We start from the raw sequence: 576,716 nt of genomic DNA, 5'->3' as shown, positions 1-576,716 counted from the left end.
TTGGTTAAAGGAAAAAAAGCTCACTGTTTATTTTCGGGTATTATGGAAGCTGGAATAAACAATGTTTAAAGAAATACACCATGGCTACCGGTAAATCACACTGTCTACGTTTTAAAAGCTTGTAATGTGCATTGTTCCAGCTTGTTGAGAGATATGAGAATCTCTCTTGGAAGAACATGGAAACAAGCCTAAAATACAGCCAGCTCGGCATGCAAAACCTCGGGGGCAGAGCACGGGCAGCAGCAAAAGGGAAGGCAGCGTCTCCCAGACCTGGGCTGGGTCACGCACCAAACGCAGGCAGGGTCTCCACTGTTTGAGGATACACTAATTAAGTAGCTTGTTTACTGCTAGCCAGGGAACGTCTCTTCTCCTCAGAGCTTTGGACTGAGTGTCACCCCAGCTGGGCTCCAGTCTCGCTGCGTTACCACTTGCTGGATGAGGCACCCCAACTCTCCAAGCCTGGCTGGTTCCCTGCTGTGCCGAGGGCTCTGGAAGGGCTCTCCTTGGCTGTGAGCCGGGACCGTGTTCCGGACCGTCACTGCAGCTTCGGCTGCCGGCTCTAATGCAACGATGGGAAATATACACTCTTGATCTATGCTTATTTGTAAATATTTTATTTTTTTGCAGGTCACTAACTGCCCTGTTTGACTTCTTTGAAAAAATATTTTTCTTGCCTTCCTTCCTCACATAAAAATCTTATTCTAGACCCTGGCTTCTAATATCCTGGCTATTAGGTTATCAGCACTGATATGCTTAAAAATACATAGAAAAAGGCAAAATAAATGTTCATCTATTTGCTTATGTCCTCATCCATGCACACTCATTCTGCTAACTCTGATGCAGTATTTATAGAAGCTATTTTCTTCTTTTTATATCACATTAAATGACGAGTGCTCAGAGCAAAACAAAGACCTGTGCTGGTCTGGGAGGAAGGTGGTGCATGAGCAGCCAGGGATTGACCCTCTTAATGTCATGCTGCTATTGATGATCTGCTTAAGTGCTGCTTCTTTCTTTATAAGGATGTAGGCTGGGGCAAGGCAGTAACGTGAAAGACTGCCACGGAGTGTGACTCAGGGGATAAGTATGTAACTAAAAGCAAGCTTGCTGCATCGCAGCTATGGTCAGCGTTACACCCGCCAGGAATTTCTTCTGGCAGCTCTGCCAGGTTGTGAAAGAAATATTTTGGAAAGTTTCTGTTCCCCAGCTTTCCCTCTCCTCTGATCAGAAATCCCATTGCATAAATGTAACAGTTTTATGGAGGGGCTTCTGTAGTTGCTTTCCCTCTTGGTCTTTTCAGGAGTGCCGTTTTCTAGTTTTTGTTAAAATTTTAATGAAGGGTGAATTAATACAGTGTATAACGTTTTCCAGTTACAAGTCATGTTAGAATTTCTGCTAGTCTAATTACATTTAAATTAAGTAAAAACCTGGACGTAAGAGCAGCTCTTCCTGTCTTCAAACTACATTTACTCTTGTGACATTTAATAAAGGTCCTACGTATCCAGAATTAAGAACAACTTCAATTCGGCAACCAGATCTGTGGAGTCGGTGCTGCTCTGCTGGAAATTCCATACCACTTTGGGCTTAATTAAAATCTGCGTGCTTTTATTAATAAGCTACGACAATTGCAAATGTAGAGAATAAACCAGAACGTAGTTCTTTTCCAGCACTCTTCTCTCTCCTTTCTGCACGCTCTGCTGTCTGCACGGCTCATGCGGGTCATCCGAAGGTACTTCTTGCATCATCATTGCCGAAACGGTGCAGCTCGCCTTTCAACACCTAGGGAAATGGAGAGTGGGCACTGCAAAAGGGTTCCAGTTACCTGGATTTATGGATCATTGCAGCTACAGAGATGGAATGGTGTGATTTTAGCCACTAACCTTGAAATCTTACTCTTAACTGAAGCCCTGTTAAATTAAAAGTGAAATATTTCTTTACAAAATCCAAAATAGACCAAGTTGCAATGGCAAATATAGAAAGAGAAGTACACTTTTCTGAAAATCAAATTTAATAGCTTGTCCTTCTTATCCTCTCTTCTCTATGTGCAGCTGACAGGCTGTAGGTAGCTAACGCGTCCGTGCTGTAAGGAAATGCCCTCGCTCGCTCCCCAGGCTGCAGGGCTTCCTCCCTCTTCCCTGCCTGGTGGATTGCTCCGCGGCTCACTCAAAAATTGAATCTTCTCTCCCCTCCGCTTTGCCTCGTGTATTGCTGATCCTTAGCTAATTTAGGAGGCAATTTCAAAGTTTTCCTTCTGGATGATTCAGGGCCCCTACTTTTTTGGAGATGCTTAATCCCCTTTGGTAGACTTGGCACCAAAATCCCCTGTACTTAATGAGACTATTTAAAAATCAATGACCATTGAGAAGTGATACACTTCCTTGGTAAGACAGTGTCCAAATCTGCACTGAACCTATAAATGTGTCATACTTTATATAAGCCTATAATGGAGATTAATGCTTGTGGCTTATTATTGGCTCTTGATAGACACTATGCTTGATAGCAGTCAACTGTTTTAGGATTATAATATATTTGGGGTGTTTGACTTCATGTCCTACCTATTGGAGATACTCTGATAGTCTCTCAAACAGTTAAAAATCTTGATACTTGCATCAGTAAGCTGATGTTTCAGCTTCAGTTTAGTAAGGCAGCTCACACACCTCAGACAGCTAATTTGTCAGGCTGCCTGTACCTCCAGGAGTGAAATGCTTTAAAAATTATCTTTCTGACCATAACAGTTGGGATCATTATATTTTTCACTGAAAGCTGAGTGAATAGAGTGTAATACCACCATAGAGGAAGGAGTCTGCAGCCGATCAGAATCTAGGCATTCTTGAATACTTGCAAATTCAAAATACAATTTTTTTTAAGTCCCATAAAATTTGCATTTTAATTTGTTTCCTTATGGAATGTTTTATTGTTGCAGATATGAAATTCAAAGGTATGCCTGTCCTCTTATCAAAGAATCCCACTGTGAGTATTACAGTTTTGAAGGTACCGTTGTGGTTACAATGAGACTCAGGACTCAACCCTAAAACTCTTTTTCTTCCTCTGCGACCACGCTGCTGCTCTGTGACTTGAAATGAATCAGTTTGTCCAACAATAAAAACATATAATTATTATTGTATGTCTTACAGAGGACTTATGAGACTTAATTTATACTAGTACAGCATTTGTGATCTTTGGATGAAAGGTGCTTATGACATCTAAGTGCAATGTGTTATTAAATCTTCACATCTTGTTGCAAACCTCTCCCAAATAGAGTGCTCCAGTCAAGCCTTCACTGTGCGTGCCTGACCACCTTAACTTTAGCTAATACTCACACTAGTTTGCTTCAAGAAGAATAAGCCCTAACACATGGATGCTATTAACTTGTTAATTCTGGGGACCTCCAGCCTCCTTTGTTTTACTTGCATCCTTGTGAGAAAAATATAGCAAAACCAACAGAAAGTGAAGAAGGCAGAAGAGCTTGAAAATTAGTCCTGAAGTTGTTGTCGGCTTTGCGTTTTTGGTACTCTCAACCTGCACTATTAATGCATTGCCCAGCTGAGTATGGTTTTAACAGGGCACTGCATAGGGTGTCACATCTAATTCCGAGAGCGACAGGCTGAGGAAGCACGCTGCAAGTAAGGAGCAAGCTGAGGAGCAGATGTGCCTTGGATACTATGATAGCCTGGTGGTTTATTCTGCTGTTTACCAGCAACAAAAATATGTGGTGTCTGAATAGGAATATGTTGTATACTAAAACTTTCCCTTTTCAACTGAGCAGGTATGTCTGCTGTTTCTCTACAATTAAGAACATGCCTTTAGCACTGTTAGACAATCAATCAAAAGCCAGAGTTTTTAGGGTTTAGGCCTGGTGGTCCCTAAGCTTTAAGTCTAGGATGATCTCAGCAACATTTTGAAATATAAATACAACTAAGAATGAAAACCAGTGCAGGGCAATTTTTGTCTGAACTAAAATAATAATACAGAGCTGAAAAAGGAGTCTAGAGATATGTAAACAGAGTCTCTCCAGCTTTTCGGACCATGTTTGTGCAGAGCCGTATTTTGTTCACCGGTGCATGTCTTTAATTGGAGGGAGCTGCATTGCCTCAGGTTGCGCTGGAGCTGTGAGATATTTTGTGCCTCCGAATACTCCATTCCTCCTGTCGAGCACTTGTATGTGTCAGTGGCCTTGATCCCTTCTCACTCACGCCAGCGAGTTCCTGTGCCCTGAGGCCAAGGCTTAGCTCTGCCTGCCCTTGTGCAGAAAGCAGGAGGGCTATGCCTACCCTGAAACTCCAATCCCTCTGAAAACCTGCACCAGGACCGCAGCAATGCAGTATTTCGGTTACTTATCACAGGATGATGACTTCTACATTACACGCTCTGTGCCTACGATGGTTGTAAATTATCAGTTTTGCCCTTTTAAAATCATATTTTACATCTGCTAAGTCACCACATTAGACAGCAAGCACAATATTGGACTGATGTCTGAACTAAAAAATAAGTAAAGGACTTTAGACATGTAAATTTGACATAAAGACCATTGCTGTGGTCCAAGTCTTGAAGCGTCAACATGTCACTAGACTGCATCTCATTCTGCTGACGGTATTTGTTAAAAGTTGCCGCTGTTCGTGTGGGGAGTTGAGATGATCGCTGCTGTTTATTCTCAAAATGCAGCTATCTTTGTTGGGTTCAGATATTGCAAAAGGTTAATGAGATATTATGTCACACGTGGCCAGAAATTGCCTGAAGTTTGCAGGCAGACGGTTAGTAATGCAGTGTGACAAGCTGCTCTTGTTCTCCAGCTACATCAGCACTCCTAAAGGACAGCAGGCTACACAGAAGATTACTCTCAAAATTATAAAGTACATTAGTTTTGGAGATGGCAAACTGAAGTTTGTTTTTTTTTTTTTTTAAAATAATATCCATTCTGGAAACATAATGAATTTAAGAACAGGATTATTTCCGACTTGCATCTCTAAGCTGTTGCTCTTCTACTCAGCACCCGTTTTCAGATTTCCAGAGTGAGTTGATGTGCCTTTTACCACATAATGGTTCTGAAACTGTTTATGAAACTGTTTATGCTACATAAGCAAGCAAGCTGTATCTGCTTTGTATGGTTGATAGAGCAAATGACAATTTTCAAATGGAAAATACCATTTACTCTAGAGAGGAATATTTGCGCCCTCAGAAACATTTGGATTTTTCTATCATTTTCAAATTACAAAGACAAGAAGACTTAGGTTTGATAAAGAAAATTACTGAGGTGCCCCTGATCTGCTGTCCGTACTTCGACATAAGTGATATTTTTGTTTGCTGTAGCAGGTCAGCTTTAAATTACAGCTAACATAGCATGAAATTCCTGTGGAGCATGAGGAATAGGAAAAAACCCCAAAACATTAGCTTGTGGATTGCTTTCTGGTGCTTTTTTAGCCTTGTAGCCCAAGGCACAGCAAAAGTCACTACTTCTACTTGTGACAGCGAAGCCTTAAGGTTACTCAGGCATTCATGCTCGTGACACCACAGCTCCACGCTCACCGGACCGGCCATGCCATACCAGAGCCGCAGGGGTACCCACCTCTCCAAAAATCTTGTTTGGAGGGTGGGAGTAAATTTACCAGTCCGATCTGGAGCAAGAGCCTGGGAAGGGGCTTTGGTATTTTCTCGTGGATTGATGTAAAGCACTGGGTATGATGCTGGGAGAGTTTGAGGCAGAAAAGCCCGACAGCGGCTGCAGTTAAGGACGCAGACTAGGGCAGCTCTGGGGGCTGTCGGTGGGCTGCGTGTTGGCTGCAGGAGGTGGGAGAAGGCTGCCGGTGCCCGCAGCACAGGCTGCTCCCCGCTTCGCTGCCCACGAAAGCAGGGCGCTGCGTCTACGCCGGCTTCACGGGCAGCGGAGGAAGCCTGCAGCCTGGTTCAGGAGTTTTGGTGTGCTACAGAAAGGGGTTTACGTGCAGCTATTTTTGGGCAGATTGTCTTCAAATGGTCTCACAAGGTATTTGTAGCTTTTACTTAAATTGTCTAAGTGTTGCCAGCTGCGTTGCCTGTATTTATTCAGTGACTGAAAAGACTGTAATAGCAACTGAACACTGTAATTGGTCCTCGCAATCTGGATTTTTTTTCTGATATTAGCAAAACTACTATTCACGTCTACCTTCTAGCATGCCAGCAGCTTCTACTTTTTCTGGTTGTCTGTTTTTCTAAAACTCAAAACGAGATCCTGGTTATAAGCCATTATTAAAGAACTCTGTCGTATAGAGTATGCCATCTGGGTCAAATTTGCTTCCTATGTATACGTACTGCATCTCCCACTACTGCACGCTATAGGAATCACAGTTCTGTGAAATTGATATGCTAAAAAGTATTTCAGCTGAGTAGATCTGAAAGAATAATTTTACCTGTAATATTTAATACAGAAAGATGTTTAAGTGATCCCAGTTAAACTGCTGCTAGACAAACAGACAAGTGGGAAGGGTATGTACAGTAAAGCGATTAAAAACCAGAATGCCACAATGCATCACCTCAGCTGCCTTTTCCTAAGGGTGTTTATGGTACCCAAAGCCTGAAGCGAGGAGCGTGTGAGGACAGCACGAGAGGATAATAAAGAAGAGTGGGGAAGATGTTATGTCATTCAATAACCACTGTATTTTTGAGTATAGGAACTGTGTGAAGATGGCTGGCACTGTTGTTCACACAGCCAGGAGCAGAAGCTGACTAGAACGCTGCTTCCATGAGCCTCATAGGTAAGAGAGAAAGTGGCCACTCAGGTGGGCAAATATGTATTTTATCTTCTAATTTCTGAATTTCTCAACTCGAAAGAGACTGTGTCTCTCCAGCTGCTTTAAACTCCAATGTCTTGCCCTGAAAATCATTTTGGGTTGTCCTTGGCTTTGGGTCAGCTGCAGTTCACTCACACGGCAATAGCTGGTCTAGTGCCACAGCAGTCAGCCTCTTTAAATGATACTATAGATCCATCTCCTTGCATTGCTCAAAGAAATGCCTCAACAGCAGTCATCTTAAAGGCCGTGACGTTTCAGCACGGCACAATGAACAAATTGTCTTTTCATTGTTTCCTTTCTAACCTAGATATAGGCTACTTGCTTTGTTGTCACATACATGCTTCTACATCACTTCCCTGTAAAGCTTTTAACCAGAAATGACTCCATGGACTGTGCTAGTTGGAAGAAATTTGGAAATGGATTCCCATCCTGGAAAAATAGTCCAGATTCCAAGAAACACACTATTCTCAACTGGAAAATATTCTGCAAAGCTGCCATTTTCTATGAAAAGTCTTACTTTTACAACAAAAGTACTACTACTCCATGGGAATATAATTCACAGAAATATTTCCAACAAGCTCCACTCCATGGACTTTCTTACTTACATCTTTTAAAATGAAGAAGCTGTTTTCAAGTCAGCAGTGGGTGTGAAACTGCCCATCCAGTGATGAAAGAGTATACTGCCACCAATACTTTTTATTGTTAAAAATATTGTAATAATGTAGTTTAATAACTTTTTGATTATGATAAAATGTTTTTAAAAAACTTTATTCCTTCTTGTAAGAGAGGTAGCGGTTGATCACCTCTATAGTTAACAATGGTGCAGTTATTTCTCCCTTTATAAACACCCTATACTCTGCCAAGGAAATATTGCCTTCAATTTTAGGAATGTTTTATTGCTTTCCAAGTTTTCATATCAGTTAAGAGATTTCATTTTCAAAGATTCTCGCTCTGGAGGAATGCCCCTTTGAGGATTTCCTCACAGAAAGAGGTGCCTGCTTTGAGGATTTTCATTTTAAAAAAAAAACAGTCACATTTCTGGGGTGTCCTCTTTGAAGACATTTTTCTGTAACACTTAAAAGATTTCCATTTTGAATATCTTTCACCACCACAGACAGCATCCATTTGAAAACAGTTTTCCTCTATGATATTCTTTTTGATAATTTATACAGTCTTGTTGGAGTCCATAAAATAATCCCTATTAAAACAGCCCAGGAACAGAATGCTGTTCCTTCATAAGGCGCAAAAGGGTTTGGAAGAACTTCTGTAGGACGGGATGCTGTAAGAGCACAGTTTTGGAAAAATTGTACAAAAATAATTCTATTTTCTAACATCAAAGAGTAAAGTGGAAAGGTGAGCTCATCTGTCACTTACATGACCTTTTAAAAATTACTGTGAGACACTTTTTACTCCTTTTAAATTATTTGAGTTCAGAGTTCAAGTTCTGGTATTCCTGAAATCAATAGCAGAAGTCCCATTTCAGTCCAGCTGTGCAAAGAACATTCTTTGAAATTGCTGTGAGTTTTTTTTCTTTGTTTGAGAATGTATTGCTTTAATTTACCATGTTATTGGGGATTTGGAGTCTTTTCCTTGACAGTGTTGAGGTTTTTTTTAAAAATGTATGTTTTCTTCATTTCTTTTTTGTCACCTTTTTAGTAATCACAATTACGTCTGTAAAACTAGGCAACCTCAGACCTTGTACAAGACTGGGCTCATTGTGTATTTTACATCAAGTCTTCTGTCCAATGCTGGTCTGTGAGTTAGAGGGTGAGTCAAAATACATCTAAGCAGCCCCTTAAGCTTACATATAAGCCTAGTTTGTGGATATTTACTCAGGCTGTGGCTTAAACCTCTGGCCTGATCTCGCTCCTTTCTGCAGGGCGCATAGCAGGAAGGGCTCTCAGACTGCAAATAAGCCGCTGGAGGCAGGAGGGTTGGGGTCTTGGGGCTCTCCTCTGATAGAAACAACTGTGAGTCTGTCTAGATAGCTCCAGTACAAAGTCAAACCAGATGAGTTTAGATCACCCGCAGCAGCGGATTTGCTTGATTTTGCACTGGAACAGAAGAAAAGTCCCCCCTGCCAAAGCAGGCGTATCGGATGGGGAGGTTAATCACTGCCACCTCTCCACCTACCTGCTGAGACATTATGCCAGACTGGGCACTGATTTGCACAAAGCAACAGCTTGCCAAGGAGTCAGTGGGCTAAATGCTTGAGCTCGGTTATAGAAGAGTGCCGTTAGCCAAAATTCAGGTATCCACTTCAGCTCAAAAATAAAAATCATCCTGAAGTCCCTAAATTTATACTTTGTCAGATCCTCAAATGGAGAACCTTTGTTACCTGCAATACTGAGTGGCAAAAGCTATTGTAATAATGAGGGAGTCTCTAAGAATTAAAGCCAGTCTTTTCTGATTGTCGGTCTTTTATGTAACCCACATGTAAATATAAACTTTAATTAATGATTTAAAAAATATTGTGCTTGGAGATTTTTTTAATGGGTTGCATGACTGTTGGGTAGGTGGGACAGCTATGCTGTCTACAATGGAAAGACCTCGGCTGGTAAAAGCACACATCATTAAGGGAGCAGCCCTCATCATATTACAGTCAGGTGAAAACCCGTTTCTCACAATCAATTAAATTACTAACATACTTAGAGAGCAATCACAGCTTCGGTGTTGGAATATTTCACTTGTGTCTTGTAGAGTGCCAGGCCAGCACTTAGACACCTGTTTGTGACAACAGAAGGCTCTACATTTTTTTAGGTCAAGAAGCAGGGAACTTCCTACCTTTTGTCTTATAACCTCAACAGACATCTTTGTGTTCAGAAAAAAATTTTCTTCATTTCACTTCTTTTCCATGACAGAATACAGCGCACTCTTCCCAGAGCTGCAGCCCTGGCTGTACACGACCCACAACATGATCTTTGCTCCACTACCAATCAGCTGTGGCAAAAACCAAGAAAACGCTATAGTATGAAAGATGTTTGCATTCACCACTGGCATATAATGCTTGTATTAAAAAGTAAAACTGATCTCCAGCCCTGAAGAAAATAAATGCACGCGTATTTAATCACAGTGGTAGAAAAAGGTGAATTTGCTCTGGAAAATAAATTTCCAGGTGGATATAGTACAAGCAAGAGAGGGAAAGTAGGCAGGCAAATAATAATCTAGCTGTCAGGAATGGACCTTTGGAGCCATACGAATGTTTACTGAAGTACAGTATGTGGTATGTCACATGTCTTGGTGTTTGAGATGGTAGAGAGCAGTAACACTCCCAGCCTGCCCAAGATAAGCTGTCTTTCTAGCAAGGATGCTACAAATAACGTGCTGGAGAGCAGCCTGTGGGATTCAGACCAGCAAGACGAGTTCTGACCTGAACTTGAAAAAGAGACGTTTATTTAGGGCACTGTGCTTGTAGGAGCTACTCGATAGCTTCAAAACTTAGTTCAATAAAACAAACTAAATGAACACAGACTGCTGGGAAGAAATGTTGATTAAGGATATTGTTTACAGGAGCACAAAAAGATGAATAGCTAGTAATAAACATTGGGACTTTGCTCAAAGGCATCTGGGGAATTTATGAAGTTGATAAGAACTGGCTTAAGATAGAATAATGTGGTTTAATATAACAAAGACTGGTAAACTGAATGATCAACCTTTCCCATAATATCCAGAGGATCTGTTGTACTAAGCAACACCATTCAATGACACTACTGTTAATAATATGAGGAAGCTAAAGAGACAGGGTTATTTAGTTTGGCGATAGGGATAAATGAAGAGTTGTTATGGTGTAAGTGCATCTCAGCAAAAAGTATCATGTTCTCTGAAGAAGTCACTACGTTTGAGTTTTAGCATAGTCTGATCGAAACAACATGACATAATTTTAAAAAAAAAAAACATGTTGAAATTGTGTACCCGGAGCTCTTGAGAGAAACTAAGCTGATACAGGATTAACAGGTACATTCTTTGCTATATTAATAACTTTATTTATTAATACTAGAATATTAAAAGATATTAAATGAGGGGCAAGAAAAAATGGTCTATTTTTTACAGTAGAGGGAGGTCACTGGTAGTGTACCACAGGGACCTGCGCTGTTCAGCATATTCTTAAATGATCTGGAAAAAAGAGTGATTATCGAGGCGACCAAGTTTGCTGATGATGCTGAATTATTCATGGTAATAAAAACAAAAGCTGACTGTGAAGAATTGTGGAAAGCTCTCATGATACTGTGTGACTGAATGATAAAATGGCAAGTTAAATTCTGTGCTGAAAAATGGAAGTAATATGCAAGGGAGAAAACAAGCCTAATGCTACATGCAAAATCCAGGAATCTAAATGAATGTGCTTGAGTTGTGGAGGGGTCTGTGAAAGCATCAGCTCATGGCTCAGCAGCATTCAAACATGCAAATGAGATAGATTGGTATTACCAGGAAAAAAAAAAAAAAAAGAAAATAAACCCAGAATTAAACCAGAAAGCATTTATTATGCACTTATATAAAGCCATTGGATTTGTAACTTGAACAATGAGGACCATTATGGTCTTCTAGAATAGGACTAGGAAAGGTGTAGAAAAAGGCAAAACAAATTATTGAAAATATGGAATGACTTCTAATACAGGAGACATTAAATTTACTAGGACTCTTGAAATATAACTGAAGATGATATGATGAACGTACATGCATTCATGAATGGCATGGTTAGATGAACAGGAAAAATTATCCATCTTTTTTGTTAATAAAAGAACTGATGGACATTGAAGGAAATTATCAGGCAGTGGGCTTGAAACAAATAAAAGAAAATATTTTTCACACAATGATTTCTTAAATTGCATAACTTGTTGCCCTAGAATGCTGCAGTTGTCAAAAAGCGCTCAGGCAAATTCTTGGACAAGATATTCTCTGCGAGTGTGGATGGTATTTTTTATCCCAGCAACTCCAGGGACTCGATTTGGGACAACCTACTGCAGAAAATATCTTTGTGTGCTTCCTAATTCCTCCAATCTTTCACTAAGCATACACCACTAACTGCTCATACTGCTGCTGAGCTTCACAGACTATTATTTACTAGCTGTTCTTGAAATAAAAAGGAAACAACCAATGAAAGTGAAACATCTAACTATATCGATGATCAAAGGAAATAATTTTGGAAAACAAAGTATTATTGCAGCAATAAGATTACTAGGATTTTAAAAGTGCAGAGCTTTTGTACAGCTAATAATAATACCTACACTTAAAATTTGGTTAGAACAAAATGGATAGAGGATGTAAGCTCTCGTTTCATAGTATAACAACTGAATGTGGAGGGTTTTGCTAGAGGTGTTTTACTGAATGGTTGCCTGTTACTGGACATTTTAGCCACCTTCTGAAACATCTGATGCAGGACTTCAGCAGAAATTTGTCAGGTCCTAAGGACAAGGGGCTGGTTTTGGCAACAGTTTTTTTCTGACCTTCTAAAACATGAGAAAGACGAAGCAAAGACATACTTCACCAACAGAGAAAACAGATGACCAAGTCATTGTTTACATTATCACAATGTCCAAAATATGGTAGACATTTCACAAGGCATCCAAAAGCATACTAAAAATAATCTAATAGTATAAAAAGGCAAAGCTGTATGAAGAGGAAAGTGGAATACCATGCTGAACAAACAAATGAGCAAGAGGATGCTATGGCATTTTATTAGTAATACGCTGATTGTTGTTATCTTTTTTCCCCTTCTAAAATTAAATCCTGATTAATTATCACTTTTGTTGACGGTTTCAGGGGGACCAGAGTTTTGCTCTATAAAGTCACATCCGTTATTTCACCAAGATTTGCAAACTCGGTTCCAGTGTCTTTTCTGCTCTAAACACGCAACACACGCTCCTCAGTCTCCCTTATATGGAAGAGCATCTAACTCAGAGTATAAACCGAATGAGTATTAGCTCACTTCATCAGATGGATTCTGGTAGGTGTCATGAAAGAAGGAGAAAACAGAAATATTACAAGAGAGATGAGAAACGCAGGTTCGAAGATGGCATTACTACAAAGGCAAAGGAGGTAAGCTAGACAAGCAGTGAGATAGATAAGTCAGATGGAAAGATGGACTTTCTACTAATTGCGAAGAAGTAGAAGGGTCAGTACTTCTACCAATACAAAACTGGACAAGATGTATTTAGTTTTCTAAGGGGGGAAAGACAAAAAATCCCCAATACAATGTGGCAACAAACAGGAGAGAAGGCATTGGCAAATGAGGGAAACCAACTATAAGCCCAGCCTCCAATGGTGCAAAGCCTCCTAAACATGCCAGAGTCTACAGGAATGATATATATGGAATAAATATTTTAAAATGCACTGGATTTACAGAGATCGTTATAAGCAATTCTAAGTCTCTGAAGTCCTTGATGTTACTTTCAAGCATTTCTTTAACACATGCAATCGGTAAAGAATGCTACAACCAGACACTTTTTTAAAAAAAACATAGTAAAGTTGAAAGCAAAAAAGTAAAGAATAGCATTTGGCATGATGAACTTTATATATAGTCTAAGCAAATGAAATGTTTATAAGATTGTATAAGAATGAGACTAATAAATCATTTAGTCTAGTGGTCAGTGATGGGTGACAAAGTTGCTGAAAGAGAAGGTAGTTGCAGATACCCAAATGATATTGGCATTTAGGAGAAGCAATATTAGTTATTTTCCACCTAGTAAATTGATTGCTGCAGAGAACCAGGATGACTTTTCCAGAACAGAGCAACAAAAAATCAGGGTAGAATGAGAATTTGCATGTGCTCCTAATGGTTAAGTTAGTTACTGGGCTACTTATGGGGTCAGTTAGAGGAGAGGGAGACAGGGGTAGTAAAGCATAGTGAAAATTTTCTAGTTATGAAGACAGGCATAGTTTTTTGGCTCTTAAATTCTTCATCAGGCTTCATTGCAATAGTTCCAGTGACAGACTCTAAAACAATTACACTAACCTGAAAAGTCAAAGTGTCATCAAGTAATGGGCTACCTCCTCAAAAAGTATTTTTGAAACCAGTATTGCCAGATCAAAATACAGAAAATACAGAAGATGTTTTGATTACTTTTTAATATCCTTCTGGGTTTGGGATCTTATAGGAACATTTGGATCACATTTTCAAATTTTTCTTCATAGGTATGAAACTTTTAGTTTTTGTTTGAATGCAATCCAGGATTGTCCCATAAACAGTTCTTTCTAGATTTGTGATCAAATATTGAGACCTGGCAAAAAATAATGGGGGGAAAAACATATTTCCTAATGGCCATGTAGAGCAATGTCCTGGTTTCATCTGGGGTAGAATTAATTTTCTTCCTAGCAGTTGGTATAGTGCTGTTTTGGATTTAGGATGAGAATAATGTTGATAACACGCTGATGGTTTAGTTGTTGCCAAGCCATCAAGGACTTTTCAGCTTCTCATACTGGCCTGCCAACAGGAAGGCAGGGGTTGCCCAAGAAGCTGGGAGGGGACGCAGCCAGGACAGCTGACCCAAACTGGTTAAGGGGATATTCCACACCATGTGATGTTATGCTCAGTATATAACTGGGGGTTGGCGGGGAGGTGGCACAGCTCAGGAACTAGCTGAGCATCGGCTCCGGGTGGTAAGCAATTGTGTTGTGCATCACTTGTTTTGTACATTCTATTATTGTCTTTTTTTTCCCTGTCCTATTAAACTGTCTTTATCTCAACCAATGAGTTTTTTTCCTTTTTCGGTTCTCTCCCCCATCCCACTGGGCAGGGGAGCGCGAGCGAACAGCTGTGTGGTTGTTTTAGCTGCTGGCTGGGTTAGACCACGACAAGCAGTTTGTAGCCTGACGTGGTAGTTTAGAGAGAACCATGGCTACACCAGTTTCTGTGAAGAAACAGCCTAACTCACTGCAATAGTTAATTTGTGTGTTCATCTTAATTATTTTTTGAAATACTATTAGTGGTCAGCTATAGAGTCAATGGGTTGTTCCCTTATAAACGACCAGGTAGCTGAAGGCAGGGAGCGGTGAGGACAGGGCTCCCTGTCACGTTGGGCCCTCTGAGGGGCCGGGCCTGGCGCGGCCTCTCTCAACGTTTTCCATGGCGAGAAGGGACAGGCTCCCGGCGCTGGGAAGTGCTGGCACCAAGCGCGGGAAGCCTCTCCGCGCAACAAGTGCGGTCCGGCGGGCGAGCTCCGGCCCCGGGCGGGGCGGCAGAGACGGCCGATGGACAGAGGAGTCCCCGGAGTGGGCCTGTCCCCAGCGGCCTCGGGTGCTCTCCCGAGCAGGACCGTAAGCCGAGCTCCTCTGAGGCGACCTCTCTCCCTCGCACACACGCACGGTCTCGAAGCGGTGCGGTGGGCAGGAGAAGCGGGAGCCCCCCGCCCCACGGCGGGTCCCAGGGCTGAGGAACCCACGGCCGCCCCCGCCGCGCCCCGCTTCCCGCCGCAGGCGGGGCAGGCTCGCGCCGTCTCACGAGCCGGCTCGACCCGGACGGCTGATCGCAAAACTTCAGCGGCGCCGACGGCGCATGCCCAGGCGGCTGGCGCATGCTCTGTAGCGGCGAGGGACGAAGAGTGGAATCCGGCACTCGGCAACGTTCGGCGGTTTTCGTGCAGGCCAGGCCGCCATTTTCTCACAGCCTCCCCGTACGCGTTGACTGCGTGGCTGTCTGTCCCGCTTGTCCGCGCTTTGTCCTGCTCGGCGATGGACGGGTGAGTAATGACTGAGGCGGTGGGGCCGAAAGCACTGCCGCAGTTGTGCCGCCGGTAAGCGGTGGGACCTGTCCCGGTGCCGGGGGCTCGCTCCCCGCCGTGGCAGGCTGTCGGCAGGCGTGAGTCTTCGAGGGTGTGGGGAGCGGCCGCTGCCCCGGCGGCGGTGGGGACAGGCGGGCCTCCCTCCCGCCGCGGGACAGGTGAAGCCTGAGGCCCACTACGGGGTGGGGGAAATAGGGGGCTCAGCCTCTCCGTAGCGCGGGACCCTCGGTAGGGTGTTCCGTTTAAATTGCTGAGGGCTTTGGGCCGCCCCCTACTTAGTGTAGTGCCCGAGACGCTGCATCTCGCTGTACAGAGAGACCGCGAACAACTGCCCCCCATTTACTGTCCCCTTCGGAGCCTCCTGTCCTGTCATTTTCCCCCGCCTTTGCGTTCTCCCCCCAGCCGTGGGGTGAGGAGGGACGCTCTGTAGGGCTCGGGTTTGTTTTGGAGCTGGCTGGAGGGGAGGAGCAACATGAGCAGGAGCCAGATGTCGAGCTCTTTTGTTTTCAGAAACTGCCTAATAAGCCCTCTGGCTTCCTTCCCCTCCCCAGGTAGAAAGATGCCTTTGTGTATGCTGGAGCCTGGCTGTAAAAGCCAAAGAAGGGAAGGTTTTGAAGGAGTCAGCCGTACGGGACAGCGAGGGCCCTCGGTCCTGGCCGGGAGCTGGGGCGGGCAGTCACTGTACACAAGGCCTTCTTTCTGTTGGACCTGGAACATGAGGCTGGTGGTTGTAGCCTTCGTCCCTGTAAATACAACAGCTTCCAGCTTCCAAATTTCCTATTAAGTTGTTTACTGTGCTTCAAACAGAGAAGCAATCTCTTTGGTATGCTTTAAGCATATAACCTTTCAACTATGAGACTTTCAAAGGCTTTTTATGGTTAGCTGTGATTATAACGTTGGGAGTTACAAATCCTGTCTGAGAAGTCTTGTCATTAATGAGTATTATGTTGTGGAATGCTTTCACATATTAATGTTTTGCTTTCATTTCTTTTTGGTGTGGACTTAGGTTTCTTTTGGGATTGTGTTACACACTCTGAGTTATGATGTCACAACCTCTAAGAAAAAGCTACACCTTGACATACCTGTTGCAGAGTTTTGTATAGGTGTACCAGATTAAATTTCATATAGGTGTACCTGCCAATGCATTCCTGTTTTCAAGTTAGTTTCAAAAAATTTGTTAATTGCTTTCAGCTGTAAGAAAGCCTATGTTGCTGAACTAGCTGTCTAGTTAATAGGGGTGTGTGGGAAAAGTTCTGTACTTAAATTCTTTTACTTTCACCCTGTGATCTCATGTAGTCCAGAATCCAAAATTTCCTAAATAAATTTCCTGGCCGTGCTGCTTTGGAGTGATGTTTACCTGTTTGGACTCTTTTGGAGAAGCCTATAAGCTGGCAGAGCTCAGTGGCTTTTGTAGGTTTCTTTCATACTTCCCCTTAGTCCTGCTGTGTTCTTTGAACATATTTGCTTGATTGGGGAAGTTGTTGGCTATTTCAATTCCTTATTATTTTGGCATTGCGATACATTGAAAAGTTGGTTTTATGAGGATAAATTGGTTGACTTGTGTTCTTGTTTTTTTTTCTTTTTTTACAGCATTGTCACTGATGTTGCAGTTGGTGTGAAGGTAGGATGTACACTTAGCAAATAAGGGGGCAAATTGTTGATACAAAATGAACTACTCTGAGCATCAGTAATTGCAAGTTGTAAGATTTTAACTAGTCATTGTCAGCTGGTATTTAGTCAGCAGTATATGCTTTATTAACCAAAAATCCCTAGAGGTAAATTGGAGGCTCTACACAAAAGACTTTTCTAGGCACTGAACTGTAAACAATGGTTCTGGATTAATATAGTGGTGTCAGCTTCTTATTTTAAAGCTTAATTTTGCAGATATTTTCAAAACAACACTTTCTTATTGTTGCATGGTGACTGTAAAAGGCATGTTTTCTTCTTCCCCCCTCCCCATCCTTTTTTTCAAAACAGTTACACTGAAGTTAAAAAAGAAGTGACTATAATAGGACACAAAAATACGGGAGGTAGAATTTGTTATGTAGACAGAGAAGTGGGTGTTTGCTTTGCTTTTACTTCTTATTTCTCAAGTTCAGTTATGAATTTATCATAGTTGTTATAACAAGGAAAGATCTTCCAAATGGTTTTTAATTTACTATTTATCTCACTTTTGTATTCAGATCTGTTGCAGGAGTTAGATCAGTACTTCATAAAAGCAGACTGAGAATGAGAATGCAAACATATGTGGGACAAGGGAACTTCAGGTTATGTTAACGAATGCATGCAAGCAATTCTATTTAAGTGGTAGAAATGTAGAAGTTTTCTAGTGCATACAGTTAAGTCTCCACATTTGTCCAGGGACTTTGTAGCTATACTACGTCGCTGCCTTTTCACCTGAAGCTGATCTATGTTAACTGCTTGGTAAGCCAGGTTTTGTCTGTAAAGCTCTTTGGCTCAGATTCAGTATTGGTCCTGCTGGATTTGGACTAGTTATTATATAATACAGCTAGCCTGTAGACACAGCAGCTATTCTGTCAGATGTACCTGTATTATATTTCTGAGCAAGCTTGCTTCTGGAGGAGCTGTAAGAAGTCATTTTACAGATTCTGGACCCATCTCACTCTCTGAAGTATTTCTGTGGAGTTAATCCCAATCAGAAATACTAACTGGTATGATTGTTTCTCTGTTGCTTGGGAGGACAAAGTGTTAACTGATTAAAACTTTAGGAATGAATTTAATAGTTTGGAGGAATACCTAAGGAATTTCAAGTCTTTCAGAAGTAAACTGCCCCACATGAATAGCTTTGGGCCAAAACAATTTATAAATTACCCTCAATCATGTCTAATGAAGAAGCAATTTCAGGTAGCTCTTGTATTACTTTAACCTTAAACTGACATTCTCACTTCAGGAGAAGTAAATGGATTCAGTATCCCTTTCATTCCTGACTATGAGTGACTTAGCTCAAATTCTTACAAGATTCTTTCATTAGATATGTTGTAAGCGTGTAATGCGATTTTGGAACCATATTTTCAGATACTAGCCAGATAATGAAATAAAGACTCCAGATGACATAACTGCTTCTTTCTGTTGATTGTAGAAGTTATATTGTGAATATAATGTAAGAAAGAAGGCAAGACAAGTGTATCAGAGGTAGTGGTTAGAATAAATATGAGGAAAGGCACAGAAGTGTCAAAAAAGTGTGCTCTTTGCATTGTTAAAATGGACTTGTTCTCTGAATTTTAAAAGGAAACCATTTGTGCATGGAAGTAGTGGGAATAAATGAAAAGGATTACAGTTTTTTGAAGAAAGCTGTTAAATATGGGAGGAGTAAACTGGACTGTATTCTGAAGCTTCTGTAATTATCTCAAGATACTAATAACGGAAAATGAAATTTCTCGCTAATTGATATATGCAGTTTGGGTAGCAGTCTAATGCTAGCTTTAGTCATGTTTTGTGGAAGGCCATGTGAAACATTGGCCTTTATGTTCTCTGGTGACTGTCCATTGCTCTTGATGAACTGATGTTTTAAAGTTGAGGAATGCTTTACCTATAGGTGGTATATAAACAACGTGGAATATTCATTTGGCCTTTCCTTAGCTGTTATCTTTTCTTTGGGGTGCTTTGAGAATGTGTAGGGAGCAAGTTTTGAGTCCAAGGAGTTGCATCAGCAGTTTTAGTGCTCTTTTGACGCTGCTTTATTGTGACTGGATAGCTGCTGGAAGTGGACAGGGATTTACCTGTGTGAAGTCAATTTACGAGGGTATTTGTTTGACCTGATACTTTCTTGAGGTTTTTGTACCTACTGTATATATGCTGATCATACAGCATGTTTGTGATACATTCAATCATACTTGGAGAAAGGGATTGTGACATAGGACCGGGATTGTTACATATGATCCTTTTGTTAGGAAAACTTCCTTTATTTTATCATCATCAGTCATGTCAATACAAATTTGAAAATTACATTGTCTGTCTGGTTTCTCTCTTAAACAGAAAAGTGAACAGGTTAGTTATATTTTTAAACCCATTTGTAAAAGAGTAATAGTAGAAGTTAACTACTGTAGTCTGGGAATTGCCTTTGAATTAAAAAAGGGCTTTTGAGACTGCATGTGGGCAAGGCAAGTATAAAGTGAAAGGAATGCTTGCTTATAATGTTTTATTAACAGTTTTGTAGTCTCATAGTTACCTGCTAATGAGACTGCTAAATTTGAAGCTATTACCATTTATTTATGCTGTACGCTTTGATTTGATTTAAAACATTTTTGTTCATCAAACTGTCGAATGTTCAATCTTTATTTTATTTATGTGTTGAGTCACTGGAAATTAACACTAAAAGCTGTGGAAAACATGAAACTCAAAATGGAGGTGAAAAAAAATGACAAATACTATTTGAAAACTTGATTTACATAGAGTAAATGTGGGGATTTGCGCAACTCAAAATATGCAGTGGGAGCATGCTTCCCAGCTAAGATCTGTCAGAGGAGCAGTGTGCTTTAATTGCTGAAAGCATTAGAACACATCAAAACCCAGTCATCTTGTTAAGTACATATGAAATAATTCACATTCGATTTGGTCTGTAAGGTCTTGTCTTGCTTACCTAGAATTCATGAAGACAAGGAAGTGTCACTCCGCACACAGTTCACCCCTTATGTTACAATTTACAAAATAATACAAAAACAATGAGCTTTAGCTCTGTGTCTGATGTTATTTTGTGAACTCCCATTGTATATAAGCAGTTTGTGTGAAGTATTTTTGAATAGAACAGAGCTATATATTCCAATAATGATAGTATATTACATAGTCCATTGTTTTTTAAAATTTTCAGTTTCTTGAAGAAATTCTATACATTTTAAATGTATAGAATTTCTTCATGCATAGTTTCAAAAATTGCCATATTATATAAAAGTTTGGTTTTTTTAAAAAAAGGTACATCTCAGTTGCTCTGTTTTTATTACGTGAGATCTGTAGTCACTAAATATGAAATGGCCTGCTAGTTAGCTTCTAGTCTCAAAGTTCTCATTGCTCATTGGCTATATAGGTTTAAGTATCAGAATCTAATAACTGTAGTTGGAATTTCTGTTGTGTTCTCTTTACAGTTATGATGCTTTAATCTGGATAAGTAAACTGATTTGGCAACTTGGAATGATAGAGCCTTTTTCAGCTCTTGCAGTGAATTTGTGAAGTATATAATGTATCTTTTCTCTGGAGTAATTAATAGAATCTTCAGAGGGGTATGAAATGTGATGTAAAGAATATACATCACAGAGGTGTAGGGAATAACTTAGGTGAACTTTTGATGCATATTGAAGATGATAGTTCTCTCTTACTGTATTTCAGTGTGTGCCACTTCATACTAATGTATCATCATCTTTCTCCAGCATGGCACAAGTAGCTGTGCAGTAAATGGAGCCTGAACAATTGTGTGACTCATTTTCTGTTTGCGCATTGCACATTTCAGAATGGCTGAGGTGTACTTCTACCTGATGGGAGAAAAGAAGCAGTCGTTCCTTCATGGATTCGTTATTTGGTACATAGCATTTGGGAATTTGTGATGCTATTGACACTGCTTTGGGCTACACTGGCCAAAAACTGAGCTTCGGCTGCCAAGCGTGGACAGTGCCAGTTATACCTAGGAGGGAAAACTCATATATTCCTGTAAACATAGTTTTGTAGTGTTTAAAGATGTGGGAATGGCCTTTTTCCCCAAAAGTCAGGGCATCAGCCTTTGCAGTACAATTAAGAGGGAATTCTTGGTGTGTATTTACTTGCTTATGTTAGGGTTGGGTAGCAGATGCTAAGAAGCACTGTCCTCGTACTTTCTAATAGTTTTCCAAACAGTAATGTGTCAAAGTCCTCCTTTTTCCTGGTTGCTGAAATTTAACATGGGGGACTATAATAGTATAGGGGAAGGGCTGTAGCTAAAACCAGAAGAGGTGTGAGCTGGTGGGGGGGGTGGGGGGTAGTAGTTTTTGCTACTAATCACAGAGTTTCCTTGTGGTGGAAACAAGTAATGTGCATATATTGTGACTTTTTATTTGAACTGTATACAGTATAATGAAAATATGTGTAGAAGAAAATCAGAAATTCTAGCAAGTTGTCAGAAGATAAGTTTATGCTAAAGTTAAGAAAGGAAAAATGTATTTAAATAGCTTTTTCAGTTTCTTCTTTTTCTGAAATTATTTTGCCTTCACTGTTGTCATTCTAGATACTTAAATAAAAGGAAGGGAGTGGTAGGATAAAAAACTGTTCGACTCAGACAAATGCCATGTGATGGTCTGATTTATTGTATTTAAAATATTAGAATGATAGTTTTGAGCTATCTTTGCATGTCTAATATAATTACTAGTAGATTTCTAGTAGATTAGACAAAGTCTGCTAAGGGCAGTGATATGAGAAAAAAGGGTGGTTGTGTGTTTTAATTTTGTGTTAGCTAGGATAATGTTTTTAAATCAACTTTTGTGTTCAATAATAGCAACAGTAGACAGCAAAAAATGTGCAGAACATTCTGCAGTGAATTAAGAGTGAAGTGTGATCATGTTCAGAAGTTTAGAACTGGCATCTTGATTTGTCTTTTCAGCAGTGGTATGGGGAACATGCACCTGGTGACAAAAAATAACTTCTTACAATGAAAGGAATCTGCTCTCTTTTTAACAGTAACTTCTGTAAATTGACCCTGCTTGAAATTACTTTCATATTTATTCCCAGAACAGTCTACTCCAATGCTTTTTTCTTTGGGACTTGGGTTTCTTTTCATTAATGGTCATTCCGCCACTGTAATATACATGGAAAAATAAGGAGAGCTGAAAATGGAGAGAAAGGAAAAATGTTGAAAATCAGTTTGTGCTCTGTAGCAAGTAGGCAACAATGTAAGGAGAGCTTAGTACACCTATTTGGTATGTTTTGATGTCTGTCACTAATTGGAAAACACCTATTTTTCATTCGTAACAGAATGCCTATATTTGCATTTAATTTAGGGGATTGTAGGAAGAGAAATGTGATCACCTGCACCATCTGAAAAACATGAGCCAGTACCATAATGAAAATACCTTTTCCATTTCTTAGAGCTTTGGGCCACGTTTTCACGAGCAAATCAAGCTGCATTCCAGTTCTCTCTATCACTGTAGTACTTGTGCAACAAACGTTTGGGTAGCCACTTCACAAACCTCTCTTGGAAATGTGACCAGGATAAAGCTAAACTGACACAACAGTGAGTTTTATCTTGTTAGTTTTGTACCGAAGTGTGTGGTTGCATAAATGCTTGTAGCAATATAGAAAATTGGGGAAGACAGAATTAGGATCAAGTTGCTGGGGCCGGGGAGAAGGTAGGACTGTTGCTTTTGATGGTAGTTGACTCAAGTGAGGTTGTGGTTTTGCAAGCTGTTAACAGGACTGTGATGCTTGATTTAGGGGTTTGGAGTTTTTTATAGCTGCGAGTACATACAGCTGTATTTAGCTTCTCATAAAATCAGTTTTTCTATGAATGTGTAACGTGAATATTGAGTTACAGACAAAACAACACTAGCGCTTTATTATTGCGAAATAGAGAATCAAGTAGAAAATACCTCCCTTGTGAATCCTTTTTTGAGATGTAGAAACTGCTACTGAAAGACCAAATCTGTACATCTAGGTGCCATCGTTATCTAACCAGAAAGCTAAGAACACATCCAGGTGGTAGCTCTAGTGAGTTGTTCTCACCAATTCTAATTTACTACCAGTTATGTATGGCTGCTTGGGGTACTTTCTCTCCTGGTAAAAGTGGAGTAGAAAGTCTGAAATACTGTAATAAATTTTCTTACTTGTGTACTTCCTCCTGGATGTTTGATGCGTCAGCTGGAATTGGACTAGGCTCTGGCCTGCAGTCTTTCATTACAATTGAAAGTTTGAAGGTTTCCAAGTGAGGCTGGGTGGCATGATTTAAGTGGAAATTTGGTTCTTGACTGTTCAGTTTTCTGATTTAATAGTCCGTTTTGATCTTCAGATGCTTTGAGAAATGTAGCTCATTTCCACATTGTATGTTGAGAACCTGGAGGCTTTTCAGAGGAATTGAGACTTGTCTCAGTCTTAAAGACTTTTCAGATTCCCTTGATCGCATGCTCTCAATTTCTACAAACTGTGTGTTTTCATAAATTGGGTACATGGCATATACCATGCACGTAGTTGCAAGAAAAAAGACTAAAAGCTTAATTTTCTCCTAGATCCTTCCTTACTGAAAAAATATGAGTGTAAAAATGGTGAAGTTAGTTGTTAGGATACATAAACAGTATATGGTTGGCTAAGGACTGCATGAAAAAGAATTGAAGTGGGGAAAAAAGAGAATACAGAGAATGAGTATGAAAAGGTAGTCATATTGTATGCAGCTAACTTCGTACTGAACTTAAAAGCAAGTAATAAGTGAGTTATTAAGCAGCCATGTAATTCATGGCCTTATTTGATAAGATTTCATGCTAATATAGTTTAAATAGTGTAGTCTTAAAAAAAGTTGACATAGATGTACTCCTTGTATGTAAGGTTCTGATGAAGTGATAGAAGTGATAACAAGCTTATAGTTTAAACTGTATGCTTTGTAAAAAACCTATGAACCTGCATGGAATTTCTTTTGGGTTGTTTATTTGGACGTGGCTTGTCTATTTGGACTTGGCTTGTCCTGTCCTGACTGAGTCTTCTGTGATCCTATACATATGAGAGGCGTAACAGTCTATTAATTAGGTAATTTGGATTATGTGTTTTGACAGTAGTGCATATAGTCAGAGCACAAGGCAGGTCAAGCATTTCTTCACTAAAGAGTATATGAGGTTTCATTAAAAATGTATCCTGTTAAAAATGAAGCATTCATTAAATTATGATCCATTGCATGTAAACTGAATGAAGTTTATAAATGCTGTGTTTGGGGATTTAAAGCTTGTTGTTTAAAGATGTTTCCAACATCCAGTCCCCAAAGTTAATTCAGACATTGAATATTGAAGAAGTGTGTTTACAAGTGTGTATCTATTAAGAGGGGAATGTTTGCTGTCTAGTTTGGAATTCTCACATGCTTTTATTCCTCTCCCATACCGTCAGGTTTCTGGCTTTTTCTTTTAAATTGTTCCCAGATGTTGTTAGAAACGAAGTGTTTTACAATGCTCTTAGATTTCTTTAAATCATGAAATCTGTCTCCTGGCTTGTCATACCCCTTGGGAAATTCATGCCTGTAGGCTGTGAATGACTGTGGTAAATGTGCAGTGCAGCTAAAGTTATCCTTTTCTCTTTCATCTAGGGGAGGAGGGGGGATAGAGGGAAGTGGTGGGGGCAAAAGCATCCTGTTCTTGAGAGAGGTTCATAATATCAGCAAATTCGAATACCGCAAATGAGAGAATTTATCAGAAAATGTATTTTTCAGTATCTTTGAGTGTATACTTTATCTTTTCTAGTGGGAATTTAATAAATTATTTTAGATGATGCTGTTGACTTTTTTAACAAAGTGCAGTTTTGCCATTTGTTTACTGTTTCTAGTGTTTTTGTAGTGTTGTGCATCTACACATGCTTCTAGTAAGCCTTTTGTGATACACTCAATACATTATGGTAGGTTCAGCCATAACTTAGGATCAGAGTCTCCATTGGGAAAAGAGGTGATAATGTTTCTCTTTCATAAACAGTTGTCAAAAAGTACTTTGCTTAAAAGACTAAACCTCTTTGGTAACTCTCAAGCCAAAGTTGTTACTCTTGATTTTTTATTTATTTATTTATTTTTACCTTGGATGTAATAAAATCTGAGGAATGTTTGAAATATTTAAAGCCCTGACTGGAATGTGAGGAAAATAGCTGACAAAGACTTCTACCAAGACTTCTAAATAGTGTATTTTTGGTAAGCCTGGAAGGATAGTATGACTGTAATGACTTCCTGAAATTACATAGCTACTTAATATAACCTGTGATAGTATGAAGCTTTATAGTAGTCTGTTATGGGGAGGAGAAAAAATCTGAAATCCTGCTATGTAAATCCAGCTTGTGTAGTGAGGGATTTTGAGTTAGCTATGACTGTTAAAGTAAGGAGCTGGGAGATTAATTTGCTAAGCTAGGGGCTTTTTATTTCTCGTTGTATAATTGATTTTGTAAACTGTAGAAGAGTATGTACAATAAGTGTATTCACTTACAGAAATTAACTGAAATATCAAAGTGGTATCTTCAATTTACAGTTTATAAATTTTTTTCTATGCATAATTTTTAAGTTTCTCTGAAATAGGTATTAAAAATCTGAGCTTCATCTTTTCTGAATGTGATCTGACATGTGAGTTTTACATAATTCCATTGGTTGAGTAAACCATAAGTGAACGTGGTGTTTTCACACCATGGATGGCAATGTCCTTATAGGGGCAAGGGTGTAATAACATGGCCTTCATTGAAAGGACACTGTTGGCTTTCCGATGAGTTTAAGGTTCACTCACTGCAAGAAGTTAGTTTGGCAATTCCCTTGTTTATTTTGTATAGTAGTATTTTGGCAGATGCTGGTTTCATGAAGAAATGTTCTAGATATCTCTGATCTGGATCGTTAGTGGTTTAGCTTTTATGGAGATTAATGTAGATTAATGTTCTTCTTGACATTGGTAGGAATAGAAATAGGCATTGAAAACTTGTGCTGTTGAGGACTAGCTGTCAGAAGATGACCTATTAATAGTATAATAGCAGTTTGTACTTCTTTTGTCCTTCATGATCTCCTTCCCTCATGCTAAAATGGATATTCAGTCTCTACCATGTTGCTATTATAGGAACTTTTCTTTGCGGTCTATGACAGAATAAAAATCATTGTGGTGTTTTTTGTTTGTTACTTTAACTTAGATTTGGACATTTCTGTGATCTGTGTGTTTGTGATCTTCAGTCTTGTTATACAATCTCAAACTTGCTTTGATTCTTTAGAACACAGCAGTTTGCAGAGATGGAGAAAAGAGTTAAGTGAACATTGCTCTTGGATCTTCTATTCTTAATTGAATCTGATTCGCTATGTTCTTCAAAGATCTGAGCTTGGTTTCCTTATCTCTGAAACACTTGATAGAATTTACCTAAATTAGTTTAAAGGTTCCTTTGCTTTGCATGATTTGACTAGCAGGACTGGTGTACTTGACAATAACACTAGCAAATGTTCAAGATACTTGGGAAATGGGTTGTAATTCTGAAATTTGTGTGTGAGTGGATTGATGAAGAGCTTTGCCGTTGGAGCAAGACGCCAGTCCTTTTTGGCCTAGCACCCTCTAAAAGAAGATGCACATAAAACCAAAGCCAAGCACCCCAAACCACAAATTGAATAAGCTCTTATCTCTACTGAATAAATGTAAGTAAAATCAGTATTTTTGTTTATGCTGTAATTCAGAAGGTGCTTTTGTCGCATAGTAGTGCTGGTCTATGTAAGAGTACACATTGGCTTACTTGAAATGCTTATATTAAATTGCTTTAGTAGACAACTGTCATCTTTAGAGAATCCTTTTGAAGTAAGTAATAATTTCCAGGTAGTTACTGCTTTTGATTTTGTAATTTAACCTCTTTGTGTCTAAGTACATCATATGTCTTTTGCTGCATAGCTGATTTTAAAGTTACATGTTGAATTAAGTGCAGAGGTGTCTAGGCTGCTTAAGGACTGATAAGGAAGAATAACCATGTATATCTGATAAGGTGATTACTCACATGGTAAGAGATACCTTTGTCTTTTACCAAAAGCTTGGCAGGTATGTATGGGAGTGAGTTAGCAGAGATTTGCTATATGTTTGTGATTTCATAGTGAACTAGAAGAACGTTCCACATGCAAACCTGTATGTCTGAATCAGACTTGTGAACACTGATTTGTGAGAATAAAACAAATGTTGTAGAATTTGATACATACCAATACAAGGAATTCAAACTTGTTCTTCTGAAGCAAAACTGTTAAAACTTTTAAGTGTAATGACACAATCTTGTGATTGACTCTGAATGTATTTATGAAATGCAAAAACGGTATGTTTCAAAATGCAGAGAACACTAACTGTTCATGAAACACAAATACAGTAACTGAATATCCACTCTATTGAGTAATTTGTGCTCCTAGATTTTTCTGCTATGGATTAAGAAATTAGCAGCTTTTTGAAAGCCTGATTTACTAGGAACGAGCAGTTGCTGATGTAGGTAACTTTTTGACGCTTAAGACAACTCAAATTTGAGATACTTCAGGATTATAAAGTTCCTGCAGATTTTGGAAAGAGCATTCATTTGGTACTAGGGATGCTTCAGCTGTTTATGTAGTAACTGCTGTACCATTGCAAATTAATGCCTGGCATATTAAGGAAAACAAACATTGCTGCTGAACTATCTTGAAATGCCTGACTACAAACTGATACAGTCTCTGCTGCTGCCTCTGCCTATTCACAGTTGAGCTGTCCACGCTACAGACAAGGGCTTCCAAGCAAGGCTAGGTGGATAGCTGTGAGCAGAAATAACTGCAGTCATCACTGAGTGAGCTAATACTGCTAGTAATATTGAACTTTGCAATATTTTACCCAAGTAAATATTGTGTTAGAAAAACAAAACATTACAGAGAAAGAAGGAATGTTTATATTTCAACTTATACTGAGTGCTTGTGTTAGTGTATTATATTTACGCTAGAAAGCAATGTAGTTTGAATAACAGTTTCCATAACTTCTCTAACTTGTTGCTCAGTTTTGTCCAGCTAAATTTTTCATCAGTTATATCTGATTAGAGATCTGTTGTTACATTGAGAAGCACAAGAAGTGATCCTTCTCATGGTCCTACTTATTCTTGGTATTAGGCATTAGTCAATTTTAAAGGAAATCTGTTGTTGATTTGATAGCAGTCAACAAAGCTGTGCCTATGTACCCTTAAGAGCTTAGAGTATTCAGTAGACTGTATAAAGATTCTTCAGAGCTGATGTTGAAAACTAGGTAAACTTTAATGGCTCTTCGTGTGCATATACGTATATACTATTTTTAAGAGCTTCTGGATTTCAGGTGTGGATTAAACAAACTTTATCATACTGTTCTGTGTGTGGATACACATACAGTGCACTGTGATAAAATGGTAAAGGTTTGCTTTTTATGCATCTTGCAACAATGGTGCCTAGAAGGGTGATATCCTCAGGTTAAGGTAGTATGCAGTATTGAGGTGCCCTATAAAATATATTCACTAACTGTTCTTGAGATTCTATTACAGTGTCCACAACAGAATTTAAAATACTTGTTTTTATAAAGATGGGTAGTAACTGTTTTCTTTCTTAATTTTCATTTTAGCAGTGGCCTGGATTAGTGTTAATGGTGCTGGTGAAATACTTTTGAAATGGGGAAAAAACCAATAAGAAATTAAAGATAATCTTCAAAGAATGTCAGCTTTATTCCCTTTTAAAAACATTTTAAATGAAAGATCACTGGAATATTTGGGGTTTTTTTGAGAGATGAAGTCTTGGGGGATGGAGGGAGTTGGAGGGTAAAAGAAGAAAAAAAAAAGCATGAAAAGAAGCAAAAGCCTCTTCACCTATGTCAGATGCCCATCTTGAAAATAATTCGAGAGGAAAAGATTATCTTGCACATTTTCATTATAAACCCTCCTCTGATTTTTGCAGCGCACTTTTGAGTCATCTTCAAAAAGACCATTTAATTTATATTTGTCATTTTTTAAGAATTACAATAAAGATGTAATTCCCTGCCCTGAGTTGTGTTTTGCAGGACAGATGGATGTCCCCAAAAAAGAAAATTGATCATTTCCTATGATGACAAGTCTTTTTTTTTTTTTTTTTTAAATAAGGGAGTTAAAATTGAGCTAAGCTTCATATTTCTATTTGTATAGATTCCCCTTGCAGTTTCAGCTAGATATAAGAATTTAATATATATGTATATTAAAATAAGTTAATTTAAATGTTATTGAAATAGACTAAATATAATTATAATAGTATCTTAATTTGAAATGCTGGACAAAATTATTGTTCAGCAGTTCTCATTGTGTGTGGAGGTGGCTACGTTTCAGTGGTGGGTGAAACAACTGTGCTTAAGCTGCTCTTATTTCAAGGATTTCCATGTAAATATACTGCTTTACTTAGGCTTTAAGTTGTTGCACTTATCTGAAAAGAGGAAGTCTGCCAAATCTGAACAGGTTTGGTTATGCTTTCTTAAGTTCTAAAGGTTTTCCCTGTCAAACTGAGATTTTTAATATCATCTTTAAAAATCACAAAATAGAGGAAAAAAAAATCTCTTACTGTCTCTTTCTTTTTAGAGAGGATCTGACGAACTTCTTTCAGGCAGTGTACTCAATAGCCCGAACTCTAACATGAGCAGCATGGTAGTTACTGGTAAGTGATGCCCTTTCAAAGGAGAAATCTATCATTTATATTTGGACTCATTTCCTGTTTACAAGGGGAGAACACTGAAATGAGAATCCGTTGTGTTATAGAGGGATAAACTGTTGGAATGCATTAGACTGTAGTGACCTTGTATATACTCACAAACCTTGGGTATCCGAGAATAATCCCATAAAACAAAAGGCAACTTTCAGATGTCTGTATGCTAAATTGTTGGTGGGTAACGAGATGAAAAATTACACTCATCTTCTACAGCTAGCTGCCTTCACAGTAAGGAATCACAGCTACCAAGCAAAGGTAAACAGGTTAACAACTCCTGTATGAATGACATCAGCTTTTTCCACACATAGACATCTGCAAGTGTGGGCATTACAAAGAAGAACACTGCCAGTTTCATAATATAGTATGGATTCAGGAAAACAGAGTTTTGCTCTGTTCTGGTGTAGACTGCTAAAGCAGGAAACTTCACTTTTTGCTACTTCAGTCTGAGATTGCAGCTGTGGAATCTCAGAATGTCAGTGCAAAGTGAGCATGGTTGTTCTTTAATCAAATTTCTGGTGATGCTAGATAGAAAGGCTTTTCATGAATTGGCACATACTAAAATGCCTTCTATTGCAGTTAACGCTTCTGTATGTTGAATGTGCATTGAGTTCCCTTGGAGGGCTCACTTCAGAGGTCTTGCTTTTTCTCCCTTCCCCTTCCCCCCCCGCCCCCTTGCATTTTTTTCTTTCCTCAGAGATGTGGAGGAATTGGTTTATGGCATCACAGTGTTGCTGGGCTTTCCAAATAGTTGCCTGGTTCACTACTTTAATGTGCTTGATGAATTTTTCCATATTTATGTGCTGAGCAGTATAGTGGCTGATATTAGTCACAGACTCTTTCCTTTTATTCTAGTAATACAGATTGGGATTCAGGGTGGAATTTCATGTTATGTTTAGAGTGCTGTGGTAGCAGCTGTTGCCAGAATGGGTAGTTCTATGCTTTCTCTTCCTAAGTCCCTTGCACAAGCAGGAAAAAAAACCCAACAACTCCCCATCTTTTTGCTCCACTCTTTATGTTGGACTGCTCGTACACTTGCAGAATAAGCTAGTCCAGCATTAAACTGTACTGCCAAAAAGTGTAGTTTTCTGTTGGAGCAGCTTACTGCTCAGTCATGTGGCTACACAGTTGCTAGATCCAGTGCAACATGGGGTGGAGGAATGTGGCAGCAGAAGACAGGACAACCGCTTCTATTGGCAGTTCTACAAGCAAAGGTGAGGACATGATACTTCTTCGGAACAGATAAAAAAAAAAATGCAGTGTAGTGCATTCATAGCCATTTTAGAACCCCAGAAGATTTGTTTGTCTCCCCTGCTGCTTCTTTCTTCTGGTTCCAAAAGACGTCCCTCCTCTTGTTTTCATTTGCTTGACCTCCTCTGCAGTTCTGGATATTAGCACTTCAGCAGTTTGCTTTACTTAAAGGAGAAACTAGAATGAAAAGGAGTTTGGGTTGTGTGTGTGAGGATTTGGATTTGGGTAGTGGGAGGAATAGGGAGAGCACCATTACCAGGACTAAGTCCTGAATATTACCAAAGTTTCCATATATTTTCAGAGAAACTTTTAGTTCAGGAGAACTTAATGCAAGTTAATTTATCAGAGGGGAAAAAAAATTAAAAGCTAAAGGGGAAAAAACCTGAAATAAGAATTACTGTAATTTTTCTTCTGAAAACTCAAAATTATAGAAGCTTTTAAAGTTCTTAAAATGAAAAAGAGTGCTTTCTTTCCATTAGGTGGACTTGGGAGTTTGATGTATTTAACGAATACAGATTCTCTTCCTCACCTTGTTTTTGTTTCCCTGCCTTTTAAGGTGATTTAGGGTGGTTTGGTTTTTCTTGTTTTGTTTTGGGGTTTTTGTTATCAAAATAAGCCTTTTTGTTAGCAAATAAGCATTTGTGAAAGAGTTTTCAAATTAATTGTTTCTTTACATTTTATACAAGTAAGACCTCTTGATATGTCTGTAGGCATCCAGAACCATAAATGACTTCTCAGAAACGGTCTTGGTAACAAACAACAGTGGTCTGAGTAATGGCCTGATTCCTGTAGTATCAGTTGCCTGTTATAAAAGTTTTCATATTAATTGTGTAATATATATGGGAGATCAGTGGAAAAATAATCCCAAACAAAAAAAAAACCCCAATCTGAATGCAGTATTATAATTCAAGCCATTCTCTATAGAGGTCAGTGGGAAGGGGACTAGTTTGATTTGGGGTTTTTTGTTTGTTTTCATGCAATTTCTTGGGATTGTGTTCAAATTTCTATTCTGCCTGCCTGCCTTTGTTAAATAGCATTAAAAAAACCAACCCCGTAGAGTAGGCTAAATCCACAGTTCAGTGTTATTTCTGAATATATCTTCCCATAGCTGTCTTGTTTATTGTGAGCCTGGAAGTACTTTTTCCATCCAGACTTGCAGAGTTTATAGCTTCAGATCGTAGACTCGAAGGTACTTAGATCTGAAACGGAAACCCGTATGTTAATTTTTCAGTACCCATCTCCTGAAGCCAGATGAGTTCAAGTATTTGTTGTGTCCAAATTAATGTCCTCCTTTTGCTTCAGTTCTGTTGTTAATTTTCTCTTCAGAAGAATTTAAAACTTCCGTGAACGTATTTTTTTTTTTATTATTTTTGTTGTAGCCATGGCGTGGTAGCAATGAATCTACAGATTCTCTTAAACCCTAGAAAATCTGAAATCATTAAGTTCTCTAGAAGGAGACACGTTGTAGCAATCAGCCTACTCTAACTCTTAAAACTAACACTCATTCTTGCCCTTTCATTCTTAGAGTTTGGAAGTGTCATGATTTTATGAGACCTGGTCATTGTTTTCTGTAGTACAAAGAAACCTATTCTGGTTTTGACCTTGATATTTTCAACATCTGATGCCATCGTATTTTTCCAAATAGATACGTAGATGAACAGAAGAAAGAGATGGTTTGTCTTTGTAAGACTGTGTGCCTTATTGGTAAAAGTATACACAATCAAAAAACCAGTTGTCACTATCAGTGCCCTAGCAGGCCTAAACTTAGAGCAAAAAGTTATGAATCCAGCCTCATTTCTTTCTAAATCTCTGCTATAGAAATATTAATCTAAACCAAATTGCCTAAGCTGTCAAAAAAATGACCTTTTCATGGAAATTTGGTGGTTTTGGTAGAACTGGGGGCTGTGTCTTTAGGGGTAAGACCAAAGATGAGGTTTTTAAAAGTGATCATCCTACCTTTTTATTGCGTAACAATTCCATTAGGTTTTTCTTTTTTATTCAGCTGCCATTCAGTTAGAATACTGTAGTACTTTAATGCTTTTATGAATACTCTTGGTCTAATTGTCTTTCTTAGGAAAAGACATGAAAGATGCATGCTTTCTCTGCCCTACAGGGAGTCTTCCATATGAATCCCTCCCTATTTTTCCATGAAAAAAACTCGCAAAATTGTCAGACATTTGGTTTGCATTTTTACTGATTATTTGAACTACTGGTAATTTCATAAATAATACGGAATAAAGGAAAATGCGTGCATGTTGGACTGTTGTCCAGGGGACATTGCTCAAAATACAAGGCCTGATCCTTCAGCATTTTGTAAACAGCTTTGTCATCAGTATCCATCTTCAGGTCTGTATAGATGAAAGGAAATTGACAGTGTGTTATATTAACATTTGCTATGTCAGGTTACTATCTGAAGTACTTGGTGTGTCTTTTGTAAAAGAACAGCCTTAAAAGAAAGTTAGACTTGGATAATTGAGGATGACTTCCATGTAAATTATTTTACCGCTTAATTCTGAACCCTTGTATTTTTTGTTTTGGATGTCATTGGATTACTGTCCTTATTGTTATGGAATTTCATTTCAGTTAAGCATTTATATTTAGATATACAAGATTGTTTTCCTGAATTAGTTTGAGTAGTATGGCAGAACATAATTCTGTAAGCATTGAGGGAAGAATCCCATCTACTAGAAAGGGAAGACAGCTTGTAAGGTTCCAGGTCAGCATATATTTAGGCTTTTCTAAGATGTTCTCCTTTTGATGTTAGATGTTTAAGTTTCTGACCTTTTAGTACCAGCTGACATTGATATGTTGAAGTTGCATTGTCAGAACCACAGGCCTTTCATTACTGCTTGAAGTGCTACTAGTGTTTTCCTTCAGCTTTTCTGAAAATATTGTCAAAGTCCATTCTCGTTTTCTATCATAATCTTGCTTGGTTCTGATCTCTTTGGAGAGCGTAACCCTCTCAAAGATCTGTGAATTCATTTTTTTTGTGTTGATGCACAGCAGACAATGACTAGATAAGCAGTTTAGGCAAACTAAAACATGATTTGGTAACAGGATTCTGAAAAAACAGCTGAAGGCAGGATATTTTAAAAATATTTTTGACTCTGGACATTTTTAAAGACAGTAGTTATGCACATTGTAAATGATTGTGCATAACTTTTTTCTGTATGTTCAGTAAATATGCAACTGCAGTTGCTTATTCTGCAGCTTTTGAATCTAAGAAAAAAAGGTCCTTTCTCTTTAAGTGCTATAAAAGGCGTTTCCTCTGTGATGGATTACTTTTATGCCGAACTTCATGTGAGGCTTTTTTCTTTTCAGGTAGAGGACTGCTTACTGGAAGTGTTAGGAACAGTTATATGTACAAAAATGCTCATGCCATGAACTGTATTGCTGAAATCTACACCCCCAAAAAAATTTAAGGGATGTAGATAAAAAGGGAAAGATGTTGATGAAAGTTTTATGAAAATTGGCTTATCAAAGACAAGGGATTGAAGCAGAAGAATTGGCACATTTTTACTATAGCTGCCACCAATTTAATTGTTCACATTTGTGTGTTTAAGTTCAGTCAGTAAAAACATTTCAAAAATCATTTTGGAACTGAGCTCACCAAAGTCCTGGAGCTTTAAACGATACTATTAATCTTGATCTTGTTTTTTACTTCATTAGCAGGGAATGCTAGCAGTGACTTTGGTAGGTAATTCATTGTATTAACAGAATACTTAGCACTGAGGCTTACAAGCTAATAATATTTCAAGTGCTGTGTTTAACTTGGGGAATAAACATAGATGTGCTGTTTTTGATGGCACATTAAGTAAAATTGGTTATTAGTTAACATTAATGATGCCTAAACATAGGTAATTTACTTCTGAAGTTTGCAAATTGATTACAATTAATAGTAATTGGAAAAATTTGAAGGAGTACAGCACATGTGATTGGAAAGTATAATAATTTAATAATAGACTATAATTTACATTTTTCTACAGATTTGCATGGGCATGTGAATGTGGATGAACTCACTTTTAATGCTCTGAGTGCCTGAACAATATATCTTTTTGTAAATTAAGGAACTTAACAAAAAAACCAGACTAAACCAAAAACCCAGTCAAACAAAGAGGGGGGAAAAAAACCCAAAACTAAAAAACCCCTCAGGGTGGGAGAAATAAAATGTGGCCATTATTATTAATTTAGTTAATTTCTGTCTGCATCACTGTGCCATGGTAATTCATTTTTGTTCCCCTTCAGTTGCATTTCACTCTAGCTGTAGTATTTTTACATATTTTAAGGGCCAAAGCGAAGTGCATTATTTTTAGACTGTGCAACGCTGAACAGCCACTATACCATATTGTAAGTGTGCTACCATAGTTACTTTGAAAACTTACTCATTGCACAGCAGCTTTTGAAACAGAGGTGCAGCCTGTGTGCATATGTGCCAGGTCATGTCCTTAGTTAAAAACTATGTAGTTAATTTTTTATTTGCTTGACCATGTTTACTTGGTTAAGTTCACATTCCTGACAGGCAGTATTGTTTTTACTGTAAGGTAGTTTTATTATTGATTGGTCAATATTTTCCTTTGCCCATGGCCCATGTTGTGTTGGGTTTGCGTGGCAGGGTTTTGGTGGCGGGGGGGGCTACAGGGGTGGCTTCTGTGAGAAGCTGCTAGAAGCTCCCCCTGTGTCTGATAGAGCCAATGCCAGCCGGCTCTAAGACGGGCCCGCCGCTGGCCAAGGCCAAGCCAATCAGCGCCTCTGTGGTAACATATTTAAGAAGAAGAAAAACACTTAGAGAGCTTTTGCAGCCGGAGAGAGGAGTGAGAAGATGTAAGAAACTCTGCAGACACCAAGGTCAGTGCAGATGGAGGGGGAGGAGGAGCTCCAGGCGCCGGAGCAGAGATCCCCCTGCAGCCCGTGGTGAAGGCCATGGTGAAGCAGGCTGTCCCCCTGCAGCCCATGGAGGAAGGATGAGGGGGTGTAGCGATTCCACCTGCAGCCCGTGGAGGACCCCATGCCGGAGCAGGTGGAGGCACCTGAAGGAGGCTGTGGCCCGTGGGAAACCCACGCTGGAGCAAGTTCCTGGCCGGACCGGTGGACCCGTGAAGAGGGGAGCCCACGCCAGGGCAGGTTTGCTGGCAGGACTTGTGACCCCGTGGGGGACCCCACGCTGGAGCAGTTTGCTCCTGAAGGTCTGCACCCCGTGAGAGGGACTCCATGCTGGAGCAGGGGAACGATGAGAGGAGTCCTCCCCCTGAGGATGAAGAAGCGGCAGAAACACCGTGTGATGAACTGACCGTAACCCCCATTCCCCGTCCCCCTGTGCCGCTGAGGGGGGGAAGGTTGAAGCCGGGAGTGAAGTTGAGCCCGGGAAGATGGGAGGGGTGGGGGGAAGTGTTTTAAGAGTTGATTTTATTTTCTCATTCCTCTACTCTGTTTTGCCTAGTAATAAATTAGATGAATTCCCTCTCTAAGTTTGGTCTGTTTTGCTTGTGACAACAATTAGTGAGTGATCTCTCCCTGTCCTTATCTCGACCCACAAGCATTTCGTTATGCCTTTTCTCCCGTGTCTAGTGAATGAGGGGAGTGAGAGAGCGGCTCTGGTGGGCACCTGGCCTCCAGCCAGGGTCAACCCACCACACGTCCATGGTAAAAATCTACCTGTTGCTACTGGTTAATGCTTTAGTTCAAGTGGTAAGACTTCCACGATATGGTGGTGGCGTAGCAAGGCAAGGATAAAATAGTATAAAATACTTTGAAGTACAAAATCTTGCAGAACACACTCCCCCCTCCAAGCCCCAAAACAACAGCAAAAAACCCCCACCAACCAAACAAGCGTAATTAACATTGAACATACAGCCTTTAATTTTAAGGTTAATAAATGCAGACTTTGGAGAACTTCACATTCTTCATGATTTTATTTTATTTGGATGTAGTATCTCCTTTTTTGTTCTTTCTCTTAAACTTTTTAAATTCCAGATTTTAGCTTGAACTTTCGAACATGTCTGTATTAAAGCAAAGGTCCTATTTTTCTTGTTTTGGGAACCCGTTGGAACCTGGGGAAAAGCTTGTTACTGGATCAGACTAAAGGTCTCCCCTTCCTACGCTCTGTGACTGTGTGTGTGTGTGTACGTACAAGGAAAGGACTTCAGAAACGAAAACACAGTGGTCTCTGTTAGACCCTCCCAATTTGTGGTTGTCTGGTTTCCTTAGCTGGTTGTCTTATGCAGATGATTGTGTTCAGTAGCCACTGCAATATTTAAGCTTTCTATCTGGTGATAATCCACAATTGTAAACTAGGTATCTCATAATTCCATTGTCTTTCTCCTGGTCAGATATTTCCTGCGTGGATATGTGTCCTATGTTCTACTTGTGGTACATTAAATAGCTAATATGAAACAAGAAGTACTCTGTACATTAGCAACAACAATGAGTAATACTGTTAGTAAGCTTCTTTAATGTATAAACTGATTGTATTGGAAGATGAAATAAGTGTTTCAGGAAAGCCAAAGTGTTTACATATTTTTTTTTTAGCTGGTTGTTGGTGTGTACTGAGAGTTGTGAAACAGAGATTGACTCCCGCAGAAAAGATCTTTATTAATTATTTTACTACTGCAGCTATGCAAGGATTTATAATCAGTGTCTTGTGATGATTTTTTACCTTTTTCCTCTTCTTTCCAGGAAATAATAGATGAAAGCAACTTCTTATTGTATGCAAAATTTTTGCCCATAGTTACATTTCTATATTAGCAGTTTGTGTGAATATGAAAGATGGTTATTCTGAAGGAAAATTACACATCTAAAATAAAGGCTTCTTATATTTTCAAGGTAAATTACGGTTTTTGGCCATAGAACACTTTAGGTCGTATTTATGTATTTCTCAAAAGAAAATTGTGTGCAGAGAAAAATTCCTTAGGATGAAATCTTATTAAAATATGTTTTCAAAAATAGTTATCAGCAGGAAGTTATTCACTGTTTGCTAGGAGTTGTGCTGAACTTCTGAACTTTAAGATCAGTTTTTCTGCAAGAACTGCTTGAGAGCATTGAATCTTCAGAGCTTGAACAATTGAATGCCATAGACTTACAGTACATCTTGTGTACGCTGCACTTCATTCTGTTGCTCATATATATAGCTTTCGATTTCTGTGTTTAATAAAATAGGAGTTTCTAACTAAAAATGCCAGGGACCCATGTTGTTTAGATAATGGCCATTTATAGACTTTGTCAACTCTTAAGTATTTATTTTCAACAACTTGATTTATGCTAAATTGAAGGAACTCTGCGCAACAGGGATGTGGCTTATATATCAATTATGTTTAGACTGTCATATCTTATTTAGATGGGAGAATAATGCTTTGAATGCTATTTGTAGAGATGAGATTTTGTTTAGAAATAGACAACTGATGTCATACAGAAACTGGATTTTTCTTCTCCTTGGTGGAGTGCCAAAGAGGGCTTACGCCAGTGTAGTGGCTGTTGCAGAACAGGACTTTTTTTGGTAGTCTGAATCGAATATAATGAATATTCAGAGTTAGACTTCTGATTTTTTTAATTGTATTTTTTTTAAACTATGTATTTAAGGCTGTAACTTGATTAGTAAATGAACTAGTACTAACACTGTGTTTTAGTCATGCTGTTCTCATGGTGAGATTTTTTTAATAATTTTTCCCCCAATGTAGATATTGTAGCATTATGCTCTTCAGTGTATCTTTATATTTGTTAAAGTGTTAGTGGCAAGAAGTTTGACTTGATCAGGCTTTTCAAGTCTAGCGAAAGCCAAACTACCTGATGAAATAGCTACTTGCCAATAAGCTTCCAGTTTAATAGGGGTTCCTCAGCAGTAATTATTAGTTGGCTTGTGAGATTTCCCCCTCCAACATCCCCTTGATGCCCCTTGCTCCCCCCGCCCCCCCCCAGTTGTCTGCAATTTTATCTTTCTCCTGCTGTATAGGGAAGCATCTTTCCAGTTATCTCAATTGACTCCATTTCTACGGCAAGACAGTGTTCTTCAAGTACCTTGCTCTTCTTGACTTACCTTTTAACCTTTATGGACACTGATTATGCCGATACAATTTGTTAGAGAATGTTGTTGTTGTTTTAACAGTAGTTGAATTCACCTTTCAGTGGCTCTGAACAAGTTGTGTTCCCACATTTTAAACATTGTGGTTTTCTATTCCCAAGTGCAGTTTAATGATGTGTCTCGAGTTGAGAAGTACCATTTAAAATGGCAAATAAGAGACTAAAGTTAGGGGAGAAAGGTTTCATACAGTGCCAAAACCTGTTAATAATTGTTCTAAAATCTAAATTTCATTTGTTCCACAAATAACCAATATTGTGTTAATTTCTTCTGTCTTCTTAAAATCCAGTGTTAAATGTTTTGGGGTAAATTTCACTTCAAGAAGGTGGCGTTCATTTTTTATGAATGTTATCAGTTCAGCTTTCATTGTACAATTGCCAATAAGTAATGAACAGCTTTTGTCATGGATGCTTGCCCAACTGCTGAAAACTTTCTGTGAACGTTTACACAGCATTGGGAATGCATGTTGTCAGTCCCCTCATCCTGTGTTTTGTGTCTGTGTCTTCCCCTCTTCCTATTTTTCTGATTTGTCATGCATTCTTTAGTGCATAATTCTGTATCTTTTTGTGTCTATTATTTTACTGTATTTATCTGCTTTTTCACTTAAACATTTTAGCACAGGCGTGTGTCATAAAGAATAGTCTAGTAGATGTTTAGTTTAAGATAGTTTAAAAAACAAAACTGTGTGAGAGACTTGTATACCCAAGTTAAAGCTGTTAACTACTCTTTAGGAAAAGATATATAGATATACTACAACAAAATACCTATTTTAAATTTATTCTTTAAACCTGCAGCAAAAGTTGAAAAACTGTCTAAAATGCAAACATTACATAGCGATGCTAATAGATGGAAAAACAATTTATTCAGGTAATACAAAAATTGTTAAAGAAGTATTTCTTTACAAATGCATATGTATGAGTGATTTTATACTGACCAGTGATACTTTTACTAGTAACACTGGGACTGACTAAAGCCTAATCCAAATACAAGCTTTAGTTTAAAAAAAAAATAAAAAATTCATGGACATTATGCTGTGGAAAAGTTAATGTCAAAGTTATATGTTGAAAACCGCAGAAAAGACAAAACAGCTCTGTAAGTACTGATGTGAGGATTCATGGTATGAACTTTTCTGTTGATGTAATAAAAACAGGTTTCTTACCAGTTTCCAAAAATCTTTTAGTTTAAAAACTTTCTTTTTGCTTTCTCATTTCTTATTGTTAATGTTTCATATTTAATTTTTGGAACCTATAATAAATTAAAATTATTTAGAAAGCTTAAGTATGAAGGGCATTAGAAATCTAGTTTCAGTATCACTGTGATTCTTTTATTCTTTGCAAGTCTCTTTGTAATACATGGTTAAGCCTGTCACACTTTACAATGTTTTCCTTTAGTATTTTGTAGAGATTTAAACTGAGAACTAGGGAAGACTGTTGTGTAGTGAGCCTCAGGTGAAAAATAAAAGTACTTTTTCATAAACTTTAGCTGTCTGTTGCTTTGAGGAAAAAGTGCTATATTGTATAATTTTGAACAGGTGAAATCTGGGTACCTGGAAGACCCAGTCTCAACATGTTTTCCAAAATGATACAGGTTAGAACCTTGTGTAGACTAAGGATGGACTCAGTCCTAGTTTAGTGTGTATTTTTGAAATGTTACTCTTCTGTGTTCCATCAAAGTTCATCCTTCTGTGCAGCAGACCAAAATAAAATACATACTGTTGCATGGATTTGACCCTTTCTAGCATTGTCGATTGGAGATACTGCTAGCTGAATAATTTTTAAAAAGCTTAGTCCTGGAATTACTTTTTTTGGGGGGGGTGGGGAGGGAAGGGAGGGAGAGGGAGGAAGTTAAGCTATGATCTGCCTCTAAGGCATACTATTTTTAACTAAGAAAGTATCTTGAATTTTAGATTTAGCTAAATCTGAAGATACATAGTGGAAGGTAAAAACATTCAAATTAGAATGAAGATGTTTAGCTGTTAGAAGAAGCTATAAGGATGTGATGGAAACAGTTCCTGATATATAGATTGATCCTTTTTCCATCAACTCTTGTAATGGAAAGTATGGAGAATGACCTTATTCTTGAAAAAGTAAAAAGTATCTTCATAGGTTTGGCCAGAGACGAGTTTGCCAATTTTCCTAATAGCATTGAAAAGGTAGTTAAATGTCATACTGGGTTTGGCTTTTCACATCCAAATCTGGAGTGTGGATGTTATGACTTGTAAAAATAAGAGTCCATTTCATTATGTGTTTTTAATCTTGAGTACATTGGCCTGGTTTAGGCAAGCTGAATTAAGAACTTGAATTCTTGATTATGATTTAAGCATACCCTTAGCAAAACTTTCTGCGCTCCAGTTGGTCATAAATGAAGGCAATGTTTTTATGCAGGGGATCAGATTGGGTGTAAATGATTTTCCTGGCACAAATTCAGAATTATATTCTGTAGTTACAGCTGAGTGATAATTCAGGACTTTGTTATTCTCTTCCCTCTGGAAATCGCAGCCATCAACTTTCTTACAAAGATGAGACTTTTAGAGGATTTAACATATATTTTATTGTTTCTACTCTTTTAGTGAACAAATAAAAGCAGTCTTGTTCATAATTAATTTTCTTAAATCCTCTTCGGTATAAGCCCTCAACCCATGAATTTGAACCCTAATAATTACAAATATTTTTCTACTAGTTACAATTTGTGTGGTTTTTGGAAATAGTAAGTAGCTATTGAACTGCTCTTCTAACATGAAATCAGAGGTTGAATAGCTCACACACTGGCTTGTATGTTTTATAGCCAGAAGTAGAAAAAAGGAAATCTTAACATTTAGTTCTCTCATATCGAAATGCATTCTGATTTCTAGCATTGATTGATTAATATCCATGTGTCTTATGACAGCATTGTTCTTTAGCTCTTGTCTCTTTGTGATGTTTACTTCACTGACATATTTGTAGACAGTGGTTGTATGACCTTTTAACTAAAGTAAATATTTTTTTTTTCTGCCCTTCTTTCCAAAGCAAGACTACTTCTATCCAACTAGCTAGCTCTTTATTGCAAGAAGAAGGAACTCAAGCTGGAATTTTGCTGGAATTCTGTACAATATTCTGAATAGTGTCTTTCTGGTGCTTTGTGCAATGATATCAATGCTTCCCTGCTTCTGCTAGGAAAATCTCATCTTTCTTTTTTTCTCCCCAGTTTATTTTTCCTTCTCTATGGATGAGCCCGTAGTTCATAATGGACATTTTTGTGCTTGGTCCTTAAATTCTGAGGTTGTGGATTTCATCAGACTCTTGTGATGTCAGTCCTCTGGGTCATCCCCTTTCTCCAGTGTGATCCTTCTCAGCATTAATAATACTTCCTGTCTCGCTTTGATAGTTTCCTACTTTTTGTGTCTGGTTCCTTAGTGCAAACAATCCTTAAAACTTTCCTTTAGGAGCTCTTCTAGTAACTGTTCACCACCATTTTTCTCTCTTAAAAAAAAAAATTCTAGGTAACTTCTCATTGGGTTTTTTATGTACTTTAGAGTTCTTATGCAAGCTCGTCTGAGTCATAATTAATATTCTTATGTGATATTGTATGAGATACTTCATTGAAAGTGAGATGAAAAGTATTTGCTGTAGTTTTTGTCTTTTTTACAAAATGAGTTATCACAGAGGGCTATTTGAGTTAGTCTTGAACAGTCCACCTTTCATGAAACTACATAACATTTGTCTATTCAGAATTTGTTCTGAACCCTTGAATTTTATTTAGATCAAAGAAAGAGATGGCTTACTTGAAAATTATCTCATATTTATAATTAAAAGCATCTTAAATAAAGCCCTAATAATATCAGTAAACCTTTCAAATAGAGTCTGAATATGTCTTTCAGCCAATGGTAATGACAACAAGAAATTCAAAGGTGACGATAAAATGGATGGGGCTCCTTCTCGTGTTCTTCATATCAGGAAATTACCTGGGGAAGTGACAGAAACTGAAGTTATTGCTTTAGGTTTACCATTTGGTAAAGTAACCAACATCCTGATGCTGAAAGGGAAAAATCAGGTAATTTATTACTTTCAATTTTTTAGTATGTTTACTGTCTAATTTCAAAATACGCTGTTAAAATGCTATTGAAATGTCATATAACAGTAAGTATTTAAAAAAAAAAAAGGCCTTTGTTCCTTCAGGGTTTTTTTTATGAATTTATACGGTCTTTTAGTAAATCATTTTTGGAAACAGGGGTTGGTTTCCAGCTATGTCAAGCAAAAAGTTAGGTGTAAGATAAATATTTAGTCCTACATCTTCACAGGTGAATTTTTGGAGATGAAGTAGCTTAGCAAATACAGTTGGTATGTAGATAATGACATCTTCTGAAGACTTCTATTTGTTGAAATGTGTTATCAAACCCTTTAAGTGTTTTTAGATGCTGCTAATATGAAGATTATCTGCTTTGTCAATACTAAAAACTAACTGTTCAATTGCAGGCATTTTTGGAACTTGCTACAGAAGAAGCAGCTATCACTATGGTTAATTACTACTCTGCTGTGACGCCTCATCTTCGTAACCAACCTATCTATATCCAGTATTCCAATCATAAAGAACTAAAGACTGATAACACACTTAACCAGGTATATTTACTGTGATGTAGTATTACAAATGCAGACAGTAAAAAATGAGGCATGGCATGTATTCTTGGCTCATGTGGCATATGTTTTTGTCCACATTCTAACACTATTGTAGTCTTACCTATGATCATTCCATTTTGTGACATCGAAGGGGATTTGCTTCCTGTGTGATCTTTCCATTACAATGAATTTTCTTAATGTTTCCTTAAAGTAAAAAGAAAAAGATTCTTGACTGTCTCTTACCTTTAATTTTTTTCATAAGTTTTTATCTTAGTTTAGAGACTGTAGGATGAAAAAATGAACTTTCTTATTCTGACACCTGAGATCCTAATGCCAATTTGGATTTCCCTAGTGATAATGATTAATGGCAATGCCTACGTTTCAGTGCTTTGAATGATCGATCTGGTAGCAGTGGTAACCTCAGCTTATGTGATCTGCTGTTCCTGGAGGGGAATACCTTAATGATCACTATAGAGACAAATATACTTAATAACAAAAAAAATGCTTTGCTCTTGCCTCTGCAGAACCTATTTCAAATTTTAGTAGAACAGGAAAATTAGCAAAAGTAATACGGTGACCATTTCACAAAAATTAGAGGGTTAAAAGAGACTTCAGCTTGCCACAAGTCAGATGATTATTGTAAGGTTAATTTCTTATGTTTTCTTTTTGATGGTACAAAAGATAGTTGTAAATATCAAGTTAGATTCTGTTACTTGTGTCCTGTCTTGGGTAAGGTATGTAAATCATAAAATTATAGCTGTTACCTTTAAAAACCATTTCAGGGTAATCTATTGAAAGATATCTTGGTTCAGTTCAAGTATAGTGTTGATTTTCCTGTTGATCTTTCTAAACATTCCAGTTCCTTAGAATCTTTTGATAGTTTGTCTGCTAAAGGTACTTTTTAAAAATTGAGGATTTTTTTTCCCCAAAAAAATGCCACTTGAAAAGTAAATACCTTCATTTACTTTTTGAAAAGAGAGAATAGAAGATTAATTCTGTCTGCACATATAATGGATGGACATACTCATTTAAGAAGCTTTCTCTTACATTGTCCTCTGGCTTCTGTGGTGATACTGTTTTTGTACTTCACATGCCCATTTTTTCAACGTATAGGATGTGCTGACTTTTTAGCAGCTTTTATGCCACCATATGCATTAATACCCAATTTTAACATATTCCCACACTTTCAAGTCTCTATTTCTTTAATTTAGAGCTGAATAATATAAATAGGTATGTGGCAGTAAGTATTCTGTAACTAGTATCTCAAATTCATTTTGAAATTGTCTTTTTCTGGATGTTCAAGCAGGAAGGTATTAGTTTTATAGCTTTTATTCTTATTCATCAATTTTAAGTCCTGTATTCCTTCATGTATTCACATTAACTTTAGTGGAATGAAATATGATATATAAGCATAGATGGATAGTGCTAACAAGGGCTGTATGTTAAAATTTACTTCACAACTTTTGGTTCTTTGGGTTATAGAGTCTAAACTTTTCCAGTCACTTTAAGGAGTGAGTTTTAACTGGTTGGTGCTTCAGTGCTTAGAGAAGGAATAGGAAGTAATTATGCAACTCAGCCAAATATCTGGCCAGCTTGAAAGTTGTGTATTTCATACATTAGGGAAAAAAAAAGAACATGTTGTCAAAAGATGTTTTTGCAGAGTTACAGTAATTAATGTTAAACGTAGAGGTAAATTTTGTTTTCCCAAGTAGTGTTCACCAGGTTTTTGGTTTTTTTTTTTCCCCCTCCCCCACTTTCCTTACTCATTGATTCGTTTCAGTATGAGGAGTATCATGTAAGTTGAGACATGAAATTGTGTAGTAGTTCTAATACTTTTAAAATACGCAGTATGCGTTAATATGGTGGTTATTATTTTTACCTGGCATGCTCACTTGTCTCTGTTTTGTATTGTTTTGCTTCATAAGACTACTGTAATGAAAATATTAAATGGAAACCCTTTTTTCTGCACTTTTTCTTTCTCAGAAAAAGACATCTAATCTTTCTGATACTGTCAGTTTTGGCAGTGGAAGTAGTTACATAGATGTGTGTTCTTGTGATGTCATTATGTGGTTACCTTTGAATTTCTAAAACCCTGCTTGTGTTTAAAAACCAAAAAATCCCTACACATGGAGAGGATTTTGTTTTTCTTTTTATGAAAGAGGCTGGATAACAGACACTGGTTTGTTTACCTCTCTGCGGATACTACTTTCTGACACTTAAAGTCTTGTGTAGTATTTCATTGGGTTAAAAATGAGAAGTTAGGATGGGATAATGCTACACTAACACTTCCAGTCAGAGCCTTCTACATAATTAAGATGGCAGTGCAAAGTTAACTGTAGTATGATCTCTTGAAAAATAGGATAAATACTTCTGGTTTCTGTAGGCTTGGGTTTTTTTGTTTGGTGTTTTTTGTTTGTTTGCTTCTTTAAAGGAAAGAAAAAAGTCTTTAAAGAGTCTTGAAACCTACAAAATCCTCTTTTTTTTATCCTTACTAGTAGAACAATAAGTTGGCTACTAGGAAGATTGATATTGGTGCCCTTTGAAGCACCTCCTTAGTGTGGCATAAGGATTAATTGATGCTTTCATTTTTATTGTCTCTTCTCACAGAGTTGGACTGCATTGCACTTCTGTTGTGTTATGTCTGTAGCTCTGAGTTTTAAATAAGTGGACTATTTTATGTTTCTGAAGTTAACTGTGTGAATATTGCTAATTAATTTCTAGCTATCATCTTGAAATATTAAAAAAAACTGTCTTGTGTCTTTTTTTTTTTTTTTAAAGCGGGCCCAAGCTGTTCTTCAGGCAGTGACTGCTGTGCAGGCAACAAATGCTCCCATTAGCGGGACCACAGTTAGTGAGAGTGCAGTGACTCCTGCTCAGAGTCCAGTACTTAGAATAATTATTGACAATATGTACTACCCAGTAACCCTGGATGTTCTTCATCAGGTAAGACAAATGTCATTTTAACTTGAGCAATGATTGGGAGGAACATGTGTGTAAAACTTTACAATGTTTTTGGCAGATATTCTCTAAATTTGGTGCTGTGTTGAAGATAATCACATTCACAAAGAATAACCAGTTTCAAGCTTTACTGCAGTATGGTGATCCAGTAAACGCACAGCAAGCAAAACTAGTAAGTATAGTTCTCTTTTAAGGCTGGAGACCTTCCTGTACTCTTAAGTGTTCGTAAAATGTTAATATAACAGGGTACTCACCATAATAATGTGTCATACTCCTCCACCACTTGTACGAATTTTTTGAGATCAGAAAAGTAAATGGGAGTTATTATATAATGTTGTTATATTGTGTAAAATCAGTGTTTAAAGATACTATGTTTAAGGATACTATATCTAAAGAATTGTATACATCTATAATTATTAACAAATATTTTAATAAGACTGCACAAAGATGAAATAATATGCAAGACTGCAATAGTGAAAATGTCAACCAGAAGTAAAATGTAGGATGTAATGTTGATGCTTAATTAATTCACTGTAAGCAACAAATTTAGTAAACCCATTGGATTATTGTTAGTAGATACTTTCAAAACAAACGTGATTTTTGGATTGGATATAGGTTTGTGAAAGTAATTATAGTATCCTAAAAACAGTTGGATAATGATGTGTTGCAGAATGTTCTAATTCAGCCTTGATTTGTGTTTGGAAAGTTATTTTTCAGTAATAGATGTTAATGTTGCTTTTAAAGTGCATTTTTGAAGCAAATATGATGTTGAGTGATACATTTTTTTACTTCATTTTTTGAGTTTTACACATACTATCAGAAGATTTAATGGAAAGATGGCATCTGTAAATTGGATTGTAGTGATTCGAAAATTATCAGTGTAATTCTAGGAATATATTATAAAGAAGTGACAAATTAACAAAAGGATGAGGTATGTAAAAGTATGAAAGGAACCTAAGAATCTCTTGCTGTTGTTGACTTTTGACAAACTGATACTAGCTTGTGGGATACTGTATTGGTCATTAAAAAGAAAAAAGCGCATGTATTTGTTTCTGCAGTTTTGCATGTTTTGATTAGGGTAGCTCTTCACTGGTGATAGCTAATGACTAAGCTGTGAATGACTAAGCTTCGTTGAGTAACAGTGACTCCTGCATGTACAGTCATTGTCAGAGTGATCTTGGAGCCTATCTTAGTGGCAGATTGAAATGGTCTTAGGTTTATAGTTTCATATTTTAATCTATACATAAATAGACAAAATGATAAGAGTAATACCAACTGCAAGTATTGAAGAATGCTAAATTTGAAGGAAGGTTTGCTTTCCCCACTACTCTCCCAAGCTAAATAGATTAAAATAAGTACAGTTCTTATGTTTGAGCTACTGTGTTAAAACATGAAGTGCCACCAAAACAAAAATACCTAAGGGAAAGAAGCAGTCAGATGACAGGAAGAAACCCTCCAGTTTAAATACATCTGGAAATACAGTAGAAGCAAGAAGATGTGGTGGCTACACTTAAGTTGCATGGACTTCAAAATTAAAAGCATGGTAAAAGAGTAAAGAAATTTTTCAATTTGTTTTCCATCCATTGTTGCTGTAGAAGATAATGGGGAGATTTAATTTTCCACTGGCACTCTTAACAGGAAATCAGAATGTGGCCTTAATAGAAATTGAAGACTTATTAAGGAAGTTAAAGAGCAATTTGAAAAACTCAAGTGATTTAAGTACCAAGGAGAGATGTTATTCATTTGAAGGTTCTGAGAAAATAGCGACACTGACAAGAATGTACAATACGAAGCGTCTAGCCCTATGGGAACACTTTTGCTATTCGAATGAGCAAGTAGTGAAAAATTGCATACCTCCTCCACTTGCTTTGTGAGAAACTTATTTCCTATAAAAGTAGATTATGGCTATGCTGATTCATGTTTGATCACCACCCTCGGATTGGATCATTATGGTTCGTTATACCGACAAGTTAAAGTGAAGATGACAAACTTCAGGTTCTGTGCAATGCAGCAGTCTTGCCATGGGTTGAAGAGAAGTCCTGAGAATGTGCAACAATAGAGCACAGTGAACTACTGTGCTTCTCCTAATGAAAGGGAAAGTGATGTCCTCGAGATGTCTGTATGCATAAGGAGATATTCTAAGCATCAAAAGTAGCTCATTTTCATAGTAAATAATCATTACCCACAGCATAAGCAGCAAACTTCAAATATTTGAATATCAGTAATCTGGTATACCATAGAAAGATTAGAATGCCAGTGTTTCCATCTGAACAGCTGGTTAATCCCGAGTGTTGACTGCGTAAATGCACTAAAAGTCCTCTTGCCAGATCTTGGATATTGACAGAGTTATTAATGCCTTGTCTATGGAGGATTAACTGTGACTCGTACGTAGCGCTTGACAGTCATCTTGGCCTAATGTGGGTTAAAAATATCACAAGTCTAACTGAGAATTTCTACTGTAGTTGGCCAGTTGGTCCTTACTTGGCCCATAGGTGATTCAGAGTATGTCTACAGAGGTTTTGTTGAAGTTCGACTGAAATTCAGGATGTCTTCTTTCCAGTTGTTTTGAGTGACAGCAGGGTGGCCCTGCACTGGTAGCAGTCTGTAAAAGATCTCTGCTAGGCTACATTACCCTAAAATCTGTAATAGGAACTTCAGGCAGTTGTTGTCAGAATGGAAAGCAAGGACATTTCCAGATAAGATCTTTAGCTTCAGGGCAATTATCCATGATTTATTGCATTAAGAATTTTTGGGCATCTTGAATCCTAAAGAGCACAATTTCTGCTTGGAAATGATAAGTAGTGTTCAGGTAAACAGAAGAGTGCTGGATTGTATCTATTGTATCAGAAAAACCAGGAAGTGCAGCAACAGTGTTTGTTTCCTGGATTTTCCAGTTTTGTAGAAAAGAATAAGATAGGCAACTGGTCCTACACCTTATTCAAAAACAAGATTTTTTTTTTAATAGAATGTGGTTTAGATACTTTTTAGCCACAGAAACTTCTCATATCCAAGATACTTGTCTCTAAAAAAATTAATTTCATTCAAATGCATATCTGTAGGATGCACTTGGGACACATCTCTCCCAGGAGATATTTACTATTTACTGTTACGCCCTTGAAAAAATATTTAGTTTCTCCTGCTTTGTGTGCTTTGGGAAGAGAGAGAAAGTAGGGATTAAATTTCTGTCTTTTTTTTCTCCTTATGAATTTGGAGAGACAGCAGTGGTTTTGTTGTGTTTGCCCCTCCACTCTGATTTGATTTTTCTTTATCAGACCTTGGTAAATGCTTTCAAGCTATCCTCATGCTGCAAGAGATCTGTTTCCTGTCTTGGATCATCTTCGGTGCCTACAGTGCTTGACAAAGAACAGCAGATACACTGTTGTGGCTTGAAGCCATGTGTCTCCAGAAATACCTGCTAGCTAAATCTCTGGGCTCTATTTCTGAACTGGGAAATGAGGATATCAAAACATCAAATCAGTTTCTGTCTTCCGAACGGTGTTCTTGTCTGTCTTCTAGGTACTGTATGTGAATTAGTTAAAGAATATCGTAAGTGGCATATCTCTTCCTGATTTTAGAGGGCTACCTTGACCGTGTCCTGTAGGGATCACTCCACAGATCGTGGTCTATACAGGCCTTGGGAGAAGCTCATCAAAGCATAATTCCTATGAACATAGCACTTCTCAAGGAACTCTTCTTTCACAAGGATTTTCAGGTATCTTGAACCCTGAAAGTAAAAAGAGAGCAGTAAATTCTATCCGTTACATCAGAAAGCCCTCCATTCAGGTGAGGAAGGCCTGAGAGAAGAAATGATTCTGGGAATGATCTTCCTCCACTTCGGAGCCTACAGATAGATGTCTTACCTGCATGAAGAAGCTGCATCGGAGAGCTGCATCGATCATTCAGGATGTTACAACATTTTGTAACTTCGTAGAGTACTTTTGCTATCTGAGATCACCTTTACTGCTGTTACCACTTCTCTCAACATCCACGATCACATTGGGAAAGCAGAGAGCCAAGTATCATGATAGATACTTACAAATTCTTACTGTGCTTTTGCAGAAAAGCTTGTGTGTGGTTGATTACATCATCATCAGGAGAAAATATTTACTTTTTTCTTTTTTTCTATTGGAACAGTCTTGTGTCTCACCTGTTAATCTATGGGATCTTTTCTCAGTCAGCAGTTTTCATCTCTTCATCCTCCTGGTTGCTATGAGCAAAAAGAGAGTGGTTTGACATTATTTTTAAGAAATGAGGGCATATTGTGTTTTGTGGTGCAGACCTCCATTTTGTTGATATTCCCTGTATTGGTTATTTTTGCTGTCTGTGACAGTCACAGCTCTCTGTTCTGGACCCTTATGACTTCCCAGGCTGTTTCTGCTATTTTCTGTGTTGTTAGGCCTTGCTTGCTTATTCTTGCCTTCAGTGAAAGGTGCTGCCTTGAGACATGAACAGATTTTGGATTCTTTGTGAATGTAACTCTGGCTGTTAAGACCCTTTTAAAATATTTTGAATGTTTCTACGGTAGTAGTGGTCTAGGAATACTAGCTTCTTTACAGCCAACTCTGCTATTTTGGAACTTTAACTGGTATTGGGGATTGTGATTTTCTTTGTTTCTGGTTTGCTCCCTTTCTTAACTGCCATAGATGATGTAGAGCCATGTAGCATGCTTCGCTATTAGGACGCATCGTTTGTTTGTTTGTTTGGGGTGGGTTTTTTTGGGTTTGTTGTTTTGTTTAAGGTTTTTTTGGTGTGGTGGCTTTTTTCATCTCCCAAAAGCAATCTAAGTGGCTGTAGAGAAACTTGTCGGATGATAGTGTGTTTGCACGGTGGAGTTACGATCATTGTGTTAGTTCAGGCATGTGCCCCTTTCCTTGGATTATGCGTCAGTCTGAATTGAGAAAGGGAGTTTTGTTTCTTCTTTTACCACTGTTTTCTATTGGTCTTCTCTGTATTCTGTGAGCCATCTTGTCTGTGTGCTCCTAAATACCACAACATATTTTTTCAGGAATCTGTCTGCTGACAAGCTCCTGGCAGGAGATGAACCACTCATCAGAATCATTTTCCCCCTTGGGAAAGTACCCGAGAGGAGGGTACTTTTTAGGAACCAGAGGGAGGGAGGGGCCTCAAAATGATTCAGTATCATTATGTTTTTAGTATGGCATATTGACATAAGTTTTGATACTTCTGTCCTTGAGTCTTAAGTAGTGAGTTTGCTGGCACAGGCAAGATAAAGAATGATACTCACATTTGTACAAGGGTCCCACAATACTTGATGTCCTTGATTTGGCATGTATGTGGTGTTTACTGTGTCACATGGAATGTATGTATTGATAAATGCTGAAAGAAAGAGATATTTCTTAGCAGTAACCAGAGTTTTTTGAGATGACGTCTGTATGTATTCACTAACAGTATGGCTACTGTCTTCTCATTTTTTTCCGGACGTCTGAGACAAGCAAGTTTAGAGTGTTTGTTGCATGTTGTGTTATTGCCATATAAGAAGGAGCTCAGGCCACATACGTTTCTAGTTGTGACTTTACATGTGAATAGTTAATCTTGAAAAACCCTAGTTGCTGGTAATCTTTCTTGCATTGTTGTTGGAGGTGTATGATGCTGCTGGTAGAGGTGGGTGGGGTGAGGTTTTTTTGGGTTCGGTTTGTTGCAAGGAGCCTTTCCCAGAGTGTGACTACAGTGCTCATTAAGAGTGCATCTCCTTCCTTTCCTGGTTCAAGATGTTCTTTCAGACTGTCTGCGTCCCAACTACAAGGGATTTCTCTTGCGCAGTATTCTTTTGTATGTACTTTTGTTCTCTTTGAATTTGTCAGAAGAAGGAGGTTTTGCTGTTGTGGTGTTAGTTTTAGTTACTTATGTGGCTCCCTTTAATATTGACTACTCTGGAAACTACAAACACAGGTATATTTTGGTTTGCTACTTTTTAAGACTAAAAGATTTTCATCAACTTAGCCATCTACCAGCCGTAAATCAGTGTGTCTACGGACTCCACACAGAGATACAATACGAATCTTGATTGTACTTTGAAGACTTAGAGCTTTGTGTTATGGTCCTGTGATTTGGACAAAGCTAAAGGATACTGCCTTTTGGTCTCATTTATACCTAGTTTTCTTCATTATGTGAATGGGTATTTCCTTGATGGCAATGGTATTGTCTTTGACAATAAGTAAGCTCTGGCTGCATAAACTGGATCTACCTATAATCCATATCTTAGTGGATTTTAGAAGGTAAGAATCTTCTAAAAGTGGTGACCGATTCTCGGCATATACTTTTTTAGATGTAAGTGAGGAGTTTCAGATTCTGCTTTACCACTGTGTATAAAAAAGCTAGCAAATTCTGTATTCTATAATGGTGACGTCCACCCCCACCCCCCCCAGCGAAACAGAACTAATCCTCAACTTGTATTCTGTGAGTCAGGACAGTAGATTTTGCTTGCTAATATTGTATAAAACATTGTTGAAGCTGAGTTTCAAGCACAGGAGTTTCTCTTTAATTTCATAGTTTTTGTTGTGTGATGTCTAGATTGTCAGGTTTCTATATCAGCATTTTATTTTCTAGTAATGCTGACTTACTCTTGTACATTGACTGCTAATGGTGGTAAAATGGTGGTAATTCTTTTAAGTGATTTCACAAGCCCTGGAGATGTCAGCTGTGATAATACATTTTGTAGGAAGGGACAGCCTTGCTGGCCCAGACCTAGCAGGGGGGTGTCTGCAGGATGTTCCATTTCCAGATGCCTCACTGTATGAAAATAGCTATCTTGCTTCCTTACCCAGCAGGCACACGAGGTTCGTGCAGTGCTTGGCTCAAAATAGTAAGTTCTACCAGAACTTGAATGTGTTGGAAAGTGCATTGCAGATGTAACCGAGCTAGCTGTGCAAGAGTTAGCTCAGGTCTAGAAGTGTTACATGTCAGTCCAGCATTAGTCAAAAGAAACAAAAGATCTGATTTTTCTATTTGAAAGTGTGATTTTTTTTTTAATTGTTTTTTACCACATGTATATAAGGTAGTTTTATATTTGACACGATGACTTGATTGAATGGATTAATTTTTAAGATGAGCTGGATCTTCATTTCCTAGCATTTCTTAAGAATATTAAAGTTTCCATTTTTTTAATAGCTCATATTTAGCTGTTAGTGCTTCAAGTGAAATGAAGGTGTGCCCAAAACGTAAATGGAATAAAATCCAGGTGTATCAGTTTGCCTGATACATAATGAAGGTGAACAAAACATATATAACTAGGCCTTTTTAGAGAGTGTTTTCATAGAGTTCTAAGTGATGTCATGTTAACAGTTCATGTGAATTTTACTGTTCATTGGCATCCTTTCAGAAGTATCAATTCATTGTGAAAATAGCATTTTTTAAAAAAAAAAAAAAGCATTAGTAACGTTCGGTGAGCAGATAAAGTTGCTTTGCTTTCAATTTTGGCACTCATTACCTTTAATGGGACAAGGTAAACATGCAGGAACAGTGTAAATATTCTGCTTTAACAGATAACTGTCCAACATGGTATTCAAGTTTAGATTTTTAAATTTTTTTTTTCTCAGATCAGTTTTCAATGTAAAAGACTACTTGTGTGGATTTTTTTTATTCTGTGAGAAACTTATTTGGCATTATGTCTGAATTAAAGCTGTACTATGGAATACAGGTTAACTAACTTTTATTCAACAGACTAACTTCTAAGTTTGAATTAAGATGTCTCTTGCCACTTTGCATAAACAGTTTCTGGGTAAGAAGTAAACATCAAGCTTCCTGGAATCATGTTAAGAGAGGTTAATGCATTTTGATCTTAATTGGTTTTAAGCTAGATGGTAAGACAGATAAATGCTGACCTCGTGGGGATTTTTTTTGTTTGGTTTTGTTTTTTTTTTTAAAAAGTTGTGCAACCAACCTGTATTATGCATTTTTTAAATAAATTGACTCCCTTTTCCAGGCCTTAGATGGTCAAAATATTTATAATGCTTGCTGTACCCTACGGATTGATTTTTCCAAATTGGTGAATTTGAATGTCAAGTACAACAACGATAAAAGCAGGGACTACACTCGTCCTGATCTTCCGTCTGGGGATGGACAGCCAGCGCTGGACCCAGCTATTGCTGCAGCATTTGCAAAGGAGACCTCTCTTCTAGGTATGATTCTGATGTTGTTCTTTCATATGGCAAAGTCCCTTGATGAGAATTTTTAATAATCCTTCTAAGTATTAAAGAGCTTAAATTGCAATAACCTCCAAAGGCCCACTCAGGGTTCAGTCTATATTGTGATCTGAATTGTAGTAACACAATTATATTGTCATTAGAAGTGCTGCATAAATGAATGAGAGAATGCATGACAAAATGAGAAATGCACAAAGTATAAGGAAAAGTCAAGTTAGTTCTATGTTTATTCCCAAATCTGTCCTCTCTTCTTTCATATGTTCCCATCAGCTGCTACTGCCTACTTTGCCCACCCTCCCACCCAAGTTTCTAACAGAGACGTAACATGATTTGTATGTTTCATTCATGTTAATGCTTATTTGTAGTATCAGATTATGAAATTAACATTTTGTTGGTTTCCTTCAATGAGGAAAGATTATGCTCTTAAAAAAGATTTCATGCTTTGTTTTTTGTACAGGACGGGCCACTTGAAGTAGGTCAGACTTAATGTAGTAAAGAGGGATCTCTGCTCTCTGTGTGTTACAGAAGTTAGAAGGTGCTTTAGTGAATGATTTGAGCTCAGGAAAAGGGTAAATATCAGTTAGGGTTACTGAATGCTGCGCTATATCATATTACTTGAAGGATATATTTTGTATCTAATTATAAATTCCCCACACACCCACCTCCCACAGATTTTGGAGTGCTTGCCTTCACATTCTCCAGTATGATTTGCAAAATGCTGTATCACTTGTAGCTATAGCAGAAGTTTTGGAAAGTGAAAAATACCATAAGAATCTAAAGTCTCTGAAGAACCTGTAGCTAAAGTTTACTTTCTTTTTTCCCTCTTTTAACTTCCCATCACTTAAAAATTGAAATCTCTCATTTCATGGATTGATAGGGAAGATAGATGAGTGCTTGTGAAGAAGTTTGACACCATAGAGATGAGGGCAGTAGAAATGCAGTTAGTAATTCTTTTGTCAGCACAGTGTGACTAGAATGTAGACATGGGCCTGCATTATGAGTAGTAAGGAAACAAAGTAAAAAAGGTGCTTATTAATACGAGAGCAATTATATTAGGTGTTGTAAGGCAGGGAGTTAGGAGAGGAGAGAGTTAAATATTCATGATTTATAAAACTGTGCCAAATGCAGCATTACGTATGTAACTGACATTTTCTTGAATCCTGACAAGTTGATTTCCAGCTTCCGACGTACTGGCATATTTGTTTGTATATAATGCTTATAGTATGCATCAAATTAACAGGTTTAATTTGCTTAGCATAGTGGAATCACACTCTGAGGATGCTTGGATCATTGCATCACTTTGGGTACATTTAATGGTTGGGATTATTATACTTGTTATAGTTATCCAAGTGACAATGGCTTTAGCAGACTTTATGTTCTAGTGTTTTAGGCTTGGAAGTCACTTAGATGCTTTTGTAATTTTTGTCTACAAAACTACATAAGTTTTCTAACCTTTTGATTTTAATCAGACTCGTTCTTTTGTGTATATTAAAGGTTTTTGCTAGTAAAATTATGAAGATGACAGTCATATTAACTCATTAAATGTTTTAATTCTCACTCTCTGGATGGACCTCTTTAAATGCACAGTTTTTCCAAGCAGCAGGAAAATAAAAGTTACACAACATGAGTAACTTTCATTGCAGCTGTGAAACATTTTCAGAGTATGAGTGAAGTCAGTCATGTTTATTTTAGTAAGTAGTGGGGATTATATATAGCATGGTTGGTTTTTTTCCTCTGTAAAAACATTCATTGTATTGAAAGAGACTTAAGGGAGCTGGGTCCATTTTCTAACTGCTCATGGCCAGTTGGGCGAGCTTGGTATATTGCAATTGCATCATCTGTCAAATGGGGATGACTATGCAGTGATCTCTTTGTTTTGTTTGGGGTTTGTGGGTTTTTTGGTGTGGGGTTGCCTTTTTTTCCCCCCATTTGCCTTTTTTTTTTAAACAGAATTCAAGCTCTACAGCTGAAAGCCTTTACAAAAAGGCTCCATAGTACTGTTGGTGCCTTAGCCATTTGGATAGTTGTCAAAATGGGAACGGTGCTTGTTTGAATATGGAAGAACAAGGTTGTCATTCTGGGCTGTCTTACTGTGCAAAAAGGCACAAAGTATCAGTGACATAAATAAGAAAGGACAAAGGATAGAAAAAACGTAAAAGACTAAATGGATGCTTGTGCATGCAATTTATAGCTGAATTTTTATTCAGATACTCGAAGAAGGGTCGGAACACTTAAAAGTTCAGAGTTATAAGATGGAGGCTGGCAAACTATAATGTGTGAAATATGGCAGAGTGATAGCAGCAACCTTCCTCCTGCTTCTTTCTTTTCTCTTAATATTTTATTTAATTTTATTTGCTTTAGAATTCTTATTTCTGTAATGTCGATATATTCAGAGCATACTCAGTCAGAGTGTCTGCCATGCACTATTCACAGGTGGTTCCCAAAGGGCATCTTTCTCCCTGAAAGAGTAGAGCTCTGTGTTGAGTTCAATGTGATGTTCTTCAGGTTCTTTTGCATGCTCAAAAAGAATACCATAAGTTGAACCTGTGGCATTTTTGTTGAAATTCTTGCTGTAGCTGTTCTATCTATATAATGAGATCACTAACAGACAATGTGGTTAGGCCTCAGTTCTGACTTTTGCTTACATTATGCTCTTACATGCTGGATAGTTGTACTACTTGGGTGCCTTTTTGTTGTTGTTTTTATAACAGTATACTGTAATTTATGTGTCAGATGTGAGGTTTAGGTTTAACATAATTTTGTGCGTTGAGTTTTAGTGACAAGATGTGAGTCTTGTTAGTCTTAATGTTGAAATCTGCATTAATACTAAACCATTACATATCTCAATTTCCTTCTGGATGGAATTAACCCTCCTCTTCAGTAAATGTAACTTTATGATGTAGTATAGTAACACTTGCAGCTTCATAAGCTGTTATGCAGAGTTTTTAAAAGAACCTACTATCTGCCCCAAACCTATTTAGGGTAAGTATAAGAAGCAGGCCAGTAACAAATAGAAAAGATGGTGGTTACTTGACATAAAGCCACAAAAAGGGTTCATAACAGGTCTAGGGACTAAATCCAGTTCTCAGTCACAGTTATGCATACCTGCATTAAGATGCCTACTCCTACTGCCTATGGTTTTCACCATGTATTTTTAGTCTAGTTCTAATATGGCTCTCACTAAAATGGCATTAGTGATTTGCATTTCAGAAGTCATGCAAAAGATACACTGAGGGGCAGTAAATAATGTTAACATGCTGTGTTTAAACTTCATTGAGGAGAAAGACCTAAAAAGGCTAGGAAAAAGGGTATATAATATTTGTATGTTTTACATTCATAATATCCTGAAAAAGCAAAAATCTGTTATCTGTAATTGTTGGAAGCTAAAATAAAGCTAGTGACAAAGCTTTCTAATACTGGTTTATCATGCTGACAAAGTAGCTAACACTTCTAAATAATTTCAGCTAAGTCCTCAAATCTTAAACAGGGTGCTGCATGGTAGCTATTAATCATAATACCAGTTCTTATTTTTATTTATTAAAAAAATTAGACTTGCTTAAATCAGAATGGCAAATCAAGGTGCATCGGAGACCTACAGAACAAGAATTGTGTTTTCTGTGGGTTTGTAATTTGGCCTTTCCAAGAAATGAGATCTATGTGTGCTATGTAATCGGTTAGAAACGTATCAATCAAGTAGATGATCCTTGCCTGTGTGCATCATTACTCATTCATCTACTACATCCTCAGCTGTGATGAAACTAACGTGTCAGAAATCTTTGAGACTGTAAATTGGACATCTTTTCAATGAGTCTTGTTATCTTTTGAAAGAAGGAGAAAATCACTAATGGACAGAATAGGTTGGTTTCAAATGAATTTTCGGAAGCAGATGGTTGATTTCTTTTTCTTTTTGGTTTTTTTTTTGCCTCACATATGAAAAGATATACACATTCTCCTTCCCTTCCCCCCTAAAAAAGTTACAGGAGATCTTACAGAAAAAAAACCTTTGAATAAACAACAACTGTAATATACTGAACCACAACAAACAAAAGATTTTAAATAAGAACTACTTATAATTGCAAATACTAATATGTAATAATGCTTTAACTCCAGTTTAGATATTTGTGTAATATCATAGCTGGAAATATGTTGTTGTGGTTAGGGCACCCACAGCTTTATGCCTTGCTGTCATCACTGCCTTTCTTTATTAGCACTTTCCACTAATGCTCCTTCTTAAGATTCTTACTAAATTAATTGCTTTCAAAGGATAATATTTGAAAATATTTTTGTATGAATGGTGTTGAATTAATCTTTGTTTTTAATTTCTTCAGTGGGACCAAAGAATGTCATGCTATGAAGAATTTTGCCTTGTAGAGTATGAATTACTCAGATGTGCTCTGCCCAACTATGGAAAGAGCCATAAAAACTTCACTAGTCATCTTTAGATTCCTTTATTCTTAAAAATGCTGGACCAGCTTAGAGCTTCTAAGGTTATGGAGAGGTGCTTAGACACTCTGGAAGATTTTAAATGCTCTAGTATCTTGGCATTCTCTAATACCTAAATGATTGCTATTGACCTAGTATAAAATCTGTCACATTTCATGTGGGCATCTGTCATCCTTCACATTTCTATCTGTGTGACCTCTACAGTAGCTGAGTGTAAATAAACGTGATGTTCAGCATCTGCAATGCAAAGCACTCAAAAGTACATTTCCAAAATGATTTTTTTAGAACACAACTGAATTTTTTAAAATTGTTTGAGGAGTTTAACTTGATATTCACAGGTTTCCCTGTGTCTTACAGCCTGACATTGGGAATAAACTTATTTTCTTCTTCCGCAGGGGTACTTTCTTTAACTGCATCCTTTATTAATTGTTTTTTCTTGAAAGTAAAGCTATATTCTTCAGCCTTAACCCAAGAGCAAAACGTGTCATATTTATGCTGGATTTCCGTCTTGCTGTTAATATACATAAGTATATAGTATTACACTTTCACACAAAATGGATTTTGAGAAACAAAATTGCTGTGCTTGGCCTAGCAGTGGTCCATCTAATTTCATATCCTTTCTCTGACAGTTAGTGTTACTTCTGTCTTCTCTGATGGAAGACCTAGCACAGCCCTCGTAACGGATGATCATACAGTAGCATACCTAGGGGGGAGTGCTTTCCTAACCCCTCGGTAGCTCGTGCTTGGCTTACCTGATCAAGCATATTATATGTCACTGTTGCCTATTTAATGTAACTGGCAATTGTTTCCATAGACCATATTTCATACAATCTCAAATCCTGTTTTTGCAGGATGAAAGGAAGACGAGATAGGGATTTTCCCTTCTTTTTATTACAGTCAGTCCCACAAATACAACATATATACAATATAATGGTCATATTTGTTGCCTTTTGATTCAAGTAGATTTTCCTTCATCCAATCATGAGAGATGACTAGAATTATCATTACTCAGAACTTTCTATTCCTCTGGTTTGACCCCTGAATACAAACATTTTTAATCTTTTAAAGTTTATCAGAAAGCATTCCATGTCTTTAATTTCCTTTATTAGAATACTTCCTGATTTTATTCTGTATGTGCTTTGACCAGAAATGACCAGAAAATATTCTTCAGTGCTTAATCAGTAATACTATTAAGCACTATCGCAAAGTAGTGATGGATGTCCTGTTCCCTTTGAGGGGTCAGCAAAATCTCTCTTTTTTTTTTCTTCTTAAATTACTTGGTTTTCAAAAATTTGTGTAATAAAACACAAAGAATTGGAATGAAACTATAAGTCTTTTCTAGGAAAACAAAGAATAAATGAAAAAAAAGTAAGCTTGCTTACTCCCCCTCCTTCTGTCCCCCTTTGTGTTCCCTTTTGATACTAAATCCAGGATTATTCTTTTTTTTTTTTTTTTTTAAATTAATGGTTGAATATATTTACTATTATCTGCTTAATATTTGGGCATTGACTGAAATGGAAGAATTTCTTTTATGACTTCCTTTAAAATAAAACTTAATGTGGGAAGGAAAGTAGTCTTAGGTATATAGCATAAAGGTTATATTTAGACTATCTGACATACTGGAAGATGGGTCAAAAAGTTGTGTTAGCTTAGCGTGATCATATAAACATTAGAAATTTTGCAAAAATACTGAAGTCTGAGAACCCAGTTGCAGTAAAAGAAAATAAAATACTGAAGTTGTATTTCTTTATTGTTTTTTTACACACTTTGCTATGTCAGTGTCCTTTTACTGAACTCTGTAAAATGTGTAAATAAAATTTTGATCAAATACAATAAAGCTCTTATATAAACTATGTATAGTACCTAGTTACCCTAGTGACTTGACCAGGGAAAACCAGCAGATTTCTATAGGATGTGAGTTTCCTTGGAAGAAGAATAATAAAAGCACAGCTGAAGGTTTAGCTAATGGTAATGTGTTTCTTCAGGGAATTGGATTACAAAAGCCACAGAGCATAATCAGTGGTGGTAGCTTGAATCTTGAATTGAGAAGGTTACCTCCTCACCTGATTTATGCTAAGGCTGTGAGAGATACATAGGCCTTTTCACATGGCCAACTCCAGTGTTGTATATTTACTCTGAAGCATCACGTTGAAGGGAGGAATGCCTCTCAGAGGGTGATAGAAAATAAGGATGTCATGATGCAGAGAGCACAATTAATGTTTCTTCTTACTGATCAGCATTTACTTTCGACCCTTTTGATATACTAGATACTGGAAGCATTTTAGAGTACAATGGAAACAGTTTTGGTGCACAAGAATGTTTATTTGAAAAAGGTACTTTTTACACCTCCTCACTTCTTTGAAGACTTGATCTGAATCAAAAAAATATTTCACATTTCTTTTCCTTATGTTAATTTAACCACCCATTTCACAACCCTTTGGATGACTAACGGTGGAATGGTCTGCTTTGTAGAGGTTGTATGCAACACTTTTACTGATATAGGTATGTTTTTAAACGACTTGTGTGTGTTTCGTAAAATATGCTTTATTTTAAAATTAGGGCTTCCTGTTGCAGCTGTTCCAGGAGCACTGAGTCCTTTGGCTATTCCAAATGCTGCTGCTGCAGCTGCGGCTGCTGCTGCTGGCCGTGTGGGAATGCCTGGAGTTTCAGCTGGTGGCAATACAGTCCTCCTGGTTAGCAATTTAAATGAAGAGGTCAGTGAAACAATTATTTTACTTCCCCCCCGCCCCCCCTCCTTTAGTCACACTTCATTTGTCAGTATTTTATAATTTCTTTGCATTTGGCCTCTTACATTCGGATTTTAAGCTCAAAGTATTTTTGCTGGTTTGTTTTGTTTTTTTTTAATAATCCCCCAAGGTTAATTTTAAAGCCATTATTGTTAAATACTTTTGTTTTCCCAGGTAGCTAACAACTTAAAATGTCCTTTGATAGTCAGCTACCTATTTTTTCTAAGAAAAATGTGGTAACTACTGCATGTTCGACATTTGAATTGAAAGCTTTATTTTTACAAAATAGCAACTAAGCTTTCTTTTGCAATTATCATAATCATGTAAACTAGAATTTCTGTTTTGTTTCTTCTAATTGTTTGCTGTTTCATTTCATGCTTATATCTCACATTTTAAGGTCTTAATTTATGTGAACTACTCTAACACATTTTTCTTTGAAGGTTCTCCCAAAGATCTTGACCCGGCACTCTTCCAGTCTCTCTTAGTAATTTTTTTTCTTTGCAGTTACTCATTTGTCTTTTAAAAATAATAATAAAAAAAATAGTGGCAAAGCATTTTCACCTTAACTGTACCTTTCTTGCTAACTCTGAAATGTAAAGGGGTTCATTTAGTTTTGCATTTTTACTGTCCTGTACATTTATTTTGATGGCTGTGAAAGCTGGTATGAAATGTGGGAAGTTTGTATCAGTCTAGCTGTTCCATTTTTAACTGGCCTCTGTCACTGTAAATCATTGAGCTTTTTTTATCATCTGGTACTATTTTGTCATCCACAGTCTTGCATGTTAAAATGTTTTAGATCAGAGTGCCATTTTGAAAGATTTTTGCCTGCATTTCATAACCAGCCATGCTTACGCAGTTAAAGTTCGAAGTTTAAAATTTCTATTGCATGCTTTTTTTTAATTTATTTTCATGTTGAGATGAAATGCTGTAGTTTATTCTTGATATGAATGTACTTTACCCATATTTGTCTTGGGTGACTACATTTTACTCAGTTTTTCTTGTACAGTACATAAACCAACCATTTTCTGACCAAATTCCTGCATTTCCTATGTACTGACCTATATTTTATTTTTTTTTTGTTCCCCACTTCCTTATTTTTTTTCTTCTGCATTGCTGTATTCCCTTCCCCATTTCATCCTTTTCCCTTTGTGTTCAACTTCCCTCTCCTTGTCTTTACCCAAATTCCCATGCCCTTCCCTGTCTTACCCTTCTCCTCGTCTTTGTCTACGTTCCCTGTCTTCATTCCCTATGTTCATGCTTCTGTGCTTGAACAAAATGTTCCTCGGACCAACTTGCCCCAATTAACCGCCTTGAAACCATGATCCATGACCACCTCACCATTCTGCGGGAACCACCCTTCGTTATGGATGATCTGTTCATCTCCGCTCTTCCTCGACTCTTCTCTCTTCTTGTCTTACGCTGCTTGCTCTTCTCTCCTTCTAAAGATGGTTACGCCCCAAAGTCTGTTTACCCTCTTCGGTATGTTATTGTTAGCACTATACTTTTATTATTGATTTAATTTTGGTTTTTTTGTTTTGGTTTGTTTTGGTTTTTTTTTGTTTCACCTTAATTCTTATTTGTAGCTAGCACTTTGGCTTAAAGTTGAATAGTAAATCTTTTGCTGTTTTTCTTTTGCTGTTTAAAACTCTCCATAGACACAAATTTTCTTTTAATGCATGCTAATATATTTTGCATGGTCTTTAATTTAATATCATTCACATAGCTTTGAGGGTTTATCAGAAATTATTCTTTTCAAAATTCACTATTCAAAATCTTTATCTCCTTTATTCATTTGTGAGAGTGTTGAGTTTGAGTGAGTGATCTTGTTGCTGTCTGAATGTTCCATTGATATGTCAAAATATATTATGTAGGTGACTGGCTTTAAAATGAACTTTCTCTTTTGGGTTACCTTTGACTTTGAAAAGGTGTTTATGGTGATGTGCAGCGTGTGAAGATTTTATACAATAAGAAAGACAGTGCTCTTATACAGATGGCTGATGGAAACCAGTCACAGCTGGGTAAGATTAGTTTTCTGTTTTTATTCCCATTAGACTAAGTACTTGGAATTATGGCGTGTAAAATCAGGTGAACTAAGCATGTTTACCTTTTTCAGTTTGTCTTGTACCCTGGTTACCCACAAGATCCAGAATCTTCCTGCATCTACTTGTATTCCAGAAGGTCTGCACAATGTCCTAAAGGAATTCAACAGCTGAATCACATGTGATGATCTTTAAATAAAATAAAATACTCATGTGGATTCTGCAGACCTAGTTCTTGATTCCAGTCTTTTAGCACGTTGACCCTTTGATTTGCTTGGGGTTTTTTCCCTCGTTTGCAGGGTTATGTGTGATGTACCACAAGCTATTGAAAAGTAACACCAAATTGAGTAAACATCTTGTCTTTTTCAGCCATGAGCCATCTTAATGGACAAAAAATGTATGGAAAGATTATTCGAGTTACCCTTTCTAAACATCAAACAGTACAACTACCTCGAGAGGGACTTGATGACCAAGGGCTGACTAAAGATTTTGGTAATTCACCTCTGCATCGCTTCAAGAAGCCTGGTTCAAAAAACTTTCAAAATATATTCCCTCCTTCTGCAACACTTCATCTGTCCAATATTCCGTAAGTGTTGGCTGTCAGTAAGCCAGTAGTACTAATGTGAATCACAGCGTGCTGACTTGACTAATTATTTCTTGCTTATGCTTGTATTCTTTCTGTCTGTAGACCATCAGTAGCAGAAGAGGATCTACGCACATTGTTTGCTAACACTGGAGGCACTGTGAAAGCATTTAAATTTTTTCAGTAAGTAACTTTCCTGTACATAGCTTTAACAAAAGAGTGCCTAAGCACGTTTTTGCGGGACGTCTTAAGGAGAAGTGCTGAAGGATAGCAAACAGTAGGAGCACCCCCTGTAGTGTTCGAGTTCCTAATGCCATTATTTTGTTTCAGAAGAGATCACAAGATGGCACTTCTTCAGATGTCAACAGTAGAAGAAGCTATTCAGGCTTTGATTGATCTTCACAATTACAATCTTGGAGAAAATCACCATCTGAGAGTTTCTTTCTCTAAGTCAACTATTTAAAAAGGCAGATTGCAAATGAGGGTGTATTGCATTGTTTGGTGTTGTCACCTATTGACTGTTCAGGAAAGTGGGGACCAGAGTTTGTCTTCTGTTGGGTTTTTTTATTTTTTATTTCATGCTGTTATCATTCCTTGGTTGTTTTAAAAAAATAAAAAATAAAAAAAATTTAAAAAGCAGTGATACTAACTGCTGTTGTTCAACCGTTGTTTAGATAAACCATCGTTTTGTTTAGAAGATTTCAAGTTAAACCACAGTTTTTCAACTTAGTTGACGTACGTGCCTTAAAAAGGAAAACTAGTACTGCTGGAATTGCATAACTAGTAGAAAGGAAATTTGGTTGTCTGGGGCACATTGTTACATGATAATTTAAATATGTTTAGGCAGGAGTGTGTAAAAAGGTTAAGCTTTTGTTTCTCCTGCTTGATAGATTTCTTTATCTGCTGGCTTGTCATTTGTTTTTTCTTTTTAATTGGATAAGATGCATTATGCTGAGAGAGTAAAATGATGCTATTTGATTTCTGCTACTTTTTGCTTTGTGCTTTTTTTTTAAAAAAAAGGCCTTTTGTGTTCCATGGTTCTGGTCTAGATTCAGTTATGAATGTAGGCATTAGTTAAAATTAACAAGGTACAGAATATTAATTTCTAAAAGGACAAAAAGTGACTTCCGTGACTTTGAGCCCTACATGAAAAGCATTGTGGAATCTTAACCTTTTTGTACACACTCTTGTGGGATGTATCATATAAATGTCAGCACTAAGTAATGTCTTGTTTGTGGCTGAATATTTTTCGTAGATGTTTTTGAAGTTGACATGACTTATGTGCATTTCAATATATATTGCCATCTTTAGTTTGTAATTAAGATATGGAATATGGTTGTGGATTTCTGAGCATGTACAGACTGGTCAAGCTAGTTCAGGAAATGGTGCATGTGTTTTTCAATGATGAAGAAAGTTTGCTGCAAATGCTTGCAGGAAATTTTGTGGCAGTTTTCTAAAACTGACAACCAGGTGGGACCAAAGTTTATGTGCCTTTAGTCTTAATTTACCTTGCATTGTAATATTCAGTTTTAATAAATCTCTTCAAAATATTTTGTATTTAGAAATTGATCTGACTTTGCTATAAACATGGCTCAGAATCTACAGATCCAGTTAATTTGAAAGCAGTTCTCTGTCAGTCTGAACTGTTACCTTGATTCTGTTTAAATGACCAATACTTTTTGAAATTGATGTACTTAGTTTCAAGATTCATAGATTCTGTTATCTATGTAGAGAAAAAAAAGGTCATGTATATTTTCTATTAGTTGAGTTTTTACATCTTTAGAATTGTAAAATTCAGTATAGTTTGAAAGTGGCACAATTAAAAATTAATTTTCTAACAAAGTTGGGAGGTTTGACGGTTGTTTAATTTCATTTTGTGTGTACTCTGCTTACCTCTGTAGCATGCTCAATAAACACTTCTGTAGCTCTGTATTCACCTTTTCTGTCTTTCTCTGCTGCTTTCTATCTCTCCTCTTCTTTGTTTTTCACTTCTACTGTGCTTCTGAATTCATGTTTATTCTCTGCCAGGGTGGGAAAAGCATAATATTAAAAAATACAATTTATGGCTTTTACCATAAATCTGATGCTGTGAAAAACACCAGCTCTTTACATTCAGAAAGATAGTGACCCCTTTGCAGGTATATGTGCATATTAAACATTTCCCACCCTGTTATAACTTACTGCTTTAAAGACATAACTTTTATTGTAGTTTGTTAGCTCTCTCTTTCTATCTTTTTAGTTTTTAAGCAGATTTATGCACTAATAGATCTCTCAGGTTTGCCATGCTCTCTTGCTGCAGTTTCATCTCTCATTTTTTTTGTGTCTGCTAAAGATTTTCTACTAATCATACAGTATACTCATGGGTTAAAGTAACAAAGTTTTGAAGATTAGATTAGTGGACCATACATATTCCAGACCAGGATGTTTCACCTGCTCAGAGACATGGGTTCAAATGAATGTAAAACCAGTTTGGGCACTTTAATAGTGTTTCTTCATATTACTTGGAACTGATTGTTATGGGGTTTTTTCCCCTCAAATTAGAAATAGGATTAAAACTTTTACACAGTCCCCTTTTAAGAGTAACTGTATGATCCTAAAGCATTACATTGATATAAACTGTCAGTGTTGAATTTGAAGCATTTTTCTGTCACTCCTCTAGTACGACTGCTGTGGATTTATTGATGTCAGATTACTTTGTGACCTGATGTCTGTTCTTTGGGTTCGCTTTCAAATCAATAAATAGCTATCAGCTTTTTAAAGGTCATGGTATAACATAGGGGGCTTGCATTAAATAAAATGCATTAGGTTCTTACCTGTTTTATCAGAAATACACCCAAGAAGGTATATTCCAGGTATCACAGTGATCACCCAGTCTGAAAGACTAGTAGGATCAGATTCATCCACACTGAAACCTGAGAATCAACATCTTTTTACAACTCAGGTGCCCAGATGCATTCGTGTCACTATCTCCCAGTTGACTTAACAGTAGTTAAGGGTCTGACTGAGCTGATTTTTTTAAAAAATTTTTCATATATATAGTATGGTTGTCCCATATTTTTAAAAGTAAAACTGTGTCAGATTTCTTTTTGCATATCAGAATGTGCTTGCATGTTTCAAACAGAAATGTGAATTGAAATTTACCATTCCATGGGTTCAGCTTGTGCCGAACTATTTCCAGTCTAAAACATCTGTATCAGATAGCATACAGTGATTGCCATATGTATACTTTTGAAATAACTTTCAACATCTGCAGTGCTTGAGTGTTTACAAATACAGGGGTTTTGTAAAACTGTATCTTGTTCATCTCTTGCCAGGCTTATTTCCTTAAAAAGAAGTTTCTATACTACTTTTCTCATTTTGAAAAGTTCTGTGGCAAAAGCCTCAAGGGAGAGAATATGTATTGAATTTGATTTGTTACAAATTCAGTAACTTTTATTATGAGATTATATTTGTATCAGCCAAAATTAAAAGTAATAGTAGTCATAATTGACGTGGAAGGGTTTTTTATTAACTCAATGAAGAAAATCACTGTTCAGTTATTGATGCTTAGTCTTTAAAGTGGTATCTCTTCAGAAAATACAGGTTTAATGTCCTAACTGTTAGAACTTTCAAAAACTTGTTTTTCTTGAGATGGTACTGCATTTTGTATAGTAATTTGTACATTTTTGTTGTTATAAAATGTAAATAAGTTCCGGTTGTATTTTTAGCTCTTCAGAATGTGAAAATGCAAAGCATCATTTTTATTAAAATTTTACTAAAAATAAGGTTTATGAATAACTTCTTACACTCCATGGAATGTGAGTTTTCAGATTATGTGAGTAGAACTTTACCATGGGCATGTTGATACTCCAAATTCAGTTTCAGATTTTGAAAATAATTCCAGTATTTTGACAGAAGGTGGTTGCTGATTTTTTTTTTCCTTTGTGAATTGTTAGATTTTTCTCTAATGGAGCAATGAAATTGGTTGGAGAAGTCCAAAAATGGTTCTTTGATCAGGTGGTGTCCACTGGCAAATACGTTATGTAAATGAAGTAAACCAATTTCATACCCTCGTTTACTCCAGATAATCTGTCTAATTCTGTGTTTAGATAATAAAAGTAGCTCTGTTGAAACACCAGAAAAAAAGATAGGAATTATGTCTTTCTCTGCAAACAGGTATATAAATTCACTAGTCTATCTCAGGAAATGGTTTTCCCAGTATTAGATATTTTATAGTGAGAAAGGCTTCTTAAAAATATTTGATTGTTAGGTATGGATGAGGTGGAATTATGTATCTATTAGTCCGTATTTTATTCCAGAGACTGAGACAACCTAAAGTTCGGAGTTTTCCTGAGGTGAACAAGTTTTCTTCTAAATTATTTGGCAAAATGTCCCATCTCCTGCAGTCCTGACCTGTGTAGAAAGGGCTATGTAAGTTGTGAATGCGGTCAAGATTGTATGTGAAGATTTTTCGTTTGAAGGTTTTCCCAGGTGTTGGCCATGCAACATCTGCAGTATTTCTTGCCTTCCTGGTCTCTGGGGGAGTAGCTGCAGCCTGCTAGTGCAGTTCTCATCTGCACAGGGGATAAGGAGAGAGACTGATTTTTCTGAAGCAGTGGGATCTGGCATGCTATTTTCTACTTAATGGGCCTTGGTAAGGTTAATCAATGGACTGCAGTTACCTAACTGTAGGGAATGATAATCTATTATAAATTATTCTGTTAGTCCACAAATAGCTTGCTAGAACCAGTGACGAGGTTCCTGCCTTCCTGAGGATTTATATGCCACAATAATGAAGCTTTAGAGAATTTAACTTGTTTTTTCTTTTAATGGAAGAGTTTATTTAGAATTACTTAATCTGAGTGTCTTGAGCCTTGAAAATCTCTATGGTGCACCTACACACGTGCATTTGGTCTCTTCAGGATGGTTAATAAAAGGAGATTGGTGAGTTCCTGCTTCACCTTAAAAAAAGTCATTTCTACTGCATGATACGCCTTTGTTGTAATTTTCTGAGTTTACTGAACTTTCCCCTGATCAACAAACCAACTTGGGAAGAGGATTGTCTTGCTTTGGTTTTCTCCCTTCAAAGTTTACAGCATGTAATGTCTAAATGTATTCTTTCTGGGTTAGTTCTCCACGCAGGCCACAAAGGAAAAGCAAAGAACTTTTCTTCCTCAGGAAAATGTGAATTAAATGTGAATTGACTTAAATATCTCAAAAGAAAATTAGCTCAAAATAGCACTCCTATTATTGAAGGGTTCTGCATGTTTTATGAGTTTTAGCCTAGTTTTATATAGAAATGAGGCTGGCATAATTGCCCGGTCTCCGTGTGAATGTCCTGTTCCTTCAATAACCGCTGTCTCCTCCCTGTCACTCCTGTACCCTTTGGCTGGCCTCCTGTCAGACAGAGGGCATGGAGGTCTCAAATACTAAGGTGTTACTGTTCCTATGTGCATGATTAGTTGGCTTGCTAGGTCAAAGCCCTTACTTCCAGTGCTATGGGAAAGAGAAGGAAAAAACCTGCCATCTTCGCTATGTTTTGGCAGGAATTACCTCAATGGCATGCACGTGGTTCTCTAACAGCCTGCAGATGTGCCTGGGGATACTGGGGGGAGTGCATGAGAAATGGGAGGGAAGGGATGTTTTGCAGCAGGAGCAGTATTGGATGGAGGAGCATTGAGGGAGTTTCAGTAGGTTTCTTAAAGTTTTCATGTGTAAATAACCCTTATCAATTGTTGGTAAGGGGAGAGTTACTGGTTGAATTATTTTCTGGGATTGTTTACAAACAAGTCTGGTCAAAATCAGTACAGCTGATGAGGTAAATGTGATCCCTTTTCACTTCTGCTCAACAGTTTCTGAGGTGTCGGAGCTTAGCAATTGCGTGCAGACTGCTGTAGAACCTGGTTTTTCCAGGATGAGTGCTGATCATCCCTGGAAGCCAGCGAGGCTGAAAGCCTGAAGCCTCTAGCCCTAGGATAGGCTGCGTGTCAGGGTAGTTCAGGATGATTGACACTGATGGCTTGCCAAAGAGCTAGATAAAGCGAGATAGCAGGATCTAGTAAGAGATTTGTTAGAAGAGCCATCAGAAGTGACACATGTTGAGGAACTGACTTTTTTGATGAAAAAATATCTACTGTAAAATTTCTGGCCATCTGTATTTCATGGAATGGTGCTCCAGTATCCTTTGGGCTGACCATCCCCTTTAGTACCATAAAGCCCTGGGCTTACCTCTTGCAGCATCTTTTGAAGATTTCAGTTGCGTAGCCGAAAAGCTGGACTGGTCTGCTCTTTGCTGAAGCAGGAGAGGTTTCTTGGCAGCTGCACCTGACAAGCACCAGTGATTTGCTGCACATGGTGGGACACCAGCCTTGCTGCTGCCTTAAAGCATTGACAGGCCTCAGCTAGTCAATAGCCACAGTGCTGTGCCAACAAAATACTCTCTTCAGCTTGCTGGGCTTTGTTGTCTGAACATTAACCTTCAGGTACTGACTTTAAGGTAATTCGGTGCGTTTTTTGTGAACTAGGGTTATGTTTCAAAGTGCGAGGGCTTTTTCTTTCTTTTCCTCTGTCTTTCGAGAGAGGGAGAGAGATATTTTCCTGTTGATGTTTATAGAAAATAGACCAGAGGTCACCTCTGCTTCCCAGTTCTCAAGAAAATTCTGGTAAACCTTAACCATTTTGGGCAGAGCTTTGTCTAACCTGTTCTTTAAACTCTGAAGACAGAAGTCGCACAACTTCTGTAATCAGTCTGCATCAGTGCTTTGCTATGCTTACTGTTAGACCATGGCGGGGGGAAATCTTGACCTACATCTCTTGCTGTAATTTAAGCCCACTTTGGTTTTTAGAAAGTGATTCTTTTCAAATTCCTCTGTTACATGTAGCTAAACCTCATCTTTCTTGGAAGGTATTTGTGTAGTTACTTCAGAATATATGGTTAATAGTAGATGACCTTTTCTTATAGGTAGCTCTTCACTCATGATAGTCCTTAAAAATGAAAGCGTTTGTGGTGCCATCTTGTTACAGAGGTGGGCATACTTTGCATGAATTGCTCTTTTAATTACAAAAGGAGACTGAGAATGGTAACACCAAGCACTTCTGCATGGCTGTGGATGAACTCTAAGTAGCTTTTTTCCTCCAGGTAGTATACCTTGTTTGAGCAAGTCTGCAGCCCACTTTGGTCCACCAAGGGAGGTGTCCTCAGCTATGGCAGTGGGAGAATTACCAAACCATCCATTATCACTAGTAAGTAACTGGAGTTAGTCAGTAAAATTGAAGTCTATAGAATAACAATATTCTCACTAACAGATCAATATTGACATTTATTTGCAGTTTTCTCATGGATACCTGGAAATGGTTAAAGTAATTACCTTTTCAAAGCAAACACATTAAAGTATTGGAACTTCTTTCACAGGAATGTATATTGTTGGTTTGTATAAGCTATGTGATCTTTAAGCTTTATGCAGGTTTTCTGAATGGGTTGCTGTAAGGAAAGGGATTCAACATTTCATTTCTGATTTCAGCTCTTGCAAGTTGTGAACCAGTTAAAAACTTGCATTTTTGCTAATCTGAAAGAATACACCCCTTGACATCCATCCTTTAAGTCCACAGTAGCTTCCTCACTTTCTGAAGAAGGGAATTCCATAAATTGGGTCATCTTTCAAGGTGATTTGAAACAACATATACAACATATTACTCCATAGCTGAAGAAAAGTTATAGAGATTTTCTTCCTACCTTGGAGTAGCTCTCCAGCTGTCTTACACACCTAGAACTGCTTGGTAAGCTTCCAGAGAGATTTACTGGAAAATAAATATATTGTGCTTGGTGTACTTGAACAGTATGATAAAGCCTGAACTTTTCTCAGTGAGACATCACACTTGGAGCAAAACCTGATTATCTAGTGCAGCTGATAGGTTTCTAGGGATCCAAGACTTGCAGATTCAGTGGCTTCTAGGACTCTTCTCCAGTGTTTCTGAGATCCTTCCATGGCCATAGCAAGTTGCATCCATGACTTCAGAACTTTCAGTGCATACGCTGTAAACTGAAATTAGGGCTGTACGCACTTCAGGCTCTGGATTAAGATACTGAGTAGCCCTAGAAAAATCTGGGAGCCCTCCAGTCTGTTTTGAGGCAGTTCACTCATTGGAAATCCTTGGATCTTGTTAAGTCAAATTAATTTCAGCTACTAGAATCCTGAGCAACCAATGTTGTTATACTAAGACAGAAGCTCTTCAAATGCTTCACATTGTTTGAAATGTTTTAGAAACTTAAACAATGTTACACTCTGAATCATTCTTTTATAATAATAATAATAAAATCTTATGTTATACTTGTCAGTCCCCTAATTTGTAATTTTTTCGGTACATCTGTCAGTAAATGTTCTTACATTTATGTTAGTAGAGCTCAATAATAGTCAGTGTAGAACTCAATGAACTTTCAGTAGGATTAGCACTTGGAACAATGGGCACTAATTTTCTGTGCTGGAAAAACTGAGTCTAGACTTCTGCCATTTAGGAGGTTGTATCTAGGCAACTGCTAGCTGAATGCCGAGATTTTCTCTTTCGCAGATATCTCCCCTGCCAAAACCATGTTTCTAGGGAGAAGAAAAAGTTCATCCAGATGTAGTGACTGAGTATGCAAGGGATAGGAAACAGAGAAAATGATGTAAATATTGAATCGCTATGCAAGAACTTCAGCTCTCCAGAGATGAGATGGTACCTGGGAGCTTGCTCTGCACGCACCAGGTGAATGGAGACCATACCTGCAGGGCAAGTGGTCGTAGAGCCGTACGCTTTCTCAGCCAGTTTCAGCCTATGTTCCTGCATCCCTTTTTTAAGAATTCTTTTTGCTGCTTTTTCAATTTCAAAAATGAATTTGCAATTTTTTAAACTGCATTAGTCGTGCTCCTCCCTTTCTTGGCTAAGTGATCTTCTGCCAGCTCTGATGCCTGTCTTCAACTGGACAATTCAACTTGCTAAATTGACAGCCTCCCTACAAAAACCCCCAACCTTCTCCCTTCTCCTCTCTCCTTTTTTTGATAATTTTTTTTTTGCCCTTTAGTGGACTGAAGCCGATCACTGAATGGTTAGAGAAGTGCCCGAGTAGCCGGAGCATACTCCTAGGAGGAAGGGGAAGACAACGCTGCCTGCTTCAACAGAAGTCAAATATCAGCTAAAATGTAATGAAATCTCAGCTTTAAAACACTTTATGCTGATATAATTGTTCCAGCCCCGGAGGCTGAACTGCCGTGGATTTTAGATATAGGTGGAAATACTGAGTAGCTCTGGGACTTAAGCTAATCCACACTGTGATGTTCATTGACCTAAATGCCCATATGAACCTCTTTAGGTTCTAGACACTAATAATTACTAGAATACTGTATATTATACAGAGATATAAATTAACATAATAAACACATCGCTTTAAAACAGCATCTTATGAAATAGTTTGCCACATGCTGCCAAATTAGTGGATTATATCAGCTTCGTGGGCTATGCTGCATATTTTGCTTAAGTAAAGTTATTTAAATTCTTAATGTGTTTTTTCTTCAATGAGGCAGGAAAAAATATTTGTAATCATGGATTAATAATGATGGTCTCTGGGATGTTGATTATTCTGCATGGTGGTTTGTGGTTTTGTTTTTTTTTTTTTGGGGGGGGGGGGTGTTGTTTGGCATTTTTTCCCTACCTTTAGCCTATCTTGCCGCTTTTGTTGTGTTTCTGCCATTGCTGCGCTAGGTGCAACTAGAATTCTCCAGACACAACTTTTTTTAAAGTCTCTGGTTGTCATCTCAGTGGGATTTTCCTGTTGTTCTGTTTCCAGAGATGCTTTTTTGAAACAATGTGTTAGTTCCTTGTTAATCGTGATGTGAATGAAGTTTGCTTTTACCCAATGAAGTTGGGCTGACATTTATACCTTAAGTTTGGGCTGACATTTATACCTTAAGTTTCTTGAGGCAAAGGCTCTTTTTTACTTTGAGGTGTCAGTCATGTTGTAAAAGCCATAATAATTCTCAAAGAAACATTTCTGATTTTTGCACCTCACTGTAGTATAAGAGGAGAAAGGCAAGAAAACGGTGCTTCATGAGCCAGGCTCTTACTGGTTTATGGTGACAGATAATGGTAATATTTACTACTTATGAGCCATGCACATAAATCTACATATTTATGTAGTAATGAATAAAGTAAAATATTGTGGCATTTCTAGTTGGAACGTAATTGCCATGTATATTAACACAGATCTGGGATATGGATGTCAAAGAAAGTGAGCCAAAAATAAAGCTGTTTTACCAAATTGATTCAGTATTATGAGAGTATTTTAAGAAGCTGTAATAAGGGAGGTTCTCAAGAAATAGACTAAAATTTCTGTTTATAGCTAATGACAAAGTAAAGGTGGTAACTGGTGTCATACTTACAGCTGATTACATGCTGCAAAGTTAACTGTAGCCTAGTTCCTGCACTAAATTTCGGAAGTCTATTAATAGCTCTGCTCTTTAGAGTTGAAGCAGGCTGAACATTAAATTAAAAGAAAGGAAAAGTTCTGCTAGACTCAGTTTACATCTTGTCTGAAATTCTGCGCCTCTTTCCCCCTTTACTCTTTCTCATCTCCTTTCCCATTGTGCCAGCTAGCTCAGGCTAGATACGCTAAACCGTGAATAAAAGGAATGTTTTTCTTTACCACAACACCTGCCTGTTGTCGCCCCAACTTTAGACCGTTTACACTGTTTACACTCTGCTTGCTTCTGAAAGCTGCTCTCCTGATCTGATCTCCATCCAGCGCTGCTTCCCCGTCCCTTATTCCCCTGGGTCTGCAGCCTCCTTGTCCGCTGCTCACCATCTTTGCGCTGTGAATGATCCCCTCGCTCTGCTCATTGGTGAAGGCATAATGGTCCTGTGGCAACCCTGGCTTCCAAATTCTGTTGTTGGCCATCTGCAGGGGTAAGCGTTGGGTAAAGTTCCAGAAAGCGTTTGTCTTCCCCAGCCGGAACTGACCTGGGGAGGGCTGAGTAGATCTAAACCTGAACCCAGAGAGCGCTGCCTTCTGGTGTGCCGTCTTCATCCTTCACGTCCTGTGTACGGAGTGCCGGCCCCAGGAGGCCTCAGCTGTGTCAGGAGTCGTGCCGTGGGAGACTTGAGCAAGAGGAACGCCGCAAGAGGTAGTGGTGAGGAACCCAGGTAATGGGGACGGTCTGAATGCTGAAAAGGGGGGTGGGAAGGTTTGGGGTTATGCTTTATATGGATGTACATACAGCATGAAGAGAGACTTAAATTTTGCTGGATAATGTTGCAATAGCGGTAGCAACACTTCAAAAAACACACTCCAAAGCTTTCCATTTTATTGATGTGCAAAGCCAAATGAGTTTTTTTGGGGGCTCTGACCCCCCCACATCTGCCTGGGCCTGTTTCTCATTGGATATGGCAGAATTACTAGTTTGGTTTTTTTAGATGACAACAATCTACTGACATACTAAAGGAAGGGCTAGCAATGAGAAAGGATCAGTTGACGGGAGAGAGGGTGGTGGCCAGTGTCAAAGAGGCAGGATGTATGTGCTGCTCCCAGGGTTTTCTGAAAACGGTTTATTTCAGCATGTTCACTAATGACCTTGAAGGAGAGGTTAATTTGATATTGATCAGATTAACAAATGAAAAAAACTGGTAAATAAAAGCAATTAATTAAAAACAGTGAGGAGGACAGTAGCTTGTTGAATGAATGTGAGAGGAGCTTTAATATAAGGAAGAACAAGATGCTACAGAACTGCTAATGCTCCTGAAGTTATGGACTAACTTGTGACTCCTTATTACTTGCTAGAGAGAACTTCAGTTCCTTCTGGAGGGGCTCTCTGTGCTTCAGCATTTGATGCTTTTCGCCCTGAACTAACCACTGAAGCATAACAGAAAATAAGGTCGTAAAATCATAGAATGGTTTGGGTTGGAAGGGACCTTACCTGCCAGGGTTTCTAGCTGGATTGCAGGTACCCAGACGTCTTTTACAGACTTGTATTTAACTGGGGGGAAGGGAGCTCTGGAGCTGTCATGTATCACTTGCCAGACTTGTTTGAGATTCCCCTACCTACCAGGGAAGTATTAAAGAGATGGGTTGTAGCAAGATAAGGATGACAAAACTGGAAACATGGAACTCCAGAGACCACGCTGACACGTAGCTGGCATGGAGGCTTGCCTGCAATTTCTCTGAGACACCTCTGGGTCCTGGAAACCAAGGGCTCAGCTCCACAGCAGTTCTTGGCAGTGCTGTCTTCTAGGCATGGCCTCTTTGGACCTCTGTTTAGTCCTGGAAGCCAAAAGGATACTTTCCACCTATGTTTTAGGTGAATACACAAGTCTCAGTCCTAACATGGCCCAGGAAAGGGAGGAGATTTTGAGCTCACTGTATCTGTATGACGTTAAAATGCTATAATATTGTGTCACGTTCTAGGTTATTGAAAGTGATAGAAGGGGGTTAGGATTTAACAGGTCTGTTTCTGAGATTTGGCTGGAAATGTGGGGGTCAGACACATGAGTATCCCTATGTTTAATATTAGTGTTAGTCTTTCTTCTCTCTGGCCTTCCCGGCAAATATTCTGCCTTGTTGCTGAAGATCCTCAATGTGAGGGCAGGATGTGGGGCGCCTATGCATTCTCATTTCCTTGACTCATGCAAGTCCCGATTCATTCCTAAGGAACACATCTCTCCAGAGATGCTGACAGGTCACGAGAGTAAACCTAGCAGCGCACCCAATGTGCTCCCAACATCCTCCCAGTCCACAACCCCCTTCTCTTCCAAGACAAACCCTGTAGTCTGTTCTTTAAGGCACGCTCTGCTCTGGGAGGTGCTGGGGTTCACGGGAAGTTTCACAATCCAAACAGGAGGAAGCTCCAGTTTGTGCACTGACATCTGAGCGGAGGCTTTAGGCAAATGCTTTCTCCTGCTGTTGCTTCTTTTTGTGCCCTTTACACGTAACGAATGACCGGCGAGAAGACGTGAGAGAATCAGCAAGTGAAGCCAGACCATTAGCTTTCATGCAGTGAGCAGAGGGAGAAAACTAAGAGCTGTTAACTGCCTGCCTCGCTGTGCCCCTCACAGTCCGTCCTCATCCCACGGCTCCACTGAAAGGCCTTTCAAGCTTCCGATTTAGAAATAACATTAGCAGGGGAAAAAAGCCCCACCACGTTCTACTCCGTACATCGCGGTTGTATCGTACTTTCCCAGGTGCCTGTTTTGTTTTTAAGAAAAATGATAATAGAAACACTAGTGGGGAAAGACAGAGCACAAGCAATTCCCACTTTTCCCTTTGAAGCGAGCGGTTTAAAAATGGGCCTATTTTGTTAGAATTCAGGGTAAGTGCTTTTCAATAGATGAGATATACTTTTGCTCAGTTCCAATGGACTCCACCAAATCAACCTCCCACTCAATTCAATTAATTCCCTCCCCCCTGTGTGTGAGGAGCAAGGATTGGATATAAAAACACTGAATGTAAGATTAAAATGTCTACAGAGATGATCAGAAGGGAGTCTATTTTAATAACCCTCTCAGATTGCTGTGCATGAGATGTGGAAGTAGGAGGTTTAATCTCAGTGCAGTGCCTTTACAATTATAATCAGAATTGAGCAGAGTATTGGTCAATAGGAAATGTGCTCCTCAGGGTAGGGAGAGTACTGTAACAAGAATTAAGTCTCAGGATGTTAGCGAAGGAAACCATCTGAAAAGAATAATCAGCTGCACTGGTACGGACCTCAGGTTCACAGGAAGAATTGTTCAAAACTAAACAAAAACCCATAGCAAGAAGCAGCAGAAAATTCACAGAGACTTAGATCGTCATTGTGCGAGGAGGAAAGAAACGTCGGTTCCAAGTGCATGATGCTTTGGTGAATTTTTGCTTTGAGATATTTACAGCTGGTACCAAGGTAAAAGGAAGAAGTTAATCTGTCTTTCGTATGGGCAAGATTGGTTCCTATAAATCAGCGCAGGGTACACGAAAGCTGTCATTAATTTTAGGCAGCTCATGGGTTCTGGAAACATATAAGGGTGCTAATTGAAAATATCATTCTGCAGACTTTTTGCCGCCTTCATCTCCCAGGCTAAAAGTTTGCTGAATTTTTCCTCTTTTGTCACATAATGCATGTCTAGTGTCTTTTAAATTAACTTTGGGCTGCTGGTGGCAGAGTTATTACCTAGAAGCCAAGCTTAAGACCTGTTAGTATAAAGTTTTCGATTGTTTGCTCTTTTTTTCCTGCTCATGTCTATCATGTGCATTATTTGGAATAAGATTAAATGTGATGAGCAGGAGTTCACTGCTCCTACTTAATACAAGTGCTTTGTGATGAGAATCTTACAGTATCTTTTAAAACTCTTGAAGACTGATGTAAGGTATAACTTTATAAGGTGCTCTAATTCTTTGCTCTACAGATGTCGCTGGCTTAAGACACAATCTCACAAATTCAAACTCAATTATCGTTTCTGAAGTCATCAGAGAGAACTGGAAAATTCAGTGGAAGAGGAGTATTTGCAGTTTTATTTTTTATTTAAATGTTTAAGATTAAAACAGAGACCAAACTCCAAGATAAGGCCTATAACCTCTATATGCTCTTAACCTTGTAATGAATGATAGAGGCTCTGCAGGTACAATCTTGCGGAATCCTTGAACAGCCTAAATACGTGATTAAGGGTGTATGTATACAAGGTGTGAAAAAGAGGAAAATTGTGGGTGCCCATTTCTTTATTTACAAGCTCCTGCTAAGACGTGCATTCTGCTGCTTGTATCTTTTGCGACCCTCTCAGCAGGGTCTATACTCAAAGGAAAGATGTCAATGATGTAGTTGACAATGACAAAAGGTGCTTGGATTTATTCCTCATATTCAAAAGAGAGGAAATGATATTAGCAAAAGTCACTTGACAAAACAAAATTTACTTGAATTACAGTGCATATTCATGAAAATATGTTTACGTTTCTGCAGGTTTTGACCATCTATAGTATTTAGCACTTCAAATTTTCACATAAATATTAACAATTCAGGATGCTCTTCATGCCAAGGCAATTTTCTGTGGGGGTAAGCTATTGCCTTAATGCCTTTCTAAAGCTGAAGGTTTATTAATATCAGTCATTAATCAGAATTGCTAGTCCTCCATGATTTAAATTGTGCAGTACAGATGCCCATTTCATATGCAGAAGCAGTGAGTGTGGAGTTTAGTCAGTGTTTCCTAAAGTCAAACCTTAGTCACACGACAAGATACTCAAAATTAGCACTTCAATTAAAAACAGAATCTTGTTTCAAAGAGCTGACAGTCTTCTCAATATATGTATAAATACATATCACTGCTTCTGAATAATGAAATCGCTCATTGGGCCTAAGGAAGCGGGATCAGGGCTCGTCTTTGAAAGCCGCCTCTGCTGGAGAGCAGTCTTGTAAGGCCAACAGCAACCAGGTAGCCCTGTCAGTCGTACCACGTCAGGATTGCCTAGGTAATGATGTCAGAAATATCAGATGGGGGCACAGGAACCAGCAAAACTGGCACTAGTGGGGGGAAAAGTCAGTAGTGGCAGGATGTTTATTTTGTGGGAAGGAAGGACAGAGAAAATGGGGTCAAATAATGGGAAAAGGTATGGTAAGGTATGCGGAAGTCCTCCATCTTACTGCAGGCTACAGGAATCACCTCCAAATATGAGCTGCAAGATGTAGCCCAAAACTTGTGAAGCTGGACGCAGTATGAATATTATGGAGTGAAAGTAATCTAATTACTTGAGATCTCAGATGTAGATGATACTAGTTTTGCTTAAAAATTGCACCGAGCCTCTGGAATTCTTGAACAAGTGATTAAAGAATTACCATATTATATGGATTTTTTTTCATTTGCTTTCAGTGCAAAGGTGTATGGTGCCGCTGTGTCTCAAGCAATAAATAAGCAGATGTCAGCAACATAGCCTGACTGTGCTCGATGTTGCTCGAGCTGCTGCTGCTTCCCCAGAGCCTGAAGCTGCAGCAAGTATCACAGTGCCTACCAGGGCCAAAGCACCAGCCTGAAACACCAGTGAGGGGCTCTGTGGGGTGGCAGGGGGCAGAAGTGCCACAGGTCTCACCCAGGTGTCCACCAGAGCTAATCTACCCTCTCAGTAATGAAGGTTTCCCCTCCTCAGACAAGAGAGCAGACCTGGCCGGCGCTCCCAGAGGGAGAAAGGGCCTGAGCTATGCTTTCGCTCTGACTGTCCCAGGTGGATTATCTGGATGATTGCAGGATCATTTGGTGGCTCTTTCTCATAAGGCACCTTTTGAACCCCGACTGCCTTAATCTAGTCCTGAATAGAAGTTAATTTGGAGCTATTCAGAGCTAATTTAGAGAGATTTACTGAGCTCTCTTCAAAGGAACAGTCTTTTAGGATTCCATTTCTAAATTGTGATTTTTTCTTTTTACTGTGATTTCCAGGCTCTGCTTCAGGGAAAAATGTCTTGGTTGCTATCGCAGCACTTCACATGGTGGTTACTTGGTATCTTTTAAGCAGTGCTCGGTTCTTCTGCAAACACCGATGCTGCCTTTGCACAGCAGAGGGACGACCTACACGTGGCACGTCTGTGTGACTCTTCACCCCGCTAGTATAGGCAAAGACACCAACAGGAGCTAGCAGTGCGCTCCTGGATTGCAGCAAACACCTCATCTTGTGTGGTTTTCCCCAGGAATCTTACAGTCACCATTCTTGTTACGTACATCTTGCCGTTTGTTGTCTTCCCACCAAGCAAGCTCCTGAGGCACAGCGATGCTGTTCGGACAGACCCCTGGCTACCTTCCACCCGGGCCTGCAGCTTTCTGATGAGCGCATGGGTTACAAACAGCATGTTCCTAGGAGGATGGCATGAGAGGGCTTACCTAGGGAGGGAACAAGATACTCTTTAAAAAAACCCAGTATTTCCCATAACAAACCTAAGAGCAACTGGCACTGAGTTTTCTGGAACGGTTTTGATGCATCTTAATTGCCAGCTGTCTGAGGACTTTAGATTCACCTCATTCAAAGCTTCAGGCTTTCGTGTCTTGAGGCTGCCAGATGCGCCAGATGCTGAAGAACGAGCAGCAAACGTATTTGAGGCCATGCAAGCACTGCAAGATGGGCACCTGGTCTGTAAGTTGTCCCTCCAGCCTGTGATTTCTTTTGTGAGTATAGGGCTTTGGGCAAAGTAGTGTATATCCGTGGAGTTCAGAGCGAGGACTGTATTGCATGAGTTGTGGGGCAGCGTGGAAACAGGGAGAGGTGAGCATCCCCTGTGCTACTACCTGGCTACAAGGCAGGAAAGGTTACCCAAATACCCTTGGGGGCATTGAGGGGACTACTGTTCTGGGGGATTAATGTGTTTTCTTGCTGGTGCATCAGTGCTTTTTGACTGAAATGACTCTAAAGTAATAATTCTTTATACTAATACAGGGTGAGAACAGAAAGCACGCGGCAGTGAGCCTGGAGTGAGCCAGCGACAGGGCTTCCACCCTGTAGTTTGAGGAGCAGCACCAGGACACCCTGGTGAGCGCTCACCAGGCTGCTTCAGCAGCAAGATCAACACGCAGCTCAGCCCAGGGCAACGACCTTGCACAGAGCTCTTGTCCACTCCAACCGAATTTTATCTACCACCTGTTCAAACGTGGCATGACCTATTGCTGGCATGATTTGCGCTGATCTTTAAGATATTTTAATTCGTATTTAGTGTGATGAAGAAGTAGGACCTTCGTGGTCATACCTGGCTATGCCCATGTAGCCCAGTCCAAGGTCTGACCCTGAATCCCAACTGAACAGGACGCGTGCTGCCGAGGCCAGCGAGAGAGGAGCGCTTGCAGGCTTGTCTCGGCTCGTAGGAGGAGGGAGCAAGGCCAAGAGAGCACAGCAGTGCTCTCAGGTACATCACGCTGGTGCCTCTCCAGTTTGGGGAGCGCTGCGAAAGCTGTGGGGTGGCACGTGTCTGATTGAGTTTGGGTAGAGGCTTCAACACCAAGTTTCTGACTGCAAAAAGGGTTTAATTGCACTTGGTAGAGGAGCGTGCAGAAATACAAGATTTAGGCCTTTTCAAAAGCTGGTCCAAACCTGTAGTGCAGGCAGGGTACATGTGTGGCTCCGGGCTGGGGTTTGCTGTGCCAGAAAGCTAGATGGCTGGTTCTCCCAGGGTATTTTTAACTCCTTCCTTACTTGCAGCAGTGTCCGGTGGGTATCAGATTCAGTCTGGGTCTGAATTTGGCAGCATTCACGGTGAGCGGTTCGGCTGTAAATACTGTACAAAACGTGAGGCTGAGGTTATCCTGACCCCATGCACTTGGGCACGCTTTCTTCCTTGAGTTCAGTATTTTCCCGGGGTGTCAGGTGGGAGCTTGATGCTTGTTCTCAGAACTTTCTAAAAAAGCGTGATTGGTTAAGAAGTTAACTTGGACTGAGATATTTTCTTTCTCTGTTACTTCTTCCAACCAGATAACTAAATTGATTAAAAAGCTGTTTTTAAAATACTGGATGACTCAGGGTTTTGTAGTTTCTTTTACAAGAAAAACGTGCTGAATAAAAAGGAGCCTAAGGTTTCCAGTAGAGAGATGGGCCTGTAATCTTTGTGTCTATGTGTGGGAAGTACTTGAAAATTGCCTCCTACGGACAGATTAGTGACTTGGTGGTAGAGGGAAGTTTCTTAAAAATTATGCTTTGCATAAACTTTAAATTGCAGAAAACATCTACTTCCCCGTGAACTTCATTATTTAGGTACTATCTGAACCAAATGTCAGGCTGACACCTCACAAATTGTTTGCTACTGATTCTCCTATTACTTTACAGATGTTCCAAAAGTTTTCACACCAGCTTCTCCATAAAATACCTAAAGATGAGGGCAGGTTTCATTCTGTAGCATCATTGTTTTGGCAGGTATGCAGAAAGTTGAGTGGGCTGATCACGTGCTTCCCATCTGTCAGCTCATCACTGTTAATGGGCGCTTGAAGGAAAATTGCATTTATTTCACACAGCACTGGATGTTGAAAGTTCATATGTCAGGAAAAGATGGACATGGAAAGAACAGAAAGTGTTTCATAACAGACTTTTTTTCTACAAAAGACATCCCTGTGCTGCCCTGTTGGGAGTAGTTGTCTTTTGTGCAGATATGATCTTGGCTTAATTTGGACTTGCTGATGCTCATGACGCTCAGCCTGGGCCTGCCTACCCTGAGACATTGAAGTGCAGAGCAGGATTTTTTCCAGCAGTGTTGGAAGTCCACCTAAAGGCTGACAGAGTGCTACAGTGCGCATCTTCTCCTGATTTCCTGGAACTAGGGCTCGCTCCCGAGTACCAGCTATTGACACCTCTCTCTCACCCGCTGTGTGTATTCCTGGTTCTTATCCACGGAGTTGTGCTGCAAGGTACAGCAGTTGCATGGGAGCAGCTCCATATATCCACCACGTATGCAGGTTCCTCTGAATGCCGGTTGGACCCTACAGCTCTGTTGAGTTCAGTGACTAAGCACAAGCTTTCCTGGCTTTCCTTGTCTGAAACCCATTCTAACAACCCAGTCAGATTGCCCGCATCGGTGGTTTCCTGGGCTGCAATCTATCCCAGATGACAAATAGGGAAAGCTGCGCTTACACTGGATTAGAGGCATCCCGGGGTGTTTCAAACAGCTCGGTACTTACAGGTTTTGGTATGGCCTGTTACAGCATGACAGTAGCATGACTGAGTCATTAAAATGTCCAGCTTGCCATTCGTAGTGCACCACTCAAATAAAACTTGTCTTCCTATTGATTTTTAACAGCAGCTAGGCAAACTGTCGTGTGATTCATCTCTCCTAAATTTAGCTGCCTAGATATTAGACAACTCATCCGAACCAGTCCTCTAGCGTAGTCTCAAAATTAGTCATCAGAGATAAGCAGCTCAACAGGACAGTCTGACCTGTGTCAAGGCAGGTTTCTAGCAGAGATGGGGGGTTAGGTCATCTCTGGAGGTAACTGTTTTTCTCCACTGATTCTGACTTGATTTAGTGACTTTTGACAGCAAGGTGAGGGAAGCTCTGTGATTTGCTCTGTTTTCAAAAAGTATCTTTTCCACTTCAGTTTTCAATATTCTTCTTTTAATAATGAAGACATGTCTTTGTGTTTGAAGCACCAAACTGGATTTGCTGACTTTTTTTTTTATTACTTCCTCTTATTTTCTTACTGTTTCTTCTGTTTGTGAATTAGAATAATTTCCAAGGTTGGATGAAGAAGAGGAGAGAGATATTCTATATTCTTTATTTAAACACATTTTTCCAGTAATCGATAGCATAGAGCTATGGGTTTCAATGTTTTCTCCTTAAAACCATAGATCAAACAGTATTGTGAAGCCATACATCTTCCCTGTCAAACATTTAATTTATTGTGCTGTTCATTTACAGCATGAGACTAGAGAACCATTGGTTGACAAAAGAGGATGGATGGCTTTTTTATTGAGTTCTTACACAGCTGGCAGAAGATAGCAAATGGGGGAAGGAAATGTGCAACACTCATTTCCAAACTTCTAATAAATAGTGGATGGTTCACAAGGGGTTTATGCTAACTGAAAGAACTATTGCATTGCATTTCCAAGGGATCGGTGGTTGACAATCATTTGTCTCGTTCGCTGTGGTTAAACTGAGCATCAGGAAGCAGGTTAGGAACGGATCATGCTGTTTATTTGTGTACGTCCAATAACGTGAGCTGTCGTGTACCACTGTAAGTTTCTTCCTAACTCAAGGCTGTTGCTTCATCCCTCTGAAGTTCAAGCAATATTAGCATTCGAACAGTTCTTGTTTGGTATTATTTATCCCGTTATGCTCCAGAGCTCCTTTTCAAGTTAGTAGTAGCCCTGTCAGCTGAGTTTGTGCACAGGATGGCCATGCTGTGGGCGGCGCTTTGGAGCCCGGATGCTGCTGTCGCTGCCGCCTCAGAAGTTCTTGGTTAGGAGGCAGTGGGCATCCCTCAGCCTCCACTCCCGTAATCTCTCTTCCTCTGATCGTTTTGACTAGAAAAATACAGATGCTTATCGGTTTGAACTAAATTTTGTACTTTGAGTATTTTTCTGGTTTTTACGGTATCAAGTTGTAGGTTTCATCTTCAGCGTTGGGGACCTTTGCAACTCTGCTCCTCTGCTTTTGCCTCTCATATCCAGCCCACCTTTCCCTCTGTCCATAATGATGTTGCTTCTGTTTGGTAATTTTACCCATCTGTAAACTTCATGGTCCTGCTGAGTGTCCCATAAGCATGGACACCACCTTGATTAAATTTGTTTGCAAGGTCATTTGCACTATCAGCATTCAAGACATACTCTTACCATGATTCCTAGGGGACAAAATGGACAATTATCACAATTATTACTGGATTAGGAAAGGACCGTTCTTAGCTGGAGAGGAAGGAAGAAAAAGGTAATGATTTGTCTATTTTACCTAATTTCTGCTCCTTTTGTTGTTAAGAGATGAAAATGTAATTTGAAAAACAAAAAAAATTGAGAAGACTTCTTTATTATTTCTCAACTGGGAATGCTTTGTCACTGTGATACTTTCCCTTAAGGGAAGTTCTGCTATAACATTTAAAATACATAATTTTTAGTGATCTCTTGACCACAGGTTATCAGTGAGTATAAGCCGTGCAATCTGAACTTCAAACCGTTTTGTTATCCAGTAGCAGTAGGTCTTGTATCCTCTCTGTCAATCGCTAGAGGGGGATGAATCCTATTTAGCCATAGCAATTAAAGAGATTGTGGTTGGTTTCAAGTTAGACATCCTGATGGATTGGTTAGAATAAAGATCTGCATTCTACAGCTTTCTAATGTTCCCGAGTTCCTCGTGCTTCACTTTCTCTTCAATTAATCTTTTATTTAGGTGCATTTATTGACGGTAATATTACAGTTTACACACACATGCAAACAATGTGTAAACAACTGAATAACTATTAGCAAAGAGGGTTGCAGAAGCCATTATGCTAATAGAAGTGTTTCTGCTAAACAGAAGGTGAACAAATGCATTATATAATAATTCTCTTCAGAATTTTAAATGGTGTGTATATATATGAAGGAAATGCAAGGAAAGTGATATCTGAGCTTTTTTAAATGAAGTGAAATTTCTGCTTGGCCACATTTTAATAAACAGAAACAGCCTAAGCCACATTTCTTTTATCTGCACAAAATAAATGGCATTTCAATCAATAAACCCAATAGTGAAGAGTAAGCGGCAGTAAGTATGTAACTGCAAATGTCAAATATAGTAAGCGTTTAGAAATACATTGCAAAACTGGGATTGGTACGCTTGTTTATTTTGTAGGCAAAATATACTTGTATGGTAATCAACACCGACCATGAAAATAACATGCAGAATTAATAATGTGATTGATTTTTTGAAGTGAAGAATGCTTTTATATCATGACCTTATTATCCAGCAATCAGCCTGGTAAAATATTACAAACGGGCTCGTAGATGGGACAGCACAAGTCAAAATAATTACCTTTACTCCAATTATGTTCAGAGAAGTTCCTGTGTAGAATCCGTAGAAGAAAGGAAAAGGAATAGGTGGGTGGGATATGCTCTAACAGAACTCCCCAAACTTGCCTTTGACCTGCACATCAGCCTACCTCACAGGAAAAGCACTGCCCAGACTTTGCTATCTGAAAGCTTTTCAATACCTTATTTTAAAAAAGGGAGAGGGCTATGCAACTTTTAAGAATTAACACTTAAAAAGATGTGCCCATATACATCCCTATGTGGAACACTTGTGTCACCTTGTCTTAAGAAGCTATTTTATGCAAACCCTGTTAGTGTTTTCCAGCACAGATTTTCTGTCTTACAAACTTGATGAACCCTTGCGTATAAATACAGTTGTAGATACCAATCTCCTGACTTTCAGCCAGAGATAACCTTTCAGTTTGTGGAGATGGTCTCAGAAAATATTTTCACCCTTATTCTCCACAGTCAGAAAAACTTACCCAACTCGTCCCTTCTACGTCGCTTTCTCAACAAAACCGCTTATGAAGTTCTTCTCATGCAACAGTAATTCTGGCCCAAGCTAGCAGCTTATCAGTCTCCAGTGAAGCAAAGTTTGAGGTGTGGAGTCAAACTATCCTAATCTGGGACAGTGCTTGTCCACCACACTTACTGCAGTGTTAGCTGAATTTGTCTGAGGACTTTGTCAGCGTAGCCTAAGGGGAAGCCCGGCAGCACCGGGGCAGACGAGAGCAGTGTGCCAGCAGTCATAAGTTCCCATTCCTGCGTGTCAGCAGCCCTCGTGCTCCTCTGTGATGGGCCAGATGGTTTGACTGTAAAATATGACCGATCTTGAGCAGGTGCAGAAACCATTTATGCCCTTTAGTCTACACCAGACCAGACCCATTTGGCTCACCCATAGGGCTGTGGACAGCTCTTATCACAGAGTGTTAATGAGCATTCCTGGTAACCTCCAATTAGTCGTCTAGTTAGGAAGTCTCTAAAGGGGCTTGATGATCTGCACTGGCTCCTTCTGAGGACTATGTCTGCAGGCTCTAAGTCATTGATAGGCATCATGCAAGCTTAAGCTTCAAAGGAGTGATTGTAACACCCGTAGGTATGCTGGACCTACCATTGCATTCTGAGAGTCTTGTGCTGTTCCGCATTTTAAGACAGTGCCTTCAACATCTTCAGAGGGAAATTAAAAAAAAAAAAAGCACACCCCAGTTACTTCACACAAGCACATTTCCAATTTTTCCCCATTCTTTTCAAAGAACTGTGTTGAGATAAAAAAATATATGGTTGAGAAAAGATCCATTAGAATTAAACTGCAATCATTGTAAACTACTGTCAAACTTCAAGTATTTGTGCTTTCCCTTTCCTATTCCTTTTATTTTCTCGATAAATAATGTACTTGTTCAGTAAGTGAAACAGACTGCTTCAGTAGCCCATCACGTATTTTATTTTTGCTAAACTTTGGTTGTGCTTTTCATATCGTGCCAAAAAAAAAAAAAAAAATCTGTTCTGTCAGACCGTTTTTCATTTAAACTTATTGCAAATTATTTGAAAGATTTTGTTTGTCCCAAGCGCATCTTAGGTTCAGTGCAATAGTTACCACTGAGTCCTTGATGGCACAGGGAGATAAACCATAGGATGACTAGATACTCAACACTGGTTTCTGCAATTCCTGGTGTATCCTTCCCCCCATAACCTTTTACGCAGGTTTACATGCATTCTCATAATTTTTTCACAAGGTAATATAAAACCACTTCCCCGCTCTTTTAAATGTCAAAGATGTACACCAGGGGAAACACAGGAAAAGGTTTTGTTAAAAATAGCCTCAGCGGCGTTGAGGCAACTGATGTTTTATTATGTTGCCTGGTGAACTCACCCTAGAGCAAATCATGCAGGAAGATGAATATGTTTTGAAGGCCTTTGAGAACAATGATTATTCTTCAAATGTATCCTAACTGCAGAAACGTGCCTAAAAAATGTTTGATGATTTACACAGAGAAAACTTATAAAACGTTCATTATCTTTTAGCAAAGTTTCATTTCTTGTCTTATGTGTGAGCCAAAAACCCTACCTTTGTGTTTCCACCTATCTAAATATTTCACAGACTCTCCTGCTGTACCCTTGCTGGTTTGATTTCCAATCTCCAGTTGGCACTTGGAGCCAGATTTTCATGATGTTCAAGAACGTAAACGTTGCTTTCGTGTCATAGCCACCTCCATGTGTAGGCGATGAAGCACGTCTGTGTCCATACACTAGATACTGTGCCCACCACTTAAATTTTAGCACATCATTGTAATGGAGTCTTAAGCACAGCAATCAAAATAATGCCTCTTAGACATTTTACAGCTGAGCCTTAATCACGCAAAACAAGGTATCTTTTTCATTATTAAATATCCACTAGGATCTTTTTCCATAAGTCGACATATTTCTCCCTCCTCAAGCAATAAAAAAATAGTAAGAAAATAATAGTTTCTGAAAGTAAAACAAATACTAGAGTTTGCTACATGTGTGTTAAGCTTGCGTTAAATTTTAAAGCTTGGTTGATTACATGTAGAATATTCACTTTTTGTTTAAGTGTTCTTAAAGTTTAAAAGAGCGAGATGAGTTGTACTTTTTTTCCCATTGCTGTCTTTTTGGTGCATCTTCACACAGGGATGTGTTTGCCTCTTGGGAAGTTGGCAGTGTAAGTGGCTGACAAATTAGCTAATAAATCTAAGGTTAATAGGGCTGTAGACAGCAAAGTACATAGGCGTAGGAAGGATCACCAGCCACAGAATGCTGCACATCTAGAAGCTGTCAATACGGAGTATGAAAAATGCAAAGGACAAAGCAAAAGTAGGAGAAGTTCCAGCTCATTTTTCTGCTTGCTGAAGCAATCTCTCACATCAGCATATCCCGATCCTCTAGGGAAGACATGTATTTAGGGCTTGATCTTGCTTCTACTCGTGCCAGAACAAAGTCTCCTTTTTAACCCAAAGTGGACAGGATCAGGTCACTAATGACTGTCCCCCCAAAAATAAAACCAGGAAAAGTAACAATCCTTCAGATTATACTAAAATGGCACATCTGTGTAAGAAGTAGCATGCTCTACTACTTGTGTAAAAATTAGTTTGAATTTATTTAGAGGTATTTAGAGATGGGTATTAGAGCTTTAAAGCTGATTATTCTAGTTCTCTTAATTAATGGACCAAATGCCTGATACAGCTGCTGTGCACTCATGGTATTGAGGACAATCTCCATCCGGGGAAAAAAAAAAATCTTTTGAAGAAATTTTCTGTTTAGTAAATTAAATCCCTTGAAGTAGCTTGTGGCCAGAAATTTGAGTAAGTCAGCATGGTGCTCTTGAATTCAAGAGAGCCACACTGATGGCTGTCGCCTGTGGTTGTCATTGAATAATGCAATGAAATTGTGTTAATGCATGAACGCAAGTATGAAATAGGAAAGGGTGAAAAGATGTTACACTCCACCAAAACTGTTCAAAGAAATAACGATTGCTAAAGAGTTGCATCTTCGATATCCTCTCAATTTGTCTGAAGCCACCATAAAAATAGCTGACTGGAGACTGAAAGGTGTGCACATCCCGGTACTGCCAGGGAAACCTTCCCTGCACTAGGAAGACTGCCAGGCTGCTCTGCTGGTTTCTTTGAAGGCATGATGCCCTGAAGGCTCCATTCTCCCCTCTTCCTTCCCTGTGAGACTTCTCAGATGCTTTTTGATCACAGAAAGACCTTGCCAAGGGGCCATCATTTCAAGGGAGCCAGGATGCCCCATGCCAGCTGGTCTGGAGTAACCGCCCGCCTCTGGGCTCTGCCCAGGTGCTGTGGACACCATCCCGTCTCATGGCCTCACAGTGGCTGCAGAGCAGCAGCAGTTGCTGCAGGCAGCTGCTTACAGCCAGGGAACGCTTTCCACGTGGCACGGAGAAGCAGGCAGCAGGGACAGCGGGGACTGAGGCTGCCAAAAGGTAAGTCCAGTGAGCAGCCCCTCTTGGAAGGGGGAGTCGGCCGGGAGCTGCACCTGGGTGGTTCATGCAGGGCTGTTGCCTGCCATGGCCGTGCCACCACAAAGCATGTTTTCTGTGCGTTTGTGTTGCAGGATTGAATTAGTGCCCCGAGTCTTGAATTTTGGTTTGTTCTTGTTTGTTTGTGGGTTTTTTTACTAAGATTGAAGGTAAAGTACTGGTTTTGTTGAGAATGAGACGAAAGGGAAAAGACAAAGCTATTAAACACATAGGGCCACACGTTCGTCTACGAAAGTCTTGGTTATTTGGAAGGGTGATTTGAAGGAGGTGTTCATGGGAAGCGTCATGTAAGCACATTGTTCAGTATTGCACGAGTAATTCCCCGGCTATAAACGGAATTAAGTGCCGGACTGGGGTCTGACAGCAACTCCCAACTCGTAATGTTACTTGAAACAACACTCTTACCCAAAACTGAGCTTCCCTGATGGACGTTGTGTCATCTTCTAAAAGGGGTTTCTGCTATAAATATACACCGCTCACAGGAAGACAGAGCCGGGGTGTCAGCGTGTTTCTCAGGCACCCCAGTGGGCACTAACCGAGGTGACTGTGCTGCTTTATTCCCTAAAGGTTCCAGTTCCGTGACAGGATTAAGATTTGCCCACGTCACTAATCTGATTTGTACTGGCACCTGAGATGTCCTTTATCCTGCCTGGACTCTTCACTAGGTTGTCACATGACAAGAAGTAATCGTGCCCATCGTTGCTGATTCAGAAGAGTACGTACACGCACACGCTGACGCAACAAGCCCTGCACTGGATTTAGTGGGGTGTGAAGCGGAATGCTCTGGCCCCATTGGTATTCTGTTGTGTTGTGGTGGTTTGGGGTTTTTTTTTAACCTGAACGTTAAGTGTTTTGACAGCACAGGTGTTGGATATGCAAATAGTGCAACTTCTGATATTTCTCAATATTAGTAAAAGAAATACATACTCTAAGGGGAAAGTGCCGGTTGCCGGGCCCTGGAGTGTTTAACGGCAAAGAGAAGCTACTATAGTTGTCTTTTTTTTATCCTGAAACTCTTTCAGTAAGCATCGAATATGGACCACTGTCAGAGGAGGGACCTTTGGTCTGACATAGCATGCTTTCTTTTGCTTTCAAAACAAACAAACAAATACATTTACATTAAACCTTTAAATTTGCAAAGACTTTATTTCCAGTATTATATTGACAATTGAAAGATATTTTTCATTTATGCTAAAATTATGCTGTCTTATTTCATACTCATTTTCTGCAATGAAGTTATGATTCTTGTGCCTGCGACCACAAAATCAGCTGCCGGAGAAATAAATTTGATGCCGTGGATTCAATCCAGGACTTCAGAGCAGGATCAAGTGCAAGGAGAAGTTAAGTGGCTTTCTAAAAGAGAAAGATCTATTAGAAAAATCCATTTGTTTTTGTCAGCTTTATTTGAACAGACAGTTTCCGTGTCAAAATCTCCACTTAATTGGAGTATACGTGTTTAAGTTTTGCAATGATTTTGTGCTCCTGGGGCTTATCCATGTTCCACTGAAATCAGCTGAAAGGGTCCTATTAGTTTCAGTAGACTTCATTTCTGGCCTCTGCCAAAAATCTTCATGTTTGGAGATACTAAACTGAAAAGTGGTTATCGAAAGTCGAAGGGTTTGATGTGTAACTCACTTTCAAAGGATCCAGAGTGTGCTGCGTTCTGTGCTTTTGCTTGCTTTCATTCAGCAGAAGGTGAGTGAATCTCTTCCTAGAGCACTTAGAGCAAGATTTTTAAATCACGGGATGGTTGAATGCCGAGGCATCAGAATTCTTAGTTGCCCAAATATCTGAAAATCTGGCCTTCCTCTGAATTTCCTACCTAAACTTAGCACACGTTTAACCATTGTACTTGCAAATGAGAAAAATGTATTCTGCAATAAGCTTTGTCTGGACGGCAAATTAAAAACGTTTAAGGAATATAATTCTCTAATTTTCACACTTACAGTCAGCCGGCTGTGGTTCCATCAATGAGCTGTTTACCTCTCAGGCTTTGCTGTCTGTACGTTGGATACGTAGCTCAGGCTAGGCGCCTGCGCGGAGAAGCAGGCAGCTCTGCGCAGGGCAGGGGGTCAAGGCTGATGCGCCGAGTCATGGGCTCGGAGGTGCCATTGACTACGGCAGGACTTTTAGAAACCAGCTGAGATCAGTTTACAGATGGGTAAAGTCAGGTAAATTGTATACTACGTTCAGCAAACAAGAAATGTGATTGGGAGCCTTTCTCTCTGACCTACAGGAAAAGATGCGCTAATAAGCGGCAGTCAATCCATCAGCCAGAGAATGGTTGTATTTTCACTGAAACTGGGTTTGATGCTTAAAGGGGAGATGGATAATTAAGACTTCATCTTCCAAAATATTAAATATTGATTTGTAGACGTTTAGCAGCAGGCATAAAGCTCTCCTGAGAACTGGCAGCAACTGTCTAAAAGATTATAAAAGATTTTACTTCTCCATGTAGAACTTAGCATTTATTTTTTTATTTAAAATTTATGAAATGAGAGTAAAATAAATCAGGAGGTAACTTCTAGTCCTCTGAGCACGTGTTAGTTCTGCTCCATGTGGCCATTCAGACTCAAAATGGATATATGATTTTTTTTAAGGTTTGTATTGGCTTTTGGTTTATTGAAGTGTCAGGAGGTTTATAAGCTCTTCAACTCCAATTTTGATTGTTTTATCCAACTACTGTCACTTCTTATCAGTATTAAAGGCAGAAACCAAAGCATGGGACCCATGGGAAGCAGCGTTTCAAATGTACACCACCGCTCTTTTTTGTCACTGTTCCGAACTGCGCCTCTGCTCCTGACAGTAAACCCACAACGAGATAAGGAGGTGAGTTTCATACTTCGTTAATTCATTTGTGAATTAAACAAAGGCATTTTTAACTAGAGTGTATTTCTTTCCACCTGCCTAGTCCTTTCTTTGAGAGTTGTGAAAATGGCGAAAGTACAGCAGACGCCACGTAGGGTGGCTTTGCTCGAGGCAGCCCCCTCGTCTCTCCAGCCTGTTGCTAATTCTGCGTCGGGAACCTGCACGATTATGTTTGGTCAGACAGGTGGAAAAAAAAGTATTCCAGCTTAGCTACGTCTTGCAGATGTTTCTCCCCAAGAGAAAGTAACCCAGATTTGTTAACTGGACTCGAGAACTTAGTGTTGCCAAAACCCCAAGCGTGGCACTTGTTGGTGTGAGTAACGTTTCCCGATGTTCAGCCACCGGAGTGCTGCTCGGCACGGGCCCCCCAGGACACCGCTGCCGTGCCGAGGAGGCGGGTGTGAAGTGGTTTGGAAAACCCTGCCTCTGCAGAAAGAACATGCCTCAGACTAAAGGGAAAGGAGGAGTTAATTCTCACTAGGTCGTGGCTGGGTGGGTATTATGAGGTTTTACAGGTGGGGTCTTTCCCTATCACAGCTCTGCTACGAAAATGGCAATATCTTTGCTGAGTAAAATTGCAGTATTTTTAACTATATGCTCGTGGCTCCATGGTCCAATCTGTGGAATAATAGCCAGTCTTGTAAATCAAGGGCTTTATTCATGGTAAAGCATTTGTGCAGCAACCTTTCCTTCCTTTCCTTCCTTTCCTTCCTTTCCTTCCTTTCCTTCCTTTCCTTCCTTTCCTTCCTTTCCTTCCTTTCCTTCCTTTCCTTCCTTTCCTTCCTTTCCTTCCTTTCCTTCCTTTCCTTCCTTTCCTTCCTTTCCTTCCTTTCCTTCCTTTCCTTCCTTTCCTTCCTTTCCTTCCTTTCCTTCCTTTCCTTCCTTTCCTTCCTTTCCTTCCTTTCCTTCCTTTCCTTCCTTTCCTTCCTTTCCTTCCTTTCCTTCCTTTCCTTCCTTTCCTTCCTTTCCTTCCTTTCCTTCCTTTCCTTCCTTTCCTTCCTTTCCTTCCTTTCCTTCCTTTTAGAAACTGACATGAATTTTCACAGTCCGTTTTATTTGGGTTAACAAGTGTATTGAATTTAAGAGAGATGACATTTTCTGTGCTTTATTTGCAATAGTTTCAAGTTGATCAAATCCATTTCAAACTGTTTCCCAGTTTATGCAGACTCACTTTAAATAAGTGTAAGCAAAATATGTTCATTTTACCACTGGATCAGCTTATTAGGTTTTAAAAGTGCATTTCCACTATACCATCAACAGCAGTAAAGGAAACCAGGGAGGAGCAGTGACAGAAAATCTATTTGACAGAGTTAATAGTTTCTTTGCACGTACGTGTACATAGGCGTGTGGGTTTATATGGGTAAAGTAACGGTGATGGCACTGATAGAGGAGACACGTTTCAGCATTATGACAAATCATAAAAGATGACACACTTTCAAAAAAGATGATGTTTATTGGAGACTTGATTATTTCCTACCTTCATAAATGGAAAATTGACTGAGATGAGAGAATCCAGGAAGTTAGGGTCCAAATTGAAACACTAAGTCATGTCTATGTGGTAAGTAAAAAGTTATTAAAAATAAAAGTCACCAGGTTTAGAGGGGGTAAAAGAGAGAGGCAATACAATTAGCAGTCAATACTTAAATCTTACTTTAAACACTACCGTTGCCAAAAGGAGGTATTTCATAACAAAGATGTTGCAGTGGCACAAGGAGGGGAAAAAGACACCAAGGTGAAGCAGGCAAATCTGTACTCTTCAACGTTTCTAAGCAGGTATATATAAAGATATTTTTGAATCCTTGGGGTTTTATTATATTCCTTACCTTCTTGACCATTTCAGCTGGGCTGTAGACCCAGGAGGGACATACATTTTATGTTATTTTCGTTTTGACATTTTTATTGTTAAATGTTGTGCACCGAGTTAAATTTTTTTGTGCTCAAGTTTAGATACTTGAATCCTGAATTCCTTTTACTCGTCCTGTCATCTGTCATTGATGTAACTGACTTCTGTGACAGTGTTGACAGGATTTATCTAAGAGTTTGCTGGACGGCACATTTTATAAAATCAAATATAAATAAAAAGGTCCATCATCTGAAGGATATGGGATTGGAAGTCAATGGGTGTTGATGGTGCTTAGTTTCACAAAAAGCTATTCAAGAACTCGCACAATCACCTCTTACAGATTTATCACTTTTTATATATGACCATGTTCATATTCCCTTCAGGTTGGGGAGCGAAATGTTGGTTTTCTTTTTTTCTTTCCTAAGACCTGCTAGATAATCAAATATGTACCTGCATTTCTTTCTGACATTTCAGAAATACTAAATATTGTATTCTGGTGATAATGCTGTCTGAAGAAGGAAGGAGATGGCCCATTTAATAATGTATACTTCATTTACAGTTTGGAACGTTAGCCAACTACTTGTGATGATACTTCTTCCAGTCATAATACTGATATATGCAGAGTTCTAACTACATTTTTAAATAGAAAAACAACTGAATGATACATTCAAAATAATTCATGGAGAGGAAATAGATGTATTTCAGCATGGGAGAATATTTATGCATTATTTAACAGCAATAATGTTTGAATTCATACATTATGCAAATGCCATTATAATCAGGAAAATGAAAGAACTTGGACTGCTGCAACATCTTTAAATCTACCATTAGGTACTTATTTGTGCATATCATTTAATACTGCACAATGTTACAGTATGTCACTTGAAGAGAGAAGTTATCAGAGACTAACAGGTTATAAAAAAGTAAAGCTGATGAATTCCTGATTGCTACCTTGATGCTAATGTCTATAAATTTATCAGCAAACAAGAGTAAAGGCTTTAATCGTAATTTACATAAACTCCTCTTGTGGAGATAAGTTACTGGGGTTTTACACACAGTTCACATTCTGTGTTGTGATCCTGATCCATATCCACCCCCACACAGCAGACCGGCACACAGCGTGGGCTGGTGCTGCCAAATTGTATTTTCTTAATGTATCAGCAGCTATGTTCCAAAACCATCAAAAGCAGCAAGCCTGACCATATAAAACCAAAGCTGCTTCTGTCTCCTCTTATCTTCAAGACAAAATATATATTAAAAAAACAGTCAGAAAGCCTGCAATTTGGTGAAGCTCATTAACAGACCTTCCCTCTTATGAATTGGATCTGTTTATATCTCTGCCTAACTAAATTCATAAACCCACATACATGTACGTGCGCACCTCACTGCAGTACTTTTGTGCCACGCTTCCTTTGTAATGCCTGCGGTTTTGCAGCCGTTGCGAGCATGCATCGGTGTGGGAACAGGAGCCAGGGCAGCGCAGCCGCGTCCCAGGGGGCTGCTCAGGAGCTGCCGGGTGCGGGGGTATCGGGCCTCAGAGCTACGCCCAGGAGGCTTTGGCAGAGCTGGCCCCCGGCTGTTGGGCTCGTGAGAAGGGCAGGTTTCTGCCCCAGTGTTGGGTGCCTCCTGGTCTCTCCCTGTCACTCGTGCTTTTTGTTTCCTTTGTCTTTCTGTTTTCATCAATGGTTTCTCTTCCCCCCTGTTTTAAATAGCTCCTCCATTTCTTTCTTTTACTCCATTCAGCCAGGCTTTCTACCAACTACATGGTCCTTACAGCTTTTCCTCTTCAGTACTTCACCCATTAATGAATTTCTCCTCCAAACGATATATGAAGTCATCTGTAACATGTAGTGCTCCCATGTTAGGAAACAGAAACAGAGCTAGTCAGACCTATGTTCTCTAACGTGTCTGGGGTCTTCTCTCCTATCTCCTTATCTCCTGAGGGTTCAGCTGTGTTCAGCTTACTCTTCAGAGCAGCGATCTTGTGTTGGACCCACAAGACTGTCCTCTCCACGGCATCAGTCATCAGTGCACAGGACGGCCAGCACTCACCCTGCCCTCGCCATCCCAGCCGGCAGAGCCAAGAGGGGTGCGAGACGTGAAGCGACGCGTGTAGGCTCTGCTTTCGCTTCTGTCGTTCACCCCTCTGAGGTGAAACCCAAGGAGTTCGCTTGCTGCCCACCTGCACGCGACCCCTCTGGACCTGGGTTTGGATGGGCTTGCTCTGGCTGGGCTTTGGCATCTCAGGACCTCTTAGGTCTGCACATGTGAAAAGTAAAAATTCACAGGGTGCAGGAAGAACAGAGTAGGTGGGTCCTCCTTATTTCATGGAGAATGCTGGAGCTTTTGGGTCTGGCAATGGAAGTTATGATGATTTAAAAAAAACCAAACAAACAAAAAACCAAAAGCCTGTAATTTTATGGTCTGTTCCTTATGGGAATGAGAACTTGAGAAGTAGCAGCGCTGATTATCTTGTGCTTTTCAGTCTCCCACCTTTGATAAATATATCCTGGAGAGAATGCCCATGGATGATTTTGCCAAATTGCATCTGATTTTTTCCTACCAAACTTAATGCATGCTTAATGTATTGGCAGGAAAGATGAAAAACAAAGGAGCTTCCTACTCAGTGACGGACTCTGCCAGGTCCTTTCTTCCCTGGCTGATTTTTAGGTCAGCATTTGGGAATACAAAACCATCAGTAGTCACAGAGGTGCAGAGTGATGAAAGAAGAGCTAGATTTTTCCCCTTGTAGTCCATCAGTGAACAAAATTTCTTCCAAATGCTTCATATTGTAAAACTCTTCATTTTTATTAACTAATCTCTCTGTTAATGATAAAAATGAGAGGAATTAGAAGTGAAGAACAACTGTACCAAGAATGCAACCCATTTTTCTTAACCCATTAAACAAAGCTGGCCCATCACTTGTGAAGAAGTGATTTACAGAAATGGACAGCAGAGGGAAATTTTCACTCTAATTTCCATGTGTACTTATTGTATGGCAAGCAAAAAGAATTTGCATGCAGATGCCTTCAATCCGGCATGTCTCATAAACACTGTATTCCCATAATAGCTCAGGAATTCAGAACAGATCTTCTTGCAACTGGGTGGCATTTGGACACATTTTGGGTACTCACCAATTTGAATCCAGTCCACAGCCTGGATTTTTTACTGTGTTAGAGTCTTCCAGAAATGATTACTTTTTATGGCAGAGTGGATGCAATGCTGTTTGCTCCTCCATCATAACGATTGTGCCAGGGCTTCTGCTATAAAATTGCTATTGCTAACAAGAAAACACAATTCAACCAATATATTGTGCTCCTGGCTAAGAACTGGCATGCAGGAATTCATCCTGGAAATTTTTATTTGCAGCAAATGATACTAATTTCTCAGAGTGCAAAATAATGCATGAACTCCCTTTTGTTGAATATTAACTAATTTTTATGGCATTGTAGCAATCAGTTATTGTAAAGCTGGTTGGGAAAAGAGAGAGGGACAGTAGGATGCGGCGGGCACCAAGGGTGCAATACCAACATGTACCCACTCCAGTGCCAACTGGACATCACCAGCTGATGACAAAGAGGAGACAGGGCTGTAGAAACTGGAGTCAATATGTCGTGCAATGGTAAATGAATTAACGAGGTATTAACTTTGGAGCGGTTATACTAATGTCTTTAATGCAGACCTCCCCGTTTTACACAGCTTTGACAGTGACGGGTGAGTGCCGGCCGTGCAAGAAGAAAGCGGAAGCTGGTTATCGCTGCGATCCCTTGATGGCGCTGCTGGAGCGACGGCTGTGGTGTTTGTGCATAGGTGAGCCGAGGCTTAAGTTAGTCTCGCCGGATTTGCACATCCGCAGCGCCTGAACGCAGCGGGAAAGCCTCGCCTTAGCTAAGACGACATATTCTCACATCACTCCAACGCTTCCTCCTGGCTGGTGTGCTCCTTTCGGGCAAGCAGATGGTAGTGCACTTTGTAGAAGCTGTCCGGCGTGTCTGTGCTTTCCTTCTGATTACAGCTCCTGAGATGAAATTTCAGAAAGAGCCAAATCCGGCCGGGCCTCTGTACGATTAACAAGGACACCATCCCCACCAGAGAGGCACAAGAGCTGCGGCAACCGCTCAGCAGAGGTGCTCGGAGAGACCGAGAGAGTCAATGGTATGGTTAACCCTGAAGCTGTCACGCTGTGCAAATCGTCTCTTCTGCTTAACGCAACCCTGCTGTTTTGGCAGCGTGGGCAAACTCCGGCTGGAGGGAGCGCCGGCTTGGCTAAGAGAATACGACCCCCTTCTGCAAAGTTATGAGAAATTAAGATGAGAGCTTTAGATTTCTGTAGACTTAGAAGAGGGTCTTCTAAATGATGACGATAAAGTCTACACAGCCAAAAATGACAAAGTAACTTCTTTGGGATTTTGTTTAATGGTTCAGCAGAATGCCTGCATGTGGAAAAGTATCTCCACGTTATCTCCTTTTCTCAGCTCATCCTTCTTTGGAGAAAGACTATTGTTGTTCTTACTCTTAAGAGTTTCTGATTGCACTCAGGACATGCTGCAAAATCCACTGAAGTCAACAGAAAAATTCCCTGAGAGCCCAAACCCCAGATTTCTGTGGTTTTCCCCATTCACGATCATCCAGTATCTGTCCTCAGCGTGCCAGGATCTGTCCAGGATACTCGCTTTTCAAAACAGAAAAACTAACTCCAACAGAAAAACTGGCACTGACTTCAAAAGGATTACCCCAGTCAGCTATGTTCTGGCAACCCTTGCTTACAGCGCAGTTTTAACATATGTTAAATTTTATGCTGATAGTTTGCATATTCTTATACTAAATAAATATGTACGGTTTTGTACACTGTGATGTAATGGCAATTTACATCCCATATGACCATCTGACATTGTTTCTCCTAGGAATATATAATGGATACATCTCCTCAGCATCATGAGAAAAATACTATTTCATCCTAACAGAATATTTTAATTTCAGATAGTCAAAATGGTGTGTCTTTATCATAAGGTTGCCTGCAGTTGGTGGTATGGCTTTCGTTAAGTTTGCCAATTCTTTTGGGTTTTAATTGGAAACACTTCAGCTACATTTCCCTAAAACATGCAAATGCTGAGGCTCCCACAAACGGTATTATTAAGATGGTTTCTTAATTGATTTTTCTTTGGGAGCAATTTGTTTCTCTTCCAGTTTGTGGCAAACACTGGCATTTGTCACTTCTTCCGGTAACTGAAGCTTTCTGCTTTAATAAATGCACATGTTAGATGCTATTCTCTTTCTCTGCTTGATAGGTGTATAGTGTCAGGCAGAAGAAGGTCACAATGATGTTAAATTTGCTGCTAAGCAAAGGATCAGAGTGTAAATGAAATCTTGAAAGCTGGGAAATGAGAATGTGCAAGTGTAAATAATGTATTAATTATTGACAGCTAAGGGACCGAAGAGTCCTATTTAGTAATGACATCTTCATTGTCACACTGCCTGACACTATCTCAGGTATTTTTATTTTAATAACAGGTTTTCCCCCCAAGATAGTAAGTATTTCAATTTACCAGTGTAATTTTATTGATATTTTTCATTTTCTTCGGCTTTTCTTTATCTTACTGCAGTCTAGGTGCTTGCTTCAGGAGGGGACGGGGGAGATGCGAATCCTCTTATTTTATCGTGGCAAGTGATATTACTATGGTACAAAATAGATTTCTTCTGATAATAAAAGAGCACAATACTGAGGTGCAAAAGGAGATTCCACCTCATCGGTTATTTATGGAGGCTAAGATATAGTTTAGGAAAAGACGTGTGATAGCTGAGGGCTCAGTTTTGCCAACAGGCCTTCCCAGCAATGCCTAGTGCTTAACGTAAGCCAGAAGCTGAACCGATGGCACCACGGCTTTCCTGAGTGAAACACTGGGTAGGTTAAGGAAAGATGTTTCTCAGGTAAAAGGCTTTTTAATATCCTGTACTTTCCAAGCGTCGCACAAAGTCTAGGAGTAGTAGTAAATTCTTTAATATTGAAATGATTTTTGTTACAAACTAGTGCAGAAAAAAATTCCCATGATCCAAAACAGGTCTTAGTAGAACAGCTGTTTGCGTAAGGCTGCTAGATGTAAATAGCTGGGAGCTTTCAAATCTCACGATTTAAAAAGAAAAAAAACCAAACAAAAACCACTCACCACCCCCCCCCCCCCCCCCAAAGATACCTCCTGAGTTTTGTTTGCCATATGAGTGAAGAACTTTTCTCCTCCTGAGGTTTTAACCGGTGGAGGAGATCTGCTCTGTTGCTCCCCAAGCCCCCCAGCCTGCCCCGCACCGACCCCCGGGCCGTGCACCCCTCTGCCAGTCGCCCATCAGCCCCCGGCCCTGCTTCAGCCCCGGTGGCTCTTCCCGTCAGCAGCGGATGCCGTCCCTTCCGTAGGCCGAACACACGGCAGCCTGGGGAGGCTCCCAAGGCGCTCGGGGAGAGCGGTGGCCGCTCCTTCCCTCCCAGAACCCCGGTGCAATGTCCCTGGAGGCGCTACTGAGCGCTGGCCATTAAAGAAAAAGGGGTGACTGCGTCCGACGCTCTCCAGCCCGGTGAGAGTTGTCTCGTCTTTGTCCCGCGTAGCAGCTTTCAGTCGAATCCTGCTTCCCCTGAAAAATGCAGGTTCTGGTCTGTGGAATTGCTTAGCAAATTTCTGTCAGCGTTAGTGAATTGATAGACTTGATAAATACTGCTCTGTGGGGAGCTGGAAAAAGTGAAAATACTCATTTCACTGTTTTCAAAACATCGTTGTGATTGATTACATCGGAAAGACCTTCCGTCTGAAGAAGTTTGATTTCTTTGATTAACAAATATTCATGTTTTTACATAAGCTAAAATTAATGAAACAATTCACCTGAAATTAATTTTCCACTTCTCAGTTGAGCAAAGCCTCGCCGTGTTTTCGGCCAGCAGCGCGCCGTTGGTCCTGGGAGCAGGAGGTGCCCATGCCGGGGTGAGCCCATGCCGGGGTGAGCCCGCTCCGGGGTGCTGCCGGCCGCGCTCCTGCCCCACGCTGCCACCGTCTCTGCGGGGAAAAGGGCCGATGCGTGTTACAGGGGTGTTCCCAACCGCACCGCCTGCTTTCGAGCTGTTATTTACAGGTGCTGATACCACCGGGGGAAAATGCGGCTCGCTTTTCAAGCCCGTTGTTATTTACAGAACGAGTGTCTCAAACGTTAAAAAATGCCATATGTGATGCTGAATATAGAGCCCTTCTTCCTCTGCCCAAGAATATAACTTTATCAAAATGAAATTTCCTGCTCATTTGAGCCAGTCTCCATAGCAACAGTACAGTACACCTGTGATGTACGGGCATAGGCCGTTACAACCTCCGAACTAGGCAGAATGAGCCGTGCCCCATCCCCCTGTCAAAGGGAGAAGTACCTTTCCCATGTACCCACGGCACGTATTTCTATATGCTGCGTATGTGGTCTGTATATACAATCATTTTATTCAGAATTATCCTACTTACATTTGGTAAATAAATACAAATATGCTACTTACATGAAGTTATACACTTGCAGAAATTCAATATATTCTTGTCCTGAGGGAAGACTTTCTAATGCAAACGTTACACAAAAATAAAAGCTCGTGCTTACATTTGCTTCTGTAAGAATTTTCTAATTCAAAAAATTCATAAAATGCCTCACTCTCAGATATCTGTCAACCTGTTAATAGTACATCATTAAAAAAAGAATAAAGCGACTGCACACTGAATTATTTAAATATTGTTTTAATAGTAAACTGGAAATAATTATGCACCTTTGGCTATCCAATATTGCAAATAGGCTGTTGCTGTTCCCTCCATAACTTTTAGTGAAATTGAACTCACCAATAAGAAACAAATGGTTGTATTTTAAAGTAAACCTGAAATTATTTCCCCAGGTGATTCATAAGGTAGATCATTACAGGGAAACATTTTCTTATGCGAAGAAAAAATAGCTTACTAATGCAATGGAAATTATATTTTAAGCTTCCTACATTTATTAGCTTATTTTAAGAAGAGGCAAACTTCAAAGAAGGATTTTATTTGAAATACATGCGGTATAAAAATCTACATAATGATGGGCATTGCTCTCAGATATCCTATATAGGACTAAACATAGAGATGAACTGCCTGTTTCTGTCTTCTGACGTTTGCGCGTTCTTGTCTTTGCCTTCAGATCTGCCCTCTCTTCCCCTCTTAACTCAGTATTTCCCATTACCGAACGCAGGGCGAGCTACGGGCGAAAGCAGTGAAATGTGATAGATGATACGTGCATCTTTTCAGGGCTGATTGCGGCAGGCTGCCTGAATTTTTAACACCGCTCCTTGATACAGTGGGCTTGAGGGGTTTTTTTTCCTCTTTTATTATAAACCTCACTTCAACGCCAGTCAAAACGGGGCTTCTGCGCTCGGAGCAAAATTCCTCGTCCTTGTTCAGCAAACGGGTGGAGAAGGTCGTGGCTCTGTCGCAGGGCACAGGGAAGCCGGGGCCTGGCCGCTCGCCCGCGGGCGGGCTGCAGTCTGCGCCGCGACAGCAACGGCACCTGGGCGAACAGGGAGGGGAACCGATTTTTTTACTCGCAGTTTAAGGACAGGAGACAACTATGTCCGATTTTTTGGGGGGAGTTTTGTTACAGCTATTTATTTTATTTTATTCAAGCGTGGTTGTTTTCAGATTTTCTGCTAGGAAATATCTGCCTTGTGTAAGCTGCTAATGCTCTGCTCCAGGCAGAACACAGTGCTTGGAGCTTATGAAGGCTGATTTCAGGGAAAGTAGCAGCGTTATTGATTTTCATTGGGCTTATTAGGATCAGCGTAACATGCACTTTTGCTATACTAGATTGTATTTGGCTTTCATCATGAAATCTCATTATGCTAAAAAGAAATGGAAACAAGTTATGCAAGTAAAAGATTTTGCAGAGTACTGTAATGAAATTACTCTGCTTCTGTGAAAACACACTTTGGATGTAGGTCGTTCAAATCCTGAATGCTGCTGGTCAAACTCTGTTCTCAATTGCTTTTGAAAATTAAGAATAATTTTTCCAATCTTAGTGGAATTCTTTCAGATTTATGCTAACATAACTGAAGGTGTAGCCTGCTCCTTGAAATAGTCACGCTGCCTGAATCCTCATGTTGAAACGGTGATTGACTCGGAGAAGTCCCGGTTTTTGCTTGCAGCTGGGATGGAATACGTTACGACGTTCTGAAGGTGCGAATTGCATGTGGCCATGGGCGCGCTCCTCCTAGACCCCCAGCCAGCAGGAGGAACGAACAGTAAGCGCGTTTCCACCCTTTTCGCTCTGGCGGGACATCAGCTGGTTGTGATTTGCCTACTGGAAACAGCGGAGAACGCACGAGCTGGCAGCACAGCGTATCTCCGCAGCGCGGCGTCAGAAGCATAAAATCCTCCCTCCTGAAGCTCGGAGGGGGTCCGGCTGCCGCCCCAGCTTCCCTCTTCTGCGCCCAGTTCACCACCAATGCTCCCGTGTCCAGACCCCGACTGCTCCCCAGTAGTGCTTAGCTGCGGGACTTTCTCCCGCTCTGCCGGCAGGGCGGAAGGAAAGCGGAAGGAAAGCTGTTGGTGTGATTCCCTGGACTCTTTGGGGAGAGCAGAACTCCTCCGCTGCGGGTGTCCCGATGCCCCTGAAACCGTGTGCCCGCGGCTGGGGACGGCAGCGACGCCCCCCTGCCCGCAGCGGGGTGGCAGCCAGCCGGGGCCACGTCTCCGTGGGGCCAGACCTCATTCTGGGCTTGTCAGGCAAGTTCACAGGGTTGAGGAAGGGGTGGTTTGGGGTTTTTTTGTTGTCTCACTTTTTTAGCACTTGAAATGGGCAGTAAGGAAAACGTTTCCCCAAGATCTCTGCTCACTCTGTAAGAACGGATCAAGACTCTTGAGCCGTCAGGGAAAAAAAATATCCTCCTCTGACATGTTTTGATGGTGCCTCTTAGAATTGCACATATTTCCTAACGATCAAGGTGCTTTTATTTTCGTAGATGTTTTACATTTGGTGAAAACAACGTTCTTTTGTGAAAAAAAAATTAATTTTGAAGAAATATGAGAAGTGACTCTCAGGCTTCCTTTCCTAACACATCTGTGTATTTCAGATCATAGACGACCAGCTATGTAAGGTACCAAAATCAGCAGAAAGCACCCGTTTAATAACCAACCTACAGAATAGATGCTAAGAAGCATGAATTCAAGATACAATGCTGTAACTGCAAAGTTACTTGGGGAGTACAAATTTTGCGTTATTGACAGGCTGTGATTGAATGACATTGCCTAGTCAGCTCTTGGGCAGTCTTGAGTCACTCCCTCTTGATTCAATGACACTGTGCTCTTCTGCTTGGAACTGCGTACCATTTTGGTGGGGTTTTATGGAGAAACTTTGGTATCATAAATGGACTGATCATGTCCTAGACTCAAAAGGTTTTTTTCCAGAATTTCTCAAACCCCAACAGCAAAATCCTAAAGGGGAAGATCCCCTGAATATACATGTGACTGTCTTATTTATTTGTGAAAAGGCGTCTCAAACTGCTGAACACACAGCTTTATGGAAAAGAGCGCTCCTGTGTTGCTGACAATTAGTACACTTTTCACTTGCGAAATGGTGCTTTCTGCTAATGCTACAGTATAGTAATCAAAAGCACCTAATCCAGCTGATTAAAAATTCCCTGTTGGGCTTAGCTGACCAAATGAATACAATTAGTAAGACATTTCAAGTAGAGAATTTCCTGCAAATACTGATATTCGCAGACTTTAAATTAAAATTATGAGAACTACACATCAAATGCAGAGAGGTCTCGTTCCCTGGTGCATGTCACTGAGACCTATTGCTGACATGCGGCAGGAGAGATTTTATTCCATAAGTGCAGGTAAGCTTTTTCCCTTGGATCTCAGCTTTAGAATCAAATTAATTGAGTGATGAAAGCATTTTCTTTTTCACCTCCTACCAAAGAAACCTAGCAAAAAAGCGCCCTGAAATAAGTTCGCTCATGTAGGCAACGGTAACAGGTGCTATGGGTTGTTGTGGGGTTTTTGTTTGTTTAATATTAATCTAAAATAATTTTAATAGCATCTTAATAGCCTTATTTTATGTCTCTTATTTTGATTTTAAAAATCGGTGCATTCCCCTTAGTGCAGTTAATAGGGTCAGTCTGTGAGCCTGTGCTGGTTACCATGCCTTCAGTCATGTGGAATCCAAACAGCCATTATAATTTGTTTCTAAACAGATCAAGAGCTATTTACCATCTCAATGTTTTGTGCACAGCTGGGTGTCTGGCAAACATCCAATATCCATTAACATTTAAAAATTAGTCCCATAATGCATCTTTTCCATGGCTTGAGGAGTATACACACTGACACATGTTGGGAACCAATTATATTTGCACCACCATTAGTCTGGCTGCATTCAACTTCCCAGTAAATGAGGGCTAATTTAGTTTCCAGAATGGTGTATCTTAAATTCATGCAATGACCTTAGAGAAAGCAGAGTATCTGAAGATTTAAAGAGGAAGGAAATGTTCAGAAAGAGTAACGCTTCCTTTTTTTCTGCCTAAAACATAAGAGTACGTTATTATATGACTGTTCCCAGCATCCATGCCTGGCCCTGAAAACCAGATTCCTCTAATTCAATACTTCTAAAATTCATGAGCAGAGTTTAGTTGGGAAGAAATCAGACTAATACGGTAAACTAGCACACCCTCCTTGCTCAGATCAAACCTGCTAATAGACCTTTTTATAATAGCAATTTAAGACCTGCCTGTAGCAGGTCTAACTCTTTAGGTTCCCAACCGGTTTTCAGTGTTCTATTTTCGCACCAGCAGGAAAATAAGAAATACAGATTTCACAGTAAGTGCCGTCTACGCTGCTTGTGAAATATATTCTAACAATGCCGTGCAAGTGAAATGACCTTCACAACTGGCCGTTTGGCAAAGAGGTTTAATGAAAACAGAGAAACACAAAAATATTTTCCGAGAAGGATAGTTTGCCAAACCTCTGCTGCCGTGAGAAATTCCTTCAATAATATCAGAGGTGAAATGGGGTGTCTGGCTTGGCGGACGAGTAAGTGAGAAGAGGGGTTTTTAACACCTTTCCTTGCAGCGTGTCAGTGCAGCTCTCGGTAATCGGGTTCTAGACTGATTGGTTCCTGCTCCTGATGATGACTCTGCTGCAAGACGCTGTACAAAGCTTTTCCTAGCTCACTTAGCCTGTGTCATGCCGCTTAATAAAGCTGAATTGCCTCTACAAACAGAACACTCTTCTGCAGCCTTTTCGAATTCAGAGATGGTTAAACTCCACCATTTTCCCTTAACATTCATCCAAACCAGTTAGACGCTCAGGAAGGCAGGAACGTTCTAAATGGGCATAAAGCAATGCAGCGGCGCGAGCCTCCGGGTGAAGAGTCTGCCTCCTCCTCCAGCGGTGAGCATCTGCAGCGACTCTGTCCTCCTGGCGCAGCTGTCTGACGGGACTAGCTGTAGGATTCTGTCTGGGGTGAGGCTGCAGGTTTGTAAGCAAGTTTAGGAAAGTTTGATGTGTATAAATATTTATTTATAAATTTTAAAATGCAGTATTTAATATGTATAAACATGTTCTCCTGCTACATCCGTATAGTTCAGAGCTGGCCTTTGTCAAGTATTTCTTTATTGCATCAGCACTCTTTTTCCTTTTACTCTTTGTGCAAGAAAGTAGCTTTTCAGTCATACGGCTTATTCCTTGAAGATGCTCTTTTGAACAAGTTCACTGTACAGTCAATATTTACAGATGCCATTTATACTACGTTTCTCTCAAAATACACGGCTCTTTATCGCTTTCAGTGAAATCCATGCTTGTAGTCCCTAACAATAATACATTTTCATGCATCAGTGGCAATGCAAGGCTTCATTTAGACTATTGATTAACATTCTGTATTAGGACTTGTTAGTGTTTTATACCTTCTTATTGTTTGGTGATTTCAAGAATTGACCTTTGCAGATTTACAGTACGTAAGCAATTAGCCAGTAATAGATTAAATTAATAAAGAAGATTCCTATCAAATTTTGAGGCTTCACAAATCTATCATGTTACGGTACTGTCCATTTCTTTCCTTCTGTTACGCACAGCTGCTGTTAGGAGCCGAAGTCCATGTGTGGTGAATCCTGCTGAAGACACGAGTTAGATGCAGGAAGAAGATGCTGCACGGCGTGTTTACGACTTGCTGGGTAGGTGGGTAGGGATGAGAACTGGCAGGAAGGTTGCAATGTTTTCTTTCTCTGTCTTGACAGTCTCTTTTGTTTTTCAGATGTGGATTTAACAAAAAACTAGAGCTAATTTTAATTTTTAATTAAAGTCAATAGTTTATGTTCATGCCAAAGTATTTAGTATGAAGAAGAATAAAAGAATAGAGAGAGAAACTTGAAAGAGAAATGCATTTCTTCAGCTTAATTATTTAGTTTCCAACCAAGAAACAGCTCTGCAGAGTTCGATTATCCTTCAGGGATATCTTAGAAGAAATTAGCAATTAGCTTGATTTTCTGTTGAATATGTAGCTTGTGACTCAGTATGTGATCTATTAAACAGATGATCATTCCTTTTAAGCTATGTCCTGGTACACACGAGCCTGAGGCTGAAGGCGAAAGTCAGTGGCGTAATCCAGCCCATCGCCATGAGACGCAGCTTTTCTGACTTGCCACGCAACAGTCAATGGGAATTTTAGGTCTTCTGAGGAGTATAAGAGTAAGAGAAAGGTGATGCTCTCCTGTTAAAAGGTAACCTGGGATACTGCTTAACACTCTCCACGGCTTTAAGCATGCTTTCCCTTAGAAGTGGAGTCTAAAAGCGGGGTAAAGTTTCTCTGGTGGGAAGAAAAATCTCTCCTTGCAGCAGTTCCTGTAGGAGAGCAGTGACCACTCTGCCCCGGCAGCCGCGAGACACCTGCTAGGTTGGTAAGGGAGATAGCAGCTTGGGAGACAACTCGGGCAACTCAGGGTGTGAAAGGCTGTGCAGAGAGGCTAGAGAGGGTACGGTGCAGCTCGCTCTGCTAGCTGTCGGCCTTCCACGGCGAGCTCTGGCCCTCGCAGGATCATTGCTGGGGCCACCGCGCCGATACGCAGAGTCCTGGCACAGGGGGCACTGGGCACGCTGGTTAAGAAGCAAAGCAGGAACTGGAAGGGTGATTTTTAAAAAGAGCTGTCCGATAAGTACATCTTCTAAATACCACCACTGGTGCAAACTCGTCCCCAAGCGCCACTGCCCCGCTTCCAGACTGCTGCTGGATTGCAAACGCCCGGACCACAGAGCGGGGTTTGTATGTCTGCTGGCACGTCTGTGCACAGCTGGGGGGGACACGTAACTTCACAACGTGTCCAAATTTCACATAGGAAAAGCAGAATGCACAGGTTTACAGGTCATGTGTGAGGGGGTTTTTGGTGGGGTTTTTTTGTTGTTGTTGTTGTTGTTGGTTTGGTTTGGGGTTTTTTGTGTGGGTTTTTTACTATTGTGACATTTAAATTTTACCGCAGGGAGAAAATGGAGTGTTTGAGCTTAAAAATGAACTTTAAGTGACTTGCATGAGGATGAAGCGTGCAAAAGTACTGCCAAAATTCCTGCACAGCTCACTCCCACTTTGAGCACCTCAGTCTGTCACACGGTGCTCATCCAGATACACACTGAGCTGATGCTCAACCCTTGATGGGCCTAAATTAGTAGGCACTTGTATTTCCAGCATTGAAGCTCCCATGGTATCTGGAATCTTGCTTCTGGTCTTGTTTAGAAGTGCCTGAGTCCTGTCAGGACTGAGCAATGTGGTACCTAACTTGTACCTTCGTCTGCAACGTGAACCGAATGCTTTAATATTCCATGACAGCGAAATCTGGGTCTCATCCCTTCAAGGCCAGAGTGCTCTAAATCCTTCCCACATCTTCCCAGCATACTAATGTAAGCGAGGAGCAAACCTGAACTTTGCTCACTCTCCCAGAATTGTGGGGGGATGTTGAATAATCCCGCTCTTGCTGTTTTGAAACTAATTTCAAGACCTCATTAAAGAGATGAGATCTTCCTGAGCCCTGCACCCCAGTGAGGCTGTTGCTGGCGTGGGCTCCCAGTGGCACAGCCCCTCTGCTCCTGGCACGGTTTGCACCATCCCGTGCACCGCGGCTTGGCCTCCTTTGCCCCGGTCCCATAGGAACGCCCTCCTTTAAGTCCCCTTTCGCTTCTGCTGCAAGGTAAGTTGGCCCTGCTGGGTTCCAGCTGTCTGTCAAACGGGACACAAGTCGTCTTCCACGAATGACAGTTAAAGTTACTGTTTATCTATGTAAGAAAAAAATATAAGAAATGCTTTTCCATCTCTTCCTGTATTTCTTTGCACTGATCGTGCATCGTTGAGAACTGCTGGTGCGAAATAGGTTGTCCTCCTTAAAGTTAACTGTAGCACTGGACACCTACTCACTGCTTACATACAGCCCAGCAAAAACCTCTGGTGTTACTTCCAGGGCTAGCTGCAGTCCAGAAGCAAATTAGGTATTTTCTTGTGGCCCGGAGCCCGGGCTAATAAACTCTGCAAACCTAAGCTAGCTTTTCATACAGATGGTATGTGGCTTCCTGCAATTGTGTTCCCATTTGTATTGAAAATTACGCTGGATCTGGCATCGCTGGAGCTCTGCCAGGGCTAAGAGGTCCATCCAGGCCCACGCTGACTCCTGAAGATCTCCTCAGCTCCTTCCTGCATTGCTGTTCCCGGTGCTGAGCAGCGCTTGGGGCAGTTCCCTTCCTGAGCAGCATCGCCTCCCGGCGCTCAAGGGTCCTCCTCCAGCATTTGGTTCTGGATTTTGCCTCACAAAAGTCACTGGGGGGCAAAAGGCACATCACCACCATGTCATTTCCATGGTCTTTTGAAAACTGAACGAAATGCCTGTAACGGGTTGGGGGGGTTTCTGCTTCTCCTCTGTTTACTGAGGATGTATGAACTGGAAGGCTGTGGCTGGCACCAGCGCTGATGCAGCTTTGGTACTACTTTTTGGCTTCAATTTTTTGAAGGAAGCCGGCAATAAGGGTGGAGTTTGGAGAGGTTCTCTGCGCTTCAGTGAAGCACACCTTGCAAAATGATGAACACCTCCTGAAAAGGTTGTGCAATTACTGATTGTATTTTTTTGTTGTTGTTTTCCAGCGAGGCTGCATCTGCTGTCAGAGAACTGCTTCAGTCCGTCCTCCCCCAGCTGTGACTCAAGAGACACCAGAAAATGAACAAATTTGCCCTGAGCGTGATTTTACTCCTTTTTGGCTCAGCTCCGTTAATGGATTAAACTGTGGTTCATTAAGCAGTGGCTACTGTGGAAGTTACAGCGATGTTTTGGGAGAGGCTGCCTCGCAGACAGCAGCACAGCGCGGCGCACGTGGAGCTGCCGCCCGACTGCACCCCGGGGTCCTGCGAGAGCTGGCATCCCAAAACTCCTGTGCTGTCAGGTGTGTGTTTGTTCAGCCTCTTGCTTTCAAACTGAAATCAGTGAGTGGGAAAGGCTCAGCCTCCTTTTTATTGATTTATTTTTCCTGTTGTTGTGTTTGTTCCTGAGTAGCACTGCCTGTGATAAAGCAGTGCCAAGTTTGGCTTCTGTACTTCGTCACGGAGGGAAAGCGTAAAGGACAGAGAGTGTGCTGAGCCTCGCCGAGGGGAAGCACACCTCGTTCTGCCTTTGCAAGCCCCCTTTGCTGGGTGTGTGGTTAGATCCCTCTCTCCTGTGGTGCTCGAAATGGTGTTTTTCTGTTTCATCTTCCTCAAAACAGGAATGTAAGGCAAGGTTCTTACAGAGCAGGGTGTGTTTGTGTGTGCTCTGCGTGTGCACGTGCGTGTGCTGCCTGCGTGTGCCCAGTTAAAAGGAGAAGGCTGGAGCTGCAGGACCAAACCAGGAGGGTCTCCTTCAAGCGTCAGTACCAGCACCCAAGTGCAGCGTGGATGCTCTACGCCTGGCTGGGAGGTCAGGCTCGGTGGCGCTGAGGTCCTACAGCTCCTTGCTCTTCTCTTCCTCGCTCTGGGCTAAATGAGCTCTGGACTCAAGAGCAATTTTAGAAATGATCTTCTGAGGATCAGAAAAGTTGTGACTTTCCATATCTTAATCTCAGTTGAAACCAGTTAGCAGTTTTCTAGCGAAAACTGAAACTTTTTTAAATCAGGAAAAAGCTGGGAGGCAACTGAACGCATGATGAAAGGCAGCGATGGGGAAAGAAAAAACCCTCTGAGCAGAGGCAGGAGCTGCCCTGGCGTGGGGTGTCGATGGGACAGGCGTAGCCAGCCCGGGGTGGTGGGCTGGGAGCGGGGCTGGGAGCATCCCCAGCCCACCTGTGGGGCACAGAGAGGGCATCCCCGCGGACAAGCCCTCCAAAGTGCTGCGGACAAGGCAGCGAGCGATGGGGCTTCACGAGAGGTTTGAAGTACACAAAGTGCATTGCTTTGGAAAGTCTCGCTTTTACGTCTTAAACAAGGAATTAAATTAGCATGTAAGCAAAGTATTTCCCTTTGTTTATGCTGAAATGTTACAGTGGAAACGTTCTGACTCAGAGAAGCTAAAGTACTCATTTTTCTTAAACGCTTTTGTAGAGAAATAAAACCATAGCTTATTTCCTGTTGTATGTCTGAGAGGCTGTACGAGAGAGTCCTCTTGAAGGACAGGAAGAATTTAAAGAAATAGGAGCTCTGTCTGTTCAGAATGATTCGAGCTTAAAGATAGGATACCACTGACATTTTCACTTCAAGTGTCACTTCATCGATATTTCTGACATTTTGGAGCAGCAGAGTGAAAAAATACACGGATCTCTTCAATCCATTGAAAAATATCTTCCTGGTGTTTTGCCAGAGTGCTGGAAGACATCCCAAGGAAGTATCTATATGTATATATGCAAAAACATATCTAGATATTAAACTTTATGAGAGACCAAGTTCTGGGGGAAACAATATGACAAGCACAACTGCTGTAAATGGTACAAATCCATTAAAGATTTGTGTAGTAGGAGCTGCTTTTGTGTTGAATAAAGGTTCACAAAAGCTAAGGTTGCCTCCGGATACAGAACTAACCCAAGAGTTTGGATTTAGCACTGACTGGACCTGTCATATTTCCCCTTAATGAGGCTCAGCTCTGAAGAAAAGGAGGAAAAGAAAACGGTGGGTGTGATAAGCTGTACAATGCAGTAATTGGACCAAGCTGAGACACTGGTGGCCTTTAGGAGCAGCAGAAGAAACTTGTAAGCAGGATGGCATATGCAAATTGTTTTTCTCTATAGAATTCCCTCAATACAACTGTTATCTTTCTTCAAGATAGGACAGGCAGAAAAATCAGTTTGTGGATTCTGGGAGTGTTACGTGTTTTACTTCTCAACCTGGTAGGACGTAGGTGGTTACACCTTTGTCCAGAAGACGACCTTTCCATGCCTAGAAAATTTCTTGTGAGCCTTTGGTCTCCATCTTCAGTGTTGCTCAGTGGCTCTAAGGAGATTTGGAGGCTCAGGGGTTTGGAGCGAAATACCTACAGGAGGAGTTAGGTGACAGCTACACAGGTGTAATCCAGGTGAATCCAGAGCAATCAGGTGGATCCAGACCTCAGTGCAACATTTGAAGCAGAAATATTCTCTCTGGGTGTTTCCCAGCTCTTATCAAGAGTTTATGGAGAACATCTCCAGCTGTAATAGAAGCCCATATAATTGTGCAAATCCAAATTTTAATGATGCTGATGATTAATTTTTCTGATGTGGCTTAAGACACCACATTATCCTTGATTTTAGTTTGATTGGATTTCAGGAATAAATTTCATGTGTGAAAATAGGATAAATTTAATTTATAAACATAAGCGTTTGGGATAGACTGCTCTAATCCAGCCAACCTGCAACTCTTTCCTGGGTTAACTGCAATGCAGACCAGACACAAATGAGTAAAAATGCAGAAGATGAGTGTCCTGTTCTGTTCATTTTTTCTTGTAGACAAAATAACCTTCCTTAAAGGTTTGAATTTGGCATTCACTTTTCTACTCACAATGCGCTTCTAAGGCTGTACCCTGCCTCTCGGCCATAGGACCCTTTCAGAGGTCACCATCCAAAAGGCTGCAAGCTGGCCAACACAGGGTCACTTTATTAACACCGTTTGGGAAAGAAAAAAAAGTGCTCACATTTTGGACTAGTAAAATAGCAGTTTACTAGTCATCTACTGGAAAGTAGTTTTTAGTAATAAACGCAGTGTTATACTCGTTTAGTGTGTCTATGATATTGTGGGAGGAAATTTGGGATGGGTCAAATTACACCTATGCAGAAAATAACTCATAAGCAGATTGCCAGGGGCTGTAATACTTGCAGTTCGTAGTAAGAAATAGTAAGAAAGACCTCACCAACTTTTCCTCAAGTCTGGGGCAAAACGAATCAAGTCGGCTCTGTCAGGAGGCCCCCGGAGCTTCTACCGGGACCGGCTATCTCATTTGCTATTTCTTACCGGTAGTTTTATAGATTGCAGAGGTTGCACCACGATCTTTTGGCCCTCTGTGCACTAAGTACTTTAAACACATCACAGAAAAAAGTCTCAAAGCACTGACAGTGTCATTCTTTTCTTTTTCATTCACAAACTAAATATAATATTTTCCACTGGATAAAAATGATTGACGTTTCTCAAGTTGCCACCAGCAAAATTCTTGAATCCCCAAATACTTAAAAATAATTAAGTTATCCTTACACAATTTCTTCAGGGATCATAGTGGTACTACTGCTGAAGCTCAGTTTCCTAAGGAAATTCAATCTATACACTCATGCTACGGATCTGCTAACTCACTGCTTTTCCTCTTTTGAACTTTTCAACTATACCAAGCAATTTCAAACAAATCTGACAGTACAATACCTCAAGGGTATCAGATTACCACAGGCTCTGTGGCGATGTGCAGTGCCATCGCTTAGGGACAGCGGGTTTTACACTCGCCATGCGGCAGGGGGGATGCAGGAGGGGACCGGCGATGGTGCAGGAGGGGATGGTGATGCAGGAGCTCCAGCACCAGGACGGGCTCTGGCTGATGCGCCAGCTGTGCAGGTGCCGTGGCACCCCGGGGTCCGGTGTGAGCTCAGTGCACTTCTCCTGCCGCTCCGGAACGGCTTGTTCATTGCCTGTTTTCCAAAGAGACCGCAGTGACTTCCGGAAGAACAGACCGTGCCCACCACTTGATGCTGGCGTGCCCTCGGGGTTTGTCTGGATACGCGTGAGCTTGCCCCAGGAAGGAGTCCAGGCACGCTTGTTCTTCTGCAGTGTCTTCTCAGGTGGCTCATGATGTGTTTGTAAAGACCCACGGTACTGAAGTCATACGCAGCACTTCAATAGTGTTTTCAAATTCTTTTGGGGAAGAAAGAATACATTTATTATAATGTCAACTGGAAGTGTCCAGAAAGGACAGCTGGTTCAGATTAGGCCTTTTATAAGCTCTGGGTTTTTATAACTGTCTCAGTTCAGTTGTGATTTGTTCTAACTAGGTGCAGTGACGCCATGCCCAATGCCTGTAGTTAGTTAAGAATAGTGCTCTGTTATGGCTTAGGTCATTAGTGAGAAATAGCCATATTGGCCCAAAACAAGATATCCCAAGGGAACTGTTGTGACACCAGCTATACTTGTGTGTGACTGCCTTGTCCAGATGTGGTAAACTCCTCTGGTATATGGAATTTATGTTTTTTATATATATGTTTATACTTATGTGTTTGTGTGGAAAGAAAAATGTGGATGCAAATCTCCACATTATATTATACTAGTATAGTATTACTTCTGTACCTAATTAAACATTTTTTAAAAAAAGTTTTTGCCAATTAAAAAATTCCAAGAACCTCTGCTTTAAAAAAGGAGAAAAAAAAAAATCCTACAGGCTGTACCTTCTTTGAGAGAACACCTGGGACAGAGGTCCCTCAGTTTCCATTGTGGTGCCCAGCCCTGATACTCAACGCTGTGAACAGGAGGGATGGCACTCTGTCCCCCTCACACGCTTCACGTTGCTCCTGCCTCTTTGCTTTTTCAGAAGCACGTCTTTTCTGTGTAGGTAGGGATGACATGCCATCTGTCGGGGAGATTAGCATCCCCGAGCCAGAGCCCTGCAATGCTCCTAGACACTATAGGGTATGTATTACCAGAATGTAGCGACTTGTATTTGCATTTCACACATTTAGCTTTGCTTCACACATCCCTCTCTCTCAGACATGATAAAGGGAAGGGAACGCTGTATTTCTTGTCAGTGTGGATGGATGGCACCCCTAGAAGAGTATGCATTTGAAGCAATATGTTCTGCATCACTGACGTAAGCTAAGATGCTGTTAAGGCCGGGCAGGTTTGTTTTCCTATTCAGCACTAGCGAGCGGGGCACTCAGGGACTTGGTGTCCTTGAATTTAAAGAAGATTGAAACATTGCATTGTTCAGAATAAAGGGAACAAGGATGGGAGCGGAATGATGCTGCAGCAGATGGTAAACACTTGATTGCAAGAGCTGAATGGGCTTGGCCTACATTTTGAATCTCACCACGGTCTCTTTTATTTCACCCGTTTGTATGCCTTGACTCTGCCGTCAGTTCCAGGTTTGCTCCTGTTGTTTCTCCCACATTTTTCGTCAGGTCTGCAATGCTGATTGTGCATCTTGGCAGAAGAACAGTCCATGCCCAAGGATTTATGAATGAGGGATGCCAGGGTAGTGATGTATACAAGATCATTTCTTCCTGTTTGTGTTTTGTCCTTTTACGATTGAAAATTGTCCTCACGAGATTCACTTGGTAGTCTCTAAACCCGTCGTTTTACACCTCGTGGCAAGGGTCTAGTGGTCAGGGCGCAGAAATGTTTCTGAATTTCTAAAAGGAAAATTTTATCAGTAGCAAGCCCTGTCCTCTCCCCTGTCCTACCCACCAAGCAAGTCCATCACTCCCTCCTCATTTCCCGTTCCAGCTGGGGAAGATGTCAGGGTGGCGAACGCTAAGCACTGAGCTCATCTGCATCTTGCCAGGGCCGCTTCTCTGGTTTATTTACTGCTTTTGTTGGAATAGCTAATAAACAGGGAGTGAATGAGGGGGGCAACCCCTGCAGAGAAAGCCGTAGTAGTTCCCAGTGTAATTCCTTTAAATATCCAGATTTTTTCAAATCTGTCAGTGGACACCAAGGCACATGTAAAATCATAGTTAAAGCTAAGATGGGAGAAGAAAAATGCTGGTGTTTTCTAACTGATATTTGACAGCAACAACCAATTTTAATTCAATGGAGATCTAAGTTCCTTGCTGGAGCCGAAGGAAAGAAATGGAGACAGATTCCATGCAATGCATTTGTAATAGAGAAAAGAAATTTTTTGACGTATTCACAGCGCTTGTTAAATGGTTTGCTCCTGCAAAAAAGTCTCTAGAACTGCAAATTATAGTCGTATTTACAGATGCTTGAAGGGACTTTTGAATCTTGTCTCCTGCACATTGGGTGGATGATTAGAACAGCAGCAATCACGATCTACTCATTCTTTCATTCCTTATATACAAACCAAAACATTTTTTGTCAATTTATTCAATACCTTATAGTTGATCCCCAAGGTATCTGGTAGAGACATCCTTGATTATGATCATCCTTTAGAATGGCATCTTAAAAATATATAAACTAAGATATGTTATTGTATGATGCATACAAATACATAAAACACAGAGTGTAAAGGGTGCTGTCTCCACTCTTTGAAAACAATAGCATTTCCCAAAACATCTTTTAATTTCAATCAACAAGTTCTGTAGGATGAGTTTACAGCTACACTTCCATCAATAATTCCTACAAATATTTCCCTGGTAACCACTGCCACAATCGCCCAAGACATTTGGCTGCAGTACATGCAGAATTTTGGAAAAAATTTGAAATAGTTCAGTATGGAAACTCATGTATCAACTGCCCTCTGAAAGCACCACAGTATTTGCATTTGCCAAAGCTGGAGAAACTTCAGGATATGGTTATGCCCCCGCTGGTGCATTGAAGGAGGCGTAACTTCAGGCAATGGATGGGTGGGATTTGGTCTGTGGATTCGATCTCCGGCCGTGCTTGTGCTCTGGACATACCTTGCTTATGGCTGTTTGGAGAGGTGTTCAAGTCTGCGTCAGACTGTACGAGGCTGAGCAGGCCTGAGGCATGGACCCGTGTGTGTGAGTGCCACCTTCTTCCCCGGAACATGCCCACCAAAACCAGAGACAACTGTCTAATATGTGACATTTCCTATTGCGCCCGTTAATGCTCACCTGTAAATTTGACTGGGGCAGGGGAGGAATCGAGAGAGAGTTTGAGATCCAGCTAATGCATGTGAATATCTTCCTAATCCAACAACTAGAGACACAAAGATGCGCAGATGGGTTATACATGAAGGAGTGGGGCTGCCACCCTTGGAACTAACCCTGGACAAAACGCTTACCCAAACGTGGGGAAAGGAGGGCAGGGGGCCGTCCTGAGGAGAGGTCTAGTGAGGTGGCACTGGTAGGTGGCACTGCGCAAGCGACCGCTGCCCCAGCTCTGAGCATTAGCCCCACTGCACAAATTGCTCGGTTGCACTTCTTGGTGCTCTGGATTATGTATGTCCTTCCGACTCCCCATGCTGCAGCGAGTAATGCGCGTTAAATTCAGCAGCAACCCCCAGTGCAGAGTGCTTGTAAGAGCTGTGCAGTGCTCAGGGACCAGCAGGAGAGCAGGGTTAGGGAGAGACAGGGTTGAAGCACTCCTTCCATAGGTGATGTTAGAAATATCAGATCTATAGCTTAAGATAAGACGTTGTCCCAAAGAGACAAGAGCTTTTCCTCCTCCCATTGCTCTGCCAGGCAGACTTCCAAAAGCCTCAGCTTTGTTTCACTCTACATGTTCATTACTACTTTTTAATGACTGAATTCTCACTCAACCATGAAATAATTTAGGGGAAAACTGCATTAGTAAGCAGACTTGCTAAATTCATAATTAAGGTATTTTCAAATATTATGGATGGAAATTAACTTACTGTGCTGTCTGTGGAAACAGTGCAGAAAACAGCAGGTTGTCTTGTGGAATATTTATGAAATACTTGCTGGTATTGGTGGAGGACGTAGACAAATCCGTGGTGATGCAGCAGTGAGGGTGTTGGTATTTGCGTAGCCTGGGAACGTTTATTCCCACAGTTCAAAGAGAGATCAGCCGACCATTGTTTCCTCTCCCGCCTGCAGTGAGTGAACAGGGTGCCGTTCCGGTGGAGGGGCGATGCCCCACCGACAGCTGCTGGGGAACGGGGTGAAGCCATCTCTGCGCGGGCACTGCCCGCTGCAGGCAGAGGTCTCGGCACAGCACCTCCGCGGCAGGGAAGAAGGCAGGTGGCACGGGAGTTTCACTATAAAATTGTTGTTATTTGAGGAGATGTCTGAAAAATCACAATTTCCCTGCAGGCCCGTCGGGGAGGGATTGTGCAGGCTGTGGACCCGGGGTGGCGCAGGCAGCCCTGCCTTGGCAGCATCACCCCGCCTTTGGCAGCATCACCCCAGCTTCGGCAGCATCACCCTGGCTTTGGCAGCATCACCCCGCCTTCGGCAGCATCACCCTGCCTTGGCAGCATCACCCCGGCTATGGCAGCATCACCCCGCCGGTGGTGCCCCCCCCCCCCCCCGCGGGAGCAGCCCCACAGGGCTCGAGCCCTCGCCTCGGCGGCGCTGGAGCCGGGGTCGGTTACGCGGTGCTGGCGATGGCATTCCCCTGAACCCATGGGGCTTTCTTTTTCCTGTTTAACTGTATTTCCCCTTAATTGTGTCCAAGAGTGTCTTTTTTAAGAGGAAACCGGCAGCAAGTGTGTTAGAAGGTCCCTGGAGGATCTTAGTGACAATATCAAATGTCCTCCTGTTCCTCTGCAGCCCAAACGTCGGGGGCAGCTCACCTCAGCCTCTGCCAGGGAAACTGGGAGCGGGGCTGGGCAGGACATGGGCACGGAAAAGGTTGTTTTGGTGAAACTAAATTGTTTCACAGAAATGACGGGCTTTTGATGTATTTATGTTGGATCAAGACATGAAAAACCTCATTTAAAATGTTTTGCTTGAGATATTTTTGTTTCAGATAAGGAAATGAAAAATTTCACTTCTGCGTGTTTATTTAAAAATTACTTCTCAATTTAATATTGACTACTGTCATCTTAGGAATGGGAAATAATTTAAGCATTTATTTTCAGCTTTTAATTTAGAAGTAATTATGAGCTCAACCTGCTGAAAATGAATGGAGACACTGATCTAGAAGAACAGCGATTTTCGGTAAGTTAGTTTTAAGAGGCAGCCATCCTCACTGATTTAACAAGTGACATAAAAGAATAGGAAAATTTCAGCATTTCTATTGTGCGATGATTCCGGTAGATGATGCAGTGAACTGAATATCCCACAGCTGACCTGGTAGGATGGAATGTAAAATAATTAAAAAGATAAGATTCAAAATGAAAAATCTGAAATTGTGATTGAGATAATTTTGGTAATTTTTTTCCAGATTTCCTGGATTTTCGGAGAAAACCTTTTTTTTTTTTTTAATTGGAACAAACACAAACTTCCTGCAATTCTGTATTGCAACAGGCTGGCAGTGTGACCGGGTGGTTTGGCTGAGATTAACCCGAAATGAGCACGAGCATTTGAAAGCACAGGAGAGAAAAGACGAGGCAGAGTAGAGGTCCTGCTTCTGAGGCGGAAGGATGGCGCGGCCCCCCAGCTGCAGGCCGCTTGGCAGAGGCTGAGCAGTCACGGCCCCGATGGCACCCACACCAACCCTCCCGGAGCTGGACTGGGCACCAGCCTCCGGCAGGATTTGCAGCTCCTGCAACTGGAAGTCTGTGCACCCTGCGTGTGTGTGGGGGGGGGGCGGGGGGGGCCATGGGGACCCCGGCGGGGAGTCACAAATCTCACTAGCGAGGACTGACGCCTGCAGCGTGAGGCGGTCGGCTCTCACGTCTCCTGCTGCATCAGGCTATGACAGCGGAGTGGAGCAGGCAAACAGGAGGTGTGTTTTAGGAGCATGCTTTTCAGATGTCACTGGGGAAAAGTTTTGCATCCTTCCTTCACGTGAGGCTATGCTGAACCTAGCAGGGTTAAACTTAATCACAAAAGGGGTCCACACTGGTAGAGAAGATGTTGACGACCTGTCACTGAGACGTGGTGTCAGGATGCGAAAGTTAGGACTGGAGATGGCGTGCTGTGTGACTACAGGCACCAACCGGTGCCACACCGCTGCTGTGTTTTCACAAGGAAAGCTGCTGTCAGCCTTGTCCTTGGAGGATGCGACGCTAGCTCTGGGGGTGGGATCAGGCATTCGGCTACCCGCCCCCCCCCCCCCCCCCCCCCCCCCCCCATTTTTATGGTTGTGCCTCTGATGGGCTGGCTTGTGGGGAGTGCTAGAGTTAACCGCTAACATCGTTTTATGAACAGTACATGTGGTAAATGAGATTATCTATAATGAGATTAGCCTGGGCCAGGCTAAACCACTGATGAGTTCATCCTGGTCTGAGGCAATCCTAAAGCAATGGTAGCACCAGAGAGGGTCTGAAGCCGTGCTGGCTGTGCCGGCGAGCTGGGGCCCTCCGAGAGGCGGTGGCTTGTCCTTGGATGGAAGGACAGCCGCTGCTGGTAACGGGTGGCTGTGGATAATGCACCTCGCTGTAGGCGTAAAGAAAGCTTCAAAGAATCATCTCTGGTGAAAACTGAGTACGGCTACAGCTGGAAATATTTGTGCGGTGCACTGTGACGTGCCGAACAACGGGAGGTTTGTCACCAGCCGCTCCCGGTGCGCACGCAGCGGGGAGCTTTGTGTCCCGCCGGTGCTGGCAGCCCGCGGTGAGCAGCATGAGCCGGGCAGGGCCTGCGGAGCCCCTCCTGCCATGCCACGGGAGTCGGGCACCGACCAGCACGCTGGGGCTGGGGACAGCTGCTACGGCCTGCCACCCAGCAAGGTGGCAGCGGCTGGAGGCCCATGCAAAGTGTGCTGTCGGGGGGCAGGGGAGGGAACCGATGCAGCCTTAAATAAACGTAACTGGAACAGGACACCTGACAGCGTGTGTCTGTGCCGTCCTTGAACAAGCAGACTTTTTATCGGGGCTGGATTAAGTTAGTTCTGAGTTTAAGTAAATGTGCCCAGAAAAAAGAGCAACCTGGTAGCAGAGTTGAAGTCCTTGGTTTCAGAGAAAGAGTCCCGTGCGTCCGCTCTGTTTTCTCGGTGTGTTGCACACATCTCCTCTAGAGCAGCCTCCCGTAGAAAACAGCACTGAAAGTCATAAACCCAAAGAGGGGTTTAGGAGAGAGGGCCTAAGCCTCCGCAGGGGAGAGCTGCGGTATTCCCACCGGAGGCACGGCACCGCTGGGGAGAGCTGGACACACGCTGTGCGGCCCGGCCTCAGACACACTTGTGTTTGCTGATGGAGTTTAAATCACTGATTCTGATGTCCCAGACACTTAAACCAGCCATTCGATCTCTGTGGTCTTATGGTAGTGTAAATTAAATGAAAATCTGTCCATGTAGTGCTGTTGCAGTGAAGATCTGATCTGGTGGTGGTTTCATGCCAGCTCAGTGTTATCCATCCAGCCTTCCCAGTAGTCACCACTGGGAATACGCCTCCCTTAGCCCCAAGTCCCTGCTACAGTAACGCACAAGGCAAATGGAGAATTATCGACATTTTAGCAAACATCATTTATATTCCTGCCACTGCCATTTGCTGGTTTTGGACCCTTTATTTCCTTGGTGAAATCTCACTATCATCCATCAACTTTTTGATACTCAAAATCTAAATCAATTTGGTAATTTTTTTTCAATCAAATACTAAATGGTTATTCTACTTCCAGTAATTAGTCTTTTTAACACACTTAAATTATCTTTTTAACAGAAGAAAATATGACCTAAAAGTCTTTGAAGCCAACCTACTCCTTTTTTCCCTTGTTGCTTTTTGATAAACACTATGTCTGCAGTGCCAGACCAAAATCATGCTGCTTAAACTTGATAAAGTACTGCATCAACAACAAAAAAGGAAAATAAGACAGAGAAAAAGAATGGAAAGAAAAAAAAAATCATAGTACCCCAGAAAGGCTTTTCTTTTCCATCTCATATTACGCAGTGTGCAAAAGTATCCAATTTGAAAACTTGACTCAGAGCAAACTGCTAGCGAGAGCACCGGCATAAAGGCAGATACAAACCTGCTCGCACACTCAGATTAAGCGAGCTTCTTGCCAGCCCTCCCCCACCTCCCAGCATATTACAGATTGGAGAATTAAGCAAGCGGCGTCCCGCAGCGTGCGGGCATGAGTCACGCCAGACACGCGGTGAGGGACGATATTCATCCCAGAGACGTGCAGGGCTGGCGAGGCCTCGCCAGGGTCACCCCCCCGACTCCCGGCGTCGCCCGGGGCCCCGCTCAGCTCTACCCGCACTCTGCCCGGGGACCGGAGGGCATCGTGCGCTTGAATGGTGCCAGAAATATAGACGAACTAGGTAGAACAGTTCTGTGTATTAAATTGTCTCGGTGCAAATTGAGAGTGAGCGTATGAAGAGGAAGATTGGTTTTTGCTCTATTTCTGTTTCTCAGAAACCCTATTAGTGATCTCCCACTTCAGCACTTCACTTGTTGGTTAGTCCCCATTCTCCAAATGCCACTATGTCACAGAGGGAACATCAGCCCAGAAATAATTAGTATGGCAATTTGGCGCTCACTCTGCAAATTGCATCTAGCAGTTGCATGCAAAATTGTCTGTAGAAATCATCTGGCTCTTACCAAGAGTTAGTTTAATAATGGAGCTTGTTTTGTTACTGCCGCTATTATGCTGAAGTCTGTGGTTAAGATTTGTTTTCCCCTCTTGCTGATGGAAACATCTTCTAGCAAAAGGGAGAGAAACGAAGCCTTTTTTGTCACGCTGTGCTTTGCTAGAGTGAGGAGTCCTGATTTAATGTCTGTCCGGAATGTATGTGTTCACTGATGTAGAGTCTCTGGGGAGACCCGCCCAACTGCTGTATTTCATGCATATAGTAAACTATTGGAGTTCTTCCTCTTATCACTAATTAATTATGAATTGGTGCAGAGAAAACAGTAAGATGTCCCACCTCTTAGGTGACTGCTGAGCCCGAGCTGAACTATGATTCTTCCTGGTAGAGAGGAGGAAAGGCACCAGGAAAGACGACACTCCCTCCACTCCCGAAGAAGAACCAGCTCTTCACTGCAGTGAGACACATTGCCCTCAACTTGAATTTGACTCATCTCCATCCTTAATGGATGTTCTCAGGACACTCACGAGAGTAAATGCAGACTATATTTTTCTTTCTGCCAACAAACCCCCAACTAGGACCTGAGGAAGCTTCTTCAGCAAAAGTGGGGTTTGCCCCAGCAGGCAGCGTCCTCTGAAAACGCCCCAGCCCAGCGTGTCAGCATCGCCCCAGCAGCAGTATTGTGCCTAGCTTTCAACCACCTTGCTAAGGGACCTAGCAATCAGCCTTTCCTCTGGCAGCAGGAGGTTCAGCAGCAGACCTTGTAGGTGGGATTTAAAGATAATAAATAATCATAATACATAACGATAATAGATAATAATAGATAACCACCAAACTACTGTCAAAGGAAACTACAACATCCTTATAATATGGACACTACAGGATTTCTGAAGCTGTTTTCAAAATAGGTCCAAAGAATACATCCAGCAGCGCAGGGCCTCTGCGAAAAGAAGACAGGCAGACAGTGTGCTAGCTGGAGAACAGTAAACAAAAAGGAATGGGGTGGTTCGTGTGTGCGCGCGTGCACACTCGTGCCTCTTGGGCTTTACGCACACACGGGAGTTATTAGAGGACAGCGGGCACTGCACATCAGCTGGTTCTCCACAGCTGTACACACGCACAGGGTTAGCAAATGCAGGTTAGTCCGGACATCTTCCCTTGACTTTTCGTGCAGCTCAGCTGGGGGGCAGTAGGCTTAGTACCTGTGACTATGCCGTCGGTGACACCGCTGATACGCTTTATGAACATGTGGAAGAATGCAGAGCTTTAAACACACACTGTGAGTATGTCTTCACATGGCGGGGTCTTCAGCTGTGTGCTCTTTGGCCACTGCTTACACTTCATGTGTTGCTTTCTTCCCATGGATTAAAAGAAATTAAGCCTGCTGTCGTGCCAGCCGTGTGGCCGAGGAGCCGGGTGGGGAGGGACAGAGGAAGGTGTGACGGTGCCAGTGCTTGCTTGAACTGCAGTGCGATTAACCAAACACCTGATGCTTGTGCATCAGGGCACCTTATGGCGTTTTTAATGGTACTAAGTTATGAGCACTCATGGAATGGGGTGTTGCTCTAATTGTCATACTTTACTTCTGGCAGCCTTTAACTCCCATCAGATTAGTAGCTCCTATAATGATTATGATTGCCAAATTAAGCCATCTGTAAACACTAAAACTTGCAAGCTCTTACCAAATTCATAGCTGTCATGTTTGGGAAATAAGTTCTGTATCTTTTCAGCTGACTGCCAGGAGAAATGCTTAGGTGGTCAGCGTGTGCCCTGATCCCTTCCTCCAGGAGCATCCTCTCTCCGTGCTATTGCAGCCAGAGTCTTCTCCACCCGGCCACCGCGGTCCTTGGCATTAGCACTCTCAATGGCCTTGGCACGCCACGTTACACTTGTGCCTGAGCCTTTCTGTAAACATGTTTTGGCACATACTATAAAGAAGTCGCTTGACAACACAGTCATTTGAACCCAAAAGGCTAAAGCGGAAGTGACAGCGTAGCTTTGCCGCTGTTACTGCCGGCTTGTTATGTTTGTTCTACATGCGCTGTTATGGCATCAAAGTGCTATTTTTCAATCAACAAGTGAAATGAAGAAAGAATCCTTCTTTGTTGATTTCTTCTTTTGTTGTCTGTGCAGCAAACTCTGGATTACTACAGCCCAGTCTAGTGAGTGGTGAGTGCAGAAAATGTTGAAGCCCTCAGCTGAGCTACCATGCAGCCAGGGCAGGCAGAGGTCTGCCAGCCCCCCTGGACCAGAGCAGGTAGCACCATGGGGCTCCTGCCCTGCCGCGCGGGGCTGGGGTGGGCTCGGGCTGCAGAGCGCCAGTTAGCTACCCTGAGTGGCAGTGCAGCAGTCGTGGCTCTGACACGAGTCACAAATGAGTAAAAGCCCTGCCAGCAGTGAGGCAGTCCCCCTTGCAACACGTGTATTTAACAATTCAAGCGCAAAGGAGGGACTCGTGCCTGAAAAGCAGGCTGTGTTCTGTGACAGAAGCCAAAGGCTGGGCTCACTGGGTGCTGCTCATCCTTACTCCTTGCAGCAAGCGTGGAAGACGCGACACGGGCTGCTCAGCGCGGTGTCACCATGCAAAGTCCCTCTCTGTCACTGCCTGCAACCTTTGGCTGCGTGCTAGGTGCACTGCAGCAATGATCGAGCTCCCCAGCTGAGCTCCAGCATCAGCCAGCCTTGATCTAGACAGAGTCCCTGCCACGCAGCGTGGCCTGTTGCTCAGCACTACACGCAACTAACCACGCAAACAAAAGGTACAGGGTCAGAGCTGCTGGGTTGCTCACACATAGCAGCACTGTTACGTGCCTCCAGGCTGCTCCTCAGGAGGGACGATGTGTGGGGGCAGAACTGCCGAGCAGAGGAAGGAGAAAAACCAACGCCACAACAGCCTGTTGGAGTCATCTCCCTGGTTTCTGCCGGTTTTAAAGGATCAGCTAGCTCATGTTGTGGGCATCCCTGTGAGAAAGCCAGGTCAGCGAAAGCTGGAATATATGCTAAGGGCTTTAAGTGGCGAGACGTCTGCTTGCCATCGCCACCGGGGAGTGGCTGGGTGAGCAGCGCAGCGCGTGCTGCGAGATGGGCTGGGGCTTGGCTTGAGTGGTGAGCACTGCTGGTGAGGGTTAGCAGGACGGACGGAGCCATTGAGCTAGCCTGCCCCGACACAACTGAGGGCTTTGACATTGTGTGAGGTGACCTTGATTTTGATTTGGAGCATGCAGTAATGAGCAAGCGGTGTGACAAAAGCATAAAGCTGACAGAAGGCACAGGCGTCTGTAAAGAAATAGGATGTGCAAGGTCAGGAAAGGTGTGTGGGGCGAAGTGATGTTTCAGAGACAGCAAGCACGCCAGGCTGACTCATGAGCTGAACTGTGCAATAATCACAGGTAATTATTGCACACCACCAGGAGCAGGATTTGCATACACACCATGCTGGACCACGGAGCCCATTCGGGCTCTGGCACGCTCTGCTCACAGCTCGGAGCAGACAGGCAGAGAGATGAGGAGCCATTTCCAAAAAGACCCAATATTCTGGTTATTTCTAGATCCAGCTTCCAGACATGACATTGAGCCGTGTCTTGCAACAGTGACGAGACGCAGAGCTACTGTCATCAGAGGAATGAAGGACAGAGAAGTGCCTGTATTGACCCCCTCAAAATATGGCAGTGCTACAGAAATGTGCTTCTGAGTCCATCACTTATAAGCCAATATATTTTTCACTGGCATGAAAACCATGGAAGGCCTGAAAAAAATAACAAAACCCTGTAGGGCAGGAGCTCTCTGGCCATGCAGGCTGTGGCTTACCAGCGGAGGGGCGAGGTAACACACCTGCCCGGGTCCTCTGCCACAGAGGGAGCCTCATTGTCCTGGGGGCCCGTTTGAGGCTGTGTCCTTGCAGTAGGACAATAACCTTAGCACCTCGCTGCTGGTGCCGCTAAGGCCCTTGTGTGACTTGGGTGTATTGTCACCTTATCCTCCCTTGATCTTGTCCAGCTACACAGCTGGGTTGGTGCTGATGGCAGTGAAAGCATATGTTGGTACACAAAGGCATGGCACAGATGCATTAGATCCCAAAGTGGTTATCTGAATCCAGGGAAAAGCACAGATTTTCTGTGTGCCTTTGAATAGACCAGGTCTTGAAAGAGGAGCAGATCTACAAGTCTTGCGGTTGAAGGGCAGGTAGATAACCTCATGCATTGGGTAGGGGCTCCTAGGATCCCCCACCAGTCACTCTTCATACCCCATAACATGGCTGCAAAAACCCCAGGTGTACAGATGGCTCTTGCTGAGGATCTTAGGGGGCATCCACCAGTACCCCTAACACTGTTTATCTCCCTCAGCTAGGCTTTAAGCTATATCTGCTACAGACAAAAGTGTTTGGAGAAAGACAGCCTTTTATCAGTGTCTTACACAACTTGCTTGGAAACAGAAACTTAACCATGAGCAATAATTAGCATCTGTCTAGACTTATACATGAAATGTGCAATATATAAAGTGCATATATATATATATATAGACGCACACAGTGTATTGTAGATAAGTACATATAAGGCACGGTTTGTATGCCTAAGATTTCACGCAGCAAAATACCATTTCAGCTTGAGTAATATGAAGTCATACTCTTTTGGCTATAATATAGGCGTTTTCAATCTATTTTTAGCTCCGTCTGGCTAATTCAGTAGCGCTTGGGTAACAGTAATACTTTCCCTTCTCTTCTTATGACGCTAATTTTATTCTGGTACCCAGACTCTCTCTGGCAGTAGCTCTGCCTCCTGTTTCATCTGTCCTGATGGCCGTTGGAGAGTTAAAATACACTGTGACTAATATCACAGTACCTGAGCATGTGTGCTGCTATTTGAGTAGGAAAAAAGGAAATGCTACCAAGTCAGAGGTACTGTGAGGAGATAACCAATGCTAAATGATTTACTTTTAAGACCTCAGATCCATATTACAGGTAACTGGGATTAAGCCAGGCATCCAAGAAGAAAAATATCTCTCCCTCTGAATTTAGTGGCTCGAAGCAGGTATGCTCTCATCGTGACCTGGAGGTTACTGCTTTCATTCATTACCGAAGGGCAGCTGCAGACTGCACTGGAATACGGTATTCCAACATTTATGTAACACCAGGGAGAAAATGTCAGTAGTAATACAAACATTTGGATTGCAGCGTACCACCACAAATCCTAAGGCTGTCAGCAAAATAGTTAACAGGCTCAGAGATTCCTGCTGCACCGTGCGCACGGCGTTCCTGCGATACCTAGTTAATAGCCGTAAGCCAGGCAATGGTTTGCATCATGCATTAAATTACTTCAGGCTCAAACAATTAGCCGGTTCTCACAATTAGGAAGGTAGCGGGGGAAGCGCCCGGGAAGGCGCCTCGGCTCCCGCCGGCCGGGCCTGGAGAAACGCTGCCCTCTGCTGCGGGAAAGGCGAGCGGCCGCCGCCTCCCGGGGCTGCAGCCGCGCCGGAGCCCGGCCCGCGGACCCGCTCTCGCAGGGGAAGCCCCGCGCACCGGGAAGCCTCTTCCCGCCGACCCCGCCGCTGCTCCTTCTCACAGGCGACCTGGGCGCTCGGGTGTGCGAGCCCGCCCGGCGCCGGCAGAGCCGCGTCCGTACCCGGGCCTGCGCCCGGAGGCGCCCGCGCTGGGCGAGCCCGCACCCCGCTCTGCCGGGCCGGCCCCGGCTGCGCCGCACTGCGCTGCGCCCGCCAGCACGGCAGCAGCTGCGGATGCGGCTGGAAGCAACGAATCTCAGAGCGCGGCTCGCTCTTTTTTTTTTTTTTTTTTAATGCCTGCTGTTTACGTCTTTAACAGCCCTCACATACTCATTTGGGTATTTGGCTTAGGAGTCACCGGAATTATACGAGGTCTGCACTAGGTGATGAAATAATATCCACTTTGGTATGGGCACAGCTTATTGTTCAAGTGTTAATCAACCTTAGAATAGTCCTCAGGAGAGAGGGAAGCAAGTTTTTAACCTTCGTTTTACAGAACGTAAAGGGAGGTTAACAGAGGACAAGGACTTGCTTTCCCGAGGTTCACAGCTGCAGCCGATGCGATGGCAGATGAGGCCGTGCTGCTGCTCTGGGATCAGTGACGGGGTCCCTCAGCCACAAAGGTACGGCCTTACCTGGGGGGAGGGACCCAGGTATTCTGTGCGCCATGGGAATGGGGACAGGAAGGCAAGGCCCTGCTTTGTTTGAAACACAATTATTCTGAACTGTTATTTTTTCCTCCTTTTTGGACAAGAGGAGTTCCAATGAGTTGCAGCTAAGGGTCCCACCCCCAGACAAAAATCACTCCATCTTATTTGTTGAATGTCTTAAGTACCCAACTGCCATTTTTGAAGCGTGTCAAGTTCTAGTAAAGGATAGAAAAAGGTTGTCAAGGTTGAACCCTCCCCCCCCCAAACATAGTCATGTATATAAATTATTGTACCAGTCTAAACCTCTGTGTGTGGGGAAAAAGTGTTTAGCTGCAATGTTTTTGAAAGCTACGAACTCTCTGTTAATCATTACAGGATATCTTCTGGCTAAAGTTACACCAGATGACAAGTTGCCCAAAATGACACCATTGATTCAAAAGCTTAATGTTAATGTAACAATTGCTAGTCCAAACTCCTCACCTACACCATCGTGCTATGTAATGGTAACATTAACTTAGTCCTGTATTACTGGGCAGCTGGGAGGATGCTGTCCATAGGCAAAGAGAGACAAAGGCAGGAGGAGAGCATGGCACCAGCGCGATCTGCAATGTGCACAGAGCCTTTGTGCTTCGGCTTTCGTGTCCAGGGCCAGTTGTGGTCTCTCACCTTGCCAGTTACATAACTTTCTCCTTCTGGGTCTTCGGGCATTTCTTACACAATGAGTTGCCCAGGAAGAAGCACTTAAAATTTAATTCAGGTAAGGAAGGCAGCACACGTGAATGATATAGACTCTACTAACCCTTGTAGATGATATGATTTATACATTCACTCAAACAGCAATGAATGAGCAGTCTTATAGCAGGCAATATGCTATTGTGCTGTTACTTCTATGCCTTGTCTTTTTAATGAAAGGGTTTATACCTTCAAAGTTAATTAACTCATTTCTCAAAATCATTTACACATCTGCTCTGTTTCCAGTAAAACTTCAGTTTCACATTACTAACTTCAGAGTTGTATTAAAAAAAAGAAAAAAACTCCAACATCAGATATGCTACTTCATTTGCAATGACTTCGCATGTGGAATTGCTGATAATGATGAATTTCATGGGCTGAAATTTGGCCCATGACTTTGCACCAGTAGCTGCTTTGGAAGGACAGTCAGATAAATATTAGCCAAGAGCCTGTGTTGTACTCACTGTCACGTCGCTGGTGCAAAGCAAGACTAAAGCCAGCAGACCCAGTCTCGGGGTATCGCTGGCGCCCACCTGGCAGTAGCTAGTTAGAGCTGAGGGGTCTCCCATTCCTGACTGCACCCTACCTGCCGTCGTAGCCTCTGCAGCCACCTGGCACCAGTAGATTATGAAGTGCTTCTCCAGCTGACCATGGGGCCCGTTTTGGTTACTGCTGGCCAAAACCTGAGACTGCCAAGGGCTGCGCTAGGTGTTGTGTGGGTCTTGGCCAAGCCCCGCTGCATCCCAGTCCTCCGCAGAGCTGGAGGGGAGGGAGCGAGCGCAAGGGCAGCTCCAGGAAATGGCAGCGCTTGCGAAGAGCCATGCCAGCAGGGCCAACGCCACCCCTGCCCGTGCCACATGCAAGGAGTAGTCCCGCTTCCTTCTGCCGATGGGCGGACTTCTTATTTTAATTAAGCTATTAGTTCAATAACCATTACGGCACATGGGCACGGCTTGGGAAACGTTAAAACCAGGCTAAACAAAGAGCGTAGTACTCCATCTGCTTTTGACCCCACATTTCAGTAACACGACTGTTTGGGCAGCATACATAGCTGAGTACTGTTAGTATTTACAGTAGAACACATCATGCCAAGTTTAGCCTACAAGCTGATCATGGGCGCGAGGTTTCGTTATTTTAAGTAAAAGTGATTTATTCTTTTCTGATGCAAAGAACACCGCTTCTCTGCACTGAACGCTGCCTGTGAAGTCTGCTTTTCCACTTAAGGGATGCTGAACAGAAGCTAGCCAATGAAATGAGGGTACATTTAATTACAAAAAATATAACGTTCTTCAAAAACAACAGCTCGCTCTCGCTCCAACAAGGAAAAATACAAATAAAAACCCTTTGGCAATGCTGAGGAAATATCTGGGGCTGAGGTGAAAGGGACACAGCTTGACGAATATGCTGAAAGCTGAATGTGGATTACCCGTGAGTGCAAAAATGAATAAATGTGGTTTATTCCATTATATTAATGAAATGGTTAATTCGGTTGCTATAGCAACAAAGAACAGCCGTGCTAAAAAGCTAAAGGGCTATACATAATGCCTGATACAAGGTCTCTCTAATTCTAAAGCTGATTTTCTTAGCTACAATAGAAGTGATGTGTGTTTTCAATATCATCTTAAGCTTTTGCATCAAATCCTCAAGCTAATCCAATAAATAGGCTAGTAGCATAAAATAGCATATAGGTTTGCACCTCATAAAACTTATGAAAGGGGTTTACCTATGCACAATCACAAGAAAAGATCCACAGAGTGCAGCGTGGGGCTCTTTATGTAGGCTGTTCCGCATGCGATGGTGAACCAGCAAATGTGTTACAATGGGAAGTTCCTACAATTACGAAGCAGGTGACTGCACGGGAAAACACTGCAGCGCTAGCCCAGACGCCAGGACATCATTGTGCCTACCACTGTGGTAGCTATGTCACCTTATGCAAATTAGACTTTATATTCTTTTCACTTGCATTTTGCATTATTTTGTTGAAAATTAAAATTTCTGAAGACTTCAGTAAGGAATCTTGCAGTGCTTGCTTTTGTTTTAACAGCAAAAAGTCACGCAAAGGGTGACCCATGGTCTTGCCAGCAGCGCAGCGGACAGACTATGATTGTTCAAGTCTCTGCCCAAGGAAAGGAAAGGAAAGCAGCGTGCCTGGTCTGCCCTCAGAGGGGCCTGGGCAGCCTCTGCACAACCGGTGCCCCCCCGGAAAGGGGCTGCCAGGGAGGGCACCAGCCCCAGTGCTGCTGTCAGGCTGGAGCCCTGCGCCACAGCACCCGATCATGTCCACTGGCTTTGGCTGCCTTTTCTTAGAGTGAGATTTGTCAAAGTTCACATCACTCAGTTTCCCTAAAATAAATGAAGGAGAATATAGCACACCCATAGGAGAAACAGAAGGCGCTCACTTCCCTCACTGAACTCAGATTTACAAAATTCGGCGTTGTGCACCTACACAAAGTGGGTGACTCTTTCTGCAGGCCATCTGATTTGCATGATCGCAGGAGTTCAATTCCAAGAAACATTATTTCTCAACAATTGAATATGAAGATTTTGGTGACTAGGCTTAAACCTGTCTCCAATAAGCAGCAGGAAAAGCTGTGATGATAAGTAGTCTCTAGACTAAACAGGTGAGAAAAATGTCCTTTCGGACGACGATTAGCTCTGGGTGGTGGTGTGTGACTCTCAACAGCAGTTACCAGCGTGAGCTGCCCGCTGGAGGCACCTCTGCCTTGGCTGAAATGCACCAAAAGAGCTCTCGCTGTTGAAGGCAGTAATACTGAGGAGTAACTTTAACTGAAACACAGTGTTGAAGAAGTAAAATGTTTGGTCTTTAAAAAGACAAGGCAGGTCAATGGCTGCCACTTAGTCAACTCGTATGAAAATAATTTATTAAGATTCTCCTGAACATTACATAGCACCTCAAAAACGGGCGAGCAACAGCTTGAAACTATTTGCTGCCCTGGTCTTAAGGATCCTGGTTGCCAAATCTGTGGCAAGGCCCATGCTAGACAGCCAGACGAGTGCTGCCTAACCTCCACATCTGGAGGCGAGAAGGCAATGCTGTAGCCATCCCTGCAGAGGAAGCCCCCCGCCACGTAAGATGCCGAGGCAGCTCTCTCATTGCAGTGCTCATCGCAATGCTGCGTGTACGCAAGAAGGTTGGCATTTCTGCAGCACCACAAGAAACCCCAATGAGTTCAGTTATGTTAGCATTTGGCAAAGCGCAGATAAACTGAAGAGCTGCAGTTTTCAGCTGCTGAGCCACAGCAGGAAGGACTTTCTTGTTCCAGTGCTCAGTCCAAGTTAATTCACATAGCTTGCTCAGCCCCGGTGTCTGAGAGCATCCAGGTAGGCATATCAAAGTAAAGTGGAACAACTCGCTGCTCTTTTGCAGAAAATGAACAATTGCATTTCCCTGTGGTAACTTTAGTTCGCTTAAACTAGAAAAGGAGTGTGTGTGTATGTGTGCACGTGTTTACTGTTAACATTTGAGATTGTTTAGGGCTTTATTTGTGTGGAGGCGATATGTGTCCACTTGCCGAGCTGCCCTCCAGCTTCACTGCTGGTAGTGACGAGAGGCTGTGCTCCTGCATCACAAAAAAGTCACAATGGGCAGATTCAGACCTCCAAGAAAGGAGGGATAAAAGCAGGGTCTCTGCTCCTGGGCAAGGCCAGGGTGGATGTTTGCACAAGACCCAGCAGACCAACCTGAGGAAGAGTTATTAAAAACTAATCTCCCGGAGAAATAACTGGAGAGCTTACAGTTCCTCAGAAAAGAAAAGAAATGGCAACAGCAAAGACGAGGAGACCCAGATGGCCCATAAGCAGACTAATTATATGAAAGACCCAGAAGCAACTCTGAAGTTACCAATCCAGCTGCCGAGAGAGTCTGCCAGGGTGCCAGATGTTGCCAATGAAAACCTATCTTCCACAGTTCATCAAAGAAGTGGAGCAGCCTAGTGAACTGAAACCTTTGCCAATAAAATAAATATTTTATCCAAAAAATTATTTTCTACTAGGAAACATGTTGAAAAATATAAAAATTTAACAACATGCCCAACCCCATGTTACAGTAGATAAATAATGAAACACACATACAGAATATGTTGGCAGGATCTTCTTACTGATAGGAAGTATCTATGCTTAACATTATATTTCTAAGGCTACAGTCTGGGATTGTGTTAGACAAAGTGGTTTTATGAGGTATGGGGTTGATGGCACTAAGTTGGGGTTCAGATAGTTTGCCTTGAATCTAGCAATCACTTTTGCCACCCTGGGATAAAAGGCTCGAAGACAACAAAGCTGGAGGAGCCAAAGGTAGCGGTAATACCTGCTGGAAGGTGGGAGACGGCAGAAATGACATCGAGCCACTCTGCGGCTGCCAAGTCACCTCTGCTGGAGGCCATGCGGTGGAAAGCCCTGTGTCCCCCAAGACACAGCAAAGAGGGGCAGCGATTCTAGACAGGCAACTTGCATTTTGCTCCTGCCAGATTTTATGAACTAAGCAAATGGGTGCCTGCAAAGCAGGCTTGCTCTAGCAATTGGTAAAGCATCAGAGCGAGGAGCAGTATACAGGTACGTTGGCTTCAACAGTGGGGATACGGGCTACCCATCAGATTCATGCACAAAGGCAAGTTCTAATTTTGCTAAGAGATCAAATTAATATTTCATTTAAAATCAGGAAATTATGTATTTTAAAAATCCTGGGTAATTTTTCAAATGTGGCTATTAACGTTGCCAGTCCAGTGCCTTGGAAATGCTAGGTCTGTTCAGCCTAGAGGCCAAAACCCAAACTGCCTGTATAGTCTGTTAGCAAGGCAAAACATCTCTTTTTCCAATGAACATGTATGAGTGCACTGGGATTCACACAAGCGGATTTGGCAGCTTTTTCAAGTATTTCTTGGACTGCAGAGCATATACTGAACATGGGGAGTTTTTCTGTTCAGGAATATGATGTGAATAAGAATGTGCTACTGGAGGATGAGCTATGGCATTTCTATCATAAATTAATTTGTCAATGTAGTTTATAATCTTTTATAATAGCAATCAATAGGACAACATGTCTAAAAACTGTGAGGGCTAGGCTTGCAGGATCTTGCCCAGCATGTCTTTAATAATACATAATTCTTTAAATGTGCAACTAAATCACTGAAATATATGAGCTTAATTTGGAACCTTTTACACTTTGAAAATTCATATCCCTTTTTTAATAACTGGCTACAGCATTTGCAGAATAGACCAGATTTTTCTGATTCGGTTCCTTGGCTCTTGAAAGCGCTGAATGAAATGGATTCCCCAGGATGGATGTGAAAACCTATAAAACCCAGGAATATGTCCTTTGTGGCTCTCCCTCCTGCCTGTTTACACCTCGCCTTACCCTGATGACTTAAAGACAATCCTGCAGGAGACCTGAACATGGCTGTTTCTCTGAGTTCCTGCAACACACAGATTTATAGCCGACTGTCAGAATTGGAAAGTATTCACATCCATTTGGGAACGCATTTCCTGAAACTGTTAACGGACTTGATAGAACAAGAGTGGGGGAGAGGGCGGGTAGTGAGGGAGAAACCTGCATAATATAACCCGTTACTCCTTCTTCGGTAAACAATTTACAGTCTTGATTATAATCTTGATTCACGAAGAATGTCTCTAGTCCTCCAAAGATTACTTTATAGCTACCTGGGAATACTGGATATCCATCGACTACTGAATATCCTAGGAAAAGCTCTAATTTTGCTGCTACATTTATGCTGTACATGTGCTTAGCTACTTAAATTAGGTCTCCTGGTATTGTCCTGTATTTAAAAGAAGCCACACTACTGGATGTGATGCCTTCAGGATAGTAATGTAATCAGGTCTGACCATGCACCAACAAAAGCCCTGGCGAAGCCGGCCAGCTCAGTCGCAGGTGACGCACCGCCTCTCACCCTCAGGGTTCCTGGTAGGTAGGATACAAAATCAGAAGTACGTGGTAACAGCCTGGGAGAAGAGAGCTACTTTTCCTTGCATCTGCTAACTGAGAACATAAAATGTTACCTGCAGACGATCTGATTTTGATGTTTTTTTCTGCCCCATTCAAGGGCATGCTGCCTGTCAGCCAGCTCCTTGGAAAAGGCAGAAGCGGTACATGCAGAGACTCTCCAAACTTTGCCCCTAACGTTCACAAACCAGCTTGTTCTTCCTGTGAGTCCTCTGTAGCTCACATAAGATAAAAAACTACCAGAAGACCAAGAGCTTTAAAGAAGTTTTAGGCAAGTATCTTCTAAGCAGTACGACTATCTGTTCCTGTTTTCATCTGAGTGTGAAAAATCCACAACGATGAAGAGAAAAAATAAAGTATGAAGAGAAAGCTATTAGCGGAGACCCTGGGCTTGGGCCTGCCAAGGGATCTCATCAGGCAAGCCCAAAGTGTCAGCAAAACCCCGTTGTTGGAGCGAGGATACTAAATGAAATGACACTTCGAAGCGTTAAGAGTGACACAGTGTGTACATATGTGTGCACACAAGTGTGTGCGTGTGTCCGTGTGGGGAAGGGATGCAAAAGGAAGACAAGTCCAAGGCAGACGAAGAGGTGCCGGAGAGGGGCAAAGAGCATGCTACATTCTGCACTGTAGGCAATTAATGGAATAATGTACACATGAATTACCTCATTAATGATTCCTGGAGTGAATCTTAGAGATCATGAAGCGCCACCTGACAAGCCTCTACAAGAAAAATCTGTTTAGTAAATAAAAAACCTCACACAAACAAACCCAAGTTGGTTTCAACGTTTATTTATAATTTGGTGCACAATTCATAAACCAAGAAACAAATGTCAGGGTATATTTTTAATCAAAGCTTTTGCTGATCACAATATAGGGTATAAGACATTGAATTGATAGATCATTTGTTATTATGAAACTTAAAGGCTTTATATTCTTAAATGGAGTAAAGCGGACAGCAATACATTCATATTAGAAAGTTCCTACTGTGAATGAAAAACGGATTAAAATGGAGACGTTGTTTAGCAAAATAGACAACTCTATATTTCTTTCTGGTTGTGAAATTATTATAACCATGCATAACCAATAAGTATGAAAAATTGGCACTGGGGAAAATCATCTTTCCAGTTTGCCCTATGTGTTTGTGCTTGGCAAACGCCATCTGCAGGGTGTGTATTCCATTTGCACGTAATCAGATCTCTGACCTGTAACGTGTACATTCTGGAGCATTAATTGGCACAATTAAAAAGTTATTTAGAGGATGAGCTTGGATCAAAAAAATGTTGTCACATCTCAGAATCCTGAAATGCAACCTGGACTTCATAATACGCCAGTTTAACCATTTTTAGAGAGATGTTATGGGTGTTCACTGGGGCCGGGGGGGGGAAGTAACGATCAAGCTACCCATGCAACACAGAAATTTGAAGAGTCCAGCATGGTCACTGCACAGCAAATTTATTCTATAAAGTGACTAGTGTGAGAAAGAATTAGAAAGGATTATAAAAAATACACTACCATATGCTGTAGTAGTTGAAAGTGATTAATCCAGTTCTTAAATCCTATTTTAAACTCCCTTTCATTTCTTCCCATAGAAAAATAGAAGCCACATTGCTTCGTTTGAATGCTATGTAGTTAATTACATCTTCTAAGAAACTCTTTTAAAACTAAATGTAATGTTTAATTACAAAGTGCCTCCTTGAAAACAGTTAGCTTGTACATTGATTTGTGGTTCATTAAAAATGCTTTCTTAATTGTATTTACATCCAGAAAATACAAAGAGATTAAAGAGTCTATAGAGAAATTTTGAAATTACGGCATGAATTGTAAGGAGAAAGTTACACTTCAAATAGTGGACAACTGACAGCCACAACTGACTAATTGCTGCCTTTCTGTAATTTCAAAACTTAATTGTTGTAAAAATAATAATTGGAAGACAGAGTGTTCATTGTAACGGCTATCAATACTACATTTTTTTTACGAGTAGATTTTCAAGGACTAATTAGAAAGCAAATCAATTGCATCAAACAAGTGTAAAGTTCACATTAGCTGTCGGACCGATCACCTCAACACACGGGGTTCACGGCTAAGGGCAGCCCGCGCTTTGGTTCGTAGGGTGTTGTCCTGGAAACCATGCGGATGCAGTCGATAACAGGGCAGACGCTGAGACACAGGGTGCAGCCTGTACAGCTGTCAGTAACCGTGGGCAGGTGGGTTTCGGGATCAAACTGGATAGCCTGCGAACAGGAATAAACATTATTGATGTCACTCACGGAAAAGGTCAAAATTGCTCCCATTTTAGTGTCTGCATTTCCTGTGCTACAGCACTTGGAGACATCTTGGTGTGATTCTACGCTGCAGCTATAGCAACTGTTCAACTGGCAGGGAACAAAACAACCCCTCCTCCTGACACTTTAAAATTAGAAATATGGGCCAAACGATAGCTTGGCAAAAGCTCCTGGGTCACAAGGGCTGGGTACAAAAGGAGGAGTTTGGCCCATGATGTTTAAACTCCCAGACGGCTATTTCTCCTTCACGTGAAAGAAATATTTTGTAAGACAGCAATTTGCCGGGGTTATTGGTTCAGAGGAGACACCAGAACACACCTGTATGGCTTCAGCACAACGCTGATCACAATGCGTTCTTTTGACTTTTATTTTCAGCACAGCATAAACAATCTAATTTAATAAATACTAGAGGAAAATACAGCACGCTGTGCCTTGTGTGATTATTTTCCTTTGCAAATCTTCAAAAGGGATATCTGAGTTTTGGGCAGGCAGAGCTTGCTTTATTTCTCACGTTTCCATGCAGTGAATCCTCATTACCAATTAGTGTGATAAGTGTATTTGAATGTGAAATAACAATTGCAGTCTCAATGAAATAAGCTCCTGGTATATAATGGAAATGGCAATTAAAAACAAAAACAAAAGCATCACACAACTGCAAAAGCTTCAATATCTAAGAAGCAAGCCTAGAAAAGTAAAAAAATTAAAAAATCCACTGAATACCAACTTTTAAGAGTTTTAGGAGGGAAAAATCAGGCCTCAAAGCTGAACTCTCGTTTATCTGCAAACAAGTGGTGCCTTAGCAAACCTCCCTCACCACCCTCAGCGACTGGGGGAGCCAGGGAGGAGATGGGAGGTACTGGGTGCTGCTGCAGGTTGGCTCCAAAGGCAGATTTGGAGCTAGGAAAGCACAGAAGTTGCTGTAGCAACCAGCAAGGGCACAAAGTAGGTACTAACTGCCCTGAATCTACAAGTTTTAGTTTAGCTTGAGCACAAAGAGAGCTTTGGTTTGTCAGCATTTAAGAAGGACTCCTTCTTCTCTCCCTGACAACAATACACATCTTGAAAGGGAGTTCAAAGAGGGAGAGGAAGTCAGCACTACAGTGCTAACTTTAAATTAAGGAAAGCTTTTCTGTTGGAGTCATATAAGGTGATAGCTCTGTAGGGCAGCATGGATATTCTGGAAACAAAGAGAAGCATAAAGCAGATGCTGTTCTGAAGGGGTGTGTGTGATTTCTTTGCAATTATGAATTTCTTTGCAATTCTTTGCAATTAATTTCTTTCAATTTCCTTAATTAATTAAGGAAAAAATATATTTTTGTGCTTAGAAAACCTCCTGCTGTTTTAAACTTCAGTTATTTTGGTGCTGGGTTGTTTTTTTTTTTTTTTTCCCAGCTACAGAAAAACAAGTTTTACCAAATATAAACACAGTCTTTTGCTCTCCAAGGGCTATATCCTCCCCTTTACTGGGAAATCTGATCGAAGGAGAAGAGGTGAAGATTGCAGTGTCAAGAAGATATTTAGACAGTTAAAAGGCTACTGTAGTAATCCAATCTGGTATAAATGCAGCATTAATTTTCTCACGTCAGTGGAAAAAAATATATCTACCTTTGCTCTGACACACTTGTTTTAATTGCAGGAGTTGATTTTAAATGGGAAGACTTCTTTCTTTGACTGTATGTAGTTAAATTCATCAGAACTCCTATTGATTAGACTGAATTAAGGATAAAATAAGGAAATGGTGTTCAGAGAAAACTTGTTCCTCAGTTAAAGTATTTGTTTCTGACAAACTATTCTCAGACTGGGATGAATGGAAGTATTAATGCAGAAATTACTGCTTACTGCATATGGGATTCCATAGAGGTTATGCTAGACTGTCTTTTGGTTTTCTAAGAGAACATGAGTCTCCCTGTACTGCCCTTTTTACTGCAGACCAGTCCATCAGTTCCAGTGGACACAGCAAGGAATGGCATGTAGAAATGCTGATACATTTAATAAAAGTTATATTACTGTACTGAGCAGAAATCAGAGACATACTTTGCTGCAAACAGGAGCCTCAGCTCAAAACTGTGCTATTTTCTGGTCGCAATGATTTCTGCAAACTTCAACTTGCTGCTCTAAACCCTGGCAGCTATCCTGGAGAAAGGATTTGTACCTCAACCAAGATCAAAACAAAAACCCACCTGCCTGAAACCTGAATTAGTTCAAGTTCAGTTACACTTATGGAACAAGGACTAGCTTTCTTAAAAAACCATTTGGCAGTAAGAACGGCTCTTGTTTTCCCGCATCCCCTTGGTTGGAAGGGATGCATTCTTCCCTTTCTCCCTGATGTACTTGAAAACGATCAAAGAACTACATTTACTGCCATTCGACTTGGGTCTCCTTCACCTTCTTCCTCTTAAAAAGAATCCTGCTTCCCTCTTGCAGTAAGGGAGAGCCTGGGAGAGTGACCTAGAGTGAGCTAGCGAGATGCAGTACACTCCGCACAGCCCTCCAGAAGAAGCCATGCTGGGTGGTGTTCTCGCCGCCGTGCAAACAGCTCAGGCAGGGCTTGTGTGGCATAGCCTGGGAGCATGCTGGGGTTTGAATCCAATATTTTAGACATCTGCTTTTACCACCTGCTCATTAACAGAAGGTGGATTCTTTCTCCCCAGCAGCAGAAAGATAACTCATTGTGCCTTTCTGCTAATTACAGCTGTGCTCTTACCTGGTAGCCAGAATCATTACAGGTCATGTAACATTTGCCACAGTTGATACACATTTCCTCGTCAATCAGAGCCACAACTTGCTCTGTGTTGCAGAGCTCACCATATGTTCCAATATACTGCAGTGCTTTTCCAATTACATCCTAGGGAAAAAAAAATTATCGACTCATTTAGAAGATACCTAAGCAGTTTCTATTATCGCACAGGAGCACTCTCCACTGTTTTAACATGGAAGATTTGGCCATGCATTGTGATGATGTTGAGGATTTTTCTTATAAGTTTTCAAGTTGCTGACCTTCATACATCCTGTAAAATATGAAGAATACTCCACACAGACACATTCTGAATGTAGGCAGTACTAGAAGTATATATTTGCATACAAACACATTCTACAAATAGGTTACACATTTCGTACTTGATTTTGAATGTGCTATTGTTTTGCCATTATTGTGTGAAACTTCAAGGAGCAACATGGAGCACAAACCAGGAGTGACGTGCTACAAGCAATCAGATCATCCTTGGTCATTTCTCATTAGCACAGACTTAAGAACTCACAGCAAGAAAAGAAAGAGGCATGATCAAATAAACTGACAGAGAACAATGACTGCTTTTCTCTCTTTAGTAAGATGTGCAAATGACATGATCATCAGTTTATTGCAAATATTGTACAGAAGTAAGCTGTGGTCTAATCCTGCAAGTCTTGATTCAGTTCTGTTAATGTCACAGGGAGGAATTTGTGGCATCAACATTACACATCGGTGCTGCAAAAGTAAAGGTGTGTGGCAGGACAGCGTATGGGTACACACCGCAAGGGGAAGTCGTGCCCTCTATAAGAAGTTGTTGGGGACCTGCCTGATACAAACCACTTCCACTTTACATCAAGGGAAACTTCACAGTTCAGTGGCAGTTCAGGTTCACTGAGTCAATGGTAGAGATGGGACAAGTCCCAAGTCCTTTGGACTACAGCTATCCCTCAGTTAAATTAGTTTAACTTGTAGAAGTATAGCACAGATGATGAACATGACTGTATTTTAAAAGATTGAATCTGTGGCACTGTATTGGTTGCCTGGCTATTTCGTGAGTTTACTAAGCATGCTTCTACAACAGTTGCCATGTTGCAAAACAAGGTCAATTTTATGTGCAAGATTCTACACTGTTAAGATAAAGTTGGGCTCAGTAAATGAAGGTTATGTGATGCAACAATACATTCTACTTTTGCTTTAAAAATGGCTATAACTGTTAAGTATTAGAGAAATCTCATTGAATGATAGGAGAGCAGAACTGGCTTCAAAAGTCATTCTACTGTAATAAACCAAGAAGTCATTATGATTTTGATTTTGGAATTTGATCCAAGTCAATTGAAAAATGCTCAAGATCAAGCCAAATATGAGACATGGACAAGTGTGCTCAGAATTATAAGCTTCAAAGTGTTTACCTTTGGTCTTGCATCGCCAAGAAACATGATAAGGATTTCTTTTTGTGTTCTGTTTCTCAATATTTTTTGAAGAAGCAATAGTTACCTTATTCCTGTCAGTCAAAAAAATTATTCTGAACTGATTAGCAACCATTTTAAGTGTGTAGTAGTATGCTATGTTTAACCTGTATAATTTATAATTGCATACAATGCTCTATATATTGTTTTCAATTCTCTTTGCAGAAGAACCAGATTACAGTAACTTAAATTTTCATCGCATATCTTATTTTGGGCAGCCTTACTTTCAAACAAACTACACATCCCTCATTATTCCTATGCCACATCAGAACAATAGGGTAATACGGCTTTATCCATGTTAGCGCTAAAGGAAAGCTCTGCTACATGAATTAAATGCAAAAATGGGTCCAAACTTGTCTTCCTGACTCTGCTGACAACTTGCAACAACAGGTCTACTTCCAGAACGAATGACTTCCATTCATATCAGTGAAGTTTTAACTTTGAGGACTACCTGGCCTTCAGCACTTAAATTACAATAGTATCTTTATGCAATGAGACAAATTTCTTTGTCTGCTGGATGCAGCGGTAGGATCTACGAAGTTGCTCTCAATAACTGTGGAGGTAGGAAATTCAACCGTATCCTAAGCCCAGGAAGGAGGACAGGGAAATTGTACTGTTTTCTTGTTCCAAAAACACTCAAATATTTTCTCTCTGCCAAACCCCTAAGTTGCTGACATGTCAAATACCTTGGTTGCATTCATTCAATGCTAAAAGCCTTCCAGTTCTTCTCAGCCACATGTAGAGAACATTAATGCTCTTCCAGCATAAAACAGCTATGGCATATTGCTAAAGGCAGCATGATGCGTGTGGACAGCTGACTGTAAGTGAGCAAGTTATCACAGCTTAATGAGTTAGCACTCATCAATAGATCTGTGCAAGCTGATTATGTGCCTGGTCCAAATTCACTGCAAATTTGAAGTAAAATCTGTTTACTTAAACCACTGTAAAAGGTCAATTAACTAGTATGAAAGTGTTTCAGCTAATACTTTTTACTTTGGTATTGCAAAGGACTAGACTTGAACACACAGCCCTTTACTGTGCCTCCACTGATGAGCTACAGTAATTAATTCAATCAAATGCAATCTCTTAGGAACTGCTCACACCCCTATATTTTCTTTTCCATGTCTTACTCGGACACGTTCATGGATTTACTGGGAATTGCTCAGCAGTTTTCAGGTTGCTACAATTCTAAGGTTTCTGCAGTCTTCTGTATCAGTTGAAAAATTGTGGTTGTAGAATTCAGCTGCAGCTTGTTACAAGTCTCAGGTAGGCTTGTCTGTATCATACCTGCTACAAGTTTCAAAATAAATGTGTCTGTGTGTGATCTACTGCCCCCAGCAATACTAAGTATCCTATAAGCCTCTCTTTAGCATGTATAGCCCCTAAACATTCCGCTGCATGTTGCAAATGCACGCGTTGTCTGCGAGTACTGGCCTGTGTACTGAAGGATTTGAAGAAATGATGTAAAACATGTGCAACATACAATGAAGTAGCTTTCCGCTGCCTGCTCATGTTGTAAAAGTATCAACATAGGGAGATTCCTGAAAGTGAAGGGCTTTTTAATCTAACAAAAGCAGACATTTAAACAGCACAGGTAATTAACAATTTTCTCAGGGAGGGTCTGAATTCACATTTGTATTCTTTAAACATCATTTGGATGTTAACAAAACCCACAAAGCTCAAGCAGGTTGCAGAGATGGGCTACTCAAATAATCATGGGATGGAGGGCCTTGCTTACGAGAGAAGACAAAAAGAGCCTAACAAGATGTTTGGCCTAGGAAGATGAAGGCAGAGCAGGAATACGACGTCTCTTTATATATACGTTAGGGAGGGAAAAGAGCAATTTAAGTTAAATGACAATGTTGGCACAAGAACACATGATTATAAGCCAGCCATGAATAAATTTAAAGCTGGAAATTAGAAAAAGCATTTTAAATGGGAAAGGAGTAAGGTGGTTAATGGCCTTCCAGAGAAGCAGCTGGGGGACAGGAGGGAGACAGTCCAAGGTTTAGGATAGCGTTAGATAGCTCAGAAAATGGTTGCTTAGAAGGACATGATCAAATTATATTTTTCCAGCTATAAACTTACAAAGGGAGTAACAAAAACAATGCATATGGCATGGTGATTTCTGAATTTGTAACCAAGTCTCACTTCTCACAGCTCACAAAATACACTTTTGGGGACTTAGAATCCCAAACAGGGAGGATGATGGCATTTTAGAGGCCTGAAAGTTATTTCAAAAGACTGTGTCAATGATTTACTGCTCATTTACACTCCTGGGTGCTGTGTCTTTTAATCACTTCTTTCTTTCAAGCAAAAACTGTATCTTTATTCATTTGAAAAGTTTCAAGACTTTATTGACTAAAAAAAGCAATGGTACTTAAAAGATGTTTTGCAGGTGCACTCTTTTACAGCATCTCAAGCTACCTCAGAGCTTCTTGTTTCCATCAAATCATAAACGTTTGGAACAAAATAAACAGTGCAGCAAGGAATAATCACCTTTCACTGTTTAAAGTGCAGTTTCACTCCAAAAAGCAACTGTCTAAAATGGCACTATGGGATTCTACACTTGGTATATCTCAATGGCCTCCAGATCAAATCTGCACTGTTTACAGTATAATGGGTTTTTTTGCCAACTGCCAGACCTGCAAACAGAAGCCAGGTTTTGAAAGTCAAGCTGTGTTCTTTCTGGCTTACGCATTACCAGCAGCAATAAAAAAAAAAAAAAAAAAAAGGCACAAAAAAGCTGGAAGTAAAATTTTTTCCTAAGTTACACCTTTCAGTCTCAGGGATCTAGAGTGCTCCTTTTGATAACTGCTGTACTGTCCCACTCTTCCCGGCAAAATCGTACTGAGCAAACTGGGAGAGGAATTTAGTCCTGCAACTGGAACTGGCAGGGAATTCAGTTGCTATGGAGAGAATCAGAGCAGAATCCATTAGTTTTATGTTACTAATGAGTACAGAAAAAGAATTCATTTTGTCACTAAGCTAGGCAGATGTGGTTTTGAGTATACACAAGGAGCAGATCTGTTTAGTAGACTATTATTTTTACAATGGTATTTTTATTACTATAGTTGCATTTTTAATGTTAATATATCAAACATTTTATGGTGATTAGCTTTTCATTAGCCTCCATATTAGTAAACCTATATTTGTAAATACAATTCATGGTTCAGGTATGGCTCCTTGTAGACCTGCTGTGTAGATCTTCATGCAGACCACACTGTAAAAGACCACACTGTGCTCTAGAGATGATGAACATCGCAGGCCTCTAATTAGAAAGTCATATGCAGTGCAGGTACTGCATCTCATATAGCAAGTTCAAAGGGAACATGCATGCTTGTTCTCTTACTGCACTTCTTGAGTCACCATAAAGCAAATTGCATGTCATACCATGTTCAGGAGAAAGGTTCACTGACTAGGAACTTCGTGCACTTGAAGCTGACAGCTTTAGATCACCAGAAGTAGAGGTCTGCCTGTTGTGAACAGTGTGTCCTAAGGACAGGCCTCTATCTCAGTCTTCAGGTCTCCGAGGGATCATTGACCATGATACAAATGCTGAAGTTGATTCACCACCAAGTAATATAAAAAACTCCTACTAACAAAGGATCTGACATTTATACAGCAAAGTTGTATGCTTGATCCCAAGTACTCTCTGTTCATTATTATTTACGGGGTGTTTGGGCAGTTCTCAGGATTCAATAGGTTGTGAAAGAACAAGGGGCTCACTAGGACACAGAGAGAGCATAGAAAGGGGATGAAACATTGCAAAGAAAGTAAATGACTCTCTGTACGAGTGTTTATCTCCATTAGGGAGACACCTGATGAAAAGAAGAAATGTGAGAAAAAAGAAAAAAAAATGGATTAAAGAAGAAAAAATCACCAGAATTGGAGGGTACACGACCAAGGTCAATTTACAGTAAAATGGCTAACAAAAATATGTAATGTCATTTAAACTAACTTTACATTGAAAGATTACAGATGCTTTGCCAATAGTTAAAAAGGTTATTAAATGTCCTCTGGGATTTAGGGACCTCTAAGCCTTGTTTCAGTAAAGCAAGTAAAATAGTTGCAGTACTAGCTAAAGAGGGACTTACAAAATAACTGTAATACCCTTTACTACATAATTCAATATGGCTTTTGTAATGAAAATTATGCCTTATGAATCTATCACAATTCTCTATGAAGACTGTGAGGTAATAAATAAATAAAAAATTGGTAAATTTTATGTTTCAATAGGCTTCTGACACGGGCCTCTGACACAACAGAGTTCTGAAATTAAGTGGCCATGAAGTGGGATTATAAATTAGCTAAAGAAAGAAAAAATAAAGAGCTGGAATACAATGATTGATGTTCAGAAAAGGCAAAATATTAACAGAGCAAAGTGTATAAATTTTCTGCTTTAGATATGATGCTGTTTAATACGCTTGTACGTGTCTCAGGAAAAGATTTGAACCAGAAGACTATAGAATTGATACAGATTTTAGTTTAAACTAAATTAAAGAAAATCCAAGGAACTTCATAGGTATTTTATTAAACTAGATGAACAACTACTATCGCGGTGAAAAATGCAGTTTAACAAACAGCATATCAAAATAAGTAACTTTCGCTATTCTTGTCAACAGACACAGTCTAGATAAAAGGAAGCTGCAAGAGAAAACACGGTAGGAGACACCATGGACAGCTCACAAAACCTTCTGCCTGGTGTGCTGTCCTGACAAAACACAAGCAAATTAGCAAGATGTTAAGATAGAAAATAGCACCGTAATTACTGTAATGCTGCTGTTATATTAATCAGCCATGATCTGGAATACACAGTCATTCCAGTTTTACACACAGTAGGACAGTGCTCTTCCTCTTACGGGCTGCTGGTGCAACGGCAGCCTTGCAGAGGGATCTAGCTAGACAGATTGGAGCATTGGGCCATGATTAATGGGATGAAATTTAACAAGTCCAAATGCCAGATTCTGCGCCTAGGACGGAGTAACACTGGGCACAAGTATAAATTGGGAGAGGAGGCTGGGGAGCAGCCCTGCAGAAAGGGATCTGGGGGTGCTGTTTGACAGCAGACTCGGTATGAGTGAGCAGTGTGCCGTGGCAGCCAAGAGAGCAAACCCCATCCTGGGGGGCATCAAACACAGCATGACCCGCTGGTCAAAAGAGGTGATTATCCCACTGTATTCAGCATTGCTGCAGCCTCACCTTGAGTACTGTGTGCAGTTTGGGGCCCCACAATTTAAGAAGGATGTTAAGGTACTCGAGTGCATCCAGAGGAGGACAACAAAGCTGATGAAAGGCCTGGAAGGCATGTCCTATGAGGAGCAGCTGAGGTCTCTGGGCTTGTCTAGTTTGGAGAAAAGGAGACCGAGGGGTGACCTCATTGCTCTCTACAGCTTCCTGTGGAGGGGAAGTGGAGATGGAGACGCTGATCTCTTCTCCCTGGGATCCAGTGATAGGATGCATGGGAATGGTTCAACGCTGTGCCAGGGGAGGTTCAAACTGGACATTAGGAAGCATTTCTTTACCAAGAGGGTGGTCAAACACTGGAACGGGCTTCCTAGAGAGGTGGCCAATGTCCCATGCCTGTCAGTGTCTGAGACACATTTGGACAATGCCCTTAATAACATGCTTTAACCTTTGGCCAGCCCTGAAGCAGTCAGGCAGTTGGACTAGATGATTGTTGTAGGTCCCTTTCAACTGAAATTCAGTTCAATTCAATTCAATTCAATTCAATTCTGTTCTGTGCTATTCCCTTCCCTTCCCTTCCCAGTTGAGGCTGTCCTTATACAGTCAGAGCAGGGAGGAAAAGAGGAGGTTTGGACTCTAGGATTTCTCCTCATATCTGAAGACTAACCTAAATTTGCTTGAACTGTGACATGTAATGAGAATATTCTCTGAGGTACTGTGACAGAGAAGGGATCATCATGGGCTACTGCAGGAGAGATTATTGCTGTGATTCATGTTGGAGCAAAGACTTGGGAGAAGCAGACTTAGAGTCCCATAAATTACGGGAGACACGTGCATAGTTCCACCTGCAACATGCAACAGCTCAATGTTTATGATAAAGATTACAATATGGTCTTTTCCAGGCAGGCAAGTGCAAGCTAAAACTACTCATGTTGAACCACCCAGATACATGCCAGGAAGGATCCAAATGGTACACCGATATGGCATAGTAGTGTTGTGCCTAGATCAATAGAGGGGAGGTTTAGATTGGATATTAGAAAAAAATTCTTCACCAAAAGGGTTGTCAAGCATTGGAACAGACTTCCCAGGGAAGTGGTTGAGTCACCATCCCTGGAGGTATTTAAAAGACGCATAGATGTGGTGTTTAGGGACATGGTTTAGTGGTTGGACTTGGCAGTGCTAGGTTAACAGTTGGACTTGATTATCCTAAAGGTCTTTCCCAACCAAAACGAATCTATGATTCTATTTATCTCACCTCTCAAGAGGATGTGGCTAGATGTCTCCCAAGGTGCTGGCTTCCAGCTGGGTGCTTACAGCATCAGGATAAAAAGACTTGCATATATGTATGTGCAAAAGACCATGTAAACATATCTGTACACACAAGGGTGAAAAATAGCTCAAACACAAGGAATTTAAGCTTGAGGATCTCTATGGATATTTTTCCAACAAGTGGAACAACGTGTCATGTCCGAGCTAAGCTGACAAACAGAGCTACACCAGAATGTTTAAACTATCAAACAGAGCAATCTCTACAGCATGACTTGTGGAGTAAAAAAGGAAGAAATAAAATCACTAGGTAAATGGTGACTGAATATTATGGTATAGGCCTTGAAGGACAAAGAAATAAATTATTAAGAAAAAAAACACAAGAATGTATAAGGAAAGAAATTAAAGTAATAAGGAGGCAACCTGAGGTAGGCAAATACATGTGTGGGAGCTGTACAAAAATGCAACTGAAAAGAAAAGATCCAGGGTACATATCCACATACAGCAGAAATTCTGATATTATAGACAAACGAGAAAAGAAGAAACAACTCTGCTGAATATCAAAGTATGTAGTTTCAATTAATATTGAAAATTAGAGAAAATAAAGAGAAAAGCCATGGGAAAAAACATCCAAAAATTAAATTAGATTTTGGATAGTCACAGAGGGTTTTTAAATCTATAAAAAAAGGCATTTTGGCAGCCTGTGGAATTTAAACAAATGTTGGAATTTACATATCACCAACCCAACAGTGGATTAGACAGATGAGGGAGTTCTGGGCAGGCATCAGGAAATTTGCAGCAACCCTCCAAAAATACAACCAGCCAAAGCAGGGGTCATAGCTCTTTCAAGGACAGCTCTCTCTCAGGTCCTATCAGCTTTCAAGCATACCTCTTTACTGCTCCAGAGAACTACAGTTAGGCTGGGACTAGCTATAGGAGCTGACCATTCCCACCCCTGATATCCTCATCTGAACTAACAGAATGTATTCTCTCCTCTGCCTAGAGGGTCAGCCAAGACAGAACTGCTTGGAGGTGGTCTGGGATTTGTAATTCTAAATGAGAATACTTCTTGGACAGTTACAAATAAATCTCTCAAGTCCAAGCTCCTCTGCCTCTCTCAGGAATGGAGAATTCCTGATCAGGGAAGGGCATCAGATAAGTTTTTCATTAAGCTTCATTCATTCAGCTTCCTTAATGAATATTCTGAATCTTCCTGGCAGATTTTCTCCACAATATAATAATAGATGGATCTATTAATAATAAACTTTATTAAAACCTCCCTTCATAGTGGCAAGTTCCCTACTTCAAGTAAAACCGAGGTATTTTCCTATTTCTTAGTGGGCATGTGTCGTTGTTTTTCTCATTATGGTTAAGACATTCCCTTCTAAAGACATGAACCGATTGAAAGACTGTCAAGAATCAGCTTTGGTGGTTTCTACCTTCTTCTAATTGCTTCAGTCTTTTACAGTCTTGTTTAAAGGAAGGTGTGAGAAAGACGCTAACCTGATTTCTCTGGCTGAGAAGCTCCTCACAGACACCACACAAAAGTATCCAATGTCTTTATAAACAAAAGTTTTTGTTTTGGGGAATTCATTTTCCTCTTCCCTGCAGTAGGGCCTCTTCTTTTTAATCTATCTCCTGCTACTTGGTTCTCTTTTGCTTTTGTAGTTGGAGTTAGGCTTGATAAATTATTGACCTCAACTTTTTATTTATGGTTTTGTTTTTTTTTTTCCCCAAGTCTTTATGTCTGTTTTTCCCTCTTGCTAAACTTTTTCCGTCGTTCAGTTTATTTGCTTTGGGATGGTATCAGGTTTTTTTGTTTTTCTGCTGTTTTCAGAAGCAAGCTATCTCATCGAAAATGCAGTTATTGGCTGTTGCTTCTTCTTTCTCTTTTTCCCTACATCAATACTCTCCCTGCAAAGAAAACAGAACCATAAAACCTCTGAAGTCAAGTAGGCTTTGAAAATGCTCATCATGGTGGGAAAAAAAGGAGTAGATTGCTGTTCTTCAGAACTTTTTGTATACATAAAGAAGGGAACCTCAGCACAAGAGGAGGGGAGCGATTTTCAATAGCATGCCATAAACCAGAATAAGCAGTCCAAAAAACTGAGAGAGGTCTACAGACGTAGCAAACTATTTAACTTAACCAGGAAGATGACTTGAAATTTCTCCTTGGCTGCTTTTGCAGTTCTACCAGCTTGGAATACTGCATGTATTAGTAAACTGCAAATTCCCTTGGTAATTATATGTATTTTGAGCCACTGCTCGTATTGTATTTTATGTTTGACCTTATTTTTGTAAGAATTCTTACAGGTCTGATCATACAGGGAAAGTTACCTATCTGTAGATATCTGATATTCTCACATAAATGAGGAAGACAGTCAACATGCTCAACAGATACAATTTTCACACTACTTTATAAAAGGGCCTACATGAGAATCCTGATTTTAAAAAAAAAATAATTTTTGCCTGCTTCTTTTTCCTATTCGGACATGAAGTTTAAGTAAGGTCTAAAGTGAACACCTAGAATAATTAGCTTCTGACGTTTCATTTTATTGACATTTATCGGCTACCTAAAGGAAGGGAAAAGCTCCAATGTATGGATTATGCAGTAGATGGGGTCACAGGCTTTATTTTCACCTTGGCATTTACTCATTGTAGACAGTGGATCAGCTACTTAGACAAACATTCTCCAGCTTTAAAAGTTCAGTCTGAAAACCTATGACACGACTTTCATACATACTGAACGCCAACCTTTTCCATTGATCCTGCATGAGAGATGGAAGTATTTAGCACATCGCAAGTAATGAAAAGGTATCATGCAAAACTGAGCTCATACTGTAGCATTCAAACTGAAAGAAATTGTTAACAGTTCTACTTTGTTCTTCAAGGCATTACCCATGCGTTGTTCTACAATTACTGTTCCATTGCCTGTATATCTTCATTTTGAAAAACGACATTAGGGAAATACCTATACACGTACACCACAAATCATTTCCCATCGATTTTGGTTAAAAGCTAGAAAGTGTGCATAAATAGTTGTCTTTGATGCCCTCCAACAAGCTTAAAAGCAGTAATAACCAACTCAAACTGCTAGAAATGACTGTGCATGTCAACTGCCTGATGGCTGATCATTTCTTATGCGTAAGCATGTATTTTTGTTACCTTGATTGCTGGAATGGGCTTCTTCGGAACGAAATGCTTTTTCTCGGGAAGCACAGCAGCCATGCTCTGTTCCTTCAGTTTAATCTTGTTCTCAGCTATTATCTTTTTGCGTTGTTCCAGGTAAGGCCCAAAACTGGGTAGTTTCTAAAACAAAACACAGGAAACATGATTATGCTTAATGAGCAGGTGCAGCAAAAAGATGAGTCCAATCCCAGGGCAAGATCTTAAGTCCTTGCTGAGTGCAACTTGCTGCTTATTCAGGAACTTGAAATTGAAATCAGTGAGACTGTACCAGTGAATAAAAATCAAATATGAACTTCAGGATCTGACTTGAAAATATATATTGAATATTAAAATATTAATATACCACAGTAGAAAAATAGCTGAATTGCAGGTCAGCATCCAACAGTCTTATATTTCCCCATTGCATACTTGCTTACATATAAAAATGTATCATGTTAAATAATTCAAATGTGTAACTTTATTTCTATAGTATGTGGAAAGGTATCATAAAACTATCAGTTTACTTAGAAGGGTTCCACCAGTGTTTATTTGTATGGATATCTGAATCTATCTATCTATATATATATTAAAGCTTACAAACACGTATTTTGCATTCTGATAACAGAAGGCTCTCTTGACCCATCAAAGTAAGGCTAACAAACACCAGATGAACTGAAACACATTCTAATCTCCTAATTTACCTCTATGTCCCACTTGCAATCTTTTCTGCAACATTTAATACTTGAACCCAATTAACTCTACAAACTCTACAAACCCAACAAACTCTAGAGGAAGATTTCACTGAATTGCAAAACTCATGTCTCACCCAAGAACATGAAAGTGGTGGTTCAGATTTCATAAAACACCCAGCTTCCAGAAAGAAAAGGTTCCTTTGCTTACCTGGCAGAGATATGGACAACCGCAGTGTGCCACAATCAGATTTAAGTGAATGAAAACCGGTAGAAAACATGGATTTTTGCTTGATGCAAAAGACCATGCCCTTCCTCCCCTGAAACTAGTTCCTTATTCTGCAAAAGTATTTTATCCACCTAACTAAACCCTGTTCAGAAGCTACTGCAGTACTGCAGAAACTAGCAGGTAGTAACAGGGGATACATAGCCTCAGCAGTTGCTAGCATTAATTCACGCTAATAATACAACCTCAAAGAGCATATCGAACAAGGTACAGTACTGCTGTGCTTATCAATTTTTTAAGAGAGAATTCAATGTGAATTTTAAAACTAGAATTATTTAAAAATTTAAAATTATTATTTTTTAAAATGAAGTAAATCCAGAAGAGGTTATCCTGCTCTTCTGCTAATCCTTAGGAGAAAAATTCTTCAATGAGTTCTGTCAGTCATGATACCCAATCTTGGGACCTCAGGCTTCTTGTTATGACAAATAAAAGCTTTCTTGGCTGCTAGGTTTTTGGGACTCTGAGCATACAGCCAGAGGGTGAGGTCCTTGAAATGCTTCCCTGCTTCCGAGACCTGGGTTGTGGTGTCAACACGTTTTTAACTTCAAGTCAGAACAAGACTTGCAGTCTCATGGTGCTCTCCAGAGAGATGCCCTCCTGCGGGCTGGGACTGAGCCCCACTCTGGGACAAAGCCTCAATCTAGGCAAATGCAAGACCAGAACTGTGGGGGATGTTGCAGACCCATCTGCCCCAAATCTAGATGCGGCCGCAGGTTGCCCATCGGCAAAGGGCTCTTGTTTTGTCTGTTCAATGGGAACTTGGTTCCTGAATGTCATGTCCAAGGGCTTCCATACAGACATCAAACAAACTTCCCTTTCAGTCCAGTTGCCATACATGATCTTGGATCTTGGAAAGGAAATGTTCCAGGATGTCTTAAAATAAGGCTTTAAATACTACTGAAAACAGCAGTAAGGTAGTGGCCTAACATACCAAAATCAAATAAGACATCAAAACCAGAATTATTTTAAACAGGAAAATGAGTAGAAGGAAGAATTTGTCTAATTTAAATCTAATCAATAGGCTCTAAAGCACACACATAGAGACTTAATTCTTTATATAACTTTTAGAAAGCTTAAGACTTTTGGCAACAACCTAAAAAAATATAAATTTTGATAAAAAGTGTTCTTGTACGTCTGCTAGGCTGCATCAATTAGAAATACATTTTGGTTACGAATAAGTAGTAGCTGTGTCACTGACAAACTATTTTCTCTCCATAATTTATGTGCTGATGCCAACAACTTTGGGCTTGAGAGGGCAGGAGACCTGATGATAAAGCATTTTTGGACTCTTCCCTGTCTGGCCAGGAATTGAACTGCTGACTTTCAGAGTAGGTGGCAAAGCTAATTTTGCTGAGGTTTTAACTGAAGTAGTAGAGAGAGGAGACAGTTGTTCATGGCTTGACTGAGTGAAGATCATCTTTGGGAAGTATAGCTAAATCTTTGCAGAATAAATCCTTTACTTTTCTGTTCTCTTAATGTATGCTCAATCTCCTAATTCCTACAGACAGAAATACTGAGTGTATTGAAATGAAATAGGTGATCTAAGGAAAAGTGTGGAAAAAGAATTTATTTTTTGTGTATAGGTGAAGAGCAAATTACAAAGGTAATTAGGTCATTTTCTAAATTGTGAGATGGAAGTATTTAGATATTTACATCTAATACAGCTGCTAACTGGAATGTTCAGCAGACATTTTGAAAAGTGTACAATGCCATCAGTACCATAATTCAGATGTTTTGTAATGACATGCATGCAGTTAAGTTAAACTGTATAATCTGTACCTTTAAAAAAATAAGTGAAATTATGTTTAATCTAGAAAACTAACATCCAACCTTACTCTTTGCTGTGCATTGCTGTTTTTCCATCAAGAAATTGATTAATTGGAATTTAAAATAAGTAAGGAAACATCTAGGTCTTAGTCCAGGTTTGGGCACACACAACAAAGCTTCCACCAACTTAACAGAAGGTGACTGTGTGCACATGCAAATGGTCTGGATTTTTTGTGTTTGGAGTCTGGTAGTTCACAAGCAGCCAAGCCAAAGCTCATCAAACAACACTGAGAACCACCAATCTTTTCTATAACCATGAGACTGCTTATCATTCAGAGTTGTGTTCAGAGTCATTTTGGAGACAAAGACCATATGAAATGGCAAACAATATTTTAATTAAGTGAATTACTGGATATAGCAAAAGTGGAAACATGTTGAAATAACTGCTGAAGAGACAGACATTTAAGAGAGTTTAAAATTAAATCACCTCTAATCATTGTAGGGGATATCTTCCTAAGCACATGGGGGATTTAATAGCACAATTCCCAATGAAAGCACAAGCACGGAACTTGGAGACTTTAACTCTCTTTGCTTTTGAAATCTTTCTACAGTATGTTTTGTTTTGTTTGTTTGTTGTTTTTTTTTTAATTTCCCGATATTCCAATGTCACTAAACTCACCATACACTGATATCTTTGTCATATCAACATCTGCCTAGAAAAAAAACAATTAATATGAATATGTGGATCATAGCAAGTGTTTAGAAAATCGCAACAAGCAGAGTAATTAGATAATTCTTGTCTACTTATATATCCGTATCAGTGATGTCTATAGCTGCATTATTTGTATCCATCTGTCTCTATATAGCCATAATTCAATGTGTTTCTATTGGAGGGATAACATCAAGAATGGAGCCAAAATAAATATATTAAGTGGTATTATTTCAGTGTTTATAATTGCATTATCACAAAATTGGAAGCTTGAAATATTGTGCTGGTGTATTTTACAGGAAAAAAAGGAAAAATCCAAATCCTTCCCCCCTCCAAGACTTCAAAATCTGCCTTTTAACTGATGAACTGTATAAATCTCCAGCAATGTTGTGATTTTTGTTTCAGTAGTTTCTCCAGGGATTCATCATTGATGAATTTGTTCTCACCAGAAAAGCTAAATCTTACTCATTTAAAGATAGCAGTATCTTCCACTAAAACTGTCTCTATCCAGATATAAAAAAGCATTACCCTCCCAATAGAAAACTGACAACATAATGAATCAACAATGAAACCTTAAGCCGGGAGAGCTTTAAGGTGAATAAGTCTGTTTTGATTATAATTTATTCATGGATCAATCTAAGGGTAATTGAGCATATTATGAACTAAAAAAGGTGCTTGTTTCCTAATGGTAAAAAGTAGAGACAATCCTCCACTTCAGATCGCTGCAATTTTTATGGGCACACGAGCAAGTAGCCTAGCTGTGGAACAGGCTAGGGAACAGGGCAGTGCGACATGCGTCAGGAGACCCAGACTTTATTTCTAACTTTGAAACTGATCTGCTCCTTATTCTGGGAAAGTTCACGTATGTCTCCATGATGTAGTCATGGGTTGCTTACTGGGGAGCTGTCTCCTACTAAGGGGCTGGATGCTATTTGCTGTTAGAAGACACAGATTTCAGCTGGCACAGCTAGGTATCATCATAAAAAAAATAAACAGTCTCCGACAGTACTCCAGTGGATCCAAAGTATATCCTGCTGGTATGTACTGATGAGATGGGGCATCAAAAAGAACACTGGAAAATAGTAATTTTCATAAAAATTATTTTCAGGAACAGTGGTCACAAGGTAAAGGAAGAACTTCTAGGCATCACTGGCTTATGGAAATTTGGAGTAGCAGTATCATTTAGCTACGAGGCAACATGTTTCAAAAATACTATTTTCCTCATGTGTGAAGAATTTCCCATATTGAATGTAATGTCATTATCCAATTTCTTTTATACTTGAGTGCTGTCTCCAGTCTGAGGTATGAAGATGTGTATGCATTCATTCTCTAAATTCCTCTTGTGCACTTTCAACACGTAAACAGTTTTATGTGACACAGTGATGTCCCTCATGAATCTGGAAATGGAACTGAAGCCAAATTGTGTTATTTCACATACCTTACATTTTTTTTTAAGTGTAGAAGTTTCTGCTTGCACCTAGCAAAACTAGATGAGAACAAGAATGAAGACTGAAAAATGTTTGACAAACTGAACTGCTGAAAGAGAGTTCAAATTGCTTTACTGAAATATTCTATACTGGTTGCAGTAGAGATGCACCAAACAAAGGCCCACATATTCTGTAGCTATGCAAATGGATGGATAATTGTCACACCAATGTAGTGGCAAACACTAGTGTGTTTTAGAAATCAAACAAGAGGTGGCTCTTAATCTTCCTTCTCTGTGGTTTGTTTTTCTGAATAGATCTTTCTCTGAAATTACTTAACCAACAGCTTTTCCTTAGAGAAGGAGAGACGAAAGGAGGAGAAAATACAAATTTTCTATCTGATTGGAAAGGACAAAGGTGGCCAACTACCTTCACAGAATCGCAGAGTGGTTGAGATGGGAAGGGACATCTTGAGACCATCCAGTCCAATCCCCCTAGGGTCAGCTACAGCAGGTTTCACCAGTTTGTCTATGAGGATGTTATGGGAGACAGTGCTGAAAGCGTTGCTGAAGACAACACCTACTGCTCTCCTCTCATCTACCAAGCCAGTCATCTCATTGTAGTCAGCTGTCGAGTTGGTCAAATGTGGTTTTCTCTTCATAAATCCATGCTGACTACTCCCTTCCCATGAAGAACAGTTGATCTGTAGTTGGTTTAGCTATCCTCCCCAAATACCACTCTCTTCTGTAAACATAGAGAAAAGCTGGGCTTCATCCCTTTTCTGCCTTGGCAGGACTACATCAGTGGAGGTTTCTTGTTGGCTTCAGAGAACTGAGGAGACAAGCAACTGGCCAGGTAAAAGCTAAGTGTGAAACAGCTTGGGAGGCTACACAGCCAAGTGACTACCTCAGACACAGTTACAGCTATGAAGATTGCAGACAAGAATGAAGAGCTTTGAAGAGGGTAACAGATGAAGCAGGACCCCTGAAAGTGGGAGTGTGGTACAGAAAGGCAATCAGATAAGGGAACCATTAACATTTAAGCAAGGTAGACAGCTGCCCTCACCCAGGAGCTATAAGAATTTAAATCAGGTTTGTATGGGTCATTTTAGATGCCCTCAGCACAAAGGTTTTAGTAATGTTTGACCCCCATTTGTTCCTGTGGAAAACTTCTATATTTCATATATAAAGTTTTCCAGAAAGCAGTTTCAATTTTAATGATTTTTCCAGTTGCTTCTCAATCCTTCAAGTTTATTTTTTCTAAAGTCTAATGTGCTCAAAATGGCTGCATTTATCTAGAATCCTTATTACACGCTGCACATACATGTGGCCTTGACCACACTTTACAGTGCACAACAGTTTCCATTCAGTGGTCTGCCTCCACCCCCTTGAAACTTTCCAACAAAACAAAAAAAAGATTACTAAGGACTCCTGAAGTGGTATCTGCTTTCTTCCTTGTTCTCAGAGAATACAATGAAACATGACTCCAACATTTCCAGGGAGGAAGAAAACACAAAGTCCCAGTACCAAAGAACAGCAACAGTAACAACAACAAAATCTTGTCACAATGTCAAGGTAGCTTGTGCTCCTTCTGGGGAAAGAAACACAACCCAACAATAAAGCCAAAAGCTGAATTCTGTTCCTCTGAAGGTGGCAAATAACACCCATATTCATATCCATAGATATATGGAGAGAATATTTAGCACAAGCTTTCCCCACTAATCAGGTAAGCTGCTTATCTAATGAAAACTAAGTATGTATGGCCACAGAGACAGTGAAGCTGCTAATTCTTATTCTTTCAGATATTCTTACTCCTTCAAAGACATTCAAAGCTAACTTCTCTTAAATAACTGCTCTTCTCTGTGTCAGTCTGGCAATGCTACCGCACAGACCCTTCCCAGGCACTGCATGGTAAGGGCCCGAGGCATTGCAGGAGTCATCCAGATGGCAGAAGGGTTCACGTCAAGCCCTCCAGCAGGGAATCCTGCGAGAGTCCTCCCCAGGGCATGTGGGCAGGCGACGTGCCATCGAGAGGACAGGATACTTCACTCCATCCGTTTCCACCTGATAGTGAAATTCTTGGGCCAACACCAGTTGTTACAGCCCCCAGAGCGGCTGTAGTGATATTGGCAAGAAGCCAGAGAGAATTTGTCGCTTGCATTATGGGGGTTCACATATTCTCACGGCTCTGTTTCTTAGCGTGAGACATTACTGGCATCACTGCCTTTAATGATGTGGAAATGCCTTCAAAATAAAGGACAGAACAATTCTTCAGGGAAAAAATGAACTCTGCCTTTCAGTTATGATTTTTTTTCTTGGAACTTTTATTTGCTTTGTAAACAGCACTGTCTCAGTAATCTGTAATTACTGCACATATACTTGTTCCCGTAACCTCTGGTCCCCACACTGTGTGTGTATATACCATTGCATTTAGTTACTCAACTATTCTGCCTGCTTTTTAGACCATGATTATTTAAAGCGGGTGAGCTAACCCCCAGCCCTGCAGTAATTCTGAGACTAAACAGAACATTAATGTGTGTTCTAGGAAAACATATTGCTGTGACCTCACCATGAGATATATAGTACCATGGTTGAGCGTGCAGATAAAACTGTTATTTTAAATAACAATTATTTCTTCTTTCACCATTTTTCTAAGGCTGCCAAAATTTTCCCTACTAGCTCAAAATCACGAACAAATTATTCTTCATGTTCTATCTCAAATGTTTGGGGTTTAGCAGCTTATATATACGAAGTGAAGGAAAAGATTTTAGGATTATAGGCTTACTATAGTGCAGCAAAAACTCACATTCTACAAATGTACTGAAGTCATGAAATATTCATCAATAAAACAAAAAGGAGTTAATATTTGAAGCAAGCTTAGACATTTACAATCAAAAGCCAGGATGACATAGATGATAAAGAAAATGTTACCTTCTGGGGTGAAGAAAAGAAGATACTGATAGACATTACTGTGCTACTTCATGAACATCTTCCAGTCTGCCACTTAATAGACAACAACATCTTCTCTAAACAGAAGAGACTTGAATTCATCAGGGATTCCTGTAGTACAGTATGTGCTTAACTTAAGTACCTGCTTTCTGTGATTTCCATAGATTACCATATTCATGACACTGTGGAGTGAAAGCATTCTTCTCACTCTCTAACCAGAACATGCAAAAGAAATTAAAACATTGGCAGGCACTTTGTCTCCAGTTTGTTGGACATGTGAGGAAAGGACTTTCCACCCATTTATGCAGATGAAATTCTGTCAGCTAAGCAGCAGCGTAACAAAGATGTCAGCAGAATGGCTATTAACAAGTATCTGTCAGGCGAGCAAATATAACTGTATTCAAATGCGTTTAGGAAACGTGGATCAGTATCGGTTGAGCCTTAGTATTGGAAAAAACTTCATGCAGACAAGATTTTGTACTTTTACTGGCATAGAACTAAAAATACATCAGTCCGGTATTCACATTTTCATGTGTGTCTATATACCATAGCATATATATATCCATACATTCAGCTTATGCGTTTATCATATCAATGTTGTAAATTACCTGATCACAGGAAAAAAATGCCATTGCTAGATACTTTTACCCACCTCCTCCTCCAAGCTGGATGGTAACTGAGCTTTTCAGAACAAGCCTAAAATCATCTATTTCTTTGGATTTAACCATCCTCTTCTGGGGCTGCATGTACTGAGGAGATTGAGCTCTAGCGGTACCTAATGACTGTCTGTTTTCTAGGTCCTTTCAAAAAAGTTTCAGAGGTGCTAGCTAGACTATTAAAAGGGAAAAATAAAACTTTTCTTACAACTATAAGAAAGCATGAATATCCTTGCTGCTATGGCTCCATTAGCGGTTACCAATCGACCTGTCAATCATAGATGCTGCTGACCCAGCAAGGTGAGTGGAGCCATATTAAGCTGAATTTGCTAATTCCACTTGTGCTAAATGAGCTGGGCCAGGTACCAGGAGCAGCCTAGGCCTGTTTCTAGAACTGTGAAGCTCCGTGAAGTTGCATTCAAACTGCCTACATGACCCATGTGAACCTGTTGAAAAGCTCCTTGAGCAACCTGACACTACCACGCAGCCCGAGGGCAAATACACCTGTGGGCAGGACGAGGTGAAATGCACGCTATCTACATCCTCCTTAGATCTCCCACACTCCCTTCCAGCATCTCCCTGGTGGAAATACAGCTCTAGACACCCTGCAGTACTTGGACACATAAAGCCTATGCATACACCAGGGCCATATAAAAATATATAGTCTAAACAGTCATGTCCATCAAATTTCCAGGGGAATGGCAGACTAGGCAGAGAGGGCAACCAGAAACCACCTCTTCCAGCCTCTGGAAAAAACCAAGACTTTGAAAGCCACTTTACGAGGCTTTGAGTACATTCAGCAAAATAACCACTGCTGCCACTGTGTGCAAAGAAAAGTGCATTTTTCACCATTGCTATATGTGTTTTAGCTGCAAATTTACCTATCAGATACTTTTTGCTAACAGTTAAACCTTGCACAAGTGATAAGAACATACACTTTTTCCATCTACTGTAACCTTTGCAGATTTTTGTTTTGGTTTTGTATTGATTTTTGTTTATCCTGCCTTTTTGTTTTTATGTATTTTTTGCATGGAAGCTCCATATTTATTACTGACTTGCCTATACTGTAAACAGCATATAATTTCAATGTATCTAGAAATAAACTCTGGTTTCCCCTGGTAGATTACACATCGCATAACTATACATATATTATTGCACTAATAGATTACTGAAATGCAAACCACTGCTAATAATTCCTAAGCAAACCTTCTTCCACTTCAGATTCATTGTAATCCATCTCTTATGGCAGATGAACTACAGTACTTATCCTCCTTCTGCACAGACTACAATGCGTTCCCTCATTCATCTCTCACACACAGTAATCCTTCCATCTCTACTTCACACAATCCTAATTTAAATGTAAAGTATTCAGTGCAGACAAATGAGCTCTAGTCAACTCTTGCAGTTATGACCAAGGAGCCTACCATTGCCTTTTAGAGCCTTCAAACTCAATAATACAATGATTTTTATCATCACCTCAATAATCTAAACTCACTAAATTTCATGCTAAGAGTCATAATACAGCTAGTTCTGGCATTAATAGTAAGTGCTTCCACCCCTAGATAGTCAAAACTCCCACTTCAGTTGGTGAGAGGTAGAATGAGAAAGTGCTGAATGCTCTCCTATGAAAAGTTTGGGTATTCTGGTTTGATTAAGGCCTTCCAACAGTTTTGAAAATGTGACAAATCAACTCATAACACATGACATCGTTAAAAAAAAATTATGAGAATATAGCCAGATGGTAAAATTTGAATGGTCCACTGAAAGAAAGTGATGATGAAGAATTTTGATCATTTGAAGTTATTAAAACTTTTAAACAGATCTGAAAAGAAATAAGTAATTGCTAAACTATTTAAAATGAATATTATATCAAACTTATCTTATTCATAAAATATCAATAACGCATTTCAAAAGTGATACCTTCACTAAACTGATATAAATGCTTCTTATAACACCATCAAGCAGTGAGGAGATGTCAACGCGTAGGTACCAAAGTAATAGAGACTATATATAAACCTAATGTAGACAAACAGAAAAGTGCTCATTAGAATCAACTGAGTCCCCCACAGTGCCTCATGCACATATTTATCTGTCTTTATAACAGCTAAAGTATAATATCTAAAGTATCATTATATTCTGAAAATGACATTACAATGGTCATATATTCTAAAATGCTAATTTGATTAGATTTTTACTCAAGTCAATCAGAAGAAGAAATTGATTTTTAAAAAACTAAGGTGCAAATAATTAGAAATACAGATCACAGGCATGTATCACTGTATTTTTAAAAACTATCTTGTTTTAAATTACTATAATGGCTTTAAAATGAGTTCTGATCATCTGGTTACTACAAAACTTCACTGATTTGTATGCATGGTTAGGCTTGTGAGTCTATGCATTCAGCTTGCCCTCTGCTATTAAATATAACCACAATCACATATTGCTTCAACAGGCCATCCGCTTTTTCATGTGCTCCTTGCAGATAAACCACAGAGATACATAAACCTTTCCTTTACATATCACTTCGCACTGCGTACTCTTTGGGATTGGCATGGCACAACAAACTACATAATATGTACTTGCAAAGAAACTCCTGTCCTGATCCTACAAGCTTCTACGCGTGGCTGACGTTTAAACATGCAAGTAGTTACAGTGACCAAGGTTAAGCCTCCCTGCAGTGATCGGGGGAACAGGGACCACGTCTCACCGGCTGACCACAACCAACCCACTCTTCTTGGACATGCACACACAGTTCCACCTGACTTCATCACAGGAGTTACAGGTGCCCAATGAAAGATAAAACAGAGCATTCAGTGTGCACCTCTTTTGCGCTGTTTCAAAAAACTGTCACGTCTTCAGCTGTTCTGCACCCAGATAGTTCCAGATAACATACCTGTTCATGGAGGAGCGATCACGCAAGCCCTACAGAGCTTCACTACTCAAAACCTGCCATATTTAAAAAAATCTCATCCCCATTTAAATTGTAAAAACAAAGTAATTTTTATTTCTTGACATAATTCATCTTGTTAAAGGTATGCCAGATATTTATAGTGATTCAGTCTACAGCTCAAACCCAATCATCTATAGCCATTTTGACCATAAGACAAAAAGGGACACAAAATTTTCTCCTTAGTGCAGTTTCTCTACATTAATGCTATCTACAACACCGCTGCTGCTATAAAGGTCACAGATGACATAATTTATATTATTATAGATAATCCATGTCATCTGTCTGCCTGCCTTTTTTTCTCCATATTTTATAGAGGTGCTGTGTATTCTGATGGCTAAAGCTCCTAGGAGAGTTTCAGTCTGAGTGGTTTACAAAGGCAGGAGCAGTCACCACACAGGAGAGATTTGCTGCTTCTCCTCAGGAAAGCTGGGACCATTTTCTGCCTCCAGAGAAGATGCAGTGAGTGGTCCTGCATGAGCAGTAAGTCTGTTCCCAAATATCCACTTTTTCTGTGTGCAGATGACTTTGACGAGTCATGACACCACAGCAGGACAAACTGCTTCCTATCAGGTGTGTGCCTGGAGCAGGGTGGGCAGGGAGACAAGGCAGAGTAGCAAAATGCAGCTTAGCTACATGGCTTCATGGATAGCCCTGGCACGCAGGCAGCTCACAGCTGGGATGTATTTAAGCAGCACTTGATTTTGCTGGAGGTGGAGCAAGGTTGCCCTCCCGTGCCCCATGGTTGCTGGAAATGCTTGGTGCGGAGCTGGAGCGCTCGCTGACCAGACAGGGGGAAGGAGAAGGGGCAAGGCTGTGGTGGGGAGCAGTAGAGTGATGAATGGCAGGGCTCTCCCAGGCATCAGCAGCACCCTCTCAAATCCCCCACTCCCCTCTGCTGCCTCAGGCTGCTCCTTACTCTGACAGTAACTTGACTGACGGAGCGGCTCGTGCCCCTCAGCAACCATTCCAGGCTATCTGCAGGCTTAGACAAACATTCTTCTGTGCTCAGACCTCAGAAATGAGAGACTGCACCTCACCCCAGCTTTTAATCCTTCTTCCAGATGGATTATTTTCTTTCAATTTTCAACTTCTTTCTTTTCACTTTTTTGAAGCAGAGTTTTCTGAATTTCCTAGGCATCGATGTGTTCATGCAGGAGTAAGCAAGCTCACTGTGGTGACATCCCTCAGTTACATTTAGCTGAGATGGCATTATTAAACACAAATATAACTGCTCTCCATCCTTAACCTGGGAAAGAGCACATACAAAACTGAGTAATTCTTACTCAAAAAAAAAAAAATATTCCAACTTGGAATTTTTCTTGGCAACTTGGGTTAGAGGGATCACTCTGTCACTTTCAGTACTGCCCAAAATGGAACTTGCAAGCAGCATAAAGCTTGGGTGGGCATTTTCTGCAAAGAGACTGCCTGTGACACAGCTGCTGCAGTGGTGTGGAGTTTGACAAGTCAGCAACAAATTTTGTCAATGGTGTGTTCAGCAGCTTGTGTTCTTCTGTCCCACTGACCCAAGCCCTGGTGAAGAAAGTGCCTCCTTATCCACATCTTTGCCTCCTGCTCATATGACACAGACATTTGGGGTGAGACTAGAAAATAACACTCACCCAACTCCTACTTTAGACATATTACAGGATCTCTTCAATGTAGGTGGCTTGCACTCAAGTTCATGATTTATCTTGAAGAAAAGGTTTATCTTAGCAAAGTGCCGGGTCATATTTCTTGGTGGTTGTTAGCCTGCCGATCATAACGTTGCCCTTTGATTTCTTTCATTTTTGTTATTCCTTTCCCCATTGCCAGCTGTAATGCTTCCTGAGGCAGCAGACACTGAGGTATACACGTATCCTGACATCAGTACAGCACCAGGCTACTGTGAGTGCTTTCTGTGAGACATTTTTCCACTGGAGGATGTCTTCCTCTTTGCTTTTTTTTTTAAAAAAAAAAAGCAATTTCAGTTCTTGACTCAGTTTTGCCATTCGATTTGCTGCAAGGCAATGGTAGCGATAGCAGTGATGAGAAGTGGACTAGACTTTTATTCCCAGGTTATTTGCATGACTGAACAAGAAATAGCCCAGGCTCCACTGTCTCCAAATGCAGTTTGGTAGTGGGGCTGCCAGAGTACCACAGAAGTCTGACAAATATAGCAAAGGTTAGGTTCTGAGATTTGTTGTTTGAAGTCATCTCCTTTGCTCTACTTCTCCTCAAAGTCTATTAAGAATGCAATGAGTTTTTGTCTCTCCTTTCTGTTAGGCCTATGTTTCTCCAGGGGTAATGCAACTACCTGCACAGCTCAATGCTCCCCAGTACACAGTCATACTTCTGAATGGAGGATTCTGTTCCAGAAGAGCTTTGACAGATGCCCAATGACATATCTGCTCAGTGATCTGGGTGCTGTAACTGGAACACGTATTGTACAGCTCCACTTACCCATGGGGTTGCAGTACTCCAGGAGAGGATGGGACTTCTCCCTGCTCATACAGCCAACATGAAAGATTGCTGGGCATGAGCTGACACTAAATTTTTGCCTGTTCAAATACTCCTTTGAGGTTCTTTTGTAGCCCCTGCCTCAAACTGACAAATACTCAGCTTAAATAATACTTACATTGAATCTCCTCATTTTCTCTATTTCTATTATTTTGAGAATCTGACATACTTGTTCAGTCTTTGTACACGGCAGCCTGGATAAGAAGTCAGGGGTTTACATCTCAAGCTCTTTCCAGATGTCGAGCAATGTGCATCACTGCAGGTTTAGCAGCATTCCCTTGTGGTTACTGAGGGGCTGCTAGTTCTGGCTTCATAAAATGCTTTCTAATAATTGATGGTCAGTTAATATTCATATAGTGTCCTGCCCTTAAAACATAAGGATCAAAGTTTTCACTTGCACACATTACTCCAGTATGTCTCAGCTGGGCTGTTCCTACACTCTGCTGGTGGATGTAGAAGGTTTTTTGGAGGAGCTGTATTCTACGTATGCCTCACACAAACAGTAATGCCTCCCCTGCCCTTCCTTGTGCGATATAATGATCTCAGCATTTACATGCTGCAATGCTGCACCACGGGATAATTTGCACAGCTCCTTTATATATGAGAAGACTCCAGTGAATTACAGCAGCTGTATTCATAGCGTGATTTTGTTTAGTAATCACCTCATGAGACTGTACAGATCTGAAAAGCGTGGAAAAGTACTGTGAGATGGTTTATGAATCCCACTAATCTTCAAACTAACTTACCCATTTTCAGGTGTGGGTCTATCCTGCATGGTTTTTACTTTTTAGGAGCTGGGTAATAGCCTTTGGGAGGTCAGCAATTATCCCAGTGCTCCAGGAGTCAAATGCAATTTCATCTCATTTTATTTCATTTTAGATTTATTGCCTTGGTCATTTCAAGCAGATAGATGAGAATGTAATGATCAGCTACAGCTTTTGCTGTTCTGTTTCTGCATCTATACAGCTATGACAGTGATCCCAGCTAGCCCCATTAGTTCTTGCTGAAACTGCTGGCATTCTTCTACCACTGGTTTGATCTCAAATTGCCTTTTCTTCCACCTGTATCTGCCCTAATGGATGCTCAAAAGGTATTGAGAAATTACTTTCTTTAATTCTTATATCCAACACATTTGCAAATATATGAGTATTGCATCAGAAACCAAAACTACTTTTACTTTTTTAAGATGGAAAGCATATTACCACCTGCAGGTCTGTATAATGCCTTGTTAAATTGCTAAAAGACTATGCCTATGTACAGCTTCCCATCTTCTCTACAGCTGGCTCGCTGCCCGTCTGACCTGTGGCTCTGGGAAACCTCAACAATGAGACTGATGCCCTTCTTACTTTCACTTGCCTTATTGCTTTTTTCTCGGAGTGCAGAGGACATTCTATTAGGCAAGTGCTCTCCCGGCTGCATCGCTGTATCCATTACCAGCTCTTGTCTGCCTAGAAGACATCCCAGACCTTTAAAACACTATGTAGATACTTTGCTACAGGGGTCTTACTATCTATTTGAGCTAAGTTTTCTGACTTTTTGCATGTAACTTTTATGAATTGTTTGCACCAGTTTAGTCACGTTTCGTTCACTCACTTGATTTAATTAAAAGCAGAGTATTTGTGCGTTATCTATATTTCCTGGTATTTTAATTTGTTCAAGTTTTCTTGGTAATTTACATTGTCCTGCTGGTATTTTGATTGTTCTATTGTGTAATACTGTGCTGCACATTTTTGTCAGTACTTTTAGATTCTCGCAAAATGCCAACAAAGTCTCTGTTATCTAGCATTTACTAACGTTCAACTGTCCAGCTGGCAATCATTCTCTTCTCTGCTTTTGTGCTGCTGCTCGTAGTTTAAAGTTCATGCTTGTGCAAATGGCACCAAAAGTTTATTTTTGCTCTTGTGTAGTGCATCAAAGCCAGATATGTGAAAATTACATTTTCCAAGTCAGTTTATTTTCCTGATGTGGTGCATTTTTTCTTTTTGCTATTGTAAGCAAGCTTTGGCAAAACAATTTTCTTGCCAATGCAAAGAATCCCATATGCGAGACAATTACCAGTAGATTTTTCTTCTCTGCTTTGTGCTAATGCATTGATGTTTGCGCAAAATTTTTCCTTGTCTATGCAAACATTTTCTTTTCTGAGTGGTTAACAGCTTCTGTCTTTTCTCCACTGGTGGTTGGCCTCGGCTTGCTCGCTAATCGTGCACATTAGCTCTGCATTGCTGTAATGCTGCCACATGAGCTCTCCAGGTGCTTCTACATCAGTGTTTTAGTTTGGATCAGGAGTACACCTTTGAAGAGAACCTCTTGATTATCCCCACATGCTGCATTTTGGTTCTTATGGCAGAGCAGTCTCAGAGAGCACAAACTGGACTTGATTTTGGATGAAGTGAACCTGAATGTGTGCTCCAGGATTGCACCTAAAATGAGCTTCAGCTGCTAATGGGCATTTAGCCCATGAGACCAGACTAGAACTAGAACACAGTAAAAAACCCTGGAATGCATATTGCGTGGACACTGATCTGCAGCATCAACCATTTCATTCTGCAACTCCATTCCTATTTGGCCTATTTGTCTGCACTACTTCTTAATGTAAACATAGCTTCTGAGTATTCTCATTTGAATCACTGCAACTCTGTCCCACCTATAAACTGAATTCACCCATTAGGATGCAATGAACTCATGGGTTAGCTGTTTTATAACATTCGGAAAGACAGTGAGCTATCATTTTTTTAGACTGTCCATACTTGGATAATACATATATACATATATACTAGTTACACCATTAAAAATATGTATATTAGTCATACTTTTATATTATATTACATTACATTCCATTATATTTTGGACAGAAGACATTTTTGGAGATTTTCTAAAAACTCTCACTGTTCTTCTTTATTTTGGAGCCTCAGGCTGAGAGAGCTCTTTTTCCCCAGTGCAATTTTCACTAACATCCAATATAGCTCATTTTTATGTCCATCTGTCCATCTTTCATGCCCACTCACATACTACCATAATCATTGCTTTCTCTCTTTTTTTTTTTTTTTGAGTCTTTTGCAAGACACTCAGTCTACATCCACAGCAGTAAATCAGTGTTTGGGAATATTCCCAGGCACAAGGATGTTGTCATCTATCCTAACAAAGTGTTACAACGTTTTCTTGCCCACTTTTGGCCTGTGTTGACTATCAGTGTCCCAGGCAATTCCTGGAGAGGCTTTGGAAGTCGGCATGCTCCAGGAGTCATTCCCAGCCGGCAGCCTGCCTGCAGCCAACCTGCTTCGGAGACTAACAGCTTCTGATCGTCGGCACAGGCTGCTTGGTGCCAGCTGGCCTAAGCACCTAGGAATATTACCGGGCACATTTAATTTGAAAGTACAGACATATCTCTCCTTTCTGAAGTTAGGTGCCTACAGGAATCTAGTCACTTCTGATGTCAGTGCCCAGGCAGAATGAAGAAAAACAGTGTAACATCCTACTAGTTTCAATAAATGCTATTCTCTGTCATCAGGGACTTTCTGGAACTAGAGTCACAAAGCTTAATGCATTACCTTAAAAAGTATGTCCTAGTGTGGAGTTATTTATCACAGATATGACCGCATTTTTTAACATTTAAGGACATCTCTTTTGGGTTTTGTTTGTTTGTTTTAAATAGAAGTACAAATACAGCTTTAAAAAGTCAAAAAAATAAACAATGTTCCAGCATGAGCCAAAGTATGAACTGTAGCTTCAACCTAGTCTTAAAGAAAGCTCTTGCACCAGGTATGTCCTTAAAATAAATTATTTCTCCCTTCTAAAGATACTTTGAACCACACAGGATTCCTTTCACACTCTGCAAAATGCTACTGTAATCTTAATTAGGAAGTGAAGCAACCTCAGGATGCTATAAAGTTTTCTTTTTGACATTTTGACTGGTACCAGTGACACTGATACTGACACTGGTACAGACAGATCATAAAATCATAATATTTTGATTTAATTCTCCTTTCTAAGTGAAATAGCTTAAAAAAGTTACTGTTGATGATTACTTCCACAGGAACTCAGCTTATTTAATAGAATTTGCTATCAATTGTTTTTTCCTTAGGAAAACTTTGCTTCAAAGTCCTTAACTTTCCCCAACAGAAATGAGTAGCTTTGGGAGTCCACTGACTCCTTTTCATAACAATGAAACTGCTCTGAGATATGCCAAATACTTGGCAGGTCCTAATGACAATACTGGGAGTATGGATCATAGAATCACATCTGAAGACTAGCTCAGACACCTAGTTCTTCTCTTCAAGAATGAGAAATACCTCGAGAATTCTGGTTATAATGTCTTACTTTTTTTTGGAAATAATACAAATTGAATATGCACAGAATCACTCTAGGCAACAGAACTGGGAACTAATTTTAATTTCCTTTCAGTATTTAATTAGGTTTCTTGAGCCTGCTTCTCAGTGTCTCTGTTTCTGTTCCAGAAGACAAAAGAAATGAGATAAAATGGACATTTGTTTCATATTGTTGTCTTCCCTTGCAAAGGTTTTAAGCCACCTTCATCATTAAAATATCCCAGCAGTGTCTGTTAACTAATCAACTCCACCTATCTTGCACAGCTCACCTGGTCTCTCATTCTTGTTCTTTGTGTATGGGACAGGCTGCTTTGTTTTGGAAAAATTTTAGTAATTTCCTTCCTGTAAAAACAAAAGCAGACAGTACCATAGATACACTTCTGCACAGAGAAGGCAAAGTTGGAAAAGCATCTTTTACTCTCAGGGTGAAAGGCAAAGGCACTAACTGAGTCTTAGGTCCTGTGGGAGCTTGTTCCACAGTTGTGGACATGCCCCTAAGCCAACTCAGTCACCTTACACAGCGGTATTATAAAAAGAGCATTTCTGAAAATCCAGCAAGCACAAGGAGTGATAGTCTTCCCCTGGGCTTTAAGCTAGCACGTAAGATACAAAGGATCTTTGGTACTGATGGTGCTGAAGAAAAGAGCCAAGAGCTGGTTTGCTATTTTGTGCTGGGACAACCTACTTAGGGCTTCCACACCACCAACATTCCTCATTGCCAGCACACACAGGGACCCAGGGAGAAAAAAAGAAAAATAAAAAGTGGGGGTCATACAGGAGGTCAGTGCTTCATCTGAGATGGAAGATGGATCTTCCTTCAGCATGTGCTGAACCTTATAGCTGAACTGCTGTATCAGAAAATGCTGGGAATCCAGCCTAGAAAATGGAGGGACGACAGTCTGGTGTGCTTGCAGCAACTTCGGTTTCTGAGCAGACATGCCGCAGCATTTTCTGCAAGCTGAAGTTTTCCAGAAGATAATTACAACTGCTGCTACTTCATACTTTACTTTTTTTTACCTCTCAGTAGAAGGTAAATCACAGTAATAATAAATCCTTCTATATAAATGCAAAGCAGAGCTAAAAATGAAATTGATGTCGCAATTTTAATTTACCACTTTCATTGTTGTTAATTTATACACAAGCTGTGTGCCATAAGTTTCCCCTGGAAAATAGTCTAATTCCTTTCAAGCATCTCCCATGAAAACCAGATACAGACACTCTGAGTTTCATGCTGTATTCTTTGTATGTCTTAAAAGGCTGCTTATTTTTTGTAAGTTGGGGAAAAGAACATACCCCTGTAGCGAGACAAAGCAAGGCAGGTTTCAACCTTTATCTGAAGTTTCTGATTGCTGTGATAAGGGGTGAAGAATGATTTAAGATACCATCAGCTATAATAGATCACAGTAAAATTTACAGTAGCGTTTTTTATAGTTTTACTGTTCTTATGAATATAAAAGCCATCAGGGGCACAAACAAATTTGAACTTTTTGGCTGAGCTCACTTCACAACTAGCAGCTTGGTTCCAGTGCAGATCACTAAGCTACACCTTATCGTTCAAAAATTCCTCCAGAACTTAAGCCCAGACAAACACCACAACATAAAATTTTCATGGCCAGCCTGCCTCTTTCACAGCACACGTTACACGCAGTGGTCAGGATGGGGCCATGAGGGTTACCAGGCTTCACCGCAGCAGGGTTCATGGTTCGGGGCAGCTTGTACAAAGCATCCCCCAGGCCTGGACTCACAGGGCGAGATGGGCAGGGGGTGGCAGCAGGGTGAGGGAAGGCAAGCCAGGAACAGCTGCTGCAGAGCCATTGCAGGAGAGAAAGCCTTGAAATATTTTGAACTTCTTTGCAACTATTTCTGAGAGACTCTTTCCATGGGAAAAGTTCAAATGTCTAGTAGTCCAGCTGATTTTGGAGGGCAACCCCTCCACCCCTCCCAAATTGGAATGAAAACTTTGAACTGCAGAAATTTCTGTCTGGGAGAATGTAGGTAAGCTATGCTACTCAAGTCAGCAGACTTTCCTATTATCCATCTTCACCTTTGAGATGACCGTTTGGTATATTATTCACTTCTAAACAGGAAAAAGAGGGCAGCACTATTGAGAGCCATCGTGTTGTTTTCTCTGCCGGGTTTCCAGAGAAAGGGGCCACATTTTGGGTTGAAACTGATTTCAGATTAAACAAAGCATCTGTAATTTGGTCACCACCATTATTGTACTATTCCTTTCATTGTAATGCTACTTAATTACTTAACATTTCAATTTGGATGAGTAAAAAGTTTCATCTCTGAACTAGAAATATTTCCTTAAAACCAAGGAAAACATTTTCAAAAGATAAACATCAGAAAGCAGTTTTGTACTGATTGAGCTAAAACTAGTTTTCAGCAACATACTGAAATTATTTAAGTGTTTAAGCAAATGTTTACAAGTACTGTTAAAATAAAAATTCTTAATTTTCTTAACTCTAAAAAAGAATTCTATCCCTTCATGCCTGTAAAAGCCAAGTAGAACCCAAATGCAATAAACTCATCCCAGCCTAATATTTTAATTCAGTTGTTCAATAATTTCTATTTCTTTGCATTATTTTTACTTTATTATACTTTTATAATACCCTCAAATATATCTATAAAACTTTACAGCCCTTTTCCAACAGCATATGGTGTATTTTGTGAAGAGAAGCATGTTTATGAGCTGCAAAACAGGAAGAAAATTGAAGTACCCTTATGGGACTGAGGCAGGGACAGTTGACAATGGTTATGACCTGAGATTTTGATGTATCCACCACTACTTATCTAATTCCTAAGTCTCCAAGTTTTCATTGCAATTACATTATAGAATTATCTTGTGGTGGGCTGAGAACACTGTACAATCTCTCAGTGCTTGAAACTGAAACCAGGTTATGTTGTGACACAGTCCCTTTCACAGCAGCAACTAAGTATATCCTAGCTAAATGAACAAAGCTAGCCTTGAATGAATTTAAAATTAATTTTAACTGAAGTAACATTTATTCCACTAGAGATGTGCAAGCAAATATTCAGTGTACTAGGTACTGTTCAAGAACCGTATCCTGATCCAGTTCCACTCTCTAAATGAACATCAGTCAGTTGGGATAGGATCTAACAGTGGAGGCTTACTTGTCTTTGAGCTAGATGGGCTTAAATGTGGTTGGTCACAGCTCTGAGTTCTGGGTTTCTAAAACGAACTTTCAGGAACAATCTCTGTGGCTGACACTATTTTTCGAGAGAGTGACCACACAAGGTGGTCACATCAGCTATGGGATTCAAACTTCTGGAGTCCTCTAGTCTTTCCTGCACCCCTGACTCCAGCAAGAGGGAATCTTGCTGGAGTTTCAGGACACATCTGCAGAACAGCTGAGAAACACTAACGTAAAAAACCACTCCTTGCACATGCATGCACATACACATGGCTGCACATAGGTTTTTTTCCTTTCAAAAAGCTCAAAAGCATTGGATGACATTTTGGACAAATGCTTCAACCTCTTCAGTCTGACCTCCTCATTCCTAGGAGAAGTAAGCCTGGCCAGTATTTCACTTAGACTCTTTGCTCCCTCTGGAGAAGGAATGGTCTCCCTGGTTGAGAGAGCATATGCTTTTAGAAACAGCCTTCTGCATCATTTTTTGACTGTGTTTCTGCTTGTCAAGCTTTCAGTGTCTGAACCACACCAAGCTTCTGGGCAGGAAAAGGTTCATCTGCCCCAACTACAGGTCTCTAGTGCCATGCTCCAAGATCCAGACCTGCACAGATGCCTCAGATACCTGTAGGGTCCTAAACTATATCTAGAGGCAAATAAATCCCACTCTGAGTGTGTAACGTTCAACTATTCCGATGTCCTGATATCTGACCTCAAGGCTTACGGTCAGGGACTTCACTCCTTGTGCTGGAGACTCCTAAGGGCAGTTCAGCCACTCAGATACCATAAACTGAGACCTCTCTCTGTGGATGAACTGGGGATGGTGTTTGGAGAGTTAAGTTGGATGCTTACAATAGACTGTGTTAAGACTCCACTGCAAAATAAATGCTCAATTCTGTACTAAAAATTATATTCCCAACGTGTGCTTAATTATGAACCAGTATTCATACAGTCAAAATAGTGGCCGTGACTTCACACAGACATCACCTCCCAAACTGCCATTTAGGAACTAGATGACTGAAGACACAGACTGGGTGGGAAGGAAATGTTGGTTTTTTTTTTACATGGAGGCGGACTTTCAAGCTTTTCAGACTGCACGTTCATTACTCAAATGTTATAAATACTTTTGCAAAAAATTCACACTATGTAGACAAAAATACCTCGGTGATAAACAACAGAGAAAAAAATTAAAAAAGAAAAAAAGTCCTATGGAAAAATGTAAACACTAAGTTTCTCCTCCATCTGCTTTATCCTGGTAATTAAGTCCAAAATCCACCAGCAGGCACAGAAGCCCACCCACAGACCAGGCACTGAAGGTCAAAAACCAAGCTATGACAAAATTGCTAACAAAATGGCTGCAGTCTATCAAATGAATGATTATGACTTTGTTTTGAAGACAGAGAGCAGAGTTCTGGAGCATGAGGCATTTATCAGCCCTGCTCTGTACCACCCAAACCAGCAGCTCTGAGAGACCATGCTCACTCCTTCTGGGTGCTCTTTTATAAATGTTGATTACAAAAGGCACACTCATGCTACAGTCGCCAAAGGATTTCTTGTTGCTCCTGCTTTAATGGGTAAGTTTAGAGGTTTCAGAATATAATTTATGCTAATATAAATGGCATGTGAGTTGTTTACAGCTTAGTGATACATTTTTAGTAAAAAAGAAAATGTAGATATATTTGTGCTTATAGAGCTTTGTGGGTTTACAATGAGCCTTCTGGTTTTCAATTTACAAATGGAAATTTTTGAAATGGACATGCAAAATGTCAGGAGTGCTCAGCATTTGAAAGAGGGCTCAGTAAAGGCAGTGAAAATCTGCTGGAGAGTCTGGATTAGACTTTCGGTCTGGAATTGGGAAAGATGCCTTTTGGCATCTATTTAATAATTTAAACGAGAACACAACTATTCAGAAAATAGTAAGTAATGATTAGCACCTAGGATATAATACTCTATGCCGTAATGATGTGTAGTATAAATAAACAAAATTATACTCCATACATTCTAGAATTCAACTACTTTTAACTCAACTGCAAGGTCTTGTCTTGAACGATCTAAAAAAAGGTACTATTTCAGTGATACGCTTCTGGGTTTCTCATGAGTCCAGACATACTGTATAAAACAACAAGGTATTTTATAGCTTTTATGTATGAATAAATCAGCAACTTGGAAGAAATACAACATAGTAATAGAAAAAAATGCATTAATTATTCCAAGCAGTCAAACAGGAAAGAGACAACATGATTAATGAAAGAAAAGATATATGGTATGACATATCCTGACCAATATATGGGTTATACAGTGACTGACTTACACTGGATAGTTCCAAATGTGGCAATCAAAAACAGAGCTGTGGCATAAAAAATGAAAGGGAGCTATTTCATTAAAACTTGTCTGCTGAGTTGAATGAAGGGCAAACAAGGTCTTACCTATGTGAGGATTGGACCCACCTTCTTAATAACAGCTAGGGTAGGTGTTCGTAAAAATCAACCATCAGAGTACCCAAGTGCAATCAGCCTGAATGAGATCCCAAGAAATCAATAAAATTCTTGCCAGGCCCCTTCAAACTATTACAAAGCCCCCATGTGCTGCGGAGCAGCAGATTACAGGCTGGCTGTAATTGTTCCCTGGAACAACCCAAACACAGTTCCTGGGCCTTAATGAATTCTGTACAGCATGAGTAGGTCAGCAAAGTGCAGAAATCTCTTTTCTCAACTCCTACGTGCAGAAATGGGGTGCCCAACAGCTCCGTTCAGTTACTGGGAGCAGTTGCCCTGTGCCAATGTATGACTAATGGGCAATGAAACAGACAGACATTTTTAATCCATTTGTCCATAAAAACTCAGGAAGTACTGCTCTGACTGCTGAAGCATCCATGTGGTTGGATCACAACCACAAAAGATTACAGAAAAACCTTCAAGGGTTTTTTATAGCAATAAAAATAAAATAGGTGCGAAAGGACATCATCATGTTCCTTAAGTATGAAGTTAATCTTTAAGCAAAAAGACATTTCAATTGCATATTATTAGATACTGTTAGATCCAGTGGCTCATATTGACTCACTACCTGAACACTTTGTTAGGATGCAGTGGCTTCCAAGGATAACCCCTAGCATGCAGCTGAAATGCTGGAAAGGGCCATAGGCGAGCTTGTGCAAATCAGCCAGGAAGTCTACAAGTCCAGCACCTACTCATGGCAATCCAAAATTTCTCCCAGCAGTACTTCTGTTAGACTTTATGCATTCAAGTTTCAAAAGTCCTCCCTACCTTTAATCTCAGCAACCCAGCATGAAACCTCCATCATTTCTACAAAAAAGCTTTCCTTCCAATCAGGATAATTTATCTTCTGCTTTTCCTGAACACTTTTTTTTTCCAATTCAACTCATCAGTCTTGGTTGAGTTCTCACTCTACATCATAAAATCCCCCTCTCTCAATTGATTGCAAACTTCAAATATTTGTAGACCACTGAGTTCTCCACCTCTTGTGTTTACACGCATCATTTAGGCAGGACATATGGACACTTAAGAGTTTTAGCTTCTTTTGCCTTTCCTCATAAATCACTCCGAGATTTCTCGTACATCTGTGCATGTCACTACATTTAGGGCTGTCCTTAAGGGCCAAATCCATTCCTAAGAGAATTAAGAGATGTTGTAATCAAAATTTCTCTCAAAACTAGCACAAGAAAAACATAATTCTCGGAAAACAGTCTGAAAATGAATACTCTAGTCTGCTATGACCAATACCACAGACTTTGTTCTGCACTTTCCTTGCATGGAGCACTGTGGCCCACAGAGCACCTTGCTATCCAAGTAAACAGCTTGCTTAGATGAGAAGCTCAAAGGGACAATGATTCCTTCGGAAGCTAAAAGCCCAAGTCTTTACATGCACACCAGTAACTATGTCTGTGACTAATACCATAAACAAAATGGGAACACATAAATAAAAGTAGGTTTTGCTAATAATAGCTACCTGTAGGTACAGAAGAGACATTTCTGATTGCATTGATGTTTCTAAGCCATCTGGATGTCTGTAGGATATAGCCTGCAACTCCGTAAGACTACATCTCATATAATAATAAGCATTTTACCAGTGCTTAGAAATACACAATATTGTTAATAAATTACTTCTCTCACTAGGGGTAGATTCTAGAGGAAGAATTTAATATCATCAGGTTCTCAGTCTAGTAATTATAGCTTACATTTTGAAAGGCACAACCTTTCTTTCACAGATGCAATTTCCATCAAAATCTTCACTTACAAAATCAGGGAGAAGAGTTTTGCACACATAAATTAATTGCCGACACATTTTCTAGTGTTTGAACTATAGACAATTAGCTATCAATCACTACTGACCATGGCTTTACTCAGTGAGGGCACAAAGAATAAGGCTCTGCAACTAATACCGATCCCGCGAATACTGCAGTGTCCTAAACATCCCCGAACTCCATGAGTTTCACCTGACAAAGAAAAATCTCTTTGGTAGTAAAAGCTGGTAGAGAACTGAAGGCTGGAGAAAGAGGGGGGAGATGGAGAGGAAGAGACAGACACTGATTTGCTCTCAATGAATATGAAAAAGCTGATCTCTGCCATTGAGGAAAATTCTTGCACCAGCAAGTGCTGACTGATTGCGATGAGGAATGCTTTATCACCGAGATCCAGACACCTTTTCATATGGTGATTATTATTCCTGTCATGACCCTCTGGTCATCAAGCCACAGTGTCTTTTGTCACGAAACAACTATCCAATAAGGAATAATCTAGGAATAAGCCTGTAGCATAATATCTTCTACTTGCTTATACACACAGCGGGAGGAGGAAAATCTTCCTATGAGTTATTACCTGCTCTAATCCACTTTGGAAAATAGCAGTATTTCCCTAATTTTGTGAAGCATGCAAACATGTTTTTCACAAACCACAGCTGCCTGAATAGCTCATCCCAGAGCTGAAAGCAAATCTAAAAGCTCTCTCAGGTAGTAACAAATAGTCCAACATCACCATCAAATCCATGGCAGCACAGAAATTGTCAAATATTCCCATTAAAACTTGATAAGGACATGCAATGGCTGAATTGCGTGCCAGCTTGCCTCTACGTTTAATTTCATATTGTCTTCTATAAGGCTGGTCTGGCCTAATTCCTGATACTATTCTTGGAGCAACAGCTCTGCCAAACAGAGGTAACGCATGTACAAAGCCGCAACAAACAGCACATACCACCTAGCTCTGTTTTAGTTCCTATACAATAAAACAATGCTAAATTCTTCAGAATAGAGACATTTTGTATTAACACCACCATTGTCCACATTAATATTATCCAGCTACAAAAATCTGTAGAACTCATTTAACCTTCCATGCATTGTTTCTCTGGCTTTTCTAATTCGGCTGCCTGAGAAAGGGGCTACCGCTCCGCAGTTGCAGGCAGCACGCACTGCGCTGAAAGCATCCGGGGGAGAAGGGCTGGGAACCCCCACTCTGGGAGCAGACATGAGAAGCCATGTCTGGCCATGGAGGCCAGTTCTTTTTACGTCTTTTCTGTCCTTATTGCTTATGTAGATCACCTGACACAAGGGCTGTTTTGAATGGTTTTATCCAACTAGCAAGCTAACTCTAAGTAACAAATACAACAATACATATACAACTGTACAGAATAAAAAATTAATGGTGTTAGAGAAGGATGATGCACAGAGACATTATGTGTGACACTGGGGAGGAAGTGGGGGTAAGTGCGCATGGTTAATATGAAAAGATGTCAAAAAAAATGAAGCATAATAATAGTGCAATTTATCCTTGCTAAACGTACTGCACTGTGCTATAATTAAATATGAAAACCTAAATTTATCTCTATGTTCGGCTGTCATTAACTTAACAGGGAGTGCACATGTTCTAATCTAATGGCTGATTTTTTTCTCCATGTGCAGCATATTAAAATGTATATTAGCCTCAAGGTGCATAAACACAAAATAATAGACCAAAGGTTTTGGCCTGTGGAGAAAAAAATCCATGCTCAAAGGCCGTCAAGTAGCTGGTGATGCAGGGGAGACACTCACTTAGCCTCATTAAGCCAAAGCTCTCTTTTGCTTGTCTTTTGTTCTGCATGACAGCAGCCTCTTTGTTGTATAATAATTCATTCCAAGTTCGTTCCAAGCTACCGAAACTGGTGAACTGTGGCCATTTTAATGAGCAGTATTGGTGGTATGCATAATCTGGAAGCCACGTGGACCAAGCAATCACAGAGCACTGCAGCCAGCAAAATGAGATACTGTCGAAATCACAAATTTGTCAAGTTGTTTTTGGACAGGGTATTATAATAAGCACTAAAATATGCATCTTATTACTCTGCATCTGCCAGTCAAAGATCACTGTAATGAATGCATGCTGCAGGGTATGACCAGGCCATTTCCCTAAGTAAAACAAACTGCAGAGTACAAAAAAAGAATTATGTATTTTTGGCAGTGCCTGGATTTTTTTTTTTAAATCCTTTTGCATCAGCAGTTGGATTTTCCTGGCTTGATGTCCGTTGCCAGCAGTGAACGCACTAAAACCACCACAGCCAAGGAGTTAACGTGAATACATTGTTTCTTAATAGGCACATTTACTGGCTGTGAATATGAAACTTTAAACTCAGTGCTCGAAACAAATTTAGCATACAGTACGTATAAAACCCACAAAGATTAAACTACTTTAAATTCACTTTAATAATCCTAGTTCCTTTTGTTTTATCCATTTCTACTGCAAATGGCTTCACCGTAAGGGAAGATACATTTTATGTAACAACCTGCAGTCTCCGTGAGAAACAGCACTGTAGATAATCACAACATAAACTTCCATAATAGACCAGTTAGGGAAAAAAAATAATGTTAGAGAGGTCCTTTTTCCTGCAAATTGGTCAGGCCAGGGATTGCTCATAATTGCTTTTGGCTTGCAAATGCTGGGAGGTTAACCAATGGCAGCAAAGCTGGCAAGCGTGAATTGCGCAGCGGGGTGCAGAGGTCTGCTCTGCTGGCGCTCCCCAAAACGCTACTGGTGATGCTGCACTGAGAGACCATTAGGCTCCCACCTGGAGCCATGCCTGTGGAGACCTTTCTTCACATCAGGGGAGGAGGTGAAAGACTGAAAGAGGGAAGCAGGAGGAAAGGACTTACTTCCTTGGCCGCCTGCAGATGCTGGTTTGGATGTATTTTGGCAGAGCCTTATTTTCGGTCAACCCAACAAGCATATGCTGCAACAGTCCCTGATGCACAGTTCCCATAATATCATAAACCAAGAGGTTTCTTGATCAATACAGGCTTACCCTTAAGAGGCTTTGCCTGGCTGAGAGCTATAGTTCAGGTGCAAGCCTTAGCTAATGGGAAAAAGGAGAAGCTCGTCTTCCCAAACCACAAGGAGCGCTTCCAAAAATGAAGGGTGAAAACCTCTACTCAGTGAAGGCAGTCAAAGGCCTTGAAGAATCTGAAAGCAGCCAAAACCTGGTGCATGCACTGCGATAGTGTTCTTGCATGGCTGGGAGTTCACATTTTACTTCTTTATTTAATAGAAGAGCTAATTTAACATTGCGTATGAAATCTCAGTGGTATAGCAAGGTTTTTTCTCTGCCGTACAAAAGGCTATTTAGATTTGACTGCAGTCAAGTTAGAATTTAGCAGGTTTGCACTGTTCAGAAGACTCAGCTTTTAGTACCCATAGATACTTGAATAAAGTGTGTGTGTTAGTCTTAATGGGAAATCCATGCATTTAGAAAATCAGCAGCTTGCTTGTTAAATTAAGGGTGATGAGAATTTTCACTGAAGTTCATACGCTGTGCACGTTCAGGATCATTCTCTCTCATCTGTCTGCTGGAGGAAACCACCTTCTATAAATGTGTTTTTATCAGATATGGTTTTAAAGTTTTCAGTACAGCACAACCTTAACAGCTGAGGAGGATCCACTATGAAAACTATTTTTTTTGGAGGGTTTGGATATTTCTGGAATCAAGATGCTTAAAGTATTACATTTTTGTCTTTTTAATTTTTTAAGCTTTAGACATGATCAAATAAATGTCAGTTTTTGCAAAACTCCTGGTGCTGAAAGCAAAGCATAAGAATTCCATGTATATTTATCTCTTCCTATAAAACCACACCTACCAACTGAATACACCGCCATATTTTTAATGTTTAGCTACCTGGCATGTATAGAGGCCACTGCATTAAGCATGATTTTTATAGCTGACATTAGGTGGAAGTTTATACAGAAAAACACTAAACCATTTCTGTGACCGCCAGCTGACACCAGTGCATTTCTGGGACATAATCACTTCAGCTCTCTGGAGTAAGATCAGTGAGCAACTAATAAAAGAGTCCTGTAATAAACAGACAAGGTGAGACAGTGACTATACACAGGAGATCAGATTGTACCTCTGGGGAATACTGTACCTTATCCAGATACCTGGTGAGAACAGAGTTATCTTTATTGCTCCTGGTCATGTATCTTCCTGAGAAACTCCGGAACATTATTTTAAAACTTAATTCTCTTAGTTTTGAATTATAAGGATACTACCTGTGCTCTCCCTTTCTCTTATGCAGCCACCCTAATAACTTTGGGTTGTAAGAGCATGCTCTACATCTCAACTGTCTACCTCGCATCATGCACTTGATCTCAGTCCTAAATTCATGCTGAGGTAAGTGTGCTTTTACAAAAGTTCTTCCTCAAGGGAGTCAGTGAGAAGCAGTGTGGTGTCATCATTACCTTGCCATTCTCTCATCTCAGCGTCGAGATTTGCAAGCTGAGATTATAGCTGAGACAAGCTGACAAGTTTTATTCCATGCATTTAATGGAAAGGTGATTCAGAGGTGGTATTAATGACAGTCATCTGTGTCAAAGCTTCAAATGTCAGGTCCTCCCACAGAAAAAAACCCAACTAAATAAGCCATCAGAAAAGCAATGAGGAAGGAAGCCCAGAAGACTGGCTTTGTCCACCTTTGTGAGTCTGACGCAGCATCTGTGCTAGGACTGTCTTTGGAGTGGTTATGGATAAGGCTACAACAACAGGAAAGAATGAATAAAATTGGTGGAGCTACGGAAAACAGTATGAACCGGTGACTGGGAGCCATGACTGAGGTTAGCATTTCTAAGCAGGAATCTCACTGCTATTACAGGCAGTGTAGTACCACAGGTCACATCTTGGACAATGGCAAGTATTGACTGCAGCAGCAACTGCTGCGTTAGCAAAAGGGAAAAAGCTAGCACTATTGAAAAGACTATCAGAAAATACCTACTAGATGGCTCAAAGATGATAAATTTACAGTCTACATGCCAAAAAATACATTCTGCAACAGTGAAAAACATAAAAAAAGCACTCAAGTTTCCAAAATATTTTCCAGTGCTATGATACTTCTCATATGTTCAGGGCTATAAATTACCAGATGAAAGTATTAGTTTCATTAATGCAGAAGCATGAACAGGTACTAATCAACATGATTCTCTTTTTCAGCCAAAAGTTGATATGTTTGCTATTAAACTGCTTATTATGTTACACTTTTTAACACAGTATTTTTAGCATTCTTTCTGTTTAGGAACGAAATTATTGTGATAAATGTAACAACTGACAGTGATAACTGTTTAGTTTGTGATTTATCTGGTGACTGCATGGCAAGACAGCTTCAGTTTGATGTCAGGTGTACCATTTAGAAGAAAGTATCTATCTTTTACTTTACTCTGGTCACCAAATACTACAATATTTCATGACAAAACTCTACTGTGTCACTCTCCTGTGGCAACACTCTGCACTCAGCATCTGTTTGATGCTGAAACCAGGACAAAAAATGAATTATCAAGAGAATAGTGCACTGCTATCTAAAAATATGGACATTAACATTCAATATTGCACTGTGAATCAAAACAGATACGCTTATGAACATATTTAGCTGGGAATAGGACTGGTCCTAACTCTGTAGTATATTCAAAATTGTGAGAGGCTCAATGAATTTGTATACAATCAGAAGGCAAACGGATCTTGATGCTGTCAGAAATAATTCTTGTCCATCAGTTCCTTCTCATTAAATTGTCAATTGCCTGAACTTCTTAACCCCGTGTTCTATATGAAAATGAATAGGAATTTTGTAACAAAATGGAGGATGATTTCTTTATATTTGTACATATACTGCACCAAAACACATCAAAATTAGTATCTTCACTTTTTTTTTTGAACGCAAAAGTTCATCAGGATTTGCTGTTTAGCTTCTCACGGGGTCTTACTGAAGAAAGTGCATTTCATCTCACAGTAATACCAAGACAAACTTGGACAGCTCCTTATAAGTTTTTAAAATCATAATGCAGGATTTTGGCTGTCACATTTTACTCCATGTATAACATATACATTCCTACACATTACTATTATCTATGAGAACATATACATCGCATCTAGAGGCCATCTTCTCTTCTCCAAATAGAGAGTAAGGACATGCTTTTTAGTGAATTTATTTTAGAAAGAGAATCAGAAGCGTGTGTTATGACTTGCATAAGCAAGCTCGATATTTGTGTTTGAATCTAGATGAAACTGCAGTACTTAACTAAATTTACTAGGCACAAGTACATGAAATCCAATATTGATAATAATTTATGAAGGTAAGAATACTGATTCCTATAATACTGCAAACTTAGTTTATGATAACATAATTAGTTACACTAATAACACTGCTTAGGCACAGTCTTGCTAATTATGATATTATAAATATTAATGATATCAAGCCTTTGTATTTGATTGCCCCTAGTAGGATCATTTATCATGGTATTTCCTTTTACTCGTGTTGTATTATTTTTCTTCCTTTTCCCTTGAATGTTCATTCCTGGACAAACAGCCATCCTGAGCTTATGCCTAAAATATATCACTATGTTATCAATGATGCAGCCTGGTTAGCTTTATATGTTATTATTTAGTAGCAATGATCCAATGATATAATTCAGTGCTAAGGGCAATCAAATACACAATCAGTTATATTCTGTATGCCTTGTTCCTTTTACATGTCTAACAGAGCCAGCCAGACAAGATTACATAGGGCTTTGTTTTTCATTCTTTTTCATGTGACCTGTTTCAAGTTAAGATTCCTTTGAATTATTAAATGCTTCCTTAAAGCATCTTTTCACACTACCTTTTTAAAGTTAATTATTGATGTAGTGACAAGTGGAAAAGACTAAGAATTAATTTTTTTTTCCTCATACAAAAGGACATGAGAAACATCTTTGACAATGGTTGTCTGTTTAGTAAAATACAAAGGTAATACAAAGATAGAACACTGAATGCAGCTTTAAAGAAGAATTACAACAAATCTCTGTTACAAGTGTTGAAAACGCTGTGTATGTTTCTACAGGTGTTAAAGGAAGGAAGTTTAGATATAACCCTTTGAGCCTGGTTTAACTGCTTAACATAAGTAGATGAAAATGAAACTGCTTATATCTTGTTTTATTTTTAAGCAGAGTATTATCCAGAGCTTTAGGAATAGGATTGTCTTTTCTCCTGGAAGGTAATGTTATAATTTTCAGAGCTCCACAGAGAACAAGAACAATACTGGAGTCTCTAATCTCCTGCTAAATCCAACTCCAGTCATCAGCAACGATAAGCAGAGATTTGGAGGCGTTTGACACTCCAAATCCTATTCTTTTGTAATTCTTTACCTTCTACAACATTTTCAATAGTGTTATATCAGATTTTTAGAAGGATAATCAATAGGCATGATGTATAACTGAAATCAGTCTTCAAAGTCATCCCCTCTAGTAATCAGAAACAAAAGCTCAGCCTCCCTGCTGGGCAGGTATTTTGCTTAGAGCAGTAGGCAGCAGGGCATCAGTAGGAAGCCAGTTACACCTCCCTGCTTCTCAGCATGGATCAACCGGTGCCCTGGTGCGGGGGTGAGCAGTACTGGGGCATCTGCAACCCATTGCATCTGGCAAAAATCTCCAAAGATGCTTTTGTAGCAGGGAACTACTAGAGCAGAGAGGAAAGACAGTGCAGAGGTTAGGATTTCAGAGACACCATAGTTTACATTCCTGCTCCACCACAGACTTTCTAGGTTTAAATGATCTTGCAGAATCTATGAAATTATTCGGTGTCACTGTTCCTCACCTGGAACTTCCCTGCCTTGCAGAGGGTTTGGGAGTCAGCACACATGAAATACCATGAGATGCTTAGGTATGATGATCAAAGGGTCACTCCTACCTGATCTAGTGTTCCAACTAACTGCTGGTTTGTGACAAGCTGTCTCAGCTGCTCAGGTCCAGTGCTAGGGGGCTTTCGTGTCTCCTGAATGTTGCACCCTAGCTGGAACACACAGGAACTTCTGCCACATTATCAGTATCAAACTGAATCAAGTTGAGTTTCATTAAAACAAGCAATTCCAGAACTTGTTCCAATGCATTTGTAATTTTATATCCCACACTTTTTTTAAAGGCATGATGTTATGAATCAAGTGGAGAGATTGTATTTATAGTAAAAAAGTTATTCCATATCAAGTCATTTCAAGTTTGTCTTATTAAGCTGCCTTCAGATATTTGTTAATACTCAGAAGGGAAAACACTTGATGACTAATTGTGACAGCAGCAGTGGTTAACTAAGGTAAGTAGCAGAAACTGCATACAATGACTATGGAATTGCATTCAAAGCCAAGACATAGTGTCATTATACAGGAATGGCAATGAAACAACATACCTTTCCCATCAGATCAGCAATTCCAGGTACTGGTTTTCCTTTCTGATGGCGCATGGTTGCAGGACTCTGTCCATTCCAGTCTTCAAGTTCCTCAATACTTTTCAGGTAAAGAAGAGCTTGCAGTCCAGTGCAGTAGTCACCAATAACAGTGAAATCTTGATTCTGGATTGCACTGCACACCTACAAAATGTAAGTTGGTTATCAGCAACATCCTGGCAGAGGAGCATATGGAACTAGCAAGCTCTTTGGACTTACTGATTATCAGATGACCCTTCCTGCAACTTCACTGGGAAAGAACTACAAGAATTCAGGCTATTAAAAAAAAGGACTCAATAACACCAGTTATGCCTAGGTTTCCTAACGGCAGCCCATGGACCAGACCTGAAGGCTGTTCAGAAGTAAGCCTACAAGCCCAGCCCCAAGTGTGCCTTCTGGGGCACTGGTGCTGAGCATGCCGAGCAGACTGGCAAACCAGCAGCTATGCTCAGACCTTTGCCTGCAGACAGATAGTGGTATTCCCCAGCCTGCTCTGTTCAGGAAGAACAGACATAGCCAGTTAGGGCCCAGTCAAGCAAATCACAGAACCACAGACCTGCTGAGGTTGCAAGGCATCTCTAGAGGCATCCCCCAGCTCAGAGAAGGGTCAGCTAGAAGAGGCTACTCAAGACTGTATCCAGTCAGGGTTTGAATATCTCCACAGACAGACACTACACAACCTCTCTGGGGAACCTGGTCCAGTGTTCAATCTCCCTTGCAGCTTTTTCTTATATTTAAATGGAATTTCCTGTGTTCCAGTTTGTGCCCATTGCCTCTTGTCCTTTCACTGGATGCCGCTGAGAAGAATCTGGCTCCAATGAAAGTGTGTCAGCAAACAGCACCCATTAAGCTGACCTGTTAGTAAGGGTGAGCATTGCCAGGCACAGAACAGAACAGTCCCCTTCTGCTAATCACCATTCGCCATTCAGTGGGACTGGGAGGCCAGGCCACTTTATTACAGATACTTTAAAAACACAGATAGCAATACAGCTTTATAAACATATAGAGTAATGATCCCTGAGCTGCAGAGCTTAACACGTAAACACAAAGCTACCGACAGCAGAGAATAGTCTGACAATTTACACGGATTCTTCTGGATCACTTTGTGGATATCGACTCAGATTTAAACCCACCGAGATTCCCAACCAAGCTGACAAGTGAATAAAAACCCCCGACTCTTCCCTGAACACCTTCTCATTAGCTAAACTCTAATCATTCATCAGTGACGAGCTGCAGGGTTGGTTGAGTACCATTAATTGTCAGTCCCCGGAAATGCTGTGAAATTCCAGATGTGTCAGTGTTTTCTGCCTCTGATTCAGCTTTTGCTCTAAAAGCTATAAAGAATGCTCCTGATAATACCTACACTTACATACAGACATAATGAACACAACAATGAAATAGCCACCTATTTTAGCACATGAATGTGTGCATGTGCACAAACACATTCACACTCTTTGGACATGAAAACACACCTTGGATCATAATTGACATTGACACTTAAAAAATGCAGAAAATATGTAATTGTTTTTCACTTTCAGAAATGAGAATACAACTTGCAATTCTGAAGACAGGTATGCGTCACATTGTAAAATACCATACAATACAGCTGTACAAGGGAAAAATAAGGGCAAACTATAAAATAAGCACAAGAACATTTTCTATGCAGCGCATTTACATTACACAAAATCTGTTTCTCTGGAGAAAGTGTGGGCATTAATTAGGTCTGTTATGCCTTCCACAGACTTCAAGACTTTTTTTTTTTCCAGAGCAATTATAGAGAAAATCATAATAATTTCCTGTACAGATTATTTAACTGCAAAACTCAACTGATGCTTATTTAAACCTTTTTGTTCACCAAGGAATTATCTATTTTTTTTTTAGTGCATGGGTAACACTTTATTAGCTATTCTTAAAAATACTAAAACTGTAAAAAAATAGAGTTAAAAGCCGTGTCATGTCACTTGAAACAAGTTCAGGCACTGTTGTCAAAATTCTGAAATATTTTGACAGGATGTATACACATGAGATACACTGGAGGATACCTGTAATAACCTTATAAATAAAGAGGCTTTTACTGTTTTCCATCTTGTGGTGCAGTGTTATGAACTGCAATAATATAAAAATGTGCAGAAGATGATATCACACTAAAAGCTAACATTTGATCCCTGTGAGTCTATGTGCAGTGCACTGTTTGCCTTCCCTGTAAAGCCAAGCAGGTTCCAGAACTGAAGACAAAATGCAATTTTTAAAGAAAAATGTAAATCTCTGCACTAAAGAAAAATGTTATCTGAAATGGAAAGACTTAGAAACAGAATTAGCAAGCAGTTTCAGACGATCCTCCTCTTCTGTAGGGGCCTTACAACTATGGTGCCCAATGGTGCAGATAATTAACCAAAGACATGCCTTTCACTGATTTCACTTTGATAAAAGCAAGTGCTTATGTTTATGGGCCTTTCCTAGAACAAGAAAGCTTCAAACATTAACACATACAAACCCAACAGAAATAGTTTTGCCATGTTTTTGGCAAATTCCAAAATATTCTGAGCTTCAAAGTTTCTTATGTCGTGCATATCGGATGGTGAGATTTGAGTTTTAGGCTTACAGTATCGTCCCTGAGTTAGTGTAGAAGCCTTTGCTGCATTTTAAAAGGTGGTGATCAAAGTCAAGATAAAAGGTCACTCTGACCCATCAACCATGACAATTTCTACACCACAGAGAGAGGTTTTTAGCATCATACCTGGCTGCCTCTGAATCACCAGTTTAAATGACACTGTGCCCTCTTTTCAGCACAAGAGAAGTGGCAGGGCAATAGACCAGGTGAGACTCAAACTCACGCATCCGGAAAAATCGCAGAAGAACTGAACCAACCTGTCTCCACACATCATTAATGCCCCTGCTTCACTCCTGCTGCTTGCGCTGGGAACAGGCATGCTTCCCCTCCCTTGCAAAGCTAAACATTGAGACCCCTCTTCTGCTGGTATCTTATTTTATGAGTGTGAAGAGCAGGAAGAGCAGTCCAGCTATGGTCATATTTAAAATGGAACTACTTTTGTTTGCTACCATCTCTCATTTAATATCTTATTAAACCACCTCAACCGGAGATAAAGGCGAGCAGGGTGCTGCTGTAATGGCAGTTGTCCATGCCTTGCACGCTGATTGGAGCAGCAGCATGAAGCTGAACTGCAAGCAGCCCTGCCCGCTCAGCTCCTCACCTCAACATCACACTTTTACCAACCAAACATAACGAAATGTGCTTCTCTTCAGACTCTGAAGCAAAAGCCTGAACAACAATGTAACTTCACAACTGAGAACACACACATGGTCACATTGTGCCAGAGCAGCAGGCTGTATCCTGTGGCCAACAGAAGCCGCTTATGGATGAGTATAAGACACAGAGCAAGTGTGCTCACAAGGTTTATCAGCCCAGGTTCTGGCAAGCAGTAGTGCTGGCACTTCGCATGGCAGAGATGGCACCTGTTTAATATCCCTTGACCCTAAATAATCCAAGGGAATCTATGAGTAAATTAACATTCAACTGTTCACTGACCCAGGCTTTCACCTGAAACATTTAGGTAGAAAGTAGCTTTTTCTTCTTTAGAAGATGAGATAGGTCCTGTCAGCAACCTATAGGACAGAGTGAGGTCCAGATCTCAATGAAGCTGTTAGCTGTCCTGCTGACAAGTGCTGTCCTGCTGTCTTACTTCTGTTTGTCTCTGGCTTTGGACTAGAACTTGGGCTAGAAGAGAAAGGTGTTACATTTTTCCTGCCTAGAAAGGTAACATATATTATTCATATTGCACTAATGTACAGGAAGATAATTTTGCACAAGCTTGGTTTTACTGCATTGCCTGGCTCTGCCTTGGCAGTAGAACTGCTGCAATTTCATTTTTAACATCTGATCTCCTCCCCTTTTCCCCAGATCCAGACTCCAATGTTTGCCCCTTATGTCCCAAAAGAGACAAGCAGGCCATCATGCTATGTATGATCAATTATATCATGCTCTCAGTATTCTGAAATCTAAAACTGTTCAGTATAAGTTGCAATTGCAGGTTACGATTCTAATCTATACAGACATGTCTGACATACTGAAAGACACAATGCCTGCTTTGCTGCTGGTAAATCAAACACACACCAAATGATCTCATTGGGGAATGGGGATGTGAAATGAATCACAGGGTAAGGCTCTAAGTAAAACTGTTCTGCAAAATACAATGATGGGAGAGGCATGCAAAGGTCCCTGCTGATGTCTTGCATAAGAAATGACCTGTCTGCTCTATTACTAAACAAACATAAATACTGAGTCTAACTTTGTCAAAGGATCTAGAGTCATTACAAATCTTACTTGAGGAACTGGACTAAATTGTCAGGAGATTATTGTTGTGTAAAAAGAATTTTACAGGTTACATGATTGCTATTAATCATTCACATCAATCTGAAACTTTTAATTTACATATTTTGAAGAAAAAGTTCATTATTGGTGACAGGTACTACCACATCAGTTATAAAACACTGTAAATGCCTTTGCTTTTAGCAGAATCATTACACAACAAAGAGATGCCAGTTTCTGAAGTCTTTACTGAGGCAAATCCCCTGCACTGTTTACTGAGAGCTCTGTCTGTGTAAGACCTTTTAGGTTTTGTCCATAGTCTATGTTTCTAGGAGCAACAGGAAAAATATCCAGTCATTGCATTTTATTTTTGTTTTGTTCTCTACAAAAATGGATGTGGTTCCTGTCCAAACTTCGGCATATTCTGGGGGACTGTGTGGAAGACCTGTGCCATCCATGCAGAACCTGGACAAAGTGGCTGAGGCATTTCCAGCCAGTCACCCTCTACAGCAATTCCTATTCAGTGTTGTCCTTGCATTTTCCCACTGGGGGATGTTGCAGAGGAGAACATATTTTCTGTAACATGAGAAAGAGGAAACAATGCACTCCTCTTCAGGCATTACTCTGTCTACTCTCTCTTACCCCATGACCTTCAGTTTTTACATAAACTCATTATTACATGGTGAAATCCCAGCTGGACAGATGGTGGTGGGGAAGATGGTGCAAAAAATGGACCCCAGCCCCCACCTACATTCTTTCTATTCCATCAACAGCAGGGATTTCAGCAGAGGCAGCAGAGAAGATGCAGATCTAGACATGTTTATATCAGTTCTTCCCTACACTACTTTCAACTAACAAGAGGTAGTGTGTCTGTAATCTCATATACTGCTAGTTCACTGCAAAAGGCTGGAGCAGGTCAGAGAATCTAGCCTGTTTAATAACGTGTTGCTTCACAAGAAGTGTAAGTATTCTTGGTGTGACTACATCTGTGAGAACAAGAATGCTGCAATGTCTGGCAGCAGTCGTGCTTCTATTCAAAATTGTCTCAAAGCACTATTAAAACCCTTTACCAACAATGAATTTGTGGTAGGAGACAATAGCTTAGAGAAAAAATTAATTTTTACACCCCTCTGAAATATATGTTTCTCTCTTCAGCATATAGGTGTAAAATAATTGTCATTTTTTGTGAAAAGAGAAGTAACAGTAAGGAGGCAGATGCGTGGCAGTGATACATGGTATAGAAGTAAGAAGATTGATGGGTATATATTTGTATATACAGACACAAATAACATAGCTTGACTGTTCTACCATATTAGTTTCCATTTGTTGTAGCTGTACAACATCAAAGCAGTGATGTCCCCATATATTGCATTTAGTGGTAATGTAATGGACTACCAAAAAAAAAAAAAAAAAATCAAAGTGAGAGTTTCTAAGTAGTTTCCTGGCAATTGAGACAGCAGGCTCTTTCATCTGTGCTGTAACTGTGGCAGTGCATTGATTTAAACTCCTTCTGAGATCTCAAATGCTTTTATATTCTTAGGTCTCACTGGCTGCTTTCTTTTTGCTTTTTTTCCCCTTCAAATGATAAAATTCTAGCATTTAGCAGAATGCCATCTTGCTTCCCCAGAAGACAAGAGACTTAATTCAGCTTTGGTTCTAAACTGCATAGGATCTCTAAATAAAATAGCTCTCAAAATGCCATCCGATTAGGAAATTGGCCTTTGACTTCACAGTTTCTAATATTCTTACCGTAGCAAGGGGATAAACAACTATTATTCCTCTGAGATACCTGTGAGAGGTTTTACAATGGATTAACAATTTTGCTTTTCCATTAATTTGGTTGACTTCCTTTGAAATATTTTTACTGATATGTCCAAATGGTAAGCAAAGATTTACTGTTTTGATTTTATATTTTCAATTTTAGCATTATTTATCATCTTTTTATAGAAGCTTTCTTTTTCTATTAAAAATTCTTCCTGATAAGTATTGAAGACATAAATCCACCTTCCTGTTAGAGAAACATTTATGAATTACTCTAAGCTGGTTTTCAATGTATAGTTGAAGCTACTGTTTTCTTGATTAGTGTCTCTCGATTAAGATTCTGGTAGAAAAAGACTGAAGTTGTAAATGAATGCAAGGTGCTTCAGGAAGGATTCTATTTGTGCCCATCTGGCACAAATTCATCTGAGTATCCACATGAACCAACAGCCTTAAGAAAATTAATTTTATTGTAGTGGGTAAGAGCATGATTTTAATCTGGGTAAGGCATACATACAATTTAAAATTTACTCTCAAAAGCAACTAGCAAAAATTGACTCAACTAAAGGGAGATCCTTCTGGGCCATGCAATCTATACGCTGCACAGCTCTTGCCTATGGAAATGAAAATGTATGTTTTCTAGCTCCTGTACAACAATTTAGATGTGCCCAGATCTAGAAAGTAAAAAGCAGTACACACAGCATTGGTTGTCTGGCATAGTACTCAGAGCTGTGATGTGAGAGCAAGCAGACAAATAAAATTCCCTCTGAGAGGGGTTTCTGTACTTACAATCTTCAGGATACCAATGTCTATGGAAAGGCTGCCTGTATAACGATGGCTCCTCCTCCTCATGTCTCGTTGAACACTGACTTACCAGTACATTAAACGTGTAGCCTAAATTATCCTTTCTATCAGAAATTATTACTTTTGCTAGAAAGCTGTAGGATTAAGAACATTAGGAGAAGTGGACTATCAGACAATGTGGCGCACTCTCTGGAAAAAAATAAGATCCTTTGTTTTAAAGAACAAATTTGTAAGTAAGAAAAAGCTTCCCAAATATTGATACAGTACAGATGGAATGATTTGATTCATTCACATTAGCTGCTTAAATGACTCCAGAGATACAGGTTAGCAGATGGGATGTTACTTAACAAGGCTTCAGATACTGGATCAAGATGCAAAACTGATTTGGATGATAGCTGATAGCCTTTTTAAAACACTAGAATTGTGCTAATATACAGGAATTAATGAACTACTATTTGTTCCAAAGTCTAGTACAGCTTTCAGAAAGCAGTTGGAAGGACTCAAATACTACATCTATGAATTGTCTGAATTGGGGGAGAAAACCCACATAATCTTTTTTACTGAGTCCTAGACTCGAAGTCGTAATGAGCTAAGGGCTTACTAGTGGCACTTGAGGGGCAACACACAGAAGAAAGATTCAAAGATGCTAACAACTCCAGGCCCTGCAGAGTAGGCAATCATTCACACAGGACTTAAGAAATCTATATAAAAAAAATGACTGTATGGTCTGATGTCATGTGGGTGTCAGTAATGAAGTATTTCAGTTATTTTGTTATACCTCAAGTGAGTTCATCAGACAAGCTTGAGGTAAAGTGTCATTCTAATCAGAAGTACAGGCTAATGTCAGTAAGCAATGGAGCTCAAAATGAGTTAAAAGGAGAAGGTCTCCACCCCACGCCAGACAAGCTCCTAAGAGCCCTATCTCCTGTACAGCTTGGATCCTCTCTACAACGGGACAACATAAAGCTGATGTGGTGTTGAGCAGAGCTGAGCTGACATTTAGGGAGCATCGAGGCAGGAACCACAGGTAGGAAATAAGGATGTAGTAGATGGGCAGCAAGAAGAGTCACATAGCTTGTGTTGAAGCCACAGCACCCTCCTGAAACAGGCTGTAATGAAAAGCCTCCCCAGCACCACGGTGACGGTCACTCCCACTGGCACAGAGGCCCCACAGTACCTGATTTTTGGGGGTGAAAGATAGACCTTTTCATGTATTGCACTCCAGGAACCTTGGCCAACTGTGAGTGGCAACGATGAAGGAGGAGAAAAAAAGTCTAGAATCCATTAGCCGCTTATCAGACAAGGGCACGGCAGGGGATAAGAGCACTGTAAGGGATCCTTTAGGAATGTTATCCGATGCATTAATTTCTAGCCTACTCAAATGTGTTTTTCCTCCCCTTAAGTTCTTCTCTGCCAATTAATGTATCTTTGATCTAAATAGCTAAACTGGGTGTTTGGGAGTGGGAAACTAGTACTTATCAAGGGACCCTGAATGATGCAATTTTGTATCCCGTGTCTTTGAGAGGGGAAATGCAGAAGAAATCAAGAATTTTCAGAAGGCTCCCTGAGGTAATTGTTGTTTTTTTTTCTCTGTCAACCACCCCTAGAGGAATGGTTATATTTCCTTATCTCACTAAAGCATTCTGTCAGTTCTTGGAACTACAAAGTGGACCTTTATGCAGTAGGTGGGCACACACACTGATAAAAGTGCTGATCGTGATCATCTTTCCTAAGAAAACAAATATGATTCCACATGCCTTGAGCATTGAGGAGTGTGGGAAACAGCCTCATAATCAGCCATCTATAGCAAATTGTATCATTGTACTGTAGATCTACAAAATGAAAGATAAATTTTGAAAGCAGATGAGCTAACTCCCCTGTGTAAACAGTCCAATCACATATAAAGGCTCTATAACTATCTTTAAATATATGTTGAATATCACTTCATATTTTATTTATTACCACCCAAAGGTCTCGCCTCTCTCTTCTAAGTACTGCTGTGGAAAATGAAATCCTTCAGTTCTCCCAGTGGTGGTACAGCATCAGCAGCTGTGCCAGGTGGATGTAGATTCACTCAACCTATTTCCATGAGCTGTATCCTCCAGCCCCTCCAAAGATACTTCTAAAGCAGGTATCGGTTAAGTCACTCAGTTCTGGTGGTTTGATATTAAAAGTCATCAAGTAACATAACACGTTTAGTCAGAAGTTAGCAGTGTTTTTAAGATTTTGTTTTCTGAGAGCTAACCAACAGGAACGCCATCCTCTCTGGACTGGAGTTGGTCTGTTATTCCATTTTTGGAAAGGCATATTTGTCAGAAGTGAGCGTGGTTCTAGGAAAGCATGCTTTTCAGAAAAGAACTGTGTTCTGAAAAACGTGTGGAAAAGAGTTTCAGAATTACCAATATGTGCTGTTTGACAACAGGGAAGGCAATGGCTCCATTTAACTTGAAAATGTCTGGTTTGCAATCCAAGTTAATTGGATTGAAAAGGTCAAAACTAAAATATGTTGCAAAGTGATTGAAACAAAGATTTGATTCACCCAAATAATATTTTTTTCTTTAAATGTGTTAATTCCACACATTTTTAGAATTTTGATCATCAGTTTAAACTGGAAAACTTTTCCATCCTTAAACTTCCCTGTGACAGAATAACTATTTTCTGATCATTGGCAATACTCAGGTTCGTTAATACATAGCAGATCCAGGGTAAAGCTTCAGCGTTCTTCATCCCAGGACACTGAATCAGACACAGCAGAGACTTGAACCCAGATCTATTTTGATTAAATGAAATTTGTCAATTAAAAGCAGCTTCCTCAAAGAGGTTTTCAACAAACTCTAATGAGAACCGTCTACTGAGGGACATCCTCCTGTGACCAGAATTTTGAAAGCTGCAGACCTCTCAAAATCAAACAGAAAAGCAATTTTTCCATTTTAGAACCTCAGTTCAGTCCTGCAATGATTAACCCCTCATCCTTGTGAGTATTTTCCTCTAGTACTCTCACATTTTATTTCAGCTAAAATTACTTTCATCCGTTATCAGCTTGCCTGTACGAATTTGTGCAGCAGCTGCTGTGTCCATTGAAGAGTGAGATTCATATGAATAAAATAGTTCTGACCCTCTGAGTCCTTTGTGTCTGAGATAAAAACCCACTTCCACATTTCCTTAGGGATTGTTTTACCTATCTCTGTCCAAATAATAAATATCAGCAAGAAAAGCAGCGACATAACTCAGATATCGAAGGAAGTTAAACCCTTTCTCAAATGTACTGCCAGCTTCAGAAAAATGGTTTCTCTGTTTGTGTCTCTCATTCAAATTGTAGGATAAGAGGACCTCTCACCAACCAGATCAAGCTGTGTCAGGGGGCTGGTGCTGTAGCAGGAAAAAACTTCAAAAAGGCATCAGGGCTCATATTCCCAGATTGCTCTCTCCTGCCTGGGCAGAAAGAAGATTTGTCTATCACTGGATCATCAGATCGGTCTCCAAACTCCAGCTAGCCCCGTACCAAGCCTGAGCCGAGCTGCACACTCCTGTGCCGGCGTGGGTTCTAGGACTGTGCCTTCTGTGAGCTCAGCCTCCTCCACTGCTTGGTCTCCCTTTCTTCCTTTCACTGCCTCTCACTGAAAGATCAACGGAGCTGCTACGATACAAAAAGGAAAATTTCTTACATGCGTATTTTCTTTGCATGACCAATAATGTTTCCGAGAAAAACTTCTCTGACAGCAGAGCTTTGCAATCCTGAATGTTTTATGTTTTCCCTTTTTGGAAAACAAGTCCCCTGCAGTTACAATACATATAATTTAAAACAAAACACAGAAAATTCCCAAAGTAATTACTGGAGATGCCAGTAACGAGAAAGAAACTCAGCATTTTCCACTGTGCTTATCTTTCCTTCTATTTACATTTTCAATATCCAACAAGGAGCTGGGTACATTTTCAGATTCACTTTCCAGTCACTTCCACACTGGCACACAAGGGGAACTCTGGCTACAACAGAGCTAGCTTCATGTCTGAAAGCAACCTGAGCCGAGTAAAACAACTTGCCCACAATTTCTTCAACACTTAACTGCGCCTCTTCTGAAGAGTCATCTCCATGTCGCTTTTACTTTGTAAACTTTTAAACAAAATTCACTTGATGCCAATTCACACCATGTGGTTTTATCTACAGAGCGGACAGCTCTGTGCCTGTTCATATACAGTAGTGGCAGCATGACTCCACGAGTAGTGTGAATCCACATTAACAACAGGTGCGGCAGTACTGCGTTTTCAAATATTGTGTACCCTTGGGAGAGATGGACAAAGCACATTGCCAAAGCAATTATTCTTCACATCTCCTCAACCCTTAAAGTCCCTGTGTCACTGGACGCAGGGAAGCAAGGTAGACACCTGCGCAGAAGGGGAAAATGAAGCAGGCTCAGTGTCCTCTGTCTGCAGAGGCTGGGAGTGACTGGTATAGGACAGCATTTGAGCTGACACCCAATTGAGACCTAATTGTTATTAAATAATTATTACCATTCAGTGATAGTTAAACCTACTGTGCATGAGAATCCATTATAAGAATGACAAATAGCAATTGTTATGGAATGAGCTTGAATTCATTCTTATGAATTTATGAAATAACAATCCTATCTATGCAGACCTCATTTACTAGCTGGTAAAATGAGCAGAAATAAAGGAAAGCTAATAGATAAATCCCCTAAGCAGCTCCAAATAAAATGTAAAACTACCACAAAACTGCACAAAATAAAAGGCATTATTAGCTTAGAGCTTAGTCCGTAACTTTACAATGTGCTGATTTGAATATTGCAACTTTTCATTAAAAGTGGCAAGATAATAAAAGTAAAAATCAATAATGAAAACCTGTTCTAATTTGATTTTTTCCCCAACTATAACAAAAAAAACTTTCTAGGTTGTTTTTGTTTGACAAATTTTGATTTCCATTAAAAGGAATTCTCACAGAAAATTCTCACTATCAATTAGCAATTTCCATCCCAAGCACCTGTAATGGAGCAAGCGTGGCAGTCCTCTAATGACTTTTCTTTATTAGCAAAGACAGACAGTTGAGAACAGGTTGAGTTTCTGTAATTAGCACTGAGCTATGAAAAAAGCAGAAAATAATGAAATGTTTATCAGAAGTGATCGCTTGAGTATGTCTGTCCCAACTTCTCTCTCGTTCACATTCGTTTTGCTTTTGATTTTAGATCTACATGTTCAAACAGCCCTTTGTTCCCTCCTTTGTTTCTGCACGTACTGTAAATTTCAGCTCTGCAGAGAAGGGCCGCTCCATTCAGCGCTGTGTCCATTGAAGACTTTTTTAAGCACGCGGCTCTGTGAGCAGCAGAGCTAATGATAACTGGCTTCCAGCAGCTCTGTGTCTCCTGGTTGGGTTCTCTGTCGTCTAATAAGGTGTGACTGCCAATTAAAGCCTTTCCTGTGGCTGACACAGTCCTACCAGAACTGTCCCATGTGGATTCTCAGAGGTCTAATAAAGGTGAGCCCATAGTGCACTCATGCTTACAGTGAAGGAATGCAGGTACGTTCTCTCCTCTGTCTGACTTTTTTGTTTTCTCCAAAGTTGTTATAGCAAAATACTTTCTATTTTCTGGCAAATTTCAGTGAAAATGACCCCAAAGCTCAAATGTGACTGAGGATACTCAAAAGGACATACAAACACACATACCAAGTTTCTTTGGGAATATGGACTAAAACCTGCTATTTCTTCATGAGACTACATTTATCTCAATCAAAGGACTTACATCAGAAAAGTGGTTTTGCCTTAAGTGGTATTTTTTTTCCTTAAAATTGTTGGTGGATGTGAAGAGCCATCCCTTGAATCTTGTCTGACACCATTTGGGTGGCCTGCCACTGTGTCCAGCAATCTATTCTTCACTCATCAATTTAATTGGTAGCTCCAACTTAACTTCTCTGTATCATGGACAGCTTTGTACAGAAAGGTTTTTTTCCTCTACCCCCTGAGCCACAGCCTGCGTCAGAAACTTCACAGTGTCTGGTTGGTGCCAAAGTTTGCCTGTTCTCGAGCTTATCTGCCCATGGAGCACTCTCAGACTGGCACAAAGCAAAGCCTTCAGCCTCTGTTTCCTCCATGTGCTGCTGTAAGGACAGGCTGGGGGCAGAGGAACAGTGGGCTCTTGGTGAGTGCATGCAGGAGAAACCCAGCCTTGCTCTGCCACATCAATGGCACCCTGTGGTTGTTTAAGACTTGCAGCCACCCACCTGACATCATTCTCCTCACGCAAAGCCAAGATGAGACACAAGGAAAGACTGAACCCTTCCTCTGCATTCAAAATCACTGCTATTAATTTGTCCTGGTTTCAGGACATAATTGCAAGACAAAATAAATTTTTTCCAAGTGTCATCAGTATAAACTTCCCCAGGAATTGTAAAACACAGGGCCCGCTCCATCACTGCCCTGCTCTGTCACTCCCATGGTTTCAATCTCTTTTAGTTTTTCACTCTCCATACCATTAAGTGGCATAAACAATAATTCCTGGATGACAATTTTTTGGCCTCATCTAGTCCTCACTTAACTCAAGTATCAGTGACTTGAACAGACAGTGAGATGGGCTTAAAAGGACACCGATGAAGTGCATGGAGAACCAGCTCTCTACTTTGCAGTTCTGTAGCCATAAAAAACATAAAGAAATCGCATCAGGGACCTTAATGAAAATTAAAAAAAAAAAATGGGGAAAAAATATGATAAATTATTGCAGCATACATTTATTTCATGTTTTTATGGGGGTTTGGGGGTTTTTTTGGGGGTTTTTTGTGGGGGTTTTTTCAGATTGGGGTGGAGAAAATGGTAGCATCTAAATCTTAAGACATGACATAATATTTATTAAATGTTGTTTTTTTCTTTTCCCTGTCATTTCAGTGATTATATTTTCAGAGCCTTGCTTTTATTTTCTGACACCCAGGACATTTTATACAACGTAGAAGGCTTCCTCACAGGGTTTCACATTTGCACAAATACAATAACAATGCTCTCTCATAGTTCGAGTCCCACTATTTTATGATGGAAAAGCTTGTTTATTCACACACAAAGGGCCATCCTGCTGTTATAAAAATCCCTCAGCTAAATGCTTCAGTAAAAAGCCTGCTGAAGAAAAAATAATAATCAAACTGTCCTGAATCCCTTGAGACTCTGGCTCTGAAGAGGTACCAACAAGAATGCTCCTTGAAAACGTTACAAAAAACACAAGTAGTCTCAAAACCAACTGTGTTCTGTGTTGGAGGGAGATTTTATCTTGCAGAGGCAAAAACCATCACTATTGCTTTCCTATCATGGGCTGTTGTACTTCCAGAATGGTTTTCTTCTTCCTCAGATCCCTCTGAGGTCTCACACACAAGTGGTGTGGGGCAGGAGAGAAGGGCATGGGACAGATCCAGCACCCTGGTGGCTCTGCCTCTGCGGTGGGGTATATTCCCACCTTATTGCCTTGCCTGAGAGATGAGGCAGCAGGTGTGTGTGGGCTGAATGTGACATGGTGAGGACAAGAGCACAGTGCCCATAGGAACAGGACTGCAAGGTACTATATCCCGTCCAGGGCAAGTGGGAGATGGAGATGGGTGAAAGTGGGTCTGAAACAGGGCTTGGGGCAAAGGTACAGGCTGCCCTGCTGAGAAGCAGCTTTATATGGGTGGATTTTAAATGGTTGCTGGAGAGCCTTACAGGCATCCATGTTGGAGCAGGGGACACGTGTGACCTCCATACTTTGTAAGAAAATACATTTGTTTGAAAAGGAACCCATATTCTTTGCACGTCAATGACCAATATTCAAGATTAACAAAAGTATTCCATACCAGAATATAATGTTAAGAAACTCAACCATGAAACAAGTATACTTCAGAAAATATCCCTTTGTTCTACCTTTTTTTTTGTTACATCTGCTAGAAATAATGACTACAGAATCTCTTTCAACAAAAGGTCATTTATGTCAATGGACAGAACACAGAGGATCAGATCACCTGCGGTAATTGCAAATTAATGCTCTACTGCTAATGCATTAACTACACAATATTGATCTACAATTGAATCATACAGGCTACTGTGAAGTGATTTTTACTTTAATATTTTTACGCTTTTATTGCTTTTTCCATAATGCATTTTCTCTTTCCCCTGGAATTTTCTGTAATTGTTTCCATTTTTAATTTCCTACAGAGAGATGACTTTGAAAAATGTATGTCTCCTTCAAAGCCTTGCAAAAATCTAACAACCATCAATGTGACATGGTAAATTACATACATGATGCAAAAGATGCAAAAAAATCCGATATACATCTTGTTTTGACAAATTGAGGCTTTAAAAAAAGCTTACTTAAATTAAAAAAAAAATACTTCAGCCTCACTGGAAGCCTACAGTAATGAACTGTACCTCAGAAAGATGCAGCTAGACATTTCTGGAGTTTTGGTATGCATTGACTGCAGGATTATCTCCATAAATAAACTTGTTATTTATTTTTTTTTTTTTATTTTATGCCTGTACTGAAAAGGGATTGGTGTATTTGGGTATGTTACGAAAAAGTATAGTGCTAGGGAATCAGCTGAAGAATGATTGAAATGTTTCAGCATTTTAAATGAAAAATTAAAAAACAAGTGGGGTCTTTTTGCAACTGTTTCTGAAGTCCATAAGTGGAAGAAAATTAAAATTGCTGTATAAAATTTTAATCCCAGCTACTACTGACTACAATGATCCAGTTTGTTTTCTATACCTGCTGTAAAACTTTCTTACACATTAACTTTTGCCAGTAATGACACTAAGATCTTGCCCTCCATCTTCTAAAGGAGGGGACACAACACACTTTGAATACTGAAACTCTCCTCTAACTATTCTCTAATATGCCAGCTTAATACCACTTCAGGTGGTTAGAGCGTGTATCAAAATATGGCTTACCACCTAACTCCTGACTTGCATTCCTGTGTACGATGATATCATAAATGGAAAAATAAATCCCCACATTTTAAAAATAAAAGCAATTGGAAAAAAAACAATAGACAACTGATTGTAGGTGAAATAGCTGCAGAGGAAAACCTGATCTTGCTTTTAATGGAGGTACATTTATTATTCATAAACCTCTTCTCTAAGACATATGCCACATTGCAATTAAATCAACTCACACAAAGCCTTCGTATTATCTTAGCCCATGAATGTCACCCTCTCATGGCAGAGAAGACACAGGACTACTGCCTAGGCAAAACAAAGGGAAGCCCAATGGCCACGCAATGGCTGCTCTCCGAGGCTCTCTAGCTGGGCTCTGTGGGTGAATCAATACAACCTGTGCTGCCTACTGGTATCAGACTGCGTGTAATGCTGGATGAACTGACATTCCCTACCCTTTTAAAATACTGCTACCGCGGAAACATCCACATGCTATCCTGTGTAACAGGGCAGCGATAGCAGTGGCAGTACCCACTCCCAGGTTTTGAGACCACTGATCATTTGGCACCGGTCGCTCCAGCGCTGCCAATGCCCAGGCTGCTTGCTTTCTGCCTCTGCATCAGTCATAAGGTGTCCTTGTGGTTTTGGAAATGTGAAATATTGTGTCAGTCCGACTGTCCATTCATCACCATTTCCAACAGTGTCCAAAGCAGATGCTTAAGATAAAGCTATGGGACACATATGTAATTCCCCTAGCACAGCCCCAGCTTCTACCTCTTTACTTAACTTGACAACTTGTTATGTAGTGAATCTTAATATACTGAATCATTCAGTAGATTACTTTATTTGATGCTATGTCCACATTCTGTACTCGATCCGTACCTTGATACTGAGAAAGCAGAAATGAACTGTCAAAGCTGTTAGAATAAGCAACACAAGTTTTGACTGCTGAAGAAGGAGCAACTCAGGCATTTGATACCAAGACATGTGAGAGAAAGATCGGCATTCAGGGAAAAGTACATTAGCCGGCTATTCGTATGACCTTGCTAAGAAGGAAAACAACGGCAATGATTCTCATAAACCTCATCAGGTTCCAAAGATGACCTATGAGGATGAGACTGTCGTTTTCAGTCTATCACAATGTATCTTGCCCGAGCAGCAAATAAAAGTTTCAGTCTAGTCCCCGTCAAGTGTATTTCCTGTAAGACTGTCTACAGAGTTTACTTGTTTCCCTCTCCCTTCCATTTGCCTTTTCCTGAGGGAAAGACTTACGGCCTGTACTCACAATCTTGCATGAAGTTTACTAAAGGCTTATTTTAAAATAAATGTAATTGAACTAGTTCAGACCCTTACCTATGCAGCAGCTTTAGAATCCATTTATTTCAGATTAGTTTAAATGACTTCCCTACTTTAGTGAAACAGAAATAAGCCACTCAAACTGAAGGATAGGTTTGATCCAGAGGAGTTTAATATCAGGTCTAGAGATGATTTAAGTTAAACTGGTGAAGCCTAAGGACAAGAAAAGTGTTTTTTTCACCATCTCTGGGAAAAATCTGTTGAAAAGAGAAAGTATTCTGTAAAGGGCAGAAGACCAGTATAGATGCAAGTCATTTCTGAAAGCCAGTTCCAGAGAACTTGATTATTACTAAAAACAAAACAATAATTAATGTTTTGTAAATCCAATATTCTCTCTTGAGCACTGACTGGGATGTCTGCATTAAATTATATTTCAGAATTTCCCATTACCATTGGGGTAAACCAACAAAAAAGAAAAGAAATAATAAAAATAAACAGCTACACAGTTTATATAAAGGAAAACTGTATAAATGACATTAAAACACTTCACTTTTAGTCATTCAGAAACAGATACAGCAGACATAGAATAGGAAATCATTCTCCTCTGTGTAGTTCAGATCACGTAACATTGTTACAGACAAAGCCATCAAAACTGCAGCTGCATTAGCAATAACAAATAAAATGCATCTATAGCACTAAAAACATTCCTTTGCCAATCCTACTTTTCTTGTAGACAAATGCTGTTCTGTAATTTGTACTGTTATTTAATATTTATATGGAAGAAGCTGTCAGACCATTGTGTAAGAAAGGTAGATCTTTTGTCTGTCCATGGCAAAAGAAGAGTTTGAAGTATTCTAATATAAACTAAAAAAATAAAATAGGAAATGGTATTAATAAATCCAAAGAACATACAAAGTCTATAAAAAAGCAGTAGCCTTCTGCTTCAGCCACCAGAGATGCTAACTTTGATGTGCATTAAAAATCCCAACCAAACCTATTTGGCCTATTTTTATTTTATTTTTTTTTCTGAAACGTAGCAAACAAATGACTAATCTCAGCAGTCACCATAGCTGTGCAGAAAGGATGGTCACACTGAATCTAATTTTAATGTCAAAGTGAATTGTGGGAATGAAACCACTCCAGTCATCCCATGGAGTGACACAAAGCCGATATCCACAGGATCCATAGCTGCTGTTGTCTATGATGGGAACTACAGATAAAGGGGATGAGTATGTACCAGAACGTAACAATATATAATGGAATAATATAACATCACCACCACCTGCTTCTTATCAGCCATTCTAACCTATATGCTGCAATGCCTAGTAGAGCAGGTAAGGGTCTGATTTCCAGCCAATTTCCCAGTGCCCATAATAACAGGCCACCAAGGCTTCCTTCCATGACAGGACTAACCAACCATGCCAGTCTGGCCAGGACCTCAAAACAACCTATGAGGCAATGTAAACAGCCTCAAACACTACTGACACCTCACTCCGATGCAATGGGTTGCAAAGCCAGTGCCATATGCAGGAGGTACAGCTCTGCACCTCCTGTTCCAAAAAACATGCTTAAGGGACACAGATGTCTGGATAAACAAGAGTTACTTTAAACTGGCTCCCAGTGGGACCAAAGCAGTGCTCTTTGAAATCCCTCTCCCCTTTAAAAAGCTCTTTGCAGAAAACATAAACTGAGAATAAAGAAAGATCAGATAGCTCAAGCTTAACTCTCTGTCAACCTTGTTTGTATGACAAGCGCGAGATGTTTAAAGTTTAAATCCTATAGGTCACAGAAAAAAAGCAATAACATACTCATGGCTAGCCTCTTCCCAGATTGGTATTGTGACACCCAACATCTTCTTTTGGCAACTACTCCTCCACCATCTGAAATGAATGTCTCTTAGCAAGAACACTGAAGCTAAAAACATGAAAATTCCTTTCAATGGTAAAAACCCCGACTATCCTAATGTTTGAAAGGAAGATAGGTTATGGGTTTAATTACAGTAATTTAATTTTAAAGTTTTAAAGAAAGAAAAGGTACCTGTAGAACAGAAGCCCCGCTGTGCAGAAACTGGAGCCCACTTTCAGCAGAATCGATGCCTCCAGTTGCCAAGATGGGAAATCCTGGGAGAGCACGGGCTATGGCAGACACTGCGCGGAGGGCGATGGGCCTAATAGCATTTCCTACAAAAACCCAGAACATTTTGTTAGCAATGTCAGAACACACCCTGAGGTAATTTACACATCCCTCACGGTAGGAACATCAGGATCTAATATCTAATTCTGAGATGCAGAGGTTATATTCATTTATAAATGGATACCAAGTGGGTTTCAAGTGGTATCAATACTTATAAAGTATTATGAATTTGGCTGAAATAAAGAAAATTGCAGAAACATTTGGATGAACATTGCAAAGTTGGCTTAAACATTTTAGCTGAGGCTCAAAACAAAGACTAACAATGTCTGAGACAGAAAACAATACTTTACCAATCAGTACACTGTAGACAAAGAGATCTATGTTTCTACATAAAGAATCAGGTTGATTTTTTGAGCATAGATGTTGTCCACGTAACAGGGAACATCTTGTTTATTTATGTCTGACTAAAAATTGTTTAAAAGTGCCATTTCATTGCACTTGACATTTCATATATTATTTAATTTGTTTCCCCTTTGGATGTTTGTAGATTCGGATAATCCTTTAAGTAAGCCCCCTTTAACTATTAACATGATAGTCAGAGGCTCAAAAGAATAAAATACATTCATTTATGGTTGTACCTCCAAGATTGGAGCTTGCATTTTCAAATGGTATATAGAGCTTGAGTCAGACAACTCCCTGCTACATTTAGAGGAATTATGATTAAAGTCTCAATACACTGTATCTGCAATGCACCTGCTTTGGCTACATCTTATTGATGGTATGCAGGTATTTAAAATATGCATACAGATGCTGCTCATTAAATGATGGATAGTATAGACAGCTGAGACTTTCAGTTATTTATTTTTTTAGGTTAGTTGGGATTTCTTTAGATAACTCCCATATTCTTAAAATTGCTACTTTATTTAGAGAACCTTTATGAAAATTTTATGTTATCATTGGACAGCAACACCACAGTGTAAGGAAGGGACACTGCTCCCAGAGGAACTGACTGGCTGTCAACCTACCTAAGGAAGTGCTAGTACTCTTTTTTTTTTTTTTTTTTGGTATTGTATTAGGTAACTTGGGGAAATACCATGACATGAAATACTTCTGAACACTCTCCATGGGTATTTTTATAACGTTTAAAGCTTTGACTTTCTGCAAGAGCAAAACCAGCAAATAACCAGAAGGGAAGAAAGAAATAAAACCAATGCAATAAACAAAGCAAAATGAAGAAGAAATCACAATTAGGAAGTGTGGGGAAAGAGCCCATGCGGAAACAGTAGTCACTGCATCGCCACACCTCTGCTTAGATGCCTGACCAACATCCTCATCTCCTTCAGACAAAACTTCTTCAACCCAAAGAAGCTGTGCTGTCATTCTTTCTCTGCCCTTTCAGAGACAGAAGTACTGCAGTCTGCTGGCTGCATTTTTAATCTAAAAAAGTCTTCAATAAAGGATAAGTTGCTTTTTTCAATCAGCCCTGTCTCACTGAGCCCAGCACCTACCTCTCCTTCCAGTGTCCCCATCAGTGCTTCCTCACAGGCAGAGTTTATTGGTGTCCATGAAGGACCTACTGTTGGTTCAGGATTCTGCTCTCTAGAAAGAGCCTCTGCTTTGCTTGTGCATCAGCTAAGACCTCCCTGGTCTCGCTGGAAGGGTCAATGAGGAGAATGATCCCACACAAGTTCAGGTCATAAAACCTGTCATGAATAGGACAGCCGCACTGTTACTTTGTCAAGGAGCTGTTTTTATAAGGTAATTTTCCATTACAGAAAACTGAAATTTGGTTTGTCTTAACCATTAAAAATACTCTGTCTTCAGCTCACATTGCCTTTTGCAACAGACCACTGCCCCTCACTGTAACCCTGACAGACAACACCGAATTCACGGAGGTCCTGGACCATCAGTATTAAACACATTCACACCCAGAAGCCCAGCAGTCTCTATTGACACCTGCTCTGGATTCAGCACAAAATTATCTTCTTGGGCAATGACAACTTCTGCTGCCTCAGGACAGACACACTCTCATTGTATACTTAATGCACCTCCTCCTTCTTCAATAGCTGATCTCTGCACCTGAGCGAAAAGCAGAAGACTCACTATCTGATCAGACAGACTCTTCCACCTGCCATCAAGACACACCAGATGTTCTTCCATGCCCATGTTAGGGAACAGTTCTGCTCACAGGCTTTACACAGATACTTCTTGCTATTTTAACAGAGACTACGTAGAGATATCATATTTTCAGCACATAAACTTTCATTTGCATAAAGGGACAGCCTAACCCAAGATGCACTATCAGTGTGTTTTGGTGAAAACTGGAGCCTGGTTCATAAAAATTAGAAATTTCATCAAAACTGCCTTTAAGAATCTGAGATCACACCAGGCCAGTTCACAGAAAGGAGCTGGAGCTGAACAGCAACTTTCCATGGGACACTAATGACTATTTGCCCTCATTTGAGCTAGATCGATAGTAAAGCGTTTGAAAGGAACAGAATGATTCTCTGAAAGAGGATGACTGCTAGTGTCCAAAGAGCAAATATTATGACAGAATTGATGGTCCAGTCTTAGAGAAAGATTTGAGACAAAAGAAAAAATGGAATCATGCTGTTTGCTTTCACAGACTTGTTTATAAAGCCTTTCAGAAGGCCTACATGCCAAGACACACACTACGCAGCCAAAACCATTGAAAATAATCTCATTGAAAAAACACTAGTTCATGAAATTCTTCAAATATTCAGTGTTTGAAATTGAGGCTACAGGTAACCATCAGACTTTTATATTGCTTTCAGGCACTGACACAGCTGCTCCAGAATCTCACTGTGATGAGGTAGTTATATTTTAGAAAGGTGAAAGAATACAGATGCTGGTAACTCTGAAATCGTGGCTAAAGGGAAATTTCTTCCCAATCTGCATGAATTAAAACCTGACATCTGCCTTGAGGCATGAAGGTTTATATTCTTTTAACCCCAATGTAACTCTGAAAGTTTGCATTCAATAGGTTTTTAAGCTTATAGACACTTGACCTTAATGATATCTTGTAGCAAAGATCTCCACAAGAAAATATTTCCAGAATATAATTGTTCCTTTCTTCAGTCTGATTAAATTAGCCACCTTCTCACTTAAATGACTGTCTCTGTACAATGGTCAGTAGAGGAAAAGGAGCAAATGACAGTTTATTTAAGGTTTCAGCACAATAAGTAATCAGAAAGGCCTTCATTCAGCCCAAAGAAATCAAGGATATGACTTGATGAAGCCTAGCAGAGATGGCAACGAGACTTAGAATTTATCATGGAACATAGGTACTTTTTAGTACTAGCTGCACTTGATATTTATAATATGAATTACTTACATTTGGTGATTAGTAAATTAGTGACAAATTGGTACGATCGCAAAAGTATTCCATTCATCTATAATTCTCCCAAATGAATCTAAAAACATTTCAGGAGTGCTTCTCATGAGAGTAAATAAATGGCTCTAATGACAATCAGAGGTTTGACTGAGGTGTCACTATTCATCCCAGCATTTTTTTCTTTAGTCAGCAGAATACAGAACAAGAACATCAGAAGATGCAGCCATTCTCCTGTGCATTTCTTGATCAACAGTTCAGAAGCTTCCCCTTCTGTAATAAAAGCTGCTGGTCTTGAACGCAACGTGATTTACTTGTGATAGAGATCCTACTGCCTAATGAAATGGTGAAACAACCTTCCAGATTAAAGCCAAAAAAAGGAAAGAATATAAACAATAGTGATGCCAAGCTATTAAAAAAGGCAAATAATAATAAAAAACCAAACACAAATGAGCATAGAATTTAACCTAGAATCTCTGTTTTCTTGCATTTTCATATGAGCACCACAGGAAGGTAATAAATTCCATTACAGAGATTTCTGGGGAGAAGGAGTTTTTAAAAGGTTGAAATAAAGGAGATTTAATGCCAAATTTTAAAAGCGCTGTAAGTAGTAGTGGGAATTTGCAGAATGTTGCCTGATAAATCCAATGGTATTTAAGAAGCTGAGGTCCAAGTCCGGCATGCATTTGAAAGACAGCTCACATGTGAAAAAATTAGCATCTACCAAATGCTTTGACATGCTGGGACCTCTAATTCCACTAGTTAAGCACCCATAGCTGGGGAAACTGCTGATGTGGTACTCTCTTGATAGTAGCATTACAGCTGCTACCAGATGCTAGATGTGGCTTTCATTTACCTTGCTGTAAAATAATGAGATTTAATATACAAAGTCCATTTACCCAGACCTCAAGCAGGGGAGTGAGATTTGAAAATGAAAGACAGAAAAATACCTGGTGGAGATGACATGTTACTCTATATTGAAAACTACTCTTTCAAGTCTGTCATTAATTATGGAACAAATACTTGCTATTATATAAAGATTTAAACAATGAAATATACGATGCAAAAGTCCCTGACTTTTTTCTTGCCTTAAAGCAAAGACTTTTGGTTTTCTTCTTCTTCTTCCCCCTCCCCCCGGTGTGTGTGACTATCAGGGACTGCAGTCAAGGAAATCCAATAAGCGAAATACAACATGAAGGAGAAGTGGAACATACATCAGTCAAATGCCTCTCCCTGATCAGCACAGGTAGGCAGAGCTGCCCTTGTCCTCTGAGGATAGCAGAATGATATTATACCTACTTATTTGTTTGATTTTTTTTTTTCCTTAGGAAGTAAAAAACTCTTTACCAATGCCAGAAGACACATGTTTTATTATGACTTCACAAATTCTTGGAGTCCCCAGAGGACTCGATCTTGTCAAGCACCAAAAGTGTTCACTAGGTTGAGGCTTGAGAGCCAAACTTAATGCCTTCTTCAAGGAGAAGCCTGGTGTTAAGCTTCAAGCAACACAGCAGCTTTGGAAGTTGCTCGCAGAAACGATTTAGATCTTCTCGATCCTAGTGATCCACCAATGGGGGAAAAAAACAGTCTCAGAAGTCTTGAATACTGGGCTATATTCTCACTTACAATATATTGCATCAACATGCTAGCTTAAAGTCTAACACATATTTGCAGCAGCTCTAAATGGGCCTTTCGGTAAAGATGATCCAGGTCCATTAAAAAACAGCCAACAGAACTGAGGTGAATCAATTCAGACTGATAACACTGAGCCTAAATCTTGAAACAGTCCAAATGATCTTTATCAAACTGTCTATCAACAAAAGAAACAGATTTAAAAGGAAAGCAAACTCTCATAACTTTGGTTAGTAGATGACTTAAAAGCAAATTTTTGTATCTATGGTTACTAGATGGAATAAAAATGAATTTGGGTCATAATTCTCCCCATTCTGTGCATTGTAAAGTAAAATTAATTTTTAATTTGCATTATATTATATTACACTGCAGTCCTTTATAAATTTAGTATCAGATATAAACCACAGAGCTTAAATATTACAAAGAAAAAATAGCTGATACCTTATTTTTTAATAATAAATTACTGACAAAATCTGTGCTGCTAAAAAAAATAAACCCCCAAAATCTAAGCAACATCACCTCACCCTCCCTCCCTCTGTAAATACATTCTCGGAAGACAGCTGGCATTGTTATCTCCCTGACTGTTAAAATTAATAAAGCTAATGACAAAAGAAGCCAATGACAGGAAATACCAGACTTGGGTGAAAAAGCATTACATAAGGCAATTGGTCTGGGAAAGTTCAGGCATTGTAGATGATCAATCCAACACTGCAGGAAGTAACCAGATAAGAAAGTTTGGGGATTAGGAAAAAACCCACAGAAAACATAATTCTTTAAGACATTTTCTGTATATATATAATGTGTACGCTGCCTAGTACTGGTGATCAAAGTACTTTAGATATATATAAACTGCATCTGCAAACAGTCCACGGAAATGTGCAGGTTACACACAATTCATTTGCATTGCATTCCTTCTGATTGCAATTATTCTATATGTTCTTTCTCTCTCCCACCTGTAGGTGGCCACCATAAGCTACACTTATCAAATAACTCATTAGCAGGGTTTTCAATACTGTCATATCCAGATAATTAGCAATTTATTTAAATAACCAATTTCTGTGGAAATAATTGCCATGGAATGCCCTGAACCTACTTTTTATAAACTATAATAAAAGTGTTAAGATAATCCCTGACATTTGCAAATGCCATTAGTTCACCTTTCCTTTTGATAGTGCTATGGCATTATGTTTAAACAATTACCCGATAACGCAGCAGTTTAATGAAACAGTGTAGCAGACACATCCTTCAAAATGGCCAGAGAATGCATTTATATGCAGAAGAAAACCCAATGAATCGACATGTTTAGAGAGAAAGACTATCCACAGCTGTTATGAGGTCCCCAAATGGGGGACACAACATTCAGCACACTAAAAAATATAGGAAGTGCCCAAAGACAAAGTTCAAGATGGACCTTGCCATAGCTTTAATGGTGCACAGCCCAACACTTCTGAGGGTCCAGAGAAGACTCTTTTCACTGCTCCCTATCTATTTCACAGCCTGGTCAGTCCTTCGGTCCATTACTGCTCACACATTAATAGCCATTTGCCAAAATCACTAACAACAACATACTATTTACTCAGGCTCTGGCTATTTCTAATCAAAACTTTTCATTATTCATTTATCAAATGGAGCATTCAAGGGAATATTAATTTTATGAGACATCTCTACAACAGTCAGCCTACATCTTCAAAGCAATGGCGACCTAATGTTTCATTTTATCCATAATTTGTGAAAGGTGATGCACCATCACTACCAAATCAATGGCAAAAGTTCTGCTGACTATGATAAAGTTAAGGCTTTAGCGTAAAGTTAATGATTCTGCAGATTTGAAACAATTTCTATCTCACTCTGCCACCACTGACTCTTGAAATCATATTGACTGACTACATTCTACTCATTTTTGTTAGCATATTGTGACTATCTATGATATTTATGGCTTGATAAACTGATGGTGTGTTAATATTTTCTCTGATAATTATTTCCCTCATCCTTTTTATTTCAAAGCTTACTTCTCATTTCATTCTATTTGTGATACCTACGGGTTTGAGTCCAAACTGTGACTAGAAAAAAAGTAGTAATCAGTTTGCTTCATGCTCCCTTCAAAAAAAGATTGTACTCAAATAGGAAAAAAAAAAAAAAAAAAAAAGTGGAACTTTCACAAGCACAGAGAAAAATCAGTGTCCTTTTTAGGATTTATTTTTACCATTTTTGAATTGATACTAGTGATTATTTATGCTCTTTCAGCTGAAAGTTCATAAAATCACCAGAGTTCTCATTCAATAAATGTTTAGCAGTCATCAGAGACTTCTCTCAATTAAAAAGGTTGGAATCAGAGAAAGAGTGAGGGAAAAAGTGAATTTTTCTTATCTGTACATATTATTTGTCCAAGAAGACCTGGGGGAATTTTCACTCATATTGAACTTCAATAGGAAAAATCAAGAGGACAGATACAAATTGTTTTGCGATTGCTGCAAGAGCTGGTTAAACATTTTCTAACAAAGCCATTCTCTCACTGAAAACTACAGATCCACTAAAAATTGATACTTCTGGTGATCTGCATGAAACCTAGCAAAGCATTTTCTGTTGCAATTTATCAGATGTTCATTATTTAATTTAATTCATGCTTTCTACTTTGGCTTTATTTGAAGCTGGAAATTGTCTCACACTGTGCTTTACACATTCTTTGGTTGGCTTGGTATGCCATTTCTTTTTCCTGACTGCTTCACTACTGCTCCTCATCATGACGTTGAGTCCGAGTCACCTGGTTTGGTGTGGAGGAGCTGAGGCACAGCGTGCTGCTGAAGGAGGTCCAGCATCTTTTGCACTGCACTCCTCCACTGGGCCAGGAAAAAACTTGGTTTTTACTGGTAGTGCTAATAAAACAAAACAAGTAAGGATACCACAGTAATGATAAAACAACAAAAGCAGTGGTAATAACAGAGGTATGGTCCCAAAATAACACAAGGAAAAAGAGATGAATTAGAGCAGCATAAAAGCCAAACGAGAGTCCATCTAAGAAATATTGCCCACAGTTACAAGACTGTTGCAGCCATCACAGAGGGACAGTTGAGTTCCTGCCAAATTCTGCTGGGCAATCCTTTCCCCCAAAGATGCGAGTACTTCATTTTAACACACAGTAGGTCTCGCTGCCTGTTTATTTCGGTGCAGAGACAGATGCGTTTAACTCAAAGTCTAGAAGAGTGTTTGTGGCTATTTACCCAGAAGCTTACAGATTTGTTCAAAGGCAGCCTTGCCTCTGTCAGCCTCAGAGGCAGCGCTACCTTTGTTTGAGCTGGTTTTAACCTCCTTAACAACAACAACTACCATGGTCAACATGACCCTGGTGCCAGAAAGCGGGACGTGCATGTGTGCCTACATGTATGCACTTTAGCGCGTACATCATTCTAATCATACTAAGGCAATTCAGTGTATTTAGGGACACACTGGAAGAGCGGTGATTGGCTGCTGTGCAGGGTGCTGAGGCTCCTACAGTGCCTTTAAAAATACAAACATTACTGAAAAATGCAGTACAACAACTTTTCAGGTTATTTACAAAACCTGAAGCATACATTGTACAGTTTAATAATCACTTGTCTAAGTCCATTACAGAAAGGGAAGCAGAGCTTATGGAAATACAGCAAACTAAGGAAACCAGTTCAAGATATCCAGAAAGCTCACATGAAGTATTTCATTCTGCCTTTATATAACTCAAGATCATTCTTATCCTATTTTGAGGTTTGTCTATTTTATTTTGTGTCTCTCTCTATTTTATCTATCTCATCCAGTTGCTACTATTTAGTAATAGACCATTTTATGTACGGATATATATATATATCTATTTATAGATACATAAAACATATTAAAAATACGATGGCATGATCACAAATTTTTTCGTGAAACAAATGACTCAATTTTAGCAGAAAACACTGTATTTGCTTGTGCAATAGTGTGTGTGTCTACACACACATCTACCGTATTATTATTACATATCCATATAATCTGCGTGAATATATATACTCACACACTCAGTAGATATATTTCCATATTCACATATACATAAAACAGTGGATGACACGTCCCCTGATAAAACCTGTTATTTCAACACTTCAAGTGAAAAGTGTTAAAATAAATGGCTCATCACATACAATGTGTTAAAATAAATGTTTATTTCAACACTATGTGTATCATAGCCATTTATTTCAACACTTCCCGTTTCTCAAGACTCACACAACCAAGAGTAGAACTGATAGCTATACCTAAGGTAGTTGAAGCACACAGCCCTACTCATCTGCTTGCCATAGGATGAGTAGGAAGTTCTTTGACACTTTTTTTCCTCCCAGCAATAAATGGAAACTACCTACCTTGACTGTTCATGGGGATCTGCATGTGTCTGTAAGCTGGTGGGCTGCATCATCATTGGGAAAGAAGAAGGGCCATACCAGAGTCTGTTGAGATACTTGGAAAGCAAGCTGCTGCTACCAGGGTAGGGTTGGGAAAAGCAGCAAAGTATGGGGGCTCTCATTTTGCAATTTTGGAGCTTGACAAAGGGAGCTGGGCAGACAGAGACTCATGTAAATAAGAGTAAAAACTAGAGCTGTTCATACCGAAGGCTGGATCAGATGTGACTTTTGCAGGACCAGTTATAATCTGGTGATCAAATTACGAGTTAGGAGAGAACAGCTGGGTTCCCACTCTATCCTGCTGAAAATAGTTTCTTGGGAAGATTCTTCAGCTCCCAAGACTTGCCTTATTTATTTTAATATAGAACCTAAAGGATCTTTGGAGCAGAAGCTTTCCAACTTTAGGTGGTCTCTAAAGTATGAATATAGCCATTGGGAGCTTCATATTGGTGTGTTTACATTAGTGTCAGCATCTGAACTTGCTCCTACAAGCTGAGCTTGGACATTACATTATATGCCAGTGTTAAACTAGCATCAGTTTCTTTCTCTGCCTTATTTTGGGAGGAAAGAAGCTCCCATTCTCTGGTAGATCCCACTGGAACCAGAGGGCACTATGCCTTTATTGATCAGTCTCTAAGGGACAGAGGCAGGATGAGGATGAAGAAATTTAAATAATACACAAAATATGCACAAAACCTCCACAAACTATGAGTCCCCTCTGAGCAATATTTACCACTAACTTGCCTGAAATGTTTTCTTACAGCTTTCCTCCTTTGAAAAACTCTCAAAGCATGATGAGAGATTGCCCAGGCCCTAGCAAGACAGTGTGGCCTTAAGAAGATAAACACTTGGTGGGGGGTTCTCTTTTCTTTTTCTTGCACTTTTTCTTTCCTGAAATTGCAGATATGTGTGCTGGTTTGGACAGAGCAAAAACCCACAAATTAAACTAATGAAATGTTAGCAAAGACTTTGCAACAAGCACACCCTGTCAGAAGACTGTTTTGCACCCAGACAATGAAAAATTGAGACCACAGTTTCATCAGCCCACAAATAAATTCACTGCCTCGAGCCAAGCCACTGCACAGTGCTAGTTGCCTATATTCAAACATCTCTCTTCCTGTAAAGTTATCTTCCCCCAGTGTCACCTTTGGCAGATAAAACACTATAATCATTTTGTAGCAGAATAGTGTACAACGCAATGAAAGTTCTCCAGAAAAAAAAATAATAAAAAAAAATGTTTTCACCCTTTCACTTTCTTCAGATGTGATTAGTTCCAGAAAGAGGAGGTATCATCACTCCTTTGAAGGCACTGTAGGCTATAAGATTGGTCCTCAGAAGTTGGCAACATGTAATAAAAGTCCTTTATTCCTAAACATCAAGCAGTTTCAAGAATGGCAGTTTCTCACAGAATGCTAATAATGGAAATATGCAGCTAATAACTACTGTAGACATTAAAACACTGTATGACAGATGTGCAGTGCTCGTTACACAAGAACACTTTCTTATAATTATGGTTTGATAACTAGGTACATAAGTTTCTAAATATTTAGTTCCTTCCACTTTGGTATTTTTGTAATGAAATTCACATGAGAATACTTAGTTTTCTATAAAAGAAAAGGATCCCCCCACTCCAACATAGAGATGATACCTTGGCTTTAGCTGAGACCTTGGCTGCGCATGGATGACGATTTTAAAGAAAGGCTTTTTCTTCTGTTCCTTCTTTTTAATAACCTTCAGAATTACAAGAAGTTTCATGCCATTTCTTTAGCCGAGAGTGTATGGCAAGCTGAGGAGTTAATGCCTTAATGGAGAGCAAAATAATAGCATGTCCATGCTGTGTAAACTATTTGTGGCATAAAGGAAGCACAGACCTTCTTTGTGGAGGCCTTTACTAGCTCTGGATATATTATTGAGGGCTAGTAATTAAAACATGGTTATATCAGTCCTTGTGACCAGCCACACAACTCAAGGCTGATTTCAAGATGAAATTATACACCTGTATCATAACTCTGCTTTCTGCATTAATAAAAAATAACAGCATTAATAGGCTTAAATACTCATTTGTTTGATGCATTCAGAGCAACATAAGGGGATGCGAGGGAATTTAGTGCGTTGCTCTGTCAGATCATTTTAATTGTTATCCAATGAGGGCAGCTCAGAGGGTGAGTGAGGGACTTAATTTATGTACTTACTCATCCCCTCTGCTCCCACTGAAGAAAAATGGTAGCAACACAACTCCTAAACTGCATTCACTGGTCTTCAGTGATCAAAGTAAAGGCCAATTAACAGAGAGCCAAGGGCTCACAAAGTGTTTGTTGATTTTAAGATACTGATCAGAACACACACTGCTGCTGCTAAACACATACCAGCAATATTTGGCACTTACGCAGTGCCTTCTAGGAGAGGATACCCAAATGCGATACAAAGGCATAATATTTTTATCTCACAGAAGAGAAAGGGTGCAAGGGGAGGCCTGGAAATCTCTGTGTGGAGAGCAATTCCACCTGAGCAGAGAGGCAGCAGTCAGCCCTCTTGGTCACAAATTCCTTGTTCCTTCTCCCAGGATGTCATATTGCCCTTTTCTTTAAAACAGTTGGTAATTTAAAGGATACCTTTTTAGAAGTATGCTTTGTAAATCAACTCAAGCAGTCTCCTCTTCGAAGTAAATTACACAGGAATGTCCTGGGCACCTTATTCTGTGCATTTTCATGGATGAATTTTTACGCCCATTCAAACCACAGCCTCAAGCACGGGAATACGGCTGTTCACAGACACATACAGAACTGCTGCTGACTGTTACTGTCACCCATAAAGGAACTACGTTCCCCTTCCTTCCTGTTTTTCTCTATTCTAAAATAAAACATATCTGAAAGTACTGATTCACTCTGGGGGCAGTATCTTTGGGCAAAACTGGGTTGCTTCCTTGTTCTTCTTGGTCATGCAGAATCATTAGGAATTCTGAAGGTTATTTTAAGCAATCAATGTACATATGAAAATGAAGAGATCCCATTTGCATGAGCTATTGCTGACATAATACTGTGTGTGGAAAGCTCAAAGAGGAAGACTCACAAAAGCATAAATGTTCCATGTGAAACTCTAACACATCTGTTCAGCACTGAAAAGCCAGCATTTAAGTCCAAAGCGCTAGAGAGCCGAGACAAGTGCATTTTTGGAATCAAAACAAATGCTGGTAATTTAAGAAAATACTGTGAAGCACACAAAGACTGTACAATGCCATATGTTGCACAATGCATCTGGTAATCAATTTAGTGTATATGCCAAATTTACTAAAGCCCAAATAGGCTTAAGTTCTTTATTCAGAAATTCAAAAAGTAAACTACAAGCATTATAAACATGGTGCACTTACAATTAGAATGAAAGTGGATTTTTCTTTTTACTTACAGAACACAAATAAAAATTAATCTCCTAAATTATATCCCATAATGAACACATGTCCAAGCTTCACTTTTGATCAACAGCTTTCACAGACTCACAGTTTTAGGACATGGTGTGTTCTACAGCATAAAAGATAAATGTGATTTTAAAATTATTTTACATTCAGTGTTTATTTCTATTTTGAAGGTTTGAAATCATGAAGGTTTTATGCTGTCATTTGTGATTCTATACACAATACGTTACTGAAGATGTCATCACCGATGTACAAGCAACCTTGCATGTATTGTGGTCCTAAATCAAATATGAATCCCCAGTTACAGTATTAAAAATACAGTAGAAATACCTAATTGAAGTGGACAGTATCACCTATAAAGCCAAAATAAATGGTGTAGGATAATAGTTTTCAGACTTGGGTTACAGTGTCAATGCAGAGACTTGAGCTGTGTTAACTCACCAAGCTTGATCTTGCTTGCCAGAGCATGCTTGTCAATATTTAGCGCCCAGGGAGCATGTCACGAGTCTTTACAAAAACTAGCTTAAATACAAAATACTATAGCAGCTGCTGTGATCCTTTTTGTAACACTGAGATTAAATTGCTGAAATTTGTTTTGAGCTTTTTAAACCAGAAGATGTGTGCCATATACCTACTGTAACAAGAATATGAGAAACAGCATTAAGGGATTGCAATGCTGTTATTAGGGTTTATTAAAATACAGAAAAACACCAGATGCTTTACATTAACCGATTGGAAGATATTTTAATGTCAAGCATACAAATATCACTTTCTCCTGTGATATTAGATTAGAAAATGGACTGGGCTAAAATAAGATACATCTGTGTTTTCAAAAAAAGAAGACTAACCTGCACCAGGAAAAAAATTAATTTTTTAATTGCCCAACCACCAGAATTTCATCACAAAAATGTAGGCACACACTATCTTGGGCATTTGACAGAGGTACCTAAATTAGGAACATACTAACCTCAAATTTCTGATGCGGTCAATGGAGCGAGAAAGGAACCCACCTCTGAGAATGCCCGTCTCCTTACAGTGACGAGGTAGAAGTTTAAGTCCCCTAGTGAAGTGCCTGAAGGTCAGCGGGATAACCCTTGGCTGTACTTGGTTAGCAGCTCTGCTCACAGCTGCCCGTGAGGTCCCTGACAACGAGTACACATCACCGGCTGTATCTTAGCAAGTTCTTGCCCTCTCTGGGGACAGCCCAGAAGCACGCTCAGACACAGAGGTGTCCTGGTAGTAACGGCAGCTCAGGAATGCAATGCAGGTAGCGTAAGCAGAAGAGAGCACCACTACTGCCTGTCTTCTCTGCCCAGCAAACTTTTGGCTCAGTGGATCTTATTTATGAGAAACGGAGAAAAATAGCAAAGGATGTTGGAGACAGTCCTGGAAGAAGCTAAAGTTTGGAAAAGAGATTGTAAGAGTGACAATTTTCTTTTATTTTTTAAGACCCTTTTATCACCCCACACTATCTGACTTTAACAGTAAGCTGGGGGTGTTCTCAGAGCTGTAAAATAGTGAGCCTGAAAGAAAGAAAAATAAAGACATCAGAGAGAAATTGGTGTCCCAGCCCCATGCAGGAGGGAACTCCTTCCTAAAATTCCCCTCAACAAGATGGAGCAAGACTTGAGGTGACTTCTCTCCTCTGGCAGGATTTACCTCCTCTCTGGATTCCTGCCAAGAACCGATCCTCTAATGTGTTTTTATGAACCACAAAGATGCAAGCAATCTCTTCATTATTTCAATAAACCAGACTGTACCATGTAGCAGGCTTTTTCAAAGTATTTCTTAGGGAAGGTAAGTTGCCACCAGATCCTCCTTGGAGGTCTGAATTCTTCAAATCTCACCTTCAATAGGTTCTGAAAAAGCTGCTCAATTTATAAGAAAATCAACGAATTCTTAAAAGCCTTGCCTGGCAATACCTTGTCTGCAAGTGCTCCTGATGCACAGAATTTATCAGGACCTAGAATAAGGAGATTTCTCTGAGTACTCCCTATTAGAATCTAAACAGGTCTTGAGTGGGCAGATATCCAAAAATCAGTGAAAATACTGCCAAAGCTGGTGCATTCAATAGGCAGACAGCTGAGATGGCATTAACGGTGTAACTGACAGCGAGTAAGATAAGCTCACCCCAGCCAAAACACGGACTGGAGTAATCATACATTTTTTTGAAAACCAATAGGTCACTCAACAGGGCCACAAAACATATATAAATGGCCAGACACAACTGTAACACAATTAACCATGTCCACATTGGCATGCCTGCTTGCAAAAACCCCCACAGCTTTCTCCTCATTTTGAGCTACCTGTAACAAAGTTCTTCACAGCATCAGCCTTACCTCAGTGCCGAGTCAGGTGTGGTACCATACATTTTATGGACAGATCTCATGTCATTAAAAACACCCTCTCTACCTATATGTCACAGCTGTGCAATGGATTTCTCATTCTGAAACAGTGGGACACTGTGCTCAACAGTTCTCACTTGGCTCTCACTTAACCCAAATAACGGTGGCTCAATCCTTCACTATGAGTGTCTTTGGGGATTTAAACAGGGCTTAGTAAAGATGGTTATACAGCGCATGTTAATAGGGAAGACATTTGCAATTACCTGGCAATGCAGAAACTGCAAATTGATCATAAATTGGAAACCAAATTACTACAGCAGGTTTCCTAAAAGATTTTGTAGGATACGTTTGTATATCACGTGTGTGAGCAGGATATCTGTATAGCTCATTGTATACAATGGTGTGCTTGCATGAAAAGGCACATTAAAATGCAGATCCCTTAGCTGACTACTATATATTAGTCACATTCTTTTGAAAGGTAAAAAAAATGTTCTGATGGTTTTGAAATACTTCTATAAATGCTTCTGGCAATAACTCATCAGAGATGACATGATGTCCAGTGAAATACAAACCTAGGATCTATCCAGTTAAACAAATCTGCTATATTTTGTGTTCTGTATTTTATATGTGAAGTTGGCATTAGGATTTATTCATCACTCAAGTAGGATACTAAAAAATACAGAATGTTAGCAGGATTTAGGTGAATAAAGATGTATTCACTGTGTTCATCATAAATCATAGCTAACCCAGTGGTAGAACTTTCAAAGGCTACATGGAAGCAAGACAGCAGCAATAACTGCGTATATTTCTAGTGCTGCTGGATGTAAAGCAATGTCCTAGGTTTAAAGTTGTTCCAAGGATTTTTTTTTTTCCCCTAAACCCCCGTATCTGATTGTCAAAATATCCTGCAACTGGATTAACCTCAGCAAGCACAGTTTCATGTAACTGTGAAACCTTCTCTTCTAGGCACCTTCTGATCCATTTCTAAAACACATCAATCCGGTGTTTTGTAGGTAGTGAGAATGGTGGAAGCCCCAACACCCTCATAGAGATGCTTAAGCCACTGAGGCTACTGAAGCAGGTGGAGGAGCTAGCACGCAATACAGAAGTTGGGGTGTACTGTCAGCAATGGTAGTATCCCCAGACTGATGGCAGAAGACAGTAGCCAGTTGGCCTATCCTGCAAGCACAGCTGTCCCACAAAGAGAAGGAAGAACGGAAGAACAGGAGGAAGCTCCATGCCAACAAATATTAAATAAGAAGTAATTTTTCTATTTATTTGTTAGCTCATATTTTGATGTTAAATGTATTGCCTTTTTTTTTTAAATAAATGTAAAAACATGTTTATTCTTCAGATAGGATGAGAATATGTCCTCCACTGAATACAGATGGGCTCTACAACCAGTATATGCCACTTGGTGACTAGAGAAAATCAATATGCAAAGTAAGATATGGAAAAAAAATGAACATGCTTAAGACACACCAGGTCAGTACTCAGGGGTTTTAACCTCTGCTGATACAATTGTTAATCAGAATTGTTTACAAACTCTGCCAGATTCTTGGGGTTTTTTTGAGAATTACAATTAGAACTTCTGCTCTGTGAGTGACAGGTACAGTTTATAATCTCCACAGAAGACAGTTGCCTCATTGATCACCCTCAAGTACCACCTGTATCACAAACCCTGCTGTTGATTTGGGTATGGAATAACAAGTCAGCAGAAAAGATAATTATGGGCCCTGCACGATCAACAGCAGGGAGGGAGTAACACTGACATGCATTCACATGGATTTGGACCCTGCTTGCTTTGTCAGGTCTTTCCTCTGCCTCCTATATTGAAGCTCCCTAAACTCTCATAACCCGTATTCAAGTTTGAATCCATTACGCATGTACAGTCCAACAAAGCTTTGCAGACCTCCAGGCCAATTCGAACACTACCACCTGAAATTATGTTCTTTGTGCTCCAGCCCATGACCATAAGCTTAACCACTTAGAATTACTGCTTCTGTACAAAATGCATTTCTGCATCACCTGCAACACTAAGACCAGAAAGCTAGGCCCAACTCTAACTTGCGTGACTGCCGGAGACCGGTCTGCAAGCTAGATCAACCTTTCTACGCAGGCACTGAGCAGCCGCTGGGACATCGTAAGGCACACAGTGCTCGCTGTTTAGACACACTTTTGTAGTGAGTGGTAGCCTTTCAATGGAATGAAAGACTGGAGAATTATACTGGATGCCACCACAGTCTAGGCACTGTTCAAGCTGCACTTGGAAGTCAAATGACATTTTGACTTCATTGTGATTACCTGGGGAGAAAGGTGAGCAAGATCAGATTCAAAGAGCTGCTGTGACTTAATGGAAAACAAACCTAGCAGTAAACTTCACCAGGGCTTTTCTTGATTTTTATTATTTTAATTAATGTCTATTTGAAATTCTTGATAGCATTTTTATTCCTGTCTTAGAATAAACTGAAAAGTACTTAAATGACAAGTATTTTTCAAATAAATAATTCATAAGATACTTAAAGTGGTTATATTTAAATGACCTCCAAAATGAATTCTAGTTTTTTATGATAGAAATACATCAGTTTTCAACAAGATAATCTCCAAAACACATGACACAAAAGTATTCTGAGAGATGTTTTTAGTGAGTGTTTGCTTAAAATTGGAAGAGGTGATCATAAGAGAAAGAGTTGCCTCCTCCCCTAGACCTGACAGACATGGAAAGACAATCAACTCGTGCTGACAAAGACAACACCAACGGGTTCAATCTTGCTGATATTACTGGAAGGAGAAATTTTCTGTTCCTGACTGACTTACAGCTCGTCATCAGGTCATAGTTTGCATGTGGTACATTCACCTCTACCCATTACTGTAACCAAGTTTAAATACAAGCCCCTGCTCCACCAGCCTGCTTTAAAATGCTTTGACATTTCTTTTACTTTCTCTGTTCATTTCCATTCTTTGTTAATCAGATTATGTCTCCAAATTGCTAACTATAAGAGCACCCTTTACTTAATCGTGTTAATCCATACCATTATATGAACCAATATCCCATTTTATCTACCTGCGCCCAGATTAAAACCGCACGTTCTTTCACCCATGCTTGGACAAGCTGGGCCACAGTCATCATCTCTTATTTTTCCTGTATTATGTCTGAGTAGAATTTATGATTTTATCTGAATCACCTTCTGACATTCGCCTTTGGTAGCCATCAGTAAGACTTGATAGCTTAACAGCTATCGGTTTGTTCAGAAAATCACTCATCTGGGAAATGAATTATTTCAACTGAACATAATCTATATGAGCTTTGATGTAAACAGCAAATGCAGAGTGTTCAACGACAGCAGTTTAGCTATTAATCTAATTACAGGCTAGTAAAACAGGAGAATATAGCCGATTGCATTTCTAAAGGCCTGTACAGACCAGCAACAGTTAATGATGTTTTGATGGTTTTCTAGGAGTTTGGAACAAATACTTGGCTTTTTAGTCTGAGAGCAATGCTGGACATTTCTGTCTGATGCTTGGGGGATTCAGCCAACTAACAGATACATTTGGTGAAGAATCTCATTCTAGTCATGCCCTCCCTTCCTAATTTCCCTTTTCACTGTTTTGTCGTCTTTGCCTGTTCCTCAGGGAACCGAGTGATTGATAGCCTAATCCAATGACTGTATTACAGCTGCCTCAACTTGGACTCTTTTCCTTATCATTAGCAGTTAGCCTATGGTTAAATTCACAGCTCACTGCTTGGTACAGCCCCTGAGATTTAAGGGTCTGGCCTTTAGAAAATATTTAACATAAAATTGAAATCTTGACATACTGAGAATTCAGTTCTCCGCAAGGCTTCTTTAATTAATCCAATGTACTGTACCATTGTTCTATATGAGGCTGTGACATGGTGAACTGTTAGTGAAGCTCACAGAGATGTGTAATTCTAAATTAAACACTCACTCACATGTACCTACACTGCATTTGTTTCCCAAGTACATGCGCATGAATGTGAAAATTTAAATTCAATCCGTAACAATAATAAAACACAAACCAATTACGCTTCAAGAGTAAAGACTTTTCATTCATTTCAGGCTCAGAATGAGCTTTTTTCAAAGTAACAGGAGGAGAAAACACAGCTTTGTTCAAATGCTGTGTGTAAAGGCTTGCTTCATTTTTTTTCCAGGACTCATTTAATCTTTTGGTGAACGAAATCAATTATGATCATTTTTAATCAAGTACAAACGGCACCTGTGCTAAAAGTGTAAAGCATTTTCTTTGTGGGGAAGAAATTGGCTAAAAAATATTAAAAGTGGAAAAAATATGCTTAGTTGTCTGACCTTATCTGGAGAATAATACTTATTTTTAAATAGCTATGGGAAGGATGTAGACCTTGATCTATGCTGTAAACCTTTGCCCTACTTCCAGTCAGTCGATGAGCTGCAAGCTTCTATGAAAATGGCAGCTGAGTCCCAGATGAAAAATTATGCATCTCATAAACTGCTATTCTGCTGAAATGTCAAGCTATGGCAGGGCTGTACCTCAAACTCAGCACTTGGCATTTTCCTTCTGTCTGCTTTGTTGCCATGAAGCAAACATGAACAGTGAGGATTTGTGTAGGGCAGGTAGCAGGCGAGCTCCCTGTCAAAAATCTATTATTAGGGCTCTGATCTCTGCTGCACAGACCAGTGACGGCAGAACACTAAGAGAAATCAGACTGCTGCAAGGACACCGCAGAAAACACTCTTTGTGAATCCTGACATAATATATGCAAATAAGGGCTTTTAATGGCTGAGCTACATTTAACAGAAATAATAAAACAAAATTAAAATTGTACTATGGCATATATTTGTTTTTCACTCCTATCCACACTGTTTTATAAATATATGTTAACGTAAATAGTCTTTAACTCTCGGTAAATATTTATACTAAACAGAAGTGCCAACGCATACATAAATTTTGTTTTGTTTCTAATGATGGGCAGCTTTTCATTCATTTCTGTTGACCAAAATCCACACTGCACAGTCACTGAGAGAACTGTGATTAGGAAAGTTAATATTCTTAGGTATGGGGTTTTTTTCCACTTTTCTTTTAATGATGTGTCATGAATTTAAAATTAAAAGGCAGCCCTTATTATTATAACTTCAACTTTTCCTCCTTCAATATAAGTCATACATTTCAGATTAGAATATATGCCCCTATTAATAATGTCAATTATTCATATAATGTATACATTTTATTTAATGAAATAACACCTGCAAAGCATTCCCTTAGAGGTCAAAATTGCTGTCTGACAGTGGTTTTTTGTAAAACAGACAGCTCCACTAACTTAGTTCAAAAGAAACTAAAATTAACTGCCTCTGCTGGTTTCCAACAATAATACAGTCCCACATTTAATGACTGAACCTGCTATCTAGGTATGTTCCTTCTGACATCGCTTTTGGTCAGCTATGAAGTTATAACACACAACTCTCTGAATCTCTCTTGTTCTAGAAAACATACAAACATACGTACTCGAAAATGCTATACAATATATTTGTGCAAATAATGCCAATATACTACAGAATGTAATAACTGGACAAAGCAATAACAGCACATAGACATGAGGTGTTTGAACTACTACTGTAAAATACTGCAATATTTTTGCAAAAAGCATTAAAAGAATACATAGTGAGTGCACCGTAGAGAGATTTGCTTTTAACCTAAGTTTTTTGCTAAGTCCAGTGTATGGTTTTATAAATTTATCCCCTAAGGATCTGGCTTCGAGACAAAAAACAAAGAAACAAACAGATGACAAAGAACAAAAAACCATGGAAATTCAAATAGAAGCTCTGCTCTATTTTGCCTGCAACAGATATCCTATTGTGCTGCAATGTGATGTGTTTTATAAAACACATCTGGAATATGGAAGCACAGTATGAAAGCTCATGAAAAAGCTTTTTTTTTTTTTAAATTTTAAAATACATTTAAAGGAAACAAAACTTAAGGAAGCATGTAGCTGCTGACGGTATATTAACATTTCTCTGGGAAATCTGGCATCTTATTCTAGTACCTATAAAATATGCATTTTCAAAATAAGTTAGACTTATACAGACTAAAACATCTCTTTCAGAGCCAGAGGTCGTTGTCCCTTGTGAGGATAAAAACCCCCAGCATTAGCTTATTTTCAAGAAACGAATACTCTGCATTGCACACGTATAGGAAGAACTCAGGGTAAAATCTCACATATTCTGTATTCTCAAACTTGAAATACTGCTGGATCAATTCTAAAAGCTCCTTAATGGAAATCAAACTATGTGTCTAATCCTGCAAACACATATGATAGTTATACAGTTTGGGAAGTCACATCTTAATTTTAGTATTTTTCTTCCATCATAAGGGCTTATTTCCTTAACCATGTTTTGGAGGCTTCATTAGGACATTTCCACTTTTTGAGTAATGGGCAGTTCCCGAAAACTTATTAAAAATGGATGAAGACTGGGATCCTCTAAGCACAATGTCCTCTCACGTAACAGTGCCACAGAAATCCGTAGGGCTACCAGAGCCCTTGGGCTTAGCTGAGGCTCCATGGTGCCAATTAGAAATGAATTTTCTTTAGAAAACAACAATTTGTCAAAATTAAAGTGAAATTTTTCCTGTAAATATTTTTTGCACCAGGATAGAGGTAGAAGGTGAAGAAAAAACAGAGAGATTTTAGTGTTCAATAGTTGGAGAGTAAACTTTGAATCCAGGGGACCCAGCTGGGACCTGGGCTCACACCTGGGGTTTAAACCTGGCTCTCCCAAGTCAGGCTCATGTGCAGGTCAGCAGGTTGTGCCAGTATGAGTGTGAATCCCATGAGAGCTGTTTCACTTTGTATTAATAATTCAATATTTGCAGGGAAGTGGAGAAAGAAAGACTAATCCTACAGTCTAGTGGTCAAACATCCACCTGGGATACTGGGATCCTTCTCTCTCAAAACCACCCAAACAGGAGGGTAGGAAGGAGGAAACTGCGGTGCCTCTTACAGCTTTGCAATTTTCAGCTCATCACATTAGATCAAAACAGGAAGGTCACTGCCCGAGCACTGGCTGGGGAGAAAACACTGTGACAACTCAAAGCTAAATGGGGTTTTTTAAAGTACTCTCATTAAGTCCCTCCTCCTTTGAAAGATTTTTTTTAAAAATGGTTTAAAAAACCAGAGACATAAGTCTGTTCTCAAACCACCTCAGGATCCAGCAACGATGACAATAAACTTTTATTATTATTATTTTTATGCATGTTAGACAAACCATAGGAAACTACCTGTCATTTAGTAATTTAAAAGGAATTTAAAAGAAATTCCCTTTTCATTGTCTCTCTTTTCTAGAAAAATGAATGACAATCCTCCTGCATATAGCTGCTTCCACAGGAGGCAGACAAGAAGAGGAAGGAAGAGGAGGCCAAGGGGAAGTCATATATGGAAAACATTTCTTCAGCACATGACCGCGTAGGAGCACAGTTTTGAGCAGTGGAGGACAGGGAAGACTAAGTCAGAATGTCAGGCTGCTGCCAAGGCCAGGCCAGGCCAGGCCATTAAAACACTTTCATTATGTGCTCTTCGATGGAAGCCTTCATCAAACTCAGAGGAGTGAGTTCACACTCACCTGCAGAAGGCAGCCCGCATGCGTGGACGTAGCAAATCTATAAATACTGAAGAACAGCTGTTCTTTAAGAGAACGACTTCCTTGTGACGTGGTCTGTTCCCCGCCACGGGGCGCAGAGCTTCCGCGGCATCGCTGCCAGCCGCCGGCCCCCTCAGCACACGGTGCCCGCCCAGCTGGCACCGGCACCATGGCTCGCCGTCCTCCCCTCAGGGGACAGGGCCCGCCGTCCTCCCCTCAGGGGACAGGGCCCGCTTCTCTACGTGACAGCAGGGGAGCGACCCCTACGCTAGCAGGCAATGCTGCTGGATGTAGGCAGAGCTTCCTGTGAGTTATGTGTAAAGAGAAGGGGGGGAAAAAGATAAGCAAGCCCGGACTGACCTACAATCCTGTTAAATGCAGCACTCCAGAAATAGTCCATTGCCAGCAATTCCTCACGGGCTGGGTGATGCTGAGGGCCACCAGCGTGAGCCCAGGCACGTTTCATCCCTCTGCGGCACACCTGACTGAGGGCACCCTGCGCCCAGGCCCCCAGAGGGCCCGGAGCTGGCGGCCAGGCAGCAGGCGAGCACTGCACCCTGGGGACGGGCCCCTGCCACACGCACTGTGCCTCGCTGCCAAGCGAGCATCAACTCTGGTCCGGAAAAGAACTAAAATCTGCGCAACTGGAAAAAATCCAGAAAGCGAAATACGGCTTGGCTACGCGCTGTATTTGCTCTAGGTCTGTGCACTAGAGAACATGACAAACCGGCTGTGCTTTGGTAAAACACAAGGAAAATGGAGCAGGCTTATTGCTTCTATAACAGCGCTGACTTTCACTTAAAAAAATTAATTGTCTCTTGAGAGGAATTATTTGAAAAAAACAACAAAAATGTAGTGACTCTATCGGATAATAAAATAGAACAAGAGGTTTAAGCACATCGAAATAGAAACCCAATACTTTACACTACGAAGTGACTTTCATGCCAGGACCACAGAGCAGTTCCCAACAAGCCCGTAGGCATTGAAGTGGTGTTACTGCCATGTCACGGACCGCGGAGGTAAAGCACGGAAAGGTCAAGTGTCTGGCTGCGGGCCACGCGGCTCAGCCCTGGCACGGCCGGGCACAGACCTCAGAACTGTGGCCATCCCGCCCCTCGCTCTGACAAGATGACACGCTCTCCCATTTTTTGGCTTCTTGTAAGCATTAAAATTGCTCTCCTGCTTTCGTAAATTTGTATACTGCTATACCCCGATGGCTGAGCAGAAAGTAGTGCAATGTGTTGTGGAGCCTATTGACTTTATTGGCTCTGTGGCTTTCTTTTGTGCAATGACTTGTGGGATTGGGACCTAGTGATGGCGATTATAAGCAAGAAACCTTTATATATTTGTCTGTAACAATATGCTCTTTCAAAACATAGTAAATTGACAGCACTTCCAGTAGTTTTCATGTTTTTTAAATAACCAGATTTGCATCACAGGTAACGGTGTATCCTAAAATAACATTTTCTATTTCCTCTGATACATGTAAAACTTCAGGAAAAAAACCACATTTTTATACTTATACACATACACACATATACATAAAAATAAAATAAAGACCTTATCCTCAGGTCCCACTTATAACAGAATTATAAACCGCAGAAATGCTGGTACATCCTCCCTAATGGCTGAGCGTCCAGGTGTCACTGTAATTTACACTACATACATGTTTCAAATTTGTAACGTAAGAGACACACTTTTCATAATGCAGTCATTTTATAGATTTTATTAGACAGACTTATGGTAGGAAGGAATATTCAGAAATTGCAACTTAAATGAGAAAATGTGAATGGTGTTACTTATATAAAATACTACTGCAATAGTTCTTTTATTAATTTTTAATGCACAGCACCCACTGTGACCTCCTTTATTCTTTTCCTGTCAACATGGCAGGCTAGAGAAATTGAAATGGGCTGTAGCTGTTCTCTTCTTGTTCCCCTCTTCCTCCCATTTTGCATAATATTAAAATATAAAATCTTATTGGACTGTCACTGTGAAATAATCATTATGCAATAGGCATAACGATTTTTTCTGATTGTTATCTCTTCCTTACTTTTCAGCTCTAAAAAATTCCAAATTCCATGTAGTTATCTAAGGCAATAAGGCAATTTTCCACTGAATACACTTGTCTGAATTAAAGTTTGTTTAAAAGTTATCTTTTGCTACATTTCTTACGGTTCTCTAAGGATAATACCAGCCACATAAAATAAAGCATTTTTTGCCTGTCTGGCCTCCTCTGATTATGTTTTTGGGGTGAGGTAGGAGGCGGGTCTGATAAAATAGTGTTTGACACAAGCAGGAGGATGCTATTGCTTCTGTTATGTATATTTACTGCTACGTCTATCACCAAGGAGACTAATCTCCATACCAGTAAAGTCAAGAAGCTTGCAGTATTGTCTTTGCAGGGCCAAGTTCATGTTGTCACAGCAACAGAGTGCACAGGGTCAATAGATTAATACATTAGTGTGCACAGGCACTGAGCTGGAGTGTAAAAGTTTTGCTGCCAGTTTTAAAATTAAACTGTGAAACAGGACTAGGAAATATGTTCTACACAAGATATTCTTGTATATCTCAAGGAATAGGCTACAAAAATATACATATATTTGCCTAATACAGTCTATCATTTTTACCACAGTGGGAAGAGGAGGAAATAACCTCCTTGGAAGAGGTGCACTCGGTGGGAAGGAGGGAGGAAGGCTGGAGTTCAGGCTATGAAACATACACTGCGTTTGGACTGTTGATATTTCCCCTGCGATGCCCTTTCATTAGCCTCTGTCTAACGTGGGGCCTGACAATTGTGACAGAATGAAAAATTTGAGGAAAAGCGAGGGTCACGAGAGAAGAGATTTCCTTCCCTCTCCAGTGACCCCATCACAGTATTCTGATGCAGCGCTTTACCATTAAGGAAAGGGCAACCCAAGAGCCTTCACACTTAATCTGTTCCATCTGTCACGACTATTAGAAACATTGACCAGCAGTGAGCTTTAAGGACTTGGTGCGACTGCAGACATGATATTCTAGCCCACTACAAGGACCTCCTGATGTTTTGAAAGCCTCCAAGGAAGTGCCATGCATCAAAAAGGGCAACACCTACCTGACATGCCACCATATGTGGTCCTCAGTCCTCTACCAACTGCTGGCCAAGGTGTGCTGTCTGCTTTCAGTCCCATCAGTCCTGACACAGTGTTGGTGGCTGTAACGCCATCTGCGCCACCTGTGAAAGAAAAGGTCAGTCACTTTTTGTTAAATCATGCGTATAAGAACAAGAGAGGAAAAAATACAACAGGAAAAACTGTGAAACTGTGAAATAACTAGAAATTCAAATAAACAGCTGAAGACAGAAAGCAACAAACGGTAAGGGGATGCGCAGAAGGGTCCTTAAGACCAACCCTGGGCTGGTAAATTTAACGCTAGCTTCACGGCAGGCTGCCTCAGTTGCAGGAGCTGTAAGGGCTACAAGCCAGCACGTGGGAAACACTGGGGCTGGCAGGCAGATCTCTGCCCTTCCTTCAGCTGCGTGGGGCAGAACCTGCTACGGTGGTTGTTCAACACCCGGAGGTGCCCCAGCACATGGGTCTCCTCCTCCAAGCTTGTGAGGGGCAAGGTGAAATGAATGATGTGACAGAGAAATGGTGACCACGGTTCCAAGTGATGAATTAATACACCTACTTGCAAGCTTAATTTCCTTCCATGTTGTACTTTAAGCTCTATACACACCTTCAAATGGTGTATTTCTGGTTTCTCAGGAGACACATGCCATTTTCACTACTAAATGTACGTATAGGGGAATTTACAGTGGTATGGTAAACATATAAATGTGACAGAAATAGAAGCGTGCAAACACATGCACAAACATATATGATTTACTGTTAACAGTCTAATATAGTTTTCATATATTGCTATATTCTAGAATCATAGACAAAATTAGGAAGCCTTCAATCACTGTGCTTACGCTAAATACATCAAATAAAGTATTTTCGTATTAGTTTCTGATGTTATTTGTTATTATTCCAGCAACTCCCCTATCTTCCCCCATCCAGCAAATTAGTAAATCTGCACAGCTTGTCGGTTACCTTCTTGCGCAGCCATCGCAATATTCACAATATCAGTGACATTTGGGGTCAGCTTGGCAAAGAAAGGAATCTGAACAGCTTGTCTAACCCAGCGACAGATGTTCCGTACCAGCTCTGGATCCTGTTCAAATAGGTCAGATAAATATAGAACATAATTAAAAGTAATAGGAACAAAAGGTATATCAAGGAAATAGAAAACTTTGCTATAAGTGGCTATACTGCGATTTTGTGAAATTACACATCAGGACTGAACCTCTTCTCATTAGTTAACTTATTTCAGACACATTGAGTAACTGCAAATCCATTACAGAAAGGTTAGTTCATGAAAAAAGGAAAATTTGCCTTTTTTTTTTTTTCTTCTCCAAAAGACAAAGATATCACAAAATGTTCCCTTCCCAAAGAGGGGAAAATATCAATTTGGATGACAGAGACTTTCTTTACCCATTTATTTGAAAAATTATTTTTCAGTTTTAATGACTCGCTCTATGTAAGGTATATTGAAAATAACCAGTATCCTATAAAATAACGTGAACCCGGAGCATTGGCTGATCGCACCTCTATCAGCACAACAAGGATGAGTTGAGGTTGCAGGGCTATCAGAATGCAATTCAGCATTTCTGAACTCTCCTCTGACTTCAGAGAATAACCTGGGATGGCCATAGTGTAAATGAAAGATCAAAATCTTCTCTGTTAAAGCCAGAAATCGAAATCTTCAAGTGTTGGCTTTTCCTGATTCCAGGCATTTACTTCCCTTATGGAATACATCTCATGTAGACAGTAATCAGCTGTCCTTTCCACTGAAATCAGCTCAGTGGAACTAACCTTCTGCGTCTGGCACATAAAACGGTTATTGTTCAATATAATTCTTAGGGTATGGGTGGTTGCTTTCTTCTGTTGGCTATTGATAATGCTCTTCAACAAATACCTTAAAATTTGCAATACTGATGCATATAGAACATGGTGTGTGATCTGGTTAAAAATTGAATGGTGCTATTACGAGATTTAGTACAAGTATAACCTGTGGGTAGGATAATTGGTACCGCAGCAATTATTTACATTTACTAAATCTTTATCACTCTCTCAGATAATTAAGTCTGTCATATATGAATAATTTTCTCCCATTTGGATGTTGTAAAAACTCAGAAAGCTGCATTGCTATGTAGTAGCTGAAAATGGGATGAGCCTAAATGAAGTTTAGTTTAAAACAATCCAGTGGACACCAAGGTTGTCTGTCTAGTGAACACACAGGAAATATATCCCCTTGTTGGTTTTTCTTTTTACACCAATGGTTAAATACAAACAAAAATCCCCACAGGCTGTGTTCCTAGAAAGTGCACAGTGCTAGACATGAACAGTAACCCCCTGAGACCTAGCTGTGCCATTCCAATAAAAACGGTGATCTCCCCGCCCATGCCGCTGCCATGAAATATGTACGAACGCTGCACTGGCCGTATGAAAGTAGCTGCATCTTCAACTTTCATTTCTGTTTTGAATTTCCTTGAGGTCCAATGCAGAAATGAGAGACCCTTGAGAAGACATGAATTGTATATCCTTTATGTTAATTCTTCTCCTTAGAAATCCTTGTAATAATGTTCAGGATGTTGGCACCACATAACTCATTATGCTGACTTCATCATGCTTCTAGTGCTGCCATGAAAATTCTTACTCCAACCCACGCTAACACTTAAAAAAATACAATTATTTTAATCCACATTGAATAACTTATTGGGAGATCTCTTTCATTCATATAAACTCAATTTCTATCCAACCTAAGACAATTTAACTAGTTTCTCTTTCTTAATAAATGATAATTTGACCTTTTTTTCCCCAAAAGACCTTCATTTTGCATCAGTTCTGCTTCTCCCACACCAAGATTAATGCAACAAATGCAATAGATGGGTCTTCAGTTTCTCAAGCTAGTAAACACTTTAAATATCTGATTGCATGGCACATGTTTAGACAAAGCCCTTTTGAAAGGCTCACTTGTATCAGTCTTGGAAACCTACCCATTTTCGGTACCCATACAACCACAGGTAACTTAATAGGAAAATAATTTGAAAACTCAACTGAAGGAGGTGAATTCACACAAGAACATAACTTTCAAGAAAGATTTAAGTGATTAGAAATACAGAATTCACTTCTAAGTGCAATCATTGACTAATGAAATTATCCCAATTTGCAATGCAGTTCAAAACTTAAGATTTCTGAGAATATTAATTTATCATATTCAGCAAGTTTTAAACTCAGGTGCAAATTTAACAAGGTGGCACCAAAAACTGGGTTTAAAGAGGCTATGTACAGGCTTCATTTTGCCTAATTCATTTTGCTGATTCAAGGCCTCCCATCTACTTGGATTTCTGAAAGATTGACCCCAATTTACAAATTGCATTTATCAGAGACTGGATTTATAAAACATTGAAGGATGAGCATATAACTTGTAAAAGAATGAATCTTGAGGCCCGTAAATCACATTACAAAAAATACCTGTCACTGCTAATACAACATAAATATCTTTTTTACCCCAATCCAACTTTATGAAAGTGCCTGCAGCTTTTATCATTGATAAAGTGTTGATGAAGCCTGCATAGTTAAGAAATATTTTCTAAATGGCTTGATATGTAAAATGTTATTAGCCTTAAAAACAGCTGGACATTTGCATTCGCAAAATCAACAATATGAACTAACTAAAATATTATTCTGCTTAATGTAGTGCAGGATTTTAATGCTTTTGGTTCAAAGTCTATCATGTTGCTATAAATTATCTTCTATTACGCATAACTACGTTTGTTAGTTCTCTCATTAATGATGATACAGTGCGATTGTTACGGAATGCGTAGCATAATATTGCTCTGTGTGTCAATCCAGAAGAACGAACAAATGCTTCAATGGATTGTAACACCCATTGGTAGCACACTTCGTTTATCTGCTGGTTTTTTGTTTGGTGGTTTTGGTTTTTTTTTTTTAAAACAAATGCCATCTAAATAGAAGCTTGGTGAAATTATCATCAGCTAAAACATAATATTGATTCATGCACTGTACCTACAGGAATCTGTTGGTAATTTAATACCATATAAAGTCTCTTTTGGTATGAGATGTACATCAGTGTGTCTTCTGTCTTCCTGTTCTTAATCAAATATTGCTTGTTTATTCCAAAGGCACAGGAGACTTGAATATTACAGGGGTTGTCTCTTTACTTCCCTAAGCAGCAGTACAAAATCATTTTTCCTGAATATTCATTATAGCCTTGGGCTAGATGGAGCTTTTAATCCTAACTACTCATTGCCAATGGGTAGATATACTAGAGGAAAAACAACCATCCACCTTTTTTTCTAAATGATCACATGATAAGCATAACTACAACCATAACTATAAGAGTAAGTCCTCAGAAATTAAAGCAGCAAGTTGTCTACTGATTGCATTTGGCATCGGTAATGAGATGAATCCCACGTCCTCTCACCCCCAAGGCAGATACATCCTGCATGTTTAAAAAGGAGTGCGAAAATGCTGTGCGTAGAGTAGGTCACCCCTCCTTGTGTTCCATGGAAAGAAACAAAACCATGAAGAGATTATCACAGAAATGTCTGGCTGTAGATTTTTCAAATTTGGGAAATTTTTACTATGATCTATTTTCAATGTTCTTGCAGTGTTTTTGCATTATCCTGTTGCTGCACAATCTTTGTACTGTATCCAGAACACCTCTCTGAGATAGGGAAGTACTATTATACCTGTTTAATAAATGCAGACAGGACAGTCAGATAGACTGAGGTGCACCTCCTCAAACTCACCTTGTTTTGGTACCAAGTCATTTGCATAATGATCTGGAAAGCTTTGTCTGGCAGAAAACTGCACTTGATTTTTCAGAATACCTTAAACTATGAGATACTTTCCACATTAACAAAAGAAATATTTTTAATACTAGAATTTAATCAGTTTTTCAGAGTATTTCAGTAATGCAAAAGATAGAAATACAATTACTTTAGGGTAACGAACATGCTTTTCTTGATTATGCAAACAGTCCTTGGGAAGCACATATGTGTGAGTGTACGCACATATGTATGTGTGCATATATAAAGAATACAAATGTCAGGCTGAAAGATGTCATAAAAATAAACCTGTTACAGAATTTCCCCCAAGAACTTCAGAAGGAAGGTTACCACTCAGTAAAGCACATTAGCTGAACTTGTCTAATTAGTGCTACCGAAAATGGACCATACCGTGTAATCTTCACTCCACCCCAATTACTATAATGGTGGCAGTTCTGTCTCACTAAGAACAGGGTATGCACTTGTGGAAAGTATAAAAAGATAACTCTTCTCAGACAGAATCCTCATTTTACATATGTATGAAGGCTTTCTTACATAGAACTACTGGAGTTATCATTACAGGTCATGCTGATGATTTGTGCAAGTCCATTATCCTGACTGTGATGATGGGAAGTTCTAGATGGCACAGAGAATGATGCAAGATCCATTAGGACCTTGCATGTAAAGTCCTTAAATCTCATCTATCACTGACTACGATGACCTAAACAACAAAGTTTCAGAAATTAAAATACTTTATTCTATTTAATGCGAGCGTAAGTCTGATCTTCCTCATAAACCTCAAGTCTTTGATGGCCACAAAACTATTCTCATATATATCTCTTGCCAGTGACTTTCATGGCTAAATCATACATTATGTCAATGCATTTGCAATTTTAAATACTGATACTAAGTTACAGAGGACTTATTTTGTGTTTGTATTAATTTAACGCCCATGAAGCTGACATGGCATTTCTTATATATGGTTAGTAGGCAAGTGGCACCGAGTCCCTCACCGGTCCGTTCTTCTGGTGACAGATTTTCTTTCTGTACTGGCCCTTAAGAAAAAAATCTTGTATCTCCCTTACATCCATTATCATTGAAGGAATTTTTAATATGAAAATTCTACAGTTAACTTCCTTATTCTGCACAGTAGATACATTTTCCAAAATAGTTTGGGTAGCTATGGGAAAAGGAGGGAGTGCTTTTATGTTCGGGAATTACGTAGCCTAAGAAAAACTTTATAAGTGAGAATTTGCAAGATTTGGCTTTTAAATTTAATTAATGTAGTATTATCACTTTACTGTTTCATTCAACAATAGCCTACAAGGGAAGAGTTAAACCTATCTTCAGTCAAACGGCTGTCTGAGAGCCCACGAGGACTCAAATGCACCCTCGTCTGAAAAACAAAAAAGGAGAAAAGAATCTTTCCCCGTCTGCAGATAACCTGCACGCGAGAGGCAGACTGTGCCGGGCCGTGCTGCCCTTGCCTTGTGAACGCTACAGCGGCACCACCTGCCACAACCTGCGGTGCAGGAGGCAGGGGCAGGACACGCTTCGAGCAGCTTTAGAAAGTGAGTAGTGATCATTTCTACAGATTCCTCACCTATTCGGTGTGTAGGTCTGGATCTGTATCTTTTACAAAGATCCCACAGATGTTCTGAGGACTTGTTGGCCTGATAAGCTGATAGTTTAAATGCTTTTGATATGTGTCTATCATGTATCTCTTTTTCAGATCAAACATGGATCCAGAATTCCATTAGGAAATAAGAATTAAAAAAAAAAAAAAAATCTCTGTGTGTGAAGAGCTACTGTTTTGCTGTTCCTTCAAACATGAAGAAAATGTATGGGAATTTCAGCTTAAAGCACTGCAAATTAGTATCTTTAGCATTCACCTCTTTTTTTTTTCCTTTTTTCCATGTTACTATTGATCTTTTCCCCAGCTATCTTTTCTCCTTCCTCCTATGAGATGTCCAACATTGCCATGAAACTATCTCTAAACCTGCCCAAAATTTCCACAGCACCTAACTATAAAATTGCAGTCAATCACTGTAGCAAAAGAGACACCATTTCCGAATCTCATGGTTAATTTTACTACCTTCTCACATCCTAGAAAGGGGCAGTTTAGGTTGTGTATTTGTCCCATTTCAAACTTAATTAAAGTTAACAATTTGTTTAAAGCCTGTCAAATTAAGGGAAGGAATTCCCAGGACAGAAGACAAATAACTCTCTACTACTCATCTGGAGTAAAAAATGCTTCCTCATTTCTCAGGAAATTTGACAGCTTTTGGTCAACATCTATTGACCGCAGCTGTCAAAAAGAAAGAAATGAGGCAGTTTAACCTACGGCAGGAATAACAGTTTTAACAGTTGTATGTGAAGCTATCTATATATATTAGGAAAAAATTCAAAAAATGCCTAAATGACTTCAGAGGCTTTGGGTCAGCCTGGTCAACCCCACAAAAATGTAGCTGCTGGAAGAGAGCTTATATCCTTCTGGCTAGAATCTATGATACGATGTGATGTGAAACCAATGCCACAAAATAAACTTTTAGAGATAATGACAGTATGTGAATTTATGCCTCTTTTTCAGTCAATACTGTATTGCCTTTTGGTGTGAGATCCAAAGTGCACTGAAGGTAGTGGAAGCTTTTTCCATTAGTTTAGCAAAAAACCCAACCCAAACCAAAAAAAACCCAAAACCCCAAACGCTACAATATCTCATTAGGCATCTTCAAAAAACTGGTACAGGAAAACCCTATTCAGGATAAAAAAATCAAAAATGTCCGTAAATGGATAATTTCATATCTTGTTCTGGGAGGACCAAAATGTTTAATTCCATTTGAGGCCTTCAGCTTTTATTAATTAACTTGCACTTTGAAATAAGAGGTCTTTTCAATATGAAGAGAGGTTGTAGGGTTTCCAGGTTTTTCTGAAGAATTTCTAAAAAATCATTGATTCGTATGAGAAGAATTAAGCAAGGTCCACATAGTTACCAGTTAGCCACTACCATAGCAACGATATGTACTGTGACTATTGCTCACTGGTTTAATTCAAGGATATACTTCTTTTCTACTCTCTTACATACTCTAAAATGCTCCCTTCTTTTTTTAAAAAAAAAAAAAAATCTTTTAAAAGAAGTCTACTGGGTAAATCAAGACATTTATGTTATGTCTACATAGTAAGTGTTCTCTTAATAATTTCAACAAAAACTGTAATATTTTTAAACTGAAGTTATATCATATGGGTTATATAGCCAAACATATACTACTAGTGAAACAAGCACAATTTTGCTTACAAAATACTGCAGATTAAGATGCAGAAGTATAGCCTAGAAAATTTCCATTAGCTTTCTCAGCCTACATTTACTCTTTTCGTTATAGTCTTTTCACTCAGGCAAAAAACATTACCACTTGAAAACCATGTAAAGACTATATTTATATTTTTTTATTTTAATTTAATTTTTATTTTCTTTATATTTCTAGGGAGTAATGACTCCCAATTTATAGATGTTTTTGCCAAAGTAAAAATCTAAGCAAGAGTCCAGAGACTTGATTCAACTTTTTTTTTTTATTATTATTTTTTATTTTTACTATTTCCTGTGGTAAATTATAAGAACTAAAAAAACCCTGCCATCTAGCTCCATTCTTAGATGCTAGGACTTTGTTACTTTAAAGTAAAGCTGCAAACATGGTGTCATGATTTGGTCAGCTGCTCTTCAGATCAGTCACTGCAGGTTCCACTTGGGGGAGCTTAATTGAGAGTCTCGTTTTTTCTAGTGATACCAATGTGTGACTGGACAAAATCAAGTCACTCTGGATTATGTCCATGCTTTGGTCATGGCTGAGCTGAGAAGTCAAAGCTCTGAGACCCTGTCTATACTGGGAGAGATAACAGCAGGCATTGAGAAAAGCTAACATGAGACTATGACACCACTGTGGTTCCTACTTGTCAGAGTTAGGCTACTTTGAAAAACTAAAGAAAAAAATAGGTGCTCTTAAAAAAATGGAACTTTAAATTTAACAGTGTTTAGCCAAGTAAATCTTAAAAGACTCATAAAAGGTTTTGACAGAATCAGATCTCCATCTCCCTTTCCTTTCTTACTCTCATTTGGTATGGCAATCACTACTTCTCCCTTCTCCAGCTCTACAATTACAACCTTTGAAAGAAGTTAAAAGCATAAGACAAACAGCCTTTGATCACCTCTCTCTATTCCAAGTGAAAAAATGGGAACAGCAAGTTGTTTCCTTATTGTAGTACACTACCAGAGCTGCACAAATGAACGACGCTTAACAGTATGTTTAAAAAAACCCCATAAACCCCAACCAAACAAAACCAACACTCCAAAGCTTTTTAACATATCTCATCTAATAGCTGCCAATATTAACACAGGTCAGTATGCAAACTCAAGAATACATTTGTCAAAGTGCTGTGTGGGAGAGCCATTTTGGAGTCTCTATTAGCAACACAGCACTCCTACACCCCTTCTTTGATAATGTGGCACCTAATGACTGAAAAGATAACCAGCGTGAAGACAAGGTCAAAAATGAGCTGGAAATTTTTGATTGACCGGTAGACAGAAGTACAAAACATAGATTTGTGTTGGGAGCCAGAGCAACGATAAGAGGGATGTCAAGATCAAGCACAACTGAGACTTGAAAGGTTTGTGGCTGTCTTTAGTCAGCTTCGCAATTACTCCCTTTTCAGATCACATAAAAGCTTTTTGTTTTCTCCTCAGCACTAAAAGAAAAGCAATTGAATTTATTTTGAAAACTGAGTCTTCTCCCTGCGTAGGTGGTCGAACCATAACATTTTTCCTTATTCCAAATTTGTTTGGTTTTTGCTTTTTTAAAGAAGAAATTTAAAATGTTAAACTAAGTAACCAGAAGAAACATCATTGTTAGAAAACTTCCTGCTTTTAAAATTAACGTGTTGGGGTTTTTTTTAATTGTTATCTTATATGATAGGAAAAGATCTCTTTATGTTTCATTGAGATAGGTCAGTTAAAACTCTAGCAATCACTATTTGCAGCTATTGATTTTAATGCAACATTAAAGGAGTTAGATACAACCATTATTTTCTTTGGTTGTCAGAATAGAGGTTAATAATAGTTGGCCTGCAAGGGTGAAGCACATATTGCCAGTTCAAATTAGCAAATGATTTGTTCCGATACCATTCGGGCCTAAACATTCCAAGTGAAAAATGTGAAACTGCACATTTACGTTTTATAAACTTCTTGGAGATACTAACTGGAAAGATTTATTTGTCAAAGGCATTAGTATATGTACAGTGCTGACTAATAAAAATGCCTTTTTACCCCTGACAGAATAAAATATTTTATCTTGGTTGTTTCTAGCCAACCAAAATAATGTGTCTCATATCACTGTAAAAAAGTGGTATGCAGCATGATTAAACAATATTTCAGCTCTTTAGTTCATGCAGAGGTTACCTGCTAGAAGGCATAAAGGTTTGATTAGGTTTACATCATATATGAAATATTTTAAGGGGAAGCATAGAACTGGAATATGAGTGCTGCAGCTACAAATAGCTTTTTCTTGTGGTCAGGTAGGCAAGCTCTTAGTCCTTTCCTATAATAAAGAGGCAGAAAATACCAAATAATTGAGGAAACCATAAATCTTTGAAACCACCAAACTCGGGAATTTTAAACATACGGTCTGAGAAGGATTTTCCACTCAGTGTTAAAATGATCATCGTGTGGGCCTGTATTCAGATTTGGTCTACTCTACAGAGCAAGCCTCCAGCGCACCAACTTTACTCGGAGGTGAGGCAAAATTAAAAAAGTATGAGCCTAGTCCTGAAAACTCTCATGTAGGCAGTGAAGAGACTAGTTAACACACTGTTAATTAACTTTATCAAATGGTGGCATAAAACCAAAACCACAGAAAGAAAAAGCTATTAATGTGCACTGCGTAGTTAACTTTTATTATGCGCCTAGATGAACAATCTTAAAATATTTTATTTTACCTGCATATAGATACTTGTTGCTGAACATTTCTTTTCCAATAAATGTCTGCTTACCAGACACGATCCGTATGAACGACTGCAACACATTATGCCGCAAGCACCTATCCAAAGGCAAAGCGGCCCACAGGATCTAGACATTTAACCCAAACATTGAACCATGCAGGCCACAGAAATACGCTTCCCTGAGTTTTCTGCATTCCCCTTTCCTGAAAGCTTCTCAGTGCATTCAAATACAATTGCAAGAATAAGTACAGGTTGCCATTTGCTTTTTTAAAAAAATCATAGTTTTCTTTCCTTCTGGGACGCCCTCACTATTTCCTCCATCGCAGTTAGGCTACTGAAGTGTCATTAAAACAGCCCAAATCTTTTTGTTTCTTTTTTTAAACAGCAGCAGGTCACTGGCATTTTGGCTGAACTGACCTTCTTTGTGACATCTGTCATCCATAATGTGAATTCCAGCTGACATGCTTCTATCATAGTGAGATTGAAAATAAGGTTATCCCCAACTTGATTTCACATCTTCATGAATTTCAAGGAAACAGAATCGCTTTTACATTTTCTAAGCAAATCCTTTCTGTAGAGAATGCTTTCCATATAGAAATAAAAAGTCACCACAGATAAACAGTATTTAAAACCTTATTAACAGCCATACCATGTCATTAAAAAGTTTCAGCAAGTTAGTAGTGCTGTTAATATTACTGTCCTATTTATAATCCCTTTTTATTTTACGTTTTGTCTTTTGAGAAATTCAATTAAAAATCTTTCAAAGCAATAACAGTGGATTAAATGTTGTCAAACTGCAATATGAAATTACAAATAGCGTTCTGACAATGAATTTATTAAACTTTGCATCTTAATTCATTTCTTCTTGAGTCTATGAAAAACAGAATTCTTAAGACAAAATACCAATTAACTGTCATACCTCATTATTGTCTCTGTTTACATGTTACAAAAAAATAGAATACATGAGCACATAACTAAAGACATGGAAGAAATCCATTTAAATAGTGACATTTAACCACACCTGAATCCCATGAGGGCAACAGAAAAGGAAATGAATCCTCTGGTACTGGAGGAAGGTGAGCGATGTCACCAACCCAGGAGTGACCACAGTCAGCAAGCTTTTTCTGTTCAGATTTCCAGCAAGATATCTCATGTGTCACTTGTTACTTTGATGGCAGCCCAGCAAAGGGTTTACTTTATGAGGAGGGGTTTAAAGAAGGAGGGAGTGCAAAGAGAAAGGGAAAACCAGGGAAGGTGCAAAACTCATCCAAAGACGTTAAAACAACAAAACTGAACCACAATAAAGGATGACAAGCAGCCACGATCAGTGTGGCAGCCAGGAACGTAAGCCCACGAAACACATCTGGCCTGTGATCAAGCGTGCTTAGATCTCCGTTTGCAGGAGCTGGAGGAGGCCAGCAGCAGCATGCCTCCTCCCTGCACACCCCAAACGCCCTCCCAGCAAAACAACACTCAACGCAGCGCATCTCCGCGCACGCAGAGTACCACCATCACCGCCTGAACCAAGGAATCCTTGTTTCTGAGGAGTCTGCGCCTTGTGACTGAATTTCCTGCGTCTGCCTGAGCTTTTCCCTCAGCTGGACTATTAAGGCTCCTGTTCACATCCATCAGCTCGGGTGGCGGACAATGCCTCTCCCCTACCCCGCTGCCTAGTTTTATGAAACGTACAGAAATTCAGTGTCTTAGAAACAGTTTCAACTCTGAGAAACATGCGTGAAGCAGGTCGTGTGGTTGAAACATGCCCCAAAGCACCGGAGGGCACCGACAGACACGTAGACAGCGAGATCAGCTAGGACTTATCTTCTTGACATCCCAGCCAAATCAGATGGCGGTGGCCAATGCAAGAGAACCGCAAGACACACAAATCCTGAAACTCCACCGCAAACAGCAACACAAACCTCACTTCGATTGTACGGGTTTACACTGGATTTTGGGTGGCAATGTTCCCACTGCTGCTATAGCACAGCGTAACACCACCCTGCTGCACTTTGCATTAATTTGTTGCAGTAACTGATACAGAAGGGAAGAGAGACAACTAATACTGCCTGCAGGACTCAATGAATTATACTTAACCAGCATATTATTGTAGGGTGATAGTAGAATGCCACATGAACACAGATATAATCAAATTCTGTTTGGGGCATCATTTATTTAAAATACTTCAAGCTCCTTGCTGGCAGAGCAACGGCAAATTAGCATGCTATGCTGTGCACTTCAATTAAAAAGCAGCCTCATCTTTCCTATTTCCAAGGTACAGCAGAGCAAATCTAATTGTGCCATGCAGCCAGTTCTCATCTCGCAGAGTAACCAGGGCTTTTGCTTTTTTTTTTTTTTCCTGTTTTCTTTCTAACAGATTTGTCGTCTTCTGAATGAGGCAATGTGGGCTTTTATGAAACTTGTCTCCTAATTGCAGGCAATAAACATGAACACAGCCAGCAGCAGAGGCTGTAGCAAGTACAGTTTACGTAAAATGAAAACAAAGATAAGAAAAGAACCACAAAGCAAGTTCATTTTACATATGATCTGAAGAGTTAAACCACCAGGATCTGAATTTCAGTGCTCACAAGAGACATACGCACACTTCCTTCAATATAAACTAAAAAAGCAAACAATCCCCCAAACCTATAGCTTAAATGCTGAGATAGGCAAAGATTTTTTTTATATTTTGGAGGTTAGAAGGTATGACTAATTAATGAGAAATATTTATAAGCCAGGATGTTATTAACTTTTAAAATATTTGCTTATAGCATAAAGAATATCGGTTCTTGCACTTAAGCTGAGATCTTTGAATATGGGTTTGTTTTTTTAAAAAGTATAGAAGCATCCCCTGTGCTTCGGAAATCTAACTAATGTGTTGCTTTCGACTTGAGATCTCTCCATCATACTGATCATCTCACACCAAGTGAACAGGTGAGTCCTTGTGCTTCCTCTTATCCGCTACTCCTTTCCTATCTCTGGTATAAACAATGCAGCACCTTTGGGCAGGAACCGAACAGGGTGAATCCACAGAACCACCAAAATGTTTGTCTGAATGGACTTCTGCAGGGCAGCTAAACCAAGCTCCGGCTCTGAGCGGGACGAGCGCCAGCACCAGTTGATGCCGTGGCTTTGCCTGCCTGAGCCCTGCAGACTCCAGAGATGCAGAGTACGCAGCCCTGCTAGACAACAGGTTCCTCTGCTGCATCCCCTCTCGGTGAATTTTTTTCCTGATGCCCACCCTGAAAAGTTCAGCCCACCATTTGTGGCCATTGCCCCTTGCTCTATCATCTGATACCACAGAGAATCATCTTTCCCACTTCGTAGCTACTCTTCCAGCATCTTTGTTACTACCTTTAAGCAGGTGTAGGCTGCTCTTTTCCTCCCTCCGTTGTTTTTCACTCCCCATTAGTCCAAGTAGACTCACTGGGATTTTTGAAGACATTGGATATCACTCGTCCCAGTTGGTCTTATTCTAATAATTCTAGGTATATGCAGATTACACTTACTAGACCTGGGCTTTCATCTGAACAACAAAGAATGACACAAAACTTAGCAGGAATGCAAAATAAAACCCAGATTATTGACTCAAATCAACTATTTACTCATGCTCACCAGAGCAGCTGGAGACACTTGTTGACTTTTGGACCAAAACCAAAAAGCCAAACACTTAAATTCGTTGATTTCACATCACAGTAATGGTTCTGAATATTTAATGCCACTTTTTAGAAGGATAAATTAAAAAAAAAATAAATTAAAACATCTTTGCATGTTTTCCAGTGAAGAGACAAAAAGTGCCCCACAAATACACCACTATAAGTTAGACATTGAAATGTGAGTGCTACCATCTCAGATGATTGATTGATTTTTTATTTTCATGATTTTATGCTATAATTACTACAGTAATGAACTATAGTGGGAAAATGATACTGTTGTTTTTTAATAATCTGCTGCTCACCATGTTGTCTTTATGTTTACTAGTAAATGTTTTGCACACTTATGTTACCTGATTCAAAGAAAATCCATGCATTAATGCTGTTAAACCTGATGATGGAAATTCTACTACAATTTTTAATGATATCCAACTTTTATACAGTTGCAGACTGTTATGAAGGAATACAAACCTTAACTTTATTATCATTAATCAGCATTAGTAAATAGAATTGACATTTTATACAGAACCAGCTTTAAGTAACTTATTGGCAGCAATACAGATGCCTCTTAATATTACCCTCTGGCTAGCTACGCTGTTTGGGCGCCAGAGTGTCTGCACTAATGACTTGGAATTAAAATCAAATAAAAGCTGAGAACTGTAATTCAGTATAAAACAAACAGGCATGCTTAGTACCAATTCTTCATTTATATAATTTGGATATATCGGGAATTTTTAAAATTTACAGTGGGTATAAAACATTGGAAATGTTTGAGACTAGATAACAGAATAGGATAGAGGAGAAACGAATCTGATGTTCCCAGATTTCTACTCTTACCCTTAGGCACACCATAGGAATTGAAATGAGGAGAAAAAGTAGACAGTGTAATTAACCTTTCTTTTCCCTTTTTTTTTTTTAAAACAACAACAAAAAAAGGCAGAACATTTTAGACGTTATAAATAGTAAAGATACACATACATGTTTTTCTACCATTATTTTTCATCTCAGCAATTTCTGTAGTTTCCTGAGGATTTAATGTGCTTAGGCATGAAAAGGGACCTAATCCTTAAAAAAATTTCCTATGAAGACATGGATTATGTTATCAAAAAGATTTAAGAAAACCTGCTTCACTCTACAACCAAGAAAGCTGCTCTGTCTCTCAAAGCCTCATGCCCTGACTTCTAGATATCGAGTGGTGGTTTTTTTCCAGAGAATATCTGAGCCTTCTCTTCCCCACGTCACCTATGGATGACCTATTTGACTTCAGCTCTGGGGAGAAAAACCAACAAAAACCTAGGACTAAAGCCAAACTATTTCCTAGCACTTTCCTGTCTTATGATGGGGCCTCCAGGGAACGCCACATGCGGAAGCCCCTGATGAATCTCGTTGCACGTATCATTACTTTATCCAGTTTATCCTCACCTTTTGCTTCGATAAACCACATTTAAAGCCACTGTAATTTAATTTTAGGTAACTTTGAGGAAGAACGTCAGGATGCGACCCTCTAAAGATGACTTGTTTTATTCATTTATTTGTCTAAAGAAGTAGATTTTTTTCTGAGCTCTCATCTTGGTGAGACAGTTAAGAAAACGCAAGACTATCTAAGCAAGAGTAGTATATATTAAACATTCAAAAGAATATCCATATTGTATGGGGAAGAGAGAAATTTTATTATTATACAAACATATATGTATATATAATGTAATCTTCTTCTTGCTTTATGGATCTGATCTCCTCCAAGGAGAGTCACAAATCCACACGATAGCCCTGAGTGCTCAGATTTTGCATTTGGTTCTCTGATTTTACAATAGCTGAAAGATATGTAAAAACTCATGTAGCCAGACAGCTCCCTACTGACTACACATCTAAGCAACTTCACATGCATATATTATTCCAAGCAGTGAAAGCTGGAAATAACATATGCCTAAAAAAAAAAGAAAAGAAAAAAAAAGCATGCTTGAAAGGAGCCTGTTTCAGCTTCCCTGTGAAACCTTCAGGGCTCTCCCTCACCAAACTGCACCCTTCTACAGCGTGCTGCCATCTCAGGTGGGACAACCCAAACTACTGAGCTCCACCCCCCAGAGTGAAGGCTGGGAATTGCTTCATACACTTATAAAAAAGCGACTACAGCTCTTTGTTGCTGAATGCAAATCGGGGAAAAAATTAATAATAACTATGACCATTTTGCTAGTGTGGTCCTGGAGGGTTTTTATAATTGTGTCCCATTTTTAATCATAACTTTGGTGAATGACCACTGGCCATGAAAAGCATCCAGATTACTTTCATGAAAAATAATAATCTATAGCATGGAACAGATTGACATCATTTTGTTCACAAAAAATAATAAAATGTCCGGTGCACTGTGCCTGACAGTGTTGCTGTGACAAAGCTACACCTGAAGGGTGTCCACCGTTGCACCGAAGCAATGACAGCCCCTAGTGCCTCCCTGCTAAAAGTTTTAGAAAGTTAATGGTTTAGTTGTCCAACTCCACCTCAGTTCTTAAAAGTTTTGTGTTTAACTGAGGAAGTGAGGATGAATTAAGAAGTCTATTAGTCCTCTCCATGGGGATCAACTGAATAGTATGTGCCAATTTTAGGGCATGTAATCACGATTCCCCCTCTGCATCTCGCTCCTCTTCTCTTTCCCTCTCCCCAAAATGTAGTAAAGATGGGAAATCAAATAGCCTTCAGAGTTCTGAAACTTTGATGGTCAAACTCTACAAAATTTCTCCCAGTAGCCTGTCAACCAAGATTTTTCAGATACTTCCAAGTTCACCACATTTGGGCATGTTTCAGAGCCAAAAGAAATTTCAAACCATGACCAAAACATGCAAAAATCTGAAAACTTCAGAAGGATATTAATATGAGAATTGGCTTTTGTGCATGTTTATTTTCTTTTTGTGGGCAAAACACCACACACATCCTCCTAACTGAAGTGATGGGATGCACTGATAAACTGCATTAGATTTCTACACGGCAGAGGCATCAGGCACAGGTAGTTCCAACCTAAACTGTATAAACCATCACATCTATAGGCTACAGAACGCAGGCTCTTATAAGAGAAGACATTAACTGTAGGTGGCACTACCAGAATGTATGCCCTATTCTGTGATTCTAAAATACAGTTAAGGTTCATATGCTAAAAATTGTGAAATTAAATGTGTGTATATCTCACGCCCTTCAAAATCACTGTTGATATATGCAGTAGTTACCAGGTTGTGATCTAAAAGATATCTACAGGGCACTGAAATGGAAACCAACAAATTCTGTCCAAGCACTTTTTGGAAATTATTTGTTTTCATCTTGTTTCTTGTCAAATACATAATGCATTTTTGTTCTCAGCAAAACTAAGTATTTTGTATCTTCTCAGCTTCTGTCGTCTTTTTTTTTTTTTGCTTTCAGCACTAAATATTTAAACACATTCAACCTAAAAATCTCAAGCTCGTAATCTGCTGCTTGTGTCTTCCCCCTGAGGTGTAACTACCAACGTGGTAGTGCAGAACCGTTGAAGAGACATGAAAGAGATTTCGGTTCCAGTCCTACCTGCCCACAGGCCAGGCCCATGCCTCTCTCCCCCATACCATGAGGACATGATAAATTTAACTCCAGTGCATCTGCGCCAGCAACCTATGAAACATGCAAAAGGAAAAAAAATGCAAAATTAACTTCAAGCAATGTACTCTTTCCTGTAGCATTTACTGTTCATGTTAAATAGATTTCTTTAGACATTTGATTTTTCTTTTCTTTTTTCTTTTTTTTTTTTTTTTTAAGAGAGAAAGCTATGGTTATGATAGCCTAAAAAAAGAAATGTGTTGATCATCACAGAGAAAAATTTCAAAAACTGATGTGGCTTCCCAAAATTACAAAGGAAATGAAAGTAAAAAGTAAATTAAAAAGAGACAAGCACAATAAGGAGTTGGTTCTGGAAAATGTTAAAAAATGAAATGTAATTACAAGGCCTTAGGGCAGCACTGAGAGCAAGGTTTGGTAGTCGGCATACGCAGGTGCTTCTGTGCTCGGAAGAACTGTCACTCAGCAGTAAATTTCTCCCTTCTGCTTTAATGAATTTAGTCTCTCAATTTTCTGCAGGCACCTGTACTGTGCCATAGCTTTTATCATTAAATATTTTTGTTTCTGAAGTCAAACAAGAGAGTATTAAAAAATGTCTATACAAACACATTATTCATGCTAATTTCTCCTCAGCACCCTCTATTAGCTACAATTCAAAAGGCAAAGGAGCCGAGGTGCGCGAGGGCAGCAAGCACACACGCTCCTCTTCCTCCCTGCTGAACTGCTCCAGCCCGAGACGAGGATCTCTCCCGGTGCCTTCCACGTGGCTATAACTAGTATTTGGGTGTGCATTTGCATTTTGGTGCTGCTTATTGAACTGGAGTAACTTTGCCTGCTGCGTGGCCATGGTTCAGCAGCTCTCCAAGCGTGTGAGCGGGGAGAAGCCATCCATCACTTTCAGGAATCCTCCGCGTCCTGGCCGGCTCTGCAAGCCCGGCCGTGCCGCGCCGATGCTGGTGCTGTCGGCCTCTGTGACAAGCTGACCTTTCGTATGAATAGGTCGTCCTCCTGCCGAGAGGCACCGCGGTACCTTCTGGGGCTCCTGCTCTTTGGAAAGCCACATCTATTACCTTCTAGGTAGGATCCTACGCATGCGATTAAATATCACTGCTCTTCAGCTGTGGATTCCAGAGCGCCCCAAACAAGTGTGCTGCTCTCCACGGAGCGGAGACTAACAACTACTTTGTGGAAGAAAGTTCTATCGCATACAGTGCAGATTACTGAGTGCATTTAAATAACTACTTTTTTTTTCTAAAGGGTTAATACAAATACAAACACGGATTGGAAATATCCGCCTTAAAGTTGAATAGCAGCACCACTGGCTTAAAGAAAGAGGAGCAAATGGCACGATAAAGCCATTCATCTTAGTCAGGTTAAAAGTGGTACTGCTCCTGTCAAGCACGGGTTCCACAAAAGATTTCATGGTCAATTAGGTAAATACAGGTATACAATGGACTAGTGTTGGAGATCACCAAGCTAATTACTGATAACGTTGAATTTCACTTCCCTAAGTCCCCAAAGTGATTTTTTTCCTCATAGGTTTAAAACAGCCAAAGAAAATGGAGAAGCGTCTTCCCACGTCACCATAGGAAGGCTCAGGACACTGTGAATAAAGAAACTACGATGTCCAAACATATGTGTTCAGCCACATGAAAACACAAATTCAAAATATCCACACCCATATCTACACGTATATAAAAATGTATGTACAGAAAAGATATACGTAATACTTCTACATTACATTACATTTACATCTGAGCGAATACTAGCAATAATGACAAGGTAACTTTTTTTAATTTGTTTAAATTTGTTAAAACCTTCCTTTATTGATCTGAAACTACGCTTTTTATTTCCTCTAGATACTTTATGTGAAAAAGTGGTTTTATTTAAAAACAACAACTTTGTATTGCATTCAGATATAGACACCTTTCTGAATGAAATTACTGTGGTCTTAATCAGGTATTTCTTATACTATTCCCTATGGACACAGGTACATGTTTTAAAATAGTTTTTTTCCTTCAAATTGAATCAAAATTTCAGGTGCATAGTCTGTTTGCATTTGTGTAAAGTTGGATTTATATTATAGGAAGCCTGCTGACTGCTATTATATATGCTGGCTTTCTCTGCTATCATTTTTGAAAGTCTGTATTAAAACTAGAATAGCATTAAATGAGCCTTTTATACTTTAAATATTCAAGAGTTTTATATTCAAAATTTCTTCTGGTGCTGTCAAACTAGTGTGCCTGTAGGCAAGGTAAGATCAAGTTAGGCTCTCAAAGGTAGAATTAAATTTTATCAGGGCATCCGTCATAATATACAGTTTGCTTAAAATGCAAATAAAAAGTATATAGATTCAAAGACTAAAGGCTTTCCAGGTACTGCTTAAAAATCCAAGGGACCATTTTTATGGAACAGATTTCCTTTAAATTTACATTTCCATCATTTTAATGAAAACACAGAACAAACAAATTATAATGGACACGCTTTAAATTCTCATTTTTCACTTTGAATCTATTTCTTTCAAAAAATTCCTTATTGCAGCTCTCGTTTTTAAGGAGAATAAAAAAAGATGGAGAAACACATTTAGGAAACCATTACCTCAGCCATTTTTGAGAGTTCAGTCCAGTCCTCCCTGCTATAGCTGCACATGACACTGGCAATCAGAATCTGAAAAGAATATATATGCAATCGTTTTAAGTAACGTTACAGATTTGGTAACATAGCACGTTACTGTGACTCCAGACGTTAACTACCACTACCCGCACACGGGAACTACCAGCTGTATACGACTAGCACGGACAGTGAAACAGAGCTGGGTATTTCACTGGCGATGAGAAACGGCATGCAAAGCCATCTGGTTTGTCCCTACTTTCTAAGTCATTAAGGAAAACCGGCAGGTCTAGTCCAACACGCAGAGGACTTTGCGTTCTCTTTGGCATGCGATAAAGCGAGAGCCAAGGTTGTCCCAGACACAGAGCCCACCAGGACACCTGTTAACCACACGTGTTGGTGAGGTCAGAGGAATTAAGTTATTTACCATTCATACAATGCCAGAAGTACTTGGGGATCTTTAGAGACAGGTAAGACACGGGTGCAAGAGTTTACAGGCTAACGTGGCAGCACAGGAACACAATATTCCAGCTGAATGCAGCAAGCCAGGATGCACCAAAACCAGCCCCCCGGAATCTCATACAGTGCGAGTCAAGGACAGCCACAGGCAGCCGGCAGTGTTTTGCATGGGGGCAACTCGGAGGAGACTCGTAGGACGTGGGGAATATCTGGCAGCACTGGGAGAGTGACACAGGGAAATTCCAGCTTTTGTTTTCCCACAATACACATTTTATTTGTGATTTGGCCTCAGCTGCCCAAGCGCTGCTTCTGTGCGTTGCCTCCCACTGCACGGAGTACCTCCCAGGTCCAGGTTCTGCCTGTAGCTGCTGCCGCCTCTAATATCTTTATTGAGGTTCAAGTTTTTAGGTAAAATCAGTTCTGATCAGATTCTTCTGGGAGGGTGGCTACACACACACACACACACACCCTTTCCACTTGCATACAGTGCTATTTGCTGTTAAACAAATGTTAAGTTACTCCTCTGGTCGATGTCCAGTTCAAGTAACAATGTTCATTTCTATTTAAGACTAAAACAAAATCACGTGTTCTGGACCCATCAAAGATCATCAGGCGCTGAAACTCTGAAGTTGATACGTTCGTGGTGAGGTCAGCAGAGAATTCAGCCCAGGAACTCCTGCATAGAGGACTTCTTAGAAGGACGAGGTTCGCAGGAAAAAAGCAACAGAGACCTATACTGAGCAGCTAAAAGGTTAAATCAGAAAATCACAGAACTTAGGAGCACACAACCAGCTCAGTCTGTGCTCAAAGGAAACGCCAGGAGAGAACAGAAAAACATCTGGCCACGCTCTTGTGTATTTGGCCCTCTTAGGGGAAGCATATGAAAGTTTCACATGTACGTTCGAATCACAGGTAGGATGAAATCTGGTTTTAATCTTTTTTGCTTTCCAACCAAGTTTTACTGACGGCATTAATACCTGGGATGAGCTTAATCTGTCACTCCCAGTCAGCATAACGCTTCTCCTGAACTTCCCCATAACACTGAGGGTTAATGATTCATTCGTATAAGAAAATACATGGCATGGTGTAGAAAAATTGTCCTATACGCCCAATTGTTGGAAATTGTAAACTCCCAAATTATCTCCATAAGAAGGATGAGATATTTAGTATCTTTAGAAGGGAGGGAAATATACTTTAAAAAGGAAGGCAGCTAGGGAGAAAATTAGACATTGTGAGGTTACAATTTATTCATTTAAAAGGACAATACCACTTATCATCATCATTACTTCCATTGCTTTGCTCTGATGAACCTCCACCTACCAATCGACCACCCCCCTACCTGCAGACTACCTACCCATCCACCTTCTGGCTGATGTTTGCAAGACAGGAGCCTTTTGAGAAGGAACGCGTTTGACGAAGTGCCTGCCTTGCCTGCAGGTGCCCATTTGTGTGCACTTCTGGCATAAATGTAAGACCAAGCTTTTCATTAAATGCACGCTATCATTACTGGCCATGCTTTTACTCCCCCTTTGACAGAGGAAAAAACCTCTTTCCTGTACCATACTTTTTTCTATTGTGAAAAACCTTATATAGCTCTAGAGGTCAAATATGCTCTATGTTCTATTTGAATACTCAAGATAATTTGAGTTACTGAGGAAATAAATGTAAATCTCTTTTTTAAAAGACTCTAATATTTTTAAAAACACAAATTGTGAAAAATCAGTTTAAGAAAGTATATATGAGAAAAAAATTAGAGTAAGAAGCTAGTTAAAATATGCACTAACTAGAAGTTAACTAGAAACCGTAGCTTGTCAAAGTCACACTTTTTATAAACTAAAGCAAAAAAACCCAATCCAACTCAGACACTGACAACATGATAAGGATTTTCACAGTTGCAGTCACAATCCGAAGTGTATCAGAAATCTACACAATTCAGCTTTAAAATAAACCAAATTTTTCAGCACGGAAAGTTGTATGACACAAGGGCGGCTGACTGTATTCACAAGCAGCTGAGTCAGGTTATGTCAAGTGTTATTAATGAAATTTGAAAATTCTGCTGGGAGTGTACAAAAGAGGAGGAACAAGATCTGCGATGTTTCAAAGAGCTGTTAATTAGAGACAACATGTTTATTTAATATTGATTAAGTTTAGTATTCACATTTAAAATTAAGTACATACTTTTGACAGAAGCAGTGGTTTGCAATAACAAAAATAACTGAAAGCAAAAATTACATTTCTGCTGTGACTGTTCACATGAAAACCATGATCTCAGAGGGAATAATGAAAATATAAAAATAGTAGAGATTTTATTCTCCTTTTTTCCCCAGTGCTCTCTTATAACTTGAAATTAAACTTAATTCCTAGGTGGAAACAGATCTTCCAGCACTTCATGTTAACAAAATTGTCCTTCCTCAAGTGACTTTTCTTCCCCAAAATGCCTCTATGGTCTTTTCATTTGGAATCAGTACCCATGACAAAAAAAAAAATAAAATAAAAATTATCGTATGTGGACATTTAGGGGCACTAGCTGTGATGTTTGAGGTTTGAATCTACTCCTAAAATCTCACACGGGAATTTATAAAGAACACTTAGAATATTATCTCCTATTACCTAGAAAGAGAATAGCAAGAAAGAAGAATAACAAGTGATAAAAATCAGAGTTATAATTGGAAAGTAATAAACAGAAATTGTACCAAATTTCAGTGCCTCAGCCTCTTCTCACTATTTTGGTTTTTTTATTCTTTTTTTTTTAACATCTTTGGTGCCTACAATGCCCTGTACCACATTACCACCCCTGCAACTTTAACAGCCCCAAACAGTTGGCATCTCACAAAAGCGGAGCGCACGGCCCAGCCCCAGAGCATCCCCGGAGGGCACCTCCTTCCTCTTGACTCCTGAAATGTGCAGCGGCAACCCGACACGAGTTTAACTACAGTTGTTTGAACCACAAGTGCGAGGCTGCGCTGCACTAGCCCGGCTTACAGAAGTAGACTACTGACAGATCTTACAGTAAAGCTGCTGCTACAGCCCAGTAAGTGGTAAATGAAGGCTGACTGCATTGCAGCTTTGCCATAGCGTGAGCGAGGGCTGCCCGCGAGCCCGCGCACGACTGAAGCACGGTGGGATCCCCGGCCCATCCCTTACTCCAGATGAGAAGCGTAGCTGGCACGCGCTGTTCCCCCTCCTTCGCCCAAACGGCTGTTTTGCCCGTTGTGCGGAGATCCTGCCTACCCTGCCCCGCGTCCGGGAGCGTGGCAGCCCTGCGGACACCGCTCCCTCCCCGATGATTGCTGTGACAGACGTCGCTAGACAAGGTCTTTATGCCCTGACATTACACAAGGTGATAGACAATTTCTCCAAATGCCTATAAAGGAAGAAGCACATGTTTGTAACAGCAGACACTGTTCTATGTACAGAATTTTCTTGATCATCCATGGAAGAAGGTGGTCTACAATAAAACTTTTTTTTTGTTGGAGGGAGGGGAGATGGAAAAGGAAGGATATGTAATGTACCATTTAGGACATTGATTATAAGATGAATATACCGTAGCTAAAGCACTTAGTAAAAAGCTACATTTCACGCAATTCTGTAACTAATGCATTAGTAGTTGTTCTACTTAAAAGGACACTGACAAGGTACTTCTCATAATCCTTAAAATATTTTTTCTCCCTGTTTATAATAATCCCCTGGAAGCTTAAACTAGAATCTATTTCCCTTGCGAATGTTTTTTTTCTCTTCCATTATCTCTGTGTGGATGTCTCATGAATGCAATAGCATTAAAAGAAATAAAAAGGATGAAGTTTGCCACTATGTATGTTTTCAAGTGATCTTTCTTCCCTAACACACGGAATTCACTGCAAGAGGTTGCAAAACAAAAGGAAGGACAAAAAAATAACTGGGCCTACTTTGGGTCAGACAATCCTGAGCACATCTATTTAAAGCCAGACAGCAGTAAAACTCTAGGTAGACAATTACCATTTGTCCTGTACTGCTCTGCAGGGAATAAAGGAGTTTCAGTACACTCAAAGAGCCTGAAAAAAATCTCATGGGGCTGGATTTAAATGTGAACACCGTCAATTCCTGCAAATTTAAGAAAACTTCCCAACAGACACAATGGAATCACAGTCCTCTACTCTCATGCCTGTAATAACCGTATTTATTTTGGTCATATAGCACAGGCCATAACCCATATCTGTTCCTAACCTGTTCTTCCAGGTCTGTGCATAATCTCCCTGCACTTTGGGAAATTCATCCAGCCATAGGATTTCTGATTTCTCTTCCCTGCCTGTCCCTTCTCGTTGCCGCACCAGGCTTGAGGACAGTTCTGCACCAAGTGTTCACAGATGCTCCGTTTAGACACTGCTGCTGGCCTCAACCTGCACCCCCTTCTGCTTTCTCAAACACTTGCAAAAATCCCCAGGACATTACTTTTGATGTGCACAGCCCTTGCAGAAATAGAAAGAGATCCTTAACATCGCCTTTAAGAGATCATTCCCCTCATAGCTGTAAAACCAAGAGGAGCTTTCAAGAAGGCTGAAGGACTGGGTTTGTATCAGCCACCTGTTTGGGAAGTAGAGATATGGAACAGGATAACTGCTGCAGCTAGAGGGTGTGCAGAGATTGAAGACTACCTTAAGAACCAGATTTCAAATACCCACAATATTATTCTCGATCAATCTAAACTTCAGAAGGCATTTGGATTGAGGAAAGACCTCAATCTTCCTTTCAAGACATGTTTCTTCTTCCCGAACAACACAGTGTAGCCTTGCTACAGGACCTGCTTAGTCTAAACCAACTCAAACTGTTTTAACCAAAATTCCTCAGGAAGCATTTATGAGGAAGAAGCTTGGCACTGAAGATACATTCTAAAACAATGGCAAAAATAACATATTTAGCTCATCGCTCACCAGTGGAAAAGACACCTACATCTATTCAAGCACCTTAGGACAGGGGAAGTCAGCAGCTGAATCATTATTTCACTGCCTTAAAATACCCCCGTCTGTCTCAGCGAGGGGTACGGGTACTCAGCTCGGACCCACCCCATCTCTCACCCGCACGCCGCAACAAGCGGACACAGCCGGAGCATCTCCTGAAGGTCTGGCACATGGTACCTGCAGGAGCGTGTGGGACACCAGGTGCTCGCTGAAAAGTTAATAAAGAACAGTTTACTGAGCACTCTTCGGCTATTTCAATGACACGATAAACAATTTTGTAAATAACTGAAAAACACACATGCTGCATTATAGATTTCTCATAGGTTTTTTCACGCATGAAAGAATGAAACATACGGACCACAGGCCAGATTCTGCCCTACCCAATAGCTCTTAGATGCAGCCTCAGCAGCAAAGAGCGAGCAGCATGGGAATAGACAGCAGCACCACAGGACTGTTTGGGTTGGTACAGATTTTCCACCTTATCGAGACTTGCGCCACTAGCCTGCCTCTTACAACGTCGGGTTCAGACAAGTCACAGCTATGCCACATCCCGCCAGCAGAAAGATTCTTGGAGGCTTACTGCCACTCAGTGCCGCTTGCGGCAGTCCTCTCTGCTCTTCCAAATGGCCGCTGGCTCATGAAATGATCATCCTCAGAATCACCCAGCAGGAATTAGCAAGGTACAGAACATTTCTAACAGCCACCTCACAAGATAAGAGTATGTCTGCAGCAAATATGCTGTATTGCACAAACACACGTAAACGTGCAGTACCGAAAAACAACGGGAGCACAAGGATTTATCGTTGTAAGAATAACCCTCTAGAAACCAGCCTGATTTTGATGCCTTGTAGACCCAACCAGATTTCTCTTTTTCTGTACTTTCTTGTTGTAATTTTTGATTTGTTGCAGAACTGAAATAAAAATAAGCTTCTTATTAAAAACTACCTAGAACATCAAATCCCATGCAATAAGAAAGTTAACAATTGTAAACCCTGTCATGTCTCTGAGAAGCAGAGGAATTATCTTGTTATCAATTTAATAATGGAACATTGAAGTAAATGATGCCATCCACTGACACCAGTAACACTGTCTCTCCTGGGAAATTCATGTTGGTAAGAACTGTCAATCTAGATGGATATGGACATATTAAACACTGTACCTTCAGTCCATAAATCTATTCTTTCTATGCTGCCTTAATAAAAAGATTCTGCATGATGATAAAGAAAAGCAATGCAGAATGTCTTGACATTGCTGACCTATAATTCTGCTTCTCCTCTCTCTTTTTTCAGGGAGTGGAGAGTAAAGAATTTCAGAATCTCTAACAGTCCATTGTTTTCCTCCTTAACTTGCACTTAAAATACATTTAAGATAATTTGAGTAAATTAAAATGAGGCAAGTACAGGATAGTAGTATGTTTATTATTTAGCTGTCTTTCTGTAGCAAACTTCCAAATAAAGCCCTATCTATACCTTGTTACTTTATATTGAGATCTCCAGTTTGTTTTTCAAAGTGAAGTGGACGTGAGATACGACAGATCGACACAAAAACAGGCGAAACATTATCAGCACACAAATAAGTCTAGAGAAGCTGATGATAGGAGTTTGAAAATATTACCATTTGCTCACCCTACCACACACACAAAATCAGCACGAGCAGAAAACAACAAAGATTCAGTTCTCAGGCTAAACAGAGATGCTTATTTCAAAGGCAGTTATTTTCACATGATGACTCTACTTCTATCAATGAGATTCCATCTATTTAATGAGATTATTTGATGGATGTGAGTGAGTACACTGGGCTATAGCTTCAAACTAAGACCTAGAGTTGTTAGGATCTAACATCCTCAGAAAAATAAACCCCAAGGGTTATGAACAAACCCCTTTCTTTTTAAAATAACAGAATGCTGTGGCTTTGACAGGAGCACGAAGCTAAAGAGATTGCTCTTTAGGACTGGCTGCACCCGTAGGAAAACAAGGGAGCAGCTTGGTGTTGTAAACGCTCCTCTGCCATGTGAGACTCCGCATCGCATCAGCCACCATCAGGGCGAGAGTTGAGCTACCGTGCCCTTGGCCCTGCTTGTACACATAAATGTGTACGCACAGATCACGCACATGGAAAGTGTGGGTAAACGAAAAGCTAACTTTCCATCAAAACATTTCACAACAGTCCTACCAGCCTGGACTGAAAGCAAAATGGATGGACAGTAAAACAAGAGGCCTTCTGATGCACCCGCACCTCCTATGCTGCAGGGCACTCTTTAATTAAGATGTGGTAATTCCTGAAGAGTGAAAAAAAGACCATGGAACACGAGATCCCCAAACCAGACGTTTAACGAAAGAAAATACAGCACTCGTACGAAACACTTCAAGGAAACTCAAATATTTTACATGATTAGAAAAAGCATGTCCATTTTATGACAGACTGTTAGAAATTTCAGTGCTTCAGGTAAACCCTTCAAATTCCATTGAAAGTTACCCATGTGGCTGCAGACTTCCCTGGAAATTTGATAGAATCTTTGGGATTTTATTTTGCAGAGGACACCTATCCTAGTTCAATCTTTAGTCTCTTTGGTAATGAGTGAAAACAAATACATGGGTGAATGGAAATTAGCATCACTGGAAGGAAAAGACACAAGTTAACAAAGGCTGAATCCAAGGGAAGAGTGAAGACAGATACTCCTTTTCAGCAGTACTCCTTCCAAACAATACCTGCAAGCCCTTGCGGATCTGCCATGCCCCTGCCGTATTTCTGTACTTTCCACATTGACTTAGTACAAAGAGAAAGCAGAGGAGGCCGATACAATATTGGAGAAGCTAGCAGAAAAAGGATATATCTAATTCCATGATGTTTCAGACACATGCTATGACCTGTAGCAAAAGCTTTACACCAGGGTGCTGACATGTTATTGAATCTTAAGACCACATATGGAATACAAGGCTGGCAAAAGGCAACACAAATCTGTGGATTTTTTCCCTCCACCTCGAGAAATTTTTCTCTCATCAAATTATCTGCCCAGATATACACACAGTCCTTCTAAAGACAGTTCTCTGAGCACCTCGCTGATTGTTACTGTTTATTGTCCCACCAGCAGAGGCAGCTCTCTGCAGGGTGCCCCTCTGAGAGGGGAAGCCAACTGGAGTCCAGTGTGTGCAGGGGCCGTAGGCTGCTCCCGTGGGGGCAACGAGCAGCCGCTGACTGAAAGGAACCCTGAGATCCCTTCCAGTCCCTGACTGCTTCTAGACACATGCAGATATATTTCCTCAGTCACTCAGCAGCAAAGCTGCTTAACTTATTAGAAAACAAATTCAGCAGAAAATAGAGAGAGACAAAATGCACACTGAATAACTTTGTTAGAGTTCCCTAACTCCTGCATTCAGTCAGCTAGCAATTCCCCAGGTCAAATCTGTCTCTCTGCATCCCCGAGAAGTCCATCCTATCTCTTCCCTTGTTCCATCACCCCCAGGGCTTCTTTTAATTCACTTCCTTGGATTTGAAGGCTCAACAAAACTATCAGTATTGGTGCTGGTAGAGGAGAAAAATGTAGCTCAGCGAGGAGGGAGGAAAAACCCTCCCTTTTACACTTTAGAGCCCTGTGATCTGCTTCACCATGTGACATTGCCGACGCCAAAGCAATGCTTGGGAGGAGTAAGTGATTTTGTCAGCCTGGTTGCATCCTCCACAACTCACCCACTCTCTCTGTGCACCATTATCCTCATAGTGATACACTGAAAAGCCCTGATAATCCACCTGATTTTGCACAAACAGCTCTTAGGTTAGGCTGCTCCAATAGATGAGGATACAGCCATTGAGAAGGTGTGTGGGAACAGGCTATAAGGCTTGTCATTTCTTCGGGAAATTATCGGAGGGCTTTACATGCCAGCTGCATGGGGGAGACCTATCAGTCGCTTAATGCTATTCTCTCCTGTCTGGTCTAGGTATCTGACTTCACAAAGAGGAGAGCTTCCTCATACTCCAAAACATGCTTGATTAATGGGACGGGTTCACGTCATGACAGGAGACAATCTGCAAATGTTCACAGGGCTGGAAACACAGGATCTTTTCAAAGGCCAGAGTAGGACCAGTGGGATCCATCCCCACCACAATTTCACTGAGCATCACTCACAAAAAGTTTTTTTGGGTTATTTTCCTGTTGGAAAGTATGAATGAAAGGATGGCAGAAAGCTACAATGCACACAGTAACATACTAATAAGTGTTCTATCTCTTGATCTTCATTTTCTTGTGAAACCTTTGCCTTTCTCCTCCAGACACTAGAATGATTCTTTAGAAGAGCACTTCAGTTTCCACTTCTTTGGGCATCCTCTCCAAATCCATATAATTTTCTCTGAATGGTCTGATTTCACAACCAATTTACTTTGAGCAGAAGGTTGGACTAGCTCACCTCACCTCTTGAGGTTCCTGCCAACCTGAATTTTCCTTTGAATCCTCCCTGCAAAAATACATGTGATCAACAAGTATTCTTGCCTCATTCTCTTCATGATCACTTCATACCCTTGCACCAAGCAAAGAGCCATCTGTCTTTAGCAATTCTGACACTACATCGTCCCCAGGCACAGGAACCTGCTGCAGCCTGGTACTTGTTCAAACCTGTCTTTTATCTCAATATTTTGCCTTCTGTTCTCTCATACAATCGTCGAGCTACCATGTTCGCTCCCTTTTGAGATCTGGTTCATCGCTGAATCTGCTGTCTCTTCCTGTGATCTTGCAGGGCCAGTGTGTTTATTTTTCTTCATTGTTATCTACCTTCAGACTTCAGTCTCCCCCTTCACCACGTACTAAAGCAAACAGTCTTCAGTTCTACTTTTTCTGCCACTATCCGAGCTCATACAGCTCTGCTTTTCAATAAGACTCAGTTGTTAATGAGAGACAGATCAGACCCACTGCCCGGCAGCAGCCCATCTCCACAACTACAACATGCCATCCACCTCCCTCATACACAACGCACAAACCTCCAGCTGCAACAAAGCCAAATACCAGAAGCACTCACACACATTCGCTGATTCCTACTCAGCTTTCACCTCTCCAAATGAATCAGAGCCCTCCCGATCTGGTGGAAGACCACTTTTTCTCGTTAGATCCACGTTAATGGGAGCCCTAGGCTCATTTAATGATAAACCTGTATCAACAGTAGCATTTCTTATACAAAATTAATTCTTGTTGCACTTTTCAAATTATTAGCAATGAATTAGCACTCAATAGCTTCTTGCTGGTAACATATTTTAGAAATTTTTAAATGGGAAAAGAAAGATAAGAAGGAGAGGCAAGCAAGAAACATGCTTTGTGGACTATACAAAAACTTTTAAAAATAAATATTTTCATTTGGAAACAATGTTTCATATATAAATATTTCTATAGAGAAAATTATATTAAAATAGTCCCTTAGCAAAGAAAGAAACTCTACTTTCTGTCAGACAGAACTTTTCAAGAAGTGAAGATGAAAATCCATGTTTTCTGTTGAACTTGATCTCTTCTATAATCTCCCTATTATCCCCTGGTATCTTCCCGCTGGGACAAAAATTGAGTGGACAACAGTGCCATGATGCGCCAGACCTCACGATGGCAGGTCTTCAGTGCTCCCGTCTGAGATATGATCAGAAAATCTCATGAGTGGGTAACTTTATTTTTTCTATATGCAGACATTATCATTTACTGAAGTAGCTAGCTGTTATGTCTGATGACCCAAGTAGTTTTTTGGCTACACTCCAGCAGCAAAGAAGATACAAAATTAAGGGCTGGAAGTTGGCAGCTACCTTCTGACTAATCTTTCCTCCTCAACTGCCAGTTCCACCCACCTCTTCATCTTTCAGGGAAGCTTCTCTGAAGACGCTGAGAAACTGAAAGAGGCCCTACTATTTTCACTAAATATTTGGATGTTTAATAGAATTGTTACCTAACTTGTTCAGCATACTGCTATGTGATTGGACATTTCAAAATTAAAATGCATTGAATAGTCTATAGGATTATAGTCTCATTCAAATGAAAGCACTGTAAGACCAATTGCTATCTAATGTCGGAGAGATTTTATCAATGACCCAGCAGTGAGCGTGTGTGTTCCCAGAAAGATAAACTGAACATAAATCACGTGAAATGTGGATGCCTTGGGCTAAATCAAAGGCAGAAATCCTTCTAGGAACCAGAGGGGTGCTGGCAGTACATCGGGAAAATGCAAATGCGACTTATGTTCATTTTTAATGCCCACTCTTTACCCTGAGATGCCATACTGCTCACAGGTAAGAATTTGGGGCACCTATAAAATTCACACAACCTCTAGATACTCTCACCTGAGCTGTTGTTAACTTAAATGAAACATTCCGCAAGCGTATTCAGATTTTAATATGGAGGTATATCTCGCATAAATGGCTAGGTGGCCAAGAATGGTGTGGCTAAGAATAAGTCTATCCGATTCTTACACTGCAGGAAAAGCACCACAGATTTTTAGAAATGGTACCCTGAAATTTAGGGATAGAACTGCAATACCTTTTTTTCCCAAACCTAAGACCTTAATTAGCTGTTATGTATAGGCAGAAACAATCAATAAATAACTACAATTTTATAACAAAAATGTTAAACATAAAAAGAATTAGAAGAAAACTAAACTTGAAATAAATTAAGAATCCTGTGCTTAGACAATATGGGAAAGATGTAAAAACAAACCAGCAAAAAAGCATTCTTGCAGGGAGTCGTGAGACTGGCAGGCGCAGCGGCAGGCAATGGGACAGAAAAGGACTCTGTTGGTTTCTTAGAGTTTACGTGTAACTTTCCTGGCTCATAACAAAGGATGTATTTAGCTCTCCTTGAAAGAAGCCTTTACAATATTTATTTAGGTTTAAGTGTTCGGTAAATAAGTACTTACTGTGACATTTTTCCTTCAACGATTAAAAGAATATACCACCTCCACTAGATATGCACACAAGGCTTAGACACACAAACAAGTTACTGCTGATTTACGAGTTACCACCCATCGGCACACCTGCAGCAATCGGCTGCTTCACTGCTCTTTCAAACCCCATAAAATACCAGCTAAGTCCAGTTTGCTACATCCAAAATTAAAGAAATTCATATTAACTTGAATTACCTTGTATTTGGTGCAAGTTACAAATGTGCACGTGGGTAGTTACCATACTGACACACAGTAATCTGCTGTCCCACGGTAATTTGTTGGCATGTCTGTGGTCACCTAACAGTGTATCGGACTAATACTACATGAAGAGAGAAAGAGTTCTGCTTCTTGGGTTTTGCTGGCCACCTTATTTTGCACGTTTAGCAGTTGCTACTTAACCTTAATAGCAAGTACAGTTCATTAGTTTCAACTAGAATATAAAAAAGGAATTAAAATATAAAAGCAGGATGAACTGAGATCTCGAATATGGGAATGTGACAGATACGAGAAGTTTTGTGAAGAAGACTATGTAAAAGTTTATGATCACAGTTCTTAAAGTCAATGTGCATAAAAAGTTCAGAAGCTACCAGCAGCCTTGAGGGTGTAGATTAAGATCAGTTCAGAGCCCACTAAGAATTCTTCTAATCTACATGTTCCTCTCAGTGGATAAAGGAAAAAAACCATCTTGGAACACTTCAGTCCCACATTTTGCTCTGAATTTGAGATGTTTCCATAGCCCCCCTCCCCAGAAAGCACAGGAGACTGGGATATAGTCCAGCGGCTGTCAATCAGACCGAAGAGCTGGCTCCAATTGTGATAGATTCAAGCATGTGCCTCTGCCTTTCTTGTCTGAGCTAGAACTTGTCTGCATAGAGCCAGCTCTCCTACTATCGGCGGAGTTCATATCGGTAAAGTAAACTCTTTACTTGCTCCTGAACAAAAATAAACTGTTTGATGGTGTAACTGCATCTACTCTGGGGTTCTGCCAGGACAGCAGTTAGATGCGATTTTATTTTTAGTATTCCTAGCCTACATAAGTGTGTGAGGAAGGCTTTTAAATATAGACCTAGCCTTCATATTTTTCTTCATTAGAACTCTAGCAGAATGCCTAAAAAGTAAACCACATCGCAGAAATTAAGTGCAGAATATGGGCTACAAGAACAGCATATACTTACTACTTTTATTAGGTATAAATTTGCTTGCTTATTGTTATTGTAATATACATTACTTAGAAGAAGCAGAAATATCTAAATCACATACACTCAGTGCCTCATAGAAGACTAAAATCATATCACAGCCGGTATAAATGAATGTCAAAGCTACCGTCCATTTTAAAAGATCAAATTTTGTAATTTACCCAATTGCCTATGACAAACACGAAATGGAAACTGGGGAGAAGTATTTGGGGGATAAATGTTTTGCACAGGTAATACGGCTAGCAGAATTTTGTCATTCTTACAAACTTTGGATTTTAATTTTGACGGATCATTGATTGCTAATAATTTTAAAATTTTGCCATTTGGGGGTTTATTTTTTAACATTGCCACAAGGTCATTTTCTCCCCATCCAATGGCAACTTCTGCATCCTAATATTAGAACAATAACCACCCGGAAAAGGGCATTTCCCAGGGAGTAATGACTGGCTGGGAGGAGTTGATGGCCCGAGGCACTGCTGAGGGCCATTAACCCTGCCTGGTTATTAATCGCCAGGAAATGCCCTGCACCAAGGTTGTTATTGCTATTTTAAGCACAGATTGGGGGGGGGGTGGTTGTGTGTGCGTGAAATGGACATCTTAGTGTACAGATTTTTTTAACGCATGATGCCACTTCCTTTGTTGCAGTTTACGGAGGACATTTCTAGAAAGAATGACTGCTCTGCCTGATACCCAGCCGGATTTCACAGATCATTTTGCAGCACTCTGTTGTGCACACAGTATCTTACCAAACTGAGAAAACAGTTGGGGATTTTAAGAGCTTTTCTTTTCTCTCTAAATAATAGTCTGCATGGAAAAATAAAAAGAAATTCAAACCTTAATAGAATGAACAAAAATATGCAACTCTTCATGTCACTGTCAGCAGAATTACATTCTAGAAATATCTTTTTAATCACACCGTCTTTATGTTTAGCGCATTTCCTTTGTCGATACTCCTGCTTAATGACCATTCACATATCTCTTCAAAAAAGGAATTTTTAGCAGCAACAGCCAAAGCACATCCTGAACCAGCTTCAGCTGATGCTAGCCATTAAGGAGTTTGTCTTTTCCAATAATCAAGCAGATTGGGTCATTTTCTAGGAGATGGCTGATGAAGTATTTCAGAAACTGCTTTAATTTTCTCCTAGTTCTTACCCTAAGGCTAAACTTTTAAAGATGTGCTCATAGTTCTCACAAAACTGTGAAAATTGTTCTTTTCTTGCAGGGATCAATAACTCTCCAAATCAAAAGGATATTCTTAGCGTACGTACAAATAGTCGTCTGCCTTACTGAACTACTTACTATTTGTCAAACCTTATCTGTGAAAGTAAAACAAACAAAATAAGTCATGGCTTTATATGATGCATAGGAAGAAAGTACGGTTCTGCACTAAACTAGTTTGACAGGTTTCTCAACAAAGCTGTAGTTTCCAAGTGCAAAACATCAAAGATCTTCTCACATTTCTCCTCAAGGTCCTAATTTGTCACCACAAATATGTACATTTGAATCATAGATTGATTGTAAAAATCTCACTGAATTTACCATGTGGTTCTATTTTCAGTTACAATTTGCATTTTCCAGCAAAAGATATGTGCTTTCTTAAAACAAAATTCCCTCAAATTGATGGCCAGAGTGTGTGTTTCCACCTCTTTGCCAGACTAATAACCATATTCTTAAAAAATTAATAAGAACAAAATCACCAAAATTAATATTGTAGCAGTTGGGACCAATCAGTATGACATGTACTGCATCATCCTTTGAACATGCATGAACAAACATTGTCTCTGGGTAAATTTTTAGCAGACTTTCTTGTGGTTCTATATATGGGATCATCTGTGGTGACCCTCTGGAAATGCAGCCTTTCAAATCTCAGTAAATTGAAGACAGCACTTGAATTACAAAACCCTTAGCACATAATTTCAAACTAGTATAAAATACATCTTCATCTCAGCTTGAGTTCAAGCAATGTAGTTACATGCTAATCAGGTTGTCAAAATGTAGTACAGGCACAATGGTCCACAGGTTGAGACAGGACTGGGAGGGTTTCTGATCCTGGGTACAAATCTAATAGCTCTTCTTTGAGCATTGACAATGTAAGCCCGTAGGAATGGGTGACAGCTCAGTACCCCTTCTCCAACACACACCAGCGGCAGCTCTCTAGGGGAAGCTTACAGTAATATTTGCCTAGAAAACTCTCCCGGCATTTAAGAAATCTGTGGCACAGGAATTCCCTGAGCCAGAGCTGATGCACTCCATAGCCTTCTCTAAATAATTTTTCCAGTCAGTTCTTTCTCAACCCTTATGTACCCCTGGCACCGGCAATGCCCTGTGAGAACGAGCTCCGCAGCCACAGGGGCACGTGGTGAAGTGTCTCCCACTGCTCATTTCCACCCATCACCCTTCTGGTGCTAATCCAACTGCAGCCTTGTGAGACAGAAAAATCTAACCACACAGTGTATTCAAAATGGGGGGGGAAACCCCACCTCAGCTTGCTGGCATTATGATGGTTTTTGCTTTGTTCTCTCTTCTTTTCCCAGAAATTCGGTGTTTGGTATGCTTTATTTCAATGCTATTCAGCATTAAGCTGAGATTTTCACAGTGCTCTCTACTGTAACCCTAGTATAGTTAGCTTAGAATCAATCACTGTATATATAAATTTAGTACTGTTTTATCCCATGTGCATACAACATTTATCTTCATTTAATTTTATCTGGCAGTTCATTGGCCAGTCACTCAGTAATGTAAGATCCTTCAAAATCCTTTACAGTCAGCTCTCATCTTTATTTCCCTACAATACTTACTATTACCAGCAAACTTTACTTTCTTGAAATTCTCTTTCATTTCCAGATTGTTAACAAACATTTTAAATAGCACAGAACACAGCACAGATCCCTAGGGAATTTTACTCGAGCTCTCTATCCACTGTGAAAATTGTGTATTTATTCCTTAACATTGTTCCCTGTATTTAACTAGTTATTTATTCATGTGGCTTTCTTCCCTCTAATCTTATGGCAACTTAATTTCTTTCAAATCCTTCAGTGAGGGACCCTATCAAACACTTTCGGAAACCCAAACTCACCTTATCAGCTGAGTCTCTCTTGATGTCCTCAAGGAACTTTTTTTAAGTCATAGCATACTACAAAAGGGGTTTCTTTACTCTTTTTTTCTTTTTTTTTCTCTTTTTTTCTTATTACTAATTCTATTTTTTAGAAGAGTTTCTACCAATTTGCATACAAGGATAGAAGATGTAAGGTCTGTAGTTCCTCTGATCTCTCCCAGAAAAGAGGTGTTACACTGACAGTTCTCTGCTACTTTTCAAGCCTGAAGTGGATCTCCTATAGCCAACACTACTATCAAAAAATGCTGATGACAGATAAGAATTTTCCTGTATTTTCTCATTTGTTTTACTAACACCTAAGCTTCAAGAAGTGAAAATTTACAGCACCATATTTTGTAGCTCCATCCCATCTCTATTAAGATTTAGGTCATATGAGACTTGAGCATTTTTTATGTCTTGTGGAAGAGCCTTTCCCAGAAAACTTCCTTCCTTATAAGAAAATGTGATCTCAAAGACCTAATACATCAACATTTCTGTTAGTAGGCTCTGCTTTTGTTCGCTTACTTTTGCAAATAGAAATTGCTGTGCCTACAGAAATGGACAGGCACTTCTGGTGTAAATCAGAGTCCTTGTTGAATTCCTCCTTAGACTGCACAGAGGAAAATGCGTCCTGGTAGCTCACGAAGAGCCAAACCAGTGCCAGGAGCAACGAGGACACCCTCGGGATGGGGGAGAGTGGAAACTTCCCTGGAACAGGCAGAGGTATGTTGTCAGGTGTCTGCTCTTCTTTCATGTCAGCTCTCCTCTCTCTCTTTTCTAGGAAGCATCTTTCTTTACTGTTTTTTATCCTCGCTTTTCCTTGTGGTGAAGGATGAAGAGAAAAAGGGAAGGTGGTCATATGCTCCATGCTCCAAAGCCTCTTCCCTTCTACCCACCACGTTAGTCACAAGAAATTGAGGAGTCCTGGTCATTCTTGCACTCCACCCTAGCTAGGGCCAAGTGGTTTAGTTCCTGGGCAAGGTAACCAGTATGTGTGCCTTATTGCAACCTCGTCCTCCCTCTCCAGCTAGGATTTCCTCTGATGTTAAGGGACTAGGCCTACTGCCAGTTTTCTGTAGTGAAAGGGATCTTTTCCATATGGTGAATTTAACAACTGCTGTGTGGGTTTTTTCACCTCCTACAAAGCATCCACGATGGCTGGCTTTGGGAAGTTTAAGCTGCAGCAATAACAACTTCTGGAGTTTTTTAATGTGATTTGTGGATCTGAAATTCAGATAAAGGAACGCAGGTAGCTATCCTGCACTGCTGGGCACTTCCGTGACACGCAGTGTGCAAGCTTCCAGGCAGCCCAGCTTGTGGCTCCCTCCCCTTGTGCTCCGTCCTTTTCAGTTCACATGGAAAAGCATCTGGGCTTCCAGCACGGGCCCTCCGGTAGGCCTGAGGACATGTGGCCTGCACCCTCCCCACTGAGGGCCACAATACGCTGGGTGCTGCTGGTACCAAGAGAGGTCCACACGGGCACAGCCCCATCTGGTTGCTTAGAAATCTCTTCTTCCAAGTTTGTAGGTTGTCAAGTCGTCTGTGACTTCTCATGTGGATGCACGCCTTGGTAGGTATTTGGAGTACAAAGTATCATTTCTTTGTGATGGAAAGACGAAGCTATCTGTATCAGCCCTAGGAAGAGCAGGTGTTTATGGAGAGTGGCTGGCTGACAATTCGATCTTCACTTCTTCTGAACGTGACTCCTGCAAAGATGAAGGTGAAGGTTCTGCCTATCACCTCACCTAATCCCCTGTATTACAAATGCTATTCCAAATTCCCAAGTATTTCAAATTTGAAACCCAAATGGTAAAACAGACTATTACCTTTATAACATGAGTCAAGTCAGTGACTGGTATCTCAAAATGTAAATACTATGTACTCTACACAATATCCCACAGACCACTGAACACTCATCAAAAGTAAAAGCTGTTATAATGCCTGCAAAAATACACAAATTATTCCTAACACATCTAGTAAGAAAGCCAACTTTGACCTTCTCCTCACAGTAAAGCTCTGAAGTCTACGATTCCTCTATATCTAAATTTTTTTTTCCCATCTAATGTTCCTTAATTTTAAGTCTCAAAGGAGATCTACAGCAATTTTAGAAATTCTGGTCAATTCCTCTCAGTAACCAGATTACAAGGTTTACTATTATTGCAGAATTAGAGAGGGAAAAGGTTTCTATAAATATACAAAAGCTGTTCACGGTCTTTAAAGGAAACCTGCTATTAAAACCAGAGCTGGTCTTACACATGAGCCTGATAGGTAGGACCCCACTTCAGGGATCACTTTGGCAAGCTAATCAAACCTCTCCATGTAAACTATCCAAATAACTACAATCCTGTTGCAAGTCTGTTTCTATTCATCTTATAACTTCAGGAAATCTTTTTGAACATGGCATTTTTCTACACCAAAAGTTATTCACAGGAGCGATGCACTCCCCTATGCCTGTTCAATTGTATTTTTCTTGCTCTGTAACCCCTCATTTCTGTCCTCACAGAGTAGAATTAAAACAAATCTGCTTTTGTTACCTAAATTGAAAAAAAAAACCCAACAAAACCCAAACCAAAAACAACCCCGAACACCAAAACCAAACCAAACTGGCTGCCCTATTTCATACCTCTATGGTGGAAAAAAAAAGGATAATATAAGAAACTAATTATACCATTCCAGGAGATTTAAAACCATAAAAAACCACCAAAAACCAATGCTACAAAGAAGTCAGTTATCAGCCTGGGGTCCAGTGATCTGTTCTCGCGTGCTCTCTAGCACGGCTACTCCTGACAGGTGTTCCTGGGACACTCTGAACAAAATGTTGAACAAAAATATATCTTTAACAGTTTCATCCTTGAAAAGCTGCTGTCTGCTGAGTAACTGTCAGAGAGACTGTCAGCAGCATTCTGCAAGCAGCAGAACAAACACTACGACGACAAGAGTTTTCAGCTTAGTTTTGGGGTCCAGAAGTACTTAATGTTTCTAGCAGAAGAGGTTTCTCAATTCAACACATCACGACACTGATATCCGAATCACAGAGTCAGCGTCACAGCTGACAATCTGGTATCCTGTGTACGTTCCTTAGAGTCATACAGCAGCCCAGACTCATTTGTGTTCAGTTAGGAGGCCAAAAAGTTACTTTTAAGACTTCAGTATACTAATATAGCAATATTGAAAAATACTCAATTTGGCATCGTCTTCCAAGATCCCAGTTCCTCCTCGCAGCACAAATTTCTCAGACATTTGCTTGTTTGTGATGGACTTCTCTCAGTCCTATAGGGAGTGGCATTTCCCCTGCAATCTATTTTGTTTCATTAAGTGTCCTTTCAAAGCCCTTTATCTGTACTGCTGTGACCTCCTGCATATGCTCAGACCCCAACTAACTTGCATATTAAGGTTTTTCATTAATTTGCTTACTCTTTTGTCATCTACAGGGCACCAATTACAGTTTGGGGAAGGTGGAGAAAGACTAGCTGGCAATTGTGTCCATCACCACCTTACTGAACCCTCTGTTTGCATTTTTCTGTAGAGAAGTGTTTTACCACTTCCAAATCTTGCTCTTCTCAAGCTTGTTCTCCCCAGTGCAGATGCTAAAGAGGTTAGGCAGTGTAAAATATAGGTACTAGGTAGTGTAAAATATATAGACATGAGACTGGAAGAATAGACATCTGTGTAAGTAGGTGACTCACCAACTGAGAATGCTGAACTATGGTAAGCAAAAGGTTTTGATGAGGAACTGCAAGAGTTTGTATGCTTTTTCTGATGAAACAAGTGTTACCACCAATATATCCCGTTCCCTCGCAATCACCAAAAATGATTCTCACGACTGCCAGCTCCACAGTGCACACAGCTCCTTGTTTTATTGGCACGCAAAGATGTACCACCACCACCAGTATTCACAGTTCCCAGCACAGATAGTGGCCATATTGTAGCTAATGTCAAATATCTGAATATAAAATTCCAGCACTAAGTTCTCTTGCAAGGTTTTATAATTTTCTTTTCAACTTTCTCAGCGACTTTCTACTGATTAAAGTTTGTAGACTTTTGCTAAAGTGAAATATTTTCTTTCCTGCAGTTTTCATTCCTGATCACTTCATTAGGTGAGTTCTACTTGGCCAAATTCCTATTTCTTAAGTAAACTAATTTCTTGAATATTCCATAAACTGCCATTTTTTCAGTCACATTGTGGCTGGAAAGTACACCAATACACCACATAATCAGATATGTCCTTGGTAAATAAAATATGGAAGTAGGACATGTTGCAGCATTAGCGTTAACTCTTTTGCCCCACTATCTAAAGCACTTCAAATATTGCATCTCCAAAATATAGTCCAGTTTTTTTAACACAAACTGACAACTTTATGCATTTTCCATCTGTGGTGGGTTGATGCCAGTCAGCAGCTAAGCCCCCACCCAGCCACTCATTGCCTCCCACTTCCAAATCTCCCCGCTGCCATTTCAAACCAGTCTAAGCAAGCCTTAGAAAAGGAGAGTTTCCCTGTTTCTCATTATGATGTTGAGATAATGTTTGTATCACACGGGAACAGCTTTTATTTGCTTTGGCCCAAAATGTCTCTCTCTAGCAGGGAGTAAAGAGAACCGACTACCAGACCATGATTACGGTTTCAGCAGTCATTCCTCTCAAACAAGCAGTAATTACATTTCAGTCTGAAAATTCTGATAGTTGATATTTTTCTTTCACTTTTTTCTTGAGTCTTAGATTAATATAGCACTTTACAAACAACTTTTTTTGGGGGAGTAGGGATGCAAAATTTGCGAATAAGGTGTCAGCTTTATGCTAATTCAGAAGGGATATTTTAATATTATATTTAAGACTATGAAATTAACAAAATAATTGTTCCGTCTTTTCTCACTGTCAAGTTCTCAGTCTCTTCTACTAAGGAACAAAAAAAAAATCCATTTTGCCCTGGTTAATAATTGCACAGAATGATAAATCCTGTGCTATCAGATGCTATGTGTGGCCACAAGACAGAAAAATATAAATACTGAATAGACCCTAATCAAATTCCCCTTAGTTAACCATGTAAGGAAGATGTTTGGATATCACAAAGGCAGGCCAATATAAATAAGTAAAACTACAGTATCTGGGACAGTAAAGAGAAGATGACAAATACAAACAGACCAATCTTCTTCTCACTTTCACAGCTCTCTGAAAGGTTGTTTTCTTGGTAGATAGGAAAGCGGTGGACACAGTGTTTTTAAAACTGCATCCTTTGAAAATTTAACAATAACCAATGCTGAATAATACCATGTTTTAAATAGTCTCAGCTAAGTTGCTGAAGTAATACCGTAGTGAGATGACTGAAGTACCAGAAGGAAAACAATCCCATTTTTAACTGCAAACCATTTTAACAGAGAAGCAGCTGATGTTAAAAATAAATAAATAAATAAATAAATAAAAAGGTCATCTTGGGCCAGTACTGTGCATACCATCTAATTTCTTTCTGTGTGTGTGTGTTTTCTGAAAAAAACAATAATAGTGATATTAAATAAACTCAATTTAAAAAAAAAAAAAATCCCAAACTGAAACAGCAACGCTTTTGATGCAAACATCAAACATACAAAATTCAGATACTTTTTTGTTCTGCTTTCTCTTCTCTTAATTCACTATTGGTGGCATTGAAGCAGGTTTCTGCAGGTGGCAGCTTTTGCCCTAGTCCACTTGAAGTGGATGCAGGGTTGAAAGGAGAAGTTAACAGAAGAGAAGACTGGGAAAGACTGCCAGTCAGAGACAATTGCAAGCTACAAGCAAGAATCGGGAGTCAGAAGAGCCAAAGAACGAGGCCACCCACTACAGGGGTGAAGACTGCACAAGGGAGATGCTAGTCCCTGATCTGTAGAGGCAACATGTCACTGTTACGTGACATTATCCACTGAGCTCTGCCTGGTGGTCCTCTGTTGCACAACCTCTTGCAAAATTTAGTTCAAATCCTAGGCTTTGTTGGGGGAGTTTAACCGCTGTTATTGCATTGTGGTTCGTTTCTTCCTAAAGGCACGAGGTAGGATGCTGTTGTGGGATCATCTTCTAGTGAGGTAGCTATTTTGCTCATATCCTTTACATCTGTAAGGTAAATCTTACCGTAAATTACTCGTATTACATAGCAAAAGCAATTATGTATAAATTTTGATTTGTTTTTAATAATTACCATAGCAAGGTAAGGTGGTTTTTTTCACTGTAATCACTTGTGTCCTCATCTCTGTTTGGCTTTCATTTGAGCAGAAAACGTCATTCATTGCTTGCTAATTAAGTTCACCCAAACAGTTCTCAGAAACTCTTTTTGGTTTTAATAAACACCCCCCAAAGACATCAAGTTTAAAAGCCTTTCTAGAGGAGTGAACAGGAATTGTGTGTGTGTGTAAATTCTGCAAGCTCTAATTATAGAGAATATTTTCAAAATAAGCACCAAGAGATTTCTAGTCAGTGAACAAAAGTCTGTTTTCAGTTAGCAACAAATTTACCATTATACTTGTGACAGTTCCCAGATGAGTTCACGGGCATGTTTTAAAAATCCTGGTGAGCAAAGCCAGGGTCTAGTGCTGGGTTCCGCTTCCCCGTGCCCACACAGGCGTTACCAACCTCACCGATGCCACAGCAGCAGCCACAGCCAACGGGCAGGAGCTGAATTCACAACCTCAAAGTAATAACTCACATAAGTGAGGGATGATCAGAAGATACTCACCCCGGGAACTACAGAAGAGTGGGACTTCTTCATCCCACACAAGAGGCTAGGTATCAGAAAATTCAAATTTTCCTTTTGAAATTGTTGCTAGTGCTTTTCCTCACAGAAGAGCGTGGTTTGGTCTCAAACACAAAATGCTGCAATACATTTTTGGTGAAGACTGCAATGGGAGACCATTCCGACAGCAGAAATGGCCAACAGTCTGCCCGCGTGCAATTTCCAGGACTTCAACAAGGGATGTTAAAATCAAAATCAGAGAATTACAATATTATCTTTCAGGTCACACTTTCACTGTTATGAAGTCCAGTCACAGTAAATAAAGTGAAATGAACCTCACCAAAGAAACACACAGTCCACCCATAGTGAAGCAGGATATTAAACATGTAGCACTTTTGCTATAAATACAATGTGTTTAAACATTTTTATACTTGTTGATTGCGTACATTTAAACTCCAGGAATAAGAAAAACTAAGAAAAAACCCAGCTGATTGTCTTCATGCCATAATATATTCAGGAACATTCACTTATTTTGTTCATAGCTGAACCATAGAGGTAATAACTTCAAGACAGAAGATACGTAGGCTCTGGGATTTCTAGCTCTATCCATTTGAGATAATGATTGAGGTGAATTTTACTTTCTACCTCATTGTTCTTATTCACTAGAACAGTGGCTGAAAATCATTTATGCCAGCTAGCTGGTGTCATTGCTCCCAACTTTGATTATTACCTTCTAGACAGATATTCCCCATAGCCAAGAAGGCTATAACAAAACTCTATCCTCGTAGTGAAGTTAACTTTGTCAGTATTGTTTTTTTTTCTCCTGAAGCAGCCAATTGCTTATAAAAATATTAGAGGTTAGAATTATCTTTCACATTTGGATTAAGAATGAAAAGAACAAAGATTCCTTTTATAATCAAATTCAATTCACAATGAAAATTATAAGGTACCTCTAAATATGATCTTAAATACAAAATTATTCACAGAAGAACTGACAAGCATCTACATTGGGATCAACTCTTTCCCTTGATATTATCTGGTTGAATGTAAACATCAGTCTAACTAAAAAAATCGTGACTTTTCTCTCCTTGTGTAACAGTCATTTCACAGAATTTTCTGTCATAAAGATTATTTGGATTGGGTGGGCTTTTCTGGTTTTTAATAACATACTCATATGTCAATAAAGCAATCAGCATTCTATTTAATAAATATTAAATAGGTGACTTTTCACAGATCTATAAACTGAAGATTGTCAACAGGTATGTTGCATCTTTATGAGTGAGTGGTACTTACGTGGTTTGGAAAGTCAGCCTTCAGTTCAGCGATACTTTTACACCAATACGCTGCCGTTTTCTCGCTGATCAGCTCAATGTTCAGGAAAGAGCCTTGGCCTGGGCCGTACACAGGACCTGAAGTAATTCCACGCACAATCCTTGGAGAAACATTGGTCACAATATCCTGCAAAACAGTGACAGCTTTCAGATTGGTTTTGCAAAGTGAAGCGTACATATATCAATGATGTCCGTGACATAATACAAACTTAAACATATCAGGTGTTTTTAAAATGTATTGATATTATGAGTAAAACCTACAATTATAGGCCAGTTCTTTAAATTAGCAGATTCTCTGATTAGATTCTCTGCATCAGAGAAGAAAAATGTTTGCTCTGTGCGTGAAATAGTATGATAACTACCAGGAAAATGCCAATATGGGACTGCGATACAAAACATCATTTAGAGAACGCTTCTGCGTTGGGGAGAGGGCGTGCAAGACCTTGTGTGAAACCCTGCGTATGCCTCAGCCGCGTGAGAGCATACACGTGAGCTATCCTGCCCAAAGAAGATCAAAGTCCATGTCCTACACTGACGGGTGAAGTGCAAAGAGGTGCTGCCCACCAGCCTCTCCGATGGAAAGTCAGGGCCACAGGTCCAAAAGTATACCAGCGTACCACGCTTCACAAATCAAATGAGATGACTAAGAGACCAAAATCAAAAAATAAAACCAAAAATAGTGAAAACTAAGATCAATATTGCAAAGCACGACATTTCTGAAGGTCAGCATGAGGTTAGCAAACAATTTTGAAACACACGGTAAACACCCAAAATGTTGACTTGTTTAGGAGTCTTAATTAAGCTGCAATGTCACCGTATCTATATTAACAGAGAACTGTAAATTCTGACATTGTTTAAAACTAAAGAGAAACATAGATGGCAAAATGTTCCTTTTGCCAATTTCCAATTAAAAATAATTTTGAGTAAAGGTCATTTATTTACAAACGTATCAGAATTATTTGTTTAAGTACCCCTCCTCACCATCTTGTCATTTTTAGTGAGATAACATGAACCTCCATTAGTATATAGCAATTAAGGTCAATTTACATATTTTAATTAAGAACCATCCCATATAAAACAATTAGGGTAATAGGCATACTAACTGGATTTCATAACATTTGGACGTTTTTCCAACTAGATAGACAGGAAACCTTAATTAGCATTAATTAGCACTGATCTGCATATGTTTGATAAGGCATACCCTTGCCACAAAAGATTATTTATTCCTGAATCTGCCAAATGCTGCAGTTACAGAGGATAAAGGGACTTTTCTTCACATTGTATGTAAATTTGGGAAAATCTTCATCTGCTTATAAAGTTGAATTAATTATTATACAGTAAATACACACTAATACTTTATACTGATAGATAATTACATGGCCATTTACATATGTAGAAATCGTACAAAGTAATCTCCTCAGGTCATCTATTTTCAGGCGTAAGTCTGGAACATGGACATCGCAATAATCCCTAATTTTCCTACTGTAATATTTCCCTTTATCACAAAAGCTTTACCTCCCTCTTAACAGTTAAATTATATTTTCAGAAAAAAATAATTCAGAACATTTCTGAATTTATGCAAACAAAAAGCAAACAGCAAAGTACACTCCCCTCACTCCTGAAATAAATTACAAAAATTGCAGTTTATGCAGAAGAACTATTTACATCAGTTTGCTCCATATTATCTTCTTCAGCATTTCACTCCTTTTAAATTGCCTCAGAGGAGCTTGTGCTTTGACTTCACCCCAGAAAGCTATTCATACACACACGCCAGTGCTATCACCTCATCTGGCATGAGAAAACATGCAAAGTCAGTGACTTCGATGCTGGCAATCTGACCTTGCTTCTGCAAGCACAGGGTGCGCATGGTCACTTGCCAACAGATATGGGTTACTTGGACCATGCTGCAAGTGACCATGAACTTCCTTCTCCCAAGCTCCAAAGCAGCCAGAAGCTACGTAGCTGCAGTAGTACGGCACTTAGCCTGAGCTAACAGCCTGTCTGTTGTTAGGAATTATTATTTTTGGGTTCAGTGCAAATTATGGTAAGACACACGTGGTATGATTTCCATTTTGTGGACGTGTGTATGCCAGGCAACGCTTGGAGCCACCTACAGTACTGTTTGTTATCTTACTATGAGTGTGTTTTGTTGTTCTTCCAGAATCTCATTTTACTACAGGTAAGAATTGAAAGACAGAGACATTACTGCCTAGATCATACCTTCTGCGAGATACTCGCAAAACCTCAGTCTGCTTCCATACAAAAACACTCTCAAGTTTTTGTATCTGCTTTGGGTCTCCAGACAATCTATTCTCTCTTCTAAGAACAGAGACCCCTGTTTAGACCCTGCGACCGCTGCCAAAGCCCCGCAGCTTCAACTCACTCTTTCCCAGAGCTCAGCCATAGCCAATATGAGTGACAATTTATGTCTCCAGGACGCCACGACGTTGAATCAGGTAAGGCACAGACTTTGCCAACACTCTCAAAAGGAGCCACTCTTCACTTTCACGACCACAAGAGATATACAGAGCCACATGAAACAGTAAACACACGTACATCTCTCTGCCTACATTTCCTCACTCTTGAATTTTCCTTGAGATTTTGTGAGGTCCCCTTTGGTGCTCAGGGACCTTCCCCTCCTGCCCCCCGCCAGCAGACAGCTGCTCCTTCGGATGGCAGCTTCCACTGCCTCCCTACTGCCTCTGTGTCACAGGACCACTCCGCTGTGTCCGTGCATCACTTTATCCTTCCTGACCAAGCTGCTTCTGCTTCCAAAAATCCTTCCCAGCTTTGAAATCCAAACATTACCACCTGGCTGCTTTCTCTTGGTTCCTCCCAAGAGGGATACGCTGTCCTTATTTAATATCCCATTCCTTGTTTGCCTCTTCTAGCTCAGAGTAAGCTAGATGGAGAGAGCCTGTAATGACTGACACGCTGGCACCTCTCCTGTCTCTTGTTAGCACATGACAGCCCCAGACACAAGGAGACTCTCAGTTCATGGAAACAAAATGGAATTTATAACTCATGTGATGATTCAAGGAATCTGTCTATGTACATACAGAAAAAAATCACACAAGTGACAGAAACGAAAATTGTCTCTTTGAGATGAGTGTGAAATACCTACACAGAACTTGCCTTACCATCATCCTCCTCTTCAGTCTCCTGCCACATCTACAAAAGCTGAACAGGGAGAGGGGTAGACAAAGGATCTATTGGCTGGGCTTAGCCAACTTCACGTCCTTCTGTCTTAGGAGTGAATTTTACATCGTATTGCAGGTTCCTTCACCCAGATGGGCAATTCTGGTGGCTGGCCAACTGTTACTGCTGTCTCCAAGCAGCAGGTAAGGTCAGAGCAGCTGAGAGAGGCATAGTGCTCCAGCCCACGGGATTTGTGACAGACCATCTTCTGGTGTTTCAATCGAATACTGACCTTCCCTGTTTGTGGGAATTGTCTGGTCAAATGCTGGCACTCATCATTCCTTTTCTTTTCTGAATCCCCAGCTTTTCCTTTTATCCCAACCGTGCACACAACCCTTTTATTGACAATAAAAATTGTTGTGTGCATAAAAAGCCAAAATGGAACTGGAGCAAGCAGCCTGACAGGAAGCACTTCAAGCTTTGAACCAAAAAACTTTTTTGATTTAAAAAAAGCTGACTGCTACAGAGAGATGACCTGACCGATGAGTTGGTCTGGTCCCCACACACAGTTGAAAGTATAGGTCCGCATACAGGAATAGGAGAATGTCTTCAAACTCCAAAATGAATCAAGTATCTAACCTCCCCATGCGATGGAAGCAATAAACAGTCCTTGGGAAAAACAGCACAAAGCTTTCATCTACTCTGAAGACCAAGGATAGAAGACTTTTAATAAAGAGCAACTAGGGGAGAAAAAAGCTTGTATCTGACCACACTAAAAGACAAGTTATGGAAAAAATGACTTAAAAAAATCATTGGCAAAGGTAAACAGAATAGTCCATAGAAAATTATCGTGCGGAAATCTTGCAAATTAATGTAGACTTGGGGATTAGGGAAACTATATTCGCTATTAGATTACAGCAAAACAACCTGGTTTGGGGGAGTTAATGCAAAGAAAGAGAAACAGTGACAACAAATGGAATCAAGGGCCAACTGTGAATCATTAATATTTCAGTTACTGAATTTCTTCTTTTGCCTCAAAAGCTGATTCTTTTCCCCAGGAGAGCGCAGCAGAAACAATAACAGCAGTCCCTCAAATATATCCAGCTCAGGACATCACCTACGACAGTTGTGCTACACAGATAAAAGCACCAATATCTGCTGCTCTTGGATTCCCCTTTTCTGCTTATGAACAATTCTGGTATTCTGGTAACTTGAGACTGAGTTAATTTGCATTACACATATATTTCTGTTCTTGTTGATTAATTAACACACTAGAAGAAAAAAAAAAAAAGACCCAAGGCATTGATCAGGCCCCATTCGCTCTAATAATCTCTGAACTCTGCAATCAGATCATTGAATTCTAAACTACTTATCTTTAATGGGCTGGGAGGTTTGAGACAACATCTTCAAGATAAAGCCCAAACTCTCAGCACTTTTTAGCCAGTTAAATTTAAATAAAGGTGCAAATCAATTCATCAGCCCATACCTTACCGTTCACTCTAAAAGTTGTTTTGCTTCACACCGTCCACGTTTGCAGTTAATAATTGTCAGAGATTTTTGTATTGTAAAAACACAACCATGCTGTTTAAGCTGAGAGAGAGACACCTTTACATTTGGGCAGCAGGGACATTTCGAATTTTAAGGGACCCAAAGGGGTGTCCAGGACAGTGTTAGATCATGCGATAAGCACATTCATTGTGTGTTTCTCCTAAACTAATCAGCAGGGAAATAATTCACGTTGTGAATATTAACGTTGTCATCTGTAGGCGTGGAAGTTAATGACCCGTAAAAATTAATCAAGCCATTCACCTCTCTCTGAGTTATTGTTTTAAGGGAATCAAGAAGGCAGCTCTTCATTAACTGGGTTCACATTTTTATTTCATAATCATGTCTCCTAGACACTAAAAAAAAAAAAGAAAAAAGAAAAAAAGGAGAAAAATGTTGTGTAAAGAGGTCAGTTGCAGGAATATATAAAAACGGTCTCCCCAAAAAGTATACCACAGCCTCATGCCTTTGCAATTAATGTAGTTATATTAGGCAAATATAATAAAAAAACCAAAAGGATAAATCTATATGATTTTTCATATCAAAGCTCTGATGCGTTTCTATTGATTTGCAGAGCTTGAAGCATTCTTTTTTACTCATTTTTCCCAAAATATTATGGCTAATGGTATTTTAATGAACACTTGAAATAATCAGTTGCTTAAGAGAATACATAGGCATTTATATTTGCGATATGGAAAGAAAATTAATTACCTGTACCTGTAATTAATACATTAACCTGTTGTACAAGTATTCACTCCTGAAAGTACAGGTGTTCCGCAATGTAAATATCTGCAGCACAATTAAGGTTTCAAATAAGATTTTTGGATTTTAAAAATACATTTAATCATGCTATACAAGCGTTAAGGTGTTTTCTTCACTCTGAGCACCTTCTATGAGAAACCAAGAACTTGCCTTGCAGTACTGGCCCCCAAAATCAATGAAAGTCACCGCATACTTCAAATTAAGCTTTTCTCATCTTTAACTTATGAAAGCAGATCGGAATTAGTGACCTTTGTCAGTTTCTTTTCATTAATATGAGAAAAAGATTTAACACAGTGAGCAGATTACTACTTTTTACAAAGTTAATTTATTTGACCTTTCATTCTTCTAGGGAAGGAGGGCATTATACTTGCCAAGTGGAGTATGCAACTGTACATTCCCGGGGTTACTACTCACTAAATGCCAATACGAACGCCGAGACAGCCGCACTGGCCTCTTTGTGAAGAAGGGATCTAAATAAATACCTTATTAAGGTAATTTTAGTCAAGCATACTTAGTTAGTAGACAGGAAACTGCCATGTAAAAAAAAGCCCAAATGTAAGTTTCTACTTTACTGTATTCATTACACCATCTTCTTTACTTGAACAACAAAACACAGTGGCTGAAAAATGCAGGTGTTCAAGCAAATTGTGATACACGCCTTTTCCTCAGATTTTCAAAGACGTATTGGAAAAGGCTGTAAAGATTTCAAAATCCAGCATGTGGGAAATGCTTTTAGAGCTTATTTTCTAAATGCTCTAATCAGCCCCCCAACATTAACATTCGGTTTTCCCTACAGTTCCCGCTAATTACAGTAGCACTTGATGTACACTTTCACCTATGTAGATATATGGAGGAGAAGGAGATGTCACCCTTTTCTGCCTAATACTGCAGTAGTTAGAGCATTCTGGAAATCTGGCTCACTGCTGTTTGCACACCCTCATAGATACAAATGGCATCACAGACTTATGTCCTCGTAATTCCCTGCCAACTCTCACTCAAGGTCTTGTGATGATTTGCCTCTTCTGTGACTCAGCTGTCTAGCCAGACTGTGTCTAGTATCACCCCTTCTGGAGTTTTAACCATCCACAAAAGGCAAGTGAAACCTGAAGCAACAATACCGCTTCACACAGCGCCGTTCGTTCCAATACATCCCTTCCGAGTTGTTCCTCACCTTCTCTCCTCCATCAGAGCTGAGACATGTGTCACCTCCGTAGGGTTCCTCTTCCGAGGACTGAAGCACTGAGTAGCTCTCCTGAATTTCCCTAAGCTCAGAATCATTTCCAGCTGAGCTTCTCAAGCTCCTTTTAACAGGAAGCTAAATCCACAGCAAGGACCTCTACAAACACAAAACCATTCCATCAGGTACAACCATGCAGATTAACAGTTAATTTCCATGAAGACCTTATCTGCTAGAGTAGGATTTTTACAGCATCTAGCGAGACTTACTGCCTCATGGAACAAGGCAGGAAAATCTGCTCACGATTTCTGCCCGAGGAGGGTTGATGTAGCCACTGGCACCTTCCAGTGCACAAGCCACTGTTCTGTTGCACACAATGCCGCCTGCTGAATGTAGTTAGCATTTGATTTTAGTGAGGGAATAGGCCAAACTTTATTCTTCCCATACGAGTACAAAACCTCAGCAAAGTCACTTCCTTACTCTCTCCTCCTCATTCCCGCAGTGAATACAGAAGCATTTTTTAAAAACTGAAACCACCGTGACAGAACAACTTATCTCAGAACATCCCCCATGCAGAAACTGCTCTAATCTCTCCACCACCAGATGTGAGAAATTTAGTACCATAAAGATACCTCCTTTTTTCATTGCTTTTATGAATGAAGTCTAGACCTAACCCTCTCTTTCCTCTTCATTGCTTGCTTTCTCTTGAAGACAGATCGCACATAATGATAAAATGATGTAAAATAATTATTTTTCAAGTTCTCTCACCAAAACAAGAACTGAATTTTAAAATCTATTATTTTCTCAGCCTTCCAGGATTGTTGACATTGGCGATTTAAACCATAAGTGCTCCGATCTCTCCACTAGTACAGAACAGATCTTGAAAAAGATCCTTGCTGTTACTTATAAATTACACTTCTTCTGCTTTTACGTACAAGATCTGGCATGCTGCTGAGGGAAACATTAAAAAATATTCTTATCTGTCTTTTGATGGCCGTTTGTCACGTGTTTGCACAGATGAAAGTACCCAAATCTGTGCGTATCTTACATCCCAAAGGCCTAGAGTACAAACAGTGCTTGTAAATCTCCCTTAATATTCTACTCTATTTCTAGACCGAATAAGCTGAGTTATGCAAACTATTTTAAAAAAAATAGACCGTTACCTCATAAATGTTTTTACAACATTAAACTATCCCATTTGTGTTTATTAAACCAATTTAACACCACAGCTCCAGCAAGTAAGCTAGCTTTCCAAATCAATAAGTTAGCACAGAAGACTGCAGCCCCAGAAGGGAAAAAGCAATGCGTCAGGATTTTGGAGGAAAACTGCTGAAGCACTCACATTGTGTGAACGACAAATGACAAGTTAGAGGTTTAGTTACCACGTATTGGATGTTTTTCTGTACCGTCTCAGTGCTTTAACCATGAGAACGCATGAGAAACTTCAAATTTACAGACACTGAACTTAATTTCTACCCAAGCTTTTATCATTCGTGCTTGCTCAGCACATCACCTTTCTTCATGCAATTTTCAGACAGTAGGCCATCACTATCAATAACTTATGATTAAGACAGCAAAATCCCAACCTCTTTAGCTAATCTTAAAAAAAAAGTTTGTTTACTCTCTTTACCTTGGAATAATCTTGGGACAATCCCATCCCCATTGCAAATCAAGTAAAAATGGTCTGCTGCCCTTCTTAAAAAATAACAGCAGCAGTCCCCCAGTTGTTGTTAATTCATACATGATGGTTTGACTTGAAGTTCTAATTTTGTAAACTAAAGCTCCCTAAAGTAATAAATCAGGAGATTACAATACAAGACAAATGCAATACAAATTATGACTAAAAGTACGAAAAACTGGAAGAGCAACTATAGTGGTTATGCCAAATGTACAAATATATATTTTCTAGTTGAGTTATATATTTTATAAGAAAATGAAGTTTTGATCTTTCTTTACAATTACATTTGCTTCAGCAGTTTCTTTTTAAAAAAAACTTTTCATAATACAAAGCCATAATGCTTTAAAATTAAAACAACATTTAATATTTTTTCTTATTTTTGACATATTTGCTTGTTTTCTAGAGATTAGAATGTAAAGACATTTGTACCGTAATTACAAAAGATCATTTTTAAAATGTATTATGTCCTACAGCACTTTGCCTTGACAAACAATTACTAGATATCACATTGAACAGAATACAAAAAGCAATCTTTATCACAAGGTTAAAATTAGTCTTTGAACAAAAGACGCTTTCAAAGCAAATCCAAATTCTCATCAGCTTTATATCAGTTTCTCTGGGAGAGACAGGGAAGCGAGGGAGAGAGAGAAGAGAAAGGGAAAAAACCCTGAAGGACATTTGAAAAATTTCTTGCTAATGTTCACTATGAGCACACATTTTATCAGTTTTCTGATAAAGGTGTAAGCAGTAGGACATGATTAAATTTCTGCTGTCAGCCTGCATCGTGGTCAAAAACTATACTCATAGAAGAAGAGAAAAGTTGATACAGCTCTGGAGAGAACGTTGTGCCTGTACTTGAACATTCACTTTCGGATCTGTTTTTGCAGTGTACGATTCTTGGATCTCAGAGTTTTGATAGAGTAAACCACCTAATCGATCAAGAGTTGATGAGAAAAATGTTCATTAATCGTCTCAAAACATTAATTCATTTTCAGTGAGAGTTCACAAGAACAGAAAATCATGTTTAAACATCCCAGTCTTCTGTGGGAAAGAAATCTGAAGCTGATCAGCAAATTTCTCAGGCTTTGGTTGAGGAGTGGGTTTTTTTGTTTGTTGTGGCTTTTTAGAAACAAGTATCATTCCTCTACTCCAAGAGTAAGCTCTCCCAATGTTTGAAACAAATAGCACACAAGCTGTAGCAGAATTTTTAAAAAAAAAAAAAAAAAAAAAAGAGAACAGGAAAAGATATTCTTCAGCTAATGAAGAAAATTAGAAATAAGAATAAAGCATGGCAGAAAACACAAAGTAATAAAATCTGGTAGCAAGCTTTTTAGAAATTTTCTATCCGCAACTTTTAGACAAATGATACCATTTCTAACAACAACAACAAAAATCTAATTTCTCCTTGGCACAAATGTTGGTTTGTCTGAAGATCTTTAGAGTTTTCCATTTAAATAAGCAACCAGAGCTTTCACAGTGCAGCATATTTTTCTGGACTGTGCTCTGCACCTCCCAGGAGAGAACCCCATGAAAAACAGTCACTGATGAAGAAGTCAGCAGCGGATAGCCAACCCTGCCATTTTAATTGAAGCACAGAATTCAAAATACAAAAAAACCAACCAACCAACCAACAAGCAAACACCAACAACCCCCACCATCTTCAGAACTTGAAGTAGCCTCAGCTCCAGGAATGCACCTGAGGCTATTCATTGTACTAGATGGACTGTACTGGGATCTGCTAAGAAACCAGATATTTTGGCAATCACTGCTTCAGACTATATGAAGAGAGATGCTTAAGACTATCTACTGTGAAACAAAATGCTGTGTCATAACAGAATGTCTTGCAACTGTGTAAAACCTCAGTTTTAGTCTCCTACAAATTCTATTTTTGCATCAACAAAGCATTATTTGTGTAGCTTGGATGAAGTACCTGATGAGATTTATCAAAAAACCTAAACTCTGTATCTGTAACTCACTTATGTTCTCTAAAATATTTACAAGGCATTTCTGGATAATAATCCAGAGCAGATGCTCACAAGTGATCAACATGATGAGACTGGATTGTATTACTCTGCTGCAAGCAAACGCTGCAATGCTAATGATTTGAGGGCAACAAAATGGAATAAAATAGGAGTACATGGATAAATAAAGTATCTACATGGACTGCAGCTTTTGATCTGTATCCTAAAGTGAAATTTCTGTGGCATGGCTTCTAAGGATCTGTGTACATTCGCAAAGGTGGAAAATTAATGCATAACAATTAAAATATACTAGCCCAGTCTATGATGCTTACCCTTGGGACTCCAGTGGATTTAGATCATAACAACTTAGCTTGCCTTAAGATATTAATTCTTTTACAGACATCTAAAAATGTTAGTCCATTTTCAGCTGTCATGAAATATCATCATAAAATCAGTGATCAAAACTTGTTGTAAAATGTACTTAACTGACCAAATAAAGGAGCAGTCATTCTGAAGGTTTCATTCTAAAGAAGTGCTATGGAATGGTGCTATGGGAAGGAAAAGGCAGTTTGCAAAGTATGAGTCTAAGAAAAACAGGCAGGAACCAATATAGATAAGATCCAATAAAAAAAAAATAAAATAAAAATTGGGAAGACCCAGGAAAGAGAAGGAAGAGTTACATAACATGTTTGCAGCAGCAAATTTGGGAGAGTCACTAAAGGAGTTATGCTTACAAGGAGAATACAAATGGATTCTCTTCTTGTACTTTAAGAGGAGGCCAAATTAACATAGTTTTTCAAACATCATCATTAGAGACAACACAATGGTTTTCTTCTCTAATACTGTTTTCTAATTGCTAAACAAAATACTGTAAGAAGGCATGGGGCAACATGAGTAGCAGCGGGTTCCTAAAGGGATGAACTAAAAGCCAAGACACACAACGCCACAGAATGAGCTCCCGTAGACAAAAGATGGGAGAGAATTGCAGGTAGTCTCATAATTCTAACAAAATCCCTGACAGAAACAGTAAACAATGAGAAAATGAGTTCCTTAAAGCCCAGAACATCTAGGATTTTGCACTCAATGTATAGACATAGAAATTAAACAAAACCGGGAATTCTAATGTCTGCTAATTAAGCATGTAACTTCACACTTGTAAAAAGCAAGGAGGTAACTATTTATTTAAGAGACAATACTACATGGATTACAAAGCTCCTGTCAACAACTCTGGACACCTGTACCAAGCTCACTTATTGCCTAATTAAATATTAACATGTCCTGATAGAATCTGTGGCATAATTTTAATTACAGTTTTCTCATAGGGAAGCCATATAATCAATGTTTTTCTAGCTGTTCCTAGAGGCTGTTTTGTAAAACTCCATTAGTAAATTGTGAATCATCACTAAAATATTTTCCTCCAGATTGCTATAAGTAAATCAAGACTATTATGTTCTCCTAGGAGGAGGGAAGAATAGATGCTTCCCTTTAAGGAGAGGAAAATAGGATTTCTTCAATAATCAAGAAGAAAAATCTCTTAACTACAATCCTATTTAAAGAGTTGCAAAAATTCTTGCACAAAGAATCAACATCAGGAAGTTACAGAACAGCAAAATTATATTTAAATTTATATATAATCCAAAGTATTTTTATTGCTATATTAAGTAATTAGGAGGAGGATCACAGGACTCCCTTGAAGCATGTATTTAAACTTTCCGTTGGGGATTAATTGTAAATATTGAGGTAGGTCTTTGTACCTACCTGCAGCATTTTCTTTTTCTGTTAGGATTAAGAATGCTTAAATACTATAAACATTGATTATCATTTGTGTAATTAACATTTAGGGGTGAGAAATTCAAGGAAATTACACCAATTCTATTTGGGAAGGTACTGAAAAAGCCAGTACTATAATTTTCAAAGTATCAGTTCTCCAGGTGGCACTAAACAATTTCGAGTCATAGATAAAGGGGTACAGGGAAGGCGGAAGGGTTTCAGCATCTAGGGCAATATTTTGTTTTACATTCCAATGATAACCTATCCATAACGCTTCTACTTTGATAACCCGAGTTTTTAAATGCTAACTTTGTTTTGAACTTACTCCTTTTATCCTTTCCTATGCAGAAGTCCTACTGAAGCCAAAGGGTCTTTGGCAGGAGCAGGGATTACAAGACTGAGCCCCCTACCATTCTCAGAGCCTGGTCATACATAGATCTGGACAACGTAATTGTGGGGAAAAACAAACCATGAAAATATCAGCCCCCGTGAATTTTAACTCAGCACTTCAACATCTTGTAAGAGATTCATACCAATTTTAATTCAGCACTAAATTTTAGAGAGGATCTTTAAAATAGATTTTGATTTTTGCTAGAGGCCTCATCTACTTTAAAATCCATGAAATAAAATTAGGATTTTCCTCTTTGTATTGGCTACCAGAATAGGGACACACATAAGACTATTGCATGCAAACTGTTAGATTTTATTTTCATAGACGTCAAAGTAGCTGAAACAGTATCTGAATAGATTTAAACTATACAACGAAAACCAAATAATTGTCAAAACTCTTTTGAAAATACTTTCCTAAGAATCAGCTTGCGAGGAATCTCAAATGTTCCACTCCAAATTAAACTATCGTCCTCACTTAGTTACCAGTTTTGTAATGACTAACAGGATTTTCCTGACCCCTTGAATCACGGAATAAACTCTGCTAGCAGAGGATGCAGTACCGCTGAGACTGAACTTGGGGCGTCACATATGAACCCCGGGGAGGCTCTTTGGGAACGCAGATCCGGGGTGGGCTGCGCTCAGGAAGGGCAGAGCCGGCACACCTGGACCTGCCCGCAGTCTCGGAGAGCACCGTGTGTTCATCCATCAGTCATCACCAGAGACACCACACATAGGCTCCATAATCTAGAGAGACATGACTTTTTCCTCTCGAGAGCCTCAAAGCGGAGATTTCCAGCCCGCTGGGCTGATTCAAGTTTTCCAGACTGAGCTCTTAATAAACAAACATTCGGTGTTTGCACATGTTTTAACGCCTCTGACAGGCAGGAATCCATGTAGAGAAGTGCCAAAGAGTACCTAGAATTTTTACGCCATGTGTTCTGATTCCCATCCGCATGTGGCGGACACACAGGCCCCAATCTCAAGTCTGGTTTTCCTCCAGGTTCACCTGAAGTTCTCATAGCAGTAGGTTAATCATTGCCCATTGATTTTTTTTTTAATGCCCAGGAAAAATGATGCATTCTATTGGCTTTTAAAAATCAGCCCTGTAGGACCTAAAGCGCAAATTTAATAAAGGGAAAAAAAAGCAAATTTCATTAAAATATTCTTGTAAGAACTGAAAGTAGCCAGGGAAATTCCTAGCAAGATTCTGCTGTTTACCACTGAGGAAACAAAATTATTCTGAGCTGGCCGTGTTCTTTCTCATTAAATGTATAATAGGTCCCAAACCCCAGCACTCGTTGGAGTCATCGCTCAGGTCTGTCAGTTAAGTAAATATGTTCATCAGAGGATCTAGCAGGCACGCGTAAGATGGGGTTGACATGAAGTCCATTCCCCTTGAAATCGATAGGAAGGTGGTTGTTAGAGACTACAATTGAGTTAGGGTTTCTTTTGGGGAATCTGTGGTAAATGTTCCCGCTGCTACTGCCACAGGGGTGTAAGAAAGTATATGATGGCTGTGGTTAGATCTCTGGCACTATTAACGGCAGAGCCAGCTGAGGTGTCCTACAAAAGGCTTATACATGCTCAAAACTGGAATATTAAGGATAAATCTGTCCTCCGCTAGAGAGGGCAGCCTGGCCTGCAGGCTTTTCATTTATTCCAATGGAATATTGATTTAAAACTGGGATAAGGATTCAAGAGCCTTCCGATGCTAAACATAAAAAGTCACGCACAAAGTTGTATAAGGAGAAATATGGGGTTTTGCTCCACAAGAAATCCTTGATTAGGGATAAATAGGACATAGGGACTGTCTTCCCATCATTTTTCCTACCACAGAACTGTGGAGTTTAAAGCACAGCTCACTGCCAAACCTCACTGAGGACCAGGATATACCTGCTGCCGACACGTGCCAGATCACACCAGCAGTCTCACGCCGGGAGCGATAACCCAAGTTTGCATCAGGACCAAGCAGAGTTCCGTAGCACAGCCATCGGGCGGTCCTCCCTACAGCCACGAATTACTGATCATCTCTTCTCAGCCCAAAGCCGCATCCCCAGGTAGGGAGATTAATCTATACGGTATCGTCAATGCCCACTTATCTTAATGTGCAAAACAAGAAAGGATATAGGCAGGTATGGATTGCATGTTTCTGCTTTAGGAGGCAGCAGGAATCCGGTTTTTTATGCCTGTGCTTATCTCAGACAGCCTTCCCCCAGCTAACATTGGTCTGCGCAGCCAGTACAGAGCAGGGCAGGTGTCTGCTGCACGTCTAGGAACAGCAAGGATAAGACTATTTTGCGCACACTGTGACACAGCTGAAACTTGAATCCTCATGGTATTGAAACGGTATTTTGTAAACTACAATGCAAAACACTGAAGTGCAGTATCCCAAGAATACCAACGATTTTTTGACAAATTCTTAAACTGCAATCACAGAAACTAGAGTTATTGTAGGAGGGAAACCAATCGGGTATTACATAAGCTCTTCATGCCACGCATCTTTTCATGATTTATCTTCATATATTTTAATTCCATATAAACATATAGGTACTATATATATATGCATGCATATTTGGAAAATACGTTGCAGAATTTTGAATTTGCACAATTCATACTTTAGTGAAACATTATTTTGGTACTCTTTAACCCACAGCCTCCTTAACGGAAAAAACCTGTCTGTTTTAAATCTGAATCATCCCATTATTCTATGATATTTAGTGTCACCAGTGATAACAACACTTCTTAACTGGGCCCATTCCTGCAATTAATTTCATTTTCACTGTTCCCATGAACTCCAATACGCATTCCACTATGGCTTCACTGCCAGATCTGAGCCTTATTAAAGTAATACCATTTTAACATTTTTTTTTTCTGTGAATAGAAGGATGCTGCAAATGGCTAACTTCCTACACGCTGCACGTGTACAACCATCAACAACCCAGCCCTTTGTGAAAGTATTCATATATAAACATGAGTGCTGCTTGTACTGCAGTTCTTTAAAAGTGACTTCGCTCTCACTGCAGCCATTCTGCAGCCAAATTGTATAACGTAACACAATTTGTTTATGAAAATATATGCATCTACTTTTTATTTACACATACTGGATTCTATACCATGAACTCACCTGACTTTAATTACACATCATTACCTAGCGATACAGATAACAGAGTTCCCCCATCTAAATTGTGAATACTAGCATCTCAAAAGATTTTTTTCTTTTTTAAGTGAAGATAAGTTACTGCATTAAAAATAAATGAGCTATTTTTGTCAGTTGATTGGACACTGAGTACACATAATAAATCACCAAGAGCATTGTATGCTAGTCCATGCGCTAACCTTGAGCTGCAGTTTATCTATTGCCTGCAATTCAGAAGACAATGAGGTATTGTACCCAATCAGCTGATCAGCTGAAGGAACTCAAAAGACTGAAATGGCTTTGAAATACACAGGCTTTTAGATATCAAATTACCTCTGGAGCCCTCTACCCAGAAGTAACTCGAACAAAACCCATTTGAAATACAGCTTCAATATTCAAAAAAATCAATAATTTAAACCACAGGTTGAACATTTTTACTGCTTCCACTGCAGACTGTCGTTTTTTGAAATGAAAATGCTAATGGCACCAAAGGGGAAAGTTCCAGCCAGAAGAGAAACATGTGTGCAGGCATGGATTGGCTAGAAACGCTGGTTTGCTTTCCCTCCCCCAGTTAGGTTTACATAAGATTTCTTAAAATAAACAACTCTCATTTCCATGACTTAAAAAAAAAAAAAAAAGGTGTTCTTTGCTGCACTTAATGTTTCTGTCCATGAGAGCTCAGCTATACCCAGACACTTCACCGTACACATGCATGCTGAATGCAGACACTGCAGCCTCAATCACGCCATGAAGTTGCATTATTTTGAAACAGGCACTAATGTCGTGCTTCTGAGTACCAGCTAGCACACTTTGAACCCCTGCTTTATAGACAGAAAAGCAGGAATATAGGTGATGTTGTGTTCCAACATCTACATCAGAAACGGGAAGCAGTCCAGCGCATCCTGCAAAAACCAAACAAGTACGGATGGTCTGCTGCCCGTGATAAAAGCTCTTTTAAGAGTAGAAATGGCTGGCTGACAAAAGACTTCTTAAAAGATAAGGAAAACACATAAGGAAGAGGCATGGTGGGAATGTGAACCCTTGAACGTAACTGAAACAAGCTACACATGGAGGATGTCTGACAGAAGCCAGTCTCTCCTCTGCATGAATTCGACCGTCAGACAGGCTCTTAGCAGAGCTCGAAATCCGTCAGTCTCTTTGTGTAGAGCCTGTTATCTTTTGGTAATTTAAACCTCACTAAATCCTTGCACTCTCTAGCACTAATTTTTCTTGAATTAAGATAAGGGAGGAATGCAAGCGGCAAAAAACCACCCAAAAAGCAATGAAATATACATCACAAGACAGAGCTACAGGTATGCAACTCCCAATACGCACACGCACCAATTTCTGTTACGGTAGCAAAGCAACACGTTCAGGACTGAAGAGAGGAACATAAGAAACAAGTTGTAAGACTGATGTTCTTCGTTTTATAGTTTTAATACTTTCCTCACAAATATATGCTTAGTCTCTCTTTCATCTACTTTTAGAGTGTTCTCCAACCATAGGGTTAGACTAGAAAAGAAAATGTAAATGATATTATGAGGGTAAAGTTGCTCAAGTAAAAAAAAAGTCTATTTGGATACATGCACTTTTATTGTAAAGTGAAGATTTAAGTTTGCATTTCCAGGTTAAAGTTTCTGTTTCTAGAAAAAAAATTCATAGCACTCTCTTACGAATTTTCTGGCTGATAGATTTGTTCAATTTTAGCCCAAGATAAATGCAGATTTTTAGCCTGGAATAGGAAATGACAAAAATATAGCCATTATAAAACTGTGACACTCAAAAATGCATACTCCAAAAACCTGGACATGGACTCCAATATTCTGCTTTTCCTAAAGGCACAAAACTTTTCTGGCTATCAAACGAAAAAGTCCATAAATGTAAGCAGAGAAATTCATCTGAGTTTAAATCTACCCAGAATATAGGAAAATAAGATTTTGTTTATTTATGTGTTTGAGATGTGTATTACCTTTCATGTGAAACCACCTATTCCAGGTACTCCTGGCAGTCTTTAAAATATACCTCCTACACAATAGCAGCAATCCAGTGACCTTCCAAAAACACTGCTCTTGGCAGCAAATAAACTTAAACAGAATAATAAAAAACCCAGTAGCAACTAGGAACCCAATATTCACCCTTTCCTCAATTCCTGCGAAGTTAAGGAGGAAAAACAAGCTCTTCAAGTTTGTGCTGGAGTTAAGAGACGCAGGCTGTTACAGATCACCCTGGGGCAAGAGCTCCAAGCATATGCAACAGCGTTCAGATGAACAGCCAGCATCTCCTTCCCCTCCATCCCAGTCTACCCAAAACAGCCACTACGGGCTGGGCGCATTTTTAATTCCCCAGCGAGGCACTTCATGGCGTTCAAACCGTGAAGTTTTTCACCACCGACAATATTTGGATAGATTTAAGACACAGCCCCACATCGCGTGCGTTGGCAGTAGGTTAATCTCGAAATAGAAAGCATGGATACTCTTAGCGAGGTCTGCATTCGGACAATAACAGGGGTGCAGGCTCCTGGCTCTTATCTGCTGCTGCAGCTACAGCCTGGAATGGAACTACATCCCTCAGACGGAAGGACTGATAATTCTCTTGCCCTGGCCTCTGGGTGTTTCCTCTAACGATCCCAGCATTACTGCTGTCTTGTCTGGATTGACTTTTGCTCAGCATGCTCTCAACCGTGCCCCAGTCTCCCACAAACACTGAATAATGCAATCAACTACTCAGGCTAAATCAGCCGAGAGTTATAAAGCTGAGTTTCGACATATTGAAAACACTTCAATCAATGTCACTTTACCAAACCTTCTCTATGGCTTGATATACACATTAAATAAAAGGGTGGCAAACGGGAACCCTCCTGAACGGCACCGGGAGAGAGCCACGGCAGGCAATACACCGGAGCGTAACACCAGCAACGCGCTGCCGACAGGCTCCTCTGGCTCCACTGGCTCCACTGTTTGAGCGTGAGGTTTGAAAACAGCCAGTGAAGATGCTTTGGGACAGAATGCGTTAGGGACATTTGGGGAGCGTTCCCATTTTTGACCGAGTCCACAATAAATCTCATAGATATGGTACGATACAGCTACAACTGCATACGAAAATATTAATACATTTGAAAACCCCACGATTACTCAAAAAAGTTGGTAACTGATGCTGTTTAACAGCAGCATTATTGCCACACAATTTTTTGTTATTACAGATTTTGATGTCGCAATAGGGCTTTACGTACGTGCATTTACTGTACCACGTGAATTACCAGAAACATCCTTTTCTATGTTTGTGTGATTTATTAAATCATAAATCATAACAGCGCGTGCCAGAAATTCCTTTTGAAGGACGTAATAAGGTAACAATTATCCTCTGAACTCCTTTCTCTGTCTGCAGAGAATAAGATGCATTAGCCACATCTCCGTTTGCTGCCCCACGACGGAGAATGAAAGCGTGATGGTTGCGCCGTACACTTTCAGTTCCTGCCGTTGGCTGGGGAAGTGAGCTTTGCTCCTGAATGTGCTGTGAGACACAAAAAGAATAGCTTCTCTGATATGTTTAAGGAATACTCCCCAAAAAACAGTAAGGAAAAAGGAATTCAAGAGGTTTGGGTTTGCACACGTGCGGATGGATGTGGAAAAACATACATGTAAATGTCAAATGTAAATTTAACGTATAATTTTCTCTGAAAGAAAATTACGTACATTTGGCCTCCTTGTATGGTTTTGACTTGAATCAACGAATTACACCTTTTTCATTTTATGCAACAATGATGCACAGAATCTGATGCAGGGGAATTGTAGTATTTTATTCTGTGCAAATATACACAGAGGAGCAACGTTACAAGTATTGTCATAATCCTCTCAGAGAAGGTTTAAGGCCTCACAGACCAGCCTGTGTGTGTTCACAGTCCCGTGGCTGACGACCGGCATGGTGCGAATGCTCTTAGTGTACCACGATTTTGCTCAATTATTTTTGAAGGAACAATCATAAACAAAACCTCACAACACAGAGGGTGCTACACAAAGGCATTAGTGACTGTGCAGGTGCAGGCAGATAGAAGCAGCACGATCACAAGATAAAAATGGCTTCATTAATTCAAAGAAAGTACAATTTACTCCCTCAAATCTTGATTTTTTTTTTTTTTAATTTCTACTTCTATGGGAGAAGAAACATATTTGTGGTTTAAATTAAAAAGAAAAAAATAAAATAAAACCAACAGTTTCAGCAGCAATCCAGATCTGGAATTCACTCTGTTTTCCTTTTTGTTCCAGAAAGACGCTGTGCCCAAACCACGTAGTGCAAATGCTAAAAGGTCAAAAGATGGGGACCTCTGAAACAATGTATCATTTCCAAGAGTAAAAGTGGATATTAGGTTTCACTTTGTTCAAGTGACATCAAAACGTTCTTAATAAACAAATAAATATACACCTACTTTCTTTGGTTTAGCTCATGACCTACAAAGGAGCTATTTTTTTTTCTTAGATTTTGCTGATACATAGCTCAAAATTAAAACTCGGCATCACGTGAAGACCCAATCCTGCATCGTGCTATGTCGATTCTGCGGGAAGCTCACATTTGTAATTAACTTTAAGAAAATCCATGTACCATGTTATTTTACCGAATTACAAACTTAAATCACAGCGAACTGATGCTTTGCCGAGTTGGTGCCTGTGCTCCTGTACTGTCCGTCCAGATTCTCACTGTTTAACTCTCCCAACAGTTTCCATCAGCTGTGAGTCAGAATCTGGAATCTAGATACTTTCATTAATCACGTTCTAGTTATGCATAGCGCATACACGTTTAATTCAGAGCATCGTTATGACCTGCTCGTACTCTGTCACATCTAGGGTTGGACACAATGCCTAATGAGGATTCAGAATACCATATACGATGGTTACGATGGCTGGTGGGCATCCCTATTAACAGCTAAATTTTTTCAATGTCAACATACAAATAGAGTATCCTGGGAAACGGCATCATTTTGAGACTCCACGCAACAGACCACAATACGATAATTACTGCCATGGTCAAATGGCACAGTTTGGAGAAGTTCTTTGCGTAAGAATTTTGATACTCTGTTTTTACCTGAAGTCCAAATTCTGACTAAAATATGAGAAGAGCCCATGTCACTGCTTTTCTAACGTTACACGCTTAAACCTTATTTTATTTACAGCTTCCAGTAGCTTTCAGCTAAATTTCTCGTTGCGCCCGCTGCCACGTTGCTGGAGAAGGCTAACGAACCCCTCAGCGTTCACATGACAACCTTTGTGCAAACGCATCCTTATTCTGTCATCTACTGGCAGCGTGCTTCCCGGTCGTGTTCTCTGCCAGTCCTTACCAGTTTGCCAATTACACAAGCTGCTTCCCAGACATCAGACAAAAATTCCACAAGACTGCTGTGCGAGCGTACCCTAATTAACCATCAGCTTAATTAGACAATTTACTGTGTAATTAGCAGGCAATTAGTCAACACCTCTCAGATCTTATTGACTGCTGTGACAGCCTTCCTTAGTCTACACATTCCCATACGCTTCCACGACCATGATCCCAGCTCCATCCCGTACAACGGCAACCCTTGCAAGGGAGAGGAAATCATATTACATAACAAGGGAACAGGGAGAAAAATCAATATATAGCCTCTTCATTTATTGAACTGTCTTCTTGCCAAGACTTTCTTTTTTCCAGCAATAGAAGGTCAGCTGCTAACAAAAAACCATCCAGCTATGGCATTGGCTTATGTCTTTTTAGTTTGTAATATGCTTTAGGAATTATTTTTTTTAAGCTCTTATATTCCACTGAATTATCAGAGAGGTCAGGCAAGTAGAAGTTAAGGAAAAAAATAACTTCTAAACTGACTTACATATTGCAGACTTAAAAATACGGCCAAGAACAGTGAAAAGGTGCTGATAGCTGCTTTTGGAACCTATAGCTAGCATTGTCACTAACTGCTTCATAGTCTGAACTGCACCAGGAAAGTCAAAGTAGATTAGCTTTAAAGTATAAAAAGTCAATACTTGACAATTCAACAACATTAGTGTAATTCAGTAGAAATAATTTTTTTGTAGTAGTATGAAATCCTCCACACGAATCTGAAGTTGTATGCCCTTATAACATATGATGCGAGAAAGTACAATTAAAGACTATCATAATATGTATATTGAGGGAATATTAAAAATGTGTGTTCCTTTTTCTATAGGCCAAAACTGGGTTTTGCAATTAGCTGTGACAAAAGCATTTTGGATAATTCTTAAAATAGTAATTCCAAAGTTCATGGGACAGACGCACTTCTCTCCTGCTGCAATTAACTCTAGAAAATTTATTCACAAAAATCCTACACTTTCTGACTGAAGGATGGAGTCCCATAAAACCACAATCTCTATTATAGTAAAATATTTAGATAATTATAAATCTCAAATAATGATAAGAAATGTTATCTAGAATACACTCGCCTACAAATTTGCATTCGTAATAGGTATTTTAACATAAGAACCTATCAGGTTTTTTAAACATATGGGACTTCATTCTGCTTTTGCAACAACGTCAATCAGGAGTAAATGCAATTATATCACTATAAGGTTCCAAAATCAGCTCTTTGCTTTCTTAACTTCTTGTGTGGGCAAATCAGATGTTAAACACAGCCCTACCAGTTTCACTTACCAAGTGGGAACTCAAGACCTGAGACAAGTCGAGCATTGAGGAGAAGCATGTTGCCTTTATGTAAAAGCTACATTGGTATAACCAAAAATCCTTTGAGAAATGATTAACCTAAACCCCTGTAAACCCGTGTGCGGAAGCGTATGCCAGTTTAGAGCTAGTTATATCATTTCAGCTTACGCCTGCGAACTTTTTAACACAAGCTATACACCATCACGTACATGCTTGACTCTGATTTCAGAGTGTCCGCGTAGAGTCAGTTTGGGACCACATTTCTGCAAACATGTTGCAAGGGTGCACGGTCCAACCGGGAATCTTTGGGCAATAGCTGTTGCATGAGATGCTTCAGCTTTCTTGGGTTTTTCTTGGCAGAGATGGGGAAAAGCGCTCATCGGACAGCAGGGCTGCCATTTAACGTGCACAGCTGAAGCAAGAAACGACCAGCTGGTGCCCAGGGGAGAAGGCACGGTGCTGGAAGCACGTCTTCCCCAATACACCTGCAGCCTGATGACGTTAGTGCGCAGAGGTGGGGTCCCAAAGCGACACCTAGACTCTGGCAGAAGCCAACATTTGACCACGGCCATCTACTTCACACACGGGTTCTGAATGTAGATCACCTTTCCTTTATTCCACTTCTGTATCTCACTAGACCTACTGAAGTCTGGACTGCATTCCGGATTTTCTTATAATTAAAATGTGGAAAGGAAGGAAAAACCCCCAAACTCTGACACGTGCATTTAATCAAGTGGGGAGGGGGGAAAGTTAATGACTTGACAGGAGGGAAACTTCTTAATTCTAGAATGGCAAAATAAATAATCCATTTTTTTCCCTGACAGTCTGTGGTTATCTATTAAAGTGCATCATGACAATTCCAAAAAAGGGGGAAGTTTATGTCATTTATGCTAAGAGAAGTAAAAAATGGTAAATATGGCCTAAAAAATGTTAAATACGGCCTTTTGCTGTGATTGTCTTGGATCGGTGTTCTTTAAATATAACTATTAAGAAAAATATGCGACAATTTTTCCTAATAAATTATTAAATACATTAATGCCACTTAAGAAAGTTATATGCAATCGGTTGTTTTGAAGAAAGCAAAATACTAAACAGAGTCTGCAACAAATCTGAACTGAGAATGAAATTTAAGTGTGAAAATTCTGAATTTCAGAATTATACTCAACGATTTCTAGTTTACATTGAAACTGCCTTTTTAGCTGAATTCCTTTCTGACACAAAATTATTTGAAGTATTGCCAAGATTACCAACCTTCCAAGGTCATACAAAACAACTACAGAAAATGATACCTGAATGATATTTTACACAAGTACGTTACATATTTGCTTTTGAGAGTCCTGTTTATTCAGGATGTAATATTACAAAATGTTGAGTACTTCAGATACAGCTATCAAGAGCTGCAGATTCCCAGTAGTTCTGGAAAATCATGCATGTGTGCTCTTTGTCTCTCTTTTGTTAAATATTTGCAGATATTTTCAGAAGGATGAAGTAAATAAAGCAAAGGTAGTAAAGAGCAAAGCAGCTTCTTCCACATAAAGAGAAATACTGCTCAGATTTTTAGCCAGCTGTAAAATTTGCATGCATTTTGTTTGACTGATTGGCTAATAGTTGCCCTATGAACAGAAAGCACATCTTCTCTTAAGTACTGGTCACTTCCAGAACACCACATATTATGCTGGACAGGAATGAACACTCCTACTTTTTATGGAAAGGCTTATGTAGCAAAATACTCAGTATTGCAATCTCTACGCTCTTCTGTCACTGGAACTGCTTCTCAGTTATGCCACTCTAAGTGCACAATGAGTTTCATTAAAATGTGCAACAGTTTTCAGATTAAAGACTGCCTAAAAGACTGGTTTACAAGTCTTTTATATATAAGCTGCCTAAAATACTCAAGCTCAAGGTTCATGATCAAATTTACACTTTGTATCTGTCAGCACACTGTTGCTCTACCGTTTTAAACCATTGGCTCCAGAAGAGAAAGACATGAGAAAGAAACGATCTCTAAATATTGTGTAAAAAACCACGAAGATCATCAGAAAAAGAATCCTTAGACAGCTATGTAATTGAGGAACTTGTAGCCTACCAAGAACCAGTTTTGCACATATATCTAGTTTTACCTTTGATGGCCAGCTTCGTGTACAGCTTTGAGGAAGATATGCCATCGCAGCCTTAAAGGCTCTCTGGAACTTACAAAATGAGCTCAAGAAGCATAAGACATAAAAGTTACAGCCGAGCTTAGTCTGCTCCATGAAGGTGAACGGAAGGAAAAGAGAAAATATAGAAAGCAACTTGCTGGTCCTCTGTAAAAATCTGTCCCTTTAGCACAGATGAGGTCTACTGACTCCATGCCCACGCCCCTGCGTGACAGATCCCTCTTTGCCCTCTGCTGATGAGCTGTCACATTGTGCTCCATGCCTTGAGATAGCAGACTTCTCCACGAGAGACTCTGTGCTGTCTCTCTCGCGGCAGAAGAGATGCAGCATTTCGGTGATATTTAATGCTACAGGAAGAGTAGGACTAAACATTTGCCCGGAGGCTTAATTTTTATCATGAACTTGTAAAATGTTTTTCATTTCTGTAGTAATAAATACAATCACAAAGAGAGAGAGAGAGAGAGAGGTTTTTTACAGACTCTTGCTATAAAAATGTGGTTCATTATCTTCAACATTCGAAGTATTAATTGTCCCAAACAACTAGGCTTACTAATGGTAAGAACAGATTATTAAAATGGTCCAAACTACCTCACTTGAAAATTCATTGGTGTCAAGAGGCACACCTGCAACCATTTAAGGCGTACGTCTACTTGGTGCAGGCTTCAGCTGTGGTAGGAAGGGACTTGGCTTATCAATAGTGACTTGGTTAAAGCTCTCAGCCCTGGACTCTTTAGCCTCTCTGCTTTCACCGTGGTCTTCAAACTGTGCCACATCTCTCCGGACTGGGATTCCTCCAGGTGCAGATGTGCCAAGCCCCTGCAGCCCCAGGTGCAGGGACTGAGGAGAAAGAATGGTCAAACAGTGTCTTCTCCAGTTCCTCTGACAGCAATTTTAAAACTATTAAAGTTATTAGCATTTAAATAGAGCCTCCAGGCTTCTTTATACTGGGTCAGGGATAGAGATGAGATCTGGCCCTTAAGTTGAACAGATCAGAGAAATACTCTTTCTTGAGGAAAAAGGAAGAAAATCTGTTTTCCTGCCACTTAGATTCACAGAATTATTTGTTCCTTTTTTGTAGCCAAAGAACACGTTTTCTGTATAAAAATATTCAAGTAAAATACAATGTCATAGCTACAGCATTTTAAAAAATAATAATGACATTCTACCGCATTTCCCTAGCATACTCTTTTACCTCCCCTGTTAAACTTTGCTAATTTTATAGAGTGAACTAAAAGTGTAAAAATTGGGGAAAAATGAAACTGGTATTTCCCATTAAAATCTTTCAGAAATATGGAAAAAAATAAGGTCCGTAAATAACTCATAAGAATATTAAGACCAATAATAATCATTTTAACATTTGTAAAACCAAAAAAATAATTCAACTCACAGAGCTTTGTATGCTAAGGAATTCTGTACAGTGCCCTTTTTTCTGTTCAAAAAATGTAGTTAATAAAAGTTGTCTGATGTTATTTAGTAGAAAGGCAAAGAGTCCTTTTTATATTTGACATTAACAATCTGATCATTTGTCTCCCCAAAGAAAGCCCATACAGCTTTCATACAGACCACACAATAAAGCATAGTAATATTTCTGTTTACTGAGATATCAACTGGCATTTCGTCGCAAGTCAACGGTCTATCTTTGCTACAGCATACTAGACCTCAATCTGGCATCTACAAATGTCAAGAGTATAAAAAAAAATTATAGGGTGGAAATCAAAAGCATGTTCTAAATTCCTAAAAAACGAAACAAAGTTCACCTAAACATATTTGCTGCAGAAATCAGTACAATATTCAGCTGTCAATCTTGAAAAACAATGAGGGAGCGATGCTGTCAGTAGGACAGGATAATAACATTTCAAGCAGATGTTCAGGCAGGGCTCTAATTCTCACTGAACTCCCTTGGTAAGCATTTAATTTCTTTATCATATGCAAGCTAGGCAAATTGTACTTCATCAAAACTGTATTGTGAAATATTAATATTTCATATTATAGCAAAACTCCATAGAATAACCTTTGTCATATTAAGAACATCAGAATTTCAAATGTCATGGTTCTGCATTTTAATGCATCTCTAAATAGCTTTTTGGCTTGGCACCATAAATTACAACTAGTTTAATCTAAATTACTATGCTGTAGTATCATACAAAAATATACATTTTGTAATACAGATTCACTTCTGTGAAATACTAATGTTATGGAAAACAATGCGTCATTGTACCATGATTTTTTACCACCTTCAATTATGAAGCGAAGTGCACACAGTGCAAACGTACAGAGAGAGAACTAGTTGGAGCCTGAATATGTACATTGTAATAACGGCACATAGAAATGTGATATATCCTGGGTAAATTAATTAATTCTCTACCAGCAATGGTTTTAATTTAGAAATGGTTCTGAAAATATATTGTAAAATCTACATCAGCTAATTGTATAAACATATATTATGACTAGAAAGTTTTCTCCACTATGGCTTAGTTCTAAATTTAATCTAGTTTTAATTGTAGCTTTGTTTTTAAAATCATCCATGCAACTCGCTCCATATATAATGAAAAAAAATATTAAAGATTAAAAATGAAGTTAGTCTGCATGTTGATTTCTGCCGGTTCTCATAATAAAGGCAACTGTTTCCACATTATTGAAAGCGACGGCATCACAAATCGATGCATGTCACAACAGAATAAAGACAGATGTATCTGATTAATCAGAATTAAATTTTAGAAGTGAAGGAAGCATCCAAAAATCAAAGCAAACATTTCTGCTATCCCAGTTTTTTCCCTTGAAGCAGCCTATACAATGCAGTGAGAACAACAAAGCCTGAATTCAGCTGATAAAACCCCCATTTCTACTATAAACTTCGCACTGTGGCAATGGATACGGTACAGAGATGTGCACGCTTCATATAACCTCTGACTTATTTTGATACTATGTCTATGTAAACTTTTTGATTACAGGTTTTAATGCAAATTTTGTGTACTAAACAATGCTCACTAATAAACGGTAAGTAAATAAACCAGTTCAGTATAACGCTTCTACTAAAAAACTCCCACTCGCAGTTATTTGTTTAATTAATGCAGTACCTCTCATTCTGCGGATAGTTCTCTGTTCATCTAAGCTCTAAAAGAGGTAATAATTGGTATTCATTTATTGTGGACTCTATGATATGCAGCTCCCCCATTTCCCATCAATAGCTTGCCAACAGAATTTAGAAATAATATGTTGCGGCACAGAGTTATCGGAATAAGACAGAACTACTATTTGAACCAACAGAGCAATGAGCTATTGATCCTGCAGTCAAAACAGGAAGACATGAATGTGGGAAAAGGTGTGCGAAGGGGCATTTTTACTCGGCTACCATTTGTCTTCCCTAGTGACAGTCCCTTTTAAAAGCAGTTATTCTCATTTCTGGAAGAAATCAAATCTACTTGATACTAGAGCAGCTGTGCAAAGATGTTAAATTTGGTAAATAAAATTCTGCAAGGCACTATCCCTCTCACCGATACCTACAGACACATACGGGTACAGTACCCCACAATTAATATTTGCATTATGCTATAATATCTAGGACCTTCTAAAGTATTTAGAGTGCAGTATACTTAAAGGTATAAATACTCTGAAGGTATTTCAGCTCTCTCTCACGTTAGCTTTTTTAATGTTTCAATAATAGTACAGTAGTACGCAAGAACATACTTTTGCTGAATCACTCGCCCTACAAACGGAAAACGCTGCCCAGGTTGTCACGAAGGCAACTGTGCAGCACAGTCCGTGGGTGTTTGAAAAGGGAGTCAGCACGGCACAGATCAGCGAGCGCCGTGCTAACTCCCTCTGTGGCAACGTGTGACGCTTTCAAGGTGAGGCCAAGGCAGATGAGGGTTGGGAAGACGGGGGGAGTAAATTACGGTCCAGGGACTAGAATTGCAGCATTGCTATCCGACAGTTCCCCTATATGAGAACGTATGGCCTCACACGGGCTGCAGGGATCCCTAGCCTAGCATTTCAGAAGAGTTTTCTGTGCTAGGTAGGGAAAGAGGGAAAAGGAGAACTTCATTTGAAATGAATTGTCTGTCTTATGAGAATCACAGCTCTCCACTCCGAGTCCTTTTTACCTCTGTCCTCGGACCTCCTTCTTCCAAGATTTATCCCGCTTTTTCCTCTGATCTTATTCCATCACACAGTAGTTAATGCACGGAAATCTGTGGTTAGGCTGTATATGCTTTTCACTAGCTATATGCCACTCAAATCTAGCCTGCATCAGTCACTTTTCCTGAAGTGCCAAAGGACGCCCATGGTCAACGGGGAAGTCACCGGTTTCCCCGTCAGTGGCAGATGGTGAACGCAGCAATCGGCTCTGGAAAAGGGACCGTTTCTCCTGCTGTTAAGCTCCCCGTTGCCACACAGCTAATTTATGCTCGGCCTTTAACTATTGCAAATAAGAAGGAAGCCCACAAGTTAAACCTAACCAGAACAGATAAAATGAGGAGACAAGAGGGATGAATGCAGAATCCTGCTTGTATCACATACAATCAAGGCTGAAGTGGAGGAGCTTCAGCTGCCAAAAACTGTCTAGCGAGCTCCCTTCCTCCCAGAAGCTGTTCCACTCTCGGGAACTGTACTGTCTGGGGAGCAGCTCTGCCTCCTCTCACCGACCCTGCAGGTTGAGCCCAGGAAATCTTTGTTCCCGGTCCTGCTACGCAGTCAGCCCTGACTAGCTGGGCAGGACAGCTCATTCTGAAAGCTCTGCTTCCATAGGTACTGCAGCCCAGGAGAGCGTTCTGCTGCCTGCTGAACACTGCAGAGGATTTACAGCTACATAATCAGAAGCTAAGTTTAAAAAAAAAAGTTAGCACATTATGCCAACCTGTATTATTCCAAACTCTCTACCAGCTCCTTGTTCTAGCATTAAGAGCAGTCTTTGTGTAGTACTTATTGTTCACATAAGAACTGCTGTACCTCATTGAGCTTTTCTTCCCATTTGAAATATTTATTTTTGTAGCATTAATTACCATCCTGCTATTAGAAATAAAAGCAATTTTATTTCTGCAGCACCTCACAGCCAAGCATCTCAAATCACGTCACAAATACCAAGGCTTAACACCTGTGGGAAATACAGTACTGGGAAGAATACAATAGTAGAAAAACCAGGCAGTACTTGGGTGGGACACAGTCCTACTGCACGCAGAAATATATGATTCAAGAGTTTCGGCACCAGAGAAAGACTACTGCCTCTTACTGAACTTTATAAGAAAGTTTAGCTAGAAATAATGATCGCTGGACTAGAATTCATCCAAAGCACTTTCCTGAACCTTTTATCTTTAAAATAAATACTACCTGCAGCATTTTGATTCTTATTGCATCAATTAAAAAAAAAAATTGTATTTTAGAACCACTTAAGATACTTGCTTTTAGCAATCCTCTCACTTGTAAGATCTCCAGCCAAGTCACACCTCCAGAGCATGGCATCCAGTGGAACACTTTGCAGTCGCCATTGGAGAAATGACTCAGAGTCTGCTGCTTAGTGGAGTACCAACATCACTTCCTACAACATGCATGTCTTTCCTCCTGAACTCCCACCCAAGCTGGAACTCAGCCAGCGTCTGTTTAGCTCAAGATACACAGTAATCAACGTGCAGTCTGGCAGGACTGTGAGCATACCAGCAATAAAACTGATAAATAAATAAATCTCAGCACTTGCTATGAGTTGCCTTTAGCCTAGGCACTGAATAATTACAGCTGGCGGTATGTTATACACATAAGTCAGTTGTAAACATATTTGAATGACATTTATGTCCTAAAAAGTATTTTAATAAGAAACCCTGCGAAGTAGATTGGAATCTCCATCTCAATCCAGAGGAACACTCACTTCCTTAGGGCGACTTAAGGTGTGACAGCAGAAGCCAGTGTGACGCGTTTTACAGTATGCTGTAGTAATACAGCACTTTCTCCTTAGGCCTTCCTCATATTAGAGGGCCACCCTTTATAGTTAACTCACTTATGGTACTTACCCGTGTAGAGGTGGCAGAGTAAAAAAAAAAAAAAAATCCACCTTTTCTCTCCTGCTAAGGTCTCCATCCATCAGTACGCTTTTACATCCCACCTCTGAACCAAGAATAAAAGCCCCTTGTTTCCAAATTCATCTCAAAAGCTCTCTTCAGCCCATGCTGCTGTTTGTCACTGGTTGGCAACACATTACCATTATGCACACTGTTACTCAGGCCTTTGCCCAAGGATTTACCTTTGATCCTCTTCCTCCCTCCACAAGTCAAACTGTATTTACATCCCAGCCCAAATCTCGTTTCTCTTCTCTGCAATACATTTTTCAAAACTGTTGTTTTCTTTCACTGTCGGAACTTCTTGCTCAGTCTCGCTTTGCCATTTTGATTGTAGTAACAGGAAACCCATCCTGAATGCCATTCTCGGGTCACACCAGCAATTACACACCTTAAAACTACACAAAGCGCTTTATTTTGGGTGCCACGCTGAGCCATAGCCTTCAAGACTGAATTCTAACTCCTTCCTCTTGCACTACATGTTACTGAAGGTTTATGTCACTGTAGTACAAACCTTCAGCACAACTGCTCTTCCCTCCATAGGCTTGTTTTATGTTGCCTCCATCTTTCTCTTCCACTACCCACTCAGCCCCAAGCTTACACCCACATTACCACATTGCAACTGCAACTCCATTTCAATGGCTCATCTTGGCGGTCCTTGGCACAGAAGCTGCCTTCCATGAGTTGCGCGATAAAGCTGTTACTCATTCCCTTTGCATTCTTATCGCTCACAGAAAACAATTTCACTGCAGTATTTTTTTTTTAAAAAGGACTATTACCCTTACTAGTTGGCTGATATTAAAAGGTTGGGGAATACAAGAGAAGAAAGTAACGGCAAACAAAACCAGAAATCATGTCACCTTTACGCTGCACTGCTGAAACCTCCCAGACTAGTTGACCTACACAATGATGTACTATTACCCTTCCCTGTTATTTTCATTTAATAGTGCCATTCCCAAAAGATTCATATTTTTCAAATATACAAAGAAATGGTTACATGTTAAATGTATCTTAAAATATTTCCTTACCTTATCCAGGGAGAATGTTTTAGTGACAGCAAAGCCCCATCCAGCTTCAAAAGCTCTTCGAATCATTGAAGAACTAGTAGTAGGGGTTGCGCTGGCAAGGCCAAAAGGATTTGGAAACTTCAGTCCAGCCATTTCTACACTGATGTCTACTAAATCGATAGGAGTATAGAAGAGTGGTAGTTCTGGAACAGTAGAAACTGCAACATCATGTAAGGACTGTAAAAAACAAACAAACAAATCATAGAATTTTTTGCTGATACATTTTTCATAGAATTTATTATTAGTCCTAAGAAGGGAATAATTCATATATAATAACCCAAAGTTTAAGTATTCTGTGTTCAGACTTGCAAATCACCAAAACATGCAAACACTTGCATATGTAACACTTCTGTCCAAACAGCATTCATGCTGGAATATTCTGCCATGCTGGAGATAACTGAAGGATAATATTAATGCAACAGTTATTCTCCATCCTGTACTGCTAGCCCGGTTCAGTCCAAAGGTTTGTTCAGCCATTCCGAACAGCCAGTTCTGTTCCCTACAGCAGCCAGCAACATTGAGATTGAAAAAAACAAACTCGACCAAAAACCCAAAAAACCCGGGGTATGCACAGACAGACCCTTTCTAGTTTTCTTTCCAAGTACCAATCTATAAAAATGTAGGGACTTGTGAAAAATGGGGGAAGGCATCCACAGGCAGGACCACTTGGCCATAACTATTTTGAACTCCTGCACCTTTCTTCCCCCCTTTTAAAGATTTTACCTAGCCTGTGCAATGGGATACATATCAATATATGCAAAGCTATTATTGTTTTAATATTTAATTGTATTAATACTTTAAGGGTGACAAAAATTAGACTCTGATGTGGGATCAACGAAGATCGTACACATTACGGCTGACACACCACAGTCACTTTTGGTTTTGTTTTAAAGACAGCCTTTTCTCTGGTGAGTCAGTGAAAAGCTTTCAATGTAAATGTTGCATCTAATACTGTAAAAATTGTAGTGAGAAAATCTTTTTCCACGTGCAGATACTGAACAGCATCCTAATCAGGCTATGGTAGGTAGAATTAAAATCTTGGCTCACTCAGATGGTTGACTCAATAAAATCACAAAGCAGCAAAGCAGGAATTTCTAACACAGAGAAGCCCTATTCAGGCTGTGTTCCTAACAAGTCCCAGCATAAGATCACTGCAGTTTCTTCTATCCTTAAAAGAAAGATTTCTTCAGTAGGACAAAAAGAACCACTACTCGAGGTGTGGGGAAGATTTTCTGTAACAGAAAGTAAAAACCTCAGCCGCTTAGAAATTGCTGCTTTTGGGTTGTGGGTTTATTTTGTTGTTGTTGGTTTGGGTTTTTTTTAAAGGAACTTTTTTAGCCCGTTTTTACCTATGAAAACTAATAAGCATGGATGAGATGACGGGGATTTTGTTTGGTGTAGTGCCTTTTGTTTCCTAGGCTGGTTCAAAGCCTGCGAGTTCATATGTCTGTTTTGTTGTGGGACTGCCGGGGTTCGTGTCTCAGATTCTGTCCCCAGATCTTTTATTCCTTGGACAGAGACTATACATTTGGGGGCCAAATTTTCTGATGACTTAAAAGCACTGAAAGTAGTGGAACTGTACTAGACCGAATGATGCGAACCTGAATACATCCCTAATGGTGGACATTTTGAGAAAAGCTAACCTTTAAAGATCCCTAACACTTGGGACCAAACTCCCTTCAGTATCACGACCTCTCCCTAGCAGCCGATGCAGCCACGCTTTGTAAAATAAAGCCAGACATCCCCCATTTCCTCCCTCCTGAGTGCTCACCGCTTCCTGCGTGTCGCACACCACAGGGCTCGTTGCCTACACCAGAAGAACCTGAGTTCTTAGAAGACCAAACCGCCCAGCACTCTACATCTCAAAAGCTTTTGTTAACTGACAAATCAAAGTATTGTATTTTGATTATTTTGGGTTTGATTTCATCCCTTTAACTCTTTTTTAGTCTTTCTTAACTGCAAAATGTCGTTTGCAATGCCAAAAGAGAACTTCCTGGATCACACGATTGAAATTAGAACATTTTAAAAACGTTAGCACTTTTTGTCTCCTACATATTTGGAAGCAGAGAAATCTGCTGAAATCAACACCGATATACTGAACCTTTACGCTGAACTCTTTGATTTTGATTCTGTAAGAATGACAGCAAAGATAGGTTACGGAAAGGTTTTTGGCCAGTTCCACTCTATGTGCACATGAGAGTAATAAACCTAATTTTCCATTTTGAAAGCAGTTATTTGTTAATTCATTTGCTATCCAGAATTGTTCAAATGTTCTCTGTGAATATATTTCAGTCCGTGGATTGCTCATGAACTATTCATTGCTTGTATAACTGTAAATATTGATTGCTATAGACAGACAGGGAGACAGATTAAGTGCTTAATATGCAGCTTCAGTTACATTGTACTGTTTCTTTCCCCAAGCAGGACAATTTAATCTCAAAGTTGTTCTCACCCAAAATGAGCATTGCTTGAAAGCGATTCTTGACTAGGGACCCCAAATGAGCTTTCTGTAATAAAACAGAAAATAAATCCTATACAAGACAAAAAAAATAAAATCCACCAGAGCAGTGAAGGACTTTTGAACCAGGTGGTTGAATACACCCATGCAAAAATAGACCTTGCCTCCTGCATGCCATCATGCAAACTGGTCATAAACCACTTCCCAAACCATATGCAAACAGGCCTATTCTTCCTGCCAAACTTCCCTCACAAAGAGCAAAACCACAAACAATTCCATCCAGACACACTCAGGCACGGCAAGATGTGCCTACTGGTTTGTTAATGATGGGGTGACCCCGGTGGAGGTGGCGGAGAAAAAAGGTTTCAATGGAATAAACACAGAGGGACATATGCAGCTGAAGGTTCAGCAGCCACTGGCTATCCACCCTCGCAGATTTATCTCCCTCCTTCCTATCACTTCCCTATTTTGCTCTATTTATTTTTGCTGTTTTTTCCTTTCAGCACAATGCTTATAAAAGAAATAAATTCACTAAGCCCTTATGTGTTGTTTTCCACAAAACAAAACTTTTGGCAAACTAAATGTTTTATAGCTTCCTGAAAGCAAAACCATCTTTATAATGAAGGATTTCCCTGACATTGCACAAACAAATAGGAAAAGCAAGCCTGCAGGCAAGAGTTTATTTATAATAACTCTTCTCTTGATTTTTAAAAATAGAAGACAAAAAGTGTGGCCCATTCTTCCTCTAATTTGATGCCAGTCGGCTGAGCTAACCATATTGCAGGTACTTATTGTTCCAGTCACAGCAATTTTTTGGATACTGGAAGAGGGTGATGAAAATCCCCAGCACGTTGCATGCAGCAGCCCTACCTTACTCTAACACGGATGTGCCGAGGGGCAAAAGCAGCGCAGTCTGTAGCGCAGGGCTGAGAGACGGGAACGCAGCTTTAGACCTGATACAATTTGTGACATTCATTTTCTTCAGGTGGAGAAAATTCTTAACCTCAGCATTAACTCCATTTTCAGGCCTTTAACAAAGACTGAGAAAGTGAGTCGTTTGTATTACTGTTATTTTTTACAGAGACCCTTCTCTACAAATCCTAGCGCCTGGAAGAGTTTTCCCGACTACCTTCATCTCACTCCTGCTTTCTCTATTTTTGAGTGTGATCTGAAAACATATCCTTCCCCCTTGCATGTGCTTCTTCTATCCTCTCCCCGATTATCCATTATTTAACTCTGTTAAGTACGTTTAAATTTTGTTGAACACGTTTATGTTATTTCACACAATCTCAGAACAGTTGTGGTTGGAAGGGATGCCTGGGGACCATCTAGTCCAACACCCTTGGCTCAAAGCAGGGCCAACTAGAGCAGCTTGCTCAGGGCTCTGTTGAGTTGGACAGAGGTTTTCTAAGCTCCTTCCTGGCTTTCTGTTTCTGGAACAGACATATTGCTTACTCAGTGGTAAGCAACTAAAATACCAGGTTTCCTGCCCCTGCATTTAGTCCACCTATTTGCAAACGGTGCTTTGTTACTTGTCTCCATGCTGGTGTTTCATATATTGTTCCAGCTAAACAAAGGGACATTCAGTTTTCCCTTTGGTTATCCTGTAAAGAAGCAGACAACATAACTAATGGCTTCAAAGACAAGCTTCCTGGGAACCACCCATCTCTGGTATTGATTATGAAATAATGTACATTCATGCACGCTCGAGGAATATATGAGAATGGTCAACCTTCAGAAAAGAATCAACAACTATACTCTTCAGATACAAAGCCCGTATATTTTTTGACAGCATAGATAAAGAAAAAACAGCAAATATACAATACTGGTGCAAAATAACACAGTGATGTGCTCAAAATTCATATTGAATAGCTTCTTAGTGAAGTGCAATTTATATCAGTTGGGATCCAGTACTCTATTCTTTAAGTGTATCATGTACATTTCAGTCTAGGAAAAATATAAAAGAAACTGTCGACGCTGGGGAGATTACAGTAAAGAAAAAATAGATTTAAATAAAACAAAACTTTTTGTGAAGCAGAGAGGAAAAGTCACTTTTTAAGAGGGATTTTAGTGTGAAGATGATGGTGGCTTGACTGCCACGTATGGGAAGACGCTCCACAGGTGAGTGTATGAACAGAGCAGGAGCGAGGCATTAAGGCTGGTGCAGTGGTCCAGGAAGAAAATACTGGAAGAATCGCGATACGAGAGCTGTCTTTGCTCTCAAGGCAGGCATAGAACATTTGAAGTTAGTCCTGCAATAGTTGTGAGTTACCCTGAATATAACTATTATATTATTAAATCCCATTCACTAATCAAAAAGAAATGAACAGTAACTGAGGCACAGAAGAGAAGAGCAGCCTATCTTGCTTCTGCACAAGATCTTAAAGTCACTGTTCGACAAAAGTGAGAGCCATTACAATCCCCAAACTCAATAAATCACCAAGATTATTTTACAGAAATTTTTATGTCATTCATGGAATAACAAAAAGGTTGAATCCTGAAAAAATGTTGCATGAATTGGGCTGATTCTGTTTGGCTCTCTAATGACTTGCAAAGAATGGTTCTAGGAAGACAGACTATTTTCTAACAGGTTCTACTACAACTATCCTTAGTTGGGCTTTGACTGGTCATGTTTATAGAAACTAACCTGACAGCTGCAGGCAACAATTTCTGAGATGAACCTATGCTTCATTTAGTGGGAGGAATATGTTAAGAGGCAGGAGATATTTAGGCAACTAATGATGGAAAGTTTCCAGCATAAAAGCAGCCAAGAAGCTTCTGTAAATAACTCCCAGTTTGGAACATAAGGCATTTCTGCTGGAGAGTCCTTGAGTCTGGATCTCATGCTTCACTTGACCATGTGCCAGAGCTTGCAATGATTGGAGTTTCGGGGCACATATCAGGCCCATCTGTTTGCTTAGCCTTTTGCCTGGAGTAGGTTGGGATACAAGTGGCATGCCGTTCAAACAGTGCATTCTGCAAGTAGTCGGGATGGTGGGTTTGAGTTTCAGTCTTTGACATGGTTTTGGGCTGGTTGAGAGATCCTATGGAAGAGTTTTATTTTGCTAAAGACTGACTGCATTATTTATAGATCCTGGTGCTGAGATTTATAGATCCTGGTGCTGAGATAGTTGGTGATTTTGGAAATGGCACCCTATACCTGTAATGAAAATGCAAATGGAGAGATGGTATCAATATATGCCTTTAAAATATAACGTGTACTCGATTCAGACACTCAGATTGCAGGAAGGTTGCTTGCCTTGGAATGTCACAGCAGAGAGAAAATAAGGTAGTGCATAAGGGTGTTTTTCACTCGATATTGGAAGTGTCCATACAGGGCTGTGAACTGAATGTGTGCACACACCTACCCCTATAAACATCAGGGCAACACAATCCTTCTCTAAACAACTTCAACAAACAAACTCTCCACCAGTCACTAAAATTTCTACCAGATCCGAACTCTGGTGAAGTAAATTGCCAAATTACAGCACTCTGCACCACAGCAACCAGATTTTACAAGGGCTGCACATCCAAATAAATGCCCCTGGGCAACCCATTCATCTAACAGCTGGAAAGGTGACACTTGACATTTGGAAACTTTCCTGTGAAGATTGCTGTAAGGCTTTCCCATTAGCTTCCTGGTGAGACTGTAAGGTCGAATAAGCTGCCTTGAAACCTGCAAAGGGTAACGGAAATGCTCTAATATCACAAGCCTGCTTGATTTAAAATTCTAATTCTCAAGCCATGACTATTCAGATTTTTTCCAAAGTATTAAATACCTTCCAGAGGGGGGAAAAAAGCAAGCTTTGAGGAGGAAGCAACATGATGAAGGAGGGGTTTGAAGTGATGTGTATATTTCTAGAGGTTAAAGAGGAAGGAGACAAAGAGGAGGAGATACCCCTCTCTCCCCCTATCACAGTTACTCAAATTCACTGCGCACTGAGAAATTAAGCAAGCAGGTCAGGGATTAAAGATGTTTCACACTCAGCATTTTCATAGGGTCTAAGAAGGCAGGACACAAACAGTGCTTTAGAACAAGTGAGAAAAAATATGCACAGATACTAACAACAAGCTTTCAGTTGAAGTATTTTTAGGAAGTGAAATCAGACCCCAACAGCATGCAATTGCACAAACATGCAATCAGAGAGGCTTTGAGCAGATGGATGGGGGAGAAAGACATCGAGCTGTTACAGTCCCAACTTCAGTTGTTCAAATCTCTTTTTGTGGGAGAATGAATCATGTATCATGTTTCTAAAAAGTTCCTTGCACCATAAACACACTCTTTGTCAGCTGTTTCTCCACACACAGGCTGTCTCTCCTGTCTCTGAAGGTTCCTCTGCGAATCCTCTAGACTTTGTGCTCTTTCTTTTACTAGAAAAATTAGGGCAGAGATGTTCAGTCAACAACGTGCAAGGAGCACCCAAAGGGAATATGCAGTTACCAGGTTTTTCAAGTCTGTAGCCCTTAAACTTGCATTTCTTGGGTAAATTCTCCTTTGCATTATTTTCCTTTGTGCATTCACAGTGTTTGGTTTTTGTTGGGCTCTTGTGGCCAGTTTATCAGCCTCATCAGAGCAAACTTTGATTCCAGTGTAGATAATCTGAGTGCTCTGCAAACCGTTAGTACGCTACAAATGTCTTCCATAGGTAACAACATTGGCAGTATTTGATTTTTACTTTATGCACTACTGAGAGATTTTACTTTTTAATATCAATGGGTTCACTTCTTTTCCCTAATTACCCAATCAGAACTTCTACTTGCACTGTGTATTGTGCAGGGAGGCTTGCTACTCTTGAGTGGAATTCAGAGCTGGGGCCAAGAAAACGTTGCTTGGATTTTAGTGCTCAGATAATGTCAGAAAGCTGAGTTCAACTATCCAAACTGAAGCATGTGCTCCAAGTTGAATGAATCTGTAAGGTTCCTATCACCAGGCAATCCAGGTATGTTTCTCAAAACGTGCGTACTTAATCTAAATCACAATGAAATTATTTTTTAAAGTATCTAAAAGCAGACAGAAATGCTAAAGAGAAAAATACTTTTTTTAAAAAAAAATAATCACCTGTATGTATCTGTGCATGTACCAGGAGGCTTGTTTTCCATCATTTACTGATTCCACTGTAGTGTTAGCAAGACCACCAATGTCGCCCCCTGCAAAAACCCAGGGTTCACTTGTTTGCATAGTTTCTGGATCTACTTCAGGAAGACCCCATCTGTTAAACTTGATAGGTGCCATGGCCTCCTTGACTGTAATTAAAGTGAACGACAAATATGTTAATAGAAGAAAGAAAAAACTGTTGCTAAAACCTGTTAAATATACGCTGATAACAATCAGAAAAGCAGTTCCAAGTTCCTTCACTTACTTAAATGTAAATTTACAGCAGAAATGACAAGTCCTTTTATATACATAAACGTTTTTGTTGAGCTGCTGGAGGTATGTAATTACTAACAGGACTCAGACAGAAAACCAGCATACGTTGTGGGGAAGAGCAGTTTGACAGTATCAGAAAAGTAACCAGTTCCCGGGTGCCCGCAGAGCCAGACCTGCGTGCAAAATAAACCTGCCCAGGCGTCACAAGCAGCGACTGACCGGACGCAGGCTCCAGCGGTACCTGGTGTTAACGGTCTGCTGGTCACTGCCCGAGAACGCGCTGCGCATCGCACAGCCTGGGACTCACAAAGTCATTCTCGCTGGCATCGTTCATCTCCCAGGGAAAAAGTCCAGCACTTCTGGAAATCCTATTAATGAACACTGTTAACAAAGGAAAAATAAATTTTCTCCCTTTCCCTCCGCCCATGGCTTTGTACGGCACTTACCACATCAACACGCTTTTCTCCTGAATAACCTACTACGTCCTCTTTCGTGCAACTTAATACGCAGCATACAATTTTTGACAGTTAAAACAACAAACGAATTATTTCTGATAAAATTTCTAAAAATTCATTTAGATCTCCAGAATTTATTTCCCATGTTTATTAACCCTCACAACAGAACTGATACTCTGCTACTTTTTGACAGGTCATTATTAAACCTGACTGAAAATTTTCAGATGGCACATTTTCCCACCAGGAAATGTTATGCTATCAAAGCTTTGGCGTTGACAAAGTGTGTTGGTTTTAAAGAAATTTAATTTGGAAAAAGATATATTTCAATAAAGTCAAAACCATCCTGAGTTAATATTTAAACTCAGAACATCCTGAAAGAAAGGCTCACTTTGAAACTTGTTACCTATATTAAAAATAAAACCATAAAACCAAAATCAAAACGAAATGCTTACATGCAGACAATATATTTTGTATCTTTTTCACTGCAATTTCTGATGGTTTTTTTAGAGCGTGCATGAAGACACCTTAATTCTTTTCACGTTAGTAAGCAGTATATATAGGCATTCTGCACATGAACTATTACTGTCCATAAAAATAATGCAGATGTGAAAATAAATAAATCATTTTTTATACTGCATGGCATTATACAAATGGCATTAAATGAACACAAAAGCTCAGAATGAATATTTTTGCTCTATATTAACATGATTTTATTATGCATTTTAAAATTATGTTATTATGATCGCAAAGACACTTCAAAAGTAGCTTCATGAAGAGAATCACGTTTTCAATAAATATTTTTAGCAAATGTTGATGGCATATATCAAAATGAGGGGTTTTTATATAGCTTTGTCTACAGGAACTGAAGCTTCTGCAATAAAACGCCGCTTAAAATTGCAACGTCCCTCAGGGACATACTGCTAGCAGATGCTGATTGCCAAGGTCAATTAAACTGATGTAGTTGTGCTGTCATATATGTAAAAGAGAAACCTGCCAGTTTAAGACAAGAATATTTCTCCCATACGAGGGCAAAATCACAGTATTGCCCCGGCGCGCGTCTGAGCATACAGCAGGCTTCAAACGCATCTTATTTGCACGTCATCGGGATGGAAGTTTGTTCCCAGGCTCTGTACCTCCATTCCCCTGCCAAATCATATATCAGAAGTGTATTTCAAAGTGGGGGCCGTGTATAATCAGGGGCAAAATAACAAAATAGGAGCAAGGCAAAACCAGTCACCTACTTGTCCCACCCCCGCTCTCCTCCTCACCCTTGGCATACACAAGCGCGTATCCAGAGGACTCAAATCCAAAGTATTTTTCGCAACTGGTTCATAAGCCAGAATCGCAGCAGACAGTTTTAAGCTGAAAGACTGTAGCAGGTTTTCATACCAGAAGTATTTAATCTATCCCTCCCAGCCTGCATATACTTGTGGCTTAACTTGGCAAAAATAATATTTGCGTAGTAACAGAATCAAAAACTTATGAAATGGTTTCCTTTAAAAATATTTAAATTACTGAAAGATCACACCAAACAAAACCTTCAGACTGAGACATTTTTCAGTCTGGAATTTTGGGGGTTTTTTTAGTTTGTTTGTTTGGGTTTGGGTTACTTTGGTTTCTTTTTCTTTTTTTTTTTTTTTTTTTAAAAAGAAAAGTGCTGATAATGGCTGATAGCAGTTTTATTAAGAATGCTTCAGTAATATTTATAAATCAATACATTAAATTTCTCTTTATGTCTCAGACTGTCTGTACTTCAAGAAAGCTTTTGATCATCTTATATTTGTCATAGATAGGAAAACTTATTGCATGCAGCGGTACCATCTCAGCATGTGGTCTAGACAGTTCTCGCAAGCTAAATACGTACGGGCTTGTAAAGACATGCTTGGGAAAAACCCAGAGGAAAAGTTGGTGCTGCAGGATTTGGTATTGGGGATTTAACAGATGACTTTTGTTTCTCTGAGACAGGACTGAACCACAGTAAAGGTGTTACAGGACAACATGCTGTCGGAGATGTAGTTTTTCAGAAGAAATGATCTAAGACTGGAAGTTCTGACTGCTTATTTCATCTTGTGGAAAAATAGGGTATTAACTCTGTTATCCTGGATCTATTACATTTCTCAAATCTATCTTTGGATTGTCTTGTGCTGAAATAGCTGTCTGGACATAACTATACCGAAAGCTTTCTGAGTGCAAAGAATGCCCAACATACCTTCACCTGAAACATCTCCCCGGGGCCTGGGGATTTGTCTGCCTGATCAGTATTTTTAAAACTGGGAAAGAACATTTCCCTGGTGGCAAGGTTGACATGGTATCTGGCAGCTATTTCCTTCTGTCTTTTTTATAATTTCCAAGATTTAGGTTAAGTGAAAATAAGGGCATGATTTAAAAGCATCTTATTAAGACCTCCTAACAACCTCACAATTTGGATCCAGTACCCGGGGCAACTGAGAGGCGGAAGGGACCACCTCCTAGACCACTTCCAGAAAGAAGGGGAGAACTTTGGTCTTCACAAAGGGAAGTCCCTTCTCTGGCCCCGCAAGGGATGAGAGATAGTCTAGGAGCCAAACCTGAGCTTCAAAGGAGGTGACCCCAACTACTGATTCTCTGCATTGCTGTTTTGACACTGAACAATAAGCAAACTAGATACCTAATGTTTTTGTTGGTGTGTGATTTGGGACAGCAGTAAAGAAAAGAGCGTCTTTTAAATCCCTGCACCCTCACACCTTTTAAAGTTTAAAACTAACATAGCTTTTATCTTGAAAATTCAAAGTACAATCCTGTGGACGTGCTGCCTTCTCCTCCATATCCTGGCGAGATATTATATATAATTTGAAAAGATCCTTCTGGATGGAAGACAACATACAATTGAATTATTCTGATGCTATCGAGTGATGCTAACACAAATAGCACCAAACAAAAGGAAAGTTCTGAATATATATTCCAAATTTGCTATATCCACAGAGCAAACAAACACAAATGAAAAAGTAGCAGCAAATTATAGCACTTGCAAAAAACAATATTAAAATATAAGTGAATACAGAAAAATATTTTAATTAACAAAACAAATCAAATGGAAAAGATTCCTCAAATAAAGCTTTAAAAGAGAGTCTGTGTGTGTTTGACTGCCATGACTAATTATGTATCCATGTAATGTGTGTTCAATTTGGGCTTATTTAAATAGCAGAAATGCTCATTAGCTGCAGTATATCTGTGAAGCTTCAATAAACAGTTTAATGGTTTTTATGTTTAACCAATTTCATAAGTTCCTGTAATTTTAGCTTTAGTAGCTAATTAATGTTTTTTTTTGATATCCATCTTACAGACTTCCTTTACAGTGAATAGTAGCATTACTTCAGAAAAATACAAATATACTGTAACTTTCTTAATCTCAAATGTAAAACTACAGCTGTCGCGTGCGCCAATAGACTGATTAACTGCCGACACTGCCCGGCCTAAATGCCCAGCAAACGAGGAAAAGCCCAATCGGTCACACCTCCCACAGCCTCTGCCCGCTGGCGTTCTGAACCAGGGTTAACAACTGGCTTGAGAGGACAAAGCTGGCTCCAGGTACGCGAGCAGAGGCTCCTGCTGCTAGCAGGTACTGACTGTTTTCTGCCTGTCTCCCCCAAGCGTATGTGTGCTGATGCCTGTTGGGTGAAAGAGCAGAATTCCTGCTCTAAGTTAACAGGGCTTAGAAGCCATCACAAAGCCATTTTGGGATATTGGAAATTGGTAATCATTTCAGGGTGTGGAACCGCTGCGCTCAAACTCATTCCGTAAACCTATTCGTGGAGAAAAATCCTATTCCAAATGACTCAGCAGGAAAACTCCTACCTATTTCACTAGGAATCTTTTGCATCTATATAAATTTCAGTTTTATATAACAATTTTTTAAAAAGCCTGGTGACTAGAAGTCTGTTCCGTGGGCGCAAGGCAGATGCCGTGCTACCAGGGAGACACCGGGTCACCCCCGTGGGTATTCCCAGCTGGGGCATCGCGGCCATCTCTCCTCCTCCCTCCTGGTCTTCCATCAGATAGTCAAGGCTTCAGTGCTCTGAGGCTGAAGTTACCTAGTCGTCTGACCAGGCTGGATGAAGAAACTCAACACTCCCTGCAGGTTCGCTGGCTTCTGTACCATCTGAAGGTCTCTATTTGTACAAAGGAAAACTTGGGAGCTCAGAGCTCTGCAAGCTTTTTCCCTTTTTCCCTAGTAAATGCTTCTCAATCTACAGAAATACATATGAAGTGGGAGTGGGGTAAATAATAAAATTGTAAACTACTTGGGCAAATATATCTTTGCTGTATGTTAAACCACATTGGGGGGGCAGTAGTTATACTCTAGCAAGCCTTCGGGGCTTTGCTGCTGCAGTTTCTAAGCATGACAGCGGTACTAAAAGTAAAAGCAAAATATCTAAAAGTTGTGGTTCCCAGAAATGTGAAATAAAATTTTGCCCTTCAGTTACCATGCAATAGCCAGGTACTACCAAAAGTTTAATAAAACATTTTTGCTCACAAATAGCCTACTATTTCTGAGGAGTTTTGCAAAGGTAGTATTTGGCGTTTGCTTGGGTATTTTTGTGTTGCCCTTTTTTGGTCTCTCCAGGAAAATAAAATAGGCATTATCACGCTAAGATTCAGTGTGCCGGTAAATGGGAATACTTCGTCTTTACTGCTGCCTGCTAAACAGAGTGTTGAACTAAAGTTATGTCGCCAGTTCAATATCCTGCCTTAGTCCCCTGCCCTGCACTGCATTTTGTAGTGTATTTTGAGCAAGTGTACTATTTTCCATAATTTCTCCATGGTTCTCCTCAGAAATACAGGAAAACAAATCAGAACAAGGACAATTGTTCCAGTGCAAAAGTTTGCAGTCCAAAAATATTGTTCCCTTTTGCTTGTCAGAACAAAATAGATAAGAAAATGATTATTCAAAGTTTAGACTTTGAAACCAACTGGACTTGTGTTAAGTAGGATGTCGAGGCTGTGCGCAGTGCTAGGCAGTACACAGAATGACATTCGTATATATTGAGTAGTTGCAATTTGGAATGGTGACAGAAGATATTTCAGTAATTCACTAATATGTCTCAGGCCTCCAAAATAACAAACCAAGCAAAAGAACAGGAACAAGAGGAAAGGTACAAAACCCTCCCACAGCTCTTTGTTTATGTGGGTCAGTTGTGATGGCTTGCAGGCTTTGGTAAGCTATGCAATAAAAAAGCAGCAGCCTGTGCTTGCAAAATCTTTTTTTTTTTTTTTTCTCCCCCCAACAAGCAGCAAAACATTTTTCTTACTCCATCTGCAGGAGCTTGATTTAAACAATTTGTTGGGGTTTTTTTACTGGTTTCAGTGAAGTGGTAATGTTCTTAAAATAGTCTAGAAGGCAACTCTCCTGTTTTGTCTATTAGCAACTTCCTGAGCATAAAATGGACTTAGGAGTCCATTTTTTAAAATTAATGATGCATTTATATGATTCCCAATGGGAGGATGAATACCTACTAGAACTGTTGCTTAAAAACACAATCAGCATTTTATTTTTACAAAACAAAAAAGACTAAATACCTGCTGTGAGCACATGGAATCTCAGTTGCAAATTTAATAGTTACCGTGCAAGAATAAGAAACATCTTGTTGAGGATAACAGACTAGAAAAAGCTTTCTAACAATTTCTGCTCAGAACAGCAGTCACCCACGTGCTTATGCCCTGAACACTTTGCTGAACTGGGGCTAAGTCTGATTTTAATTCCTCTGATTCTCATAGTATTTGCTTTATTCTTACATCAGTAGCATCAGCATTTAACAATATTAATAACAAATAGGACAGACCCTGCCAGCTTAGCTCACACCAATACTGCATTTGCAGTTCCTTGAGGTGCCTTACAAATTGGGACAATTGATAGAGCTCTTCATATGAGCAACAATTAACACATCTATGCAATCTGCATCTGAGCCATTCAGTCACAAAGTAATTCAGACTGGAAGGGCCCTCTGGAAGTCACCTAGTCCAGTCCCTTCTACGTTAGATCAAGTTCCAAGTCAGATTGGTTTGCTCACGGCAGCATCCAGTTCTGAGTACCTCTCCATCTTCTGATGGAGAATACCTGGATATCTCCATCTCCTGAATACAAAAATGTGCTTCCTTTTTTTAAAAAAAAACAAAACCAAAAACCACTAAGAATATAAGATGCTTTTGGTGGTTTTTTTTTTTTCCCCATTTCTTTTTGTTACGTATGCTGAAGTAGCCTGGAGATTTAGTTGTAATCCAGCTCAATGGTGAGAAGCAAATTTGACTTTCATTAACATAGCTTAGTCAAAAAAAAAGATGTAAAAGTAACTGAAACTGTATGCTCAAAATAAGCACTATATTCCTTCAAGTCTTAGTTTCTTTTCACTTTCACAACATCCAAAACAAATGCCTTGCATTTTTCCTTGTAATTTGATTGCTATTCTAATAGGAGTTTCACCAAAAATACAGTGTGAAACTGAGGTGTATTGCTCACCCCCAAGGTAAATGACTCTCTTCTTTCATGATCAGCTCATTGCATGACGTTGGTCCCCTCCCATTTTATGTTCCTATTTAAAAATCTCATAACAACTAATTTAGACAGTGAATGCGTACTGGGAGATACAAGACTGGCACAGCAGTATGGATAAGCAACACAGTAAGTTCAACCTTCTACCTGAAGCAGTTTTTAATGTGGGAGAAAACAGAATCACTCCTTTATCACAGGGCCTATGAATCACAACAAAACATACTGATTGCATAGGCTAATACGTGATTTACCACATGAGGTTCTAGAAAACCTTCCAAAAAACCTAAATGGAGGGTTTTAAAAACACCACCACCACTTTCCAAAATTGTCACTCAAGTCAACTCCACCAATGGAGTAGCTCATGAATCTCTTAAAGATTAAAAAAATACTACTTCTCCCTGGCTCCTGGGAGGTTAGACTGAGCCCTAAAGCATGACCAACACAGACGCCAGGCTCTTTATACACCAATACATCTCCAAGTGGAACGGGAGTCTGTTCTTTCAAAGAGACACAGGCTGCACCTCCTATGCCCTTTAGAGCAGGAGGCAACTGCAGGGCAGGAGGCAGCCCGAAGTAATTAGCGCTGTACGGAGCTGGGTGTCATTGCTTTCTAGGTAACAGGCTGCACGAACCTATCCCAAAGCAATAGTAACACACACAAGATAGGAATGCTCCTGGAATAAACGTCACATGTTCCTCAAGGAAAGAGGTTGATACCTCTTTTTTATTGTAGGAGAGATTTTAGACTCTTCTCGTGGCTGTATAATGGTTTATATACCATTGGACTGGTGAACAGAAAGCAGCAAGTAGCTCATTCAGAGCACAGACCAATCTGCTATCGGCTATATTCTAAAATTCTTCAACAGGACCTATAATTTACCTTCATTAACTAATGTTTTGTCTTCCTGTGAAGTCAGTACGCTTTTTGTATAATTTTACCAAATAACTCCAGAAAGTCTTACTATCAGAAAACTCATTTCTTTAACTTCATTTAAAACAGCGCTATCTGTAATGCATACACAGAAAACACAGATGTGAAGTCATGTATTTTATCTGTGCCTGAGGTATGTCCACAAATGCTACTAGACTCTGCGTAGATTGTTTTAGATGTTTGATTTTCCTTGATTGAAAGGATTTACAAAACCACATTATGCTAAGAAATTTTGAAATTCCCTTTGCACTGCCAGAACCAGCATCTGATTATCAAATTTTCTGGTGGCGTGCACTCTGAGGCACTTGCCAAGTTCTCTGTCAGAGCATTTATACCCAAAGGACCACAACAACATGTCATGGGGTAATTGGCTGGCATGACGGTGCCCTGGAGAGGTAGGCACATTGATCACTAAGGCTTTCAGAATCTGCTAACCTTGATGAGTGTCTTCAGGCTGAAGATCTATTCATTTTATCAATCTGTCTTCTGCTGAGTCAGTGTTTTTTACTTTCGAGGCACATTTGATGTATGTGCCTGAACTCTTTAAATCTAACCTAGTGTCAGGGAACAGCCTGAGCTCTGCTCAGTTCCCATGTTCTTACTTGTACTCATGTTCTTCAGCTCTTTCTGCTACATCCAGACAATTCGTTCAATCTCTGAAATGCCATCTGTGTGCCAATTTCTGTATCTTTACTATGGAACTACATAATTTTTAAGACCAAAGCTTGTGAAGTGCAACTAAATAATGAGACAAGCTGAGACAAGCACAGGTGAGTTTACCAAATACCGTATATATAAGAGAAGCCACAGTTCTCTTGTGTACGCACAAGAAATGAGTGATAGCCAGACCAGCTGAACCAGAATAATGAATCTGTCTTAATTCTTGCTTAATTTAATAGGTAAAGAAAAGGTTTCAGAGATCAGATCAGTTCAGTTTAAAGTTGTAGTATAATGAGTTTCTCTCAAGTTAATGAGACCAGAAGAAATCCCCAAGAGTATTCTTGGAGATCCGATTTGCATTGAGAGGAAAGCAAGATATATACTGAGCAAGCTGTACCTCTAATTTGAGTTCCTGCTCTATACAGCAATATACAGAAAACTACTTTGTTGTCAGACCTTCAAGTTTTGTTCTAAGAGGTATACCTAAAGGACAATGAAATGTGAAGAGGACCAGCAGTCACAAGCTTTGTAACCTCCAGAAGACTCATTTCACAAAACTGTCAAAGGACAGGAAATGGCTGCAGCTAAAACAATAATCAGCATTTATAGAACGCATTAGCCAGGGCTACCTTTAGTGTCACTTAAAATGGAGCCAAAGGCACTGATCACCACATCAGCTTTCAGACGGACAACCTGATCCTCATCTTCTTTCCAGTTTCCATCATTGTCTTGTTCAGTTCGAACAAACTCCATAGCAACAATTTGTCCACTTCTAAGTACAACTTTGCGAGGGGAGAGGAAAGGCAGAAATTCACACTTCTCTTCTTTTGCAAGTTCCATCTGTAGAGTAGAAGCAAGAAAATATATAACTTGAACGTTGTTGTGTTTTTATGAAAAAACCATAAAACATTTTTGAGTCAAGATGCTACCTCGTGTTCTTCTGTAGTAGAAGTCACCTGTGTATGGTATACAGTCATCTTAATACCAACTTCAGAGCCTCCCGTGCTGTTAAATCATAGAATCATAGAACGGTTTGGGTTGGAAGGGACCTTTAGAGATCATCTAGTCCAACCCCCCTGCCACGCTTCTTTGGATGCAGCCCAGGATATGATTGGCTCTATGGGCTGCAAGCGCACATGGCCGGCTCATGTCCAATTGTTTGTCCACCAGGATCCCCAAGTCCTCCTCTGCATGGCTGCTCTCAATCCATTTTGGCTCATGTCCAGTTTGCCTTTGGTGAATCAAGCAATTCTAGACAGGGGCACTAAGTAAATCTGCAATGCAAATATTTCTCCAATATATTTTCTTATTGTTCCCTGTTACTTTGAATATGTATAACTCCTTTGAGGGCAAAAGAGTTACCTTATGGAACTATCTGTGTCTTTTAAGAGGAGGCCCAGTATCACGTACATGACCTGATTTGTGTTTACTATGATTTTAAGATGATTAAACACTGACTACCATGTGTAAACAACAGTTTTCTGAGTGACAATCCAGACTTACAATCTTCTGAATCTCTGCCGTGGTAAAACTGCTGAAGTCAAACAGCATTTTGTCTTAGCAAAGTCTTCAGGATTTGATTGTCTATGCTTACACGACAAAACTTTTTTGAACATGTAATATCCAACCTGACATCATTCTAGCATGGCCGTTACTAGCTGAAGCTACTTTCATTTTACTTTTTTTCAAGGCCACTGCATGGTTGGATGAGTACAAACATTGAAAGCTTTTAGGAATTTACCCAGGCTGCTGATTCTTGATTAGTAAGAATCTGAACAGCACGAGTCTGCCTGTGCAATGGCTTCAGTAATCTCATTGTGTCTAGAATGCCTAAATTAAGTGCAACAGAAACAGAAGTAAATTATGCATCAAGAGACTCTCTATGACTTTTTTTGCACCTCCTCGTCCCTTCTGTAAGATCTCCAAGATACTCACCTTCTTGAAACATGACCAAGCTACCACAAATCTCATGATAACGATGCATTAGTTGTGCTGATATCCTCAAGTATGCAAAAGCATAAAGTACGTACCAAATAAACTATAATGGAAAACCACCACCAAAATAAGAAAATCTAACCTGAAAAACCCTCCTGTAGTACAGGTACACTGAGGAAGCAGAGTCAGTTTCAAAATGTGCAGATGTCCTGATAGATGCCAAAGTGCAAAGCCAAACTAAAAATTAAATTGAACTCTGAAATCTGCGATGAATGACATTGCTCAATTGCCATTGGCAGCGATTCAAAACCAAAATCACTGTAAGTAATTCTCTTACAAGATTTTATAGGCTCCCAAGGCAACATCAGGATCACTGAGATTCATTAGCCAGCCAGAAGGTATCATTCTGGGATCTAACCATGACCTGAAGAGTCACCCACAACACTCAAATTGTTGTTTGATCTCTGGGGTGCTTCCAAGATTAAAAATTTTACTGTATTTTGTAATTTACAAGAAATTCTACCCCTTGCATGCAAATGCATCCCTCTGACTTTACAGGAAACCGGTACAACGGAGGGAAATTATTTATACAGAGACTACATAAAGTGAGCCTCAGATCTTTAATGAACATTTTAAGAACATTTTTATAAACAAAACCTTTAGCAGATGTCTTTTAAGTACCTATAGCACCCTTTCAGACCCTGTAGAAATAACAACCAATATTCCTTTTCATAAATGCTGTTATTCAATTTTACCTCTTCTGGGACGGCCCTGATATTAGTGAATCCCTTCCTGAAGACCACAAACACACGACGAGCTCCACAGCGTAAAGCAGATGTTGCACAGTCAAAGGCAGTGTCTCCTGCCCCAAGTACGATCACAGTTCCATGTATTGATGGCAATGGAGAGTGACAGGCACACATCCCTGAAAGATGAAAGGAAAACCCCATTTTCAAGTAGAGAAACCATTTCTGCATGACAGCTCAAAAGGTACTTGTACTCAAAGCAGTGTAAAATTGCATCTTACAGTTTCCAACCATGGAGTGTCACTATCAAATTATTCTGCTTCACTGAAAGACAGTTTTATTCCCGTTTTTAAGATATGCTCATATACATAATTTCATAGTCAGTACTCTAAGCAGCTGCACCTTTCTATCTGGAAAGAATTCAAATGACAGCATGTTTGTAGGATTGTGGCTCCTGTCACGTTGAAATTAGCATTGTGAGATCTTTTTATTCAAAAAGTAAGTTTCTCTCTTATCAGATTCATTATCCTCCCAGTTAAAAAACCCAACTTTTAACAGATTATAAAGAATTATACTTGGTATTTTTCAAAAGACACCTAGTTGTTGATAGCTTTGTATAATAGTTTCTCAAACTCAGTCAGTTTTCTACAAGGCACTGGCACTGTTCTGGCTATGAGATGGCTCTCAGAGGCTGTTCTCTACGGCAGCTGAACATCAGGCAGAAAGAATATTATGATTTCAGTGATTCCTAGACTAGTCTAGAACGGATCAGTCACAGCAGCCCACTTTGCTCTTGGTAACGAGGCGGCTCCCAAGGTAAATTCACGTCCATGTACTTGCAAGGGAAATCCCTTTTGGAGGAAAGTGGTATTCAGAATTTAATAAGCAGGTAGAATATGTATTTTACTGTGAATAAGTCTATTATGTCTATTATTTAGAGAACTGTCATAGCAAAAAAAAAAAAAGAGGATAGAGCAGGATATAGGATGTGTATATTTTATTTGAAAATTCCATGCTTCAGAGAGCAAGAGGTGGCTACAGCTACAGACAGGCACTAGGAAAATTAAGTAAAAGAGACCATGTTAATTAACAGACAACACCAAAGAGCTATCTATTACTGTCAGTCAGAAAAGGTTAGTTCTTCAAAGTTCATCCTTTTTTTTTTAAATTGTAGATTTAATATAAAAAAATATCATTACATATCCTGGCAAATTGAGAGTGCTACTTTGCAACATTGTAGAAGATGCAGATCACAGTATATAGATCTTCATGAAGACAGGTGACTTACAGTACACAAGTGCTATGTGTCCATACAGAATTCTATGAAGTATTTTTAGCCAAATTATTACAAGAGGGGACTGTATTGCAGGATTTATTTTTCCTTTGTTGATCAGAAAATGTTTTGAGTGCAGATTCTTAATCTGTTTCATTTTTAAACATCTCTTTCTTTAAAAAAAAAAAAAAACAAAAAACAAAAAACCAAACACAAAAACCAAACCAAACCAACCAACACCCTTTTCTCCCAACCCATTCAAGCTCACTTTGAGCTAAAGAAAACAGACAGAAATAAGCATTTGATCAAAACAGCAGAGAGATGGGACAGATGTGACACAGAATTTCCTTTCCTAAATATTTTGCATAAAATGGGGCAATAAACTTTACTTTTATATGCAGAACAATTTGCTGCAGAAGATACATTCTTTAACACATTGTTTATGGGAAGTTTACTAAATAAGCAGGCAACCCTATTTGATGCTAAAAGAAATTCCTGAATGCTCAGAAGAAAATCAGTTTGTACATAAAGGTATATGTATGATTAAATGCGTGGTGATATGTACAAGACCACATACAGCACTAAGTATATGCCCAGAAAAACATACATAGAATTTCTTTTTTATCAACACATTGGGGAATCTAGACCATGAGGGAACGTAGCGTAGAAATCACGAGCCCCATCTCACACATCCATCTGGGGCTTATGACTTCAACATTCAGGGCCACTGAAAGCAGCTATACTCCTTGGGGAGCAAACGCAGCCATCTCTGCACTCGAAACAAAGATGTGTAAGTGTAAAACAAGACTGGATTTGATGCCTATGAACTGAGTGTTGTCTTATTAACTCCTGGCATACTACTGTTGTTCTGAGTCTGTAAGTTCTTTGGCGAAGGAACTAGCGCTCCCTTAAACGTGTCTGTAAAACATGCAGCACATGAGATCAGGTAAAATCATTTATCGACAATATACAAAGCAGCTGCTTATATGGGTTGGCAACACTTTCTTTAATATTAGATTTATTTTTTTTTTAAGACCATCTTACATCTTACATATACTATTCGTGTCAAGAAAATCTATAGAAATGAGAGGCTTATGACATCTTTTGAATATAATTCAAAACAACAAATACCACTTGTTGGGGTAATGAATTGACATGTGCTTAGATTTTTATATATGACTATTTGCTTTACAGTCTCTAGGACTGACTTTCCTGACCACACTCCTGAGGTTGCAACTCACCAAGAGAAAAACCTGCTCCAGACCTATTCATTGGGAGGTGCTTCGTAATTGCATGTGTTGCTGTGTAACCAGCTGTCCATTTTTATATATCAATAACTGCTAATGACTTCCCGAACGTGATTACAACAAACACATAATATCACACACCTGGCTTACTTGCCATTGCTACCAAAGGTAGGAAGTCTTTAGATGTGTAGAATCCTTGATCCATTCTCAGTCCGTGGAATATACTGTCTCTGTTTGGTTCTGGCAAACCTAAAATAGATATTTTAAGGCATATCAGAACTACAAGGGAAATTTTCATGACCAATATGTATTTCACATTACATACACATTCTCACAAACATCCTCAATGCAAGCACTTTTATAAACCCTCAGACGTTTCTAAAAGAACATCACAAATATGACTGTAGCTTTGTGTTTGTAGTCTGTAGCTTACATAACGGCGATCTTTTAATAGTACCGGCACTTGAAAATAAGGTTGTTGGATAACCTATGTACTCATATAACTCAAACCAAAACAAATGCAGAGGAAAGGGTTAGGGAGAACAAGATGTACAGGGTGCAAAAGCAGGGAAGCTACTGGGGAAGACTCCCGTAAGCTTTTCTTGTATTGCTTTACCTGCACGCGCACGTAACTCTTACTGCTGTGAAATGGTTTTGTTCCCTTTGCTTTGAGGCATTTTTCAATCCGGCTAGTCTGCAGATAATACAAACGAGGCAATAACAAACAGCTTCACTGATGAGGAGAGGAGGACAAATGGCAATGCTGTAGATCTGTCTTATCTGCAAGGATTTGTATGCCATCATTTTTGCCAAAGTCCTTATTGGCTGACATTTATTTATATTTATTAATAACATACGTTTATATAGAAGTCATAGGATACAGACAGGGACACACTTCACAACCAATAATACCAACAAATACCTTTCAACTAAAATATGAGGGTGGTGAGGCACTGGACCAGGTTGCCCAGAGAGGTTGCAAATGCCCCATCCCTGGAAGTGTTCAAGGCCAGGTTGGATGGGGCTTTGGGCTAGTGGAGGGTGTCCCTGCCTGCAGCAGGGGGGTTGGAACTAGGTGATCTTTAAGGTCCCTTCCAACCCAAACCATTCTGGAATTCTATGAAAGTAGCAAAAAGTCTCTTCCAATTATCAAAGATTATCTTGTTGCTGTGTGAACATTTGGACAGCACGAAAAAACAGCCTGACTGGCATAAGAAGTTAGAATATTTTTTTCATGCAAATGCAATGATCTATCAGGGTATTTTCAACAGGGCCTCGACTTTCATATTTACATCTAAAACCCCACAATATTATCAAAGTATGCTAATTAATAATTACATACTGAAATGGAGTAAATGTCAACAATTTTTCTTAGAAAACACACTAGAACTGAGGAGTCCTCAGAGCAAGCAGGCAGAATTGGAGCATGCCAAGCAATCTGTGTTCCCTCCCTTCTCAGGCATGGATGGTGCAGACTAATCTTACTCCTCTCTGAGACACACAAAACCCCAATAACACCATGCCAGTGTCAACAATAAAGTAGGACAGCACTTTGAGGAGTGCAGTTCCAAGCAGGGAAGGTTTCGGAACTTTTTGTATTACTGAAGCAGCAAAAATCTGTCTCATTACAGCACAAGATCAGGACTTATTCGTAAGAAATCTTAGGATTTTTTTCATGAGTCACCTGATATGTGGGAAGTTTCTTAAAGCTCTAGATCGCTAATGAAGTTACTATAATACAAGAAGAAAAAAAAAGTATATTTTTAGCGTTAACCATTTCAGTGAAAAAAATGAAAACATGCTCTCAGCGAATTCAAAAGGCTTACAAGTCAAAAAGCAAATTAAAAAAAACCCTGAAGTTTTTGCATTTCAAAAATCTCGTGTTATTGAGCACTTTCTTGATCTCTGTTTATAAAATAATTATGACTTATTGCTGAACACTTGACTTTCAAAACACCACTGATCTATAGCTGGATATTGAGAAAAATAAGGTTGGAAAATACTAGCACGTAGTGAACTTTAAGATCTCTGAATGCTGCACTTCCTGGGTAGACTGGAATATCAGCTAATGAAGAATGAATAATGGATATCTTAAGAGGCTGGCAGAAATACTTAGTGCTACGGAAAGTACAATATGTAAAATGCATTAAAGAAATTATTTTTAAAACTGCATAGGTTTTCCTCTATGTATATATTGCAAAATCATCTATGGCAAGAAGACTACCTTGGAAAAAGCTCTCAGTGACTGCCTACAGGCAGAGGACAGACTAATGCAACTATTTCTATTGAGGTATCCATAAACCAGCTCAGAGGCCTCAGTTTACTCTTGGGAGAAACTCTTGTCATTAGTGGGACGAGCAGCCAGCATTAAAGATAATTTCCATTCCAACTAAAGTCCATCCCCATTCGAAAACAAGGAGAAACCCTCACAGATACTTTTTTCAACTTATTTTTGCCACTTTTATCATCTCCTAATGAAAATTATTTCATCTCTAATGATGTGATTTAGCTCCCATAGGTTGAAGAAAGAGTAGAATTAAGGGAATGCTGCAATGTTCATGGTTCAGGTTCATCACTAGTTCAGTGTCACTGAAATCAAAGGAGTTGGATTAAGAATGCATTGGATTCAATAATGTTTAGCTTGACTGATATGACCAAAAAAAAGCCTAAGATGTAGTCACTATACATGGCATTTTCTGCTATTTATTTTACTATTTTCATTATGCTGAAAACTCCATGAAAACCAATTTTGCAATATTTACATTTGAAGAAAATGCAGAGGATTTTTCTCTTATATCTATTAACACCTGGCACAGCGTCAAGCTCTTTGCTAAGCATCTGCTGGAAGTTGCACTGGGTTCTGATGTATCTCCTTTTGCTGTTTAGTACTTGGCATTATGACGACTGCATTTTTTTGTTAAAATACAGACATTGAGTACTTCTGAAAGCCACTAGGCTAGCTAAGAAAGAGGCAGAGGCAAACAAACAGAGAAAGAGATCAAGAACTGATAAGACACACTTTAGAGGCACCATTTCATAATAAACAGCCACCCCACAGAAGTACATTTTACAGACAGATCAAATATTGATAAATAGCCAACAGCCTCTCAGGAGAGAGAACATTTGACAAAAAAACAGCTGTAGAGGAAAAAATGTAGTTGCGAGCAAACAGTATTAGAGAAGAAATAAAATTTAAAAAACCCCAGTCATCTATGAAAGACACAATTTAGGTCAAAATAATGAATCAAGAGAAATACCCTTTGAAGATAAATCAGAGAGATCCTTTAGCAAAAGGGAATTCACACTCTCGTACAAAACAGCCAGGAGCCACCCAAGAAAAAACGCTTAGAAAAATGCAAGGTCTTTCCCCTAGGTTTTAGGCTGAAGACAATGGTAGTCCGTTCTCCGCTCTCCAAATCCACCTGCAAGCTGTCTAAAAGGCTTTTTTATTTATTACTTGGTATTTCTTGCCCTGAAACAACCTTTCACTATTCTAAGTCTCCTGTCTTTAAGTAACCTATACCAAAATCTAGTGATAACATATATTTCCTTCACCAGCACTGAAGAACAACACTTCTGAAGGACAACCAAGAGGAGGCAGCCTAGAAAGACAGTTCCCCTGGTGTTGTTTGGATGGATTCTGCACGCCCGTACACAAGCAGAGGGCCACGGCCAGCCGCCCGCCTTCGGCGGCCAAAGCCCTGGACTTCCTGAAGCCTCAGTCCCTTTACCTGCCGATGCCAGGGAACAAGCTTCTGAAGCAACTGACATCCAAACCACACAATGAAGTTTCATGGGCTGTGGAAAATGGCATTTACTAAGAATAGAGAAAGTAGAAACATCGTGAAAATAACAGCTTGCATGACAGATCTGGTTCAGCTTTGCAAAAACTAACCTAGACAGTCCCAATCTGGGTCAGGTACAGCGTAGAAAGCAATTCATCTCTATTCCTGACCCTCTGGTTTGCTAAGCCCTGCCTTTCACCTCCGGATCTCAGTTATGTCTCAGTAAGGATCACTCTTTCAGTACAGAGCCTTCTTTTCTTCACTTGATCCCCACAACCGCTTCTCCAGTGGGCTATACCTCAGCATCAGTGTCTTTCCCATGTCTGACATAGCATGTTCTTTCCAAAGTCATTAGCCACTATAATAGTGGCTTTGGAAAACAGAGACTTGAGCCTCCCATTTTTATATCCTTTATATATACATGTAAATATATACATGCATATATATATAAAGAAAAAACAACATCTGCTTCCTATCAAGATCTCGTACTCTCTGTTCTCACAATATTGATGCACGTTAATTTTCTTAACTGGCAGTGTTAAGTCCATCGTCTCCATTTAAAGAGATAGAATTTAGATCCTCTCACAATCCCCTACTCCAAATGAAATATGAATCGCTAAACGATTAGAGTCAATTTGTCTGATATACAAGGCAATATACAAGAGTGATGCATACACGATGTAAGGGATTGGCATGCAGAGCAATGCAGCTAGTCCAGTTGGTTGCTGCACCAAATAAATCAAGGCACGTCAACACATCCATCAGCTAAGTCTGAAAAGGAAGTAAGTACTGCTGGGATTACTGTAACTATTAGCCTGGTCTGGAAAGGAAAACTAAAGGGGGAGCAGAGGCACAGCACGTCTCTCTCCCATTTTGATCAAATGCCCTCTCCCCAGAAACAGGAATGCCTTCTCAACCTGACCTCATTGTTTGGATTACTTAAATCTGACATGTTTGGGTAGATTTGCAGTTTCAAATGAACTTCTCAGTCAGTCTTAATAACTGACATACAAAATAAGCTCTCTTCTTTGGTAAGGGTCAAATGTAGTTTTCACTGGCAGCTGACTAAAAATAAATCTCCAGACAAAAAAAAATTGAGTTGAAGTGTAAATATACAGTAGCCTACAGGGACAAAACTCACTAAAGCATTGTGAGGTTTTCTGGTTTTCCTCACATCAAATGCTGAAAAGTTTGGTTCGCTTAATTTTTAATTGTGATAACACCACATTCTGGAAAAACTTAAGCTGGACCAGGTAAACAAACGAAGAGCTAGGATCTTTTCAACCAATGTTCCCTCTCTTTGTATTCTTCGCTGTTGCTATCCTGACAGAAGAGAGTTTTCAAGATGAGAACTGGCTGAATTGTTTTTACCAATCCCTTCCTTTCAGGTAAAAAGGTAAATGCAGGCCGGTGAATGCAATCTGTGTTTGAATATACCAAGAACTAATTTTTTAAAAGCCAAGAGACTCTATTTTGACTTGTTTTTATAATGAATCTTTCAACTTTGTTTCAAAATGACATTACATTTATAAATTTGTCCAAATTCAATTCAAAAGAAAACAAAGAAAATTGGATTCACTGGCTATGCACATCCCTTTTTCTACCTTTTAAAACTAGGAAACCAAAACCAATATCAAACCCCATCCACCAATTTATGGGACTTTTTTCTTTTTTTTAAATGTTATCATCTCATAAAAATATGGAGCATTAGGTAGAAATTTAGTGGGTAGGGAAGTCTGTCCACCTTTTGCCATATCTATGAAAACCAGCTCGCGTTTCAGAGTTAAAGAACGTTTTGAAAAATCACATTTATGGGGAACACTCTTGTTCTGCCCTTCCCAGTCTCCATGACAGGGATCTGCCGAGGAAGGAAGCCCAAGAGATCCTAGGACCAGGTGGAAAGCCTTGAACTGTCAGAACCTACTGAGAACGAAAAGAAAAATGCGTGACTCTCGTAAGAAACTGGATGTGGGCAGAAGAAACATATGAAACTAGCTGCGCATCTGCTCTGGTGGCAATGCAAGTCTCCTAAAATAATACCCGAGAGGCTACGCCCAGAAAAGGTGAGACCCAGCCCGCTAATCAGCCTCAGACAGAAAGGTGAACACGGCCAGTAGCGAGGCAGCGCGGGTTCTGCACCAGCTATACCTCCCCTTTGGCTGGCGTCAGGAATAGGAATAACAAGTTGTGCCCGCTCATGGGCCCTGGGCAAAGGAGCTGATGGAATAGAGACTGCTATGAATTTTAGAAAGGAACTTACAGGTCTGATAAGTTATTTTTGTTAACAATATTTGTTTATATGAGTTTTTTTTATTTTCTTAAACAGATGTGCTAAAGTAGACACAGAGCTAAGATAACTGCCCTCTAAAGGTAAATTTCTAAATTCACCATTTGCCTTCTGAAAGGGTCCCTTTGAATTAACAGAAAGGTACCCATTTTGTCCCATCTCCCTGCCCTTTTATGCACCAAGTGTTCCAACCTGCTCCTTGTGTTACCATATAAAAATATTTCAGATGTAACACTTCTGATAGCATTTCACACTTGCCCAGAGACTTGCAGCTACAGGTACCATATGGTCGGAGTGCGACTACAAAGGTGCATGGCAGAAAAGAAAGAACGTACTGTAAATTCCAAGCACATAAACATCTTTTACTATTTCTGAATGCTCTGTTATTCTTCAACAAGTCTAATTTGCGGTCTAGGGAAATGAAGATTAAAATCTATGTATTTAAAGCAGTTTTATTTTATGTCACACAATCCATGAATTGCATAAATTGGACCGTGAGTTTTAAGTAGATTATTTTCTTAAAAGATAACATTGAAACTGTAAATTCTCATATCTGTCAAATTTACAGTTTTGCCTAGACATGATAGAACCTATTTATATGCAGTGGCATACGCTCTACCTATTTGTTTATAAGAAGTCGCATTCATTCTTATCAATATTGATAACATTGCTGTCCATGGATCAATATTACACACCCATTTAGATGTGAACTGTACTGAAATGCATTATCCAACTACGGTACCTAAGCTGTGCCACATAGCTGACTATATTAAACACACCGTTACAATCCAGGCTATGACATTCGTCAGAAACGGAACAGAAAGCCATTGGTATCTAAAGAGTTACCTGCTCTATATTTTTAAAGGTTTGATTCTGAAAGACTAACCGCCCAGTAAAGTTGCAAATGCTCTGCAGGTGCTCAGCCTCTCTCAAGGTCAGTCCATTAGTGATTAACACATTAGTAAATACTTTTGAGGCTTGTATTTTTTAAAGGATCTCTCTGGTTTTGCTGGAGATTTTTTTTACAGTGGCAGCTTTGTTACTTCCTGTTGTGAGGTTCAATAGAGTATGTTTTCTAGGTGGTTGATTTTTTTTTGTTTGCTATGTATGTCGATGGAGATAAGTGTTTTAATTACTTTTTTAATGTCTATGCTTTTGTATTTTCTTCCTCTCTCTGTTTATTTCCTGCTGTTGAGATTACTGCCTCATCTCCACAGCAGGTGGCTCTTTCAAATTTGTTTTCTTTGTAAGCCTGGTAGATTTATTTTGTAATATAACTGCTCCTTTTTACTGTTTTTTATTAACGATTTCTTTACTTTGGAATAGGTACACTTGCAAGGTTTCTTGGAATAATTCCCTAATGATGGCTAAAGGCCTCGTTCATAGGAAAAGAAAAGGAAAGGGAGAAAAATAGAAGGACTACAAGACACTTGGGTGTCTTGTCTTATCCTCAAGTTAGAATGAACACTATGCGGCGTATGTGGAGGAACACCCTTCGCATCCCTCAACACGAGCCATACCCAATTGCTGCGATGCATTCTAAGTTGAACAGCTATGTCCATACCATAATGTCTTTTAAAAACAACTGAATAAGTAGCTGAGCCTGGAAGTAATGCAGTCTATAGGTCTCACACCTTATTTGTTGCTAAATTAGACAGAGACAAGGATCTGAGCTCTTGCAAATGATATTGAAGTAACAGGAATGAAGTAGTCAGATCAGCCAGAACCAAATTTGCTCTTATAATCCAATTTCTCTTTGAAGCCAATTGTCCAATCCCAGTTTAGATGTAGCCAAAATGTCGCAGGAGCTAGGCATCAGAAACTGCAGATGGGAATCACAGGCAGAGTTTAGAATCAATCCACGTGAGTGATGGAAATCAGGATCATAGCTACGCAGTCAGCGTTGTATGTCTGAGCTTGGATTACAAAACACTTCAGCCTTGTGGTCTGTCCTCACAGCATTTTGTGATCCCATGATCAGATTAGATTGACATCTAATGTCGACCAAAACATCCAAAGGTGCACCATAACTCACTAGCCCCACCAAATATAGAGTCCAGCCCTAATTTGGTAATATCATAATCAGTTCAGCTTTTCTCAAGCCTTTAGCCTATGCTCCACAGCCTACCTCTAGTCTTAATTGCTGCTTTTAATTTTATTATGGTCAACATATGGGACCTGCACTTTGAATATTATTGGGGTAATACTCAAGTATGACTAAGGTAACATATATTAGTGAAAATATCAGTGTTTCAAGATGATTAAATAAAGATCTGAAGAAATTATGTGGTGATTTTGCAGTTCTCAATATCTGGGTATTCAATTAAGCACCATAAAGATTTTCAACTCCCACTTTGACTTGAGCACTTACCCTCTAAAAGCACTCTTTTAAATGCATACCTCAGAACTGAAGCATACAGTATCACTAAGTGCTTTTAAAACATAATTCTTTATAGGACACACTAGAAGAAGTGATACTAGGTTGAACAAAGATATACAGCTTCCTAAATTAAGGAACAGATGGCAATTCTAGCCTTTCTTCTCAGGTTGGAAACTGATACTTAATGTTGCCCATATTTGAAGTAATAGTCAAATGGAGGATGCTAGGAAGTTAGATGGTAGTCCTGGTACAAGGACTTGCTGAAATGTGAAGATTACTATGAAGTAAACCTCATCATTGAGAAGGATGAATGCAGAAGTCTGCTTACCTTCCCTCTGGTTCTGTTCTGCTGGTATTGTTTATTGCAGGACTTAAAGCACTGAAACAGTTTGCTATGAATCTTGATTTGTAGAACATAAGAGTTCTGTAAATTGTAATACAGAGTAACTGAAGAAACATCTGCTGTAAAAAATAAAGTGGAATATTGCTGCAAACTTTTCTTATGTCATCTTAGTAACATTTATTATACTGGCGACAAATCTGAAAAGGTCACTAGCAAAAATGCATTTAGTAGTCTCAGTCAAATCCATCTCTAACGTAAGAATGTACCATTCAACCCAGGAAAAGAGCTTGCTCCAGTCTGCTTACAATAGAGCTGAACTGGATTTTCAGTCCTGACTGGAATTTGGTAACTTCTCACACCACTGGCATACACTGTCATTATTCAGGAGCATCCTTGAACTGGCATAGCAGGGATGCTGAAGTTTAAGATCTGACATGCTAATGCTGTCAGTTCCTTTTCTTCTTCCTTCTACAAGTATGTTCTCAGCACTAGCATGCCAAAGGAAAGACACAGGGGGGCTGTGTTTCCTCCAGACACCAGCCAGATACTATTTGTCAGTGTGATATGATGCACCACACTAGAGGAGAAATAACCGGCCCCAGTGCTTACTTTTGTTCAATAAACAGTGCTGAAGTGAAGTGGCCACAAAAGCCTCCTTGGGGACTGTCTATCAGTAACTTGAAGGACACAAAAAAATCTATCATCTCAGAAACCGTATGTCACAGTAAAGTCATTCTTATACGGTATAGGAAATCCAAATATGCAGAAGAGAAAGTAAAATAAACTGGATGGAGAGATTGGGAGCAACAGACTCCTGAAAAGAAAGCAGAAAAATATTACAATAGCTGTTTGCAATAGAAACAATATCTTTCCCCAAGCAGATTCACTATAACTTACCTGCCTAATACGTCCACCTTATAGACAGTCATGCCGGCATATTGGAATAATCAAAGAGAATGAAAATTTACAAAGGGAAAATCAACTGTTAGCATAGAAATGGTCTCTACATATTAATTTATTTCAAAAAAAAAATGGAAAAAATCTTGAAGAGCTGGATCAATAGAAGCTACTTATGGTAAATATACAGGGAATGGATAAAACGAGAACAAATCTGATGGAAAACATTCTCAAAGAAGAAGCCACAAATGCTTAGTTGGCATCACAAAGAAAAATAAATACAAGGCCTCTATACTGTTGCAAAAAATCTATCAAAGGCAGCAAAGTTATTCTGGGGAAATATATGAGGAATAATTAAGTCATTAATATTCTGGAATACCACCTTTGGTCAAATCTCAGGCACTGTACAGCAAGGAAGTTGCAATGAGGTGTACTAAGACAACATCAACTTATACTAGCTAAAATTATCCTGTACTTTTGATAAAATAGTAATATAATAGCTGATAGGTGGTATCAAAGTGTTACAAATATAATCACTGATTTTTAGAATATTGTTTCCTGAATTTAATGAAATTGAACAGTTCAGACTCACAGAAATATATAACTATAGCCATTTCTCTTAAACCCACTACTATTACTTTGTTTCATGCCACTTCCATAGCTTCCACTCTATTTGAATATGGTGACTACGAAACAATAGGCTGGATCAATTACAGCTTTGCACCCTATATAACTGTATCTGTATGAAATACCTGTAAAATCTTACTTATCCAGAAGAAAATCCCACACACTAAATAATACTTGCAAAATATAGGGCTTTTTGGTTATTCCTATTTTTTCAAAAGTAACAAGGACGCATCCAAAACTTTTTTTTTTAAAATGTAAAAGTCTTCAGTGTAAACCAGCAATGTCTTTCAAATGCCACTGACTAAACCACTCTATTTGAAATTTCAGTATAGGAAACAAATATTGTTTCCTGGTTCTTTGTTAACATATTATATTGTCTTATCTAAAATCTTAGAATATTAATACACTGGTTTTGTCCACATGGAAGAACAAAAAAGATCCTTATTCAGTAATTACTCCCATATTGTTCCACCTACGCTGCATTTTTGAATCGCTTCAGGTAAACCATCTCTACGTATATTTTAAAATGATGCCTCAAAAAGAGACTTCCAAACATTATTCATTTTTCTGCAGCACAGGTCTACAACTGAAAACCTATCATCAATGCATTCCCATGAAAAGGTAATAATTAAATCTTATTTTCCCCTTCTTCTACAGCACATTATTTGACCTATGATAAAACAACCTATCAAATTTCCATTTATTATTTCTACCTGAAGGGCTTTGCCAGCTCACACAAACATAAATCTCCATTTGTCAGATTTAAACTGTACCTGTCCCAGCTGCTATGAGGGTTCATAGCTCTTGTCCCTTAAAAATTACCGAATAGCATCAAGCGACATAACCTCCCTCCAGCCTTCACTGACCCTTGCAATCAATAATATTTGTAACCTGTATGCGCACAGTTAAGTAGAACAGAAGCCCTGCACTATCCCAGTTAACCACATTGAGCTGTGATACTAAAATCTGCTCCCTTGTGCCTCCCATGATCAATTTTAATCTCTGGACCAGGAATAAAAGAATGCAGCCCCTTGTTTCCAAATTCATCTGAAACGGATGTTATAGATTTGTAGGTCTGCACAGGAGCTGTGGATTTAATACAACCAGCAGTTCAAGGAAAGAACACATCTAAGCTATCATTCATTCTCATTATCCTCGATGTGTTTTGGATCTTCAGAACACAATATAAAACACAGGAAAATGCACACGTTCTGACTTACAGCAAGCTCGCTTTGTTAAAATACCATCAGGTAACACTTACTTGTTAGAGCTGTATCTGTTACTGCCACTGCTGGTAAGCAGAGGTCAGTCATTCCACTACGATTACTTTGTTTAAAGGTTTATTAATAGACTGCCAATATTCATTCCTTCTGGAAATATGTCATATGTAGTAAATTAAACAGAAATTCCCTAGAAATAATAAAGTCTAGTTCTGCTCTGTTAAAAAGAAACAATTATTATGGAAAGAAAGAGTAATTTAGGTTTCTGATGGTATTTGTTCTCTCACCTCCAAACTAATTTTATTTAAAAGAAGGCAAATTTGCCAGCTAATTAGTCTAATTAGACAACGGTGTCTGAATGCAGAACAGGAAGAAAGCAACTTTAGAAACCTATTCCAGTAGGAAAAGGGCTTTTTGAATCTGTCACACTACCAGAACGCATGTTTCCAGAGTTCTCGTAACTGCGTATTTATAGGCTTGGCTATACTGGCGCCTCAACAGCAGCTCCAGTGCCATGAATCATCTATCAAAACATTTGAGAAGACTTTCTTACTCATTTCTTTAAAGCAACATTCTGAAGAGACACTTTCAACATGATTATGCTCCAGTGTTCACTATCAATTAAGAAAAATAGCACACAGAGTTTTATAATTGCAGATGAATAATAAGTATGCATCGTCAGAGGCTTTATCTTCTCAGATTATCACATGCTGCGCGTCAGTACAGAGTACGCTGCAACAAATATGACATTCTTGTAACGTGCTGGAGGGTCAATGAGCTTTCTCACCCAGGTCATTTACCCACTTCACATCAATGTCCTTATCATCAAGCACATATTTATCCACCTTTTCCTTTTAAAAGCAGCTGTAGCAAGGAGTTTTATGCAAATATCCTCTTAAAGTGATATTCTCCTACACAAGTAGATCAGTTGAGAAACATCAAACCAACTATATGGTTACTCCTGCATACTTTTACATACTGCAAATAACTGAGCAAGGTCACACTTTGACCAGACCCTATTCTGAGTAAGGGTCAATGGCAGAAAGAAGTCATAAATTGTCTACGGTTTTTTTTAATCCATTAATTAAATCCAAATTCCTTTCCCAACATCAGCATATGTTGTATTTCATATGAAATTTTATTCAAAGACAGAGTGTCTTTATTAACTAACGATACCATTTTCGTCAAGTGCCTGAGTTTTCCTTGGGTGTTTCACATACTGCTGTCAGGTTACTAAATCTGGTACTTTGGGTCAGAAATATAATGCAGTTGAACCTCAGGCATCATAAGGGCATAATCTAGAAAAGAGTGAAGATGGTAAAGATCTCCAGATGCCTCCTCAATGCCCAGCAGTCAAGAACATGAAGTGAACCATTGTCACTGAAGGTCACGGGTCAGGTACTTGGCTTGTGGGTGCAGGAACCTGCACAGGCACGCGCCAGCTCCCTCCTCCTCTTCAGCTTATTCTTTTGGTTGCTAAGTAAAAAATTCAAAATGGGAAATTCATACTTTAAGCAACTGATTTTTGTGATACTTAAAGCGTCGAAGAGGTAGGAATCTATGTCCCTTTTGAGTCCATGAAGAGACGGCCATGTCCAGAGAGATGACTGTTTCAGAAAGTTAAAACTAGATGCCTAAACCTGCCTGCAGCCAATGGTGCAAACACTCCCAAGAGAGCGTATGCTTCCCCTGACACGGCATCAGGCCCATCCGAATGTTAGCCCAGCCACACAAGCACACCAAGGAGCGAGCATGAGTCCTTAATGTCTTCTTGGTGCGTATTTTTGTATTTGCAGTACTGCAGCAGGAAGATTCTCTCCCAGTGGAGTTTCGAATGGTAACAAAACCAAGAAGCATCTGATCAATAAATAGAAAATCAAGTTACACGGTCCCAATAGGTCCCTCTAACAAGGATTTCTCTCTGAAATGTTCATGCCTGTCTAATGCTGCTGCTTTTAATCCTTTCACACCAGTGGGTGCTACATGCTTGCATTAGTGCTAATGTAAAACAAATGAACATTTTATACAAGGATATCCACTCTCCCCAAGTAAAGGGGTTAATACCAAAGTATGCTTTAGGAATGTAAATTATTTTTCCCATGTGGCTGAAAAACTACATGACTTATTCATTTAAAAATTATTAGCATATAAAATCATTATTATCTCTGCAGTTAATGTACAGTTCACTGACAACCTTTTGGACCATTACAATTAAGAAAGGCAGCATCTTTAATGAAGTTACAAAACACATTGTTTATTAAATAGCAAATTGTATCTTTAATTACTTTAAATATTATAATCCAATGAAAAATTATTTCATAAACCTCAAGACAAATTATGTCAGAGACTGAGTATGCATTTTGTTCCTCTATGAATCCTACACAGCACTTTCAATTTGGTTACAGGTTTCTGTTGTATGCAAATCTGCTCTTGAAATTGCCTGCCAGTGCCTAAATCCAATGCCACTAGCATAAATTTAAGATGCAGTTTGTGCTATTCTTTCTTTTAAAACAGATTTAATTTTTGTCGAATGTAGAATTTGGCAGTTCTACTAAATGCAGCTTTTCTATTAACCCTCAGGAGGTAAACCGAAGATAGGTTTCTGTGGAGGTCCCAAAATCAGGCTCATTGAAATAACGACTATTTGGGGGTCTACTGTTTTTTACTATTTCGCAGTTCTGTTTTGAGCTAAAAGATAACTTTTGATCAAAACTGTCAAGGGTTTTTAGGATATGCTATAACGTCAACAAGCACACACTGAGTTAAATTTAGATATCCCACCTCTTTTATACAAAGTAATCTCTGTACGCTGCCAAGACACTTTTTGCTGTCTGTCCAGTGTGAGACCTACCTGCTTGATGTGTTGGCCACTATCTGACAAAGGCCGAGTGCTGCACAATTAAAGAAAAAGTTTAGTTGTTGACAAGATTAGGCCCTTCACGGTACTTTGGATCAAACCCAGACCAAAGTCAGTATTAAAATGCCTTGATTTCTGTATCACTAAGACTAAACTAATACATTTGACTTCAATTGTGTCAACATCAACTTGCCACTGAATATTTTGACACTGTTTAGAAACCCTCAGTTAGGTATCAGACTTTCTTGGGCTAATCAATGAATCAGGAAACCACAGGGATTACCTTCAGTTCCTTTATGCTAAAAACCGGCTACATTCTATCTATGTCATCTTTAGCAGAAATATTGTCCGTGCAAATCATGAAGAGAGACTGAGGAGAAACAATTATTCAGAGTAATACTATGATAGTAAAACTGAATTTAAAAAAGCAACAAACTTTTTTTAAAGCTTCTACTAGTGGTCAATAGTTGATATTACACCATTACATATAATTATAAAATACAATCATTGATAACATGTCGTTTAGGGTTGAAGCAAAAATGCACTGAAGATCAAAAGATAATAAACATGCTTACTTGCACCATTAGTACAAAAACTTTTGAATAGGGAAATCTGTTCAGAAACGTACTTGGCGGTCTTTTGGGGCTACCTATGCGCCAGAAGAAAAACCCAGCTGGGATACGTAGGCAAGCTGGGCAGTGAAAGTCAGACCTGTTTGTGAAAGCGCTCGCAACAAAATCAAGTTTTGAAAAAAGTTTCTCTGCGGAAATCTAATGTTAACTGTAACACAGTTAAAGGTGTTACAGACCAAACTGAATACAGTACTTGAAACAAACCCCTTCCTGGGTCTGTACCTAAATACTCTGGTTGATTTGGGCATAAGGATCTTCTGGATCCATACCTTGTCTTCCAAAAGTTCTGTATGCATGTACATTACTGATGCGCTATTTAGCAGAGAAACTGCCTGCGAGGCAAAGAACCTCAGGAGTGCCAGGAGATTTTCAGAGCAAGCCTTCTTACGTATTCAAAGATGTTCAAAACATGACTCGATACGGTTGTAGGCAACCTGCTCTAGCTGACCCTGCTTTGAGCTGGGGGGCTGGACCAGGCGATCTCCAAAGGTCCCTTCCAACTATTTTATGAATCTATGAAATATGCCCCAGTTGAGGTCCTAAGCTATGGAAAGATTTCTGAATTTTTTTATCTAGGCTTTGAAAAATCCACTAATGCAGTTAGGTAAAATAAAAGTATTCCCTATTAGGGCACAGGTACCAAACATTCACAGAAAACTAGAAGAAATTCACAGGCACTTTGCACAGACCCTGTATGTTTCTATGCGTTTCAGAGCTCTCCTAGCCGGTGGCAGTGTACTAGGAATCAGACCCTTTCTTCACCTGTGCTATAAAGAATCAAATCTCAGGGATGGACATCTAGAAAACATAGCTCTCCACTTCTTCACTCCAAAACATCCTTCCACGCTTCCATTTAGTACCGCACATACTTGTTTGCAGAAACCACATCTTGCCACTCACAGTCCCTTTCCCAGTAAGCGATGGAATTGGGCTTGTCTTATTTAACAAAAATACTTACTAATCTTCTAAAATGGGAGTGTAGGACAAGGCCAAAGACTTTAAATCAAAAACTGAATACAATTTTCCTCCAGTCTCAGATTACCTAAGTTATTAGTATTTAAAAACAGCTTCTTAAACATCACTACCTACAGTCATAGATGTTTGCAACGTGTAAGAACAGTAATTCTACCTCAGACATAATTTGCTAACAGGTTACAACTGATACTGCTTGATACTGGAGCTTTCCTAAAGCCCACGTAAAAATCACACCGTGCAAATGGAAAATGTTGATTTGTACGTCCACTGCCCTTTTGACGAAATTGTTCGGCATCACCAAATCAGTTATACCGAACCAAGCCTTTCACACCAATATTTTTAATGATAAATTAGTTTTGCTTCACATATAAAATTAGACTATGCCTGCTTGAACACTTGCCACAGAATGACTTTAATTAACCTTAGCAACAGCAACAGTTGTGTGAGGAGAGAGACAGACTCGGATAAACAGAATCCTCTGCTAAAAAAAAAAAATCTACCTCTGACTTCTGCATTCTGGTAACCACCACTTTACTTCTGATTATAGTACACATGTAAATTGAAAACAAGTATTCACCTATGCATTCAAATGTAAAATCAGATCTGTATGTTAAAGGTATAGCATGTGCGAGGAAAACTATCGGCTTGATAACCCTGCACTGACAATCACATCACCAAGCACGTGCGCAGATACAGCTCCATACCTCTAAGTACAGGTCTTTCCAAAAGCTCACGCCCTCGAATTTTTGGAGGGAGGGATTAGTATTATAACAGCTCTTGAGTCTGCAATCAAATGCTGAGCAGATATATATTTATTTGTCAGACAGCTGCTTTTTTTCTTGGTCATCTCTATCACCAATTTAACAGAAAAGAAAAAGCCATTTTCAGAGACTCACAGCTCAGGAACAAAGTAATGAATTAAGCCACATTTCAGAATATTTGAATGAAGAAACTGTTGAAGGGGCAGGAAACAAAACTATTTCTGAATGCAGTCTTTGCAAGATGAAGAGAGGTTACTATTGTGGCACCATAGGGAAGATTTGGAGGACTTTGCTATTTACTTATTTATTCATTCAATCATTTGCATAGAGAGTTTAGAACATTGTACTGAAACCAAAAGTCCTAATTACATAGATTTAACAGAATAGGGGAATATTAATTAATAAAAGGTAAATCATACATCCAGCTAAGATTACTTAAAAACCTGGAAAGAGATAAACAGAACGATGCATTCAGCAGATGGAGCCATCAGAAAGATGCCATGAATGCAATGCTGTCATGACATTGAAGAAGAAAGGAAGAAAACAAAATATTTAAAATTTCTGAAGCCTTGTAATTAAATGTATAAGAAATGCAGCATGCAGAATTTCTGGCTGTACTGCAAAAGCCATAAAATTTATAAAATGAAGGTAGTGATATTATAGCAGCACCTTCCCATTTTCATTGCACGTAGAAATGCAAATCAGTTCGGCAGACAGCAAGCTATACTCTACGCTTGGCTGCATGAGTTATTTCGATACCAATAGTAACAAATAGCACTTACTGTCTGTAGTGCTTTCTATTTTCAAGGTGCTACACAAACAGTCAATCCTCAAAATATTCAGTATCCAGATAACAGATAAACATTTATCCCTGCACTTTACAGATGTGCAAAGAAATTTAAGTGATTTGCTGAGGACCATACATTAGAAGCAAGGTTGTGATGGCTCTTGGGCATTCACACAATAGGATTTTAAAATGCTGGAACAGTGGATCTTTCATAACCAGAATCCCTATGGTCTGGGAAGCACGCAGACTTGTTGCTGCCTATGCCAGTACCAGTGCAACCACTGGCTTAATGGTTCCCTCCTTGCAGTTGGAGCTCTGGAGGCACCCAGACCACCTGCGCCCGACACAGGAATCAAGGTGCTGAGAAGTGGACAACGCCCTCGAGAGGCGACTCACTATGGTCTTAGAAAGGCCTTGGAGACTGGAGGAGCTCCCCAATGACTAGCGACAGGAATAAAGCCTCCAACATCTATGAATTGTTGTAAAAAACTTATTTTTGCAACTATTTTCCCTTACTTGTTTTAAGGAGATGGATCGTATCTATGGGCCATGTCACATCATAGCTATTTTGCCAGCAGTCTGTACAGAGCAGACACACGTAGAGAGAATTGCACATATCGGTGAGCAGCTGCACCCTCCGTCTTTGGGAAACACACGTGAATGCTAATATTACAAACCTAGGAATAGTGCGTTGTCAAAGGGTTATTCAGAGAACAAATAAAAATTAACACCTAATTAAAAGTCTCCCTATTTCCACCGACTCCACACAGAGTAGTAAGAGCTCAGCTGCAGAAGCAGAGAGAGGTGATTATTTAATGAACTGTACATTTGAATGAGATGGTCATTTGGTGTCAGCGCAGACAATGGCAACCTTCCTTCATGATTACTAGTTTCCACTATTTGACTTCTTTTGGACATGTCTAATTATACATCTTCTCTTACCTGTCACCTAGCAACCTTAGCTGTGATTTAATTATGTTTTGAAAAAAACCCAAGCCAATATATTGGCTGATATAACAATATGCTTATTCTTTGGGTTGAATAAGTAATGTAATCAAAACCAATGTCAAAATCCTCAACTTACTACAGCTGACCAGTCTGGAGAGGTGTTTATATAAATACTTTTTTTTAAAAAAAAAAACTTTAGATCTTACTTTTTTTGTATATGTGACAAACAATATTTTACAAGGAACAGAAAGGATCCCAATTCAGCAAAACACATGTATTCCATTCATTTGTTCTTTTTCTTTAAAGAAAAATCTGACATCAACATTATCAAAGGAAAGAAACTATTAAAAATGTGGCTAAAATAGCTATATGAGCTTTTTGCTTTATTTTAATCCTTTCTATTTTTTTATCATCTTTATGGATATGGCTCATGTCTTTCTGCTTTTATTTCTTCAATTTGCTTTTTTTCCCCCCTGTTTATGCATTCTATTACATCTAATTTTTCTTCCTTTATATTTCCTTAATATTTTCAGTTCCATTTCCTTGTAAATATATTTTTCTTGTTTGCCTCTCCTTTATCTACTGTTTTTTCCCCACTCTCCCTCATTTTTTCAGGGTTTTCCCCTTCAGCCTTTCCTTTCCAGGCTCATACCACCAGCAGTGCTCTGGAGCAGCTGAAAGTAATAAGACTCAAATGCCGCTCGCCTAGGGGCCCAGGGATTTGTCAGCTACAAGATGCTTTGGAGAAAATGTTTCTCCAATGAAATGGAGAAACTTAGTTATATCATTGCCTTAAAAAATGCCAGGTGAACTTAAAGCATTTCAGGTCGGTTCTTTAAAATATAAATAATATGTATGTAACAAACCTCAACACACTACCAAACATCACAAAAACCAAAAAAGCTTTTTTCAGCAAAGTAGTAAGTCTAGTGGAGAAATAATACCTCACATTTGATGATTTTGAACTTTTTCAGTCTGTAGATCACTGCAAGGGATTAATGGGGCTGTGGAACTGGCTCACTGAAGAAGTTGTGATGTTGTAACAGCTGTATATGGCAGTATCTGTCATTGACTGCTGTACTGTAGATGGCATGAACATACCTGATACCAGTGAAAAACATCATGCATACTTTTAGCAGATGTCCCATTGGCTTAAAAGTCTGTATTAAAATGATACACAGCTAATTTTATAATTCTTTTTCCTGCATAAAGCAAGTGCTTTGAGCAGTTTTTTTCTTGCTATCACTTTTCTACAGTATCATATGTTGTTGTACTGCAAGCATTTACACTCATACACTTACAGTCCATGCACTGTAAGTTCAAGTGGTCTGTTGACACTGTCTACTGAGGTAAACCCCAAGCCAAGACCAAGTTTGCTCCCCATGCAGAAGGCAAGCTCCCCCTCAAGCAAACCTTCTTCATACATCAGTCATTCAGACAGGACACTGAGCATGGCGTGCGTAGTCACTCCAGACACTGCATCAGAGCTGTGTACACATAGCCCTAAATGCCAGCGGCATTACTTACATTGTGTGAAGTGTGGTCTGTACATAAGCTTTTGTGAGAACAAGGTCTAACGTTGTTTTTAACATAAAAACATTTTACACAACTCCTCCCATACTTCTTAAAACTGCATCCCTAATTATGGAGTGTGGAGATCTACTATAAGTGATTGATGTTGTTTTGTATGTTGTTATGGAAACAAACCAAGTAGGAGTCTCTGCTTTGCGTATAGAATTTTGAGTCAGATTTTACAGTAAATAACTAAGCTTTCCAGTGTATAAGCAACAACACCATATGGCCATTAATCTCCACCCAAAGACTATGTCCTCACTTGCCACTACTTGTTAAAATTAAGGTCTTTCCAGGAACAGAGTAAAAAATCAATGGACCTGCTCCATCCTGTCACTGGTCAGTGAGCAACAAAATGTGGTTGTCTCAATTAGAGACAGTTTGTAAGTGTGAACATTTGACAAACTCAATCAAAACATTCATAAGACAGCAATGTTTAAATCAAACTTGAGTTGACAAATTCTGCAGAACACCTGCCCTGGGGATGCTACAGGCATACACAGGAATTTATGGAATGTAAGTTCCCATCAAATGAATGACACATTTAAGTTAAAAGATATTAATTTCTAAAGTACTATTTTGGTATCGAACATGTCTGATGTGGGTACCTTCCAAACAAAAATGAAACCAGTGCTCCCTAAGGAACTTACTATGCAATAAACAGGTTCGCAAAAAATTTGCAAGTGAGATGAAAGGTGAAAGCCACGTGAAGACGGAAACCAAAGGGGTATGGTTTTGTAAGAAAATAACAACGTTAATTTTGCTTCTGTGAGAGGTAAATGACCTGGATAGACCAGATCAGGATTCCGATCCTAATTTTTGGTGTATGCATACAGAGATAAACTTCAGCACTGCGTATCTGAATCCAGCCCTGCGTTGTGGCCGTCCCTGCTCCCTGTGCCTGACAACGGGACTGACTATGCCTTTCCTTTAGGTCTCCTCCGAAGACTATTGTAATTCCACACCCTCTCTGCCACCAAGAGGCATTACTGATTACCTTAGCTCTTACTTTGCACACTCATGGACAGGTTCCCAAGCAGATAAAAACGTTCTCCCCAGCGTCAACCCAAAAAGGGAAGGTGCATCCATTTCCTGATCAACAATGGTACCAAACAAACTGCTTGTAAACACAGCGGCCACCAGTTTATACATCACTAAGTCCAGTGGTTTCCTGCTTTGTCTGCTCCTTTGTCCCTTCTTGGAGTCATGCCAGAAGCACTCCTGGATTTGCCCAGTGTGATCATTGCCAGCCCAAACATACAATAATCATTACAGGTGGCTGTTTCCTGGCTGCCGAGCAGTATCAGGCAGGCCTTAATTGTCCTCAGAGACACGCACCTTGATCAAGTCAAAACCTGACTGCCGTTAAGGCCCATCAGCAAACCCCAGCAATAAAGGCTCCCTCATTTGAGTCCAATGCACGCTCTCAAACACACCACAAATCTCTTTTTGATATTGCATCGGTTCCTTGCTGAAAAGCCAGCCGCTCCGCCCCCACAGGGCATGACAACCTCCCGTACATCCCCAGGATCTGCAGGAGGGGAACAGAAACTGCCCCAGCCCTGCTTCAACATCTCCTTATTCTGGCTCTTGATTCTACCACTGATCACAATTTTTCTTGCTCATATATTTGCTCTGAGGGAACGTAATGTCACACTGGTTCGGGTGACAAGCTTCCTCACCCATTCCTGACCAAGAGACACTTCTGCCTGGGAAAATACTAATAATGAGCCTCCTTTGACATCGGATATTTATGTTGCCCCAATGCCCTTTGCTGCATCCCTGGGTGATTTCTAACCAGGCCTTAATGTGATCCCATTAGTTATCCTGCAGCTTTGGGGACATCTAATATACACCCTGTCTGAGTGCGCACAGCTCTGGCTATAACCCTTGCAGTCCTCTGCTGCCTCCTTCTAACTCTTCTTGCTGCTAATTCAGACATCAGGCTGGAATCTGGCTGAAGGACAGGGCTTAACTATCCTTCCTGGAGCACAGAACAATAGTTTGTCCATCATCTGAATAAGCAGTGCAAAGTATCTTTACAACGAAGCATTCAAGAGGACTAGGCAAAATAAACAGTAGTCTTTTATTCAGGCTTGTTTGCCTGAGCAACGTTTTACAACGTTTGGGCCAAGTTTTTCTTTTTATATTAGAAGGGAAAGCAATGCCTTTTAGATGGCACAGGAGGTGAATCATAGGACTTGTAAAATTACAGAGGCAGGTAATAAGAATATTATAGGTTGTTTTATAGGTGATATAATTGCAGTTATTTTTGATCATAAAAATCCATTGAAATTAGGATTTGAATTACACATAAATGTAGCCATAGGGCTGTGCTTCTAAAATCTCAGCGGAGTACTTGATTCTCACCTAAAAGTGAAACCAGGACTGAATAACCAGCAGCCAATGCTACTCCTCTACAGTAGGAATAACTAATACAGAGGGAGTGAAATGAAAAGAGCTAGCAATGCGTTTCCCCCCCAGCATATCAAGCAGGTTTTCATACGGAAGCAGTGGTCATCAATCACTACCTCATTACCAACCTGTCATCTGGGTTTAGGCTAAATGTATTCTGGCTTGCTGCCATACTAAATGTTCAATGAAACATCCTTAAGGCTCTCTGCAAGTTCAGCTGAAGTCGCACATGCTATACATCAAAGAGGAACATTAGCGTTATCATAGCTTAATAAATAGTGCCATTCTGGCAATGTAATCCTATGTTCTAGAGCTATCTTCCATTCTCAGTATTATACTGCTTAAGTAAACAATCTTGCTGTCTTGTGTGAAGTTTATTTAGTGATAAATGCATGTAAAGATAATTAGTCATACCGTTATAGATACACTTCCATCCCAGCTGAAGAACATGAGCAAAAACAGCATAGGATTTTAAAAGCACACAATGACATAATGAACTTTATCTTGAAGCATTAGTTCATAATTCTTGCATATTTTAGCTTATTATCCAAGTTTCACTGCATTGGAAAACAACGTTGACAGCTGAAGCACCCCAAATCAATGTCTTTTCAAAATAACATTGGCTTGAATACAGGACTTTTGCATACCTCTAGGATGCAACACAGCCACTAAGACGACTGCAAAATATATCTCAACAGCTGTGGATACTACTTGCTTTGGGAATAACTCCTGACTTAAGTAAGTATACTCATAATTAGTCATTCATTTCCACGCACACTTGGAGTACTAAGTCCTGAATCTGTTTGCAAATTTAAAAGTGCCAATAAAACATACATCTAGATTCTAAAGTGGCAGAAGCTTCAAGAGGCACCTTAAAGCAAAGTCTAACATGTTTTTATATATGTGAATCAGTTTAGCCACTGAAAATTATTTTAAAATAATGAAAAAATATCTAGAAATTTGAGAATACTTTTCTTGCCCTTGTATAAAAACGTTCATTTATAAACACTACATTTGTTATGCAATCAAGCCATACTATTCCCTAACTAAAATACAAGAATTGGCTCCAGTATGTTCAGTCATAGATTTTTGCAAATTATTTTAAGTATGTAGCAGGAAACCTGTCTTGACTAGTAAGCTGGGCTTGTTCTATGCAAAACACATTGAACTTAAACCACGGATTCAAGCCCTTACTTCTACCTCACACTGTTCCTTCCCACTGTGTATTGATCTAAATAAAACAGTAGCTGCACCAATCCTTGAAATAAGTACAACTGGTAAGGGAGAAAAATCATGAGTCAGCATCCCTCCTTTGCTAATACAGATGTAAAGAAAAAGGTACATACCAAAGAGTGCTCCCCGCATTACAGTATGTCAAGAGAAGATGGGAACACTGTTCAACAAGAATAAAAATTGCCTGGTGTTTGGATGGTGTCCTTCTTGAAAAGGGATGGCAGAAGATGCTGTTCCCAAGAGGAAGTGCTGGCCACTTGGGAGGAATATAGGAGTGTTGTCAGAGTATGCAGGGATGCAACGAGGAAGGCTAAGGCCCACTTGGAATTAAATCTAGCAAGGGATGTCAAGGACAAGAAGAAGGACTCCTTCAAGTACACCAGTAGCAAAAGGAAGACTAGGCAAAACGTCCCTTCCAAACTCTACCATTCTATGATTTAGTGATTCTGTTTTCAGAGTGCATGTCCTGCTTGGCAATAACAATGTTGGATGCAGAGTCCTTCTCCCACGTGTTCGCTGAGGCATACAGACATAAGGAAAGGCAATTCACTTTTTTAACTGAAGTTCTAACGAACCGGAGAGAGGGGCTGCTAAATGATTCTTTGGTCTGAACAAGGCTTATGATGTATATTGCTTGCTTAAACAAGGCTCTTCCTTTCTTATTCTGTTGCCTCATCTTCTAAGCCACTTAATTAGAAGTCAGTCTTGGGACAAATTTGGTTGTCTGTGGAGTCTTAGCCACAAAGACTGTACTTCCAGATACACATCTGGAGAATGGACTTGGCCTTTCAACTTTGAGTTGTCTCACTTTTTGCTTGCCTATTCCACAACGTTTAAGTTCTCTCTTGCCTTTAAGGCAAGGTCTCTGCTACAAAATGGTGACACTCAAATAGTTGCATTTAGTGCTTAGAAAAGGCGAGATATTAAGAAGCAGTAGTTGTTGCACAGTTCTAGCACTCCTCAGAGCAATAAGAGTGTATTTTGTGCAGTTCCTGCTCAGCACTGCAAGGAAAAGCCATGGTAAGATTTTCATTTTACTCTTTCTATTTCTGCATTTATACAAAGGGCCAGGCACCAAAATTGCTGTTAACAGTGTGTAATAATATAGCTTAAAAAGCTTACATGGATTCCATTTAAGCCAAACATTAGATGCAAACCACATGGCTTCCATCAACTGGCTTAGTAATAACTTCAGTGGAAACAAGATCAGAATTTATATTCTTAAAAGTTCTACATTGCTAGGCTGTACTTTTTCTTTTTTTTTTTTTTTTTTTTTTTTTTTTTTTAACAAAGATACTAAAGAAAAAGTATGGGGAAAAACCCCAACATGTTGCATGTGAAAATCTCACTAGATCCTTGACATAACCAAGACTGTTCTCACAGGACCACAGCACTAAACATTTCTGTCCTTAACCCTAACGTTAATTCAGTGGCATTTTAGAGGTCTTCTACAACACTGTTAACCAGACTAATACAGAGGCTGAAGGTAATCACTAAACACAACAACAATGAAAAAGTGCATTAAAAGACATATCTATTAAAGGTGTACTATCATTTTCTTTTGTATTTGGTGCACAACAAGGGAAGGGGAAAAATTGTGGTTGGCTTTTTACAAAAGCAGCCTGCAGATGGCTTGCAGCAGATCTGTCCTTTTCAATGCCTGATAGCTTACAGACTTAGATGCCCGACCAAGGAGTTTGGATCCAGATCCTTCAGTGCAGAAATGATCAGATTTACAATGCTTCTGACACCTTTAGCTTCTGAAGTTTCATTTTGGCTGCCAGACTGAATTATTGCAACATCCATGTAGCATTACTATAAATTCTGATTATCTGCTTCTTTAGGTTTGTTTGGGTTGGGTTTTTTTTCCCCATCTCCCTATAAATATACATGGGTCAGGATACTGTGAGAGCTCAGAGGACTTAATGTCCAGCTGTTCTTCCATATGTTCTCTAGGCCAACACCTGCTGCAGCGATACTACCAAGACCTCATGGTTGGCAAGCTGCTCTAATTCCACTCAGCTTGTAGGTTGAAAGGTCATTCCTTTAATGTAGTCAGTTTGTGGCTTCAACATTAAAGAGAGGGAGTTGCTATCACTGCTGGAGCTCTATTTTATGAAATACAGTGACAGTAAAACCAGACGCACACCACTTTCATAATTGCTTTAACTGTCCAGTACATCTTAGAAAAATAACTTCTAGGGCCTGATGAGAGGACGAGCCAACCTCTCCACGAACAAGAGAACCTTCTAACTCAAAGCTATGACACTACTCAAGGACCCTAAAGAACTGGCTGAAGGCATGGTCTGAGGACAAGATTAATTTTCTCTCCTTTTTATTTCACAGATACTATGAAAAGAGAATTGAAGATAAAGAGGCTTTTTTCTACTCTCTAACTCCCACTATAAAGGAGCCCGCAAGATCAAAACAAGATGAAGAACAGAGCAGAAAAGGCTGTATGTGAAGAAATCAAATGCCATGAATAGACTCTAACAGGATCTTAAACAAAACTTTAGATAAACAATGATGATCCTAAGTAACTAAATGTAATGTGACTACTACACTGTAGCCCTTCAGCCCTAAATTCCATGGACAAATCAGAGTGTGAAAATAGGTTCAAGGGACATAGCAGTACATCATCTAATTTTACTAAAAATTAGCACACCATATTAAAAACTTTTCCAGGTTGTACTTCCTTTACACGGCAGCAAAACATGTCTTTTTTTTCCGGCTGGAATTTATACACACTTAAGTAATCAGTGCTGAATCCCAAAAGGAAAAAATATTTTAGATGCCTACTGAATTAGAACAGGAAAGTAAGTGGATAAGGTATACACAAATAATAGGTGTAGGTTTATGGAACAGCATACACCAGAATTTCCAAATATTCCCCATTGCAGTGAAGTGCTCCACAGTCACTGACCTGGCATAAGATGAGAAAATGAGAAAGCAGGCTGTATCATTCCACTGTCCCACCCTACCTATTTCCAAAACCAGAGGAAAGACAGTTTTGTCTAACACAGGAGTCAGGACACTCCAACTTGTCTGAACAAACGTTTCAGTTTCATGGAGGTGAGTTTGCACCATCATTAGCTCTACATGATCCAAACTCAGTGACAGCTCTGAATAGAACCAAGACACCTGATGCCAGATTGACCAACAGACACAGACACGTACCACGGAAAGAATAAGGTCACTTTAAAAACCAAGGGCAGTCTAGAAGACTACCCAGCAACTACAAGACTAGCCTAGAAGCGCACAAAAGTAAAACTTCCATCTACAAGTCATTGTTCAAATACGCAGCCTATGTAGGGAGAAGAGAATTAGATCTTTGTTTAAACACATTTACAACAAATGTAACAAACTTTAATGACGCTACCTTTTAATGACACTGCAAATGAATTCATTTTCCTGACTTCAATGTTCAAATTGCATCAAGACATTTTTTCATGTATATTTCTAAGAGAAAATCCTTTCTATTTACATGTGCAGTTTGAACAGCTGTATACAATGCCAAACGCAAACATTCAAGGAAGCTCCAGCGTATTAAGTTTAACCCTCATTTCTGTGTCAATGATAGATGCAAGAATTCCAACTAGGTTGATTTTATGAACCAGTTAAATGATTTGTATTCAGAGCAACATTAAAATCCCCATGACAAAGTGTACTTGAACAAAAATACCCTGCTTGTGACACATCCTTTACAAGTAATGTGTTTTCATTTTTCACATGTTGCATCTCATTTATTTTATTCAGGCACACATAGTTAAATCTACAAGATACGGTAAGCTTCCAATACCTTTGAAATAATAAATCATTTCTTACAGATGTTTTCACCCACTGCAAGGCTGCTGCTCATTAATCAAACATTATCAGTATCTATCACTGCCCAGTGCTAAACAGTAAAGGCACCTCATTTGGAGTTTTGACTTTTATTCACTGGTTAGTCCCTGACCCTTACACTACCGCATGCTTATTAGAAATATGGAAACCCCTACTGCATGGTAGATCTTACTACAAGGAGTTTTAGAAGGAGTGTTATACAAGCAGAGGCATATTTTTCTTCAAGAACCGAAGGAAACAAAGTCAAGCTGCTCTTCAAATTGGCAACACAAAAGCAATCACATTGTCTTCAAAGTTCTTTTCCAACATGTAAGTAAAACGTAACCACATAAGCAAACTCTTTCTGGTCTACATCTTTTCATATCTGAAATGTTGAAATAAATATATATTAGGCACTATACAAGATATGTTTCATTTTTGATAAATTATTAAAATTTCATTTCAGAAAACAGTACGTGGGATACAACACATCCTTAAAACCAGCATAATCCTACAGGGGAAAATATAAAGAAAATGGTACAATGCGATAAAAATCTGATAAAAAATTTCAACTTTTTTGTGATAGTTGAGAAATTGCTGGATAATAATAATGCAAAATAAAATTTGCATTATTTAATTTGCTATTTTGGTCATTACACATCTTTTTCAAAATACTGGAATAGAAATAAAATTTGGAGAAGCAGCACAAATTGCAAGTGGTTAGGAATGAAGATTTCTGTACCTCCAAGGAAAAGCCTGAATGTTTGCCAGCAAGAACACAGCCTAGCTTCTCCACAGCACTTTTACAGTACTGAGCACTTTTATAGCCCTTTCAGTGCTAAGTCTCACTATTCCCATATGATAGTAGAGAAGAACGAAGAAGAGAGTGAGCCAGGAGGCCGATAGCCAGAGCCCCAGTCTCACTCTCAGCAGAGCATCACACCACACTGCTGCTCTCCAGTGATCTACTGTGGTGCATGATTTATATTTTTGTTATTAACCAAGGGAAAAATTAAAGGCAATGAACGTGGCTTCCAGTTAAAAACAACTACCATCTCCTGCCACAGCTGCAATTCACTCAACTCTCCTTTAACTAAACATTTTGTTTGCATATTCTATAGCTTTCTGAATGAACACTGAACGCCACACTTGTATCTATGATTATTCACTCTGCAAGGCTGATTAAACACATTCCATTCTTGCAAGCATGGCAGGGCTACAGAAGTGACTGAGGTACAATGTGTATTTTCTATGCTTCAATACAATAAAGGGCACATTTGGCACATGCAAAAGCCCATATTTGCATTTGAAAAATAAGTAACCAACTTGCCAATGTAGTGGGTGTATTAAGACTCTTATGTCCCTATGATTTAAAAAGTGCTAAGATTTCAAAACTTCCTTCGCTTAATTTTATTGGGCTTTCCAGAAAAAGCTGTGCACAAAGGCGGCATGGATTGTAACAATTAGGGGTGATTTCTTTCGATTCTATCTACTGGGGAAAGGAAATCAGGTTCTTTTATGCAAATTAACACCAAGATTTATTATCAAACAGCTACTACAGCAACAGCACAGGCAGAAACTTTATCCCAGTGATTAGTACAGACACCACAAGCGAGTACCTTACGCTTCCTGCGCAGAACGGTCGCTGTGTCTATCTCCCCCAACTCTGCAAATTTCTTTCTGCTAGGAACAGGCAAGAACTCGAACTCTGAATACAAGGAGACAAACTGGCAATTTAAAATCCCATACGGTGGGACAACTTCAGGATCTCTGGTACCCTTGAACTCAAGCTGACCACGCTAACCCCTGGTGTAGCCTGCCATGCCCGAGCTCTTGTGCTGAAGCTGCAGAGGAGGCTGCAGGAACCGGGCTCAGCTATCTATCGCCTGGAGATCCCGCATGGAAGAGCTCTGCCAGCCTGCTGGGGCATCCTAAGCTTTGCATGGAGCGTGTGGGGGATAAGCCACCGCACCCGGGGAAGGATCAAATAATTAAAACTGCCTAAAATCTATTCAGAACAGGCACGGCAACGCTTCATGTTTTGGCCTTCCCCTTTTTACCTAGCCACCAAAAGCGTTTCTTCTACAGCACACTTGCAGAATATCAAACTCAGGAGCTACAAGCAACATAAAAATGTAAACAACTGCTATTTGGTTGCCCAAGTATGTAAATCTTCTTGGGAACATTTTTCTTCTGTTTTGAAACAAACCTTCTCTAACTTTCTCAAGGTTAAGAAATCTTCTCCCAGATAAAAATTTAGCCATCATTTTGCATCTGCAAAAGATTTGTATTGGGCCACAAAAGCAGCATCAAGCCTGTGTTTCCCAGCAAATAGAAAAGCAATCACATCTAAGTCACCTGCATACGGAAATAATGAATTGTGATATTTTCAATATCTAACTACTAAACAATATACTAACTATAAAATTAGAATAACTGTTTCTTTTATAAGATGTGTTCCATTTTCATCTAAAAAATCCAATGTATTACAGAAAATCTATAAACGTTGTACTATTGAGAAATGGTCTTTGATAATTGTTAATGATGTAATCTCAATTTAAATAACTACCAGGTACTGAAATTTCACTATCTACTAAAATGTTAGAATCTATTTAAAAATACACATCACACTCAAATAAACAATCACCTATTATCATTAGTTACAAACCAACAATAAATCATTTATAAAAAAATAAAATCCTAGGAAATCTGCAGCGTTATTCCATTTTCCATTACATTGGTGAAACAATAACAAACGAACCCTTGACAATTCCTAGAAATGTAGTAATACGCCACAAGTTTCTACTTGGTACGTGACTAGTAATTTCAACACAATTGCAGTATTAACATTAAAGATTAATTGGCTGAAACCTGTTGATCTTTAAATTCTCATTATTCATTTTTTTCTTCCTATGAAACTAATCATCCAAGATCATTAAATGTTGAATCATCGTACTAGCTGTTGAATGCATTTTCACTTTCTTTAATGGTTCATGTTCAGCCTATTACATTTTTAGCACAACTGAACGAACAATAGCCAAAGGATTTCCTGTGAAAGAAAACACTGTCAAGGACAATGTTTGGAAAATATTTTCCTTTGTTAGATAAACGTAATTTGTATTAGCATTATCCAAACACTCCAAGTACTTAGTATGCTTATTTCTGTCTTCTAATCTTGTAAGCGTTGTTTTATAAAGACAATTTACAGTAAATTTAGCATTAATACACTGAAAGCAGTAACAGTACAAACAGTGAATCTTAATTACTCTATATACCCCACACCTTGTGACATCACCAAGAAAGTGCCAAATTTTGAATATGGTTTGATACTATAAAATGTGCACAGAAGACTATCTGTGTGACTTCATGCACAAGGAATGTCAAATTTGATCTCAATCCTATAGGACACACCAGTATGCTACACAAACCCAGAGAAATATTTGCATGCATGTTAACCTTTCTTTTAAAAGACTTGACATGTGATACATACCATAATATTTATATGCTCTATCCTAATTATATACACAGACTTAGTAATCATTAACATATGTATTTACACAGTGCCTTTTAATTTCACAGTAAAAGCAACCATATGACTGGCATCTCTGAAAAGTATAGATTAGAATAGTAAAGAACAATTTTCAAGTATCATGACCATCACAAGTGGTTCAAAAGCACGGATAATCTCGATCCACTCAAAATTCAAGACACAGAAGTAAAAATATTTACATAACTTAGTTAAAGATACTTACTATAGTGAACAAGTAAAATTTTCTTCTCATATATTTGTTGCCTTTAAAAACTACCATCCCATTAAAACTAGAGAGATCTGGAAGGCAGTGGATGTGCCTTCCCATGAAGCTATTGTATCGGATAAGAAAATTGCAGATGCTACTGGAATAGGAAAGCTTTTCGATTACTGCATTAAGCGTGAAGGAAGGACTGAGGGATTCCCTCGGGCACAGACCGCAGGCAAAGGACGCTACAGGTCTCAGAAGGTCCTTGGACTGCGAATCCCACCCGAACAGAATCACTACGGAGCGTGCCCCAAGTTATACGAAGGACCAAAACTGGCCTCAAGAACACGCAGGTGTCAGGATTTTCCCCTGAAATGAGGTAACTGCCCTTCATTATACCCCACTGTTCCTAGATCAACCAAGCAATGACGAAAAGGGAAGCAGATGTCTGAGAAGCACAAGACAACTACGGGGTCAGACAGAAGCCTTGAGCCCTGGCCATGCCCAGCAGTGGCTTCCTGGGGACCGCTCTCCCGAAGCGGAGAAGTGGCAGAGCAAGAAGGCTTCCTAGAGCAACCTCAAAGTCCTTCGACAAGTACTACGCATCCACCACGCAAATCCAGGTTTTGTCTTAACTTGTCAATTCACGTCAACGGGTAGTTACACTGCTTGTTGAATGGGCAGTGAAAGGAATGTGAATTGAGAAACATTATATTTATGAGACATAAATGCATACAGGAAGATTGCTTAAAACTTTATTCATTAACAGAAAAAAGTGCTTGCCATCTTCTCACCAATAATTGGCACTTAACAAGTGAGATTTTGATACACTTCCTACTTCTGTACAATCTTTAAAAATACAAAAATTAAATGCAACAAGCCTAGGTTTTTAGCCAGCCTTTTATCCTTCATAAGCAAGGCAAAGAAAAGCAAGGACTTTATAAACCTATTGTTTAAATTGTGTCAGTCCTCCTATATTGTTAGGTAGAAGAATGTTTCAAAAAGTGCCTGATTGTATTAAATACATATTGGACCACATGCACTCTCCTTACAAAGACAGACAGCTCAACGAAAGTAAATGGATATGCACCAGCTCACCAGCTGTATTTTAGACAGTTGTTCATCCTCTGTCTGAATAATACCATGGAAGTAAAAAGATGGCAGCATAATTAATACGTGTACATCTAAAAGATAAAAGTAACTGGCTCGTGTTTCAGAAACAGGTAAGCAAGCAAAGCTCTTTAGGTGTAAAGCACTGAACTGTGTAACATCAGAACATGAAAACGCAATATCTAACATCACTATTTTGTTCAATATTTTCTTATGTACTTCGCAAACATAAAAATGCTTTAAAATAAAGGCTTGAATCAACTCCCCAAAAGTCCTAAATAATGTTAGATTAATTAGTCTACTAAGATACTAAAAAAATTAACTATTCTTAAAACAATATGAATCAAATTGATTTTGTCATTATATTTAGACGAGCATTTCTTCAGGGAAACTGTCCAGCATCTTGGAAAGAGACAGCAGTTTCGTAAAACATGCAGTAGAGATTGTTATGCTAAGTGGTTTTTTGGTAGGAAAGATAAGTAAATAAGAGCATGAAAATCTGTATAATTTGCAAGTGAATAACTTAAGGATGCCCAAGGGCATATTATTAGTATTTTTCAAAAGTGTCCTAAGACTATTAATAATAAATAAGCTATTTTGTGCATCTGAGCCCTAAAAGCTTACAACTGCCTACTGCTTCCGATGTGTATTAGGAATGTTCCACCAATATCCAGAGCAGTAGTGAGGACTACAGAACTGGAAGAACAGCTTACTACAAATGCCAATAGTAGAAAAAGATGCCTCAAGTATAAAAATTCTCGGATGTACGCACATTGTTGGTCTCCAGGAAAGATGCTGCACTGGGAATAAAAGCAAATTCAAACATCTGTTATAAGCACGTAAGAACAGGTCCTTTCACAGAGTTCCTTTTCTAATACAACTATATTCCTTTTGGTTTTTAATAACAAAATGTTTTTAAAGAGTAGCATAACACGAACACTGAGGACTGAGGTTTTTATTGGAACCAATTTATGGTATAATTTGTTTATAATACTCTTCACATGCGACATGAAAAAATTAAGAAATGTGGCGTTATAGAAGGGAGTATTCATTCTCCCTGCTCTAAGCCATGAGCTAAGGCTCTCCAGGAGACAGACTATAAAGACCACCTGTACTGGACTGCATGGATCTGTGAATACCTTCTTCCCTGGGAAGGTCTCATTTCAGGCAGGTGCAGTTCAATGTGCAGCTTTGATCCTGTTCTGTACTAAATTGCAAATGCATCTGTCACTGGCCTTCTCATGGATCGTTATTTAAAACAGAACAAAACTTTTTCAATTTAATTATAAAATTATTCAGGTTACCGTAAGGCAATTGTGAAGTCACTTGCAAAATATTTTTAATTGGCTTTGTCCAAATCCTGCCACTGCTCTTTGTCACTGTTGCTCTTCAAACCATTCAAAGTACTCTCTGACTTCATGACTCATCTTGATGACTTCATTCTCATTATATCTAACAGCAAGGTCGCACAGCTTTTCGCAGCTAAATGGATTTGCATATTTTGTTTTGTCACAATAAAATGTAATTCCAGGTGTTTTCCCTGGCTCTGCAGCCTGTATTATCTTTTACTGCATAAGGATACTGATGCCTGAAAGGCCACTGTTGTCACCATTTAAAATCCTAGGTGAAAAGCACCGTCTTTGCAAGATAACCCTTGTCTACAAGTGTCAATAAAACCAACCCAGAAACTAAGCCAGGCACACATTTATTTTGAGTATCTAGCCGATCATGTTTCCAACAACATCATTCTCCCCTGTACTACCTTCAAACATAATATTTTTCTCCCCTGCTTGTCGTGTTTTAACTGGTCTTTAGGCTTTGGCTTCCTTGCAGCAAAAACTGTATCATCTATGAAGTGTCAAAATACTTCTGAGATTATAAAATAATACAAAACACCACCAAACCCCCTCCAAAAACAGAATATCCTAAGAGCCTAAGGCTGCACAATGCTTGTACTACAGTTCCATCTTTAACAAAGATGCATTATATTTTACACGATTTGCTGCATTACCGCTGAACCAAACAGGTCTTCGCAAAGAGGCCAAAAAGTATAATTTTAGGGAACGTCTTAAATGCCAGGAAACAGAAAACAATTCTGAAATACAACTAACCAACAGATAAATCCTGGATATGTTTTCAAATGAGTCTGCCTCTCAACTTTTCCCTGTGGAGGTGATAAGTGAAATAGCAAGTGAGGAGAAAAAGAAAACTCAGAAAAACAAGGCAAAACAAAACCAGAGAAGCAAACAAATAAAAGTCTGTTCACAACCTGAAACAAGAACTATTTTGAACATGACATATTTCCTCCATAAATGTCTGTGCTGGCCATGGGCCTACGGGCCCCATATGCAGATTTCATGTCCTCCAAATTTAGTTTATGAATCAGGAGTACGATGCACAATTTTTTCCTATAGCACAAGCAAAATGAACATCTGTTCACTTTTTGCCACGTAGGTTTATATCTGTGTGGGTGGGTGCGAACAGAGCTCTTGATGTGTAATATTCTTCCCATCTGCACACCAGGTGGCACTGCATAGTTAATCAGAAGATAATAACAGGCATGAGGAGATTACTTACTTTTTGGGGAAGAGACAGTAAATCAATCTCACAGGGTTTTTTTAAAAACAAGGTACATCAATGCTTGGACTTTTAATTTCTTTTTTTGGTGTGTAATTTCATTCCAATCAATGGAATCATCTGATCATATTATTGTTTGAATGCTATGTTAATTAACTATGAATGACTGCAATTATCACAAAGGTTCTTTCCACAAGGGATTTAATTTTTTTCTTTTTTATGTACGGTTTTAACCCTTGCAAGCAGGATATACTATTGAGGATACATCCAAGCAACAATCTGCTTAGACTTACTCTGTATGCTCATGTAACCTGCCATTTCACAGTATTTAATAGAACCTCTGAATACCCTAATACCATAAAACTGACTTTATAGCAATTCAACATCACAAGATGGAGGAAGAAACAAGAAAGCTTCATTACTAGCTGCATTTGCCATATAACGAAAAGTTAACTAGAAAACTGGTTAGCGCTGCGAGTTTAAGCCTACGGACACTAAAGATAAAGTGTCTAAGCAATTTCTGGGAATGGGGGCTTAAGATTTTTTTAAATGTTTTATCAAATAAAACAGTCTTTGAAGATATATTTTTATCTGATCTTTATATCAAGAGAATGTAAATGTTATAGAATAAGGACAGAGGTTTGTGTAAAAGTCTGCAGAAAATATGTTTATGGTGACAGCCTTTCTATATATTTGAATGTCACATGAAACATGCCCTTAAGTACCGTAAATATTTAGGTCATTAATTTGCATTCAATTCAATAGTTGTTAAAAATTGTTTTGTGTTTTCCTCTTTCAAAAAGAATATACAATGCCTTATGTGGTCTTAAAAGACAGAACCACAGAATCCTGTTTTCCAAAGAACGTAGCTGAACTTCAAGAAGGGTAAGTAATAAAAGCCTAGTATTTCTGCATTTGCTGTGATAGCCAAGCAAGACACATACACAGACATTTTTGTAAAAATTGTAAGTATTCTACCCTGAAAATCAACCAAGAGACACAGTAACACAAAGCGTTCAGACTACTCTGTTCTCCATAAGATACCCTTTGCTGCCTCGCTTTGCCGTCTCTGAGGACTGTGTGCTCTCTCCTCTAGCCCCTCACCCCACCATCGATTCCTGCCTTTGCTCTCAGTGTGCTGATTCTCTACCGCCCTGACTCTCTGTGGTGCTTACAGGAGGCAGCAACTGACGCAAGACTTTTTTTTTTAATAACAAAATTTTCAAACAGATTTGTCAGCTCAATCACAAATTCTTCACAAACATTTCTTACCAAAAAGCAGAGCTGATTCTAGGTAGAGTACAGTGAGTGTAATATACCAAATCTGAAAAGGATTTTTTTTTCTATGCACAGTTTTAGAGGTTAGTTTTAAAACTTTGAAAGTTCAATCGGGAGATTTCATTCCTATTCATTAATGTTTGTGAGTAACAAAATAATACCAAAGGACTTGTAACTGAAAGATAAATGGAATTGTAAAATGAAAATTGTAAGGACTCTAATTCTACATCTCTCATTCTTAATCTGCATTTTTAATTGCCATTGAAAGAAGACTGAATAAGTTTAGAAATTGCACCAAACTAAATGACAGTGAAGAGAGACCTAAAATATATAGTAGAGACTCCCAGAATTTATTTAACAGGTTGTTTCCCCCTTTGTTTGGCGGCTGCCTTTTAGCCCTGTGAAAAAATTCTCATGTGCGCTATCGTCCATCATTACTTTTGATGTAAGAAACTGAGATTCATGGACTAGCCTTTAATACTTATGTTAGCTCTAATCTGAAATCAGGACTGCTGGAGAAAAAGAGAAGAACGGCCTATCTCTCCAGTCTTTGTAGGCAAAACACAAGATACATCTGCTGCCAGATGTTGCAAAACACACGTTTTTGTAGAGGAAACAGAGGACCCAAGACCTAAAGGGTGGACAGGGAAAAGGCAATTCACATACACATTCCTCTAGAAATAAACAGAAGTACAGTGAAAGAAACTAGTTGGATGAAATACAGTTCAGATAAGGCAAAACCCAGGAGACTGAAGGAAAGACCTACCAAAAGCAAAACCAGTAACAGGCAATTCCGTGGCTGAGATTCACCTACTATTTGTTCTGAGGTTCTGCTATCAGAGGGCAGTGTTGGCTTTCAGTGCCATTGCCCAGATTGATCTCTTTCATTATCGCTTATCCAGGTAACTATGAAAGCATTTCCTCAGATCTAGTGTTCACTAGTTCAAGACAGGTCTTTGTAACCCCAAATTCCACATCAGTCTGTACAATGTTATACACACAGCCACAGCCTAATTGGGAAAGATAAGATGGTGCAAAATAAAATAGCATGGAGGTAAGGTGCGTCTCAAATTGAGACCCCAGAAGTGTCCAAATGTTGTGACGCATACTGACCATCTCTTTTCAGGTCTAGTACAAGGTCTACCTCATGTGACATTCCCACACACCAATAGATTTTTCCTGATGCATAACTGTGTGGAAAATAGCTTTCAAAGTTCTCCTTGCATCTCCACTTGCCCTCATAGAGCTGGCTATTTACAAGTGCTCTTCCATTTCATGAATCACACATGGACTCTTGCATAATCCTGACTGATAAATTCTTGAGTTCCATCTCATTTGCAAGACTAAAAGCGTGCTCTTCAAAAATCACATTGCTATGAAAAATCCTCTCACAGTGTCCTCCCATCTAAGACTTCATCTTCTTTTACACACCCATTCACTTTTTCTTTCTTCCACTAATAGGGAAAATGGAAAACTATCACGTTTATTTTCCATCAAGGTACAGAGTCATTCAGAAGCAAATTACAACAACCTTAAAAAAAAAAAAATCTATTTTATGTAAGTAGTGTTCTCTAATTATTTTACTCCCATGATTCAGGGTAATGTTCAAATGTGACATTTCATTGAATATAAGTTTGTTCAGCAGGCAAAGAACACTAAAAGAAATACAGTATAGACTCATAATGGAAAAATTGCTGTTTAGAGTTTATAAATGCTCTATTGCATCAATATAGTTAACCCTAGAAATCTGTAAACCCTTGGCTTGCCCTCCGTCTTTCACTACCAGTACGTAAGCCACATTACTGTCCAGTGTCTTACACAGTACTGTAAAAGAGAGGTGACAGGCAGACATGGGGGTATACAGAGAGGGACCAACTTCATCATGAATGCAAGTTAGCTTCCAATAACAAAACTTTGTAGGAACACATAATCCTTCATTAGCATTTATACCCTCTGTTTCCTAATACAATCAGTGAACACATGGTTTACAGGAGAATTATGCTTCAGATACCTTCTCTTGTTTATTAAAATTCTGGCTGTGTCCCTTTACCTAGCATCTGTGTGGCACAATGGTGTTTGTTTATATATATTTCTAACAAAAATAGTTTATATAAGGATAACTTTATTAGGGTCAGAAAATAAACCCATATACCTAAAACAAACATTCCAATCCTATGTATAGTGCTCAGTGGTTATTTTTGTTAACCTTTAACTGAACCGTTATCTAAAATTTCTGAGAAATGCAGGCAAATCATGCTGATATTCCAAAAATTACTGATAATTTTTTCCTAAATGCTAGACTCTCAGAAAATAAATGTTTATTTATGAATTAATCCCTCATTGGTGAGATTTTACAAAGCAGCTTGAAAGACACAGATTAAAACAATAAGGAAGATAAGTTGGACCGTTGCTTTGTATACCATTACATCAAAATATGACACATCAGAATTCCTATACACGGGAAGTCTCTAACAACGTGAGGATTTAGGATTATATAAATCACAACGCTCTGTACTATAATCACATGACAGAATAGACCTGCAAAGCTTATTATACTGCATACCCAGATGGTAAACAACAGTTGTCGCTGTACTAAGAATTACATCTCTGTAATCAATAATAGGAAGGAGGAACAGTTGGACAACTTGTTTCCTATTATGTTCACTTAGGCAACGTCTAGATCAATAAACAGCATTAAGCCTCATACCAACTGTAGACAATGCCTGCTCAACATGCCTATCATATGGCCGCGATGGGTCCAGCTGTACTTCAAAATACTTGTAAATGGATAACAATTCTAACCTAACACTAAAAAGAAGCAATAATTCAAATAGCAGGCAGGTGCAGGACTTCTTTAGCATATGAGAGAAGACAGACCTACGATGCCCGTTTTAGCATAAGTCAGCTTATTTTAGTAACCGGTCCCATAATTACACTTCACTACAGCCTATCTGAAGTATGTTACATGGTTTATACAGAGGAAAGAAAAAAATCAACCAAGCATGGTATCACTAGCTTACATATAGACTCAGTAATTACGTGGGTATAGTAAGCTGTTCGCAAAAATTGGAAACTGAACTTGTGTATCACTCTAGGCCAATACGACAATTAATTATGAGTAATTTTTTAGTTCATCCCCTTTTTAACTATTTAAACAAACAATGAACCAACCCATTCAGCTACATTCTCATCTTACTAAAAATCTATCATATAAATGTGAAAATTTTAACAAAAAAAATCTTAAGACAGCTAGCTTGTTTCCCATTTTTTAAATTTTCCTTATATTCCATACTTTCATAATGCATCAAATTGAAGCTGTCTCACACCATGCTATTAACACAGATACCAGTCCCAGTTTATTCTTAGACAGTCATTCAGTTTCAAGATGACAAAACACAGGACAGCAAGCTCTTCTTACCTATTCCAATAAAGACCGCTTCATAGCCATCATCTTTCAAGGTACGGAGTGTCATCCCATCCATTGCAAGGCCTTTGCTAAAAATTATCTGAAAGAATTAAAGATCATTGCTTTTAATGTGATAATGTGAAAATAATTTCTATCATGTCCTGCATACAGACATCTCACAGGATCTTCTAGCGAACAAAGAAAATTATTTTTTTCCCCCTAAACCAGCCTTAAAAGGCCGGATTGGCTCTGATTAAAGCAAGTGACCCAAACTAGATATGGGTGAAAGGTATCTTCAGACCATCCTCAGATGGGGCCCACCACAGGCTAGCTTGGTTTCTGCTGTAAGCTAAAAGAGCTAAAGCAAGCTAAACAAACAAAGCAAGCCTGTCTATGGAACACCATACTGATGTAAAGCTAAAAATGGCAGTTTTCTACTGTGAGCAAATCGCTGTATTCAGTGCTGACTACAAAAGGTTGTATTCCCATGTGAAAATCAGAATTTAAGAAACATGATGCGGAAGGAAGAACCTCCTTTAGATAACTTGAGCTAAACAGATCACCCCGCACACCAACCAAAAACCAAGCAGTTTAGGTTATTGCAGAAACATTAGTGAAAGTATGAGCCTCTTACAGAGAAATAAAGAAAATAAAAGACATGACAGTATTCTGTATCAACAGGGGTTCTGAACAGAAAACCAAGCAATGTTTTCCTGCTCAGTATCAGGCACTTGGTAGGCCTCCGATTGCACAGACTGCAATGCCAGTCCTGAAGGAAGGATGGCATTGCTTTGTGCTGCACTCTCAAAGCTCACAGCCTGAATTTTGCACTGAGACCACTAGCTAGAACACCTTTGTGTCAAAAACCCTCAGTGAAGCCAATGGTGGTTTTGCAGGTTCAGAAAACCTGCCTGCAAAAGACTGGGACAGAGATAGTAGTAGGTTTGAAGAACGTTCTGTGCAAATTACAGCATGCCCTGCTTGCTCGTAATGAAGACGACTGTTCTGCATGGTAAACTAAGAAAGGTTTTCAAAATTATGAATGAGATCAGTTTTGATTTAAACTTGCAATTGTTAATTCTAATTTAGACATGCAACAATGCCCAGAGTGCATATTTATTGAAAGAAATAAGTCACAGTAATAAAAATGCACCTGTAATCTATACTTGTTTCAGTTCAACTACTATTCACTTCCAGAAACAAAAGCTGACAAATTTTTGTAATGTTCCACCAGCAATTCTGCTTTGAGCAGCCGCTGCACAGGTTGAACAACTACAGTTGTTATAAGAGTGAGAAGGGGAAGAGTGTTTGCCGCATGTTCAGCAAACCAACTATAGCAGTCTCCCGTGCAGAGGTCACGCAATTGAGGACACCTTTTCCTCGTCTCTCCTAACCCAAGGCTTTTGAGCACATAAAGTGTGTCTGATTCCTCTTCTGATATTTTGTACTTCTTGACATGGCTATGTGGGTTTTTATCTCTGTACGTTAGACTCTCTGAACTTGAATGTTTTCCCCCAGTTTTTGTTATATCACTTGTGTATTCACTTTACAAAATGCCACGCTCTATTGTGTAAGCACTATACTTTGTGATCTTAACAGTTTAGTCTTCATGTCATTGTATATCTTGTTTGTTATTGAATCTGCCTATATTCCATTTAATACACTTTTCCTATTGGTGAAAAAAAAAGCCAGATGTAAAATACAGTGTACGATACTCAAAATACCAATTTTTTTCCTTTGGAGATTTAGTGTAAATTTTATGAAAGGTGCAAAAGCCGTGTACAGTTGTAATCCTTTCAAGAATACAGACTACATCCTCACTAGCAACAAAATACATTCCATAAATTGTCATTACATTTTTTTATCCTATTGTGTACATACATTATAAAAACCTAATGAAAGAATTTAAATGGCAATACTATTTTATGTGGGGATTCATAATACTCCTAGGGCCTAGCTCTGTAATCCTTATTCAGCTGACTAATTCTTACTAATTTCAGTAGAATTACTTGAATAAACAGCACTACTGAGCATTTACACAATACAACACCTTCCACCACAGATCTGAAATGCTTTAAGTAAACACCAGAAAATATTTCCAGCTTATAGAGGTATAAAGCTAAGGTACTTACTTAACCAGTTTGCCAAAGGGTCAATTGCAAACCAATGGCAGAGCTTGGAAGCAAATTTACATTGAGATTCTCTGCGGCACTTCAAAACTGCAGAGGACTTGCAGGTCAAGATGACATAGTGGCTCTATCCATCCATTCTGGAGACCTTGTCATAACAGGGAGCCCTGGAGAACTGAGTTTTGCAGAGGGTTCCCAGGATTGCCCAGCTATTTTGTCTAAAATTTGCTCAGTGCTCTGCTTTTAGCCCCATCCATAACTCAACCTCCATTCTGTCAAGGGTTGCAAAGGGATCTTTAGAGTAGAAAAATAGATGCGTAGCATTTAAATCCTTAACTTACATCATACCAACATTTTTATAAAACCTGGGCAGGATGAGGTTCTCACTTGGGTCTTGTGACAACAGGCTACTGCTTTTACAATATGAACAAACGCAAAAGATTCCAAGAAGAATTTCTTGCTTCGCTGAATTGCTTTAGTATCATGTTAAAAATATAACATCCCTCTTGGTACTCAAAAATTCGATCCCGTGATGCATCCTACATTTGTAACTTCTATTAAAATGTGCAGCAGTTTCAAATACTATCTAAATCTTCAGCTCAAGCCCTAAATTAACAATAAAGCAATGTTCCCATTATCTATAAACAACACACATTTGTTTAACGGAATAATGCATAACCATTGCTTTCCAAGAAGTTGAATAACTGTTATTGTTTATAATAGATGATCATGTTAACACTTTGTTTAATTTGATGCATTTTATTATAAAATTAACTTGGATGCAAGACTGTATGATAAACCATTACGAAAAAACTCAGGGACAGGGAACAAAAGGAGAAGTATCAAATATGAATGTTTTAAGTAGTGCCAAACTTGCATGAAAAAAACCACGATTAAAAAAAATCAAATCATTCCAATAGGTACATTGAACCCCTAAAGCAATTTAGGAATTTGTTTCTTACAGACAATTAATCACATGCAGGCATGCCAGATGAGAACTATTGATTGCCCTTTTCCAAACTAGTGGCATTCAGACAGGAGACAGACAAATGCCCTGAGCAAGAGGAAGCATCTTCCTGCCTCTGTCTAGCATAGCTTTTAATTGTTCTTTACTAATGTGCATGACATTTTGCTGTTAATCTTTGGCAGAGTTCTTGTTCTTTTTTCTTTGAGCTATATATAGGCAAGATATATTTTTCATTACCTTCACTCCAAGATCCTTCATAAGCTCAGCTTCAAAATTCACTACATCATACGGCAATCGGAACTGGGGAATTTCAGACGTACTAAAATAAATAAAAATGCTTGTGAAATACTTCCAGCTATTAGGAAGAAAGGATTTTTTTATGTGTTAAAAATTCAACACTTATAACACACCTTAGTTAATTTTGACCTATATGAATGGAAATGTGCTGAAGCTTGACCATTGGCTTTTATAAATTGTTAGTGACAAAACAGCATTATTCACCCAATGGTAAAAATACAGGCCAGAAAGGCAGTACCTGGAGGCCAATCCTGCCCACACTTGTAGGTTACAATTTATGTTGAAAAGAGCTTCAGCTCCATTCTTTTTGCTCATAAGAATATGCAACACTAAACAAACTTAAGACATCCATTTAACAAAAGATCTCATGGCTACTAAAAGCAAAGATTCTAGCAAACATTCGCTAAAGCTATCCAATACGAAAGAATCAAATTTCCCCCACATTTTTTAAAAAAGTGTTGCATATGCTATTTTGAGCAATGGTATTTAAAACTGTACATACCCTCCTCCATTTCTACTTCATAAATATTTTATGATCTTTCAGGACGGACAAAGACCATCAGCTCTTAGTCTCAAGTCTGCTTCTTGACTTAAAGTTTATTAGCTGGCATTTTCTCCTCCTGGGGAAGATTAGGAATGACATCTTCAAGTTCCCAGAATCACAGATCTGTATGGGAAAACTGCAGTGCCAGTGTAGAATCTCAGTTTACATCTTCTGGTACAGATTTTTATCTCCAATGAAATGACATCTACTTATGCCAGTTCAAAAATCTCTGACATAAAACACATTAGAGATAAACACAGTGAAGTTCTATTTTAGATACTTTTGTTCAATGAAGATAAAAAAATCTGAATATGCAGAAAAGTGTATGTCTCTCCCCAGATATTTCTAAGCTTCAAACGGTCTAATCTGTTTTCAGATTAATTGATCTATAATTTTCATGACAAAGCACTGGCACAAGAGATTCACTGTGGCTTTATTTTACATACTGTTAGTGACCAAACCATCTTTAACATCTAACTTTGATAGGCTAGAAGGATTTTATTTAAGTTGCATCCACTCTAATTATATTGATAAGAAACCGGTGTTCCTCCTTATCTTTTTTAATACTGCCCTTTTTTCACCTTTCCTGAATGGGGTGCAATGAAAAGTGTTCTAAATATCAGATATAATGAACGTGTCATGACAATACAACTTTCATAGGTCATGCTAAGTAAAAAGGTGTCTGAGGCAGAAACTAATGTATCGATATGATTCTGCAACAGAGATTCAATAACGACATCTCATAAAAAAAGGAAAGTTCTATTTTCCAAGCCACCTATATATTTGCTGAAGGACTGTCATTTCCATGACTCTTAGAAGAACCCAGAACAGCACTGGCTGTTATGTCACTGTCAGAATTTGTAAACAATTTTTTGCCCTTATTAAACATTTACTTACAGTTTTGTGGTATGGAGAATACCCACATATACGTACATATCAATGTACAATAGGCATATGTTCATATGCAAATACACACAGTTCTGTGGGGAATTATGCAGGCAAATTTATCATTAAAAGAAGCATTTTATGAAAGTCAACTGGTAGATCAATAATTCCAATAGAATTTCTTTCAGCAGCAGCAGTCAGTCTCTGACTCTGCAATGGAGACAGAGGGGAAGAAGGAAACGGGGCAGAGGTGCAGGAGGGATGCAGCGGATGGGAACAGTGTCCCACAAATTCAACTCTTCCTCAAATCTGATCTAAGTTAGGGGCGCTTGGACAGGTGCTTTGTGTTTCTCAGTGATCCCAAATTATTTTTGTTCAAGGGATACCCCTTTGGCCTACTGAGAGAAATACGTTGGTATGCTGTAAACCAGTGACCTAGCTGGGAGCATGACCAGTGAAGCTCGTTCATGGTCCCTAAGCAAGAGCGTGATCTGCTCATACTCTACTATAAAGCATTAATTTTACACAACTGGTGAAATGTAGGAAAACCTGCCTGTGAATGTGAAAACTTCAGACGTGTTCAGACAACCACAGACTTATACTATGCTTAAATATCACACCACAGGAACTACAATCACTAGCCACCTTTCTTTTGTTGCACTATATTAAAGTTAGCTATGGTAACATGTATGTGAAAGAACATCCTAGTTAAAAACTCTTTAAAAAAGGCAGCACAAACTAAAAAAGGGCACAGGCACTGCCCTTCCAAACAGCTGATTCCAAATACAAAATTAATTTGGTTTTGTTAGCCATTTGCAATAGTTTATGAAGCCTTGAAAACACACCCATCAATAACCTAAACTTGTTAAAAGATGTACTGCAAAGACTTACAAATGCAATAATGGATGATTGCTGCCACAGGCCAGCCTCCCTTCTGTTCCAAGATTGAAATAAAGACAAAGAAATTGATGCCCTTAAACCAGATGTGAAACTTTCTACAATGAATGGAAGTAAAATTTGACCTTGACTGCTGTGCGTTCTTTAAGACTCAAAAGAAAGAAATATGCTTTAAAATGCACCGCTTGACCCTTAAGGATACTAACAGAACAGGCAAAACTTAGTGTAAGGGTTTTTGCAGTAGAACAAACAACAGGCTAAGCTTTATTTTAAATTCAACTTAAAACATGAAGAACTGATGCAACTTAAGATCACATTGCTTCAAATACTCAAGCACTCAGTACGCAACGGCAGCACTGTACTGTGAGCAACTGCAGAAAGTATTGTATTGTATCGCTGAGTCCAACCTGAGCCTAACCTGTCACCAAGTAGAGCGTCATTGTTAGAAACATCTCGTTATTTCTTACTACTTTACAGCAACAAAACTAATTTTAAATCTGGTATTTATGAAAATATGTGGTACTCAACAGGTGAATAGGTATTTCATATGCTAAATTTGCATTCCTCTATGGCAACCAGTTTAAGACAGCTCCCAAGTTAAATGCCTATGTATGAACATCTTGGTAATTAGTTAGAATACTTCTGAACTTCACTGGGAAAAAAATACAAGTAATCAGTTCAACTTCTCCAGCATTGATTCTCTATCTTCCAGAGCACTGAATAAGTATTTGACATTATGGATCAAATTCATTAACAGTGTCAACTCTATTGATTTCAGTGATGCTGCAATGAGAAATACGAGCGCGTCACCCTTCTTTCTGTTTCTTTTCACTTTGTAAACACTTTAATGTGAGTACATCTTCAACATGTAAAATTTAATTCTAATTTGAATAGGTTGGTATCCACTGGTCAGTTTCTGAAACATTTTATCTTACACTTAGGTATTCCAACAAACTTATAAGATATGATCTCTGGCACTGTTACAGTCATAAGATCTTCTAGTGTAGAGGACACAACATCATGCAAATAGCAGCCAAGTGTTTACCATACAGGAAAACTGCAAACGTACCTTCCTTTTGCTGAATGTTGAGAATTGTAGGGGGTTTATTTCACTCTTATGGTTTACTAAAGCTGCAAGTCTAGGCGTACATCATGGATTTATTCACTGTCACCTCTATTGGCATAAGGTAGTTCATGAGACTGATCAGCCTGTAGTTCCCCACGCCTTCTTTTTTTCCCTTTTTAAAAATGGGGTTATGTTTCCCCTTTTCCAGTCAGTGGGAAATTCAGACTGCCACAACTTCTCAAATATGACAGACAGGGGCTTTGTCACTTCATCTGCCAGTTCCCTCAGGACCTATAGATGCATCTCATCAGGTCGCATGGACTTCTGCACCTTCACGTTCTTTAAGACAGTCTTGAACCTGATCTTCTCCTACAGTGGGCAGTTCTTCTCTCTCCTAGTCCCTGCCTTTGCCTTCTGTGACTTGGGTGGTGTAGCTAGAGCACTCGCCAGTGAAGACTGAGGCAAAAAAGTTGTTGCGTACCTCAGCCTTCTCCATATTCCAGGTAACCAGGTCTCCCATTTCCCTCTGGACAGGGCCCACATTTTCCCTAGTCTTCCTTTTATCACTGACGTACCTATAAAGGCTTTTCTTGTTGTCCTTGACATCCCTGGCTGCTTCAACAATTTCCCTGTATTCCTCCCAAGCTACCTGTCCTTGCTTCCATGCTCTGTAGGCTTCCTTTCTGTGTTTGAGTTTGTCCAGGAGCTCGTTGTTCATCCATGCAGGCCTCTTGGCATTTTTGCCTCACTTTGTTGGGATGCATCACTCCTGAGCTTGGAGGAGGTGATCCTTGAATACTAACCAGCTTTCTTGGGGCCCTGTTCCCTGCAGGGCTTTGTCCCATGGTACTCTACTAAGCAGATCCCTGAAGAGGCCAAAGTCTGCTCTCCTGAAGTCCAGGGTAGTGAGCTTGCTGTGTACCCTCTTCGCTGCCCTAAGGATCTGGAACTCCATCATTTCATAGCCATTGCAGCCAAGGCTGCCCTTGAGCTGCACATTCCCACCAGCCCCTCCTAGTTGGTGAGAACAAGTTCCAGCATGGCACCTCTCCTCATTGGCTCCTCTGTCACTTGGAGAAGGAAGTTATAACCAACACAATCCCAGAATCTCCTGGATTGCTTATGCCCTGCTGTGTTGTCCCTCCAACAGATATCGGGGTGGCTGAAGTCTCCCATGAGGACCAGGGCTTCTGAACGTGAGGCTGCTCCTATCTGTCTATAGAGGGCCTCATCCGCTCAGTCTTCCTGGTCTGGTGGCCCGTAGCAGACTCCCACTATAGTGTCCCGTGTCCCTGCCCTCCCTTTAATCTTGACCCATAAGCTCTTGGTTGGCTCCTCATCCATCCCCAAGCAGAAGTCCATGCACTCCAGCTGGTCATTGACACTGAGGGTGACTTTTCCTCCTTGTCTCCCCTGCCTGTCCTTCATAAAGAGCCTGTATCCTTCCATTCCAACACTCCAGTCATAGGAGCCATCCCACTACTTCTCCATGATGCAAATAGGATTACAGCCCTGCAGGCATGTGCGCGTCTCTAACTCCTATCGTTTATTCCCCATGCTACGTGCATTTGCAGAGGCATTTAAGTTGGGCCCCGATGAAGCTGACTGACTGGCTGGAGTGGCTGGAATTCCTTTGTGCTGCACTTCGGGTGCTCTCCTGCTGACCTGTGATCCTTCCGCCTCTGGGCATCTATTGCTGGCACTGACATCAAACTGGTAGGAGTGAGATGGATTGAGGTTCCCCTCCTCCAGCAACTATAGTTTAAAGCCCTCTTCAGGAGATAGCCGTGAGATTTTCAGTTAAACCTTGCCTGTAACTGTACCTATTTTAACTTGAATGATGAACTATTTAAATAAAAAATAAGTTTTCCAGATCTGAAATTTTCTACTCTCTTCCTTTGGTAAAGGTAGAGGGATCATGTATAAACTGTTTGCACGATATTTTTTACTATGCTTTCTACAAGCATTGGAAAGAGTGCTCTGTTACTGTTTTTTACCTTAAGCCACCAACGTACTCCTGCTTTTCAAATATGGTGATGTTTGAATAGCCCAATCGAGCTAAAAAGGAAGCACAACTTAAACTTGCAGGTCCTGCACCAAGAAGAGCTATCTTCACATGATAGGCTTCAGGCATATCTTCTGGAGCAGGTAAGGAAGGGTTTCTGATCTGAGGAATATTCATAGCTTTGAACACCTGAAAAGAAATACATTCCACAGGTTACATATGTTACATTCCATCCTTAAATTTTATTATGAATAACATGATGGAAGCTTCTGCTAGTACTGTCACATATCATTGATGTATTATTGAGGATTGCATCATAACATTATAGGGATTCCCAAATGACATGATGCATGCATTTGTGAGGGATGTTGTAGTTGCAGGGTTTGGTCCTTCTATGGTTCTTTTTGTCTTAAAAATGTCTGAAGTCAGATCTTTCACCACTGTAAAGTTTACAGAGAAGATAGAACCAGAGTGCCAGTAACAGAATAGTAACACAAAGTCAACCAGATGGCAGACAATGTCTGTAACACCAAAAATTTCCTTCCAAACAACGTTCAGACTATTGTTACTACTAGAAAAGTATTTCTGTGAATAACACAAAGGATTGAAATGCCAGTGAAGAGGCTTTGCTTCTTCAAGAGACATCTTGTGTGATCCTGAATAAATCACTGATGGCTTGACTTTTTAGAGGTGGCAGGTAACCAGCCTTAGGAGGTTTTGAAACTTTTTTTAGGAAGTGCCCCTAGTCTTCAGTGCTATATTTTCAAAGGTAACCCATGCTTTAAATGTGTTGGTCATCTGTTTCAGATGTTCTCCACTTTTTAATCAGGTGTCCAAAAGTTCTAGGCATACCTGAAAGTTAGATTGTTCTCCCTATGCCTCAATTCTTTACCTGTAAAATGGTGATGATCTGCTCCATTCTATCTTGACTACTAAAAGTACTTTGGGACAGTCTCTGACCACTATTACATATTTATACACAACGCAGCACAATGGGCTCCTAGCCTAGTTGCAATGTCACACAGTTTATTTCAGATTTGCATTAAATCACTTGTTTGGTCAGACACACAGGTAAGAGACTAAGGAAGAAATATTCTAAGAAATATTCTGCTGTGGGAGAAATATTCTGCTAAGGCAGAAATATTCACTGAGCTAGACTTCAATGTCCTCTGCATTTACATACATTGGAGGGAAAGGAATGGAGTCTCTATCTTGTACAACCTATAAATGGAAAGAATAGACCCACAGTCCTTGCAGGCTGCTAAAGATTATGAGCACGGAAGAGCATAGTTACATCTTCATTTTATTTTAGGCATTAGGGGGGAAATATTTAACCCAAGGAGTATATCTTTGCAGAAGCAGAATATTATACCAAAAGGATGCAAGAGCTCATTGCATTCGTATTCTCAGTCATATCACAAACACTTCAAGACTGCACCTCAAAAACTACCAGAAGATAACATTGTTCCCCATCTGTTTCAATGCAGAACTGTATTCCATAAGTACTAACTAGTCCTCTGAAATACATACATTGTAATTTGTCTTAATAAATATATTTAAGCTATTCAACAAGTTTACGAGCAGTTTTTACTTTCCTTAGAACTCAAGAAGCAAAGGTTTTCCAAGTTAAACTTTGGCAATTCCACTTGTGAATAGAATTTTTCATTTAAATTTTGAATCAATGTTCATTTTATTCATGCACACTTGAGCACTCATGCTAGGTAAACCAATGATTAGTTCCTTCCCCCTCTAAAATTTCTGTGTCAAATTTCCCCAGTCTTTGTAAATTGACATAGCATTTTAACAAACTGCAAGAAGCAAGAGACAGATAATTGTTTTAAAAAAAGAATCATTTAAACCTGACAATTCATACAATATGGGAAGGTTTAATGTGGTTATTAATGGATTTCACAGGCTGAAAAGCTTATATTGTACTGTGAAACTAGACTGTGATAACCAAAATGCAATAGGATATTTCTAAAATGTCTGCTTTGTTACATTCACACAGAAATGGCTTGAATGATACCAAATTTCCATTAAAGTCTCATGCAGTTGTTTTTGAAAGCTACTCAGTAATACAGATCATATAACTTGCATATTTAAAGTGTATATTGAACACTATGAATATGCATATGTTTAATAAATTTATCACTAAATTTACTTTGTTGTTAACATAATTATTGTTACATTTATTATTGAATAGTCGTATCCATCAACTAAATGTTATACTAAAGTGCTGCACTACTGCAGTGCAGTGTTAAGCTTCAGAAACCAAGCACTCATGCAGGAAATCCTAGTAGTTCAGGCTGAATGGTCAACTTTAATTCTGCCTATTTGCAAATAGGGTGAAACTGTCTTTATGCAGCACAGCCAGCTTGTGCGGCGATATCTTGCCATCTGGAATTCAGTGGCAGTTTTGCATATTAAGGCTGGCAGGGTAACTGTGTGAAAATAGCAAACTGCTTCAGTGCATTTCAAAAGATTTTCACTCACCTCATGGTGAAGTTTCCCTACACTGTAATTCACCTAATTAAATATCAATGAATTCTTCTGTACAAATCCTTTGGTGTGCAGAGACGACTACCTTGCAAGCAAGTGTTCGATGCCACATTACATGCAACTGTCCTCTCCGATTTTCATCTGCTCAGACCGTGGTCAGGATGCAAGTAAAGTTTAATACTACTGCCTTTCCTGTCCACCTGCCCTTCAAAAAGATGATCTCATTTTCGTTTGGATGGAGTTTTTCTTTTGATTTGCAGTGCTTTTTAACCAAGACCCATTCGGGAAAATGAGACCCAATAATGAATTTTAAAGCTGAATCTCTCACCCATCATCCCCATGTCTGCCTTTCCCTCTGGCGCTGTCTCATCCACAAACAACAGAGATTAGATAGATTATCAATAGACATTAATAACACTGGGCATTTATTCTTTAACTTTTTACCAAATACTATACAATCATCATTACTTCACCATCCAGGGCCTATTCAAACTAAACCCACACAGGTTCCGTCCACTTTTTATGCTTCATGTCCATTACGGTCCATAGAACGGATATCCCCGTTTATAAAAAAGATTAGGGAGACTTTGTCCTCAAGTGAGAGGCAACTGGAGCAAACCAAAACAGCCAATCTATTCTGCTAAAGTTCCAACAGCTGAAACAAATTGTCTCTTGATTCAGACATTTATAACATATTACAGTTTCCCTTTTTGCATGACTTCAACGTGTAAAGGTGTGAGTGCGCTTGCTCAATGTTCTCTCCAGTGTGAAATAAGGCGGGGGGGGGGGGAAGGGGTCTCTCTTGTTTGTTTGAAATCTCTCTATTTCCCTTGTAAATCAAACCTCCTTTCACTGCAGTGGGGTTGGTTCTTGTTCCAAACCATTCAATGTACTCAAAGAGCATAGTTCCAGGCACTGCATGCAAACACAAATTTGTATTAAGGTTCCACAATATTTCCTGCTTAAGCAAACTACAGTGGTTTCAATTGCTGAGCAGCTGATTCAAGTTTAATTTTCCTGGAAAGTTTTAGCCAACCCACTTTAGCTGTTTTTCAGAATGCAGACAGGGAAAAGCTTATTGTTCTCCTTCCTCATGTAATATAATTCTGGTTCTTTTCTTCACCACGTGACTCTAGTATTAGCATGTTTTGATAAAAAGATGTGACATTTGCAGAGAGTGGCAGGTGACTCAGAGAAATGCTTTTTGCTAACCTGACGAAAATTGTTTTATGGCATAGTAAGCATGATTTAAATGACTCTAAAACATTTAAAATCATTAGAGCAGGTTAAAACTGTTATTCAGAATCATTATCTCAATTCTTATATAAATGAAAGTAACTTACTTCAGTCACTTTTGAGTTTTCTGATCAGAATTTTTCTAAGAGGACTATACTGTAGATACCCTTCTCCACCTATTTGCAGACTTCAAATATGGTCAGACAGTTTTACCCTAATTCATCTTTATTTAAAATTCTCTTTGGACTACGACAAAGAATGCGTTAAATAAAACAGTAAATAGACTGAAAGTTTAACCTCAATGCTAAAATGTAAAGAAGCCTTTGCCTAATCCTATGAAACAAGATAGGCTCCTAAAAAGCATATTTGGTAGTCTCCGAGACATATAGGGAAGGTCACATTTCTTAAGTAAAAAGTACATCTGTTCAATCTCTCATCTTCATCACAAAACCTTCATCAACAGAAAAAGGCTGAAATACAAAAAAAAATGGGGAAAATGGAAGGAGCAGTGGGAAAATTTAATCTTTTAGTAACATAAGTTTTGACTTCATAACTAAATCCTTTATATTCTTGAGGCATAATGCTTGCTTCCATGCTTAAAAGGCTTTAGAAGTAAGTTTGTCAGTCAGGTTTGCCGTTAAATATCCTTCACTAAGATGATGAGATACCAAACAGCTTCTGATGCAGACATTAGCATCGAGCTGCTATTTATGTTAGTGTGAAACATATTAGTATATTCTGAATTGTTATCAGATTTTGCTAGTGCACAAAAAGAAAAATACAGGCAATGAAATCAGTAACATTTAGGACTGATTGTATTAGTTTCACACTTTCCCACTGGTTTCCATGGATATTTATCTGTAGGCTGGTTTACATTAATATGGGGCAGTTGAATATTTAAAGCAGAAAATAATATTCTGCAGATTTTAATAGAAAATGAAGCAAACTGCATGCTCAGTAATCTTCCTGAAGTAGTCAAATTACATGATCACACAATTAATTTCATTTGATAGCAGTGGATAGCACAGGATGTACAGGAAGTGATTTTTCCACAAACATGAGCTAGTTATGAAAACTTGTTGATCCTCCCCCAACAAGTTAACAGCTATAATTGAAATACTGCAAATTTTTATGCAAGTAAGTGAGCGTTGACAAAACTAGCACCTAAAGCATCTCATTAAAGACTTTTCGAACCTACATAACAGCTATACATTAATATTATCCCAGCCCCAAGAAAACCCACGGATCTGAAACATTGCAGAGTCCATACCTCAACATTTCATGAATCCCACTACTAAAAAGGACATAGCAACATTCATGTAAATGCCTTAAAAAAAACAAAGAACATTTAATGCCTGTAAAACATGCTGTTGAGAAGTTTATGTAACTTGTCCAAATATCAGCAAGTCTTTCGGCATTGACCTGAGAAATCAGAAGTCCTCAGATTCATCCCCTGAACTATCATAGAAGGCTACACCATCCCCTTCAGACAAGCATAAAATTTTATAATTGATTATTATAGATTTCAACATGACTTAAAAAGAGAAAAAAAGATGTGTTAAAATAAAAACTAATACTGAAAAAGAGTTTTCTTTCTGTTCGTCCCGCTGTCTTGGCTCCCGGAACAATCCTCCTCTGCTGATGCAGCACGCCCACCCGAGCTGGCGACAGTGAGGGGCCCAGGCAGACATCCCAAGGCTGTCCAACCACAGGAGCTGCAGCTCCAGGAGAACCACCTTCCCCCCGCACCGTGTTAAGACTGATCAGAGCTGTCAATATGAAACTAAAAGAGGGACCCCGAGCCCAAGGGCACAGCGCACCTCTCCGTGGCAATCCCTCGGGGCAGCCGTTGCTCGCTTGCACGCGGTGGGCTGGGGGAGAAGGGACATTCAGCACTCAGAGCAGGACCCCCAGCACGGCCCACCTCCCAGGCCAGGCGCTCTGCTGAGATGCCCCTAGGTTAACAGCAGGCAAGCTCATACAATACATATTTAGGAAAAAAAACCATATCGAGTTTCCTTTTCCAATTTCCTTTTGCTGCAACAGCAGCCAGAATATATCTCCATAGAGGAACAAATCACCAGAACTGTAGCTGGCACAAGAGTCACAGTACTAAATGATCTAGTATTTAAATCTACTATGCAGTGATTAAAATAAAAAGCATTTTCTATGTAGCTTGTGCTGCTCCATTCAAAATGATTAACTAGAAACACAGAAGACCCTTTAGATTCAGTAACATCTATCCAGAAAGGTAAGATTTTGAGGGCTCCTTACTAATACTACAACAGACAACATAATAGATCATGCTTCTTTTTTTACTGCAAGCTTACAAACTTATACTTGAGTAACCAGTAATTTTAGTTTATTTTGTGAGACTGACAGTCATATAGCTCATGCCTGTGTGTATTGTCACTGCAGTCTCACTATATTTTCACTGAACTTGTGTTCCAAATCCAGAGATGTTTCCTGATTTTAAAGTACTTGAGCAAAGGAGACAAAGACATTAATATAATTTTGACCTGTGCAGTAGCAGGTGTAACCTGCGCTTGACACTCATCATTTATAATAGTGAGCTTTTACTCCATGTTATTCTCTAGATGCAACAGTTACCGTGGTAACTGCATCCCAGTATACACATTCTACATCACAAATACAAATGGACATTTCCCTTTTTCCACTTGAACATTTAATTGTCAAAACCCACATTTTTTCAGACTGGATTACAGTTCACTTTGAGAATGAGCCTAGATAAACATAGATAAAAAACTATATGGAAGGGTACAAGGAAAATGCAGGAGGCACGAGGTGCCTTTTTTTTTGTTCTACCGTATGCAAGACAAATATTTCACAATTAGGGAGTTTTATCTGTAGTATGAACAGATGATCAGTCATTGTTCAGAAGCACAAAGGGGCATACGTCATACCCATATATTTTCCATTTTAAACCCACATTCCTGCTTTACTGCAATTTTATCTTTTATCTCGGCTAGCAGTTGTGCCTTTTTATTATCGCTCACTCTTGTAATGCATCAAATGTATGATCCTCAGACTAATTCCAAGGAAAAAAAGTCTAAGACTGGCTTTATGCACAATGGAGTTTTCAGTAAATAAGCCCCTGTGGGACAAACTATTACACAGTGCATGAGAATTGCCATGCAGCTCTCATTAAGAGTAACACATTGCACGCCTAAAGTACACAATTTGCAAAGTTACTTGTGTAGGTAAAGCTGTGAACACATTTCACTTGCAGTATCTGAGCAAATTTGTGTATGAGCAGTAGTAGCTTATGATTTTCTTTGGTATTTTAGTCTATATTTTTTATAATGATTGTTACTTGGAAGCACTCGCACCATTATATTTTTTTCATCTATACATACTTTCATAGTAAAATTTAACGGAATGAAAGCTTAAAAAAGTATTAATTACAAAAGTAATTGCCTATTATTACTAATTATGAGCACAATACATAAAAATTCTTTGTTAAACAGCAGTAAATCCAAAGGTTATTAACAACTAATTTTAGCATTTTAGGATACTATAAAAATATTAAGGATAATAAAATTTACTGAAATGTTATTTTTGTTAGAGTGCTAAATAGAACTGTATAACAATTTTATTTTGTTAGAACTCTTGACTCTAATATCACTTTAAACAAACTTGAAACATTAGGAGCAAAACCATTCTGAGCTATTCATCCTTTCTGCAGTTTTCATATCAATCATTATGCTAGCTCTGAGCTTTTTTAATAGATTTCTAAAGATTTTTGAAGAAAAATGGCAGATATTTAGTGTTATCTATCAAGTCATAATCCCTCTCGATTAATCATAGCATTAGGGCTAAAAGGAGACACAAATCAAGTTTTAACAGATATTACTTGCATTTGGTTCCTAAACACTAATATTTCACCATTGTATTTATCATCTACTTGACAACTGTTTAATCTTTTTTTGTGTGTGTGTTTTTTTGGGGATTTTTTTAAGAAAAAAAAAGTCTTCTGCTTTGCAACAAATATTAAGTTTTTACATATAAGGAATAAAAGCCATAAGAAGAAAAGCTAATAAAGTTGCCTCTTGACTGATAAAACCCAACTATTGAACGTATGTTCAGTGTGTCTAACCTCATCCTGTAAATGAGAACTTTGGTTTAACGGTGCTGATTCTTATGCTTGTACGTTCCAATCTCAAGAAAATCAAAGTGGATAACTACTTAAATGACAGAGGGGAGAGAAGGTTCAACAACAGCCAGCAGAAAAATTTAGCCAGGTGCTCCAGAAGCTTTACAAGTCTCCTGAAGAGAAGAAAGGAGGGATACAAACAGATAAAAGGAGAAGAACTGCAGCAGGTAGCAACGTCTGCTCATCGAATCATGACCCACAGCCATTGAGAAGGGGGTGTGAAGTCTACGAATGACAGAAGAGGAAAAAAATTGGCCCTACAGACATATCATCTGTTACTTCCAGATTGATTCACATTTCTATTTTGGTCTGTCCTACAAAGTTTTTTTTCACAGGCTTTGTAAAGGTGACTGGAATTTCATCGTATGTTTGTAAATATGATCAGCCAAAAGGCTCGAGATACAGAAGAGACATGCTCATTAGTTAAGGACTGTATAGAAATGTGCAATCTTAACACATGCATGTGCCTTTTTTTATACAGCCACAACTTCCTCACTTCTACAGAGACCAAAATCACAATTTTCACCCAAAGACACTTCACACAGATCAGAGGAGGCACCAGCTGAGACCATGAGTTTGGTAGAAATTCTCCATGCCCTCAAAGGAAGTTAACGACTAAGCAGTAGCCTCCATCTTTCTTCAAATGGAAACTGGAGGACTGAAAGTATACAGTCACAAATAATGCACATGCACCTGAACAGAAACCCTTGAGATTTCCTAAAATCAAGCAGCAAGTAACAAACTTGGCTTCAGTAGCCAAAATATACACACACTTTTATGAACGAATTTACACGTACATGTTTTGCGTGTGCATCTGTATCTATCTAGATAGATGCACATAGACATATACTTCAGGTCAACCTGAACCTACTTTTTTACTTAGTTTGGGCAAAACAGCACAGTAAAAGGTCTAAATCACCTGAAACTTTTCCTTTGCCTCAAAGCTAGTACAAATGCACATTAATTCTGCTATGGGATCCACCTATGCCCAGAACAGTTCTACATGTCCTTAATATGCAGTTATAGATGCAGGTGCACTTGATCTTTTTCCCTATGCAGCCTACTTCAGTAACATCCACAATTTCACCTAGCTTAGATAAATCTTTCATTATAAAACAAGTTGTCTCAGCTACCAGTGTTTCAAAAGAGTTACCTTGTTCACAAATAATGTTCCTTATGCTCCTATAAAGTACTGCATTATGAAAGCATTTCTAAGCTTCTGAATGTGCTCTAAGAAAAAGGATAATTATTCTAACTTCCTACGCCTTTATTTTATTAGTACCAACTTTTTTTTAAACAAATCATTAACAAAGGCAACCACTTAGACAATACTCATTGGTACATACAAAGAATTTAATACATTTGCAAGTCCTACCTACCTCAGTAGCAAACTGCTGCAATCCACCAATATTAATTGGTCCCTCCTCAGTGGCACACAAATTGCAGCCACCAACACAGAGATCTGATGTTGGACACACCATTCCACAAGTCAGGCCAAGTGGATTGTCAGAAAGAATCATTTTGGCAGCTCCATAGTAGTTCTGAAGGAAAAAAAAAAAAGAAAAGAAAAAAAAGAGATAGTCACATACCAAGGAAACAAAAATTCAAGAGAAAATACAAAATACTTTTTCTTTAACTGGCTAGTAGAATAATATATAAATACATTAAATAACATTGACATTATTTAAATGTACCAACATGTTATACAGCATTATGTCAAAGAAACTGGAAAGTCAGCAAAATTGTTCATTATGCAAACATAAAGCTTTTCTTTGTAGCATGCAAAACAGTTAAAGGTATCTTCAGTCTGAGGTGGTTGTAGGATTTTTAATGGCTTACCAAATCTATGTTTGAAAACTACCATGCCTGCATAATGTACTTGTAAATACTTTCTCCATTTCTAGGTCAATTGGGCAGTAGCTGAGTTCACAGAATCATAGAATGATTTAGGTTGGAAGGGACCTTAAAGATCACCTAGTTCCAACCCCCCTGCCATGGGCAGGGACACCCTCCACTAGACGAGGTTGCCCAAAGCCTCATCCAACCTGGCCTTGAACACTTTCAGGGAGGGGGCATCCACAACCTCTCTGGGCAACCTGTTCCAGTGCCTCACCACCCTCACAGTAAAGAATTTCTTTCTAACATCTCATCTAAATCGACCCTCCTTCAGCTTAAACCCATTCCCCCTTGTCCTCTCACTGCACTCCCTGATAAACAGTCCCTCACCATCTTTCCTGTAGGCCCCTTCAGGTACTGGAAGGCTGCAATTAGGTCTCCCCGGAGCCTTCTTTTCTCCAGGCTGAACAATCCCAACTCTCTCAGCCTGTCCTCACAGGAGAGGTGCTCCAGCCCTCTGATCATCCCTGTGGCCCTCCTCTGGACTCACTCCAACAGCTCCATGTCTCTCCTGTACTGGGGCCCCCAGAGCTGGACGCAGTACTCCAGGTGGGGTCTCACAAGAGCAGAGTAGAGGGGCAGGATCACCTCCCTCGACCTGCTGGTCACACTGCTTTTGATGCAGCCCAGGACACGGTTGGCTTTCTGGGCTGCAAGTGCACACTGCTGGCTCACGTTGAGCTTCTCATCAATCAATACCCCCATTTCCTTCTCCTCGAGGCTGCTTTCAACCCAGTCCTCACCCAGCCTATAGTCGTGCTTGGGATTGTGCCGACCCACGTGCAGGACCTTGCACTTGGTCTTGTTGAACTTCATGCGGTTCGCACGGGCCCACCTCTCCAGCCTGTCAAGGTCCCTCTGGATGGCATCCCTTCCCTCCAGCATGTCAACCACACCACACAGCTTGGTGTCGTTGGCAAGCTTGCTGAGGGTGCACTCGATCCCATTGTCCATGTCACTGACAAAAGTGTTGAACAGTGCCAGTCCCAGTACCGACCCCTGAGGGACACCACTCATCACTGTTCTCCACTTGGACGTTGAGCCGTTGTCCACAACTCTTTGAGTGCCACCATCCAGCCAATTCCTTATCCACCAAGTGGTCCATCCATCCAATCCAGGTCTCTCCAATTTAGAGACAAGGATGTTGTGCGGGACAGTGTCAAATGCCTTGCACAAGTCCAGGTAGATGATGTCAGTTGCCTTTCCCTTATCCACCAATGCTGTAACCCCTTCATAGAAGGCCACCAAGTTTGTCAGGCATGATTTGCCCCTAGTGAAGCAGTGCTGGCTGTCACCAATCACCTCCTTATTTTCCATATGCCTGAGCATAGTCTCCAGGAGGGTCTGCTCCATGATCTTGCCAGGCATGGAGGTGAGACTGACCGGCCTGTAGTTCCCTGGGTCTTCCTTTTTACCCTTCTTAAAAATGGGGGTGATGTTCCCCCTCTTCCAGTCAGCGGGAACTTTGCCAGACTGCCGGGACTTCTCAAATATGATGGAGAGTGGTCTGGCCACTTCATCCACCAGTTTCCACAAGACCCGCGGATGCAACTCATCAGGTCCCATGGACTTGTGCACCTTCAGGTTCCTTAGATATTCTCGAACCTGATCTGCTCCTACAGTGGGCGGTTCTGCATTCTCCCAGTCCCTGCCTTCTGTGACCTGGGCAGTGTGGCTCAAGCATTTGGCAGTGAAGACTGAGGCAAAGAAGTCATTGAGTACCTCAGCCTTCTCCATATCCTGGGTAACCAGGTCACCCGTTTCATTCCAGAGGGGACCAATATTTTCCCTCGTCCTCCTTTTATCACTAACACGTTACCATGCTAAATATTAAAACTTTATCAAAGAGTATATATTTTCTAGTCTTAACACCTGAAATAAGTTTAAATGATAAAAGACAGTCACACCTGAAGTCCCAAGTGTTCCACTTATCTTTGGGAGCAGCAGGGCAAGTCTTCTGCGCTGCTTTACTAGTGTGCTCCAACTGTGCTAAAGTGGACACCTCTAAAGAGGAAAGAGAAGTACAGATTCAGTGCTGGCTTGGTTTCCCTGTCTGACAACAAAAAGTCGTCCTGTGTCAATTTTACCATTGGTAAACTTATAACATACTCACAGAAGAGCTGCAGTTCCCTGACTCTCCTCTTTCACCTTCCAGAACACCAGCGTAACCACTGTTGCCATTGCCACTGGTACCATCCACTCCCAGAGAAAGGATACGGCCATGTGCTGTTACCATGACTCAAGCCCATCACAACCTTCCTCACACCCAGGGCACAGTCCAGCACAGAGACTGGGCTGCGGGCAGGACTTCAGGAGCTTCGAGTTGCTTCATCTCTTTGTCCTTCCATTCTATTTAATTGTTTGTCCTGCCTTTTACTGTGTTGATTTATTATCTAACGTATTGAATATGATTAGAAAAATGTTTTCCAATACTTGACAAAAACTGGCAGGGAAATACAGTATAGTCTGGTAAGTTACACTAAGTGGTGGTACACAAATCGTGTTACAAAACTGCAAACCACTGTGTTACTACAGTAATAAATGAGATTTTGTAGCAAAAGTACAGCATATTAAATGTTTAGTTACACGAACACTTTGTGCTTACATAACTTTTTTTTTTAAGCTGAAAACATGTATAAATGACTGTTACATTTACCAGTGACATTAAAGGTAGAAAATTCAGACTATTCACATTTTATAAAAAAATTATTGCTTGCTCTTATTTCACAAAACCGGGGAGTAGTAGGCTGCACACAAAATAGACATGGGATGCAGACTTGGCAAGTTGGTAACTACACACCACATGTTGTACTTGAGAAAGGATTAGAATTAAAGGGAGGCTGGCTTCACTAAAATGACAGAGCTACTCCAGAGCATAGAAGGATGCAAGCTACCTTAACAGTTTGGAGTAATTTTTTTAGATGCTGAAATAATAAGATGACTCAGTTGGCTAGTTTCTTACAGACGTCACAGAGGAAGCAAGTCTAAAACTAGAATGTTTCTGGATTTTTTTTAGGAGATAAATGTCTGCTCGTGCCTTTGTTCATAGAATCTCTTTTCCTGTACACTTCCATACAAATAAATTAATCTAACTGGATAGGATGTTTTGTGGTTTCCTACATCAAAATGTCAATAAATACTACATTGCTAACACAGGGAACAAAAGCCTTAAACAGACATCAATAATCAGTGGAAACCAGGCAGAGGAGGATCTGCACATGTATCATTTGGAAGCATTATATAATTTGCATGCAAATGAGACTGTTTTTTACTTGAAAAAAAGCCTATTAAAACACATAGGATCAATACTGAGAGACCAGAAGAAATTGCATTTACTATCAGGAAATGCTTATAGCATCTTTCCTTTCAATTCACTTCAAGAGCTTTTTATATAAATTCATTATGCATCAGGGTGTTTTGATATTGCTGTTTTCTCAAAAACAATGAAGACTATGCATTATTATGCTTTGTATAATAAAAATGAATACACTGACTTCATCAGGATTTTGGGACAAAGTGAATACTTTAAAAGAAAAGAAGAAAAAAGTGGTAATTTCATTTTCATCTAGGTTTAGTTTAAAAAAGGGAGACATAGCAAAAAATATGGGATAATATCACCTCCTCCTATCCTAGTTCATGCTCTGTGATGGCTTTAAAATTTACTCAAGATGTATTGGATTAAAATATTTTCACATACTGAAGAGCCGCTATTTAAAGTACGTTGTTATATAAGTAGCATTTTTCACATTGACACACACTAGTTCGAATATAACAAGAAACGCCCCCAGTCTGTCAGCCCCCCCAAATATCTTCTGAAGAAGAATGAACACAACATAACAGCAACTTATCAAATCATACATATTCTATATTATAATGCTGATGATTTTTAATCAATCCAGAAATCTTTCACATCATTTGACTTGTGTCATCATAACAGGACTGTAATTTCACACAGTGTCACTATCTTTTTATGAAAAAGAACGGAAGAAATATCTTGTACTGTCATTTTGTCCTTTGTAGTCTAGAATGTGAGAGATTCCTTAATTGACATAGTGTCATTGCAAAAGTCTATTCTACATAATTACACTATGGCAACTGAAACCAGCTGTCAGCCATTCCATTACACTAAGTACAAACAGACATCTCAAGAAAAGTCACTGTTTCAAGTGCATCAATTTAACACCATTACTACTTTTTCCTTTAAATTTTTTTTTGTATTTAGTGACCTGAAATACACAAAGATTAACAGAGAAAGCTAAATAAAACAGCACGTTCAAAAACCTGGGGCCTCAAAGTAGTACTTAAAGACTGTGATGCGTATCTGTACATAATTATTACCAATCATCTAGCAGCTTTTTGACTTCCACAATCCTTCATTGTATTAACAGTATCCCACTTACAGTATTTTACATATGAACTGTGACTCATGATTTTCTATAGTCTTTGCAATGGCACATAGATGTCCTTTGTTAATTTACTCAGAGTTACTCTGGCACAGAAAAACCATCATTCTTTCTCTCACCTGTCATAAGCCTATGTCTCTCACCACCCTTTCTCCCTTACAATCTTTTCTTCATTTCATTTCCTCTTAATGATCCCACAGCTTTTTGTCCCTTGCCTTCCTTTGTCTACCCCCTTTTCCTTCTTTCTCATTTCCAGTGTATTACCGCAAACACTTTTTCCTTTACTCCCTCAATCTCCCAAACTTCAGATTCACCCTTATCCCTTGGCATCCGTCTCTATCTTCCAGTTTGTTCCCTCTCCCATTTCTCCCTTGAAAAAAACAATTCGTCTCTTGAAAAAAAACCAACCCAAACGCATACATTTCCTTTGGGTTTATTTTAACCTAAACATCCCTCTGAAATCTTAAAACTTACTCTTGCGTTCCACAACTTTCTCTGTACCGTTCCTGGCATTCATTTCTCTGTCCCCCATTTCCCTACCAGCATTCTGCACAATCCAGGGACAACCTTTTATCCAGAGAGCAGCATGGCTTTGTTGGGTTTGGGGGCTGGGATTTTGGGGGGATTTTTCGGGGGATTTTTCTGGTGGGTTTTTTGTTTTGTTTTAAATGCCGGCCACAAGAAGGCTTACATCCACCTATAGTTTCGGTTAGAAAACAGTTGACATGTCAGCTCAGACCAGTTTATCTTTCCTGTTAAAGGGATATGGGAGAAGATGGACTTTCTGAACAAGCAGAAAACTGTTGAATCAATGTCAGGAATCATTGTAATACCGCAAGACTTGAGATAAAAATGTGAGAGACAGTAACAGAGGGCTGCAGCTACAAAGTGTGATTTTTGAGCACTGATAATGCAAAAGATACTTTTGCACCCCCAATTCTTCATTATAGACTCGGACTCTAAAGGCTGAGTCAGTCACTCCTTATGCCTGTGCCACGTAACACAACTTAATATCCCCATGCCTAAACTGCACCAACAGTTGTTTTTCGATGTGACTACTCAACCATAAAGGTGTCTCATAACAAAAAACTCCAAGGCCACCTCACTGAACAGTACAAAGGTAAAGCATGGGAGCAGCTGTTCCTTTCTAATGGGCAGCTCCTCTGGCACACACTTCAGCTTAACAGGAGGAAAGCTGGACAGGCTGCAAGCCTTCAGGCTGAGAGCTGTTTCTAGGAACCTGTAGGATTTTCTGCTGCTGTACAACATTTGCTTATGCCAGCCCTAAAGGATGACGGGTGCTGGAGCTCCATTTTACCAAGTCCTCCTTGCTTTTACGTATCAACACACAGAAAGGAGGACATAAAATCCTAAAACCACTCCTGGTACTCGTTCAGGGGTCAGGGGGCAAAGCTTTCTCCTGCAGGAGCTGAACACTTTTTTTTCTTAGTGGTTTTTCTTTTTAAAGAAAGAAGTAACTATGATGGTGCTTGTGCACCATAAAACAAAGAGTACACACTTTGCAATGTGAAAGCTGTATTTAGGGAGGACAGCCGGAAGTCAGAATACTTGTTTGCCATCTTCTGATGCTTAGAAACAAAAGTAGTAATGTGCACGTGGTGAATTTGAAGTCTGGTCTCAGAGACACAATTGCAAGCAGTCTGTATGAACTAAGAAACACTGACGGGGAAGACACAATAGAATAGATTGTACCTTTATAAAGTGGAGGTGTAATCCAGTTTGTATGGAAAAAGAGAATGGAAGTTGTGGCCTAAACTACCGAGTCACGGCAGCTAACACAATACTGCATAAGTGACATCCTTTTTCTCCAAGAGGCTCAAGGCTCATTGAGTCTGGCAATTCAATTACCCTCTCAACCCAGAAATAACCCCTCCTCCCCTGTTCCTCTTCTACTCCTGAGCTCAGGTCTAATGGCAGAACAGTCAGAACAGCTACATTGTACACGGCCTGTAAATATCTAAAAAGCCTCAGGCTTAAGAGAACAAGAATCCCTGACCTTTTATGATTGCTATAGCAGTTTTCCAACAAAACAAACTACATACAATAGAGCTCTTAAATACCTGACAAAGTAATTCATTTCCAATACGCTGCTGTCTAAATACTCTATATTAATAATGAATCATGTTTAAATAAATACCTGCATGCAATACTGCTTACACAGGGATGAGGACAAGGAATTTATTGAACTGAATCTCCTCTAAACAAGTAGAGGGCTAACCTGCTGAAAGGGAGTTTCAAGTGAGTAATGAAGAAAGATGCAGAAGCAGGAGAGGGACTTCAATAAGTCTAGAAAGCATACCCCGATTTCCTGGATTTATTGACCTCAAATACCTGAATGTTCTATGCTTCACCTATTTATTTTGTCTAGAAGCTACCAGATATATTTATAAGCTTTTGGATTAAAAAGAGAGTTTATTTACAAGGTGAAAACAGCAAAAAAGATTTATCATTTTGAAAAGTATTTTCAATGACACGTAAAATATCCTTGATCATGCAAAATAAATACTTTTATGCCAATAGTACAAAAATATTCAGCAAGCAGATTGCTGAATATCTGAATTATTATTTCAGTAAGAGTTTAGAAAAATGCATAACAAAGTGAAAAATTAATTACTCATTCCATTAAAAACTTTAAAAATGGTAAGTTAGAAGTTTTAGTGCTGTTTTCAAAAAACACACTGTTCTTGTTTTCTGTCTTGTCTAAAAGCATACGGTGCAGGTACCCCGACAACCACAGCAACAGAATGAAAGATGGGAGAGGACACTGCGGGAGCAACCATGGTCTTGGGCTCTCACACAGACCTTGCCAGGGTCATCACTTCAGGTGGATCATTTCGACTTTCGGTACCTCTCTCTCAGCATCCACCGTGTATCTATTGCTTGCTTGGCAGAAAGCAAGGAGTTTCAAAGTGCAGTAGTGTAAACACAGTAGTACATACCTATGCCTAGAAAAAAAATCCTCTTAATAAAGGAAACCAGAGGAATTTACTGTTACTTTTTCTGAAGAACAGAATTTGTAATAATAGAAATATTTTCTAGCAAAGGCACCAGAAATTAATTGATCACAAGGAAAATTCAGCCTAGCAGACTAAAGCCATCAAGGTTGGGTTCCCTCTACACACTGTGTATTTCCTTGAGAAGTTGCTTGGTATATGAATTATAGGAGCTATAGCCATTGACAGGAAGGCCACAAATAAGCAGGACTTCCTAGCCTTGTTTCTCAGCCCATGACTTCAGCTATTTGCTAAGCATATCCGGTTGTGGACTTTTCTCACTTCTAGTTTTTCAGGTTTGTTTTTTTTGTTTTGGTTTGGTTTTCTGTTTGTTTGTTTTTAAAGTCAGCATTAGAGCTGTTGCAGAGAAATGCTTGCACAACCATGCTATATTAGATTTCTTCCAATAGGGTAAGGAGAGAAAGCAGAGGGTAAGACTGTATGTAAACTCGCACTTGGAACTGGATTTCACAGAAGCAGCACTGATTTGAGGCGTGCAATCTTCCATCCTAACATCTTGGCTAGCAGACACCAGCTACCTGACTTTTTAAAACTTCTTGCGTGTGAATGTTTCCTGCTGTCTATGCAATTATCAGGCATCAACATGAGGTAAAAGCAGTAACCAAAACCCTTGCATACCTTTTAAAAAAACTAGTTTCAGAGTCGATATAGAAGCTATTGATAGGGTCCAAAAAGAAAGGCTACAAGTATGTTTCAGTAATCTAAGATACTTAGGTTTTTCCATCAAGAATGTTAAATCTCCTGAGAGATTAGTGCTATACCGCAATTCTTTTCTAAAGCAGGATTTCCTGATAAAACAGCAAGTGATCAGGTCACCTGCTCAGACCAAAATCAGAGTGTTACCTAGCATCTGCAGCTTCCAAGATGATTTAAAAGAGTTATCAAACAGCCCAAACTCTATAGGGTTGATCCACCTCACCGACAGGTTAAATCTGGCCCTATTAAAACCTGTAAGAGTGTACCCATTGGCTTCATCAGCAGGGCAAAGACTTCTCACCTTTGAGGTAGCTTCCTAATATTATTCCAGTATACCTTTGCCCAAATACAACTCTCAAAGCTCTGCAGTCATCCCACGTTGATTTTCTCTGCTCTGTAATGGATTCACAGAATTCAGAATGAATCAGCTGTTAAAATGACCTACCTTTTCTGCCAAGTCACAAAGGGGCATTATATTCCTGAGGCTAAAAGACCCACCAAATTTCTCATTCCAGGACGCTGCTGGTGTTAGTTCTTCTTCTGCCATCTTCTGTCGCAGTCTTCAGTCCATCTTCCCTGGTTCCTTATTGCCAGCTTTTATGTTTTGATAATCAGGCCCTTTTTCTTTCCTCAACAACGCATCACCCTATCCTACCTAAAGCAATAGCATAACTAATCCTTACTAAGACAAGACCATCCTGGTAAAATACTTTCATAAAATTTGCTTTAGGTTTCCTAAACAAACTACAGCACAATGATGAGATGGAGACTAGCAGTTTCGTTACTGCCTTGTACCTTCTCCATTCAGTTTGCCTGGAAGAGGTAATAAGCAGCAACATGTCGCATACTATATTATGGCTGCAAACAGATGCCTGCATTCATGAAAATAAACGCTGCAGTGACAGGGTACAGATTATATAAGAAAACTGTCTATATGCAGATGCTGGGTATAATGCCAATTACTGTAAACCACATCAACGTATAGTTATGTTATAATTGATACATATATCTTAATATCTCCTCTTATCCTAATGTTTCTTGTTAAGGTGCAGAATTTACCGGTGTCTTCTCTGGACAGCACGCAGCGTAGTAAAAGCAACGTGGCTGTTACCTCGCGCACAGCAGCCCTGCTGTTGCCCACTTCAGCTTTACCTGCGTTGGCCCTTTCAGCTGCACCTAACAGTGAGACATGTTTGAGCATAAAACCCAGCCAGAAAATCTTTGCAGCACCCCCCGTAGATTATGAGTCTATAGCTGGGCTCATACAGACAAATAAATCACATGGCAGTTAATGATTCCACAGATGGGAGGTAAGTTTTAAAAGGTATGGGGCAATCAATATCCAGTCATCTTTAGGCTATCCCAGACAGCCTAATTAATCTTGTCGTATCAACTTTATAGTCATCTTTATTTCTATTTTGACTCTTAAAATCATTTGTAAACCACACATGAGAATAATGTTTTTAAGATTTCATTACAATTATAATAGCCTATTAAGAAAGAAAAAGAAAAAGGTACACCTCCGAAGAGGGGCTTCAATGTATTCTTGTGGTATTTTATTAATAGTCTGACTGACTACATTTGCATTAACCAGAGCCTCTTACTATAAACTACAAGAAAACATTCCTTGAGATGACCACCTTCATGTCAAATTTCTGCCCAAAGCAAATTTAAACTATAATCACTTCTTTAAAAAAAAAAAAAAAATCTTTCATGAAAGAAAAGGTTTGTAACTACAATAATACCTCAGGTAGCAGCAAGGTTAAATAATTATCTTGTAACGCTCAGGCTTTTTAATATCATTATATTTGAAAATTATCAAAACCAAATACTTTCTCTATAAAGTGACACAGAGAAATAGATTTGCACTATAGACTATCTGTACAGGCACAGAACAGCAGCAAAAATAATTAAAAATTAGCTGACTGTTGAACCCTAAAGCATCTGTTGTAAACACTATTTTTTTTAAGACTTTGCAAAGATAAACCTTGAAATGCAATCTCACTAACAGAACAGCAAGTAACTGCTGTTATCTGCTTCCATGTACTACTGCAAGCCTGACTTTACCTTGTTTGCAATACTTGTGATGAACGACTTGATGTCCAGATTAGTTGGGCAACTCTTCTGACAGGGGGCATCTGCACACTTTAAGCATCTACAGGAATAAAAGAAAACGTGTCAACGAGACTTGGAATACAAATGCTGCCAATAGCATAAGGTTTTCAAGTTAGCATGGTAGAAGATAAGCCACAAAGGAATAATACAGAGCATTTTCATAACATTTCTATTTAAAACCTCAAAGCACTAGATGATCATTATTGACTTGCATTCGACACTGATTGGTTATGTTCTGTTGACTCCACTTTACAATGGAAGGCAGCAGGGTACAGTTACAAACATATGGACTATACATGTCTAAGTATTAGGCAACAATGTCTAATTACATAGAAGTAATTTTTTTCCCTGGAATTCAAGATTGCTAAACTTCTGACCATTTTAGTTTTCTATTTGAAAACATCTGTGCTGTGAATCTGAATTTATTAAGAATAAGAATGGCTGATAAATTTTCAAGTCACTTTTCTACGAGTTTTCTGTGATATGTCTGTGACCTCTGAAAACAATTCAGTAGTTTTATGCATAGTCCCAACTGAAATCTCTAAGACCCTCTTCTTGTCATCCCTAATGACAAAACTGAACTGCATATTAAAACATACTAAGTAGCAAAGATTTACTGTCTGTTCCTGCATAGGCATCCATGAGGATGTACGGGTCCAGTTGCTTGCACAAGTCCCATCTCAGGATTAAGCCCTGAGGGTAGTCTGTGCAATTTGCAGTAAGCAAACCTAACAAAAAAGGTAAAAGCCAGCTGAAGAAGTAAAATGGTTCTTTAATAAAGACAAAGGTATTTGTACACACTTTTGGTTTTACATATCAATGATTATCATAGGTCAAATGCCACGCTACTAATTATCTCAGAATTCATTAAGTTATTCCAGATGCTCTTTCAATATTGTTTTACTAACATGCAGAATTTATGTAAATTGTGGTTTTAACAGTCTATGGAAAATAAAATTAATTATCCGAGCACAACTACTTAGATAAGTTCCACAAGTCCACCTTAATTATTGTTACTTAGTGACAGGTAACAATACCATGGAACTGGCTGGCACGAAGTGTTTTCAAACACAGAAAAGCTGCAAGAGGCCTATGGACTACACACACAAAAAATGAAAAGCACATTAAAAGGAATGAAATGCTTGAAATATCTGCAGTGAAAAACTGGCCTGACTTTGTCAATCGCACATATTGCTTTTGGTTTTTTTTTTTTTTTTTTCCAATTAAGGGTGGAACAAGAGAGAAGGCAAAGCCAGTTAAGTAAAAGATTAATTAGTCTTTCATCTTCCTATTCATTATCATCTAGCTGGGTATTGCAGACACCACGGCACCGGAAAAATCCAAAGGCACACACGGCAGCAGCCGCTTGGATCTTCTCACAGAAGTAGTCCTGGGGAAAAGGTCCTAGAGGAAATATTTAAAGGAAAACAGGTGTCTCGGGCTGCTGCAAAAGCTGGGAAATCTGACAAAGCCAAACGCAGCTTCAACAGCGTAGCAGGTTACTAGTTCAAGTAGCCGGGGTGTCCGAGGTCTCTGGCGGAAGAGCACCGCAGGTTTAGCGGTGGCGGTTACGCACGCGGCTGCCCAGCGCTGCCCGCTGACAGGCACGCGTTGTAAACGCCTTAACGAGCAAAGGCAGGCGGGGGCACCTCAAAGGGTTGGTGCGGCCAGAGCACCGACTCAAGAGGACGTTCTTAGCATTCCAAGCGGATTGGAAGACAGCAAAGTTTTAGTACTAGAAGCCAGAATAAAAGGAGATACACTAAACAAAATACACCACTCTCAGGGCTCAGATGATCATTTTGCCTGTGTAGGCAGTAAGGAAATAACAGAAGTGGAAAACCACGCGTTTAAAAAAGGCAACAATTCCATTATGACTTTTTGCTCTTCCCTTTCCTGAATGTGGTTTCCTTTACAGTACAACAGTCCTGTATCCAAGAGCAAAAGAATTGCACTTGACATAAAATACATTTCTGTGGATTATATATAGAACACTCTTCTGTCAAAACTGACTAGAATGGCACCTAGCAGGATAGGCAGTGTACAGATTACCCGTTGTGGCTAGCAAGCATCTTCACCAAATTATTTCTCTTTTGAATTTTGAGCTGGTTCACAAATAACAGCTGTTGAAAATGTCAGCTATTGGGGGGGTGGGTAACACAAACTTGAATGCGAGCTTTGGGGAGGAGGGGAGGGTGCCATGAATATGCCAGTCGAGACTTTCTCTTATAATAATACCATCTTCCGATTCTCTGAGCACTCGGCAGACTAAAGTGCACCAGGCTGCCATTAATCCCACTTATCACCCTGACAGCTCAGTAATTACACTCCCGCTATAGCTAGGTACTGTAAGGTACTGTAGTCCTAATAAAACATCAAGCACTGTGCAGAATGCGTGCTGGTGAGGTGTTTTATTAAACTTGGGGGTTGATCATCAAGTGACATTAGCGTTGACCTATTTTTCTATCTGACAATAAATTATCCTTTGACCATACCATAACAGATATTACAGAGTGCATTTACTGTACCAAGGAGCAAAAGGTATTGCATTCTGGTGAACCAGGCAAAAAGCATAAATAAAATATTAGAATCACCCACCAGAAAGTTATTACATAAATTGCTGCAAGTGATTGATCCTTTCAAAAATCACAAGCAAAATACCGTGCTTAAGGGAATAGGCCAACAATTACCATGAGCTTCAATTCCACATGCACGTCCCCTTATGAAGAAACATTGAGTACTACTCTTCTTTCCTTTTTCTGCAACTGTCCTCCCACCCTATGAAATCCCACCTTTCATTTTACAAGCTTATTCCATTACTATGGTTTTAGTTCAAAATAACGTAAACAACAAACTAGAAATTTAGATTACATTTCTAATTCATCTGCTAGCTCCTACCAAATTTAAATGAAGAGCTACATGCTCACTAGGAAAAGACAAAACAAAACCAAACAAAACCCACAAAAGGGAACAGCCATGTTTTTAAGTGGTCACACTATTCTGGACTGCATAAAAATAAAGAGCATTAGACAAAACCAGACCTATGCTAATCTCAGAGTATGTATCTCAGCATTTCAGTAAAAATGTAGGAAAAATCCTTCCAAGTATCAGAAAACACCCTATTATCAATTTTGCCCCTATTTGTCCATGGAACAACATCTCCTTTAGAAACATGTAGGTTACGTTGAATCTTAAAAGATACTATATTCACTTCATATGCATATTGATTTCCATGTAAAAGGCAACACCATAGTCTTTGCACCACTAAACCCCAACGTGAGGAGCTCAAAGAAGAGGAATGGTATTTTCCATTTTGGAAGCACTTAGCTGTTGGTTCAACTCAGTCTCATTGTGAAATGGTAAATTAAGTTAGATATAAATCCCCTACAAAATGCTATGCAAGTATGGCATATTTATATAAATATTTATGCAAATATTATAATTTGGCATAGCTTTATAGACATGCCTGTGACTATATGACAGAAATTCACGTTTCCCACACATCTAAGCTCAAAATTTACATCTCTTACTGAACAGTGTTAAATTATACATATGTATCCCCAGTGAACTTAAAATCTTTAACTTCTTATTTTTAAATGTTGCAACACTAAAGTTATTTATTGTTTATTATTGTTTAAAGTGAGCATGCTTGTAAATCTCTTTCAGGCACAAAGTACTGCATGCAAAGGAGACTTATGCAGTAGCTCAACATCACCAGCTATCAGGTTTGTACCTATCAATTTTGTCAGTGCAAAATAAGCACCTAAAACTGTGCATGTACACAAACTCATTCAATTGACCTCTAATAGCATGGGTACTAATAAAAAGTAAAACAAGAAAAACCCCTCAAAACACAACAGAGAGCAGTAGATAAACATCTGAAGACAATAAAAGGAAAAGACACTTCAAAAGTAGTGATTTTTTTTTTAATCAATGTAATAAAAAAAGAAAAATTGAATAGACAAAAGTTGCAAATTTCTGGAACACATACTACCCATTGGGGAAAAAGATGCAAGAAACCATGGGGCATGTCTATGCATAAAAAGGAATAGAAAGCAAATGAGAAAGAAAAAGGATTTTAAAAAGTAACAAATATCTGTACCAATATCTTTTCTTTAGGAAAAAATTATATCAGAAACCATTTCTCTACTCTTGTGTACAGACGAAAGAGAAAAGGAAGCCATAGCCAAGACTAATTTTCAATTAATAGTTTGCATTATTTAATGCTTGAAATATTACCCAGTATTTTATTTTAAAGTTAAAATATCTGACCAACTGATTTCTCATTTCTAGGTCTAGACCAGCTTTTAACACATTTTTGCTTCTAAACAAAGAAGGGCAATTTAGTTATATCATTACCTGAATTGCAGTGAACGATTGTCTATCTAACTGGCAATAATATTACCTGAAGTGCAATCACAGGTATGCTGAAAGGCCGGGGGTGAAACAGATAATCTGGAGTAATATTCCACAACGGACCGTTGCTGATAACCTATCAAATTTTCATATACCCCAAAACAGGCCCAATAACCTTTATCATGGTTACTGTTGACAGAGGTTTAGAAGCAGATTAAATCCTAATCCATTTATGTGAGTTTCTGCAGGACATAAACATTCATTTTGAAAAAAGGCTTCCAGCACTACTATTTGCAGAAGTTTCTGAAACTTTATCCACTACTCAGAGAAGTAGCCCAGATACCCACATAACAGTTTTACACAGGTCTCATAATGATGTTCTGTATAGACTTCCTGAGGCTTTGGTCAATTAGTTTTAAGATAATGGCAGAGCTGATTCCATTCAACAAACTAGAGGCCGGTTTGCACAGGAGACACAATTCTGATGTCAAGGCTCTTCTTGATTCCAAGTCTCTTGCACCACTCTAAATCCTGAGTTGGGGATGGCAAAGAGTAGAATAAGCAAGCCACATGTAAGGAAGAAATAAATCTGTAGTTTCCAAATAAATCTATTACTCCCAAGTTGAATGCCCATTGCCTTTGATGACAGAAGTGAAGAACATCACGTAAGTTTTTCTCTTGAGGTTCAATCCTTTAGCCACTTATGGCTAATCTTGCAGAATTTAGGCTGTCTTCTCCCCATTTGATCTTGCTGTACTTAAACAAGGTCAAGAACAACCCTAAACAGAGATTTGGACATATATATATACTCATTTAAAAAGAGATGTCAGGTTAAAGATCCTCTACTGCAATGGAAAGCCATTGGTGAGAACCTGCTGCTGGCAGCTGTAAAAAAAGACTTGCTGCCATTATTTTCTATATAAAAAAACAAATCGCCCAAAACCAACAATCAAACAAAAAATCCTACGCCCTTTTGTCTTCCTGTTCATTAAATTTCACAATGGACAGAAGAAGAGAAAAAGATTATAAAGCAATGGGGAGATTTTGTTGCCAGGTTTAAATACCAAAACACTGTAACAGTCGATATAAGGATTTGATGAGTACCAAAGACAAATGATACTTCGAGTAATATTTGTTTTCATTCAAAGTCAAGAAGCAGAGAAAGGGACTCTCACATGCAAGGCTGAGAATTCTGTTGTGTATGTGCAATGTAACAATGAAGACAAAATAAAATTAGAATAAACTATGAACACACAATTTTGGATCATGGGAGAAACAGATATAATCCCCAAGAAACATCTCTGAAAACAAAGGGCATCAGAAACTGTATAAAAGGCAGTGAACACAGACTATAGAAGCAAGCAGGTGTCATGGTCATGGATATGTAATCCTGGAAAAGAACTGTCCAGCCTGTTAGCAATGCATACGAATCATAAGAAACAAAACATTCAGTATCACAGAAATTGGCAAGACTAGTTCATATCTGAAGAAAGAGGGAAAGACTCCCACATCATCACTGTTGCCTCTTCATTCACTGGGGGGTCCTGTGAGCCTCCTGCAGACCTACAGAAAATGGGACGACTTCTCTGTCAGTAAGTTAAGATGACCAGAGAAAGCAAATTTTAAATAGAGACACTCTACAGGATTAGAGACAGATATGACATTGCTGCTGGCAGCTACAGGAGGTGAAGGGAGGTGCTTTTTATTGAAAGTAAGAAATGCCGAGTTGAAAGTTAGTCTTCAGACACAAAAACCTCCTACCCTAGTGCAGAATAATGGCACTTACGGACAAGGTTATTTTCAGACACTTAAGAGGTAGTGAATCATATGGACATAGACTCCAAATCATTCCATTCATCAATGACTCATCTTTCTCCTTTCCTCTTTGGCTCTCTACATGACCATAATTCTTCTTTTCTCATCTACTTCTAAATCCCCCTTGAGTGCAGAAACTCTCCTCTCCCCTTTGCATCTGCTTGGCTTTCTTCCTGTTTTCTGTAGTCTTTTTCCCCATTTATCTGAAACTTCTCTGTCCTATAACTATTTATTATTCTTCAGGATAACACCATTTTAACGGGTAATGTTGATAACACAAAAAAAGCATGACCCGACATCTGCCAGCAGGTATTTATTACAATGGTGTAGGAAAGTGTGTACCAGTCACTTTTCAATCCATCTTCCGAGTTCTTGCCATTCGCCATCCAGCCCTTCAGAAGCTCCATTTCTGGTAGGTTCCTGCACTAAAACTGTCTTTGCCAAGCGCCATCTCTTCTGCATACTCAGGACCGTGCTATCTTGGTCTGTGATCAGACATCCACAAACAGTGGCTACCAGAAGAAAAACAGATTGGTGGGATTTCCTCTTAAACCCTTGCCAAATGGTGGGAACACAAGCGGCTCTATAGTCAGCTCAGAGGTAGGGCTCTGAGCACCGCCCCATGGCGAGAAGCCTGCTCTGAGTCAGTTCATGGGAAATTATATTCTGTCTGCTTTTAAATTCCTCCTGTCATTTCGCTGAGTCACAGAATTTTTCACTTAACATATTGCAATATAGCCTCAAAGACCTTTCACCCACTTCATTTTATAGAGCTTGTATATCATTACTTTAATTGTATTTCTCCAATTTATGTTACAGAATAAAACTGCTGTATAAATTAGAGTTGAATAAAAATAGAAAAAACAGCACAGCTTACTGAATATTGTAGCACAAAGCATGTATATCAGAACATGCCAAATCTGAAAAGCTGTGGCATCCTTTTGACGTATCAGAAATCAAACCATTTTTTTAATATATAATGCAAATCATTTCAACCATCTTATGCTATCTTGTAGACTCAATCTGTGAACCAGCAGATCAAATAAATGGTTCATATTTCTATTGGTAACTATGTTATATGCAGCTCATACCAAATCAGTATTATTACTAAAAAATATATTTATTTTAACAGCACCAGTACTAGAAACTGTATGGAATACCTTTCACTAGCTCCTTCACTACTCTCACAGACTACCTCTTCTCTGGAGTTTTACTAGGGCAATATATTAACATTATCTTTAAATCTATGCTTTGTTTGTATATTCTATTTGTTATTTATTGCTCTAAAACATTCAGAGTTCTTTGACTTAAAAAACAAAGTTGTTATGATAATGTCTCACCAACAATTATTGCTGTGTTGCAGGAATATACTTGCTCTCAGTTTGTATACAGGCATGAAGTCCAATCAGTGTCAAAATCTATTTGTTCTTGCTCCTTACTGGTGGATCTTAAATGGGATACATCAACCATCCAGCTCCTGACAAGTACGTGATGTACCACACAGCTCTCATGTCAAACCTATCTACACGCTTTTACTTCTGGCAATTATTCCACCTCAGCCTCTATAACTTAAGTCACAAAATGAACCTCTAATTCTTCATTTGAATGTTATTCTTTTCCATTTCTTGCATTCATGTCCAAGAGAGAAAAGTTTCTGTCCAGTTATTCAGCATACTATGTTTTGGAAAGGGCTATTGAAAATAATAATCTTCTCTTTCTGCTCCATCCAGGACGCTGGTACATCAAATGCCATTACTCTCTGAAAAATGACTTTGTAAACTCCTTCCAGAAGGTCTTTAATGACTGTTGCTTTGTACAATGAAAGAAAAGGTATTTGGGAATTTGGGTCTTCAAATTTAGTTATTTAAAATTAATGTAGGAGGAAATAATTTTGAACTTAGCAACATACAAAAGTAGGGGATACATTTTCAGAAGAAAAAAGCTACTTATCTTGAGTTTAATTTTCAGCTTTATGTTTATACCTACATCGCTGGCCAAACACATGAATGCTTAGGGAAAAGTAGGTGCTGCAGCTATTGAAGTCCGTACTAAAGAAGCTAATGGCCACCTTTACCTGTACATAGGAAATACATTCCATAATCTGGATAGCTATCATACTTCATTCTTGCAAAAAGAAAAAAAAAAAAAAAGAAAAAAATCCCACAAACCTGCACCTTAGGAGTAAAGGATATATTGGGTAGTCTATTTCCTCCCATTCACTTCAAAACTGAGAGAACTCGTTTTTTTAATTTCCAATACAAAAAATATTAAATATTACAGATTTAAAGCAATATTCATTCTAAGCATTGCTCCAATTTTCTTGTTTCTTATTAAGCATTATGAAATTGTTGTGTTTTCAAAAGTATTAATCAACATTCAAAATTTATTAAACTGTCCCAGAAAAACGAAGTACAGTTAAAGCTTTTATTACTGTCAACTACATATTTTTATTTAAACTTCAGAGTTTTCAGAGTTATGAAAAAAAAGTAGTTCAAAGTCAATTTGCACCTTCTCTGGAACCACTGATTACATTTCACACTACATATTAATTAATATTTTCGACACCACAGGAACACAATATAGTTTGTTGCTTATTATGTCAAACTTGACGGTATCCCGTATTATTCCAGTAGCGCAAGAGACACACAGGAAACACACTCGTCAATAAGCCTTTGAAACTATCCATTTAGAACTCGGGCCGCGCTCTTTCAAGTCCTTGAAAGCAGCGCTTCATCTGCCAAACCAACCACTTGTGGCTCAGCCACACCTAGCCTTATGGAGTTTTTTAAACGGGTACGTTTACGTTCACCACGATAGTGATCCCTTTCACACAGGAGACAGCTGCTACATGATGTTCAATATCCTTTTAATCCTCTATAGACCTTAGACAGAAGGGTTGACAGAACTGACAGTTTTTATTATAGCTTGCCCTGTACACAATAATCTTCTTTCACCTGGACTGTTCTCCCAGAAGTGTTACAGACTTTTTGACTTATATCAAGGATTATTTCAAGTCTTTTTAGGAGAGAGGAAATTATTTTTGTGTGGCATGATTCTTATCCTGTGTAAATCACCTTTTCAAAATATGAAACACCTGTTGTCTGTTTATCTTAATGTCAATGGAACTCCTTTGGGTTCACTTCAGGAAAAATACACTTTACAAGTTCAGTCGCAGATATTTTTTTCTCCCAAAATACTTTCATCATCTATGCACATCTTACAAATGGCACCACGTACAATATATCGTTAACAACAGGAGCACACATCTACCATTTATTTGAACTGAAAACATTCAATACATTTAATAATATTGTATATAAACAATCTGTGATAAAGTATAATGTAACTGAAACGCATTAATTGAAAATTTAAGAAAATGTTCTCAGTTAAAAACTGCAAACCTAGATGAAACTGATTTCCTCACTACAGCACCACAGACACTCTAAGGATCCGAACAACAGTGCTAACGCTCATCTGTCTTGCGATTTAGGCACGCCAGCAATTCCACTACAGCTAACGCAAGAGTGATTTAAACAAAGAACCTTTGTGGAGAAGTAGTCTCAGGAAAGGCAGTAACAGCAGAATAAGCTAACATTTCCCTTATTTTTAGGACCTGAACTCCAAAGAATTCTCCGGCTCTGTCTTTACCATCATCTTGCCATTTGCCCAGAGAACTGACCTGATGTTGCTCTAGAATCCAGCCACTTGAAGGCAGACTTCCCTGCTCTCCGCACACAAAGCGTTCCCACCATTCCCAAAGCCCTGGTGCTATCAGCAAGGAGCAGGGGCGTGGGGGAAGGAGGGAAAGAGAGTAAAAGACCAAGGAAGTTTGTGCAGGCTTTGACCCTGCATTGAGCGTACCGGGGAAGCAGACAAAAGCACAAATTACTTCATTGAACTCTGCATTCAAAATAAAAGTTTCAAAAGTTTCAGTTTCCCTTATTTTCAGACTTGTAGAAAAAAAAAAATAACATTTTTGGCTGCTACTGTAGATTAGAAAACTAAGAGGTCAGTCACATTTCCACTGTGAACCTGATAAAGATGCTTCTTCCCATGCAGGAGATAAGTTATTGACCCCAGTCAACCAATTTTTTCCAAATGTTAAAACTTGTAGCCAGAGTATCCTTAGTAAAGCTCAGTCCTGCCAGATGGTGAACACTCTAGTTCATTATCAGACTGCTTAACTGTGCTTTATTTTAAAATATGTAGTCCCCCGTAGCACTCAGACCATTCATTTGCTTATAAGGAAAGCCCTTAAGCGATTTGTTAAACCAACCTAACGCAAGTCTTCCAAAAGTGAGTTTCCAGCATCCAAACTAGTAGGAACAGGTCCAGTGTCCTCACCTCAAAATTGGTGCAGCTACATATTTGAGAACCATGTGCCACTCCTCATGTCTTTCCCTGAGAGCATCTACTGGTGTAGAAACTGCAAGAATTCAGCAGAGAATTCTAAGATTTAATATTTTCTCTAGAAATTGTATGCGTATAATGACTGCCTTCTATCTTCTTTTGCAAATAAAGAGATTTGTCTAAGACACCTTAAAAAGTAACACTGTCACTTCTTAATAATGCTCAGCCACCAAGATCCAGAAAAAAGGAAACATACTTGCTATTTTTCTTCTAATTTTCTAAACTGCATATCATTTATACATTTTTAAGCCATAGGAAAATAATATATCCCTGTTAATAATATATAAGCATCTTTTTAAAAAGGTGACATTTTCTTTCCTGCTCTGTTGTTTAAGAGAATTATTTGACTTTGCTTTTCTACTTGAAATTGATTCCAAAAGATTCAAAACTGGTATCCCCTCAACAACTGAAAAGAGCTTTATGACACAATAACAGAAATCATATAGGCAAACTACAGAGGTCAGCACAAAGAGAAACCTTCTACAAATTACACTAGGAATTAATGTTGCATTCTTAATATCCTGAATTTAAAGTAACATTTCAATAGTAGATAGTTGAAAATTCAGTCTTGTTTGTTTACTAGAAGCAAATACACTAACTCATTAAGACTGACTGGTATGTATGTGCTATATCTAGATTTTGCTATAATCACCTTCACTGTGAAGAATTTTACAACATTCACAGTATGATGATGCAAACAAATGACAGCCAAAAGTCACTCTCCTGACTTACATTAAGCCAATGCATAATTTAAATACAAAAAGCTTTTTTTTTTTTTTTTTTAAACCAAAAGTTATGGAGACAGTAGTGCTAATATGCAGACTCACTTTCTATCAATCTGAGTGGTCACCAAACAAATTTAGAACCTGACTCTCTTGATGGCAAGGCTGATTCACAGAAGCACCACGCTGCATACTTCTGCCTTGTCACAGTTTCATTCATCCAGAGTAGAAAAACTCCTATATGCAGACCACTTAAGTGGGGATATAAGATAGCTGTCAACATTTAAAGTCTCACCAGCCAGGACTACTGTAAAGTTACATAGGCAGAAGGCTGGACTAGGTGACTAAACAGGTTTACACCACCTTTGCAATTTCTCCCACTATGTTGAATAATGGCCTTTAAAAATGGCAAATTTATGTCTGCTTATCTATCTGCAGTTGAAGTTTCCCACAGAGATAAGTAAACTAAAGAATTTAAGAGTTCACATATCTCTCAAGTTATGTAGGATTACAGGATTGACACAGGTATTAATTTTCCTCATAAATTAAATCCCTATTTTGATCACCTCACCATTCACTCCAAAATTAGGGTAAATAAAAGGACTCTAGTTAAAATAACGGTACCCAAAGGATCTAAAATGTGACTGTTATATACATGAATTTTCAAATACAACCATCTGAACACGTTTTTTTAAAAGGGTTAGATTTCTAAATGCTATAGCATGGCCTTTTAGGTGGACATATATTGGCAAAGAAAACTCCATCTATTAGCTAAACACAGAAAAGGCACTGCCCTGCTAATGTCAAGAAGGCTTAGGCGGCAACTAGACCACATCAGTTCATCTGTGTGTGCAAAAGTAGGACAAACATTTGTTGCTATAAGGAAGACACAAAAACATCTTGCAACCTAAGTAGGAAGAATTTTCACATCCTTTTAAGAAGATTATATAAAAGACAAAGTATTTGTCACATTTCTCATACTGAAGCTAATGGCATAAGAATGAATATATTTTCTGGGATGGCTCAGCAGTTAAGTGCTGTCTGGAAAATATTAAAAGAAATGGGTTTGTTTATGTGGTGGGTTGACCCTGGCTGGAGGCCAGGTGCCCACCAGAGCCGCTCTCTCACTCCCCTCATTCACTAGACAGGGGAGAAAAGGCATAACGAAATGCTTGTAGGTCGAGATAAGGACAGGGAAAGATCACTCACTAATTGTCGTCACGAGCAAAACAGACTGAACTTAGAGAGGGAATTCATCTGATTTATTACTAAGCAAAACAGAGTAGAGGAATGAGAAATAAAATCAACTCTTAAAACACCTCCCCCCACCCCTCCCATCTTCCCGGGCTCAACTTCACTCCCGGCTTCAACCTTCCCCCCCTCAGCGGCACAGGGGGACGGGGAATGGGGGTTACGGTCACTTCATCTCACGGTGTTTCTGCCGCTTCTTCCTCCTCAGGGGGAGGACTCCTCTCATCCTTCCCCTGCTCCAGCATGGAGTCCCTCTCACGGGGTGCAGACCTTCAGGAGCAAACTGCTCCAGCGTGGGGTCCCCCACGGGGTCACAAGTCCTGCCAGCAAACCTGCCCTGGCATGGGCTCCCCTCTTCACGGGTCCACCGGTCCGGCCAGGAACTTGCTCCAGCGTGGGCTTCCCACGGGCCACAGCCTCCTTCAGGTGCCTCCACCTGCTCCGGCATGGGGTCCTCCATGGGCTGCAGGTGGAATCTCTACACCCCCTCATCCTTCCTCCATGGGCTGCAGGGGGACAGCCTGCTTCACCATGGCCTTCACCACGGGCTGCAGGGGGATCTCTGCTCCGGCGCCTGGAGCTCCTCCTCCCCCTCCATCTGCACTGACCTTGGTGTCTGCAGAGTTTCTTACATCTTCGCACTCCTCTCTCCGGCTGCAAAAGCTCTCCCTCTCTAAGTGTTTTTCTTCTTCTTAAATATGTTATCACAAAGGCGCTGATTGGCTTGGCCTTGGCCAGCAGCGGGTCCATCTTGGAGCCGGCTGGCATTGGCTCTATCAGACACAGGGGGAGCTTCTAGCAGCTTCTCACAGAAGCCACCCCTGTAGCCCCCCCGCCACCAAAACCCTGCCACGCAAACCCAACACAGTTTATTTGTTTTGGGGTTTTTTTTTTTTCAGAAATGCAGCTTACAGAAATTTTAGGATGAATTAAAAAAAGCGTTAATCTGTTGATTCACCATGGTTTGATAGATCACTTGAATATGTGGCATTGTACTGCTTTGTATATGCTCCAATTGTTAGACCTACAACAAATCTAGCAATCCCGGGACTGTAAATGTAGTGCAACTGAAAAAGCATTCTCTTCCCATTTCCCAAAGGCATTGCATTTTCAAAAACCTGCTGGAAGGAATTAAATATTCTCTTTTGGTAGATAGTTTCTCTTGCTACAAACGAGCAGATGTCTGCCTTTTGGCAATTCTTTTTTATGCAGTTATTTGAAAACAATTACAGAAAAATGTTAAAATTGATATGTATAAAAACTACTTGACAAAGATTCCTCAGTCAAGTCACACAGAGACATTTCAGAAAGCCTAGGAATCAGTACGAAGTGCTGCTTCTCTTCCACCCTCCATTAGCATCTCCTCTCTCTACACAAAAACACACACAGTACACATTAGCAACTTTCCAGTTGTTCCTGCATCCCAGACTTAGACACTGTGATTTTAGTGTTGCTCTTTTCTAACCCAGAAGCGTTAGGGTTTGATGAATACATCTGAGAACTTCCAGCAGCTTCATGCCTCAGGATTTATAGGACAGTACGATACAGCCTATGATATCAACACAATCACAAGTATAGCTTCCTTACCAGTGTCTCTCTTCCGTAAGAGTGAGGGCTGCTAATTGTTTTCTCTAATCTATATGAATGCCAAAAGAAGAGGATACACTTCTCAGAAGACTCGGAGAGCTCTTATTAAAGGTCTTTGCAGTAAGAATCCTGAGGCTCTCTACCCATGCCCTTTTTATCACTGCACAGCCACCACTCTCCCTGGCCTGAGCACTACTGTGGCTAAAAGCTTTCAATGCTCTCCTGGACCTCAGCTCTCACCATGAATGAAGCCAGCAGGAGAACCCCCTTGATGGTTACTACTGTCAGCCCGCTCCATTCCTGCATCCTTGGCTCTGGCAAGCCAACAGGCAAGCCTAGTTATTGTTCTGCCCCCCTCCTCGGCCAGATTCTGATCTCAGCAGGATATATTCCAATTTGGGGTTACTGTAGACTGATTGTGAATGATGGTGCTGCTTTATCAGATTCCTTTCTTGGTCAGGACTGACTTGGTTAGCAATTTTAAAAGCAGTTAGCTCACCTGCATGAAGGCAACTTGATAATGGCTTCTAAATTTTAAGCAGCAGAAGGAAAGATAACTTTGTGTCAGAATCCCACTTCAGCCCCAATTCAGATATATTGAAGGGCTGTATTTTCTATGAGGGGCTGGATGGTGTTAAACATTGCTCATTCAAGAAACGTACCTAACGATGCCAGAAACTACGTAGGTTCCATCTTCAGTCTATGAGTTCTGACTAAAGTTATGCAGCTGAACAAAGACTATCAATATAAATTCAAACCAACGCTGATAACTTGTGTATTAGTTGTGCCGCTGATATGCGTTCAATTACTCAACACGAAGCAGTGGAACAGAAGACAACAAATGCAAGTAAAGGATAGTCACCTGTAATTCAGTCAACAGAATTTGTTTTTCCTTTGCAAGCCCAGAATAGCAGAAGGATAGTTATCCACTCTTTAATTTCCCATTTCACTATGGGCTTGAAATGTACTAGTCACACTATGACTAGAAACACATTCTTGGAAATAGCCCCTACTCATCATTTTCTACAATCTGAAGCAATTTTTTGCATAATCAGAAGATGGGATATTTTGCCAGTCATGAGAGGTTTGTCTTTCTGCATTAGACAGGAATGAAGAATAGTAAAAGCTCTTTGTCTTCTCTTCATCCCTTCATTTCCTCATCCATGACTAGCCTCGTCAGCCTCTTCAAAGACCAGGAGCTTTTCAGAGAGACAGGAGTTTGACAGCTCTCTCTCAAAGAGAGAAATAAAAAAATCAATTCCCCAAATGCCAAAAAAATCAAAATCAGTGTAAGCAAGACCAGAATTCTTGTCTGTATTTTTGAAAGATCTCTCCACAAATCCATTTTGGTGCTTTGCACATGCTAAAACCCAGCAACCTAAGTTCTACTAATCTGTGTCTACAAAACCCAACTGCACAAAACTGTCCACTGTTTCAAACAAAAGCAATAGAAATATGCACAATTCACTACATAAGGCAATATAACCCTCCCATTTTTCAGCAAAGAGGAAGGAGTGACACTGCTCTGGCAAAATGCTCTACTGATAGCACAGCATGATCTTTGCTAAATACACTTGAGTATGTTTACTAGCATGGTGCAAGATTATGTACTAGCCTAAACAGTTAATGCTGAACCACAAATGTCAAAACAGATTAAGTACATTATGTGATATTCTTCTTTTTTATTGTGTTTGTTCTCTTGCTAATTTGCACAATTCAGTAATTCATAAAAGGGTCTCCCTATCATTAGTAATTTTCTAGCACATAATTAAAAATATGCATTCAATTTATACTTTACATTGCATGTTTGTTGCCTTTGCAAACATAAAAAAAACGTTACACGGTCAAATGAAATCCTAGGGTGATTATTTTGAACCTGAAAATAGCTCTACACAACCTCTTGACATATTTCTCAACATCAGCCTGGTGAGTGTACTATACTATCACCAGCATTTTTCTGCTTAGCATGAAAATATAAAGCTATTTTTTTCTGAATAGCTCCTGATAGCACTATCTATTCATATATTTTAAACTGAAGTAATTTCTTCGCTGGATGAATCCTATTACTTCCACATCAGTAATATTATACCTGTCCTAATCCTTCTCTAACACACACTTTTTCCATAGTATAAGCCTAAGTCACTGTGTAGAGATAAATCTCAAATAGTGGCAGGTTCCATCGCAAAATTTAAACATCATATTTTGATTTTAGATTCAGCCAAATAATCATTCAAGTATAGTTCACAGTACTGCTTTGCAAGCATGACAGTAATGGTTCACCATAATTTTTGGAGGGATAAGGGTTTTTGTTAACGCATCTATCTCACTACTACCAGAGTTCACAATCAAATGTTACCAATAATACTGAATAGTTCAAATAATTTCCATGTTCCAACAGAACAAACAAATCAGATTTACTTTCAGATGCTGTGATTTAATATTCTCTTTCTATCTATTAAAACAAAAAAAAAAAAACCCATGAGTTTCAGCATTTTCCATATTCTCACAATATACGTCAGGTAAGGTGTGGAACACAAACCATCTCGACCAAAAGAGTTGAAATCAGTTTAGTCAGCATCCATGAATTATGTGAATCCATGAATTAAGTATTCCACCTTTTTACATAGTCAGTTCATAACGGCTCATGCTAGTATCTATTAAATATTTTATTAATTTACCATGAATATAAAGTATGACATTATCACCTTATTCTTGGAGAAATAAGAGATTAAATTACTGACACACTGTATCCAGGGGCCGGGGGGTGGGGGGGAGGGAAATTAAGTGGGGAGAAACATGGATTAAGAAAAAGGGAGAGAAAAATAAAAACCAACAGTACCAAGCACTAACACAGGCACTTACCTTCCTAGGCCAAATTTGTCAAGCCAAACCTATCCCCAGAGCCCAAGGGTTTCAGAATGCTACAGCCGCTAATTCTGGGACCAGCTCAGAGACACACAGTTCTGTTGTAAATATACTAATATTAATTTGCTGATTTTTCAAAAGTGCCAATTTCCACATCTTCCTTTTAAAAGAAAACAGGCATTTGAAACACATTCCAAAATGCAAGTGTTTAATTTTACATTATGTTTTATGAAAGGGCACACTGTATTTTACTAAATCTTCATATGGGTACATCTTCGGTTACTTGACAAACTTATTTCTGCAATATTGTTCTAACACAGCTAGTCTGATTTCTTCTGTCCTGTCACAGATCGCTACTCTTTTAACAGAGACCAGCAACATTTCTTTCATAGGCTTAGAACCTAGCCTTATTACCATAGCTTTAAAATGAGTGATACATCTTTTGCCTCACTAACCAATAGACAAAAGCGCTGATACCTGAACCAAGTATCATGAACCAATGAGCCATTTTCAAAAATACTATTTTGTAAACCATGACTTCTTGCTAACATAAAAGTTGTCTGCATTGTGACTCCAGTGATTAGTGTTCGACCTGAAAATGGAAAATCAGCTACAGTTTTGGAGACAGAAAGGTAGTTCTTTAAATGAAGTGAAAGAGCCTTATACTTTAAGACATCTCCTCGGCAGCCCTGACAATATAACAAACTGATTCCCAGCGTGTTGCCCAACCCCCAGCATTGTTCAGATCTGCCATCCTTGGGGACGCAGAGCAGGTGAAAGCAAAGTGTCAAAACCCTTCACTTTGGATCTGGAAGTGGTATAGCTAGGTCAGTGCCCATAACCACATGTGGAAGAATTAGCTCTGCCCATTTCTTAATCTGCCAGTAAACCTAGGCTCAGGACGGTGCTGACACATCTAATATTTTCTGTTTGCCCAGATGGACTGTGGAGTGTCCATCCTTGGAGATATTCAAAACCTGGTCGGACACAGCTCAGAGCAAGCTGCTCTAGTCAATGCTGTTCTGAGTAAGAGGATTGGACTAGACGATCTCCCTGTGTCCCTTCCAATCTCAGTGAGTCTGTGATTGTACAAGAGATATCTAAACTGTCTACTCGCAGATAATTTCTCTCTGCATGCCCTCCCTAGGGCTTATTATCACAGACCCAGAGCTATGCTAACCACAGCTTCACTCTGTGCTAACCAGTCAACTCTGAACTCAGGTGAGGCAAGTTCACACCCATCCAAAACGCTATATTTATCCCCCTACATTTACCTAGGCAGTCACCATCAACACAGCACCTGAGCATCTCTCACTCCCGGCTTTTACTTCTCTCCCCATCACAGCTATAAGGCAAAGAAATATTAGTTCAGTTCTGACAACAAAGGACTAAGACAGAACACTTCAGCAGCTTTTAGTAGCCTACAGCACAGAGACCGCTTGCATCCAAGCCTCCAAGGCAATACCGAAACCATTGAGTTATCACTCATTCCTGGGTGCTCCCCTGGACCATTAAGTTAGATGCTGTTGTCTCAATTTTACAAAAATCTTTCTGAAAATTTTTATTTAAAAGCAACCCTGATCAAGAGCAGAACTCTCAATCAGCTGCTGCAAGCAAAAGAAATCATGGTCCCAAGGATGTCAATGAGAAGTTTGTCTCTAACTTAACTGTACCCTAAGGTGAAATTACAGCAACATTTTTGCTATTTTTAGTCGTGCTTGTTCTGAAGAGTGAAGGCAACTCAAGACTTACCCTGGACTTTATACCATGTCATTGATCATCAGGAAGATTGCTCAGTATCAGATGAAAAATCCTTGTCACAGGCATTAATATGACAGGAAAAAAGCAAAGTTTCATTTTTAGACTGCTGTTGAAGTCAGAGGCCTATTGATTAGACATTTTTAAAGGAAAAATAACCTGTAAAGAGAACCAGTACCTTGAGAAGTCATAGAGTTTCAGAGTTCCTTGATGAGATTTTTAAAATCTGTTTTGCGAAAAGAATAATGCTTTAATAAATAACATCACGTTACATCAATTTTTGGTGTTCATATCACACACTTGTGAATGAACACTGACTAGAGCACCAAGGTAACTGTATGGATTTTAACATCTGCATGAGAACAAACTGCACACAATTATTAAAAAACAAACTATATTTTTGCATGTCACAGTTGCTTTCTAGTACAAAATTCCATAGTATGGAATATAATGTTTTTCAAATTTGGCTAGATATAGAAGTAGTCTCAACAGTAAATATCAGCATTATGCCAAATAATATTTTTTTTTCTATTTAGGGTGACAGAGGTATAACTTGTGAGACATCTCAAGTCTCTAAATATTACTTTTTCCTTATAGCTCAGACAAGTCTTATGACCACCACTATTACAATTCTCTGATAATTTTTGAAGATATGCCAAATTACTGTTAGTATTAAAATAATTTCATATTTAGTATTTTTTATTTTCAGAAAACTAAGTAGTCTCATTTGCTTGGTTCTTTAGACAAAGAAAGAAGCAGAAAGTACGCTTGAAATTGCTGGTAATGAGGAAAGACTGGGTATCTTTACATTGTTCATAACATTCAGTTCACTTGACATTTTTCTCCACTGCATCTAACTACAGCAGTAATTATTGCAATAAACAGTATGCTCTCACACTAACGAGAAATCCTACAGATTAATTTTTAAAATTTCTTTCCTTTAATGATTCTCCCATCAATTTGATCTCTTGGATCTAAATATCAAAATAGCAATCATACAGGGAGTATCTAGTAGGTTCTGTGTTAGTTTTCTAACAAGAATAAGGTGTAATTTAGCAGGTATACATACTGCATCATGACATTAAATAGTAATTTAATTTTACATCTAAGTTCTGGTTTGTGGGGTTTTTTTTAAATAAATACCTGAAGGTAATGAGCGTTAACAGCCTACATTCAAAACACACTGAACATAGTGATTTGTACACTGTGATTACCACATGGAACAACATAATTTAACCCACTCAAATATGTTACCAAACCTATCAGAAACAGTATTAACATGAAGCTCTCTTCTTTTTTAGTTAAATAGCAATCCAAACAGAATATTCACACATATTTCTTAGGGAGTAACACAAAGAAATTCTTTTCTAGTTGTAGGCAACATTTTGAAGACACTTTCTGCGTGGTAGACTCTCACTTCTCATCTGAATTTAATGTTAGGTAACTTTCTCACTCGTTTCATAACACTTTATTACAACTTGCTACACTGCTACCTTTGGCATTCACTACACACTGTAATAAAAGAAATAAGGATGCCTCATGTTGATAAAATACGGCATGTCTGAAGACAGCAAGCATGTGCACATTTGTTTACAATAGAATGCACAAATCAAATGTTTTCTTTGTATTGGGGTTGGCACAAATCACTTGCTAACAAAAGCATTAGTGCTATCCTGAGGCTGCACTCTGCAAATAAACAACTTTGAAAAGAAACCGTCCTGAAGAAAACCTCCACTTTCACCTGTCATATAAAGCATCCATCTGTCTGATGTACACTTAGAGAATGAAAGTGAAATTGAAGTGTGACTGTGGTATCTAATAATTCTATTGAATAACTCTGAAGGTATTCAATAAAAGGGGAGTTTGTGAGAAGGAAACAAAACTCTTCCATCTAATCAGACTTTTAAATTATTTCAAAATACTTTATTTCAGTAAATTCAAAATATAGTAATCTCTAAATTAAACCATCTGTGATACGAAGAGAGGCTCAGAGATGATAGTCCTCAGAGTTTCCCTGTTTTCAGCCAGCATGTTAATAAACGGATCTTTCTGACAGAGCCCACACTGCCAAAGAGCAACTAAAAAGTGGAATACTCCAGAGAAGAACCCCTTATGGCTCTAACCATCAGTCCCTTCTGAAAGCTGCCTTTAGCTGCTACAGATAATTTTAGAAAGAACTTCCAACTTACAGATAGCTGGGCTAGATGAGGGGAAGTTTTTGTAACTTGCTGCACCAACTGAGCTGCAAAGTACGTGTTTCAAATGAAATTCTGCACTAAGAGAGGATAAACTCTCCAAGAATGTCCCTATGAGGAGTAGTGTGCGGCTTCTACAGTCAGGAAACTTCAAATTGCAAGACATTAGATGGAGAATATTGCATATTAATTTATTGACAGTGATACAAAAATACATTGTGTGTGAAGTAAAGGAAGATTTTTGTGTACAAGTGTTTGAAATACTGCAGTATTCATGAATACCAACAAAGCACACATGCTACAGTAATACATCATATTCAGAACAGATGATGGTGTAAGGAACAATTAATTTTCCATACATTTGCTGGTATCTTTAAAATACCTATCTGTGGTTGTTTTCTCTTTGTTCCAATAATAATACGTAGCTTAGTCACCATAAGACACATTCTGTGCTGTGTATATGGGGGTTACTTTTACCGAAGCAAATGCACGTGGAAATGAATTGACTATCAGCTCAGGAGCACCCTTTGCATTTTTAAATATTTTAATTTCATTGCTCTAGGGCTTAGAAGTGAAATGGTGTTTCAAGAGCTCGTTCCAGTTTCAAGTTCTTCAGCATGCTGCTTGGATAATCTAGAAAAGGTCAATCTTTGTCTTATTTTATTTCTGCAGTATGCAGGGGTGGTACTGCTTCTCAAAGCAGCTGTGAGCATCACTGGTCGCTTAAGTATAACGATACCAGGGCCACGGGCACGCCGCTCGTTGCCTTTTTGGTGCATCTATGTTACCACTTTGGATCAGCAGAGGACTTCAGAAGCAAGTTTCCCAGGAGAGTGCTCCAGCTGCAGTTGTACAAATGCTCCAGCCTGCATCCAGTCCGAGGCGTGCAAGCGGCACGCACGCAAAGGGTGGTCCCTGGGGCGGCAGCACCACCTGTTTCACAGCACAGACCCGCTCCAGCGGGACGTCCTGCTGGCTACGTGACAGCTCGGTCCCTCTGCTGCGCCAGCACCCGGCTCCACGCAGAGCTGAAAGAGCTCTGGCTGCACGGTAAGGAATTCCCCCCTTCTTGCCATAGCACTGAAGATGCAGCTAATCATTTTCAAATATGTAGTAGAATTAGGACATGTTTTACATCACTTAAAATCTCAAGAGTTTTTTTCCCAGTATTCCTGAAACAAAGCAGCTTCTCTGTCGGAATATTTGTATCTCAGAAAGTGTCTGTCTCCAGACACAGGCTGACAATTTCCTGGACTGAAACTCATTTATAGCTATGTTCGGTATCGCTCTTTCCAGACTTCAGAGGTTTCTTTATATTTTCTTGACCAATACCACTGTCAACTGCCATAAACTTGATTTTTTTTCTTTTATTTTTTTGATAATTCGTATGGATTTTAAATGCATTCTTACTAAATAGCTTCACTACAACATTTTTCCTTACTCCTTTATTTTTATGGCCATTGATAGATGCCCTCCTACATCTTAAGTGAAAAATCCATTTTTGAGAACAGAATTACATGAAAGACGGTTTCACTTTTCAAATGCTACGCAACAATTTTTCAATAGTGTAATTTCTAGGTATTGCATAGGGTTTTTTCTGAAAAGGAAAATATTGAATTTACAAAATTATGCCAATAAGGCAATACTTACAGCTTATATTAATTTCTAAAAAATGTAACTCAGTCTTATTAGTGTAACTTGGGGGAAGAAAGGTACATGAATGTAAACATTTTCCGCCGAACACTAAACTTGGTTTTGGAGACTGAATATCTGTCTTTTCATCTATAAAAGAACAGGTAATCAATTAAGACTGCAGCCATTCATTTATGAGTCCAGAAGAAATGCAAGAGGAACTTTTTGAAATTTTCCTATCATCAGCTGCTACAACACCATCACAAAATCCTAGGCTGACATCCTGGTTGCAAAAAAAAAAAAAAACCCACAACAACAACAAAAAACCACCAACCCAAAAAACCACCAAACCAAAACAACCAACCCTAAAATAAGTTATTTTGGTCTATAATACCTAACATATTTTAAGCCTGTTTCCAAATATCTTGTTTACCTTTTCTTCACGTTTTCCTTCACCTTTTAACATATCAATCCTAATGTAAACAAACAATTAGAAGAATGACCACAGCAGAAAGTTCCTGCCAGCTTTCCCCTCCTCCAGGAAAAGCCTGGGAACACAGAGGATGCTTGCAGGATGCCCTGAAGGTCACCAGCTCCAAGCCATGGCAGACCCAGGAATAATATGAGCAGCCTTTCACTTGAACTAAGGTCCCCTACCTTGACTGCCCAGCACAACTGCAGTGCTGTTCTACCACATTGGGGAGGGCAGCATCACCCTAAAAGCTAGTTTATCAAATCGCTGGTGCTTTTACATCTCTCTTTGAAATAGATACATGCACATCTTAAATGCTGTCCAAACCCAGGCAAATACTTATCTGGAACACTTAGTAAGTGGCAGGCAGTCACATCCTGCATGAGTTTCTTTCTAACAAGCTTGCAGGAGACCAATACAGTTATTCTCCCTTCTGCAAACGAGCAGGTAATATGCAGATTTCACCACTATGTTTATCAAGACTATCAAGACCAAAAAAACAAGGAAAGCTGAAAAACAGAATGTCCCCAGGTATAAGTCACAGTTCAAAGTATGAAACGAAAGCTGCTGCCAGTTAACAGAAGACACCGACAGGGTGGGACTCCACAACCCTCAGTACTGTAGGCTCCTACAGAGACTACAAATACATGACCCAAAGGAGTGACGTCGGAAGAGAAAAGTTCCTCCCGACAGTTTTACTTAAAACCTATAACTAACTAGGCTTGTCTGCAAATACATCTACCGTGAGATGCTGCCCAGAAGAATTTGGAAGCTGGACAGCTGTTTACCCGCAACTATACACATCTTTCATACACTTGCTACCTCTTTGGTGGGGAGGAATTGCCAGTATGCAATTCCCACACAGCCAGTTCTCACAAATCTTATCTGCACTTCCCTAATTAGACCTTGCTGCTTATCATTTCTAGGTCAGTTACCCAGAAGCTGCAGCCTTCTTCAGTCACTTTTCCAGAACAAAATTGTGGTGCTTCAGCCTCTGCTACATAAAGTAGTGTCTGAAACTTTGTTCCAGTGTACAGAAAATACACAACGCTGACCACACAGAGACAGATGTGTTTTCCAGAGCTTTTAAAACAAGCAAGGTGTCTACTGCTCACAGAGAAGCAGAGCAGACCATGCATCTTCTGTAATGTCCACACAGCAGGCAAGTTAAAACCTACAGATTTGTTCACACTATGTAGTATTAAATTATACGTATCTGTATTGTAAAGTGAATGTTGTAGTCCCAACATTCATGTCTAATTCGTGTATAATAGTTTAATCCTAATCTTTTTAGTTTTCAAAGTATGACTATGTTGAATAATCTGACTATATAACAAATTCAATTAATTCAAGGAATGACTTAGATAATTATTAAAAAATGTTTTTCAATGAATATTTCTAAGAAACTTAGAAATATTTTACATAAAACTATCTGGGTTCCTACCAGTAAAACAAACAGATGATTTCCTTTAAAACTCAGAGGGAGGAGGAGGAGGGAAGAAGCTCTCTGTAACATGAAATGTCATTTGCACAGTCACAAGTAGTTTGGGTTAATTACTGTTAAGGTGTTAGACTATTCAAGTTTTAATCAACAGAGCCCTACTCTGGTGCAGATGTTGACATCTGTAAAAGTTAGTGCCATTTTACCTCCTTCAGGCATTGTAAGCACCTGGAGAAGCCACAGGGAAGGCAACATGGATTCTTCTTGAAATTACTGCAGCAGCTGTCAACTCAGGAGGAGGTATATACCAACTTGCACCAGGCAGAAGCACTGTACAAACCCATACTCTCTCTCCTTAAATACAGTCTGTAAGCACCACTGGGAAATCCATAATGAGAACACAACTTACCATATGACAACAAATATCAGCGTTCATTGGACAGACATACTTAAAGCTTTTAATTTTGTCACATAAGTATAAACCTTGATTTAGCACTTGTTTAATTCATATGGCAGATATACCATTAACAAAGTCATATGCAGTTCTTGGTGACATGATAACTTCTGTCTACTGGTGCAATATCTTTGATTCAAATACCTGGATTTTAACAGGGATGTTGTTTGAAACCACAACCAAAAAGTGGAAAAAACATTTATTACATGAACTCATTTTTATCACCTTATTCTCTTTCTCGTGCATCTACAAACTCTAAGTGAAAAATTATACACTGCTCAGAAAACATTAGTACAAGAACCCAATAAACATATACTGGATACTACAGAAAACTGTTTGCTCTTCCCCAGTCCAATCTTGGTACAAAGAATTAACAGTTTATTCCTGTTTGAAAATGCCTCCCAGTCGCACGATGAGTGTCACAAACTTACACAAAGCAAGCGTAAATACAGCAGTATTAGCACAGACAAAGCCCTGCAGCCCTTCCAATGTGAAAGCCATACCATCCACAATCACAAGAAAGAATAAGCAACAGCTTAAAATAATAGACAGGTATTTGTTGGGAATTTTGTACAAAGTTATAATGACAACGATCACTTTTCCAGGTTAAATTTCCATCCAATTTGTCTGCACAGAAATAGAAGCTAATGCTGACAAACTACACTACAGTGGCAGAAAGGAAAAAATGCAAAGCAGTATCATCACTCTTGGGCTTTTGTTTGCTTTTTAGGCAGTTATTCAAATCCTTTCCAAAGCCCTAACACCCAAATACAGGTTCATGAGAGAGCTAACTTCATCAGCTTGGTGCCCAGGAATATCTGGAGTAACAAAAATGGAAGAGTACTCATGTTTCCCTTAACTTCATAATACCAGAATACTATGAAATAAAAACAAGCAGAGTGCAAGGCTGGTAACTTCAATATGTATCCCAGATCCACTTCAGTAACAGCATAGCCTATCATGTCTCATAATATTTAATAGAGTAATCACATCAATGCAGCAAGAACAGATTCTTCCTTGATCTTACAATAAACTGCTGTTAGCCTCTTCTTAACTTTACAGAAAACACTCTCTGAGCATTTCCATTGTATTACAATAAATAACCTGAACTTGAAAGCTGAAAGGTGTAATACTAATGCCGTGTACTGACATAACTCAAACTTTGATTTTTTTTTTTTTGTACTCTTATAAGTCAATCTACTTCTAAAGGAAAAAGAAAATAGATTTCAGACTAATGTTTCACAGAAATCTGACCCCTGTAGGGTTTTGAAAATATTTTCTAAAGGGTGAGAGCAATTTCTCAGATGTAGAGCACACATATGAAACTTATTCTGCAGAGAAGACCAACTTCTATTCTTGATCTCACTCTATGAACACAATAGATAAAGCTGACAATTGTCATTCTATAGTCAATGACCCATTGATCTCAATGGGGTACTATGCAAAACTCGAGAGATAATAAATATTACGTATTAATGAATTTATAGATTATAAACATTATTTGTTCAGTGCTGCATTATCATACTTCAGCTCACTTGGGGGCGAAACACATACCTCCCTTTTTAAACACTGCTTTACTGTACTGTATTTCCCTTTTACTTATTTCTCTGCATTGCCTTAGTATTTCTGAATCTCTCTGCTACAGCTCTCGCTCTCCATTGCAGGCTCCACTTTTAGCCTCTGCCCAGGGGATCCACTGAGATGATCGCTTATTAAACAAACACATACACCACATGTACTAAAAACTAATAATACCTACACCTAACTGCAATCATTAGGCCTTAGAGAGACTCATGCCAGTGATGTCAGAGTGGGAAGCAGCACGCACATCTCCCAGTCATTCTTTAGGCTGCTTTCACTGCAAATCTCCACAGCAGCATCTAAAACAGAGATGACATTGGGATGGCTCCTATCACAAAATATCTCTCTACTGTGGTCCAGGGCCAAGTACTGTATCCAGAGGAATTATTTTGAAGACTTAACGCTAATACTGAAATTATGATTTAAAAGATGTTAGAAGCTGCGTGTATTCAAAACTCAGAGAACACAAAACTACATCTCATTTTTACTTTGAAGGAGATAAAAGAAGTTACCCAGAGTTATTGATCCAGTCTCATTTGAAGATTTTGAATCAAATTCATAAATGAAGAAGAGCAAGAGCTCAAATATGTCCAAGCCGTGGAGATTCCTGGGCATTCCTGAAGGACATGCAATTATTAATGCAGCTCTTAGACTCTCTTTACTTCTCCTCTCCTATTTGCTTACATTTGTGAAAAACAGAGGTTTTGGTGTATCAAACTGAGAAGAGATGTGAATGGGTACATAAAAAATACATGTGGGTAGAATCTGAGGGGAACTGAAATCTAAACTGAATCCACCTGTCCAAGATGATGTCCTCTCGTGCTGTTTCTAATTCACCTCAACTCAAATACAACTAGAACGATAACACTTATCTTGAGAATTGCAATAGACCTAATTGCATTGCCACCAGAATCAGAATTACCTTTCCTCAAATCATGCAAGCGATTTGAATTACAGCCTCAGGCTTATGTGCCATCTTGAAGATACAGTAATAAGATACAATAATAATAAACTCTCTCACAGTTCCAAAACTTAAGAGGGATTTTAGAATATCCTGCCTTCTAAATCTTACATTTATCAGTATAACCACTCATTCACAGAATTAGCTTGTATTTTGACTGCTAGATCTTTCCTGCCATTCAGGTACATGCCTTTCCATGAATTCAAAACACAAGTATTAAAGTAATCTTTCTGACTATTGTTTCATCTGCAAAGGTAAGATTTGGGCTTTGCAACCCCAAAGTTAACTAAAGCTAACTTCCAGCTGTCCTTTTGTGTAGTGAAGTGGCTTGACCCAAGTTAGATGCTCAGGCTCCAAACACACACTAAATGAACAGAGTTGGCAGGGGTACACATGTGATATTCTCAAAAACCAGACAAGATGATAGTTGCAAATAGTTTAGCTGCTTAAATACCTGACATGGACAGAGACAAACCAGAGCCATGTCTCTCCTTCTCCAAAAGTTATTCACTATGAATCTGCTCACAAAGCAATAAATTTAAGCTTTGCTTTTCCATCTGGAAAAACAAAAAAAACCCCAAAACTAACCAAACAACCAAAAAAAATTAAAAAAAATACTATAGTTCCACAGCAACCACCATCAGACAACCTATGTTTGAGCCCTGAGCTGTAGAAGTACTAAATTCAAGTGTTTACTCAAAAATCAGGAAGAGCAGCGATTTGAACTCATATTTAATATGCCAAACATACTTGCTAAACCTCTAAGCTATTAGCTTTCAGCATCAGTTACTAGCTCCTTCCCTACAGCTGGCTTGGTTAACCTGGAGGGACTGATGTGGAATAGGAAGACCCCCTGCTTGGAAACCTACTGTGGAGTTGAGTGTTGAGAAGCTCTTTAATTGTGGAGCAGTGTAAGTACTCTGGCAGCCTTTAGGTGCTCTCAGGATTTAGGGACTTAAAGGGGCAACTCTTAAATGACTTTAATAATCACCTCCAGTGTCTCATAATTAAGAGGTATTTTGTCTGACCTGGTAATCTAAAAAGGTAATATCACATGTTAATAGCCTTCTCAGTATAAAAATTGATTAAATAAACAGTCCTTTTCTTTGAAAAATATTATATAATTTTCAATAAATTTGAAAAATACGTATATGATGTACAGTATTTCAAAATCCCATTTCCAGAGAAAAAAGGTCCAAATGGAGATTTCCAAGGATGCAAGCTAGTTGCTGCATTCAATAGACATATCTATTTCTACTTCACATGATATGAAGCACTTTTAGACACTGTTTTGGTGCTATATATGGCACATTACTCATCCTGAGAAATAGTTAGCATAGTATTTTACAAATGGAAGAAAATAGCTACTTGCACATACATTTGTGATTCAAAGCCTTCATTTAAGCAATGACACCCATCCTTCACAAGTATGCCACGGTGCATGCTCTTTTTATAACAGTTCATTACATACAGTGAGGGAATCTGAATATCCAACATGTTTATAGCACATCAGGTGGTCCTTCTAGCACAACAACCTGATGCTGATGTTGGACAAGCTCCTGATAGCACATCAACCATTCCTCCATTCATTAATATATCTCTGCAGCTTTCAGAAAGAGACAGATGATCTTTCCTTGGAGGCCAGTGCAGCTTGATTGTACTGATGGTTGCTCAATTTGACCTCTAAATCTCAGGTGAGCACACTTCAGTAAAAAATGAATAAGAACTGATTAAGTATCTTGTTTCCCTGACAGCACTATAGAAGGCATTTAAGGAATAAAATACCCTAACTATTGTATTTATATTAACTCATGATAGTAAAGCTGGTACAAAATACTGTTTCATAGACTTGCATTTTTTAATAAGTTGCTACTATTGGTAGCAATTTGTTTTTCCTCTCAGCTGTTCACCCACAGATAGGCACACTTGACAGCTAAAGGCAGACCATGTCTATAATGCTATGAAATTTCACATAATCCCACTGCCACCACTACTACTACTACCTCTCAAAAATCTAGTATGTCCATGAACTAAAACTAGTAATAGAATGCAAGAAAGCCATGCAGGTTTTACATACATCCACGTAAGTGTCTTAGTTTTGAGGCAGAGATAAAACATGCTTAGTCTGATGTGAATTACTGCAGTGTTCTTGCTAAAAACCACCATCTGTCTGAGATTATCCTGTTTTACACAGAGGGAGGATGCATTAATTATTAATCCTACTCTTCACAGAAATGTACTCACACAAGATCAGGACTATCCATGGTGTGACAGGAGTATTAGTGTTCTTGGTAGGTAGTCTCCAGATGAAACTCAGGATTGATCCCTTGAGTACTTCCAGCAAATGAGCTGCTTCAGGGCAGGCCACTGGCCACATGGCAGGGCATCATCACACAAGCAGCAACAGCTGAATTCCCAGGACCTGAGTCTATTTCCATGAGCCAACATAAATACTACGTACAGTATAGATGTTACATTTGCAGACTTAAGCACTGCGGCTCTGTGCTGTGCATACACTGAAGCACATGTTCAAGTTTAAGCATATGAATTTGACTTCATTTAAAATTAAATGCAAGAGCAAGAGCTTTCTCAGTGTTGGCCAAAGTGCTTGGCACTTTGCTGAGTCTTCCACATGTGCTGAGGGAGGGAATTCATAGCCGTAAATAGCACACTGATGTGGCAGATCTAATTCATCCACAATGAGAACCTGATGATAGGCAAAATAAGAAGATAAAGAGAGCTTTTCATACATCTTAGTGAGGGGCAATGGAAAGGGATCATTCTTCCCGAAGGAATTCTCAAATCACATACCATTTTTTAGGGAAGCTGTTAGAGATCACATTTCTGCTCTAAGACAGTTTTACCTGTTTGGTATTGTTTGACCGTACATTGCCATACATTGCCTTCGGTTAAAAATTATTTACCACTGAGCTTCTTTCTTTGGTCAGTGGCAAACTGACTAGTCAAAGCATTTCACAAACAACCTTCTTGCAGGTTTTAGTATTTCAATGAGGTAAAACTTGCAAAAAGACTACTAGGTAATTAAAAAAAAAAAGGACAACATTTATGCCATATAGAAGTAGCTGATATGAGACAGCAACTTGCAGTCCTATTGGCACAATGTACGCCAGAACCTCTATCTTACCATGAAGAACAAAATTAAAAAGTACACTCTTGATTCCCCAAACAAGAAATAAGATGCGTCTAAATGTGGAGGACTCTTCTGGATAAACAGAAAACATACCAATGTCCATAAATCTCAAAACTTGGATGTAGTTTCTATTTTTAGGGTAATCTCTTATGTTACAATGTCTGTACCTTTCTGGGCAAGGAAGAGGTTAAAAATCTTTCTTTCTAAAACCAAAAAATGCTCCCCTGAAAAGCTGCCTAAGCTGCCAAGCATGGAGGGATAGTACTCCAGTTGTACAGAGACAACATAGGGGAGCTGTTCCAGCTTTTTATTTACTGTAGAGGCAGAAATGACATGAACATCTTTCTATGTAGACCTAGAAAAATATGTTGGCCCTGAAGCCAAGGATCAGAACATTACCAACCCTGCCAAAATGAAATAGGTTATCTGTTGGTTTTTTTTTTTTTTTTTTTTAATTTAGCAAGATTTGGCACTGATTTATGTATTTTTCCCTGGAGAAGAGGAATTATTTATATTCTTCAGGGCACAGATCATAATTGTTAATTTTCAGTGGCCCTGCATAAAGAAATAGTAGGTTTACTATTTTGAAACAAAAGGACCACAGTTTTCAATCTGGTAAGGAGAGACAACTTTGTGTAAAGCCATTTTAACTCTCTTCTGGTAGGTGGAATTTCCAAGAGAAAGGTTGGTTGGTTTTTTTTTTTTTAAGTAAGCACATGTCCGCATCTCTCAGGGTCAGCAACTGTGACAAACAGGAAGGGACACACAAGTCCCACATTAAAAGTTCACCTTCCATCAAGTGAAATATAACTAAGGACTTCTCCCATTCTCACATGGTTCATTTTTTCCCTGGATAAAGTCACAGCACAAAGCACCAAGTGGTGTCAATTGTGAGAACACAAAAGTAACAGGTGTCTTGTCCTTTGATGTCCTGTCTGTCAACACTCCTAAAAAAGGATTTTACTCACCCTTACACCACCGTTCATGTACTATGCACACTCATCTGTACTTATAGCACCTAATATAGCTCAGGTTATATTTCCAGATCAGATTAGGTTGCCTCTCTCTGACGGGAGTCATGAGAACCTGTCAAAGGACCTTCCCAGGTCTCTGCTTACTCAGTTCAAAGGTTCTGCTCTCCGTTCAAAGAGTTCTGCTCTCTCAGTTCAAAGGTTTAAACTGAGTATGCGGCAGAAGAATGATTCAGCTATTATGTAGGTTTTGACCCTTTGTAAACCGCCAGGTCCTAATCCGCTTCCCTGGCAGTCAGATCTGGACCTCGGCTTTCTGGCTGCTTCCGCTGAGCACTTTGACCATTCATCAGCCAGCCAGAGACTGAAGGAGAAAATGTAAGATCAGCCTGGAAAGTCACAACCTTTCCAACAGTTACTCCATAAGCAAAGGAAAAAAAGATTACATTATAAGACTTGACCCAGTCCCTCTAAACTAGTGAAGTCATGGTAAGCCACATAAGGAACAACAAAAAAGTATACTGGAGACAAAAAAAAACCCACAGAGGAAATAAAAGGGGACAAAATTATCTGGTTAACACCAAAGCAAGCCCATTGTTCCCTCCTGTCTCCTCATCAGGATATCTGAAACTGGTCATTGGGGGTGAGGGGGGAAAGAAAAAAAATTTTAACAAATCATCAAACTAACAAGGTGAGATCATTCCCTTACTTGAAAATCTAAGAAGAGATCTAACCTTCCTTGCTGTTTTAAAACAACACGTCGCACACAGTAGAGAATTATCATTATTTGTCCAGTAAACCTAAGAAACCATAAATAAATGACACCAAAAGCAATATGATAATTAATGCTACCTATTTTGCAAGCAAATTGTTCTTAATTTTTGCTTTATAGTTTTGGAGATATGTTGTATTAATGTAAGACCCCATCGTATAGTTCAAGTTTACATTTCTTAAAAAAACCCAACAACTTTATTTTATCTACTTGTATTAAAAAACATGTCACTGCATAACACTTACCCTGAGCATAACTGCTTGTTTGGGTCATCAGGTATATAAAAGACAGTATTTGATTTTTATGATCAACTTGAGCTGCCTGCACATCACTGGCAACAGTAAAAGTTGCCCACAGTCCCATGACTCCCCATCCTGACCTCCCCACTCCTTCCAAAACCGGGACAATGAGCATCCCTGGCAGCTCTAAACCTTTGTGAGTTGCTTCCACGAGGCTGACTCCTAACAACAGCACGCAAGGATTGCAGCAGGATTTCCAGAAACACTTAATAAGACCAAGCTGTTTCTTTCAAATGAAACTTACATGGGTTAAATATTGCTGCAGCTGAGCAATAATGTGGCATTAAATATTGACTTAGCTCTTCAATATCTAGAACTGTTAAAAGCGGAGGGTGACAGGAAGAAAATTTGTGAACAATCAGATTTTTTAGAGTATTCACACAAAGTCTAGCTAACATCCATATTAATTAGCGACCTCCTCATACTGCAATGAATATACTTGTCAGCAAACCTCTAAAAAGAGCAACAACCATATGATAAACAGGAGTCATTCCACAAAGCCAGTCCATTAATTATCACACACTTTTCCATCATTATTCATCACATAGATAATAAATGAACCAGAACATTAGGTTTATTTATCTTGTGATTACTTCCCCCTACATTGTCAGCTGCAGGGGTTTTATGGTACAGGTATATTCCACCAATGCAAAAATTGAAGAGGTTGTGTTGACACCCCCCCCCCCCCCCCCCATAAAAAAAATATTCAAGACAAGAAAGAATCAGAACATTTCTTTTCTAGAGATAAACTTAGAACTATCAAACTTCTGAAAAAATAGTCCAACTATTGCTTTAAATGCTTCTCCTTCAGGTACAGCAATTCAGAAAGACAGATCAGTGGGAGCTTCATGGAAGTGACTTTTTCTTACCAATTTATATATTTCCAATTAAAAGCAGAGTACTTTGATGCAGGACAGAACACTGCTTTGTAATTTTGTGATTACATAGCTGGCTTTCATTAGTTTTGAAGAAATGGCATCAGAAAATTGTTATTTTGAAAAACATGGATAATATATATTGGAACATTGACACCCAGCATGGCTCTTTTCTTTACCTTCCATCATCATTTGGATGTTATTCCTACTCTTTCAATAGATTTTCTACAGTTCTCTTTGTAACCTCAAAAAAACCCAATATTCATGGTGTTCATTCATGCAAGAAAAAAAAAGGTGCAATTGTATTTTCACACAAATTTACAGCATATCTCTGCAGCTCAAATCTTGGTGATACAGTATAGATACGCGCTTTAGAAACGCTCACGGACACAGTCAGCTCGTTCAGAATGTTGTTCATATTTATTCCTTCACAAGTCAATTCTCACAGAAACAGGCTCATCAAGCTGTTCTGTATTTCTGTCAATGCAATACAACATGAATTGGGGAAACAGATTCCATTTGCAAGCTATCTTGCAATTTAAAAAATACTTCAAATTTAATTAAAAACAGTTTTTGCAAAAGAATATCTGAAAAGTCATTGTAACTAAAACAAGAAAACACTTTCTCCAATTTCATTTTTTTATATACTGTAAAATATACATTAAGAATTTAAATTAAAAATCAGAGGGTATCATTCAATTAGGATTATTTTTTAATGAAGTTTCACTAAATTCTAAAATAGAAAGAAGACTTCTCCATCACCAGAAATTTGCCCTTCAGGGAAATTTATCTTGCACTCACAATTTTGATAATAGTGAGTTATCATACACATACAGATTTTCACTTGGTTACAGACTTATTTAACCAAGTTCCATTTGCTCAATCTTTTCATGCAATAGTAGCTATGATTTGTTTCTAAATGGCATGTCTCAAAAGTTTTCTTTCTTCTGTAGTATTTAAAGCTCTTGAATTCTCAGCAATTTTGAAAATCTAGTCATTAGCCACTTACCTTGAATGGGAATTTTAGAAGGAGCTTAAGGTGAGCTATCCATACTGCAAGCAGCACACCTAAGCTCACTGTAGGAACTTTTGAAAATCTCAGCCTAAGGATGGGAAAAACCCCAAACCAACCAATGAACCAAAAACAGTGGAGCTTACCTCTCTGAAAACACATAACCTAAGCTGCAGCCCCCAAAAGCATACTTATCTGGTTCTAACAAACTGATAACAAGGAGCACCTGTGCCAACTTCACCACATTATGTGACCTTATTGCCTTCTGCCATCGTTAAGCCTCAGCAGCTGCTTTGTTTTTACCAGGGTCCATTTTTCAGGGTCAAAGATACATTCCATCTTATACTGGGAACAGTATCTTAACCTTGCTCCAGAAGTTTTTTGCTACCTGTCAATGTAAGAATATATAATGTAATCAAACATCTCTTTACCTGTCCCTTCCACCAAACACCCTCCATAAAAGGGCAAAGAAACCTGAAAATGTCCCTTAATAAAAGTAACTAACCCAAAACTCCCTTTTTGAAGTAAGATTCCCACTTTCATGCTAGAAATAATGGAAAAATAACAGTTTGATTATTTTTTTGTTAAATTAGCGCACAGTTACAGATCTGCCTCCAGGTGATAATGGACAGACTGCAGGTGATTTGGGGCTTTAGTCTCTTAAGTACTGTTTTTCTTTTTTTCTCTTTTTTTTTTTTTGTGAAGACATAACCGTATTTAGATTTCAATTCAAAGCACAGCTCTAGTTTATAGTACATAAAGATGCCTCTGAAGAACAAAGTACTGAATCAGAGAAAGGAAAGCACATCCCATCCTACAGTGGTTACATGAGTTATTTGCATAGTTGCCACAAAAGTAATAATTACACTGTAACTCAATGGGAACAATGGTAATTTCACAGTAGCTCATGTTGTTGTTATCACCCTATATCCTGATAACTGTGAAATTAATTTGTGGCACCACTGTATGTGTCAGCTTTAAGCTGTTCCCTAGGTAACATTACGCTACCATAGAGAAGGAATGCTTGGCAGTAAAATGGGTAGCAGCAGATTGATTATACAAAAAAGAATCTTCCCTCTACATACAAATAACTTGGCAATCAGAGAAGATGAGAAAAAAAAATCCTCCCCACTGTGTTTTTTAAGAAAAAAGAAATTCATAGAGTTAATGGTATTAACTGACCATTATCCATACACTGTAAGAATGCAAAGGTAAAACAAAATCAGCAAACTACCAGATTATATTTAGTGCCACTGACCCATTGTTCTAACTGCAGACAAAATACAGCATAAAAATGCTGAAAATTTCTTTTTCCTTCTTCTAGTCATTCCCCACATTAACTATTAAATGGCAATTTTAAATATAAAAGCAAATATACAGCACTAAGACAAATTTAGGAGAGGAACAATAGTGTAGGCTATGCTTTCACAAATAATTCTCACTTCATCTGAAAGGCACAGTCCTTTCACCTCCTGAATACTCAACATTATTTTGCAAAACTACCACTGCCAAAAAGGAGTTCCCAACTAAATATATTGTGTGGCACACTCTGCCACACAATGCATGGAAATACTTACAAATTTACTGATGAAAATTCAATACCACAATAATTGAAGGTCTGGAAAACATTAAATGATGGAATTTAAGGAGGAAACTTATTACTGATTGGTAACAATAAACAAAACACTGAGTTTAAACTTTCCAATCATTCTGCTTGGTACAGCAATAGGTATGAGGCTTTGAACTAAAGAAAAATGTTATTTATTTTTATAGAGTTCAGCTATTTCTTTTGCTTTTAATCCAGGCCTGTTTACATAGCATTAGAAATGCATACTGTAATGCCTTGTTCTCTTGCTGTATGTTTGTCTGTAAGGAAACAGGTGAAAAAAAAATCACAGCATGTTACATATACAGACTCAGTGGTTCAGCTGGAGTTTTGTTACTGAAAAAGCAGCAGCATCTCAGTGTCAGCGCCAGTCATCAAAGCAAACCAAGGTGTTGAGCAGATACTCTGATCCAGGATATCCAGGGACAAGCATGTTTTGTCACTCTGTAGTTTTGATCTTTATCTCCGACTGATCCTCCTTTTGTGATTGCTGCCACAAGATACTGTCCCCAAAACCCCTGACAGGTGATGCTCAAATGCGGGATTTTTTTCCAATCCACCATAGAGATTTCAGAGCTCTGAAAGCAGGTGTAGGAGCCTAAAAGCCAGCTTGGACAGTCCCAAATGTGTATTCATCATTAAATATTGGCACATACCTTGCCAAATTATGTCACTGCTGAGAGGAGAATTTTGGCCACCCTATACTTAATTATTCATCGGAAAGGCGCTCTGATCAGTGCCACTATCGACCCAGGAATTCAACCTATATCCTTTGCCAAATCAGTACGTACCCTCGCTCACTCAACGCTCACTCTTCTCCCACTCCCCACTGCATGAGCCAATTCTGATGCACACGGACACTTGAATTCAGACAACATATGCAACACACATTTGCAATCAGGAAGCTCACTATATTAACTGCATGGAGAATTTGCTCGTGCTCTCGATGCTGGTAGAAATTACTAAGGGGTATCAGTACTGATTGATCCCCTTTTTCAGGCCCATTAATAACTGTCCGCAGTTATCTTTGCTTTGCTAGACCAGTGCAGAGCCTTGATGCTCAGCTAAGTCAGTGGTCATTTTTTTTCCACACACTTGGCACTACTTCTGCCTGAAGGAGCATGGGCCAAGCCTGACGGCTGGCTTTTTAACCCCTGTGCATCTCCTCTGTTCTTTATTTTCTTTTATACACTCTTCAGGTGTCAGTGCTGAAACAACTCCAATCAGTTGGAACAAACACGCCTCCTGGAACGACAAATGCTGCCAGTGACAAACAACCTTCCATTTGCTGGATCAATGCTGCCAAAGGCATTCAGAAACGCTTCAAGAAAGATGCGTGTGTGTAAGTAAGTAACTGAAGATCTTTGGAAAGCTTTAGACACTAGTAGCAATTACTGTTTTTACCGTAAGCCCAAACTTACTACCACAGAGAAAATGTCTGTGACCAAGAGGTGTCAGATACTCTTTTTAGAAGGCTGATTGAAAAATGAGTAGTGGGGATAAAAAAAATGCCTGAGATGGCGAGTTTTACCTTTATAATCATTAAATCAAACCAGGTGCAGTACAGCTGGTATTTTTACCTATGACAGTATTCAATAACCTGCTTCAAACTAAGTGATGTCCTGTGGTTCACAAAAAGAAATCCCAACATTGTTTTTAGCATGCACTGCTAACCTCTGTACTGAGACTGCTAATGAGGCTGAAGATTAACTCCTGAATTGTGAACTATTTGCTAATACTCTATAAGTGGTGGCTGTTCCTCATCACATTTGAAACATGCCTGAGATATGCCATGGAGCAGTTTATAAAGCCACTCCCATTCTTTCAAATATGCATGTATTTTGCTGAGGACTGTTCAAAACTGTAAAGAATATTAATGTATCTAAGACAGTTGTGGAGGGTTGACTGCCACAGTACAACAGTGATGTCTACAGACTTGGGGAATGACTTTAAAGTGATGTGAAAATTAGTCAAAAATGACACCAACTGCAAAAATTCTAAAAGATTCCTATCCAACCCCCCCAGGTCTCAACAGCAAAGTCACTACCAAAAAAGATGCCTTGCCATCTCTGGTTTCTCCCAGCTGCCAAATTGCTGATACATTACTAGCTCTCTGGGATTCGAAAAAGAAAAGAGACAGTCTGTTGGCATTATAAATATTTTTTTCATTTTAGATCTTATTTTTAGATATATTTTTCCTCAAAAATAGGACTTTTTAGACGAAAAATTTACATCAATTGGCCAAATTAATGGAGTAGTTCTTTCTAATTTCATAAGATTCAGCAGGGTCTTGGAAAAAGACTGTATACAATCTCTAACCATACAGAAATTATATTTGATTACTAAAATGCCGTACACATAGCATCTACAGAAAAGCTTGTTCAAATACCTCTAGAATACCATAATGTCTCAAAATTAAGATATAAAATCCTTGCAATGAAATTACATAGAATACATTTCATAAGACAATCTTTGCATACATTCAGGGAGAGTTATTAGCCAGCATGCGAAGTCTTAGAATAACTTGCATTGCACTTCCAGCCAACTGTAAGCTTGACGCATTACCTTGGAAGAATGCCACATTTCCCGCTGTGCTAAACTTACTGAAACAAATAGGAAAGCAGCATTGCTGTGTTACATCCCTGCTTTACTGTGGTGTAATTGGACCACACTACAGGAACAACACTTTATATTACAAACATTGAGTTACCATTATGAACTTGTGACTTCACACTCTCAGCACAAGAGAAATGAATTTTTGTCTTACATGAAGAAATAAATGAGTACGATAGAAGAGAAAATATTAAGAGAAGTTGCGTTTCAAAGCTCTGTTTGCAGTTATAGTTTTAAGACAAAATAAATTTTATATGTTATGACATTGTTACACTAGCTGGAGATAGAATGTTTAGCAACGCCAATAGCAAAAGATTACTCAGGCCTTTCCAATTTAGGGGTAAAGTCTTCACTCTCCCAGCGTACCCAAGCAGAATAAAACAATAAAAATTGATCACAGAAGCAGTGAGTACAGGGAGATAGTTTTACACTTACTGAAATACATCTAATTCAACTAGGAAAGAAAGCAAAATACTTACGCTGTATAGTCCCTGCTGGTTAAATGTCTTCCGGGATTAGAAAAGGAAAATCAGGGATTTAATCTGCAACTGGGTGAACAGTGGTGCCCTCCCCTCTCCTGGGGTATTAACCAGCCTTTCCCTGTGACTTTGGCCGCAGATGAGTTTATCCCTGAATAGCTACATCTCTAACAGCAGAAGATATCCTAGAATGACTATATCCATACGAGTAAGCAGTGTTGCCCAGCAGAAGGGGGTCTCTACAGCAGAACAGTTGGCATTAAGACCTGAGATGCACGTGGTGTTTACTTCAGCCTGGTTCTAACCTAGTCTTGTAGGCTTGAGCAGCTGACATAGACATCCGTGTCCCTGCAGCTTCCACATCACGGCTGCCTGTGCTGACTATCTTGGAGAGGCACAGAAGTGCCCACCTGCCACGAGCAGGACGCGCAGCAGCAGCGTGTCCCCCTGCCTGGGCACACGCTGTCCCGCTGGCAACCGAGTCAGTGAGGATAACACAGAGGCACCCTGCAGGCAGGCCATGACTAAACGTATGACTCTACATAGGAGCCATTCAAGCTTGTCTATATCTACCCCCCAAAAAAAAAGTAGTTATGCCAAATGCTGGTAACAGTGCAGCTGCATCTCACTGCAGGCTGAAAGATGCATTCAAGAAACGGGACTCAGCTCTGTTTTGGCTACTGCAGCCACGCGGCTACCAGTACTCAAGCTTAGCCATGCAGTCACAGCTCTCTCTCATGGAAAACACTCAACAGGGCCAAAATCTCTCTTAAATATATAACAATTCCTATTTAAGTATTTTTAAACTATCACTGTATACTTCTTTAATTACAGGGATAACAATTCCCACCCCAATGAATTATTTTGTCTGAGAAGAAACCACAAGAGAATACACTTGAGGACAGAAGAGGGTTGACATCACCAGCAGTTGCCATGCAAGTACGTTTGCAATGGGAAGAGTGAGGTGTGGACACAGCGAGGCATAGCCCAACATCTAACAGCCAGCCACGAGCCAAGCAAGAGCCTGTGCGTCCCCGGGAACAGCAACTGGTTTACATATCCTCAAATGCATTTTCTATCCACTAGAGAAAACACAGATAGCAGGAAGAACCACTCAGGATGCCCCTCTATGCTAAACAGGAAGACACACCAGGTAGGAGAAAAAAGAAAGCATGTGGAAAATTATTTCATAAATAGATATTTCTCTATAATCAAATAGTCCTCAAAGTATAAGTGTTTTCTTGCCCTTTTGGTAATACTGTCAGATACCAACCAAAACCATATTTCTTTTTTTTTTTCTTTTACATTACAAAATACAAAACAAGTGCTTGGTTAATATTGAATAATATTGACAAATGTGGAAAATATTCAGTACGTAAAATAGCAGTGATAAAAGTATTAGTAGTATTAAACAGTACCATTAAACACTATTATTGAGTAGTAATAATAAAAGTAGTAGTATTTACAAATATAGTAATAGCAATTACTTTATTAAAAATATTAAATATACTAATAGTAATCACTATTTTTTAAAGTACAGTAATAGTAGAAATATTATATAATATTAATAAATAGAAGTAAAAGAGTAGTAGTACTATTTAACAATATTTTACAGAAACTTACCAGTTTTAAAAGATTGTTGTATTGTAATGGTGTCAGATTGTAAATCAATGTCTTTTGTAAGTATTGTGATGGAAATCACATTATAATTCTTTCCATTAAATTCTGTTCCACATGCAGATCCATAATTAGAACTCATTTGAATGGGTTCAAATACTCTGGTGATATTTAGAACTGTTCAGGGTTTATTTTACAGAAGAAAATGTCTTTTTATTTTTTCTTTCTGCAAAAAAACTTGAAGTTCAGTATTGGACCAAGCCAGAACTAAATGCTGCAGATTGGTCGAACAAGCCAAATACATACAAATCGAAACTTAGTGGAAACGTCTGCTCCAGAAAGAATCTTGTCCCTGCCATTGTAAAGCACGTCCTAAATAAGCAGTACTGGGCATTCAAGATGGCAGGAGATGCTGCTCAAGAATATTTAGTTTGTTCCTTGATTCTCCATGACACCTCCTATGTTTGTCTCACTCTGTAAGCAGCTTCCTTTGTATAAAGTGTTGCCTGAAATCTTAACGCTACTCACTCCTCGGGGTGCTGAAATTAGTAGCCTTGCCTTCGGCACTAGCAGTGAAAACCTCTGGGTGGTATCCTGAAAGACCTAACGTGGTCTAGGGCTTAACTGGCTGCCCACCAACTTTTCAACAGCAAGATTCAATAAAAGAGATTTTCCTGTAAAGTGTCTGTGTTCCTTAGAAATGAGGATGGAAAATTGTTTCTACAAAATTTTGTAGTGTTGTGAAGTGTGTGGTATTGATGCTAGTTTATCTTCTTAACAACTAACTTCCTGAAAAAATCCAATACACATTAAAGTCTTACTCTCAATAAACAAGTTGATTCCATTGGAACATTAAACTTAAATAATCTTTTCTTGCTCTCCCAAACAACCTCAAGTAAATAAACAGGATTTAAATTCAGAAGTCTACAGGGGAAGGGCAGATTAATTCTGATGGAAGTTAAATATCTTGGGGCACAGTTGAACCCAGAGTTTAATCTCTGAAACACCCTCACCCCAATATACAAAACATTTCTAGGAAAACGGATGTTTGCTCTGACATCCAGAGCCACAACAGGCAGTATAATATCGTTAGGAATCTTGAGAAGTAGCAAAAAAGTAAGCGTAGCAACTACAATTCATTATAATCAAAGACACCATAATAAGAAAAGATAATGCAAAGACACACGCTACCTAATAAAGCGGTTTTGAATGAAGACTATATTTTGTCCTCAATCCCCTAGCTTTGCTTTGTATCCCAAACTCCACGGAGAATGTACTCAGAGATGCTCATGGCAATACAAAGCTCATTGACTTCAAAGGACAGCACAAAGGAGGGAAGAAAGATTACACTTTTTGAGGCTTTTGAGAACTACAGTAAACGTCTGAAAAGAAACAGGAGCAGATATATTTAAAGTAGTAAAGACAGACTAGTTTCTGACTGTACACAAAATAGAAGTTTCTGTAGGAAATGGGGTCTCCCGAATACATGTGGAATGTGGTACTCTCAATAGGCTGGCTACAATGGAGATTAAATTCACGATTTACAAATAAAACAGCATGAGTTTCAACAGCTTGAACTGAAACAGACAGCCAAAGCTGTAATGCCCAGCTTCTGTGTACATCACAGACTTTTGTTATGGTCTAAAATGGTATAAACCACCTTCTAATCTAAACCATCCAAAGCCCTGGAATGTAAAATCAAATATCAGTAATCTACAGAAAGGCATGGCTCCTGGCAAGACCACCAGCAAATTTCTTCCCTTCACTCATCTCTGAATTTTTTTTTTTTTTATCTTTATTTAACAAATCAAAACCTTTTTCAAAGTGTATAGGCTACTGAAACTAAGGTAGTCCATATTGTATATATCATCTCTAGCAATCCAGAGCATTTTTTCCTGATTGTTAATGGTAGCAAAGCACAAATTTCAGAAATATTTTAAAACCTTGCATTTTAAACAGTAACAAAGGGGGAACCCAAACAGTGAACTCAAGATTCTGTAGCACAAATTTCTAACAGTTTGCAGATGAGTGGCTATTAGTCACTGAAAGGTACGACGCTGCACCCACTGCATGCCATCTTTGGAGTCTTTGTGGTAAGCCATCTGCCAGAGTGGTTTTCAAAATCTCTTTCACCACCAACATCAGACAACATCTCCTGCAGCTTGCTAAAAAGCAAAATTTTGACTGTTATCCAATTCTTTTCTTTAAATCGTAAAACTAAATGGTTCAAAACCAGAAATAGGCTCCCCTCCCTTGAAGTGACAGAAAAGTGGATTTTGTTTTCTTTTCTCCCCTCTGAAGTATTTTCTGGGAACGGTGCACATGAATACAACAACAATGTGTTCACCATACACAGAAGAGACCTGAAGCATCATTCAATCACTGTAATACATACAAGAAAGAGTATGAAAAACATGCAAGATTTTACCAAAACATTCATGTAAGATCTTGCCTAAAGCACACTTCAGTATATCAACAAAAGTAGTAATTGTAATGCAGGTTTCCAAAACCATGAATATTATTTGTTATTTTGCTATTTGGCTAACAATGCTTTTGTTCTAGATCCATCTACTGTTTATATACACTACAAAGTATAATTCAGTCCTCTAATGTAAAGTAACTGTGAACCTACATTACCAATCAGAATTGCAAAAAAATTCAAAATCCTTTTACATCTGCCAATCACGAACATCATCAATGCACAACTTTAGGTCAAAGTTGCAGTTGTTAGCTTATGCTAGCTAGGTGACTAAAGGAAAGGAATTTAAAGGAAAATGATCTAACTTATCTTGATCGCCTCCCCTGTAATATCTAAAGAAACAAACCTATCCTCTGTATACGTCCCTAGATCAAAAATAAATTACAATTCAAATTAAAAATGAGAAATTATATAAAATATTTTGAACAATGCACGTGCAAAACAGCTGAAATAAATTGGAAATGTAATTCAGTATCAAAATTTCTGGCCAAAGTATTATGAAGTTGATATTCAATAGAACAGCCTATCTCACAATCAAGCTCAAAACAAGACACTTTATAGTTTTCTTGATTTATACTTTAAAAATACATAAAACAATGCAATTACATTCTAAAGCACAGAAGATAAACATTATCACTAGTTCCACAAGATCTTCGGTGTGAGTTATACCTGTGACTTGAAACAATGGACTTGCGATATATTAGAACCTTTTTTTAATTGCAAAATGAAATATGAAGTGCTTTAATTCTCCATGTAAATGATACAGAAAGACAATGCAAGTTCTAATAACTATCACAAAAGTAATTACGTTAATGTCACAGGTTCCTATACACTCTGCTTGTTACAGCTCTGCACAGTATCTGCCTGTAGACAGAAATAATTCCATTGTGGCGAGATCCTAGCCATGCATGCCAGGCACTGCCAGGCCCCCAGAGGGTGGCTAGTGGGTGACTCAGGAGTTAATTACCCAACAAAGAGTAAAGTAAAATTGCATGAACACAGAACCTTGTTAATGCCACTAAACACCTTGTTCAGTTGTAGCTATCCTCATACAGGGCTGTCTTGCACTGTGAAGATATATGGCCAACGTTCGGTCAATGCAAGCGATGTTGACAATCTGTATGATCCGTAACGTACATTAAGGATGATAGTGAAGTTCTGATTTCAAAATGGCACTCAAAGCAAAATTAAATTCATTTCTATTAGCCACGTAGCTCTTTGCTATGGAAGTACTACTAAAAGTGCTCAAGTGCTTCTAATATTCTGAGTGTGTTCCCACACAACACCAAATGCAACTAGCAACACTAGCATTCTGCAACATCTGCTTATTTCCATGTGCTATTAATAATATGGAGAATTTATAAAATTGTCAAAATACATATCTAGAAAAGAAATTCTAAGGGGACCATGATCCATTCTCTAAATTCTACAATTCTTTGGGTTGTTTCATTTTCAGTCTGAGAACATCTCTGCAGTTTGGGTTGTTTTTTTTTTTTTTTTTTTAAGGAATATCCCTAAGCCAAATGTAGTCTAAATAAAGGTCTAAACGAATAAGCCTATATATCAAAGTGGTTTACCTAATTAGTATGTCCTCTGGGGTGGGGGCGGGGGGGTTGTTTGGTTGGTGGTGAGATACATCAGAGGAACATGCGCTGGTCACCCAAGAAGGCCTAGTGTTGTTGCACTTTGGAAGCAGCACATTTTTGTTAAATACATACAAAGCAATTGCTTGTTTCTCCCCTAAAAATATGCCCCAAGCAGCATTCAAATGATTGCACTGGAGAGAAATGTAAAGATAGAAGAAGGTGGAAGAGAAATTTGAACTTACTCCCTCAGTCCCAAATAAGCACACTAATCACAAGGCTAGTGGCTACTTCGGATCACTGGAATTCACTCCGAAGGCTTCCACCTCCCCAGAACATGAAGGATTTCTTTGAACAGATGATCTCTGAGACCTGGATCAGGAACCCAGAAGCAATTATCTTTACTCCTCCTCATTCACCTTCCCTTTCTACTTACCTGAGATTGGTCCCATCTCTCAGAACAGCTTAAGAACAACACAGGAAAGCAGGCATACTTTTAACACGACATTTTTCATTATTCTCATTTTCCTTATATTTCATGCCTGCATTTCTCTAACTCTACAGCTCCATATAGAGTTTACCCTGCAGACTAATGAACACTTGTGAAATCATGGAACTCCTTACAGTGCAATTTTCTTGAGTTTTGCCCAGCCACAGAAACTGTTTGTCAAATACATCTGAGAGTCTAGACGATATTAAAAGAAGCTTGATTATTACTAACCCCAGTTTATACAGTTGTCAAGACAACAGTGAATATCATCATTAACAGAAACTGTTTCTATTAAACTGGAAATCACAGTTGAAGCCTCACTCCCATGTTCACATTATCCAAAACCATATGCAAATATGTGAATGCAATATTCCAAGTGAACTTTGGTATCTTTTTATACTGATCTAAACAGACAAGCAAACTTTCTCTCTCCTTTCCCACTTCAAAGTACGAAGAATTATGTTTAAATCTTCCTTTTCTTAACAAGAAGTCTATACAAACATACTCAGCTTTAATTTTCACTTGCAAAGCTTTCACGCATACTAACTCAGTCAATGTTCACAGGACAGACGGTACACATATTCACCTACAAGTAGGACCCATTCATGTATTTAAGATTTCACCAGGCTTACTATTTGATTGCTCACTGCCATAAGCTACCATGGTGGCTTACCAACTCAGCCGATAAGTAAACAATTGCAACGCCAGATTCAGGTGATGTTAAACACTATGGCTTCATTTATCTGACACCAGTTCATGAAATCTACACTAGACATGGCCTAAAGCATATTACTAGTACAGGGTTAAAAAGCAATCTATCATCTACTGGAGTGGTTAAAACTCCAAAGGTTTGGGCTGCCATTCAGAGGGACCTCAACAGGTTGGAGGAATGGGCCTACAGAAACCTCATGAAGTTTAAAAAAAACCAAATCCAAACACAAAAAAACCCCAGTGAAGTCCTACCCCTAGGAAGGAACAAGCCCAGGCACGAATACAGGCTGTGGCCAACTAGTTGGAAAGCAGCTTTGCAGAAAAGGCCCTGAGGTTCCTGAAGGACAAGCTGAACATGAGCCAGTCCTTGCAGCAAAGGCCAGCTGCATCCTGGGCTGCGTTAGGTAAAGCATCACCATCAGGTCGACAGGGGAGATCCTTCTCCACTGCCCAGCACTGGTGAGACACACCTGGAGTTCTGTGTCCTGTGCTGGGCTCCCCAGAGCAAGAGAGACATGGACATACCGAAGCAAGTCCAGCAAAGGGCCACTGAGGTGATGAAGGGACTGGAGCATCTCTCAGATGAGGAGAGGCTGAGAGAGCTGGGAACGTTTAGCCTCGAGCAGAGAAGGCTCAGGGGGATCTTATCAATATATATAAATACCTGATGGGAGGGAATAAATACAACAGAGCCAGACTCTTAGAGGTGCTCAATGAAAGGGCAAGGAACAACAGGCACAGTTGAAACACAAGGAATTCCAGTAAAAAAAACCCAAAACACAACAAAACCTTGCCCCCACCAAAAAAAAAATGGGGGGGGGGGGGGGGGGCTGTTAGGGTTTTTTGTTTGGGTTTTGTTGTTTATTGTGAGGATGTTTGCTCAGAGTCTGTGAGGTCTCCATCCTTAGGGATATACAAAACCTGGCTGGACACAGCCCCGAGCAACCTGCTGTAATTGACCCTGCTCTGAGGAGGTAAGCTGGGCTAGATCAGTAATCAGTAGTGTTTATTTCATCTTTATCTCATCCTTTTTAATTTTTTATTCTTGTGTGTGTTTTATAATGCACATAACACATTAGTACAGTGGTACATCTATATAATTTGTAAAGAAATAAACATACACATATTGCTCAAAAACATTTTGCTGGTGCACAATCAAAAGAGCTTGGACACTGCTGGTCTAGATCATCTCCAATGGTCCCTCCCAACTTCAGCAAGTCTGTGATTCTCTCTCGATAGCAACAACGGATGCCTGTACACAAAGTGAGTGAATGGATTCAGTGGAAAAAAAAAATTCCCTTCCTGCCAGCTGATGTCTGTTGCTTTTTTCCTTCACCTCTAACTCCCTAAACCTTATCTTCTTCTAAACTGGTATTAATAATGGGGTTTGGATTCCTTCTGCACTTCTATTAAAAGTTACTTTATATTTGGGGGAACGATTCATTGTGGGGTTTTTTTTGTTTTTAAGAGTCCTCAAGGTTACTTTACCCTATTTCCCAGGGGAACAGTTACTGCAGCAGTCCACATTCTCGTTTTGCAACCTATGAAAAGACTACCAGGGTCAGCATACAGTTAGCTCTGCCTTTTCCTCATCCTCAAATAATTATCTCCTCAAAGCAGCCAAATCAGTCTAAAAGCTCCTTTAAATTTCTAGATGAAGCTTTACTGAGGATCAGGATCCAGATTTCTAACAATGATTATACATTAAGAACAAATTGAGCCCTGTTTAACAAAAGCTTAACAATCTTCCTTATGCATCTTGACATTATAGGTATATATCTATGCTATTTTTCTGCCAAGTTACTACATAAAATATCCAATTAAATTATTGTACACACATTCAAGGTATGTAAAGTGATAGTCTGTCCATTTATAAACCCCAATTCAAAAAAACTAATGTGTTTTTATTGTTTACTTAAGCTTTGCAGTTGCATTAAAATGTAATAATAAATAAACCATTTGGAGTACATTAACAAAATAAGCAAAACATTAACTGAATTGAATGCTTTATGACTTTACGTGCAATCATAAGTACACCAAATTCTTACAATACCACTCTTTATACACTGAGTAATGGCAAACTACTATCAGCTCATTATCTCGTTCAAGGTCTAAAATAATATGCAAAGTAGAACTAGAGAAAGTTCATATGCTTTATGATCATTTTGAAACCCTTCAGAAAGTTTATTTTGCATATATCTATATACATAAACAAGAAAGATGATTTTCATGTAATCCTTAATTTGAATACCATTCAGTTTGTGAAGAGCTGGAAAAAGAACAAGACCCTTCTTGGATATTAGTGTTTGTTTATGCAGAGCACAGTGATATTCATAGACTAGAAATGTACTGAAACCCATATTAAATTGACCATTTTTCTCAAAGAGAAAGTTAAAATGGAAGGTCTCTTTCCAAACAGGAGAACTGGGGGAAAATGTTCATTGTTATCTCTCATCTGACAGACCAGTAGTACCACTTTGGGAAATCAGAGAGTATTTGGACAGACTGCTCACTCAACTTAAGGCTCATCTGAGATCCACATATATCCACTCAGCTATCCAACTAGCATTTTGTTGTTGTTGTTTTCATGCCCACATGATTTTAGTGCCTTTGTGCAATGTGCAACCCTCTCCACATGCTTCCCTTACCAAAAGGAGGCAGGTACCTCACAATACTGAGGCCAGCAAATCTCTGTGTCCCCACACCTGGTCCACCATAGTTATGGGAAAGCAAAGTGAACTTTAGCCAGTCAAAATGTACCATTTGAATTACATATGCTACAGATAATCTTGGGATCCAAATAGAGAAATGCAGCCACCAAGGACATGGGGTGACTATGTAGCAGTTGAAAGAACTGTACAGCCTAAAATAACAAGTGTCTTTTAGACACATTTAGAAAAATACATGCATATACCTCTCTAAATTAACATTTTGCACCTTTTATGTGTTACTCAAGTATGTTATAAAAGTATACTACAGTCTTAATTTAGTAAGTCAGATATTTTCTTTACCTCCATAAAAACAACTAAGAAAAAAATCAACCAGATAATACTGACTGCAATTAAGAGAATTCCAGCACTGCACAATATCTGTCACACTTCACAATCGATAACTATTTCTCAGAACAGCTTGTACACTAGCAGGAATAGCCAGGATACAAATTTATGAGATAGTAAAGTGCTTTTTATTGTATGCATGGCATAGAATCATCAGAATCTTCTACACAGTCCTTGTAACAGAAACATGACCTTTGAAATGCCAAAGCTCCCTTTGCTAGTGAATGTTTATCACCAAAGAGCTGTCAGCTCCCAAGTTTTTAAAATATTAACTCTGCTGATTCATGTATTGCAAAACGCCACAAACCTACCCACGGAATGTTGTTACAGGAGAGCAGCAACTTGAAATCCAATTTGTTGGATATACTAAAAGTAGCTTCATAAGCCAAAAGTTCCCCAAATCTTTATTTTAAATCACTTTTCATTTATCAGCACTACACAAAAGATCTATGTATCCCAGGTGACTGACCACATAGGGAGAAAACCCTAAATTTATGAAGCAAAACAAGCAAAAAGCAAGAAATTGCAATTAGAAAGGTGAATGCCATTATTTTTACAGCTATTTTCAACAGTAGTAGTTGAAATATTCAGAAAGGAAAGAACATAATTTTGGGGTAATAAGAAAGGGTTCAAAAGAAGCAAGTTGCATTTCAAGTCAGAATACCCTTACAAACACTTATTCATAGCAGTGCACATGAAACAAGAGTATCATGAACACAACATCAGAGTCATGCAAATAAAGTCATTCACACACAACCATAACTTTAAAGAGATTATGAACACAATCAAAACAAATGGGTGTAATTAGTTTTTCAGGAAGATTCTCAGTATTTTTTGTTGTTGTTTTAACTTTCTACTACACTAATGCAAGTCTAAGAAGTTACTCTGATATCGGGCAAGTGAAATGAAGCACTATGTTTGCATCATTACATTTTATGATCCGACTTTCAAAACCTTTGAAAGTACAGGTTACTATAATTTTCTGATCCACAGATAATACTATAATTAACATCTTCTTGATTATGCAGTGAAAATCTGTCTTTGATTCTGCCACCATTCAGCATAGTAATCATTCCCTTTTCCCAGTACTATAGCTGGCAAGTTTCTTTGGAGTCCTGTACTAGATACTCTACAGTGCAAGTAAGGGTGACAGAAGATTCATGTACTGACTAATTTTAACCTCCTCTAATAAGCATTAAGTACAATGATATGAGGATATTAAGCAAAATATACATTTCTACAATATATGAAGGACCAGACAGATTTTAATGTTCCATAAGCAAAACCAAAATCTTGTAAATCTGGTGATAAAAATCAGAGTACATAGTAATTACATACATAAAAATCAAATCCAATTTAAAAGCAAACACAGGTTTGTTCAAACAGCATTGTACAATTGCTTTAACACTTACAGAATTTAGATGAACAATATTTTCATTCACTCACAGTTTAGTATAAATATAAAGCAAGGCACCCCTTAAGCATTTTAAATAACAAATTAAACATTTACGTTTTTTACTGTGCAGTCAGGCTTAACATTTATGCAGCTTCAAATCCAAAGTACAGCCTCAAGGGAAGCCTCTCCACTGACAAATTAATACCTTAGAGAATAGAGCTGAATGGTGGCAATGAACTCATTTGTTCCCCCAATAATGAAGAATGACTCTTTCTTTACCACATCTGTGACTGTTGCTATGGTGACCCAGACTTACCTCATTGCTTCTCGAAGTGCTCCTCGCTCACTAAGAGTCGTGTGCTTGATGTCATCAAAATTATTTTCTAGTTTCTCACAGTTCTGCAACAAATGGACAAATCCATGTAAGGCTCTTAAACAGTATATGGTACATGTATTAACATTATTCAACATCGTGCAAACAAAACTGATTTATATTATGTAACCTCAAATTATGCATTCTGTTTTAATTACACAGGAGTCATTAAAAAGACATTGAGAACTCAGAAACAAAGTAAACATGAATCTTATTATATGGCTGTCATGGAAATCATCTTATAAATGTTCCATAATGAAATGTATAGAACTTTTACTTTTTTCTTCTTTGGGAAAAAAAAGAAAAAAAAGAAAAAAATTTCCTTTATCAGAATGCGAGGCTATAAAGCTACTATACACACACAGACAAGAAGAGAAACCTAAATGTGCATTTTAGATTTATAATAGAAGTTATAAATTCTGCCCCAATGAAACAGGCAGTGTTGTTGGAACAGCCAATCATATTTAATTCATATTTAATTTAATTTTTAAAACATAACAGAAACTGAAAAGATTAATTGTTTATAGACACCTCAACCACTTAATGTTTTTTCCGGATTAGAGCTCACCGTTATCTCTAAAAGTAATATGAAGCCAACAATTTTGTAACAAGAAAAGAAATAAAACTCCTCTCTATTCTGTTAATTATTATCAAATGTGTGGCTGGTTCCATTACTCCAGAGTGCTGATCCTTTTCTTCTGCTCCCATAAAGGCAGTAAAATTGATTCAGCAGATGCTGGGGAGCACTGAAATTTGTATCTGGGCAAAGTGAGTGCGAAATACCAGTAAACAAGAATGCTCTGATCATCTGCATCACCCATAGGATTTTTATATTCTCTTGAGGCTTTGTCAATATAGGAGGCTCTAAGGTTACCCCTGTTCTCTGCAGCATCTTGCTCCAATACCAAGACTTACCTCTGGGAGGCATAATTCTGCCATATGGGTGTAAAAGAAACACAAATTGCAAGCCTAACAGTTACTATTGCTAGCAACCTTGAAGGCAAGCTTGTCAGGGTCTTTATGCGGTAGCTTTAGAGAAAATATGGGCACTATTATTTGGTCATATTGCTTTCACAGTTTTTAATAGCTGAATTAATTTTCAAGTCCACCTCTTAAACATAGCTGTAACATATACAATAAAAGTTACCTATTGTTATTTCTTTTGTGCATTGATTCTTTATTTTTATAATTACATTCAATTTGAGGCTACAAAAGCGTTACTGGAAAGGAAATAATTAGATATTTGTAAATGACCTAACAAGATATTTTAGCTTGTACAATTAACATTTAAAATATCATTATTTTTAAATAAGATTATAGGCTTTTTAATACAAAGTTTTAATGCTTTAACAATACATTTCTGAGCAGGAGAAATGAATAAAGCTACATTTGGAACTTCTGCAATCTCTTCTCTCCCTTATAAAAAGTTATGCATGTCTTAAGTATGAGTAGTATCTCATGGCTAATTTGATATTATTTCTTTGTTTATATTACAATCAGCTCTCCTTTATATGGCAAAATCAGGGATTACCTGAGAAAGACAGGGAAGCTCTATAATGAAGTATTCCATTATTTGGATCAGCATATATTGACCTTCAGCTCCAAGCACATACAGGTAGGTCAGTCATTTAAAATATACATAAGAAATCCAAATCAACAGTACTAATTAATAAAGAATTCCTGAATCATCAGTACTAAACTGAAAGTATCTGTGCAAGCAAAGTCATATCTCCCATCATCCAGGAAAACAGGCTAAAGGAAACACCATTTGGAATATTGCTCCAAGCGCCGAAAGAGAAAAGCCCGTGTTTTAACAACCCTGTGCCACCAGCATCTCAGGACAGGTTCAGAAATCTGAGCATCACACAGTTCATTTCTCTTGACCTTGTGGTATAAAGCATGTAGAAACAACAAAGAACCCAAAGCACACAAGATTTTTATCAAACACAACCAAATCTTCTCTATATCATACAAGCCAAAATAACTGATGCTCTCCATGTGGAAAATGCTGAAAAGAGTAAGTCCAACAGGTATTGCTTCTTTGTCTATATAGACCATACTGTGTTAATCAGCTGAAGGGCAACAACGGTGGCCCATATCTAAAGAAAATGCTGTGATCATGCAGCCTTACACACACAAATATTCCATCTTGACTATAAACACAATGTGAAAATTAACAGATAACCCAGAACAAAAAAAATGGAACAAATTTTATAAACTCAAATAATAGATGCTGTACCGATTCATTGGGCAAGATGATGAACTTCTACCATTTCTGAGAATTGTTTCCGGACAGTATCTTTCTCAGCTACTTTCAACCAAATAGCTCTCATCCACGATACAGCAGTTGGAGAGCAAATAACTTCACCATTAGGAGAAAATGAACTAAAAACCAAGCCAGATGCAAACTCCTGAGAGAAGATGACCTCATAGTACTATGTCATCAGTTACTGCATCCATACTGAACAGGAGAGTGAACAAATATTGATCATACCCACTGCTTTCCAGTTAGAGCTGCAATCATCCAACACAATGTGTTGGATCCCCCCAGAGAAAAGGGAACAGGGTGTTTGATATACCAAATATAAGTGTAGCTACAGGTGTATAGATGCCACTTATTCATGGGTCTGAGTATCAGCTCGCACACTACATTTGTAGACCATCTGAAAGGACAGCAGTTTATAAGAAAGGCTACCAATATGAATGAAATTGTGAGCATGAAAATACTCTGAAGAATGTGTCTAGGAAATGATGAAACCTCGGTAGACCATGACCAGGGTGAGCTTTACATTCTTAAGTATTAAATCAGTAGCAAAAATTGAGCTCTTTCTATTATCCATGTTACCAAATAGATTAATATGTATAAATGTCTTCCACAGGGCAGTATGCTTTGGCCCATAATACTTCACAGATTTAAGTATAATGAGCAATTAAACTCCCAGGTGTTTCATTTTGAGCAGCAGTTAAAGTAAAAAAAAAATCAAAACACAAGCAATGAAAAAAATTGGTTTTCATGGCTTACTGCCAAGTGACTTTCTGTGGGTTTAGATAAAGTCTAGAAGTTTTAACTCTATGATTCAATAATTATATAGTACCCTATATGTCATCACTGTTGGCAGATCTATAGTGCTGTATGATATTAAACTAAATACCACCTTTAAGAAGTTCAGGAGGAAAAATAAGTACAGAGATGCGATTAGGGACGTGGTCATCATAAGTCAAACTACCACTGCATGTCAAAAGGCCACAAAAGTCTAAATATTGCTTCTTAAAGGATTCTAGCATAAATACTTTGAGATTTTTAAATGAAACTTCATTTAAAATGAAACCTCAAAAAGCAAGAGAGTGGGGAAGAGTTCTTATATATAAATAAATGGCTTAACATATAAGATCTGATCTTGAACTACATAACAGTTAAAAAGGGAGATATAGACTGGATATCCACAAATACCTGTGACATCACACATAGCATACAGCTGGAACATCTAATCAGAAATGAGAAAGATGAATGATGAATGTATGAAGATGAGGAAGAAGAAAGATTAATGAACAAATTGAAAAGCTTTTCCTCCCATAACCACAAAAATATGACTTTTTTTTCCTACTGTAAATTATTCTTGTTAATAAAATAAACTGCAAGCTTTGGGAGGAAGGACTACGTGCTCATAATTCTGTACCTTCTGTGATGGTAAGTGATAATATTAATAATATCATTACATTTTATAATAATATTCTAATAGTCTGAGGACATTCAGCAGCTACCAAGTCCAAAACACTCTTACTCTTTGACACCAGTTGTAGTAACAAGTTAGCTCACATAACTGGAGAATATAAAGAATCACTCTAGTTTTAAATAAAAATCTAGGATTCTGGCAAAAGTGAAGTTGTACTTTTTAAAACACATCTCTAAACATTCATCAGCTTAGCTTTCTTGTATATGTTTTTGTCTTTGATGGGAAAAGCCCTCTTTGCTTGACTTAGTCATGTGAAAAGCAATTCTTGATTTGGCCTCTTGGGTCAAATGCAAAACTTTGCAGAAGTAGATCAAAAACGAAAAGCAGTCTATTACCTGGTGTCACCACAATAGACCTCCTTTGTCAGCCCTGAGGAGAAGGACTTGGGGGTGTTGGTGGATGAGAAGCTCAACATGACCCGGCAACATGCGCTTGCAGCCCAGAAAGCCAACCATATCTTGGGCTGCACCAAAAGAAGCATGACCAGTAGGTCAAGGGAGGTGATTCTGTCCCTCTACTACATGAGACCCTACCTGGAGTACTGTGTTCAGCTCTGGGGTCCCCAGTACAAGACAGACATGGACCTGCTGGAGCAAGTCCAGAGGAGGCCACAAAGATGATCAGTGGGATGGAGCACCTCTCCTGTGAAGACAGGCTGAGAGAGTTGGGCTTGTTCAGCCTGGAGAAGAGAAGGCTCCAAGGAGACCTTAGAGCAGCCTTCCAGTACCTAAAGGGGCCTACAAGAAAGCTGGAGAGGGACTGTTTACAAGGGCATGGAGTGATAGGACAAGGGGGAATGGCCTTAAGATGAAGGAGAGTAGGTTTAGATTAGATATTAGGAAGAAATTCTTTATTTTGAGGGTGGTGAGGCAATGGACCAGGTTGCCCAGAGAAGCTGTGGATGCCCCATCCCTGGAAGTGTTCAAGGCCAGGTTGGATGGGGCTTTGGGCAACCTGGTCCAGCGGAGGGTGTCCCTGCCCACAGCAGGGGGGTTGGAACTAGATGATCTTTAAGGTCCCTTCCAACCCAAACCATTCTATGCTTCTGTGAAATATCAAAAGCATTGCTGCCTCTGTTCTGCCATGACAGGCCTAAGAGTCAGAATTTTGAGAAGACCATAACTCAAACTCATCCATTCTGCGATACAGTGTTAATAAGTGACCACACTTCCATTGAAACCAACCTTAAATCTTCCATCAAGTCAAACGAGAGTGGGATTGCACTAAGCTATATCCTGCTACTATAACTCTATCCTGAAATACTTCACATAAGACTTTCAAAAGTATTAGTATTACAGATAATGTCTTACACACAATTTGAGATAGATGAAAAACAAAATCTTTTGATCTGACAACAGTGTAAGACCTATTCTAAGGCAGCCTGCATCACTGAAGTTGATTAGATCTCGTATCCTAGTTGAACGCTGCCAAATCAAAAGCCTTACTTAAAATACTGCCTCTCTTCCACGAAAGAAATTTTAGGTAAGTACGATTGCCGAATTCTTGGAATTCATTGCTTCCACATGGTTTTAGGAAATTTTCTTAGAAAGCTTCACTTTTTTCCAAACATTCTTAAAAGTAAATCGCACATTTTTACTGTCAAATGTTCTCTGTGTATTAACCATAAGGAACACACAGCAACTGAAAGATGGAACAGCTCTCACCTGTTTAGTTTGTATTTACTGTATTTTGCTGCTAATGCTAAAACAAATTCATTTTTCTCCTGTTTTCTCCTTTATAATCCATGAAAAAGGTTCCTACAGCATATGTTGTGTCTTAATTTGCTAGTGTTTACGTAGCCAAATTTTAAAATGTGCGTATTAAATGTATTTGTACCTAGATTTCTGAGTGCTTAAAATGAGACAACCTGGTCCAAATTCTGAAGGATGTAGTAGCTCCCTCTGATATTTCAATTAGTTACTTTTAATGACGTAGGCTCCAATGACAGATTGCCAAAACTGTTGGGGACCTACAGAATCTACTGTAAGTACCTATGTCCTGTACAGATTCAGCAAGAAAAGCCTCAACTTTTGGTCCAAAAATACCTTAAAAAGTCAAGTCCCACATATGCCACAAGGCAGACCACGTTAGCTAGCTCTTTTGAAAATGTTGGCCGTACTGTAGTAGTGATCTCCTTTAAGAAAGTTGTAATAAAAAAGCTGACTTCTTTGGGGGACTGTATAAAAAGTGTAGATAGCTTATTTCCATATTGATCTTCTCATTGATATATAAAATGGTAACATCAATAATCACTTGTTATTCTGGAAACGTGAATTATTTCATCAACAGAAAACTTTAGAAATAACTAACTTGTGTTTTATAAACCTAGAGCAACATTATAATAGTAATCTAAACTGTTATATATTGCTGCAAGGATAATTATTAAGGGAAAACACAGCTGACATTTTCTGATTTATGCACACAATCAGAGATGGAGTCCAAGGACTGTGACATAATTATCTTCATGCTAACAATTTTTGTAAATCTCTTGACAGAATTTTAGCTAATTTTAAAATGCCTTCTGAAGATTAGCACTTAAAACTGTTGGGGAAAATAGCACAATTTATTAGCAAGGGTATAATTGTAAACCTTCCAAATACTCATTGTGAATATCATTTAGACAGTAACTCCTGCTTTAGCAGCTGGTATATAAGACTCCAGTTTATGGAATCTTGAAACAACAGAGAGAGTAGAATCTAATTAAACAGGATACATGCCAAAGCAAAATTATTAAAAACAGACTAATAGACAATTGTAATGAATTTGGAATAGCACATCTACTTCTTTTGATGGGAACTTATGTAACACTGTTCTTTATTCCAATGAAACCTAAATATTCTTAGCAGACTTCTCTCTTGATTTGGAACAGCCTGTCTTCCTACACTGAAACAACACAAAAAGCTAAATGGTTCCATTGATCTTCTCACAGACTTAAGCACCCATCTGCTATAGGGTAGATTGACTTACATACATAGCATTTATTCTAATGCTAGTGCTACAATTCATTAAAGTTATTCAGTAGCCAATAGCTGTATTCCATACACGAAGCCCCCTTAAACTATCTTCATATTGATCAACCAAACAAAACCGATGGCATTTGCCAAAGGGTTTTCTCTAAGAGCATTCTTAAAAACTAAACAAGTAAAAGGATTGTTTGATCCTAACTGTAAGATGTTCGGATCTACACAATAGTGACCTACTAAATTCCTCCTTCCTATTTCCTGTGACTCATTCTCAAAGGGTTCTTATTCCAAACAGGGCAAAAAACAGCTTAAAACTGATACCTGACCAGCTGTTCACAAAGAAAAAATAGGTATTTTTTTTAAATATGTACATATTCCTAATACCCGCAGAAAGTATATTGAGCCCTCAGGTATTTACATAACATTTGACAGCATGTCATTCATAATACATGAACATTTGTTATATCAATTTTTTCATTATGTGATACAGCCACATTGGCTGCACAGACTCTTTGAAAAATATAGATATTAATACATCAAAAATAGCAGACTTCCAACAGAAAACCAGCTCTAAGTGTTAGTAATCATATAAAAATCAATAGAAGAAATATTGAATAGATTTGTGGGTGGCTTCAATCAATGCCTAATTAGCATAACCATGTTCATTTTTCTCAGGATTTTAAGAAGAATATTGTTTTTAAGGCACTAAAAATAATGCATATGCAAACTCAAACACAAGTATCACATTTTCTCCACAAACAGGAATATATTGCTAAGATAGGACTGATACCAGGAAACTTTGATGCATGAGATTTTCTGAAACTGTAAGTATGTTTTTTGTTATTAATTACCAGAAATACTGTCAATATAACTGGGAATACTGAAGCGGAAGCAGACAATTTTGGATTTTTTAAAGTTTTCCCATTTTAAAATACCGTGCACTTAATCCTTAAAGACAGGTAATTATATAAAAGTTAATTACTTGTTAAACATACATAACACTTTAGTTTGCAATTTTACTGGGACTGTGAAAGATCTTTCAATCTGAGATGGCATTCTGCTAACTTCCTTTTCATGCTCTTTCACGCACAAATTTCAAGTGGCAAATTTATAACAGCCTTCACGTTCACATAAGGGTATGGTATCTTGCTTGCATTCAACCTGCTGTTGTCAGAGCAGATGCAGACACCACGTGTTTTGGCAATGGATAACACATCAGATAGTAGTGATACCGGGAAGATGAGAAAACACATTCTGAAAGGACCAAGCATGCAACGCAAAGAATAGTAGACCAAAGAACACAAAAGAAAAGAATAAAAAGCTACAAAAGATATGCAAGACAGCAGAGGCACAGCTGGAAATAATAAAGAAGCAGAGAATGCAGGTGATGCCACTAGACAGGACATTTTATAATGTTCCTCCCCTTGTGACTCAGCTTTAAAAGACAGAGGAAACTTTGAGAACAAGAAGAAAAACCTTTGCCTCTCCCACTTTTTTCCTTCTCTTCCTAGAACAAATGTTAAATTTGATCAGTAGATGAATGGGAGGACTTGGCAACAAGCTACTGGTCCCTCTGCATTTGAAGGGACACTTTTAAGATTGCTTCCCTGTTTGGGATAGGGCTCTGTAGCAGGGAACAATACACATCATCTCTTAGAATATGGCAAGCTTCATCTAGATACTATTTCTTTTTTTAATGCAGCTGTAGTCTTGCCTTTTTCCTATTGGAGAGCCTGAGCACTACACGAGAGCCTTCACAGAAAAGTTTAAGATCCTGTGTGGGACCCATTCTTGATGGTTGAATCCTCTGATTCTCCAGTACTCATAGCATAAATTTACAATTTAATTCTTTAAGGGCATGAAGTCTAAGTAAAGAGACATAAGCTCTACACAGAATTTCTAAATATACTATTTTCACTTGACAGTGAAAACATAACTAAGTAAAGATTAGTAAGAAAAAAAAAAATATCCAAAATGCTGTACTGCCTCCCCTCCCAGTACTTTCCCATACCTCAACCTAGCTTGCTTTTCCCTTGGAAGTCTTTACTCTGCTTAGGTAAATATTCCCCTGACTCATCGAGATTAAATAAAATGAGAATATGTAGGTAAAGACCAGATTCATATTGAGAATTAACATTTACAGAGCTCATAACCAGGAAAAAAGGAAGAATCTTTAAAATGCAGGTAGAATTGTACTCCTAAGGAACAGATTATGTTCTTGACCTTCAACAAAGAGCATAAGAAAAAACACATACCCAAAATCCTCTGCTTTTTTAGAAGCTGAATGACCAAGAATTTAAGGAATTAACCCCACATATTTGAAAGTACCAACTTACAGGATCCTTTTTATTTTTCATGCATAGCTAAAGAATTATTAAATATAAGAGGTTTTCAAAAATTAAAGTTACAATAAAATGCTTAAACACCATCCTGAAACAATGCAGTCCAGCCCTGCTTAGAGAAATGAAAGCAAATTACACGTAGCAGGCTTGCTTTCTCAGCCAAAGATGCCACCTCTCATCTCTTACAAGGCACATTTTATTCTCCAACAACAGTATTTTTCAGAAGTGCCACAACAAAACATTTTCTTTCGTGGTTCTGTGTTCACCATGCACTACAGCTCCCCGTGGCTGCCTCAATATATTTAAAAAAAAAAAACAAAAACCAAACACCACAGCAGGACACAATTTTCCCAACCAATTCTGCAGAAGCTAATCTGCCTAAGCTATTTCTCATGATTTTGCATAAGCTTCTTTCCCAAATAACTATGAGACTGACTAGGCAAGTGTGCTGGTTTTGGCTGGGATAGAGTTAATTTTCCTCACAGTAGCTGGTATGGGGCTAGGTTTTGGATTTGTGCTGAAAGCAGTGTTGATAACACCGGGATGTTTTCGTTACTGCTGAGCTGTGCTTGCACAGAGCCAAGGCCTTTCCTGCTTCTCATACCACCCCACCAGCAAGTACCTGGGGGTGCACAAGGAGTGGGGAAGGGACACAGGCGGGACCGCTGACCCCAACTGACCACAGGGATATTCTATACCATATGATGTCATGCTCAGCATATAAAGCTGGAGGAAGAAGAGGGAAGGGGGGGACATTTGGAGTGATGGCATTTGTCTTGTCTGGAGATGGCTGAACATCTGCCTGCTTCTGGGAAGTAGTGAATGAATTCTTTGTTTCGCTTTGCTTCTGTGCATGGATTTTGCTTTACCTATTAAACTGTCTTTATCTCAACTCATGAGTTTTCTCACTTTTACCATTCCGATTCTTTCTCCCATCCCACTGCGTGAGAGGAGCGAGAGGCTCTGTGGTACTTAGTTGCCGGCTGGGGTTAAACCAGAACAGCAAGGTCCTACCAAGGTCCTTCTCCCCTAATCTTACAGATCATGTCTTTCTATTGACAGTTATAGAAAGACTTGCACCAGCTAAACCACTTTCCATGTACTACTTACTAAATTGTGTACTCCAAATTCTCTCCAACATCTAAAAGACTTATATAAAATAGTCTAAGTCCCCTGGAAAGAGCCTGATGCTAAATACAAGGCCAAGAGCCAAGGAACTGGTGACAGTACCAAGGGACTAGACTCATGTACAGACAACATTGTAGGATCTATGACTTCTGGGCTCTAAGCATCCCAAAATTTCTGTCCTGCAGAAGGGGTAAGAAAAATCCCATCCTCTGCTTAGCTTAGTAGAAGAAAAGTGACAACTCTGCATGAAAAAATATGCCACTGCCTGTGACTGATGATATTTCTTGGCATAACCATATGTGGTTATACGTCACTATAGTCACTGGCCAAATCCTCATAAAGGAGCATCCTTCCTCCAAATTTTCTTTGCAAAAAACTGAAAAAATTCAATGAAAAATACTATTAAGATCCATCCTCTGACTTGGTGAATTACTAAGAAAAGTGTATATGCACTTCTATTCTGGATTATTGTGTTATCTGAAAATCAGTATCACAGCATAAAAGATGACTTAGGTAGCAATGAAACAAATTTCCTCATGTGACAGTTGAGGGTACTTACCACAGGCAAAGCCAAATATGAAATTGAGACTAGATTTCCCCAGAGGAATAACTGGAAATATTAAGTTTGCTTGAGAACCATCTACCTGAGTCAAAGGAATAAGAATTAGGGAAAAGGCTGCAGCCAGTAGAGCACAACTCTTGTATTAAGATCCTGGTGCAGTTGTGTTACATGCTGACACTTTGTATCAGATTTTCCATCACTATCGTTCCTCGTGAAAAACTGAAGAATGATTTGACTTTAAATAATCTGAAGCCCATTCATAAACTGGTGCGTGCCATATGCAAACACCAACAAAACATTACCTCAGCTCTTATATTTGAAACTACATGTTGACTCTGAAGTAACTGTAGATGATAGCAGGACATGTCACAAGTAGACATATAAGTGAGTTGACAATTCACATAACTCTGAAAAAAACGAGGCTACAATTTCTCCTCTAATTCCACTTTCTTTGAGATTCAAAAGACATGTCCTTGTACTGAGATGTTCAGGAAAGCCAAGTCTTTAAATACATTTTATATTAACTGCCATCTAAAATAGCTAAGTCAGATGAAAATTTGCTGTCTTTTTTTTTAATAAAATGCCATAAAGAAAAACAAATAGCAAAAACACTACTATATTTATATGCATTCTTTACTATGCTCATCACTAACTGGTATATAAACCTTATTGTAACACTATAGGGTCCACATACAGTAAGACAGTGACATCAGACTGTGTAATATATACAAAGTCAGAAGAAACAAATGGAAGTACACAAAAAAACCAAAACGTGAAACTGGAAAGCACGTATAAGAATGCAAAAGAACCACTAAATTAGTTCACTGGGAGCCAAAACTGTTTAACAGTCAACACAATTACATATCTTTAAATATCACGCATCAAGCCAAGTTGGCCAAAACAAAAGCTTACGCTCTTTGCTAAGGAGGTGGAAAGTCAAGTCTTGCAGCAGTGGGGGGACAACAAAGTAGGACAGTACAAACACTGTTGCTGTAAAATATTTTTTTCCCTCTTGAAAAATATTCAGAAAAATCAGAGGTATGGGGCTATTACAATGGTTGAAGATCCTATGAAGTTACCACTATCTGTTGCATCATCTAGTTACAGACACACAGACATAATCAAAACTGAGGGAAAACTGCTCAAATAAGGGTAAATTTCTTTGAATAAGATACCACACATCTTTAATAAGCTTGAGAATCTCCCAATACAAATTTATGGGAATAAACGGTATCCGTTTCTTTTCTGTAAGAAATTACATGAACAAGAACTTTCCTATACACAGAAATGAACAGGGTTTATGTCTAGCTACATTTGTCAGAAGGGCATTCAAAAGCTCTTTTCACAATAAACATTGGAAAGAGCATTATGAGAACACTGCTGTAACTCACACACAGCTCAAAAACAGCATCCAGGATAAATATATAGCCTCAAGTCTCAGTTCCATTTACCACCTTAGAGAGAAGCGCATCTAATAACCCAATACCTCAGTATGGAACTATGCACTCTTCCAGTTCTGTTTGGTATTTACTCTCCTCTTTGCAAGGTTTTTACTCCTTTGGAAACTTTCATGTCTCAACCTGAAGAGCTTTCTTCTCCCAAAACCTTCTGGCCTGCCTTCAGACAGCTCAGACTGCTGTATTTCCCTTCCTGTCAATCTCTTAAAAATTGCTGTGTTCAAGCTGAGGTGAGCAATACAAGCATGTCCCAAAGCACTAGGCAAGCACCTTCCCAATCAAACAGGGACATATGGAGCCAAGATTCACCAGAAGAGAAGTGTGATGCAGGTCTCCTTCGTATGAGTTAGGCTTAGCACTCTTTGGAGGAGTCCAGTTCAGGTCCCACAAGCAGTGCTCCTGAAGAGATTTGGGCTAGGTAGCACAGTTCCTGAGATAATGAATTGGGTTTCAGTACAGCTGGCTCTGTCACAGCATTTTCCTCACATGGCTATGCTACTCCCAAGTCTAGAAGTGGCTCCAACCATTGCAAGCGAAGGGCTTTTAGTTCCCAGAACACTGCACAGGACAGACCTGCCCCTGCTTAATGTGTTTAACTTGGAGAATATGAACAACCCGCTCCCTCCCTGCTACTAGAGATTAACCTAGTACCCTTAGTACAATAATCCATATTTTACAATAAAATGCAATAACCTAGTTTTGAAAATGCTATTTTCAAACATACACACTGAATATTTTCTAAATAACACTGAAACTCTTACTTTAAATTATTTTTCCTCTCTGGAAAACATATTGGACTTATTAATCAGTCCCCAGCGCCTGAGCGTCACTACTACTATTGCATATGTGCAACCAGAGCAATAGGAAAGAGCAGGGTGGCTGAAAAGCAAAAGGAAACAGAAATCATTATTCTTTTAACATGATTACCAAATTTCTTTTTCTTCTCAAAGCCATTTTTATCTCTGATTTTTAATTCTTATTCTTATGCAGCAGTTTCCTGTTTCCCTTGTGTATACGCTGTTTGAGCTTGCAATTTTTTATTTTTCTTCAATGGTGCCCTATCTTTCCTTTTTTTTTTTTTTTTGCTTCATTACTTGGGTTTTTTCCTCTCCTGTTCTATTTCCCCACGCTTGTTTACTTTTTTCCCCCTAGTCTTTACTAATTATTTCATGTCTCTTGGTCTGTTTCATTATGTGTCATGGCTTTTCCTTTCTCATTTTTTTATATTGCATTCCTTTATTCCATTCCTGCAGCTCTGATTTCTATGTGCTTGCTTAACTATTACCCAAATGGCTCCAAGCAGGACACACTCAAACTGAAGAATAAATAAATTAAAAGAAAAATACTATCTGTGGCCATGTGGTGTTGCCTAGCAACACCCTGTACTTCTCCACAGCTTTTCTAGAGCCCTGGTGGCAACAGAGCTTTTCAGACTTATTGCTACAAATATATGCAAGATCCTTCTCACATTGTTTGTCTGTTCACTAGCAAATATATCCAGAGGAAAATATAAATGAGAAAGAAAAGCTCCAGAGAAAGAACCAACAACAGGGCTACTGTTCCAGCACAAGAAATGCCCACATACTCTGATGCGCAGTGCCCCCTTATCTCTCATGTCCTCTGTAAAACACACACAATTTATATTATTGTTCACTAATACTACCACTGTTACAATCTTTGAAAAACAGAATGTAAATAATGTTTCTTATGCAATTGAAGTTTGTGTTAAATTCACCCAACTCACCCAGTATGCATTACTGGCTGAGATCCATTGACTTCTTCCACTCTTGCAAAGCTGCTTCTGAAACCTTTACACCAAAGAAAAGATAGTAGGTAGCCTCCAGATTGTATAGGATAGGAAAAATGGTCCATGCATTGTCAAAACTGCAGTGGGATTATTAACAAAGTGAAGTTTGTTCCTAAAGCTTACAGATCCAATCTTAAAAGATTTTCAATATCTATTATTTCTAATGACTTCAGATGTGACAGAACTGAAAGCAAAGCTTCCCCCCAAACCCCTCTTTTCTTTTAAAACAAAAGTTCACTGGGCTCAATCTTCAAAAGTTAGAAACAATTGCTCATTAAGTCCATACTTTAAAAAGTATTGATGATTCAGCATTAGCTAAACTGAGTTTCAAGAGGACAGATACTACACCAGTTTTGCTGACAGTCCTTTTTTATTCCACAGCAATGAAAGACTCCTTCCAACAGCCAATGGCAATGTCTGAGAAAGAAAAGCCTTTTTAATTTTGGGATGGAAATAATGCTTATCCAAGGGACTAAAACTTTAAGGATATAGGAGTCCTGGAAGAGCAGTCAAGAAATAGAAATGCTAAAGCAAAAGATAGCTACATAATTTAGCTAAGGACCACACAATGGAGAAAATGTTAACATGTATCTGTCTAAAGGCCATCAAAAATCAGTGTTATTACCTGGGAATTTTTTTATATAGCTAAATCAGCCTGAAAGCAATTTGATGTCTGCATAGTAGAGTATCAGTGAAAAGTGAAAAGAACATGCATCAGAGCACATACCTTAAGAAGATATTTAACAGCATCAGTCTACATCTGTCAGCTACAAATTGTTATGTAGTAAAGAGAAACCACAAATGACTCTCATAGCTAAACCAAGGATGGAAAATAATATTCAGGTACATAATCCCAGTTTATTAACCTCACTCCCACAGGAACATTTGTAGAAATTAAAGGCCAAAGTAAGTGTATGTAGAACTGGTTGGAGAACACAGCAGAACCCATGGATGATACAGGCTACCATAGAACACACACAGGAATTGCAAAGTCAGGCACTTAAAATTCAAAATTCCCTAAAAAAGGTTTGCTGTTTAAAACTTGATTTGGCCCCTTCACACATATGCAGCAAAACACCAGTTTTAATGATATGATCATATGCTATTTTACACAGAAGTGCTGCCTGACTCAGAAAACAGAGTGCTCACCTAATCAATAGCCTTTCAACATTTGTGCTTAGTGTGTAGCCTTATTTACTGCACACTATTCAAAAGCTTACTTGAAAGCAGAACTATTTTTCCCCATGAACATTTCAATGACACTCATCACTATGGTATCTGAAGTGATTTAAAAGCAATTTATTCTCCATACTATGAATATCCGCTTTTAACAGGTAGCAATCAGCACAGAAAGTCTATCAAATAACTGAGCATGCTATGACAGATACCTATGGTCCAAAACATTAAAGTATATAGGAGCCTGGAAGTGACAACTAGGATGATCAGAGTTACTCTCTTGCTTTCACATTCAGTTCACATTCAGATTTTCTCATCCAGTTGATGGGACCACCACCCTCTGATCAGCTGGTATTTCTAAATCATCTTCTCTCTTAATTCCAACCATTAAACTCCTAGTCATTCTCATCCTAAGCCCTTGGCTGTACAGCCTCCTAATTGCACTATTAAATTTATTCTTATCTTTTTTTTTATTCTAAACTTCAGTGTCACACAGTTCTTTATGATGTTCTAGTTCCTTCTGTATTGACAGTGCCTGTCGACTTACTTGTAACATGCTCCTAATATTTATGTCAAGCTCATTAATGAAAATATGAAATGGTATGAATCTGAAGACTGATCCTTCAACAAGCTTTGCTCAAAGCCCAGCTCTTTTTTAAGCACTACTCACTCTCATTTCCTTTCTAGCCAGTCCCTTATCCATGTTACTATTCTAAGCAGATCATACTTCATTATTAATTGGCAAAAAAAAACCCCCAACCTTGTCAGTGTGTCATGATCTATCCCTAACAATAAAATCCAATATGTCTTATTTCAACTTATATTTACCTTAATGTGTTTAATAAATATTTGTTTCAAAATTCATTTTCAAAGTTTTGCATGCTGCTGATACAAGACTAACAGAGTTACAGTTGCCCGTCAATTCTACATCTTTTAACATACAGAAACTACATCGGCTATTCTTTAATCAAGTACCAGAACATCCAGCTTGCTTTACTCTTAGGCCCGTAATTTCACACGTCAATTTTTCTGTGATACTGTTATGGACATTCTTCTGTCCCTTTGACTTCAGAGATGAAACTGTCCAAGTTTTCCTTCTAGCCTGTCTGGGGTAATCTCCATTTCTGCACTTGTCTGTCCATTAGCCCCCTCTTGTTTTACTCCCATTTTCCTGAAACTAGGACAATGACTTACAAAGATTTTAGACAATACTTAGGGTGTTTAATCTTATCTTCACACTGGCTTTCCTTGTTCTTTTATTTCTTTTAATTTTGATAGCTTAAGAGCCTTTTACTATTTGTTTTATATAGCTGAATAACCTTTTACTATTTGTTTTAATTTCTCTCACCAGGTGTGACTCAACTTGACTTTTGAAAGTTCTCACTTTTCCCTCTGTACTTCCTGCTTTGCCCATCAATCCCATTTTTTTCAATCCCTTATGAGTGTATCCTCATACACTTCATGTTCTTTTTGAAGTTGTTTTCCAGTTCAGAGTTTATGAAATTCTTCTTTAAAAGCCAGGATGCAAATTCCAAATAACTGTTGTATATTTAAATTAATAATAATCTCCTCAAAATTCATGTCTTTGAGCTGTTTAGTTCAGTTCAGAGATCTAAATAGTTTTCTTAACTTCCGAGTTTATCTTATAACAAAATACATTTTGGCAATTCTTCTATAGAATTTATATTAACTCAAAAATAAAGCTTGATGAACAATATATCCTGTGATTATCTATTCTATGACGTCCCCATTTGCTAAATTTAAGGCTAAAGTCCATTCAGTTTGATATCTGAATTAGTAAGAGTTGATACTATTTAAAATTTTATGTTTGTGTTTCTGATTTAATGACTGTTACTAACAAAGTTTGTCAGTTATTACATCAAAGAATACCTGCACCCTACCATTATTAGAATCTATAGTTTTCCAGGCTGTATATAGAAAGTCAAAGTGTCTTACAACGAATTACCTGTCTAATAACATTGCAATCAATTTCAAGTATAGAAAGTTGTGAGGGTAACAGAATAAGGATGGTGAACTTCAGAAAATATAGTTTCAATAGAATCAGGGATCAGGTTGGTATGTCTCCAGAAAGATACACTGATCAGTAGAGGAAAACAGAAGAGAGGGCAAACCCTGACAGAAACGCACAAAGGAAAACTATTCCTGAGCAAAGAGGGAAAAAAAAAAAGAAAAAAGCACTTAACAGACTTTTATATTCATACCATGTCTCCCCCATGGCCTGGAAATCAAAATCATAAAAGCAAGGAAACCATGACACATACCTAAGTATATAAATTTCTAAGTATAAGTGAACAGCACAAGCTGTAGGAATAAAATCAGAAAGCTAAGGCACCAAGCAAATTTCAATTAGCAAGAAAGAAAAAAATAATAAAAAGGTTCTATATACATGAGAAGTAAGAAGAAAATAAAGAGACGTACAGGTTATGTACAGGAAAGGAGAGCAAATAACAAATGATGCAGAATGAACCGAATTATTCATAGCCTTCCCTGCTCTCTTTAAGAAGATGGCATGGTATAGCAATAACTATTACTAAAAGTATTGTTTTTAGCAAGAACATGGCATTGCAGGCTTGAGTATTGAAAAAAGAGGTTTGGGATTTTATTTTTTTTTTTAATCAGACAGATGCAGTTCATATATCACTGAGTCATCAAGGAACTAACTTAAGCAATCCATGGACCCCTATCAATCGCACCGAAAGACTCTGAGGGCTTGGGGTTCCAAAAGCCCAGAAGAGGCAAACATGTTTCCCTTCACAAAAAAGAGTGAAAACAGCAATTTTAGCCCCCAGCACAGAAAACTGAGTACATTTATTAAAAATGATAACGTGATATTAAAAAAGCCAACATGGGCATGTAAAAAACAAAGTTAAATCAATCTTATTTTTTGTCCTTAAGAGGATGGTCTCATGAATAAGTGGTAGATGTGACAAATCTCGAGCAAACTTTTCTTTACAAGTATTCCACATCACATTTTCATAAGCCAGTTAAAAATGTAGTCTGGATAAACCAAATACCCAGTAAGCACAAAACTTACTGAAAAACAGCTCCTAGCTTGTTTTCTATCACTAAAAAAGGACCTGAATCAAGATGCTTCATGGTTCACCCAGGACCCCAATGACTTGGATAGCTGGAAAAGAAGAATGTACTAATGGTTTCTACTGACATTATGTTTGGTGGAATAAGGGAAGCAGGGAAGAGGAAAATATTAAATGTTTTAAAAGGCAAGATAACAATTTAAGATCAAGCCAAACTGAAAGGTCAGAATTTAGGCCATAAATTGAATACAAGACAATCCAATGCTCTTGCAGAAGGAATGGCACATTGTGGAATAGTTTAGTAAGGCAAAAAAATTATTTCATTCTACTCGGTGCTAGCTAGGTGCCAGTTGAAAAATGGTGTAATGTTTCATCATCACGATTAGAGAAAGATGTAGAAAATGAAAATCCAAAGAAAAGCAACAAAATAACAGTTTCAGAAAACATGACCAGTAAAGAAGGGTTGAAGGCAAATAGAGAACTGGAAGGATATCTAACAGGAATCTCTTAATGTAACAGATTTTACACCAAAAGGGAACAATCATCAATTGTTCTGCAAGTAGGAAGAGAAGAACAAGATGACAATTTGATCTTCAACTAATGAAATATAGTATATTTTAGGAAAAACTTACTGTTGCATTGATATAACACTAACAAGAATGAGTTGGAGAACATCATATGCCTTCAGAAGTGGGTTATACAAATATCTGTCAAGAAATGCCTAGTTATATTTCATTCTGTCCCAATCCAGAAATTCTCTCACTATCCCTCTCAAACTTACATTTTTACGATTCTATGATTAGATTTATTTCCATTTACAGTCATAGCCAAATTTAAACCTGCTATGTGGAGACTCTATAGCATATTCTCAGCACACAAGAAATGAGTTTACTGCCCTTTCCTAAAGTGATTTTGAGGCATAAAAGTTTGGTTCAACCCTTGCTTTTTACCATCTGTTGCATTATTAACTTAAAATGTTTTACCTTTATGTTTGTCTTTCCTGACTAGTGCATATCTTTTAAGGCAGCTATACTGGCAGTCATTTGGATGCTTCTTAATCTGTTTACTTGATTTAGCAATGTTAATAATGGTCCCCTCACATTGTACATGAGCAAAAAATCTTCAACTTTTTTTTTTAAAGGAAAATACAAAAAGCCATGAATTACAACTTGATAATTTTCAAATGGAATGCATGTGCTAGGATCTTTAGCTCTATAGAAGAAATCCTCTTCCACTTCAGCTGGCAAATAAGCAACAGTAGGTTGTTGTCCTGTTCTCAGTGTTAGAGGGGAACAGAAAGTTCTGCTGAGTGATTGTTCCAGATACTTGCTGAAGAAACAGGACTGATTGGAGATGGAAGAAATGACTGCAGAAAACATGTATATGTAGCTTTCTGAAGACAGCTGGAACTGCTGGCACAGGCACACAGCCAGAAAGACTAAGAGGGAATATGCTTCGACATAGCAACACCACAGCTCCAGGGACTGGACCACCCCCCAGTTCCCATTTCCTCAATATGAAGTACACATGCTATAAGGGAAGGTTCTTGTACCAAGGAGCACCCGGCATCTTTGCAGACTGAAGAATCCCCAAAACATTACTTCTGATATCAATACTGGATGGGATACTATGTTTATTTTCAATCCTACATTGAAACAACGTATCAGGTTTTTTATAAAGAAATTGCCATGAACGTCTCAAATCATTCCTGAGATGCACCACCAAAAATTTAAGAGTTCCTGGAAGCAGGACACTACTGTAAGCAAAGGAGCAGTGAGGGATGAGGCAATCAACCGCTCTCCACCTGAGGACTGTACATTGTGATAAAAATGCAACAGAAACTGGTCAAGATAAGGTTTTGAAAGCTTCTGCACAGTTCGGTTGTACCAACACACTTTTTCAACGCCTGTTACCCATCCTTGCTTCAAAGCATGAGGATGTTAGTGGGTTTTTTAAATATAATGCTATCAGGATCAGTTAAAAGATCAAAAACAAGCTTTTCTGCCAGATCTGTTCATTCATACTTAAATCAAGTGACTTTTTGATATGCATATGACTGATTTTTTAATAAAAGAATTGATGGACTGGTGCACAGAAAATTTTTGTCCAAATATATGGCAAAGTTGTAGACAAAGTACAAGCAGGGTCTTGTAATGAACACTTCAGTGCAACTTAATATTGGACAGTGCTACCAGCCCTGCCTAAAATAGAGCATTCAGCAAGCGATACTACTTCCTTCACACTAAAATTGGTCTCAGTTACTTTTACTTCTATCGAGCAGATGTCTTCCAGGACTTAGATAATATAAATAGATTTGAAGTTAGTAATTACTAACAGGCTAATAACAATGGCACAGGTTTCTCCAAGAAACAATGTTGAAGCAATTATAATTTCTCAACCTAAAGCTCGTGACCATTTTTAATTTTACAGATTTCTAAACAGAACAGAAATGGGGCTTTCGCTATACAAGAAGAAAGTCTAGGAGAGGAAAGAGTGAAAGAGCAGTATAGATTTCAGTATATGCAATGCTTTACAAAAGAAAGAAAAAATGGGAGTAGAGGGGCTGAAAAAAAAAAGCTACTCTTCTTGTTATTTATTCTGTTTTCCAATACACCGACACAAGAAGGCACCTTTATCTCCATCCAATAACCAAAGGAAAGTGCACATACAAAAATCCACATCTAAAAGAATATGTGGCTAAGCAGAAGATGAAAGTTAACAGTGAAGATTATTTCTCGTCCTATCTCTACTCTGATCTGCTCAGCCTTAATGAATGGGAATGAGTTGATCAGACTTACCTAGAATTCAGCATTTGCAGCAGAAAAGCATTTTTCATTGTCATATATGTATGTGCAAAACCAAACAATTTGCAACTCTGAGACACTTCGGTTTTGAAACAGTTAAGATCAGAAATACACCTGGAAATCAAAATCTTTGGTGAGTGCTGGTCTATAAGAAGGGGAATCATCTAACATCAAATCTGAAGAACACCAAACCTGAAGAACTCTGAACAGAGGAAGTTAAGAGTTCGGAGGTGGTTTTCCACAGCATTCCAGGAGAGCCACAATGTAAGAAGAAACCTTTTACAGAGGACTAAAAAAGGATTTGGCATAACTTGCCATCAGCTAGTATTTACAATTTGATACACAGAAAGTGTGCATAAAAGCATTACTTTGTAGCAGTCAGGCTAGTTAGGAGCTATTGAGATTTTCTAATGAAAATACCTTAAGACATTGAAACTAAAATAACAGAGAAAAATCAAGGATTATAATATGCATTTCTTAGAGCAAGTGATATCATATATATAAACATGTAAACCACTTTATTCCAGTAAAATGGTTATAAATGCCAGCTTATGGTATCGATATGAGAAAATGCAGAGTAATTAGTTAATCTAAAAAATGCATGAGTAGGAATTTGACTGCTAAATGATTAAACTGGTACATTTTAAAATGTGTATTAATATTTAATTATTGACACTATGAGAAAAGAGAAAATCTCTTGATGTTACTTCTCAGCTCTTTCTGATACTCAGTAACCCATGTATTATTCATATGAATAGTTTGTGCATATACAGTCAATCACTAGTTAAATAAAAGAATCATTCTCAAATTCCCTAATCACCTCAATAGATCCTAATGCAATATTTTCCACATTTGGGAATCCGAGCGTTTTATTTAGGAAATCAGTCTGGCCATGATGAATACAGTGCAGCCTGAGCAGACATCAGTTCAAAGAATCAGATGTCAAAGTGCTCCCTCTAATGTCCCTTAATCATCACACCAATTAGTGGTTGAATAGTGATGTGATTAAAAAGACTGCTGCTATCCTATACCTATTCAGACTAGTAGAATTCTACATATGTTCTACCAATTAATGTTTGAATAGAGCAGCGATTAGAGAGACATCTGCCATTGTATATTCATTCAGAAAAGAGCTAAACTTGCATATTCATATGCAATGAAGACAAAAATAAATATTTGCAAAGGTAAACTATACGTTTAGATTATAAAGATAATTGAGTTGATTTCCTTTAATGAGTGTTCTCTATTTTACAATATTTGGGATTATTTTTTATTTATAAATATATAATCTTTCATCAATACATGCCTAGAAATGGCCAAATTATTCACTGAAAAAGCATTTGTTCATTAAGGTTCCTGGTTTCAGGCCTTGGGTGAACTGGGTTTCATATCTACTTGTTTGCAGTTTGCACTATTTCATCACTTGTGAACTTTTAACTTGATTACCTTGTAACTGTGATACATGATTAGGCACAAAAATGATGCAGCATTTTTCCATCTCACTGGAAGGCAATACTTAGAGTAACAAACTGATTGTAGCTGAGAAAGAATCATCTTACATACAGGTTTTTCTGTGCAAGCTTGGACATTTGTACACTAAGAGGTCCTTACAAACTCTTTTTTAAAAATAAGAATTCCTTTTTACAGATGCTCATATGTAGCAGTAACAGCCACAGAAATACTATCAAAGTAAAAAGAGGTTTGAAGTTTTAGCAAGTTCTTATTGCTGCTGTTTTAAGGGAGCAACCTTGTCCTCTGAATCTAAAGAGCAATGTGATCTGTTACATCTTGCAATGAATTTCAGATCTTGCTCTCCACCATTAGCACAGAGCAATCTGGTAGTTGCATCTTAATGTTGCACAGAAGAGGTGAAGAATTTGGTTCTCTCTAATGACTGGAAAGAACTATAGAACAGTTAAAGACTCTTGCCCAAAAGTGATGCCCGTGCAAAAAATAGCTGAGCTTAAAAACGATTTTGTTCAAGTAAGAGAGGGTCTTGTTGCACAATGCTGACCATGCTTGGCAAACTTAAGGACCAAGAACAATGCTACTACTGCCAGAAAAATCAATACTGTTACAGACTATGGCAATTAACTACAAACCAATTTAAACCCCATTTCCTTTTCACTTTTCTTGTCTCATTGAAATACTTCCAACTCTTCCATCTGGACCAATTATTACTATTATTTCTAAATGCAGAAACTGAAGAAAGTCTGAATACATAGGTGGGTTTATAACATCTTCTCACCTATCCTTAGTAGGTACCTCCAAGGTTTCATTACAAAAAAAGGCTGGACTACAAAATCCCACTGAATTATCCAGTGACAAGTGAATTTATAAAAATTGTGGAGGTGAATTTCATTAAAACAACAAACTTGCATGTGTAAAAGGTAAAAGCAGAACTTGTCCTATAATGCTTAGAAACCCCATTCATAAAGCAAGAATTCAGTGTGCTGGGTGTAATGCAAACACACACACAATGTGTGCTCATCTAGTTCCCAATTTAAATGTCAGCAAGCAGAAAATACACACAGAAATGGAATTACAGGGAGTTGGAAACCATAAATAAAAACATAAATCAGTTGTCTAAACAATCCTGAACTACCTAGGAAAACACTGAAATCAAAGCAAGTCCTCACAGCATCCACAGTTCATTGCTTTGCTTTAGTTTTATCTGTAAATTGATGACCTAATGTGATCTAAATTTTGCTTCCTTCTCCAAGGTTTACTATTAGCATAGCCATCTCAAAACTCTTCTACTTTTAATTTCTTCTGACCAACAGAAATGGGGAAATTCTGTTCCCCCAGACTAGTTGCATCTGTTTACACCACCTTTCAGCATGACTCAGAAGAAACCAGAGCGTTAATGCTTAGGTTTAGCACTGTTACCAAGGGTGACTCAGCAATAAAGAGTTTGCCTACCCGGATCTAAATCTCTGAGTTAAAATTTCTGAAGGAAAGCTGACTGATAGTGCACCTACAACTGTAAATCATTTTTACAGCAAAATTTGGTTGCTAACACAGTAAATAAACAACAGCACTCATCGAAAGCTTAATTGAGCCTTTCTCTCTCTGAGGAGAATGCTTTTCCAATGTTGAGGAAAGATATTGATGCTCAGTTTCCACTTCAGAACTCATTTAACAGGCAACCCAAAGTGTCTCAGAGCAGGCTAGGAGTTAAAATTTCACTTGTGTAATTATCCTGAGGAAATATGTAAGTCTGCCATCTGGAAGTGTATTAGACATTACAAAGTCACTGCGTGCATGCCTCAGCAGATGCAGCTTTTGTTCGGAGTTTTGAGGGCTGTTAATTTAATTAGTTTTGTATTTTCATATTCCCACCTTCCCTCCAACAGTAATTCAGCAAAGGCAGCATCAGTACAGCTTTAAAAGAATCCAAAGCTAAAAGCCAAATTCAGATTTTAAGGAAATGCAAACAAGTATACTTCCTATGGACTTCAAATAGAGCTTGACCTGTTCATTAGAAGGCCTTAAACATTACTGTCAATGGCTTTTAGACTATAACAGAAAATTGTGCTCAATGTATCCTTTCCTACATTAGCTTTCTTATTCTAAGAAGGCTAGGAAAGGATTCTATCATTTTATTTTGTTTATTAAAACCACTCAACAACAATGATCTGGATAATGTAAAAAGTCTCTTTTTTCTAAAGCCTTTTATGTAATGGGCTACCAGACAAATGTTTAAGTTTGATTTATGGGTTTTTTTAATAGGACATTTTATGACAGAATAGTAAGTTGTGTGGTAAATCTTGCAGAGTAAAAGCAAGCTACATATTTCTGGGTAAAGAAAAGTTTGGTAGTTCTAAAAACTAGGACCATTACTCGCCTAAAAATAAGGACGACCCCCCCTTACAGTTTCTTCAAGCATTTTACATTTCTTATCATGACTTGCAAACTAAATAATGTGACATTTCTACCAAATAATTCATAATATACGGTATAAGAACTATCTGTGATGAAGGTGTATACATGTACATATTTGCTTATCTCTAACCTTTAACCCTGTAAGTTGTAACACATGAGCAAATCTCTGTCAGTCTAGGGTTCCAATAACTGCACTCCATAATAATCTCCATACAGTAATGCAGAACAATGAAACCAAGTTGTTTATTGGATCGTAAACCTGTGCCAAAACATCATCCTGTGATATTTGACAACATTCAGAATTTCTTTCAAATGAAAATCCAGCCAAGGCACGTAAGCTAGCAATGAACCCAAAATCAATGCTGTTTGCACAGCCCAAGAAGTTCAGGCCTTGGGGATCTAAGAACATTTGAGAAACCATGAGGTATGCAAGCACAGCTAAGAGTAGGAACATAGGAAAAGAGATAATTTCTAGAAAGCTAAGCACTTTCACAATTAACAGCAAAACCACCAAATATTAAACATTTTATGAATAAACTGAATACAAAAGTCAAACAAGGCTGATATGGGGGAAAGCTCAGAGGTAACCAAGAGGGATCATAAAGCCTAGAAGCTTTAGAAAATGTGTGTTAACACACCCATTAGGAAGATCTATATGTGTATGCTATAGTTCCTAACAGTTTCTGAAAACAGAGGAGTTTACAGCCCAGTATTGATTACAGGTCGCCTGAAAATGTAACAATGTGAACTGTAGCTGTCCAGCAGCTGCTTGCTGAGCAGCTCAACTAGCTGTGCGACAGACACAGTTGTGGGCAATAACTGCATCAGACATCCCAAAATAATCATCCCTGTTCACAAACATTATCTAAGCCAACAAGAAAATAGGAATATTAGCTATAGTAAGAGAGAGATTCTTGTAATCATGCTATAAAACAGGAAACTATATAAAGTATGGTTGAAATGCTAAGGATACCCTGGGTTGCTCCTCCTATTTGTTGGTCATACTGGATTTCATAATTTTGAGAAACTGAGGAACTTTGTGGGTGTTTTGGTTTGTGTTTTGTTGGAGGTTTTTTTTTTTAAATAATAAACTGGTATCTCAACTATCAAACCTGAATTTTCCTACTTAGTGGGAGATGTTTTGATAACACTATGGAAAGACACCATAACATTGTACCCATAAGGGAAATAGTTTGCAGATGAAGAAGTAGTACTCTACCTAAAAGACTTCTGAGTTTAGAGGATTATCTAAGAGAATCTGTAGGAAGACAGTGAAAACACTACAAACCTTCTAATCAGATAAGAGATCAAAGAGACAACGAAGTCTGATAGGATTAGTCAAATATCACACTGAGACTAGGAATCTAAATACCTAGAGAGAAAATGATGATATCTAATGGTAGAAATACTGAAGAATACAGTTTATAATGAAAAAGCATTTATGATAAAACCACTTATTTCCTGACAAATACAATGCACAAAATGTAAAACCCAGAGCCATGTTTTAATCTATGCTCTATGTATTTCTATATAATGTATATTTGTATGGTCATGTATATATAGTACATATATAGGTAGCTCCATATATAAACACATATGTACATAAAATAGGTACATATGATGGGTTCCCCTATTTCTGTACTGAAATAAAATTACCTTTAAAAGGCTCAGAAAGGATAATAAAGTGCTGCTCTACCCAGTGTTACTCTTGGAAAACAGAAAGAAGAGGAGCAAGCATGCAGCAGCCCTGCAGGGTACAGAAGAGGCAGCTGATGCCGGCTACCCAGGGAGAGCCAGTGGCTCTGCGAGGCTCGGGAGGTGGCGAGCCAGCTGTTACACCACTTGATACTTGAGATGGATCGGACACCACAACAAAAGGGGAAAATGTTGCATCAAAGGCTTACTAAATCACCAAAAAGAAAAAAGGTATGGCATGTACTCAGCTCTGAAAAGTAAATAGCTGATCACAAAGTAACTTTGCATCTACAGGAACAGAACTAGGACCCAAATTTGGCTACTGAACAACACAGGAAACTCAAATTTGAATTTCTCACACAACAGATTTCAGCCTCGATGTTTTATTGCCTGTTCCAGATGCAATAATAAACATGCACTTACTGGACAGCTTTTGTCAGAATTCCTTTTCCATTGCTTCTTGACTTGTTTCTTTGCTGCAGTTGAATGAAGAGTTGCGTGCATCTGTTTTCGAGGATTTAAAGTCAGAATGTTCTGTAGAAAGAGAACAGAAAATATTAAAATATAGATAAAATTTTTACAAAGTTCAAAGCTGCTTAAATCACACCTCACACACTTATTTACAGTGCTATGCAAAACCAAAACAAAATTACTCAATATTATAGCCCAACTTCATACGAGTTTGTTTAGATTTGTATTGTCTAAACCATTTAGATTTTGAGTATTTAAAGACATTTCTAGGACTACTAGAAAACAGAATTATATTTAGTGGCCATGATAATGGTTTCCATTCCCAGATATTTGCTATGTACACCATAAAGAAACACATAATTCTGCTTCATTATATCACTCCAAGTAACACTTGTAAAGCAAAAGAACCAAAATATTTTAAAGGATCTGGGTTATTTCTGGATGTTTCATCATTTCAGTATAAATTCCAACCTTCCCTTTCACAGGAACCTGCTTCTATACCAGGTGAGCTGATGAGTTAACTTCATTTGACAGGACAAGGGGTAACGGGCTTAAGCTGAAGGAGGGTCGATTTAGATGAGATGTTAGAAAGAAATTCTTCACTGTGAGAGTGGTGAGGCACTGGCACAGGTTGCCCAGAGAGGCTGTGGATGCCCCATCCCTGGAAGTGTTCAAGGCCAGGTTGGATGAGGCTTTGGGCAACGTGGTCTAGTGGAGGGTGTCCCTGCCCACAGCAAGGGGGTTGGAACTAGATGATCTTCAAGGTCCTTTCCAACCCAAACCATTCTATGATTCTATGATTTCTCTTACAATGCTTTTATCTGCAATGACACAAACAAAAGTTGCAAATATAGCTGTACTTTTAAGTGACAGTGGTGGTCTGACGACACAGGTAGAATGAAATTTATAATGTCTTTCATTATACTCGTGTAACTGAAAAAATTAAATCAGCTTTTTGGAACCCAAGCTCTTTTTCAAATCAGGCAAATGACAGATTTCCATAGCAAAACTGACCTCATTTAATTTAAGGGGTGAGTGTAAACAGCGTGTGACAGATCCAGACTCAGATCTATGATGGAGAACCAAAACAGGCATAGTGTTGGTTGTAACTCCTGGAGCTGGATTTGTAAGTTTTCCTTTAAAAAACACTTGATTTAGCACTATACTCCACCGTGGTGAATAGGGTGTGCTTATTCTGTTACTACATGTCAAAGATGTGTAAGATTGACTTAGAGAAATGGACAATCAACATGATGAGTATGATGGGGTTATGAATATTATATCAGGATGCTTCCTTACTTTAAAAGTCTGCTTGAGCAGATGACAATGATGAAAAAGTAATCTGTTGTATTAAGATTTTATTGTGTTGATGTTAATGGGACTTTTTTTTAAAAAAAATGCAAAAGGGTCACTTTCTAATCAACTATTTAATGCTTACTCTGGACTGATCAGTAATCCATTTTTCCCCCAAAACAGAAATCTCGCCTACTTGAAAATTCTACCTGCAAATAACAACATAGCCCAATACAGTAACTCCCAGCTTGCCTGAAGCACAGAGAGACAAAAAAGTGGGTTACAACATTCAAAAAGGTATAGACTATTCAGCAGCCTACATGCTGTTGACTTTCAGGAAGAGTTTGAGGGTGTAATCAGATGTGCCTCTGCAATTCCAGCAGTAAAGATTCTGCTCCATTTCTGGGTGTTCCTCAGCTGAGTACCTCAGGCAAGATGTGGCAACCAAATGCATTCAGTGGTGGTTTATGCTAATTTATTTCATTCTTAATTAAAACAGAGCAGGGACATTCACATAAGGGATGTCACTTACAGCATCTCAGTTGCTACTTTAATTTCTCAAGATGATCAAACTCAACTGTCAGAGCACATCTGACTCACTGGTGATAGGCTGTTGAGTGCCCAAATCACCCAAACCAGGCAGTAGGTCCTGAATCACACATACACTTTAGCAAAATTTTGCCTGCTCTCTTTTGTAATCGCTTAATGCAGTACTCTTGGCCATGAATATTATAATTATTTTAGCAAACTGAAATGAATTGCAAATTTCTAGTAATAAACTGTAACAGATGTACTCCACTGGGTACAGCACCAGTTGGTTTAAAATGTGGAACAAATGGTGGGGCAAGCCAAGGACGGAAGAATCCCCATATGTTTGCTCCTGTTGGAATTCTGCAGCAGGAGCATGGCTCCAAGCGCAACAGTTGCATAAATCCAAGAGGACTATGTAGTGCAGCATGTCCCAGAATTAAATCTGAAATAAAACTGGCACAGAACATACTAAATCACATATACAATATAAAAAATTCCCACTACCTAAATAATGTACTATCTGCCTAAATCTTGGATTGCTGACCAAGGTGGCTGCTCTAGCTAGAGGCCCCTGGTGTTTAAGAACCACTCAGAGCTTAACTGCCTAAATGGGAAAGTAATGTAAATGCTTTTGGGTCTGTTAAACTGTCAGAAAGGAAAATTAGTGAGGGTGTTTTCTTCCTTTTCATTTCAGTTCCCTGGTTGGTTTTTTGCAGCTTATGGCTAGTCAGACATTTAGTAAATTTAACAAATAAATTCAGGTAGGTCAGCCAGTAAGTGGAAAATTACTGAGAAGAAAGTTCTAGAGGGAATGTTGCAACTGACACTTAACGTATGCAGCCAGCTAAACAAAAATAAACCACCATGGACATGCAAGAAAAGAATCCTGAGACCTCCAATTTCTCAAACACACTGGCCATCTGACCAGAGGGAGACCTCATTGGTGAGGAGAATTATTTGGGCATCTGTGATCTCGCTTGTCCCGGTCCCATGCTCATTCTGCTACATAAATTCTCATTCTTGTCACATGAGCTGCTGTTTGATCTCTCCAGATGTTGAAAGGGCAAGACTCATGCTCCCCAATGGAGGATGTGGGTACATAATACATTGCTTTTCAGAGTACTATGAACTTTGGATTTCACATTAAGATGCTATTTGTATATTAATGGGGAACCTGTGAATTATATATTTAATGTTTTACGTAAATAGGCACATTTATTTCATTAAAAATAAAGTAGGTATAAAACCATTATCATTAATGGCTGCAAATCAGATTATAACACTGCTATTTTTTTGTAGAAATCTAAGTACTATATTGATGGAGAAAGAAATAGGGCTATAAGTACACAGAAGTAAATTCAGCCCATGTTGAGTACACACTTGTGGCATAGCCACACAACATGCACAGTAGAGTTAAGCTTGCAACTTTGCACAACACTGATGATTATGGGCACCACCAAAGTATTATACTTTCTTTCATTATTTCCACAGATTAATTTGAAGACCTCACTTTGGGAAGAAAGCCAAGTGGTCTGTCTCTACAGAACACAACTCAATATATAGTGCAGATGACTCCCTCAAATACTACTACCTTATGGAACTCCTTTAACAATAACCCATGACAATGATTTCTCTCATGTTTTTTAAAAGGCAAAGATTATTATAACCTAAAAAATATTAAAGAATGGTTTAATTCCCTAATACATTCTCTTTTAGAGGGGAATGTATTCATTATGACTAATGTATATTTATTTAGGTTGCAAGTATCCTAAAATGCCATAAACTACTCATATGTAATGTACATTAAGAATGACTAGCATGTATAAGTGACAGCTACAGTTTTTAAATTTTGAGAATTTAGTGATAAATGGTTATGTTGATCTGTGCCAACACAGTAACATAGCTTCTGAGAATAAACTTGCCATAAGCTATTCATTAGATGTTTATTGCTCAGCTTCTACTTTAAAGGCTATGATTAAGAAGTCTACACAAAAAATACTAGCTCTAATCTTCACTATCATCTATTAATGAAAAGGCTGTAAAAGTTTTAAAACAGCATGTTATATTACAGTGAGTAATTTATCAAGAATTTGAATTAATATTACTGCAAAATAAGTGATTTCAAGGCAGTCATTCAGAATAGGACACCTTCTGCAGTTGGGAGTCCTGTTTCTGATACAGCATTTGAGTAAATCAAGAGGGGTTTGGCGCATGCTCTCTGTTGATCCAACATAAATTTCTGGTATAGAAATTTCATTTAATTGTCACACACATTTTATTCCCATCTCATAAAGCCACCCTTTTACCTGAAATCATAAGAAGCTACTGCAATTAAATCTTATTTTTAATTAAATGCATATTCAGCAAAAGAAAATATAAAGTTATGGAAGCACTATGTTTATTAGGAACGCTCCAACACCAACCAGGGGAAGAGGTGTGGGGTGGGCAGAGAGGGGATGGTGTTAAGAAAAAAAGTACAATTTATATCATAGGTGGGACTGCAGAGTAACTTTCAGGCAGTCGTCAAAAAGTCCTGCTAGTCTAGCATTGTCTTTGTAAAATATATGACATTACTCCAAATTTGGAAAGCTTTTCTTTAAAGCACTAAGCTTTGAAGTCTTCAGCATGTTTTGTTTCGTCTTTTTTATTTTACCCCTCCAAAGTAACAGCCTTAGCAACGTGTCCTGGTTATGTGGACCTTATCTCTCACTTGAAACAGGAAATTTGGTAAAAATTCAATAGTTAAGATTACTCTGCTTCTGGAAGAACTACTACTGAAAGCAATGAGTTGCATCAGGAGTATTTAGTCCTTAGCAGTCCTCAACTTTGTTACTAGTAATTCAAAGCCAGAATAAGGATCAGAAAAACCCTTTTCAGGCTCTGTCACAAGTCGCGGTATTAAAACTGTAAAGGCTTCTTAAAAAGACAAAGTAATAAGTTGCTCTTTTCATGAATTCTGTCCATTTTCTCTAGCTTGTTGGGGAAGTTTCTTATTAACAGCCTCAAAACACCTGCTGAAGCTCACCACAGATCTATAAGCATATAGCCGCAATGAAGCTGCTGAAAACACAACTGTGCACATGCAGACTACGATTATGGGCATAAAATGTGGTCCCATGTGGTTTTTTGCTTTGTTTAGCATACAGCACATTCACCTAGCCCAGCCCCTGCAATACACAGGTTGTATCCTGGTTTACTCCAGTTGCTCCACAGAGCATCCTCAGCTAAACTCTTACATATACCAATTAAAATTCAGGAGTAGGCTAGGCATGCTAGGGAATGCATGTGGAGAGCAATTTAACCCACCTCATTCCATTAATCTACCCAATTTCTTTAAGAAGAATTGTAATCTCCCTCACAGCAAGTAACATTAAATGTATTGCAAGATGCATATGTTCACCAAGTGAACATAATGAGTACATATTTATTTTTTCTAAGAGTAATGAGCATACTAAACAATTAATTTCAAAGCTATGCAAGTGTTAATTCACTGACAGAGACAAGTACCTGGGGTTTTTCCCCCTGATATTTTCTAGTATATCTGAACATGAAACTAATTTTATTAGTGTTAGGCAGTCAAAGACCAAAGAATTCAAGCTAGAAGTCTTTGTTTTCCTGAGATTAGATGACCCAGAATGTCTATTGTTTAAAAATAATGTCAGTTAAGAAAAAGATGACTAAGGCATGAACTCTTTCTATTAATATCTTATTTGAATTGCCTAGTTCACATTTTAGTTCTCACACCTAATCTGCCTTTCAGAAAGCTGCATGAAGCATTAACAGATGCAGCACTTCAAACACCATGCAAAGTCCCTCAGTAGTACAAGGGGAAGTTTCATTACCAAATAAGCAGGAGTAAGTTCTAGTCCTATGAGAGCTTGTAGCCCTAAAAGATAAACAAGATTTTGAAAAATAAGTATTCATGGTGTCATGTCTTCCAGAAGCTAGCTCTGTCATTTTTCATTATTGAAAAAATATGGGAAAATGTTGTGAATTTCTCCCTCATGCTTATGTATGATAGAATATCTCATAAATTGATATTTATTTCCTTCCTGAAGATCTGAACTGCTGAGTATCTTTACAAACAATTTATATAACCTGGCTGATAATACATCTTACAAATTCATCCAAAAATTTCAAAAAGCGGAAAAGACTGCTTTCACAGTAGTTCAGGCCTGGTTTAATTGTGAGGCAACGAAGGCCAGAGAAAGCCAGATGAAACGTGAAATGGCCACAGATGTCAGGGGAATAGTGAATTCTAGAACCAGAAAGGATCCCAGACAGCATGGGACTCAGAAGGGAAACCTCCAAAGAATTATTTTTGTATATTACCAGATAAGTTTTCTGTCACTGAGAAAAACAGCTGCATGTGTGAGCACAGTCACAAGCTGACCATGAACCCATTCATGTTATAGTATATCATAGCGTGACAAGCCACAACCCTCTCCTCTCTCTCAATAAGGTTAAAGTCTCCAGGTGCCCCTCTGTGTCCATGCCCAAGAACCAGCAATTTACATTATCATGATATCTTCAAACCAGAGTCCTCAAGGTCCAGAGAGTTGGAAGATGGGGCTCCACTTCTGTGGAGAGACAGCCAGCCTGCGACTAGGACTGGTGCCAGAAGGGCAGCAGTGCTGCAGCCCCCTGTGAGTTAGGGGCCGAGAGGCTGACAGGCTCAAGGGACTGGGGCCTGACCCCGAATCCTGGTGCAGCTGAGGGGGAGAAATACACACCTGGGAAACTCAACTTTTAATCACAAGACTTATTTCTTCTCTGAACCACACCAGCTTGGAGTCTTAAAGAAGAGCAAACACTCAAAGGCCAATGGATGACCTTGTGGTAAGCATATTCTAGCTGCGTACTGACAGCTGACTGCCTTTAGCACAGCGCTTCAGTACTACATCTTCGTCTTTACCTTTCCACGTAGCTATAGATTTCCCCGTAAGACAGATTGCTTCTACATCAGAACACACACCTTTCTGGCTTCTTGCATTCCTTACACAGCCTCTAATATTTAGTGAGAGTAAGACTATTCTTTATCCTGTAATAATATCAGAGCATACCAGTATCCTAGAGGTGTAATCCCACATCCATTACTAGATACTGAGAAAGTGGGGGTTCCAAAACAGATGTCCCCCTACAGATTTTTCATGGTCCTCAGATTTCCCTGCAGTATGTAAATACTCTCTCTTAACAAAAGGAGCAGTTTTCTAAATCAGTCCCACAAAAGTCAGGAAAGTCTTAGTTACAAATACGACTATATTAACCTCACACACTTTTTGTTATATAAGCAAAGTTAATGCATTACGGTGTAACACAGTAGCAAAATCACACAACCCTAAACATGCTTTACCTAATATTGTTGATACATTAACTTTCAGATTAAGAGCTTGATTTCTCTCTCTCAGCAATGCACTTATGCTAGGTATTACTGTGAATTCTAGAGGGTTTATTAAAATAGAAAACAAAAAGCGCTACTTGCTTCCCATAGATACCAAGCACTATTCCCTATTGGAAGAGCTCTGGGTGGTAAATTATGCCACTGGAAACTCTGCATGCCACCTCTTGACACAACTAAGCTCTGCAGAAGCACCTTGACCCTCACAGGGAAAACTAAAGTGAGTACTCACCCTCCGTACTTAACTTTCAGTATCCAAGTAGTACCCCAGCATTCAGTGAATTATTCAGATATTTAACACAAGCACATATACATTAAAAGCCACAGAGCTTAAAGCCAGCTCAAACTCCACTGTACCAGAAGATGAAGTTCTCAGATGTGAGACTTCTCCAGGAACACCTGACTGTGATAAGATGACATTTTCACACTAAACAATACATAAAAAGCTATTAGGGCTAACATAGCAAATTCAGAGAAGGCGTAGCTGAGCACAGCTCTCATGGATTTACTCAAAGTTGCATTCACTATTGTGTATTCATTTTGTTGACTAAACTATTATTTCATTTACAGCATTTAAAAATAGAAGAGTTTAAGAATTGGTGCAGCTATCCTTCTACACCTACATTTAACATTTTAACACATTTTCTAACTGGACAGTTTTTAATCATGCAACCAATTGGCTAAGTGCAAAAAAACCAGAGCAATTCATGTCACAACCTTGATTCTTAGCTTCGTGACTGCTGTTACTTGAAAATTAAGCACATGCATGGTCTCCACAGTCTGTGAAACCCATTACACTCAAAGTTACCTTTTCTCATCTTCCTAACAAAAATATCTTCCTTCTTTACAAATCGAAATTTAAAGCTTCAGAAAATATTTAGGTTTGCATCATAGGTATAACAGAAGTCTTTGGTTTCCTCACTGTGGTATTTATCTACGCCTGGATCACTTGCACATCAAATTGCTCTGTTACATGAGGAATACTAAGTAACATTTGTAACTGCTCACTCATATGGAGAGTCATTTAATGAGTATCTCACAGCAAAAAAGGATCATTATCACACACATACATTTACATGTCACTTCTATTTTTCTGCTAGAAGACAAACAGATTGAAAGAGAAAGCAAGCTCAGTTGCCTTTGGAAATAAACTTAGTGCCAAAACCCCAAAATAGGCCATTGTATCCCCATAATTGAACCTCTCAGTTGAACCCTCAGTTGCGGGTGTTTGCTTAACCAAAACCCAAACTTGCATTAGAGGCATGTCAGTTAATGAAAAGTGAATGCTCTACTGACTTTTGATTATAGGAGAGAAATTAGCATTAAAAGTTATTACTGCTTTAAGTTTAATCATTGGCAAAATCAACGGAACTAATTTTAGCTGAGCAAAGCAATGTTCTGAAAACTTTGTTAAAAGGTGATTTTCAAAGTCCAGTAAATGAACCTGAAACATGAGGATGAGAGTGACAATATACATCCAAAAGATCTAGTACATTCAGTGCCTGAAACACATATGAACATTTGTATTTGTTCCAAGAACATGCCAACTGTCTATCAGTACTGACTTTCTAAATCTGTTGCAACATTAAGCAGCAACAAGTAAACTTACCTATGTTGCAACTAATGTGCAAACTTCTACAAAAATTTCAGTAGCAACTGTTTAATACAATGGTACAATACAAAACTGACAATGGAACCACTGATTTTCTAGTAACTTTGTGTATACATCAGTGCATCCCAATCAAAAAGGAAAAAAAAATCAGCACGTAGAAGGAAAATGGAAGTGTAAAGGATTTGTTAATGATATACTATAAACAGTAAGGGTTTGATGTGTGAAGTTACATATTAAAATATAATCGAATGTCTGATAATTGAAAAAACACAGCCAATTTTCAAGCAATAAAATTTAACAGCCAATGCAAGTAAGGCAAGAGGAAACTGTTGCCAATTTTTCCTTTTCACAGATCATTGTCTTCTTTTGCAGAGGCTCACAGTGGTCCTATGTTGACACCTTTAAGGAAAGAAATGTGACATTCTGGAAATACATAGAGCATCACATGCATTATAGATGACAATGGAACATATACCAATAATGGGGAATACAAAGCAATTCCCTGGAGTTCTTCACTCTTATTCAAGAAATTTTATTTTTAAATCTTATTGACATTAAATACTGCTGAATATGTGGGCCAAAGGCAGAGGTGATACTCTTAAAAAAATAGGATGATCAGATTAGGCTGCCCAATCTAAAAACATGCCAGCAAACATTTGGATTCTGATCTATCATACTTTGTCACATGCTTACACAGAAAACTTATTTTTAAAATACTTTATAAAGGGTGCTGTATGTAGTACTATTATTTTCCAACTCTTACTTATTAAGACAAATCACATTTCTGCTGTGAGACCTCTGAACAGGGAAGGATTATTACTTTTATCATTTGTAAGGGTTTCTAAAAATATAGTTAAGTAGCTCTCCTATAAAGATACCGTAATGATTTTAAAGCCTTGGATTTCAGCTGCGGAAAGATTTGGACTTTTGCAAAAAGTATTGGACTTGTGCAAAAATAAAATTCCTATCTTGCTGACAGGACAAAGCTCTCTGTCCTACACTACAGTATACAAGACCACAAAGCTGTCATTCAATTAGGATGGAAATATTAACAAACACTTGTCTCAGATCAGCACCCCTTTGTTTGTGGTCTGGTATGAGCAGGAGCAAATACCACAGAGTAACAGGAACAGTTGTAAAAGTCGTCACATTATTTAGTACACTAGAAACGATGCAAAGAAAAAGTACCCAGATAACTGCCATGTAAGTGCTTTAGCTATCTTCCTGCTCTTCTCTACCTGACAACTTCAGAAACACACCAGAAGAACCAACAACTCAACGTGGATTTAGTCTTCACCTCCTTCAGCTTGACTTTAGGTCAGCTCTTTTAGATATTGTTTGCGCTTATGCATAATAGTCTAACGGTTACTGGAGTCCCCTGGAAAGAGAAGACCTCCATCCCCATGTTCCTGCTTTCCTCTCACCAGGATGGAAGGCAAACCTGGATGAAGATGAGCTGATTAGCTGTTCAGCTAAGATTACAAAAGCAAATCGGAGAGCAAATATGACAAGAACACTGCTCCAGCACTAAAAGAGTTTTGACCCAGCTCTCAAGACTGCTTATGTATTTTTCATTAAGGGCTCATTGATTAAGTGCACAGAGAACATTATGCTGGGAGTTAAAATGAGCTAACTTTGCTTTTCTGCTAAATACTTCCTGGGGTTCCTAAATCAATTCATCTTATCTCCTCACCTGGTGCCAAGGCTTGGCAGTGTGCAAACTACTCTGCCTTACTTAACAACAAATGTTCTACAGTCTTCTGAAAACTATTTTTTATCATATCCTAACAAAGAGGAACTGGTCCCTCAGCAGTCAATAGTATTGGTTACTGCTGACTGCTGACATTTTATTCAGACTGTAGGTTTTTTGAGAACAGATAATATTTTCACTTTTTCTGTTCTGTATTCATTTCATTTCTGCATTTTATCACCAGCGTTCCAGAACAGCTTCTGTTGTGGTTATCTTGTTGGCTTTTTTTTTCCTCCCAACTCTTTTGTCACTCTCTCACTTCCATCTGTTTTGAAGAGCTTACTAAAATCTTTAAAATTTTGCGTTTTCAATCGGAACTGAAAAAAAAGGCAATACCAAGCACAGCTTTAAAATGGAAGTGGAATAAGTCTGGGAACCACCTCTAATCTCCCATCTTGTGTTCCTGTTATTAGCACGCACACATACCCACATGCAAGTGTGTGAGTGAATTTTCACAAGTTTACTTTGTCCCTCAGATTCTGAAGTCTGCCGAGGTTAACACGGAGGGAGCTATACTTCTAACACTGATGAACAGATTTGTTAAGGCTGAAATCAGATTTTGTATTCACCTGTAGTTATATTCCGAAATATTTCTCTACACAATATTTTATGCACAGATCCTCACACCAATTATTGATAGCGTTCCTTAAGAGCTAGTACATAGACCTAAAATGACACACCAAGAAGGACAGCGGGCTTTAACTTCATCAGTATTAAATCAAAGCCATATCTGGTACTCATTCCTATTTTTGCCCTGAGCAGTAAGTGATGGAGTACTTCTTCAATATTGATTTAATTTACAATTAGAGTTTTCCTAAATGCAATGGCTACACCCTATATCACAAACCTCATTTTTAACCTTAACATGTGACATAACATGAAAACTGCTGACACAAATAATTGATTGCTTTATTACAAATAAGAATACTTAAAAATTATTTTTAAAATGCCTCATAAATCCACATTAAGTCTACTTTATTGATTTCAGAAAAGTTCATTTTATCTCTATAGCAATATTCCATGATCTGAGCACTTAAAAAAATCATTTTTCTCAGTTTTAAGTGTCATTGAAATATCCTTCATTTCAAAGATATCAAGAAATTATCACTATTCATTTTCAATACAAAGCCTCTTACATTTCAGCTGTCATTTTCAAAAAATCATACTGAAAATAGTGTTTCTAAGCAGAGTTCAGTTGCAGTGTAATAAGTAATAATTTCATCAATTAGCAGTATTCAGCATCCACTGAGAGTTCTCTCACTATTATTTTATTCATAGAGTCCTTTGTGGAAGTAGCATACTAAAAAGATCCATTTATCCTTCAAGGTTTTTCATAAATGTGTCATACATCTTAGAAAACAATTGGTTATTATTCTCACTCAATCTAAATAACTATAATAACTTCCAGGTGTAAAACCTCTTTTTATACTTCCAATCTTCTTTACCCACATTATGGGTCTACATTTTTAATAACCTATTCTAACCCTTCTACCTACTTTCACATGTACATTCTGGAGTTTTGCAGTGATGCTAGACATGCCTGGATGGCAGGGTAGTCAGCTTATTGTTAAGAACAGAATAGAATTGGGTTTCATAGAATGCCCTTTACAATCAAGGCAAAACCAAGCTTTTTATAATGAGCTAGATGCTAGTATAGATGCTAACAGTGCAATGGCTGTAAAGGAAAATGCTGTGATCGTTAAATTCAGCAACAGCTTGCTTGAAGCGCCTATTTCATTTCTCCTTCCCTCTAGATCCCTCCACATATTTATCAGCCCATTTCTCCTCACTCAGAAGGACACATCCTGCCTTCTGTCCTTTCATCTCAAGACTGCAAAGGGTCCCCTTAGAGCACAATATTACCATTCCTTAATCAACTAACAGTGATGCAATGGGGCAGTACAAGGACCTCTCTCAAGGCTGGGTACACAGCCCCGTGCAGAGCATACACCACAACCAAACATCCCTGTCAGGAAACAGTAGCCCAAATTTCAGTGGCACATCTCCTGTGCAGCAGCCTACTTCATTCTCTCCAAGTTGGTCAATTGTTTTGTTGACCAAAAAAACCCTGGCCAGGACAGTTCATTCCAACCGAAGTAGTTTCAATTTAAATAAGGCCTCTCAGAACACAGCTAGCAAAATCACAACAGAGAACCAAGGAAAGCGTGTAGCAATGTATTAATAAACAAAGTACCACAACAACCTACCTGAAAATGGCACAGAGTCCAATCTCCACAATAAATACAAACCAAATAACATTGCTCATATGAGTAGTACTTGAAAGAAGTGCATCGTTAGGAAGAAGAGATTGAATAACATCAAACTTTCAAAGCAGCTTTCAACTTTTCCACCTCATTTGTACATTCTCAAAGTAGTGTGCACAGGTAGATCTATTAGAAAAACTGCGTACACTGGCAAGACCTCTAAATCAGACAGTTTGGCTGCCTGGACACTTCTCCTTTTAATTATGTATATAATTGTTTTTGAACTTGAAATTAAAGTGTCAGAATGCACCATGATTGCCTTTAACTGATGACTACCATCCCATCTAAATGGAAATATTTAGATTCAACACCAAGGTATTTTTTTAATTAGCTTTCAAATGAAGTCACAGGCAAGCATGTCTGCCTTCTCCCATTTGCACTGTTGGTGCCAAGTTGAACTGGAAAGGCCAACCATTTCAATGAACTAAAATAAACGTAATTTTAAGGTCAAGTCACTTGTAACACTTCAGGCAGCAAATGTCATACTGAAAATAAAATTGAACCTTGGCTTGAGCAGAGATGAAAGGTTTGGCATTTCAAGGACCTCATTGTGTTTATCACTTTAAATTTACAAATAAAACGCCGGCATCACATATATGAATATTTATCATACTAATAAAGCTTTCTGAAACTATATGTATAAATACTGGAAGCATTTCTAAAAACAAAATACTTTTATAGGTGGGCTTACTCAAATTTCAAATGGTGAAGTCTCTGCAAGACCTAAAAACACTCAGATTCCACATTGGTTTAGTGAGGCATCTCTGACCATGGTAAGAGAGAGGATGTTTCATAAGAAGGTCTAAGTATTTTGTTGGAGGGCAGAAGTGAAATTGCCCAACTCAGACCACAGCATAAGCAAACAAGGATGTTGAAAAAGTGGGTTATTTTGTTTGTTCTGAGACTACACATCAAAGGCATGGAAGTATTTCTCCCCATCCACAGTCTGAGTGCAAGACCCATGTACTGGCCATCTAAGGTTGACATTCTACAGCTATCGGAGCAAGTCACCTCCACTCACAATGCATGCTAATACACATCTGAGGAATTAAAACATCTCTTGGCTTTGACTAAGGGCTACCACTGTTTAATGTGGAACTTCCATTTACCCTAAGCCCTTCACAAATATATTTATGGGTTTGATATAGACATGCAAGTCATCCAGATGATGCATTTCCAAGGTGAATAAACCCCTCTTCTGTTGTAAGGCAGTTAGGGAAGGTTACACAGTGATCTCTGAGCTGTCTCAGGAACAAAGTACATATCAGAATTGCTTCACAAAGAGATTCTTCCTGCTTGCAAGTAAAACTGGATCCCTTTGGTGTAAATCTGGACTGAGAATGGTAATTCTACTGTAACTTAACAGGGTAATACCTTATGAATTGGATAATATTAAGAAAAAACTCCTATACATATCTTATCTAAACAGTCCCCAAATGTACTTGCTTTGACATTTCATCCTCACTGTCTTCTAATTTTTGTTGTTGCTTGCCCATTTGAATCTTATGTTCTTTGCCATCTGCAACAACAAAAAAGGTTCGAGTATCTCTTGTAGTTGTAAGAGTCTATGAGCAGAAAAAAAAGGAATTTTAAAGTTAAACTTAAGATCCAGTCTGAATCACCTGTTATTTCATAAAAGAATGCAGCTGGCCAATTTGAAGGCAAAATTTTCTTATTTCTGACAAGCATTACTGTAAGAAGAAAACCAGAGAATTTAGTTCATTTCCTCTACTTACTTCTTTCCTTGCTTTCTTCCCCAGTCCAAATTTGACCTGGATATATCTGATTTTTTTTTTTTATATTTCCATTTTGAATTATGGCATTGCGTTTGAACTGCATACAGACCAAGACGGTAAAATGCCCACCAAGATCTGTATAGTCAATCTCTGTTGGCACATTTCACAAACTGATGCTCTGCACATGTAAAGACGCCAGAGATTTATGCTGTGCTGATCTGCAAGAAGAATTCTGCCCTTAGTATACAAATGACAGCAAATGAAAATGAAAAGACTTTGAATAACATGCCCACACAAACGCCACCCCCTGAGCTTCTGATAAGACATTTATGGCCAAAGGTTTCCTAATCCCAAATGTTTGATTTCTTTGCCAAATCACATACTTGCCGAAGTCTCATATAAAGGCACAAATCCTGCTCTTCTCAAAGGCAACAGCACAGGGCAGGGAGCAGAGTGTGTAACACTGTACTGATGAAATAAAAAAAGGAATAGAAATCATATGCTAATAAGAGGAGGGAGGTTGCCAGGCAACCAGGGAGGGAGAGAAAGCAGTTTTTGATTTGAACTCTGTGCTGTCAAAGGGTTAGTGTAGCCAGAACAAACAGGACATGTTCAATCCAGCTTCTCTGCAGCTACCAGGAATTTCAGCTTTTCTCAACATGTTAAGTGGAAGTGTGTTCCCAACTCAGTGTCAGCTATGTTTGTGTTCCTTGGGTCATTTTACTGACGCTGGCAAAATGGCATAGGATAGGACGGACAGTAGATTTTTAGAAAACGTCCATTTGAAAAGCAGCAGTGTGTGCCTTTGGGTGGCACAAACCACACCATGCATGTAGACCGGCTTGTAGGATGGAGACAGCCATGCAACCTTGGGTCCAAGCAAATCCCAGTCCATCAGATACAGCCACATCTCTCTCAGCTGCACTGAAAACTGTGCAAGTTCTGTGCCCTGCTGCTAAACCCGCACCCCTTCAAATGCCTCTCAAAAGACTGACCTGCACCACTGCACTCTTGTCACACCTGAAGGGCAAAATCCTGCCTTACAGATCTCCACTTCCTATATCAACATGTACCTTTACTTTCTTATAAGGTGTAACACTAAGCAGAGGAAAGAATAAAATTCAAGTCCAGTCTGCAACATAAAATCATCATGAAATCCATTTACATAACAAAAATGAAAATTAATTTCAGTTTCTTCTTGTTTTCAAAGTTAACTGCAGTGACAACCGTCATAAGTCTCATCATGGCCTGTGTTTCTCATAAGTCCCAGCCATGAGAAAAGGTGGGAGTAGCAGGTCTTATTTTAAAGACCTTCTTACAATGAGTAAAATTTAAAAGATTTGGAAAAAATTGGAAGTTGAATTCATGAGTAACATTAAAAATCAAAGGTTGAAGGAAAATGAAGAGCACAAGAGCAATTCCCCCCCCCCCCCCAATATCATTATTTTGGAGAACTTGACTGAATTTCAGTGCTACAATTTAGCAAACTATCGGCAGTGGAGGTAAGACCATACATAACTCCTTGAGCATTAACAGGATTTGCATATATAACATGAAAAGATAAAATGTTTCATACAGAAGACTTTCCTTCCTACTTTCCAGACCAGGTTTTAACCTGATGAGTAAATCATATTGTTCAGTTCTCCAAGATAGACATGATAATTGTGGTCTATAATCTTCCATGAGGTCTTGGTAATCATGCTATAATTGCTGTTCCACTCAGCTAAGAGTAAAACTACTAAAACAATGAAAGAGCTTGATAAATTCATTAAACAAAAATAGCTAAACAGGAAGTTTTGTTTCCTCACTGATTGCTCATCAAATGACCCTAGAAAGACAAAGCCATCAATCTGGAACAGCCATCTGATCACCACGGCAAGCTGTAAAGCAATAACTTAAAATAACCCCCTACATATTAAAGCTTCGTTATGGAACTTCAAACAACTAGCAGGTATCTACAACAGAGAGAGACACGGTAATAATTGGGGATTTTTAAAATAAAAGTTTAGCCTAGATCAAAGAAAGCTAGCTTCAGCTATTTATTCACATAACCTTTGCTTGACAGTTTTGTGAGCCATGTTGACTAGTAGGATTCCCTGCTATCTTGCTGGAGGTTTCCTGTGTTTTTACACTATTCTTTATTTTTAAAATCCTTGCCCTGCTTCCCCCTTTAGAGGGCACCGAGCTCAGCTCTCAGACATATCTCCAAGGCACCACCTTTCCTACCTGCAGCCTTTCCCTGTTCTGATCCGCTTGTATTGGGAGAAGAATAAACCTGACAAGTGAAACTTGCTTACCTAGCTGTCACAGCCCGTGCTTTGTAGCAGGTTGTACAATAAAGCTTCACTGAGGCTTAGGGCCACTTCCCAGGTGGCCCTTGCATGTAGCAGGGAGCATGGCACAAGAAGTCCTGATCCCCCACCTACCTGACCCTGGAACCAGCTGCAGCCCTGGAGTTCAGGTGTGCTGACTGCATCATGGTGAGCTGCTCAAACAGGCTATAACCTCATTCCACCTTCATTACCAGCCTTCAGAGAGCAGTGTATATCTTGCTGCTAAAGAAACTCAAAATCAACACACACATGCACTAAGGAAGTCCTGGAGCCTCCTGTGTCCTCACTAAGGTCAGCACCCAATGGGCACAGTTTGGCCCTTAAAAAATACTCCTCTTCACCCTGAAGTTAGTATAGTTTGTAAAGCTTTTGTCCACAATAGCAACAGCAACTTATTTATACCTATGGATTACACCACTACAGAAAAAAGAGTGCAGTGCATGAGAAGCACAGCAAATGTTAGCTTTCTAAAGTAACACCAAATAAAGCTACATGGATGAATTTTATAACAACTTTTCAAACAAAAAGATGTGATTTAAGAGCCATCTATTTTCTAAAGCTAAATGAAGAGAAAGCTTGACACAGTTACAATGTTCATCAGATTATATGTGAAAGCACCAAAAATTTACCCTGGTAATTCTCAGACAATTCCCAGATTGATATTTCAGAACATGGCTCTAGCCCTTCACACCTTTCTTTTTATTCTCACAAATCAGGCATCAGTGCTAATGTCTGGAAACAGCTGTGACAGCATACTAGGTACCCAGCTGCTGGCCCAGCAAGGAATTACCCATTCATCAACACCCAACTCTCCTTTAAACATGTGCAACAGATGATTCAGAGGGAAGGTTAGATCTGTGAAATGCCAACATACCCTCTGTTTCATACTAAGGTGTGTTAGGGGTGGGGGGTGGTGTGTTAATTTACTGTCAGTGTTTTAGGTTTGTGGCAACAGTGTGGCAAAGCATCTCTGCTCTGCTGAGAAGCCCTTACCCAAGGAAGGCTGGAGTTCTACTCTCACTAGCTGTAGACTGGATGGCAAAGAACTAGAAAGCATCCACCACCCAAACATCACCAAATGAGATGACTAGAGGGACTGCAGAGAAAGACTGGAACACAGGAAAACACAGCATGCAGAGAACAATATTAAGTAATGTCAGTCAAGGTGGTGTCATCCTGCCTGAACTCAAGCAACTGAGTTAAGGTTCTACTCAGCACTTCACAGCTTTGCCATTCATTAATTTCTGAGTACTTGATCTGACAATTTTAATTCCTTAAAGAACCCAAGAACCCTGAAGTTTCCAATAGACATAATTGTGTAGGGTTTACACACAATGATAGTAAGGAATCAACTAAAAAAAAAATTTAAAAAATAGGTAAAGCAAAAAAGGAGGACTTTCTTTCCCAGAGTATCATTGGGAAAGGTATGCACAAAGCCTGTAAATGCTATCTGGAGTTTGAATGTACATTTAACAGTTTCACATTCCGAGTTAGAAAGGGAATGCTGTCCTCACACTGTAGATTTCAAAATTTCTATAAAGTTCTAGAGATGCAATAAATAAAAAGCCAAGGCAAGCTCTTGCACCATACATCCAAGGTAGTTACTTTCACCCGAAACTATTTTGGAATGGGCTTTCCTTCCTTCTGCTTAGAATTTCTGCACCCAAGGAACATTCTCAGCACAGTCTGTTAGATTTGACCAGATTCCACCTCCCTCTCAAAAAAAAAAAAAAAAAAAAAAAAAAAAAGGTAGCAGTTGTTTGAGTTTTTGTTTGGTTTGGGGTTTTTTGGTTGGTTGTTTTTTTCCAACACTAACATGTTTTGGAGAAGACTATATTTTAATCACAACACTCCTAGTCTTCCTACAATTTGGAAAGCAGACTTTTAGAACAAGATTATCTATGTAATTTCTTCATCTTCTTTAGTTAGGCCAAAAGATTTCAGAGACAGGATACTCAGGAGCTGAAGCTGCTGGCTAAGTCAACCAAGGGGGATGAGATTCCAAAGGGACTGCTTCCTGGAATTTTTCTTTTATTAAATAACTTGGACAATTCACTGTGATTTTAGCTACTTCTGGCACAGATTTTTGGCTCCTCTTTAACCAGTGACATTAGTCTTTTTATCCAGCCTTAACTATCTAAATAAATGATAAAGTAGTACCAAGACTCCAAAGGTCCTATTTAATATTTTAATTATATGAACTATGTTGTGTGAGATGCTAACCATTGAGATAAATTTAGTGAAATCGTTCATTCAGTTTTTATACCGTAGCCATGAAAGTGACCAAAACATTCAAGTTGTGCTGCCAATGCTCATGGTGATAGACTTCTCTGCTCAACAAACAAATTTCTGAGGCTGTTTATCTACAACGATACAGGCTTAGTTAACATGCACTTTCCCTACTCCAAAGAAAAAGATAAAATACAGTTTTAGTGAAACTACACTACTTCCCCCCCCCCCAAAAAAAAAGTCCCATGCAGGGGAAAAAAAACCCCAACCAACAAAACAAAAAAACAGAGCTGCAATTAGACTATCAGTAATTATTGATATATTCATCTGGGAGACAAATCATAGAGTGACTAAATTTATTCAAACAGATGGGGAAAGGACAATACATTTGGTTAGTAGATTGCCTTGATTTCCTTGCTAATTTAAAAGAGTGCTGAAAACAAAAACTCAGGAAGATACTGACCAAAGTTTCTATTTTCAACCTGAGAGTAAAGCAAACACTAGTCTTTTTCAAAATCTATCAGTTAGTCTTCTAAATATGTACTGCTGCATACTATTACACACACATCATCCTACAATAATATATCATTTGAATCTGAATCATACATGTCTAGAAATGCCAGTGTAATCCCAGAAATATTTTGCATTAAAAATTTGAGGAAAATACTCAAAAAACTGTACTGCTAAAATCAAACTTTAGTAATAGAAAAATGAACTTCAACACTTGAAGAAAAATCCCAGATTGCTCTGAAAACACCGAGCTGGTAAAAGACAGACAGTACTGATTTCATACCACAGTGCCTCCCTAACTGCCAGGAAGACTTCTACCATAGTTTTCCCCATCCATTCCATGTTTCAGTTTTATCAGAGTATCTGTAAGAGCATTTCTGGACATTCGTCATGGTTTGAGCAGCAGCTCAGTTAGGAAATGGACTGGACACAAAAACTTGGTATGAGAATCGATGATAAAATTCAGTCACAACAAGGTGTATTCAAGCTGCAGCCGTGCACATTTATGTATTATGCCTGGGCCCTCATTGAGGTGCAATAGCCCACCCTAAACTTAATATTTTAAACTTTAAGGCATACCACAACAAAAGGTTGTGTCAGGTTGGAACAGGACTGTCAAACTACAAGTTTGTTTATCATCACTTTGTTTTTACTAGACTCTGTAAAAGAGCTGTAGCTTACAGCCACATGCCAGGTCCTGTGAAGGGTGGAGGAAAGCTACCTTGAGTCCCAACCACCCAACCTGGCTGACACCAGCAGGAGTTCACCACGTTACGCTGCCCTAGCCGTGGTCCCAACTCCACCTCACCTCCGCCTTGCACCAGGCCACGTCCGGACCCTACTTCCAAGCTCCCAGTCCGACCTGTGGCAAGGAATGCCACGCAAAAACATTAAGTGCCACAGGTACTGGAAGCCACTTGCAGGAAGGGTGCTACTCCTGCCATCCTGTTCAGCATTACATGCAACTGTTGTACTCCCAGGAGACACGGTGCAGTATGTCAGCTCGGCCCATAGCAGGACAGTGAAGAATGGAGGGCCCGCACACCTCCGACAGCCCACGGGCAGCTGCGGGCCATCGAGGGCAAGCTGTGAGGCGCTGTGAGAGGGTCCGACCTGGCAGCTTGAGGTCCGTGAGGCCGCCCTGGACCTCCTCAGGCCACAGCTCCCGAGCAGTCCAGCCCGCAGGAACCGTGCCAGAGCCAGGACAGAGACCTCATCGCGGAAGATGGGGCTCACCCAGACCCAGCCCTCGACTTCGCCGGCGGGGAGTGACAGGAGGCGGCGAGGAGAAGGGGGAGCGCCGGGCGCCGCCCCCTCACGCCCCCACACACCCCTCGGCCGCGCAGCGGCCTCGCTCACCGGGACTAGGAAGGGAGACGCGGGGCGAAAGCCGGAGCAGTGCCTCAGGCCGTCGCCCCGGCGGCCACCCCCGACAAGGGCTGCGGCTGCCCGGGCGGCAGGCCAGCCCCCGGGGCCGGGGCTGCCCGCGGCCAGCCCCGCGGCGGGGTGGCACGGCTGAAGGAAGCCGCGGACGCCGCTGGCGGCCAGCGGCAAGGCACTTCCTAACCCAGCCAAACTTTGCGGGGCGCTCCCGGCCCGGGCGCCGCCGCCGGGCATCGCCCCCTCCCCGCTAGCGACAGCCGCACGTCCCGGGAGGGCGAGTGGGTACCTCAATGTCCACCGGGTCCCGGCTCAGCACACGAGCCATGGTGTCCGCACCGCCACCGCCTTTCCCCGGCTCCCCGCAGTCCCGGAGTGGAGCGGAGCGCGGGAGGAGGCGGAGCCGCCAGCCCGGACAGCAACGCCCAAGTGGGCGGGCGCCCCCCGTGCCGGGCCGGGGCCAGGGACGCCCCGCCGGGCAGAGCCGCACCGGGTCAGGGACGGCCCGGCGCGGTGAGGGCAGCGGCGTTCCCGCGGGACGGGGCAGTTCCCGGCCCGGCGCGGTGAGTGTCGCGCCGCTTTGCTGCGGGCCCGCGGCGGGCGTCAGCGGTCACCGAGGGGAGAGGACGCGGCTCGCAGAAACCCTCCCCAGGTGCTTCACGGCAGACTCCCCCGCTGGGAAACAGCCCCTCAGCCGCGGGCCTCACACGGCGCCAGCGGCGGCACTCCGCTGCCCAAAGAGCAGCTGCCCCGGGGCCCAGCCTCACCGCCGTGAGGGGCCGCAGCACCACGGCCCGCGGGCACTCGCCCAGTCTCAGTCCAAATGCACACCCCTGGCTTCTTCACCGTCATCCTCCCTGTTCCCTGTCGGTGGAAGGGAAGCAGGGACGGGGCCAAACCTCACCCTGGTGGTTTTTCCACTTCATGAAAATCCCACCAGAGGAGCCTGCACGCCAGGACTGCCACCGACACCGCCATGCTCAGAGGGACGACCCTTCCCGGGTTACACATGCACCTTCCCAGCAGTACTGGCCTGGCAAACCTTCACCCTGCTCCCCACAGGCACAGCGAGCCTTCCCTCCGCCCGCATCCCCTCAGGAGAACCTCGCTGCAGAAGCCATCCTGCCACAAAGGCAAGCAGGCCAGGTCACACAGCCGGTGTGCTCTCAAGTCTATTTCCTCCCAAACATTGCGATTGTTTAATGCCGCAAACACAATATTTGTGGTATCATTGAAATAAACATTCCCACTGCAACATGCCTACAAAGAAGTTCTGTCTTCCATACTGCCTGAAACAGCAAGAGCAACTATTCTCCATTTGGAAAAAAAACCTAAACACCATAACATCACTTTCTAGACAGCACTTTCAAGTAGCTACACCTATGATCCCCCAAAATACAAGAGCTTTTCTCATCATTTCACAAGAATAGAGGAGTTTTAATTATGATTAGTCTTTGCTTTTCCTATTTTAGTGCCAGGCAACTTCTTGGGTTCTTTCTCCCCCCTCTCAAAAGACAATTCCCAGACCTGGTCTTCAACATGCTCTTTACAGCATTTATTTTATCCAGTTAGCTTTCATTCTACTACCCTTTATTACAGCATAGAAAGGATTTAAAAAAAAAGGGGGCTTCCCACTCTTATTTGCTTTATAAAAAGCCTGAAAAAGTATAAGTAGCTTCTGGACACTGATGACCCTTTGGGTGCAGTAGAGAATAGGTTTGCCTTTTCTCTTCCTTTCATGTCTCCAGAGAGAATGCCTCTCACAGAATAGCATGGAAATTTTTCTTTGCATTGTAATTATTTTATTTCTTTCCATCTCTGTAAATGAGCACTTTTGAGATGCCCAGTGGAGATTTTGTTTCCCTCGTAAGCTGTGGAGAAATAAGGTTGTGGTCTTTTGTATCTCAAGTGAGAGCAGTGTTTTCTTGAGTCCCTGCTTCAGCACTATCACGTAACAATTCTTGCTGATTACAATCACCCATGCAAAGCAGCTAAAGTGATGGCAGGAAAATCAGAAGCAGGATCCCCAGCATTGCTAGTACTTATCTCTAACGAATCCACGAGTGTGGTTCATCTCATGGATACTGACATTGCTGAGCAGCTCAGTGGTCTCTGGTACTAGCTGGGGATTTTTCTAGTTGTGTTTGCTCCTGACCTACAGCAATATATTGACTATACAAGTGCATTTGGCCCATAAGTCATTTTCACAAGGAACATTTCTATGTATACGAAATAAACTGTTTTGTGTCCAACCATCTACAGTTTGCATCCATTTGTTTAAAGGAGTCTCTAGAAGACACTAGCAGAAGCCCTTGGACTCTCCGGTTTCATTGTGTCCTGCCAGGCTTTTGGCTGTTACAGAAAACACCACCCTTTTGAGGAACCTCCACTTTTTAAGAAACGTCATCAGACACATTTTGTCTTTTGCTCTGCAATTATGCATCCTTGGTTACCCCCATGTTACCTACCAAGCCAAATGAACCTGACACCCGTAGAATTTTTGCCCTGTGAAACCAGTCAATAGCAACACCATCTAAATTTCATAGAAGTAGGTTTTTTCCTCTCCAAATGAAGCAGGACTTACTCTGCCAATACGTACAGGTCAGAGAAAGGGATTCTGACACCTAACTATACCCTGCCTTACCTCACAATTTGTATTTCTTGGTAGAGGGGGCTCCTCCTATTTCCCCTCCCACACATCTGTCCTGGGGATCAATTTAGTGTCTGCAAACCATGGCAGTCGGCCAGTGTGGGTCAGCCCGCTGCCATTGCCAGCTTCCCCCAGCAGTTGGGGAGCGCTGGCCTTCCATGGATCACCCTGCTGACCTCTGGATTCTCAGCTGTGGCAAACAGTGCTCTTATCAGCACTGAGCATCTGTACAGCTGAACTTTGTTTCAGGAAATAAATGAGCAGGAACAGGGAAGCATGCACAACATTCATCAGAATACAAGTATTCCCACTTTTCTAACGCAGAAGTTATAAGAAATTTTAATAAGAGAAGTGTTACACAGCCTAAATATAGTCTGGGCTTTTTTTCCTGAAGAAGTGCTACACCTCTGATTTTTTGAAATTTTTTTTCTTCCTCCTAGCAGGGATCTGAAAGCAGCAGAAACAGAGCCATGATGCTAAAGACCTAACTTTCACTTCTGGCATGAAATGCTGTTGAGGCTTGATTGAGTTATAGGCTTCTGAAAATTGCCATTAACCTTTTGTTCTTTGTGCTCTTCAGGTAAAATTTTCTCACATGTCAAAGAAATAATTGCACATGAACTTTGTCAGAAAACCTCCAGGCACCCACTGCCACCACAGCAGCAACAGCCTTGTGCTGGGAATGGCTGCCTGGCTGGGAGGGCAGAGGAGGGCAGGGTAGCGAGCAAGGCCATGTCCTTCAAACTCAAATGGTTCCAGGAACACAACCTGCAATCTAAACCAATAGTTTCCTCCTCCAGCCATTGCAGTAGTTAATCTGCGAGTTTAAAGGGTAAACTGTAAACTCTGAAAGTTCACCATTCAAATTCTGGCAGTGATAGATTAGGGAGCTGAGAGGTCTCAGTGTACTGACACATCATACAAGCAACTCCCCACTTTTTCCTCAAAACTGCCCGATTCACATCCGTTCAAGTACTAGAAAGACAGGAGATTCCAGACTTTAAGTTGCTGTGAAGTTGTAACTTCAACCTGGTGGGCATTCCTTAATCACACACTATTTATATTGCAGGACCAGTTTCCTCACTCATTGCATGTGATGAGGAGTGATGGTTACAGCCTCACAGCTAGCATCTCCCAACATCTGAATGTCTGATTACTCATTACACTTAAGCAGGTTCATCTGTCAAACTCATGGTATTCAAGAAAGCCTGAAGTGAACCCAAGTTGCTTTTTTACCTTCTTTGAGCACCTCACTATGAGAGAGCACAGATTCACATTTCAGTTATTTGCTGCTTCTGCCCTCTCAGTCTGGCTCGTCAACTCCCAAGCACAATAGTCTAAAGGTGATATATCCAGTATGCAAAGGGTCCAAGAGAAATGGGATTAGCAAGAAAATGCCATCAAGATGACAAGCTGCTGCTTACAAGAAAGCAGCCTTGTTGATGACAAGGCTCCCAAGAGCCACTCAGCTGTTAGTTTGATTTCCTCCCTTAAGCCAGGAGTCACAGAAGTACTGGTGGTGACCTTCCCAGGGCAAGGCAAATCACTCTAAGTTTAAAAAAGTAGCTCCACTGATTCCAGTGCCAGATTCATCAACTCTGAAGACATCTGTGTTGCATGTCTTCACTGAACTGGTGTCAAGGAGGAAACAAATGTATACACATGAAAAAGTTGAAGTGTCGGAGGGAGAGGTTTTACTGTACTGTTTCTGAAAGGTCCATAAGTAAAGAGCCATAGAATAACTATGCCATCCTTTGTCCTCCCTCATCCTAATCCAATCCAGGGAGATTGGAATTCAAGAGTTAATTTGGGAAGACTTGCTCTCACTACCTCTCCCAAATAGCAGCATTGATGTTGAAGTTACAACTTTATACACTTCTTCACCAATTTAGGGAAAATGCTCAACTTCAAACTTTCACATTAGTGAAGAAGTTTACCTTGCCTTTCTAATCTGCTTGTTTACAATTGGATTTGCAGTGCTCTTCAGAAAGAGTAGCTACACAGGATAACCCAGGGTATGCCACAGCACAGGAGTACAAATGCACTGAAGTGTGAGATATACATAATTATAAATTCTGTTAGGAGGAAACTCTGACCATTACTCAGACATAGCCTTTGGGCATGGAATTGTAAAGCACAAATAGATAAATAACATGAAATGGCCACCATGTGAGCTTTGATAAGCGTCCAAATGCATTTTAAACTAAAATGAACTGTTCTTTAGTGAGTCCACTAATTTATTCTAGCCATCTGTGGCAGTGTAAACAAAAGCTTGTCTCCTAAACTGCTTTATAATTTTTTTACATGTAGCAAGGACCACAAGTTTCTAACATGATCGTCTTGGGGAAAAAAAAAATAAGCAAAAAGAACCACCACAAACATCTTCTGATAACCACTATCATGCAATTCAAAGAAATATTAAAAAGTAAAACTTGTTTCTGGCATAGCTTAATGTTTTCCTATTTAAATGCCACCAAATGTTTCTTTAGGATATTTTAGGGGATGGAAAAATCTGGATATTTCCCCCCCCCCCCCCAGTCTCCAGTGATGACATCTGTAGACAAATCCTATATTTATTAGTAAGCTTGAGAATTGTTAAATCAATGTCCTGGGTTTGTACTGGTCTGAGAGTCTTTTCTCTGTATGTACCTCAAATTATTTTAGTCTTTTAATGTGCTTCTCATGTTGCTGGACCTTAGGTAGATAGAATAGTCAGGAAATCTGAGTGTTTATAAGCTAAAAAGTATATACATTTAGCATGAGCCTTCCCTGGATATAAGCAATTAAAGATCTCAGATTAAGATGGGACTTTTGAGCATCGAACCTGGGGAAGAGGAGGCTGAAAGTACTTTACAGGAAGAGTACGCTGGACTTTGTTTTAGAAATACTGAGCAGCCAATCAGTTATAACAGACCAAATTACCATTTCTGGACCAAAAGAGAAATCCACCATAGGATTTGAAAATTCAAAATCACTCTGTCTCCGAGACATGGCTGTGGTGGTGGAAGGGGTGGGACATCCATCTCTTTCAGCCCCGGGTGTTAGAAGCAAAGGGTGCTCCTTTGCAAACATACACACCTCTGGGATAAGAAAAGTGAAAATAAGTTTTGTTTTGAAGGAGCAGACCATTTGCACTGAGGCCCAGTACACTCCATTATTTGCATCTGCTACATTCCCCATGACAGCAAGTTTCTGACAGGGGTGAGGTCTGCCTTCTGCATGAGGCCTGGTTTGGAACCACTTCCCTGTGCACCAGTGGAGTAGGACAAAACGGTACTGAGTTCACCCGAGGTTCCTGCGGGCGTTAGCTGGCCGGTGTCTGTGCAAACTGGCCTTCCAGCCCGCCCTCCCCCGTCCAGACAAGGTTTCCAACTCTCCAAGAAGTCAGACTTCCAAGCTGTTAGGGAACAGATTTACTACGTGCTTGCTGTTGGCAGAAGGTAGGTATCTCTCCATTCGGGTAAATATTAGAGATGGCGACTGACCTCCTAGCTTACGACCATGCAAAATTAACTACTTCTGTGCTTGCAGTTTCAAAGGGAAGCATGCAGTGAGATCAGAGGAGGATCAGCCTTTAAAATAGGCCAACACCACAAACATATTCCCTGAACTATTGGGACGAGTTCACTCCTTCCAACAGCAGCGGGAGCAGCAGCCAGAGTTTTTTCCTTAATGGGGATTCTGTGGTTGTGCTGCTTTCCAGAGACACTGACAAGGTACAAACTGGCCTCTTGAAATATTTACAAAATACTACTACTGTTTACTATTGGTCTCTATAGTTGCAGCGTAACTGTTGTGCACTTTGATGGCTTTTCAAATGCCTCACAAAACAAACAAACAAAATGGCTACTGTTTGCTTTTTTTAACTGACTATTTTGTAAGGGAAAACTGCCACCAGATTAACATCCTTAAAGCAAATAAGCCATCGGTGTGTTTGGATTGTTCTTATTTAGTAGTTCAAAGAGGAAGAAACAGGTTTGTGTTTTCCTAAAACAAATACAGTAACTGATGGTAACTCAATGTCCCTTGTAATTGAGTAATTACAATTAGCCTTTTGTCTCCACAATACATCCATTCCTCTCATGGCTGAAATCCCAGCCCTACTTGGTAATGCCCAGTGATCAGCAACAGCAGTTTTAGGCTAGGTTAGTACCTTTATGACACCTTCAGATATGCCTTGTGACCAAACAAAAAAAACCTGGCAGTTGTTGCAGAACCTATTATTAAAGTACTAATGAGAGCACTACGAAAGAAAAACCATAGCAACTGATGAGAACTATATGCTGGCCTCGTCATAAGTCAACTTGGTAGGCAGGTTTACCAGGGAAATCTTAGTTTTAACAGTAAAGGCAGAACAAGAATAAAGAGTTACCTTGTCTGATTTTATAATGTGAACACTTTCCTTCTCCCTAGCATGCGTTTAATGTATGACACTCCCAGAGGACTGTCTGCTTGCTTGCTTAGAGATGATGATTTACAAGTGACATTAGTTGTTTAGCTGTGTAACAGCACATATTAGTTTTATATTAACAGACATCTTCCCATTTAGTTATTTACTACACAAAAATGAAAATTTTCTCTTTCATGTTAAATACATACTGGATTGCCATTTAAAAAGTGAAGCTTTCTCCCTCCACCTGAGCTCTATGTAAACATTAAACAGGACTCTGCACATTTTTAACCCGAGTCTTTGCATGCCTGTGAGTTGCTTCCTATAGAGAGTTCCATTTACTTGCAAATTATTCGTTTACACTGGCCTATAACATCAGCAGTTGTGGCCATACACACAGTGAAATTATTACTCCTATTGCAAGATTTGACCAGAGTTAAAAGGCTGTAACTTCAAAGTAATTTTCTAATAGAGGCTACTGTCTTCTCGAGATATTTCAAGTGCTCAGTGCAACAGACCCCAACTATAACTTGGATTTTATAATAGTATTCAACAGCCATCAACACGTAACAGACACAGGTCATTAACTTGAATATTTTGTCTAAGCCAAGCAATGAAATATTGCTGGAGAAAAATTCCATATGGTGCTTTACATTGCATAAACAATTGCTGTAAGGTAACATAGTGCTTGGGCTGGAAACATGAAGTCGAAGCCCCCAAAGCACTAACCAGTACACCTTTTGCTCTGTAGCTTCCAGCAAGTAGGGCAAAAAGAACAAAAGACTTAAGTTTTCCATAGGACAGCTCAAGAAAATTTATCTTCCCTACTTTGCTATAGAGCTGACTTTTCTGCAGAACCTATACACTGCATGGAAGAAAGCAGATTTCCACTTAGAAGTCTCAGATATGGCTGTAGCCCCCAACTTTTGGTGTAAGATGATGGATAAAGACTATCCACAGCCTCGGTTGTTGACTGGAGAACTGATGCTCAGATAATGTAAACGACTTGTAGTACATCCCTATGTCCTTGCTAAACTACTAGGCTGATGGCAAACTAGTCATCTGTCTTGGACTGTTTTGAGCAGATTCCTGAAGCCTATTTCACTACTTCAGAAACAGCTAACTTCACAATCAGCAGCAGTTATTGCCTTGTTGGCAAGGTTGAAATGAATAGGAGAAATTAATTCCTACCCAAGGTCCCCGCAAAATATGGGCAAGACGTTAATTCACTGCCACCCTAGCCTAAGGTAGCAATTGTCAATAGGAGAAACAGTCTGCATCATCGTTTTCTCTCTAATTTAATCAAGGTCATATTAGATCACTACATCAAATCAAGCAGCATCAATCTGATTAAAAAAAATCTGAGCTAAACCAGTTTCCTTCTGGAGATTAACCCTTTATCACAAACATTATCCATCAATGCAGACCATCTTATTTCTACTGAAAATTACTACTGCTATAGAACACACCTCACACTTTAAAAAATAAATCCTCTCCCACCAAATAAAACAGGATTACATTGTCTGATCTCACGCCTAAGTTTGTGGACTTTGATCAAATTCAAAAATGTAATTCTTGCTTTCATTTTTGTTTCCTCCAAAACTACTTTTTCTACCTTTCTCCTCCTCTTTACCTATCTTAGGTCCATAATACCAGTTGACCTTATGACAGCTTTTCTAGACAAATGTTCTTGCATACTCAGTGTTGTCACTTCTCTGATCATCTATTGGTTTACATGTTTGGGGGTGGGGGTTTTGCCATATATTAAAGTCTCGCACAGGAAAACAACAACTTTCATGGAATACAGAAATGTATGCCTAATAAAAATGTACTGTATTATGCTGGGTGCTATTTACCTCATGCAGGATTAGATCTTTAAAAAAAAGATCATGGAGCTCTCTGCTTCTTACTCAAAGGAACAAAGTAAAAGGTTTTGTGTTTTCTTGCTGTGGGGTTTTTTTTGTTTGTTTTGTTGGGGGTTTTTTGTTTCGTTTTTAACGTTACGTCCAGTAGAGCTCCTTCCCCAAATACGTACCATTTATTTTTCATTGCAGCACCTAAGTGTCCAAGATTTTACTCTAACTGCATAATAATCTATTGCTATGGCAACTTTTGGCTAAGCTGCATTTCACCTTCCTGCAGAATGCCTGCAGTTAGGTGGACTACAGCCACAACAGCCGGCTGGGGAAGTGTGATCTCCACCTGGCTGAGACTCGTGGAAGGAGAAGGGTGCAGATATAGGTCTTTAGCCCACACAGCAAATTCCTGCTTCAAACACTCCAAAAATTTGAAGGATCCCTCCCACGTACCTCATAACACCTACATCAATAGCTTCTATAGCCAAAACATTTTTTTTTAAGCTTGTCAAATACTGACAATGAGATCATATATATATGCATACTTGTCATTTCACACTTATTGCAGAGAGAACCTATATCACTGTCACTGGATATATTTGTTATAAGCTTGGAGGGAACAGAATATCATAGGATTTAAAAGGCCTTTTTATTTTTTGGTTTTTTTTCTCAATCACAGAAAAAATTAATCATCATCATATAAATAAAGCTATTGTAAATACCAAAGTCAATGGAGCTATGACAATTAAGATTGACTAAGGAGCTCCCACACACACACGCAGCCAGACCTGCAGTTGAACCACGTTGTAACAGACTGGCTGGCCCATCTGTTTGTTACGCTTGTTTGTTATTCTCCCATCATATACTTAAACTGTCAGCTCTGGTTTTGGGTTGTATGTTCTGCAAGTACATGCCAGCCATTTAAAGATGATGAGCTTCCCCCATCCCCATTAAAACCATGGTAACACAATTTGCCTTGGATCTGATTTTGCACTGCTTGCGTAATGTGACACTGAGCAAGTTCTACTCACTGCGGCTGTAGGTTGTGATCTTGCGAGGGACAAGCCTTAGTATCAGCAGGATGAATTTGGAAGGATGCAAAGTCTGGCAGAGAGACATAGCTGACTTTGCTTCTTCCAGTAACACTTTTCTTCCTTTTAAGTCTGTACCTCCATCTCATACTACTTCCACAGAACGAAATTAAAAGGGAACTACTAGACTAGAAATATTTGTGACTAAGTGTAAACTCAAAGTGTTTTAGAAGAAGAATAATACACTTGGGATAACAACTGTTTTAAGTTCTATATAGATCTGTGAATTTTGGTAAGCTGTATTGTATGGTTTCTTTTTTTTTTTTTTTCTTTAAGGCTGAAATAAAGCACACCAGAACAAAACCAGAAATGCATAGAATCCCTTTGGCCAAAACATATTTGGTTGAAGGAAAACATAGTTTGCCATTTAAAATTTCTACAACTTTTTTTTTTAATATACAATTTAGGGCTCTATCTGTGGGTTGTGATTTTTATTTTCAAAATCAGTTATGTTATTTTTGCTATCTACTAACTGTAAGATGCTACATTTTACCACCAAGATACTGTAATGAATCACTAGTTCAAGATTTGGAAATCTGTATATACCTATGAATTTGTAATTCCCTTCTGCCCATGGTTGAAGGGATTAGGGATTTTTTTTTTTTTTCAAAGCATATCTAACATTGCAGAAAGTCTGTCTAGGTGTCTGATGATAATTAGCTAGAAAATTAGCCTGCTAGAACTGTTATTCATCAGAATACCATTGAATCCTGGGAAGACTGCAAACCTCTGATGGAAAGTTTCTCAGAGGCAGGCTACTTGGTTGCATCAGGTTTAAATTACATAAAGTATTGATTAAAGTATTTCTCAATTAACTATTGTCAACTTAAAAGGTAAACCAGACCATTTTTGTGCCTCTTCTTTTAAGGGAACATTCAGGGCCAGATTCTTGACTACATTAGGATGCAATCATATTGCTCCACAGCAGCCCAGAGAGGCTGCTAAGGTAAACGCCTGCAATTGTACCCTGACCCTGAAGCCTCAAAATATGGGTGGGATTTCCCCATGGCTCAAATCTACTGATGTAGCGCCCATCAGCTGTGCCTTGCCTCATTCGTAGCAGCAGCAAAGGAGGAAAAGGATAGCATTTACACACAAACTCAGCATCAGGGAAATCAGGATTAAAGCTTCTTCTGCCACTTCTTTCAGGACTACAGTATGTGCTTTGCATTCCCCAATTTAAACAAACCTTGTTAGGAAGCATTTAATTTCTGTATATCAAAAAATTCTGTAAGTCTGTCAACATCATTATTTGGTGTTCTGTTTACTGAAGGTCATTATCTGTGATATCTGCTTGTTGCAAGGCACAGTGCATGCTCATAAATCAAAGCATTCGTTGATGGAACTTTGAGGGGATAATTTTGCCCAGTCATCTATAATTAGCTGCAGTAAAATTCTGTATCTTCTAATGAAGAAGCTTTTAGCCATCCCAAGGGGGCAAGTAGTCTCTCCTCATCTGAGAAAGCTGTTGCTTACAGCATGAGTCCACTGAGATGACTTGAGCCATCTTTCTGGTTGACTTTAGATAGCCCTTGACTACACAAGCAGTCACGTCCCACAGACTTCAAGGAGTGCTTAGAAGGATGTGCTGTGTGAAAGGAGTTCAGAACATAATCAAGAGCAGCCATCACAATATCACGAATGGTTCCTGTTAAGTAACCACTGAAACAGTCAGGTAGAAGGAATGGTACATCTCTAACCTTAAGAGTGACCACAGTAAATGGAGTTTTTAAACCCCAAATAGAGCTTTATCCAACAGTTTCAACACAAGCAATAGCAACACATGCTCCTCACAACACTTGCTCAGAAAGCCTATGCACCCAGGGCTGCAACCAGCAAGCCCAAAGTGCTGACAGAAGCCTACTCATGGGACAGACGAAGCTGTACCTGCAGCAGAAGCTAAACTCTTATTGCATAGTCTCTCAGAAGAGACCTTTAAACTTTCTGCAAAGTCATAAACAGACTCTGGACCCATTTATATTACTGATAACTTCACTGAAGACAGAATCAATTAGTTTCCTTGTTTTTACTATATAGAACCACATGTGTAGTTTCTTCTAAACCAATGTGTATCTGAAGTTTATTATAGCTAAACTTCAGGGATTTGCATTTCTTCCATAAAAGATGTCAGTGATACTAAATACAAAGAGTGAAGTACTCAAAATACGAATCTATTTGGACCAAGTTTTAATATTGTAACACTTTGATTCCTACTTGAGTAACTGAGCATCTGAAGTTTCTACAATACACATATTACTTCTATTATCAGTATGCCCTCCACAGTAGGATTTGTGGGTTTGTTGGGGTTTTTTGTTTTGGGGTTTTTTTTCCCCTTTTGTGGTTTTATAAATGGTCTGTACCTCATGTTCAGAACACCGATATCCTAAATCAAACTATTTAGTCATAGGACACGTCAGCAACATTAAGCCATTACATCTACTCGTACTCTTCCTACCTCCACAGTAACAGAACCATAGGATGTTTTACAAAGAAACAAGTGTGGGAGGATGTACAAATAACTAGTAGGTGCCTTATGTTTATCTCTCAACTCTCTTCTAACTCTTTGTTACAGGCTATCACACCTCCCCTTCCTCTTTTCCTCCTGTTTTTACTATCTCTGAAAGTTAGTCAGACCTTTTTTGAAGTGCCACAAGCATACCCCTGGGGCTGCACATGCTCCTTTGGTCTAAGCTTCTTCCTTTAACATACTTTCCCCCTTGTTTTGTTATCCCCTCCCCTTGTTCTTCTACCACCTGTTCTTCATCATCTCTTCTCACTTGCCCTTTTTACCATGTGGAGCTTTTGCTTTTAACTCTGTCACAGCATCAGGAGGTTGGGTTTTTTCCTTATTCCTCTGTGATGAACAGTTTACATTTGAGTATAAACTCAATCTACTTTTGTTATTTTTCAAGCATACTATGGCTGCATTTGTAGCATTTATTTCAGTAAACAATGGGTGGGCAGGACACAAAACAGACTTTTAAACCAAAGTAAATCTTAAGATGTTAAGGAGAACAGTCACCTTCTGTCTGATTGATCCTGAGTCTTAGGGGATGGTCTACATCTGTTATGAGTTGGAATTATCCTCCTGTTTGGAGGAAAGCCAGAGCACTGGAAAAGGGGAAAAAATGAAAGAAATAAACTCATAACCAAACATCTTTCTGATAAAGATGCTTTGGACATAATGAATTAATCAATCAATCAGCAATGTGGGATGCATAGTGGTCCTCTCCACCCAGTTTATCTTGGGTGGCTTCACAGTTTCCAGGTAATTATGGAAAAAAGGAAATACACTAGGAGGGGGAAACATTTTTTCTTTCCCCACCTCTGTGGATAAGCATTAAGAAGTATTTCTTTCCTATTGAGTTACTCTGGGTTGCATTTCACCTCACATTAGCCTGTGTGCTGCAGCAGGGTGTAAAGTTAACGGTGTAACGTATGATGAACTACTTTTGCTCCATGGGGAGCTACAACAACATGTGCTAAATTGTTGTTAAAAACATACGAATTCTGAGCAACTGTAGGACTTCCTTCCTTGTGACCAAGATGGCTTAGCATGTTTCTTATTATTACATGTTCAGAAAAGAGTGAACTAGTTATCCTTCTTTTACTAAAGAAAGGACTAAGAAAGCTAAAGTGATTAGGATGCAAAGTTAAGTGGCCAGCAGTTTGGCAGTTGAAAATCAGCCTCTCTGGTAAAATCAGGGCAAATCAATACTAATTAAGGATTTGGCCCAATATTGGCAGGCAGAACCAGAAAATATAGGCAAAAGGCAGACTCCGATACAGGGACTTTCAGATACAAATGAAAATCTCTGTAAGTTAAAAAGGAGAATAACTGTGACAGAGAGGCACAGCCATACAGGAACACTGGTAAAGAACAAAGCAGGTGACTTCTTTCTAGTTCCTCAAAAACCATAACAGTGTAAATGCTAGTGAAGGGGGAAACATTTTCTTTCTATGACCTCTACATCACATAGCACCACAGAAAAATCATTACTATACTCTAATCAAAGGTATCAGGAAAGTTGAAAAAGTGAAATCCCAGACTCTTTAAATCGGTTATGAAACTCACCTCTGTAATTAGCTTCTCTAAATCAGTAAGATTTCAGAAGAAACTAAAGAAATTATTAAGGCAATCCTAACATCATACCATAAATCCATTACTCCTTCTTGTGACTCTTCACACTGGAAAAAGCCTTTGATCCAGCAAGAACCTGTTTGTACTCACCTTGAGCTTTATAAGCTTTTTGCTCCTGCTAGGCACTAATTGATTTCATTGAGAGCAGGTGATCTGAAATGAAGCAAATTTAGCTCCAATTCATGGCCATGTATGGAACTGCCTATCAGAAGCAACAACAGTTTCAGCACGCAGATTTGCTCTAACCTCACCCTCTCCTGGGGTGGAGTAGATGATATGACAGACAAGGGAGCCTCAGTTTCTTTTTTTTTTATTTTTTTTTTTTTATTTGAGAATTATACGAGAGGCTAAGATAGGTCCTGACCCTCTGTGCTTTCCCCTTACAGTCTGCCCTCTGATCTAAGGGGCCTCGGTTCAGAGGCTTGCAGGCAATACAGAGTTGCACGCAATGAGCGTGCAATACAGCAGCTGCGTGTTCCTGACTCATCACCTGTAAAGCAAGTGTAGGCAGCATTAGGATAGATCCAGGTAACTGTGGGAGTTTCTACCACTGTGAGCCAGGTGAACACCACAGCTGTTCTTTATGTGTTAGTCCCAAACTCCGCCCCCAGAACCCAGTGGAATAATGTGGATCATGGCATCCCTCTATGGCTGTACAGAAGGTAGCACCCATTGACTCTTCTTGTGTCTCTTATGATCTTCATATGCGTCATTTGTTGAATTAGATGACATGAACGAATCCATCATAATTTACTTCCCCTTCTATGTCTGTGTTTTAAGTCTATAAACAACATCTAAGAGTCCGTTTGCCATCTTTGTAATATAATAAGACTTAAGTGTGAAACGTTTTTAAGAATGGCAAGAAGACTATTTTATGTCATGCAACATAGGATCAATTATTTTACCAACTGCTTCTTGTAATCTCATAGATTTGGCCATAGTTGCGTTTGTATAACCTGTATACCATGATACCAGAAACATTAACTATTTTTACTCTTGCTGTTCTCTTTTATTGTGTAATAAAAACATGTGATCACTCAAAATTCCACATGTAGACTGGGCAGACAGCCCTTATAAATGTTATTTAGTGGGGAGCTTCATCTTTAGATACTGCATAACCTGGTATTTCATATGCAATTTTCTTCAAGTCCATGGGATTTCAGAACTACTCTGCCTCGCCTTCTGTCCACCCATCCTCCAAAGGATTGCCATGTAGCAGGCAGTTGAGAAAGCCCCAGAAAGTAATTAGGAATGGCCCCTTGTGCCAGCACTTTTCCTGTATTTTATTTTTTCCTTTAAAGAATATTACAGATACACTATCAAGGAATGACACTGTTCATCTTGTGTCTTTGGCATAAACAGACAATATGAATTAAGGCTTTCTAATAAATGACACAAAATGGATTTCTTGAGCAGAATAATGTGTTATCTATGGGTAATTTCGCATGAAAGTAGAGACTGTAACTCCGATTAGACATGGATATTATCTTTTCCAGTATGTTTCTGTCAATGCACTGATTCAGCAACCATTTAGACCCCAAGGTCAGGACTGTTCATAAGTCCCATTGATTTCAAAGTTGAATGTCTGCCCAAGATTAAACACAAAGAGGAATGCTTTCCTAAATCAATTTCTTTAAGTCTGCATGTAAGTGCTCTGTTGAATCAGGGCCTAAAGTCAGCAACAAATCAGGAAAGGTAAGGAGCTTGGGCCAAATATGTGTATTAGTAACCAAAGCACGTATAATGAGACAAGGAACATCATTGTTTCTTGGATTTGAACCAAGATCCCCAAATGTATACGCTAACCAGATCTTTAACTTTGATTTCTTCTGGAGCTCTTAGCTTAAATCTAAATGGTGAGACAAGTTACATGTGCCTGAACACATCGGGGTGGCCCTTGGTTGTCTTCTGCCCTGCACCTGGATCTACTTCCCAGAGAAGTCACAGCATTAGCAGTAGGGGCGGTGCCTGCCTGGGATGGTACAGAAGATATGCCTGACCGCCAGAGCTGGGAAGGGCTCTGCACCCCACAAGCTCAGGGTTGAAGGCTTTTGTTCTGTGCAGTGTCTTCACACATAAGTTTATTTTGAGTTTCTGTATAAAGCAAGTAGAAAGTCATCTTAACAAACACAGGAGATTATGAATTTGACAGAGCACGACGTAGGTCAAAAAGGTTTTAATCATTACCCCCTGTTTTAATTACTACTTGACACATTATCTCTATTGTCCTTCTACAAATCTCTCTTTTGAATGAAATATTAAAGGCGAGTCACAGCTGAGTATATATGCAGTCTAGAAGGAAAATGGTTTTGAACTATTTGAAATGATTTATTGTCCACATTTCTTTATGAATATTTATTTGCCATAGTGAAAGCAATTCAATAAAGAGAAAACACGAGGACCAGTTAACATTTACATACTATAACAGTTAAAAAAAGGAAACAAAAAATAAAATGGTGCATTAGAATGGTGTAAATGCTGTGGTTCTCCTGTTTCCAGGAGTTAATTCCAAATATTGCATGTGTGAGAGCAAAAAGCTACGGCCAAGACTCTTAGGAATTCAGAAGAGATATATAAATATCCTACAAATAAGTGTCGCTAACCTTTATATATTCCCATTCAGAAGGAAGTAAGCATGGTTGTAGGTGCATTTTCAAGGCCAGGGTGGAGTCTATCATTTTGTTTCCATACTACTTCAGGGATCTGGCTATAAAAGCTTGCTTTTTGCAACAAGCTCACATAATCTAAGTCCTCATCTTGTCAGGACCAGAGATCACGCGTTCCCTGACACTCCTCAGAGAAGCAGCAGGTATACGTGGCTATCAAAGGGAGACGTGAGCACACTGAGTATTTTGCCGTGTAAAACCTTTAGTATTTAAGTGTGGCTACACGTGCCAAAACCAGGATCACACACACACAACAGAGACGCTGCTTTCCTTCACTCTTCAGTGGAGGAACAGAGTTTTTCATGGTACGTGCCCTCATTTCACCCTGCTTGAATTAATTTCATCGACCAAAAAGCACTACGCGTTAGACTTGGAATGAACTTTGTTCCTCAGAGCTTCTTAGTGATATTCTGATACCCAGTCACAGATGGGGCCTTGACAGATTTTGTACTGATTCTCATGATTCCTTTTTTCTTTATATTTTTTTTAAGCAGGATTGTCGCTGCTTGAGAACTCAAATGCAAATGGAGATGTTCACAGGCACTGTTTCATAAGAAAGCTCAGCTGGTTGGTTTTTAGAGCTCGTAAACTGAATAGTATATCACACACAGTATTTGGAAAAGGATAAACTTGATATATAATAGTTCTAGAGAAGGATGGTTACAGTAGTGAAACACAGACTTTGGACAAATACATAAATTCTCTATGGCTCAATTTTAATTTCTTTGGAGCAAGAATGATAATAATATTTATTTATAGTAATAATTATCATTGTTATCTACCTGAAAGCTGGCTGTGAGGCTAATTCATTAATATTTTCAAACTACTTCATGATCCTCAACTAGAATTTGCCCTGAAAGTACTAAATATTATAATTTGCTCTGTATGCCTATTTCATGTTGTTCTGGAGAAAAGCACACTTAATGTGTTGCTCTCTTTACATTTGTCAACATACCACATTCTAAAATTCTAGCTGTTGAGCTTTTCTAGAAGTTAATAACAGGCATCTTTACATTATTGTATTTTTTGCTTATTTCTCCCTCTTTTGTTATAGCATTTTACCCCCACCTAGATATCATGATAGCTGATCTGGGGATTTGTTACTGTTTGTACAAATACATAAGTCGAGACCTACACTTGCTATTTATTTCGTCGCCTGAATTTGGAGTTGACAATGTAACCATACATGGGTTCTCTGAGGCCAGAGCTCTCCTCACGTTCCGTTTTAAATGTATGGTGAGTAACCAAGGAGTTTCTTTAAGCTAGGCATAGTTAGAAGCTACCACATATTACATGCCTGCTTATATTTGTAGGTGTCTCAGAAGTTTTTTCTTCCGGCAGCTTACCAGGTCTTCCATTTATTGGCGAAAGTGCATCAGTTATTCACAACTGAAGATACCCAGATCCATTTCCTCTGGTTGTTATCTGTTGGATAGCTAGACTCTAACGGCTAAAATCTACATCTACCCACATAAAAGCCACAGGATACGACACTGGTATCTTGTGGTTCCAATCAGCCTCCTGGTATTATAGCAGTACTTTTTATTTAACTGTATTTCTGCTGAGCTCAGCCTGCTCGAGTCACGCTAGCTGTTTCACACAGCATCTGCATTGTATATTGTGATAATTGAAAACTCAACACAGCCCGGAGCCAGCGGCACCACGGGGCAGGAGTGGGCTGGGGCATAACTCAGAAGAATAAGACAGGCAGGCAGCACCGAGCGGGACGAAGCCGGCCCCGGCAGCGTCCCCGCCAGCAGTCGAGCGGGGCCGGGCGTCTGGCAGCTGGGTGTCCCGCGGTGCGGGCAGCTCCAGCAGCAGCAAGCGCCCAGCGCAGCGGACGGGGGAAGCGGGACTCCGGATGTCGCTCCGTCTGCCATCGCGGGCCGACGTCTGGGAGCACAGACCGTAGGCAGGGTCCGAGGCTCACCTGGAAAGATCACACGGACAGATCAAAACCGCGTTCGCGACCACACACTTCACCGACAGCTCCCGTCCTGTGCACGTGCCCAGCCCTTTACAGGATGGTTCCTGTTCCTAAAACGTCATCTACGCCAACGTTAGCAGAGAATGGGCCAGATAATTTTTTTATAGTGTTTCAGAAGAGTAACATATATCAATAAATGTCACTTGCTATTTGAATGCTCATAATAAGAATTAAAACAAATTACTTAAATTAAATGACTAGAGCAGGGCACAGTATTTCTTCCTATTAGCTTATGTAGAAATAAAAAATGCCTGGAGTGTAAAAAGGAGACAAGAAGAAATAATGAGAAAAGAAGTTGTGGCATGAAGAAGAGGAATATTTCTTGCCTGTCCTCTTGGCTCTATCTATGAAGATTTCATCCAGCAACCTCGGCCAAACCTAGTTAGCGGGTGATTTGTGTGTCTGGCTGGTGGAAGGTCCAGTTGTCCTGGGGGGCTGCCTCCCAGGCAGGAGGGTTTTCCAAGAAGCAGGCAAGTAGGTCTCTGCGGTGGGAGCCACGAGCAGCACACCTGAGCTGATGGGATGATTTGACGGGGTTAGATGTAGCCCTACCTTGTAGCAGCACCCCCAGAAGCTGCCAATGTTAGACTGGCCCCACAGTCTGAAGATCTACAGCTTTCCATGGGTTATTTGCCGTGGCAAGGAAGGAAGACGGGCTAGTCCTGCAGACTTAGGCTGTACGGCTGCAACATTGAGATAGATTGAAACACTCCACCTGCCAGGGCTCTCCCTTAAAGGTATGTTTTTATAAACAGATGCCTAAGAGCACCCAGAGGAGCAGGTCAGACCAGTTCCTGCCCTCCCTTTAGCTCTGGCCTTTGCCTTGGCTCTGCTCTCCACTCTCTGCCCAAATTCCCCAGCCACAGCAGCTCTGCTCCCCCCGGCACCCTGCCCACAGCCAGGAAAAGCCACTGCCGAGACCCCGCGAGACACCCCACACCGCACCACGGGGCTTCCTCCTGCCCCGGGCTGCGTCTCCCCACTGCGCCAGAGCCCCGTCCCACCCCTAATCCCAGGGGTCGGCTCCCCAGATGTCAGTGCCGCTCCGGCCTCGCTGGGGCAAGGTTGCGTAGCACGGGCAGGAGTGGGAACCCGGGCTTTTGTTCGTGTTCTTATTTCCTAACTTGTGCTAGAAGTGCACCCTTCCAGGGCTCTGTTCAGCTGTCTGCAGTATAGGTGTGATCGTGTGTATTTCCTGCTCGTGGCATAGTGTTAATTAATCGTTATTTCTAAAGTTTCTGTAAATTCTCGGACAGTGGGATCTATTACTTTCCTCTCACTCTTCTCTCACCTATTTATTCTTCTGTTTAGTATAAGGAGAGTCATCAGTAGTGAACTGATTATAGGAAACTAATTTACCTCGTCAGTTCAGTAGCAGGACTTACTTCTGAAACCATCTAAGATAAATACTTTTAATTAAGCAAATGTCCTACTCAATTCACTGTGGACAATCCCATCATAATGGATATTACTTCTGCATGCTAAATCTTAATCTTCACCAATACTGAATGCACGATGCAAAACCATTATAAAAAAAATTATAGGCTTACTGTAATATTGCCATTTTAAAGCTGCCAGCTTTTATATTCATTAATATGATGACAACAGACCCCTGGCTAATGAATTTTACTACAAATCAGAATTTTTATCAGATATGTATATGAGATCAAATCCATGCTAGCATGTTATTTGCAGTTTTTATTAAAAAGTTAAATTGGGATTATTATAAACTCTCTTCAGATTCCTTAATAATAATAATAATAATAAAAAAAAGTAAAGTTAAAATCTAACAAGATTTCCTGGAAGCATTTTAAAAGGTTGCAACAGCAGTAAAGTCAGCAGACACCACACAGCAAAAGGAAGTATTTACTGATCAGAAGAGGAATGCTTCCTCCCCCAGAGTTTAACCGTTTTAAGATTTTTAAGAGAGAGATTTTTAAGAGAGAGAGAGAGAGGGAGAACGCAAGAAAAACTCCAAGCCAATGCTTTCCTCAACTAAGACATCCAATTTCTTCCTGATCAAAGCCTTCAAATTCTGGTGCAAACTGACTTTTTCTCTTGTGACCAAAATCTCCACTCTGTCTCCTGCCTGCCCCCCCCGACCCGCTCAGGCTTGGATTTGGAAGTCCCTGCCGCAGAGGAGCTGCCTCCGTTGTGGTGTTGAAATCCATTAATATTCCTCTGGCAGGTGCCCTGACCCCGGTGCCCTTGAACATGCTGGAATGCGTAGGGTATTCCTGAGCCTTTGTCCCTGGGCGGACTAACAGGGGTGCCCTGGAGCCAGCCCGAAGGCGTTTCAGTCGGTAACACGGGGGGGCTGCGCAGCTGACTGCGAGCTTTGCCTCGGGCTGCCCCTGCTCCGCAACGTAGATGCAGCCATTGAAATTAGGGGGTAAAGCGTGGCTCCGTGTACGGGTTAGAGTCTGAATCCTCAGAATTTAGGGGAGGATATCTGCAAATACCTCCTTCCCCCAGCGGGGTAGGTGTCCCAGTGGAGGGAACCGGAGCTGGAGACCTGCTCTGCTTCTCCCACTGACGACTTCTCTGACCTTCAGTCAGTTACTTAAGTTGCCTTTCCCTCTCTCTATTTTCTTCTTTTCTCTCCGGCCTCTCTCATGGCTCTCAAGCTTATAAATTGTCTGAAGAAGAGACCGTGTGGTTTTGCTGTGCTTAGCACAAGTAGGTCCCAGCCTCAGCTGGGTCCTGTGGCTATATCATGGTAAAACTAAATAAATAGGTAATAGTAGCAACTTTTTTTTTTTTTTTGTATGAACAATAGGGTCCTAATGGGGGAGAAGCCTCTCCTCTGAGGTGTTTTTTATCTGCAAGTGAAGGTCTCTCCTTGCTCAGCTGGAGAAGATACTGCCTTTGTAAATCAGACAAAACTTATCATGTAAAATAGAACACATCTTTGATTATTCCAAATACTACCCTGTCTGTAATTTACCCTTGCTGCTGCAAAGGACGCAACATGATTAAGCTAAGATATGATAGACTGAACATTATGTGGCAGGTGGAAAAAGGTATTTCCTATCTACATAGGAAACAATCATCAAAAAACAGTGAAAATATACAAGAAAATGTTTCAACATACAGTAAACAAGCCACCCTGCTGTTGCCTTATATTCTATTGTTGCTCTCCTTGCTCAGATTGCTGCAAATACTTCTCCTGTAGCCTACAATATTCTTTATTTTAAAAAAAAACTTCAAACTGTCATGATTTTTTAATGATATAAGTGTCTTTCCTCCATAAGTGCATATGTTCTGTTGCCTGCTCGGTCTGCCAGCTCTTTGGTGTTTCCCTGGGTGGGTCCGGATTCTCCCGGGGACATTTCTCAAATTGTAGATCTGTGCAGTGTATTTTCCTGGAGCTGTTAAAAACATTGCTACTTTACTTAATAACAGTGTTTAGCGGTACCAGCTACCACTTGTTATTGGGTGTACGCCAGGTGCCGCGCACAGGGGAGAGGGGTCATTATCCCCATTTTACAGACCGGGAAACCAAGGCGTTGCATTTGACAGCGATTTCCCCAAAACACGCCACAGAACATGCAAACAGGAGAAAGACCAACATCCCTTCAGTTCACATTTTATCCTTTAGCATTTGTTACTGCTTTTTTTTCCCTTTGATATTACCACCTGCAGCACTGTGCCCTCCCAACAGCGTTACAGAGAACGATCACAGCAGAGCCAAGTGCTTTTGCGATAACAAATTCAGATACTGCAACAAACAATGCAAGTAATTTTCCTAATTTTGGAGTGCGACTTTGCCATGTATGATGTTTAGTAACTTCTATCGTGTCTCTGATGATTTCTGGGTCTGATGCCAATAGCATGATACATTCCTATCCAAATTAGCGTATGATGAAATTTTGTGCTAATATTCAGATGGTAAGGTCTGTTTGCTGGTTCCATATAGATGTATCTTTGACAGGAAGAGCAATTCTATAATAAGCCCAGGATGAAAAGCCCATCAATTGAATTGGTACCACATTACCATGGCAACAATGTAATGCTAATGAAATTGTGACTGTTGAACCTTGTTTATGGAACTCTACAAAATGGGCTTTATAAAAGGAGAAATCTTGTTGATTAGTAAATGTTTCAAAGCATGATAAAAACCTTATAGCCACATGTGCTGGGACTTATTAACCATGTTATCATCCTCATTTAAGATAATACATTGCTGTGTGTAAGAGCAATAGCGCTCTCAGAAAAAATAAAATTATATAGGAAAATCTGTGCTTCTCCAGGTTTCAACATGCACCACAGAAAGACTCGCTCACCTCCACGCCCCAGTTCACCTGGTGAGTTGGCTTAGGCGCATATCTAGACATGCGGTTGGTACTGCTTGTTTAACCTCTCTCAGAATCTATAAAATAACCTGCTACTGTAGCTGCAGTAAACACCTCTTCTGCAAGGCAAACGTGGCTTAGTTTATATCAACATGTACCACAAAACCATACCCTTTTAGACGAAACTCCACAGAGAGAAGATGTGGTAGCAGGAACGCGGCTCTTGGCTCCCCCCTGTATTACTGCCATACAGACTCCCGACACAGAGGCAGGCAGTCACCCTCCCAGAGGGATGGCTCTCGTTCCTCAGCACAGCAGTCCTTGCTGAAGGCAACATTTGATATTATGTCCTGCTTTTAAATTAAAAAAGGCTGAGCATTCAGATTTCCCAGGCAGTCATGTCTCTGGACAGCCAAGAGGCTTCTGGGGAGTTGCCTCACCTCTAAGCGTTTGGGGCTCCGGTGTTGAGATTTGTACAGCAGAATCTCATTTTTAGCTAATAGATAATTTTCCCAATTGTTTTCACCTTGGAAATAAAAAGTGTAGTTGACCCTATGAAGTCCACCTCCTAATTTGCCAGGTAAATGAGAACAGAAGAGCAGGTGAAGCAGCAAGCAACGAGCTCAGTGAGGCAAGGGAGCTGGGAACGTGTGCCTACAAGTTTTTTTCTTTAGCAGGTTAATAACAATGTAAAATATTCACCACAGTAGTATTATCGAGATATTTAGCACAGACAATAGGAGAGAACATTGCTCGTTTTAGTGAAGTCCTGATCTACATGGTACTGAAGTCAGCATGAATCTTCACCAAATTAGATTTAATGGGCTTTAAATCAGGGCTTTAAAGGGCTGTTTTGGAAAGCTCCACGTTTCATCCTATTTGGAAAAGGAAGCACTGCCTAACATTTTGTTATGCCCATGGTTTGTGGGAAAGCAATGCACTGAATTTCTGAGTTGATAGAAATATAATGTAATGTAATTTCACTTAATATATATTTTGCATTGGCTGACAGTTTTATTAAGCAGAACCAATAATCATCATTATTCAGTGTAATAACCATCTCATTAGAAACGGTCTAATTTTCCCTAATTTTAATTTACCTCTCGGACTAAGCAGTTCTAAAATTACTGAAGTGCCTACAGTTCAGTTTTGTAAGAATTAAAAGGAAACATCAGTCTTCAGAAAGCTGCTACTGACTGATTGCTACTAAAATAGTGATATGCCAGAGCTCTGGGAGAAGGAGGTACAGAGCATTCAGGTTAGGAAATTACTACATCACTTTTATTTTCTTACTGTCTTTGAAGTAACACTTTCAGCACCCATTTTGCACCAACAATGATAAATTGTATGGTTGCCTGCAAGCCTTGCACGTACTCCCCTTTAATAAAGGACCTGGCTAAGGATCACGCCAAAGAGTGCTGCTAAGGAGGAGCTGACAAGCAGAAACATTTCTGAGAGACACGGAGAAGGAGATGAAGACACCGATCAAGTTTCATTATCCTCCAATGAAAATAGGATGTAAACTGTGACATCCAGGCAGATTACATATGTCAGGCAAGCAGATGGGAGCAGAAAAATGTAGATGCTAAATCTCACCTAATAGGCTTACTCTGTGGATTATTCTCAATGGCCAAGGCTGTGTTAACTGTAGTTAACATACAGGATATAAGAAATATGTATTCATAAGCAAATCTGGGGACATTCCCAGCTGTGACGAAGTTAATGCTCTTTGATATACCTTGGAACATCCTAAAAGCACTTTGGGTATCATACGCCGTTCTACAGATATCATAAACAGCACTATGGTATAGAGCTTTAGTTCCAAAATTTCAAAGGGTGCCATTTTCTCTAAAAATGTGTTTGAAAAATCTTATATTCAAACAGCACTTGTGCATGCAAACTGCTATAGTTGCTTAGCTACTTGAATTTGTTTGTGCCAGCTCTGAAAACACGTTTGATCAAAAGAATGTTGTTGCAATCACAGAGAGAAGGAACCTCGTATGAACAAGGAAGCACTTTGCAGGTTATGTTATAAAATAGACAAATTGTTTAAAGGTTTTGTTTGTCATAGGATGTTACTCTATGTAGTTCTGTGTCATAAAAAATAACTACCTTTTTTTTTTTTTAATATTTCCCCAAAATAATACAGAAAAGCCAGTCTCTCCTGTGGAAGCACTCTGCTTATGAAATCTCTACTCTTTGAAATTCTGAGCCTTTTCCAGCTGTAGTATTATTTGCTCAGCTATCAGAACACACAGTACAGCAGCGAAAAGCATTACACTATTATCCCAAGATAATTTGATAGTCTGTAAATGTATTTTCCTGCCTGTGGTTCCAGGCATTATGCTCTCACTTGAAGTAATGATTTGCAGTTATCTTATACAATTCAAGTTAGCCCATATTGGTTTCACTTTGAACATTTACCCGCATGGTACAAACATGGCTTATTTGCAGATTGTACAAGCTAGACTAGATCAGTGATTTTTACAGGCCAGACTAGCTCAGCAGTGCAATGGGATGCCTACCGTAGACAGCTGGCTTCTGGAGGAAGTGGTGCGGTGACTCACTGGTGGCTGTCTCCTGCCTGCGTCAATGTTATCACACCCGTACATCAGCATGAGTCTGCTGGAAATGCTGAATTTTAAGTCTGGCATAAAACCACAGCTCCGATCTGATGTGGTTGGTAAATACAGCATGGCACTTTCCAGAAGTACTTACCCTGCTTTTCTCTTTGGACTCTGCGTGGGACGTGAAAACTCACCTTAAATTCCTCTTGCTTTTCTGGAGTTTACCGTGCCATTGCCCCAAACACTGGAAACCAAGTTGTCCAGTGCTAACTGGGTAGTTGTTTCACCTCCGATGCACCCACGTTTCAGGGTGATACCATTCCTTTGTGGAATTTGTAATGTTTGTGAGTGTGGATATGAGGCTTTAGTGTTGGATGGGCTCAGAGGTCACCTCTGTCACCCTTGCTTGGGAGCCTGTGCTGGGAACAGATTTACATGAGGTGACAACAATCCCCTCCTGGCTCTTAACCGATCAGCAGTGGATGCAGCACCCCTTGGTGCTGGCAAGAAGTCTCATGAAAGAGCATTCTGCTTTCTCCATCCCTGGTGATACTCCTCTGGGAGCCCAGGGTGAATTCAGAGGAGTCATGCACTGGTGACATCCATTGAGCTGTCTGCTCTCTGTGGGTGTGAAAATGCTCAGCAACACAAAAGACATAAAATATGATTTACACTCTCTCATTCCATTGTCATAAATTCCTGAGTGCCACCCCGGTTCATATTTGATATAAGAAAAAAAAAGAAAAAAAAAAAAAGAATGTCCAAGGAGTGATTTTCAAAAGGGCACAGTCCTGGCTTGGCGCCGTCAGCAGCCAGGGCACGAGCTCCCACCTCTGCCGTCCTGTTCCCCCCGTCCTCACCTGGAGCAGCCCCCAGCGTGTGGGCAAAAGGCCTGGAGATGCCCGAGTGATGCAGGAGTGACAGCTACAGTGCAAATAAAGCAATGTGGGACAGTATCTAAATAGCCAGGAATTATTTTGTTGCTGGTTTCTCCTCCCTTGTCTGTTCATGGTATCTTGGATTCTGCTGTGACACTTCAAAATTTAAAAAAATTACGTGGATGTTCAAAAAACTACTTTTGTTATGTTGAAAATCTTTAAAATCCTTTATTTTGAGAGAAAAATTAATACTAAACTTGTCTTTCCAGAACACAGTGAAGTTTAAGAATAGCAGCACTTTAAAAAAAAAAAAAAGTGCAAGAATCTCAGTTTACCATCCGGATGTCAGTTTATGATAACATTTATGACATTAATATAATGGATTATGACCTTTCTTGGCTTGTCTGACTGACAGTTGTTCATATATAACATGGTACTTATCACCTTGGTCCTTCCATAATAATAATCGCTTCAATTTTCTGAGCTGTGTCATCAAAACATGTACTCATAAGTGTTGATCTCATCTCTGGGAGAGTAGTACTGGGAGCTCCTTTTGAGCTTTATGTCACCTAAAATCTAGAGTGAAATTGAAGCCCAATTGCAGAAAAATACCCTGTGTCTAACTTTATCCCACAGGCTGCATAATGGCAGCCCTTATGATTTTAAATGATTTACTGAGGCCTGTCAAAATGATGTGCCTTTCTGCGTGGAACTTATTGAAGTTCAGAAATGTCATTATTCTGTACAAACCTGAGAGATCTCGAGGAAATACACAATAGCTGGTGTGTTACAATTACGTACCTTGACCTTCCTATTTTTTTTTGCTCTTTAATCTCTGGATAGACAGAATAAAATGTATTTTCTTCAATATTTAAGGTAAAAATTTGCTGTGCAATTTGTACCTGCTTCCCTTGTGCCCATTTTCACTAAACAAGGTGTCGAGATACTTGTTTGAGATTAGCAGTTTCGCATGTATCATATATAAAAGATAAAAGAAGAAGGTGAAAATTGTGGGTGTTTCCAAAAATTGACCACTTAGCAATTACTAATGATGTTTGGGTGGATAAGGGGATGCTCAGAAGACCTGGATTGTACACTGAGGTCTGCCACAGTCCTGCTCCACAACCCCGTTGCTTCCCCGTTTGCACTGAGCCTCCCGGTCTGCTCCCAACTGAGATGTTCCCCACCGCCCTCTGAGCAGACGAGCTGGGCTGGGGCCGCGGCTGTGACGCGTGAAAGACATTCACACCGCAGCATCGGGTCCGGTACAACAAGCCGGTGCGCACAGCAACAGCCCCATTAGTCAACTTTATTCAAACCAGCCTGGGAATCGCGTCCGACACCTTGCACCGGCAAAGCAGGGCCATCTTCCCGCGTGAGGGGATGGCACCTGCCTCTCCCTGAGCACGGCAGGTCATGGACACAGACACAGCACCTGCACGCCAGCGTGCCGCTCTTGACATGGCACGAGGCTTCCTCATGTATGCAAGGGAGAACCAGCTTGGCAACAGACATATCCTTCAAATAATAAATATTAAAAAGAAATGTTATGTCTTTAAGCCAGCGAACAATTCCACATGCCCAAGAGCTGCAGAGGTAGGACATCCCCATGCAAAATCGGGCTGTGCTCCCACAGACAGGCACCTCTCTCCAGCCCTCCCTGTTTCCCTGGGGCTACACACCGGTGTCTTTCTGGCACGAGCATCCCATCTACAGAACGTCAAGTCGGAGCAAGAACAAGCCTACAGCACAGCAAGGCAGTGCTGGCACATACCGTTGACTGCATTTATATTGATGCCTCTGTCTTCTTTCCAGTATTTTGTCAAGAACATGACATGCTAACTTTTTTTTGTTTCTATTATTATTTTATTTTTTTAAATGAACTGGCAAAGTGACAGGGTAGCTGCATGCAAGGTGTAGGGTACTGCTGTTCTGACGGCTGGCACGGCAGCACAGAGAGGTGCTCTGCTGCTCAGCTGTCACCTTCTCAAGCTGCCTTCAGCGTGGTGAATCAAAATGGTTCCTCGGCGACAGATCCTGGGCTGGCTTTTCAGGCTGGGTGCTGATGAGCAGCCATTTCCATCTCTGGGCCTGGTGATTAGTTTTATTCAGCTGAGAGACAAGTAGTTGGACATTTGTCGCTGTTTCTGTGAAAAATGTGGGCATGTTTTCTTGGGCTATCAAATGGGACATATGGGAGCTGGATTCCATCTTTCATTAGATCTTGGAAATTGTGTCCTCCTGAGGCAATTAATTAGCATGATGTTCTTGGCTGCTAATGTTTGCTTTCAGATTTCAGTGGCAACAGAATTGGCAATGTAAATTTTGCGAGGATGGCCTAACGGTTTAGGGCGGTAGCCAAGGCCTCCACGCAGCTTCCTTGAACGCCTCAGCTTTTACAGAGTTCCCTTATGTGTGCAGACAGGTCCCATGGTTTCTGTCCATGTCTTAGCTCTTTGAAAAATAATTATAATAATACTTTCCTTCTTCACAGGACAGATGTGTTACAGATTGCACCACAACAGAGGCCAGACAGCACCATCGCAGTCCTCTGCCTCCCTGTCTCTGAGATGGAGGATCTATTCTGCAAAGCTTTTCTTTGATCCTTCCACAGTTTAAGGCAAAATAATAAAAGAAATTTGTCAGTTGAACACATTTCTATTTGTTTACTTTCAGTTTGCCCGCTGTAGATATCTACAGGCTGTACACACCTTTACCTGTAGAAAGGACATCTGTGGAAAAAGGCGCATTTCCCTATTTAAGTTAGCCATTTGATGTAGGCTCATATATAAGATATATGCCCCTCAGCTGGTGTCTTCCATGTGTGATCATTTCCAATTTATATCATTCCTAAACCAGTGTGATGTACAGCAAAACCACACGCTTTTAACCTCTGAATACAATCCAGAGATATAATCTAGACTGATTGCTTTGCTTTTATTACCTCAATTATATTTATAACGTTGTTACATAATTTTAACAATTCCTGTCTGAAAAATAGTGTTAGTTGCAACTACAAAAAATATCATGCCACTCTCAAAGGCAGACGCGAGCCAAACATAAAATATCTAGTCAGTACAGTTATACAGTGAATAACACATCCGCCACGGGGAAGAACACACACTTTTCTTTGGTATCCACTCAACACTAACACAGGGCTGAATTTTCAAGGGGAGGGAGAGGAGGAAGCTATTTCAGTGTACCAAAATGCTGGTGCCATTTTATAGATGCTTTGGTTAGTGCTATTGCAAATAAGTAGTTGTGCATGTAGGAGCTCACTTAAGTGGTCATTACTGTGTGTGATTTGAACTCACAAAAGGCGTATTACAAAGCTGTTTGAAACAGATGTGCTTCTAGCCTCCATTTAAAACAAAATTAGTCCGTGGTGTTAATTTAGGTAACCTTTGCAATGACTAATATACAATCACACACTTTTTAAACATGTATGAAAGGAATCAGGTGGAAGAAGAAAATGAAAATACCACTAACCAGTAGCTGCAATGCTTGATGCTCCTTCCAGATAGCTCGTTCTCATTTAAATGGAATGAGAAAATGCAAAACATTAAATGTAGGATCGTCTGCTTTCACTTGATGTAGCTAGGACTTACAACTTAAACACTCTGGGATTGAACTTTGTTTTCATACCTGCCAGGTAAATCTCCATTAATTCAAAACAACAAAAATACAAGCAGGAGACCTGAATAATTGAAGGTGAATTTATCCTATATAACCAATGTATTCGTGCCATGCGTTTTTATACTTTGTGCTACTACCCTTATTAGCCCATGATACCTTAATGCAGTGCTGCTTCAGACTCCCTTACTCCTCCCATCAGTTCAGGCACAGTGATCCACTTCCACATACCCAGCATTCAACCTCCAGCTCTCTGACTTTCAAACTGTGTCTTTTACAGACCACCAGGAAGGATTTTGCAGAACGCTAGCTGAAAGACACTTATTGTGCAACTAATAAGGAAGGTTTAAATACCATTAAAATTCTGACTTGTAGTTTAAAATGCCATGAAATTCTGAATTAAGGCTCTGCCTTGCATCCCCGGTTGCACAATTGCACCTAAGTACTGCCAACGGTGTAGTAAGATCACAGGCTGCCGGCAGCAGCAGAAACACGCAGGCACTTTGGGCCGCTACAGCCTTTTGCTCAGGCTCCTGACGGCTTTCTTGGGAGCCTGCTCACCACGAAGGCTAGAGAGGAAGGCACTGAGTAAGAAGTTTAAGCTCTGAATTAGTCTGATGATTTTACTTCAGCCTCTCCTGTATTGCTGTCTTTGAAGCCACAGCAGCTCCATGCTCAACTATTTAGTTTAGACCTCAAAATTACACTTGCCCTTAAATTGTTGTCAGATGATGAAAGGAAAAGTAAAATGATAAAATGTTCACTTTTTAAGCCATCTGTTTTAAAAATTGGAAAGAAAACATACCTAATATTTCAGACTGTTCTTTTCAATCACTGATATGAAACGATTTGGTGAGTAGGTATCATATTTATATGATGGGACCAAGGATTTTCAGTTGATGCGTGACTGGTGTGATGGAATCCTAAGATCTGCTGTGTGGATGGCACACAGTGGATCCAAAGAACTTTCGTAAGAAAAATCTTTATAATTAAAAATTGAAGAGCATTGATTAATCTACATTACTGACTGGCATCTGTAAACTTTTCATTTTACAGGAGAGCTGCTTCCTGATTTGTACACAAAAAGCTTCAAAACCATTGGTTCTTTTCTTTACAGGTTTTAAAAGTGTAATTAACTAGACATGGCATAAATATTGTTTAGATGTTGACTATGAGGCTAGACTAAGCAATATCAGCATAAGGAAAAAAGGCCAGATATTACAGTGCAATTGCTACAGAGCCAACAGCCAGCCTGGAAGGGAGCTGCTCTCATGACAAATGTCCATGCATGATGTAAGCCTCTTTTTTGGTGATGGTGGTTTAGTAACTTCCATTGCAGGTGGGTATTACATTTTTAATTGATTCCCAGCAGCACAATCTGTATCCTTCACTGATACGTGTCCATTTCACAAGGTTGTTGGCTTTCGACATTATCTTGTTAGATGTTATAACGAGACAGATTTTTTTTTTGCACAGATTGATGTCTATTGATATTACATTAGTTCATCAAGGCTACAAATCGCACTGCATTGCACTACATTTCACATTTGCTGTATCATGACAAGAGCTTTATAATATTCACTCTGGGACACATGAAGTGCCTGCTACCCATCCCTTGGATAAATAATTTAAGAAATTGTTGGGAAATCATACCTAATTAGTAGGATCTGCACTCAACAAGTGCCCTTTGATTTAAATTGTATTTGTATTTTGATAGGTATTGATTTTATGAGTAGGAGAGATGAATAATACATTTTGCATTTCTGCACTGTTCACAGCAATCATCTGACAGAAGTAACGGAGGAACACTCCTGCGATGGAGGCTGTCTCTTTGGGGACCTGCATGCCTTTCCCTAGAAAGCCCACGGGGCAGTTAAAGGTGCTCCTGAACTGCGTGGAGTGGCCTGATCCCTTTTCCTCCATTGATCTGCTGCATCATCCTGGACAAATCACTCAGCCTCTCCAAGCCTCTCCTTTTCCATCTGTAAAACGGAAACAGAATGGTTCCTCCTCAGCCCGCAAATGCCCGTGAGACATAGGGGGAAAAGGAATAGCTCTGTCTGAGCAGGTATTCTTCAAGTCCTGCCTGCCATTACCAGATGGAGCACGGGGTAAAGAAGGGAGCCAGTAAGAGAGTCTTTCTGTGGGCGCGGGAGAGTCTTGTTACACGTACGAGGACCCGTGGTGAAACCGTATTACACCTGAGAGCAGCAAAGCGGAGGTGGGCATCACGCAGCACACTTGAACCCAGCCGGGCTGCCTCCTGTCCCTGCTGCCAGCATCCATGTTCTGGTTAGTTTGGCTACTCGCTTCTCTGGGTGAACTGATAAAACGAGATTCATTTGTTTTTCTTGATTGGCTGCTAATCCCTTAGAGCGAGAAGAGTGAACAAGGCATAGATTGTACCACGAACACAACCTGGGTAGCGCATGCGGCCGGTATCTTCCCGAGGCAATAGCCACTCGGCACGCAGGTACGCAAGCCTGCTCACGTGGGTGGCCAGGGGTGAGGAACAGAAGCAGGCAAAAACACCTCTGAGACTGAAAACAGATCAGAATATATATATAGGTATTTACAAACACTGTTTTCCAGCACCCCAGCAGCTATAACAAATGCAGACTCTATGAGATAACCATAATTACAGAAAAGCTTTATTTATTTTTTTCACCCAGTATGCCAGCTCTGATTAGAAGGGAAAACCGTAGGCTCAACTGTGCAACACAATAAACCATGGCATCAAAGCAAGCATCAAAGTGGCCCCTCGGCTGCTGGCAAACAGAACAGTCATAAGAAAAGAGACAATGAAAATACAGTAAGTAAAAATAGCAGGTTTTTTCCCCATAATATAAACACCATAGACATTCTTTTAATACAAAGAGAAGCAGGATCAACAGTGACAGCTTTACATTTGCCAAGTATCATGGGAGGACTGTAAAATACATCTTCCCCAAACCAAGCTGAAGGAACAAGCCAAGACGTTCTCCTCAGAACAAAGACATCCCTTTACGCAGGTCTCAGACATTTAGCAGGCTTAATTTTTTTTTATTTCTATCATCATCTCTCTCACTCTACCTTCAGCAAGATGTCCTGAAATATCTATTAGTGCCTGTTTATATAGGTTCAGTCCACTGCACCAAAATCACTTTATGGTCTTCAAAAAACAGAAATTATATTTAAGATGTTTTACTTGAATGTGCACCTTAAAAAAAAAATTCCCCGAGTAGACAACTGGGAGCCGGGACCGCGCAGGTCTGAAGCGGAGGGATTGCTGTCACATGGCAGAGCATTCAGTTACCATGCGTTTGAGTCCTCAGCCTCTCACAGGGGAAGATTTAAATAACATGTGGTGAGTTTCTTTGTGATGCTTTTCTTTTTTTGTTGTTGTTGTTGTTGTTGTTAATATTTTACATTCTTTTAGAAGTATTACCTGTATGTTAAGGTCTATATTCCTATAACCATGAGTGACATGCAACTTCTCTGTCTCTCCTTCCTAGTTCCAGGCAGATTTAGAGAAATTGAGACCTGGCGATACATGGCTGAGGTGCACAGGAGCACACAGCTGAAAGCATAAGAATGGGGCTGCTTGAACATCTTTTTTTCCCTTTTCTCATTAAAGTTTCATCTGAAGAATTTTTGTGGGAGGCTTAGCCAGTAAAACAGCACTCGTCACTCTTAGGTTCCCAAGCAGCAGTGCAATAGCGGCACAGGGGAGAACACACATCAGATAGACGCAGTCTTTCTTCTTATGCCTGCTGTACCCTCCCAGATGCAATAATTCACCCTCTTCAGTATCTTTTCATAAGAGACAAGCAATATTAATTATCCTGAAGTATTTTTTAAGAGGATGAATACTGGAGGAGTTCTTACTTATTTCACAAGATATTCTGCTTTCCAAGTAAAATGCAAACTGATTGTAATAAGTTTCATTTTAAGGCAATGCCAGATACCTCCTGGGTAACCCATCTAGCAAAGGCCGATTCCCGGTGAAGCCAACATGAGAACCATATACGCTTTTATGAATGCTGAAATGGTCCATGAATCTCAAATAGTATTGCACCCTCTGTTTTATAAATCTTTTATGTGTTTTTCTTCAATAAATACATATATTTTGCTTTTTGAATCTCAGGGCCCCTTTTGAGCTGCGTGGCTCTTAGAATCTTAATAGAAAAGTAGTAACACAAAACCAAAAATAAATGCTTTTAACAAATGGAGAAAGCCTATATTCCACTAAGGAAAGTGTGGTTTAAAATAAAACACAGGCTCCTGCAACATCTAAATCCCGCATATTTTCTGCGGAGCACGCCACAGCTATTGACATGCTGTTGGTTTTATACGTCCCAGGATGCATGAATTATTACTGTCATTCGACATTTTATATTCCTAGTTCCATAGCCTATAGCAACACTTACTGTTAGTTGTGGTAGACTATACCAGACCTCTGGCAATGCCTCTTATTGATCAAGCACTGCTCAACATTTGCCTGCTCAGTAATGCAAAGACATCCTAATTCTCCAAGACAGAAAACCCACAAGTTACAGCATTTGGGATTTCTAGGCCTTTTAAGAGACTCAAGACACAAAACACAGATTACAGATACCTTCTCCCTCATCAGGAGGCAAACTGATAGTTGTCTTACGAGCTTCAGGTACTACAAAGGAAGGTGCATTGCACAATAACACTAAAGAGAAAAGCTGGCTGAGCACTAATGAACAGTGCTAATATGCAAATGGGTTATGAATGGAACCTCCGGAATGAAAGAAATGTTCTACTGAGAGTCAATGGACTTGTGGTGACAGGTTTATTAACTTCTTTACAAAAGGACCTAGACAAAGTGAGTAATGCAGAGATCCCAGCAGCAGCAAAGCTACCTCAAAGGTGTTTGTGCTTATGGATTTGAAAGAAGGAAACGAGCTCAATGCTTACTTGGGTGAAATACCCCGAAGACAGCAAGAGCACACGTTTATGTAAATAATAAAATAGATATTGCAAATCACGGGGCAGCAGAGAATACCACAACCGTCTGTGAAAATACCCAGCGCAGCAGCGACTGGTTTCTGGGCTCAGCACACCCAATGGAGTCAAAGGGAAGGTGACCTACCCATGGCACGGGCCAAGTCCTGCCAGGCACCACAGCTCGTCGCAGCACACCAGCCTCAGCCCCTGCTTCAAGGGCCATTTTATCACCTGCTCCCTTCCCCTAAGCCACACTCCTCCCCTCCCTTTGGCGCTGCTGCCTCTGATTTCTCTCTCCTCCTTCCAGGGAGCAGCCGCAGCTTTGCTCCCCGGCACGGCCCCTCAGGTGGAGCCGGTCAGCAGGCCACGGGGAAACAAGAAACACAGCAGGGGACAACTATGCAGAGGTGGAGTGTTAGTGCAGAAACTTTGACCCCTTCCAGCAAAACCAGCTTTATTTCACTTTTTTTAAAAAAAAAAACTCCCAGTCATAGCTGCAAATAATGCCATTGTCAATGAGGCACATTAGTAGCATTTTTATCTTTATTTGTTACACCTTTATTTTGCAGTTATTTTCTTAAAATGTATGCACTCCTTTGCAGCTGAGCTGGGTTCACCTGATGCAAAGACAAGGGGGCCAAACCCTCAGCTGGGGTAAAAGCGCCTCTGCAGAGTCCCTGAGGAGGGGCTCGGGGTGGGGACCCCTCGCAGCGCTGCGCGCGTGGGCACAGTCTGGGGGAGGAGGGCAGCGGTGCCCTGAGTGGAGGAGCCATGCTGATGCCCACCACTGTGCACTGAGGACCCCTCCTGAAGGGGTGCGAGCCACCACCGTGCATGGGGGCAGTGATGTCTGCATCACGTGTGCAGGGTTTGCTTGTGTGCGCACACCGGTGTGGCCATGTCCACCTGCACAGGTCTGGTGTGACAGCTACGGGATGGCTCCCACGGGGGGGCCCCTCAGCAAATAACCCAGGTGGGAGAGTGGTGGGGGCAATGGCCGAGCCCTGCCAGTGACGGGCTCCAGGTCTGCACACCCTCAGCGCAGCCCTCCTGCAGCGGCAAGTGCCCTGTGCAGGGGCAGCCAGGAGCCGGCTCTGCCTCTGGCCCAGATGTTTCCCTCAAAGTCACGACATCAGTCGAGGGAAGGGATCTGCTTAGCTTGGCCAGCCTGAACCACCAGCGAATTTGTGCAAGGCCAGCTCAGCTTCTCCCCTGGCTCATGGCTGCCTTTCCTCAGGGTGTAGCCCCCAGGGCAGCATCCTGCTCTTCTGTCCTGGACCCCCAGCCAGGTCGTGCTTCACACCCGGGACACCAGCACTCATATATTCTCAGGGCTGGTTGCTCAGGGACTGGAATACTCCAGTAACACCCCATCAGGATTCACTTGGCCAGGGATCAGCTTTAATGCGCTTGTGCGGTGAGCGTCCTGCCTGGCATCCAACGGCACCCTGTCCCCGCAGGTTGTGGCTCCCCGCGTGGGGCGAGGGCCTTCCCCTGCTCCAGGGACCCACTGGACCCAACTCTCAGAGCAATGCAGATTGTGGATCTGGCCCCTGCGGTCCGTGCCCATGATGATTATGGCTTTGCTCCTCATTTTCATTGCAGAGACAGTGGCTGCTCTTCCCCCAGCTTTTTGTCCCACCACTCTGAGTGCAAGAGTGAGCCTGAAGCATAACAAAGGGGTTTTCTGCTTACATTGCACCTTTCTCCTCACTCTCTCCCATTGTCTGATCCTCCTGCCTCCCTCACCCGCCTTGCCGGTGTTACTCCCACCCGAGGGGCCCCCAGCGTCTTTGTTTCCTGGCTGTATCTCTTGGGAAGCATCATCGGGTCATGAACCATTTCCTCCAAACACTGACTGCATCTGCTGCCTTAGCACAATGATAGAGTTGCTTATACGGTCCCAACTTGCTGCAACAAAGAGCCACGCTCCTTCAATTTATCCGGTGAGTTTTTATTATCGCTTGAAATACAGTGGCACAGCTCTGCACCTGTAACATCTTCAGAGTCACTTAATGGCACAGCTACAGAGCACGATTCCAGTTGAGCTCAGCTGAACACAGAAGGTGACTTCTGTCGCTGGAGCACTTTATCATCGGGGTAGCACGGGCTGGTGAGGCAGGCAGCATTTGACCAGCGAAGCCTCTTTCTTTGACATCCTAAGGGGGGAGCATGGCTGCACACGAGTTAAACCCTTGCCAGCAAACAAAAATGTTTTGCTTTGCCAAAATATTATAATGGTGATTTTGTTCCTGTCTTTCAAAGGGATGAGCTTTAATCAACAGAACCATTCAGCTCCTTAACCAGCTTGAAGAGAGCTGGTTAATGACAAAGACCACTGGCATTCACACAGTCCCACCAGCCTCCTTGAACGGATAATGCCTCTTTGGTTGACTTCTCCCAGGGAGGAACCAGTTTCCTATGCAGCCCCTGGAAATGGTGGAAGGTGCAAACTCCAGGGTAAAGGCAGCTCTTCTCTGCTTTACAAGGATCAGCCCACTGGCCTCACATTCCTGTGGCCACATCTGGCAGAGCCGCTATTCCGGAACATACAAACCAGCCCCCAGATTCAGGCACCTGGTCACAACAAGGTCAGGGAGGGAGTTTCTGCTGCAGTTCATCATCACCAGTCAGCCAGAGTCGCACACCGAGTGGGGCAGTCGGAGAGGCTGCTACAGGCACCGGCGGGACTCGGCATGCTCAGAAATGGCACAGATTGCATGGCCAAAAGCAACCTTCGGCTCTTTACAGCATAGTGCAATGTGGATGTAGTTTTAGAAATATATATACACACATTTACATACATCCTCAGCTACACATCATACACACGTATGGGTGTACGTATAGGCACACACGATGGTAGTCCTAAATTTTCAGTAAAGAAAGAAGGCATCGTGTGCCTCTGTGCAAAAAGATCACAACTGCAGATAGTTTATCACCTAAAATGGGAATTTTACAACCCTCCAAATCCTTACTTTTGAATCTTTCAGTGGTTTATGCAATTTGGGAAGAGTCTAATTTTGACTTGTTGACATCAGTGCAGATACTGAGTGAGAAGGGCTGACTCCCACCATGCTTTCCTCTGAATCCTCATGTGAAGAAACAAAATGTATTCCATTTCCACAAACACTGGATATAGTGTTTTTAAATAAAATAAAATGCCTTTAAAGAAAATACTTTATATAATTTGATTTATTTGTGGTTCTGCTTCTAAAGATTAAAAACATCTACTGCCTTCCTATGATCAATAATCAATTTTTTTTAAGGGGCTGTTACTTTCATTATAAACATATAAAAGCAATCCAAGCTACTAAACCCCTGTATACAGACACATTGTAAAAGTGAAACTACTTTATACCCAGCAGGCAAAAAAACCCAGACAGACACGCACAGGTCTGAGATATAAACCACAGGTGAACGACCCTGCACCGGGTCCCAGCTATGGAGCGGGAGGTTGGAAGGGTGCGAAAGGCAACGTACCCGGTTTGCCCAGGGGCCGTTCGCCTGGCAGTGTAAACAGGGCACAAAGCGAAGAAGGGTTTCGTAGGTGTGCCCCAAGCATTCACATCTCTCTGCAATGCAATGTGCTTCAGCTGACAGCAGAAAACAGAGGAGACACATTGCTCCTTCGTCCACAGCCAGCTGGGCTTTGTTCCTCTCTGTTTCCACCTCTTTCCGCTCAACAACTCCATCCCTCATCCAAGCTCTCTAAGCTTCCTATTAGGCCAGGCTTTAAATCAATTTGCGTTAAACTATTACTGTTGTAGAGGCTCTTTCTGCCTTCCTGCTGCCCGGTAGGAAGCAGACTTAGCGGTGCCACCCCAACTAATGAAGGTTTATTTAAGAACAGCTCGAACCCATTAAAAACTAGTGGCTTGATCCCACAGACCCGTACTCAAGGCCACAACCCCCGCCCTGGATTGATCACTGTGGTGCCTAACAAAATGCTGTTGGCAGACCTACCAACACTGCCTCAGATGCATCTTTACCTATATTAGTTGCGTTAAATTATTATTACTGCACCAAGCTGTCTTCTGGCCTCGTTATGTGTTAAAATTGCAGGAGCTGCTCGGGACTTAGGGCTGCACTCCTGACATTTGTGAAACTGTCATCCACACAGCGTCACCCCGAGTCAGCCGCTGCAGTCAGGCTCACAGAGCAGCTCATAAGCATAACTGTATTTTTAACATCTCAGAAACCGTTTCTGCGTCATCTCCCTTTATGGCTTTCCCGGAATATTCTTTATATTCTCTGGTTTGTACAAAATGCTGCATCTAGGATGTTAACTCTCCCTGCGCAGGCTCGATGGGTTATTCTTGCCCAGAGAGGAATGCATGGCCTCCCTCTTAAACATAACGTATTGATTTCAAAATTGCTTTGATGACTTGGAAAGCGATGCGCAAATTTGGATCAGTGCATTTGTCAGAGCTCTGCTCCTTGTGCAAGGGCAGCTGATGTGTCTGATTGCTAGAGGAGCACACTAGTCTCTCCAAAACACAAGGTAAAGATTTACAGAAAGCGCATTCTTAACTCTTGTCCAGCCCAGGTCCAGAATTCATTCTCAACAGGTTGGAAACGCCTAGTCAAACTCCTTCAAATCTCATCCTAAACCTGGCTTTCTACAAAGGCTTATTCTTATCAACAGGCCTGCTTTCACTGTCAGCAGTAGGGCAAAACTCCTCAGGTTGCTCTTTCATAAGGGTGCTATTAGTTTATTCCATACTGAAGTTCATTAGGCTTTGGCATTTTACAAGGTAGCAGCAAGTAATTGCCTGGGAACATGTGTTTTCATTGCCCCCATCTCTGTTTGTAAGAGGGCACAGTGGGAGCAGAGATAGTCCATAAACACCTTAAAAATAATCCTTGGGCTTTGATAAGAGTGCATTGATTTGAGTCACCTGGTTATCACTAAATATTTGTATGAAAGCACTGAATGTATATTTTATTTTAAACACTTAGCTCCTCTAAATCACAATAACTGTTGTTTATTTGTTTTTTTCTTTTTGACAGTAACAAGACACATCAGATAGCTCTCCTTTTAGGGAAAAAAAAAAAAAAAAAAAAAAGGACCTACAGCTCAGTATGTGGCCAGATAGGACATTACTTCATCTTTTGTCATGGTTTTGTAAATGATAAACCTGCTGAGATTTAACCGGGAGCTGGTGCTTACTCATGCTCCTTGTAGACCTCGGGTCGGCTGAACGTGGATGAGCATCAGAGAGCCCACGACCAGCAGCAGCTCTCCAGGCCGACCCACGGGGCGGCTGCTGGCCACCGCAGAGCTGTGCAAGCCCTTGGGGAAAAGGGGGAAAAGCTATTGGAGACAGCGCTGGGGGCACAGGGGGAGGTGGGGTTTGTTTCAAAAACACCTCACAAACCTCCAAATCACACTGAGCTCCTGCCTAAGGAGTACGCTGAATGATTAAGACTGAGAATTAATTATTGAGCTTACTCATGATTATCCAGTCTTTCCTTTTGTTTTCATTTTTCTACTCCTTCTTCCTCTCTTCCTTTTCATTCCCTCATCTCTCTTTTCTGCTTTCTCCTATTTCTTCCCTTCTCCTGCTATTTCCAGTCATTCCCTTCTGTGCTTCTCCTCTTCTACCTTTTCCCTTTGCTCAGGTGCCCTGTCCCTCTCCTCTGCTCCCTCCAGGAGAGGAGAGGTGGGCACTGCTGTGATTTGTGGGCACTGCTGTGATTTAGCACCGATTCCTCACCTAGGCTAGGCTAAGCAACAAAAAAAGAAAGGATAAAAGAAGTATTTTGTTTTAAAAGTGTCACAGGTCCTTCAGGACCCTGGTTCAATCCCTCAGAAAAAATGTCAGTGGCAATTTTTAATATGCATCAAATCACAACTCGAAGGTACCGCCCCGTAAATACACTAATGAGCCAGCCAGTTCTGGAAGTTGTGGGATATGGGAAACATATTTTGCCAGTTATTCATGGACAATTCTGCAAAATGAATCACAACCATTATTTAGTAAGCTCTATCACAAGGACTTTGCCTTTATTCAATCCTCTTCTCTTTTCATACCTATTCAAACACTGAAAATAAAGACATCTATTTACTTAAGCACATCTTTCTGAACATTTTTTAAATGCAGTACACTCTCGATTTTCTGCCTTAAGTTGCACCAAGGACAAGGCAATAAGAGCTGACAAGAGCTCTCACAAAAACATTAGATGTACTCTAACCATCCACGCTACTATTGCATTTTTAATACCAGGTAGTATTTTACACCTCAGATTTAATGTAGACAGAATAGTTGCGAGTACAATGACGTTTGGATAACAACATTTAGAAGCATGAAATTACAAGTGTACTGTCAGGTTTTTATGTGCTTCCTTATAGCACAGAAGCTGCTGCTCTTTGTCCCCCACATCCTTTGTGTCAGAAGCAGCACAATGCTAATAAATCTCAAATATATTTTGAGATTCATAGCAGGGGCTGCAACACCCGGGTGGAATTTATAAACGTGTTGTATAATTGTTTCTGCGCCAGCCTAGAGCACAGAAGCACAAGGAAAGGTCTCTTTGCCCTCTTAGTGGGCATCAGAAAGGGAAGCAGCTTCATTCCTCTGCCTGGGACGTGATCCCCGATATCCACAGTTCTCTCTGGACTCGAAGGGAACCAGGTTCCCCGGAGCGGGCCAGGGCAGCGCTGCGTGCCGCTCACAGCTGGCGGAGATGGGGCAGCCCTGCAATGCCACCTTCTAGCTCACTCGGTGAGCCAAAGATCTTTTTAGGACACTTACTGTAAGTATTTATGAGTATTTATGTAAGGTAGCAGCATGGCTTTAAAATCTGGCAGTGCCTAGACTTCACAGGACTCAAATCTGCTACACAATTAAGATTTGGGGTTAGATTTCTTTTTAGGCATTTACATAACCTCAGAAAGTGCTTTGCTTAGAGCTGTCAGTCAGAGAGGTTCCAGCATCGTTACTAAAACACTGAGGGAGCGAGTTAACCCAGAGAAGGGACGGAACCGCAGGGATTTATTTCACACGACAAACAGCTTTTGTCCTGTGAATATCAGGCTTAAATCATTGTATGGATATATCCTCTGGAAATAATACTCAGATTTCCAGAGCTTTAGAGTAGCTATTTGGAAATCCATCAGTAGAAACATTGAGAGTTACTAGAGAGAGGTCCTTAGTTGCTGTTTCTTTAACCAAGACACTCCTCTTTTATGATTTCCAGTGACTTCCCGCTCTCATATTCTAAAGGTAATATTAAATTTCTGGGAAAAAATGCACTGAATTTTAAAATTATGACTATAAACATCTACCATTGAAAATAATTCACTGGCTTCCTCCGTTTCCTTCCATTAAAGCCCTCTAACACCACACTGTGCTTTATGCATATGCAAGAGCACATCCGAGGTCAGCAGCAGAGAGGCCCCGCTGACACTATGGGGCCGCATCCTTTCAGCGGGGCAGGGAGGAGCCGCGCTGCCCCCGGGGAGCCCTGCGCACCCCCCGGCAAGCCCCGTGCTGCCTCGCCTGGCGGGCGGCATCCCTGCCCACCCACGCAGGGCCCCGGCAGAAATCTCCCACCCCAGCAAGCAGCAGGAGGGCTGGGGCGCTGGCCGTCCCCGAGCACCGCGCCGGTCCTGCCTGTGTGCGGAGAGCCGGGCTAAGACAAAGCAGCACCGGCCCTCAGCACCGCACCCCGGGGGGGGGGCAGCAGCAGGATGGGAGAAACCCAGGCGGCCACGGCGTTGGCCTTTGAGCACATGGTTATACGTTGTTTTTCTGGAGAATTAGGTTGTTTCTGCTCATTGCAATCATCCACCACCCTGACCACTGAAGCTCCCTGAATGCGTCAGATGTCCAGGCCCCCGGAGACCCCACCGGGCCTTGGGGTTATCATGGAAAAAAAAAGCCACATTGGCCCTCTAAACTCCTTGAGTTCACCACACACACCTTGTGTTCAGCAGCGTCCAGCAGCAAACACAGAGCTGTTGTCCTGCCAAAACTTTTTCTTTCCATGGGAGAGCCATTTTCCCCCCTCTTTTCCCTTCAGCTTATACAAATAAAAGGAAATATTGCAAAAGTAGGAGGTTGTGAAGTTACAAATTGAACACCAGCAAATTTAGCTAGGAAAATATTCTCCCCCAGTGCCACTCAGACTTTTCCACTCTGTTGTACAGGTACTATGCCCAACCCTGTGGGAAACTGATAATACATCTCATACTGCCAGCTTAATTCAGCACCTAACTCCGTGCAACGCCAGACTACCACAGTATGTGCGTACATGTGCACCACCACACACGGGTACGCACACTTGCTGTAAAATGGAGCTGTTATTCTTGAAACAAACATGTTCAAATTGCATAATATTAATGGAGTCTCCTTTCACTTGAAAAAACTCATATATTTTATATCCTTTATCAATCAATCATGATGTCTATATTTGGAGCACCCAGGTAGCATACTCACCAATTTCCCAGTTAGCTCCTGCATTTTCATTTCGACAGTATTTTTCAACCCTGACACTGAACGGATGAGCATGTTATGATCTGACACATTAAAAACCAGAGCAGTTGCTCACGTGCCCTGCGCAGCAGAGCTGCCGCCCCTGTGGGGACAGCCCGCAGCCCTCGCACCGGCCAGGCTCCCACGGAGGGGAGTGGGATGGCATGTCACTAACGCTGCCACACAGAGCCTGCTGTCTGGGGAGAGACTTTGCTGCACGGGAAGCATTTGGGTTTTTCATTGTAAAAGAAGAGGAGAAATGGCTTTATTACCAATCTTCCCAAAAGCTATCCCTAATAATAATAGCAAGTTAAATAAATCAGCATATGATTTGGTTTTCTGTACAAGAGCATGTTGAACTATCAAAGGATGTAAATTCCTAGGAGAGCCAGGCGATCACTCTTCCGTATCTCAGGTTAGATAGGGATATTCATATTCTAATACTTGTGCTGCACATGTATACTTTGTAGTCCTTTTTGAAGCACTGGAATCAAGGCTCTAAGCAGGCTGGCACAACCCTCAGAGCTCACGTAACACCACAAACTTCAGTGGCGTTGTCCTGCATTTAGACAGCTTTAAGAAACTTTGCTTCCCATTTCTCATGCTGTCCTGGCTTTCCCCCACTTGCAGCGTTAGCACAGGGAGCAGACACGGAGCAGCGCAGGCTGTAGCACGCTCCCGTATTTGGTTACCTGAGCCCAAAGCAAAGGTGCAAGAGCCAGGAGCAAGGACCTGCCCTGAAAGAGGGTGGTACTGAACTTGTTGCCAGATATAGCAAGTTGAAGAATCTTTTCTTTTACCCTGCAAGAGCTCTGAATCAAAAATATCTAGAAAAAGTGCAATTTAGTAAAAACTAGATCAGCTTTTTCATCATTATTTTCATCTCCTGAAGCCTTGCAATAGCTTTAGTGGTTTGGAAAGAGGTTTTGTCCTGGGGAGCCACTGCCCAGCGAGGGCAGACCCCCTCCTGCCACCCCCGGGCAGTGGGTCCATGCCACCCTCTGTCCCGGCTTCCCCAGCCTCTGCGTCCAGAGTACTCGCTGCATAACGAATCACCAATTTACAGGGGCGTTGACGTCTGCCCGAGTCCAGACATCTAAGCACCACCAGGACTAGCAAACATTGCAGTGTTTAAATTTGTTAACAAATACAACAGTGCATGGCAGCAGTGTTCAAACTGAAAGGAAAAACTCCCGGTTGGAGCGGGCTGGTAGCGTGGTGGCTCTGCACACGTTGCAGCCTCCACCGTGCCCCTCTCTTCAGCCAAGTGCAGGATTTACATGTCCCTCCCTCGAGTAGGACCCAGTGGAGAGGGGACTTGGCAGCTGCCCGTGCCTCTCCCGCCATGCGCTGCCTGCGGGGGCCAGCTCGGACCTGCCCGTGGCAGGAGGGATGGTGCAGCCTGGCCGCCACCCTGCCACCGCGGCAAGCCGCAGCCGCCCCTGCCTTCACCCACCGCATTATTTCTAGAGATTAAAGCACTGCACTGTGGGTTGGATTTTCATGTAAAAGTCTATGAGTTACAGAATAACCCTACAAACCAAATTACATGGCCAAGACCCTCTTTCCCCACCAGGAGAGAAACAATTTTGCCCCCTGCCTGTTCCCTAGCAGTCTTTCCCTACAGGTGAGTGACCCGCAGTGCTCCACCGCAATTAACCGCAGCCCTTGGCTTTTGGTAGCAATTTGTTCTCAATTACCTCCTTCGGTGAAATCTGAACGATTATGGTGATTTTTTTTTTCCACCTCTTTCTGATGCCAGGTGTGTATCAAGTGTTCACGGGGCATCAACTGTTGACCCTGGAAAACTCCAGAGAAAGCACCAGTTGCCCCTGGTGAAGACTGGCGTAGCCCAAACCGTGGGTTGCACTGCCTGGCACAGACCCACGGGCACCGTCAGGGATTTCTCCCTGGTCGGCGCAGGTCTGAGCGCTGCAGGGCCACCGTGGTGCCAACTCTGCTGAGTCCGAGGGAAGCTCGCACCTACTAACGAAATCCCTCCGCTCCTGCCCGGGGCTGCAGTGCCAGCAGCAGAGCAGCAGCAGCGCCCATCCCACCTGAGCCCTGCGAGATGCTGCTGCTCCCAACGCAGAGGGTGCCTGCAGGGGCTCGGGAACACGCCGCCCTCCCTCCACCTAAGGCTGACATGGAGTGGGGACCAGGCTTAAACTGAACCTAACAGCAGCTCTTCCAGAGCAGGGAAATGAAGAAAGGAAGCTGCAACACACTGTAGGTCCTAATTGCATTTGCTCTGCAGGCTCTGAAATGTCAGTCAAACAAATACACTACCGCCTTTACTGCTCTGCAGTTGCCATTTACTATTTTACTGGGAAATTGTCCAGAAAAGGGATACTACCTAGAAGGGAGCATTATGCCAGCACTAGAAACCAGTAATATTTCTGAGCAACCCTATGGGCCCACTGTCTATTCCTACACTGGGGAAAGGCAAGAAGAGCCAGAGCGAGCCAGTTTGTGTTTGTGGTGGCAATTGCAGCAGCAGCGGGTATGGAGGCAGCCCAGGACTCAGCGGGCGCATCTGAGCTGGGGCACGCTCCGGAGTTGTGACAATTTACACCAGAGAAGAGTATGATTCAGTGAGCAGTGGGAAAAAAACCCATCCTAAACTGAGCTCTTTTATGAGTCTGAGCTTCATAATGCAACTTCACCAGAGTTCACGAGGACTGGGGTAAGCAATATGAGGAGGCAGAGCGTACCCACTCCCCAGCACTATCAATCCACAGATCCAGTAATTTCCAGGAGATGTAGCTGCCACAGAGCAGATCGCTAGTGGCAAAGCCCCTTTTGCTGGGAACAGCCCCACTAACCCCACTAAAAACATCTCTTTTCTCTGGCAATGCCTCTTGCCCTCCAGAGAGCCCACTTCCTGCTAGAGGCAGCTCCTTAATACTTAATTACCTCTCTGCTAGACACTCAGAGTAAGCGTTTGATTTTTTTAATACGCAGAATCATTCTGAATCACCCCATTTACCACTACTTTATTTTTATTTTTCCTCCCAGTCAAAAAAAGCATAACAAAGGGCACACAGCCTGTTTCTGCCTACTGTAATTCTCCTCCTGCTCCCCACAAGGAAATACAGGTTTACCTGCACCACGTCCCAAGCAGAGCCCAGTCAGTCAGTCAGTCAGTCAGTCAGTCCCTCTCTTCAGGCAGCAGAGCCAGTCCTAGGGGGGCAGTTTCAGACCTGCTGACAGATTTAACCTCTGTGGGCAGGGGCAGCAGGGGCTGTGTCCAGCACAGGTGAGGAGGGCACCATCCATTGCCGGAAGAGGCAGCTCCCACCCCCTGGAAATCAGCTTGGCCAGGAAAACCTGTGCCCTTCACACCAGCACCTGGCTCTCTGCTTCCAGAAGGTTCAGCAACCACTTTTCTCCCTTTCCACCCTTTTTCTCACTTTTCACCCTTTTCTCCCTCTCTCTCTCAGATGGGACATTTTAATTCACGTGGGTTCCGTATTTTCATAAACCACATTGGCTGGAGTAAGCTGTGTTTGAATCATCATTTAGAGAAGTGAAGATTTAATTTCATGGTGGAATTAGGGTTGACATTTCCTTTTTATTTACACTACACCAAGGGTTAATAAGGTCACTATAACCTTAATCTTTGATAGCTCAACAATAGAATACTCTGGGATTACTGCAAAAGCTGGATTTTAACTCTTTTAATCCCATTATTGTTGATAACCTTATCAACACTGTGCCCTGCTGTAGAGGTGGAGCAAGGGAATCTCAGCCTCTACAATTCCTTTCCATGGAGCAACACTCATAGTTTGAGCAGAAGAGCCAGAGCCAGTTGCTTGGTTGATGCCTGCAGTGAGGTTCACAGTTTGCAGTAGGGCTGCAACGCTGCTTTTAAACTCCTTGTCAGAGATCTTTGCCAAGAAAAACATTGGTCCAGTGGCATATGTTGGCGGAGCAATGCAAGGTTGCTCTAATTCCCTTACTTTGTTTTTCCCTCCTCCCATGCGACAACTACTCCAAGAATCAGACTGCCAGTCTGGCAAGTTGAGATCCAGAAACTTACTGCTAATTACCATGTTTACAATTCCCAACCTGTCTGTTGGTGCCAACAATCAAACTGCATCCTCTTGAGTGCACCAAAAGACACTTGCTGGCAGTAGCTTCCTAAGGTTCCAGGCTGGCTACATTAATTACTGTTAACTTAATTTTTGTGTTTTGAGAAGCAGCTTTAATTAGCAATTCCATGGATTAAAATGATCCTTTTATGAGTTTCAAGGAGTAGCAGCTTGACTTATAGACTGCTTACCAACCTATATGTCTTTTATTTGGAAACACAACTGGTAGTAAATTTATATGTGGTCTGACAAATAAAATAGGCAGAGGTTTAATAAAAATCACACCAGGAAATGACAGGTTATGCCTGCCCTTTGAAATAAAATAAGCAGCTCTAAAAAAGGCAGGTCGGGTATTTTTTATCACTTCTCAGTAAACATTTGACTGGACAGAATAAACCATGCTCTCAGAGTATATCACTGAATCAAAGTATTTAATGAATTCAAAAAAAAAAAGGCATGTATTTTGTGAACTCAGTGAAAGAGAGCCCAAATTCAAACAACTGCAAGGGCAGAGCCTGAGCAGAGAGGATCTCTTTGCGCCCTTCACGTCCTAGCGCCAGACTCCTGAAGGCCGTCCGTCTAATCGGGCACAACCGACTCAGCTGGGATCCCCTTTACAAAGCACATGCTTCAACCCCGCCAGAATCAGCGGAGCGCACTGTGCCCGAAGAGCGGCACATCTCAGCGGCCAGGCTGGGCTGGGAGGATTTGGGGACCCACATGGGCACCCCAGGACCCCGCAGGCGCACAGGGCTGCGCATTCCATGAAGGCCCCTGGGACGTGCCTGCAGAGCCCACCCACCCACCGCCCACAATTACTCCCCTGCAGCCATTCGTTTCTGACCTGAATTTTCCATGGCAATGGCATTCACAGTCTCCATGATGCCAGCCTTAAAACGTTGGTCAAGATATCATGAGAACTGCACTACACTGCCTCTCCGAAGACCTTTTTTTCCATTCTCCGGCTGGCATGGAAAAAAGGGCGGAAAGCAGAGCTATCCCGAGCTCTGCCCCCGCCGCAGCTCGGCGCTGGGGCGGACGGGCTGCCGGCAGCAGCACAAGGCAGCCCTCGGTCAGCGCTGCTGGACACGCCGGCAGAGCGCGGGGGCCAGCGCGGCCACTGACTGCCAGACATCCCTGCCCGTGCTGAGGGTGCAGTCGGCCTCCTCTTTCAGAGGCAGTTTGGTTTGTCACAATCGTCTGAAAACTGACATTTTAAGAGGAACCCGGAAGTCAGACTGTAAAGCAGGGCTCTACATATGCTTATGATAACGCTGGTCCTACCTGGCTCCCAAAATTCAGCCAACTTTGAAATGTGTCAGGATAGATTTAGGGGTCTGATTTTAGGCCCCTTTTTCTTGAAACTTGGTCTAACTGTGCAGTAACAGGCCACAGCGAGGCTGTCTTGTCCGGCCCTGTAGCAGCTTCTCCACCATCTCACGGAGTCCCAAGACACCAGCCGATTCCCTCGCTCTCCCGGCAGCGTTTCTCAGGCTGCCAGGCGCTGCCAGGCTCCCGCTCTTACACCACGGTCCTACTCCGTGCCGTTGCAGTGGGCTACTAAGGAAAAGATAACCCAGGGCAAAACTCAAATGTACGAAAATTAGCGTGGGATGGGGGAAGTAGAGCCAAAGCAGGGAGTAAGCCAAAGAGACAGTCACTAAAATCAACAGGAGTTTTGACTTACAAGGGGAAGAAGGGAAACGAAATGAATCAGCGCTCCCAGAGGAGGCTGTCTGGATCTGCTCTGGTCCTAGAGCAGGAGAGTGGAAACAAGCATTTAAGAGCAGTTCATTTATACAGGGCGTAATGAATATGCTGAGCAAACTACCAAAGGAGGCAATAAACCTACTTCTCAGAGAATGGTCTAAAAGGAGTTAGATCGGCACTTTAGTGGAAAGAGATATTCAAAGCTGCAAAGGCAAGCAGCAGTATATGAGGACGCGTGGACGGAGGCTCACGTGGCCCATGCTGTTGTGTCTTCCCTCCCCAACCCAGCCTGCTCAGCTTGGTTACTTATATTTTGTATAGCTTATAGACATAGTCTAAAGAGAGTCAGCCAATTTCCACTCAATTTATAATTTAGACAGCAGAGAAACTTGATTCCTCTAATTTACATAAAACACACATAAAACAGAAAACAAAATAGCTTTAGAGCATATGGGCAAAGTACACAAGAGCCACAGAGGAAAGGAGGAGTAAAAAAGGACACGGAGCAAAAGCACTGTCTGGGTTGTGCTTTGCTAAGGCGTTTCGAGTGCCTTATTTATGCTAAACATCTCCTAGACAAGCAAGTTTTCATTGTCACGGGCATGTGTCGGCACTGCATCTCAGCCTTGTCGCTGGGCTATCAGCCACACAGACCTGCCTAACCAATGTCATAATGCTGGAGGGGGCTTTTTTACCGCATTTTTTTTTTTTTCTAGGTGAAAAGTACTGTTGAAAGCCTTCTGCGATGACATGGCAAGAAGGCATCGGTGTTTATCAAGCTAGTACTGCCTTCCTCCCGTTCCCTCTCGGACACCTCCTTTTCTCATGAAGAAAGGCAGGGAGCTCCCACCCTGTCAGTATGCCGCTTCCCGGGGAGCAGCAATGGGGCTGCGCTCTTGCCCCCCTGCTCTTGCGACCATTTCTCCTGTATTTCTCCTCCGTGACTGGCGGGTCCTGGCAGAGCCATCGAAGGCATTCTCTGAGAGGAGACACCACCCGCCAAGTGCCGAAGCTGATAATCTTCCCCGTGGCGTGGTAGGCTCCAAATCGTGCCTCTCTTCCCCGTTTGCCTGAGGAGTCATCCTGGGTACTAACAATAGACTCCATGGAGGCTGGTGGAGCTCAGGCTGCCTCACCAACTTCTGTCTGAATTCAGTCATTTCCACCGAGCACTATATAAATAGATGCTGCCTCATTATTGATGTATATTGTGCAAAGGGTTTAGCCGGGATGAAGCTTGCCTGCTTTCCTTTTATGGCTGAAAAGTGGGATTCCAGAGCCTTTCTGTGAGATCTCTGCACACGTCAGTCAAACCACACCAGGATGAAGATTTCGTGCTCTTAGGTCCTTGTTAAACGGCAGCCGTACGGCCATGGGAAACATCCACGGGAATGAAGTGCAGCTCTGCATGTGTGGATAGCACATTTACACACACGCGCACCAAAACCAAATGAAAACAGAATAGTAATGGTCACGGCCTAATTTTTCTATTCCTTTTCAAATCCCAAGACCAGGCTGTAGTCTGGGCTACTCTGGCACAAATCTCACTTGATGTTGTTATAAACCACTGATTTCCACTAATGGAGGAGTTAGCCTCTGATTTAAAAAGCAAACCTTAGCGGCTGGCCCAAGGCCCAAGCCTCTCAGCCCCTCAGTCCGGGTGCTGTAGCGCATTGATACTTGTCGGTTAAATTTGATCATGAACTCTAGCGAAGGCAAGCTATCGATATTTCAGAAAGCCATTCCTCACACTTCTGAGCAGCAAACGGCCCATCACTAAGAAGGCCAAACCCTTGTCAGTGTGAGCTGACTTCTATGAAATGAAATACTGACCTTACTGCTAGCTCCAGAGTTAATCTCGGAAGAGAGATTTTATTAGCGAAAGCAGAGATATTATTCCAAGCCTCTCTACAGGGCACATATTTAAGTTTTGCATCCAAGAAATGTGAAATACTTTGGTAAAAATTAAAACATAAAAACTCCAGCTAAGTATTTTGCAGGAGAAATTATTTATTCGGTTTGCTTTCCTTGGATTCTTGCATCACACCCATTCAGCCTCCTTTCCCTCGTTGGAGTTTTTCCTCCCTCTGTACCAGGGAGGCTGGAGCAGAGCGAGCAGCACTGACTCACTGCAGCTCCCGCAAATGAAAATTAAACATGTCTATTTTCATCTCTAACTGAGGGTCTGGACTGGTCCTGCATTCTTCACTGCTAAGAATTCACATACGCAGAAATGATGAGAGCAAAAGGGAGTGGGTTTGTTTCTTGCTTCCCAGAGCAGGATTTGCAGATCCTGTGTTCACCCAGGGGCTCTATGAATGGCTGAAGGCAAACGGGTTTATGTTATCACCTGTATGACAGCCACATGATGTCATAACGAAACAAAGAACAATACGACATGCGCAGTAAAAAAGAAAATGATTGTACTGAAACCTTAAAAGTAGTTATGTTATTGTCCGCTGCATAACTCGGCCCCCTGGCAAACATGCAGGGAAAAAGGTCTCTCTCGCGAATGGAAAAAATCACTACCTCTTAAACCAGGGTCTGAGAAAGTTTCGACTGCTCTTCTCTATAGTTCAAGATATTCAGAAAAAAATGAGGAAATTAAATGATCCTGACATTTCTAAAATAAAACATGTTGAGAAAGAAGAACCCTTTCATCCCCTCAAGCCTTTTGCATGTATCACAAAGAGGAAGGGGGACAGCCAGGCGGTGGAGGAAAGAAAGTAGGGGAACAAGAAATAATTTTTCCCTGTAGTAATATCATTTTTAACAACCAGAGCATCAAGACTATAATAACTGTTGCTCCAGTAAAACAGCAGGCATTGAACTGTATAATTTTGGATTTCAGAAGAATGTTTTTGGTAATTTGATGAAGAGGTAATACTGGTCTACATTTTCTTGGAGTAACAAGGTAAGCTATCTCCTGGAGAATGATTGTTAAAGGATGAGTTTCCAGATGACGTGAAGCACTAATGCATCAAGCCTCCCTGCTCTTATTATTATTTCCCACCTAACTTCAAAAAATAAAATAAATCCTTTATAATGCAGTAATTACAGTGATGCCTTTTTTATTTGAATTTTCTATCAACTTCTTGTTAGGAGGATGTGAATACTTGCAAAGCTATTACTATCAGACAATCCAGAAGAAGTCATATGAAATCTACATTATCTATGTAAATGTCTCTGTAAGATGCAGTGAGATGGTTCTTTTTTTGGTAACAGGCTGCACAATCAAATGCTGTACAGTTCTGGTTCAGAATGTCCCTCTTTCTCTAATTAGAGAAGACCAATTCCATGGTGATCACTTTGTCATTGATTTTCAGTGATTTAAAAGATAGGCCTGACCTGTGAACATTAATAAACTTCATGATATTGTCCTGATTTAGTAAGAGAACTGCTAATATTCCAAACAAGGTTATGAATCAGCAATTCTTAATATTAAAGTCAGCTATATTTTTCCAACATTTCATGCCTAATGTAATAATGTGAAAGGGGTGTACATGACATACAACTCAGAAGAACTGATACAGAACAATAACTGTGGTGACCGTTGACCTTGAAACAGGTAAAAGAATGTTTGACTTAATCTGAAATACTCTGAGAGAGTAGCTTGGAAAGTTTAAGTAGCCTCTTATGGTCCTACCTCTTTCTTACTAGTGATATAAAGTATCGGGGAATTATCAGAGCCATTTGAACTCCATGGAGGTGTCAGAGGCAAGAGGTGGCTCTCCAGCCCTCGTAGGGCAACTGCTGCCTGCGGTGTCTTGGCCAAGCTAATTTTATATCTCCCAGGCGAGGGCTTTCCTGCCTGGAGATTGCTCCGTTACTTTATATCATCCCCGCTGGCTAGAGAGGTATTGGGTTCACTGAAAGGAAACGTTTCTTGATAGCCACGCTGCATTTTCTCCCTACATAGCTCCTAGGTCTATTTGCACACACCAGGCTACATCGCTTTCCTGCAGACAGGAGGCCTTTCCTGCAGTGGCCCCACTGAAATCAATGGAAAATTCCCACTGGTTTCTGTAGGTGAATTATTTCAAAAGCAGGATACTCATTTCATTTATCTATATGAGCATTATTATGTAATTTTGGCTAGGTATGCATATTCATATATATATATATATATATAAAATCCTTTCAGCTGTATATTCAGGGCTCTTATTTTTCCCATCAATCAACCCCTCTAGTTTCTGGAACATTTCACCTGTTTTCTGTTGGCTGCTTTTAACTAGATACTGTTTTTTCCAGAAAGCAAACTACCAAATGTTTGTGATGTTCCAGCCCTGGTTTCCACACTTCTGGCGCATTCTCCCAGCGCCACGCTGCGATACCTCCTCGCCTGCCATCCCTGGCGCCTCTCCTCTCATCTGCCCTCTGGCTCTGCAAAGCCGTGGCACATCTACCCTCTACCATCACCTCCAAGCCTCTCCTCCTCACCTTCCTTAGGATCCTCTCTGTCCTTTGATGTCAGACTCTTCCCATCACCTCTATGAATTCTGGCTTGGGTTTTCACTTTTAGACTTCTTATTCTTGCCCTTTCATTTAAATTTCTTTGAGTCATTGTTATTATCAAGCCATATTTATAAATAGGTCTATGCATTGCAGGTGTATGATAATCAAGTCCTTTGATTTTTGAGCAATTTAGTTTCTAAATGATAGCAATAAAAAGCATGCAAGCATCATGGGCGTTAGCCCAGGAAATGTTTCCACCGTTAAAGCTTTCAGGAGGCAGATGCTGAATCTGGTAAAAATTTATGATTATTAATACTGAGTGATATCATTTACCTCCACAACACTAAATGGTGAGGTGTCATAACAGCTAAGGGTAATACCTGGGGAAGGGTGCTTTTCAGAAATATAGTAATCTTTTAAAAGGAAGAGAAGAAAAAGCCTTTTGTGTATGCAAAGACACTATTTATTTGAAAAGATGCATAAAAATCCAGTTGTATGCATTACTTCTAGTGTGATGTAAAAACCCAGCAAAAAAGGCTAGTTAGCTTATTCTTACAGCTGCAAAGTATGTGTGTAGCTGTGTGGATGTATAGGTATTATTGTTTCCGGTTGCCTTAATAAAACCCTACGAACGCTAGAAGCCACCTAAACTGACACAAAAGGCAATAACCTGTCATGGCAAGAAATCTTACACTCCCCTCAAAATCAGATGTAGTCTTAAAAGTGGAAAGCAAGCAGAACTGATCCCGAGGAAAGGCATCTGCATAACTATACATATCTACGTGCAACAGTGTGTGCATTTATTTTAGGCAAATTTGCAGGCAGCAAGAGGAATCACAACACCCGTCATAAATACGCACTGGAACGGCACGGCCCCTGCCAAGGTGAGTGGGAGTCGTGCCTCTGTCAGGTCTGGGAGAGTGGGGCTTTTCACGGTATGCTCCAGCCTCCCTTTGGGGAGACGTGCATATACATGTGTGTGTATATATTCATTCCGTTCCGAGATATGTATATGTACAAGGGCTGTAGGCTTAAATATTTATGGAAAGAGCACCTGAAATCAAATGGCAATCCTCGTCACTTAATTTAGGGTATTGCTAAGCAGAGCAATGCTTCCTGTTATAGGCAGACCCAGGCAGGGCTGTTCGCCTGCCTGCACAGCGCAACGCGGACCAAAGCTACTCTTCCTTCTCCCACTCCCACCGTGGGGCATGACGTGCCCGTGGCGCTCGGGGCACAGCCCTTTCGGCAGCCCCCCGCTCTGGCAAGGCCCGAGCAGTCGCCATCTCCCTGGCGGGGAGCGGGGCGGGGAGCAGCCAGCATCATGGGTGGCTGCAGAGGGGGGGCCTGCAGCACCCTGCTCTGCAGCGGGGCGGCTGCCACCCCAGCGTCCGCTCCTCCGTCAGTCAGCTACGCTGCTACGGGGGCCCTGGCGTGACAAAGACTTACCTACGGGAGCAGCTTTGGAGACTACTCCAGCAGATAAAATTACCCAGAGATATAAATCTTCATAGGATTATGGCCTTTAAAAAAAGGCTAAGTTCAAGTAATTATTTTGGGGCTAATTCTTTATTTAATTTTCTACCAGGATGCAGATTACAAAAACAATTTTAGAATAGAAATTTAGTATTCTAAATTAATTAAATATGCACTCGTCAAAATAGCTGTTAACACACAGTTGGTGCTGCCACAAACCTCATTCTAAAATGTTGTCTTAGAAAATGCTCGTACTGGTACAATTAAAACCCCTTATTTATAAAGTAATTTCTTACTATGTTGCCCTATAGCCTTTTAGTATAATTTTTGCTGTTAATAAAATATCATTAGACTATTAGAGGCAGGGGGTTTTTAGACTCATTTTTTAGCACACAGGATTCACAATTTCTAAAGCCAAAAAATAGGAAGTGTGGTGTTGTAAAAATCCCTTTCACTAGGGGTCTAATCTTTCCCGCAGTGAAATCAATTGCATTGAATGGTAGGATTTGGCCCAAAATATTTTGGATTTAACACGAGCAACCTTGCTCCCCTGAGCAGTCCCATGGAAGCTACGTGCATTCCCAGGATCGGGCCCGCAGTATAAATAGTCTCTTCTTAGAGATCTGTTGTTCAGAAACGACTGCCTCTGTCCTTCAATATACATACGTGACAGACCCCAGGAACTGCTAATGAACGGGGAGAGCCACTCTGAGAGCGTGCTATTGGGAAACATCATTCTAAGAGCCCTTATGCTATTGAGCCTTCACACAATATTTTATAATTATTTTGGTGACCATATCCAGTATTTCTCCCATCAGACCTTACAGTTTCACTCTTTTAACCCACACATCATAGCAATTCCCAAAAGATTTTAGAGAAAAGAAATCTACAATCATCAAAATGTTAATTTTGACAATGACAAAGAGTACACGCATTAAAAATGCATCAGCCCTGTCATTAAGGCATTATTCAGCAAAACCAGCTCATCATGCTAAACAGAAAGCAACTAGAAGAAACCAGGTATAAAGAAACATTTTGCTAAGCTTGTATTTATGGGTACCAGTCCAAATCATACTGCACGAGATACTCAACCAAGCAAAGAGCAAACAAAACCACATCCTTTATGTGATGAAATGGGAACTCCTGATAATACTCTAAGTCATGACTCAAGGGAAAATGTCAACTAAAAGCTCAGATCAGAGGAAGGTTTGTAATACAAACCTGGATGTTTAAAATAGTGTTTCCATCGCTGTTCCTGCAGCACTTGTGACTGTAGCTGTGTTGTGGTGCTGAACTGACTATGATTTAGCAGCTGATTGTGTCTTTTTAAAGCATAATTTAACATTATTTCTGAGGCTGTTGAACATACTAAACTACAAGAAAAAAATCTGCTTTCAAGTAGTATTAGAGAAACATGAGGATCAGAGTGCTAGCATCAAAGATGTGTCTAAAGAATAACAGATCCACACGTCTGTGTAACAACGAGCGCTCCACTCGCTACTGAAGGCGACAGAGTAAGATTCCTTTGGCAGTTGTTGGAAATAATTAAGCAGAACATAGACGGCCTTTCAATCACTAAGCAAGAGACAGAGAAAGACATTCTCCATCATCCCACCTCACACTCACAACTTAACGATCACCCCACGTCTGGCTCGTCCATTTTAAAAATCGTTTGTAGCCTCATCACAGCTGAGCTTGGGGAAGGATCCATTCAAAAAGGCTATCTCATCACTGTACTCTTGGTCTTGCTTTAAAATGGCTTCTGATCTAATTCACTTAAGGCTGAAATCTGGTCTCACAATTGCGACTACGTGGCAGCAAGACCTGGCATCCTCTGGTCATGCGGAGAGATCTCAACTGGGGAAACATAGGGATGATCACACCCTGCTCCGTGTCTCTGCCAGTCTTGGGGGCAGGGGAGCAGGGGAAAAAAAGACTGGAAGTATGAATGCTATGCCTGGATTTTCCTAAGCACAGCACCTGAAAGGCTGACCAGGCTTTTAACCAAAGCCTGTGCCCTGCTGCTGAGATTGGAGAGAGGGACGGATGCACCTCTTCCTCTGTGTTAAAGAGATGGCGCATGGCTTGGCCAGTAACGGAAATCAACATTCCCTTGGTTGTGTCTCCCACCTGCCCAGCTGCAAGTACCATTTGGGGAGTCCTGAGCTCTTTGCGGGGCGGGGGAACAAAGAAGCCACCACCTGAGCTCCAGGGGGGGAAGCAACCCCTCAGCCCTGGCCCTAAACATGGATCTCAACCTGGGGCCTCAGAGGCTGATGAGCTCTGCATTCAGCTGGGTGCTTCCCGAGCTGGGGCTAGTGTGAACGTGGGTTCTTAATCCTGCCTTCACCAGGCTGGTACTGCGGGGTGAGGATATGGGGGGCAGGGGGGCATCACCCCCTCGAAGCAACCGGCCACAACCTGCTCCCCAGTAGCGGCCCTGCCGGGTGGCCGGACCCCGCGCAGCCGGGGAACAGCAGGTTCCCCGGGCGGTAGGGCACAGCCACAGCCCCGCGGGGTGCCCCTTGCCCGGCTAGCACGGGTGCTCCGCGCCTCCCCGCCCGCGGGCAGCCCCCCAGCCCCGCACGACCCGGCTGCTGTGGGCGCGGGGGCCGCGGCCGCGGAGGGGGCGGCATTCCGGGCGCTGCCGGCGGGTGCGGGCGGAGCCGGGGCCGCCCCGGCCCTGCGGGCAACCCGTGTCTCGGGGGGAGGGGGGACCCCCCCCGGCAGGCGGGGCCGGCCGCCCCGGTCCCCCCATCCCCGCCCCGCCCTCCCCGCCGCAGAGGGGCAGGGGGCCGCGGGCCCCGGGCGGGCTGGGGGCTGCCGGCCGTGTGCCGGGGCACCGGGCCTTCCCGGACGGGGCGAGCACCTTCCCCCCGGAGGTGCTGCCCGCGGAGGCGCACCCCGCAGTGGCCTCGGCTCCCCCGGTCACCCCCTGCCCGCAGCCCCCGCCGCCCGCGGCGTGCCCCTGCGAGGCTTGGCAAGCCTTTCCCCGGCCCTCCCCAGCTCTGTGCTTGTTCCCACGCACACACACACACACACGCGGGCACCCTCCTCCGTGGGGGACAGGGCTCCCCCCGCCCGGGCAGAGACACAGACAGAGTGAAACATTGCAAAGCGTAGGAAAAGATGGAAAAGGTGCTACCTTGGCAACTAGAGGAGGTTAGGAGCCAGCTGGTGGGCTGGGGGCGGTCGCGCTGCCTGCCTGCCTGCCCGCCGCCGGTACTCTCCTCGACTACGCGTATTCTTAAGCAATAACAACGTAATCCGTATTATCCACCCAAGAATACCCGTCACCGAAGAGAGTCAGAAAGCTGCTGCTGCTGTTGCTGCTGCTGCTGGAAGTGCTGCACCGGGACAATAAATCCATAACTATAATTCCCCTCTAGAAGAAGGAGAATCCACAAGGGTTGCCGAGTGATCTTGTCCCATATCCAATGGACGCTGAACCTTCCCATCCTGCGGAGGCAAACGAGAGGAGCAGGCGTTTAATACACACGCGTACAGTCCCTCTGCTCTCCTGCTGCCTTACTGGAGCGGGCAAGGTCTTGCAGGCGAGGTGAAAGGAAATAAATCAAAGTAAGGTTGAGTTTACCTGGTGATTGCCTGGTTTCTTCCTCTGTGCTTCTCTGGTATCCTATTCCCTAGCTGTATGCTCCATCAATTCTCTCTGGGAGCTTGCAAGAGATGTCACACGCAGCAACAGATTCCTGTAAAAGAGATGCACGGTTAAGCACACAAATATTACAAATCTGTTTGCATAGGTGGGCTTGGGAGAGCTCCGATAAAGCAGCAGCCACGCCTGAGAGACTTTTCATCTGGGCTTTGGAAATGCATTTTACAAGTCCTGACTCACACTGACTCGATGTGCTACCAAGAGGAGGGAGGGCGGAAAGGAAAGCGATGAAGAGAAAGAAAATCAAAGAAAGAAATAGCAAAGCCTCAGAGCTCAGCAGAGGCACTCCTCTGCCAGGCCTCCCTAGCGCCATAAAAATCTAAGGAGAAAAAGGCTTCAAAGTACAAATTCAGCGCACTTCGCTCCCCGCGTGTGCCCGAACGGCAGAGCCCAGTGGCTGCCAGGCGCCGAGCCGGGCAAGCGGCTCCGCGGCGGCGGCGGGCGGGGGCAGCGGCAGCGCACCTCCGCACCGACACCTGCCGCCTCCCTGCGAGTGTTCGCAAAAGCCGAACCGGGGAAAAAAATAATAATAAAAGAAGTTATTTCCAAATGGCGCCTGCGGCTCTGCCTGTCACCCGGAGCAGTTCCCTTATCAGCAGCGCTCGTACTTGGGGGAGGCGGGAGGGGGAAGCTTTGTCTGATGATCTGCCGCGGTGATAATAAACGTTTATTGTTCGCCAACTAAATAGAAAGGATCTCTGCAACGTCATGGCACAGCACACTTCGCCTGGCGATTAGGAACTTCTCCGGGTTATTTCACCCCGGCTCCTGATGCTAAGGACAGCTTCTGTGTGAGTGACGGGGAGGGGAGAATGAAACTAGCAATGCACGGTCAAAACCCGCACTTAGCAGGGGTACTCCGCACTTCTTCAGCCATGAGTAATTATGCAGCACGCACGGCTCTCATTATCCACTGCACTCGGTAACTGACCAGCTTGTTGATTAGACTCCAATTGAAATTAATACAAGATGCTTGCTTTTTCTACAGATTCCTTCCTTAACATGAGCCCTTGCCTTCCTTGACATATTACCACTGTGCTTCCTACGAAAACATACGAGAAGACAGCATTTGTTTTGTAACACAGACTCCCGTCTGAATTTGAAAGAAAAGAGAAAAACAGGGAGAGATGAAAAAAAAAAAAAACCAACCAAAAAAACCCCCTTTGATAGCCACATTACCTTAAATTAAAAAAAAAAAAATGTTTCCAACTCACTCTCCTCCATTTTAATCTCATTTTAGGTGTAATTTCCTATATTCCTCTATCACAGCAAGCTTTCAAGTTGCATTTTAAATGGCAGATAGAAAGTAAATAACAAACACTGTAATTTTTCCCCGCTGTGAAATTGAAGGCTGTAACCCCATTAGCTGGCGTTGGAACTCAGAGAACTGATGCAGTGGGTTTCCTTCAACTTGAACAAAAGCCGTTTGAAAAAGTAAAATGCACCGAGTCGTGGCGAAAACACTCTACAGTGATACACCTAGACCGATATTCTCCAAAATTTGGAGGCGCTCCAGAAATGCATCGAGAATTAGGCAGAAATCCAAACTTCGGGTTGTTTTGTTTTGTTTTTTTAAATATTAAAGAATGCGATTCTCGGGGAAAAGACGACCCGCGCGGCGCCAGCCTTATTCTCGCTGTGTCCATCTGACACTGCCCTTCCCCTCCCTGAAAAGCATCCCCCCCCCTCTCCCCCGCCAGTACAGCGCCTTCCGAAACTTCCCCTGCCCAGCCCCGCCGCCGCGGTCGCCCCGCACCGGCTCGGCCCGGCCCGCCGCACCCACCGCCGGCCGGGCCCTTCAGCACCCGCGGCGCCGGACAGCGCCGAGCACGGCCGTGCCGCTCCCCGCGGCCGCCGGCTGCCCGGTCACCCGCGCCGCCTCCCGCCGGCGGGTCCCTGCCCACCCCCGCGCCCCTGCCCACCCCGGCACCGGCGCGCCCGGGCGCACACACACACACACGCGCGCGCATACACACACACACACACACACACACACTCTCTCACACCCGGGCACGCCGAGCACCAGGGGAGCGGAACCCCCGGCGCGCTGCCCGCCTCGCACCTTCGCCGCCGCATGCGGGAGGTGCCCGTGGCGGCGCGCCTCGGCATTAAATACCTTTGTTCACCGGCTCCGGAAAGCCATGTTTATCGGCGCTGCCGCCCCGCTTCCCTGCCGAAAGAGCCCGGGTGCCGGAGCCCCAGCCCGGCGGGGCCGGGGAAGGGCCCCCCGGGGGGCACCTCTACCGCCTCTGCCGTGCCCGGGGCGGGCGGGGGGGGGGGGGGGGGAGGCGGCGGCGGCGACAGAAGGGAGGGGAACGGATGGAGGGAATTAAACAATTAAGCTACCAGGAGCGGAGCTCTGAGCAGAGCTCGGGTTTGCCACGAAAAGCAGATTTCAGAGGGGGGAATATCGATCCCGTCCGTCAATAGAGAGGCGCGATGTCTTTCCGTGCGAGAAATTGTTCTGAATTAGGGGGCTCGCTCGTGAAAGGGGGAGGGGGCGCGGGGGGGGGGGGAAGGGAAAAGAAAGAAAGGAGGAAGAAAATATTCATTCCCGCTCAAAGGCAGCCTGTTTTTAAAATCGCCGGGAGCTCGCTCCTTTCGCCACCTACCCGAGTAACCACCAGAAATCCACCTCTGTTGAAGCGCTTACCCTTTAAATCCAGGTTTCGAGCAGAACTCCAACTGTGTGTAAAACCAGGGAGTCATCTGATGTGTGATGGGGAATGGGCTCTGGGCAGCAGAAAGCAGCTTTCTCTCCTGGTGCCGGATTACCATGTTAACAAACCCCGGGAAGGGACCCCGGCGCCTCTGGCTGGCCATGTCTCGTTGCTTTCACACATCGGCGGCTGCTCTTGCTTCCCATGTCCCCGGCGATCGCCTCTCAGATGAATGTGGGCTTCCAGAAAAGGAGTCGGGGGGGAGAGGAGGAAAAAAAAATCGCCTAATGCAATCAAATCGATCTGATCTACACCATCTGTCGCCTGCCACTACACACAAGCGTTAAAATAGGAAAACGGGAGACACTGACAGCTCAGGAAGGTTGTTCTGCAGAGTTCATTTTTAGCAGAGCATAATTGGGTATGGACAGCATACAGTTACCAAAGCTGCTGTTAACCATCCAGTAGAGGATCCCAAACATGCTAATGGTGGATTAATTGAGGAAGATCTGACGTGCAAGCTTCATAGTCTCTTATTCATGACTTCCCAACGGGAAAGGACCAATGCCGTGTGGGACTATGGTAACACAGAGTCAAAGAGCTGCTAAGAAAATGGCTCTGTGTTCATAGCACCTCTCTCTGATAACAAACATATGTCGACCAGAACCGTTTAGCAGGATGGGGGAAATGAAATTTTCTTAGCCGAGGTTAGCAATTCCCATCGCTTGCACTTAAAGACAAGTAAAAAATGGACTGCGGGTCTAAGGCGCTTTCGAGTGCCGGTCTCGGGATTCGCAGCTAGTGAAAGCAGACGGCTCCTGCTCAGATGGGGGGGTTAAACCCCAAATCTCTTACTTCTTACTGTGACCAAAGTGCATCCATAGCAAAGCTCTAAACATGCAGCACTGCTAATTTCATCAGGAATGACGCAAGGTCGTTTTAATGCCAGGAACCCTTTTGACTTTTTCCAGCGGGAATGGCTTTTGGGCAAGACATTTCCGATCACTGAAATTTGACATAATCTCAGATAAATATGATTTGGGGGGGGGGGGGGGAAGGGGGCGGTGAGTTGGGAAGAGACGGAGTGTGCATCCAGACCTGCAATCACCCCTGCTGCCAACACTCCAATTTGTTCGCGTTTTCTAGTCTTTCCTGAATAATGAGATTATAGAGACGTATATGTAATTATTAAAGCGGTATATGTACACAAGCCGCAGACGTCTACGGCAGCCGCGTCTACACACACAGACGGGGAGACAAAGTGCGCCCGTCGGGGTGCTCTTTTCCACTCCCTAATAAATCCATCACTAGCGGAGGAAAGGGCTGCTAGAACAAACGGCAGCCGAATTCCTCCCCAGCCCACCCCAGCCCCGGGCAAAGGCGCCGGACCGGGCTGCGCGGCCGGGGGCGGCGGGGAGCGGGGCGGGGGGCGGCGAGGAGCGGGGCCGGGGGCTGTCCGCCCTCCCGGTGCTGAACGGCAGCGGCCCGGCCGCGCAGACAATGGCCAGGCGCGACGCGCCCGTCACCGCCGCGCAGGGCGCCGGGCGGCTGCCGCCTCCTCCTACAAAGTCTGCGCCGTCGCCCTGTCAATCGCTACAACAATTAGGAAAGCTCCCGTTCGTTTCCACCTCTCCTGTCTGATTAGCAGAGAATAATAACGCCAATAATACGAATCCAAGCGGCTGAATGTAAATGTTCCGGTAAACATTAGTGTTTAGGGTAATTCTGGAGTTAACTGCATGCCTCTCCTGGAAGTTTGTGTTAATCTCTTTAGAATAAATCTAACAGTTATGAATTAGATTAGCCTCGAAAACGTAGCCTAAAGACAAATCAAACAATTTACCCGATCTTTTGTTTCAATATACATTAATTAAGCACTGCTGCCTACCTACACAGCATTCTTGGGTCCCGGCCACGGTGCCGAGCCAACGAGCCTCGCCGCCTTTGTTAGCATTTGCGTCCAACTATTGCCCTCTGCAGGTCAAGTCCCAGCCGCGGCGAGCGCTCCGCCGCTGCCGAGCGTGCGGCGGGCTCGGCGCCCCCCGGGCCCCCTTTCCGAAAAAGATCCAACTTTTGTTGGTTTTGATTCTTCGCCACGAGGGCTCGGACGTGTTTCTTTAGGAGGGGCTACGAGCGGGGAGAGCCGGCACCAGGCAGGGCACGGAGCACTGCTCCGGCTCCCCTCAGCCCCTCTTCCAGCCCCGGCCAGGAGAGCAGAAGACAGAAGAAGGCGAGGTGCCGCTCTGAAGATAGGTTGTTTTCTTTCTCCCCTTCTCTCCATACGACTACGGGAAGCTTCTTAGGCAAAGCCTGCCCTTTCCCCGGGTTCCCCGAGGAACAAGGCAAGAACCCAGCATCAAACAGGGCCAGGCGGGTGCCGCCGCTCAGGATCCCGCCCGGCGCCCCCCAGCCGGGCAACTTTTCCCCGGGCACAACTTGAGAGTTCGCTTCTCTCGCTCCTGCTCCCAGGGAAACCTCTGGGGAAGCCGGGCGGACTGCGGCGGCGGCGGCTGCGAGGGGGCAGCCCGGCAGCAGCCCCTCCTTCCCTCCCTCCCTCCCCACCGCCCCAGCCCCGCGCCCCCTACCCCAAAGGGATGCTCTCTGCTCCTGCGGGGACAGCGGGAACTTTGGGCACCGCCCGGTGCCACTCCCGCAGCCACGCTCTGCCGTGCCCCCGCACGCCTCGGCACCACTTACACGCACAAAATGCTGTAGCAGACAGAAGAAAAAAAATTGTTAAAGCGATCTAGTTATCGTTACTCATAATTCAGGAGCTTCAGTGCCCAATAAAAGGTGGCCGCTCCCTGTTTTTCTCACCAGAGCTGAACACCGGTTTGTAAGGACTCGCTTTATTCCCTTTCTCCGCTCTCTACCTGGGGTTAACACTGTTCACACGGGCGTCGGCATCCGCTCCGGGGACCGGCACCGGAGCCGCCTGCTCCCACGGGCTGCCTGCACCCCGCTGCCCTCGGCACCATGGCCGCCTATTACCGTTAGTAACAAGACGGTCTTTGCTCGGGAGCTCCGAGCTCCACGCCGCAGCGAGGTGGGGAGGGAGGCTGGGCCGCGGCCGGGGCGGCAGACCCGGTCCCTGCCGCAGGCTGCCCGCCCGCTGCCGCAGAGGCGGACACACGGCGGCCTTTTGTCTCCGGGCAGCCACCGCCTTGCCCCGCCGGGGGCGGCCGCTCCGCCAGCCCCGCTCCCGCGTCCCCGGGCCGCGCAGGGCGGAAGCGGTGCGGGAAGGCTCCGGGCCCGGCGCGGCCCGTCCCGCACCCGCGGAGCTGCGGCAGCCCCGCCGCGGCGGGGGCTGCGGAAAGGCAGCCGCCAGCGCCCCCCTGATGGCGGAGGGGCTGCTGGGGAGCGGGGGGGGTGGGCTGCCAGCGCTCCCCGTGCCGTGCCGTGCCGTGCCGTGCCGGCCCCCCGCGGCCCCATCCCGCCTGCGCGGCGCGCAGCAGCGCGGAGCGGCAGAGCCCCCTGCTGGCCGCGCGCGGCACCGCAGCCCACGCAGGCAGGCGGGGCCCGGGCCCGTGTGAGGCGCTCCCGGCCGTGCGCCGCCCGCCCCGCCCCGCCCCGCCCCGCCCGCCGCTGCCCCGGCCCGGCCGCGAAGTGCAGCGCAGCGAGGGGCCCGCTGGGGGTGCGAGGCAGTGCCGAGGTGCTTCCAGGAGACGAGGCTCTGGGCACAGGCAGGCCGGGGCGGGGAGGCGAGCGGGGTCAGCCGCCCGTTCCCCACGGCAGGGTGGGAGGGGATGCGGGGCTCCCCTGTTGCGGCAGCAGGACAGGTTGCCTGCCCTCAGGAGCAGCGCTGCACTGGGAGACACCGCCAGCAGGCTCCTGGCAGGGTCCCCCCTCCCTGGGGGCTGCGCAGGTGGAGCGCAGGGTCCCGCCTCCCATGCAGAGCGTTCAGCCCTGTGAGGAGAACGGCACACATGGTGCCCAGCTACCTGTCCCTGCCCACCTCCTTCCCTGCTCTCCCATCCTCGACAGCGAGCACGGGGAGTTCCACGTTCAACACTACCTTGGCCTGTTTTAGGTCTGTTCCTACACTGGCACTTAATAGCAGGGAAGGATTACCTGGAAATGTTGAAGAAGATCTCAAGTGCTAGGTTGGTGGGATAATCAGGGAATTGAAGAGACTCTCTAAACAGAGGAGCCTAAAACCCGAAATACACACGATGCAATGTGAGATGCATTGTTGCTGGTGGCTACTTTTTCCAGAATCTCACCAAGATGCTCTAGCTTGGTGATGTTCTGGCTGTTACCTGGGAACACTGGACTTGCATGGCCTGAGCGTCTAGCTCCGGTTGTCTCTGCCATGATACCCAGTTCATAAACTGATTGAGATGCATTCAAAAAGCACTTACTTTCTCTGGTCCTGCTATATTCCCTTCAGAAAGCTGTTCCAGAATCTCATAACTCGGCTTCTTAAGATTTCCAGCCTACATTTATTAGGGGCCCGTTTACATCCATTTGTTCAGATGCCAATTTTGTCCTTGAACTTAATTAGTTCTGATATTTACTCCCTTCACAGTGTACTAATATTCCTTCTCATCATTTCTTTTGTTTAAATCAAGCTTTTCAGTCTTGTCTCATAAGATAGAATCTTCATTTCCCTGATTATCCCCATATCCTAGCAACTTATGAAAACTAGGTCGTGACCAACACCCAGAAATTACGGTTTTCAAAAGGGTTCATTATTCTATCCATTTTCAGTTTGACCAAGACAGAAGTAGGGAGAATGATTAGCATAAGGTCAGACAAACCACAATTCTCCTGACTTCAAGTTCTTTCGCAATCTATCAGGGACATGAGTTCTGAAAGGCTTGTGGTTTATAACTCGGCATTACATCAATGCACATTTATATACCTATATATCATCCTCTGGAGGGGAAGAATGGCCTTGTAGTTAAGAGGGTACATCAGAAATCTGGAGATTTCACTTTGAATGCCAGGTCTGCCATAGGCAACAGAAGTAACTTTGGTGAGTGCTTTAGTCTTTTGCCACATTTCACCAGTTTTAAAACGGGGACGGTAATACTCCTGTTCTCGCCCGTTTTTCCTTCCCATACACCCGCTTGCATCGCACGCCCTCAGACCAAGTGCCTCCTTTCTGGATACTCCTGGTGCGGGGCACTCTGAAGTCCAAACGTGCCTGGGACTCTTAGGCTGACAGTTAAAAATAGCCCCTACTCTTATAAAATCTACTTTAAGGATCTATCCTAAAAGCTGTTAGTCAGTAAGCACAGTGGGAACTGGAATTCCTGAGATCTGCAGCCCATTGATTATGTTAAAAACATTCTCTGTTACTAAACTAAACCCAGGGGCCAGCAGTAGTCAGAGACATTTAACAGCAAAGCTGCATCCTAACTTGTGGTTTTCAAGCCTTTGCCTGGTTGAAGACCAAGTCAAAGCTTTATTATTATCTATTATTTAAACGTGCACAATTTAACACCTTTTCTTTGCCAGTTTTCACTTCAGATGACAATTTTTGATCAGCTAATACAGCACAGAAACTGGACTAAAACTGGAAGCCCTGTCAGCCCCATAGCTGGAGTGGTCCTGGTAATAACAAATATTATCATTGTCCTTCCCCAGCATTCTGAGTGTGGAAGGTTGAGACTGAGCACAGAAATAGAGAGCACTCTGTTGAGCTGAGGTGAAGCAATGATATTTATGGGAGTAATTATCACAGGGAAAAACTGGAAAAATATGATTACAGCAAATTGTAACGCTCTCAGATATGTTCTTTGTTGTTAGAAATAGCTCAGCTGAGACCAAACCAATATGAACAACAGACTGGGAGTGCCAGACACTGATTCTCTGGAGGCTGATACCCTCAGACCCTCTGAGCAGAGCAGGATCCAACTTCAGCATATTAGAGAGCTGGGTGTCAGCAGCGTGCGCCTCTTCCCAGCCATTCTTCTCGTGTAAAAACAACCGAACGACGTGCGAGCTGCTGGGCTCCCCACTGGGAAAGCTGACCGGGAGATGCTGCCCCTAAAGCCCGCTGGTAGGAGAGGTAGCCCTCTCTCAGAGCCAGGCAGCTCCCCTACACTTTTCCGTCAGCAGTTGTATCCAAGAATTGCTGCTGAGCAAACCAGAAGATACTCTGGTTTCAGAGCACGAGTGTGTAAACACAGTAGGGTGACGTGACCGTGCACAACACCACCCGTCACTGCACTGGTGCTGCCTTTCCAATTGTTGTTCCTCTTGGCTTCAGGTGCTCTGTTTGCCAAACGTGTGATGCCTCCGGAGAGCTCCCACCATGGGCACGGGCACAGCCACGGACTCACCTCAGCCCCCGGGGAGCAAGGAGGAGCCTGGTCGCACGATGAGTTCTGCTGGAGGAACCCCAGCAGCCCAAAGCAGAGCATGGGGCCACGAGCTATAGTGCGGTGTTGAGTCTCAGGACCTTAAAGGAAATGAAAAGGAACTGTAAGCTCCTCAAGCTTGGGGGGTTGCATGGAAGGAGATGATATAGCTAAGAAAAGCAAGCCTCAGAAAGATGCGATTGCTTCTGCAGCAATTCTGTTTGCCCTGTGTGTAGAGGACTCGTGCAGACAGGGTTTATGACCTCATGTGATGTCTTGGTGCAAGTCTTCTGCACCAGGGTGAACGTTGTCTCTCTCAGTCAAATATATTTGGGGAGGGATTTTCACCACTCTTCCATGACAGAGTATTTTACATGCTTCATGCAGCTAACATCTTGCAACTGATGTTAAGAAATTTTTAGGACCAATAGTCAATATTGTGTAAAACCAAAAATATCGCTTGATAAAGTAGTGACCTGTTCTCATTTAAATGTACCTACCCCATGGATCAGATGCATCAAAGAAGTTCTTCAGGTAGCTTGAGAGCTCTGTAGGTGTTGTTGCTGCTCTCAAACAGTCTGTGAGAAGAATTGTAAATGGTATTTACCTTTTAATTAAACAAAACATCTTGCAAATTAAACACATGCTCTTGCACATTGAAATTTAGTTAGCATCCATTTTTATTGTGCATCCTATGGCTCTCTGACAACCTATTGAGTCCACAGCCAAATCTGAACACACATTGCTTGTTCCCTTTTCCCCTACATTTTGGGCATCATGTGGTAGATTTCATCACATCTGAGGGGAAAAAACATTCTGTAATTGACTGTTAATACTTAAGCAGATCTGTTGCTCAATATTCTCATTGCTTAAATATATATATATATATATATGTGTGTGTGTCCTGGCAATGGCAAAGAAGCAGTTTTGGACACTTGTGTGACATACATCTTACTATCTTACGTAGAAAATTTGACAGTGAATGACAGAACACCTTAGTGGGATTTAAGAAGATGATAAAGGCAACAGCTTTCACATCAATACAGAGTCTAGTTCCTAACAGTTACAAGCTTTTTTTACATGCATCCTTGTAATTTGACATTTGTAATTCACTGTAGTGCTGAATCTCTGTCATTTTCTCACTGTCAGGTTCTCTATACATGGATGTACATGTCCTTGCTAATTAGTATATGTATTTGAACATTTAATCTCATCTTCTCTCCACCTTATTATGCAGTTACACATTGATCTGTTCTGTATCAACAAATGCTTTTGGTAAAACATACAGTTCTGTGCGGCTCCTCTCTCTAAACAGATGCCTATATCTTCTATTTCTTTGTCTGTAAAATCATTTTAACCTAAGCAAAAGCATTAATTCACAATGGATTTAATAACCAGTAAAAATAAACATCCTGCAGAGAAACATTAACCCTTGTATATTTTTATATACACACCCTGTGCCTCTTTTGTTGTGTGTAGCATCTTCCTCATAGGGAAGGCCAAAGACCTTTTTGGAGGCATTGATGCCTTTGCAACACTGATAAACATTAGACCTATTTTATTCTTGGAGGAACAGTACAGAAACATTGCAGAACTTGCTCAAGGTAAGCTAAGCAAACAGCTGCAGACAGAGCGAGCCCCGAGGTCTCAGCGCCTGACCTGAAGCCCACTGGAAAACACAATCAATATGAAAAGCAAGTTGCATTTGCAGGCCCCGGTTCCAGGGCTGACCTTTCACTGCTCGCTCATCATTCTGCATTAGCAGCTGCGGTAGTGCCGTGCCATCACCTGATAGTCCTACTTACTAGTTAACTTAGTTGAGATTTAATTCAATTGAAGTGAAGGCCTTTCAGTATAATGTTGAAACAGGCAATGAAGGACACACCTTTTAGTAAATGTCATACTGAAGTCAACTAAAGTATTTATTCCAAACATTTTAAGTATTATGGCTTCATATTTGAAGTAGGAGATATTCAAGTAGTTGTACTGCTTAAAGCACAGAATAATAATAATAATAAAAAGAATAAAGTGGCTGCTATTTGTGTAGTAGAATCAAAACATCCCTTCTACTGGTATTTAAAAAGATATCTTAGGGATGAATTCAAAGCAAACTTCTCACAGCTTTCGGCTAATCGGGAATAAATGTTTTAATACAAATACTGACAGCCATTTTAAATGCTCATAACGTAACTTGTGGTTTTGACAGATACCAGGTTTACTTTGAGAAGAAAACAAAACCCAGCAGCAGTACCGAACAACTCGCCCATACAGTTTAGAAGAGTGCACAATGGTGATAAAGACTATTTTAAAGAAAAGGAGAGCACACACGGATGTCGGTCCACTGTTCGTGCTGTTCAGTGGAAGAGCTGGGATGTCACCAGCAGCTAGGCGCTGTGCCGACGGCCTCAGACTCTGGGAACACGGGGCAGATCCCACACTGCCTCCTCGAAAGGTTTCCCACTTCGCTCACACAGTATTTTCAATGGGGAAGAAAATCTGCTCAGGCCAACAACTTTCTCAAATATTGATCTTTACGTCTGCTGATGTGTAAAGCAGACCTGGGCAGTAAAAGAGAAATTTTGTTTAGGTATTGTTGGTTTTTTTTTCCTTGGGTCTAATTATTGATCTGCAAAGTTCCACTTGGTTTACACAAGATTGATGCAAGAAATGGAAGAAACCAAGTTTGGTTTTGGAGCTCTCTGGTCTGAGCAACTTTTTCAAATGACCTTGATGGCACTGGGTGGAGGCTTACCTCTTTATATTACTTCAAATGTCTTTTCAAATATAGTCATAGTAGCACCTATTCAAAAAATTAATCTGATGAAAAGCTGCCCTGGAAAACATAAATAGTGTCAAATGGCATTCAAATGTTCCTAAATACAGAATGGAAGGCAAATGACTCATTTTTTTTGTTATTTTAAAATAAAAAGAAAATATATGCATCATATTTTATATTTATATTCTCACTATACTTTTATGTTAATCTTTAAGAACAACAATAGAAATCCCTTCTCTCTTAATTTCTGACTTGGGAAAAATTCCTATTCAGTCAGTGAGGATTTTCAGTAAGTAGAAAATGATTAAGGATTTTAGAATACATTGCCTGGGTCAGAGGTGCCTTTGGAAACAAGACAAGTCTGTGAATTTTTTAGGATTTTTTTCCATGGCAGCTGAATACAATTTGGAGGGTTTCCAAACCCAAGAAGAACAATGCATTTCCATGGCCGTACTCAGAGAAAGCCATGGCACAGCCTTGAGGAAAGAGCCACAAAGGCTACAGCTTCATTGTAAAAGTTTGGGTAGTGTAACAGGTTCTTTCACGGCTGTGAAATATAGTTTTTCTTTGAAGATAATCTGGTTTTTAATAAAGAATTCACTGTATCCCAAGTCCCTGTTTAGTTGGCTTTTTTGCTTGGTCAGGTGAACTATTGCCAGTTCTGAGATCTGGGAGTGCGAATCTCCACTTCCTTAAACGCTGAGTTCTTCCAGCATTTAGTAAGCCTAAATCAGGCCACGCAACGAAATTACCTCTCGCATTCTGGTTTATTGCGGAGGATCTGTGATTTGCCCGAAGGCAGGCAGGCTGCCCCCCGGGGATCAAACGGACAGGCTTCTCAGGGTGGATGTCTTAGCTTAGGTCTGCAGCAAAATGAAGTGCCCTTTGTACTTGCGAACATTTACATGCAGTGTATGAGGAGCGCTGGGAGAGAAAGTTCACTGGTATGAGCATATGTATCATTCTCTTTGATATATATCTCCTATTTTCTGATCCCATTACTTCAGATCAGCTGTAAGTCTTATATCGAAACAGCCAGTCCAAAGGGAACATCCCTATTTACAGGCTGGATTAAGAGCTTTAACAAAAGGCAAGGCAGAAAGCCATTCATTTACTATATAAGAAAAGGAACTTCTTTGTATTTTATCTCTTGCCAGCATCTTCCAAATCTTTTTCTTTTCTTCTCTTCCCCTCCAAACAGAAAGTAGAATGGGAAGTTCCCATTTCACAGCATGGATCAAGAAAAATAAAAAAGCATATTGTGCAACTTTCCCTTTTTGCCTCTAATGGGTTTACTTTTGCTTCACCCCTCAGGGCTCCTGGAAGCATATGTGTTCAGCTGAAACGCTGCACTGCTGCCTTGTTAGACCTTTTCCCAAGACTTCTCTTCAGAAGTGGGTATTTGCAGGAGAACAAGACTGGAAGGCGAGGGAAGGACTGGAGCGGGGTTGCCCTCAGCCAAGCCAAGGAGCAGTCCCTCTCCACAGCGCAGGCAGAGGGAGGAGACGCACGAGCCGCCGGTGGAGAGGGCGGGCGGTGGGCAGAGAAACACGGAGCACAGCAGGAGCTGCAGCAAGGGAGAACGAAGCAGATAAGTCCAAAAGGATCAAGAATGCAATGCATGGAGTGAGCATGGTGGGGACCAAGAGAGCCGCTTCTCTCCAGCAGCCTCTGCACAGGACATCCCGCCAGCGCCTCCCCGAAACAAGCACTGAAGGTCCCCAAGGACTCGGCAAGAGAGGGGTGAAAGGATTACTCCATCTTGGATTATTTATTTTGGGGAGCAGAGCAAACATAGAAAACAATTAAGGGTTAGTTGAGGGTAATCAAACTTCCCATTTTTGAGATATCAGGATATTTGCTTTCATTTTTTTTTTTTAGTCTATTTGTTTACTATAACACTTTTTGAAACAAAATCCTTCATTTCAAGATGGCCGAAAGGGAGCATTTTGACAATTTATAATTATTCACAATAATAAAAACCTCCTTTTTTAAATGAGAGAAAGGCAGGAATAAGCTTTCTCTTACAAAAGCTGTGCTAAAAAAGTAGTAGTAAGTAAAGATGAACTTTTAAAAAAACATTTCCCAATGATACACCTGAATGGGGAAAACCAGGCAGCAGGCAGAAGAGAACGGAGGCAGAGGCAAAGCATTACTTTGTGAATTTTTCTCAGGCTAATTCCCACAGTCTGGCTTAGATTTGCAAAGTTTGGCCCAGGTGAGCTTATAAAATTGAAATTCTCATTAACCTTTACTCCTTGCAATTTGCCACGAGCCAGCCCACAGCTTGGCGAGCCCTCGCCTGCACCGGGGGCTCCAGGCTCAGGTCTGAGACGCTTCCTGGGCATCACACCCCTTCACCAGCACAGCCCCGGCTGGCCCCGCGACCCCCACTAACCCTCATCTTTTGCACACACTTGCTGTGTTTCCTTACGGCTCGTTTTCATAGCTCTTCTCATCAGCCCCAGCACCTTTCTTCACCTTCTGGTAAAATTCCTCCACTCCAAACTCCACCTGGGCAGGCAAGCTTGGTCCGAGTCACTTCCCAGCCCAATGGCCTCGTTAGTATGTGTATTAACCCAAATCACCTGGGTAGGAGCCACCCAGGGTGAACGATCCCTCATTACCTCTGGTCTGGGAGATGGATAACATCATCCTGACAGCTCAGGGTGGGTTTCATCTTTACAGACACTTCCATGGTAAAACAATTGATCATGTCAACCAGCATTTTTCATTAGTACATCGGTGTGGGCAGGATATTTTTAACAGCATTCATTTCTCATGGGTGCCTGTTTGGTTCATCCTACTTACATTCTTACGATTAACTGATTTACCACTTTCAGAGACTGAAGGGAATTTCTTCCACATTTTTCCTCAATTCACCACAACGTTGGCAGGGATTCTTGAGGCATTTTGTTCTTATCTGTAATGTGGCGCTCCAGCAAATTTTATTTTAGAGAATCCCTGCCCTAGTGGGAGCCTAGCACATAGATTCTGACCTTGTTGTCACCTGATCTCCTTTAATGGCTCATCACTGTTGTGGCATTTGGTCTCTTGCTCTTTATTTCATTAGCTATAAGGCTCTGAGATACTTTGGAAGGCCCGTGGTATGTGGTGTTGTGTACAGCAGATATTCGGTAGACAAACACACTTGGCTGCAGTGGCAGGGAATTGGCTTCCATGGCTCAGCTGGTCTCTTCCCAAGTGAGGTCCCCAATGACCTCTCCCATCTTCCAGCAGAGCTAATGCAACACCTCTTGCTTATTCCAGGAGGAGCTATACCAGCCCAAGATGAAAGCATCCCTTTCCTTCTGCTTTCCTCCATTCAAGCATGAAGAGCTACATGACCAATGTTAGCTCCTTCCCCAGAAACAATAACAGAAATCCTTCATTTTACTGTACTTTTCCCCTCAATGCAAGTTCCACTAATATCTCACATAGCTTCCCTTTTGCCTTTCTTAAAAGTCTCTTGCCTTTTTGCAAAACAAGAGGACTCAGGGCTTTTAAGTGGTCATGGGCACTGCAAAACAAGGTAGTGTGTTCCACATTAAATCAACATTATAGCGAGGGATGAATACAATCTACCCAACAGATATTTTATCGTGAAAATTATTAAAATTCATAGCTTAGAGGTGTGAATGCTTCTTTAAGAAAGGTACTTATGTTATCCCCAAAATAGCACCAGTACCATGTGATGTTCCAGTTGCTATGGTTACCACAAATTTGTTATTTAATAGCAAAGAAAATAGATGCACAAAACATGCTAATTATAACTGGTACAAATTTTTCTAAATGTTTTATATGAATATGCATGCATGTTTTATGCATAAGGAATAGGAATGCCCTTTTTCAAATAATTCTTCAAGTTTTTAGAAGCATTTTAGTAACTGGCGGGGAAGTACATTGTGTCACTCTCAGGAACAGAAGGAAAGGAGACTGAAAAACTGAAGATGGGCACTTTGTCTAAAACAATGCAGTTTTCTATTCAAATAGCAGGAGAACCCTGAAAACCCAAGATGTTTAAATTTGTCAAACCCTTGTACTTTCCCAACTGCATTTGCTTTGTTTCTTCTTCTCCTCTTTGCTATGTTGAAAGTGTTCCCTCTCCAGATTGAAGTCTCGGAGAAACAATTGCAGGACCATTTGAAGTTGCCTGTTATGAAATTATAATGTTAATATGACCCAAATACAGAAACCAAAGTGCTCCAGTCACCACCAGAACTGATACTGTTTGAGTCAACTACAGCCTCCCTCTGCCTGGAGCCCAGGGCTCCCGCGTGCGTGGGGTGCTGTGCCGGCTCAGCAGGCTGGTCCTGGCTGCTCCTGCTCACGCCGGCTGACTGTGGGCTGCGTTTGGGGGTGCAGCCGGAGGCCCGAGCATGCCCCACTGGTGCTTTGGGGAAAGCACCGACTCCTGCTGTGGGGTCTCGGGGGCCTCCACAGGCTGGGACCTCAGGGAGCGCTTTGCAGAAGCTCAGCCTGCGCGCACAGCACGGAAAGATGCTGCTGGCGGACTTGTGCGTATTGCAGGGAGAAATACATAGGGCTGGCTCCGGACATGCACAGGAGGGATGCATGCCTGCGGGAAGAGATATGTATGACAACAGATCTCTGACATTTTCTCTTTCCTTTCTGTTCTCCACCAGATGTTCCCAGAGATAAGTCTGGGGGACACGGTGCGTGCAGTACTTTAAGTGCTGGAGCTGTAAAACTCGGCAGGCCTGGCAGGGTCCGGGGAGGAGCAGGAGAAATCTCATTCCTTTCCTTAGCCCGTCTGGGGCCACAGTGAAAAGACTCTCAAGCCTAAATTAAACAAATATACAACTGCGAGTTGCGGGGAGAGAACAACTGGCTCGCGGCTGGTGCAGAGGAGCTGGCAGCGGCACCACGTGCAGAGCCAGACGTGGTTCGGGGTGCGTCCGGGTCGGTGCCTCACCGCCCCGTGCTGGGCAGCCCCGGCTGCTCCTGGCTGCTGATCCGGATTCCCGCCTCTTCCCAGCGAGAGGAGGACGATGCACGTGCCTCTGGGGCAGGAGTATCATACCGTGGACCCTGCCACACTCGGGGGGTCATTGCTGAAAATGTCACCACTGTCACTTGAAATCAAGCCCTCTCTTCTTGCAGAGGCTTTTATCTCTCCCCTTGCGAGGCTGCAACAGCCGCAGGCAGAATTAAAGTCGCGTGCACGTGTTTTGCTGCCAAATGGCCGTACTTAATGACATGGATACCGAAGGCACTTGCTTATGCTGCTGGTTTTTCCCTTCACACCCAGAGCACATGCTAGCCGGCTGCTGTATTTCAGATGTTGCAGCATGTCAATGATACCAACAGAAAAAACCTTCTCTGTAGCTTGCTGTCACGCCATGATTGATATCAGCTGTAACAAGATAAAATGTTGTGGCACCATAATTCTGCTTGATGCACGGTAGTCTTTGATCTTTACCATTTTGCAAAGATTATAACATACACTTAGTTTGATAAATAATACCCTTTCACCAGAGTCACAGAAAGTGGAAAGAAAATTGGCAACTAAACTTTTGAAACTTCTCTGATGAAGATGTTGATGTTTTTAAAACAAAAGGCTAAACAATAGAAAAAAGTCACACTCACCTACTAATAATACTAAAAATAGATACAAATAATAAAAAATTACTAGATCACCAGCCCTCTTGAGCTGTTCTTCGTGCAAGCGTGTGCATCACACCAGCAGCAGGGCGGTCGGCTCCTGGCAGAGCGCTGTGGCCATGAGAGCAGAGAGGGGGCCGGGGGGTGCTGGGGAAGCCGTAACCCCCAGCCTCGCACAGAAGCGGAGGGGAATTCACTCTGGATTTTCCTACGTCTCTAAACTGCACAGTCGTAGAGAAATTCACTCAGAGAAATTTGGAGCTGTGGGAACCGCACGTGTAACGGCGCTCACTCACTCACCTGGCTACGGAATGGGCCCTCGCGCAGGGATGGCAGCGCGGCTCTTCCAGCCGCCCAGGACAAAAAACAGGCAGCATATGACAGCCCCAACACATTTTCTTCAATGTACCAGTTGAGGTGAGCTGGGATTTCAGTTTCCAGGTGCCTTTCTAAAGGTGCTCAGAAAGATCTAAAAATGTCGCTTTATTCTGCTTTTTAATTTGAATGGTTATTTGAATCATGGCAAAAACGAGCAAACCCCAGCACTGTAGCCATGAGAAAGTGTTTTCATCAGGTAATAATTTATTAAAACATTTTAACCAGCTGGCATAAATATGATTGTCATCAGAAAAATGACAGGCAAATATGTGCTCCCATCTGCACTATCGAGTCAGGAAGCAGTCTACGTCGGGAGGTTTTCTTTATTATTGTTGTTGCACTTCCATACACAGTGAAGTGCACCTGAGCAGGACCCACGTGGGGTGGCTTGGGATGGGAGCAGCCCCCCGAAAGGGGGAACACAGCCCCGTGCTCTCCTTTGCTGCGTGCCTCCGCACAGCTCCCGACAGCTCATCATGGACCAGGGCTCTCTCACACATCTTGGGAGGCAGCGCAGTTTTATTTCACCCGAAGCCGGACAGCGTTTAAGGCAAACCTGTTTACAGCTGAGCCCAGGTTTCCGGCGGGGGTTTGCCAGTGCCGTCTCGAGGGGATGGCCACATTGGCAACTGGGTTTAGCTTGTGAGGGTACTCTGCCAAATCCATGAAAGATTTTGCATAGCAAGAACGGGGTGTAACTCCAAGGCCATGATTGTTTTCCATGTAAATGTCTGTTTTGGTTTGCGCTTAAATGATTATCTGTCATTGATTTGTGTGCCTAACTACAACCGCTTCAAGCTGTTTTCAATTATTCTGTTCTCAATACGATGCGATCCCAAGGATTAGCCGTACCGAGTGCCACAAACCACCTTGCAGCAACAGAGTCATAAACTGAAGAGGATAGAAAGGATTTTAATGGGAGATTAAAGGGAAGAAGTGACTCACTGGATGAGAGAAAAGAGGGAATGCGCAGGCTTTGACTGCAGGAGAGCTGCTTCGTGATGCCTCTGAGTGCACTGAAGACCCCAGGTTAATATAATAATTCTTCTTTCCTTATCATGCAGGTTTCTGGTAATGATTTCATAATTAGGGGTGTATTTAAAAATGGGCTTGAAATGAAGCATATGTTCTGGCTTTGCACTAAGAGGAGGTGGCTAGTCGCAGTGCAACGGTGCACAGGGCTTGTTTCCTTGCCTGCTGGAGTCTCTTTGTAAGTTTTATGTGGTTTCTTTCTGTATTTTTAATTGAAAGCCTGCACCTTTGGAGAGAAGCTGTGTTTCTCTTTGGCAGTCCTCTCTTTCACCAGGACTGATATTTTAAGAGTAAACAATGTTCATCTACACCAAATCCTGCGTCCTGCGGGAGGGGGGTGTGCGTGTGTGCGCGTGTAACCTGAACTCTCCCAGACCTTGCGCCTAGGTGGTACTGACAATGCTGCTCGCCATGAGCTGCTCTAAGGTT

General features: G+C 40.1%; 2 protein-coding genes and 1 long non-coding RNA gene across 12 annotated transcripts; 1 reads left to right on the top strand and 2 right to left on the bottom strand.

The window, feature by feature from the left end:
* The first annotated feature begins 15,269 nt into the window (after positions 1-15,269).
* Positions 15,270-68,413, top strand: PTBP2 (polypyrimidine tract binding protein 2). Of its 7 annotated transcripts, XM_054833186.1 has the most exons (15): positions 15,310-15,436; positions 16,030-16,301; positions 17,069-17,099; positions 29,702-29,777; positions 43,001-43,173; positions 43,596-43,739; positions 46,515-46,679; positions 46,756-46,866; positions 54,637-54,832; positions 61,859-62,013; positions 63,492-63,525; positions 63,972-64,064; positions 64,455-64,671; positions 64,774-64,851; positions 64,999-68,413. In XM_054833186.1, exons 4-15 carry the CDS (start codon positions 29,756-29,758, stop codon positions 65,129-65,131), a joined length of 1,521 nt encoding a protein of 506 aa, XP_054689161.1. In that variant the 5' UTR covers positions 15,310-15,436; positions 16,030-16,301; positions 17,069-17,099; positions 29,702-29,755; the 3' UTR covers positions 65,132-68,413. The 7 variants fall into 7 exon arrangements, with proteins under 7 accessions (XP_054689164.1, XP_054689159.1, XP_054689160.1 ...); XM_054833189.1 differs by lacking the exon at positions 16,030-16,301 and having other exon boundaries at positions 15,270-15,436; XM_054833184.1 differs by lacking the exon at positions 16,030-16,301 and having other exon boundaries at positions 15,303-15,436; positions 61,874-62,013.
* Positions 68,414-138,131: 69,718 nt separating this feature from the next.
* DPYD (dihydropyrimidine dehydrogenase) lies at positions 138,132-498,918 on the bottom strand. Of its 3 annotated transcripts, none has more exons than XM_054833661.1 (23): positions 498,803-498,918; positions 477,430-477,540; positions 450,341-450,423; positions 399,367-399,454; positions 388,649-388,810; positions 379,353-379,549; positions 373,904-373,985; positions 370,583-370,670; positions 331,063-331,170; positions 328,411-328,580; positions 326,350-326,560; positions 316,840-317,024; positions 309,284-309,499; positions 277,804-277,968; positions 253,222-253,290; positions 250,597-250,680; positions 233,616-233,736; positions 232,637-232,756; positions 206,681-206,823; positions 187,530-187,709; positions 153,453-153,596; positions 142,345-142,485; positions 138,132-139,589 (listed from the first exon to the last, which is right to left on the bottom strand). In XM_054833661.1, exons 1-23 carry the CDS (start codon positions 498,839-498,841, stop codon positions 139,419-139,421), a joined length of 3,078 nt encoding a protein of 1,025 aa, XP_054689636.1. In that variant the 5' UTR covers positions 498,842-498,918; the 3' UTR covers positions 138,132-139,418. The 3 variants fall into 3 exon arrangements, with proteins under 3 accessions (XP_054689636.1, XP_054689638.1, XP_054689639.1); XM_054833663.1 differs by lacking the exon at positions 498,803-498,918 and adding an exon at positions 497,942-498,084; XM_054833664.1 differs by lacking the exons at positions 138,132-139,589; positions 142,345-142,485; positions 153,453-153,596 and adding an exon at positions 161,254-161,389.
* Positions 498,919-543,290: 44,372 nt separating this feature from the next.
* On the bottom strand, positions 543,291-562,642 carry LOC129209462 (uncharacterized). 2 transcript variants are annotated; one of them, XR_008578088.1, is made up of 4 exons: positions 562,057-562,642; positions 560,162-560,407; positions 557,428-557,542; positions 543,291-557,291 (listed from the first exon to the last, which is right to left on the bottom strand). It is a non-coding gene; the product is annotated as an uncharacterized LOC129209462 (long non-coding RNA). The 2 variants fall into 2 exon arrangements; XR_008578087.1 differs by lacking the exon at positions 562,057-562,642 and having other exon boundaries at positions 560,162-560,914.
* Between the last annotated feature and the right edge of the window lie 14,074 nt (positions 562,643-576,716).

Source organism: Grus americana, chromosome 8, assembly GCF_028858705.1.
Source record: "Grus americana isolate bGruAme1 chromosome 8, bGruAme1.mat, whole genome shotgun sequence".
Lineage (NCBI taxonomy): Eukaryota > Metazoa > Chordata > Aves > Gruiformes > Gruidae > Grus > Grus americana.
The sequence above is the reverse complement of the archived record's forward strand: the minus strand, read 5'-3'. Positions and strand labels throughout refer to the sequence as shown.

Excerpts from the sequence above, each read along its gene's own strand:
- PTBP2 (XM_054833189.1), top strand. Across the intron at positions 43,174-43,595 it reads TGCTGAAAGGGAAAAATCAG|GCATTTTTGGAACTTGCTAC; the intron begins GTAATTTATTAC and ends GTTCAATTGCAG. Across the intron at positions 62,014-63,491 it reads TTAGCAATTTAAATGAAGAG|ATGGTTACGCCCCAAAGTCT; the intron begins GTCAGTGAAACA and ends CTCCTTCTAAAG.
- DPYD (XM_054833661.1), bottom strand. The coding sequence starts at position 498,841 with ATGGCTCGTGTGCTGAGCCGGGACCCGGTGGACATTGAG. Across the intron at positions 317,025-326,349 it reads CATTTTAAGTGACACTAAAG|TCAAGGAGGCCATGGCACCT; the intron begins GTAGCCCTGGCT and ends CTTTAATTACAG. Across the intron at positions 187,710-206,680 it reads GCGGGGCTTCTGTTCTACAG|GTGTGCAGTGCAATCCAGAA; the intron begins GTACCTTTTCTT and ends TACATTTTGTAG.